The 576,716-nt window shown below is 38.5% G+C and overlaps 5 protein-coding genes and 2 pseudogenes across 8 annotated transcripts; 2 read left to right on the forward strand and 5 right to left on the reverse strand.

The window, feature by feature from the left end:
- The first annotated feature begins 17,226 nt into the window (after nt 1-17,226).
- Nucleotides 17,227-105,972, forward strand: ZDHHC15 (zinc finger DHHC-type palmitoyltransferase 15). Of its 2 annotated transcripts, XM_055565037.1 has the most exons (13): nt 17,611-17,692; nt 40,171-40,197; nt 42,722-42,811; nt 56,373-56,467; nt 62,822-62,942; nt 68,150-68,219; nt 69,942-69,974; nt 70,675-70,795; nt 75,628-75,760; nt 77,578-77,704; nt 79,831-79,934; nt 87,014-87,089; nt 105,836-105,972. In XM_055565037.1, the coding sequence occupies exons 3-12, from the start codon at nt 42,802-42,804 to the stop codon at nt 87,055-87,057; spliced, it is 858 nt and encodes a 285-aa protein (XP_055421012.1). In that variant the 5' UTR covers nt 17,611-17,692; nt 40,171-40,197; nt 42,722-42,801; the 3' UTR covers nt 87,058-87,089; nt 105,836-105,972. The 2 variants fall into 2 exon arrangements, with proteins under 2 accessions (XP_055421011.1, XP_055421012.1); XM_055565036.1 differs by lacking the exon at nt 42,722-42,811 and having other exon boundaries at nt 17,227-17,692.
- Nucleotides 105,973-162,605: 56,633 nt separating this feature from the next.
- Nucleotides 162,606-184,324, reverse strand: LOC129640096 (uncharacterized). Its single transcript, XM_055565335.1, has 3 exons — nt 183,876-184,324; nt 167,821-167,956; nt 162,606-163,813 (listed from the first exon to the last, which is right to left on the reverse strand). The coding sequence occupies exons 1-3, from the start codon at nt 184,322-184,324 to the stop codon at nt 163,724-163,726; spliced, it is 675 nt and encodes a 224-aa protein (XP_055421310.1). The 3' UTR covers nt 162,606-163,723.
- A 184-nt stretch (nt 184,325-184,508) lies between these two features.
- On the reverse strand, nt 184,509-215,003 carry UPRT (uracil phosphoribosyltransferase homolog). The gene is made up of 7 exons (XM_055563794.1): nt 214,469-215,003; nt 197,280-197,322; nt 193,079-193,148; nt 191,396-191,458; nt 189,289-189,450; nt 188,510-188,608; nt 184,509-185,705 (listed from the first exon to the last, which is right to left on the reverse strand). Exons 1-7 carry the CDS (start codon nt 214,843-214,845, stop codon nt 185,599-185,601), a joined length of 921 nt encoding a protein of 306 aa, XP_055419769.1. The 5' UTR covers nt 214,846-215,003; the 3' UTR covers nt 184,509-185,598.
- Nucleotides 215,004-234,768: 19,765 nt separating this feature from the next.
- Nucleotides 234,769-236,357, reverse strand: LOC129639193 (importin subunit alpha-1-like). Its single transcript, XM_055564206.1, is given in 2 exon segments — nt 234,769-236,189; nt 236,192-236,357. Coding segments are annotated over 2 exon segments (1,587 nt in total).
- A 17,172-nt stretch (nt 236,358-253,529) lies between these two features.
- ABCB7 (ATP binding cassette subfamily B member 7) lies at nt 253,530-422,158 on the forward strand. Of its 3 annotated transcripts, XM_055564930.1 has the most exons (17): nt 253,530-254,564; nt 350,115-350,192; nt 352,235-352,321; nt 365,311-365,430; nt 383,645-383,777; nt 385,116-385,384; nt 385,938-386,026; nt 386,119-386,206; nt 387,024-387,198; nt 388,110-388,267; nt 389,394-389,557; nt 389,716-389,845; nt 393,114-393,285; nt 395,419-395,522; nt 404,701-404,808; nt 414,558-414,570; nt 415,847-415,975. In XM_055564930.1, the coding sequence occupies exons 1-17, from the start codon at nt 254,397-254,399 to the stop codon at nt 415,849-415,851; spliced, it is 2,061 nt and encodes a 686-aa protein (XP_055420905.1). In that variant the 5' UTR covers nt 253,530-254,396; the 3' UTR covers nt 415,852-415,975. The 3 variants fall into 3 exon arrangements, with proteins under 3 accessions (XP_055420905.1, XP_055420904.1, XP_055420906.1); XM_055564929.1 differs by lacking the exon at nt 414,558-414,570 and having other exon boundaries at nt 254,014-254,564; nt 415,847-422,158; XM_055564931.1 differs by lacking the exons at nt 253,530-254,564; nt 350,115-350,192; nt 414,558-414,570 and adding an exon at nt 350,316-350,458 and having other exon boundaries at nt 415,847-422,158.
- On the reverse strand, nt 405,597-405,862 carry LOC129639444 (guanine nucleotide-binding protein G(s) subunit alpha-like; annotated as a pseudogene).
- A 134,525-nt stretch (nt 422,159-556,683) lies between the features above and the next one.
- Nucleotides 556,684-557,540, reverse strand: LOC129639573 (EP300-interacting inhibitor of differentiation 1-like; annotated as a pseudogene).
- Nucleotides 557,541-576,716: the final 19,176 nt, after the last annotated feature.

Here is a 576,716-nt window from a genome sequence, read left to right on the forward strand (position 1 = left end):
ATTCGGAAAGATAGTAACAATTATCCTATATGCAAAGCAGCAAAAGAGACACAGATGTAAAGAACAGACTATTTGACTATGTAGGAGAAGGCAAGGGTGGGATGATTTGAGAGAATAGCACTGAAACATGTATATTACCATATGTAAAATAGAAGACCAGGGCAAGTTCGATGCATGAAGCAGGGCACTCAAAGTCAGTGCTCCGGGACAACCCAGAGGGATGGGGTGGGGAGGGAAGTGGGAGGGGGTTCAGGATGGGGGACATATGTGCAGCCATGGCTGATTCATGTCAATGTATGGCTAAAACCATCACAATATTATAAAGTAATTATCCTCCAATTAAAATAAACTAATTAATTAAAAATGTTACTGCCAACTTATATGCCATTTATGATTACATTATAGTCAGCATTCATACATATATTAAAAATGAGAAAGGTAGGCCTCATTTCTGCCCCATTCTAGTGTCTGAAATGTAAGTCTACTTTCTAATTCTCAAATTTATACTATACTGTTGTGCAGAAAAGAAAATGTTCATCAATTATTTATGTAAAGGCCAGATGTGGAGCTTTCCTGCATGCTTTAGACACAACAGAAAAATCCTTTTAGAAAATAATTGAGAGTCAGTCTTGCTTGGCTTGAAAATCCTTGTTTTTAAATGGTAAATCATAAATGGCATATAAACAAGCAGTGATATTTTATTTTAAACTAAATACAAAAGGCGATTTGACTGTCATTTAATACAAGGCTTATTTGCTACTGTCTTTTTTTCTAAATTGTCATCTACACTACTTTTTCAATGCATTGTGTACAATTTTTAGTTTCAATTTTCTTTGTGAGTCATAGGAATGTAAAGCACTAGATATTACATCTCCAGCCACCCACATTCTGACTTTGGCCATAGCTCCATGGTTAATAGGAAAATGTTGTTGTTGTCTTTGTCATTCTTTATGAACTACTTGCCTCATTCATCAGCTCCCAATTGAACACATTTTCTTTTTCATAAAAGCAATAAAAGTGAGCACTCAACGTAACACCTTATAGGATTCAAAGAAGAAGGAGAGAATGAGAAAGGGACAGATAACTCAGTCAAGGAAATAATGGCTGAATATTTCTAAAATCTTGGGATGGATATGTATATCCAGACTCATGTGATCAAATATTCCCAAGCAACATCCAACTAAAGATTTCCCAAAGGCACATGATAATCATAAAAATCTAAGACAAAGAGTATTTTGAAGCAGCAAGAGAAATACAGTGTGTGACATACAGAGCAACCCCATAAAACTATCAGTGGATTTCTCTGCAAAATTCTTGCAGGATAGGAAGAAGTCAAATGGTATTTTCAAAATGCTAAAAGGAAAATATGCTAACTAGGAATACTATTCCATGAAAAGCTTTCATTTAAAAATGAAGCAAAGATAACTGCACTCCCATAAAAACTAGAGCTGAGGGAGACTATTACTATTAGATTTCACTCATGAGAAATGCTAAAGGGAGTTCTTTAACTTGAAAGGAACCTAAGAAACAATATGCAAACATATGAAAATGCCAAACAGTGTTAAAGGTAAATATATAGTCAGTTCAGAACACTCTAATATAGTAATGGTGGTATATAAATCACTGAACTCTAGAGTAAAATTTAACAGGCAAAAGTAATAAAGATAACTGCGGCTATAATAATTTGTTAATGATACATAATATAAGAAGAAGTGAAAGGTCATATCAGTAGCATAAAATATGGGAGAAGTATAAATACATCATATTTTTTCAAATGACTGACATTAAGTTCTTATTAGTTTAAAGCAGAAAGTTCAACTATGTCTTTTGTAAGCTTCACAGTAAAAAAATAAAAACCTCTACTGCATGCACAAATGATAAAGAAACCAATGTATACATGGGAATAATTAATGAATAAAAATGGAAGATAATAAGTGAGGAAAAAAGAACAAACTGAAAAAATTCACAAAATAATGAACAAATTGGCAATAATAAATACTTATCTGTCAATAATTACTTTAAATGTAATGTATTAAGTTCTTCAATCAGAAGTCATAGAACAGCTGAATAGATTTAAAACAAACAAACAAACAAGATCTAACAACATCTGTTGGATCACTGAAAAAGCAAGAGAGTTCCAAAAAGACATCTACTTCTGCTTTATTGAGTACACCTAAGCCTTTGACTGTGTAGATCACAACAAACTGTGGAAAATTCTTCAAGAGATGGAAATACCAGACCACCTTACCTGCCTCCCTGAAAAACTGAATGCAGGTCAAGAAGCAACAGTTAGAACTGGACATGGAACAATAGACTGATTCCAAATCAGGAAAGCAGTACATCAAGGCTGTATATTGTCACCCTGCTTATTTAACTTATATGCAGAGTACATTCTGCGAAATGCCAGGCTGGATAAAGCACAAACTGGAGTCAAGATTCCCAGGAGAAATATCAATAACATCAGATAGGCAGATGATACCACCCTTATGGCAGAAAGTGAAGAGGAACTAAAGAGCCTCTTGATGAAAGTGAAAGAGGAGAGTGAAAAAGTTGGTTTAAAACTCAACATTCAGAAAACTAAGATCATGGATGGCCTCTGGTCCCATCACTTCATGGCAAATAGATGGGGAAATAATGGAAACAGTGACAGACTTTATTTTTGGGAGCTCCAAAATCACTGCTGCCATGATTTTGCTGCCATAATTTCATGGTGACTGCAGCCATGAAATTAAAAGACACTTGCTCCTTGGAAGAAAACCTGTTACCAACCCAGACAACATATTAAAAAGCAGAAACATTACTTTGCCAACAAAGGTCCATCTAGTCAAAGCTATGGTTTTTCCAGTGGTCATGTATGGATGTGAGAGTTGGACTATAAAGAAAGCTGAGTACCAAAGAACTGATGCTTTTGAATTGTGGTGTTGGAGAAGACTCTTGAGAGTCCCTTGGACTACAAGGATATCAAACCAGTCAATCCTAAAGGAAATCAGTCCTGAATATTCATTGGAAGGACTGATGATGAAGCTGAAGCTCCAATATTTTGGCCACTTGATGTGAAGAACTGATTCACTGGAAAAGACCCTGATGCTGGGAAAGATTGAAGGAAGGAGGAGAAGGGGATGACAGAAGATAAGATGGTTGGATGGCATCACTGACTCAATGGACATGAGTTTGAGCAAGCTCTGGGAGTTGGTGATGGACAAGGAAGCCTGGCTTGCTGCAGTCCATGGAGTCACAAAGAATTGAACACAATAGAGCGACTGAACTGAACTGAACTGAACAACATACAGCCTATAAGAAATTCACATAAGATTTAAGGGCACCACTGACTGCAAGTGAAGGGATAGAAAAAGATATTATGTGTAAATAGTAACCAAAAGGGAGTAGTAGTGGGTACCCTTAAAAGAGACAAAATAGACTTTCATTCAACATCTGTCACAATAGACAAAGAAGGTCACTATATAATGATAATGTACTCCATTCATCAAGAGGATATAGCAATTATAAATATAAATACAGTCAACACTGGAGCACTTAATATATATAGGAATTATTAAGCAAACTGGATGAGAAATAGAAAACAATATAATAATGGCAAGGACTTCAATAATCCACCTCAGGAAATTTGAACAAACTAAGACCACAGTTAGCAAAAGGAAGAAATTAATGAAAATTAGAACAGAAATAGAGGCATCCCTGATGGCTCAGTGGTAAAGAAATCTGCCTGCAATGCAGGAGACACAGAGGATGTGGGTTTGATCCCTGGGTGAGGAAGATCCCCTAGAGGAGGAAATGGCAATCCACTTCAGTATTCTTCCCTGAAAACCCCACAGAGGAGCCTGGTGGGCTACAGTCTAAAGAATTGCAAAGAGTTGGACGTGACTGAGCTAGCCTGTAATGCCAATGCAGAACAGAAATAGAGACCTAGAATACAAAAATCACAATTAGCTGTTGAACAACCATGAGCAGAGAATGCTGGAACCTAGCAAAAAAAAAAGGATAACCTATGTCCAAAGACAAAGAAGATGCTGCAATGAGATGGGAGGAGGGCCATTAACAATAAAATCAATAAAATCAAATTCCATACCCACTGGGTGGGCAACCCACAAATTGGAGAACAATAATACCAAAGGAGTTCTCCCACTATTGTGAAGGGTTTGAGCCCCATGTCAGGCTTCCCAGCCTGGGGATCTGCCAAAGGGACTGGGAATCCCCAGGGAATCTGACTTTGAAGGTCAGTGGGATTTAATAACATGACTTCCACAGGACTGGGGAAACAGAGACTACACCTTTGGAGGGCACAAACAAAATCTTTTGTGTTCCAAGCCCAGGGGAAAGGAGCAGTGACCCCATAGAAGACTGAATGAGACCTACCTGCTAGTGTTGGAGGGTCTCCCATGGAGGTGTGGGTCAGTAGAGGCTTGTCATGGGAAAGGGGGCACTGGCAGTAGCAGTCCTGGAAGGGGCTCCTTGGCATAAGTCCTGTTAGAGTCACCATTAACCCTAGCATAGAGCCTGTAGACCCCAGGACTGGGTAGCCTCAGGTCAAACAACTAACAGAGAGGGAGTGCAACCCCAACCATCAGCATATAATTAAATTATATCTTTACTTACCAAGACCCTGTCCATAAGAGCAAGACCCAGTTTTTCCCACCACCAGTCCTTCCTATCAGGAAGCTTACACAAGCCTCTTAGTCTCATCCACCAGCGTGCAGACAGAAGAAGCAAGAAAAACCAGAATTCCACAGTGGCTAAAAGAAAACCACATAGAAAGTTAATAAGGATGAAAAAGAGAGGGTTATGTCCTAGATGAAGGGACAAGATAAAACTCCAGGAAAACAACTAAATGAAGTGGAGATATGCACCCTTCCAGAAAAAGAATTCAGAATAATTAGTGAAGATGATCCAGGATCTGGGAAACAGAACGAAGATGCAAGAAATGTTTACCAAAGATGTAGAAGAATTAAAGAATAAACAGAGATGAACAGTACACTAGAAAGATTCAATAGCAGAAAAACTGAGGAAGAACAGATAAGTGAACTGGAGGACAGAACAGTGGGAATCACTGCTGCAGAATAGAATATAGAAAGAAGAATGAAAAAAATGAAGACAGCCTAAGAGACTTCTGGGAAAACACACCAACATTCACATTACAGGGGTCCCAGAAGAAGAAGAGAAAGAGAAAGGACCCAAGAAAATATTAGAAGAGATAATAGCTGAAACTTCCTTAACATAGGAAAGGAAATAGTCAACCAGTTCAGGAAGTGCAGAGAATTCCTAGCAGGATAAACCCAAGGAGGAACACACTGAGACACACAGTAATCAAAATGATGAAAATTAAAAACAAAGATTAAATATTAAAAGCAACAAGAGAAAAATGACAAATAACATACAAGGGAACTCCCATCAGGTTATCAACTGATTTCTCAAACAGAAGCTCTACAAGTCAGAAGGGAATGGCACCATATATTTAAAGTGATGAAAGGGAAGAAACTACAACCAGGAATACTCTACCCAGCAAGATTCTCATTCAGATTTGACGGAGAAATCAAAAGCTTTCTAAACAAGCAAAAGTTAAGAGAATTCATCATCACCAAACCAGTTTTACAACAAATGCTAACGGAACTTCTCTAGGCAGGAAACAGAAGACAAGGAAAAGACCTACACAAAATAAACCCAAAACAATTAGAAAATGGTATTACAGGCAGATGCTTTACCTTCTGAGCCACCAGGGAAGCCCAATAGTATCATACATATTGCTAAGTACCTTAAATGTAAATGAATTAAAAGCATCAACCAAAAGACAGACTGGCTGGGCAGATGAAAACTTGTGCATGTATGCACTTCCAGTTACCATGTCACTCTATTTAACCCCCCAGAATGTATGCAATTCTTTTATATTGTTAGATTAATCATGCTTCCATTTACTTTTTGTCTGGCTATTGATTGTGAAAACTGATTAACATATTTTATTACTGTGATTATTTAACTATTTCTCACTTAATACCATTGCATCATGATTGGTCAACAGAAAAATAATAGAATTCTGTACTGCCAAAACATTTAAGAGAAAAACCTATAATCGTTTTTTATTTTTTTTGTATATGAGCTCATTTTATTTTTTTACACCTCCTCCTCTTTTATTTTTTTAATTTAATTTAATTTTATTTTTTAACTTTACAATAGTATATTGGTTTTGCCATATATCAAAATGAATCCGCCATAGGTATACATGTGTTCCCCACCCTGAACCCTCCTCCCACCTCTCTCCCCCTACCATCCCTCTGGGTCGTCCCAGTGCACCAGCCCCAAGCATCCAGTATCGTGCATCGAACCTAGACTGGCGACTCGTTTCATATATGATATTATACATGTTTCAATGCCATTCTCCCAAATCATCCCACCCTCTCCCTCTCCCACAGAGTCCAAAAGACTGTTCTATACATCATTGTCTCTTTTGCTGTCTCGTACACAGGGTTATTGTTACCATCTTTCTAAATTCCATATATATGCGTTAGTATACTGTATTGGTGTTTTTCTTTCTGGCTTACTTCACTCTGTATAATCGGCTCCAGTTTCATCCACCTCATTAGAACTGACTCAAATGCATTCTTTTTAATGGCTGAGTAATACTCCATTGTGTATATGTACCACAGCTTTCTTATCCATTCATCTGCTGATGGACATCTAGGTTGCTTCCATGTCCTGGCTATTATAAACAGTGCTGCGATGAACATTGGGGTACACGTGTCTCTTTCAATTCTGGTTTCCTTGGTGTGTATGCCCAGCAGTGGGATTGACAAATGGGACCTAATTAAACTTAAAAGCTTCTGCACAACAAAGGAAACTATAAGCAAGGTGAAAAGACAGCCTTCAGAATGGGAGAAAATAATAGCAAATGAAGCAGCTGACAAACAACTAATCTCAAAAATATACAACCAACTCCTACAGCTCAACTCCAGAAAAATAAATGACCCAATCAAAAAATGGGCCAAAGAACTAAATAGACATTTCTCCAAAGAAGACATACAGATGGCTAACAAACACATGAAAAGATGCTCAACATCACTCCTTATCAGAGAAATGCAAATCAAAACCACTATGAGATACCACTTCACGCCAGTCAGAATGGCTGCGATCCAAAAGTCTACAAGCAATAAATGCTGGAGAGGGTGTGGAGAAAAGGGAACCCTCTTACACTGTTGGTGGGAATGCAAACTAGTACAGCCACTATGGAGAACAGTGTGGAGATTCCTTTAAAAACTGGGAATAGAACTGCCTTATGATCCAGTAATCATTTTTTATAATCCAGATGCATATCAGAATTATCATTGAATATTTTGAAAAATACAAACACCTAGGTATTGCTTTTTTTTCTCCAAAGCTCCAGATGTATTTATAATGAAAAGTGATGTATAAAAACAACTGGACTAATGATCATTTATTTATATCTAGTTTATTTCACATTTACTGTTTCATATTCAGTTCTCCCATTTCATTTAATGTTTTCCAAGTTCTCTCTTTTTCTTCTGATGTTCTTTCTCAAACTTTGATCAAGCGTCAGTCAGTTCAGTTCAGTCTCTCAGTTGTGTCCGACTCTTTGTGACCCCACAGACTGCAGCAGGTCAGGCCTCCCTGTCCATCACCAACTCCTGGAGTCCACCCAAACTCATGTCCATTGAGTCGGTGATGCCATCCAACCATCTCACCCTCTGTCGTCCCCTTCTCCTCCTGCCCTCAATCTTTCCCAGCATCAGCGTCTTTTCAAATGAGTGAGCTCTTCGCATCAGGTGGCCAAAGTATTGGAGTTTCAGCTTCGACATCAGTCGTTCCAATGAACATCCAGGACTGTTCTCCTTTAGGATGGACTGGTTGGATCTCCTTGCAGTCCAAGGGACTCTCAAAAGTCTTCTCCAACACCACAGTTCAAAAGCATCAATTCTTCAGTGCTCAGCTTTCTTTATAGTCCAACTCTCACATCCATACATGACTACTGGAAAAACTATAGCCTTGACTAGACGGACCTCTGTTGGCAAAGTAATGTCTCTGTTTTTTAATGTGCTGTCTAGGTTGGTCATAACTTTCCTTCCAAGGAGTAAGCGTCTTTTAATTTCATGGCTGCAATCACCATCCACAGTGATTTTGGAGCCCAGAAAAATAAAGTCTGACACTGTTTCCACTGTTTCCCCATCTATTTGCCATGAAGTGATGGGACTGGAAGCCATGATCTTCATTTTCTGAATGTTGAGCTTTAAGCCAACTTTTTCACTCTCCACTTTCACTTTCATCAAGAGGCTCTTTAGTTCCTCTTCACTTGCTGCCATAAGGGTGGTGTCATCTGCATATCTGAGGTTATTGATATTTCTCCTGGCAATCTTGATTCCAGTTTGTGCTTCCTCTAGCCCAGCATTTCTCATGATGTACTCTGCATATAAGTTAAATAAGCAGGGTGACAATATACAGTCTTGACGTACTCCTTTTCCTATTTGGAACCAGTCTGTTGTTCCATTTCCAGTTCTAACTGTTGCTTCCTGATCTGCATATAGGTTTCTCAAGAGGCAGGTCAGGTGGTCTGGTATTCCCATCTCTTTCAGAAGTTTCCACAGTGAAAACTTTTGTACATGTATATACAGTATGTATAAAATAACATACATTTTAGAAAACTTATGACTTCTTGCCCAGCTAAAAAGTATGATATTTTGAATCCATTTGTTTGACTTAGTATGAATAGAATGCTAGATTTCTAATTTATATTCACTCAAAATTTTGATATAATTCCATGTATTTTGGCATCTAGTATTACTGTTGAGAGTCTAGAAAGTTTATTAAATTAGTGCTTTAAAAAATTTTGAATGAGACTTAAAAACTTCTAATCCAATTCTGAGACTTAAAAACCTCTAATCCAATTCTAATCCTATAAATACTATGCTTTTTAAAAAAAAAAAAAACACCAGGAAATTAACATGTGATACAATATTATTAAAAATGACAGAATGATTTCGGTTGGTTTCCAAGGCAAGCCACACAACATCACAGTAATCCAAGTCTATGCCGCAACCAATGATGCCAAAGAAGCTAAAAATGACTGCTTCTATGAAGACCTACAAGACGTTCTAGAACTAACACCAAAAACGTGTTTTTTATCAAAGAGGATTGGGATGCAAAAGTAGGAAGTCAAGAGATATTTGAAGTAACAAGTTTGGCCTTGGAGAAAAAAATGAAGCAGAGTAAAAGCTAACAGTTTTGTCAAGAGAACACACTGGTCATAGCAAACACCCTCTTCCAACAACCCAAGAGACAACTCTACATATGGATATCACCAGATTGTCAATACCAAAATCAGATTGATTATATTCTTTGCAGCCGCATATGGAGAAGCTCTACACAGTCAGCAAAAACAAGATATGGAGCTGACTGTGGCTCACATCATGAGCTCCTTATTTCAAAATTCTGACTTAAATGGAAAAAAGAAGGGAAAACAACTAAGTATGACCTAAATCAAATCCCTTATGATTATACAGTGGAGGTGATGCATGTTAAAAGATTCAAGGGATAGATCTGGTAGACAGAGAGCATGGAGAACTATGGGCGAAAGTTTATAACATTGTATAGGAGGCAGTGAACAAAATCACCCCAAAGAAAAAGAAATGCAAGAAGGCAATGTAGTTTTCTGAGGAGGTTTCACAAACAGCTGAGGAAAGAAGAGAAGTGAAAAGCAAGGGAGAAAGGGAAAGATATATCCAACTGAATGCAGAGTTCCAGAGAATAGCAAGGAGAGATAAGAAGGCCTTGTTAAATGAACAACGCAAATAAACAGAGGAAAACAAAAAATGTGAAAGACAAGAGATCTCTTCAAGAAAACTGGAGATATCAAGGGAACATGTCATGCAAAGATGGGCATGATAAAGTACAAAAATAGTAAGGACCTAACAAAAGCAGAAAAGGTTAAGAAGAGGTGGCAAGAATACACAGAAGAACTATACAAAAAGGTCTTAATGACCCGAACAACCATGATGGTGTGGTCACTCACCTAGAGCCAGACATCCTGGAGTGTGAAGTCAAGTGGGCCTTAGGAAGCATTACTATGAACAAAGCTAGTGAAAGTGATAGAATGCCAGCTGAGCTATTTCAAATCCTAAAAGATGCTGCTGCTAAAGTGCTGCACTCAGTATGTCAGAAAATTTGGAAAACTCAGCACTGGTCACAGGACTGGAAAAGGTCAGTTTTCATTCCAATCTCAAAGAAGGGCAATGCCAAAGAATGTTCAAACTACTATTAAATTGCACTCATTTCACATGCTATTTATAGTAAGGTTATGCTCTAAATTCTTCAAGCTAGGCTTCAGACAGTATATGAGGCTGTATACTGTCACCCTGTTTATTTAACTTATATGCAGAGTATATCATGTAAAATGCCAGACTGGATGAAGCACAAGCAGGAATCAAAATTTCTGGAAGAAAAATCAACAACCTCAGATATGCAGATGATACCTCTCTAATGGCACAAAGTGAAGAGGAATGAAAGAGCCTCTTGATGAAGGCAAAGAGGAAAGTGAAAAGGCTGATTTGAAACTCAACCTTCAAAAAACTAAGATCATGGCATCTGGTCCCATCAATTCATGGCAAACAGAATGGGAGAAAAGTAGAAGTGACAGATTTTATTTTCTTAGGCTCCAAAATCACTGCAGATGGTGACTGCAGTCCTGAAATTAAATGACAACTTGCTCCTTGGAAGGAAAGCAGTGACAAAGCTAGTCAGCATACTAAAAAACAGAGATATCACTTTACTGACAAAAGTCCATATAGTCAAATCTATGGTTTTTCCAGTAGTCGTGTTCAGATGTGACAGTTGAACTATAAAGAAAGTTGAGCATTGAAGAATTGATGCTTTCAAATTGTGGTGCTGGAGAAGACTCTTGAGAGTCCCTTGGACTGCAAGGAGATCATACCAGTCATTCCTAAAGGAAATCAACCCCAAATATTCATTGGAAGGACTGATGCTGAAGCTGAAGCTCCAATACTTTGGCCACATGATGGGAAGAGCCAACTCGTTGGAAAAGACCCTGGTGTTGGAAAGATTGAAGGCAGGAGGAGAAAGGGGTGACAGAGAATGAGATGGTTGGATGGCATCACCGACTCAATGGACATGAATTTGAAAACTCTGGGGGATGGTGAAGGACAGAGAAGCCTAGCATGCTGCAGTCCATGGGGTTGCAAAGAATCGGACATGACTTAGCAGCTGAACAACAACAGTATTATTAACTAAAATAGAGGTTTCATTCAAATTTCACAACATTTTATGATAGTGTCCACTATTTGTTTTCATACCTTATTCAAGATTCCACATTGTATTTAATTTAATTGCATTGAGCAGCTTCGGCTACATGAAAGAAATTCTGGTAAATTCTCTTTTCATTTTTCTTCTGTTACAAATATCTTCTAATGTTCTTTGTTATGGCTTCTTTGATAAACCCATCATTTAAAAGTGGACATTTAATTTCCACATACATAGGATTTTTAAAGTAAAAAGAAAAGTGACAGCCCAAACCAGTGTTTTAAAGAAAAGAAATAGAGACTGGAAAGACAACAGAAAAGATCAAGGAAACTAAGTGTTGTGTTTTTGAAATGACAAAGAAAATTGAAAACTTTTGCTATGCTGACTACGAAAGAAAGACAAATAAAATTTTAAATAGAAGACATTTCAACTGATTTGTTGTTGTTCAGTCACTAAGTTGTGTCTGACTCTTTGTGATACCAAGAAATAAAAAGTTCATAAAAGACTTTAATAAACAATGAAATGCCAACAAATTGAATTATCTAGAAAAATAGATAAATTCCTAGAAATATATAACCTACTCAGACTAAATCATGAAGAAATAGACAATCTGACCTGACCAATAATGAGTTAGAATTTTGAATCAGTAATCAAAAATCTCCCAACAAATAAAAGTCCAGGGCCAGGTGGTTTCACTGGTGAATTCCAACAGACATTTTAAAAAGAATTACTTCTACTCCTCAAACTCTTTCAAAAAATTGAACAGAAAGAAACACCTCCAAACCATTTTACAAAACCAACATTACTCTGAAACCAAAGCCAAACAAGGACACTTAAATAAGGAAAACAACAGGACTATATCCCTGATGAACAAAAGTTCTTAACAGATTACTAGCAAACCAAATTCAATAGCACATGAAAAGGATCTTATAGCATGATCAAATGAAATTTATCCCTGGGATGCAAGTATGGTTCAACATATGCAATTAATAAATGTGACACATCATATTAACAGAATGAAGAATAAAAATCATATGGCCATCTCAATAGAAACAGAAAAAGTATTTGACAAAATTCACCATACTTTCATTATTAAAAACTCAACAAATTAGGTATAGAAAAATGTCCCTCAACTTAATAAAGGTCATTATATATGACAAGCCCACACCTAACATCATACTCAATGGTGAAAATCTGAAAGCATTTTCTTTAAGATAAGAAACAAGACAATCATGCCCACTCTCACCACTTCTACTCAATATAGACTGAAGTCCTATCTAGAGAGAGTAAAATAAATAAAGAATAAATGAATAAATAAAAGCATCCAAACCAGAAAGTAAGAAGTAAAATTGTCTGTTGGCAGATGACAAGTTGATCTTATATTTAGAAAACCCTAAAGACTTCACCAAAAACCTGCAAGATCTAATAAATGATTTTGGTGAAACTTCAGGATGCAAACTTATAAAAAATCAGTTCTATCTTTATATTCTTACAGCAAACTACCTGAAAGAGAAACTAAGAAAACAATCCCTTTCACAGCAGCCTGAAAAAAAAAAAATACCTAGGAATTAATTTAACTGAAGAGATGAAAAAAAGTTTGCATACAAAACTTTAGGACATTGGTGAAAGAAACTAAAGAAGATACAATTAAATAGAAAGATATCCTATGGTCATGGATTAGAAAAATTAATATTGTTAAAATGTGCATACTACCCAATGTGATCGACAGAGTCAATGCAATCTCTGTCAAAATATGAAAAATTGGAGAAGGAAATGGCAACCCATTTTTTCATAAAAATAGAAAAAACTATTGCAAAATATATGCTGGTGGTGGTGGTTTAGTCACATCCAACTCTTAGCAACCCCATGGGCTGTAGCTGCCAGGCTCCTCTGTTCATACGATTTCCCAGGCAAGAATACTGGAGGGGATTGCCATTTCCTTCTCCAGGGGATCTTGCTGGCCCAGGGATTGAACCTGAGTCTCCTGATTGGCAGGCAGATTTTTAACCACTGAGTCACCTGGGAATCCCTGAAAAATGTATATGGAACCACAAAGGGTTGAATAGCCAAAGCAATCCTGAGCAAGAAGAACAAAGCTGGAGGCATCATGTTTCTTGATTTTAAACTCTATTAAAAACTATTGCAGTCAAAACAGTGTGGTACTGGCATAAGAACAGATACATAGTCCAATGGAACTGATGAGAGTCTAGAAATAAAGGCACATATAAGCAGTCTATTAATTTTTAACAAGAGTGAATATACAATGGGGAAATGATAGTCTCTTTAATCAATAGTTCTGGAAAATTTGGACATCTACATGCAAAAGAAACTGAACAATTATCTTACATCATACACAAAAATCAATTCAAAATGCATCGAAGACTTAAATCCAAAACTGTAAAACTCCTAGAAGAAAACAGAGGGAAAACACTCCTTGACATTAGTCTTTGCAATATTTTCTGGATATGACACCAAAAGCAAATACAACAAAAGCAAAAACAAATGTGTGGAATTATATCAGACTAAAAAGCTTTTGCACAGCACACAATCCACAAAATTAAACAGCAACCCACAGATTGGGGAAAATATTTGCAAATCAAATTTCTGATAAGAAGTTCTCCATAATATATAAGGAACATATACAGTTAAATAGCATAAAATAAACAATTTGATTTGAAAATGGACAAAGTACTTCCTAAATAGTCATTTTTCTGAGGATGACATACAGATTGCCAAAAGGTATGTGAAAGGTGGTCAATATAACTAATTATCGGGGAAATGCAAGTCCAAACCACAACGACATATCACCTGTTAAATGATTATCATCAAAGAGAGAAGAGGTAACAACTGTTTGTGCACTGTTGGTGGAACTGTAAACTGGCTCAGCCACTATGGAGAACCCTATGGAGGTTCCTCAAAAAATTAAACACAGAACAACCACATGTTCTAGCAATCCCACTTCTGGGTATACATCCACAGGAAATGAAAAAGGTTACTGGGAAAACATATATTCTCCCATGTTTATTTCAGCATTATTCACAATTGCTGCTGCTAAGTCGCTTCAGTCGTGTCCGACTCTGTGCGACCCCATAGACGGCAGCCCACCAGGCTCCCCCATCCCTGAGATTCTCCAGGCAAGAACACTGGAGTGGGTTGCCATTTCCTTCTCCAATGCATCAAAGTGAAAAAATAAAGTGAAGTCTCTCAGTCATGTCCGACTCCTAGCGACTCCATGGACTGCAGCCCACCTGGCCCCTCCGTCCATGGGATTTTCCAGGCAAGAGTACTGGAGTGGGTTGCCATTGCCTTCTCCGTCAAAATTGCTAGTATACATATAAAATACTATTGAGTCATGAGAAAGAAGGAAATTCTGCCATTTGCAAAAATATGGATGCACTTTGAGGACATTATGCTAAATGAGACATCAGAAAGAGAAAGACATATACTGTATGATATTTCTTACATGTGAAATTAAAAAAAAAACATATTGTTACCAGGAGCTGTGGGGGTTGGGGTGGGAAAATGAGGCAGAAGTTGTTTAAATGTACATATTTGCATTATGTGATGTGGTACAGATGTTAGCTAAGGGTACAATAGCAATAGTACTGCCAATCAACATGATGTACACCTTAAATTACACAATGTTTATTGTATGTCAAATATACTCAATAAAAAATAATTGTCAAAAATGGTAACTGTGTGAGGTGACGGATGTGTTAATTAGCTTGATTATGGCAATCATTTCACAATGTATATGTATATCAAATCATCATATATATGTGTGTGTGTGTGTGTGTGTGTGCAGTCAACATATGCGATCTTAGCTCCCCAACCAGGATCAAACCTGTAGTGGAAGCAGCATGTCTTAACCACTGGACCACCAGGGAAGTTCCCATACTTTTATTTGTCAGTTTTATCTCAAAAAGATGGAAAAATATTTGAAAATCTATGTCAGAACCTTAGGGCACAAGTCTTATCAGGCTATTAAAAAATAAATATTTTAATTGAAATGAGCTGCATTTCATTACATCATTTATTTAGTAGTATTAACTATGAACGTAACAATCTGAAAAGAAACAACAAAGTTCTTATCAGTTCAGGAAATTTGCTGCACATGTAACTATGAATAAGAATAGAGAGCAACATGAGTCTTAGCAAAATTATAAATTTCTTCATGTCACAGATCTTCATAAATCTTTGAACCTGCCTGGGTGCTCAGTTGTGTCCAACTCTTTGCGAGCTCATGGACTGCAGTCCACCAGGTTCCTCTGTTCATGGGATTTTTCAGGCAAGAAAACTGGATTGGGTTGCCATTTCTTCCTCTAGGGGATCTTCCCAACCCAGGGATGGAACCCGGGTCTCCTACGTCTCCTGCATTGGCAGGTGGGTTCTATACCATTGAATTACTTGGGAATCTTTGAACAGCAGGTATTTATCAAATTTATCAAATCTATAAATGTACAAAAGCTTGCTATACTTCTATTATTGTACGTATGTCATTGAACACCTATTGCTCTGATGAGAACATGAGCTTCTTGGAGACAGGCCCCCTTTTGTCATTCTTTTTATCACCCCACTCCAGTACTCTTGCCTGGAAAATCCCATGGATGGAGGAACCTGGTGGGCTGCAGTCCATGGGGTCATGAAGAGTCGGACATGACTGAGCGACTTGACTTTCACTTTTCACTTTCATGCATTGGAGAAGGAAATGGCAACCCACTCCGTGCTCTTGCCTGGAGAATCCAAGGGACGGGGGAGCCTGGTGGGCTGCCGTCTATGGGGTCGCACAGAGTCGGACAGGACTGAAGTGACTTAGCAGTAGCAGCAACCTAACACAAAGCAACCACTCTGGAAACACTTGTTGAAATAATTGCCTTCTAATTGATGTATATTTCCAGGCTATTCCCCTCTACAAAATTCTGCCAGTTGTTTTACAAAAATACAGTTTTGATAATGTCATTTTCATTGTCCCAAAACTTTTAATGATTATTCAATTCATTGTCCCCAAAACTTTAATGGTTGTTCATAATCTGCTTTACAGGATTATGTCCACATACCCTGGCAGGGTGTACTCTACTCACAACTTGTATTCCCAGTCTCATTCCTGACCTCTCCTCTTCACATACTCTCCTCAAGCTGTGCTGACTGTTTCTTGAACACGTTTGTATTTTCATTACTCTCCAGTGTATAGTGTTAATCGCCCAGTCCTGTTTAACTCTTTGTGACCCCATGGACTGTGGCCTCCCAGGCTCCTCTGTCCATGGAATTCTCCAGGCAAGAATACTTGATTAGGTTGCCATTTTCTTCTCCAGGTGATCTTCCCGACCCAGGGATCGAACCCGTGTCTCCCCCACTGCAGGCAGAGGCTTTAAGATCTGAGCTACCAGGGAAGCCCGGGACTCTCTGCCTTTGCAAATGCTGTTTCCTCTGTCTGAAAAGTCCTTCCCCTCCCTTTTGTTAGGCAAACTCTTATTTATTACTGAAGCCCAGCTTAAATATCACTAACTTGTAGTTTTCTCTCACCTCTCACAGAATTGACATCTCTCCCATTCTTTTCTGTACCAATATGTTTATTTATTCTTAAAATAAATGGACTAAGTTGACTCAGGGGGAAGGGAACTAGAGAAAGAAGGAGGGAGCTTCCTGTTAATGGACTTACCCAAGCAGCAACTGCGGCGCTACGTGTTAAGCATATTGTTCAAGCAGCAGTGGGAGTATGGGGCTGGATGATCTTTAAGTCATTAGATGCTACCGTTCGTATATTTCACACTGCGTGTCTTTGTGCTCGTGTGTGTCAGACAATAGTGTGTGTGTGGGGGGGGGGGGGGCGTTGGGAGGGAGGGGACAAAGAAACAGAAAGAGATCAGAGCGGAGATGAGATGAGGGGAACGCAGTGCAGTAAGAGCAGATGGGCGGACCTAAATTTCTTCTGCTTAAGAGTTTTGCAGAGGTCTAGCCCTGCATCAAGTGCTGTGGCAAGGGGTGGGAGAGGAGAAAAGAGGAGGGACTGCACTCTCCACTCCCTCTGAGCGTGCCCAGCCTCGCCAGCCTGACGGATCATCTTCCGCTCCAACACCGCCTGTTCCTCCTCGCCGTGACTCATGCCTATTGTGTGTGGTGCACTCTGGCCTGCAGCCCCACAGGTGGTATCGACTAGGGGAGATTGTTCCCGCCAGGCTAGGCAGTGGAGCGCCGCACAGCGCGTCTTCCCGCCTCTCAGCCGCTGCCCAGCAATTCCGACCCAGCGCCAGCAGGCCTGCTCGGTCGATCTTCGAGCCTAAGATGCGGCGGGGCTGGAAGATGGCTCTGTCCGGGGGGCTACGGTGCTGCCGCCGTGTACTTTCCTGGGTGCCAGTGCTCGTTATCGTCCTCGTCGTGCTCTGGTCCTACTATGCCTACGTCTTTGAACTCTGCCTGGGTAAGTCGAGCTGGCACCTAAGGTGGGGAAATTATGCTTCAGCATAACCGTCTGCCCTACCCTTCACACTGGTGTCTCCTGTGTTCTTAGCCCTCACACTGCGGTTTTCCTTAAGCTCCCTGGAGATCTCTTGATCTCCAACCTATGGCTTCCCATAGTATTTCTTGCAGCCTCCCACGAGTGTCCCACCATGTCGCTATCGTCTCCTAGCCAGGGTTTCTTACATTACTTCCTGGCCATACCCACAAGAATTTCCTCCCCCCCCCCCCCCACTGGGGTCCCCTTTTCTCAAACAGGACAACCACTTGTGCCTTGTGCTCTGGTTCTAGGGGCTGTCATCCTACCGAGTTGAGTAAACAACGTACCCTGTATACTTAAACTGGCCACTTACACTATGAGTCCCGCCAATTCACCCAACTAAGAGCCCCATATTTTCCAATTTCTTCCTATTAGGAACCCCCAAATATTTCCTGTACTCCCTTACTAGCTCTCCCTTATCTAACACTGGGATTCCTCCTTTTCCAGTGATCCTCTCAAGCCAGCTGAAGTGCATTTTCTGCCACTTGGGACCCCACAGTACACCTTGTTCTATCCCACTGTAGTCTCCCCTTTTCACAAAGTAATGTGCCTTCCATTCCTCTTTCCCTGTAGGACTAAACTAAAAGTTCAATTAGTTTCCCTTCCATTCCCCATTTTCTCATCTTCTCTAATGGAATGGGAATCCTACAATACATCCCATCCTTTCTGCTCATACAAGAAGCCCTGATTTTGTCATACTGGAGCTCCCCTTAGTCTCCTGCCTGCCTGCTTTGAGGTACATTCACTCCTTCCCATTCATGGCCCCACATTATTTTCTGACACGTCATACTAGTCACCCTGCTTTTTATCACACTATGGTACTGCTTTGTCCACTCTCTTCTCACACTAGGGTATCCTGTTTACCCTCCTACAAGGGCTTCCCTGGTGGCTCAGACGGTAAAGAATATGCCTGCAATGCAGGAGGGTAGGGTTCGATCCCTGGGTGGGAAAGATCCCCTGGAGAAGGGAATAGCTACCCACTCCAATATATTTGCCTGGAGGATCCCATGTACAGAGAAGCCTGGTGGGCTACAGTCCATGGGGTTGCAAAAAGTCAGACACAACTGAGCGACTAACATTTTCAATTTCAAGGGTTCCCACAATATCCCCTATACACCTTCCAAAGGCCATTAGTTTTCTAATGATGATCTCCTCTTGCTATCTTTTCTGAAATATACTCCCCACCTCCTGCAGTCCTCTTCCACTGTTAGCCCCACATTTTGCCATCCTCTTCCTCTGGGGTTTCTTTTTATTTTCACTTACTTTCTTCTAGGATTACACTTGTCCCTTGTCTTCTCAAACTAGGGAAACGCCATACTTTCCTTCAGGGGTTTCTAATATTTCCTCTCCTAACAATGGGGGCTCATTTCTTGTCCCCTCTCATTAGACCATACTTTTATAAATCTAGGGTCTCCTCTTACACCCAGTCCTATAACACCAGGGAACATTTCATCTCCTCCAGTCTATAAAACAGTTCCCACAGTATATCTCATGCTCTCAAACTCAGAATTCCACAGTATTTACAGATGCAAATCCCAAGACTCTATCCCACTTGGATTAACCCCAGTCCCCTATAGTGTTTTCAATTCACAATGGAGTCTTCATAGTATATCCTCGCAAAAGAATCTCTGCTTTTCTCATGGTGAGATCTCTCTTTGCCTCTGACATTGAAGAATCCCCATCTCTTCTCAAAGGAAGTTCCACTAATCTTGTCACTTCAGTATAGAATCCCACTTCTAACATTCTTAAAATTGTGTCCTATAATGTTCCCTATTCATTCAATGTGAGGTCCCAGTATATTTCCAGTCCCCTCACATTAGGACTCCTATTTGTCTCTTTGGACATCCCCTCACTTTCAAATCCTTCCAAGACTCCTATATTTCTTTATATCAGATTCTTCTCTTAAAAATTATTGTTGAGGTCCTGCTTTTTCTAACCCTAGGACCTGACTCCACTTATAATTTCTGTTTCTTACATATTTGACAAAGCAATAGTCTACTCCAGGTAGACTGGGATTAACTAGGGAGACAGAAGATAGCTATATTTTCTAATATAGAAGTTTCTTATAGATTCTGTGCATCAGAGTTTGAATTTTCCTGGTCCATTTCTTAGATTTACTAAGGAAAATACAGAAAGGTTATTACAAATTCAATTAGTTGCCTTCATAAATACAAATTTAGGCTGTATTTCTTTTTTTTTTTTTATCACATTCTGATATGCAGGTGTATTAAATGGGCTGTACAATGACTGGGAAGTTTTTCTATTCCCAGAGCTCACCACTTTGCTCTTTTGAATGATTGATTGAAGGGTTAAAAGTTCAGCTCTGTTATTGTTGCTCCTAGGATCAATGCCATATTGTAAATATATCAGACATATTTTGGAGTTTTTCAGTACTGACCTACATGAGCTTTGCCAAGCAATTATTTTAAGAATTAATAATGGCTAACACTTGCATAGTGCTTGATCTGTGCCAGGCAATGTTCTAAGTACTGTAGATATATGAACATGTTAATATATTAACTTATTTAATACTAACACTAACCATACAAAGCAGATATCATTACTATCCCCATTGTGCAGATGTGCAAAATGATGTAAAGACCAAATTAATAATTAGCTTTCTACAAGTTCTTATTAAGTTATATAATAGTAAAAGCTGAAAAGAAGCTTATTTATTTTGTTTATTTAACATATTTCCAGGGCATTTACTACATTCTAGGCACTGTTTGCAATGGCACCCCACTCCAGTATTCTTGCCTGGAAAATCCCATGGGTGGAGGAGCCTGGTGGGCTGCAGTCCATGGGGTCGCTAAGAGTTGGACACGACTGAGCGACTTCACTTTCACCTTTCACTTTCATGTATTGGAGAAGGAAATGGCAACTCACTCCAGTGTTCTTGCCTGGAGAATCCCAGGGACGGGGGAGCCTGGTGGGCTTCAGTCTGTGGGGTCACACAGAGTCGGACATGACTGAAGTGACTTAGCAGCAGCAGCAGGCACTGTTTTAAGTGACTACACACACACAAACATACACAGACACACAAACTTAATCCTTATAACAACCTTATGAGGCACACATTATCATTATATCCATTTGAAGATAAGAAAACTGAGGCACAGACACATTGTGAAACTTGTCTAAAGTCATGGACCTAGTAAATGTCCAAGCTTGGATGGCAACCCAGGCAGTATAGCTCCTCAGTCCATGCTTTAACCTCCACAGTATCTTACTTAACTCCATCTACTTTCAACCAATACAGAGGTCTAAACTTGTGACTCACAGGCCACATGTAGCCTACAGATGTGTTTCATTTGGCCTGAACAGTATTTTCTTAACATTTTGCATCAGATACCATTATTTAAAAACTAGAAAGGTAAGATAGCTTTTATTTCCAATTCTGGCTCCACCAATCCATCCTGTCATTCCCTCCCCCTCTTTAATAAGTCTTTTATTTTTTTAATTTAATTTTTAATTGGAGGAAAATTGCTTTACAATGTTGTGATGGTTTCTGCTGTACAAAAATGCAAATCAGCCATAATTATACATATATCATCTCCCTCTTGAGTCTCCCTTCCTTACCCCATCCTACCCCTCTAGATCACTACAGAGCACCAGGCTGGGCTCCCTGTGTTATGTAGAAACTTCCCACTAGCTATCTGTTTTACACATTATAGTGTATGTATACCAGTGCTACTTTCTCCATTCTTCCCACTCTCTCCTTCCCCCACTGTGTTCACAAGTCCATTCTCTATGTCTGCGTCTCCATTCCTTCCCTGCAAGTAGGTTCATCAATACCATTTTTCTAGATTCCATATATATGCTTGAATATATGATACTTATTTTTCTGTTTCAGACTTCACTCTGTATAACAGGCTCTAGATTCATCCACCTTACTAGGACTGACTCAAATTCATTCTTATTTATGGCTGAGTAATATTCCACATCCTCACCAAAACTTATTTTCCTTTTTAAATTATAGCCATCAGAGTGGCTATGAAGTAGTATCTTATGTGATTTTGATTTGCATATCCCTGATGACTAATGAAATAGATTATCTTTTCATGTATTTGTTGGCCATCTGTATATCTTCTTTAAAGAAATATCTATTTAAGTCCTTTGCACATTTTTAACTGGGTTATTTATCTTTTTGTTTTTGAATTATAAGATTTCCTTATGTATTTTGAATATTCAACCCTTATCAGAAAATGATTTGCAGATACTTTCTCCCATTTGGTGTGTTATCTTTTCACTTCCTTGATAGTATAATTTGATATCTGCTCAGTTGCTCAGTCGTATCTGACTCTGCGACCTCATGGACTGTAGCCCACCAGGTTCCTCTATCCATGGCATTGTCCCAGCAAGAATACTGGAGTGGGTTGCCATTTCCTCCTCCAGGGGATCTTCCTGACCCAGGGATCAAACCCACGTCTCCAGCGTCTCCTACATTGGCAGGTGGATTCTTTACCACTGAGCTACCTGGGAAGCCTGTCATTTGATACATAAAATCTTTAATTTTGATAAAGTTCAACTTACCTATATTTTTACTTGTTGCCTGCTTTTTGGTATCATATCTAAGCACCCATTGCTAAAGGCAAGGCCATAAAGATTTACCAATGTATTTTCTTCTAAAAAATTGTTATAGTTTTTACTTTTTATTAAATATGATTAGATCTTTGGCCCATTTTGAGTTAATTTTTGTACATGGAGTGAGGGAGGAATCCAGATTCATTCTTTTTCATGTGTCTATGAAGATGTCCCAGCATCATTTATAGAAGAGACTATTCTTATGCCATTGAATAGCCTTGACATGATTGTCAAAAACCAATTGATCATAGAGGTATGGATTTATTTCTGTACTCTTAATTCTGTCCCACTGATTTGTTTGTCGATTCCTCTGTCAGTACCACACTTGCTTTGATGACTGCATCTTTCTTTTAAATTTTGATGTCAAGAGTGCGAGTCCTCCAAATTTCTTTTTTTTTTTGGCATTTTATTTTTTTAATTTATTTTAATTGGAGGCTAATTACTTTACAGTATTGTGGTGGTTTTGTCATACAATGACATGAATCAGCCATGAGTGTACATGTGTTCCCCATCCTGAACCCTCCTTCTACCTCCATCCCCATCACATCCCTCTGGGTCACCCAGTGCACCAGCCCTGAGCACCCTGTCTCATGCATCAAACCTGGACTGTTTCATGATATGATATGTTTCACATATGATAATATACATGTTTCAGTGCTATTTTCTCAAATCATCCCACCCTCGCCTTCTCTCACAGAGTCCAAAAGACTGTTCTATATACCTGTGTCCCTTTTGCTGGGTCGCATATAGGGTTAACATTACCATCTTTCTAAATTCCATGTATCAGTTCAGTTCAGTCACTCAGTCGTGTCTGACTCTTTGCGACCCCATGAATCACAGCACGCCAGGCCTCCCTGTCCATTACCAACTCCCGGAGTTCACTCAAACTCATGTCCATCGAGTCGGTGGTGCCATCCAGCCATCTCATCCTCTGTCGTCCCCTTCTCCTCTGGCCCCCAATCCCTCCCAGCATCAGGGTCTTTTCCAATGAGTCAATTCTTCCAATGAGGTGGCCAAAGTATTGGAGTTTCAGCGTCAGCATCAGTCCTTCCAATGAACATCCAGGACTGATCTCCTTTAGGATGGACTAGTTGGATCTCCTTGCAGTCCTAGGGACTCTCAAGAGTCTTCTCCAACACCACAGTTCAAAAGCATCAATTCTTTGGCACTCAGCTTTCTTCACAGTCCAACTCTCATATCCATACCTGACCACTGGAAAAATCATAGCCTTGACTAGATGGACCTTTGTTGGCAAAGTCATATCTCTGCTTTTCAATATGCTATCTAGGATGGTCATAACTTTCCTTCCAAGGAGTAAGCATCTTTTGATTTCATGGCTGCAATCACCATCTGCAGTGATTTTGGAGCCCCCCAAAATAAAGTCATCCACTGTTTCCAGTGTTTCCCCATCTATTTCCCATGAAGTGATGGGACCGGAGGCCATGATCTTAGTTTTCTGAATGTTGAGCTTTAAGCCAACTTTTTTACTCTCCTCTTTCACTTTCATCAAGAGGCTTTTTAGTTCCTCTTCACTTTCTGCCATAAGGGTGGTGTCATCTGCATATCTGAGGTTATTGATGTTTCTCCTGGCAATCTTGATTCCAGCTGGTGCTTCTTCCAGCCCAGTGTTTCTTATGATGTACTCCACATAGAAGTTAAAGAAGCAGGGTGCCAATATACAGCCTTGACGTACACCTTTTCCTATTTGGAACCAGTCTGTTGTTCCATGTCCAGTTCTAACTGTTGCTTCCTGACCTGCATATAGGTTTCTCAAGAGGCAGGTCAGGTGGTCTGGTATTCCCATTTCTTTCAGAAATTTCCACAGTTTCTTGTGATCCACACAGTCAAAGGCTTTGGCATAGTCAATAAAACAGAAATAAATGTTTTTCTGGAACTCTCTTGCTTTTTCCATGATCCAGCAGATGTTGGCAATTTGATCTCTGGTTCCTTTGGTGTTTTTCTTTCTGGCTTACTTCACTCTGTATAATAGGCTCCAATTTCATCCACCTCATTAGAACTGATTCAAATGTATTCTTTTTAATGGCTGAATAATATTTCACTGTGTATATGTACCACAGCTTTCTTATCCATTCATCTGCTGATGGACATCTAGGTTGCTTCCATGTCCTGGCTATTATAAACAGTGCTGCGATGAAGATTGGGGTACATGTGTCTCTTTCAATTCTGGTTTCCTCAGTGTGTCTGCCCAGCAATGGGATTGCTGGGTCATATGGCAGTTCTATTTTAATTCTTTTACACATAGGTGACTGATTTTCCCAAAACCACTAATTGAAGAGACTGTTCTCCATTGTATATTTTTGCTTCCTTTGTCAAAGATAAGGTGCCCATAGGTGTGTGAATTTATTTTCAGGCTTTCTATCTTATTCCATTGGTCTATATTTCTTTTTTCTGCCAGTATCATACTGTCTTTTTTTATTTTAAATTTATTTTTTTTAATTGAAGGATAATTGTTGTACAGAATTGTGTTGGTTTCTGCCAAACATCAACATGAATCAGCCATAGTTCAAGACCCCTCCGTCTTGAACTTGCCTCATATCTCCCTCCCCATCCCACTCCTAGGCTGTTGCAGAGCCCTGGTTTGAGTTTCCTGAGTCATACAGCAAATTCCCATTTGCTATCTATTTTACATATGTTAATGTAAGTTTCCATGTTACTCTTTCCATACATCCTACCCTCTCCTTCCACCCACCTGCTCCCACCATGCCCATAAGTCTGTTGTCTATGTTGGGTTCTCCATTGATGCCCTGCAAATAATTTCATCAGTATCTTCTTTCTAGATTCCGTATATATGCATTACTATATGACATTTGTTTTTCTCTATCTGACATACTTCACTCTGTGTAATAGGCTCTAGGTTCATCCACCTCAAGGACTGACTCAAATACGTTCCTTCTTATGGCTGAGTAATATTCCATTGTATATAAGTACCTGAACTTCTTTTCCATTCATCTGTTGATGGACTTCTAGGTTGCTTCCATGTTCCAGCTATTGTAAATAGTGCTGCAAAGGTACATGTGTCTTTTCCCATTTTGATTTCCTCAGGGTATATGCCTAGTAGTGGGACTGCTGGGTCTTATGGTGGTTTTATTCCTAATTTTTTTTAAGGAGTCTCCATACTGTCTTCCATAGTGGCTGTATCAATTTACATTCCCACCAACAGTGCAAGAGGGTTCCCTTTTCTCCACATCCTCTCCAACATTTATTGATTGTAGAGTTTTTGATGATGGTCATTCTGACCAGTGTGAGGTGATACCTCATTGTATTTTTGATTTGCATTTCTCTAATAATTAACAATGTTGAGTATCTTTTCATGTGTTTGTTAGTCACCTGTACGTCTTCTTTGCAGAAATGTCTGTTTAGGTCTTTTCCCCACTTTGATTCGGTGATTTGTTTTCCTTATATTGACTTGTATAGCTGCTTGTGTATTTTGGAAATTAATGCTTTGTCAGTTGTTTCATTTCCTATTATTTTCTCTGATTGTGAAGGTTGTCTTTTCATGTTTATAGTTTCTTTTCCTGTGCAAAAGCTTTTAAGTTTAATTAGGTCCTACTTGTTTATTTTTATTTTTATTTCCATTACTCTAGGGGGTGAATCATAGAGGATCTTGCTGTGGTTTATGTCTTATTTTGTTCTGTCTATGTTTTCCTCTAGAGTTTTATAGTTTCTGGTCTTACATTTAGGTCTTTAATCCATTTTGAGTTTATCATTGTGTGCAGTGTTAGGAAGTGTTCTAATTTCATTCTTTTACATGTAGCTGTCCAGTTTTGCCAGCACCACTTATTAAAGAGACTCTTTTTGCACCATTGTATATTCTAACCTTCTTTGACAAAAATAAGGTACCCATAAGTACATGGGTTTATCTCTGGTTTCTCTATCTTGTTCCATTGGTCTATATTTCTGTTTTTTGTATTTGTACCATACTGTCTTGATGACTGTAGATTTGTAGTCTAGTCTGAAGTCAGGAAGGGTGATTCCTCCATTTCCATTCTTCTTTCTCAAGATTGCTTTCACTATTCAAATTTTTTGTGTTTCCATGCAAATTTTGAAATTATTTATTTTAGATATGTGAAGAACACCATTGGTAGTTTGATAGGAGATGCATTGAATCTATAGATTGCTTTGAATAGTATAATCATTTTCATAATATTGATTCTTCCAATCAAAGAACATGCTATATCTCTCCATATGTTGGTGTTGTCCTTAATTTCTTTCATCAATATCTTATAGTTTTGTGCATACAGGTCTTTTGTCTATTTTGGTAAAATTATTCCTAAGTATTTTCTTGTTTTTGTTGCAATGGTGAATGGGATTGTTTCTTTAATTTCTCTTTCTGAGTTTTCTTTTTTAGTGTATATGAATGCAAAGGATTTCTGTGTATTAATTTTATATCCTGTGACTTTACTATATTCATTGATTAGCACTAGTAATCTTCTGGTGGCATCTTTAGGGGTTTCTATGTAAAGAATCATGTAATCTGCAAATAGTGAGAGTTTTATTTCTTCTTTTGCAATATGGATTCCTTTTATTTCCTTTTCTTTTCTGATTGTCGTGGCTAGGACTTCCAAAACTATCGTCAATAATAGTGGCTAGAGTGGGCTCCCTTATTTTGTTCCTGATTTTTAGAGGAAATGCTTTCTTTTTTCACCATCGTGAATAATGTTTACTGCGGGTTTATCATATATGGCCTTTATTATGTTGAGGTATGTTCCTTCTATGCTTACTTTCTGGAGAGTTTTTTTTTTTTTTTATCATAAATGGGTGTTGAATTTTGTCAAAAGCTTCCTCTGCATCTATTGAGTTGATCATATCTTTCAATTTGTTAATCTGGTATATCACATTGATTATTTGTGTATAATAAAGAATGTTTGCACCACTGGGGTAAACCCCATTTGACCATGATGTATGATCTTTTTAATGTGTTACTAGATTGTATTTGCAAAGATTTTGTTGAGGATTTTTACGTCTGTATTCATCAGTGATTGTTTTTGCTCAGTCATGTCTGATTCTTTGTGACCCCATGGACTGCAGCATGCCAGGCATCGCTGTCCTTCAGCGTCTCCCAGGGCTTGCTCAAACTCATGTCCATTGAGATGGTGATGCCATCCAACCATCACATCCTCTGTCATCCCCTTCTCCTGCCTTCAATCTCTCCCAGCATCTGGGTCTTTTCCAAGAGTCAGATCTTTGCATCAGGTGGCCAGGTCCTGGAGCTTCAGCTTCAGCATCAGTCCTTGCAATGAATATTCAGGACGGATTTCCTTTAGGATTGACTGGTTTGATCTTGTAGTCCAAGGGACTCTCAAGAGTCTTCTCTAACACCACAGTTCAAAATCATCAGTTCTTCAGCACTCAGCCTTCTTTATGGTCCAAATCTCAGATCCATACATGACTAATGAAAAAACCATAGCTTCGAATATGTGGACCTTTGTTGACCAAGTAATGTCTCTTTTTATATATGCTATCTATGTTTGTCATAGCTTTTCCATGGAGCAAGCGTCTTTTAATTATATGGCTGCTGTCAACATCTGCACTGATTTTGGAACCCAAGAAAACAAAGTCTATAACTGTTTCCATTGTTTCCCCTCTGTTTTCCATGAAGTAATGGGATCGGATGCCATGATCTTCATTTTTTGCATGTTGAGTTTTAAGCCAGCTTTTTTACTCTCCTCTTTCACTTTCATCAAGAGGCTCTTTAGTTCCTCTTCACTTTCTGCCATAAAGGCAGTGTCCTCCTTATATCTGAGGTTATTGATATTTCTCCTAGCAATCCTGATTCCAACTTGTGCTTCATCCAGCCTGGCATTTCACATGATGTACTCTGCATATAAGTTAAATAAGCAGGGTGACAATATACAGCCTTGATGTACTCATTTTCAAATTTGGAACTAGTCCTTTGTTCTATGTTCGGTTCTGTTGCTTCTTGACTTGCATACAGGTTTTTCAGGTAGGTAAGATGCTCTGGTATTCCCATCTCTTTAAGAATTTTCCACAGTTTATTTTGATCCACATGGTCAGAGTCTTTAGCGCTGTCAATGAAGCAGAAGTAGATATTTTTCTGGAATTCTTTTGCTTTTTCTGTGATCCAACGAATATTGGCAATGTGATCTCAGGTTCCTCTGCCTTTTCTAAATCCAGCTTGAACATCTGGAAGTTCTTGGTTCACATACTATTGAAGCCTAACTTTGAGAATTTTGAGCATTACTTTGCTAGCGTGTGAAATGAGTGCAACTGTGTGGTAGTTTGAACATTCTTTGGCATTGCTTTTCTTTGAGATTGGAATGAAACTGATCTTTTCCAGTTCTGGCCCACTGCTGAATTTTCCAATTTTGTTAGCATATTGACTGCAACACTTTAACAGCATCATCTTTTAGAATTTGAAATAGCTCAGCTGGAATTCTGTCACCTCCACTAGCTTTCATCATAGTGATACTTCCTAAAGCCCACTTGACTTTGCACACTAGGATGTCTGGCTGTTGGTAAGTGATCACATCATCGTTTTTATATGGGTCATTAACATCTTTTTTGTATGGTTCTTTTTATTCTTTGAGGTTCCCCTGTGGGTCAGCCAATAAAGAATCTGCCTGCAATGCTGGAGACCTGGGTTCAATCCCTGGGTTGGGAAGATACCCTGGAGAAGGGAAAGGCTACCCACTAGAGTTTCTGGCCTGGAGAATTCCATGGACTGTCTAGTTCATGGGATCGCAAAGAGTTGGACACGACTGAGCAACTTTCACTTTTTTCTTTGTATTCTTGCCACGTCTTCTTAATATCTTCTGCTTCTGTTAGGTCCATACCATTTGTGTCCTTTATTGTGCCCATCTTTGCATGAAATGTTCCCTTGGTATCTCTAATTTTCTTCAAGTGATCTCTGGTCTTTCCCATTCTATTGTTTTCCTCTATTTCTTTGCAGTTTTTACTTAGGAAGGCCTTCTCATCTCTCCCTGCTGTTCTTTGGAACTCTCCATTCAGATGGGTATATCTTTCCTTATCTCCTTTGCCTTTCACTTCTTTTCTCAGCTATTTGTAAGGCCTCCTCAGACAACCATTTTGCCTTTTTGCATTTCTTTTTCTTGGAAATGGTTCTGATCACTGTCTCCTGTACAGTGTTTTGAACCTCCATCCATATTTCTTCAGAAACTGTCTATCAGTTCTAGTCCCTTGAATCTAGCTGTCCCTTTATTGTGTGTGTGTGTGTGTTAGTCACTTATTCATGTCCTAGTCTTTGCAACCCTATGGACTGTAGCCCTCTAGCCTCCTCTGTCCATGGGATTCTCCAGGCAATAATACTGGAGTGGGTTGCCATTTCCTTCTCCAGATGATCTTCCTGACCCAGGGATCAAACCTGGATCTCTTGAATTTCAGGCAGATTCTTTACCATCTGAGCTATAGGGAAGTCCCCTTTACTGTATATCATAAGGAATCTGATTTACTGTATATCATAAGGAATATATCATAAGGAATTTGAACCTGACTGGCCTAGTGGTTTTCCCTAGTTTTTTCAATTCAAGTCTGAATTTTGCAATAAGAAGTTCATGATCTGAGCCACAGTCAGCTCTCAATATTGTTTTTGCTGACTGTATCAAACTACTCCATCTTGGGCTGCAAAGAATATAATCAGTCTGATTTTGGTATTGACCATCTGATGATGCCCATGTGTAGAGTCTTCTCTTGTGTTGTTGGAAGAGGGTGTTGGCTATGACCAGTGCATTCTTTTGGCAAAACGCTATTAGCCTTTTCCTTCCTTCATTTTGTACTCAAAGGCCAAAGCTGCCTGTTACTCCAGTTATCTCTTGACTTCCTACTTTTGCATTCCAGTCCCCTATGATGAAAACGACAGTCTTTTTGGGTGTTAATTCTAGAAGGTCTTGTAAGTCTTCATATAACCATTCAACTTCAGCTTCTTTGGCATTAGTGGTTGGGGCAAAGACTTGGATTACTGTGATATTGAATGGTTTGCCTTGGAAACGAACTGAGATCATTCTGTTGTTTTTGATATTGCACCCAAGTTATGCATTTTGGACTCCTGTTTACTATGAGAGCTACTCCATTTCTTCTAAAGCATTCTTTCCCCACAGTAGTAGGTATAATGGTCATGAATTAAATTTGCTCATTCCAGTCCATTTTAGTTCACTGATTCCTAAAATGTCGATATTCACTCTTACCATCTCCTGTTTGACCACTTCCACCTTACTTTGATTCATGGACCTAACATTCCAGATTCCTATGCAGTATTGTTCTTACAGCATCAGACGTTACTTTCACCACCAGACACATCCACACCTGGGCATTGTTACCACTTTGGCTCAGCCTCTTCATTCCTTCTGGAGCTATTTCTTCACTATTCTCTAGTAGCATATTGGGTACCTACTGACCTGGGAGTTCATCTTTCAGTATCATACTTTTTTGCCTTTTCATACTGTTCATAGAGTTCTCAAGGGAAGAACACTGAAGTGGTTTGTCATACAGATGTTAAGATGGTGGAGGAGAAGGACATGAGTTCAGCTTCTCCTGTGAAAACTCCAAAAGTGAAACTAGCTGGTGAACAACCATCGACAGGAGAATGTTGGATCCCAGCTAAAAAGGATACCCCGCATCCAAGGGCAAAAGAGAAGCCACATCATCTGTGATATTGACGTGTAATTTTCTTTTTTGTGGTATCTTTGTCTGGTTTTTGTATCAGGGTAATGGTGGCCTCATATAATGAATTTGGGTGTTTTTCTTCCTCTGTAGTTTGCTGGAAGAATTTGAGTAAAGTAGATGTTAGCTTTCCTATAAGCTTTTGGTAGAATTCACCTGTGAAGCCATTTGGCACTGGGTTTTTATTTGTTCAGAGATGTTTTATTACAGTTTCACTTCTGTGTTTGTGATTGGTCTGGTTATATTTTCTATTTCTTCCTGGTTCAGGTTTGGAAGGTTATAGTTTTCTAAGAAATTGTCCATTTATTCCAGGTTGTCCATTTTCAGATCAGATCAGATCAGATCAGTCGCTCAGTCATGTCCGACTCTTTGCAACCCCATGAATCAAAGCACGCCAGGCCTCCCTGTCCATCACCAACTCCCAGAGTTCACCGAGACTCACGTCCATCGAGTCAGTGATGCCATCCAGCCATCTCATCCTCTGTTGTCCCCTTCTCCTCCTGCCCCCAATCCCTCCCAGCATCAGAGTCTTTTCCAACAAGTCAACTCTGCATGAGGTGGCCAAAGTACTGGAGTTTCAGCTTTAGCATCATTCCTTCCCAAGAAATCCCAGGGCTGATCTCCTTCAGAATGGACTGGTTGGATCTCCTTGCAGTCCAAGGGACTCTCAAGAGTCTTCTCCAACACCACAGTTCAAAAGCATCAATTCTTTGGCACTCAGCCTTCTTCACAGTCCAACTCTCACATCCATACATGACCACAGGAAAAACCACAGCCTTGACTAGACGAACCTTTGTTGGCAAAGTAATGTCTCTGCTTTTGAATATGCTATCTAGGTTGGTCATAACTTTCCTTCCAAGGAGTAAGTGTCTTTTAATTTCATGGCTGCAGTCACCATCTGCAGTGATTTTGGAGCCCAGAAAAATAAAATCTGACACTGTTTCCACTGTTTCCCCATCTATTTCCCATGAAGTGGTGGGACCGGATGCCATGATCTTCGTTTTCTGAATGTTGAGCTTCAAGCCAACTTTTTCACTCTTCACTTTCACTTTCATCAAGAGGCTTTTGAGTTCCTCTTCACGTTCTGCCATAAGGGTGGTGTCATCTGCATATCTGAGGTTATTGATATTTCTCCCGGCAATCTTGATTCCAGTTTGTGTTTCTTCCAGTCCAGCGTTTCTCATGATGTACTCTGCATAGAAGTTAAATAAACAGGGTGACAATATACAGTCTTGACGTACTCCTTTTCCTATTTGGAACCAGTCTGTTGTTCCATGTCCAGTTCTAACTGTTGCTTCTTGACCTGCATACAAATTTCTCAAGAGGCAGATCAGATGGTCTGGTATTCCCATCTCTTTCAGAATTTTCCACAGTTTCTTGTGATCCACACAGTCAAAGGCTTTGGCATAGTCAATAAAACAAAAATAGATGTTTTTCTGGAACTCTCTTGCTTTTCCCATGATCCAGCAGATGTTGGCAATTTGGTCTCTGGTTCCTCTGCCTTTTCTAAAACCAGCTTGAACATCAGGAAGTTCACGAATCACGTATTGCTGAAGCCTGGCTTGGAGAATTTTGAGCATTACTTTACTAGCGTGTGAGATGAGTGCAATTGTGTGGTAGTTTGAGCATTCTTTGGCATTGCCTTTCTTTGGGATTGGAATGAAAAGTGACCTTTTCCAGTCCTGTGGGCACTGCTGAGTTTTCCAAATTTGCTGGCATATTGAGTGCAGCACTTTCACAGCATCATCTTTTAGGATTTGGAATAGCTCAACTGGAATTCCATCATTTTATTTACTTATAATTGTTCATAGTAGTGTCTTATAATCCTTTGTGTATCTGTGTTGTCCATTGTAACTTCTCCTTTGGCATTTCTAATTTTATTGGTTTAAGTCTTCTCCCTTTTTTCTTGATGAGTCTTAGCTAATGGTTTGTCAGTTTTGTTTTAGTTTTATTGATCTTTTCTATTATCTCCTTTGTTTCTTTTTCATTTATTTTTTTCTAAGATTTTTATAATTTCTTTTCACTTACTGACTTTGGGATGATTTTTTTTCTTTTTGTAGTTGCTTTAGGTGTAAAGCTAGGTTGTTTGTTTTTTTTGATGCCTCTCTTGTTTCTCGAGGTAGGCTTGCATTGCTATAAGCTTCCAACTTAGCATTAATTTACTACATCCCATTGGTCTTGAATAGTCATTTGTTTCTAGGGATATTTTCTTCAGTGATCTGTTGCTTATTCAGAAGCTTGTTGTTTAGCCTCCATGTGTTTGTGTTTCTATAGTCATTTTCTCAGTAGTTGATATCTAATCTTACAGTGCTGTGGTCAGAGAAGATACTTGAAGCAATTTCAATTTTTAAAAATTTAAGAAGGTTTGGTTTTTGGCCCAAGATATAATCTATCCTGGAGAATATTCCATATGCACTGTTTTCAGATGAAATACCATGTAGGTATCAATTAGGTCCAACTGGTCCAATGTATCATTTAAAGCCTGTGTTTCCTTATTAATTTTTTGTCTGAATGATCTGTCCATTGGTGTGAATGAGGTATTAAAGTCCTGCAATATTACTGTGTTACTGTCAGTATCCCCTTTAATAGTTATTAGTATTTGCCTTATGTATTGAGGTGCTCCTATTTGGCGTTTTTAATTCGGTCTCTCAGTTGTGTCCAACTCTTTGTGACACCATGGACTACAGCAAATTTGCCATGAAGTGATAGGACTGGATGCCATGATCTTAGTTGTTTGAATGTTGAGTTTTAAGCCAGCTTTTTTACTCTCCTCTTTCATCTTCATCAAGAGGCTCTTTAGTTCCTCTTCACTTTCTGCCATAAGGGTAGTGTCATTTGTATATCTGAGGTTATTAATATTTCTCCTGGCAATCTTGATTCCAGCTTATGCCTCATCCAGCCTGGCATTTCCCATGATGTACCCTGCATATAAGTTAAATAGCAGGGTGACAATATACAGCCTTGACATACTCCTTTACCAATTTGGAGCCAGTCTGTTGTTCCATGTCCAGTTCTGAATGTTGCTTCTTGACCTGCATACAGGTTTCACAGAATGCAATACAAATATTTATAGTTGTTATATCTTCTTGAGCTGATCCCTTGATCATTATGCAGTGTCCTTTGTGTCTTACAAATATCATTTTTTTTAAAGTCTATTCAATCTAAGATAAGTATTGCTACTCCTGCTTTATTTTGATTTCTACTTGTAGCAATTCCTTTTTCCAGGCTCTCACTTTCGGTCTGCATTTATTCCTAGGTCTGAGGTGGGTTTCTTGTAGACAGTATGTATGGGGGGGGTCTTCTTTTTGTATGCATTCATTCAATCTGTATCTTTTGGTTGGAGAATTTATCCCATTTACGTTTAAGGTAAATTTTGGTATGTATGATCCTGTTACCATTTACTTTACTGTTTTGGGTTTGTTTTTGTAGGCCTTTCCTTTTTGTGTTTCCTGTCTATAGAAGTTCCTTCAGCATTTGTTGAGGAGCTGAATTTGTTGTGGTGCTGAATTCAGTTCACTTTTGCTTGTCTGTAAAACTTTTGATTTCATCTTCAAATCTGAATGAGATCCCTGCTGGATAGAGTAATCTTGGTTGTAGCTTTTTCCCTTTCATTACTTTAAGTATATCCTACCATTCCCTTCTGGAGAAGGCAATGGCAACCCACTCCAGTACTCTTGGCTGAAAATCCCATGGACAGAGGAGCCTGGTAGGCTGCAGTCCATGGGGTCGCGAAGAGTTAGACACGAATGAGTGACTTCACTTTCACTTTTGACTTTCATGCATTGGAGAAGGAAATGGCAACCCACTCCAGTGTTCTTGCCTGGAGAATCCCAGGGATGGCGGAGCCTGGCGGGCTGCCATCTGTGGAGTTGCACAGAGTCGGACATGACTGAAGCGACTTAGTAGTAGTAGTAATAGTAGTAGTAGTACCATTCCCTTCTGGCCTGTAGGGTTTCTGTTGAAAGATTTGCTATTTGCCTTCTAGGTATCTCCTTGTATGTTATTTGTTGCTTTTCCCTTTCTACTTTTAATATTTGTTCTTTCTGTTTGATTTTTGTTGGTCTGATTAATATCTGTTGTGTTTCTCTGTGTGTTTATCCTTTTTGGGAGGCTCTGGGCTTCCTGGACTTGGGTGGCTATTTCTTTTCCTATTTTAGGGAAATTTTCAACTATAATCTCCTCAAATATTTTCTCATGGACTTTATTTTGTCTTCTTCTAGGAACCCTATGATTTGAATGTTATATTTAATGTTGTCCCATAGGTCTCTGAGACTGTCCTCATTACTTTTTATTCTTTTTTTTTCTTTTTTTTTAAATTTTATTTTAGTTTTAAACTTTACATAATTGTATTAGTTTTGCCACACATCAAAATGAATCCACCACAGGTATACATGTGTTTCCCATCTTGAACCCTCCTCCCCCCTCCCATCCCTCTGGGTCGTCCCAGTGCACCAGCCCCAAGCATCCAGTATCGTGCATCGAACCTGGACTGGCAATTCGTTTCATACATGATATTTTACATGTTTCAATGCCATTCTCCCAAATCTTCCCACCCTCTCCCTCTCCCACAGAGTCCATAAGACTGTTCTATACATCAGTGTCTCTTTTGCTGTCTTGTACACAGGGTTATTGTTACCATCTTTCTAAATTCCATATATATGCGTTAGTATACTGTATTGGTGTTTTTCTTTCTGGCTTACTTCACTCTGTATAATCGGCTCCAGTTTCATCCACCTCATTAGAACTGATTCAAATGTATTCTTTTTAATGGCTGAGTAATACTCCATTGTGTATATGTACCACAGCTTTCTTATCCATTCATCTGCTGATGGACATCTAGGTTGCTTCCATGTCCTGGCTATTATAAACAGTGCTGCGATGAACATTGGGGTACACGTGTCTCTTTCCCTTCTGGTTTCCTCAGTGTGTATGCCCAGCAGTGGGATTGCTGGATCATAAGGCAGTTCTATTTCCAGTTCTTTAAGGAATCTCCACACTGTTCTCCATAGTGGCTGTACTAGTTTGCATTCCCACCAACAGTGTAAGAGGGTTCCCTTTTCTCCACACCCTCTCCAGCATTTATTACTTGTAGACTTTTGGATCGCAGCCATTCTGACTGGTGTGAAATGGTACCTCATAGTGGTTTTGATTTGCATTTCTCTGATAATGAGTGATGTTGAGCATCTTTTCATGTGTTTGTTAGCCATCTGTATGTCTTCTTTGGAGAAATGTCTATTTAGTTCTTTGGCCCATTTTTTGATTGGGTCATTTATTTTTCTGGAGTTGAGCTGTAGGAGTTGCTTGTATATTCTCGAGATTAATTATTTGTCAGTTGCTTCATTTGCATATTCATGTTCTGTTTCAGTTATTTCAGTCATTCTCTCTTACAGCTTACTTATCCGTTTTTCTGCCTCAGTTACTCTACTGTTGGTTCCTTCTAGTGCACTTTTAATCTTAGTTATTGCACTGTTCATTGTTGATTGTATGTTCTTTAATTCTTCAGTGTCTTTGATGAACATTTCTTACGTCTTCTCCATCCGTGCCTATAGTCTATTTATCCATACCTCCATGTTGTTTTCAAGATTTTGAATCATCTTTACTATCATTACTCTGAATTCTTTTTCAGGTAGATTGCCTATTTCATCTTCATTTGTTCCATCTTATAAGTTTTTACCATGTCCTTTCTGCTGGATATTTCTCTGTGTTTTCCTTTTTTGTAAATTTACTGGGTTTGGAGTCTCCTTTCTTCAAGCTGGAAGGTTGTAGTTCCTCTTAATTGTGGATTCTGCCTCCCCTGGATGGGGATGGACCAGTGCCTTGTGACGGTTTCCTGGTTGGGGGAATTTGTGCCTGTGTTCTGCTGGATGGAGCCAGACCTTGTCTCTCTGAACGGCAGTGCCAGGTCCAGTAGTGAGTTTTGGGGTGCCTATGTGTTTGGTGATGGACAGGGAGGCCTGGCGTGCTGCAGTCCCTGGGGTTGCAAAGAGTCAGACACAACTGAGCAACTGAACTAAACTGATGTGTTTGGTATGGCTTTGGTCAGACTATCTACTAATGTGCAGGTTGTGCACCTATGTAGTTGAAGGACTGGAATGTGGCATTTGGCACTGGATCTTGCTGGCTTTTTGGTGGGGCTTGCCCTTAGTGTTGAGATGGAGGCCTATGAGAGGGCTCTCACCTATTAATCTTCCATGGAGTTAGTAGTTTCTGGTGGTCCACAGTTTTGAAATTGAGTCTCCCACCTCTGGGATTCGGGCCTGAACCTTGACTGTAGCATCAATGTTTCACAGGCCACACAGCACAGAAGACAAAAAAACCCCTAGAATAATGGTGAAATAACTCTCAAAAGCCAAGATCACCCAGAGAGATTCACACAGTTATATAGAGAAGGAAAGAAAGATAAAGGAGAAAGAAAAGTTAAAAAGAAGAGTCAAAAAAGAGAACAATCAAGCCAATAATCAAACCCCAAATGAAAATAGATATTAAAAATTATTAACAGACTTTCAAAGATACAAAATCAAAAACAAAAGATAAAAAAACTAAAAATCAAAAGCATGGGAAAAATTAGACTCAAAAAATACAATATCAAAAAGAAATATCTAAAACAAAATTGAAAATTTGGAATTTGTTTTAAAAATAAGATATTTTAATAAAAATTAAAAGTAGGTAATAAGCAATAAAAATTAAAGGAGTAATAAAGAACCACATTAGGACAGTATGAGAGAAGAAAAAAAGAAAAAGGGGAAAAGAGGAGGGGAAATATATAGAGAGTGGTAGTCATGGCAAATAAAATGGGGGAGAGTGGAAACAATGAAAGGTTTTATTTTGTTGGCTCCAAAATCACTGCAGGTGATTATTGCAGCCATGAAATTAAAAGACTCTTGCTCCTTGGAAGAAAAGCTATACAAACCTACACAGCATATTTAAAAAAGAAAGACATCACTTTGCCAACAAAGTTGCATCTAGTCAAAGCTATGGTTTTTCCAGTAGTTACGTACAGATGTGAGAGTTGGACCATAAAGAAGGCTGAGTGCCAAAGAATTGTGGTGCTGGAGTATGCTCTTGAGAATCCCTTGGACTACAAGATCAAACCATTCAATGCTAAAGGAAATCAGCCCTGAATATCCATTGGAAGGACTGATGGTGAAGCTGAAGCTCCAATACTTTGGCCACCTGATACGAGGAACCTTTTCAGTGGCAAAGACCCTGATGCTGGAAAAGATTGAAGGCAAAAGGAGAAGAGAGTGGCAGAGGATGAGATGATTAGATAGCATCAGTGACTCAGTGGACATGAATTTGATCAAACTCCAGGAGACGATGAAGGACTGGGGAACCTGGTGTGCTGCAGTCCACGGGGTTGCAGAGAATCAGACACGACTTAGCGACAGAATGACAACAAAAGTGAGAAGAATGTCCAAGTAGTTTCTCCATTTTCTGGCTCCAGTTGATTGGCCTACTCAGAAAGTTCTCCAGTATATCAAGGAAGTATCTCTCTGGACATGTTGTGGGCAGTGCAGGGTCTGCTCATACTCAGGTCTTATCTTGCTCCTGTTTGTACTTACTCTCAAAGCAGACAATTGACCCTAAATTCCAGTCTCAGGCTAAATGCTGGAATTTAAACTGCTGCAGCTGTCACTTCTGAAATGCTTTTGCCTTCTTTCCTTTGCTCATGCAGCCCCTGGTGTTTTGCTTTGGTTTTGGTCCCACCTTTGTTTTTAAGTCTCTCTCCCATGTTTGTTCACTGCCCAGGTGTGAGAGTGTGAAAGTAGCCCCTTATTCGGGGTCACTTGCTCAATTGTGCTGAGGAGAGGGGTGTGTGGGGAGTGCTCATTGTGGCTGGGCAATGTGGAGGGTTGAAATAGTCTGAGGTGGGCTATGCTTTTCCCCAGGGGAGTTAGTCCAGGTTTGTGGGACACTTGGCAGAGCTGAGTCGCTCAGGCTTCCAAGAAGACATGGGTGGCAACCTGCAGCTGCTCATTGCTTGGCAGTAGTTGTGATCTCTGGGACTGAGATTATAGCGGTCCCTTGCCTTCCACCGCTGGCACTATGCCTGCCTCTCTGCCTCTGGGGCCACAGACCACAGCTGGATCACACCTCTTAAGAATTCTCTTGGATGGGGTCCCTTGTTCTGTGAGCGTGTGGAATCACAGGGCGGTGTTAGAGTCTACCTGTGGGAATGATCCTTTTTTTCTCTGGCAGACCCAAAGTTTTTCTGGTCTACCTCTACTGTGTTGCCTCAGCCCTCTCAGAGTATCTTCATGGCAGTCAGCTCTGGCCCTCTCTCTGAGGCCTCATCCCCAAAGCCTAGGCCTCTGCACGTGGCCCCGACTCACGGCAAGTGGACACAACTGTGTGAGCCACTTCTCAGTTGGGAAGTGCTGTTGGGCTTAATCTCTGTGGTGAATTTTCTCTGTTTTTGCCTCAGAGCACCTGTCTTCCTGTGATGCACTCTCCTCTGAGTTCTGAAGCTTCCCCTTGACCCCACATGTGAGGCGATTTCTTAGTGTGTGGAAACCTCCCCTCCTTTAGAACTCCCCTGGGGTGCAGGTCCCTGTCCCAAAATCCTCTGTCTCCCTTTTAGTCTCTGTCTTTTGCCCTACCTCACTGCAGTGAGATTTGTTTGCCTTTCTGGATGTCTGGGATCCTCTGCCAGCATTCAGAAGATGTTCTATGGGATTTGTTCTACATGCAAGTGATTTTTTTATATATTTGTGGGAGAGGGGTTCTCCCTGTCCTATTCCTCCACCATCTTGAAGGTCCCCTCTGTGACTGACTTTTTGCGACCCCATGGACTCTAGCCCACCATGCTCCTCTGTCCATGGGATTTTCCAGGCAAGCATACTTGAGTGGATTGCCATTTCCTTCTCCAGAGGATCTTCCTGACCCAAGGATTGAACCCATGTCTCCTGCATTGGCAGGCAGATTCTTTACCACTGAGTCACCAGGGAAGCCCATAGAAATTCTCACTCAAGGTTTAAGATGAAGGAAGATAGCAAAGGATAGAATTTAATCACCCTTGCCTTCCTTTATGTTAGCAGGCTGATGGTTTCCTAAAGTATCATTGACTAAATTACTAAAATTGATGCTATGGAAAAAACAGATAAGAAAAATAATGTTTCTAAATATCACTAATCTTGATCTTCTCTCTCTTTTCACAGTGACTGTTTTGAGCCCAGCAGAAAAAGGTAAGTGGGTATTATAAGTTGTTTTTGTCAGGACTATATCCCTCTTTCTGTCTAAAAGTGAATTACATTAAGCCTATAAATTGAGCAACTTTCCCAGGAATACACTGAGGTTAGTGGAAAGTTTAAGATGATGTCTTTTAGGAAGATTGCCCAGACATAAAGCAGAACATATTTTCAGTAGCTCCTCTGGAAAAAAAATATGGAGTTTGTTTAAATAATGTTTTTTTTTTTTTTAAAGGTAATAGTATACTATAAAAATAAAAGTTTATAAAGGACTAAATTTTTTTAATTTAAAAATAATAATAATAAAAATATGTCTAGGTATTTCTCTGGAGCTTTTGTGGGCAGTGTTGATGGGGTCAGTTCACTGTCAGATAGTCCTTTGTTCCAGCTTATACTTGCTCTCGAAGTCTATTGCTCTCGAAGTCTACAGTTGCCCCTCAAATGCAGTCTCAGCTTAACTGCAGAGTTTTGATCTGTTGCACCTGTCACTTCTGGGGGAGTTCTCCCTTCTTTCCTTTGCTTCATTTGGTCTCCTCTGTTTGCAAGTCTCTTCAGTGTCTAATTTCCACCCTGACATGAGGAGGCAAAAGTGGCCACTTATTCGAGCTCACTTGCTCAGCTGTGCTTTGGAGAGGGAAAGACACTGAAAAAAAAAATACTGCTGGCATGTGTGGGGAGTGCTCACAGTGGATAGATCACACTGGGTTGCCATAGCCCAAGGTGGCGTGTACTTCCCAGGTCCAAGCCTCTCAGGCTCTTAAGTGTGCCATGAGGACACAGTCCCAGATGAGCCATGCATCTTGTGCACGTCCCAGATCCAAGCCTCTCAGGCTCCAGGTGCACCACAAGGGCACAGTCTCAGGTATGCCGTGTGTCTTATGCACCTCCCAAGTCTAAGCCGCTCAGGCTCTCAGTTGTGCTGCGAGTACACAGTCCCAGGTAGGCCATTCATCTCATCAGGGGAGCTGGTCCCAAGCTCTAACGCTCCTAGCCGATATAAACCATCCAGGATTCCAGGAAGATGTGATTAGTGACTGGCAGCCAGCTCACAGCTTGGCGGGAGATGCAGTCTCTGGGGCCCAGATTGCAGTGGCCCATTGCCTTCTGCCTCTCTGCCTTCAAGGAGAGAGGGCATAAATGGCAGCCAACTTGCTCACTAGAGTGTGATCCTTTGCTCTGTGAGCATGCCAGGGGTCACGGTGCTGTGTTAGAGCCTTCCCATGGGAAAGGTCCTTTTTTGTTTGTTTCTCTGACGTTCCCATGGTTTAGGTTGCTATGTCACATTAGTCTCCTCAGAGTGTCCTCAGGGCATTCACCCCAGTCTTTACCCTAAGGACTGACAATGTAGCTCATGCCTCTGCACCAGCCCCCACTGGCTTTGGCCAAAAGCAAGCATGTGAGCCACTTCTTGGCTAATAATTGCTGTTCATTGTGAATTCTGTGGTGATTTTCAGTTATGCTGCCCTCTGAGATTCCAAAGCTCCCCACTGACCCCACCTCTGAGAGGGTTTTCTATTGTGTGGAAAATTCTCCTCATTCATGACTCCCTCCCCAGGATGGGTCTCCATCCCTAAATCTTTTGTCTCTCTTTTCATCTTTATCTTTTGTCCTACCTCATTTTGAAGAGATTGTCTTTCTGGGGTATCTGGGTTAAGAAGTTGTTTTGTGGAAGTTGCTCCACAGGCAGATGATCTTTTGATGTATTTGTGGGGGAGAGAGTGGTCTCCCCATCCTATTCCTCCACCATCTTGGGACTACCTGCAAATGGTTCTTAAGGTGAGAGATTTTCTATATACCTATATGAAATATTTATAAATAAATGTCATTTTCCACAGTAGCCTTTCAAGAGAAGTGGGTGGGGGCTTAGTTGATGCTCCACCATAATAGTAATAATGACAGTAATATTGTTATTATAATTGGAAACTACAATTTATTGTGCAGGGTGCCTTGCTAAGTATTGTATGTGTGTATAGTCTTTCAATATTTACATCAACACAATGATATGGACATTCTTATGACATTTTATTGAGAAGAAAACTGAAGTTTAGAGAAGTTAAGTAACTTATCCCAGGTCATCTAGCTAGTAAGTGGTAAGATTCAAACCCAGAACTGCCTGACATTAAAGTCCATGCTATTAAGCAAATCTATACCTGTTCTTTTACTTCTCAATCTACAACTTTCTGATTTGCTTAGTTGACCTCCTTACTCAGAAACTTGATGCTCAAATGCTCATTTTTCTAGTGTCCAAAGTAGTATACTTTCATTTTTTGTATGTTATCAATGAACTCAACTACACCCGTGTAGAGTCATTTATAAGCCCAACTCAGTTCAAAACCTTTCTGGTATCATCAATCCAGTCGCCAGAATTTGAATTCTTTAGGAAACTGTTACCACAATTTATGACTGTTAATGTCCCTCTTACTCTAGAATTTTGTAATTCTCAAGCACTTCTCCCCTGGTAGCTCTTATATTCATCAATACACCAAAGAATAAGATTAGATTTTGCTTCTTTATTCTGCAGTGGGGCATAATGGGACAAAGCACAGGATTTAGAGACAGAGGATCTGGGTTGAAGTTCCAGTTCTATCATTTACTAGCTCTATGACTTTGGGTAAGTAACTCAACTTCTCTGACTGCAATTTCTTTAAGTCTAGTTTAATAACAACTTACAGATTTATTATTTTAAGCTAGCAAGAGCAAAAGTATACAGGCATAAAATATGCAGTATTAAACTGCTTTGTAAATGTGAAGTATTAACAATTTGAGTTCTAACATGTTTTATATGTCAGGATTCTGAAGACAGTAGAACCCATAAACTAAAATTAGATTCAATTGTAACCAGAAGTTTGAAAATTAGACTTGAAGATAATTTTCTGAACATTAGGGCAGATTAATAGGAGATGCCATAAAACCTATTCAGAAAGTATTAGACACCAAACTATCTGGCATGAATCAGTGAGCCTTCCCTAGAAGCAGACCAATAGGTCTAATAACTATCTGAGATTATTTCTAACCCTGTAACTCTGTGACTTGTTTAGTGCAAAAAAATGGAAACAATAGATGGGGAAGACTAGAGATCTCATGGAGAAAATTAGAGATACCAAGGGAAAATTTCATGGAAAGATGGGCACAATAAAGGACAGATATGGTATGGACCTAACAGAAGCAGAAGATATTAAGAAGAAGTGGCAAGAATACACAGAAGAACTATGCAAAAAAGATCTTCATGACCCAGATAATCACAATGGTGTAATCACTCACCTAGAGCCAGACATTCTGGAATGTGAAGTCAAGTGGGCCTTAGGAAGCATCACTACGAACAAAGCTAATGGAAGTGATGGAATTCCAGTTGAGCTATTTCAAATCCTGAAAGATGATGCTGTGAAAGTGCTGCACTCAATATGCCAGCAAACTTGGAAAACTCAGCAGTGGCCACAGGACTGGAAAAGGTCCGTTTTCATTCCAATCCCAAAGAAAGGCAATGCCAAAGAATGCTCAAACTACCACACAATTGCACTCATCTCACACGCTAGTAAAGTAATGCTCAAAATTCTCCAAGCCAGGCTTCAGCAATACGTGAACTGTGAATTTCCAGATGTTCAAGCTGGATTTAGAAAAGGCAGAGGAACCAGAGATAAAATTGCCAAGATCTGCTGGATCATCGAAAAAGCAAGAGAGTTCCAGAAAAACATCTATTTCTGCTTTATTGACTATGCCAAAGCCTTTGGCTATGTGGATCATAATAAACTGGGGAAAATTCTGAGAGATGGGAATACCAGACCACCTGACCTGCCTCTTGAGAAACCTGTATGCAGGTCAGGAAGCAACAGTTAGAACTGGACATGGAACAACAGATTGGTTCCAAATAGGAAAAGGAGTACGCCAAGGCTGTATATTGTCACCCTGCTTATTTAACTTATATGCAGAGTACATCATGAGAAATGCCAGGCTGGAGGAAGCACAGCTGGAATCAAGATTGCTGGGAGAAATATCAATAACCTCAGATATGCAGATGACATCACCCTTGTGGCAGAAAGTGAAGAGGAACTAAAAAGCCTCTTGATGAAAGTGAAAGAGGAGAGCGAAAAAGTTGGCTTACAGCTCAACATTCAGAAAACTAAGATCATGGCATCCAGTCCTATCACTTCATGGCAAATAGATGGGGAAACAGTAGAAACAGTGTGAGACTTTATTTTGGGGGGCTCCAAAATCACTGTGGATGGTTATTGCAGCCATGAAATTAAAAGGCGCTTACTCCTTGGAAGGAAAGTTATGACCAACCTAGACAGCATGTTAAAAGCAGAGACATTACTTTGCTGACAAAGGTCCATCTAGTCAAGGCTATGGTTTTTCCAGTAGTCCTGTATGGATCTGAGAGTTGGACTATAAAGAAAGCTGAGCGCTGAAGAATTGATGCTTTTAAACTGTAGTGATGGAGGACTCTTGAGAGTCCCTTGGACTGCAAGGAGATCCAACCAGTCCATCTTAAAGGAGATCAGTCCTGGGTGTTCATTGGAAGGACTGATGCTGAAGCTGAAACCCCAATACATTGGCCACCTGATGTGAAGAACTGACTCATTTGAAAAGACCCTGATGCTAGGACAGATTGAAGGCGGGAAAAGGGGATGACAGAGGATGAGATGGTTGGATGACATCACCAACTCAATGGACATGAGTTTGAGTAGACTCCAGGAGTTGGTGATGGACAGGGAGGCCTGGCATGCTGCATTCCATGGGTTCTCAAAGAGTCAGGCACGACTGAGCAACAGAACTGAACTGACTAAATTAGAATACAGAATAGCATACGACTGCCAGTAGGAACATTATTTGGCATAAACAAAACATATATAAGCAGCGAAGATATGAAAGCCTCAAATCATGTCACCTTTTATTCATTATTCAGAACTTAAGAAAACCTAGTCAGACATAGGACAAGTTTTTCCATTTCTTATCTGCTTAATGGTTCCCCTACTGGGTGAAGAGTGTCCCTCCAGAATTCATGTCCACCCAAAGTCTGTGGATGTGAATTTATTTTTTTTTTAATTTTATTTTATTTTTAAACTTTACATAACTGTATTAGATTTGCCAAATATCAAAATGAATCCAAGAATACATTTGAATCAGTTCTAATGAGGTGGATGAAACTGGAGCCTATTATACAGAGTGAAGTAAGCCAGAAAGAATTTATTTTAAAATAGTGTCTTTGCAGGTGAAATCAAGATGAGGTCACAGTGGTTTAGGGTGGACCCTATGGCTGGTGTCCTTATAAGAAGAGAAAATTTTGAATACACAGACACAGAAGGAAGATGACCATGTGAAAACAGAAGCAGAGATTAGAGTTGTGTCACCACAAAGGAACACCAAGAACTGCCAGGAGTGGCCAGAAGCTAGGAAGAAGCAAGGAAGGATCCTCCCCAGGAGCCTTCAGAGGGAACTGGACCTTAATGTCAGACTTCTTGTCTCCAGAACTATAAGAAAATAAATTTCTGTTGTTTCAAGTCACCCAGTTTGTGATAATTTGTTATGATAGCCCTAGGAAACTAATATAGTTTCTGATAAAATTTCAATCTCTAATGCACTATTAAGTAGCAAATTAGCAGACTTTTGTGTCAGATGTACCAGGATCAAATCTTGACTTTGCCACTTACTATATATATGACCTTGGGGAACTTAACCTAAATTTCACTTTCTTCTTCAATAAAATGAGAATAACAATACCTACCTTTCATGGTTGTTTGGAGCACCAAATGAGATGTTGTATATAAGTCTCTTGGCATAGTGCATGGCATATGTTAAGTACAAAATAAGTAACAGTAGATACTATTGTTATTAACATTAGAAAAAACCTAAAAGATCTTTCTTCTGACAAAAATAATATATTTCAGTACTATTATTCCTACTACTGTCCTTATAAATATTTTATCAAATGATTCTAGTGCACAGAAAGGACTAAAGCTCAGATCATCTAAACCACAGCCCAGATACTATACATTATGTCATCCTTGATTATACAGAACTCCAAAATTCTTTTAAGACATGAGTCCATATGTTCTTTCATACACCATACTAGAAAGCAGAATAATAATGTATTTTGCTTTCATAAGAGTATTTTGCATGGATAATCTCATTCAGCATCATGCTATCTATATTTTGAAAATCTAGAGTAGAAAGTCTTGCTCCTCTACCCTTGAAGTGAGGCTATGGGATGAGCTATAGGTTAAAAATTTGGTAGACTCCAAGGATTAGTGAGGCTAAGGGATGAATTTAGGAATGAGATTAGGCACAATCTATAAGGCAATCCATATGTAATCAAGAGTAATGTGTTGACCACAGTGGTGCATCTCCAAAAAGGGCCATCAATCAGTTTAAGCAAACATTTAACTCATTATGTGAGAATTAATTTGTATTTTGAATGTTTTGCATGCTAAATTCTCTAGTTTCTCATTTAAAGTTAAAAATTATTATAATTATTTACCATTTTAGAAACGGATGCAATTCTAAATAATAGAACTGTTATGGGCTTAATTGTGTTCCTTCAAAATTCATATGCTGAAATCCTAACCCCAAGTAACTTAGAATGTGACTGTATTTCAAGGTAGAATCTTTAAAGAAGTAATTAAGTAAAAATGAGGTAGCTAGGGTGGGCTTTAACCGATATGACTGCTGTCCTTATAAAAACAAAGGAGATTAGGAGAAAGACACACACAGTGGGAAGACCATGTGAAGAGACAGAAAGATCACCATTTACTAACCAGGAGAAAAGGCCTCAGAAGAAACCAACCTTGTTTCCTTTTTTAAAAAAAAATTACATTGTAGTTGGTTCATAATATTGTATTAGTGTCAGGTACAATAGTGATTCAAAATTTTTATAGATTATACTCAGTCTCTGTCTTGTACAATATATCCTTGTTGCTTATTTATTTCATACATAGTAGTTTGTACCTCTTTATCCCCTACCCCTCCTTGCTCCTCCCCACTTCTCCCTCCCACTGGTAATCACTAGACTGTTCTCTACACCTGTGAGTTTGTTTCTTTTTTTACTATAATCACTAGTTTGTTTTATTTCCTAGATTCTACATATAAGTGATAACATACAGCATTTGTCTTCCTCTGTCTGACTTACTTCACTAAGCATGATACCCTCCAAGCCCATCCCTGTTGTTGCAAAAGGCAAAATTTCATTCTTTTTATGGCTGAGTAGTATACCATTGTATGTATATATATGTATATTGTGTGTGTGTGTGTGTGTGTATATATATATATATTTGTTCTTCTGTTGATGGATACTTAGGTTGTTCCCATATGAACATTGGAGTGCATGTATCTTTTCAAATTAGTGATTTTGTTTTCTGTTGATATATACCCAGGAAGTAAAATTGCTAGATCATATGATAGTTCTAGTTTTAGTTTCTTTGAGAAACCTCCATTCTGTTTTCCATAGTAGATGCACCAATTCACATTCCTACAAACAGTGTATGAAAGTTCCCTTTTTCCCACATCCTTGCCACCATTTATTATTTGTATTCATTTTGATGATAGCCATTCTGATAGTTGTGAGGTGACATCTCACTGTGGTTTTGATTTTCATTTCTCTAATGATTAGCAATGTTGAACAGCTTTTCATGTACCTGTTGACCACCTGTATGTCTTCTTTGGAAAAAATGAATATTTAAGTCTTCTGCCCATTTTTTTTACTTGGCTGTTTTTTTTTTTTTTTTTAATGTTGAATTGTATTAGCTATTTACATATTTTGGATATTAACCCTTTATCATTTGCAAATATGTTCTCCTATTTGGTAGGTTGTCTTTTCATTTAGTTAGTGATTTCATTTGCTCTGCAGAAGCTTATAATTTAAATTAGTTCCCATTTGTTTGTTTTTGCTTTTGTTTTCTTTGCCTTAGGAGACAGACCCAAAAAATATTACTATGATTTATGTCAGAGTGTTCTGCCTACATTCTCTTCTAGGATTTTTATGGTTTCTAGTCTTACATTTAGGTCTTTAATCCATTTTGAGTTTATTTTTGTATATGATGTGAGAAAATGATCTAATTTCATTCTTTTAGATGTTTTTGCCTCCTTTGTTGTAAATTAATTGATTGTAACTGCATGGGTATAACACACTGTTTTATATTTATTATTGTAAAATTACTTTATAAGGAGGATTTGGGGACCAGACAAAAGCTCTCTTTATGCACTAACCCACTTCTAAAAGAATATTATGTTGATTTTAATATTAATGTAATTATGATAATTACATATAATATAATAATATCAATACACTGACTTACATTAATATAATTTTGTTACAAAAATAATGTTTATTGAAAATTCAAGCAATAAAAAATATATAAGAAAAAAGTCTTCCTCACATTGACTCCACCCCTATCAATGTCTATTCAGTTAACTAGTATATTTGATTGGATTTATATCTTCTAGATCTTTCTCTGTGTATTTACATACAAACAAATGATTATGGATTTCTATAATTTATATAGGATTGGTTGATTTTTAATCTGGATGATACTGTGCATATTGTCCTATGATTTAGTTTTTTTCACTTAATAATATATCATAGGTGTCCTTCAATATTAGTATGTACAAACATATTTAATTTTTTAATGACCTCAAGGTATTCCGTGGTGTTGATATGCTATAATTTATTTAATAATTTCTCAAGGATGAACTTAACAAAACTTTATTTTCTCAATTATAAAAGTAATAGAACCTCATAAAATGAAAAGAGTGTGGTAGGGAATAAAGAAGAAAGTGGAAGTCCTTTAGTCACTGCAGAGCTTAAGGATGAAACAAGATCTGATAAATTTTTTTAATTAACTTATTTTTTATTAAAGGATAATTGCTTTATAGAATTCTGTTGTTTTCTGTCAAACCTCAACATGAATAAGCCATAGGTAAACATATATCCCCTCCCTTTTGAACCTCCCTCTTATCTCCCTCCCCACCCCACCCCTCCAGGCTGACACAGAGCCACTGTTTCAGTTCCTGAGCCATACAGCACATTCTCATTGGCTATCTATTTTACATATGGTAATGTAAGTTTCCATGTTACTCTTTCCATACATTTCACCCTCTCCTTCCCTCTCCCTGTGCCCATAAGTCTATTCTCTATGTCTGTTTCTCCATTGTTTCCCTGTAAATAAATTCTTCAGTACCATTTTTATAGATTCCGTATATATGCATTAGAATATGATATTTATCTTTCTCTTTCTGACTCACATCACTCTGTATAATAGGTTCTAGGTCCATCCACCTCATTAGAACTGACTCAACTGTGTTCCTTTTAATGGCTGAGTAATATTCCATTGTGTATATATGTACCACAACTTTATCCATTCATCTGTCGATGGACATCTAGGTTGCTTCCAGGTTCTAGCTATTGTAAATAGTGCTGCAGTGAACAATGGGATACATGTGTCTTTTTCAATTTTGGTTTCCTCAGGGTAAATGCCTAGGAGTGGGATTGCTGGGTCATATAGTGCTTTTCTTCCTAGTTTTTTAAGAAATCTCCATACCATCTTCCATAGTGGTTGTATCAATTTACATTCCCACCAACAGTGCAAGTGTTCCCTTTTCTCCACACTCTCTCCAGCATTTATTGTTTGTAGATTTTTTGATGATGGCCATTCTGACTAGTGTGAGGTGATATCTCATTGTAGCTTTGATTTCCCTTTCTTGAATAATGAGCAATGTTGAGCATCTTTTCATGTGTTTGTTAGCCATATGTTTGTTTTCTTTGGACAAATGTCTGTTTAGGTCTTTTTCTCATGTTTTGATTAGGTTGTCTCTTTTTCTGGTATTGAATTGTATGAGCTCCTTGTATATTTTGGAAATTAATCCTTTGTCAGTAGTTTCATTTGCTATTATTTTTTCCCATTCTGAGGGTTGTCTTTTCACCTTGCTTACAGTTTCCTTTGCTGTGCAAAAGCTTTTAAGTTTAATCAGGTCTTACTTGTTTACTTTTGTTTTTATTTCCATTACTCTAGGAGGTGGGTCATAGAGGATCTTGCTTTGATTTATGTCATCGAGTGTTCTGCCTATGTTTTCCTCTAAGAGTTTTATAGTTTCTGGTCTTACATTTAGGTCTTTAATCCATTTTGAGTTTATCTTTGTGTAAAGTGTTAGGAAGTCTTCTAATTTCATTCTCTTACATGTAGCTGTCCAGTTTTCCCAGCACCATTTATTGAAGAGGCTGTCTTTGCCCCATTGTATATTCTTGCCTTCTTTGTCAAAACTAAGGTACCCATAGGTGCACAGGTTTGTTTCTAGGCTTTCTATCTTGTTCCATTGGTCTATATTTCTGTTTGTGTGCCCATACCATACTGTCTTGATGGCTGTAGCTTTGTAGTATAATCTTAAGTCAGGAAGGTTTGTTCCTCCAGCTCCATTCTTTATCAAGACTGCTTTGGTTGTTTGGAGTCTTCTGTGTTTCCATATGAATTGTGAATTTTTTTTCTAGTTCTGTGAAAAATGCCATTGGTAATTTGATAGGGATTGCATTGAATCTGTAGATTGCATTTGGTAGTATAGTCATTTTCACAATATTGATTCTTCCTATCCAGGAACATGGAATATCTCTCCATCTGTTTATGACATCCTTGATTTCTTTCATTAGTGTCTTATAATTTTCTGTGTACAGTTCTTCTGTCTCCCTAGGTAGGACCCTTGTCTTTTTCCTGATCTTAGGAGGAATGCTTTCAGTTTTTCACCACTGAGAATAATGTTTGCTGTAGGCTTATCATATATGGCATTTACTATGTTGAGGTAGGTTCCTTTCATGCACATTTTCTCAAGAGTTTTCACCGTGAATAGGTGCTGAATTTTGTCAAAGGATTTTTCAGCATCTATTGAGATCATATGGTATTTATGTTTCAATTTGTTCATGCAGTGTATCACATTGATTGATTTTCATATATGGAAGAATCCTTGCATCCCTGGAATAAACCCAACTTGATCATGGTTTTATGAGCTTTTTGATGTGTTGCTGGCTTCTGTTTGCTAAAATTTTGTTAAGGATTTTTGCATCTATGTTCATCAGTGATATTGACCTGTAGTTTTATTTTTTTGTTTTGTCTTTGTCTGGTTTTGGTATCAGGGTGATGGTGGCCTCGTAGAATGAGTTTGAAAGTGTTCCTTCCTCTGCAATTTTTTGAAAGAGTTTTAGAAGGATAGGCATTAGCTCTTCTCTAAATGCTTGATAGAATTCTCCCATGAAGCCATCTAGTCCTGGGCTTGTTTTTTGGAAGATTTTTTTTTAATCACAGCTTCAATTTCAGTGCTTGTAATTGGGTCATTCATAATTTCTATTTCTTCCTGTTTCAGTCTTGGAAGATTGAACTTTGCTAAGAATCTGTCCATTTCTTCCAGGTGAATCTGGAAGAAATTGAACTTTTCTAAGAATCTGTCCATTTTATTGCCATATAGGTGTTCATAAGTCTCATAATCCTTTGTATTTCTGCATTGTATGTTGTAACTTCTCCTTTATCATTTCTAATTTTGTTGATTTGATTTTTCTCTCTTTTTCTTGATGAGTCTGGCTAAAGGTTTATCAATTTTGTTTATCTTCTCAAAGAACCAGCTTTTAGTTTTATTAATCTTTACTATTGTTTCTTTCTTTTTCATTTATTTCTGCTTGGATCTTTATGATTTCTTTCCTTCTACTAATTTTTGTGGGTTTTTTGGTTCTTCTTTTTCCAGTTGTTTTAGGAGTAAAGTTAGGTTGTCTATTTGATGTTTTTCTTGTTTCTTGAGGTAGGATTGTATGGCTATAAACTTCCCTCTTAGAACTGCTTTCACTGCATCCCATAGGTTTTGAGTTGTTGTGTTTTCATTGTCATTTGTTTCTAGAAATTTTTTGATTTCCCTTTTGATTTCTTTAGTAGCCTGTTGGTTATTTAGAAATGTGTTGTATAATCTCCATATGTTTGTGTTTCTTACAGTTTTTTTCTTGCAGTTGATACCTAGTCTTATAGCACTGTGGTCGGAGAAGATGCTTGATATGATTTCAATTTTCTTATATTTACTGAGGTTTGATTTGTGACCCAAGATGTAGTCTATCCTGGAGAATGTTCCATGTGCACTTGAGAAGAAGGTGTATTCTTCTGCATTTGGATGGAATGTCCTGAAGATATCAATGAGATCCATCTCATCTAATGTACCATTTAAGACTTGTGTTTCCTTATTAATTTTCTGTTTTGATGATCTGTCCTTTGGTGTGAGTGTGGCGTTAAAGTCTCCTACTATTATTGTGTTACTGTCAGTTTCTCCTTTTATGTCTGTTAGTGTTTGTCTTATGTATTGAGGTGCTCCTATGTTGAGTGCATAGGTATTTACAATTGTTATGTCTTCCTCTTGGATTGATCTGTTGATCGTTATGTAGTAGCCTTCCTTATCTCTTGTAATCTTCTTTATTTTAAGCTCTATTTTGTCTGATATGAGGATTGCTATTCCAGCTTTCTTTTGCTTCCCATTTGCATGGAATATATTTTTCCATCCTCTCACTTTCAGTCTATACGTGTCCTGTGGTCTGAAGTGGGTTTCTTGTAAACAGGATATTTATGGGTCTTGTTTTTGTATCCCTTCAGACAGTCTGTGTCTTTTGGTTGGAGCATTTAATTCATTTCTATTTAAAGTAATTATTGATATATGTGTTCCTATTGTCATTTTCTTAATTGTTTGGGGTTGATTTTGTAGATCTTTTTTCTTCCTTTGTATTTCTGGGCTATATAAGTCCCTTTAACATTTGTTGTAAAGCTGGTTTTGTGGTACTGAATCCTCTTAACTTTTCCTTGTCTGAAAAGCTGTTTATTTATCCATCAATGTTGAATGAAATCCTTGCCAGGTACAGTAATCTTGGTTGTAGATTTTTCCCTTTCAGTACTTTAAATATACCCTGCCATTCCCCTGTGGCCTGCAGAGTTTCTGCTGAAAGATCAGCTGTTAAATGTATGGGGTTTCCCTTATATGTCACTTGTTTCTCCCTTGCTGCTTTTAATATTCTTTCTTTGTGTTTAGTCTTCATAGTTTGATTAGTATGTGTCTTGGCATGTTTCTCCTTGGATTTATCCTGTATGGGACTCTTTGTGCCTCTTGGACTTGATTATTTCCTTTTCCATGTTGGGGAAATTATCAACTATAGTATCTTCAAAAATTTTCTCATACCCTTTCTTTTTCTCTTCTTTTTCTGGGACCCCTTTTATTCAAATGTTGATGCATTTGATATTGTCCTAGAGATCTCTGAGACTATCCTCAGTTCTTTTCATTCTTTTTACTCTATTCTGCTCTTCAGTAGTTATTTCCACCATTTTATCTTCCAGCTCACTGATTCATTCTTTTGCTTTAGGTATTCTGCTATTGATTCCTTCTGGAGTATTTTTAATTTCAGTGATTGTGGTGTTTGTCTCTGTATGTTTATTCTTTAATTCTTCTAGGTCTTTGTTAATTGATTCTTGCATTTTCTCCATTTTGTTTTCAGGATTTTTGATCATCTTTACTATCATTATTTCTGAATTATTTTTCAGGGATTTTGCCTATTTCCTCTTCATTTATTTGGACTTCTATGTTTCTAGTTTGTTCCTTCATTTGTGTAGTTTCTCTGACTTTTAACTTTTTTTTTTTTTAGCATAGTGTGTTTGAGGTCTCCTTTTCCCAGGTTTCAAGGTTGAATTCTTTCTTCCTTTTGGTTTCTGCCCTCCTAAGTTTGGTCCAGTGGTTTGTGTAAGCTTCAATTAGGGTGTTATTTGTGCTGAGCTTTTGTTTGTTTTTCCTCTCATGGGCAAACTGAGTGAGGTGGTTATCCTGTCTGCTGATGATTACATTTGTATTTTTGTTTTGTTTGTTGTTTAGATGAGGCATCCTGCACAGGGTGCTACTGGTGGTTGGGTGATGCCGAATCTTGTATTCAGTGGTTTCCTTTGTGTGAGTTCTCACTATTTGACATTCCTCTGCAATGGCAACCCACTCCAGTACTCTTGCCTGGAAAATCCCATGGACGGAGGAGCCTGGTAGGCTGCAGTCCATGGGGTCGTGAAGAGTCGGATACGACTGAGCGACTTCACTTTCACTTTTCACTTTCATGCATTGGAGAAGGAAATGGCAACCCACTCCAGTGTTCTTGCCTGGAGAATCCCAGGGACGGGGGAGCCTGGTGGGCTGCCGTCTATGGGGTTGCACAGAGTCGGACACAACTGAAGCGACTTAGCAGCAGCAGCAGCAGGGTTAGTTCTCTGGTTGTCTAGTGTCTAGGAGTCAGTGCTCCCTCTCCAGAGACTCAGGGCTTGATCTCTCTCCAAAGACCAGCCTAGGTTGACTCTACCAAGAGGAATTTCACCAGAAATGAAAGGGCCTTAACTTGAGTTCCAAATTTCAGTGCACAAGAACACAATGGAGGTCTCTGACTCAGTGGAAACTGTTTCTTGAGGGATTCCCTCCTTTTCTGTATGGAGGCTTTTCTTTGCGAAGAGGTGTCTTTCAGGGAAGTTCTGTTAAATCTTAATCCATGCCACTTTTTAAAAGGAAAATAAGGAAGCTCACTCTCTCAAGTTGTACTAAGTGGAATGCTCTCCAACTCATAGCAAGTGAAATAAAAGCAGAATGCAAAACAGTGCTATTTGTTTTAAAAAGCCCATTGTTTTGGTGCCTTTATGTTCATAAAACCTGATAGGATGAAGAATAAAGTCATGACAGTATGACATTTGTTGCTTCCAGGGAGGGAATCTGGATGGCTAAAGGACAAGGATAGAAGGGAGACTTTTCACTGTGTACTATTTTCAACCTTTTGAATATATTACCTTTCAAAATACAATGAAAAAATTTTATTACAAAAATTACATATGTGTATTGTATTTGTACATTGTATATAGAGACATGAAAATAGAGGATCTGGAAAGATACACATCAAACACAAAATAAGTATTTTGCTTTAGGATGGAGAGGGAGGAGGTTATATATGTGTGTGGTGGACATTTGCTTTCTATTGCTTGAATTTGAAATGATATTTCATAATTACACAAAACAAGCCATTAAAAAGATCTTACCACAGGGCTGAGAGCACTGTGCCAGCTTTTTTCCATTCTATTATAAATATGTGAGAGAATCGGCCCTATTAACTTGGTCTCGAGTCACATCATTCCCTTGAGTCTTCCTCATAGATTGAAGTAATAAAACTTTATCATACAAGGATTCACAATGAAACAGTAAAATGACATTTAGTCTCAAAATGGCTCTGGAGAATACTGAACTTTCCTGTATCAGAAAAGCTATCTAGGAGACAAAGAGTATAAAAAGAGATGGGGAGCCACAGATGTCTCAAAACTACATCTCACATCTCAAAAGTGTGTAGTCGCTGGGGCAACTGAAGAGAAAAACTTGTGATTTAGAGTCAGAAGCCCTGTGTTTAAGACCTGGCTACTCTGTATAGTGGAGGGCTTCCCAGGTGGCACTCCTGGTAAGAACCCACCTGCCAATGCAAGAGATGTAAGAGATGCTGGTTCGATCCTTGGATCTGGAAGATCCCCTGGAGGAGGGCATGGGAACCCACTCCAGTATTATCGCCTGGAGAATCCCATGAACTGAGGAGCCTAGAGGGCTACAGTCCATAGGGTTGCAAAGAGTCAGACATGACTGAAATGACTTAGCACACACGCACATTGTATAGTAGCTGTGTGACTTTGGATAATCGACTACCCTGATAGTTGATCAACTGTCCTTATTGCTTATCTACTTATTACTTATCTCACAAATGTGTTGAAAAAATAAAATTAGATAACATTATGAAAGCACATTGTAAACTCTATAGCACTGTGCAAATACTATCATTATTATCTTTTAGTATGCATAGTGGCAGAGAGAATGACAATCGGCAACAGTAGCTCCCCCTCACATTATCATAAGGGACATTTCCCCTTTACTCCCAGGATCATGTGGCAGCTTTTAAAATATGCAACTCCCAGAAAGTCTCTGATTCCAAATTTGGCATTATAAATTGTTTCTGTCACTGTGTGGGGAAAAGGTAAAAATTAACCTTTCATAATAATACTAGAAAATACTTGGTAATAGGAAAACAAAATAGAGATTTTTTGTTGAGCTTTACATCTTTCTGAACTCAGAAATGGGTGAAAATATAACATAAATGCTGATTTTTTTCCCTTAAATTTCAGTTATCTACCTCATATTCTACCATGCTATCTTTGTGTTCTTTACCTGGACCTACTGGAAGTCTATTTTTACACTCCCACAACAGCCAAACCAGAAGGTAAGAATACTGGTTACTTCATAAAGACTGAAGACAAAGGAAAGTAGAAATGCCAATAAGGCAAGAAGAGGGCAAAAAGAGGAGCAAATAACCTTCCATTACAAAAGAAAGATTCAAGGTAATCTTGAAAAAGGACTTGGAGTGATAAATGTAAGTTAAAATTAACATAGTCTATTGAAGGAGGAAACTACTACCTGCATTGTTGAGATAATGAGCTAAACAAGCAATCACTTGGATTCTGAGGACTCATCTAGTTGAATTCCATGAAACTGTAATAATTTAGAACTCAGTGAGACAATGAGAAAAATTACAATAGTTAAATTGATCATTTTCAAACTGTGTTCCCTTGAATGAAAGTGTTTCATGCAATATTTGGGAGGGTACATGAAAAATTTCTAATCATATCAAGTACTTATAACATGTGATTACTGTAACACAGATTAGTTTCCAAAGTAGGAAATAAAACAATGGAAGAAATTTCAACAGCCTCCTAACATTAGGAAAAGTACTGATTTTAGTTTTCCCACTTAAAATTGTACATATACAAAATAAAATTAAACACAGAGAAAGACAAATATATGATATCTTGTATGTGGAATCTTAAGTTTTTTAAATGATGCCAAAGAACTTATTTATAAAACAGAAACAAACTTACAGATATCAAAAACAAACTTATGGTTGCCAAAGGGGAAACATTGTGGAGATGGATAAATCAGGAGCTTGGGATGAACATACACACGTGACTACATACATGATAGATAACCAGCAAGGACTTACTGTATAGCACAGGGAACTGTACTCAATATTCTATGATAACCTGTTCGCCTGTATGAGAAACGAATCCAAAAAAGAGTAAATATATATATATGTGTGTGTGTGTGTGTGTGTGTGTGTGTATATATATATATATATATATATATATATATATATATATATATGCATAACCAAGCCTTCCCTGATGGCTCAGATGGTAAAGCATCTGCCTGCAATGCGGGAGACCTGGGTTCAATCCCTGGGTTGGAAAGATCCCCTGGAGAAGGAAATGGCAACCCAATCCAGTATTCTTGCCTGGAAAATCCCATGGATGGAGAAGCCTGGTAGGCCACAGTCCATGGGGTCGCCAAGAGTCAGACACGACTGAGCAACTTCACATGCATAACCAAATCACGTTGCTGTATGCCAGAAATTAATACAACATTGTAAATGAATTCTGTTCCAATAAATTTTTATAAAATACAAAGTAAGGTAGTATGCAAGAATTGAGGAACATGAGACATTACACATATAGAAAGCAGAAAATGGCAAAAGTTTTTTATGAGTAATGATTTTAAATATGAGTTTAATATAAATATTTCATTAAAAGGCAGATATTTGCATAATAGATAAATATTATTATCTATCTGGATTTCTTTGGAAGGAATGATGCTAAAGCTGAAACTCCAGTACTTTGGCCACCTCATGCGAAGAATTGACTCATTGGAAAAGACTCTGATGCTGGGAGGGATTGGGGGCAGGAGGAGAAGGGGATGACAGAGGATGAGATGGCTGGATGGCATCACTGACTCGATGGACGTGAGTCTGGGTGAACTCCAGGAGATGGTGATGGACAGGGAGGCCTGGCGTGCTGCGACTCATGGGGTCGCAAAGAGTCGGACACGACTGAGCGACTGAACTGAACTGAACTGATGCTGTCTATAAGTGGCTCACTTTAGAACCAAAGACGTAAATAGGTTGAAAATGAAAGGAAGAAAAAAGAAGAAAAAGATTTGACTGAGTGATGTCAGAAAGATGGCAGAGTAGAAGATACCAGCCTCTATCCACTCCCCACAAAAAAACAACTGACAGCTATACATAAATGAAAATATCCCTTGGAGGGCTCAAGTGTCTAATTTTAGAACCTGAAGCAACACAGTGGAACAAAAAAATGGAGAATAACCACACATAAAAGATTGCTGGGGAAATCAGCATGGATGATGATAATCAGCATGGATTTAGCTAATCACTGCAAATGTCTAACATTTAAGGCCACATGTTCATCATTTTTCAGAGAAGGCAAAAAGAAGACCCCCCCATATATATAACCCCTGGAGAAGGAAATGGTAACCCACTCAATACTCTTGCCTGGAAAATCCCATGGATGGAGGAGCCTGGTAGGCTGCAGTCCATGGGGTCGTGAAGAGTCGGTTACAACTGAGCGACTTCACTTTCACTTTTCACTTTCATGCACTGGAGAAGGAAATAGCAACCCACTCCAGTGTTCTTGCCTGGAGAATCCCAGGGACAGGGGAGCCTGGTGGGCTGTCATCTATGGGGTCGCACAGAGTCAGACACAACTGAAGTGACTTAGCAGTAGCAGTTCATCATTTTTAATTGGAAAAAATAAAAAGTGAATATTTTGGCATATGTTTTGCTTAGGTCAGTCAGTCAGTTCAGTCGCTCATCGTGTCTGACTCTTTGCGACCCCATGAATTGCAGCACACCAGGCCTCCCTGTCCATCACCATCTCCTGGAGTTCACTCAAACTCACGTCCATCGAGTCGGTGATGCCATCCAGCCATCTCATCCTCTGTTGTCCCCTTCTCCTCCTGCCCCCAATCCCTCCCAGCATCAGAGTCTTTTCCAATGAGTCAATTCTTTGCATGAGGTGGCCAAAGTACTGGAGTTTCAGCTTTAGCATCATTCCTTCCAAAGAACACCCAGGACTGATCTCCTTTAGAATGGACTGGTTGGATCTCCTTGCAGTCTAAAGGACTCTCAAGAGTCTTCTCCAACACCACAGAGATAATGCCAAAGTTTCCCAAAGTGGTTGCATAATCTATACTCCCATATAAAAAAGGTGAATCATTTGGGCCTGTTTGATAGCCATAATATTAATTTCTCTAATACCAAATACAGAGGATGAGATGTCTGGATAGCATCACCGACTCGATGGACATGAGTTTGGGTGAACTCCGGAAGTTGGTGATGGACAGGGAGGCCTGGTGTGCTGCAATTCATGTGGTCGCAAAGAGTCAGTCGTGACTGAGCGACTGAACTGAACTGAATACCAAATACATCCTGATTTATCACCAATTGTCCTACTTAAAACACATTTGCTGGCTCATTGCATTCTAATCATTAAAAACATTTGCTTAGTGCCAGAAATAGGACATCCAGGCATGACATCTTATTCCAAACCAAAGCCTACTTGTTGTACAACCACAAGGTTTTATCACATACAAGCTGTAACAATATTGTCTCTGCCTTTCAAGCTGGAACAGTATAAGACAACAAAGTTACAGTCCCAAGACATCCCTCAAGGTGCTACTTTTAATTATCCACATTAGCAAGAATTGTTTAAAACTTTATACTTTTAAATCAACTATACTTCAATAAAAAGATTAAAATAAATTAAAAAATAAAACTTTACACTTTCCAATTGATATAATTTTTCTTATAAGAAAACAAAATTGCCATTTGTTTTTATATTAAATTTGCATTATTTAGTTAACATTTCATAATATTGATCTATAGACTTCTGGCTGCAAAATGTCTTTTTTTTTTTTAATTTTATTTTATTTTTAGACTTTACATAACTGTATTAGTTTTGCCAAATATCAAAATGAATCCGAAATGTCTTAATGTGTGTGTCTGTATGGTTCATCACAGAATCCTTGGCTACCTGGGCCTCCACCTGTTAAATGCCTGTAGTGCACTATGTTTATTGTGATAGCCAAAAATTCCCCTACACGTTTCCACATACTCACAGGCAGTCAGTCTACTTTAGAATAACATGATATCATAAAAATGTACCACAGGTATGGTTCTTAAAATAGTGTTTGACTTTATACGTTTCTAGTTTTTAAAGTTAGATACATTAAGTTATCTTAAATAGTTTATTAATTTATTTGTTTTACTATTTTATTGATGTATAAATACATACTCATTTCCAAGAACTAAGCTGTAAAATGTATGGTTTCATAAATTTTACTATATTTATACCCATATAATCACTATCCATGTTAAGATTTTGAATGTTTCTAACACCTCAGAAATCTCCTTCATATCCTTTCCAAATCAATTTCCTCTCAGAGGTAACCACCATGGATTAACTTTGCCTATTCTTGAACCTCACACAAAAAAAGAATCATAGTATATACTGTTGTGTGTAAGCCTTTCACTCAGGGTAATGTTTTCCAGATTCATTCATACTGATGCATGTTTCAGTTGTTCATTCCCTTTTACTGTTATTAGTTATTCTCTTTTATCACAATTTATTTATCAATTCACCAATTAAGGGACACTTGTTTCCATTTTTTCTGTTATGAATAAAGCTGCTATGAACGATCTTATACCTGTCTTTTGGAATACACACAAACATAAACACGCACACACACTCATTTCTCTTAGGTATATAACTGGGAATGGAATTCCTGAGTCATAGAGCTGGCATATATTTAGCCTACATAGATAATGTTAAACAGTTTTCCAAAGTGGTTGCATAACTCTACATTCCCACCAAGATTTTCTGATCCTCAAAATGCACCATAAAGGAAGTACAGGGGAAAGCCACAGACTTTTACAAAATGTTCAACAAAGGATTAGTATCCAAAATATATAAATTACTCAAATCATTACAATACAAATCAATAATTTAAAAAGACATGTAACCCAATTACTTTTAATGGACAAAAGGTTTGAATAGGCATTTCACAGGTAGATACCCAAATGGGCAATAAACTCAAAACGGTGCTGAATGTCATTAGTAGTCAAAGGAGTGCAAATTAAGATCACAGTAACATAACTACTACATGCTGTCTAGAATAGTTAAAAGTTTAAAGATTGGCAATATCAAATATTTGAATGATTTAAGAAATTTTACTTGTAAAAGAGACATTTAGTTACTTGTTATTTATTACCTAGCAAACTTACACCAATCTTGTGAAGTAAGTATTATTTCATCTATCTTACAGACGAAGAAACTTAGGTTGAAACCGTCTGATTTTCCAAAGTGATTTTTGAACTATTAAATGGCAGAGATGAAGTTAAAACCCAGAAAATCTGATCACAGGTCTTTTTCTTTTTCACCTCTGCTATCATTTGGCCCAAACAGAAGAAAACTTACAGGTCTGTAATACTTTGGAAAATCATTGCCCCCTTTTTTTTTGGCAAGATTAGCAAAGTGTGGCACAAACGTGGCAACAAGCTCCATACCAAACTAAAAATTTCTGAAATAGTGAAAATATCCAATTATCTATTCATTTGCAAAATTAGAATACACAAAGTTGCAAGTAGTCTCATCCAACTTCTCCAAGAGGACACCTATGAAGAATACTCACAACTTAATAAAAAGCATAGTTTATCATCAACAGGATCCTGGCAGCAAGGTTCAGTTCAGTTCAGTTCAGTTGCTCAGCCATGTCTGACTCTGCGACCCCATGAATTGCAGCATGCCAGGCCTCCCTGTCCATCACCAACTCCCGAAGTTCACTCAAACTCACATCCATCGAGTTGGTGATGCCATCCAGCCATCGTCGTCCACTTTTCCTCCTGCCCCCAATCCCTCCCAGCATCAGGGTCTTTTCCAATGAGTCACCCCTTTGCATGACGTGGCCAAAGTACTGGAGTTTCAGCTTTAGCATCATTCCTTCCAAAGAACACCCAGGGCTGATCTTCTTTAGAATGGGCTGGTTGAATCTCCTTGCAGTCCAAGGGACTCTCGAGAGTCTTCTCCAACACCACAGTTCAAAAGCATCAATTCTTCGGCACTCAGCTTTCTTCACAGTCCAACTCTCACATCTATACATGACCACTGGAAAAATCATAGCCTTGACTAGACGGACCTTTGTTGACAAAGTAATGTCTCTGCTTTTGAATATGCTCTCTAGGTTGGTCATAACTTTCCTTCCAAGGAGTAAGCGTCTTTTAATTTCATGGCTGCAGTCACCATCTGCAGTGATTTTGGAGCCCAAAAAATAAAGTCTGACACTGTTGGCAGCAAGGTATCACTTATTAACATGCAACACCATATTATGGTATAGTGGAGTGGAAATGGCATAAGTCTTGGTGAATTGGTTTGGGTCTTAGTTTTGCTGCTTTTACTAGTTGAGTTGAGTATGACCATAGACAAGATACTTAGATTTTATTTTCTTAGGTTATAAAACATTATTACCTATCACATACAGTTATGAATATTGAGATAAAAGCCAGATAAGATAAATGAGATAATTATCCAGAGAAAGTTATAAGCCAAATTGGTACCTGAATATCAAAGGGTAGGTAACAAATATTTTCATCTAAATAGATGTTGCTGTTGTCTTTAATCTTTTCTGTGAACCTTGGAAAGTAAGTCTTGCCTCTCACTTTTCCTTGCAGTTCCACTTGTCCTATACAGACAAGGAGCGCTATGAAAATGAAGAGAGACCTGAGGTCCAGAAGCAGATGCTTGTTGATATGGCCAAGAAGCTACCAGTTTACACAAGAACTGGGAGTGGAGGTCAGTTCATCCAAAGTCATTTAGGGAAGCAGATCTACAAGGATCTCAGAAAGATTGAGTCATAAATATCCTCAGTCTAGCCCACTTTTCCCTTCTTTCTTCTGAGAAACACCATGGAGTTTTTTTCTCAACATAGTATAAAAAATGTCAAACATTTATGGAATAATTACCTTATAAACATCTGTATACCCACCACTGGAGTCTACCACTAACATTTAACTATATCGCTTTATCGTGTATCTGTCTACAAATCCATTCCTCTATCCATCATCCATCAGGCTGTCTTTTTAAAAAAATTTTTATTGAAGTATAGTTGATTTACAATTTTGTATTAGTTTCTGATGTATAGCAAAGTGATTCAGTTAAACATATACAAATGTATATATTTTCATTTTCATATTCTTTTCCATTACAGTTTATTACAGGATACTAAATACAGTTCTCTGTGCTATACAGTAGGCCCTTATTGTTTATTTTATATATAGTAGTTTGTATCTGCTAATCCCAAACCTCTAATTTATCTATTGCCCACAACATTTCCCTTTGGTAATCATAAATTTGTTTTCTATGACTGTGAGTCTGTTTCTGTTTTGTAAATAAATTATTTGTATTTTATTTCAAATTCCACACGTGTGATATCATATGGTGTTAGTCTTTGTCTGACTTCATTTAGTATGATCATCTCTAGGTCCATCCATGTTGCTGCAAATGGCATTATTTCATTCCTTTTTATGTCTGAGTAGTATTATATTGTGTGCCACAACTTCTTTGATCGTTTGTCTATTGATGGACATTTAGGTTGCTTCCATGTTTTGGCTATTGTAAATAGTATTGCAATGAACATTGGGGTATATGTATCTTTTTGAGGTATGGTTCTCTCCAGATATGTGCCCAGGAGTGGGATTGCTGGGTCATATGGTAGTTCTATTTTTAGTTTCTTAAGGAACCTCCAACTGCTCTCCATAGTGGCCATATGAATTTACATTTCCACAGACACAGTAGGAGGGCTCCCTTTTCTCCATATGCATCCTCTCCAGCATTTGTTATTTGTAGACTTTTAAATGATGGCAAGCCATCTTATTTTTTTAATATTTATTTATGGCTATTCTGGGTCTTCATTCCTGAATGCAGGCTTTCTCTAGTTGCAGCGAGTGGGAGCCACTCTTCCTTGCGTTGCATGGGCTGCTTATTGCAGTGCCTTCTCTTGTTGAGGAGTGCAAGCTTCAGTAGTAGTGACGCATGGGCTTAGTTGCTCTTCAGCATGTGGGATCTTCCTGGACTAGGGATCAAATCCATGTCCCCTGCATGGGCAGGTATTCTTAACCACTGGACCACCACAGAAATCCCATCTTATTTTTTGAGGCATTCCAAAGTACCCAGTTCAGTTCAGTCGCTCAGTCATGTCCGACTCTTTGCGACCCCATGAGTCGCAGCACGCCAGGCCTCCCTGTCCATCACCATCTCCTGGAGTTCACTCAAACTCACATCCATTGAGTCGGTGATGCCATCCAGCCATCTCATCCTCTGTCATCCCCTTCTCCTCCTGCCCCCAATCCCTCCCAGCATCAGAGTCTTTTCCAATGAGTCAACTCTTCACATGAGGCGGCCAAAGTACTGGAGTTTCAGCTTTAGCATCATTCCTTCCAAAGAATACCCAGGGCTGATCTTTAGAATGGACAGGTTGGATCTCCTTGCAGTCCAAGGGACTCTCAAGAGTCTTCTCCAACACCACAGTTCAAAAGGATCAATTCTTTGGCGCTCAGCTTTCTTCACAGTCCAACTCTCACATCCATATACATGACCACTGGAAAAACCATAGCCTTGACTATACAGACATTTGTTGACAAGGTAATGTCTCTGCTTTTGACTGTGTTATCTAGGTTGGTCACAACTTCCTTCCAAGGAGTAAGCGTCTTTTAATTTCACGGCTGCAGTCACCATCTGCAGTGACTTTGGAGCCTAAACAAAGTCTGAAACTGTTTCCACTGTTTCCCCATCTATTTCCCATGAAGTGATGGGACCAGATGCCATGATCTTCGTTTTCTGAATGTTGAGCTTTAAGCCAACTTTTTCACTCCCCTCTTTCACTTTAATCAAGAGGGTTTTTAGTTCCTCTTCACTTTCTGCCATAAGGGTGGTGTCATCTGCATATCTGAGGTTATTGATATTTCTCCCGGCAATCTTGATTCCAGCTTGTGCTTCTTCCAGCCCAGTGTCTCTCATGATGTACTCTGCATATAAGTTAAATAAGCAGGGTGACAATATACAGCCTTGACGTACACCTTTTCCTATTTGGGACCAGTCTGTTGTTCCATGTCCGGTTCTAACTGTTGCTTCCTGACATGCATATAGGTTTCTCAAAAGGCAGGTCATGTGGTCTGGTATTTCCATCTCTTTCAGAATTTTCCACAGTTTATTGTGATCCACACAGTCAAAGGCTTTGGCATAGTCAATAAAGCAGAAATAGACGTTTTTCTGGAACTCTCTTGCTTTTTTGATGATCTATCAGATGTTGGCAATTTGATCTCTGGTTCCTCTGCCTTTTCTAAAACCAGCTTGAACATCTGGAAGTTCACGAATCACGTATTGCTGAAGCCTGGCTTGGAGAATTTTGAGCATTACTTTACTAGCGTGTAAGATGAGTGCGATTGTGCGGTAGTTTGAGCATTCTTTGGCATTGCCTTTCTTTGGGATTGGAATGAAAACTGACCTTTTCCAGTCCTGTGGCCACTGCTGAGTTTTCCAAATTTGCTGGCATATTGAGTGCAGCACTTTCACAGCATCATCTTTCAGGATTTGAAATAGCTCAACTGGAATTCCATCACCTCCACTAGCTTTGTTCGTAGTGATGCTTTCTAAGGCCCACTTGACTTCACATTCCAGGATGTCTGGCTCTAGGTGAGTAATCACACCATCATGATTTTCTTGGTCATGAAGTTCTTTTTTGTACAGTTCTTCTGTGTATTCTTGCCACCTCTTCTTAATATCTTCTGCTTCTGTTAGGTTCGTACCATTTGTGTCCTTTTTCGAGCCCATCTTTGCATGAAATATTCCCTTGGCATCTCTAATTTTCTTGAAAAGATCTCTAGTCTTTCCCATTCTGTTGTTTTCCTCTATTTCTCTGCATTGATCACTGAGGAAGGCTTTCTTATGTCTTCTTGGTATTCTTTGGAACTCTGCATTCAGATGCTTATATCTTTCCTTTTCTCCTTTGCTTTTCACTTCTCTTCTTTTCACAGCTATTTGTAAGGCCTCCCTAGACAGCCATTTTGCTTTTTTGCATTTCTTTTCCATGGAGATGGTCTTGATCCCTGTGTCCTGTACAGTGTAACGAACCTTCATCCATAGTTCATCAGGCACTCTGTCTATCAGATCTAGACCCTTAAATCTATTTCTCACTTCCACTGTATTTAAATATTTATTGTTTATTTTGTTAGAGGATTAGTGCATGCTGGTTTTTAAAAAGTCTTCATGCATACTGAAATATGGTGAAAAGGAAATAGTCAGGAAATTATCTATATAATTCCAAACAGTAGTAAGCAGAAAGGTGTGGCAGAGAATAGATTACAAACTAGAGTTATATGGGATGAATTGGACCCAGAGATGTATTCTTTCTGATCTCTTATGTCTTTTAAAACTGCATTTTTTACTAATTTTTAACAATTCAAATATTTCTTCATGAAAATCCACATTTCTGACTTCTTTTGAAAACTCAGACACTGGCAACATTCGATCTGTATTTCCCAATGGCAAAAATTAGCTAGAGCCAAGTGGGTAGTGCCTCTTTAAACAAGGCATGAATCCTGAGGTTCTTCACTAATCACTGTTCCCTCAAACGTTGAAGCATTTGTTCACATCCCTGATACACAGTTATAGAGAGGGCTTCTCTGAGGCAATGTCATATGATCTGGGACTCAAATAAGAAAAAATTACTTGCAAAAATTCCCTGGTGGTCCAGTGGTTAGGACTCAGTGCTTTCAATTGCTGGGGCCAGGTGCAGTCCCTGGTTGGGGAACTAAGATCCTGCAAGCTACGCAGCTTGGCCAAAAAATGAGGACTTGCCATGCTAAGACTGTTGGAAATCCATTGAAGGATTTTAGCGGAGAGTGATAAGATCTCATTTAGATTTTGACAAATCATTTGGCTATTCTGTAAAGAATGTATTGTGAAGGGGCAAGAATGAAAACAAGGTGAATAATTAGGAATTATTGCAGTCTTCTAAATTAGAAGTGATAGTGGCTTAAACTTGATAGTGGCATTTGACCATATTTTTAAAAACATGCTGAAGGACCTAAACATGCATGTCCCTTGTAGAATGAACACAGAAACTCTGCTGAATTAATAGTTCATTATGTTGAATTAGTTATGTGTGCTTAAGGTACACTTTAGATGGAATTTTTATATTAGCTCAAATTATTCATAATTTTGTTAAACTTAATAATCACATTAAATAGGCATACTCTATCAATGAACACAGAGAAAATTAGAAGGAAAGGAAACTGTCTTTTATCTAAGGAAATAAAGAAAAGAAGGAAGAAGATAGAGAGGGAAGGAGAAATATTATTTATATCATATTTACAAAGTGAAGAGAATCCTGAACTAAAGAGTCAAGAAAACTCTACAAGTCACAGCCCTGCCACTGCCACTTGCTTACTATGTGACTTTGTTTAAGTCACTTGATATGGTTCAGGTCTTTATTTTCTTTGTCTGCAGAATGGTCAATTGAACTAATTGTTCTAGAATGTCTCTTCTATTATTCAAATTCTTATTCTAAGAACCACCCTCTTTACCATACCTTAGGAGTTTTATCCTCCTGATACAGTCCAACCTCTGGAGACAGGAGATAAATGATGAATTCTGTTTTCAGATAGGAAACTTGGAGTAAACAGAGGGTAAATGATTTCCCCAAAATAACTCAAGTAATTGACAGTATAGTTTGTTTCATAATACAGAATTTTATGATCAGATATCCAGATATGAAAACTTTTCCCCTTACACTCATCCTCCAAAAGGTGCTTTTAAGATTTATCCAACAGGGAAAAAATACATACCACAATTGTCTTATGTGGTCTTTTGCTTGTTTACTTGAACTGAGGTGAGTTTGGGTACCTGTAATCAGTGTATAACAAGTCATCTAGATAGGCTAGTAAGATATTTGGTGTCTTATTGATCCCTAACCAATGCTAACTACCTTATTTTTCCTGTAGCTGTAAGATTCTGTGACCGCTGCCATTTGATAAAGCCAGATCGCTGCCACCACTGTTCTGTCTGTGCCATGTAAGTGACAGCCATAATTCCCCTGGGCTGAGCTTGGCCACTGATGATTGCCTTGACAATCAAGTGACTTATCCTAATATGTTGATCCTAAAGAGCATTTCCTTTAAATCATGATGAGTACATGCCAAATACCCTAATAGAGATGATGATGGTTCAAACTATTCTAAAGATAAGAGAAATCAAACCACATTTTTAAAAATAAACATTTAATTTGAGAACAGTTTTAGCTTTATAGAATTATTGTAAACAGTTTTCATGTGTCTTGCACCATTTCCCCTATTATTATCTTGTGTTAATATGGTGCATTTGTGAAAATTAATGAACCAGCATTAATTTTTTTTTAATTTTTAACCAAAGTCCATACACTATTTAGATTTCCTCAGTTTTTCTCTAACATCCTTCTTCTGTTCCAGGTTACCATTTAGTTGTCATGTCTTCATAGGCTCCTCTTAGCTGTGACAGTTTCTCAGACTTTACTTATTTTTGATAACCTTGACAGTTTTTAGAATTGTCAGATATTTTGTAGAACACTCTCAGGATTTGTCTGATATTTTTCTCATGATTAGATTTGGGTAATGTCTTTTGGGAGAGGAAGACTAGAGAGGTTAAGAGTCATATTCATTGAGTCATATCAAGGGTAAGTACTATAGACATAACTTATCACTGCAGTGCTAATCATCTGACTGAGGAGTGTTTGTGGATTTCTCCACTGTAAAGCTACTCTTCCTCCACCCTATCTTCCATAATGTACTCTGTAGAAGGAAGTTTCGGTGTGCTGCCAACACTAAAGGAATGTTATCCTCCCCCCACCCCACCCTGAAGGCACAATATCTACAAAAATTATGTGGAATTCCTCTACATGGGAGATTTGTCTCTTCTCCCTCATTTATTTATTCAATCATTTACTTATATCAATATGTGAAAGTTCCTGAGTCATGTTCGACTCTTTGTGACCCCATGGACTGTACAATCCATGGAATTTTCCAGGGCAGAATACTGGAGTGGGTAGCCTTTCCCTTCTCCAGGGATCTTCCCAACCCAGGGATCGAACTCAGGTCTCCCGCATTGCAGGCAGATTCTTTACCAGCTGAGCCACAAGGGAAGCCAAGAATATTGGAGTGGGTAGCCTATCCCTTCTCCAGCAGATCTTCCCAACCCAGAAATTGAACCGGGGTCTCCCGCATTACAGGTGGATTCTTTACCAACTGAGCCATCAGGGAAGCCCATGTGGGCATGGATAATAATTTTATCTTGTGGGGCTCTAAGTCAATGCTACTTAATTTTATTACTCAAATTCCTCCAGCTTTGTAAAATCCCAGTTTTATGCTAATAAATATAATCTTCATGTCCTTCTTAAGTGCTTGTTTCATCCATGTTTCTCTTAACCTTGATTCAAGCACAGGCTGTGGTCATGTTTTATTTTTTACTTTTATTCAACTAAGTAAGTAAAGTGAGGGGAGATATCTTACACCTATTCTCTGTGTCAATATCCTATAGTTCCCAATGGCTTTTAAAGTTTGAATTTTAGGCATGTAACTTGCTGCCAACAAGATCCTAAAGTTTAGTGATTGGCTTATCCTAGGAACAACTGAGGACACAATAGTTTTGGAGAAGCTATAGTGGAAATCTAGAAATGAGTGTACTGGTACCATGTAAAAATACTGCTAGATACCTTGAATTCAGTTCTGAAATTTATCACACTGTATTTTGTTCCTTTTGTAGGTGTGTTTTAAAAATGGACCATCATTGCCCATGGTATGTCCTTTTGATTCATTTCTCTCATCTAATAGGGTCAAAGTTGCTCAATATGCCTACTTTCCTAAGCATAGTTGTAAAATGCCTGTTTCTGCTACCATAATTCTTTGAACTTTGTGTAGGTAACAGGGAAGGCATAACATTTTAAAGGAAGAATAAATATACGACCAATGGTGTGACAATGAATTCCTGGTGTCACAGAATTAATGGTCTCTTGTCCATTAGCTATAATAATGAGAGAGAGCACAAATAGTTCTCTTTGACATTACACAGTTCAGTTCTGTTTTTAGCATTTTGATGTTTGAAATACTCTAGATTGTTAATTTAAGCAATTCTTTTCCAAATTTTGTATGTCTGACCCCGAGAACCAGTATGAAACCATGATAAAGAAAATATACCATACTATAGTAAGTATAGTTGCTGAGATTCTAGTAGGTTTTCAGAATCCAAGATCCAGGTTTGCTTGGGTGTGTCAGGAACCTATTATATAGGTCAGGTGTTTCTGTATCTATAAATAAAAGGAAAAACAAGTGAGACATGAACTTATTTTTCCAATCTGTTCCTATTAAGGGACTTCAATTTCTGTTTTCTGTACAGAAGAAAATGAAGCAGCAGGGGTAACATATTTCACTGTCTCTCAGTGTGTTCTAAATCAGTGGATCCTGATTTCAAATGTTTTTCTTTTTTTTCCCTTTTTTAGGGTTAATAACTGCATTGGATTTTCCAACTATAAATTCTTCCTTCAGTTCTTAGCTTATTCTGTTCTCTATTGCCTGTACATTGCTACAACGGTCTTCAGCTATTTCATCAAATACTGGAGAGTAAGTTAAATAATCCCAAAGGGTCTCCCCTTCTGGTCCCCACCCCCAGAATAAATACACCTGCTCCAATCTGTCACCTTGTTCAAATTAATTTTTTTTTTTGTTTTAACATTTTTTAGTAGTTAGTACTGAATTAATCAGAAAGGAAGAAACAGTAAACGAGTCTCCCATGTTAAATATTCTGAGATTTAGGAGGCTATTATTTAGATGTCAGTTAAACAATTTACTATTACATATGAGAACCTTGTTGGGCCTCCAGGAACCTAATCTCTTTACTCTTCCTGATTCTTTTCAATGTATTTATCTAATCAAGTTTTAAAAATCTACTTCTTACCAATTTTAGGTTTGAAAAATGTTGAAACTAATTCTAAGTCCCTAGTTTCCTGAGACAAAGGCTGACAAAGTACTCCTTCATTGCCAGAAAATTCTTTCTAATTCCCTGTTCAAAGGAGATTTAATTCCTATTGGATTCCTATTCCTATTGGAAAGGAAAAGGAAAGGAAAGGAAAGTCGCTCAGTCGTGTCCGACTCTTTGCGACCCCATGGACTGTAGCCTACCAGGCTCTTCCCTCCATGGGATTCTCCAGGCAAGAGTACTGGAGTGGGTTGCCATTTCCTTCTCCAGGGGATCTTCCCGACCCAGGGATCGAACCTGGGTCTCCCACATTCCAGGCAGATGCTTTAACATCTGAGCCACCAGGGAAGCCCTATTCCTTTTGGAAAGATTCATTAACTCATCTTCACAAAAGACCAAATGAAAAGGAAGAAATAAGTGAGACATGAACTTGTTTTTCCAGTCTCTCCCTATTAAGGAACTTATTTGAACTTGGACAAACTCTGGGTTGGCTTTTACAATAACTGAGTTCTCATACTGGCTCTGCTACCTGCTTCACTGGCTCTTTGCCAAGATCAAATGAAACAGATGTTGAAAGTACTTTACCTTTCAAAACATGATTCCAATAATTATAATGAAATATTTTTAAAAAAATCCTTTCACCTTTCTTCTGCTTGAAGATATCAGTTATATTGCATCTATTCCCAAAAGAATTGAAGGCAGATTTTCAGTTCATATATGTTTACAGGATCTGGCAGCAGTATAGTAAAATATATATTTTTTTAATTTCATGCCAAAGAACCCCAGAATATATGTCTTTCCCACAACTACAATTATTAAGAAATAACCTTACATGATGAGGGCTTTCCAGAATGAACTGGTATAGCAAAAAAAAGCTGTGGGCAGAGCTACTAGTTATTACTTTAGGAGTTGAACAAGAGCCTGTATAACAGGAATATCTCACCTCAAGCGGAGAGGTAAAGCAAGTGACTAGAATCTAGGTTATTAAAAACTGGAGAAAAAAGGAGAAAGACAAGGCAGTAAGAACCTAAATAGCTGAGAATATATAAATTATTAATTAGTACTTTCATCTGTACTAGTGTAGAAAATTACAGAGATATGGATTTTCCATTCTCCCCTCAACTTGCTTAATCAATTCCCATATCTAATAACTTTAAGAATCAGTAATTATATAATGCATATCAAACTCTTCAACTCAGGGATACAAAAGTATAAGCAGAAGTGAAGTTTTCTCACAAATTTTCCCAAAATACAAAATGCTTCATCATACTTGTGTCTCTTCTTTGGCTACTTTCCACATCACAGGATCTCTTATCCATTGCCCAGGTTTCCATTGCCTGTTTGGCTTTCTCTTCACATACTGAACTACTACCTTGACCATAAAGAAAATCTCCTGCATCCAATTCAGCAGGGAAAGTATCAGCCTTGGTCTTCACTACAGACTTTACTTGGTCCTTGATACAGTAAGCTACTGTTAAAGAACTAGTTGTATTTCATACATTTGCCTTGGGCCCTCCTACCTAGCCAGTAATCAAATACCATAATGCTAGCCCAGTGCAGTATGCTTCTTTTACTCTTAAAAGATAATATCTGGATAGGAATTAATCTTCAGAAATGTACCAGTATTCACAAGCACTATCAGAGGTAAACATAGCCTTCTCCTTTTCCTATTCCTTCATTTTCTATCTCTGCAATAGACTAGCTCATACTGACAGATGAGAGGCAAGGAAACATGCCCTGGCTTGCCATGATGATCATGTAAAGGGCATTGACAGTTCAGAGAAATGCTTCTTTGCAGCCTCTCTAGCCAGAGAGCACTTTGGTGTGGTTTAAAGATGGCTTTCTCAGTTTAAATTGAGTCTTCCCCTAAAATGAAAAGTAAATGGTGCCATGTATTTTAAAAACCATGTATCAAGGAGATTAGCTGTATTCCTAAGAACAGCAACCTCCATTTGTATGGTACTTTACCATTTTCAAAGCACTTTCATATCTATTATCTCATCTTATCGTCACCACAACCTTGTGAAGTAGGTAGAAGGAAGTATTAGTCTCATTTAAATATTACAAACTGAGGGTCATAGTAGCTAAGTGACTTGTTCAGGATCACCCAGCTTCTAAGTTTCAAAGTGAGAACTTGAACTGACTCTCAGCCTAGTAATCTTAAACACTGTACCATGTCTTATTGTCCATTGTGATCCTGCTATAAAGAAGTTCTACCTCCTTTGGAATACATAATTCAGAAGACCATCAGATTGTGGTTCTCCTCTCAATGTTAACTTAAACAGCAGCTACTTTGATAGGAAATTGATATTTGCTTTATGAAAAAGTAATAATATACACCTCTCACACGGGACCAAGAATCTCCTCATAGAGACTAAGAATTCTTTTAGAACTGAGATGATACTATTATTCTACCTGTATTCCCCTGAACTGCTTCTGGTGGTTATTGCTTTGAGTAATTTAGCTTGGTTATCTCCTGAGAAGGTAATTTTGAATATAGGGTCACTTTCTTCTAACAAAAAAGCTAAATATCTAAGGAGTTTATCAAAGGACAACACAGTAGATATGCTTTTGCGGACAGAAGAGATTTCTGTAGGAGCAATTCAGGGAGGAAAGACTTTCAGCTCAGCTACTCAGAGTGTAAACTGACTTTATATCAGTCCCTGCTACCCAGCCATTTGCTATTGTCCATTTAAACGTGAAAGATAAGTAAAATAAATGTGAGCTTTAAAACATAAAAAAGTAGACATTTTGAAAACAAAAGTCCAGCCAGTCAAAAACCACCGCAGATTCTTTCCTATAAATTTGAAATGAATGAAAGAAAAATCGATTAAATTCAATTTGAGTGGTTAAGCCAAATTTTGTAGAGGGATCATTTCAAAAGGGAGCTTCACATAAAAGTTCCTGAAGGTCAAAGTCCTTGGTGTTGCTATATCCTGGAGTACTCTTCCCCCAGGCAAATTTCACCTAGACCACCCCTCAGCTGAAAGCATCTGACTAGTTTACTTCCTCTTATTTTCATCCTTCAAACACATAATCTCTAGAAGACTCCTAATATTTCCTTACACCAAAATAAATATATGTGTGTGTGTGTATATATATATATATATATATGTATGTGTGTGTGTCTATATATATATATATATATATATATATATCTTCAAAAAGAAGAAAACTGTAATATCTGAATTTGCCAACTGTTTCTAAGCCTTAATTTTCTCTTTCCAAACTGTAGTAGAACTAGATCCTAATATCAACGTCCACTTTAACCAAGAATCACCTTTATTACTCAAGAGCATTTGGAAGTATTTCAAAGCAATTCATCATACCAAAACAATGATCAGCACAGGAAAGGGGGAAATAAAGAAAAGTCATTCTCCCAATTGCTTACTCCAAAATTGAAAATGTTTTCTAAGGTTCTCTTTAGGAGACAAAATGTTACATTCTGTGCATGCTATAGAACTTTAGAACATTCATTCTAGTATGCTGCTGCTGCTGCTAAGTCACTTCAGTTGTGTCTGACTCTGTGAGACCCCACCCAGGCTCCCCCGTCCCTGGGATTCTCCAGGCAAGAGAATCCACGGAGAACCCAATCCACAGAGTGGGTTGCCATTTCCTTCTCCAATGCATGAAAGTGAAAAGTGAATATGAAGTCTCTCAGTCGTGTCCAACAACCCTCAGTGACCCCATGGACTGAAGCCTTCCAGGCTCCCCCATCCATGGGATTTTCCAGGCAAGAGGGGCTGAATTAAAAAAAAAACTGTTGCCATATGGAAAAGAAGATGTCTCAACTAACTATGAAAATCTTTAGCTACCTACTTCTACAATTGCCTGTCAAATCTTGCTTGATTTTACTGTCTAAACAGCTGTTTCATAGGATGTAACATACCAGCACATTCAGCTATTAAGAAAACACATAAAATTTGCAGTAGTTTTAAGATCAGGTCATGACTTACAGGTAGAACATTTAAAAATACTACCTATGTATTTTAACTTCATACATATATCACTATGACATTTTCAACATACATACATCCAAAGAAACATGGCATATAAAGTATTCCAGAGTAAGCCACCTTGAGGCAAGAGGATGAACCATATGATATAACCTCAAGATCACCTCTAGCCAATCATTCATAATTTACAAAATAAATGGAGTACAAGCTTTAAGAAATTGCATACTAATTATGTCCTGAGCATACTCTTTTAACATTACTCTTTTCTAACTGACACATTTTATACTCTATTTTACACTGAACTGCACTTAAGCAAAGATCCATTTAGGCTGTATAGGTCAAAAGCATATCCATAATGTGGAATGGTCATCCACAGAAAGAACTGTTTTGTAAAAATTATACAAAATATATTTTTAATTATATATATATATATATGAAAAAGTACTAACCAATACAGGAAAACTACCAAAACCTTACAACTTTAATCTTTTGTTTCTGTTTGTTTATTATTTCTTTTCTAGGGGGAATTGCCTGGTGTTCGCTCTAAGTTCCATGTCCTTTTTCTCCTCTTTGTGGCCTGCATGTTTTTTGTCAGCCTTGTGATTCTCTTTGGTTACCATTGTTGGCTTGTCAGCAGAAACAAAACCACCTTAGGTAAGATTGGATATTAAGACTAGAAAAAAAAATATGAATATATATCCCTGTGACCAGTGGATTGTTCCCAAGGAAGAGAAAAACTTTGAATGAAGCATTTCAGCTGCAATGACATTTCTTTGCCTCCAAACAAAGACAGATATAAACATGGAAAGCCACAGTAAATGAAACTTACAGACTAAAGAGAGCATTAGTGAATAAAACCTCATATAAAAAGTGACCATTGCTTTTTATAGTTCATACTGGGTAATAGCTGGAGAAGGAGATGGCAACCTACTCCAGTATTCTTGCCTTGAGGATCCTATGAACAGAGAAGCCTGGCAGGCTACAGTCCACGGGGTCACAAAGAGTCAGACACTACTGAGCGACTAACACACACACACTGGCTAATAAAGTGTAGTCGCTCAATACTGTTGGATCTTTGCGACCCCGTGGACTGTAGCCTACCAGGCTCCTCCGTCCATGGGATTTTCCAGGCAAGAGTACTGGAGTGAGTTACCATTTCCTTCTCCAGGTAGCTCCCTAGATTTGCAGCATACAAATTTCTGAAAGGTGTTCACATAAGGGAGTGCAGGAAAGAATCAGCACAGAAGGGAACATCAGAAGGCAGAGGTCAAAGTCAACAAAGATAGAAAAATCTTATTGAGCACTTCTAAAAATGTTTTCTTGAGAGAGAATCCAAACCACTAAATCATTGAATATCTACAGTTATCAAGGACCTGTGTAGGGACTGTGGGAATGAGATAAACACATTGAACAAGTGAGTCTATAGAAAATGAGCACAAGAAATGAAAAATTTTCCATTACACTATACTCTGGGCTGTTATTTGTAGAACTATATTTCTGATGGATCCGGTACAACAGTTGTTTTCATGGTGAAACAAATATTTATACTGTATACAAATCAGTGCATGAGGGTTAAGGAGAAATTGTCTAAATGTTGAATGTATAGCCAAGGTAAATTTGAGGAAAATATAGTGTGAAAGCCACTATGTTTTTGGAATTTATTTGCTAATAATTATGACAGCTAAGAAGTATTTGCACTTATTTTCTAAACCAAATACATATGAAGCACTTAGTTGCTAGGGTGGTAGATTAGTACATTTGGTTTAAAGATTAGGCACAATATAGAAAAGTACTAAAAGCTTCATGATAACAGAATCTGAAAAAAGAACAAAAAGGAAATGGCTAGATGCAGCCAGAATCAAACAGTGAAAATGTTTGCTTAATGGGATAAATGTGTATCTAAAAATAATGTGGACTAACATGGTCCAATTTCTATAGTCATTGAGGTGATTATAGTTCACTCATAGACATTTTTTCTGGAGTAAAACTCAGTTTCTTACATTGCAGGCTTCAGTGTGAACATCTTCATTTCTGAAATGTTTCAAAACCAAATCAATGTCATTACTATCTCTTTATGTGTCATTATTTTGGCACCAGCTCTAAATATAGAGACCATTTGGCTGTTATTACAATTTAGATTCAAATAAAGCACTCAGATTTGGTCTTTCACTCCTTACATGCAGTACAAAATATATACTATTCTGTTACCATTCATTGATTTCTATCATCCTGTTTCTTCTGCCTTAAAAAAAAAGAGTGCCAATTCTTTGCATTTAATAAAAACTTGCTTTGTAGTAAAGCAATTATGCTAGTTTTTACTAAATAATTTAGCAATAACTAAGAATGAGGGGCCTACGGTACCACAGCAGAAAGACACCATAGAAACAAGTCACATTCATGGAGAACTGTAAAATTATAATAGTCCTGATTATTGCTCTCTTCTTTTCTTCAATTTCCCTGCCCTTCCCTAGAGGCCTTCTGTACTCCAGTGTTTATGAGCGGCCCAGAGAAAAATGGGTTCAACCTTGGCTTCGTCAAAAATATCCAGCAAGTGTTTGGAGATAACAAGAAGTTCTGGTTGATACCTATTGGGTCTAGGTAGGTAATTATTACCAGTGAAAGAAGTTGATGTGGGACCATGACTTGAAGTGGCCATCTAATTTTGACTGTATTATGCAGCAGATATCTGTTCAATGTAAAACTCTATTTCCTGAGTTTTTTATTACTAGGTTAGTGAAAGTGAAAGTCACTCAGTCATGTCTGACTCTTTGTAAGAGTCAATCCATGGAATTCTCCAGGCCAGAATACTGGAGTGGGTAGCCATTCCCTTCTCCAGGGGATCTGCCCAACCCAGAAATCGAACCCAGGTCTCCCACATTTCAGGTGGATTCTTTACCAGCTGAGCCACCAGGGAAGATAAATCAGGAGGTGAGGGTATGATAAAATAAGCATTCTTATGCTTTGTTTGTGGCAGTGTAAACTGGTACAAGTCATTTATAAGTGAATTTTGTAAACAACCGATTTTTTCTATATATATTTGTACGTATTTTTAATCACAGTATACATACTATTTTGAATTTTACATTTTTCACTTAAAATACAGTGAACATTTCCCTTTATTGAGACATAGTCTTTATAACCATTACCTTTGACTATGTCATATTCCATCCAGTGGGAAAAATATATATGTGTATATAAATATATATATATCCCATTGACAGAGGAGCCTGATGGGGTACAGTCAATGGGATTGCAAAGAGTTGGACATAACTGAGTGACTAAAGACAGCAAACTATATCATATTTCCCATATTGTTAGATGTTTAGGTTGTTACCTAATTATTGGCTGGAAATAATAGCATAATGGACATTTTTGTGTCTAGTTTATCTCTAGCTTTAGCAAAATTCCCAGAAATGGAATTAGTAGAACAATAGACATGGAATTCTTATGTTTTTTTATATATACAAATATAAAGAGAAAAGAAACAACGGAGGGAAAATATACCCCCAAATGCTTTAAGTGCTATGTGTAATATAGTCTTAGAAATTATTTCTCTTGTCTTCACTTTTCATAGTTTTGGATTAAAATTTTTAATTTAAGTAAGAACAAAGATTGATTTAGAGACTGTAGGTAATTCTTATAATTTCAGCAAGAATGAAGGGAAACCAATAAAGGAGAGATGAGCTTGTGTCCTCTGAGTGACTTCATGTACCAGATTAAACTACCATCAACAAACTAGCTCTGGTGCAAAGCTTATAGCCTTCTTTCAGTCCCCTTTTAGATCCATTCTTCAGACATCCATTTGTTAATTTATTTGAGGAAACTTTGCTGGTAATTGAGAAAAAATTTTCATGAAGAGAACTGCCCTAATAGTTCCTCTATACTGGTTAATATTTTACAGGTTCATTTATTTAAGAGCTGTGGTATAGCCTACTGCCCTGGCTATAAATCACAAGATAAAACTATGTTACTGCATTATGTTGATTAATAACTATTACCAGCAATTATTTACACCCCACTCACACACATACATACACAAACACACACACAATCACTCCACCAAAGGGAAGTTTCAATGAGTCTCCTTTGAAATAAAGAACAAGAGCAAAAATCAAAGCCCACTTACCTATAATCAGTGTAGTTACATCCTCTGTAGAGAACTATCAATTCTGAGGTAGGATAATAGGCCCCCAGAATCTGCACTCTAAGAAATGTCTCACTCTGGTGCTTTCCCCCCAGCCCTTAATAACTTTTCTGTCATACAAGCAAAATAACAGGGCATTCAGACATCATTATTATTTATCACCAATTAACAGTAGCTTATCTCCAGTGAATTCAGTGACTCTGAATCTGCGAATTTTTCTTGAAAATTTAGAGCCAAAGCAATAATATAACGGGGTATAAATTGGAATCATCATTAAATTATATTTATGAAACTTGCTATATGTGCATTTTGCTATACTGGGCCTTGTGAGAAGCAAGTTAAAAAGCTGCTTAAAAACAAAAACAGTCAACATGATTCAGACAAACAAACGAGACATAGAAATTGAGAGCAATAGAGTAAACAAATGATGTTATTATAAGAGCCTATTCCAGTTTGACTTTAGCCAATAAGCTAAAGGGTTTAAATATTTCTAAGAGCCTCCCTCCTACTTCTAATAGGGTTATTACCTTCATAAAAAAGTCTAGGCTGCAAGATCTCACTGCCTTCATTTTCCCACCAGCCCTGGTGATGGACACTCCTTCCCTATGAGGTCTATGAATGAATCGCAGAACCCATTGCTAGCAAATGAAGAGCCCTGGGAAGAAAATGAAGATGACAACCGAGGTAAGTAGGTTGAGAAGGAAGTCTTTTCTCTACTCAGCAGACTAATAAAGGCTATGTTAACACAACTAATGTAGTGTAGTGGGAATATAGTGTACAGAAAGATTATGCAAGCATGTCAACCTCATAAGTGCCGTTTGGATGGAGAAAGGCAAGTATAGCCAGATTTGTTTAGCAAATATAGGCGGCTTAGGTAAGATTAGATGAAAGCTTGAAAGGTTTCTTGCCAGTTTGTGATATTATAACTTATAACCAATCAGATAGATCAGGAAACATAATAAACATGTTTGTGAACAATTCTGCCAGTATAACTTGTAGTGCTTTTCTTGAATTGATGCAATCATTGGGCAACAACTCTACCCTGGTTCATGCACATTGGTTAAATTTTCTTTAAAATCTCATTCCCATTCTGCTTTAGAATTGTCTAATGCATGAAAAAATAAATGATAGTATATATGAGCAAGGCTACACATACATGTAGTATACTTTTCTAAAAGGCAGCCCTCAAAAGAAAAATAAACAGAACTTTGCCCTCCACGTTTCTCCCATCAGATTATTGAGTCATCTTGAGATTTTTTGAAGAGCTAAAAGTTAAGTTCTCCTGTCATGTATTCCATTGCCACCTGTTCTTTGTCTCCATGTGATATTATGCTTACTTCTGTGCCTCCAACATTTCTTTATGTTGTTAGTACCAGGCTGGTCCCAATAATGTAGTAACTGACAGAAATTTTGAGTGGGAACTTGTAGTAGTTATCACAAACTGTACCTGGAATGAATACAGCTGAATAAGGACCTGAAAAGGCTTGAGGTGGGGAGAAGAGGTGGGAAACAAGCCTATATAAATGTTTCCCCAGTTAGATATCTAGTTATTTCTCTACCAGAAGTCCAGTTTTAGAATAAGGCATTGTCACTAAGACTAAGTAAGACAAAATGGTGCCAAATGTATAGATAGAAAAGGAAGGAGCTCATACCCAGTCCAAAGAACTTATTAACACAAGCAACTCCTTTTACCTCCCCCTGCTGACTCTGATTCATTTCCCTTGTAGGTTATTACAAAATACTGAGTATAGTACCCTGTGCTGTACAGTAGGTAGATGCCAGCCTTATTTTGGAGAAAGCAATGGCACCCCACTCCAGTACTCTTGCCTGGAAAATCCCATGGACGGAGGAGCCTGCAGTCCATGGGGTCGCTAAGAGTTGGACACGACTGAGCAACTTCACTTTCACTTTTCACTTTCATGCATTGGAGAAGGACATGGCAACCCACTCCAGTGTTCTTGCCTGGAGAATCCCAGGGACGGGGGAGCCTGGTGGGCTGCCGTCTATGGGGTTGCACAGACTTGGACACGACTGAAGCGACTTAGCAGCAGCAGCAGCAGCCTTATTTTAGTACAGCAACATATGAGGTAAAGAAACACCTTTATGAAGTCAAGAGATTAAAGAGATTTCTCTGATGAGATTAATGTATCTACATGCATAGAAAAAAATCTGCAAATGAAAAGTGACAGATCAATGTATTGTTCTGAGAACATTTTCTGTGGTTCTTATGACTTTTTATTAATTTTAACAATATAAATAATTCATAAACATATGAATGATTGAAGTAATAAAACATATATAGAATAAAATCCCATTTGACTACCACAGCAAATTTTGACCATTTCATCACTTATTACCCTAATTTTTCATCTTTTTTTAATTTAATTTTTATTTTATATTGGAGTATAGCTAATTTATGACTTCCCACATAGCTCAGTCGGTAAAGAATCTGCCTGCAATGCAGGAGTCCCAGGATCGATTCCTGGGTCAGGAAGATCCCCTGGAGAAGGAAATGGCAACCCACCCCAGTATTCTTGCCTGGAATATCCCATGGACAGAGGAGCCTGGTGGGCTACAGTCCATGGGGTCACAAGAGTCGGACATGACTTAGCAACTAAACCACCACCACCATAGCTAATTTACAGTGTTGTATTACTTTCAGGTATACAGCAAAGTGATTCAGTTATACAAATAGCATACATCAATTCTTTTTCAGATTCTTTTCCCATATGGGTTATTACAGAATATTGAATAGAGTTCCCTGTGCTATATAGTAGTTCCTCACTACCAATCTATTTTTTTAACTGGTATGCTTATTTTATTTTTATTATTTTTTAATATAAATTTATTTATTTTAATTGGAGGTTAATTACTTTACAATATTGTATTGGTTTTGCCATACATCAACATCAATCTGCCACAGGTATACACATGTTCTCCATCCTGAACCCCCCTCCCTCCTCCCTCCTCCCTCCCCATACCATCCCTCTGGGTTGTCCCAGTGCACCAGCCCCAAGCATCCAGTATCATGCATCAAACCTGGACTGGCGATTTGTTTCATATATGATATTATACATGTTTCAGTGCCATTCTGGAATTCCATTGCCTCCACTAGCTTTGCTCTTAGTGATACTTCCTAAGGCCCACTACTTCACATTCCAGGATATCTGGCTCTAGGTGAGTGGTCACACCATCATGGTTATCTGGGTCATGAAAATCTTTTTAATGTAGTTCTTCTGTGTATTTTTACTTCTTCTTAATATCTTCTGCTTCTGTTAGGTCCATACCATTTCTGTACCTTTTTGTGCACATCTTTGTGTGAAATGTTCCCTTGGTATCTCTAATTTTCTAGAAGAGATCTCTAGTCTTTCCCATTGTATTGTTTTCCTCTATTTCTTTGCATTGATCACTTAGGAAGGCTTTCTTATCTTTCCTTGCTATTCTTTGGAATTCTGCATTCAAATGGGTATATCTTTCCTTTCCTGCTTTGCCTTTCACTTCTCTTCTTTTCTCAACTATTTGTAAGGCCTTCTCAGACAACCATTTTGCCTTTTATTGTTTCTTTTTATTGGGGATGGTCTTGATCACTGCCTCCTGTACAATGTCATGAACCTCTGTCCAAAGTTCTTCAGGCACTCTGTCTATCAGATCAAATCCCTTGAATCTATTTGTCACTTCCACTGTATAATCATAAGGGATTTTATTTAGGTCATAACTGAATGGTCTAGTGGTTTTTCCTACTTTCTTCAATTTAAGTCTGAAATTTTCAATAAGGACTTCATGATCTGGGCCACAGTCAGCTCCCAGTCTTATTTTTGCTGACTGTATAGAACTTCTCCATCTTTGGCTGCAAAGAATAAAATCAATCTGATTTTGCTATTGACCATCTGATGATGCCCATGTGTAGAGTCTTCTCTTGTGTTGTTGGAAGAGGGTGTTTGCTATGACCAGTGCATTCTCTTGGCAAAACTCTGTTAGCTTTTGCCCTCCTTCATTTTGTACTCCAAGGCCAAACTTGCCTGTTACTCCAGGTATCTCTTGACTTCCTACTTTTGCATTCCAGTCCCCTATGATGAAAAGGACATCTTTGGTGTTAATTTTAGAAGGTCTTGTAGGTCTTCATAGAACTGTTCAACTTCAGCTTTTTCAGCATTAGTGGTTGGGGCATAGACTTGGATTACTGTGATATTAAATGGTTTGCCTTGGAAATGAACACAGATCATTCAGTTGTTTTTGAGACTGCATCCAAGTATTGCATTTCAGACTCTTTTGTTGACTATGAGGATTACTCCATTTCTTCTAAGGGATTCTTGCCCACAGTAGTAGATATAATGGTCATCTGAATTAAACTCACTCATTCCAGTACACTTTAGTTCATTGATTCCTAAAATGTCGATGTCACTCTTGCCATCTGCTGTTTGACCACTTCCAATTTGCCTTGATTCATGGATCTAACATTCCAGGTTCCTATGCAATATTGCTCTTTACAGCATCAGACTTTACTTCCATCACCAGTCACATCCGCAACTGGGCATTGTTTTCGCTTTGGTTCTGTCTCTTCATTATTTCTGGAGTTATTTCTCCACTCTTCTCCAGTAGCATATTGGGCGTCTACCGACCTGGGGAGTTCATCTTTCAGTGTCCTATCTTTTTGCCTTTTCATACTGTTCATGGGGTTCTCAAGACAAGAATACTGAAGTGGCTTGCCATTCCCTTCTCCAGTGGACCACGTTTTGTCAGAACTCTCCACTATGACCCATCCATCTTGAGTGGCCCTACATGACATGGCTCATAGTTTCATTGAGTTAGACAAGGCTATGGTCCATGTGATCAGTTTGATTAGTTTTCTTTGATTGTGAATTTCATCCTATCTTCCCTCTGATAAGGATAAGAGTCTTATTGAAGCTTCCTGATGGGAGAGACTGACAGTGGAGGAAACTGGGGCTTTTTCATGGGTGGGTCCATTCTCAGTAAATCTTTAATCAAATTTTCTGTTGAAGGGTGGGACTGTCTTCCCTCCCTGTTGTTTGACCTGAGACCAAACTATTAGGGGTAATGAAGATAATGGCAACCTCCTTTAAAAGGTCCTGTTCATACACTGTTTTATTCAGTGCCTCTGACCCTGCAGCAGGCCACTGTCGACCCACACGTCTACCGGAGACTCCTGGACACTCATAGGCAAGTCAGGGCCAGTCTCTTGTGGAGGTCACTGCTCCTTTCTCCTGGGTCCTGGTATGCACAAGGTTTTGTTTGTGCCCTCCAAGAGTCTATTTCCCCAGTCCTGTGTAAGTTCTGTAATCAAATCCCACTGGCCTACAGGGTCAAATTCCTGGGGGTTCTCAGTCCCTTTGCCAGATCCCCGGGTTGGGAAATCTGTTGTGGATCCTAGAACTTTCTTAACAATACGAGAATTTCTTTGGTATCATTGTTCTGCAGTTTGTGGGTTGTCTGCTCAGTGGCTCTATGGTGGGGTTAATGGCGAACTCCTCCAAGACGGCTTATGCCACAGGCTGTGTGACTCAGGTCTACTGCACCCAGAGCCCGTGCCCCTGCAGCAGGCCACTGCTGACCCACGCCTCCACAGGAGACAGTCAAACATTCAAAGGCAGGTCTGGCTCAGTCTCTGTGGGGTCTCTGAGTCCTGGTGCACAAAAGGTTTTGTTTGAGCTTACTGAGCATCTCTGGAAGGTATTGAGTTTGATTCTAAACATGATTTCGCCCCTCCTACAGTCTTGCTTGGGTTTCTCCTTTGCCCTTGGATGTGGAGTATCATTTTTTGGTGAGATCCAACATTCTCCTGTCAATGGTTGTTCAGCAGCGAGTTGCAACTTTGGAGTTCTCACAGGAGAAGATGAGTGCATGTCCTTCTATTCTGCCATCTTGCTCCATAAGTTGGCTCCAGAGATCAAATTGCCAACATCAGTTGGATCATAGAAAAAGCAAGAGAATTCCAGAAAAACGTCTACTTCTGCTTTATTGACTATGCCAAAGCCTTTGACTGTGTGGATCACAACGAACTGTGTAAAATTCTTAAAGAGATGGTGATACCAGACCACCTTACCTGCCTCCTGAGATATCTGTATGCAGGTCAAGAAGCAACAGTTAGAACTGGACAGGGAACAACAGACTGGTTCCAAATTGGGAAAGGAGTACTTCAGGGTTGTATATTGTCACCCTGCTTATTTAACTTATAATCAGAGTACATCATGTGAAATGCTGGGCTGGATGAAGCACAAGTTGGAATCAAGATTGCCAGGAGAAATATCAATAACCTCAGATATGCAGATGATACCACCCGTATGGCAGAAAGCAAAGAGGAACTAAAGAGGTCTTGATGAAAATGAAAGAGGAGAGTGGAAAAGTTGGCTTAAAACAACATTCAGAAAACCAAGATCATGGCATCTGGTCTCACCACTTCATGTCAGATAGATGGGGAAACAATGGAAACAGTGACAGACTTTATTTTCTTAGGCTCAAAAATCACTGCAGATGGTGACTGCAGCCATGAAATTTAAAGATGCTTGCTCCTTTGAAGTAAAGCTATGACCAACCTAGACAGCATATTAAAAAGCAGAGACATTACTTTGCTGACAAAGGTCTGTTTATCAAAGCTATAGTTCTTCCAGTAGTCATGTATGGATGTGAGAGTTGGACTACAAAGAAAGCTGAGTGCTGAAGAATTGCTGCTTTTGAACAGTGGTGTTGGAGAAGACTCTTGAGAGTCCCTTGGACTTCAAGGAAATCCAACCAGTCAATCCTAAAGGAAATCAGTCCTGAATATTCATTGGATGCTGAAGCAAAGCTCCAATACTTTAGCCACCTGACACGAAGAACTGACTCATTGGAAAAGACCCTGATGCTGGGAAAGATTGAGGGTAGGAGGAGAAGGGGATGACAGAGGATGAAATGGTTGGATGGCATCACCAACTTGATGGACATGAGTTTGAGCAATCTCTGGGAGTTGGTGATGGACAGGGATGCCTGGCGTGCTGCAGTCCATGGGGTGGCAAAGAGTCAGACAGAACTGAGTGACTGAACTGAACTTGCTCCTCAATAGGCTGGGGATTGGAAACAAGAAATCTCTACTGTAAATAATGTTGCTTGTTGATTCCAAAGCCTCTTATTTTTGAGATATATCATTCCTTTTTAAAAACACACCAACACCTAAAGTGCTATAACAGCTATCTCAATTATGTCCAGTGGAATAACAAAACAGAGTAATTTTGTTAGTGAAAGTAAAGTGAAAGTGAAGTCGCTCAGTCGTGTCCGACTCTTTGCAAACTCCTGGACCATAGCCTACCAGGCTCCGCGGTCCATGGGATTTTCCAGGCAAGAATACTGGAGTGGGCTGCCATTTCCTTCTCCAGGGGATCTTCGCAACCCAGGGATTGAACCCAGGTCTCCTGCATTGCAGACAGACGCTTTACCATCTGAGCCACCAGGGAAGCCTAAATATTCCATTAAAGCCAAATGATGTTAAGCTGTCATCACAGCTAGTTAAGTCAAATACTAGCCACTATTACAGATCAGATAATGCTGACAAATAAAATAATCTTAGTGCATAGTACAGCAGGCTGACTACTCTTTAAATGTGAATGCTTGGACTGGTTGCAAGCGCTTCAGTAGATAACACACCAGTCTTTAGATATTTGTAGATGTCTGCTGCCTCCAGGGATTGCCTGAGAAGGAAGTATGCCAATGAATGAATACCCAGCCATACAAGAGAAAGGACATTTGTTTACCTTCACTTTTCAACCTTACAGATTATCCAGAAGGATCATCTCTTGCCGTGGAAACAGAAACATAGCAGCTTTTACACCTCCTGCGTCTCTCAAACAGGTCAGTGTTCTGAGGGAGGCACATAGAGAAATAACTGAACTGCTAAGAAGCAGTCTGGGGAGCTGAACTAGAAAAGGAGTAAGTTCTCACCAGGCAAACAAGATGTTAAATTATTCTATCTTTTATTATTAACATAAGCAGAAGTTCTATACATAAGTTCCCTGTGTAGTGTACTGAAAAAGATGCCCTTACTCCCTGCAAACTCACACTATTAACTTTGCCTAAAAGACCCCAGGGTATTCAGAAACAGTCAAACATCTCGTTTAGGTTTTTGCCTTTTTGTCCTGCTGCATTTCAGGTCTCTGAAATGAAAAAGATTACACATAGTTTTTTTTTTTTTTTTTTGCCTGACTCCATTATGTCAGTTAAAAACCTACTCTTACCCATAAACAAGCAAAAAGCACAATCCCTACGCTCCCACTCTCCCAAAATGCTATTAATTTGTTCATCAGTGGTAGGCAGCCTTACACATGGGATTCTCTTTGACCTAATGAAAAGCTAAACAGCATTCCCTTTGCAAAATTCACAGGTAAATAAACTCAATGTAATTTAGTATCAAAGGAAAATTTTTAGTAAAAAAAATACCATGGAGCTTGAAACTGATCTGATAAGCCTCCAGTTCTATTCCCATGAAAAATTTGGCAATTATTCAGAGGCCGTCAATCTGTTGGCTTTCAGGTCTTCACTTCTTTACCTTACAGAACCCTACTGTGAACCAGTATAGATGCTATATAAGATTTTCTATATGCCAGTCACTTTGCTGTGTACTTGACATATGTTATCTCATTTACTGCTCACATCAACTCTTCGAGGTGAATGTTACTATCCCCATTTTAATGAGAAACCTGAAGTCCAAAGAAGTTAAACCACCTATCTAGCTACTATGTAAATAACCTAACACTGCAACTGAGGTCTGTCTGACTTCAGATTATGCCCTTTCTATTATAGTACTACATTTAAAAACCTGATTTGCTATATTTACTGTGCACCTTCACTTATAATTAAAGGTTTAAAAGAGGAAAGAATTAAATCTGTCTTCTTATCCAAAGTCCTAATGAAATGTTTGACACTTGTATGGTACTAGTACTTAGATTTAAGTTATCCATGGTGTTTATCTTCCTAATTTTCTTATTTTAGCATTTTACTATGGGTATTCTTTGACATATTAATAGATGTTAACAGGGAAAAGTTATTTGGTGAAATAAATTTAGGAAACCTTTCATCCATATTATAGAGTTATTTTTACCATAGGAATTATGCAAATAAGTTTTGTCACTCTCCAAGAGGGGATTGTAGTAGCCCCCTGAAGTTTCTTGACTGAAGTTATTTTCTTATATGCAGATCATGGAACTTTGCCTTTAGTGCAGTACTTGTCAAGACTGATAATATGCTAAGGAGTTTTGTGAATCCCCAAAAGTGGAATAAGTTTTTTCAAAATTTATTTGACCATGCCCTTTTTTCATAATATCTTGGGTAAATATGAAGCCATAAAATACATTTTTATATGATTCTGTAGGTAAGCAAAATTGCCTTTAAGCAATGCTTTTCCCATTGCACCCTGTTCAAATAAATTAACTAATCAATTTTGTGGGAACAACATAGTCATGTTCTAATAATAGAAAAGTGTTTGGGAACATGAGAAGGCAGAATGGTACAATCATTTCAAAGTTTATCAACATATTAAGAATTATACATAATCACTACAGTGATGTTTGTGAAAGCGCCAAATGGAAAACAACTTGAATGTCTATCAATAGGAGAATGGTTAAATAAGTTATGTATTTCTAAATTATTAGATATTTTATACATGTTTTTCTTTTTTTCTTTTGAAAAGTTTTAAAAATTAAAATATAAAGGATAAAGTGAATACCTCTCTATTTATAACTTATTATTAACAAAGGCTAGCATATTTTTTCATTTTTTCTCAAATTTTTATGTATAAAAAAAATTATTGCCATAATTTTTTACACACAAAAACACTGATTCTCAATGATATTTTCTTTGAAATGAAAAGTCAAATTTGGAGAAACATTTGCAAAATATGTAACACAAAAATTTTTTTGTAACACACAATTTAGCATCCTCAATTTACAAAGATCTTACAGATCAGTAAAAGAAGGAACAACACAACAGTTGGAAATTCTACAAAGTTTGGGAATAATCAACAAAATAAAAGTTAAAAAAACATGAAAATTACTCAACTTCAGTAGAAAGAAATGAAAATTAAAATAATCATAGATATTAATTTTTGTCTACTAAAGAAGCCAATTTTTATAATGTTGGCAAGAACAGGTGCTGATGATGTAAGGTTAAATTCACAGATAATTTTTTACGGCAAAATATATAACATATATAAAAACCTTAAATATTTTATGTAATTTTATCTGATAACTAAATTTTAGAAATGTATTTTAATTTTAATGAAGTCATCAGAGATCTGCATGACTATTCATCATCAATTTATTATAATACCAGAAAATTGAAAACAAAATTAAATATCTAACAATATAGGAATGGTGAAATAAATTACCAAATCATTATGGTGAACTATTATGTACTGTTAAAAGTAATTATTTTGAAGAATAATTCATAAGATTATGTGGAAAAGCTGTATGAGTGCAGTTTAATTCTGAAAAGTTTACTGAGATATAGTTCACATACCATGTAATTTGACCACAACAGTGTACAATTCAGTGGTTTTTTTGGATATTCACAGTCATATAACCATTACCACAATCAATTTTAGAACATTTTCATTGCCTACAAAAGAAACCCCATACTCATTACTAGTTACTCCCCATGCCTCCACTCCCACCTATAGGAAACCACTAATCTACTTTCTATCTCTATAGATTTGCCTACTCTGGACATTCCATATAATCCATGATTCCATGGAATCATACAATATGTGATCTTTTGGAAGAAAACATGTGTAAATCAAATATTTGATAGGAGATTTGTATGTAGAATACATCAATATAAAGAGCTCTTACAATTCTATGGTAAAAAGATGATACATATTTTAATGAGCAAGGGATTTGAATAGACATTTCTCCACATACAAGTGACAAATAAGAACATGAAAAGATGCTTAACATCATTACCTATTAAGGAATGCAAGTCAAAACAACAAGATACCATTTAATAACCACTAGAATGGCTATTGTCATTGTTGTTCAGTCACTAAGTCATATCTGACTCTTTTGCAACTCCATGGACCATACCCCACCAGGTTCCTTCATCTATGGGATTTCCTGGTGGCTCAGTGGTAAAGAATCCACTTGCCAATGCAGGAGATACAGGTTCAATTTCTGGGTCAGGAAGCTCCCCTGGAGAAGGAAATGGCAACCTAGTCCAGTATTCTTGCCTGGGAAATCCCATGGACAGAGAAGCCTGGTGGGCCACAGTCCATGGGGTTGCTAAAGATTTAGTGACTAAACAACAACAGAGGATGGCTATAATCCAGAAGACAGATAATAACAAATGTTGGTAAGGATTCGGAGAAATTAGAACCTTCATACACTTCTGGTGGCAGTACAGAATGGGGAAGTCACTTTGGAAAACAGCTTGGAAGCCCTTTAGTATGTTAAACATAAAATTACCATTATTGTCATTCAGTTGCCAAGTCCTGTCCAACTCTTTGTGACCCCATGGACCACAGCACGCCAGGCCTCTCTGTCCCTCACCATCTCCCAGAGTTTGCCCAAGTTCATGTCCATTGTTCATGTCTAAAATTACCATATGCCCCAGCAATTCCACTTCTTTGTATATAACCAAGAAAAATGAAAATCATATGCCCAAAAACTCCTGCATGAATGCTCACAGCAGCACTATTCATAATACCCAAAAAATGGAAACACTAATATCCATCTACTGATGAATAGATAAACAAAATGCAGCATATCTGTACAATGGAATGCCATTTGGCAACCAAAGAAATGCATGCTACAACATGGGATGGACCTTGAAAACATTATAGAATAGTATTTTTAATTTTAATATAAAATTTTTAAGTATTAAAATATATCTATATATGTAGGGGAACACTGAAAGGAATTATATCAAAATATAAGTAAAAACAAACTTTTTACATGGGTTACTTCCTTCTCTGTCAAGCCTTAACACTTCAACCTCTCTCTCGGCAATATTCTTTTCTCCCTAACTTCATTGCTTTAGCCAGCAAAAATCCAAACTCCAGATCAAATCCAGCCATCTGTCTTCTCCATTTCTATACTCAGGCTGCTGAGAACTACTACAAAAATAATACAACTGGTTATAAATACTCACTGCAACTGATTAGAAATAACACAGCTGAGACTACACATTTGTGATCTTCAACTTAGACTGATCTGATAAGTGTTCACTGTTTACCAGTAGTTCCTTCCTTTGTTAACCACAACTTCATATAGTCTCTCTTATCACTGTCATTCCATATCATAGGAAAGTCCTAACATATGCTGCTGCTGCTGCTAAGTCACTTCCATCATGTCCGACTCTCTGCGACCCCATAGATGGCAGCCCACTAGGCTCCTCTGTCCCTGGGATTCTCCAGGCAAGAATACTGGAGTGGGTTGCCATTTCCTTCTCCAATGCATGAAAGTGAAAAGTAAAAGTGAAGTCGCTCAGTTGTGCCTGACTCTCAGCGACCCCATGGACTGCAGCCTACAAGGCTCTTCCGTCCATGGGATTTTCCAGGCAAGAATACTGGAGTGGGTTGCCATTGCCTTCTCCACCTAACACATGAAATAGGGCTAAGAAAGGAAATAAAAGTCACTCTAATTGGAAAAGAAGTAAAATTATCTCTATTTGCAGATGTCATGATTGTCTACATAAAGAATCTACAAAAACTCCTAGAACTAATGAGTAAGTTATCAAGTTCACAGCACACAAGATCAATGGACAAACATCTATTATATTCCTATATACTAGCATTGCACAATTGGGAAACCAAAATCAAAAACACAATACCATTCACAATAACTTCAAAAAAAGTAAATAACTAGATATATATTTAACAAATCATACATAATATCTATATGCTGAGACTTATAAAACATTGATGAAAAAGCCATGGAAGACCTAAATAAACAGAGATACATACTATGCTTATGGGTCAGAAGATTCCGTATAATTAAGATGTCAATACTCCCAAAATTGATAGGCATTTAATATAATCCTAATTCAGATTTTAATTTTAGTTAAAGTTTTTTGTATAGATAGACAAGCTGACACTAAAATTTATATGTAAAAGTAAGGAAACTAGAATAGTCAAAACAATTCTGAAAAAAATACAAAATTGAACAACTCAAACTTCCAATTTTAAGACATACTATAATGCTATAGTAGTCAAGACAGTGTGATATTAACCAAAGGAACAGACCTATGAACCAATGGAACAGAATAAAAAATAAACTACATAGACACATAAAGATGTTCAACTGATTTTTTCACAAAGATACAAGGGTAATTCAGTGGAGAACATACAGTCTTCAACAAACAGTGATAGAATAATTGGACATACCTACACCTACAGCTCACAACATGTACAAAATTTAATTCAAAATGATCATACACCTAAATGCAAAACTGTAAAAATCTCAGAGGAAAATTTAGGAGAAAATCTTTATTACTTTGAGTTAAGCAAATAGTTCTTAGATATGACATCAAAAGTACTATACATGAAAGAAAAAAATTACAAGTTGGACTTCAACAAAATTAAAAATGTATTCTCTGAGAAAATCATTGTTAAGAAAATAAAGACAGGCCACTGACTGAGGGAAAATATTTGCAAAACACATGTCTGATAAAGGACTTGTATCTAGATTATGTTAAATGCTCTAAAATCTCAAAAGTAAGAAAGCAAACACAATAAAATAATGAGCAAAAGGTTTGAATGGATATTTCACCAAAAGTGGAAATAAGCATAAGAAAAAATGCTTAATGGGGTGGCCAAAATGACAGAGTAGGAACACCCTGATCTCATCTCCTCTGATGGACACAGGAAAATTACAACTACTATAATTCTCTGAGAATGACCTGAAGACTAGCAGAAAATTTTCCCACAACTAAAGACATAAAGAAGGAACCACAATGAGACAGGTGGGAGGGGCAGAGGCAGTATAGCCAGGACCTACACCTTCAGGTGAGTGACCCACAAATGGGAGAAATATAACAATCATAGAAATTCTCCCCAAGGAGCAAGGGATCTGATTCCCAAATCAGTCTCCCCAGCCTGGGGATCCTACACTGGCAAGATGAGCTCACAGAACATCTAACATTGAAAACTACCAGGACTTAGGGTGAAAGAGCTGGAAAGCTATAGGAAACAGACTTTGCTCTTAAAAGGCACACAAAAAGTCCCACATACCCAAAGACCCAGGATAGAAGCAGTAGTTTGAAAGGAGCTTGGGTCAGACCCACTTGTTGATCTTGGAGAGACTCCTAGAGAGACAGAGGGCAACTGCTACTCACCCTGGGGAATGGAGACAGTGGTGGCAGCCATGTAGAGTACCTCATTCTGATAAAACCAGCACTGGGAAGCATCATTTTGGAATCCTCCTACCAGCCTGTTTGCACTGGGGACTCAGCCTCACCCAATAACAGGTTGGCACCAGCACTAAGTCCCCTCAAGCCACACAAACAATCACAGGGATTTCTAACTCCACCTAACAGTAGGCTGGCAGCAACTCCAACCCCTCCTGGGCCACAGAGCCAACTGTGTGGGAAGCCTATCTCACATTTCAGTAGGCCCACAGCCACTGCAAAAGGCATGGCCTCATAGCTAACTATACTAGGATCAAGACCTACCCACGCGCACACCCACAGTATTTAGCCCTACCACAAGAGAAGGGCACATGCAGCCCACATAGGAGGCACCCCTAGAACATATAGCACTGGTGATCTGAGGGAAGCACGCTGCTGGGCTCCATAGGACATCTCCTATATAAGGTCACTTCTCCAAGATCAAGAAACATAACCAACCTACCAAATACATAGAAATAAAAATAGCAAATTAGGCAAAATGAACTGACAGAAGGATTTGTTCCAAACAAAGGAACAAGATGAAACCCCAGAAGAAGAGCTAAATGAAATGAAGATAAGCAAACTACCAAGCAAAGTAATCATCATAAAGATGTTCAACAAACTCGTGAGATGAATGGGTTAACACAGTGAAAATTTCAACAAAGGGTTAGAAAATACAAAGAAGAAACAAATACATTTGAAGAATATAATAACTTAAATAAAAAAACACTAGAAGGAGTCAACAATATATTAGATGACACAGCAGAATGGATCAGCAATCTGGATGACACACAGTAGAAATCACACAAACTAAAGAGGAAAAAGAAAAGAGAGCTTTAAAAAGGGGGAAAATTGTTTAAAAGACCTCTGAGACAACATCAGCATACTACATTTTCATTATATGGGTCACAGAAAGAAGAGAGAAAGGGTTAGAGAACTTATTTTAAGAAATAATAATTGAAAACTTCCCTAACCTGGGAAAGGAAACAGACAACCAGATCCAGAAAGCACAGAGCATCCCAAATGAGATGAATGCAAAGAGGTACACACCAAGACACATTATATTTAAAGGGAAAAATTAAAACAAGAATCTTAAAAGCAGCAAGGGAAAGCAATGTGCTATATATAAGGGAACTCACATAAAGCGATCTGACTTTTCAGAAGATACTCTGCAGGCCAAAAGGGATTGGCACAATATATTCAAAATGATGAAAGGAAAAAAGTTACAGCCAATACTGCTCTACTGTCCTGAGTTCTCATTCAGATTTAAACAAGTAATAAATAATTTTTCAGACAAGCAGAAGTAGAAAGAGTTCAGCACCACTAAACCAGGTTAAGAAGAAATGTTAAAGGCATTCCTCTAAGCAAAAAAAGGAGTGAGGGGACACACGTATGCCTATAACCAATTCATGTTGATGTATGGCAAAAACGATCACAATATTCCGCAATATGTAAGGCAAATGCTAACAAGTATGAAAGGGGAAATTAACAGTAACACAATAATAGTGGGAGACTTTAATACCCCCACTCACACCTATGGATAGATCAACTAAACAGAAAATTAGCAAGGAAACACAAACTTTAAATGATACAATGGACCAGTTAGACCTAATTGATATCTATAAGACTTTCACCCAAAAAAAATGTATTTCACCTTTTTCTCAAGAGCACACAGAAGCTTTTCCAGGATAGATCACATCCTGGGCCAGAAGTCTCGCCTTGGTAAATTAAAAAAAAAAAATGGAATCATTCCAAGCATCTTTTCTGATCACAATGTGGTAAGATTAGATTTCAACTACAGGGGAAAAAAAAAAAAAACTATTAAACATACGGAGGCTCAACAACACTCTTCTGAATAACCAACAATCCACAGAAGAAATCAAAAAAGAAATCAAAATATACATAGAAACAAATGAAAATGAAAACACAATAACCCAAAACCTGTGGGATTCAGTAAAAGCAGTGCTAAGGGGAAGGTTCACAGCAATACAGACTTACCTCAAGAAACAAGAGAAAATCAAATAAATAACCTAACTCTATACCTAAAGCAACTAGAAAAAGAAGAAATGAAGCACCCCAGGGTTAGTAGAAGGAAAGAAATCATAAAAATTAGGGTAGAAATAAATGCAAAAGAAACAAAGGAGACCATAGCAAAAATCAACAAACCTAGAGGCTGGTTCTTTGAGAAGATAAATAAAATAGACAAACCATTAGCCAGACTCAACAAGAAAACAAGGGAGAAGAATCAAATCCACAAAATTAGAAATGAAAATGGAGAAATCACAACAGACAATACAGAAATGCAAAGGATCATAAGAGACTACTATCAGCAACTATATGCCAATAAAATGGACAACTTGGAAGAAATAAACAAATTCCTAGAAAAGTATAACTTTCCAAAACTGAACCAGGAAGAAATAGAAAATCTTAACAGACCCATCACAAGCACAGAAATCGAAACTGTAATCAGAAATTTTCCAACAACAACAAAAAAAAAACCCAGGACCAGATGGCTTCACAGCTGAATTTTACCAAAAATTTAGAGAAGAGCTAACACCTATCCTATTCAAACTCTTCCAGAAAATAGCAGAGGAAGGTAAACTTCCAAACTCATTCTATGAGGCCACCATCGCCATAATACCAAAACCAGACAAAGATGCCACAAAAAAAGAAAACCACAGGCCAATATCACTGATGAACACAGATGCAAAAATCCTTAACAAAATTCTAGCAAACAGAATCCAACCACATATTAAAAAGATCATACATCATGACCAAGTGGGCTTTATCCCAGGGATGCAAGAATTCTTCAATATTCACAAATCAATCAATGTGATATGCCACATTAATAAATTGAAAGATAAAAACCATATGATTATCTCAATGCTGCCTTTGCTGCTGCTAAGTCGCTTCAGTCGTTTCCAACTCATGTGCGACCCCATAGACAGCAGCCCACCAGGCTCCTCTGCCCCTGGGATTCTCCAGGCAAGAACACTGGAGTGGATTGCCATTTCCTTCTCCAATGCATGCATGCATGCTAAATTCTTTCAGTTGTTTCCAACTCTGTGTGACCTTATGGACAGCAGTACACCAGGCTCCTCTGTCCACGGGACTTGCCAGGAAAGAATTGGGGAGTTGGTTGCCATTTCCTTCTCCAGATTATCTCAACCGATGCAGAGAAAGCCTTTGACAAAATTCAACATCCATTTATGATAAAACCCCTCCAGAATGCAGGAATAAAAGGAACATACCTCAACATAATAAAAGCCATATATGATAAACCCACAGCAAACACTATCCTCAGTGGTGAAAAAAATGAAAGCATTTCCCCTAAAGTCAGGAACAAGACAAAGGTGCCCACTCTCACCACTACTATTCAACATAGTTTTGGACGATTTAGCCACAGCAATCAGAGAAGAAAAATAAATAAAAAGAATCCAGTTTGGAAAAGAAGAAGTAAAACTCTCACTGTTTGCAGATGACATGATCCTCCACATAGAAAACCCTAAAGATTCCACCAGAAAATTACTAGAACTAATCAGTGAATATAGTAAAGTTTCAGGATATGAAATCAACACACAGAAATCCCTTGCATTCCTATACACTAACAATGAGAGAACAGAAAGTGAAATTAAGGAAACAATTCCATTCACCATTGCAACAAAAAGAATAAAATACTCAGGAATAAATCAACCTAAGAAACAAAAGACCTATATATGGAAAACTATAAAACACTGATGAAAGAAATCAAGGGTGACACAAATAGATGGAGAAATATACCATGTTCATGGATAGAAAGAATCAATATAATGAAAATGAGTATACTACCCAAAGCCATCTATAGATTCAATGCAATCCCTATCAAGCTACCAACGGTATTTTTCACAGAACTAGAGCAAATAATTTCACAATTTGTATGGAAATACAAAAAACCTTGAATAGCCAAAGCGATCTTGAGAAAGAAGAATGGAACTGGAGGAATCAACCTGCCTGAATTCAGACTATACTACTAAGCTACAGTCATCAAGATAGTATGGTACTGGCACAAAGACAGAAATATAGATCAATGGAACAAAATAGAAAGCCCAGAGATAAATCCAAGCACCTATGGACACCTTAACTTTGACAAAGGGGGCAAGAATATACAATGGAGAAAAGACAGTCTCTTTAACAAGTGGTGCTGGGAAAACTGGTCAACCACTGGTAAAAGAATGAAACTAGAATACTTTCTAACAGCATACACAAAAATAAACTCAAAATGGATTAAAGATCTAAACATAAGACCAGAAACTATATAAAACTCCTAGAGGAAAACACAGGCAAAACACTCTCCGACCAATATCACAGCAGGATCCTCTATGACTCACCTCCCAGATTATTGGAAATAAAAGCAAAAATAAACAAATGGGACCTAATTAAACTTAAAAGCTTCTGCACAACAAAGGAAACTATAAGCACGGTGAAAAGACAGCCTTCAGAATGGGAGAAAATAATAGCAAATGAAGCAACTGACAAAGAATTAATCTCAAAAATATACAAGCAACTCCTATAGCTCAATTCCAGAAAAATAAACAACCCAATCAAAATATGGGCCAAAGAACTAAACAGACATTTCTCCAAAGAAGACATACAGATGGCTAACAAACAAATGAAAAAATGCTCAACATCACTCATTATCAGATAAATGCAAATCAAAACCACAATGAGGTACCATCTCATGCCCGTCAGAATGGTTGCTATCAAAAAGTCTGCAAACAATAAATGCTGGAGAGGGTATGGAACAAAGGGAACCCTCTTACACTGTTGTGGGAATGCAAACTAGTACAGCCACTATGGAGAACAGTGTGGAGATTCCTTAAAAAAACTGGAAATAGAACTGCCATACGACCCAGCAATCCCACTGCTGGGCATACACACTGAGGAAACCAGAACTGAAAGAGACACGTGTACCCCAGTGTTCATCGTGGCACTGTTTACAATAGTCAGGACATGGAAGCAACTTAGATGTCCATTGGCAGATGAATGGATAAGAAAGCTGTGGTACATATACACAATGGAATATTACTCAGCCATTAAAAAGAATGCCTTTGAATCAGTTCTAATGAGGTGGATGAAACTGGAGCCTATTATACAGAATGAAGTAAGCCAGAAAGAAAAACAGCAATACAGTATACTAACGCATATATATGGAATTTAGAAAGATGGTAATGATGACCCTATATGTGAGATGGCAAAAGAGACACAGATGTAAAAAACAGACTTTTGGACTCTGTGAGAGAAGGTGAGGGTGGGATAATTTGAGAGAATAGCACTGAAATGTGTATATTATCATATGTGAAACAGACCATCAGCCCAGGTTTGATGCATGATACAGGGTGCTCAGGGCTGGTGCACTGGGATGACCCTGAGGGATGGGATGGGGAGGGAGGTGGGAGGGGGGTTCAAGATGGGGAACACATGTACACCAATGGCTGATTCATGTCAATGTATGGCAAAACCAATATAATATTTTAAAGTAATTAGCCTCCAATTAAAATAAATAAAATTTTAAGAAACTATCATAATATTGTAAGGTAATTATCCTCCAATTATATAAATAAATAGATTTTTTAAGGCCACAACTAGAAATATGAAAGAAAAATATCTTATTGGTAAAGGCAAACGTGCAGTAAAGATAGCAGAATAACCAGTTGTAAAGCTAGTAGGAAGGTTAAAAGACAAAAGTAATAAAATCATCCATATCCACAAAATGTAGTTGTGGAATACACAAAACAAAAAGATGTAAAATATGATGCCATAAACATTAACAATGGGGTAGGGAGGAATAAAAATATATGATGGTTATAATGTATTTTAACTTAAAAGGTCGTCAACTTAATCATATATATATATATATAGAGAGAGAGAGAGAGAGAGAGAGAAAGAGAGAGAGAGGAGAGAGAGAGAGAGAGAGAGAATGTTATCTATGAACCTCATGGTAATTACAAACCAAAACCATATAATAGATACATACACAAAAAAGAGAAACATTAAAGATAGCTGTTAAATCATAGGGAATACAACAAAAGAAGAAGGGAACAACAAGAACAACAAAAGAACTACAAAACAACCCAAAAAACAGTTAACAAAATGGCATTATGTATGTACCTATCAATAGTGACTTTAAATGTAGATGGATTAAATGCTATACTCTAAAGACATACAGTGGCTGAATGGATTAAAAAAAAAAAAAAAAAGACCCATATATATGCTGCCTAAAGGAGATTCAACTTCAGACTGAAATTAAGGAGATGAAAAAATGTATTCCATGCATATAGAAACTTAAAGCTGGGGTAGCAGTACTTACATCAGACAAAACAGACTTTTAAAACAACGTGTGTAACAAGAGACAAAGGAGGACATCACATAATGATAAATGGATTGATCCAACAATGAGATATACCAATCATAAATATATATGTACTCAACATAGTAGCATCTAAATACATAAAGCAAATATTAACAAACATAAAGGAGCAGTAACACAAAAATTTTAGGGAAGTTTACCACCCCACTTACATCAACAGGTAGACCATCCACACACAAAATCAATAAAGAAACACTGGCCATAAATATGATTATTTTAATAATATTGTAATAACTTTGTAGGGCAATAGATGGTTACTAGAGTTATCATACTGATAGTTTCATAATATATGCAAATATCAAATCACCAGGTAGTACATTGAAGCTAACATAATATTGTACATCAATAATATTTTAATTAAATTAAAATTGATTGTGAATATTCCAAGAAATTAATGCCAAAAGTCTTTGTTAAAATACAAATAGTCATTCACATTTGAAAATTGGTAATATGGCAATGGAGTTACTTTTAAAAGACAGCTATTCATTAGGGGCAGGGGGCAAAAAAATTGCTCAGTATCACTAGCCATTAGGAAAATTCAAATTAAAACCACAAGGAGATTCCTTTACACCCATACTCGAATGGGCTTTTTTTTTTTTTAATGTAGTGATAATTCCAAGTGCTGTCAAAGATGCAGAAGAATTGGAATTCTCATACTAGTGGGAATTCTCATTTCTAGTGGGAATGCAAAATAGCACAGGTACTCTGCAAAATAGTTTGTCAGTTCTTTATAAAATTTCTTACAATGTTAAACACACACATACCATATGACCCTGTAATGCTACTCCTGAATATTTCCCCTAGAAAATGAAAACCTGTGTTCACACAATAATGTATATATGGATGGTTATAGCAGCTTTATTGATACCAAACCAAACCTATAAAACAACACAAATGTCCTTCAATGGATAAAAGAGTAAACAAAGTATACTTCTCAGAAATCAAAAGTAACGAACAATTGATACTTACAGCAACATAGTGAACAATGCAAAGAAATAGAAGAAAACAATACAATGGGAAAGACTAGAAAACTCTTCAAGAAATTTTAAGATATCAAGGGAATATTTTATGCAAGGATGGTCATAATAAAGGACAGAAACAGTAAGGACCTAACAGAAGCAAAGAGATTAAGAAGAGATGGCAAGAATACACAGAAGAACTACACCAAAAAAGGTCTTAATGATACAGATGACCACGATGGTATGATCACTCACCTAGAGCCAGACATCCCAGAGTGTGAAGTCAAGTGGACCTAAGGAAACACTCCTATGAACAAAGCTAGTGGAGGTGATGGAATTCCAAATGAGCTATTTCAAATCCTAAAAGATGATGCTGTTACAGTGCTGCACTCAATATGCAAGCAAATTTGGAAAACTCAGCAGTGGCCACAAAATTGGAAAAGGTGAGTTTTCATTCCAATCCCAAAGAGCAGTACCAAAGAATGTTCAAACTAATGCACAATTGTGCTCATTTCACATGCTTGCAAGGTAATGCTCAAAATCCTTCAAGCTAAGCTTCAGCAGAACATGAACTGAGAACTTCCAGATATGTATAAGCTGGGTTTAGAAAAGTCAAAGGAACCACAGATCAAATTGCCAACATCTGTTGGATCATAGAGAAGCAAGAGAGTTACAGAAAAACATCTACTTCTGCTTCATTAACTATGCTAATACATTTGACTGTGTGGACCACAACAAACTGTGGAAAATTCTTAAAGAGATGGGAATACCAGACCACCTTACCTGTTTCCTGAGAAACCTGTATGCAGGTCGAGAAGCAATAGTTAGAACCGGACATAGAACAATGGACTGGTTCAAAATTGGGAAAAGAGTACGACAAGGCTGTATATTGTTACCTTGCTTGTTTAACATATGCAGAATGAATCATCCAAATACCAGGCTGGATGAATCACAATCTGGAATTAAGATTGCTGGGAGAAATAACAACCTCAGATATACAGATGATACCACTCTAATGGCAGAAAGTGAAGAGGAACTAAAGAGCCTCTTGATGAGGATGAAAGAGGAGAGTGAAAAGGCTGGCTTAAAACTCAACATTCAAAAAACTAAGATCATGGCATCTGGTCCCATCATTTAATGGCAAATAGATGGGGGAAAAGTGGAAACAGTGACAGATTTTATTTTCTTGGGCTCCAGGATCACTACAGATGGTGACTGCAGCTATTAAAATAAAAGATGCTTGCTCCTTGGAAGAAAAGCTGTTACAAACTTAGACAGCATATTAAAAAGCAGAGACATCAATTTGCCAACAAAGGTCCTGATAGCCAAAGCTATGGTTTTCCCAGTAGTTATGTACAGATGAGAGAGTTGAACCATAAAGAAGGTTGAGCGCTGAAGAATTGATGCTTTTGAACTGTGGTGTGGAGAAGACTCTTGAGAGTCCCTTGGACTGCAAGGAGATCCAACCAGTCCATCCTAAAGGAAATCAGTCCTGAATATTCATTGGAAGGACTGATGCTGAAGCTGAAACTTCATTACTTTGGCCACCTTATGTGAAGAGTTGAGTCATTGGAAAGACCCTGATGCTGGGAAAGATTGATAGCAAAAGGAGAAGGTGGTAGAGGATAAGATGGTTAGATAGCATCACTGAATCAATGGACATGAATATGGGCAAACTCCAGGAGATAATGAAGGACAGTGAAGCCTGGTATGCTGCAGTCCATGGATTTGCAGAGGGTCGGACAGGACTTAGCAACTGAACAACAACAACAGAAATAATGCTGTTACTGTTTAGTTGCTAAGTCGTGTCCAACTCTTTGTGACCCAATGGATTGTTGCCCGCCAGGCCCCTCTGTTCATGGGATTTTCCAAGCAAGAATACTGGAGTGGGTTGCCATTTCCTTCTCCAGGAGATCTTCCCGACCTAGGGACCAAACCTGTGTCTCCTGCTTGACAGGCAGATTCTTTACCTATCGAACTCATGTCTCCTGCTTAGTAGGAGGATTCTTTACCTCTGAGCCACCATTTGTGAACCTAAAACTTCATTATTCTAAGTGAAAAAACCCAGTTCCTAGCACAAGGAATGTAGTCAATAATATTGCAGTATCCTTTGTATCATGTATAATCTATAAAAATTTCAAATTGCTATGTTGTATACCTGAAACTAAGAAGTCAACTATACTGCAATTTAAAAACAAAAATATTTCTGAAGTCTTTTTGCTGTATGATTCCATTTGTATGAAATTTTGGAAAAGGCAAAAATACATAGAGAGAAAATAGATTAGTGGTTGCCAGGTTTAGGGATCAGAGGAAGTTCTGCATTCTATCTGAGATTGTGTTTACAAGATTCTCTGCATGTATGAAATTTCACAGAACTGTAAACCCACAAAAGTTAATTTGACTCTATTTAAATTTAAAAGTTAAAAACAATCCTTCTCTCATGCTTTTCTACAGCTTTCTACACCCTTCTTCCCCCCATCCCTACCATCAGGCATCTGAAGATGGTGTCTTCCCAAACTTTGCTAGGTTATCTCCCATGCATCACATAAATCTACTCATTCCTTAGGGAATCTGTCCATTTCTTAGCTAAAGGCCATATATATGGTGACAACTACTGAATATGTATCTCCAGCCCAGAACTCTTTCCTGAGTTCCAGACCTGAATAACCAAGTGCCTTTCAATTTCACCTACCCCAAAACTCATTTCCTGTTTTGTTCCTTCTTCATCTGCCATTCACATCTAATTATCCACTGAAGTATATTAATTTTACTTCTTAAAGTAAAGCTCTGGAAGCTTTACTTTACTCTGGAAGCTATGTACTTTTTCTAGTTAGATTACCATGACTCCAGAGCATGTGTTTGTCACCTGTATTACTGCAATAGCTTTTTAACTGATTTTCCTACTTCCAGTTTTGCCCCTTCCAGTCCATTCTCCACATTGCAACTAGAATGATGAAAAATTTAAGTCTGTATAATGGCTGTTTTATTGGCTTCAGCAGAGTCTGAATTCCTTAACATGGTTTACAAGTCCTTTTATGATCCGGCCCCTGCTCATCTCTCCAGATTCTCAACTCTGAAGCTTCCTCTCCACTAGTTTTATCCCCATACTCTGCACTTGAACCACATCTCAACTTCCTTCAGCCCCTCAAACATGCCCCTACTGCCTCTCATGATTGGGATGCTTCTTCAGCAACCTCCACCTCCTCCATTCGTCTACTTCAGCTGGATATATAGTACTTATTCTCTAGATTTCAGCTTCCACATCATTTACATGGGTTTATCACTGACTGATGTCCCTTTTGGGAGAATTCTGTGGACAGAGGCGCCTGACAGGCTACAGTCCGTGGGGTCACAAAGAGTTGGACGTGACTGAGCAACTAAAGAGAGAGAGAATGACTTTATGAGAGCCCTTTTATCCCATTCTGTAATAGCCTACTTACTTTTTTGTCTCTAAAACTAAATTATAAGTTCCTTGAGGGTAGTCACTATGTCTTGTGCACATTTTAGTGCCAGCCTCTAGCATAATGCCTGGAACATGGTAAGTATTCAATAAATATATGTCAAATAAATGAAGGAGAAGGAGAGGGTGTAGAAAACAGTTTCTGAAATTATAGGTCATTTTTTCTTTATGCCTTTCTACATTTTCCAGTTATTCTATGATGAGTATAAATTGTTTTTATAATATAAACAATATATTAAGGGATTCCCTGGCATTTCAGTGGTTAGGAGTAGGTGCTTTCACTGCAGTCAGCCCATGTTCAATGTGTATATATATATACACATATATATATATATGTGTGTGTGAGAGAGAAATAGTTTTGAAAGTATATTAAACATAACAGAAAGGAGAGAAAACTATGAAGAAAGTTTAAATCACATATAATCCCACCACCTAAAGATAACTATGTTGACATTTTGTTGTATGCCATCCAATATTTTCTATGAATATATTTTTTAAACATTGAGACCATGTTGTGTTCAGTTTTGAATTCTGCTTTTTTCACTAATGCTGCAAGTAATTTTCCATTATATTAAGGTACTTTTGTTTATTTAACCAATTCTCTGCTGTACAACCTTAAGATTTTATTCCAATTTTCACTATTATGAGTAAGGTTGCCAAAAATATCTTTAAACATAAATCTTTTCCTTCATTTATAATCATTTTCTTTTTGTGTGTTGATTATACATTTTTATGTTTTAAATTAATTTATTAATTTTAACTGGAGGCTAACTACTTTACAATATTGTGAGGGTATGATAGGATCCTAGAAGCAAAATTACTGGTGTGAACTTTTTAAAAGACTGTTAATATATGTGGCTAAATTGTTTTCCAGAGGGCTTATGCTAATAATAGCTGCTTGAGTACCTACTATATGCCAGACGTTGTTTTTGGTAGATTTTGTTATGCTTGTTTTACAGATGAAGAAATTAATTTGTCCAGAATTATAGAGATAGTAAATGGCAAAGTTAGAATTTGAATTTCAGATTGTGCAATTTCTAAGCTTATGTTATTTCTTGAGAATTTCAAAAATAAATATTTTTACATTATCAAATTATGTATATGTACTAGAGAAAATGTGGAAAATATTAGAAAAAATGAAAATAAATTACTCATGAATTCACCACTTTCAACAGCTTAGAGTATTTCATCTGTCTTTTGTTCCAGATAAAAATTCTGGGTTAAAATAACATTGTATATATAATTTTACACCCTGCTTTTTTCACTTAACATTTTTCAATGCTGATTAATACTCTTCAACAACATAATTTTAACAGTTGCATATTATTGTCAATGGATGTTACCATGTGAATGTTTACACTAGTTCAGCTCACTTGTGCATTTTTTTTTTCATCCCCAGGACCCTCCATCTCCAATGAAGTTTACAGAGTTCAGTGTTGGGAACCATTCTGATCTTCAAAATAAGTCACCACGGCAAATTGAAACTTTTCAATTTGAAAGCATCCCATCAAATACTTGCTGTGCAGATAGATGTTTCAGAACTTATGTTATTTAATTTACTAGCTGAACTCATCAATCTGGTAGCAATTAATTCAAGCCAGTCTTCCTCTACTTCTTTCTTCATTTCCTCTCCTCCCCTCAGTGAAAGCCTAAAAGTACATATTTATCTTTCCAGAGGCTCTTTTTATTCCTCTTGTCAGGTAAAGGGGAACTCAAAAGACTCCCTTGGAGTCTTTAACTCCCCTAGAAAGACCGTTAATCATATCTATAGGTCTTTGTTTTGTTGAGGGGAATCAGACAAGTTTGCTGCTTGTGCACATGTGCATTTATAAGCATACATATGTGCAACATATTTACACAAAATTCTGCTGCTGTGTTGTGAAAATTGAGGTTTAAAAAAATCTGAAGTTTTTTATTCAATCATATCTTTTTCCTAAATAGCAATCTAAATATTTGCTGAGCTGTGAACACCTTTTCCTATATCAGGTACCTAAAATTTAAGAGGGAGATTCAACACTGTGATCAAGGTCTGTGAATTGGGAATTGAACAATGTAAAACCTGTTCTCTGTCATAGATGTGTGGTGTTCCTGAAAGCACCACAGCTAATAGAGACCAGATCAGATCTCCATTTTATTTAACATAGCGATTAGAGTTTTCAAGACTTTTAATGCTAGAGTGTGGGAAAATTCTCCAATAACTTTTATTCTTTTCTCTGCTACCTAGCTTTATTTTAACCTTCACAAATTACTCTTATGATGAAAGAAAAACTATAAGCTCAAGTTATGGACCATTGGTTTTGTTAAGGGGTTTAAGGATGATTTTCTGGTTTAATTACAATACTGTTAACAAGGACAAAATTTCATATTTGAAATTAGCTTAAGGATTAGCACTAAAGATTTTCTTTCACAACAGGAATTAGTGTACAAATAGTGAAAAATCCAATAGTAATATATCAATTCTTTCTCTTTTTTTCTTTCCTTCTTTTTTTTTTGTTTAGTTTCAATAGTAGTGCAGCCATTAAGATAGTTTACAACCATTTCCCAGCTTATTTATGATAAGCCTTTCTTTTAGTTCTAGTTCCTGAATCAGTAAGTATGGACAGTAACGCTGCTTCTCTATGATAATAATAATATCTAAGAGTATTGATGGTTTCCATTTCTCAGTCAGTGCCATAGTGCACAGCTGCTAACAATAGAAGTTCCAACTCTTATAGAGATCAGTGAGTTAGAGGCACCTTACTGATATCAAGTTGTTGAAATCCTAGAGGGGTTAGGTTTCCTAAAGTATTCTCTGAAACCTTTTTGAGTAAAAAAGAGTTGCCTGCCACAAACAATTCAGTGTTCAGGCTCCAGTGGAGCTGTGAATGTGCATAGTCCAGCTACTTAAAGCAATGAAAAACCCATTCATTTGAATTCTCTAGGTAATTCTGGTCAAGAGAAGACTTTCAGCATAAATTAAATGGATTGTGGCCATCATTTCACCTGAGAGAATACTATACATGACTAAATCTATTAGTGCCAGGGGCTGTTTTTCAAACTCCAATGGCAAGAACCAGCCTAGAAGACTCTACACACTGGGTTTCATGATAAAATCATATATGTTCAGATGAGAAGATTTTTCCCCTTCCTCTTTCCCTTCAAAACACTCTCTTGTTTGGGTTTATCTTGAAAACGTATTGATCATCCACATGGCATTGTGTTTGACAAGCCTTGCCTTATATTCATATAGAAATGCACCTTTCCTAAAAGTAGGGCTGTTGCTTACTCCAAAGCCAGTAGGCCTCAAAGCAATCTATCTAGTCCATCATCTTCTGCCAAGAGTTTAGGCAGAACAGCTGCTAACTATGATTCAAATCCAGGAAGGAATCAATAACTTATTTAATGAATAGAGTGTATCAGCACTCATAGAAATCAGGTCATAAAAGACAATGTCAGGGAACTACGAAAAAGCACTGGAGGGTAAAGCTCAGGAAAGCTGTAATGCAAAGATGATTGTTTAATGTCTTACAGACACAGTCTTCAAAAGGCCAAATAAAGCAGGGTTTTACCTGGGGGCTTAGGGAAATAAAGAAACCCTATTCCTATCTCTGAACCTTTATTCCATTAGTTTATAGACTCTGATACTGTCCTCATTATAGGTCATTGTGTATTGATTTCTGTACCTAAACAAACCCCCCCCCCCAGTTGGTTGATTATTTATAAAGAAAGCAAAGAGGTTTGTTTGATAATTAGCATACCCTGATCTGGCTCCTTTGCTTGCTTTTCCTTGGGGCCATTTCCAATAACCTCTGTGGGATCTCATCCTCCAGTTTTTAGTAGCCATCTTCCCCATTTGCAAAACAAAGATGCTCATTGTTAGGCATACAGGTGAAAGGTGCTATGTAATTCCCCAGTGCTCTTATATATCCTTCATTGCAGGGGTAGAATTAAAAGTTTAACCAGAACAGCATTTCTAAACAAATCAGTGTGCTCGATTCTTTCTTCCTTGCTCTCGTTGATGATTTGTTCTTGCAGAGCTTACTATTCATTCTAACAATGTCCTTGGAAAGAGGCAGAATAGAAATTATTTTCCCCATGGTACAAACCTGAAAAATTAAGGGCAAAAGAAATGAAGCACCCTCCAAAAGCACATAGCTGTCTGGGACAGAACTCACAGTTGCCGCGTCCAGTGCACTGTTAAAGTGACTTGGCTTCCCAGTACTGGAATAAACATGGAGTAGCTTAGAACATTGAGAGAAACTAAAGCAGGACCATTTCTGAAAAGTCTTTTTCAAAAACCTGAAAGTATGCAGTTTATACAATTCTTATTTTCTATATGATATAAATGTATTTTGTGCCTCTTTCCCCTTCTGGCCCCATATGACACATTTATTTCACACTACGTGGCATCAGCCCAGGTCATTTTGCCCTCTGGCACTCATAGAGCCCATTTTCAGGCCTGTCTTTTCCAGAGAAAAGAAAGTGCTATGTGCTTCCTCATGTTTATGCCAAATTACACAAAGTGTAGATATTGAGATTAATGAAGATTTAAGCACAATCCAAGTAAGTATAAGAATATTGACTATACATTATTTAAATGTGCATCTGAAATTTAATGTGGCCCAAATTCATAAGAATTAATAACAGTCATGCAAAGCCTATCCCTTTCACATATCATCACATGCATATATATCTATACATATTTGCACACTCACAGTGCCCCCAAAGCAGGCTGCCTGGTCATTAGGAGCAGATACTTTAAAGGAATGAGTCTCTGTCCTCTTTCTTTACAAAAAAGTCCAACAGTCACTGCAAGTGAAGAATATTCCATTCATACATTCTAGAACTTCTGCTCCCGGAGTACTTAAGTTGGCACCAAAGACCTGTTCTGTGCCTCTATCAATCACCAAAGGCACATGACAAGATTGTTAGACCTTTCCACAAGTCTCATGTTCTTAGAAAATTCATGAATTCCATCCAATCAGTAGAAAATTGTTTATGAGTTATAGTACATCTGCAATTTTTTAACCAGAGCTGTAATGTACCATATTAAATTGTAGTCTTTTGCATGCAGGTATTATGTAATATAATAATGAATGGATGGCTCCTAATAGCATGCAACCCATGACTGTTTACTTCCCTAAAAGGGCTAGGGCTGTGTCCCACACAGTGTCCAAAACTATTAAATGCATTCTTTGTAACAGCCTGATATATGGGCCATCAGCAGATTGAGTTAGACATGTAATGTATTAGGAAATAGATTCTTAGTAGGGTATGGTGTTAAAGGGAAAAAAAAACAGTAAGATAAGATGCATTTAAGAAATAATGACTGTCATCCTACTGGCTAAATCAACAAAGGGATACAACAGGAAAGCTGGTCCTGGGTCTTGGTAATATATGAAATGGATTGGAGAGCCAGAAAAAGAAAAGCACTGGGGACTTCAGCAGTTAAGCTCAAGTTGCCAATTTGCTACAAATCCTTTTTTCCACCAATCTGCTCAAGGTAATTATATATAATATTCTTTAAACTATGTGTCTTGCTACAGAAATACCCACAAATACTGACCAGCTTTATCTTCCTAAGTCCTTTATTAAAAGCATATACATAAAATTATCACTTCTTTTGTATATTATGGTGTTGTTAAAGTGGTGGCAAAACTGAAAATTTCAAACCACTTTGATGGAAGTTTCTGTACTTCTCATTTCATGGATGTAATAGTAGATTTTATTCACTCCCAAGTTGATTGGTATGTGTGTGTCGACTTAAAAAAAAATGCACAGTGTGAGAGTCATGAGTTAAGTTTTATTTGGGGTAAAATGAGGATTGCATCCCGGGAGACAGTACTTCAGATAGCTCTGTTAAACTGCCCCAGAGGCAGCAGGGAGGGCAGTATGTGTGTGATTTTGGTAATGGGGGAATATATGCAATCAAGCACATATTTTTCCAAAAGGTTTCTGCTAGTCTGGTGAAGTTTTCTACTAGTCACGAGAAACAGTCATCATCATGCAGGATTTTAGTGCTTTGAAGAAATAAAAGAAATGGGCTCATAAAATTGGCTCCTGAAAATATCTATCTGAAGACCTGCCCTGCCAGCTTTCCCCAAGCACAGATTGGCTAATTTCTGTGGTCCACCATGTATTCCTTTTAGGGTGTGTTGAAGGTCAGCAGCTGCAACAACACATAATTTAATCCTTGTAGAGAAAGTGCCCATGGCAAGTACCAATTTGAAGTTGACAGGGCCCCCTCATGGTAATAAATTTGATACTTTGGGAGGCATTTCATGACCATTTAAACCCCATTGTACTAGGCAGTCTCATTCTAGGTGTGGTGAAGATTTCGCTGATAGGCCAGTAAATGTGCTGTTATTGGACTAGGTCTATCAACAGTAATCAAAGGGCTCCTGACCAGCTTGTCTAACTCAATCTATTATGGTCCAGAAAAACTTCCCTCTTGTATCTTCCCATAGCTAGATTTACACTATTACAATCATTGATTGCATGCAGGACTGTATATGTGATCAACTGCTTCAAGTCATCTAGTCATCATTATTTTCGTCGGAGGTTCAGTCACACATTTGGTAATGCAAGAAACAATAATCGTGTAAAATAGGCAAAGTCCAAATAACATAGCTAGCAGTATTATCAAAGTCATGAATAAGAATTAACCCAAGAAATTCCATTAGGTGTAGCCCTATATATTCTCAGGTCACCTGAGAGTCTGCCCTGTAAGAATATTTATCTTTCTGGGAAATTATATATTGCCAATTTATCCATGCAAAAATGGGCACAATAATGAACAGAAAAGGTATGGGTCTAACAGAAGCAGAAGATACTAACAAGAGGTGGCAGGATTACACAAAAGAACTATACAAAAGAGATCTTAATGTCCCAGATAACCACAATGGTGTGATCACTCACCTGCAGTGAGACATCCTGGAGTACAAAGTGGGCTTTAGGAAGCACTATGACAAACAAAGCTAGTGGAGGTGATGGAATTCCAGCTGAGCTATTTCAAATCCAGAAAGATGATGCTGTGAATGTGCTGCACTCAATATACCAGCAAATTTGGAAAACTCAGCAGTGGCCACAGGACTGGAAAAGATCAGTTTTCATTCCAATCCCAAAGAAGGGCAATGCCAAAGAATGTTCAAATTACTGCACAATTGCACTCTTCACATGCTAGCAAGGTAATGCTCAAAATCCTACAAGCTAGGCTTCAACAGTACACGAGCCAAGAAATTCCAGATGTACAAGCTGGATTTAGAAAAGGCACAGGAACCAGAAATCAAATTGTCAACATCCACTGGATCATAGAAAATGCAAGAGAATTTAAGAAAAACATCTACTTCTGCTTCATTGACTATACTAAAGCCTTTGACTATGTGGATCACAACAAATTGTGGAAAACTCTTAAGGAGATGGGAATACCAGACCACCTTACCTGTTTCCTAAGAAACCTGTATGAAAGTCAAGAAGAAATGTTAGAACCAGACATGGAACAATGGTTCCAAATTGGGAAAGGAGTATGTCAAGGCTGTATATTGTCACCCTGCTTATTTAATTTATATGCAAGTACACCATGTTGAAATATTGGGCTGGATGAAGCACAAGCTGGAATCAAGATTACCCAGAGAAATATCAGTAACCTCAGATATGTAGATGACACTACCCTTATGGCAGAAAGTTAAGAAGAACTAAAGAACCTCTTCATGAAGGTGAAAGAGGAGAGTGAAAAAGCTGGCTTAAAACTCAACATTCAAAAAATGAAGATCATGATATCTGATCCCATCACTTCATGGAAAATAGATGGGGAAACAATGTAAACAATGACAGACTTTATTTCCTAGGGCTCCAAAATCACTGTGGACAGTGACTGCAGCCATGGAATTAAAGACGCTTGCTCCTTGGAAGAAAAGCTATGACAAACCTAGACAGTGTATTAAAAAAGCAGAGACATTACTTGGCCAACAAAGTTCTGTCTAGTCAAAGCTATGATTTCTCCAGTAGTCATGTACGGATGTGAGAGTTGGACCATAAAGATGGCTGAGTGCCAAAGAATTGATGCTTTTGAACTGTGATGTTGGAGAAGACTCTTAAGAGTCCCTTGGACAGCTAGGAGATCCAACCAGTCAATCCTGAAGGAAATCAGTGCTGAATATTCATTGGAAGGACTGATGCTGAAGCTGAAGCTCCAGTACTTTGGCCACCATTTGTGAAGAGCCGACTCATTGGAAAAGACCCTGATGATGGAAAAGATTCAAGGCAGGAGAAGGGGGCAATAGAGGCTGAGATGGTTGGATGGCATCACCAACTCAGTAACATGAGTTTGAGCAAGCCTTGGGAGATGGTGAAGGACAGGGAAGCCTGGTGTGCTGCAATCCATAGGGTTGCAAAGAGTAGGACAAGACTGACTGAACAACAACTGTCCATATGGCTCTCAGTCCAACTTCTTAGGGTTACAACACTGGCTATCCTTAGTATGATTTAATTGTTCCCAAGATAAAACAGGGGCTTAAAACTTAAATGACCATAGCCTGGTGTTAAGCATGTAAATCCATCCCATAAATGTGGGAAGTTTTATTCCTTGGCTGAATTTTTGTGTGCTTCTCTATCTTAGCTTTGAGTAACTTTAAAGGAAAATTCATATTTATGGCCAGGGTCAGATCAGGTATTATCAATTGGCTAGGTGTGATGATCCTACCTGCTAATATCAAGAATATCTTGACCAAGACTGAATTTTTTTTTCTTTTAAAAAAATTTTCTACAGGGTCATCCAATTAGAGCCATGTAGTGGAGAAATTCACCAAGGTAATCTAGAAGTACAAGACACCTAGCATAGGATCATGTCCATGAAAGAAAACATTTGATTTATATTCAAAGATCCAAGAATTCAAGAAAACATTATAAATGAGCATGCAAATCAGGTCCAATATCATGGGTAAGTTGTCTACTTCTCGTCCTTGTCTCGTCTTCTCATCTCGTCCTTGTCTAAGTGTAGTTTACCCTATTGCAGTGTCATTTTAAGGTGAGTTTGAGGTCAGCAGTCCTCTCTCTATAGACCAATCTGGGGCCTTTGGAACTTGAAATTAATCCAAGAGTCAATTTCCCTTCAGTTTCACTGTCCATGAGCTAGTTAAGAATACCTGATAAAGGTTCTTCCATCTAGGTTGGACAGAGTCCTTTAAATTATGTCTTTTCCAGTATACATAATCTGCTGATTGCAGGTCATGGGGCATCTGATCTTCATCTAAAGATTACTGAGAGGAGGAGCCAAGATGGCGGAGGAGTAGGACAGGGAGAACACTTTCTCCCCCACAAATTCAGCAAAAGAGCATTTAAACGTCGAGTAAATTCCACAAAACAACTTCTGAATGCCGGCAGAGGACATCAGGCACCCAGAAAAGCAGCCCAACTCTTCGAAAGGAGGTAGGAAAAAATATAAAAGACAAAAAAAGAGACAAAAGAGGGAGGGACGGAGTTCCATCTCGGGAAGGGAGTCTTAAAAAGAGAGAAGTTTCCAAACACCAGGAAACCTTCTCACTGCCGAATCTGTGCCGAGCTTTGGAAGCACAGAGGGCAACATAAAAGGGAGAAAAAAAAAAAATAAACAATTAAAAATCGCAGATTGTGAGCCCTACGGTAACTCCCCCAGCGGAGAAGCAGCGCAGACACCTGCACATGGCATTAGCAAGCGGGGGCTGGGCAGGGAAGCACAGCGCGGGCTGTGTCCCTTAGAGTAAGAATCGGCCCGAATGTCCTGAGCGCTATCTGAGCGAAATAATTTGGGCTAGCAAACCAGACTGTGGGACATCTACCACGCGAAAAGCCAGCCCTAACCTAAGACACCGCCAGGCCCACGCAGAGAACAAAGGACTGAACAGAGATAGCCGGTTGCAGACCTTCCCCCTCCAGTGACAGGCAGCCAGAGCCAGAAGGGGGCAATCGCAGCCCCAGAGAGACACTATCTATAAAACTGTAAGCAGGCTTCTTTGCTAACTAAAACTTGGGGGTCTGGACGGTCAACATCTGCCTGAGAAGGTGCGCCGGTTTTACACCCAGATAACCGAGTGGCGGGGAGGCGATAGGTCGCAGCATTGGCGCCCGCCAAACACATCACCTGAGCTGCTCGGATCTGGGAAGAGCACAAAACGCAGGCCCAACCGAGTCTGCGCCTCTGAGGACTACCCGAGTGCCTGAACCTGAGAGGCTTGGACCTGGGAGCTCAGCCCAGGGCCGGCCACGGATTGCTCCCGGTGGAACAACCTAGAGCCCGAGCAGTGTGGGCAGGGAGGCTACACGCGCCGTGAGCGGGAGCAGACCCAGTGTGGCTGAGGCACTGCAAGCGCACGCCAGTGTTATCTGTTTGCAGCATCCCTCCCTCCCTCCCCACAGCGCGGCTGAACAAGTGAGCCTAAATAAAATTAAAAAAAAAAGTGTCCTCCACTGTCCCCTTTGTGTCAGGGCGGGAACCAGACACTGAAGAGACCAACAAACAGAAGAAGCTATAACAGAGGGAAACGCCTTGGAAGTTACAGGCCATAGATTAAAACCCTGTGGTTACTAAGGACTACATTGGAAGGGGCCTATAGATCTTGAGAAATATAAGTCAGACCAAGGAACTAGCCAAAAATGAACTGAAACCACAATACTCACAACAAAACCAGAGAAAGACCTAGATATATTTTTACTCTTTTTATGATCAATCTTTCTTTCCTTTTTTTTCTTTTTTTTTAAATTTTTTTTTAAAAAAATTTTAAGTCCTCTATTGTCCTTTAATTTTCACTTTTATAACTATTACTTTGCAAAAAAAAAAAAAACCCTATTTTTTTCTCTTCTTCAGCAAACTTCATATATATATTTTATAATTTTTTGACCGTGTTTTGTTTTTTTTTCTTTTTCTTCTTTTCTTTAACATTTTATTTTTGAAATACCAAATTCTACTCTAGATTTTTAATTTTAGCCTTTTGGTATATGTTATCAATTTGGTACCTATAGTTTTTTTCATAATTTCTGTGACTTTTTTTTCCCTCTGTTTCTTTCTCTTCTTCTTTTGTATAACATTGTATATCTGCAATTCCAAACTCTACTCAAGATTTTTAATTTATGCTTTTTTGTATTTGATATCAATTTTGTACCTGTATTTTCTTTATAATTTTTGCGACATTGTTTTTGTTGGTTTGTTTGTTTTCTCTCTTTATTTTTCTTCTTCTTTTTTTTAACATTGTATTTTTGAAATTCCAAACTCTACTCTAGATTTTTAACTTTTGCTTTTTGGTATTAGTTATCAATTTTGTACTGTAGTTTCTTTATAATTTTCACGACCTTGTTTGTTTTTCTTTGTTCATTTTTTCTTTCTTACTTTTCCTTCTTCTTTTCTTTAACATCGTATTTTTGAAATTCCAAACTCTACTCTAGATTTTTAATTTTAGCCTTTTGGTATATGTTATCAATTTTGTACATATAGTTTTTTTATATAATTTCTGTGACATTTTTTTTCTTTTTTTTCCCCCCTCTGTTTCCTTCTCTTCTTCTTTTATATAACATTGTATATCTGCAATTCCAAAATCTACTCAAGATTTTTAATTTATGCTTTTTGGTATTTGGTATCAATTTTGTACCTGTATTTTCTTTATAATTTTTGCGACATTGTTTTTGTTGGTTTGTTTGTTTTCTCTCTTTATTTTTCTTCTTCTTCTTTTTTTTTTTAACATTGTATTTTTGAAATTCCAAGCTCTACTCTAGATTTTTAATTTTGGCTTTTTGGTATTAGTTATCAATTTTGTACCTGTAGTTTCTTTATAATTTTCGCAATCTTGTTTGTTTTTCTTTGTTCGTTTTTTCTCTCTTTCTTTTCCTTCTTCTTTTCATTAACATCACATTTTTGAAATTCCAACCTCTACTCTAGATTTTTAATTTTTGCTTTTATGTATTTGTTACCAATTTTGTACCTTTAAGAACCCAATCTTCAGGACCCATTTTTCACTAGGGAACGAGATTACTGGCTTGACTGCTCTCTCTCCCTTTGGACTCTCCGTTTTCTCCACCAGGTCGCCTGTATCTCCACCCTAACCCCTCTCTACTCTACCCAACTCTGTGAATTTCAGTGTGTTCCAGACGGTGGAGAACACTTAGGGAACTGATTACTGGCTGAATCTGTCTCCCTCCTTTTCATTTCCCCCTTTTATCCTTCTGGCCACCTCTGTCTCCTGCCTCCTTCTTCTCTTCTCTGTATAACTCCATGAACATCTCTGAGCGGTCCAGTTGTGGAGTGCACATAAGGAAGTGACTACTGGCTAGCCCACTCTCTCCACTATTGATTCCACCTCATCTCATTTGGGTCACCTCTAACTCCCTCCTCCCACTTCTCTTCTCCGTGTAACGCTGTGAACCTCTCTGAGTGACCCTCACAGTAGAGAAACTTTTCATCTTTAACGTAGATGTTTTATCAATGGTGCTGTATAGAAGGAGAAGTTTTGAAACTACTGTAAAAATAAGACTGATAACTGGAAGTAGGAGGCTTAAGTCCAAACCCTGACTCCAAGGAACATTAATTGACAAGAGCTCATCAAACGCCTCCATACCGACACTGAAACCAAGCACCACACAAGGGCCAACAAGTTCCAGGGAAAGACATACTAAGCAAATTCTCCAGCAACAAAGGAACACAGCCCTGAGCTTCAAGATACAGGCTGCCCAAAGTCACCCCAAAACCAGAGACATCTCATAACTCATTACTGGACATTTCATTACACTCCAGAGAGAAGAAATACAGCTCCATACACATCGACACAAGCTTTCCTAACCAGGAAACCTTGACAAGCCACCTGTACAAACCCACACACAGCGAGGAAACGCCACAATAAAGAGAACTCCACAAACTGCCAGAATACAGAAAGGACACCCCAAACTCAGCAATTTAAACAAGATGAAGAGACAGAGGAATACCCAGCAGATAAAGGAACAGGATAAATGCCCACCAAACCAAACCAAAGAGGAAGAGATAGGGAATCTACCTGATAAAGAATTCCGAATAATGATAGAGAAATTGATCCAAAATCTTGAAATTAAAATGGAATCACAGATAAATAGCCTGGAGGCAAGGATTGAGAAGATGCAAGAAAGGTTTAACAAGGACTTAGAAGAAATAAAAAAGAGTCAATATATAATGAATAATGCAATAAGTGAAATTAAAAACACTCTGGAGGCAACAAATAGTAGAATAACAGAGGCAGAAGATAGGATTAGTGAATTAGAAGATAGAATGGTAGAAATAAATGAATCAGAGAGGATAAAAGAAAAACGAATTAAAAGAAATGAGGACAATCTCAGAGACCTCCAGGACAATATTAAATGCTACAACATTCGAATCATAGGGGTCCCAGAAGAAGAAGACAAAAAGAAAGACCATGAGAAAATACTTGAGGAGATAATAGTTGAAAACTTCCCTAAAATGGGGAAGGAAATAATCCCCCAAGTCCAAGAAACCCAGAGAGTCCCAAACAGGATAAACCCAAGGCGAAACACCCCAAGACACATATTAATCAAATTAACAAAGATCAAACACAAAGAACAAATATTAAAAGCAGCAAGGGAAAAACAACAAATAACACACAAGGGAATACCCATAAGGATAACAGCTGACCTTTCAATAGAAACTCTGCAAGCCAGGAGGGAATGGCAAGACATACTTAAAATGATGAAAGAAAATAACCTACAGCCCAGATTATTGTACCCAGCAAGGATCCCATTCAAGTATGAAGGAGAAATCAAAAGCTTTTCAGACAAGCAAAAGCTGATAGAATTCTGCACGACCAAACCAGCTCTTCAACAAATACTAAAGGATATTCTCTAGACAGGAAACACAAAAATGGTGTATAAATTCGAACCCAAAACAATAAACTAAATGGCAAAGGGATCATACTTATCATTAATTAGCTTAAACGTAAATGGGTTGAATGCCCCAACCAAAAGACAAAGACTGGCTGAGTGGATACAAAAACAAGACCCCTACATATGTTGTCTACAAGAGACCCACCTCAAAACAGGGGACGCATACAGACTGAAAGTGAAGGGCTGGAAAAAGATTTTCCATGCAAATAGGGACCAAAAGAAAGCAGGAGTAGCAATACTCATATCAGATAAAATAGACTTTAAAACAAAGACTGTGAAAAGAGACAAAGATAGTCACTACATAATGATCAAAGGATCAATCCAAGAAGAAGATATAACAATTATAAATATATATGCACCCAACACGGGAGCACCGCAGTACGTAGACAAATGCTAACAAGTATGAAAGAAGAAATTAACAATAACACAATAATAGTGGGAGACTTTAATACCCCACTCACACCTATGGATAGATCAACTAAACAGAAAATTAACAAGGAAACACAAACTTTAAACGATACAATAGACCAGTTAGACCTAATTGATATCTATAGGACATTTCATCCCAAAACAATGAATTTCACCTTTTTCTCAAGCGCACATGGAACCTTCTCCAGGATAGATCACATCCTGGGCCATAAAGCTAGCCTTGGTAAATTCAAAAAAATAGAAATCATTCCAAGCCTCTTTTCTGACCACAATGCAGTAAGATTAGATCTCAATTACAAGAGAAAAACTATTAAAAATTCCAACATATGGAGGCTGAACAACACGCTGCTGAATAACCAACAAATCACAGAAGAAATCAAAAAAGAAATCAAAATTTGCATAGAAACGAATGAAAATGAAAACACAACAACCCAAAACCTGTGGGACACGGTAAAAGCAGTCCTAAGGGGAAAGTTCATAGCAATACAGGCACACCTCAAGAAACAAGAAAAAAGTCAAATAAATAACCTAACTCTACACCTAAAGCAACTAGAAAAGGAAGAAATGAAGAACCCCAGGGTTAGTAGAAGGAAAGAAATCTTAAAACTTAGAGCAGAAATAAATGCAAAAGAAACAAAAGAGATCATAGCAAAAATCAACAAAATCAAAAGCTGGTTTCTTGAAAGGATAAATAAAATTGACAAACAATTAGCCAGACTCATCAAGAAACAAAGGGAGAAAAATCAAATCAATAAAATTAGAAATGAAAATGGAGAGATCACAACAGACAACACAGAAATACAAAGGATCATAAGAGAGTACTATCAACAATTATATGCCAATAAAATGGACAACGTGGAAGAAATGGACAAATTCTTAGAAAAGTACAACTTTCCATAACTGAACCAGGAAGAAATAGAAAATCTTAACAGACCCATCACAAGCACGGAAATTGAAACTGTAATCAAAAATCTTCCAGCAAACAAAAGCCCAGGTCCAGATGGTTTCACAGCTGAATTCTACCAAAAATTTAGAGAAGAGCTAACACCTATCCTGCTCAAACTCTCCCAGAAAATTGCAGAGGATGGTAAATTTCCAAACTCATTCTATGAGGCCACCATCACCCTAATACCAAAACCTGACAAAGATGCCACAAAAAAAGAAAACTACAGGCCAATATCACTGATGAACATAGATGCAAAAATCCTTAACAAAATTCTAGCAATCAGAATCCAACAACACATTAAAAAGATCATACACCATGACCAAGTGGGCTTTATCCCAGGGATGCAAGGATTCTTCAATAGCCGCAAATCAATCAATGTAATACACCACATTAACAAATTGAAAAATAAAAACCATATGATTATCTCAATAGATGCAGAGAAAGCCTTGGACAAAATTCAACATCCATTTATGATCAAAACTCTCCAGAAAGCAGGAATAGAAGGAACATACCTCAACATAATAAAAGCTATATATGACAAACCCACAGCAAACATTATCCTCAATGGTGAAAAATTGAAAGCATTTCCTCTAAACTCAGGAACAAGACAAGGGTGCCCACTTTCACCATTACTATTCAACATAGTTTTGGAAGTTTTGGCCACAGCAATCAGAGCAGAAAAAGAAATAAAAGGAATCCAAACTGGAAAAGAAGAAGTAAAGCTCTCACTGTTTGCAGATGACATGATCCTCTACATAGAAAACCCTAAAGACTCCACCAGAAAATTACTAGAATTAATCAATGACTATAGTAAAGTTGCAGGATATAAAATCAACACCCAGAAATCCCTTGCATTCCTATACACTAATAATGAGAAAACAGAAAGAGAAATTAAGGAAACAATTCCATTCACCATTGCAACGGAAAGAATAAAATACTTAGGAATATGTCTACCTAAAGAAACTAAAGACCTGTATATAGAAAACTGTAAAACACTGGTGAAAGAAATCAAAGAGGACACTAACAGATGGAGAAATATACCATGTTCATGGATTGGAAGAATCAATATAGTGAAAATGAGTATACTACCCAAAGCAATCTATAGATTCAATGCAATCCCTATCAAGCTACCAACAGTATTCTTCACAGAGCTAGAACAAATAATTTCACAGTTTGTATGGAAATACAAAAAACCTCGAATAGCCAAAGCGATCTTGAGAAAGAAGAATGGAACTGGAGGAATCAACCTGCCTGATTTCAGGCTCTACTACAAAGCCACAGTCATGAAGACAGTATGGTACTGGCACAAAGACAGGAACATAGATCAATGGAACAAAATAGAAAGCCCAGAGATAAATCCACGCACATATGGACAGCTTATCTTTGAGAAAGGAGGCAAGAATATACAATGGATTAAAGACAATCTCTTTAACAAGTGGTGCTGGGAAATCTGGTCAACCACTTGTAAAAGAATGAAACTAGAACACTTTCTAACAGCATACACAAAAATAAACTCAAAATGGATTAAAGATCTAAACGTAAGACCAGAAACTATAAAACTCCTAGAGGAGAACATAGGCAAAACACTCTCTGACATACATCACAGCAGGATCCTCTATGACCCACCTCCCAGAATATTGGAAATAAAAGCAAAAATAAACAAATGGGACCTAATTAACCTTAAAAGCTTCTGCACATCAAAGGAAACTATTAGCAAGGTGAAAAGACAGCCCTCAGAATGGGAGAAGATAATAGCAAATGAAGCAACTGACAAACAACTAATCTCGAGAATATACAAGCAACTCCTAAAGCTCAACTCCAGAAAAATAAACGACCCAATCAAAAAATGGGCCAAAGAACTAAATAGACATTTCTCCAAAGAAGACATACAGATGGCTAACAAACACATGAAGAGATGCTCAACATCACTCATTATCAGAGAAATGAAAATCAAAACCACTATGAGGTACCATTTCACACCAGTCAGAATGGCTGCGATCCAAAAGTCTACAAGTAATAAATGCTGGAGAGGGTGTGGAGAAAAGGGAACCCTCTTACACTGTTGGTGGGAATGCAAACTAGTACAGCCACTATGGAGAACAGTGTGGAGATTCCTTAAAAAACTGGAAATAGAACTGCCTTATGATCCAGCAATCCCACTGCTGGGCATACACACTGAGGAAACCAGAAGGGAAAGAGACACGTGTACCCCAATGTTCATCGCAGCACTGTTTATAATAGCCAGGACATGGAAGCAACCTAGATGTCCATCAGCAGATGAATGGATAAGAAAGCTGTGGTACATATACACAATGGAGTATTACTCAGCCATTAAAAAGAATACATTTGAATCAGTTCTAATGAGGTGGATGAAACTGGAGCCTATTATACAGAGGGAAGTAAGCCAGAAAGAAAAACACGGATACAGTATACTAATGCATATATATGGAATTTAGAAAGATGGTAACAATAACCCTGTGTACGAGACAGCAAAAGAGACACTGATGTATAGAACAGTCTTATGGACTCTGTGGGAGAGGGAGAGGGTGGGAAGATTTGGGAGAATGGCATTGAAACATGTAAAATATCATGTATGAAATGAGTTGCCAGTCCAGGTTTGATGCACGATACTGGATGCTTGGGGCTGGTGCACTGGGATGACCCAGAGTGATGGAATGTGGAGGGAGGAGGGAGGAGGGTTCATGATGGGGAACACATGTATACCTGTGGCGGATTCATTTTTATATTTGGCAAAACTAATACAATTATGTAAAGTTTAAAAATAAAATAAAATTAAAAAAAAGAATAAAGATTACTGAGATAAGCTTCAGAAACAAAACTTAAAATATCTTTTAATAATTCAATAAACTTTACATTAATATAGCATAACAGCAAGGAACTCTCTGGGAAGTGAGTCAGTATATGCCAAATTCCATTAACAAAATTGAAATTTAACACTCATTGAAAAATACTATTTTCCCTCTAAAATTACCCTCATTTCTACCAAATATATCCAAGTAGACTAATTTGTTTTCAAAATAAGTCTGATCTCAAAGAACTTGAGATCCTAAGTAATCAGGGCAAAGAAACAGGAAAATGATAGAATGGATAAAACTAGAGAGCTCTTCAAAAAAATCACAGATACCAAGGGAACATTTCATGCAAAGATGGGCACAATAAAGGATAGAAAATGGTATGGACCTAACAAGCAGAAGATATTAAGAAGAGGTGACAAGAATGCACAGAAGAAGTATACAAAACAGATCTTAATAACCCAGATAATCACGATGGTGTGATCACTCACCTAGAGCCAGACATCCTGGAATGTGAAGTTAAGTGGGCCTTAGGAAGCATCACTACGAACAAAGCTAGTGGAGGTGATGGAATTCCAGCTGAGCTATTTCAAATCCTAAAAGATGATGTTGTGAAAGTGTTACAATCAATATGCCAGCAAATTTGGGAAACTCAGCAGTGACCACTGGACTGGAAAAGGTCAGTTTTCATTCCAATCCCAAAGAAAGACAATGCCAAAGAATGCTCTAACTACCACACAATTGCACTCATCTCACACACTAGCAAAGTAATGCTCAAAATTCTCCAAGCCAGGCTTCAACAGTACATGAACCGTGAACTTCCAGATGTTCAAACTGGATTTAGAAAAGGCAGAGGAACCAGAGATCAAATTGCCAACATCCACTGGATCATTGAAAAAGCAAGAGAGTTCCAGAAAAGCATCTACTTCTGCTTTATTGACTATGTCAAAGCCTTTGACTGTGGATCACAACAAACTATGGAACATTCTGAAAGAGATGGGAATACCAGACCACCTGACCTGCCTCCTGAGAAATCTGTATGCAGGTCAAGAAGCATCAGTTAGAACTGGACATGGAATGAGAGACTGGTTCCAAATTGGGAAAGGATTTGGATATACAGTCAAGGTTGTATATTGTCACCCTGCTTATTTAGCAAATATGTAGAGTACATCATCAAAAATGCTGGGCTGGATGAAGCACAAGCTGGAATCAAGACTGCCAGGAGAAATATCAATAACCTCAGATATGCAGATGACACCACCCTTATGGCAGAAAGTGAAGAGGAACTAAAGAGCCTCTTGATGAAAGTGAAAGAGGAGAGTGAATAAGTTGCTTTAAAACTCAACCTTCAGAATGCTAAGATCATGGCATCTGGTCCCATCACTTCATGGAAAATAGATGGGAAAATAATGGGAACAGTGAGAGACTTTATTTTTTGGTCTCCAAAATCACTACAGATGGTGACAGCAGCCATGAAATTAAAAGATGCTTGCTCCTTGGCAGAAAAGTTATGACCAACCTAGACAGCATATTAAAAAGCAGAGACATTACTTTGCAATCCACTCCAGTACTATTGCCTGGAAAATCCCATGGACAGAGGAGCCTGGTAGACTACAGTCCATGGGGTCGCAAAGAATTGGACACGACTGAGCGACTTCACTTACTTTGCCGACAAAGTTCGGTCTAGTCAAAGCTGTGATTTTTCCAGTAGTCATTTATGGATGTTTGAGTTGGACTGTAAAGAAAGCTGAGCACTGAAGAATTGATACTTTTGAGCTGTGGTGTTGGAGAAGACTCTTGAGAGTCCCTTGGACAGCTAGGAGATCAAAGCAGTCAGTCCTAAAGGAAATCAGTCCTGAATATTCATTGGAAGGACTGATGCTGAAGCTGAAACTCCAATACTTTGGCCACCTGCTGATGCGAAGAGCTGATTCATTGGAAAAGACCCTGATGCTGGGAAAGATTGAAAGCTGGAGGAGAAGAGGATGACAGAGGATGAGATGGTTGGATGGCATCACCGACTCAATGGACATGAGTTTGAGTAAACTCCGGGAGTTGGTAATGGACAGGGAGCCTGGCGTGCTGCAGTCCATGGGGTCGCAAAGAGTCAGACACGACTGAACAACTGGACTGAGCTAAAGAACACCATCGGTGAACTCAAGCCTGGCTTCCCTGGCTTGGGTCATTCTCTGTTGCTCAGCGTGTCAAGTGCCATGTCAAGCGCCATGTCAAGGGCCAACCTCTCTGGGGTCTTTCTGTGTTGTTCAGCTGCTGGTGTTGGCATGTCGGGAAAAAGCAGTTACAGTGATAACTCAGCAGTATCCCCTTTCCTTCATGGCTGCCTGGTTTTCCTCCACAGGCATTTCCCACCATGATTTCCTCCCTCACATTCCCTCAGGCTGTCTCCCCACAGTCAACAGTAGACTTTGCCCTCGGGTTGATCTCAAATCCCTATGCCTCACCTCCCAGCCGCTGCATTTTCTAGGGGATTTGTGTCCCTGTCTGGAGTGCGTAGGGCTGAGGCAAGGATTATCTCTGTGATTCTCATTCCATTCAGACTGTCACACATCAGCTGTTTCACTCCCCAACAGCCTCAAGTGCTTCTCTGTCCCAAACAATTGCCCTGTTGTGGGGATCTGATCTCTGCTTCAGTTTCCCCACCCCCTGGATACAGGTCCAGTCCTCCTCACTCTCCTCTTTATTCCACTCCTTGCTCATCCTACTGAGTTTTGCATGGGTCTATATGTTCTTTTCCAGTGGTCATGTATTCCTGCCCACTGTTAGCTGGTGTTCTGCAAGACCTTCTGTGTCTGAAGGTGTATTTCTGATGTATCTGTGGAGAGAGATGTACTCCATGTCTACCTACTCCACCATCTTCAGCCCGAAAAATTGGTTTATTTTTTAATATTAAAATATTCATTCTCACACAGTAGCATACTTTTTAAGAAGGAAGGGTTCCTTTTCTTTCTTTTTTTTAAATTTTATTTTTAATTGGAGGATAATTGCTTTATATGTTGTGTTGGTTTCTGCCATACAACAACATGAATCAGCCATAAGTATAGATATATCCTCTCCCTCTTAAGCCTCCCTAGAATAATGGTTCAATGTTTAGACTTCCAAATCTACAGGGGTAGAAAATTTATGATAGTAAAAAGTACATTTTAAACATTTTTTTTTCTTTTTTTTTTTTTTTTGCTATACTGGGTCTTTGCTTTTGTGTACAGACTTTCTCTAGTTGCAGTGAATGGGGTTATTCTTCACTGTGGTATGTGGGTGTCTCATTGTGGTGGCTTCTCTTGTTGCAGAGCATGGGTTCTAGAGTGTATGGGCTTCAATAGCTGCAGCATGTGGGCTCAAGTGTCCTAGAGCACAGGCTCAGTAGCTGCCTAGTTGCCACATGGCATATGGAATTTTCCCCAACCAGGGATTGAATTTGTGTCCCCTGCATTGGAAGGAGGATTCAAACCACTCGACCCCAGGGAGTTCGGTAATCAAACTTTTATTAAATGTATATGAATATGTTAATGGTTTTAAAAGAAATTTTCCTCGTAAAACTTAATTGAAATATTTATATCAATTTTTCAAATTAGCACAATATTAGACCCACATCCTGATAGTGCTGGTGTTGAGCAAGAAAATAAAAGCACAATGTGAGAGTGATCAGTTCAGTTTTACTGGGGGTTATGGACTGTAGCCCCTCATGGGTCACAGCCTTGTTGTGGCGAAGAGGCTTCTGTAACTCAGTAAAACTATGAGCCATGCTGTGCAAGGCCATTCAAGATGGATGGGCCATAGAGTTCTGACAAACATGGTCCTCTGGAGGAGAGAATGGCTAACCACTCCAGTATTGTTGCTGCAAGAACTCCATGAACAGTATGAAAAGACAAAGAGATATGACATTGAAAGACAAGCCCCTGTAGGTTGGAAGGTTTCCAATATGCTACTGGGGAAGAGTGGAGGGCAATTACTAATAGCTCCAAAAGAATAAAATGGCTGGGCCAAAGTAGAAATGGTGCTCAGTTGTTGATATGTGTGGTGGTGAAAGTAAAGTCTGATGCTGCAAAGAACAATATTGCATAGGAATCTGGAATGTTAAATCAACTAATCACAGTAAATTGGATGTGGTCTTGTTATCAGGAGATAACAAGAGTGAACATTGACATCTTAGGAATCAGTGAACTAAAATGGATGGGAATGGGCAAATTTAAGACCATTATATCTACTTCCTTAGAAGAAATGGAGTAGCCCTCATAGTCAACAACAGAGTCTAAAATGAAGTACCTAGGTACAATCTTAAAAACAACAAAATGATCTTGGTTCATTTCTAAGGCAAACCATTCAACACCACAAAGATCAAGACAATGCTCCAACCACTGATGCCAAAGAAGCTGAAGTTGACCCTTTCTATGAAGACATACAGCACCTACTAGAACTAACACCAAAGAAGATGTCCTTTTCATAATAGAGTGCAAAAGTTGGAAGTCAAAGATACCTGGAGTAACAGTAAAGTTTGGCCTTGGAGTACAAAATGAAGTAGGGCAAAGTCTAACAGAGCTTTTTCAAAAGAACACATTGGTCATACCAAACAACTTTTTCCAACAACACAAGAGATGATTTTACATATCAGTTCAGTTCAGTCGCTCAGTCATGTCCGACTCTTTGCGACCCCATGAATCGCAGCATGCCAGGCCTCCCTGTCCATCACCAACTCCCGGAGTTCACTCAAACTCACGTCCATCGAGTCGGTGATGCCATCCACCCATCTCATCCTCTGTCGTCCCCTTTTCCTCCTGCCCCCAATCCCTCCTAGCATCAGAGTCTTTTTCAATGAGTCAACTCTTCGCATGAGGTGGCCCAAGTACTGGAGCTTCAGTCTTAGCATCATTCCCTGAACATCACCAAATGGTCAATACTGAAATCAGATTGATTATATTCTTTGCAGCTGAAGATGGAGAAGCTCTTATCAGTCACCAAAATCAAGACCAGGAGCTGACTGTGGCTTAGACCACAAGCTCCTTATTGAAAAATTCAGAGAAACACAAATTAAATAAAGTAGGGAAAACCACTAGGCCATTCTGGTATGACCTAAATCAAATCCCTTCTGACTATACAGTAGAGGCGATGAATAGATTTACGGGATTACATATGGTAGACAGAGTGACTGAAGAACTATGGACCAGGGTTTATAACACTGTACAGGAGACAGTGACCAAAACCATCTTCAAGAAAAAGAAATTCAAGAAGGCAAAGTGGCAAAGTTGTCTGAGGAGCCTTTACATGTAGCTGAGGAAAGAAGAGTAGCAAAAAGCAAGGGAGAAAGGGAAAGATATATCCAATTGAGTGCAGAGTTCCAGAGAATAGCAAGGATAAGAAGGCCCTCTGCAATGGACAAAGCAAAGAAATAAAGGAGAACAATAGAATGGGAGACTAGAGAGCTCTTCAAGAAAATTGGAGAGAACAAGGGAATATTTCATGCATGGATGGGCACGATAAAGGACAAAAATGATAAAGACCTAACAAAGGCAGAAGAGATTAAAAAGAGGTGGCAAGAATAGAAAGAAGAACTATACAAAAGAGGTCTTACTGATCAGGATAACCAAGATGGTGTGATTACTCAACTAGAGCCAGACATCCTGGAGTGTGAAGTCAAGTGGGCCTTAGAAAGCATTATTACAAACAAAGCTGGTAGAGATGATGGAATGCCTGCTGAGCCATTTCAAATCCTAAAAGATGATGCTGTTAAAGTGCTGCACTCAATATGTCAGCAAATTTGGAAAACTCAGCAGTGGCCACGGGACAAGAAAATATCGGTTTTTATTCCAAACCCAAAAAGGGCAGTGTCAAAGAATGTTCAGACTACTGTATAATTGCTTTCATTTTTCATGCTGGTAAAGTTATGCCCAAAATCCTTCAAGCTAGGCTTCAATAATACATGAACCAAGAACTTCCAGATAGATGTACAAGCTGGATTTAGAAAAGGCAGAAGAGCCAGAAATCAAATTGCTGACATTCGTTGGATCATAGAGAAAGAAAGTGAAGTACAGAAAAACATCTACTTGTGCTTCATTGATTATGTGAAAGCTTTTGACTGTGTAGATCACAACAAATGTGGAAAATCCTTTTTTTTATTTATTTTTTATTGAAGGATAATTGCTTTACAGATTTTTGCTGTTTTCTGTCAAACCTCAACATGAATAAGCTATAGGTAAACATATATCCCCTCCCTTTTGAACCTCCCTCCCATCTCCCTCCTCATCCCACCCTTCCAGGCTGACACAGAGCCACTGTTTCAGTTTCCTGAGGCATACAGCAAATTTCCGTTGGCTATCTGTTTTACATATGGTAGTGTAAGTTTCCTTGTTACTCTTTCCATACATCTCACCCTCTCCTCCCCTCTCCCCATGTCCATAAGTCTATTCTCTATGTCTGTTTCTCCACTGTTGCCCTGTAAATAAATTCCTCAGTACCATTTTTCTAGATTCTGTATATATTTATTAGAATAAGGTATTTATCTATCTCTTTCTAACTCACTTCACTCTGTATAATAGGTTCTAGGTTCATCCACCTCATTAGAACTGACTCAAATGCATTCCTTTTTATGGCTGAGTAATATTCCATTGTGTAGATGCACCACAACTTATCCATCCATTCATCTCTCGATGGACATCTAGGCTGCTTCCATGTTCTAGCTATTGTAAACAGTACTGCAACGAACAATGGAATACATGTATCTCTTTCAATTTTGGTTTCCTCAGGGTATATGCCTAGGAGTGGGATTGCTGGGTCATATGGTGGTCCTATTCCTGGTTTTTTAAGGAATTTCCATAACATCCTCCATAGTGGCTGTATCAATTTACAATCCTACCAACAGTGCAAGAACGTTCCCCTCTCTCCACACCCCCTCCAGCATTCAACGTCTGTAGACCCTTTGATGAGGGCCACTCTGACCAGTGTGAGGTGATATCTCACTGTAGTTTTGATTTGCATTTCTCCAATAATGAGTGATGTCGAGCATCCTTTCATGTGCCGGTTAGCCATCTGCATGTCTTCTCTGGAGAAATGTCCTAGATTTTTTTCTCACTTCTTGATTGGGTTGCCCATTTTTCTGGTATTGAGTTGTATGAGCTGCTTGTATATTTTGGAAATTAATCCTTTGTCAGTTGTTTCATTTGCTATTATTTTCTCCCATTCTGAGGGTTGTCTTTTCACCTTGCTTATAGTTTCCTTTGCTGTGCAAAAGCTTTTAAGTTTAATCAGGTCCCACTTGTTTACTTTTGTTTTTATTTCCATTACTCTAGGACGTCGGTCATAGAGGATCTTGCTTTGATTTATGTCATCGAGTGTTCTGACTATGCTTTCCTCTAAGAGTTTTACAGCTTCTGGTCTTACATTTAGGTCGTCAATCCATTTTGAGTTTATCTTTGTGTGTGGTGTTAGGAAGTCTTCTAATTTTATTCTTTTACATGTAGCTGGCGTTTTCCAAGCACCGTTTATTGAAGAGGCTGTCTTTGCCCTGTTGTATATTCTTGCCTCCTCTGTCAAAAATAAGGTACCCATAGGTGCATGGGTTTATTTCTGGGCTTTCTATTTTGTTCCATGGTCTGTATTTCTGTTTTTGTGCCAGTACCATACTGTCTTGATGACTGTATCTTTGTAGTATAATCTGAAGTCAGGAAGCTTGATTCCTGTAGCTCCATTCTTCTTTCTCAAGACTGCTTTGGCTACTCGGGGTCTTTTGTGTTTCCATATGAATTGTTAATTTTTTCATTCTAGTTCTGTGAAAAATGCCATTGGTAATTTGATGGGGCTCACATTAAATCTGTAGATTGCATTTGGTAGTATAGTCATTTTCACAATATTGATTCTTCCTACCCAGGAACATGGAATATTTTTCCATCTGTTTATGTCCTCTTTGATTTCTTTCATTAATGTCTTATAATTTTCTGTGAACAGTCCTTTTGTCTCCTTAGGTAAGTTTATTCCTAGATATTTAATTCTTTTTGTTGCAATGGTGAACGTGATTGATTCCTTAATTTCTCTGATTTTTCATTGTTAGTATATAGAAATGCAAGTGATTTCTGTGTATTGATTTTGTATCCTGCAACTTTGCTAAATTCACTGATTTGTTCTAGCAATTTTCTGATACTATCTTTAGGGTTTTCTATGTACAGTAGCATGTCATCTGCAAACAGTGAGAGCTTAACTTCCTTTCCAATCTGGATTCCTTTTAGTTCTTTTTCTTCTCTGATTGCTGTAACTAGGACTTCCAGAACTATGTTGAATAGTAGTGGCAAAAGTGGACACCCTTGTTTTGTTCCTGTTCCTAGGGGGAATGCTTTCAGTTTTTTTCACCATTGAGAATAAAGTTTGCTGTAGGCTTATCATTTATGGCCTTTACTATTTTGAGGTAAGTTCCTTCTATGCCCATTTTTTAAGAGTTTTAATCATAATTGGGTGCTGGATTTTGTCAAAGGCTTTTTCTGCATCTATTGAGATGACCATATGGTTTTTATCTTTCAATTTGTTAATATGGTATATCACATTGATTGATTTCCATATATTAAAGAATACTTGCATCCCTGGAATAAGCCCAGGGATGATGGTTTGATCATGGTGTATGAGCTTTTTGATGTGTTGCTTAATTCTGTTTGATAAAATTTTCTTGAGGATTTTTGCATCTATGTTCATCAGTGATATTGGCCTATAGTTTTATTTTTTGTGTGTTGTCTTTGTCTTGTTTTGGTATCAGCATGATGGTGGCCTCGTAGAATGAATTTGAAGTGTTCCTTCCTCTGCAATTTTTTGAAAGAGTTTTAGAAGGATAGGCATTAGCTCTTCTCTAAATGTTTGGTAGAATTCTCCTGTGAAGCCATCTGGTCCTGGGCTTTTGCTTTTTGGGAGATTTTTGATAACAGCTTCAATTTCAGTGCTTGTAATTGGGTTGTTCATAATTTCTATTTCTTCCTGGTTCAGTTTTGGAAGATTAAACTTTTCTAAGAATCTGTCCATTTCTTCCAGGTTATCCATTTTATTGCCATAAGGTTGTTCATAATGGTCTCTTATAATCTGTGTTTCTGCATTGTCTGTTGTAACCTCTCTTTTTTAATTTCTAATTTTGGTGATTTGATTCTTCTCTCTTTTTTTCTTAATGAGTCTGGCTAGAGGCTTATCAATTTTGTTTATCTTCTCAAAGAACCAGGTTTTAGTTTTATTAATCTTTACTATTGTTTCTTTCATTTCTTTTTCATTTATTTCTGCTTGGATCTTTATGATTTCCTTCCTTCTATGAATTTTGGGGTTTTTTTGTTCTTTTTTTTCAGTTGTTTTAGGTGTAATGTTAGGCTGTCTATTCGAAGTTTTTCTTGTTTCTTGAGGTAGGATTCTATAGCCATAAACTTTCCTCTTAGGACTACTTTTGCTGCATCCCATAGGTTTTGAGATTTTGCATTTTAATTGTCATGTGTTTCTATAAACTTTTTGATTTCCCTTTTGATTTCTTCAATAACCTGTTGGTTATTTAGAAACGTGTGGTTTAATCTCCATGTGTTTGTATTTCTTACAGTTCTTTTTGTTTTCTTTTAATTTATATCTAGTCTCATAGCATGGTTGGAGAAGATGGTTGATATGATTTAAATTTTCTTAAATTTACTGAGATTTGATTTGTGACCCAAGATTTGGTCTATCCTGGAGAATGTTCCATGTGCACTTGAGAAGAAGGTGTATTCTTCTGCATTTGGATGGAATGTCCTGAAGATATCAATGAGATCCATCTCATCTAATGTACCACTTAAGACTTGTGTTTCCTTATTAATTTTCTGTTTTGATGATCTGCCCTTTGGTGTAAGTGGGGTGTTAAAGTTTCCTACTATTATTGTGTTACTGTCAATTTCTCCTTTTAAGTCTGTTAGTGTTTGTCTTATGTATTGAGGTGCTCCTATATTGGGTGCATAGATATTTAAAATTGTTATGTCTTCCTCTTGGATTGATCTCTTGATCATTATGTAGTGTCCTTCCTTATCACTTGTCATCTTTATTTGAAGGTCTATTTTGTGTGACATGAGGACTGCTACTCCAACTTTCTTTTGCTTCAGATTTGCATGGAATATATTTTTCCATCCTCTCATTTTCAGTCTATATGTGTCTTGAGGTCTAAGGTGGGTTTCTTATAGACACTATATATATGGGTCTTGTTTTTGTATCCATTCAGCCAGTCTGTGTCTTTTGGTTGGAACATTTAATCCATTTCCATTTAAAGTAATTATTGATATATATGTTCCTATTGCCATTTTCTAATTGTTTGGGTTTGATTTTGTAGATCTTTTATTCTTCTGTTGTATTTCTTGACTATAGAAGTCTGTTTAACATTTATTGTGAAGTTCGTTTGGTGGTACTGAATTGTCTTAACTTTTGCTTGTATGAAGAGCTTTTAATTTCTCCATCAATTTTGAATGAGATTCTTGCTGGGTACAGTAATCTTGGCTGTAGATTTTTCCCTTTCCATACTTTAAATATATCTTGCCATTCCCTTCTGCCCTGCAGAGTTTCTGCTGAAAGATAAGATGTTAAGTGCATTGGGTTTCCCTTATATGTTACTTGTTGCTTCTCCCTTGATTCTTTGAATATTCTTTCTTTGTGTTTAGTTTTGGTAGTTTGATTAGTATGTGTTTTGGTGTGTTTCTCCTTGGGTTTATCCTGTATGGGACTCTTTGTGCCTCTTGGACCTGACTGACTGTTTCCTTTTACATGTTGGGAAAATTTTCAACTATAATCTCTTCAAAAATGTTCTCATACACTTTCTTTTTCTCTTCTTCTCCTGTTACTGCTGCTAAGTCACTTCAGTCATGTCTGACTTTGTGCGACCCCAGAAATGGCAGCCCACCAGGCTCCTCTGTCCCTGCAATTCTCCAGGCAAGAACACTGGAGTGGGTTGCCATTTCCTTCTCCAATGCATGAGAGTGAAAAGTGAAAGTGAAGTTGCTCAGTCGTGTCTGACTCTTTGCGACCCCATGGACTGCAGCCCACCAGGCTCCTCCATCCATGGGACTTTCCAGGCAAGAGTACTGGAGTGGGTTGCCATTTCCTTCTCCAGCTTCTTCTTCTGAGACCACTATAATTCGAATGTTGGTGCATCTGACATGGTCCCAGAGGTCTCTGAGACTGTCCTCAGCTCTTCATTCTTTTTACTTTATTCTGCTCTTCAGAAGTTATTTCCACCCTTTTATCTCCCAGCTCATTGATTTGTTCTTCTGCTTCAGATATTCTGCTATTGATTCCTTCTAGAGTATTTTTACTTTCAGTAATTGTGTTGTTTGTCTCTGTATGTTTATTCTTTAATTCTTCTAGGTCTTTGTTAACTGATTCTTGCCTTTTCTCCATTTTGTTTTCAAGGATTTTGATCATGTTTACTATCATTATTCTGAATTCTTTTTCAGGTAATTTTCCGATTTCCTCTTTTTATTTGGACTTGTGTTTCTAGTTTGTTCCTTCATTTGTGCAGTATTTCTCTGCCTTTTCTTTTTTTTTAAGTTATTGTGTTTGAGGTCTCCCTTTCCCAGGCTTCAAGGAAACTTGAATTCTATCCTTGGAGAAGGTTTAACTCTTTCTTCCTTTTAGTTTTTGCCCTCCTAAGGTTGGTCCAATGGTTTGTGAGAGCTTCATATAGAGTGAGATTTGTGCTGAGTTTTTGTTTTTTTCCTCTGATGGGCAAGGCTGAGTGAGGTAGTAATTCTGTCTTCTGATGACTGGGTTTGTATTTTTGTTTTGTTTGTTGTTTAGATGAGGCATCCTGCACAGGGTGCTACTGGTGGTTGGGTGATACTGGGTCTTGTATTCAAGTGATTTCCTTTGTATGAGTTCTCACTATTTGATATTCACTAGAGTTAGTTCTCTGGTAATCAAGGGTCTTAGAGTCAGTGCTCCCACTCCAAAGGCTCAGTGCTTAATCTCTGGTCAGGAACAAAGACTCCACCAGTGGTTTTTTTAATGGCATTAAATGAGATTTAAACCAATATCCAAAAACGAGTAAACAAAGATAAACCCCAGACCAATGGCAGTTACAAAATCAGGCAAATAATTATTAAAATAATGGAATATACACATATACATATACACCCATGAACAAAGTGAAAACAGTCCAGCAAAAAGAAAGTACAATAGATTGATCTGGTGAACAAAGGAAATAAAAAATTATATTTACCAATTAAGAACAAAACTAACTTAAGCATAAATTGGAAGACAAAACTAAAGCAAGGTGCCAAGTAGGGAATAAAGCAATGAAAACAAAACTAAAACATACGTTGAGAGGAAAGGAAAGAAAGGAAGAATACACATGCAAAGTTAAATAGAAGTAGATGAAGAAGGTTTATATACATTAAAGATTAACTGCAAGGGGAAAAGAACAGTAGGAAAAGAAAACAAAGAAATAAATGTAGAAAAATAATAGGTTTAAAAAATTAAAATTAAAAAAAGAGGAAAACTTCACAGAACTGCAAAGGACCAGTGTAGAGGCAGAGGTTTATGACAACAATAAAAAATATGACTGAGGGGAAAAAAAGCTCAAAAGCTTAATTGGGTTTCTTAGTACCAATAAAATCGACAACTACAACAGAGGGTGGGGAAGGGGAAAAAAAAATCCAAAAGAATCTACAGAACGAGTCAAAACATAAAAATAATAAATGTTTTTCTTGAGTCACAGCTGTCAGAGTCCTTTCCTATGCTGGAAATCCCCCTACCTCCCTAGGATGTCCTCCAACACTGTGCTGATCTCTGGACCGGCTGTGGGGACTGCTCAGATTCTAATCTGGCTCTACTCCTGTGTGTTCTTGCCTCCAGTGTCCACAGCTATCAGAGCTAGTGCATTTTATTTTGTGGGCACTCTCAATGCCTTTTATATATTCCATAGACACAGAGTCTGCTCAGTTGATCATGTGGATTTAATCTGCATCTTGTACAGCTGGTGGCAAGATTTTTGGATCTTCTTCCTTAGCCACACTGCCCCTGGGTTTCAATTGTGGCTTTATTTCCATCTCTACATATGGGTCATCCACTGGGGTTTAGCTCCTGAGTCTGCCCTGGAGGGCTCGGTTTTGCCCCTGTGAGGGCAAGATGTGGAGGTGGTGCAGCTGCTTGGGTCACAGGGGTTCTGGCAGCACCAGGTACTCAGGAGGGTTGGCAGCTAGGATAGTTGGAAGTATAGTGCTCTAGAAGGGTATGGCAACCAGTCTTGGCCAATACGCTCCAATATTCTGGCTTGGAGAAGCCCTTCTCTGACAAAGAAGCCTGGCAGGCCACAGGGTTGCAAAGAGTCAGACATGACCGAAGTGACTCTGCATGCATAAATGTAAGACTTTTTTTGCCTGTGGCAGCTCTGCCCCAGTGAGTGTTGAGCGTGAAGGTGGTGCAGCTGCTTGGCTTGCAGGGACCCTGTCAGTGCCAAGTGTGCAGGGACACAGACTGCCTCTGCCATAGGCCCTATCAGAGTCTTTTTTCAAGCCTCTTGTAGCTGGTGATCAAAAGGCCTCTTTGGCCAGTCTTTCTCCGTAGCTCTGCCCATTCCTAACCTGTGGAAAATTCTTAAAGAGGTGGAAATACCAGACCACCTTACCTGTCTCCTGAGAAACCTGTATGCAGCTCAAAAAGCAACAGTCAGAACCGGACAAAGAACAATGGACTGGCTCAAAATTGGGAAGGGAGTACATCAAGGCTGTATATTGTCACTCTTTATTTAACTTATATGCAGAGTACATCATACGAAATGCCAGGCTGGATGAATCACAAGCTGGAATCAAGATTGCTGGGGAAATATCAATAACCTCAGATATGCAGATGACACCACCCTTATGGCAGAAAATGAAGAGGAACTAAAGAGCCTCTTGATGAAGGCGAAAGAGGAGAGTGAAAAAGCTGGCTTAAAACTCAACGTTCAAAAAACTAAGATCATGGCATCCCAGTCCCCATCACTTCAAGGGGAAAAAGTGGGAGCAGCGATAAATTTTATTTTCTTGGTGTCCAAAGTCACTGCAGACAGTGAATGCAGTCATGAAATTAAAAGATGTTTGTTCCTTGGAAGGAAAGCTATGACAAACCTTGATAGCACATTAAAAAGAAGAGACATCACTCTACTGATAAAGCTCCGTATATTCAAAGGTATGGTTTTTCCAGTAGTGGTGTATGAATGTGAGAGTTGGACCATCAAGAATGTTGAGCACCAAATAATTGAATATTTCAAATTGTGGTGCTGGAGAAGACGCTTAAGAGTCCTTTAGACTGCAAAGAGATCAAACCAGTCAATTCTAAAGGAAATCAACCCTGAATATTCATTGGAAGGACTGATGAAGCCCCAATACTATGGCCGCCTGATGGGAAAAGCAAACTCACTGGAAAAGACCCTGAGGGCTGGGAAAGATTGAAGGCTAAAGAAGAAGGGGGGCAACAGAGGATGAGATGGTTGGATGGCATCATTGACTCACTGGACATGAATTTGAGCAATCTCTGGAAGATAGTGAAGGACAGGGATAACTGGCATGCCGCAGTCCATGCAGTTGCAAAGAATCCGACATGACTTAGCAACTGCACAACAATAAGCACTATAGCCCATGAGATTGCCTCTCAGATAGCTCGGAGGAACTGCTCTACAGAGGTGATGGGGGAGGTCAGAATATATGTGATTTTGGTGAGGGAAGTATGTGCAATTAAGCATACATCTCAGTGCAAGTTTATTGCCAGTCATGAGGAACATATGTCTCTATTATTGATTTTAGTGCCTTTCTAGGTATGATAAGATGCACAAATTGGGGTTCATAAAACTTCCTACTGAAGATATCTATCTGAGGGTCTGTTCTGCCAGCTTTTCCCAGAGCACAGAGTGCCTCATTCCTGATCTCCACTCTGAACTCCTTTCTGGGTGTGTTAAAGGTCAGTGACTGCAGTTTCCAGTGACTTAATCCTTGTAGATTTGGATAGCATCAACATTCTCCAGTTGGAAATAAATCTGACTGTAAAGCATATAAGCATTTCAAGAAAAATAAAATGCAATTCATTGTACAAAGAAAGCAAAAGTTTTGCTATTGGAACATTAAAGAATGCAGGCTACCAATTAGTAAAAAATTGCTTTTAAGTTATATTTACCAATCCGTTTTCATACTATACATAAATTGCCCTGGACAGTTAGAAAGCACTTATTATAGTAACGTGGATCAGAGGGAACCAATACAAATGCAAATCTGAAGTGGATTCTGAATCGTAAGTGTGTGTGTGGCAGGGCTACTGAGAGTTAAGTACTTATTCTATGAGATGTAAAAAAATAGGAAGAATGCGGGAGAAATAAGCCAAGATGAGAAATATTAACATTTTAACCCATTTTCCACTTGGTTATCATTTCCTCTAAATTTTGAAGCCTTCTATTTTCTACCTACATATTTTCAATCTATTAAAATTGTAATTTTGTTGCAGGTAAAATTTACCTACCTCTTCTATGTCTATCCTATTAGCTGACTGATCCAGAGAACTTCAGATCTGCATTTCCATCGCTGCCTCTGTCTGATTATTGTAAAAGAACAGATCTTGGGTGGCCTTGGCTTGCAACAGCTGTTCCCAATCAGAGACTGAGGCCAGATCACGGTGGTGAGAGCACCAGTTCCTAGCCACTAGCCCAGGGGTTAGTGACAAGGGCCCTGGCCTTTTGGCTTTGCAGAAAAGAGTTCCTACAAAGACAGAAAGTAGTGAAACAAATAAAGTATTTATGAAGAGGGGGACAAAAGTACAGTATGTGTGGATAAACACACAGGTGGATTTGGAAAGTCACTGAGCCACGCCCTCATGGCAGTTTGAATTACTTTTATGGAGCATTTCTTTTGACCAATCCTTTTGGCATCCTTGTACAATGAATTGCATTTATTTTTCTTGAAATTTTTATATGATACAACCAGATTTACTTTAGAGTTTGCCAATGGCAGCTAAAGAATGTTGCTTGCCCTCCATGTTTCCTTTGGTTAATCATTTTGATTTGGCTGGTTCACAGTCCATAGTTGGTATATCTCAGGATCCTCCCATATGTGTGCACGCATCTCTTAGCCAAGATGAATTTTACTAAAAAGACATGTGTAGCCTGGCATTAGTTAGCATCACTGCCCTTTGGTCTCCAAGGAGCTTTTCAGGACATGTGTGATCAGGGAGGTCTCCTGACTTCAAGAAGGAGAAATATGTGGTTTGGGCAAGGCCTAGCCTCCTCCCTTAATTGTCCTATTCTCATCTTGGAGTTTCAGTCCATAGGGATGAATCTCCAATCAATATACCATGGGGGGGGGGCATCTACCTCCTGCCCCAGAAACACCTAGAGTATATAATTATAAACATTATTTTTAAATGCTTTCATTGATCCTGAACTTAGGAAGTTATGGGAGACCTAGGTTTGATCCCTGGGTTGGGAAGATCCCCTGGAGAAGGGAATAGCTACCCACTTCAGTATTCTTGGGGCTTCCCTGGTAGCTCAGGTGGTAAAGAATCTGCCTGCAGTGCAGGAGACCTGGGTTCAGTCCCTTGGTCAGAAAGATTCCCTGAAGAAGAGAATGGCTACCCACTTCAGTATTCTTGCCTGGAGAATTCCATGGACAGAGGACCCTGGCAGGCTAGTCCATGGGAATCACAAAGAGTCAGACACAACTGAGAGACTAACATTTTCACTTTACCCTTAGGAAGTTTTCTACTTTTCATGCACCTGAAAGTTTTAGACAAATTCAAATCAACCATAGTAATCAGAAACAATTTTGCCTTATATGACTGTTTTCAAAGGGTATAGACACTAAAATCCTAGTTGACAAATAAAACAGTGTACTTTTTAATGTAGTCTTACCAGTGCTATCAAATCTAGCTCTAAATCTGCTTCTTTATAACAATTCTCACTGTTGTGTGCTACTAACTTTGTGAACACTATTGTCAAGAAAGAAAAGATGGGTAGTAGAAAGAGAAGGAGAGAGAAATTGAACTCTTTTGAGGTTGCATTAAACCCCTAAACCTTATTTTAATCATGCACTACTTTGAGAATCTAAAGAAAGCTATGGACACTCTCCACATAAAAGTCTATGCACACACAGAGAGAATTTAATAATTTCACAGGGCTTCCAGGGTCTCTGAAATGTGTTCATATATGCTAGTTATGAACTACCACACAACTGCACTCATCTCACACACTAGCAAAGTAATGCTCAAAATTCTCCAAGACAGGCTTCAACAGTACTTGAACCGTAACTTCCAGATGTTCAAACTGGATTTAGAAAGGGCAGAAGAACCAGAGATCAAACTGTCAACATCCATCGATCATCAAAAAAGCAAGAGTTCCAGAAAAACATCTACTTCTGCATTATTGACTACAACAAAGCCTTTGACTGGGTGGATCATGATAAACTGTGGAAAATTCTTAAAGAGATGGGAATACCAGACCACCTGACCTGCCTCCTGAGAAATCCGTATGCAGGTCAAGAAGCAACAGTTAGAACTGGACGTGGAACAATGGACTGGTGCCAAATTGGGAAAGCAGTACATCAAGGCTATATATTGTTAACCTGCTTATTTAACTTATATACAGAGTACATCATGTGAAATGCCAGACTGGATGAAACACAAGATGGAATCAAGATCTCTGGGAGAAATATCAGTAACCTCAGATATGCAGATGACACCACCCTTATGGCAGAAACTGAAGACGAACTAAAGAGCCTCTTGATGAAAGTGAAAGAGGAGAGTAAAAAAGTTGGCTTAAAACTAACTTTCAAAAAATGAAGATCATAGCATCCGGTCCCATCACTTCATGAAAAATAGATGGGGAAACAATAGAAACATTGACAGATTTTATTTTGGGGGGCTCCAAAATCACTGTGGACAGTGACTGCAGCCATGAAATTAAAAGACGCTTGCTCCTTGGAAGAAAAGCTATGACAAACCTAGACAGCATATTAAAAAGCAGTAACATTACTTTGCCAACAAAGTTCCATCTAGTCAAGGCTATGGTTTTTCCAGTAGTCATGTATGGATGTTAGAGTTGGACTGTAAAGAAAGCTGAACGCTGAAGAATTGATACTTTTGAACTGTGGTGTTGGAGAAGACTCTTGAGAGTCCCTTGGACTGCAAAGAGATCCAATCAGTCTGTCCTAAAGAAAATCAGTCCTGAATATTCATTGGAAGGACTGATGCTGAAGCTGAAATTCCAATACTTTGGCCACCTGATGCAAAGAACTGACTCAATGGAAAAGATCCTGATGATGGGAAGGATTGAAGGCAGGAGGAGAAGGGGACAACAGAGGATGAGATGGTTGGATGGCATCACTGACTTGACGGACTTGAGATTGTGCAAGCTCCAGGAGTTGGAGATGGAAAGGGAAGCCTGGTGTTTTGCAGTCCATGGTGTCACAAAGAGTCAGACATGACTGAGTGACTGAACTGAACGCTAGTTAAGAATTCCTACCTTAAATTGTGTCGCATCTTCAAAAAATCATCAAATGAAATAAGTGAACCTGTATGTGGTACTGTGTTACATTATCAAATGGAGCTATAGGTTACCAATTAAGGCAAAGTCTATGACTGAATTTATTATATTTTCAGAATTTGCTATTTCTACAATCCCCCATCCCATTACCCAAAACTTTGGAGCAGTGGGATGAGCAGCAGAATGAATGTTGCTAAGGATATCAGAGAGATGGGCGTGTACACAGCAGGTACTATATAAAGTCTTCTCTTCAAACAACAGGGAACCAAATGTTTCTCATCAAATTCAAGGAGCTTTAATTAAGATGACAGCTGTTGGAATATTTAGCTCATGTCAGTGTTATTTTTAGTGAAACACTGGTTTTTAAATGTCAGAAATGGACTTTTAAGGAGACTTTTCTACTATAAAATTTATGCTTTTTTTTTTTTTTTTTTACTGTCAATCCCCCTGTCATTTATTGGATCTTACAAATTTCATGCCTAAAGTTTAAATAACTCTTTTAATGCTATGTGAGTTTATGCTACATGGCCATGGTTCTCAAAATGGAGACCCTCAAGAACTATCCAAAAAGAACATGGGATACAGTCTCTGGATCTCTGGGCCAGAAACAGCTCATTTTGCCTTCAGCCAGAATGGAAGAAACTGGTAACTCGTGGACCAAGAGCTCTAGTGCTCATAAGGGTATAATGTAGTGAGTAATAGGGAAAAATATGCCTTGACTAAAGGGCGCTCTGGACTGACTGAGAAAAGCTTAAAAACAAGTGCTATGAAGATTAAATTGTTCATAAGTAACTTCACTGTGTCCCAGAACAAGACTCAAGAATATTAATGGTAATTAAACTATCTAGCATCCAACATGATGAAATTCACAGTATTTGGCATTCAATACATAATTACCAGCCATTCAATGAGAAGTATAATAAAACGAATAAGGGAAAGAAAAATTCATGGTAAAAACAGACCAAGGAGTGACTGAAATAATAGAATTAGTAGAAAACAAATTCTAAAACAGTTACTATATTCCATATGCTCAAAAAAGTAGAATAAAACATAAGCATGTTAAGAAGAATCATGAAGAATATGAAAATTGAACTTCTATAATTAAAAGAATGACAGGTGAAAACGTGCTATATGGTGTTAACAGATAATTAGAAACCAAAGAAAAATGACTAGTGAATTTGATTATGTAGCAAATTGTTTGAATCAGTTCTAATGAGGTGGATGAAACTGGAGCCTATTATACAGAGTGAAGTAAGCCAGAAAGAAAAACACCAATACAGTATACTAACGCATATATATGGAATTTAGAAAGATGGTAACAATAACCCTGTGTACGAGATAGCAAAAGAGACACTGATGTATAGAACAGTCTTATGGACTCTGTGGGAGAGGGAGAGGGTGGGAAGATTTGGGAGAATGGCATTGAAACATGTAAAATACCATGTATGAAACGAGTTGCCAGTCCAGGTTCGATGCACGATACTGGATGCTTGGGGCTGGTGCACTGGGACGACCCAGAGGGATGGTATGGGGAGGGAGGAGGGAGGAGGGTTCAGGATGGGGAACACATGTATACCTGTGGCGGATTCATTTTTATATTTGGCAAAACTAATACACTTATGTAAAGTTTAAAAATAAAATAAAATTTAAAAAAAAAAAGAAAGAAACTATCTAAAGTTAAATAGAAGAAAAAAGACTAAAACAAAAAGAACAATCATTGGAATGTGAGACAACTCCAAGCTGCTGAATATAAATGTAATTGTCTTAAGAGTAGGATGCAGAAAAACCCTTTTAAGAAATCATGACCAAAGGAGATAAATTTCACAACAGTGGTATGAAAAGGGCTTCGCTGATGGTTTAGATGGTAAAGAATCCACCTGCAATGCAGGAGACCTGGGTTCAATTTTTGGGTTTGGAAAATTCCCTGGAGAAGGGAACGGCTATCCACTCCAGTATTCTTGTCTGGAGAATTCCATGGATAGAGGAGGCTGGCTGGTTACAGTCCATGGGATTGCAAAGAGTTGGACATGACTGAATGACTTTCAGAAAATGAAGATCATGGCATCCGGTCCCATCACTTTATGGGAAATAGATGGGGAAACAGTGGAAACAGTGTCAGACTTTATTTTTTTGGGCTCCAAAATCACTGCAGATGGTGACTGCAGCCATGAAATTCAAAGATGCTTACTCCTTGGAAGGAAAGTTATGACCAACCTAGATAGCATATTGAAAAGCAGAGATATTACTTTGCCAACAAAGGTTCGTCTAGTCAAGGCTATGGTTTTTCCTGTGGTCATGTATGGATGTGAGAGTTGGACTGTGAAGAAGGCTGAATGCCAAAGAATTGATGCTTTTGAACTGTGGTGTTGGAGAAGACTCTTGAGAGGCCCTTGGACTGCAAGGAGATCCAACCAGTCCATTCTGAAGGAGATCAGCCCTGGGAGTTCTTTGGAAGGAATGATGCTAAAGCTGAAACTCCAATACTTTGGCCACCTCATGCGAAGAGTTGACTCATTGGAAAAGACTGATGCTGGGAGGGATTGGGGGCAGGAGAAGGGGATGACAGAGGATGAGATGGGTGGATGGCATCACTGACTCGATGGACGTGAGTCTGGGTGAACTCCGGGTGTTGGTGATGGACAGGGAGGCCCAGCGTGCTGCGATTCATGGGGTAGCAAAGAGTCGGACACGACTGAGTGACTGATCTGAATGACTTTCAACTCCACAGACACTTTTCCCATTAAAAATTATTCTTAAAACAGGCATTTTAAGTCTCTGGGAATCCTTCTAAGAGCATATAGCAAATGAAGAAATAATGATGTAAAAAAATCTACTAAAAGTCAGTACTAATGGCAAGTTTATAGCATTTGAAATACAACCTACTCCCTGCATTTGCACCCCTCACCAGCTCAGCATGTTTTAAGCTCTACCCCAAGTAGATGCAGCCCAACTCTCCCCGCAATCTACCAGTGAAATCTACGGCATTTGCTCTGTAGTGGCAGACCACCCTCATCCCACCCTCCAGTTCCACGTGGCAGAAGCTCTCTCCTAGGCAAGAGTGATTTAGAACTTTAGGACTCTTCATCCACAATTGTGGGACAGACTATCCCCCTCAGGAAAGGCAGGCTGAGAATTCCAGTGGCTGATCATCATTACACAGGCTTGCTCAGGCAGCAACGAGAGGCTGCCAAGGAGAGAGCTACAGGAAAGGTAAGCCAAGAAGACCAGAGGTTACTACCCTCAATTAGCACCTTGCTTATAAATCAGAAGTTTTAGTCTGAAAGAATTAGGCCACTTTTCCTGCCAGCTGTTCTGGGGCAGTGGTGTGGAGATTTTGCTCAAGGATGAGAGGCAGGAAATAAGAACAGATAGGTTAATGCTTTCCCTCAAGAAAACAATTTATTTAGAATACAATGTAGGGTAATTTAAGCCTAAGGGTGCTCTTAAAAGCAATGGAGATTTTAGTAGTAAGCAACGAAGGGGATCCTATATAGCTCAGCAGACCCCAATCTTCTTGGCACCACAGATCAGTTTCATGGAAGACAATTTTTCCATGGAGAGAGGTGAGGGTGGGATGAGGATTGGGGGTGGGGGTGGCAATGGTTCAGGTGGTAATGTGAGCAATGGTTCAAGAGGTAATGCCAGTAATGCAAACAATGGGGAGTGATGGGGAGCAGTGGGCAATAATGGGAAGGGGCAAATGAAGCTTTGCTCACTCACCCTCCTCTCACCTCCTGCTGTGCAGCCAGGTTCCTAACAGGCCACAGACTGGTAATCGTCCATAGCCCAGGGGGTGGGGACCTCTGCTGTAACTCCATTAGAGAAATAAACTAAGCCATAGACCAGCTAGATGTTTAACAGAGGGAATCATGGAAAGAGACAACTGAAGGAGAGCAGATTTTGCCACCCCAAAATATGGGGCATATTGACTATTTTAAGCTGGTTATTAAAAAAAAAAAAAAAACAGCAGACATGAAAGAAGCTCTGAAAACTTAGTAGACTTTACCATTTTGTAAGGCACATTTACATTTATAAGGGAACTCTGTATTTGTCAGCAAATCTCCCTTTTTGCACCAGAAAGAGAAGGATGACTCTAAATCTCTAAAAACTCTTACCAATGGAGAAGGCAAAGGCTTCAATCTGTTTAACTACCTTATCCTTGTTTACTGTGCTTTTCCTATTAACCTCCCATAACTTATTTCCCACCCTCAATATCTTTTGTCTTTAGCTGAAGATAGTACTTAAAGTGATGGCTTCATCAATTTCAGAGAGTCACTTAGTTTTCCTGGGTATCTATAATGTATACAGGAAGTATGCAAGTCATTAAACTTCTCTTTGTTTTTCATATTAATCTGTCATATCAATTTAATTATTAGACCAGCCAAATAACTTAGAAGTGGGAATGCAAAAAATTTCCACCCCCCAACAGCAAATAAGAGCTCTCCTGTAATAGAAACAAATCTTTAAAACTGGTTTCAAATACTAGTGCTGAAAAAACTGCCCAAATTTAATTGGACTAGATAGTACAGCAATTTATGACGCAGGTCACTGTTTTAATAAATAAGACAATCACCCAGCAATTAGTAGAGGCAAATGGTTGAATAAATATACTAACAGAGGCAGACAACAGATATAAGGGAAAGAGACAATAATAAAGAGAACTGCTAAAATTATGTCATCACATGGGGGCTGTATGCATGCCCAAGGCTACATGCTCTGAAGGGTGAAACCAGATACTTCACACTGCAGATACTTCAATAAAATGGTACATCCAAGTCTCTGAACTAAAAAACAAGCCAAAAAAATGAGCCCTAGAGGCAAAGTGATCGGTATGCCAGAGTTACTACAATAATTACCAATTCCCAACAATAAATTATGGAACATGCAAAGAAAGATGAAAGTATGATCAATACATAGGGGAAAATCAGATAACACAGCTGCCTTTGAGAGAGCCAACATGTTTGATTTAGCAGGAAAAGATTTCAAAGCAGCTATAATAGATATGCTCAAAGAACTAAAGGAAACCATGATCAAAGCAATAAAAGTATGATGAATCTTTTTTTTCAAATAGAATCAATAGACAAAATTTTACCAAGAACCCAACAATAGGAAATTCCGGAGTTGAAAACTAAAATAATTTAAATGAAAATTTTACTGAGGTGCTCAGCAGTAGAGTTGAGTTAGAATATGAAAGAATCAGCAAACTTGAAGATACATGGAAATTATTGCAACCCAAAGAACAGAGAGGAAAAAGAAAAGGGAAAAAAAAGTCAGGTTAAATGAAGGGCACCTTTAAATAAACCAGCATACATGTAATGGAAGTACTACAATGAGAAAAGAGAGAAAGGAACACAAAATTTATGCAAAGAAACAATGGCTGAAAAATTCCCAAATTTAATGAAAAATATTAGGTTATATATCCAAGAGTTCAATAAACTCCAATAGGATAAATGCAAAGAGATCTATACTCAGACACCTTAACTTAAAATTTTGAAACTCAAAGACAAATAGACAGTCTAGAAAACAGCAAGAGAAATATGACTCATGATGTACAAGACAATCTCAATAAGAGCAACAGTTTATTTCTCACCAGAAACAATGTATGCCAGAAGATAGAAAGGAGATATATTCAAAAAGCTGAAAGAAATCAGTGAAGAATTTTACATCCAACAAGACCATCTTTCAAAATTAAAAGAGTTACATCAACAGAATGGCTAAGCAGACCAATCTAAGTTCCTGTTCTCTGATATATATATGTGTGTGTGTGTGTGTGTGTGTGTGTGTGTGTGTGTGAGTTGGACTGTGAAAAAAGCTGAGCACTGAAGAATTGATGCTTTGAACTGTGGTGTTGGAGAAGACTCTTGAGAGTCCCTTGGACTGCAAGGAGATCCAACCAGTCCATTATAAAGGAGATCAGTCCTGGGTGTTCTTTGGAAGGAATGATGCTGAAGCTGAAACTCCAGTACTTTGGCCACCTCATGCGAAGAGCTGACTCATTGGAAAAGACTCTGATGCTGGGAGGGATTGGGGGCAGGAGGAGAAGGGGATGACAGAGGATGAGATGGCTGGATGGCATCAACGACTCAATGGACATGAGTTTGAGTGAACTCCGGGAGTTGGTGATGGACAGGGAGGCCTAGCGTGCTGCAATTCATGGGGTCACAAAGAGTTGGACACGACTGAGTGACTGAACTGAACTGATATATATATGTGTGTGTGTGTGTGTGTGTGTGTGTGTGTGTACTGGCCACATCAGGTAGGATGTACGATGCTAGTTTCCAGACCAGGGATTGAACCTGTGCCCCTTACAATAGGAGCACAGAGTCTTAACCACTGGACTGCCAAGGAAGTCCTTCACAGAAATTTTTAAAAATAAAAACAAAAAAAAAACAGTAGAAACAGAATAAACTTTGTCAGAAATCTGGAAAACAGCCAGCTGTTTATAGCAACCAAGAGAACATTGAATTAAGAAAAAGAAAATGTGAAATCATAGGAAAATTTTCTGGCATTTTTATTTACCCTTGTCATACCCACTCCTTGATGCAGCAGCAGTCTTGAAGTGGTGGCAGACCATGTTTCCCCTGTCGGATTTTGCTCTCTACTTCTAGTTGGAGCAGAGCAGGACTTACTCTGATCTGACTTGTGTATGTCTGTTCAGCCTATCTGGGGAAAAACCTGAAGGACTGATGTAAGACAGTCTTTAGTTTCCAAACTTGGAACTCAGAATGGAAGAGTTGTGGGCATTTCTGGAAAATACTGCAAGGAGAAATAAACCCTGCAGATGCCTGGAGCAGCAGATATGACTAAGACAATAAACCACTTAAAGTCTGAGAGGAAAATCTGAGGGAGGTCTTTTGAAAAATTAGGATATCCAAATGCACTCATGGATACAGGTGCATTTAAATACCCATGCCCATGTCCAGGGCAAGAGTGAAATTCTAAGCTTTTATTTTGGGCTTATCCTTGGGGTCAATGCAAGACTCTTAAAGGAGTGCACCAAAAAAGAGTCAATCTGCAAAAACTGGAAGAGGTGTTTGTTTGGGTAGGTTGATTTAGTTTCTCTTTTATGTTTCTTTTATTATCCCTTATTTTGTCTTTATCTCTTGGCATTCAAGAAAAATCTGTCAAAGCATTAGCTGAACATGAGCAAAAGGAACAGAGACTTCAGTGACTAAAAACAAATAGGAACACACTGTATATAAAAATACTTTGTAAAAGTTAATAAACATATAGTGTAAATTATTTAAAAGTTAGAATATTACAGCATTGGGACTTCCTTGGTGGTTCAGGGGATGAGACACAGCACATCCACTGTAGGGAGCACAGGCTTGACCCCTGAATGGAGAACTAACATCCCACATGCAACATGGTACAGCCAAAAAGTAGAAAAAAAATTACAATGTAAAATATCCACTTAAATATAATGAGGAAATTCCCTGACAGTCCATTGGTTAGAACTCCATGCTTTCACTTCAGGGGACATGGGTTTGATCCCTGGTTGGGGAACTAGGATCTTGCAAATATCAGTAACCTCAGATATGCAGATGACACCACCCTTATGGCAGAAACTGAAGAACTAAAGAGCCTCTTGATGAAAGTGAAAGAGGAGAGTAAAAAAGTTGGCTTAAAACTCAACTTTCAAAAAATGAAGATCATGGCATCTGGTCCCATCACTAAATGGGAAATAGATGGGAAAACAGTGGCAGACTTTATTTTTCCGGGCTCCAAAATCACTGCAGATGGTGATTTCAGCCATGAAATTAAAAGACGCTTACTCCTTAGAGGAAAGTTATGACCAACCTAGATAGCATATTCAAAAGCAGAGACATTACTTTGCCCACAAAAGTTCGCCTAGTCAAGGCTATGGTTTTTCTAGTGGTCATGTATGGATGTGAGAGTTGGACTATGAAGAAAGCTGAGCGGCAAAGAATTGATGCTTTGAACTGTGGTGTTGGAGAAAACTCTTGAGGGTCCCTTGGACTGCAAGGAGATCCAACCAGTCCATTCTAAAGAAAATCGGTCCTGGGTGTTCATTGGAAGGACTGATGCTAAAGCTGAAACTCCAATACTTTGGCCACGTCATGTGAAGAGTTGACACATTGGAAAAGATTCTGATGCTGGGAGGGATTGGGGGCAGGAGAAGGGGATGACAGAGGATGAGATGGCCGGGTGGCATCACCGACTTGATAGACATGAGTTTGAGTGAACTCCAGGAGTTGGTGATGGACAGGAGGCTTGTTGCGCTGCGATTCATGGGGTCTCAAAGTGTCAGACATGACTGAGCGACTGAACTGAACTGAACATGATTTAAAAGGTGAATACATAAAAATAATTATAAACCTATTATTGGGAACACTGTATAAAGATGTAATTTGTGACAACAATGATGTAGAGAGAGGATGGAACTATATAGGAGCATAATTTTTGTATGCTATATAAATTAGGTTGGTATCAATTCAAATTATATTGTTATAAATGTCAGATATTAAATAACCCCATTTTAAACAATAAAAATAACTAAAGAATATACACAAAAATAAATAAGGGAATCAAAACAGTTCATTACAAAAAAAATCATCTAACTACAAACGAATACAGAAACACTATAAGATATAAAACAAATGGCAGAAGAAAGTCCATTCTTAGCAGGAATGTAAATAGATTAAACACTTCAGTCACTATTAGGGATGTGAAGAATGGATAAAAATGTATAATCCAAGAATATGCTGTCTATAAGAGATTCATTTTAGATCCAAAGATACAAATAGATTCATGGTGAATGAATGAAAAAAAATTTCATTTAAATAGTAACCCAAAGAGAATTAGCATCACTACATCATTAGATAAAACAAATTTTAAGTAAAAAATTAGTATAAGAGAGAAGGATATATCGATAAGTTTCTATTCATCATATATGAGTGAAAGTGAAAGTCACTCAGTTGTGTCTGACTCTTCAGGACCCCATGGTCTATAGCCCACCAGGCTCCTCTCTCCATGGAATTCTCCAGGCAAGAATACTGGAGTGGGTAGCCATTCCCTTATCAAGGGGATCTTCCAAACCCAGGGATCAAACCTGGGTCTCCTGCATTGCAGGTAGATTCTTTACTCTCTGAGCCACAAGAGAAGCCCTATGAAAGTGTTAGTCACTCAGTTGTATCCTACCCTTTGTGACCCCATGGACTATAGCCCATCAGGCTCCTCTGTCCATGAAATTCTACAGGCAAAAATACTGGGGTGGGTCGCCATTCCCTTCTCCAGGGGATCTTCCCAATCCAGGGATCGAGCCTGGGTCTCCTGCATTGCAGATGGGTTCTTTACCATTTGAGCCACCAGGGAAGAATTGAACAAATAACTAGAAATGTATAATCTCCCAAGACTAAACCAGGAAGAAATAGAAAATATGATCATATCAATGACCAGAAATAAAATTACAATCAGTAATTTTAAAAACTCCCAACAAACAAATGTCCAGGACCCAATGAGTTTACAAGTGAATTCTATCAAACATTTAGAGAAGAGTTAGCACTTATTATTCTCAAACTATTTTCTAAAAAATTTCAGAGGAAGAAACCATTCTGAACTCATTGTATGAGACTAGGATTATTCTTATATTCTAACCAGACAAAGATATCACAATAAAAGAAAAGTACAGGCCAATATCATTGAAGAATATAGGTGTAAAAATCCTCCACAAAATATAAGGAAACTGATTCTAAAAGTACAATAAAAGAATCTTACAACATGATCAAGTGGGATATATCACACAGATGCAGGGATGGATCAATATCCACAAATCAATGAGATATATTAACAAATTCAAGAATGAAAATAATATGATCATCTTAATAGATGCACAAAAAGCTTTTGGAAATATTCAAATTCCATTTATGATAAAAAAAAAAAAAAAAACCCTCTCTCCAAAGTAGATATAGAGGGGACATATCTCAAATTTAATACACATCATATATGACAAACCCATAGCTAAAACTATGCTCAATGATGAAAAACTGAGGGCATTTCCTCTAAAATAAGGAAGAAGACAATGAAGTCCACCCTCACAATTTTTATTCAATATAGTTTTGGAAGTCCTAGCCAGAGTAATCAGATAAGAAAAAGAAGTAAAAGGAATTCAAATTGTAAAGAAAGAAGTAAAACTGTCAGTTTGCAGATGACATGATACTATACATAGAAAATCTTTAAAAAGCTATGGGGGGGGGGGGGGTGGTCCTAAGATGGCAGAGGAGAGGAATAGGACAGGGAGACCACTTTCTCCCCCACAAATTCATTGAAAGATCATTGGAACGCTGAGTAAATACCACAAAACAACTTATGAACGCTGGCAGAGAACACCAGGCACCCAGAAAGGCAGCCCATTGTCTTCAAAAGGAGGTAGGACAAAATATAGAAGATAAAAAGAGAGGCAAAAGAGTTAGAGATGGAGACCCGGCCCTAGAAGGGAGTTGTAAAAGAGGAGAGGTTTCCAAACATCAGGAAACCCTCTCACCAGCAGATCTGTGGGGAGTTTTGAAATCTCAGAAGGCAACATAACCAGGAGGAAAAAATAAATAAAACTCACAGATTACGTGCCTAGCCTAACTGCAACCCCAGCAGATAAGTAGCCCAGATGCTCAAGTCGGCCACCAGCAAGCGGGGGCTAAACAGGGAGGCGCAGGCTGCATTGCTTAAGGTAAGGACCAGGCCTGAACGTCCTGAGGTAACGTAAGATGGCAACCCAAACTGTGGGATAGCCAGAGAGAGGGGGAAGAAAAAAAAAAAAAAAACAGGAGAGAGAGAGAGAGAGCTTTCCCTGGAAAAGCTCTAATCTAAGGCACTGCTGGGCAGCTCACAGAACAAAGGACTGAGCGAATACCAAGGGAGAGCTAGCCGGTAGTGGACCAGCCCATCCATCCCCTGCCAGAGACAGGGAGGCAGGCAGGCGACAGCCAGAGCCATAAGGCAAGGGGCATCCTCTATCCAAACTGCGAGCAGGCTCCCAGTTGCTAACCAAGTCTTCCTGGGATCCTGGACAGTTGACATCCGCCAGGAGGGTCGCAGCCAGAGATCAGCTCCCCAGAGACACATGGCACACATGAGACGGCACTCCCAATGTGCGCACCTGGGAAATCAAGCAGCCTGGACCAGGGAGGTGATAAGATGCAGTGCCCCACCTGGGGAGAGAGTGCTCACCAAGCACCTGGTTGCCTAAGCTGCTCCAACCTGGGAAAGGCATAAAACGAAGGCCCAACTGAGTCTGTGCCTTTGTGGAGTACCTGAGAACCTGAACCTGAGCAGCTTAGTCCTGGGAAGTGCACACAACCCAGAGCCCACCTTAGACAGTTCCCCTGCAAAGCAACCTGGAGCCAGCAATGTAGACTGGGAAAGCACACACATCGTGAGTGGAGGCAAACCCAGTGTGGCCCAGATACTGTGAGCATTCCCCACACACACCAGTGATATTTGTTTGCAGTGTTCCTCCCTCCCTGCAGCACAATTGAACAAGTGAGCCTAAATAAATGACCACCTTCCCCCCTTGTGTCAGGGAGGAAGTTAGATACTGAAGAGACTTGCAAACAGAAGAAGCCAAAATAAACAAAGAAGAGGGAACCACTTTTGAAGTAACAGGTGCAACAGATTAAAACCCTGTAGTTAGCACTGACTACATTGTAAAGGACCTATAGATCTTGAGAAGAAGTATTAGCTGGAACAAGGAACTATCTGAAACTGAATGGACCCCACACTGCCCTCAACAGCTCCAGAGAAATTTCTAGATATATTTTACCATTATCATTTTTAAATTTTTGTAAGTTATTTATTATTCCTTTAATTTTCATTTTTAAAACCTACTATTGCCTTGTAAAAAAAGACCCTATTTTTAAAGCAAATTTCATATTTTTTTTATGACTTTTGCAATTTTGTTTTGTTTTTTTCATATTGTATTTTTGAGAGTCTAACCTCTATTCTAGATTTTTAATCTTTGTTTTTTTGGTATTTGTTATCAATTTTGTACCTTTAAAAATCCAATCTTCAGTGCCCATTTTTAGTTAGGAGTGTGATTACTGGCTTGATTGCTCTCTCCCCTTTTGACTCTCCTTTTCCTCCCCCAGGTCATCTCTATCTCCTTCTACCCCTTCTCTTCTCTATTTAACCCTGTGAATCTCTTTGGGTGTTCCAGGCTGTGGAGAACACTTAGGGAACTGATCACTGGATAGATTGGTCTCTCTCCTTTTGACTCCCATCCTCTCCTCCTGGTCACCTCTATCTCCTTCCTCCCTCTTTTCTTCTCTGTGGAACTCCATGAACCTCTCTGAGTGTTCCAGACTGTGGAGAGAAAATAGGGAATTGATTACTGGCTAGATTGCTCTCTCCCCTTTTGATCCCCCCTCTTCTCCTCTTTGTCACCTCTATCTCCATCCTTCCTCTTCTCTTCTCCATGTAACTCTGTGAACCTCTCTGGGTTTTCCTCACTGTAGAGAATCTTTTCACCATTAACCTAGATGTTTTATCATTGGTGCTGTATGGATGGAGAAGTCTTGAGGCTATTGTAAGAATAAGACTTAAAGCCAGAGGCAGGAGGCTTAAATCCAAAACTTGAGAATGCCAGAAAACACCTGACTCCAGGGAATATTAATCGACAAGAGGTCATCCAAAAGCCTCCATACCTACACTGAAACCAAGCTCCACCCAAGAGCCAACAAGTTTCAGAGCAAGACATACCAAGCTAATTCTCCTGCAATGCAGGAACATAACCCTGAGCACAAAAATACAGGTGGCCAAGTCACACCAAACCCATAGACACTTCAAAACTCACTACTGGACACTTCATTGCACTCCAGAGAGAAGAGATCCAGCTCCACTCACCAGAACACAGACGGAACCTTCCCTAACAGGAAACCCTGACAAGCCACTCATCCAACCCCACCCACAGGGAGGAACCTCCACAGTAAAGAGGAAGCAAAAACTTCCAACGTGCAGAAAGGCCACCCAAACACAGCAACCTAAACAAGATGAAAGGGCAGAGAAATATTCAGCAGGTAAAGGAACATGGTAAAAACCCACCAACCAAACAAAAGAGGAGGAGATAGGGAGTATACCTGAAAAAGAATTCAGAATACTGATAGTAAAAAATGACCCCAAATCTTGAAAACAAAATGGAGTTACAGATAAATAGTATGGGGACAAGGATGAAGAAGATGCAACATAAGTTTAACAAGGACCTAGAAGAAATTAAAAAAAAAAAAGAGTCAATCAATATTGCAGTATTGATTGACTGCAATAACTGAGATCAAAAGAAACTGGAGAGAGCCAAAGGTCGAATAACTGAGGCAGAAAATAGGATAAGTGAGGTGGAAGATAGAAGGGTGGAAATAAATGAAGGAGAGAGGAAAAAGGAAAAAAGAATTAAAAGAAATGAGGACAACCTCAGGGACCCCTGGGACAATGTTAAACACCCCAACATTCCAATCATAGGAGTCCCAGAAAAAGAAGACAAAAAGAAAGGCCACGAGAAAATACTTGAGGAGATAATAGTTGAAAACTTCCTTAAAATGGGGAAGGAAATAGTCACCCAAGTCCAAGAAACCCAGAGAATCCCAAACAGGATAAACCCAAGGCGAAACACCCCAAGACACATAGTAATCAAATTAACAAAGATCAAACACAAAGAACAAATATTAAAAACAACAAAGGAAAAACAACAAATAACACAAGGGGATTCCCATAAGGATAACAGCTGATCTTTCAATAGAAACTCTTCAGGCCAGAAAGGAATGGCAGGACATACTTAAAGGAATGAAAGAGAAAAACCTACAGCCCAGATTACTGTACCCAGCAAGGATCTCATTCAAATATGAAGGAGACATCAAAAGCTTTACAGACAAGCAAAAGCTGAGAGAATTCAGCACCACCAAACCAGCTCTACAACAAATGCTAAAGGATCTTCTCTAGACAGGAAACACAGAAGAGGTTTATAAATGCAAGTCCAAAACAACAAAGTAAATGGCAACTGGATCATACCTATCAATAATTACCTTAAATGTAAATGGGTTAAATGCCCCAACCAAAAGACAAAGACTGGCTGAATGGATACAAAAACAAGACCCCTATATATGTTGTCTACAAGAGACCCACCTCAAACCTAGGGACACATACAGACTGAAAGTGAAGGGCCAGAAAAAGATATTTTATGCAAATGGAGACCAAAAGAAAGCAGGAGTAGCAATACTCATATCAGACAAAATAGACTTTGAAATAAAGGCCGTGAAAAGAGACAAAGGAGGACACTACATAATGATCAAAGGATCAATCCAAGAAGATATAACAATTATAAATATATATGCACCCAACATGGGAGCACCACAATATGTAAGACAAATGCTAACAAGTATGAAAGGGGACATTAACAGTAACACAATAATAGTTGGAGACTTTAATACCCCACTCACACCTATGGATAGATCAACTAAACAGAAAATTAACAAGGAAGCACAAACTTTAAATGATACAATGGACCAGTTAGACCTAATTGATATCTATAGGTCATTTCACCCTAAAATAATGAATTTTACCTTTTTCTCAAGTGCATACGGAACCTTCTCCAGGATAGATTACATCTTGGGGCATAAAATTAGCCTTGGTAAATTCAGAAAAAATGAACTCATTCCAACCATCTTTTCTGATCACAATGAAGTAAGATTAGATGTCAACTACAGGAAAAAATTATTAAAAATACAAACATATGGAGGCTAAACAACATGCTTCTGAATAACGAACAAATCATGGAAGAAATACAAATATCCATAGAAACAAATGAAAATGAAAACACAACAACCCAAAACCTAAGGGATACAGTAAAAGCAGTGTGAAGAGGAAGGTTCATAGCAATACAAGCCTACCTCAAGAAACTGGAGAAAAATCAAATAAATAACCTAACTCTACACCTAAAGCAACTAGAAAAAGAAGAAATGAAGCACCCCAGGGTTAGTAAAAGAAAAGAAATCATAAAAATTAGGGCAGAAATAAATGCAAAAGAAACAAAGGAGACCATAGATAAAATCAACAAAGCTAAAAGCTGGTTCTTTGAGGACATAAATAAAATTGACAAGCCATTAGCCAGACTCAACAAGAAAAAACGGGAGAAGAATCAAATCAACAAAATTAGAAATGAAAATGGAGAAATCAAAACAGACAACACACAAATACAAAGGATCATAAGAGACTACAATCAGCAGCTATATGCCAATAAAATCCACAACATAGAAGAAATGGACAAATTCTTAGAAAAGTATAACTTTCCAAAACTGAACCAGGAAGAAATATAAAATCTTAATAGACCTATCACAAGCACAGAAATTGAAACTGTAATCAAAAATCTTCCAAACAAACAAAATCCCAGAACCAGATGGCTTCACAGCTGAATTCTAGCAAAAATCTAGAGAAGAGCTAACATCTATCTTACTCAAACTCTTCCAGAAAATTGCAGAGAAAGGTAAACTTCTAAACTCATTCTATGAGGCCACCATCACTGTAATACCAAAACACAGACAAAGATGCCACAAAAAAAGAGAACTACAGGCCAATATCACTGATGAACATAGATGCAAAAATCCTTAACAAAATACTAGCAAACAGAATCCACCAACATATTTAAAAGATCATACATCATGACCAAGTGGGCTTTATCCCAGGGATACAAAGATTCCTCAATATTCACAAATCAATCAATGTGATACACAACAGTAACAAACTGAAAGATAAAAACCATATGATTGTCTCAATAGATGCAGAGAAAGCCTTTGTCAGAATTCAACATCCATTTATGATTAAAAAAAAAACCCTCCATAAAGCAGGCATAGAAGGAACATACCTCAACATATTAAAAGCCATATATGATAAATCCACAGCAAAGATTATCCTCAATGGTAAAAATTGAAAGCATTTCCCCTAAAGTCAGGAACAAGACAAAGATGCACACTCTCACCACTACTATTCAACATAGTTTTGGAAGTTTTAGGCACAGCAATCAGAGAAGAAAAAGAAATAAAAGGAATCCAGGTTGGAAAAGAAGAAGTAAAACTCTCAGTTTAAAGATGACATGATCCTCTACATAGAAAACCCTAAAGACTCCACCAGGAAATTACTAGAGCTAATCAATGAATATAGTAAAGTTGCAGGATATAAAATTAACACACAGAAATCCCTTGCATTCCTATAAACTAACAAAGAGAAAACAGAAAGAGAAATTAAGGAAACAATTCCATTCACCATTGCAACGAAAAGAATAAAATACTTAGGAATATATCTACCTAACGAAACAAAAGACCTATATATAGAAAACTATAAAACACTGGTGAAAGAAATCAAAGAGGACACTAATAGATGGAGAAATATACCATGTTCATGGGTTGGAAGAATCAATATAGTGAAAATCAGTAGATTACCCAAAGCAATCTATAGATTCAATGCAATCCCTATCAAGCTACCAATGGTATTTTTCAGAGAACTGGAACAAATAATTTCACAGTTTGTATGGAAATACAAAAAACCTCGAATAGCCAAAGCGATCTTGAGAAAGAAGAATGGAACTGGAGGAATCAAACTGCCTGACTTCAGGCTATACTACAAAGCTACAGTCATCAGACAGTATGAAACTGGCACAAAGACAGAAACAGATCAACAGAACAAAATAGAAAGCCCAGAGATAAATCCATGCACCTATGAACACCTTATCTTTGACAAAGGAGGCAAGAATATACAATGGAGAAAAGACAATCTCTTTAACAAGTGGTTCTGGGAACCACTTGTAGAAGAATGAAACTAGAACACTTTCTGACACCATATACAAAAATAAAATCAAAATGGATTAAAGATCTAAACATAAGATCAGAAACTATAAAATTCCTAGAGGAATACATAGGCAAAACACTCTCTGATGTAAACCATAGCAGGACCCACCTCCCAGAGTAATGGAAATACAAGCAAAAATAAAAAAATGGGACCTAATTAAACTTAAAAGCTTTTGCACAATGAAGGAAACTATAAGCAAGGTGAAAAGACAGCCTTCAAAATGGGAGAAAATAATAGCAAATGAAGCAGCTGACAAAGAATTAATCTCAAAAATATAAAAGCAACTCCTGCAGCTCTATTCCAGAAAAATAAACGACCCAATCAAAAAATGGGCCAAAGAACTAAACAGACATTTCTCCAAAGAAGACATACAGATGGCTAACAAACACATGAAAAGATGCTCAACATCACTCATCAGAGAAATGAAAATGAAAACCACAATGAGGTACCATCTCATGCCAGTCAGAATGGCTGCTAACAAAAAGTCTACAAACAATAAATGCTGGAGTGGGTGCAGAGATAAAGGAACCCTCTTACACTGTTGTTGGGAGTGCAAACTAGTACAGCCACTATGGAGAACAGTGTGGAGATTCCTTAAAAAAACTGGAAATAGAACGGCCATATGACCCAGCAATCCCACTGCTAGGCATACACACTGAGGAAACCAGAATTGAAAGAGACATGTGTACCCCCATATTCATCACCACAATGTTTACAATAGCCAGGACATGGACGCAACCTAGATGTCCATTGGCAGACAAATGGATAGGAAAGCTGTGGTACATGTACACAATGGAATATTACTCAGCTACTAAAAAGAATGCATTTGAATCAGTTCTAATGAGGTGGATGAAACTGGAGCCTATTATACAGAGCGAAGTAAGTCAGAAAGAAAAACACCAATACAGTATACTAACGCATATATATGGAATTTAGAAAGATGGCAATGATGACCCTATATGCAAGGCAGCAAAAGAGACACAGATGTAAAGAACAGCCTTTTGGACTATGTGAGAGAAGGCGAGGGTGGGATGATTTGAGAGAATAGCATTGAAACATGTATATTATCATATGTGAAACAGATCACCAGTCCAGGTTCAACGCATGAGACAGGGTGCTCAGGGCTGGTGCACTGGGATGACCCTGAGGGATGGGATGGGGAGGGAGGTGGGAGGGAGGGTCAGAATGGGGAGCACATGTACGCCCATGGCTGATTCGTGTGAATGTATGGTAAAAACCACCACAATATTGTAAAGTAATAAGCCTCCCATTAAAATAAATTTAAAAAAAATTCAAAAAATAAAGAACATGGCATCTGGTCCCATCACTTCATGGCAAATAGATGGGGAAACAGTGGAAATAGTGACAGGCTTTATCTTCTTGGGCTCCAAAATCACTGCAGATGGTGACTGCAGTCATGAAATTAAAAGTCCTTTGCCTCTTGGAAGAAAAGTTATGACCAACCTAGACAATATATTAAAAAGCAGAGAGGTTACTTTGCCAACAAAGGTCTGTCTAGTCAAACCTATGGTTTTTCCAGTAGTCATGTATGGATGTGAGAGTTGGACCGTAAAGAAAGCTGAGTGCTGAGGAATTGATGGTTTTGAACTGTGGTGTTGGAGAAGACTCTTGAGAGTCCCTTGGGCAGCAAGGAGATCAAACCAGTCAATCCTAAAGGAAATCAGTCCTGAATATTCATTGGAAGGACTGATGCTGAAGCTGAAGCTCCAATACTTTGGCCACCAAAAGACACTGCTGGGAAAGATTGAAGGCAGGAGGAGAAGAGGACGACAGAGGATGAAATGGTTGGATGGCATCACTGACTCGATGGATATGAGTTTGAGCAAGCTCCAGAAGTTGTTGACGGACAGGGAAGCCTGGGATGCTGCAGTCCATGGGCTTGCAAAGAGTTGGACACGACTGAGTGAATGAACTGAACTGAACTGATGTCTTCTTTGGGGAAATGTCTATTTATGTCTTCCATCCATTTTTGACTGGGTTTGTTGGTTTTTTTTGTTGTTGTTGTTTTTTACATTGAGTTTTATGAGGTGTTTATTTATTCTGGATATTAACCCTTTATTGGACATATCATTTACAAATATTTCCTCCCATTTAATAGGTTGCTTCCTTGACTTGCTTTATCCAGCCAGAAACACAAAAATCACCCTGCAGCCTCTGGCCTGGAATACATATGACAGTGGAAGGGAGGTGAGGTCAAATACTCTGGATTCCCCTCCCCCTTCCTTATTACTTTGTGGTCAAAGCAGGGACTTAAGTACCCTTTTGGTAGCCAGCTGGTACTTGTTTTTACATGGTAGGTTAGACTTTACGTTTAGGGTGTTTTCATTTGGAAAGGCCCTCTTTGTCCAGCTTGGCATTCCAGTGTCGATCAGGTTCACTATCGCCAGGGTCTTTCATGGAGCCCTTAGGAAGTCTGAGAACGTTTTACAAGTTCCCAGAGTTTAGGGGTTGATTTGCTAACTGTAGTAGAGGTGAAATTGCTAAGGAACCATCCTTGGTGTGAACCTTCACTGATAGGCAGATGCTGAGTAAAATAGGCTGGGGCATTTTTATACCGTTACTCTTTGGGTATTTCTAGGAATGAACTCTTGAGCAACTTCACTTCACTTCAGGAATGAACTCTGGAGGTTGAACAGAAGAAGAAAAGTTTTTTTTTTTTGTTTTTTGGGGTTTTTTTGTAGAAGAAAGAAATCTTTTTTTTCCTAGGTGCAGCCCAAGTTGGGCTATTTGAGCCAGCACAGACTGGCAATGCCATTTTTCCTTTGTGGATGGGGATGTTGAGCTAAAATTACTTTTTTCTGCAACACTTGTTAATTTTTCCTTTTTTAAAAAACACTTATGCAAATGTGTATGTATATATATATATTTAATTGTTTTTTTCAAGAGACACTCTTTATTAGGTGTGAATCTCCATCCTAGGTGCTGTTGGAGACATTGTTTTGCTTAGTTGGGTTAAGGGGTTAACCCTGCATAAATTTCAGTTCAGTTCAGTTCAGTTGCTCAGTCATGTCTGACTCTTTGTGACCCCATGGACTGCAGCATGCCAGGCTTCCCTGTTCATCACCAACTCCCAGAGCTTGCTCAAACTCATGTCCATTAAGTTGGTGATATCATCCAACCATCTCATCCTCTGTCATTCCCTTCTCCTCCTGCCTTCAATCTTTCCCTCCTGCTTTCTCTTTTCTAAGCAGTCAGTTCTTCACATCAGGTGGCCAAATTATTGGAGCTTCAGTTTCAGCATCAGTCCTTCCAATGAATATTCAGGACTGATTTCCTTTAGGATCTACTGGCTTGATCTCCCTGCTGTCCAAGGGACTCTCAAGTCTTTTCCAACACCACAGTTCAAAACCATCAGTTCTTCAGTGCTCAGCTTTCCTTATGGTCCAACTCTCACATCTATACATGACTATCGGAAAAACCATAGCATTGACTAGATGAATCTTTTTTGGCAAAGTAATGTCTCTGCTTTTTAATATGCTGCCTAGGTATGTCATAGCTTTTCTTCCAAGGAACAAGTGTCTTTTAATTTCATGACTGCACTCACCATCTGCAGTGATATTGGAGCCCAAGAAAAGAAAGTCTCTCATTGTTTACATTGTTTCCCCATCTATTTGCAATGATGTGATGGGACCAAATGCCATGATATTAGTTTTTTGAATGTTGAGTTTTAAGCCAGCTTTTTGACTCTCCTCTTTCACTTTCATCAACAGGTGCTTGAGTTCCTCTTCACTTTCTGCCATAAGGGTGGTGTCATCTGCATATCTGAGGTTATTGATATTTCTCCTGGCAATGTTGATATTCCAGTTTGTGCTTCATCCAGCCGGGCATTTTGCATGATGTACTCTGCATATAAATTAAATAAGAAAGGTGACAATATACAGCTTTGTCGTATTCCTTTCCCAATTTGAATCCAATCCATTGTTTCATGTCTAGTTCTACCTGTTGCTTCTTGACCTGCATATAGATTTCTCAGGAGGCAGGTAAGATTAGTAAGTTTGGTAATAGATTTTTGAAGGTTAAAATAATGGGCAGAAGATCTGTATAGGAAATTTTTCCCAAGAAGACATGCAGATTAGCAACTGGTACATGAAAATATGTTCTACACAATTATTCATTAGTGAAACACAAATCAATACCACAATGAGATTTCACCTCATTCTATTAGAATGTAGGAAAGTGGTCAAAATGTAGAAACTTCCTGTTTAAGTTGAATAAGTACAAGAGATGTCATGTAAAACATGATGCCTCTAGTTAACACTGATTTATGATATAGAGGAAACTTAAGAGAATAAATTCTAAGAGTTTCATCACAAGGAGAATTTTTTTCGTTTCTTTTTGCTGTATGTATATGAGATGACACAGATGACCTATGTTAATTAAACCTATTGCGGTAATCATTTCACAATACATGTAAATCAAACCATCATGTTGTATATATTAAACATATAGAGCTATGCATGTAAATTATTTCTCAAAATAGGAATAAAATAAGAAATGAAAGCCATTACCATCAACTTTATAGAAATTTAAAGGATTATAAGAGACTACTATGAAGAACTGTACATCAGCTAATCAGATAACCTAGATAAAATGGACACATTCCTAGAAACACAAAAATTATCTTCACTGTATTAGAAATTCTAGCTAGAGCATTTTGATATTTGGCAAAACTAATACAATTATGTAAAGTTTAAAAATAAAATAAAATTAAAAAAAAAATAACTCAAAAAAAAAAAAAAAAAAGAAAGAAAGAAAAGTCATGATTTCCCTGTGCTTTCAATGCACGGTGTGCAGTTTTGATCCCTGGTCAGGGAAATAAGATCCCACATGCCAGGCAGGGTGACCAAAAAAGAAAAGAAATAAAAATCATTCAAACTGGAATGTAAAAAGTAAAACTACCCATATTTATAGATAACAGGATCCTGTATAGAGAAAACTGCAAAGAATCCATAAGAAAGCCACAAAAGCTAATAAATAATTTTAACGAAGATGTAGGGTACAAGAACAATACATACAAATAAGTTTGGTTTAAATAAATCAGCAGTTAATAATCTGAAAAAAGAAATAAATAGAGCAATTCCATTTATAATGCATCTAAAAGAATAATGAGGAGTAAATTTAACCTAGGAGATGAAAGACTGAAAAACTATAAAACACTACTGATAGAAATAAAGAAAACCTAAATAAATGAAGAGACATCAAGTTTTTATTGACAAAAATACTTAATATCGTCAAGACATTCATACTACTCAAAACAATCTATAGATTTAGTACAATTTCTAGCAATATTTGAACAGCTTAATTGGTAGATATGGAATATTGATCCTCAAATTCATATGGAATAGCAAAGGGCCCCAAATAGCCAAAATAATCTTTAAAAAAGCAGAACAAATTAAGAAGACATACACTTCTTAATATCAAACCTTACTACTAAGCTACAGTAATCAAAACAGTGACAGCATGATGCTAGCATAAGGATTGACCTATAGACAGTGCAATAGAAATATTCAGTCGCCATGTCATGTCAAACTCGTTGTGACCCCATGGACTGCAGCATGCCAGGCATCCCTGTCTCTCACCATGTTCTTGAGTTTGCCCAAGTTCATGCCCATTGAATCAGTGCTGCTATCCAACCATCTGTCTCTCACCATGTTCTTGAGTTTGCCCAAATTCATGCCCATTGAATCAGTGCTGCTATCCAACCATCTCATCCTCTGTTGCCCTTTTCTCCTTCTGCTTTGAATCTTTCCCAGAATCAGGGACTTTTCCAATAGAAATGAGAAGCCAGAAATAAACCCATATGCCTATGGTCAGTTGATTTTTCACAAGTGTGTTAAGTCCATTAAATGAGAGGAGGGGCCATGTCCTGTGGCAGAGTGTTGCTCTCTGTCAGGAGAGTGAAATTCCATGTTCTTGGACCTGAAGGCATGGATTGATCATCAAGCGAGGGTTCTTGGTTTCATGATGAAGGAAAGAATCCTAGAGCCAGACAAAGAAAAGTTAAGAGAAGAGGAAACAGGTCTAAAAATACAAAGAGGAGATTGGTTCAAGATGACAGGGTAGAAGGACATGTATTCATCTTTTCCTGTGAGAACACCAAAACTGCAACTAGCTACTGAAAAACCATCAACAGGAGGACACTGGAACCCATGAAAAAAGATACCTGACATCCAAGGACAAAGGAGAAGCTGCAGTAGGATAGCAAGAGGTGTGCAATCACAAAGGTATTCCATGCAAATAGAATTCATAAGAAAGCTGGAGTAACAAAACTCATTTCATACAAAATAGACTTTAAAACAAAGATTGTTATAAGAGACAAAGAAGGACACTACATAATGATCAAGGGCTCAATCTAAGAAGCAGATATTACAATTATAAATATATATGCACCCAATATAGGAGCACCTCAATGTGTAAGGCAAATACTAACACACATAAAGAGAGAATCAATCCAGTAATACAATAATAGTGGGGGAAGTTAATACTCCACTTTTATCAATGGACAGATCATCCAGATAGAAAACTAATATGGAAACACAGGCCTTAAATGACACTTTAGATGAATTGGACTATACATTCTTCTCAAGTGCACACAGAACATTCTCCAGGATTGGCCACACGCTGGACCATAAGGAAAGTCTTGATAAATTTAAGAAAATTGAAATTCTATCAAGCATCTTTTCTGATCACAATGCTATGCAATTAGAAATAAACAAGAAAAAAAAACTCTAAAAAAACACAAACACGTGGTGGCTAAACAATATGCTACTCAACAACCATTGGATCCCTGAAGAAATAAAAAAGGAAATACAAAATACCTAGAGACAAATGAAAACCAAGACACAATGGTCCAAAACTTATGGGATGAAGCAAAAGCAATTATAAGAGGAAATTTTATAGTAATACAATCTGACCTCAAGAAACAAGAAATAATCTCAGATAAACAAGCCAATCTTACATCTGAAGCAATGAAAGAAGGACAAACAAGACTGAAAGTTAGTAGAAGGAAGGAAATCATAAATATCAGAGCAGAAATAAATGAAATAGAGACAAAGAAAACAATTCCAAAGATCAATGATACTAAAAGCTGGATCTTTGAAAAGATAAACAAAATTGATAAACCTTTAATCAGACTCACAAAGAAGAAATGTGAGAGTACTCAAATCAATAAAATTAGAAATGAAAAAGGAGAAGTTACAACTCACTCCACAGAAATACCAAGAATCAGAGACTACGATAAATAACTGTATGCCAATAAAATGGATACTCTGAAAGAAATGGACAAATTCTTAGAAAGGTAGTCTCCCTAGAGTGAACCAGGAAGAAATAGAAAATATGAACAGACCAATCACAAGCACTGAAATTGAAATTGTGATTAAAAACATCCCAACAAATGAATGGGGGTATATCTTAGTGGCAGATCACATGCTTAGCATGTATGAAGCCCTGGGTTCTGTCCCCAGTACTTCCATCTTTATGAGCTTCTGAAATAGTTCCAAAAAATTGAAGAGGAAGGAAAACTTTCTAATTCATTTTATGAGGCCACCATCACCCTGATGCAAAGCACTGACTCATTGGAAAAGACACTGATGCTGGGAAAGATTGAAGGCAGGAGGAGAAGGGAATGACATGATGAGATGGTTGGATCACATCACTGACTTGATGGACATGAGTTTGAGCAAGCTCCGGGAGTTGGTAATGGACAAGGAAGCCTGGTGTGCTGCAGTCCATGGGGTCACAAAGAGTCGGACATGATTGACTGACTGAACTGAACTTGAGAAGATAAACAAAATTGACAAACCATTATCCAGACTCATCAAGTAAAAATGGGGAAGACTCAAATCAATAAAATTGGAAATGAGTATTGAGAAGCTACAACATACCTCATGGAAATACAAAGGATAATAAGAGACTACTACAAGCAACTATATGCCAATAAAATTGACAACCTGGAAGAAATGGACAAATTCTTCTAAAAGTACAACTTCCATGACTGAAACAGACAGAAATAGAAAATATGAACAGACCAAACATTAATGCTGACATCAAAACTGTGATAAAAAATGGTCCAACAAACAAAAGTCCAAGGCCAGACGGTTTCACAGGTTAATTTTACCAAACGTTTAGAGAAGAGCTAATGCCTATCCTGCTCAAACTCTTCCAGAAAATTGTAGAGAAAGGAAAACTCCTAAACTCATTTTACTAGATCTCTATCATCCTGATACCAAAATGAGACAGAGATATCACACTCAAAAAAGAAAATTACAGGCCAGTATCACTTATGAACATATATACAAAAATCCTCAACAAAATTTTAGCAAGTAGACTCCAATAACACATTAAAATGATCAGACACCATGATCAAGTTGGTTTTATCCCAGGGATCAAGGATTCTTCAATATATGCAAATCAATCAATGTGATACACCATATTAACAAATTGGAACATAAAAACCATATGATCATCTCAATAGATGCAGAGAAAGCTTTCAATAAAATTCAACACCCATTTATGATAAAAACTCTCCAAAAGTAGGCATAGAAGGAACCTACTTCAACATACTAAAGGCCATATACAACAACAAACCGATAGCAAACCTTAGTCTCAATGGTGAAAAACTTAAAGCATTTCCTCTAAGATCCACAATAAGAAAAGAGTGCCCAGTCACCACCATTATTCCACATAGTTTTGGAAGTCCTAGCCATGGGAATCAGAGGGGGAAAAAAAGAAATAAAAGCAATCCAGATTGGAAAAGAAGTAAAATCTATTTGCACATGACATGATCCTCTACATAGAAAACCCTAACTATGCCCCAAGAAAATTACTAGAGTTAATCAATGAATATAGTAAAATCAAAAGATATAAAATTAATACACAGAAATCCTTTGCATTCCTATACACTAACAATAAAAAATCAGAAGGAGAAATCAACAATCCCATTTACCATTGCAACAAAAAGAATAAAATCCCTAGGAGTAAATCCACCTAAAGAGACAAAAGATCTGTATGCAGAAAAGTATAAGATACTGATGAAAGAAATCAAAGATGACACAAGCAGATGGAGAGATAGACCATGATCTTGGAGAGAATCAATATTGGGAGAATCAATATTGTGAAATGACTATACTACCCAAAGCAATCTACATTTTCAATGCAACCCCTATCAAACTAGCAATGCCATTTTTCACAGAACTAAAAGAAAAAGTTTCACAATTTGCATGGAGACACAAAAGACCCCAAAGAGCCAAAGCAATCTTGAGAAAGAAAAATGGAGCTGGAGGAATCAACCTTTCTGATTTCAGACTATACTGAAAGGCCATAGTCATCAAGATAGTATGGTACTGGGAGAAAATCAGAAATACAGACCAATGGAACAAGATACAAAGCCCATAGATAAACTCAAACCCACAGGGGCACCTTTTATTTGACAAAGGAGGCAAACATATACAATGGAAAAAACACAGTCTCTTCAATGAGTGGTGCTAGGAAAACTGGACAGCTACATGTAAAACAATGAAACTAGAACACTTCTGAACACCATACACAAAAATAAATTTAAGATGGATTAAAGACTTATATGTAAGACCAGAAACTGTAAAGCTGTTAGAGGAAAACATAGGCAATACACTCTGACAAATCACAGCAAGATCTTTTTTGACCACCTCCTAGAATAATGGAAATAAAAACAAAATTTTTTTAAAGTGGGACCTAAATATACTTTAAAACTTCTGCAAAGGAAACAATAAACAAGATTGAAAGACAACCCTCAGAATTGGATAAAATAATTGCAAATGAAACAACTGAAAAACAGAGTCCATAAAGCTCAAAATCAGAAAAACAAACAGCCCAATCAAAAAATGGCAGAAGACCTAAACAGACATTTCTCCAAAGAAGACATACAGATGACCAACAAACACATAAAGATGCTCAGCCACCACCAATTATTAGAGAAATGCAAATCAAAAGTACAATGACGTATCACCTACCTCACACAATTCAGAATGGCCATCATCAAAAAATCTACAAATAAATGCTGGAGAGGATGTGGAGAAAAGGAACCTTCTTAAACTGTTGATGGGAATATAAACTGATGCAGGCATTATGGAGAACAATATGGAGATTCTGTAAAAAACGAGAAATAAATCTACTATATGACCCAGCAATACCACTACTGGGCATATACCCTGAGAAAATAGCAATTCTAAAAAACACATGTACCCCAATGTTCATGCAGTACTATTTACAATAGCCAGGACATAGTGGCTACCTAGCTTGTCCAAAGAAAGGCAATGCGAAACTACTGCACAATTGCACTCATTTCACATGCTAGTAAAGTAATGCTCAAAATTCTCCAAGCCAGCTTCAACAGTACATGAACCATGAACTTCCAGATGTTCAATCTGGATTTAGAAAAGACAGAGGAACCAGCGATCAAATTGCCAACATCCATTGGATCATTGAGAAAGCAAGAGAGTTCCAAAAAAACATCTACTTCTGCTTTATTGACTATGCCAAAGCCTTTGACTGTGTGGACCACAACAAACTGTGGAAATTCTTAAAGAGATGGGAATACCAGACCACCTGACCTGCCTCTTGAGAAATCTGTATGTAGGTCAGGAACCAAAAGTTAATACTGGACATGGAACAACAGACTGGTTCCAAATACGGAAAGGAGTATGTCAAGGCTGAATATTGTCACCCTGCTTATTGAACTTATATGCAGAGTACATCATGAGAAATGCTGAGCTGGATGAATCACAAGCTGGAATCAAAATTGTCGGGAGAAATATCAATAACCTCAGATATGCAAATGACACCACCCTTATGGCAAAATCGAGGAAGAATTAAAGAGCCTCTTGATGAAAGTGAAAGAGGAGAGTGAAAAAGTTGGCTTAACTCAATATTCAGAAAACGAAGATCATGGCATCTGGTCCCATCACTTCATGGCAAATAGATGGGGAAACTGTGGAAACAGTGACAGACTTTATTTTGGGGTGCTCCAAAATCACTGCAGATGGTGACTGTAGTGGTGAAATTAAAAGACGCTTGCTCCTTAGAAGAAAAGCTATGACCAACCTAGGCAGTATATTAAAAAGCAGAGATTTTACTTTACCAACAAAGGTCCATCCAGTCAAATCTATGGTTTTTCCAGTGGTCATGCATGGATGCGGGAGTTGGACTATAAAGAAAACTGAGCACTGAAGAACTGATGGTTTTGAACTGTGATGTTGGAGAAGACTCTTGAGAGTCCATTGGACGACTGCAAGGAGATCCAACCAGTCCATCTTAAAGGAAATCAGTCCTGAATATTCATCGGAAGGACTGATGCTGAAGCTGAAATTCCAATACTTTGGCCACCTAATGTGAAGAACTGACTCACTGGAAAAGACCCTGATGCTGGGAAAGATTGAAGGCAGGAGAAAGGGACAACAGAGGCTGAGATGGTTGAATGGCATCACCGACTCAATGGACATGAGTTTGAGTAAACTCTGGGAGTTGGTGATGGACAGGGAGGCCTGGCGTGCTGCAGTCCATATGGTCACAAAGAGTTGGACACGACTGAGGAACTAAACTGACTGACTGAAACTGTCCATTGACAGATGAATGAATAAACATGTGGTACATATATACAATGGAATATTGCTCAGCCATAAAAAAGAATGAATTTGAGTCAGTTCTAGTGAGGTGGATGATCCTAGAGCCTGTACCTGTGGCGGATTCATTTCGATATTTGGCAAAACCAATACAATATTGTACAGTTTAAAAATAAAATAAAATTAAAAATAAAATAAAATAAAATTAAAAATAAAATAAAATATACCAAAAAATAAAAATGTTCAGAATTTTATCATAAGCACAAGGTACATGATAAAAAAAAAAAGATGAACAGGTGAAAGAAATAAAATGTTATTGTGGAAAAAAAAGTGATATATGTCAGAAAGAGAAGAGCAAATATCATATATTAACATTATATATAGAATCTAGAAAAATGGTACTGATGAACCTACTTGCAGGGAAGGAATGGAGATGCAGATATAGAGAAAGAGCTTGTGGACACAGAGGGGGAAGGAGAGAGTGGGGCAAATGGAGAAAGTAACATCAACATATTAATATATACAGTATAAAATAGATAGCTGTTGACAAGTTTCGATATAACACAAGGTGACAAGCCAGGTGCTCTGTGATCACCTAGAGGGATCATGGGATGGAGGCAGGAGAGGCAGGCTCAAGAGGGAGGTGATATATGTATAATTATGGCTGATTTGCATTGCTGTACAGCAGAAGCCAACACAACATTGTAAAGCAATTTTTGTCCAATTATAAAATAAGCTTTAAAAATGGGCAAAGAACATGTGTACATCCGTGGCGGATTCATGTTGATGTATGGCAAAACCAATACAATATTGTAAAGTAATTAACCTCCAATTAAAATAAATAAATTTATATTTTAAAAAAAATTAAAAAAATTGACCCTTATTCTGAGAATGAAGTAAAAATCAAAAAAAAATTTAAAAATTAAAATGGGCAAAGAACTAAAATAGACAGTTCTGCAAAGAAGATTCCAAATGGACAATAAGCACAGGAGAAAATGATCAAAATCTTTGGTCATCAGGATAATTTAAATAAAAACTACAAAGAGGTATTACTTCATATCCATTAGTGTATCTATTATGTATGTAATTACAAGTGTTAGTGAGAATGTAGAGAAAGTAGAGGAGAAGGCACTGGCGATCCACTCCAATACTCTTGCCTGGAAAATCCCATGGATGGAGGAGCCTGGTAGGTTGCAGTCCATGGGGTGGCGAAGAGTCGGACATGACTGAGCGACTTCATTTTCACTTTTCATTTTCATGCACTGGAGAAGGAAATGGCAACCCACTCCAGTATTCTTGCCTGGAGAATCCCAGGGATGGGGGTGCCTGGTGGGCTGCTGTCTCTGGGGTGGCACAGAGTCAGACATGACTGACGCAACTTAGCAGCAGCAGCAGAGAAAGTAGAACTATCGTACATTGCTGTTGAAAAAGTAAAATGGTACAGCTGCTGTGAAAAAGTTTACCAACTTCTCAAAAAGCTAAACACAGAATTACCATGACCCAGCAATTCCATCCCTGCATACATACTAAAAATTGAAAACAGAGACTCAAACAGATACTTATATGTTAATGCTCATTGCAGCTTTATCACAATACCTGAAAGGCAGAAACAACCCAAGCGCCCATCATCAGATGAATGAATAAACAAATATTAGTATATACATACAATGGAATATCATTCAGCCTTAGAGGAATGACTTTCTGATACATGCTAAAATAAAAACCTTGAAAAATTACGCATGCCAGACACAAAAGCATATATACTATATGACTCCACTTAACATGAAATATCTAGATTCAGCAAATTCATAGAGAGAGAAAGAAGATATAAGGACACCAGGGTATGGAGTGAGAGGAGAATGGGAAACCATTGCTTAATGGTTAGAGAGTTTCTGTTATGGACAATAAAAAATGAAATAAATAGTGGTATGGTTGTACAACATTGTAAATATAATTAATGCCACTGACATGTGCACTTAAAATTATTAAAATGGCAAATTTTACATTATGTGTATTTTACCATGAAAAATAAAAACAGAGAAAAACATTCCTGGATAAATAAGAAATGAGAGAATATGATGCTAGAAGCTCTGCCTAATAAGAAATATGAAAGAAGTTTCTTTGGTATGAAAATAAGTTACCTCAGACCACTAATTCAAATTCATACACACAAAGAGTATCAGTAAAAGCATATATTGATTCATAATATAATTATAAATGAATATATAAATGCACATTTCTTTCCTTTTTGCTTTAATAAAAGCAATTGTCCAAAACAATCTGCATATAATGTAACATATAATACTATCATATACTAGGAGGGAGCAAAGCCATATCAGAGTAAGGAAATGATACAAGATAGTTAAGTTGAATCTACACAAAATAATGGGGGAAAAAAGAAATGATAAATAGGAAGGTTAATATAACAAACTCTATGACTATACTTTTGTTCTTTTCTAAGTTTCTTTAAAAGACATAAAATTATACAAAGCAGAGGAACCCCATGAGATCAAATTGACAACATCCATTGGATCATTGAAAAAGCAAGAAAGTTCCAGAAAAACATCTACTTCTGCTTTATTGCCTATGCCAAAGCCTTTGACTGTGTGGATCACAACAAACTGTGGAAAACTTTTAAAAAGATGGGAATACCAGACCACCTTACCTGCCTCCTGAGAAATATGTATGCAGGTCAAAAAGCAACAGTTAGAATCTGACATGAAACAATGGACTAGTTTCAAACTGGGAAAGGAGTACATCAAGGCTGTATATTGTTACCCTGCTTATTTAACTTATATGCAGAATACATCATGCGAAATAACAGGCTGGATGAAGCACAAGCTGGAATCAACATTGTCGGGAGAAATATCAATAACCTCCGATATGCAGATGACACCACCTTTATGGCAGAAACTGAAGAACTAAAGAGCCTCTTGATGAAAGTAAAAGAGGAGAGTGAAAAAGTTGGCTTCCTTCAAAAAAAAAAAAAAACTCAACCTTCAAAAAACAAAGATCCTAGCATCCAGTCCCATCACTTCATGGCAAATAGATGGGGAAATAATGGAAACAGTGAGAGACTTTATTTTGGGGGGCTCCAAAATCACTGCAGATGATGAATGCAACCATGAAATTAAAAGACGCTTGCTCCTTGGAAGAAAAGTTATGACCAAGCTAGACAGCATGTTAAAAAGCAGTGACACTACTTTGCTGACAAAGGTCCATCCAGTCAAAGCTATGGCTTTTCCAGTAGTCATGTATGGATGTTAGAGTTGGACTATAAAGAAAGCAGAGTGCCAAAGAATTGATGCTTTTGAACTGTGGTGTTGGAGAAGACTCTTGACAATCCCTTGGACTGCAAGGAGATCCAACCAGTCCGTCCTAAAGGAAATCAGTCCTGAATATTCATTGGAAGGACTGATGCTGAAGCTGAAACTCCAATACTTTGGCCACCTGATGCAAAAAACTGACTCACTGGAAAAGACCCCGATGCTGGGAAAGACTGAAGGTTGGAGGAGAAGGGGACGACAGAGGATGAGATGGTTGAATGGTATCACCAATTCAATGGACATGAGTTTGAGGAAGCTCCGGGAGTTGGTGATGGGCAAAGGAAGCCTGGGGTGCTATAGTCCATGCGGTCTCAGAGTCAGATACAACTGAGCGACCGAACTGAACTGAATTATAACAATGAACTGTTGGGTTTGTAACATTTAGATGTAATACACATAACAATAACAAAGAAGGGGAAGAAAGAATAGAGCTATACAGGAGTAACATTTCTGTTATTGGAATTAAGTCAGTATGAATCTAAACTAGATTCTGGTAAACTGAGATGTATATGGTAAGCCCTGCAGTCTAAAGTAACCAATAAGTAAATAACTCAAAAATATAGTGAACAATAATTAAAGTGTAATATTATAAAACTTAATACAAAAGAAAGTAGGGAAGGGAGAATGGAGGAACAAGAAAGATACACAACATACAGAAATGAAAAAGTAAAATGGCAGACATAAACTCAAGTACATCAATAATAATATTAAATGTGAATGAATTAATCAATACAATCAAAAGGCAGAGATAAAATGGATAAAATAATATCCAACTACATGCTGTTTATAGCAGAGAGTTTAGATTCAAAAATAAAAGTAGGCTGAAAGTAAAGATAAATCATGCAAAGAGCAGAGAGGGTGGGACAAATTAAGAGAGTAGCATTGATATATATACATTACCATGTGTAAAATAGATAGGTAGTAGGAAGCTGCTATATAACACAGTGAACACAGCTCAGTGCTGTGATGACCTAGAGAGGAGGGATGGGGATGGGGTGGGAAGGAGGCTCAGCAGGGGGTAATATATGTATACACATGGCCGATTCACATTGTTGTATGGCAAAAACCTACATAACACTGTAAAGCAATTATCCTCCAATTAAAAAACAGAGTATGGGAAAATAGGAATATTTGTTCCTTGAGAGATCAACTTGTGTCAAGTGGTGAGTGGGAACAGGCTCAGAGAAAGAAAATTATACCTGTCCATATTGTATGCATTAATTTGTATGATAAACTAATAAAGATGTATTTTAAAATTATGCAGAAAAAAAGAATAAAGTCGAAAACTTTCCTTACAATATACGTGTAAATCGACTGAAAAATGGACTATATATGATTACATTTATATCAAATGTTCAGCATCAGTTCAGTTCAGTCGCTCAGTCATGTCCGACTCTTCGCGACCCCATGAAGCGCGCCATGCCTCCCTGTCCATCACCAACTCCAGGAGTTCACCCAAACTCACGTCCATTGAGTTGGTGATGCCATCCAACCATCTCATCCTCTGTCATCCCCTTCTCCTCCTGCCCACAATCCCTTCCAGCATCAGGGTCTTTTTCAATGAGTCAACTCTTCGCATCAGGTGGCCAAAGTATTGGAGTTTCAGCTTCAGCATCAGTCCTTCCAAAGAACACCCAGGACTGATCTCCTTTAGAATGGACTGGTTGGATCTCCTTGCAGTCCAAGGGACTCTCAAGAGTCTTCTCCAACACCACAGTTCAAAAGCATCAGTTCTTCGGCACTCAGCTTTCTTCACAGTCCAACTTTCACATCCATACATGACCACTGCAAAAACCATAGCCTTGACTAGACGGACCTTTGTTGGCAAAGTAATGTCTCTGCTTTTGAATATGCTATCTAGGTTGGTCATAACTTTCCTTCTAAGGAGTAAGCACCTTTTAATTTCATGGCTGAAATGTTCAGCATAGGCCAATCCAAAAAAATAAGAAGTAGTTTAGTGGTTTCTAGGGACTGGTGGAAGGAAAATAGAGTGACTACTAATAAATATAGGATTTCATATTAGGTTGATGAAAATGTTCTGGCATTAGATTGTGGTGGTTGCTCAATTTTATGAATATACTAAAAACCATTGAATAAAATGTTTTAAGGGTTATTTCATGGTATGTGAATTATTTCTCAATAAAAAGTTGGCAGAAGACAAAGGCATGAAAGCTTACATACATTTATGAATGTGTGCTCATGTGCCAACATGAAAGCAACCAAAGAATTGCTCCCTGCTAGATTCCTCTACTTTCGTAGGGGATCTATGGAAGTAAGAGTAGGGAGGATACTGTAAAACTATACAACCCTTCCCCACATCACTTCAACTTCCCTTTTTCGTACTTGATCCAGTGATTTCAGGACCAGGACTACAATAGTACTTGCCAGAACCATGATGATCCCTAAGCAAGAAATTCTGTTTAAACCTTCAAAACTTTATGCCAGAATTTATCAGGTCCTTTTGGGATGGATTATACTTTTGAGAGAGTCAGTTTCTAGGCAGGTTGATAAGAAGTCTAGAGGTCCCCAAGGAGAGAGGGGTCTGGAATTCTCAAGGAGGAGGAAAGGACAAACTTTTTTTTCTCACTCTACATTCCTTATAGAATGTCTTAGTCATATAAAATGTTTTTTTTTTCTTTAAGCCTGGAACTGATGATTACACAACAAACAACTCAGTTTAAACTCTGTACTAGGGATTATATAACAACAATGTATCCTGCTTGAGGACAGTTTCTCCTTTCTGAAAACCTTCTGACTAATCCTATCTTAGAATGCATATTACACTGGGTCTGGGAATGGGTCTGGTAGGATCTTTCTATTGTTAAATTCTAATCCTGTTATCCTAAAATTTAAATTGTGGGAGTGGGTATGGTAAAATTTTTACAACCTTGAGACATTCTTTTGATTAATTGTAATAACCAATTTAAAAAAAGTATATAACTCCCTTGCTAACACTAGCAAAGGAGGCACTCTCCATCCCCCTTGTGATGTCTATGTCAGAAGCTTTCTCTGTCCCTTTTCTTACTTTAATAAAACTCTGCTACACAAAAGCTCTTGCGTGATCAAGCCTGGTCCCTGGTCCTGAAACTAAATCTTCTTCAGAGATCACGAATCTGACACCATTCACCGTAAGCTATCATTTTCAACCCCCTACTGCAAAACTGGAATTGACAATGACTGCAGCTGTATTGCCTAGTGGCCAAGATAGCCCACTAGTTTTTTATCTGTGTAACCCTACTCTGTATGAATGGAAATGGACTGAAAGGAAAGCATTTGCTAGACTTACTGTTGTTGCTAGCAATTTGAACCAACACTATCACTGAATCTAACCTTCCTTCCAAAGATGGGAAGGTTTGGTTTAAAATCAATAACAAATACAAAGAAGGAAAAATAGCAACTGATGGTAAAAGAATGAATAAATGGCTTAATGGAACAAGAGGGGTCCAACATTACACTGGTTCTTCAAGAGAGGTTCAGAGGAAGAGAAAAATATTTATGCACACAGACTGGTATAATTATACAGATGCCCAACACAGGATGAAGCTGTATATGTGCCCAGACCAGTCCCATTTTGGACCTTAACAAGGTTAAATAGAAACCTGAAAGTGTGAATGGTATTACTCTGAGAGATATACTGGTCATGTGCTATGATGATGAACAGTATCAACTGTTAATGGCTGAATGGAACTCTATTAATGTACCAGTATCTTTTGATTTATAAACAATATCATTTAGGAAGAAACTTCTAATAATTATGCTCTACTAAACTATCAAATCATGCACCATACAGCTACTGGAAAACTGATCACTGTGTTGACTGTAAGCTTTGGTCACCTAATATTTATGTTCCTGGCTATTATGGACAGAATATAGCAGGTGCATGCCTATGATGCTAAAATGTGCTGTGCATATCCTAGTTTCTGTATGCGTAAAGCTATTAAATAAAATAGAAACAATGGGTTTTTGATAGGAATAAGGTAGTAGGCATCGTAGTGTTAGCTTGTGTCCCCACAGGAAATGACCCTACCTTGAGGCAAGGAGGGCTTGGGGAGGCCTTTATGGCATACTTGGAAAAGGAAATGGCAACCACTCCAGCACTTTTGCCAAGAAAATCCCATGAACAGAGGAGCCTGGTAGGCTACGGTCCATGGGGTTGTGAAGAGTCAGACACGACTGAGCGACTTCACTTTCACTTGTCACTTTCACGCATTGGAGAAGGAAATGGCAACCACTCCAGTATTCTTACCTGGAGAGTCCCAGGGACAGAGGAGCCAGTGGGCTGCCGTCTATGGGGTCGCACAGAGTCGGACATGACTGAAGTGACTTAGCAGCAGCAGCAGAGTAAATTACATCTAGGTGTAACTACTATCCATATAACCTTAGTAAGAAGGACCCAACACTTTTGGGTACAAAATGTGTTTCCTAGTCACACTCAGGCAATTAGTATACAATGGCAACAACATGCCTGGTAGACTGTTCCATAAGATAGAAGATATTGGTCATGATACAGAAGAGAGCTGTAGGAGAGACAGGTGCCAGTTTAAGCATCAAAACACAAACTCATTTCACTTTTAATGAGTGGCAAACAGAAGAAAAAGTTGTGTTAGTGAGAACAGACCAATCAGCAGGGATACTCTTTCAGAAGAAAAGAAAAGAAAAAAAAAGAATGGGAATCAGCCTGGGGAGATGATGGAGCTTTAGTGAACTAGAGTGAACAGATTCAATGAATAATGCTGTGCAATGCTAGGCCTCAAGGTTGGGAAAAGCCTTGCACTCTAATCCTCAACAGGGTCTCTTGACAATTTAAAAACAGACTGAGCCTGAATCAGCAATGGATCGTTGACTCCAGCTAGGGCACATTTCTAGAAACATTTTAGACCTTCAGACTTATAGAAGTTCTCTGGGGGCAAAGAGTTATTTGCATTGATGTAACTCTGCTACCCTTCATCCCAAGAATGGATCAAAATAAGATATACCCTGTAGTGTAGTTATAGCAGGAATCAGAACTATACTGAATCACACTCTTCTACTTGCTGTAAGAAAGAGACAGGCCCTGCTACACAACAGCACACAATGGAGACAGTCTCAGTAAAAGCATGGGAACTACAAAGAGATGACTAGCTTTGTTTCCATATTAGGGACAAAATTCATATGTTGACCCTAACCTCCAGTAACTCAGAATGTGACTGTATAGGAGACAGGGCCTCTAAAGAGGTGATTAAGTTAAAATGAGGCCATTAGCGTAGCCCTTTCCAAGTGGCGCTAGTGGTAAAGATGTAAGAGATGCGGGTTCGACCCCTGGGTCAGGAAGGTCCTCTGGAGGTGGGCATGGCAACCCACTCCAGTATTCTTGCCTGGAGAATCCTATAAACAGAGGAGCCTGGTGGGCTACAGTCCATAGGGTCTCAAAGTGTCAGACATGACTGAAGCAACTTAGTACATATGTATTATGACTGGCATCCTTATAAGAAATGAGAGCATGCAAGTGAAGACATGGGATGTGTACACACAGAGGAAAGACCATGTGAGGATAGAGGAGGCAGCTATCTGCAAGCCAAGAAGAGTCCTCAGAAGAAACTAAACCTGCCAACAACTTTATCTTGGACTTCTAGACTACAGAACTAAGAAAATAAATTTCTACTGTTTAAGTCACTCAGTCTATGGTATTTTGTTATGGCAACACTAGCAAATTAATACACATATAACTTAGAACCTGGAAATTACCAAAATCCTGGCCAGTTGCAACAATCAGTTCAGTTCAGTTCAGTCACTCAGTCGTGTCCGACTCTTTGCCAACCCCATGAATCGCAGCACACCAGGCCTCCCTGTCCATCACCAACTCCCGGAGTTCACTCAGACTCATGTCCATCAAGTCAGTGATGCCATCCACCCGTCTCATCCTCTGTCGTCCCCTTCTCCTCCTGCCCCCAATCCCTCCCAGCATCAGAGTCTTTTCCAATGAGTCAACTCTTCGCATGAGGTGGCCAAAGTACTGGAGTTTCAGCTTTAGCATCATTCCTTCCAAAGAACTCCCAGGGCTGATCTCCTTCAGAATGGACTGGTTGGATCTCCTTGCAGTCCATGGGACTCTCAAGAGTCTTCTCCAAACAATAGCCATACATAATAACATCTTGTAAGTGGATAAAGGCCAGTTATGCTGGAAAGTATAAAAGATACTTCTCTGATTTTTACTGGCATGTGGAAAGAAACAAAACTGGACTATAACCATAGTGTGAAAGAATTTAATATTAGCATTGCTGGTAAGATTCTATTACTTCATATAAATATTGATAAGTTTATGTATTGGGAAATTAAATTAAAGACTCCTTAGAATGTGGTATCAATGGAAACCGGTTGGTGTTAAAAGGAACTAGATGTAGTTAACATCAGTTAATTAATGTGATTCAATGAAGTTAATTAATGTGATTCTACACAAGTTTATCATAAGGTACAAATAACTATCAGGTAAAGACAAAGTAATACAAAAATATGGAGATTTATATAATGGTTTTATAGGATGGACTAGTTGTTTCTTCATGTCTATCAGTACCTCCATGCTGGGCATATTCATGTTAATATATTACTGTATATTTTATATAAATGCTATTCTAAATACAGGTACTAAGAAAAATACCATCATTTTCCTGTAAGTGAGCCAAAGATCAAGAGCGCAAATTTTGCAGGAAAGAGTTAACTTAGCAGGTCTTAGGTGCTCAAAATTTGCACACTCCCTAAAGAGTTTATTTTGTTAAAGGCTCTTTTCCAACTACTAGGAATTGAGCTCTTAGAATGTTTTAACTCATAGAACTGTTTCTGTACGCTCGGAGCTTTGAAACACACTATACCAATATGTCTAGGTGGTCTGTGTAAGTAATGTGATTTATGGTGAACATTTGCTTTTCTTAGGTGATCTGTTTTGCAAACTGATCAATCATGCAGGCACTGGGTACCTATGTGACCAAATCCCAATAAAAACTCTGGAGTCTTAAGCAAATGAACTTCCCTGGTAGACTACACTTTGCACACATTATTCCATCTATAGATAGAGGAATTAAGTGTATCCTGTGCAGTTCTACCAGAAGAGGACTCTTGGAAGCCTGTATCTGATTTTCTTCAGACTTTAGCCCATGCACCTTGATGATTGTGCTTCATATTCTTTTGCTGTAATAAATCATAAACATAATGAATTCTGATTCCTAATGAGTTCTGAGTGGTCTGGGGGATCCTTGACATAAGCACACATCAGTTCAGTTCAACACAGAAATACCCAATTAACATAAAAGAAAGCAGTAATGGAGGAATAGACAAACAAAATAAGATATATAAGACATATAGAAAACAAACAGCAAAATGGCAGATGTAAACCCTACTGGCACCCCACTCCAGTACTCTTGCCTGGAAAATCCCATGGACGGAGGAGCCTGGTAGGCTGCAGTCCATGGGGTCGCTAAGAGTCGGACACGACTGGGCGACGTCACTTTCACTTTTCACTTTCATGCATTGGAGAAGGAAATGGCAACCCACTCCAGTGTTCTTGCCTGGAGAATCCCAGGGACGGTGGGGCCTAGTGGGCTGCCGTCTATGGGGTCGCACAGAGTCGGACATGACTGAAGCAACTTAGCAGCAGCAAACTCTACTTCATTACTAATTGCATTAAATATAAATGGAAGAATAACAGCAGATGTATTAATAACATGCAAGAAAGATGGTGAAGCAACATCTTTATGCTAATGAAAGAATAAAAAAAAAAAAAAACTGCCAACCTAAAATTCCACACTGGCGAAATATCTTTCAAAGCAGAGGTGAAGGAACTTCCCTTGGCCATCCAATGGTTAAAATGCCACACTTCCACTGCAGCAGGGCATAGATTAGATCCTTGGTTGGTGAAGTAAGATCCTGCATGCTGCATGGCACAGCCAAAGAGTGAAAACAAAAAAAAAGCAGAGGTGAAATGAAGACTTTCTCAAACACCCAAAAGCTGAAAGACTCTCTTACTAGGAGACCTGCACTATAAGAAAGATTAAAGGAAGTCTTTTGTGTAGAAAGAAAAATAATATGTGAAACCTGAATCTATACAAATAAATGGAAAGCACCCAATATGGATAAATTAAAATGACTTTTCCCCTTATTTCTTCTTACATAATTTTAAAAGATAACTGTTGACAGCAAAAAATAATAATAACACATTGCAGAGTTGAACATGTGTAGAAGCAAAATGTATGACAATAACAGCACAAAGGCTGGGGAAGGGGGAATGGAAGCATTTTAAGTTCTGAAAGGTGAAATAGATTGTGATAAGTTAAAGGTATATATACTATAAACCCTAAAGAAACCACTAAAAAAGCATTATATCTAATAAACGATTAAAAAAGACAAAATAGAATCATAAATATTCAATTAATCCAAAGAAGGTCAAAAAGAAGACAAAGCAAATAAAGAACAAATGGGACTTAACAGAAGGCAAATAGCAAAATGGCAGATTAAAACCAAGCATATCAATAATCACATTAATTAAAATGATCTAAACACACCAATTTAAAAAGAGATTGTTGAACTGGATTACAAAAAGAAAGAGCTAACTCCAGGCTTCCTGAAGGAAACCCCGGGTTAAATATAAAAACACAGTAAGTTAAAAGTAAAAGAATGAGAAAAAATATACCATATACTATCAAAAGAAAGCTGGAATGTTTATATTAGTAACAGCCGAAGTAGATTTCAGAACAAAGAATATTACCATGGATAAAAGGAGACATTTCATAATGACAAAGTGTCAATCCATCAAGAGGACAAAACAATCTCAAAAGTTCATGCACTTAACAACATAGCTTCAAAACATATGAAGGAAAAACTGATAGAATTGAAAAGAGAAACAGATGAATCCAAAATTTGTCCGAGATTTCAACACCACCTCTCAATAATTGATGGAAGGAATAGACAGAAAATTTGTAAATAAATCAAAGACCTGAGCAACACTATCAATCAACATAACCTAATTGACATTTATAGAACACTCCATGCAACAACAGTAGTTATACACATACTTCTAAAGCACACAGGGAAGATTTACCAAGAGAGACTATAGTATGAGCCATAAAACAAATAATTTAAAATTGAAAAGGATTCAAATCATATGAAATGTATTCTCTGAATTAAATTAGGAGTCAATATTGAAAAGGAATCTAGAAAATCCAATAAATATTTGAAAATTATATAGCACATTTCTAAACAGCCTTAGGTCAAAGAAGAAATCAAAAGGGAAATGAAAAAGTATTTTGACCCAAATGAAATGAAAACACATTTCAAAATTTGTGGGGTGTAACTAAACCAGTATGTATAGGGAAATTTGTACCATTAAATGCTTACATAAGAAGAACTGTCTGAAAAAAAAAAAAAAAAGGAATGTCTGAAATCAAGTTGTGGCCACCAGACCAGCAACATGGGTATCACCAAGGAATTCACATATGCAAGTCCTTGGGCCCTACTTCAGACCTACTGAAACAGAAACTCCAGGCCTGAGGCCCAGCCATCTGTGGCCCTCCAAGTGATTCTGCAGGACGTTCAACTTTTGAGAGACACTGATGTATACTGCTTCTTGTTTTTATTGTGTTAGGATTTCTTCAACACGGAGTCTACAGTTTATACTGTGGTAAAGTTCATGTCATTAAAAACAATATATTTTTGGATAGTCTGCTAATTTTTTGTCATTTACAAAACTTCCTGGGCTCAAAGAGTCCTGGCAAGTGATTGTGCTGTGCTTAGTCATTCAGTTGTGTCCAACTCTTTGCAATCCCAAGGACTTCTCTATCATGGGGATTCTGCAGGCAAGAATACTGGAGTGGGTTGCCATGCCTTCTCAACCCAGGGATTGAACCCGGGTCTCCCGTATTGCAGGCGGATTCTTTACCATCAAGCCACGAGGGAAGCCATCAGGCAAGTGATTAATTCTACAAATAATGCTTCATTTGTTAAAAAGATCCAAACTTCAGAAGACATAGTTACAACTGTTTTTGAAATCTCCAGGGGAAATGTAACACCACTGAACAATTCCTACTGCCTATAGTAGGAATTCTCTTCATGTTGGAACAAAATATAATCAATTACCAATCTTGTATAGTGAAGAAAAGGAACAAAGACATATTAAATTTAAATAGCTGATAATATAAAATTAATTTGCTTGAAATATGGTTTTATAACTATACTCAAATATGAATTTGTCTCATGTTCTAGAAAGTCACTTCTAACAAAATATTGAAACCCTAATATAAGCACTACCTCAGAAGCACTGATGCCTACAGTGGTAAACAGCATCTTTCCAACTAATTCAATGCATCAACCTAAAGAAGCTCTGGTCTCTATCTAAATTTGCTGACTCACATCTTTCCTGGGATAAGGAGAGAAAGATTTTGGTTTCAACGCACTTCAGTTACAGCTTCTGCTAATCAGGAAAAAAGGAAATCCACATTGTATCAAAATATTTAACTGACAAATATAGATGATAAGAATATGAAAGCAACATTTGCCTTGGAAGAATTGTAATATGGGTAATCTATTAATCTTGGTTTGTTATGACAGTATTCAAAAATAAAGGGAAAAATATAGTGAAGTGCTTCTAGACTCCAAAGGGAAAATGTAATCCATTCTATACCAGTTTTTCTTCCTTTTCCCAAATCTTTGCTGACTTCTATCAGCTTTGGTTTTCTGTGAGTATGGTTTCAGTGTGTCTGTCCTCTGATGCCCTCTGGTAACACCTACCATATTACTTGGGTTTCTCTTACCTTGGACGTGGGGTATTTCTTCACGGCTACTCCAGTAAAGCTCAGCCACTGCTCCTTACCTTGGACGAGGGGTATCTCCTCACCACCGCCCTTCCTGGCCTTCAACATGGGATATCGCCTCTAGGCCCTCCTGCACCCGCGCAGCCACCACTCCTTGGACGTGGGGTTGGTCCTCCTGGCCTCCGCCCCTGACCTCAGATGTGGGGTAGTTCCTCTCGGCCGCCACCCCTAACCTCGTACATGGGGTAGCTCCTTCCTGCCACCACCCCTGATCTCGGACTTGGGTAGCTCTTCTCTGCCGTTCCTGCGCCGTTGCAGCCTGGCACTCTCGGCCGCTGCCCCTTACCTCGGACGTGGGGTAACTCCTCTTGGCCACCGCCCTTCGGGTATGGGTTCCCTCGGCTTCTGCCCCTGAGCTCGGACGTGGGGTAGCTCCTCTCGGCCGCGCTTAGTGCGCCGGTCGCAGCCGCCGTCGCGCTTAGTGCGCCGGTCGCAGCCGCCGTCGCGCTTAGTGCGCCGGTCGCAGCCGCCGTCGCGCTTAGTGCGCCGGTCGCAGCCGCCGTCGCGCTTAGTGCGCCGGTCGCAGCCGCCGTCGCGCTTAGTGCGCCGGTCGCAGCCGCCGTCGCGCTTAGTGCGCCGGTCGCAGCCGCCGTCGCGCTTAGTGCGCCGGTCGCAGCCGCCGTCGCGCTTAGTGCGCCGGTCGCAGCCGCCGTCGCGCTTAGTGCGCCGGTCGCAGCCGCCGTCGCGCTTAGTGCGCCGGTCGCAGCCGCCGTCGCGCTTAGTGCTGCGATTCATGGGGTGGCGAAGAGTCGGACACGACTGAGCGACTGAACTGAACTGAACTGATCTGCTTTGGTTCTTTTTAAGAAACTGCCTGCTACTCTTTTCGGGTTTTTTTGTTTATTTGTTTTAAACAGAAGCCACAACAGCTGCCTATGGGACTATGGGAGTATAATCAATCAAGTAATCAACCAGCCACCACTGTTAAAATGTTTTAATATCAATGTAAAATGAGATCAGGATTTTACAAGCAAGTTTCAGAATGTGAACAGCGATTTCTAACATGATTTCTCTTCTTTTCAGGAGCCTAAATATAAACACATATAAGTCTTAGGATTTTTTTAATATCAAGGTATTTTTCCCATTTTAATACAACTATAATTGACAAACATGCAAAATAACTAAGCTCCAAATCAAAGACTTTTAGTAGAAACATCCAAGTGAAAAATGAAGCATTCTAATTTACTTATTGGCCATAAACTCAGCAAGAAACCATCTTTCCTCCCATATCTCAGAAAAACCACCAACTAATTTATTTCTAGTGCATCAATACCATTAACACTATTTAGCCCTCCTTTGTCAGCATCCAGATATCCCTGGTTCAGACTAAGTAAATTAATGTCACAGTTCCAGTGCTGGAAATGCCCTACCATCCTCTTCACTGCATTACACTGACAAGGCACCTACCAATAATGCATAGGGTAGGAAACGAGCCTCGAAGAACATAATGGCTTGACTGAAGAGTGCCAATTGAGTGAGGATATTAGTGGAAATGTAAAATTCTAGGAGGTATTCTTTTTTCATTCTCTCCAAGTTACCAACATGTATAGTACCACAAAGTAAAGAGTAGGGGAAGGTAACAACAGCCACCTACATGAAATCTCCCTAGAACTAAAAGCAAACTAAACAAAATGCAAACTATAGTGGGCCAATGAACTGACTTCCATTTGGGTTTTATCTGTGGCTGCAAGAAACCTCTAAACTGAGGTTCATAAATTAGGCAACAGTTTCAATGCACTGAGGAATCAGCAATTTGTATAAGAGCATTATTAAAGCATTTTCAGAGTTGTATGTGCTTCATTGTTGAATTTGGTACCAACGGTCAAGAAATAACTAAATAATAATAAAAAAAACCTCAAGTATTTCCTTTTTACTATACCTACTTCCAAACATTACAAAGTATCTTTAACACAATTTTCTATGTCATCCCTTAAGTGAATTAGCCAAACAGGTAGAAACTCAAAACATAACTGTAATATTACACAGAAGAATAATTTTCCTTCAATAACTTAGTCTGTTCCAAAGTATTTCTGTCCAAAATGTGTAGGTGCAACAGGATGAACTTCAGTAGTTAAAATTGTGATCTCTGGAAACTCTTGAATGATTGATTTGGCACCTTCAAAAATAAAAGAAAAATTGTCATTATGGTGGGATTTTTTTTATAACATTACCTAGAATTCAGTAATTTTATGGTCAGTCAATAGGTCTACTACTGACAGAAGACAGAGAGCAATAACCTTTGGACAAATAGTTAGACTTGGTTAATCTCTTATTTATATAATTTCTGATACCTGAAAAGTTTTTATAGTAGTCAGACTATGTTTCCACCCATTCACTAATAAATTCTTAGAATCAAACTGTTTTGTATTCAATACATGAAAAATATATTCAGTTATAGCAACTTTTCCCCTAACGAGTCGTTTGTTTTATTTTAAAGGCAGCTGATAGAGAGAATACAGTCCTTCTGGAAACAGGATCATACATTAGATGATGGTTTCTCAATTGGAACACTGTTGAAACAAGTGCAAAGACTTTTTTATTATATCACAGAAAGCTACTTTTTGAGAATTTATAACTCTAGCCTGGGCGGGGAGGAGGTGGAGGAGGAAAGGACAGAGACTAGCTTGGATCCCAGTCAAACTAAAAAGCCATAGCAAGGATGCTACAGAGTAAGATTTTTTCATCTATAATGTCAAAGAATGAGTATCCTATTCTACTAACGCATATATATGGAATTTAGAAAAATGGTAACAATAACCCTGTATGCAAGACAGCAAAAGAGACACAGATGTATAGAACAGTCTTTTGGACTCTGTGGGAGAGGGCGAAGGCGGGATGATTTGGGAGAGTGGCATTGAAACATGTAAATTATCATATGTGAAACAAATCGCCAGTCCAGGTTTGTTGCATGATACAGGGTGCTCGGGGCTGGTATACTGGGATGACCCAGAGGGATGGGACAGGGAGGGAGGAGGGAGGGGGGTTCAGGATGGGGAACACATGTACACCCATGGCGGATTCATGTCAATGTATGGCAAAACCAATACAATATTGTAAAGTTAAAAAATAAAAAAAATAAAAAATAAAAGAACTAACAGTTACTTTTCTACTCCCAAAGACAGAAAACCCAATAATTATTTGGTGATCTCAAAATTTACAATGCTACCTCTGTCATATAGACAGATGACCAAGCAAATCAGCCTTTGTAACCATCAACATTTGAACTACAGGTAATTATTCATTATGAAATAGCAAAATAATCAATGGCCTACTAAGTGTGACTCTCTCAAGTGGTTTTTCTGTAGCCTCTTCATGGTTGACTGAGATACGGAACCTTTGGAAATGAGGAAATGCTCTAACTAGAAGCAACACATTTCTCTTATGAAACAAATACAAATTCATTGTAGAACATTTGGAAAATAAAAAAAAGCTTAAAAAATAACATAAGTCACTTAGAATTCCACCACCCTAAGATAACCACTATTAATTTAAAATAAAAATTGAATTAGTATTGTGCATCTGTCTAGCCTCTCATGTTGAGGAAAGACTTATTAGGTTTCATGTTAAACCCAAGTCAGATTTTGGTAGTCATAATAATTTGTATTAGTCATCTCTAAATTTGGTGATGACATTTTATCCTATTCTAATGCTGTTGTGTTTCTGTTGTTTTGATTGACCAAATTTTTTTATTGTTGCAATGATGTCAAAACGTATCAAATTTTACATTTTAAATATGTGATATATTGTATGTCTATTATAGCTCAATAAAGTTGCTAAAAATAGATTGATCAAACGTGAGGAAAACTGTAAGCAGGTCCTAGATATGACCTTCCTATATGTAAAGCTAAAGTCACTCCTTTTCTGACTCTTAAAAAAGTCTGCAGCCTAACTCATAGTTCTGCAAGTCAACAGAAGATTGTGGTGATGGCTGAGTTGTCAGCCTCACTAAAGCTATCGTTCATTCTGCTCCTACATTTAGATTTTCTGACATCATTAAATATTTTTTCAAAAACATGATTTAACAGTTTTATAATATTACATACAGTTGATCCTTGAACAACATGGAGGCTAATCCACATATAACTTATAGTCAGCCCTCTGTATCTGTAGTTCCTCTACATACATGAATTCAACCAACCATGGATTGTGTTGTACTATAGCATTTACTACTGAAAAATATCCATGTATAAGTGGATCCACGCAGTTCAAACCAACATTGTTCAAGGGTCAACTGTATATTTATTTAACTATTTCCAAGTAAGTCACTTATATACTTTCAGATTTTTTCTTACATGAAAATGATAGTCTCTCCAATGACTATCTGAAACACTGAATTTCTACATGCCTTTATGATTTTTTTTAGGATACTTTCATAATTGTCTTAGCTTATATGGCAAAGAAACCCAGTGTCTTAAATTAGGCTTACCTCTCTCAGTAAATGAAGAATACAAGTTCTTTCATCATGCCCTTTGAGCAGAAGGCTAAGTTTAAAAACTTCTGCTCTTTGCTTCATACTACAAAGCTTACTTCAGAAAGACCACAGGGCTAGCTAGAACCTTGATTTTCTTGCTGTTTGAGAGCATTTCTCAGGTTCACGTGGGAAGCCAGAGAAATAGGGACCTTTCAGCCACCAGCAAGCTCTACTCAAACAGGGCCACTATGAAAACAACTGCAATTCCCTTCAGTGTGGTTAGTTCATACTTTTCCATTTGAATTTGAACAACATTAGAATGGTTGAATGGTGTAAAGTATTACAACTAAGCTTAGAGATGACAAACACAGGTTATAATTATCAAAATTCAGTTAGGAATTAATGTGAAAGCAAATGAACTTTTCTTCAGGATGAATGGTTGGACAGATGCACGCTTAACCACTCCATGACCATCCAGAGCCCCAGCTGCTGCCTCTTGTTGAACTCACCATGAGGAGTGGAGAACAGACTGAGTAGGATAATAACACTAGGTTGAACTCCATGTTCTATGAGAACCTTTACAGCTTCAATTACAGTATTTCCAGTACCTGAAATCAAATGAAAATCAAATGCATTGGCAACTTTAACATTCATCTCAAAATACCTTTGAAGTTGCTTCAAAGTAAAAGCAGTGTAGTAATCTAACATAAGATACTCCTAGATAAAGCTTCATTTGAAGACGCCCATTTTTTATAAATGATGTTATTTTCAACAACAGACATAACCCACGTACTTTACAGCTTTCAAATGCACAAGCCCTAAATTCATTCAGTATTTGAGATATCAAATGTAATACCCACCTGCTACCCCCAACTCTAGGATCTGAGCAAGCATAGGAAAAGACTAGAATAGGAGAAAAAAATATTACCTCCAAAGAGAATGAATCCTTGAGAAAACCATTGCTATACTCTGAGCTAGAAAAGGGACATATTTTAATATATATTCCGTCTTCTATGTATTTTGCCTCATTAAATCTTTTGCTTCAATCTGTTAATCTTAAAATAGAAGCTTTTTGGAGCTAATAAAGTTTGACTAATGTGTATTTTCTTATTACACAATAAAAATTCCCCAGAGAACTGCCCAGGGCAACTCCAAATCCAACTGAGAAAAACAAAAAAAGAACACATTTAGAAACAGTTTCATTTTTAAAGAAGGGTACCTAGAAGGTAGGCACTAAGCTGAATTTTAACCTTAATCAAAGGTTACAAATTAAATGCAAACAACTCACTGAGAATTGGATACATCAGAAGGACTTTTCTTCTGTAAATGTCTGGGGGGAACTTGGCATAATATACTTTGGCTCTTTGTGTCTCCTCATCACTCTGAATCAGGATCTTTCCAATTCGTATGGATCGACAGCAGTCTCGTAAACCTTGTTCCATTGCCTCACCTTGAAGTAGGAAACAAAAAAGAGTGATTAAGAGTAGAGAGAGTGAAAGTCTGAGAATAAGCCAAAGAAGAGCTTGTGACTATTATTAACACAATAAAGACACTGTCAAAATGGAAGCAATTCTTCTTAAGCTAACAGCTTCCACTTCTGATAAAATATGATTTTATACTTAGTTCAGGTCAATGAAACTAGATTAAGGGCTGGTCAACGAAACTAGGATAAGCTAACTTTACTGCTGGCTTACAAGTTTTAGAGTTGTCATGCTTCCATGATTACAGGTAATAAAGCGTTTAAGCTGCTCTCTGAACTTTTCTATATCAGGAACATTTTAATTCTATTATTTTAAGGACACTGTATTACTTTCATCAGACAAAAATATAAAATATTATGGAAGAATGAGGGCTGTAGACCAAAGGCTCTCCATTTAGATCAAGCTGACATCAAGAGATATCATGTAGCCCCAGCAATGACTTCAATGGCAGAGGCTTGGCTGGTAAACAGTGCAAGAGTAATATGCTGTTCCCTCTTCCCCCAGAGATCCAGACCAAAACCACCATTATCCCCTTGGTTTCTGAAGGTAAAGCTATTTTTGAGTCTGAATTCATTTAAGGAAGTGTTTGCTAAAAGTCAATCATTCTCACATCATCTTCAAGATTTTAGGCCACATGAAAATTCTTCTTGTACAATTATTTACTTAATATTTTTCTTTAAATTAATTATTTTTGTTTACATTTAAGAGGAAACTGTATATCACTAGTGAAAATATAAAAAGTTTCTTTCTAATAGATATGGAAATAAACCAAGAGCTACTAAAGTTAAAAACACCCTCTCTATGCATCACTCCAAGGTCGTTTGGTATACACTAGGGGTGCGAGGACCATGCTGTTGCCTTTAGGGCAGAAGCTGGACTAAAACAGAAGAAATTGTGCCTTAAAAGTCCATCTTCATTGTCTTTACCAGTTTTAAAAGGTTGAACAGCATTGTTCTGAAAATCCTATCATTACTTAAGAGCTACTTTCTATTTTAAAAAAAGGAGCTTAAAGCTCCTATTTTATTTGAGATACCCAGTTGTTCACAAACAGAACTTCATAGCCAGAGAAGCAATGGGAACGTTTATATGTGAAAAAAAAAAAAATCCGGGGACTTTCTTGGTGGTCCAGAGATTAAGACTCCACACTCCCAGTGCAGGGGGCATGGGTTCAGTCCCTGGCAGGGCAACTAAGATCCCACATGCACAAGGTTCAGCCAAAGGGAAAAAATCCATCTGTTTCCAATGCAAGCAAGTGAGGATTCTACCATACCCTGGATCTTGTACAAAGAATAATTAATGAATTAAGTTGCTGAATGGAAATAATCATCCCCATGTAACAGGTATAGGTCCTAGTTATAGGCATGTGATTTTGCTGCACAAAGGTTAATTTACAAGGGCAATTGGTTGGACTCAAACACAAACACATTAGACTAGCAACTGGAAACACTTAGAGTTAATCACAGTTAAGTTCTTTTGCCTACATAATCACATACTCATCAAACATAAAACTAAAAATATTAAACAAGCCATTCAGTCCAGCTCCTGACAGGGTAGGACTGTTCCTCACAAAAGAAATTTAAAAATCAGAACAAAGATTTTCTCTAGTCGAGTGCTCAAAGTTCTACAGGTCTGAATTTGTGCTATTACATACTCCATCAATCTTCAAGCTTCCCTATTCTTCCACTCTCCTCTGAATTTTTCAAAGCTGGCTTGCCCATGGGGACACACCACTAGGGAAGATGCTCTGCAATTAAAATTAGCCAAACTTGGCAACACATGGGCCATGATTCAAAGGCACGATGAGGATAGACAACACAGGTGGTGAGATTTAAGCTCAGGAGACAAGCCTGCCTCTCAGAAAACAGCAACTGTATCTAAGAATGCAGAGACAAAGTCACACATACACAAACCTACCGCTTCTCATTATGCTGACCCCGCAATTTCCCTTTTCAAATTTCACTCCTTCATACTTGTACCCTGTTGGGGAATAAAACCAAATAATTTAACTTTCATCATTGGAGCAACTATTTATTTAATAAAGTATGGTTTAAAGTAGATGGGCACAGAACAACTGCTGTCCAAACACACTGTATAACATCTTAGGTTCCCTGTGAAAGCAATAAGAAGAGTCATGATTTTTCATAGTTAATTCTTCATAAGAAGCCTGTGGGAATAATTGGGAGAGGTAGACTTCATCGAGCAGGAATAAGCCTTATGATAATCACATACACGTTTCTTAAATTGAATTTAGAGGAGAATTGTTACATTCCAAGAATGCTGCTGCTGCTGCTGCTGCTGCTGCTGCTGCTGCTATGTCGCTTCAGTCGTGTCCAACTCTGTGCGACCCCATAGACAGCAGCCCACCAGGCTCCTCTGTCCCTGGGATTCTCCAGGCAAGAATACTGGAGTGGGTTGCCATTTCCCTCTCCAATGCATGAAAGTGAAGTCGCTCAGTCATGCCCGACTCTTAGCGACCCCATGGACTGGAGCCTACCAGGCTCCTCTGTCCATGGGATTTTCCAGGCAAGAGTACTGGAGTGGGATGCCATTGCCTTCTCTGTCCAAGAATGCTGCTGCTGCTGCTGCTAAGTCACTTCAGTCGTGTCTGACTCTGTGCAACCCCATAGACGGCAGCCCATCAGGCTCCACCGTCCCTGGGATTCTCCAGGCAAGAACACTGGAATGGGTTGCCATTTCCTTCTCCAATGTATGAAAGTGAAAAGTGAAAGTGAAGTTGCTCAGTCATGCCTGACTCTTAGCGACCCCATGGACTGCAGCCTACCAGGCTCCTCCGTCCATGGGATTTTCCAGGCAAGAGTACTGGAGTGGGGTGCCATTGCCTTCTCCAGCCAAGAATGCTAGAAACCCCATAAATTCAAACTAGGAGCCCACTGTGAGCCACAGCAGAGAGCCTCCTTATTCCTGTCCACTTTTATTAACCTGCATTCTGTGTTTAAAAGCAGAAGAGAAAGACTGAAGTAATTATCAAGACACATTCATGCCTTGATCTCAGACTGAATTTGTATAAATTTTGATGCAGCAAGGTTAATCCCTAATTTTCACAAAATCAACCTCTGGATATAACAGTTTCCATTATTTAATAAAGAACCATATCAGAATTTCAAATCCCTAAAATAGGGATCCTTGACTGTTCTCTGTTAGAGCAGAACAATTCTAAATACTCTTCTCCAATCCTCATCGTTTTTATTTTCTTTTTTACTTTTTTTTTTTACCTGGAGCTTCCATTGCTAAACCACCCCACTCATTTGTTAACACCAGCATCTTCCCCACAAAGATGAAGGTAAGCTGACAGCAATTCTTAGATCTGGTCCCAATGTGCCATCATCAAAGGTAACACCCGAATGCTGAAGAATATTTATTAACCTTTAACTTAAACTGACAAGCAAGCTATTAACAAAAGTCATTCACATAAATTTCTTTACTAAATGTCCCCAAATTTAATAAGTTGTTTAAAAGAACAGCTCCATGCAGATGCCTCATTTTGCATACTGATTTACTCAGACTGCTTTCTTCTCATTTTCCCCCAATTCCACCCCAGAATTTTTATGAGAATATGAGAGTAACAGCCCTGATTACCTGTTGGAGTGGTCACCATGCATTCTTCATATGGCAGCTGATTCAATCCCTCTTCCACAACAAGTCTGATCTAGAGAGTCAAAGGAAGAATAATTTGAGAACTTGCTAAGAATCTCCTGTTAGCTGTTAGCCTCGGGAGTTTAACACCGGGCAAAAGTCAGCAACATACTAGGCAAGGATTTAACTTACAGTAGTAGGAAGGGCCGGAGAAGGCAATGGCACCCCACTCCAGTACTCATGCCTGGAAAATCCCATGGACAGAGGAGCCTGGTGGGCTGCAGTCCATGGGGTCGCTACGAGTCGGACACGACTGAGCAGCTTCCCTTTCACTTTTCACTTTCATGCATTGGAGAAGGAAATGGCAACCCACTCCAGTGTTCTTGCCTGGAGAATCCCAGGGACGAGGGAGCCTGGTGGGCTTCCGTCTATGGGGTTGCACAGAGTCAGACACGACTGAAGCGACTTAGCAGTAGCAGTAGGAAGGGCGACCCTATTATGTGTTAGATTCAGTTCAGTTCAGTTCAGTCTCTCAGTCGTGTCCTACCCTTTGTGACCCCATGGACTGCAGCATGCCAGGCCTCTCTGTCCATCACCAACTCCCGGAGTTTACTCAAACTCATGTCCATTGAGTCGGAGATGTCATCCAACCATATCATCCTCTGTTGTTCCCTTCTCCTCCCACCTTCAATCTTTCCCAGCATCAGGGTCTTTTCAAATGAGTCAGCTCTTCTCATAAGGTGGTCAAAGCATTGGAATTTCTGCTTCAGCATCAGTCCTTCCAATGAATATTCAGGACTGGTTTCCTTTAGGATGGACTGGTTGGATCTCCTTGCAGTCCAGGGGACTCTCAAGAGTCTTCTCCAACACCACAGTTCAAAAGCATCAATTCTTCGGCACTCAGACTTCTTTATAGTCCAACTCTCACATCCATACATGACCACTGGAAAAACCATAGCCTTGATTAGATGGACCTTTGTTGGCAAAGTAATGTCTCTGCTTTCTAATATACTGTCTAGGTTGGTCATAACTTCCCTTCCAAGGAGCAAGCGTCTCTTAATTCCATGGCTGCAGTCGCCATCTGCAGTGATTTTGGAGCCCAAAAAAATAGTCTGTCACTGTTTCCAGTTTCCCTATTTGCCATGAAGTGATGGGACCAGATGCCGTGATCTGAGCCTTCTGAATGTTGAGTTTTAAGCCAGCTTTTTCACTCTCCTCTTTCACTTTCATCAAGAGGCTCTTTATTTCCTCTTTGCTTTCTACCATAAGGGTGGTGTCATCTGCATATCTGAGGTTATTGATATTTCTCCCGGCAATCTTGATTCCAGCTTGTGCTTCATCCAGCCCAGAATTTGCATGATATACTCCACATATAAATTAAATAAGCATGGTGACAATATACAGCCCTGACATATTCCTTTCCTGATTTGGAACCAGTCTGTTGTTCCACGTCCAGTTCTAACTGTTGCTTCTTGACTTGCATACAGATTTCTCAGGAGGCAGGTCAAGTGGTCTGGTATTCCCATCCCTTGAAGAATTTTCCACATTTTTTTGTGATCCACACAGTAGAAGGCTTTGGCATAGTCAATAAAGCAGAAGTAGATGTTTTTCTGGACCTGTTAGATTTTCTGTTAGATTCAGAGATAGAACCAAATGTCAGGCTGCTTGCTGCTAGGTATCCAACCTTGGTGAGGCACGTGATTGCCACTAAAAGGCTCAAGTATGCCTTCTGATTATCATGCAGTTAGTCCAGGCTATTGTAGGAGAAATGCAAAACCACAGCAAGTGCAAGAGTCATGGCTGGAACACTTGGACATAATATACTTCTGGTAACTCTGGAAATAGTGCCCACCGGGAACTGCTTTGCCTTATTTAGTACTTTGAAATTGTTAAGTTGGATGCTCTTTAACAAAGGCCCACCATGATGCGAAATAAATCCTGAATTTCTTAGGAGGAAATAATGAGTGGATGGAACTGAACCAATTTACTGAGCTTGAAGTAGGATACAGTTGAATGTATTAGGACTTCCCAGCTTAAAGAAAAAAGGCTCCTAATGATCTTAATGTGTACAGAGCAAAGAATCCATCAGAACTACAAGGAATATCCTCCAAAACCCATCAGATATTCCTATGAACATCCAGAGGCCACTACAAAAAGGCAGTGCTGAGTCTGTAGAGCACATTTTCTCCAATCAGTATTACATTACTGATTAAGAACAGCAGGGAGAAATGTCAAGCCCTATGCTCTGTTATCACAACAAAACACCCTGCTGCCGTTAAAATGATAAATGTTAAATGGGCTGCACTATGTCAACCTGGAGTACCAGAGGGTCCAGGAACCTCATGAATACTGTGTGTGTGTGTGTGTGTGTGTGTGTGTGTGCATACTCACCTCTAGCCACCACAATCTGTAGAAATTAATGTTTCTTATGAGCAAAGTACAAAGAAAGAAGAGGATCATTTTCTTTGAAGAGCCTTGTTTTCCTTCTAGTAATACTCCTCCAAAGAGTCTTACCACCTGCCCATCTCCTCCAACTTTGGGACAAGAATTAGTGTGTCCAAGATTTACAGGAGAACATAAACCAGAAGAAGGGTTTAACCTCTTCTCAAGAGTTAAAATTCAAAATCTGAGTGCCAGGAAAGCCAATCCTGACAAATTCAGGACAGAATTAATGTCAACTATAACAGGACCCTTGTGCTAGAAGAGACAATATACTAGAAATTCCCATTATCAGAAACCTCAATAGCTCCAGTCCCTACCACAACCACAACTGACCTTCCACACCCCACACCCCCAATACCAGGACCTTCAAATCTAACTGCAGAGAACAGAGAGGTCCAAAATTACCATCCACTCAGGTGAATTTTGCCCCGGGTCCTTATTATCTCATTTGACTAAGATATAATGCCTGCCCTTTCAAGCAAGCATTTGATAATAACCATGATCTTAATTCCTATGTTCTATAGGAAAATGGCACAAGGAGAGCAAAAGAAAGAAAGAGAGAGAAATCATTTTCTATCAGTGAACACCAAGATCTCTGTTTTCCCCCACAGCAGCCACTGACACAACTGTCTTGAACCCTTTGATTTGATAAAAGCAAAAAGAATAACCTATCACTCCAAGAATGTCAACTACATTTATCTTGATGCAATCCAAGGATTTTTACTGCCCCTGGAAGCTCAAATAGAAGTGGCCTTTGAACCAAGAATACATAAAAGTCAAAAGTAGAATATGTGCTGTCTACACTCTTTTGGAATAAAGATTTCCCTAGGAAAAATGCAAATGAAGAGTTTCATACCTCCCCCTATCCAACATCATCACATTCCCTTTAATAATCTATCTTCTACTATCTAGTATCTGGTTATAACTATAAGCTTAATAAGTCACTTTTCTTTCTTTCCCAGACTAAACAATGAGAACAGTATTTATACTGTAAACCACACAAGATCAGGGACCATGTCTTTATGCTTTACCACTGAATCTCCTCCCACCTACAACACAGGCTGGCACAGTGTCTGACTCACATGAGTTCAATGTATATTTCACGAAGTAATGAATACTAGGAACCACAGTAGACCATCTGTCAACCTCATTCCAAGCACGAAACAAACTTAGATATACACACAAGAAGTAAACAGGGCTTACCTAAGACAGCCCAATTTGGCCTGAGATCCTCTCAGATGACACTAGCTAAACAGAATTGGGCTTTGTCAATTCTTAACAGGAATTCCCTAAGTGTAGACAGTATCCACATGTAAAGATACTACAGAAAATAAGAGGCCAAATAGATATCCATCCCCATGTAAACTATAAGATAGCTATTAGCTTTTGTGCATTCTATGGACACCACAAGGGTAACTACTAGGTCTTTTTACATCTTTGGTTTCCTTTTAATTTACTTCACTTCACTGACCTAAGAAGAGGTACTTAAGACTGAGGATAAAGTTACCAAGATCCACTTGAAAAGTAGTGGTACGTCAGAACCATAGACAGTGAGTTCGTAGACAATGATTTGAGGTGAATGGAATTGAGGCAGAGTTTTAATGAAAAAGTAGAAACAACACTTGCAAAGTCTAGCAAGATGTTACTTGGTACCATCTCTCTCAACCTCAGAATGTTCTCAAACAAAAAGCCCCTTGGGCTACTATGATTATAACACTAGGAACAACAATGAAATGAAGATTGAAAACCTCCATCCACTTACCAAACGATCCGCAGAAAACATGAAGTCCCCTCTACTGGCTGTCCTAAAAAAAAAAAGTACAAGTTTTAGTCTAGATTAGAGCTTTAAAGTGAAATATTATTTAACATATATACAGTAACACAGATATTAAAACCTATTACATGATAAAAGCTTACCTGTAATAGACTATTATTGAGACATGATGTTTTTCACTAGGATACAGGAACCTAAATGGCATGACTTGATATTATTGAAAATGCTCATCTGATATGATTAGAGACAGAAATTGAAAAGATCATGTAGTTTCCCACTGAACTGCTCAAGTATATACTCTTCAACCAGGAGATGAACAAGTTCGTCCTGGAAAATGGCAGCATATCCAGAGCTTAAGTTAAGAAAAAAAAATTGCAGTAAGAAAACCAGGTTCTCCCCATTCTCACGCACCATTCACCCCAATTTAAAATGCTTATTACCAACATAAGTAACCATCTACTTTGCCTCTAATTCTTTCTGGAATGAGAACTGTACAAACAAGTTAATCCTCTATTTTTGTTATTGCTTCCAAGAACACATAACCTAATTAACAAGACCTCTTTTGCAAACTATTGATAAATTGTTCCATTTTTCAATCAAATAGCTTATTCCATAGATCTTTCTACCAATTTCCTGTACAATTCCTTCTGGTCAGTATTTTCAGATCCTGAGGTACCCAAGTAATAATAACCCAGGGTTGCACCTACCCACAAACTGTTAAACAGCCAAAAGGGAAATGTTATAAGGCTGACATTTTTTTCTTTTGTAAAAATCTATTATTGTTCCTTCTCCTTCTCTCATGTAACTTAAATGATCTGACTGATTTAGTTTATATACTTAAAAATCCCCACCTGCCTGCCCATTGCATACCTAAAATATTCCCCAACATAGCATCAAAATGGCATATGCGAGCATATATTATCTCAGTATACCGTTAATCACAACTCTTTTTCAAGCTGCATTTATTTCTCTGACAGGAAAAAGCAATGAAATATCCCTTACACAAATGGAGTTAGGTTTCTTAGAGTAACCACAGTTCTTTCATTATTACAGATACTAACTCTCTAAAATATAGCAAGAATATACGTCTAGGTCTGTATTCTTTATATATAAATACTCCCTAAACTCAGAAAACTCTATCCACATGACTACACACAGAGAGCTCATTTAAAACAGGCTTTAGGGGCTCCCCTGGTGGCCCAGTTCAGTCCCTGATCCGGGAAGATCCCACATGCAGTGGAGCAACTAAGCCCATGCGCCACAACTATTGAGCCTATGCTCCAGAGCCCAGCAGCCACAACTACTGAGCCAATGTGCCACAACTATTGAAGCCCACACACCCTAGAGCGCATGCTCCACAGCAAGAGACGCCACTGTAATGAGAAACCCCCACATGGCAGCTACAGAGTAGCCTCCACTCACTGCAACTAGAAAAAAGCCTACATAACAACGAAGACCCAGCACAACCAAAATAAATAAATAAAACAGGCTTTATTTTATGTATTGCAGTTTTCAAATGAAAATATACTATTACATCAGCACCTTTCATTTCTATAATAAGTCTTCACAACATGCTTGTCAAAGAAGTAAAAGTCAGTGAACCACACACACACACAAAAGAAAATACTGAAGACTACTACCCTGTTTGGTAGACCTACATAAACTTGTCTAAACAGCCAGAACACAGTTTTTCAATAGGGTAGAAAAGTCTGGATTCTTTAAGAAAAGTCTTTAAAAAATATCCAGTAATATATTTTGAGAACACACCTGAAATACTTGTCTTTAATTTCTGATCAGTTACACATAAATATATTACAAAGAAAAGTTATATTAGGTTAAGTGATTGGAGTTGCTCAAATTCATTATTTTACTTTAGGATGAAACATTTTAACATCTTCACATTCTCCTTAAAAATATCAGCTTCAGTTGACAACTTTTGCATGATAAACATTTCTCTACATTCCAAAAAAAGTACACGATGTGAGAACCTAATAAGAACTATCATCTCTTGATAGTTATTTAACTTCCAGTAAAACTCAGTCATCCCACTATAAACAGTAATTACTAACCTATACACTGCTGTTTTTGACAGACTTCAGACTCATTCCATTCACTTTGAATCAATTTAGAAATTAAAGTAAAGCTAGAATACAGTAACTTGGTTGCATTTTGAACAAAACCCACAGTGTTCTTCAATATCCACATCTAAATCCTTTACATTGTTTATACCAGAGTTTCATTAAGCAGATATTTCCTGTTAGATCAATCAAGTTGCATATAATCTCTAGGCCCCTACTTTAGACCCAACACTGGACTAAAGTATGCGTTAATAAAGATGTTTTAATGTAAACCAGATCCCAGGTCTTATTCACTCCATATACTTGGTTTCAAATCATAACTCTATTCACCTCTGTCTCAAAACCATTCTTTAAAAAAATCTATCATACTGTAAACAAAGTTTTGAGAGACATTTTAATCATTTTGTATCTGATAACTTTCCCAAATAAAATCTAATACAAGATCATCACAAAACAACAAACACACTGACACACACCCCTGGATTATTGTATAATATATTCAAACATTTAAACAGTGATATCCAGGCGCTCATAATTCAAAGCACAGAAATCTAATTAATGTTGAGTACCTTTTAAGTTGTGTGAACTCCAAATAGGATTAATAATGCAGACCTAACCATATCTGACCGGAAAAGGCAATGGCACCCCACTCCGGTTACTCTTGCCTGGAAAATCCCATGGACGGAGGAGCCTGGTAGGCTGCAGTCCATGGGGTCGCGAAGAGTCGGACACGACTGAGCGACTTCACTTTCACTTTTCACTTTCATGCATTGGAGAAGGAAATGGCAACCCACTCCAGTGTTCTTGCCTGGAGAATCCCAGGGACGGGGGAGCCTGGTGGGCTGCCGTCTATGGGGCTGCACAGAGTTGGACACGACTGAACAGACTTAGCAGCAACAACCATATCTGAGAAAAGTGTCAACTTATCTTGACACTTTGCCCAACAAATGTGCCACACATCTGTAGTAACAAAATGAAAGCCAAAGATACCATTAAAAATATATATATATATTTCACAGTGAAACAACAAAAGAATGAGAATCACGCCAGAAACCATATCCTCACTTCAATGTGGATTTGGTAAATCGGACTCTTCCCTACTTAAGACAGTATATAAAGCACTTTAAAGTTTCCAGGGAAGCTACAGTAATTGAATATAGTTTAAAATATGGACATCTCAAAGCAGACCCAAACCAAGATGAAATCAAGAGAAATCTCTGACCTTTCTTTCAAAATGGGCCAATAGGTATTTACTTATCATCCACAACATATGGAACTATGAGAGGAATGTTTTATAATATGAAAAAATTAAGACTTCAAGTAGAGATCTTTTCCTCTCTTCTTACTAGACCTCACTACTACTACTAACTACTTTGCTGTTGCTGCTACTACCTCTACTACCACTACTACCACCACTAGAGGAATTCTCTAGAGTTTTGGAAGACATCCTTTCCTGGGGCAATTACAACTTCAATTGCTACAGCAGAAACTGCCATTTGATCACTACATGCTACTTATCTATTCAAAATAAACTTGAAAACCTCACCTCTTGATAAGAAAAATCATTTTAATAACTGTACACACACACACACAAGCATACAGATTTATTTAAAAGGATTTACTTAAATGGTCCAAAAGTAACAACAGGTAACAGTAATATACATATATTACTCCCTTTCCCACAGATCATCATTTGTTAAAAGCTTCCTTGGTGCTAAGTATTAAGCACTTTTGATGCATTATCTGATCTAATCCTCATATAATCTTAACAAGTAGAGTCTGCTATTATCAATACCACTTTTTTAGTAATGAAAGTAGAGAGGCTTACAGAGGTGAAGAATTCCAAGGCTCTCCCCAGCCTGAAGCTAAGTCCCTGAATAATGCTATTATCTATATTTTGCTATAATAAGGGAACGTTTACTAAAAAGTAACCACTTTTTAGGTGATATTTATCTCCCTGTGAATCAGACGTGCATTTACATACAATGCAAATAATGAAATAAAGATTCTGGCAGGCAAATCATTAAAATGTTCCTTTTTAAGATGGAGAAGCTACTATTATAATGTGGCTTGTAAAGAGTTTATTGTTGTTGTTGTTCAGTCGCTCAGTTATGTCCAACTCTTCACAACCCCATGGACTGCAGCACACCAGGCTTCCCTGCCCTTCACCATCTCCTGGAGCTTGCTCAAACTCATATCCATTGAATCAGAGATGATATCCAACCGTCTCATCCTCTGTTATCCCCTTCTACTGCCTTCAATCTTTCCCAGCACCAGGGTCTTTTCTAGCTGGTTCTTTGCATCAGGTGGCCAAACTATTGGTTTCAGTTTCACCATCAGTCCTTCTAATGAATATTCAGGATTGATTTCCTTTAGGATTGACTGGTTTGATCTCCTTACAGTCCAAGGGACTCACAAGAGTCTTCTCCAACATCACAGTTCAAAAGCATCAATTCTTCAGCACTCAGCCTTCTTTATAGTCCAACTCTCACATTCATACATGACTACTGGAAAACCATAGCTTTAACCAGACAGACCTTTGTCAGCAAAGTAATGTCTGCATTTTAATATGCTGTCCAGCTTAGTCATAGCGTTCCTTCCAAGGAGTATGAGTCCTTTAATGTCATGGCTGCAGTCACCATCTGCAGTGATTTTGGAGCCCCCCAAAAAATAACATTTGTGACTGTTTCCATTGTTTCCCCATCTATTTTCCATGAAGTGATGGGACCAGATACCATGATCTTTGTTTTCTGAATGCTGAGTTTTAAGCCAGCCAGCTTTTTCACTCTCCTCAAGAGGCTCTTTAGTTCTTCTTAGATTTATGCCATAAGTGTGGTGTCATCTGCATATGAGGTTATTGATACTTCTCCTGGCAATCCTGATTTCAGCTTGTGCTTCATCCAGCCTGGCATTTCACATGATGTACTCTGCATATAAGTTAAATAAGCAGGGTGACAATATACAGCCTTGACATACTCCTTTCCCAATTTGGAACCAGTCCATTGTTCCATGTCCGGTTCTAACAGTTGCTTCTTGACCTGCATACAGGTTTTGCAGGAGGCAGGTAAGGTCCCATCTCTTTAAGAATTTTCCAGTTTGTTGTGATCCACACAGTCAAAGGCTTTAGCACAGTCAATGAGGCAGAAGTAGATGTTTTTCTGGAATTCTCTTGCTTTTTCTATGATCCAACAGATGTTGGCAGTTTGACCTCTAGTTCCTCTGCCTTTTCTAAATGCAGCTTGAACATGTGGAAGTTCTCAATTCATGTACTATTGAAGCCTGGCTTGGAGAATTTTGAGCATTACTTTGTTAGCATGTGAAATGAGTGCAATTTTGTGGTAGTTTGAACACTCTTTGGCATTGCCCTTCTTTGTGAGTATAAAGGGTATATAATTAAGGTTAATACAAGAATACACTCTATTCAAATGATTAAATTAAAACCTGTGACTCATAACTTAAAAGACAATTTAATTTAAATCAAACCTCATAAATACAAAAAAAGATTTAAAATAAGTAAAAAAAATAAATCAAACCCTAGCAGTATTGAATTAGGTACTATTTTTGAAAATGAGGATTATACACAAGGATTGTCTTTAGCATTTGCTGTGGGAGAAGTTAAGTCTGGGCATAAAGTTGCCACATTTAGCAAATAAAAATACAGGACACCCAGCTAAATTTGTATTTCAGAAGTGTGTCACATACAGTGTTTAGGATATATTTATACTAAGAAAAGTATTCACTGTTTATCTGAACTCAAATTTAACTGGGAGTCCTGTATTTACCGAGCAACCTAAGCTAAGGAGGAAGAACTAATTCGGACTCAGTTTTAGCCCAATATGATCTTGTTTGTTTTTGTTTAAGCAACAGGTTAAAGGGAAGTAAAAATAGAAGTTTTTCTGGCAGGTTTAAACCAAAGAAATGTTTCACTAAGAGTTAATCTTTAGTGGAAGATCCAAAAAACATAAGCTCTACTTCCACGGTGGTTGTGGTAGTTTAGTCACCAAATCATGTCCCACTCTTGCAACCCCATGGACTATAACCTGCTAGGTTCCTCTGTCCATGGGGATTCTCCAGGCAAGTATACTGGAGTGGATTCCCATGCCCTCTTCCAGGGGATCTTCCCAACCCAGGGATCAAATCTTCGTCTCCTACACTGCAAGTAGATTCTTTACCACTGAGCCATCAGGAATAGCAAGCTCTACTACCATAGCTACTTTTTTATGTTATCATTACAAAAAGAATAGCTCCAATGTTTGTCATGGTATGCAGATGATTTAGAAATTATTTTCCTCCTCCTCCCTTCCCCCTCAAAAAAAAAAAAAAAAAAACAGTCTTGGAGCAAATCTAATCTGACGTGAAAAACAAAAACAAAAAATAGTTTTTAGAGTGCTACCTGCCAAATACAAGTCATCAGGACCACAGCTTTTTAGAAACTTAAGAATCTCATAAAATAGTGGCATTAATTATTTATTCACACCTCAAGGCAGAGTTCAATGCAAACATTTGAGATCAGGTAGAAAAATAAGTTGTTCAGTAGCTCAGTTGTGTCCGACTCTTTGTGACGCCATGGACTGCAGCACACTAGGCTTCCCTGTCCTTCACTATTTCCCGGAGTTCGTTCAAACTCATGCCCATTGAGTTGGTGACGCCATCCAACCATCTCATCCTCTGTCATCCCCTTCTCCTCCTGCCTTCTATCTTTCCCAGCATCAGAGTCTTTTCCAGCATTGGAAAATACAACAGAGACATGTATAAAGAAGCAACACCCTCACTCCTGGCCTTAAGCCAGTTAGAAAATTCACACAGAAAATCAAAATCATGTCCATGATTTAAATAACTTGTAGGTCACAGTGTTTCCTGTGATTGACTTTTTGGTTTTGTACAAGTTGAAGGGGTTCTGAGATTTATCCAGTCTCAGGGTGATGGCAGGCCAGGCTCTCTAGGCTGGCTCTGTGCAATTTAGAATCCCTGGTTCAGCCTATACCCCACAACCAAAACCAGCCAAATCATGATGCGAGGGAGAATAGCCATTCTCCCATGGTCAGTGGCCCTGACTGAGTACAGCACAAACATATGTGGTATCTGAAAAGCTACAAGCACTCAGATTCCACCCAACTATTATTCAACTCTAAGGATGGGTTCCAAAAAAAAAAAAGACTCCCCAAGCAATTCAAATGAACAGCATTGGTTAAGAACATTACCAAGACAATTGACTCAAATCACATCAAGCTGCCTTCATATTATGGCTGCACAGGATGTTCATCCATCCTGAGGTTAACGGTCTTCCCATCAGGTGACTAAAAAAGTCCACAAGGCTGAATGCGCTCCTTCTTTAGTGCTATTTCATGGACTAAAATAAGATTGTTCAACTTTCATCCAAGCTGCCTGCTGCCATGGCAAAATCCCTTTGAGGGCAAATATACAGGAAACATGCAATAGTTCATGAAACAGCTTTACTTTAATGTTTCAGGAGGCGAAAACCAACAACAACAATAACGGCAACGCAGGGGGTGATCTTTTCAATACACTGCACTGCCTTATATATGAAGTCATCAACTATGTTCAAGCGAACTGTGCATTACACTCAGATTTTGCTGCGTTTAATGTATAAAGGAGGCAGAAAGGGAAGGATGTGTGGTTTAAATCCATTGCAGCAACAAAAACTGTAAATGAAGTAGTTGTTTCTTTCTGACTTCACCAGTGACACCTGTGTAACTGAGTAAATTATCTGATCATTTGATATTTAGATTACTGGATACTCAGAGAGAAAACCATTTCTTTGAAATTCAATAATACAACCAACATATTATGTTGCAAATATTGTGCAGTTCAAAAAAACAAACACATTTAAAATCAGTGCAATGTTCTCAACATTACCTGCTTTATGTATTTACAACATGCAGTCCTCTTACTCAACTCCTTTTCTTCATCCCAAAGTCAATTTAGAAAGCAATTCCTTCAGTAAATAGATACTAAGGACCAGGAACAATAAAAGGAATAACAAGTACTCCAATGGCTTCCATCATGAGACAGTTCCATAGTGCACATACATAATGTCACATCAAAATAGAGAAAAGCATAAGGGTCCAAGGAAGACAGACTGTAATAGGTACGATAACTATAGCCATGTAAATAAAGCTGCTTTAACCACCAGCACTCTACACCAGTCCCTCAAAGGGGATGAAAAAACAGGTCCTCTTTGTGTGAGAGGATACCAATTTTTGAAGATAAAGGAACAGAGGCCTCTATTAACAAACAGATTTGAGTAACAAAAACAAAACTAAGTGTCTCCATTCTAAATAACTAAACATTGATCCAGTTCAGTTCAGACACTCAGTTGTGTCCAACTCTTTGTGACCCCATAGACTGCAGCATGACAGGCTTCCATGTCAATTAGTTATCAAAATTAGCATCAATTAGTTATCAAAAATTGTAGTGAGTTTTTCTATTCTGTATCATAGCAGGATAAAAATTATCTAGGCTCTCTCCGTGTTTTTTTTTTTTTAATAAGAATGTGAGTTCTATATTTTGGAGATTAATCCCTTGTTGATTGCTTTGTTGAAAATACTTTCTCCCATTCTGGTTGTCTTTCATTTTGTTTATGTTTACCTTTGCTGTATGAAAGTTTTTTTTTTTTTTGTAATTTATTTTTTAATTGAAGGATAATTGCTTTACAGAATTTTGTTGGTTTCCACCAAACATCAACATGAATCAGCCATATGTTCCCCCCTCTTGAACCTCCCTCCCATCTCCCCCCTCATCCCACCCTTCTAGGTTGTTACAGACCCCCTGTTCGAGTTTCCTGAGTCATACAGCAAATTCCAATTGGCTATATATTTTACATATGGTAATGTAAGTTTCCATGTTATTGTCTCTATACATCCCACCCTCTTCTTCCTCCCCCTGCCTCCATGTTCATAAGTCTGTTCTCTACGTCTGTGTCTCCATCGCTGCCCTGAAAATAATTTCATCAGTACCAAGACCTAAATATAAGACCAGAAACTATGAAACTCTTAGAGGAAAACATTGGCAGAACACTCAATGACATAAATCAAAGCAAGATCCTCTAGGACCCACCACCTAGAGTAGTGTAAATGAAAACAAAAATAAATAAGTGGGACCTAATTAAACTTAAAAGCTTTTGCACAGCAAAGGAAACTGTAAACAAGATGAAAAGACAACCCACAGAATGGGAGAAAATAATAGCAAATGAAACAACTGACAAAAGATTAATTTCCAAAATATATAAGCAGTTCATATAAGCCAATAACAGAAAAACAAACAACCGAATCAAAAAGTGGGAAAAAGACCTTAACATACATTTCTCCAAAGACATACAGATGGCTAACAAACACATGAAAAGATGCTCAACATCATTCATTATTAGAGAAATGCTAATCAAAACTACAATGAGATATCACCTCATACAGGTCAGAATGGCCATTATTAAAAAGTCTACAAACAGTATATCCTGGAGACGGTGTGGAGAAAACCGAATTCTCTCGCACTGTTGGTGGGAATGTAAATTGATATAGCCACCATGGAAGAAGGTATGGAGATTCCTTAAAAAAAAAAAAAAAAAAACACTAGGAAAAAACCCATCTTTAGTTAGTTAGTTCAGTCGCTCAGTCGTGTCCAACTCTTTGTGACTCCATGGACTGCAGCATGCCAGTCCTCCCTGTTCACCACCAATTCCCAGAGTTTACTCAAACTCACATCCATTAAGTCGGTGATGCCATCCAACGATCTCATCCTCTGTCATCCCCTTCTCCTCCCACCTTCAATCTTTCTCAGAATCAGGGTCTTTTCAAATGAGTCAGCTCTTCACATCAGGTGGCCAAAGTATTGGAGTTTCAGCTTCAGTCCTTCCAGTGAATATTCAGGACTGATTTCCTTTAGGATGGACTGGTTGGATCTCCTTGAGTGCAAGGGACTCTCAAGAGTCTTCTCCAACACCACAGTTCAAAGGCATCAATTCTTCCGCACTCAACTTTCTTTATAGTCCAACTCTCACATCCCTACATGACTAACGGGAAAACCATAGCCTTAACTAGATGGACCTTTGTTGGCAAAGTAATGTCTCTGCTTTTTAATATGCTCTCTAGGTTGGTCATAACTTTCCTTCCAAGGAGTAAGCGTCTTTTAATTTCATGGCTGCAGTCACCATCTGCAGTAATACTGGAGCTCAAAAAAATAAAGTCTGCCACAGTTTCCACTGATTCTCCATCTATTTGCCATGAAGTGATGGGACCAGATGCCATGATCTTTGTTTTCAGAAAGTTGAGCTTTAAGCCAATGTTTTCACTCTCCTCTTTCACTTGCATCAAGAGGCTTTTTAGTTCCTCTTCACTTTCTGCCATAAGGGTGGTGTCATCTGCATATCTGAGGTTATTGATATTTCTTCCAGCAATCTTGATTTCAGCTTGTGCTTCATCCAGCCCACTATTTCGTGTGATGTACTCTGTATATAAGTTAAATAAGCACAGTGACAATATACAGCCTCGACGTACTCTTTTTCCTATTTGGAACCAGTCTGTTGTTCCATGTCCAGTTCTAACTGTTGCTTTCTGACCTGCATACAGGTTCCTCAAGAGGCAGGTCAGGTGGTCTGGTATTCCCATCTCTTTCAGAATTTTCCACAGTTTCTTGTGATTCACACAGTCAAAGGCTTTGGCATAGTCAATAAAGCAGAAATAGATGGTTTTCTGGAACTCTCTTGCTTTTTCCATGATCCAGCAGATATTGGCTATTTGATCTCTGGTTCCTCTGCCCTTTCTCAAACCAGCTTGAACATCTGGAAGTTCACAATTCATGCATTGTTGAAGCCTGGCTTGGAGAATTTTGAGCATTACTTTACTAGCACGTGAGATGAGTGCAATTGTGCGGTAGTGTGAGCATTCTTTGGGAATGAAATGAAAACTGACCTTTTCCAGTCCTGTGGCCACTGCTGAGTTTTCCAAATTTGCTGGCATATTGAGTGCAGCACTTTCACAGCATCATCTTTAGGATTTGAAATAGCTCAACTGGGATTCCATCACCTCCACTAGCTTTGTTTGTAGTGATGCTTCTGAAGGCCCACTTGATTTTGCATCCCAGGATGTCTGGCTCTAGGTCAGTGATCACAGCATCATGATTATCTGGGTCGTGAAGACCTTTTTGTACAGTTCTTCTGTGTATTCTTGCTACCTCTTCTTAATATCTTCTGCTTCTGTTAGGTCCATACCATTTCTGTCCTTTATTGAGCCCATATAACCCACCAACCCACTCCTATGCATATACTCTGAGGCAACCAAAATTGAAAAAAACACATGTACCCCAATGTTCACTGCAGCACTATTTACAATGGCTAGAACATGGAAGCAACCTAGATGTCCATCGACAGATGAATGGATAAAGAAGCTGTGGTACATATATACAATGAAATATTACTCAGCCATAAAAAGGTATGCATTTGAGTCAGTTCTAATGAGGTAGATGAACCTAGAGCCTATTATACAGAGTGAAGTAAGTCGGAAAGAGAAAGATAAATATTGTATATTAATGTACATGGAATGTAGAAAGATGATACTGATGAAAGTATTTGCAGGGAAGCAGTGGAAACACAGACATAGTGTTTTTTTTTTTTAATTCTTTTAACTGAAGGAAAACTGCTTTACAGATGTGCAAAGCTTTCAAATTCTATTAAGTCCCATTTGTTTATTTTTGTTTTTATTTTCATTATTTAAAGAGATGGGTCAAAAAAGATCTTGCTGCATAACTTAGAGTGTTCTGCCTATATTTTCCTATAAGACTTTCATGGTGTCCAGCCTTACATTTAGGTCTTTAATCTATTTTGAGTTTATTTTTGTGCATGGTGTTATGGAGTATTCTAATTTCATTCTTTTACATGGAGCAGTAGAGTTTTCCTAGCACCACTTACTGAAAAAACTGTCTTTTCTCCACTGTACAATCTTGCCTCCTTTGTCATAGGTTATTTGACCATTGGTGCATGAGTTTATCTCTGCACTTTCTATTCTGTTCCATTGATCTATATTTCTGTTTTTGTACCAGTACCATACTGCCTTGATTACTGCAGCTTTGATTATTTGCAAAGCAGAAATAGAGACACAGATGTAGAGAACAAACTTATCAATACCAAGTGGGGAAGGGAGAGAGGGAGAAAGTGGGAGACTGGGATTGACATTTATACACTACTATGTACAAAAGTAGGAAGTCAAGAAACACCTGGAGTAACAGGCAAATTTGGCCTTGGAATATGGAATGAAGCAGGGCAAAGACTAATAGAGTTTTGCCAAGAAAATGCAATGATCATAACAAACACCCTCTTCCAACAACACAAGAGAAGACTCTACACATGGACATCACCAGATGGTCAACACCGAAAACAGATTGATTATATTCTTTGCAGCCAAAGATGGAGAAGCTCTATACAGTCAGCAAAAACAAGACCAGGAGCCGACTGTGGCTCAGATCATGAACTCCTTATTGCCAAATTCAGACTTAAATTGAAGAAAGTAGGGAAAACCACTAGACCATTCAGGTATGACCTAAATCAAATCCCTTATGATTATACAGTGGAAGTGAGAAATAGATTTAAGGGCCTAGATCTGATAGATAGAGTGCCTGATGAGCTATGGAATGAGGTTCCTGACATTGTACAGGAGACAGGGATCAAGACCATCTCCGTGGAAAAGAAATGCAAAAAAGCAAAATGGCTGTCTGGGGAGGCCTTACAAATAGCTGTGAAAAGAAGAGAAGTGAAAAGCAAAGGAGCAAAGGAAAGATATAAGCATCTGAATGCAGAGTTCCAAAGAATAGCAAGAAGAGATAAGAAAGCCTTCTTCAGCGATCAATGCAAAGAAATAAAGGAAAACAACAGAATGGGAAAGACTACAGATCTCTTCAAGAAAATTAGAGATGCCAAAGGAACATTTCATGCAAAGATGGGCACAATAAAGGACAGAAATGGTATGGACCTAACAGAAGCAGAAGATATTAAGAAGAGATGGCAAGAATACACAAAAGAATTCTACAAAAAAGATCTTCATGACCCAGATAATCATGATGGTGTGATCACTGACCTAGAGCCAGACATCCTGGAATGTGAAGTCAAGTGGGCCTTAGAAAGCATCACTACAAACAAAGCTAGTGGAGGTGATGGAATTCCAGTGGAGGTATTTCAAATCCTGAAAGATGATGCTGTGAAAGTGCTGCACTCAATATGCCAGCAAATTTGGAAAACTCAGCAGTGGCCACAGGACTGGAAAAGGTCAGTTTTCATTCCAATCCCAAAGAAAGGCAATGCCAAAGAATGCTCAAACTACTGCACAATTGCACTCATCTCACACGCTAGTAAAGTAATGCTCAAAATGCTCCAAGCCAGGCTTCAGCAATATGTGAACCATGAACTTCCTGATGTTCAAGCTGGTTTTAGAAAAGGCAGAGGAGCCAGAGATCAAATTGCCAACATCCGCTGGATCATGGAAAAAGCAAGAGAGTTCCAGAAAAACATCTATTTCTGCTTTATTGACTATGCCAAAGCCTTTGACTGTGTGGATCACAATCAACTGTGGAAAATTCTTGAAGAGATGGGAATACCAGACCACCTGATCTGCCTCTTGAGAAATTTGTATGCAGGTCAGGAAGCAACACTTAGAACTGGACATGGAACAACAGACTGGCTCCAAAAGGAAAAGAAGTACGTCAAGGCTGTATATTATCACCCTGCTTATTTAACTTATATGAAGAGTACATCATGAGAAATGCTGGACTGGAAGAAACACAAGCTGGAATCAAGATTGCCGGGAGAAATATCAATAACCTCAGATATGCAGATGACACCACACTTATGGCAGAAAGTGTAGAGGAACTCAAAAGCCTCTTGATGAAAGTGAAAGAGGAGAGTGAAAAAGCTGGCTTAAAGCTCAACATTCAGAAAACAAAGATCATGGCATCTGGTCCCATCACTTCATGGCAAATAGATGGGGAAACAGTGGAAACTGTGTCAGACTTTACTTTTGGGGGGCACCAAAATCACTGCAGATGGTGACTGCAGCCATGAAATTAAAAGACGCTTACTCCTTGGAAGGAAAGTTATGACCAACCGAGATAGCATATTCAAAAGCAGAGACATTACTTTGCCAACAAAGGTCCATCTAGTCAAGGCTATGGTTTTTCCCGTGGTCATGTATGGATGTGAGAGTTGGACTGTGAAGAAGGCTGAGCACCGAAGAATTGATGCCTTTGAACTGTGGTGTTGGAGAAGACTCTTGAGAGTCCCTTGGACTGCAAGGAGATCCAACCAGTCCATTCTGAAGGAGATCAGCCCTGGGATTTCTTTGGAAGGAATGATGCTAAAGCTGAAACTCCAATACTTTGGCCACCTTATGGAAAGTGTTGACTCATTGGAAAAGACTCTGATGCTGGGAGGGATTGGGGGCAGGAGGAGAAGGGGATGACAGAGGATGAGATGGCTGGATGGCATCACTGACTCGATGGATGTGAGTCTGGGTCAACTCCGGGAGCTGGTGATGGACAGGGAGGCCTGGCATGCTGTGATTCATGGGGTCGCAAAGAGTTGGACACGACTGAGCGACTGAACTGAACTGATGTACAAAATAGATAATTAATGAGAACCTACTATATAGCACAGGGAACTCTACTCAGTGCTCTGTGGTGACCTAAATAGGAAGAAAAACTAAAAAAAAATAAGGGATATAAGTATATGTATAACTGACTCATTTTGTGGTACAGTAGAAACTAGCACAACATTGTAAAGCAATTATACTCCAACAAAAAGTTTTTAAATAGAATGTGAATTCTACATACAGTTAAATTCCCTTTACTATTTCCCAATAGCTAAAAAAACCAGCACTTATGCAATCTGAACCATGCACAAATCTAAACATGAAGGCTGAAAATGCCTCAAATGCACATAGCTCTTCAGAATTTATAATAAATGTTCATAGACAGTATCTTGCTTTAGCCTCCTTGGAGTTTCATGAGATATTATGAACTTACTCATTTTACAAATAATAAAGCTGAAGCACAGAGATGCTAAGCATCTTTCCCTAAGATCACTCTGGATCCTGCTGTCTCCTTCCAAATTTCAGAAGAAAAAAAAAAAAAAAGGTTTTGCTTATGCCCAGGTTTACTATACCACCCAGGCTTTTCTGAGTAATGAAGTAAAATCAGGTATTGATGCTGTCATATAGTCATATATGAATACTGAATGCCATGACCTCTCCAAGTTTTATAAAAATTGTGAAATCTGATGAAAGCAAAGGAATCCTCATCCCATAAAAAGACACGTGCAAATGTTCATAGTAGTATTATTCATATTAGCCAAAAAATGGAAACCAAACCACCCAAATGTCCATCACCTGATAAATGGATAAACAAAATGTGGTATATCCATAATAGTGAAATATTACTTAGTCAAAAAATAAATAGTGTACTGATAGAAGATGGGTAAAGCTTGAAAACACTAGGCTAAATAAAAGAAACTAGTCACAAAAGGCCACATGTTGTATGATTCCATTTACATGAAATGTCCAGAATAGGCACACCAATAGAGACAGAAAGTAGTTTAGTGATTGTCTAGGGCTCTTGGTAGGTTGGAGGAAAATGGGGAGTGACTGCTCATGGGTATGGGCTTTCTTACTGAGGTGATAAAAACATTCTAAAATTTAATGTGGTGATGGTTACAAAGCAATGAACACACTTTAAACCCATTGGATTGTACACTTTAAAAGGTGTACTGTATGTACATAAATATAGCTCAATAAAGATGTTATTTTAAAAAAATTACAAACAGACATACAAATAACATTTGCCAGATAATTTCTGAAGGTTTGCTAAAGCTCTGAAGCCCATCTACAGGTGAAACACAAGGTCCAAGACAGCACAGGTCCAAGATACAAGGTCAGTAACTCTTGCTCTATAGAAACAAGAATCATTCTATTTTCTTTTTTACAGATAAGTTTTATTTCAGTTCCCACTAACTCAACTGCGAAATCTATGCCTCCTACTTTTTAAGATCACTACTTTATTAGTTCACAAGACCACAATTTTCAACACTGATTAATTAAAAACCCTTAAATAGTACTTTCACAAATATAACTTTAAGAGCTACAAAGAACTTTTAGTAATTGAGTGACAATTGCTTGAAAGACATAGCTGGAATTCAAACATATAAAAGATAAAATTTCTGCCCTCAAGTAACTTAAAATTGAATAAGTGAGATAAAAGTAAAACAACAGCATACAAAACAGACGGTGAATCTTGCATTAAAAAGGAAAGATTAGCAAGGAAGAATGATTGAAGGAAAGCTTCTTGGCAGAGGTAGACATTTAATGTTGAAGAATAGGTAGGATTTGAACACACAGAGGAAAAGTAAAGAGAATTCCAGGTGCGAGCAGAAGTTGGGATGTTTCAGAACTGTTCCTAGCAACCATAAAGAAGGGCCTTAATGTCCATCTAAGTATCCTGACTTTATTTGGTAGGCTCAGAGAAACCAAAGGAGGCTGCTGAGTAGGGCAGTTAGCTAATCAAAGCAGTATATTAAGAAGATTAATTGTTCAGTAATTCGGGGGAACATGTAGGAGAAAGAAAAACTGGAGACAAGGAAACAATTTGGGAGTCTGTTAAACGTTATGAAGTGAAAGAGCTACGCTATCTGCCCTGTATCTGTTCAACGTGGTAAACCCATAACCCAGAAACTGTTGCTGCCCACGTGAAGAGGCACAGAGCAGATAGCACGTTCACCTGATTCGAATGACTGAGGAATCAGTCATTCAGTCATTCGAACGAATGAATGAGGAATCAGTCATTCGAATGACTGAGGAATGACTCGAGATAAAGAAGAAACCGAAGGTTACCTAAAATTCTTCCTCCCTACACAAAGCGACGTTAAGCACCAGTACTGGGAAAGAGAGCAGAAGGCCTGTGTCACGTGACACCGCCCCTCAAAGAAAAGGCCCTGCCCAGATCCCAACAGACCAGCTTCCCAACGCCAAGAACCTTAGCCAATCTCACTTCCAATCCCTGCCCACCCCCGCGAGACCCTCCACCTCCCCTACCCCTTCCGCTCTTGCTTACTTGTCCCTGATGATAGTCTGCAGCTCCCGGATCTGATCATTCATTGGCAGAAGCTTAAGCTGGGCCCCGATCTGCCGGGAGATTTCGCAGTCCCCTAGGAGGGAATCGCTGGCTGGAGCGTCATAGTTGCCAGTGCCACCGTTGTTTTCTGAGTTGAAGGTGGCGCCGCCGGAGGCCTGAGGGTCCAGCTCAGCCGGTACGCTAGAATGGGCGTGCCCGCTGAGGAGAGTCAGCGTGGCCGCGGAATCGCTGTTTCCCCCATTGTGGGCCAGGATCAGGTCTCCAGCTTGCTGCGGCTCAGGGTTTTGGGTCGAGGCAGAGTTTACTTGCTGATTGTGACAGGGCATGGAGTTCGGACACCGTAACTCCGTGGCCATACACCAGGCCCCGTGCTGCCCCCGCAGCTACCGATCCCTACGGATAAAGAATAGCAGGGAGAAACGGCCAAAGCGCCTGTGCTCTCCCAGACGTCCCGCCTACTAGCAACCTCTAACCCCCCTCTGCCCTCTCACCCCCTGGCTTCCGCCGCTTCCCTTTTACGCTACGTCAAGGCCCACACCAGACGTAAGGGCCCGCTTAAACACATGATTGGCTTTCCTCCCTGCCGCTCTGCAGCTCACCGCTCGTTAACCCTTTGCGTTACCCTGGCTGCTTGACCGAACCTGACAGACGGGTGAGGCTAGGGATGCTTGGTTCTCGGGTCTTCCAGGACCCCTTAGGGATGCCATGCAGAATTTGAGTGAGTGATAGAACCAGGAAAGAACTAGGAGTGGAGGGTGATAAAATGGTGATACACAGAGGCCCACGTTTTCAGAATTTGTGTCTTGCCAGAAAAGTTAAACTTAAGGAACTACTGTAATCTATTGGGCTTCCCTGACGGCGCAGACAGTAAAGCGTCTGCCTGCAATGCGGGAGACCCGGGTTCAATTCCTGGGTCGGGAAGATTCCCTGGAGAAGGAAATGGCAATCCACTCCAGCACTTTTGCCTGGAAAATCCCATAGGCGGAGGAGCCTGATAGGCTACAGTCCATGGGGTCCCAAAGAGTCGGACACGACTGAGCGATTTCACTTTCACTTTCAATCTACTGTAAGCTTGCCTGTGTAACACCAAAAGGACATTAAAAGCCTAGCTGCCAGCTGAAGAGCCGACCCTCTACTAGACTGTTCTACCAGCTGAAGCTTCCCAAGCGTGCTTGGCTGCTGGAGCTTTCCTTTATCTCTATTGGTTGAGCCCTACACTGTACAGTTACCATGGGAATTCTAACAGCATTTCAGGTCCACTACCTCTTTGTTTCTTTTAAATATCTGAAAAGACTTTTTTTAGTGTGCAGTCTCAGTATAAAGGCTTGAGGTAACGTCTAGGGCAGTACTTTTCAACACCTTTGTGTATTAGAACAATTGTAAAGTTTGTTCAAATGCAGGTTGTTATGACTTACCTTTAAAATTCTGATTCAGTAGATCTGAGGTGGGACCCAAGAATCTTTATTTTTCACATGTAACCCAGAAATTCTGATTTTTTTTTAAAGCAGTACTTTTTGAGAGCAGGTGACTTACTGACTCCCTTTTTGAGGAGCCTGAAAGTCAGTAACCTACTAATTCTACTAAAAAATTACTGAGCAGTATTTAACAAGTTCCCTTTGGTCTCTGGACTTGACTTTGCCCACCTATAAGTGAGATGCATTAACTATTTGACCCCTAAATGTTCTTCCAATTTTGACATTCTATAATTCTATTTTGCCCTCCAAAAACCAATTCTTAAAATTCCTTGTTCCACACAGTAGCATAACCAACACATGCAGAGATTCAAGCAAATATGATTAATGGTTAACAGGAATATCGAGGCCTTTGATGAGACTTGAGTCTTGGTCTGGCTCTCTTTTCCATTTTTTCTTTGTTTGGTTGTTCTTTCCGTATTGGTATTAATGGTATTTTTCACCTTTTTTGTCTCCCATTTTCTCTGCTTTGTGTCTGACTCTCTAAGTCGGTACACTATTGGTTGTAATTATAGACAGCTTAAGTTTGATTGGATGAAAAAAATTGCAGCCCTGTACTATAATCCCATTCCTTTTTGAAAGTCTGTGCATCTTTTTTCCTAGCACAGAGTATGACTCAAAGGATCTCTGGGTTTAAAAACTGAATCTGCTAACTTGAAGTGGGCAGGAGCAATTAAATGGCTACTTTGCCAATGAGTACTCTAAAGGAAAACATGGAAATATACTGTTTTTTATTACTGATAATTTAAACAGAGTACAGTGAGACATCGACCAAAACTGTACTGAAGTCATTTTGTTTAGTGTCGCATTAGGCAAAGGACTTTGTTCTCAGTCCCACAGAATATGAATTAGAGCAGTACAACCACCAGTGTTCTTGTGTTTTCAGTCTTAGGAAACAGCCATTCGTATACTTACCTGTTCTAACCAATAATCATTAGCAAATCTATTTACCTAGTCAGTTTAATTATTCAAGATGCTATTGAAGTAAAATTCACTAATGATTTATGAGAACACCTTTAATTTGGTGGTTTATAATCAATAAAGAGCTTCTATACATTCTCTTTTAATTCTCAAAAAAAAGTTTGAGGATTATCAAGCCTCGTTTATAGATGATATCTATGTAATTCTTTTTCCTAAAGTGATTTCTCCAAAGTCACACAAAATAGAGTAGAGCCAAGACAGGAACCCCAGTCTTTTCAACTTAAATCCAGTCTTTTTTTACACACACCTACAGATTCATTAAATCATTCTGTTAACAAATAGTGGTTGAGTTCTTACTATTTGCCAGGAATGTTTCTAGGTGCTGGAACAGATACAAAGAAAAATGGATGAATATCTTAGAATTCTCTGTGGTTGTAGAGGTCATAGACGTAGTGGGTAGTATGGATCTTTGAAAACCAAAGGATAATAATAAGCAGCAAAGAAGCCTACACCAAAGATACTAACAGCAAAATTGACAGACATGAATATAGTGCTTTTGTTTCCCACTTTTTGATGGAAATACAAAGCCAGATAAAGAAAAAGCAGAAAAAGTCTCCTGTAATAATTGAGATGACTGTAAACTTCATTTTAGGTTTTGAGTTATAAATTTGAGATGAGCTCTAAAAAGTATGGGAAGCAATAAACCAACCGCATGTATCAGTAGACTTCCTTCACATGCATCTACATAGTGTTGTTCAGTCACCCAATTATGTCCGACTCTTTGAAACTGCATGGACTGCAGCATACCAAGCCTCCCTATCCCTCACCATCTCCCAAAGTTTGCCCAAGGTCATGTCCAATGCATCAGTGATGCCATCCAACCATCTCATCCTCTGATGCCCTCTTCTCCTTCTGCCCTCAATCTTTCCCAGCATCAGGGATTTTTCCAACGTGTCTGCTGTTCACATCAGATAACCAAAATACTGGAGTTTCAGCTTCAGCATCAGTCCTTCCAACAAGTATTCAGGGTTGATTTCCCTTAAGGTTGACCCGTTTGATCTCCTTGCTGTCCTAGGGACTTTCAGGAGTCTTCTCCAGCACCACAGTTCAAAGGCATCAATTCTTCTGGCACTCCACTTAACGGTCCAGCTCTCACAACCATACATGACCACTGGGAAGACCATAGCCTTGACTATATGCACCTTTGTCAGCAGAGTAATGTCTCTGCTTTTCAATACACTGTCTAGGTTTGTCATAGCTTTCCTGCCAAGAAGCAAACATCTTCTGATTTCACAGCTGCAGTCACCATCTGCAGTTTTTACAGCCCAAGAAGAGGAAATCTGTCACTATTTCACCTTTTCCCCCTCTATTTGCCATGAAGTAATGGGGCAGGATGCCATGATCTGGTTTTTTTTTTTAATATTTAGTTTTAAGCCAGCTTTTTCACTCTCCTCCTTCACCCTCATCAAGAAGTTCTTTATTTTTTTCTGCCATTAGAGTGATATCATTCACATATCTGTGATTGTTGATGTTTCTACCACCTATCTTGATCCCAGCTTGTAGCATCCAGCCCAGCATTTCTCATGATGTGCTCAGCATGTAGATTAAACACGGTGACAGCAGACAGCCTGGTTATACTCCTTTCTCAATCTTGAACCAATCAGTTGTTCCATACAGGGTTCTTACTGTTTCTTCTTGACTGGTTTCTCAGGAGACAGGTAAGATGGTCTGATATTCCCATCTCTTTAAGAGCTTTCCACAGTTTATTATGATCCACAGTCAAAGGCTTTGGCATAGTCAATGAAACAGAGGTAGATATTTTTTTCTAGAATTCCCTAGCTTTCTCTATAATCCAGCGAATGTTGGCAATTTGATCTCTGGTTCTTCTTCCTTTTCTAAACTCACCTTGGACATCTGGACATTCTTGGTTCACATAATGCTGAAGCATAGCATGCAAGATTTTAAACATGACCTTACTAACATGGGAGATGAATGCAATTGGTCCAATGGTTAGCACATTCTTTAGTACTACCCTTCTTGGCAGTTGGGATGAGGATTGACCTTTTCTAGTCCTGTGGCTACTGCGGGGTCTTCTGTATTTGCTGACATATTGAATGCAACACCTTGATGGCATCATCCTTTAGGATTTTGAATAGTTCTACTGGAATCCCATTGCATCCACTAGCTTTATTAACAGCAGTGCTTCCTAATGCCCAGTTGACTTCTCTCTCCAGAATGTCTGGCTCTGGGTGGCTGACCACACCATTGTAGTAATCCAGTTCATTTAGATCTTTTTTGTACAGTTCTTTCGTGTATTCTTTCCATCTCTTCTTGATCTCTTCAACATTGACTAGTCTTTACCATATTTGTCCTTTATTGTGCCCATCTTTAAGCAAAATATTCCCTTGATATCTCCAATTTTCCTGAAAAGATCTCTAGTCTTTCCCCTTCTGTTGTTTTCTTCTAGTTTTATACACTGTTCATTGAAGAAGTCCTTCTTGTCTCTCTATGCTGTTCTTTGGCAATCTGCATTTAGTTGAGCATAACTTTTCCTTTCTCCCTTGCTTTTTGCTTCTCTTCTTTCTTTAGCTATTTGTAAGGCCTCTTCAGATAACCACTTTGTCTTGCTCTTCATTTTCTTTGGGATGGTTTTGTTCGCAGCCTCCTGTACAAAATTATGAACCTCAGTCCATAGTTCTTTGGGCACACTGTTTATAAATTCTAATCCTGTGAATCTATTCATTACCTCTACTTCATATTCATAGGGGATTTGATTAAAGTCATACCTGGCTGGCCTAGTGGTTTCCATGTTTTCTTTAGTTTAAGTGTGAATTTTGCTAAGAGAAACTGATGATCTGAGCCACAGTCAACTCCAGGTCTTGTTTTTTTGCTTACTGTATACAGCTTCTCCATCTTCAGCTACAAAGAATGTAATCAGTTTGATTTTGGTATTGACTGTTTGGTGATATCCATGTATAAAGTCATCTCTTGTGTTGCTGGAAAAGGGTATTTGATATGACCAGTGCATTCTCTTGGCAGAATTCAGTTAGCCATTGCCCTGCTTTATTTTGTTCTCCAAGGCCAATCTTGCCTGTCACTCCAGGTATCTCTTGACTTCTTATTTTTGCAGTCTGATTCTCAATGACAAATAGAACATCTCTTTTTGATGTTAGTTCTAGGAGGTCTTCTAGGTCTTCATAAAACTGATCAACTTCTGCTTCTTTGGCATTGGTGGTAGGATCATAGGCTTGGATTACTGTGATGTTGAATGGCTTTCCTTGGAACTGAACCGAGATCATTCTGTCATTTTTGAGGTTGCACCCAAGTACTGCATTTCAGACTCTTGTTGATTATGAGGGCTACTCTATTTCTTCTATGGGATTCTTCCCCACAGTAGTAGATATAATGGTCATCCAGATTAAATTTGCCCATTCCCATCCATTTTAGTTCACTGATTCCTAAGATATCGATGTTCATTCTTTTGAGTTATAAATTTGAGATGAGCCCTCAATGTGCTTCTCTTGTGACTCAGCTGGTAAGGAATCGGCCTGCAATGCGGGACACCTGGGTTCAATCCCTGGGTTGGGAAGATCCCCTGGAGAAGGGAAAGGCTACCCACTCCAGTATTCTGGCCTGGAGAATTCCATGGACTGCATAGTCCATGGTGTTGCAAAGAGTCAGACATGTCTGAGCGACTTTCACTTTCACTAAAAAGTACAGGAAGCAGTTAACCAATTGCATGTATCAGTGAATATCCCTCACATGCATATACATACTACCTGTACAGAACACTTTTATATAGGTTATCTCATTCAACATTGTGAAGCAGTTAAGACTCCGTATTATAATTCCTGTTTTACAGGTGAGAAAATTGAAACTTGGGAACCTAATTTATAGCCACATGAAAGTGGTAGAGTTGAGAGAAGGCAGAAAAGTTAATTTACTATTAAATTATTAACTCTACTTTCCATGCCAGATGCTTCAGTAATCTCACTTAAGCCTTTCAACAACCTTAGGAAGCAGACTCTATTTTGTTATCCCCATTTTATAGATAGAAAAACAGATGTAATGAGATTAAATTGATAATGTCACACAGGTGATAGATAAAGTGCAGGAGCCAAGATTGGAACCTAAGTGAGATCAAGTCAATTTGTTTCTATAGCCCAGGTCCTTAGATTAATCCAGATTGTAGTCATCTCCTATAGTAGAGACTCATCCAGATTATATTCCTCTGTCTCACCTGCAATACCAGATTTAACCTGTGGACCAAAAATCATACTTTATGACTGAGCTGGGTAACTCTAATACAATTTTCTATTAATGCTTAGTACTCTGATGAACTCTTTGGCAATCCTTTTGTGCCATGAACTCAACAGTTCTTTAATTCAAGTTGAATTGGTTATGCTTATTAACATTGCATTGTAATTTTAAATTTCTTGTGAAAAAAATCTATTAATTAAAAGGATGACCAATGTTCTGAACAAATAGTGTGATTCACTTTTCTTTCCAACTGAATAGCTGTATCACCTTTCAGATGTATACTTGACTTCATTCTGTTTTTTCCAATGACCTCAAAATGTCTACTTGGATTTTTTCAGATATATATCTTACCTTATTTACTCCCCCTTCTTCCAATATTTTTGAATGACTTTTCAAATGCGTATTGCCAGCCTTATGAAGTTAGTTAACTTGTGAGTATAAAACCTCTCCTGTAAATCTTAAACAATTCCTCGTAGATGTGTGGGGCAGGAAAGGCAGGTCTTGTATTAAAAAATTATACCATCTTGTATAAAAGAGTATACCTTGTATAAAAAGTGTAAAAGAGAACCTGTAAAAATGATATATTAAGAACTGAGATGTCTCATTTAGTGTTTTGTTGATTTTTTTTTATTGGCATGCTTTGATTCAATTCTATTTTTCTTTCATGTAAATTCTAGAGATTTATGTTTTGTGGTTACCTTGGGAGTTACCTAAGATATCTTATAAGAGCCTAACTTATTAATAACTTAAGTTCAGTCATAGACAAAAACCATATGCTTTAACTTCCCTCCAACTTTATTGTTGTCACAATTTACATTCATCCCTATGTGTATCTTTAAACATATTTTATAGCTATTTTAAGTAATTTTTTAGATTTCACTTTTAATTGACAACATACAGTATTTGTTTTTCTCTGTCTGACTTACTTCACTAAGCATAATATCCTCCAGGTCCACCCATGTTGTTACAAATGGGAAAATTTCATTTTCTATTATAGCTGAGTAACATTCCATTGTATGTATACCACGTCTTTATACATTCCTCTGTTTTGATGGATATTTAGGTTGCTTCTATATCTTGTCAATAGCATTTTTTTATAAGGTAGGTTGAGTGGTGATGAATTTCCTCGGCTTAGGTTTGGGAAAATATCGCTCCTTTATTTTGAGGAACAGTTTTACTGGGATGGTATTCTTGGCTTTTTTTTTTTTTTTCTCTTTCATTACTTAGAATGGGTCATCCTACTCCATTCTTGTCTTCCTGGTTTCTGCTGAAAAAATCCACTGATTGTTTCATGGAGATTCCACTGTATGTTGCCAGTGACTTAGCTCTTGATACTTCCAAAAAACTCTCTTTTTTTTTCTTTTTTTTAAATATAAATTTATTTATTTTAATTGGAGGCTAATTACTTTACAATATTGTAGTGGTTTTGCCATACATTGACATGAATCTGCCACGACTGTACATGTGTTCCCCATGCTGAACCCCCTCTCCACCTTCCTCCCCATCCTATCCTTCTGGGTCATCCCAGTGCACCAGCCCCAAACACCCTGTCTCATGCATTGAACCTGGACTGGCGATCCGTTTCACATATGATAATACATATATATATATATATATATATATATATATATATATATATATATATGTTTCAATGCCATTCTCCCAAATCATCCCACACTCACCCTCTCCCACAGAGTTCAAAAGATTGTTCTATACATCTGTGACTCTTTTGCTGTCTCTCATATAGGGTTATCATTACCATCTTTCTAAATTCCATATGTATGCGTTAGTATACTGTATTGGTGTTTTTCTTTCTGGCTTGCTTCACTCTGTATAATAGGCTCCAGTTTCATCCACCTCATTAGAACTGATTCAAATGTATTCTTTTTAATACCTGAGTAATATTCCATTGTGTATATGTACCACGGCTTTCTTATCCATTTGTCTGCCGATGGACATCTAGGTTGCTTCCATATCCTGGCTGTTATAAACAGTGCTGTGATGAACATTGGGGTACACGTGTCTCTTTCAATTCTGGTTTCCTCAGTGTGTATGCCCAGCAGTGGGATTGCTGGATCATATGGCAGTTCTATTTCCAGTTTTTGAAGGAATCTCCACACTGTTCTACACAGTGGCTGTACTACTTTGCATTCCCAGCAACAGTGTAAGAGGTTCCCTTTTCTCCACATCCTCTAGCAGTCATTCTGACTGGCATGAAATGGTACCTCATTGTGGTTTTGATTTGCATTTCTCTGATAATGAGTGATGTTGAGCATCTTTTCATGTGTTTGTTAGCCATCTGTATGTCTTCTTTGGAGAAATGTCTGTTTAAGTCTTTGGCCCATTTTTTTTATTGGGTCATTTATTTTCCTGGAATTGAGCTGCAGGAGTTGCTTGTATATTTTTGAGATTAATTCTTTGTCAGTTGCTTCATTTGCTATTATTTTCTCCCATTCTGAAGGCTGTCTTTTCACCTGGCTTATAGTTCCCTTCGTTATGCAAAAGCTTTTAAGTTTAATTAGGTCCCATTTGTTTATTTTTGCTTTTATTTCCAATATACTGGGAGGTGGGTCATAGAGGATCCTGCTGTGATTTAGGTTGGAGAGTGTTTGCCTATGTTTTCCTCTAGGAGTTTTATAGTTTCTGGTCTTACATTTAGATCTTTAATCCATTTTGAGTTTATTTTTGTGAATGGTGTTAGAAAGTGTTCTGGTTTCATTCGTTTACAAGTGGTTGACCAGTTTTCCCAGCACCACTTGTTAAAGAGATTGTCTTTTCTCCATTGTATATTCTTGCCTCCTTTGTTGAAGATAAGGTGTCCATAGGTGCGTGGATTTATCTCTGGGCTTTCTATTTTGTTCCATTGATCTATATTTCTGTCTTTGTGCCAGTAACATACTGTCTTGATGACTACTGCTTTGTAGTAGAGCCTGAAGTCAGGCAGGTTCATTCCTCTAGTTCCATTCTTCTTTCTCAAGATTGCCTGGGCTATTCGAGGTTTTTTGTATGTCCATAAAAATTGTGAAATTATTTGTTCTAGTTCTCTGAAAAATACCGTCTGTAGCTTGATAGGGATTGCATAGAATCTATAGTTTGCTTTGGGTAGTATTCTCATTTTCACTATGTTGATTCTTCCAATCCATGAACATGGTATATTTCTCCATCTATTTGTGTCCTCTTTGATTTCTTTAATCAGTGTTTTATAGTTTTCTATATATAGGTCTTTTGTTTCCTTTAGGTAGATATATTCCTAAATATTTTCTTCTTTTCATTGCAATGGAGAATGAAATTGTTTCATTAATTTCTCTTTCTGTTTTCTCATTGTTAGTGTATAGGAATGCAAGGGATTTCTGTGTGTTGATTTTATATCCTGCAACTTTACTATATTCATTGATTACCTCTAGTATTTTTCTGGTGGCGTCTTTAGGGTTTTCTATGTAGAGGATCATGTCATCTGCAAACAGTGAAAGTTTTATTCTTCTTTTCCAATCTGGATTCCTTTTATTTCTTTTTCTGCTCTGATTGCTGTGGCCAAAACTTCCAAAACTATGTTGAATAGTAGTTGTGAGAGTGTGCACCCTTGTCTTGTTCCTGACTTTAGGGGAAATGCTTTCAATTTTTCACCATTGAGGATAATGTTTCCTCTTAGTTTCTCATATATAGCTTCTATTATGTTGAGGTGTGTTCCTTATTTTCCTGCTTTCTGGAGGGTTTTTATCATAAATAAGTGTTGAATTTTGTCAAAGGCTTTCTCTGCATCTATTGAGATAATCATATGGTTTTTATCTTTCAATGTGTTCATCTGGTGTATTAGGTTGATTGATTTGCAGATATTGAAGAATCCTGCATCCTTGGGATAAAGATGTATGATCTTTTTAATGTGTTTTTGGACTCTGTTTGCTAGAATTTTGTTAAGGATTTTGGCATCTATGTTCATCAGTGATATTGGCCTGTAGTTTTCTTTCTTTGTGTCATCTTTGTCTGTTTTGGGTATTAGGGTGATGGTGACCGCATAGAATGAGTTTGGAAGTTTACCTTCCTCTGCAATTTTCTGAAAGAGTTTGAGTAGGATAGGTGTTAGCTCTTCTCTAAATTTTTGGTAGAATTCAGCTGTGAAGCCGTCTGGTCCTGGGCTTTTGTTTGTTGGAAGATTTCTGATTACTCATTCAATTTCCGTGCTTGTGATGGGTCTGTTATGATTTTCTGTTTCTTCCTGGTTCAGTTTTGGAAACTTGTACTTTTCTAAGAATTTGTCCGTTTCTTCCAAGTTGTCCATTTTATTGACATATAATTGCTGATAGTAGTCTCTTATGATCCTTTGTATTTCTGTGTTGTTTGTTGTGATCTCTCCATTTTCATTTCTAATTTTGTTGATTTGATTCTTCTCCCTTTGTTTCTTGATGAGTCTGGCTAATGGTTGGTCAATTTTATTTATCTTCTCAAAGAACCAGCTTTTAGCTTTATTGATTTTTCCTATGGTCTCTTCTGTTTCTTTTGCTTTTATTTCTGCCCTAATTTTTAAGATTTCTTTCTTTCTACTAACCCTGGGGTTCTTCATTTCTTCCTTTTCTAGTTGCTTTAGGTGTAGAGTTAGGTTATTTATTTGACTTTTTTTCTTGTTTCTTGAGGTAAGTCTGTATTGCTATGAACCTTCCCCTTAGCACTGCTTTTACAGTGTGCCATAGGTTTGAGGTTGTTGTGTTTTCATTTTCATTCGTTTCTATGTATATTTTGATTTCTTTTTTTTATTTCTTCTGTGATTTGTTGGTTATTCAGCAGCGTGTTTTTCAGCCTCCATATGTTGGCATTTTTAATAGTTTTTCTCCTGTAATTGACATCTAATCTTATTGCCTTGTGGTCAGAAAAGATGCTTGGAATGATTTCAGGTTTTTTGAATTTACCAAGTCTAGATTTATGGCCCAGGATGTGATCTATCCTGGAGAAGGTTCTGTGTGCACTTGAGAAAAAGGAGAAATTCATTGTTCTGGGGTGAAATGTCCTATAAATATCAATTAGGTCTAACTGGTCCATTGTATCATTTAAAGTGTGTGTCTCCTTGCTAATTTTCTGTTTGGTTGATCTATCCATAGGTGTGAGTGGGGTATTAAAGTCTCCCACTATTACTGTGTTACTGTTAATTTCCCCTTTAATACATGTTAGCATTTGCCTTACATATTGTGGTGCTCCTATGTTGGGTGCATATATATTTAAAATTGTTATATTTTCTTCTTGGATTTATCCTTTGATCATTATGTAGTGTCCTTCTTTGTCTCTTTTCACAGCCTTTATTTCAAAGTCTATATTATCTGACATGAGTATTGCTACTCTTGCTTTCTTTTGGTCTCCATTTGCGTGAAATGTCTTTTCCAGCCCTTCACTTTCAGTCTGTATGTGTCCCGTGTTTTGAGGTGGGTCTCCTGTAGACAACATATATAGGGGTCTTGTTTTTGTATCCATTCACCCAGTCTTCGTCTTTTGGCTAGGACATTCAACCCATTTACATTTAAGATGAAATTTATAAGTATGATCCTGTTGCCATTTACTTTATTGTTTTGGGTTCCAGTTTATACACCCTTTTTGTGTTTCCTGTCTAGAGTAGATCCTTTAGCATTTGTTCGAGAGCTGGTTTGGTGGTGCTGAATTCTCTCAGCTTTTGCTTGTCTGTAAAGCTTTTAATGTCTCCTTCATATTTGAATGAGATCCTTGCTGGGTACAGCAATCTGGATTGTAGGTTTTTCTCTTTCATCACTTTAAGTATATCCTGCCATTCCCTTCTGGCCTGAAGAGTTGCTATTGAAAGATCAGCTGTTACCCTTATGGGAGTACCCTTGTGTATTATTTGTTATTTTTCCCTTGCTGCTTTTAATATTTGTTCTTTGTGTTTGATCTTTGTTAATTTGATTAATATGTGTCTTGGGGTGTTTCACCTTGTGTTTATCCTGATTGGGACTCTTTGGGTTTCTTGGACTTGGGTGACATTTCCTTCCACATTTTAAGGAAGTTTTCAACTACTATCTCCTCAAGTATTTTCTCATGGTCTTTCTTTTTGTCTTCTTCTGGGATTCCTATGATTCGAATGTTGGGGCGATTAACATTGTCCTAGAGGTCTCTGAGGTTATCCTAATGTCTTTTAATTCTTTTTTCTTTTTTCCTCTCTGCTTCATTTGTTTCTACCATTCTATCTTCTACCTCACTTATCCTATCTTCTGCCTCTGTTATTCTACTGTTGGTTCCCTCCTGAGTGTTTTTGAACTCATTTATTGCATTATTCATTAGATATTGACTCTTTTTTATTTCTTCTAGGTCCTTGTTCAGCCTTTTGTGCATCTTCTCGATCCTTGTCTCCAGGATATTTATATGTAACACCATTGTGTTTTCAAGATTTTTGACCATTTTCACTATCATTATTCTGAATTCTTTATCAGGTAGATTCCCTAACTCTTCCTCATTTGTTTGGTTTGGTGGGCATTTGTCCTGTTCATTTAGCTGCTGAGTATTTCTCTGCCTTTTCATCTTGTTTATATTGCTGTGTTTGGGGGTGGCCTTTCTGTATTCTGTCAGTTTGTGGTTCCTTTTTATTGTGGAAGTTCCTCACTGTGGGTGGGTTTGGATGGGTGGGTCTTGAAGGTTTCCTGGTTAGGGAAGCTTGTGTCGGTGTTCTGGTGGGTGGAGCTAGATTTCTTCTCTCCGGAGTGCAATGAAGTGTCCAGTAGTGAGTTTTGAGATGTCAATAGGTTTGGTGTGACTTTGGGCAGCCTGTATATTGAATCTCAGGGCTATGTTCCTGTGCTGATGGAGAATTTGCATGGTATACCTTGCTCTGGAACTTGTTGGCTCTTGGATGGTGCTTGGTTTCAGTGTAGATATAGAGGCTTTTGATGAGCTCTTATCAATTAATGTTCCCTGAAGTCAGGAGTTATCTGGTGTTCTCAGGTTTTGGACTTAAGCCTCCTGCCTCTGGTTTTCAGTCTTATTCTTACAGTAGCCTCAAGACTTCTCCATCTATACAGCACTGATGATAAAATATCTCGGTTAATGATGAAAAGTTTCTCCACAGTGAGGGACACCCGGAGAGGTTCACAGTGTTACATGGAGAAGAGAAGAGGGAGGAGGGAGATAGAGGTGACCAGGAGAAGAAGGGGAATCAAACAGGGAGAGAGCCAGCTAGCCAGTATTCACTTCCTATGTGCTCTCCATAGTCTGGATCCCTCAGAGATGTTCACAGAGTTACACAGAGAAGAGAAGAGGGAGGAAGGAGACAGAGGTGGCCAGGAGGAGAAACGGGGGAATCAAAAGGAGAGAGACAAATCCAGTCAGTAATCAGTTCCCTAAGTGTTCTCCACAGCCTGGAACACACAAAGAGATTCACAGAGTTGGGTAGAGAAGAGAAGTGGGAGGGAGGAGATAGAGGCGACCTAGTGGAGAAAAGGGAGCATCCAAAGGGGGAAGAACAATCAAGCCAGTAATCCCATTCTCAAATAAAAATGGATACTGAAGACTTGGTTCTTAAAGGTACAAAATTGATAACAAATACCAAAAAGCAAAGATTAAAAATCTAGAGTAGAGGTTGCTCCTGCTGCTAAGTCACTACAGTCATGTCCAACTCTGTGCAACTCCATAGACAGCAGCCCACCAGGCTCCGCCATCCCTGGAATTCTCCAGGCAAGAGTACTGGAGTGAGTTGCCATTGCCTTCTCCAAGAGTACAGGTTAGAGTCTCAAAAATACAATATTAAAAAAACAAAACAAAGTCACAAAAATTATAATATATATATATGAAGTTTGCTTTAAAAATAGGGTTTTGGGGGGAAGGTAATAGTAGGTTATAAAAATGAAAATTAATGGATGTGAGTTGGACTGTGAAGAAAGCTGAGCACCAAAGAATTGATGCTTTTGAACTGTGATGTTGGAGAAGACTCTTGAGAGTCCCTTGGACTGCAAGGAGATCCAACCAGTCCATTCTGAAGGAGATCAGCCCTGGGATTTCTTTGGAAGGAATGATGCTAAAGCTGAAACTCCAGTACTTTGGCCACCTCATGCGAAGTGTTGACTCTGGAAAAGACTCTGATGCTGGGAGGGATTGGGGGCAGGAAGAGAAGGGGACGACAGAGGATGAGATGGCTGGATGGCATTGCCGACTCGATGGACATGAGTTTGAGTGAACTCTGGGAGTTGGTGATGGACAGGGAGGCCTGGCGTGCTGTGATTCATGGGGTCGCAGGAGTCGGACACGAATGAGTGACTGAACTTAACTGAACTGAGAGGACTTAAAATAAAAAAAATTTTTTTAATTTAAAAATTATAATAGTAAAAATATATTTAGGACTTTCTCTGGAGCTGTTGGGGACAGTGTGGGTTCAGTTCATTTTCAGATAATTCTTGGATCCGGCTTATACTTCTCAAGATCTCTAGGCCTCTTCTATGTAGTCGGTGCTAACTGCAGGGTTTTAACCTGTTGCACCTGTCACTTCCAACGTGGTTCCCTCTTTATTTTAGCTTCTGTTTGCTGGTCTCTTCAATGTCTAATTTCCGCCCTGACACAAGGGGGCGATGGTGGTCACTTTTTTAGGCTCACTTGTTCAGTCGTGCTGTGAGGAAGGAGGAACACTGCAAACAAGTATCACTGGCACGTGTGGGGAGTGCTCGCAGTGTTTCAGCCGTACTGGGTTTGCCCCTGCTTGCTCATGGCATGTGTGCTTTCAAGGTCTACACTTCTCAGGCTCTAGGTTGCTCTGCCAGGAACTGTCTGAGGTGGGCCCTGGGTTGCGTGCACTTCTCAGGTCTAAGCCACTCAGGTTCAGGTTGTCGGGTACTCCACAAAGGCATAGTCTCGATTGGGCCTGCGTTTTAGTCCCTTCCCAAGTCTGAGCAGCTCAGATGACCAGGTGTTTGGTGAGCGCAGTCACCTCAGGTGGGGGATGCGTCTTATCGCTTCCCCCATCCCAGCAACTTGGTTTTCCGGGTGTACAACTGGTTCACCTTCTCAGGTGTGCCATGTGTCTCTTCTGGGGTGCTGATCTCTGGCTGTGACCCTCACAGCGGATGTCAACCGTCCAGAATTCCAAAAAGTCTTGGTTTGCAATGAAGCCTGCTTGCAGTTTGGTAAAGGATACCTCTTTGGGGCCACAATTGTTGCCTTCTGGTTCTGTCTGCCCTCGCCTGCCTGTCTCCGGTGGGGGAAGGGGCCAGTCTGCAGCTGGCTAGCTCTGCTGAGTCCTTTGTTCTGTAAGTGGGCCTGGCAGTGTCTTAGGGCTTTTCTCGGGATTGTTCTCTCTCTTTCTCTCTCTCTCTCTTTTTTTTTTTCTCTCTCTCTCTCTCTCTGGCTATCGCACAGTCTGGGTTGCTATCTCAAGTTAGTTCCCTCAAATTGCCCTCAGGGCATTTAGGCCCGATCCTTACCCTAAGCAATGCAGCCCGCCCCTCCCTATCTAGCCCCCGCTTGCAAGTGGTGGATGTGAGCGTCTGGGCTGCTTCTCCACTGGGAGTTGCCATTAGGCACGTAATGTGTGGGTTTTAATGCTCAAACTACCGCACAATTGCACTCATCTCACATGCTAGTAAAGTAATGCTCAAAATGCTCCAAGCCAGGCTTCAGCAATACGTGAACCATGAACTTCCAGATGTTCAAGCTGGTTTTAGAAAAGGCAGAGGAACCAGAGATAAAATTGCCAACATCCGCTGGATCATGGAAAAAGCAAGAGAGTTCCAGAAAAACACCTATTTCTGCTTTATTGACTATGCCAAAGCCTTTGACTGTGTGGATCACAATAAACTGTGGGAAATTCTGAAAGAGATGGGAAAATCAGACCGCCTGACCTGCCTCTTGAGAAATCTGTACACAGGTCAGGAAGCAACAGTTAGAACTGGACATGGAACAACAGACTGGTTCCAAATAGGAAAAGGAGTACGTCAAGGCTGTATATTGTCACCCTGCTTATTTAACTTCTATGCAGAGTACATCATGAGAAACGCTGGACTGGAAGAAATACAAGCTTGAATCAAGATTGCCGGGAGAAACATCAATAACGTCAGATACGCAGATGACACCACCCTTATGGCAGAAAGTGAAGAGGAACTAAAAAGCCTCTTGATGAAAGTGAAAGTGGAGAGTGAAAACGTTGGCTTAAAGCTCAGCATTCAGAAAACGAAGATCATGGCATCCAGTCCCATCACTTCATGGGAAATAGATGGGGAAACAGTGGAAACAGTGTCAGACTTTATTTTCTGGGGCTCCAAAATCACTGCAGATGGTGACTGCAGCCATGAAATTAAAAGACGGTTACTCCTTGGAAGGAAAGTTATGACCAACCGAGATAGCATAGTCAAAAGCAGAGACTACTTTGCCAACAAAGGTCCGTCTAGTCAAGGCTATGGTTTTTCCTGTGGTCATGTATGGATGTGAGAGTTGGACTGTGAAGATGTATGGATGTGAGAGTTGGACTGTGAAGAAGGCTGAGGGCTGAAGAATTGATGCCTTTGAACTGTGGTATTGGAGAAGACTCTTGAGAGTCCCTTGGACTGCAAGGAGATCCAACCAGTCCATTCTAAAGGACATCAGCCCTGGTGTTCTTTGGAAGGGATGATGCTAAAGCTGAAACTCCAGTACTTTGGCCACCTCATGTGAAGAGTTGACTCATTGGAAAAGACTCTGATGCTGGGAGGGATTGGGGGCAGGAGGAGAAGGGGATGACAGAGGATGAGATGGCTGGATGGCATCACTGACTCGATGGACGTGAGTCTGAGTGAACCCCGGGAGTTGGTGATGGACAGGGAGGCTGGGCGTGCTGCGATTCATGGGGTCGCAAAGAGTCAGACACGACTGAGCGACTGAACTGAACTGAATTATTTATTTATTTATTTTTCCTCCCAGTTGTGTTGCCCTTTGAGATTCCAAGACTCACCACAGACCCACCAGTGAGAGTGTTTCCTGGTGTTTGGAAACTTCTCTTTATTAAGACTCCCTTCCCTGGATGGATCTCCATCCCTACCTCTTTTGTCTCTCTTTTTATCTTTTAAATTTTGTCTTACCTCCTTTCAAAGACAATGGGCTGCCTTTCTGGGTGCCCGATGTCCTCTGCCAGCAATCAGAAGTTGTTTTGTGGAATTTGCTCAACATTCAAATGTTCTTTTGATGAATTTGTGGGGGAGAAAGTGGTCTCCCCATCCTATTCCTCTGGCATCTTAGGACTGCCCCTTTCTCTTTGTTTTGACTTTTGACAACTTGATAATAAAGTGTCTCGTTTTGGATTTTAGGGGATTCATCTTATTTGATGATTTGGCTACTTTTACATCTGGATATCTGTTTCCTTCTCAAGATATGGGGCTTTTTTCACTCATTATTTCTTTGAATAAGCTTTCTGGTCCTTTCTCTCTTCTCCTTTTGGAACTTCCATACTGTTTATATTGGATGTCTTGATGGTTTTCCATAAGTCCCTTTACTTTTTTCTTTGTTATTCTTGTTACTCTGATTGGATTATTTCTAATGAATTGTCTTGAAGTTTACTGATCCTTTCTTTCTTTGATCTAGTTTGTTGTTGAACCCCTATAATGATTTTTTTTCACCTAAGTATTACAGTCCTTAGCTCCTTAATTTGTATTTGGCTTTTAAAAAATATTTTCTATCTCTTTGTTGCAATTCTCACTTACAATTCTCTTGACCTCAGTGAGCATTTTAATGACATCTATTTTGAATTTTCTGTCAGGTAAATCTTATCACTTCCTTTCATTTGGGTTGATTTTTGTAGACTGATCTTGTTCCTTTGCTTGGAACATCTTTGATTGAGTTTTCATTTTTATTGTCTCTCTCTGCATGTTCATATCTTTGCATTGGACAAAGTAGACACCTCTCCTGGTCTTCACACTGACTTGTACAGGAGACAACGCCTACAAATCAACCCAGCCAGATTCTGGGATTCTCTATCAACCCTATGACTCCCCAAGGAGAAGGTGGCAGTTGTGGTTTTGTCATGTCAATTTGTGGTGAGCCAGCAGAGTGACGTATGGTGTCTGCCAGCCCAAGCTTCCATATCCATTCTTCCCCAGGCTGCTTGACTGTGGTGGACCCAGCTGAGACTGGCAGGACAGAGGTAAGTACTCTGGAGAAGTTGGGAGCATTGTACATACGGCTTGACTCTTTCCCTCCCCAGGGGGGAAGCAGAGAGTTTGTTTTTTTTGTCCGCGTGTTCTATACTGGACAAGAGTGGGAGCTATGATGTCTGCAAACCAAAAGGTTCATATACCATGACCAAGTGGGATTTATCCCTGGAATATGAATGGTTCATATTAATAAACCATTAATAAACCATGGTGGTTCAATGTAATAAACTCAAATAATACACCAACATCCAGAGAATAGAGGATAACACCACAAGACCGTATCAATAGATGGAGAAAAAGCAGTTGTCAAAATTCAACAGTTTCATGTTAAAAACTTCCAGCAAATTAGGAGCAAATGGAAGATACCTCTACATAATAAAGAATACATATGAAAACCCTACAGATAACATCATACACAATGGTAAAAAGCTGAACATTTTTCCTTTAAAAGCAAGATTAAGATAAGGATGCTCACCTCTCACTACTTCCATTTAACACAGTATTAGAAGTCTTAGCCGCAGTAATTAGGCAAAAAAGAAATACAAGTTATCCAAATTGGAAAGTAAGAAAAAAAACTAACCCTTTTTGCAAAATGGTATGATCTTATATATATATATATATATATATATATATATATATATATATAACCCCAAAAACATCATTAAAAAAAAAAACTATTAGAACTAAAAATGAGTTAACTAAAGTTACAGAATGCAAAGGGGCTTCCCCGGTGATTTTTTGGTAAAGAATCTGCCTGCAATGTAGGAGATGTGGGTTCAATCCTTGGGTCAGGAAGATGCCCTGAAGGAGGGCGTGGCAACCCATTCCAGTGTTTTTGCCTGGATAATCCAATAGATAGAGGAGCCTGGTGGGCTATAGTCCATAGGATCACAAAGAGTCAGACATGACTGAACCAACTGAGCATGCACACAAGCACAGGGTACAAAAGCAACACACAAAAGTCATTTGCATTTATATACATTAGTGAAAAACTATCTGAAAAGGAAATTAGGAAAATAATCATTTTGTGTCATAGTACCACTAAGAAAAAAATTTTTAGAAATAAATGTAATCAAAGAGGTGAAAGACTCGTATACTGAAAACAACAAAATATTGCTGAAGGTGATTAAATAGGACTCAAGCAAATGGAAAGATGAATTGTGTTCATGGATTGCAAGTTAATATTGTTAAAATGTTAAAATGTTTCTCCCCAAAGAAATCTGCACACTTGAAGCAATATCAAAAATCCAAAGACATTTTAATTAATTAATTTATTTATTGAAAAGGGTTGAATTTAATCTTTATTTACAGGACATTGCAAGATATGAAATTCCACATAGAAATAAGAAACCCATTGAGAGGAGAAGCTTCATACAGTATGTACAGTTTGGAACTGTTCAAGTATAGTTTTGTTGTAATAAGTGCTACAATAACAAACCACATTTAAAAAGAGTTCTTAGTAGAGAAACAGTAAGACAAACTTATACAAAACATAGTACACAACGAACAACTCTAAGACTCAGATGTACATCTAAAAGTTGAAGGTCCCAGCAGAGCCATCCTGCACTTGGAATGTATAGCCTTCAGAGGTAGTTTCTGGCACAACATTTTGATCTTCCTCTTCCTCTACAAAGAAATACTTCTCGATCAAGTTTAATGAAGCTTTGTACACAGACTCATTTTCATGGTTTTGTAGAGCTTCAATTTTGTCTAAACCTCTACATTCTTCAATCATTATACTAAGTTTCTCAGTTTCACCTAGTTTCTCAGCAGCCCAAAAGATATTTGAAATGGCATCCAAAATAACCAGAACAATTTTGGTTTCTTTTGCAGTTAGGAGGTTCATCAACAGCTCTATTATGCCACAATGAACTAGGTACACGATCTGCTCAACAGTTCCACCACTTATATAGTTATTCACAGCCCATGTGGCTTCCTTTTGTGTCTTAAAGTCTGTCTTTGAGAGAAGGTCAACAAGGAATGGGACTAATCCATGATTCACAACTTGTTGTATCTGGTCCTGGCAGCCAGCTGTGATGTTTGACATTGTCCACGTAGCTTCCTTCTTAATATTAGTTTTGGAGTTTGTCAGCAGGCTGGGAAACACAGCAAGTGCTCCTGCATCTATTACAACCTGTGTTTGTTCATGTGTCCCAGTCACAATATTTCCTGTGGCTCTGAGCGCAGGAGTCATAATTGGCAATTCAGTAGCTCCTAAAAGCTTCACAAGTTGGGGTACAACCCCAGTTTTCACAACCATTTCAGTCCATTCATTTGGACCACCAGTAAGGTAGGAAATAGCCCAGCAGGTATCAGCTAATACTTCTGGATCATCGTGATGCAGGAGACGAACTAAAGCAGGAAGAATCTGCTCAATAGCCTCTAAGAGGGGTGCAGGATTCTTATTGCGACAAAGATTTGAAAGTGTCCAGGTAAGATTGCGTAAGTAACCACATGCTAGAGATGACATATCAGGGACAGCCAGAAGTGCCAATAGCAGATCAACTACACCATACTTGATAACCAAGTCTCAGAAAACTGAACCATCACCTGCAATGTTTCCTAGAACCCATACAGCTTGTTCACTGATGTAAGCATGGGGAGATGCCAACAGAGAAATGAATGCTGGGATAGAACCTCCATCTACCACAGCCTTGGTCTGTTCTGATGTCCCAGAAGCTATGTTAGTGAGGGCCCAAGTAGATTCGAACTGAATGGGACTACAATCAGTTCTTCCCAAGAAGGACACAAATTTTGGAATCAAGCCAGCCCAGATTATGTTGTCAATAGGGGGTTGTTTTTCCCTAGAAAGCAGTTTCCTAGCAGCTTGAGTAGCTTGGAGCTGGCTTTCCAAATTGTTGCTATTTATGCCTTTGACAATATCATCAACAGACCAATTTACAGTGCCCTGGTTGTTGCGGTTTTCCTGCAGTGGAGAAGTAGCATCATCAAAAAAGGGCTGACATTTCTGCTTTTCAGCGTCTGGTCATCCTTCTTAGCTTTCCTTAGCCCCACATTAAATTCTATTCGGCGCCACCTCATTTCTGTACTGTCTTTCCCCTTGTTTTTGAATCTGTTAAGGCAGGGAACCGGTGAATTAGCATTCTCATTGGTGGACATGATTATGAGACAAAGGGAGAAAGCTACCCAGCTGGCTCAAGTGTCCACTGGAGGTGGTGTGCGGTGTACAAGCTGCGGGGTCTGCTGCCTCTAAACGTCCACCACCCAAAGAAATTTTTAGAGAAATAGAAAAAACAATTTTACAATTCATATGGAGCAACAAAGGAACATAAATAGCCAAGCCAATCCTAGAAAGAAGAAGAAAGCTCTGAAGGCATCACACTTCTTGATTTCAAAATTCATTATGAAGGTACAATTTAAAAAAAGTATGATACTGTCATAAAGACAGAAATATAGATGAGTGGAACAGAAGAGTGAAGAAATAACCCCAGACTTACATGGAGAACAACTCATTGAGAAGGATGCCAAGGATATATAATGGAGGAAGGATTGTCTCTTCAACAGATAGTGTTGGGAAGTCTAGATATTCACATGTAACAGAATTAAATGGGAGCACTATCTTGCACCACACACAAAAGTCAACTCAAAATGGATTAAAAAATTAAATATTTTCAATTAAAAAATACAAGGATATATTGTGCAACATGGGGAATATCAGTTCAGTTCAGTGGCTCAGTCATGTCCCACTCCTTGTGACCCCATGAATTGCAGCAAGCCAGGCCTCCCTGTCCATCACCAACTCCCGGAGTTCACTCAAACTAGTGTGCATCGAGTCAGTGATACCATGCAGCCATCTCATCCTCTGTCGTCCCCTTCTCCTCCTGCCCCCCAATCCCTCCCAGCATCAGAGTCTTTTCCAATGAGTCAACTCTTCACATGAGGTGGCCAAAGTACTGGAGTTTCAGCTTTAGCATCATTCCTTCCAAAGAACAACCAGGACCGATCTCCTTTAAAGAATGGACTGGATGGATCTCCTTGCAGTCCAAGGGACTCTCAAGAGTCTTCTCCAACACCACAGTTCAAAAGCATCAATTCTTCGGCGCTCAGACTTCTTCACAGTCCAACTCTCACATCCATACATGACCACTAGAAAAACCACAGCCTTGACTAGACGGACGTTTGTTGGCAAAGTAATGTCTCTGCTTTTCAATATGCTATCTAGGTTGGACATAACTTTCCTTCCAAGGAGTAAGTGTCTTTTAATTTCATGGCTGCAGTCGCCATCTGCAGTGATTTTGGAGCCCCCAAAAATAAAGTCTGACACTGTTTCCACTGTTTCCCCATCTATTTGCCATGAAGTGATGGGACCAGATGCCATGATCTTCGTTTTCTGAATGCTGAGCTTTAAGCCAACGTTTTCACTCTCCACTGTCACTTTCATCAAGAGGCTTTTTAGTTCCTCTTCACTTTCTGCCATAAGGGTGGTGTCATCTGCATATCTGAGGTAATTGATATTTCTCCCAGCAATCTTGATTCCAGCTTGTGCTTCTTCCAGCCTGGCATCTCTCATGATGTGCTCTACATATAAGTTAAATAAGTAGGGTGACAATATACAGCCTTGACTTACTCCTTTTCCTATTTGGAACCAGTCCGTTCTTCCATATCCAGTTCTAACTGTTGCTTCCTGACCTGCATATAGGTTTCTCAAGAGGCAGGTCAGGTGGCCTGGTATTCCCATCTCTTTCAGAATTTCCCCACAGTTTCTTGTGATTCACACAGTCAAAGGCTTTGGCATAGTCAATAAAGCAGAAATAGATGTTTTTCTGGAACTCTCTTGCTTTTTCGATGATCCAGCAGATCTTGGCAATTTTATCTCTGGTTCCTCTGCCTTTTCTAAAACCAGCTTGAACATCTGGAAGTTCATGGTTCACGTATTGCTGAAGCCTGGCTTGGAGAATTTTGAGCATTACTTTACTAGCATGTGAGATGAATGCAATTGTGCAGTAGTTTGAGCATTCTTTGGCATTGCCTTTCTTTGGGACTGGAATGAAAACTGACCTTTTCCAGTCCTGTGGCCACTGCTGAGTTTTCCAAATTTGTTGGCATATTGAGTGCAGCACTTTCACAGCATCATCTTTCAGGATTTGAAATAGCTCAACTGGGATTCCATCACCTCCACTAGCTTTGTTTGTAGTGATGTTTTCTAAGGCCCACTTGACTTCACATTCCAGGATATCTGGCTCTAGGTGAGTGATCACACCATCGTGATTACCTTGGTCATGAAGATCTTTTTTGTACAGTTCTTCTGTGTATTCCTGCCACCTCTTCTTAATATCTTCTGCTTCTGTTAGGTCCATACAATTTCTGTCCTTTATCGAGCCCATCTTTGCATGAAATGTTCCCTTAGTATCTCTAATTTTCTTGAAGAGATCTCCAGTCTTTCCCATTCTGTTGTTTTCCTCTATTTCTTTGCATTGATCGCTGAGGAAGGCTTTCTTATCTCTTCTTGCTTGTCTTTGGAACGCTGCATTCAGATGGTTATATCTTTCCTTTTCTCCTTTGCTTTTCACGTCTCTTCTTTTCACAGCTATTTGTAAGGCCTCCCCAGACAGCCATTTTGCTTTTTTGCATTTCTTTTCCATGGGGATGGTCTTGATCCCTGTCTCTTATACAATGTCGTGAACCTCCGTCCATAGTTCATCAGGCATTCTATCTATCAGATCTAGTCCCTTAAATCTATTTCTCACTTCCACTGTATAATCATAAGGGATTTGATTTAGGTCATACCTGAATGGTCTAGTGGTTTTCCCTACTTTCTTCAATTTAAGTCTGAATTTGGCAATAAGGAGTTCATGATCTGAGCCACAGTCGGCTCCTGGTCTTGTTTTTGCTGACTGTATAGAGCTTCTCCATCTTTTGCTGCAAAGAATATAATCAATCTGATTTCAGTGTTGACCATCTGGTGATGTTTATGTGTAGAGTCTTCTCTTGTGTTGTTTGAAGAGGGTGTTTGCTATGACCAGTGCATTTTCTTGGCAAAACTCTATTAGTCTTTGCCCTGCTTCATTCTGTATTCCAAGGCCAAATTTGCCTGTTACTCCAGGTGTTTCTTGACTTCCTGCTTTTGCATTCCAGTCCCCTATAATGAAAAGGACATGTTTTTTGGGTGTTAGTTCTAAAAGGTCTGTAGGTCTTCATAGAACCGTTCAACTTTGGCTTCTTCAGTGTTACTGGTTGGGGCATAGACTTGGATTACTGTGATATTGAATGGTTTGCCTTGGAAATGAACAGAGATCATTCTGTCGTTTTTGAGATTGCATCCAAGTACTGCATTTCAGACTCTTTTGTTGACCATGATGGCTACTCCATTTCTTCTAAGGGATTCCTGCCTGCAGTAGTAGATATAATGGTCATCAAAGTTAAATTCACCCATTCCAGTCCATTTTAGTTTGCTGATTCCTAGAATGTCGACGTTCACTCTTGCCATCTCCTGTTTGGCCACTTCCAATTTGCCTTGATTCATGGACCTGACATTCCAGGTTCCTATGCAATATTGCTCTTTACAGCATCGGACCTTGCTTACATCACCAGTCACATCCACAGCTGGGTATTTTTTTTTTTTTTTTTTGCTTTGGCTCCATCCCTTCATTCTCTCAGGAGTTATTTCTCCACTGATCTCCAGTAGCATATTGGGCACCTACTGACCTGGGGAGTTCCTCTTTCAGTATCCTATCATTTTGCCTTTTCATACTGTTCATGGGGTTCTCAAGGCAAGAATACTGAAGTGGTTTGCCATTCCCTTCTCCAGTGGACCACATTCTGTCAGCCCTCTCCACCATGACCCGCCTGTCTTGGGTTACCCCACGGGCACGGCTTAGTTTCATTGAGTTAGACAAGGCTGTGGTCCTAGTGTGATTAGATTGACTAGTTTTCTGTGATTATGGTTTCAGTGTGTCTGCCCTCTGATGCCCTCTTGCAACACCTACTGTCTTACTTGGGTGTCTCTTACCTTGGTCGTGGGGTATCTCTTCACGGCTGCTCCAGCAATGTGCAGCCGCTGCTCCTTACCTTGGACGAGGGGTATCTCCTCACTGCCGCCTCTCCTGAAGTCGCTCAGTTGTTTCCGACTCTTTGCAACCCCATGGACTGTAGCCTACCAAGCTCCTCTGTCCATGGGTGTTTCCAGGCAATAGTACTGGAGTGGATTGCCATTTGCTTCTCCAGGGGATCTTCCCGACCCAAGGATCAAACCTGGGTTTGTCTACAAACCCACATTGTAGACAAACGCTTTACCACCTGGGCCACCAGGGAAGTCACTTGCAAAGTTATAGACTACATAATAATGATTTTTTAAAATTGTATAGCACTGGACTTCCCTGGCCGTCCAGTGGTTGATTCAATGCTTCTGTTGTAGGGGACCCAGTTTCAATCCCTGCTTGGGGAATCAAGATTCCACATGCCATGTGGTACAGTCAAAAATAAGTAAACAAATAAAAAATTGTATAGCAATTTGCAATTTACAAAACAATCTCCATAATTATATCATTTGATCCTCAGAGCAACCTTGTAAAGTAGGTATTATTATATCTGTTAAGGATGAGGAAACTAAGTTTAAATTCCTGAATTTCAAAGAAGTTATCAAGTAGTACAACTTGATCTTTCATTAACAATTTTATTGAAATATAATTCATGTACATCTAATCCAGGTTTCCCAGGTGGCTCAGTGGTAAAGAATCCGGCTGCCAATGCAGGAGACATAGGAGACACAGGTTTGTTCCCTGGGCCAGGAAGATCCCCTGGAGGAGGAAGTGGCAACCCATTCCAGTATTCTTGCCTAGAGAATCCCATGGACACAGGAGCCTCACAGGCTACAGCCCACAGGGTTGCAAAAAGTCATACATGACTGAGTATGCATGCACGAGCACACCATCTAATTCACTTTTATAAGGAATATGATTCAGTGGCTTTTACTTTATTCATAGAGTTGTACAATCATCACCACAATCTATTTTAGAACATTTTATCCCAGAAAGAAATCTTCATACTCATTTTATCCCAGAAAGAAATCTTCATACTCATACTTCATACCACTCCAGCACTTACCCCAAACCCCAAAGTCTTAAGCAAACACTAGTCTATATTCTGTCTAGATATGCTTATTCTAGGAATGTCATAAAAATGGAACCATACAATATGTGGTGTTTTGAATTTTTTCATTTAGCATTATGCTCTCAAGGTCTATCCATGTTGTAATGTATCAACACCTCATTCCTTTGTATGGTCAAATAATATTCCATTATATGGATATATCACAGTTTATTTATCCAGTCACTAGTTGATAAGTATTTTTGGCTATTATGAATAACGCTGCTATGAGCATTCATGTATATGTTTTTCTGCAGACATAAGTATTAATTTACAACTTGATCTTGAACTCCAGTTTTTCATCATAGGCAAAGTTTAAAGATGGGCCCCAAGATTCTTGCCCTATCGTGTACATGCCCTGTATAATTCCTTCCCTTTGAGTGTGGGAAGAATTTGTGCATATGATGGGATAGCACTCTCTCAATTTGGTTATGTTATATGGCAAAGATGAAGAAGGTGTAGGTGTAGTTAAGGTCCCTAATCAGTTGACTTTAAGTTAATCAAAAGAGAGATTATTCAGACTGGGCCTCATGTAACCAGGCAAACCCTTTAAAAGGGGATTCAGGCCTTTCCTGAAAGAAAGAGTTGAAGTAAAAGGATGGTCAAACGGTACAAACTTCCAGTTGTAAGATAAATAAGTCATGAGAATATAATATACAGCGTGATGATTGTAGTTATCTATACTATGTTGAATACTTATTTGAAACTTACTGAGAAAGTAGATCTTAAAAGTTCTAATCACAAGAAAAAAATTAGTAACTATGTGGGGAGATGGATGCTAATTAAACTTATTGTGATAATCACTTTTGCAACAATTTTATACCATATCAGTTTTTTGTACACCTAAAACTAATACAATGTTACACACCAATTTAATCTCAATTAAGAAATAAGCAAAAGAGATTCTCTTGCTGGCCTTGAAAAAGCAACTAAGCTCACTGCTTATCAAGGGGGTCACCTAGAAAGAACCTGAGGATGCTTCTAGAAACTGAAAGTAGTTCCCAGCCAACATCCATCAGAAAACAATGAATTCAGTCCTACAACTGCAAGGAAGTGAGTTTTGCCAACAGTCAGGGAGCTAGGAAGAGGGAGGGATTCTACATCTCAGGTGAGATTGCAGACCTGACTGACACCTTGATTTTATCTTGGTAAGGCTCTGAGCAGAATATGCAGCTGATTTGTACTAAGATTCTTGGCCCACAGAAATTGTGAATTAGTACATGTATGTTGTTTTAAGCTGCCAAATTTGTGCTAATTTGTTATGAAGCAACAGGAAGTGAATACAATGTCATATGGACTCTTTTTTTAATCATACCATCCAGTATTGCCTCCATGTACCTGTGTTCCCTTCCTTCTCCATGATTGTGTCATAGAGACACAATTGTGACATTGTGTCATAATTATTGCAGTTGCCTGGATAATTAATAGATCTTTTTAAAAATCTGATTTTGCTGGAAAATCTCATTCAAATATAAGGAGAGCAATGATTTTCTGATTAACAAGAAGTCACATAATCATGAGTTTTAATAGCCAGAGATATTAGATTCAAGATGTTACATTAAGATCTGAAAGGAATCTTCATCAGGCTCAGCCTAAAAATTGATGTCATACTCAGGTCTACCAAACCCTTTGTAACATGCCTCATTAAAGTATTTTCCCAGATAACACTCTCTGATTTTTCAATTCTCATTTTCTCATTTCACTCTGCTGGCCTTTGGATCGGGCACTTTAAGATGGAAACTGAAATGAGTTCTGAAAGATTAAAAACATCATGCTGCATACAGCTTCATCATGGACTTACATGTCACACAGATTAAAAAAAAAGTTTTCACAGTTCACTGGCTCCTTAACACCAGAGTAAAACCATGGAGCTATGAAACTAGCAAGTTAAATAGATCTTGAAGAAACTTGAAATCGTGGTCTATCTAGCAACATTTCTAAGGAATCCATTTGATTATTCTCTGAGCAATGGTATGCATAGTTTTTTTTTTTAAAAAGATTCTTACTGTGCCATCTGCATGGAGTCCCACAGTCCCATGAAAATTTCCACAAGATCATTCTTTGCCAAGGAAAACTTGGTTGCTGCTTTACAATACATAGGATTGCCCACAATATTAGGAAGTGAATACAGCTTTGGCATGCTCCTTAAACTCTGCAGTCATGTTGACAAACATATGAGGAGACATTACAGTTTAGGTTGATAGCACAGACTTTAGGGTCAGGCTTAGGTTTGAGTTCTGGCTCTGCTTCTTATTAGGTAAGTACCTTTGGGCAAGTTCCTGAACTCTGCAAATCTCAGTTTTCCTAAGCAGAAAATAAAAGTTGATCTTAATATTACCTGCCTCATACAACACTGGGGAAGATTATATGAGATCATATATGTAAACCATATAGCAAGTCCTTATTATAGATTAAGCTCTCAATAATTAATAGCTGTTGTTATTATACATGAGAAGGATTAAGATATGATTATTTTGTATAACATGCAAATGAACCAGGTCATTTTTAAATTTGTAGAAGATTTCCCCCCTGGAAGTAAAACAGTAAAATTGAATAAAATCTCTAAACTTTTATTAGGCTAAAAAATAACTAAAATTTTGTATGCGTTTTAAATTTGGGGGGGGGTCCTCCCCAATGGCTCAGTGGTAAAGAATCTGCTTGCAGTGCAGGAGACATAGCAGATGTGGGTTCGATCCCTGGGTCAGGAAGTTTCCTCTGGAGGAGGAAATGGCAACCCACTCCAGTATTCTTGCCTGAAAAATCCCATGGATAGAGGAGTTTAAAATTTTTTTAATACAAACAACTATGATTAAAACACTCTAGTACTTCCCTGGTGGTCTAGTAGTTAAGAATCCACCTGCCAATGCAAGGAACACAGATTCAGTCCCTGGTCTGGGAAGATTCCACATGCTGTGGAGCAACTAAGTCCTTACGGCACAACTACTGAATCTGCATGCCACAAATACTGAAGCGTGCATGCCCCAAAACCTATGCTCTGCAAGAGAAGTTACTGCAATGAGAAGCCCTGGTACCACAATGAAGACTAGCTCCTGCTAGCTGCAACTAGAGAAAGCCTGCACACAGCAACAAAGACCCAGCATAGCCAAAAATAAATAAATAAATGAAAGGAAATTAAACCAAAAAACCACTCTAATGGCATAGTGGTAAGGAGCATGTGCTTTGGAATAAGACCCTCTGGGTTTAGATATCAACCACTTCCAAGCTATGTGTTCCTGGGTAACCCCTAAGCTTCCTTTCCCTCATTTGAAAAGTGGAGGTTATAATAGAACCTACTCTATATGGGCTTATGAGAGGACAAAATCAGATGATACCAGTTAAAGCAGAGTACTTAGAAGAGAATAAATGCTCAATAAATGTTCCCCTCACAAAGGGGGAAGAGACTTCCCTTGGGGTCCAGTGGTTAGGACTGCACCTTCCAATGCAGGGGGTACCAGTTTGATCTGTGGTCAGGGAGCCACAAGCCTCATGGCAAAAAAACAAAAAACAAAAATAAAAAAAAAAAAAACAGAAACAATATTGTGACAAATTTAATGAAGACTTTTGAAAAATGGTCCACATCAAACAAAATCTTAAAAAAAAAGAAGGGGAGTGATAAACATAACTTTAAAACATCAATTATTTATTTTGTACTGTGTCCTTTGAAAAATGTTATACCAATGGTCTGATATATCCTAATAATAATAAATGTGGATATGTGTACATGTATATGTACATATGGGCTTCTCAGGTGGCGCTAGGGGCAAAGAATTTGCCTACCAATGCAGGAGACATAAGAGACGCTGGCTCAATCCCTGGGTCACGAAGATCCCCTGGAGGAGGGCATGGCAGTCCACTCCAGTATTCTTGCCTAGAGAATCCCCATGGACAGAGGAATCTGGCGGGCTACAGTCCATAGGGTTGCAAAGAGTTGGACAAGACTGAAGTCATTTAGTATGCATGCACATACATATATACATACACACACACATATATATGTTTATGTGTACATATATGTATGTGTTTGTGTGTGTATATATATATATATATATATATATATATATATCTTTGTGTTCTGTCTTATTCAACATTATTTCATGTACACTTCCATATACCAACACAAGTCATATACTTTTCATAAAACTGTCATTGAGGTTTTCCATTGAACTGCTTATGTAAGAGGTGGAATTGTTTTCAAAAGTTGTCATTATGACTCACACTGATATAAGCATCTCTGTGCAGTTTCCCTTATTTTTTTTCTTTTGGAGTAATTTTTGGGCTGTATTTCCTTAAAGTATGAGTGTCAAGTGATCAAGAGGTATATAATGGAGTCAACAGGGTTAACTGACAAGGTGTGAGAAACACTTTTCTACACCCTCCAAACACATAGACAAGTTGGATAAAATAACACCCCTCCTAGTTTAAAAATGCATAATTGAGTTTGAAAACAAAGAAACTCTCTATGTATCAGAAATGAAGAGGAAATGCAGTCAGAGAGTAAACAAGAGTTGAAGCTCAATGCTCCTAAGAGGAGTCAGACAGTTGTAATACAAAGTCTGGGGTATTATTTTTCCTTTTTAAAATTTAGGTACAAAATAAAATCACCCTTTTGGTTTATAGTTCTGCAAGTTTTTAATACACACATAAAGTAGTATAACAACTACCACAGTCATGATATGAAAGTCTCACCAAATTCTTCCATGTTTCTTTGTAGTCAAACTGTTCCTCCACCCTCACGTGACTGGAGTTTTAATGCCTTGCCGAAATGCATGGTAAGCCACAGACCCAGTGCGTGGTTAGTGAGCTGGAATTGAGCTTCCTGCAATAGGAAGTACTGCTAAAACTTTGACTCTTAGCCTGTGAATGTGGATTTGTAAGCAGGAAATCCATTCTCAGCTGTAGGTCCTCCATGAAAAATCTCCACTATGCATGGGTGTGGGGTCCACATACATACTACATATATGGTATAGAAAACAAAAGCTAAAAGAATAAACTGTAAAAACTGGTCCCAAACTTTTATAGGGACACTGTGGAAACAAACACAAAACTGCTCCATAGTGACACCTCTACAACCCAGTGTATGTGCAGAACTCTTACAGGAGACAACTCTCTCTGAAAAAAGACAGCATAACTAAAAATTACAAAGACTCTTACCACCAAAAGAGAAAACCAGAGTATGTAATAATGGAAAAACATAGGCCCACGGAAATCTAATCAAGTAATCTGTTGACTTAGAACTTGTGAAATAATCAGTGAAATAAAGATATTTCAGGACTCAAGACTCAAAGTATACTACAACAGAACTTCAGTAAAATAACTGCTTAAGGATGCGTGGTGATGGCGATGGGTGATGGACAGGGAAGCCTGGCATGCTGAAGTCCATGGAGTCGCAAAGAGTCGGACATGACTGAACGACTAAACTGAACTGAAAGGATGCATTCCAGCAAGACTGAAAATGAAATCAGAAGTAAGAAGTGTGATGGAATTAGGCAATGTTGAACAAAAACATCAGTGAATCATGTTGAAATACCTAGATAAGTATTAACTATAAAAAATCATGATAATAATTAATTCAAAGAGGTAGATAGAATAAAAATCTAAACTACTGTAACTAGGAAGATAGAAGGGGAAACTAGAGAATTCCAAAATTCTTTTATTTTTTGGTAGAAGGCTAGAAATGTTACTTTTAGACTGTGTTAGAAAAATGTATAGTAACATAAGTATCTTTAAAGTTATAAGAGTAATCATTGAAAGAAATGTAAATAACATACATAACTTTCAAACCAGTAGGGGGGGAAATTTCAATAAATTCATGTGAAGGAAGAAAAGAAGGGAAAAAGAAGTAAACAAAAACTATGGCAAAAATAAAATACAAAATAATATAATAGAAATCAGCCCAAATATGTTTATAGTTAATGTATAAATGTAAATTAATCATCAGTTCAGTTCAGTTCAGTCACTCAATCGTGTCCGACTCTTTGCAACCTCATGAATCGCAGCACGCCAGGCCTCCCTGTCCATCACCAACTCCCGGAGTTCACCCAAACTCATGTTCATCGAGTCAGTGATGCCATCCAGCCATCTCATCCTCTGTTGTTCCCTTCTTCTCCTGCCCCCAATCCCTCCCAGCATCAGGGTCTTTTCCAATGAGTCAACTCTTCGCATGAGGTGGCCAAAGTACTGGAGTTTCAGCTTCAGCATCAGTCCTTCCAATGAACACCCGGGACTGATCTCCTTTAGGATGGACTGGTTGGATCTCCTTGCAGTCCAAGGGATTCTCAAGAGTCTTCTCCAGCACCACAGTTCAAAAGCATCAATTCTTCAGTGCTCAGCTTTCTTTATAGTCCAATTCTCACACCCATACATGACCACTGGAAAAACCATATCCTTGACTAGATGGAACTTTGTTGGCAAAGTAATGTTTCTCCTTTTGAATATGCTATCTAGGTTGGTCATAACTTTCCTTCCAAGGAGTAAACGTCTTTTAATTTCATGGCTGCAGTCACCATCTGCAGTGATTTTGGAGCCCAAAAAAATAAAGTCTGACACTGTTTCCACTGTTTCCCCATCTATTTGCCATGAAGTGATGGGACCAGATGCCATGATCTTAGTTTTCTGAATGTTGAGCTTTAAGCCAACTTTTTCACTCTCCTCTTTAACTTTCATCAAGAGGCTTTTTAATTCTTCTTCACTTTCTGCCATAAGGGTGGTGTCATCTGCATATCTGAGGTTATTGATATTTCTCCCAGCAATCTTGATTCCAGTCTGTGCTTTTTCCAGCCCAGCATTTCTCATGATGTATTCTGCATATAAGTTAAATAAGCAGGGTGACAATATACAGCCTTGATGTACTCCTTTTCCTATTTGGAACCAGTCTGTTGTTCCATGTCCAGTTCTAACTGTTGCTTCCTGACCTGCATATAGGTTTCTCAAGAGGCAGGTCAGGTGGTCTGGTATTCCCATCTCTTTCAGAATTTTCCACTAATCATAGGTATCTATTAAAAGAGACTCTCAGAATGGTTATAAAAACACATTCATGTGTGTGTTGCTACAAAGGCAAACCTAAAACCATCAAACAAGAGGGGCTAACAATAAAGGGGTAGAAAAAATACAGTAGGCAATGATATGGTGATGTTAGTATCAGACAAAAGAGAACTCATGGTGAAAATTATTAATATTAATAAAAAGGAAATGACTTAATGAATTTTTCAGCCACCATGAAGATAAAACAATCATTAACCTGTATGCACCTTATATTAAAAATATCAACTTAACGTATACAATAGGTGACCAAATTACAAGAAGAAATTAACAAATCTACATCCATGGTGCTACATTTTACTACTGATATTAGTAGAACAAAGCACACAAATAAGTAGCGAAGCTGTAGAAAATTTGGACAAGTTAAAGAATTGTTATTTCCCCTACAGGAAATACTGATTATTTTTTAACCTTCTACTTAGCAACCTTGTATAACTACATTGTTTTTTATTAGTTTATCAATAGATTATTTTTTTAAACTGGAAAAATAATCTATAATTTACTGCTATTTTCTCTCTTTCAATCCTTATACCTTTTGTTTCTATTTCTCATTTATTGCATTGACCATTACTTCCATCCAATACAATGTCAAATAGTAGTGGGTAAGTGAGCACCTTTGGCATAGTCCCATCTTTAAGGAAAACACTACTAAATTGTCATCATTAAGTTAAATACTTGAAATATATTTTCATTTATGGTGGGAGAGATACCCTTTACCAATTTAGAGAAGACCAGAGAGTTTTAAAATCTTGGATGAGTGTTGAATTTTATTAAATATATTTTCTGATGTTTTCATATATCTTGTTTCTATATAATATCTATCTTTTAAAATTTGTCTATCAAGGAATTCCCTGATGGTCCAGTGGTCAGGACTCTGCACTCCATTGCAGGGATGTGTGTGCTTAGTTACTCAGTCATTTCTGACTCTGTGTGACCCTACACACTGCAGACCGCCAGGTTCCTCTGTCCATGGGATTCTCCAGGCAAGAATACTGGAGGGGTTGCCATTTCTTCCTCCAGGGGATATTCTGGACCCAGGGATCGAACCTGCATCTGCTGTGTCTCCTGCATTGCAGGCGATTCTTTATGCACTGAGCCATCAGGGAAGCCACTGCAGAGGGCTCCCGTTCAATCTCTGGTGGGGGAACTAAGATCTAGTCTTAAAACTGACATATAATTTTCTTGTACAATCCTTGTCCATGGTAAAGGGGCTTGTATTTCATTCTAAGAAGTTAATGCTTGATCCTATAGCAAGTGAATGGTTTTAATCAGGAAAGAAACATGATTAGATTTGTATGTTCATTAAACCACTGTATTAAGTATATACACACTTCATAAAAAATGTAAGACATCATGATAATCATGGTGAATTATTCAAATCTATTTGTCTCCTTCTTTCCAAACTCCACCAAAGTAACATAAAGGAATAAAACAGGAATAAATCTACATGGACAAAGAGACTAGGGCTAGAGAGGGCTAACACAGGCGTCTTCACTAAACTATTCTTTTCAAAATATAAAGCAAATATAGTAAAATGTTAGTATATGACTAAGCCAGGTTACAGGTATGTGGGTGTCCATTATCTTTTCCTTCACAATCTTCAGTTATGATGAAATATTTCTTAACATTAAAAATTCACAAAATCAAGTTAGTTTCAGAAAGTGATATGTGCTTCTCAAATTTTAATGTGCATATGAATAAACTGGGGAATTCTTATTAAAATGCAGATTCTGAATCATTAGTCTGGGGGGGGGACGGCTGAGATTCGGCATTTCTTACTGACATCCTGGATGATGCCAATGCTAGTGGTCTGTGGAACACTCTTAGAATAGCAAGATTTTAGAGCAAAAAAAACCCAAAAAACCACAAAACCAAAGCAATGATAGAGAGTGGTAGGATCAGGGGGTGACTTCTTTAGATAAGATGCTTTTGAAAAGCTTCTCTAAACAGGTGATATTTGAGACATTAAAAAGCCTCCAGGAAGGAAAGAGTTCCAGGTAGAGGGGAAAGTTCCAGGTAGATCAGATCAGATCAGATCAGTCGCTCAGTCGTGTCCGACTCTTTGCGACCCCATGACAGCACGCCAGGCCTCCCTGTCCATCACCAACTCCCGGAGTTCACTGAGACTCACGTCCATCGAGTCAGCGATGCCATCCAGCCATTTCATCCTCTGTCGTCCCCTTCTCCTCCTGCCCCCAATCCCTCCCAGCACCAGAGTCTTTTCCATGAGTCAACTCTTCACATGAGGTGGCCAAAGTACTGGAGCTTCAGCTTTAGCATCATTCCTTCCAAAGAAATCCCAGGGCTGATCTCCTTCAGAATGGACTGGTTGGATCTCCTTGCAGTCCAAGGGACTCTCAAGAGTCTTCTCCAACACCACAGTTCAAAACCATCAATTCTTCGGCACTCAGCCTTCTTCACAGTCCAACTCTCACATCTATACATAACCACAGTGGGAAAGCAAATGCAAAGGCACTGAGGTAGGAATAAGTTTTGGCATTTTCTAGAACTAGAAAAGACTACTGTGGCGTTCTTGAAGTACTCAAGTGTTTCTTCCACATTTCAGGTGTAATTAAGTGAAAAGAGCACCGTATTCAGAGTCATGAAACCTAGGTTTGGTCTTTGTCCCATTAACTCTGTGACCTCTATCAAATTACAACCTGACCCAGCCTGTTTCCTCATAAATATGGGAATATGAATAACTAATACATATTCTGCAGGCTTGATGTGAGAATTAATAAGGTATGAATTTCAACAGCTATTTATAGTGACTTTTATTGTGTATTCCTCTCTCTAGTTTATTTCCAACACATATGTGTCAAGTTGCTGCAGGCCAAGTTGGCCTATTGCTGCAGTTCTCCCCAGTGCACAACTCTTGTTATGCTTCATGTTCTATTTCTGGGTGCACTGGAAATTTTCTTTGGTTTATTTGGCTCATATTTGATTCACTTTAGCTCATCAGAGAGTAACTACTTTCTTATTTCAATGTTATTTACATTTCTTAATCAGAGGAGTTGACTTACAATAAAACTACTTTGATAAAAATGTTGTGACTCCAGTCAAAAACCTTACAACTGTTGCTCCATGACAATAATGCCTTAGGTGATTGTAATGAAACATCTCAACACTCCTGAGAAATCATCTGTAGGATCAGATGTTTCAGACTTCTGAGATTATGCCTTATTTAAAATCTGAGAATTCTATATGGCCCATAGAGACTTTCAATTAAATCTTGCATTTGAGTGTGGGTAACATCTTTAGTGTAAAAAACAGTGGAATAGTAGTTTGAATACCACGGTTCTAGTTCTGACTCTAACACAACATGGCCCTGGTCTTCTTTATCTACTAGCAACAAGAAATACCCACAAAAATGTTACTAAGATCCAGAAAGATAATGTGTGTGAGTGTTTCCAAAAGTACATAAATTTAAGATATTATCTTGTCACATTATATCTGACAGACTATCACAAAATATATATTGTATAGGTTCCCACAGTTTTAATTTTTTTTTGCCTCCACCCTGAAGCATGCCTGATCTTAATTCCCTGACCAGAGATCAAACCCATGCCCCTTGAAGTAGAAGCACAGAGCCCTAACAACTGGACCACCAGGGAATCTCTAGGTTCCTGAATTTTTTTTTTTTTTAAATTAGAGCATTATTGGACAATACTTTACTTGGGTAGAAATATTCAGTAACAATACTCAGCTATTATAGAAATCATTGGTAGAATCTAGGGCTTCTCTAGTGTACAGTGTTGTTAACACAGAATGCTGCTGCTAAGTCGCTTCAGTCGTGTCCGACTCTGCGTGACCCCATAGACGGCCTCCTACCAGGCTCCTCTGTCCCTGGGATTCTCCAGGCAAGAACACTGGAGTGGGTTGCCATTTCCTTCTCCAATGCAGGAAAGTGAAAAGTGAAAGTGAAGTCACTCAGTCGTGCCCAACTCTTCACGACCCCATGGACTGCAGCCCACCAGGCTCCTCCGTCCATGGGATTTTCCAGGCAAGAGTACTGGAGTGGGTTGCCATTGCCTTCTCCGGTTAACCCAGAATAGATGCTGAATAAATGTTTATTAATGATGATTTAGGTAGACATTAATGAAAGAAGCCACTGTTGATTTGTCAACTAGACAATGAGCAGCCAGAAATATCAAATTAGTCACTAAGTTCTGTCAATTCTATCTCCATAATATCTCTGGAATTGACCTACTGCCCTTGCTACTGCCAGGTTCAGGCCTTTATTTTATGACAATTGCCTTAAATTCATGACTCCAGTTTGAACTCCCTCCTGTACAACCTTACTAAGCCAGAGTGGTTTAATGAACATATAAATCTAATCATGTTACATTCCCAATTAAGGGCTTCCCTTGTGGCTCAGCTGGTAAAGAATATGCCTGCAATGTTGGAAACCTGGGTTCAATCCCTGGGTTGGGAAGATCCCCTGGAGAAGGGAAAGGCTACCCACTCCAGTATTCTGGGCCGGAGAATTCCATGGGCTATATAGTCCATGGAGTCGGAAAGAGTCAGACAGGACTGAGCACCTTTCACTTTCTTACTGATTAAAACCATTCACTCATATAGAATCAAGCATCAACTTCTTAGAATGAAATACAAGCCCCTTTACCATCTCTGCTCACCCAGGCCCATCTCTTACAACTCTGCCACACACTCCCTAGACTCCCAAACCTGGAGATGTTTTCTCATGCCTTCTTGCTGTTAAACATGCTATTTCCTTCACATGGAATTCCTTTCAACTGGAAACTTCAGTCTTAAACAATTCCTTTAGTCTGTAAATAATTCCTTTCAAGCATCTTCTTCTCTGGAAATCTGGAGTGTAATATGAATCCTGAAACAAAGTAAAGCTAACTGCACGGGTCATGCATATTTTTTGTCTTTATCAGACTTATCATTAGTCCACGGTGCCTCTTCATAGCTAGTTCATAATTATTTGCCTGTCTTGTGCGAAAGTTTGAGAATGCAGCAGTGAATAGAATATTGCAAACCACACTACCGTCTCCAGGGTTTCAGGTAGCATTTATGCTTAGAAATATAGTTTCCTAGATAACCATAAACATATTTCAACATCATTTTGTGGATGATAGTGGTGACAAAAGAATATAAATGCGTCTTTAAACATGAACTTCTCTGCATACATTTTCATTTTACCATCCTTCAGCAAATCTAGCTGCTTCACAATAATTAGATACTGCAGAAACCAAAAGGAAGAGGTACAGAGGCAAATTAGCAGAGTAAAGGGGTGTGTGTGTTCGTGCGTATAAAACCCTCCCAAGAGCAACAGAAAACCAACGGAAAACTGCTCCAAAGTTTGTGCGAACAACGATCAGCCAAATGAAAGCGCTTACAACACCGCAGGGAGAAGGAAACGGCAACCCACTCCAGTATTATTGCTTGGAAAATCCCATGGACAGAGGAGCCTGGCGAACTACAGTCCATGGGGTCACAAAAGAGTCGGACACGACTTAGCGACTAAACAACAACAACACAGCAAGTGAATCTCACAGTGTATCTCACAGATGAAGCTTCTCCCTGGGGACATCAATATCTGTAGTTTAATCTGCCCTAAGCAGTAGTACACAGGAGAGTGATGAGACTATTTAGAGGGAAAATGGAGAGAGGGGATCTCGGCACCGAGTTGGAGTCGGCAGAAGAGTGAGATGACTGACAAGATATGGTTGCTGGATTTAGCAAATACGGTTTTGGGACCTAACTATACTAAGAAATGATCCACTGTTTATCTGAAACTCAAATTTAACTGCGCATCCTGTGTTTTATCTGACAAATCGAAGCTAAGAAAAGCAATGTTATTCCGATATTCCCGGCTGCGTAAGAAAAACACTCGAAAACCTTACGCTAAAGTGGCTGAATCTTCACAGAGAAGCTATTTCCTGTCTCCGCCTGGGAGGGAGAGAGGGAGGGGGAGAAGGATGAAGGTAGCGAGTTCCGACCGCCAGAGTCCCACAATCCTCTACTTCGGTTCCTCTTTCCTCGCTCAAGATGGCGCTGCTCGCGATACATTCCTGGCGCTGGGCAGCTGCGGCGGTTGCTTTCGAAAAGCGCCGACACGCCGTCAATCGGATTCGGCCTCTAGTCTCTTTCCGGAGCCCAGGTCCGCAGTGGGGGTCACATCAGCTCCACGGCTCGGGAACTGCTGGAATCTCTCAGGTGAGATGCCCTTCACTTGGAATGTGTAGGGTGAAGGACAAGGGGACCTATAGGGAAAAGATTGCTCTTGTATCTTTGAGTCAGAGACAGTACAAAGAAGAAAGGTCAGGGCTGACTTGGAGCAGCATTAGTGAAGGAAATTAGGGTTAGAAATGTGAGGAGAGGGTGAAGAAAATCTTTAGGGTACAGTAAGTGGGAACGGGACATAAGGTTTCGGGCAGAGGGCACCTGGAGCACTAGTGACGCTCATAATTTCCAGTTTTTCCTCTGAATTTAAGAGGCAGGGTAAACACCATCATAGTCTTCCCTAGTGCCTCAGACGGTAAAGAGTCTGCCTGCAATGCGGGAGACCAGGGTTTAATTCCTGGGTGGGGAAGATACCCAGGAGAAGCGAAATGGCTACCCACTCCAGTATTCTGGCCTGGACAGTCCCACGGACGGAGGAGCCTGGCTGGCCCCAATCCATGGGGTCGCAAAGAGTCGGACATGGTTGAGCGACTACCACACACACACTGAGACACCATTCCCAGGCAGCTTACTTTTCTAAATGCAGGGAAAACTGGGCTACTTTCCAAAGTTTGTAATAGAGTTTGGGACCAATTTGCCAATGGTTGAGATTTTACTCAGCGGGAAGTAGTAATTTGGAAGGCGCTGGAAGATTACAAGCTACCTATAAACAAGCGGCAAATTGAATTAGCTCCAGTTAGCTCCCTTGCTGACAGTGCTCCTTGATAGGCTCAAACCGTAATTATCTCTGTCTCCAAAACATAGACCGCCCTAAATTTATATGTAAACACCTTTATCCTTTGATCTGAAAATGGTGTTCCTATGTGTACACAGGTCATTTTGGAAGCCATAATCTTATCTTTAGCTAATGAATGTAGCTGTGGCTACAGTGCTTCTTAATATTTGTATTCATTATTATCTCTCATTTTAGAATAGTTTTTTAAATTGTTATTTTTATAAGCTTGTACTTCAGTATATCTTTTTATTGCCTATAATTGACAAAAGCTTAATTGGCACCCCTTGTTCATCTGGATCATGAACAGTCTTATGGACTCTGTGGGAGAGGGAGAGGGTGAGAAGATTTGGGAGAATGGCATTGAAACATGTAAAATATCATGTATGAAACGAGGTGCCAGTCCAGGTTCGATGCACGATACTGGATGCTTGGGGCTGGTGCACTGGGACGACCCAGAGGGATGGTATGGGGAGGGAGGAGGGAGGAGGGTTCAGGATGGGGAACACATGTATACCTGTGGCAGATTCATTTTGATGTTTGGCAAAACTAATACAATTATGTAAAGTTTAAAAATAAAATAAAATTTAAAAAAATGTTGTCAGCTTTATATGATAAGCAACCTCTTAAGTTTTTATTCTTTGTCAATAAATATTTAAAACAGTTATAATACAGTAGTGCAATGATGGGGAAGGTACAAAGTACTGGAAGAATATACATGAGAGGCATCAAAACTAATCTTGAGGTGGAGAAAATTGCCTTGAGTAACTGATATCTAAGCCAAGATCTGAAAAATTAGAAGTTAGTTAAAGAGGGAATAGCATGTGCAAAGGCCCACAGGTGAGAGAGCATGAACCGGAGTTCATGATAGGAGATGGCAGATTGGGCTAGAGAAGCAAATCACATCCTTTTAGTAAAGTTTTTTTAAAAGCATTTTGTAGTTGAAATGTGTAACATGTGATCTCTTGGGAACCAGTCTTGTTCTCTAGTCCTCTAATAAGCCAGATGAAGTTAAGATTAAATTTGTAGGACTTTCAGGCTCCCAGAATGAGGGGGAAGGAGAAGTCATTAAGAATTTCAGAGGAAGTAATGGCAATAAAAAAGTTAGCTTTCTCTTTACGTGAACACTATCCCCACAGTTTCCTCCACTCTCTCCTCTATATCCTGCCATTTCCTTTGGTTACCATTTCTGAAGTGTAAAAAGCAAGGAAAAGATGTTATCATTGTTTTCTACTTAAAGGCATGCAACTCTTGCCTCTTGTTTGAAAATGTGGGTTTAACAGGGAAATGAATGATAATAAGGCTTTTAAAGTGGACCCTGATAGAACCTGAGGCAAATTTTCAGATTAATTAGTTACTTGTGGTTAAGATTACAAAATAAACACTGAGTGCATAATTTTAGAACAAATCATTAGTATGTATAGTGTATTTTAGAGCTGAAAGGAACCTTAGTGCTGTGTTATGAAGTCATATTAGTGGTTGGATCAGCACTGTTTTTAAATGAAATTTAGTAGAATAGGAAAGAAAATATCAATGCTTTATATGTATTTAGGAAAGTATTGTTTTATGAGTGTATGTGTGTCATTCCTGGGGCTTAGTAGGTGGTGCTAGTGGTAAAGAACCCACCTGCCAGTGCAGAAGACTTAAGAGATGCGGGTTTGATCCTTGGGTGGGGAAGATCCCTTGGAGGAGTGCATGGCTACCCACTTCAGTGTTCTTGCCTGGAGAATCCCATGGACAGAGGAACCTGGCAGGCTACAGTCGATAGGGTTACAAAGCTTCAGACACGACTGAAGTAACTTAGCACACATGCATGCATGATCTCATAGCTTTGTCCATTCATCCATTGATGGACACTTAGGTTGTTTCCATGTCTTGGCTATTGTAAGTGATGCTACTGTGAACATGGGGGTGCAGATATTTTTGGAGTTAGTATTTACATTTCCTTTGTATATATTCCCAGAAATGGAATTGCTAGATCATATGGGAGTTCTTTTTTTTTTTTTTTAAGCCGAGCCATGCACACTCATGCATATTCCCACCTGTATGTGGTTACAGTGATGTATTGGGAAACATATTTTTCACACAGGATTATGCCCTAGAGCTGTGCTGTATAGTGTGGTAGTTGCTAGCTTCATGTGACTGTTTAAATTAAAAATCTAATTCCTCAGTTGCATTAGTTACATTTTAAAGACTGAGTAGCCATATAGATATGGAATGTTTCCATTATTGTAGAAATTTCTATTGAATGGTACTACTATAGAAAAGATCATATCCAGGCCTTCTAATTTTGCAGATGAGGAGACTAAGTTCTAGTATAGATAAATGACAGCCATTAAGGCCATTCATTTGTTTATTGCCTTTTGTGTGTTAGATATTTATATAAGGGTAATTAAGACTGTGACAGACACTACTCACACAGTGAATGTGTGTTGAGTCATAAAGATACTTATCTAATAATTGTTTAGTCACTGAGTTGTTTCCAACTCTTTCAGTCCCATGGACTGTAGCCCACGAAGCTCCTCTGTCCATGGAATTCTCCAGGCAAGAATACTGGAGTGGGTTGCCATTTCCTTTACCAGGGGATCTTTCTGACCCAGGGATTGAACCTGCATCTCCTGCTTGGCAGGCAGATTCTTTACCACCAAGCCACCTGGGAAACCCATTATCTAATTATTATACTAGACCACTATTCATAGAGGGAAATGCTTAAAAGTTTTTTCTTAAAATGGGAACATTTCATATGATAAGACCTAAATTATAATGATTATTATACACTTGCCTCTCTACTATACTAATTAATATTAAAGAACTTAAGAATTTTGAATGATAGAATTTTATATTTATTTCATTAATATTGATATGTTAGAAATTGCATCATATACTTAATTTATAGTGCCTTTTTTCTGTTTAATGAGTCCTTGACTCTCGGTCCTGACACTGATACTTTCTTCATTTTTAAAAAATAGTTTTTTATTGAAGTATAGTTGATTTACAATGTTGTGTTAGTTTCTGCTGTACAACAAAGTGAATCAGTTATACATATACATATATCTATTATTTTTAGATTCTATTCCCATATAGGTCATTACAATATTGAGTAGAGTTCCCTGTACTATATAATAGGTTATTAGTTGTCTATTTTATTTTTTTAAGCTTTTTATTTTATATTGGAGTATAGCTGATTAACAGTGTTGTGATAGTTTCAAGTGGACTGCAAAGGGATTCAGCCATGCATATATGTATCCATTCTTCCCCAAATTCCCTTCCTATCCAGGATGCCATATAACATTGAGCAGAGTTCCCTGTGCTATACAGTAGGTCCTTGTTGGTTATCCATTTTAAATATAGCAGTTTGTACATGTCAGTCCCAATCTCCCAGTTTATGCCTACCTTCTTCTCCCCTAGTAACCATAAGTTTGCTTTCTACATCTGTGACTCTATTTCCTTTTCGTAAATAGGTTCATTTGTATCATTTTTTTAGATTCCACATATAAGCAGTATCACATGGTATTTGTCTTTCTCTGACTTCCTTCACTCAGTATGACAGTGTCTAGGTCTATCCATGTTGCTGCAAATGGCATTATTTTGTTCTTTTTTATGGATGAGTAATAGTCCCTTGTATATATGTACCACATCTTCTTTATTCATTCCTTTGTTGATGGACCTTTAGGTTGCTTCCATGTCCTGGCTATTGTAAATAGTGCTGCAATGAATATTGGGGTACATGTATCTTTTTGAATTATGTTTTTTCCTGAATATTTGCCCAGGAGCAGGACTGAAGGGTCATATAGTAGCTCTTTTTTAAGTTAAGGAACCTCCATACTGTTCTCCACAGCAGCTGTTAACAATTTACATTCCCAGTTAATTTAATTAATTTTAATTTTAATTATTTTAATTATTAATTTAATTAATTTTAATTAGTTAATTAAAATTAATTAATTTTTGGTTGAGCTGGGTCTTTGTTGCTGCGTGCAGGCTTTCTCTAGTTGTGGCGAGTGGGGGCTACCCTTTGTTGCAGTGGCTTCTCATTGCAGTGGCTTCTCTTGCTGCAGAGCACAGACTCTACGTGCAAGGGCTTCAGTAGTTGTGGCGTGTGGACTCAGTAGTTGTGGCTCGTGGACCCCAGAGCATACAGGCTTCAGTAGTTGTGGTGCTGGCTTGCAGGCTCTAGTGCGTGGGCTCAGTAGTTGTGGTGCATGGGCTTGGTTGCTCCACTGCATGTGGAATCTTCCCATACAAGGAATTGAACTCGTGTCTCCTGCATTGGCAGGCAGACTCCCATCCACTGTACCACAAGGGAAGTCCTCTCCAGCATTTATTGTTTGTAGATCTTTTGATAATGGCCATTCTGACTGATGTGAGGTGAAACCTCATTGTAGTTTTGATTCTCATTTCTCTAATAATTAGTGATGTTGAATATTTTTTCATGTGCCTCTTAGCCATCTGTATGTCTTCTTTGGAGAAATGTCTATTTAGGTCTTCCACCCATATTTTCATTGTTTTTTTTTTCTATTGAGCTGCATGAGCTGTTTGTATATTTTGGAGATTAATTCCTTGTCTGTCACATCTCATTCTGTGTTTTGTTCATGGTTTCTGTTCCTGTGCAAAAAGCTTTTAACTAGGTCCCGTTTGTTAATTTTTATTCTCATTACTCTAGGAAGTGTATCAAAAAAGATCTTGCTGTGATTTATGTCAGAGTGTTCTGGCTATCCTATCCTCTAAGATAAGAGTTTTAGCGTGTCTGGCCTTACATTTAGGTATTTAATCCATTTTGAGTTTATTATTATTTATTTGAGTTTATTTATTAAGAAAAAGTTTTTTCTTAAAATGGAAAGATTTCATATGATAAGACCTAAATTATAATGATTATTATACAGTTGCCTCTCTATTATACTAATTCATATTAAAAAGACTTAACAAGTTTTGAAAGAATTTTGGATTTATTTCATTAATATTGATGTGGTAGAAACTGAGGCATCATATACGTAATCCATAGTGCTTTTTAAATCTATGTTTAATGAGTTCTTAACTCTTGATCCTGACACTGATAATGTACTTTCTTCATTTTTTTTAAAACATCTTTATTGGGATTAGTTCACACATCTAAAAGTCACCCACTTAAAGTGTACAATTCAATGGGTTTATTATATTCAATGGGTTTTAGTATATTCAGCAATACATACCACCATCACCACAGTCAGTTTTACATTTTCATTACCTCAGAAAGAAACCTTTTGGCTATCACCCTCATTCCCCCTTCCCCACCAGGCCTATACAACATTAATCTATGTTCAGTCTCTATAGATTTGTCCATTCTGGACATTTCACATAAATGGAATCTTTTAATATTTGGTCTTGAGACTGGCTTCTTAGCATTATGTTTTCAAGGTTCATCCATGTTATGGCATTCATTAAATACTTCATTTCTTTTTATAGCTGAATAATATTTGATGATATGGATGTAAAATTATTCATTCATCAGTTGATAGTCATTCAGGTTGTTTCCATCTTTTGTCTGATATGAATAATGGTGCTTAATATTTATGTACAAGTTTTATATGGACATAATATTTTCATTTCTCTTGGGTGTATACATAAGAGTAGATTTGTAGGGTCATATGGTAATTCTATGTTTAATTCTTTATGAAGCTGCCAAACTGGTTTTCAGAGTGACTACAGGATTTTACATTATTGTCAGAAGTGTCTGAGGGTACCAATTTTTCTATATCCTAGCTATTAGTTGTTATCTGACTTTTTTAGTCTAGCCATTTTGGTGGGTGTGAAGTCATGTCTCCTTGTGGTTTTGATTTGTATTTCTTTGATAACTAAAGATGTTGAACAACTATCCATGTGCTTATTGGCCATTTGTATGTATTCTTTGGAGAAATGTCAATTCATGTCCTTTACCCAATGTTTAATTGGATTATTGTTCTTTTTATTATTGAGATATGAGAGTCCTTATTCTATATTCAAGTCCCTTATCAGATAGATGACTTGCAAATATTTTCTCTCATTGTGTAGATTGTCTCTTTCTTCCTTGATAGTGTACTTTGAAGCACAGAAGTTTTTCATTTTGTTGAAGTCAAATTTATCTATTTTTTTTCTTTTATTGCTCATACTTTTCGTGTTATAGCTAAAAATCCATTGCCAAATCTGAGGTAATGAAGATTTACCCTTAGGTTTTCTTCTAAGTATTTTATAACTTAATTCTAGGAGAAGGCAATGGCACCCCACTCCAGTACTCTTGCCTGGAAAATCCCATGGATGAAGGACCCTGGTAGGCTGTAGTCCACAGGGTTGCTAAGAGTCGGACACGACTGAGTGACTTCACTTTCACTTTTCACTTTCATGCACCAGAGAAGGAAATGGCAACCCACTCCAGTGTTCTTGCCTGGAGAATCCTAGGGACCAGGGAGCCTGGTGGGCTTCCGTTTATGGGGTCGCACAGAGTTGGACATGACTGAAGAGACTTAGCAGCAGCAGCAGCAGTGAGTTATAGAAACATTACTTTTGCATAGTTCTGGTTCCTTCCCCCACTTTGTTGCTTTACTTCTCTATATATTACATCTATAAATGTTACGGTCCTAACAATATATTGTGATAATTGTGACTTCATAAAATTTTATGACTTTTAAAGAAGTTGAGATAAGAAAGGAGGGTAAATAAATATTTATGGCGTTTGTTATTTTAACCTTCATATTTATCATTTCTGGTTCCTTTCATTTGTTCTCTTGTGTTTGAGTTATTTGGATTCATTCCTTAGCCCAATACAGCTATGCTGCCACCCATTTCCTTTGTGCTGTTATTGGCAAGTGTATTGCATCTCTCTATGTGATAGGCTCAAAGGCAATGGCACCCCACTCCAGTACTCTTGCCTGGAAAATCCATGGACAGAGGAGCCTGGTAGGCTGCAGTCCATGGGGTCGCTAAGAGTTGGACATGACTGAGCGACTTCACTTTCACTTTTCTCTTTCATGCATTGGAGAAGGAAATGGCACCCCACTCCAGTATTCTTGCCTGGAGAATCCCAGGGACAGCGGAGCCTGGTGGGCTGCCGTCTATGGGGTCGCACAGAGTCAGACACGACTGAAGCGACTTAGCATAGCATAGCAAACATTATATAAATATTTTTGTATGATTGCTTTTTAAATCAGTACAAAGAAGAAAATAGAAAAAATGTACATTTATATAGTGTAATGATACAATGAACCATGCCATGTAAGGCCAGCCAAGATGGACAGGGCATGGTGGAGAGTTCTGACAAAATGTGGTCTGCTGGATAAGGGAATGGCAAATCATTTCAGTATTCTTGCTTTGAGAACCCCATGAACAGTATGAAAAGGCAAAAAGATAGGACACTGAAAGATGAACTCCCCAGGTCAGTAAGTGCCGAATATGCTACTGGAAATCAGTGGAGAACTAACTCCAGAAAGAATGAAGGGATGGAGCCAAAGCAAAAACAATACCCAGTTGTGGATGTGACTGGTGATGGAAGCAGGGTCCGATGCTGCAAAGAGCAGTATTGTATAGGAACCTGGAATGTCAGGTCCATGAATCAAGGCAAATTGGAAGTGATCAAACAGGAGATGGCAAGAGTGAACATCCACATTCTAGGAATCAGTGAACTAAGATGGACTGGAATGGGTGGATTTAACTCAGATAACCACTATATCTACTACAGTGGGCAAGAATCCCTTAGAAGAAATGGAGTAGCCATCATAGTCAACAAAGAGTCCAAAATGCAGTACTTGGCTGCAATCTCAAAAACGACAGAATGATCTCTGTTTGTTTCCAAGGCAAACCATTCAATATCATGGTTATCCAAGTCTGTGCCCCTACCAGTAATGCTGAAGAAGCTGAAGTTGAATGGTTCTGTGAAGACCTACAAGACCTTCTAGAACTAACACCCCCCAAAAGATGTCCTTTTCATTATAGCGGACTGGAATGCAAAAGTAGGAAGTCAAATACCTGGAGTAACAGGCAAATTTGGCCTTGGAACACAGAATGAAGCAGGGCAAAGGCTAATAGAGTTTTGCCAATACAATGCATAGCAAACACCCTCTTCCAACAACACAAGAGAAGACTCTACATACGGACATCACCAGATGTTCAACACCAATATCAGACTGATTATATTCTTTGCAGCCAAAGATGGAGAAGCTCTATACAGTCAGCAAAAACAAGAACAGGAGCTGACTGTGGCTGAGATCATGAACTGCTTATTGCCAAATTCAGACTGAAGAAAGTGGGGGAAACCACTAGACCATTCAGGTATGACCTAAATCAAATCCCTTATGATTATACAGTGGAAGTGAGAAATAGATTTAAGGGCCTAGATCTGATAGATAGAGTGCCTGATGAACTATGAATGGAGGTTTGTGACACTGTACAGGACACAGGGAGCAAGACCATCCCCAAGAAAAAGAAATGCATAAAAGCAAAATGGCTGTCTGGGGAGGCCTTACAAATGGCTGTGAAAAGAAGAGAAGTGAAAAGCAAAGGAGAAAAGGAAAGATATACCCATTTGAATGCAGGGTTCCAAAGAATAGCAAGGAAAGACAAAAAAAGCCTTCCTCAGTGATCAATGCAAAGAAATAGAGGAAAACAATAGAATGGGAAAGACTGGGGATCTCTTCAAGAAAATTAGAGATACCAAGAGAACATTTCATGCAAAGTTGGGCTCAATAAAGGACAGAAATGGTATGGACCTAACAGAAGTTAGAAGATATTAAGAAGAGGTGGCAAGAAAACAGAAGAACTGTACAAAAAAGGTCTTCACGACCAAGATAATCACGATGGTGTGATTGCTCACCTAGAGCCACACATCCTGGAATGTGAAGTCAAGTGGGCCTTAGAAAACATCACTACAAACAAAGCTAGTGGAGGTGATGGAATTCCAGTTGATCTATTTCAAATCCTGGAAGATGATGCTGTGAAAGTGCTGCACTCAATATGCCAGCAAATTTGGAAAACTCAGCAGTGCCCACAGGACTGGAAAAAGTCAGTTTTCATTCCAATCCCAAAGAAAGGCAATGCCAAAGAATGCTCAAACTACTGAACAATTGCACTCATCTCACACACTATTAAAATAATGCTCAAAATTCTCCAAGCCAGGCTTCAACAATACATGAACCGTGAACTTCCAGATGTTCAAGCTGGTTTTAGAAAAGGCAGAGGAACCAGAGATCAAATTGCCAACATCCACTGGATCATTGAAAAAGCAAGAAAGTTCCAGAAAAACATCTATTTCTGCTTTATTGACTATGCCAAAGCCTTTGACTGTGTGGATCACAAGAAACTGTGGGAAATTCTGAAAGATATGGGAATACCAGACCACCTGACCTGCCTCTTGAGAAACCTATATGCAGGTCAGGAAGCAAGAGTTAGAACTGGACATGGAACAATGGACTGTTTCCAGATAGGAAAAGGAGTATGTCAAGGCTGTATCGGAGAAGGCAATGACAACCCACTCCAGTACTCTTCCCTGGAAAATCCCATGGGTGGAGGAGCCTGGTAGGCTGCAGTCCATGGGGTCGCGAAGAGTTGGACACAACTGAGCAATTTCACTTTTCACTTTCATGCATTGGAGAAGGCAATGGCAACCCACTCCAGTGTTCTTGCCTGGAGAATTCCAGGGACGGGGGAGCCTGGTGGGCTGCCATCTATGAGGTCGCAGAGTCGGACACGACTGAAGCGACTTAGCAGCAGCAAGGCTGTATATTGTCACACCCTGTTTATTTAACTTATATGCAGAATACATCATGTGAAAACGCTTGGCTTGAGGAAGCACAATCTGGAATCAGGATTGCCGGGAGAAATATCAATAACCTCAGATATGCAGATGACACCACCCTTATGGCAGAAAGTGAAGAAGAACTAAAGAGCCTCTTGATGAAAGTGAAAGAGGAGAGTGAAAAAGTTGGCTTAAAGCTCAACACTCAGAAAACTAAGATCATGGCATCCAATCCCATCACTTCTTGGGAAATAGATGGGGAAACAGTGGCTGACTTTATTTTTCCGGGCTCCAAAATCACTGCAAATGGTGACTACAGCCATGAGATTAAAAGACACTTACTCCTTGGAAGGAAAGTTATGACCAACCTATACAGCATATTAAACAGCGGAGACATTACTTTGCCAACAAAGGTCCATCTAGTCAAGGCTATGGTTTTTCCAGTGGTCATGTATGGATGTGAGAGTTGGACTATAAAGAAAGCTGAGCACAGAAGAATTGATGCTTTTGAACTGTGGTGTTGGAGAAGACTCTTAAGAGTCCCTTGGACTGAAAGGAGATCCAATCATTCCATCCTAAAGGAGATCAGTCCTGGGTATGCATTGGAAGGACTGATATTGAGGCTGAAACTCCAATACTTTGGCCACCTGATGTAAAGAACTGGCTCATTTGAAAAGACCCTGATGCTGCGAAAGATTGAGGGCAGAAGGAGAAGGGGACAACAGGATAAGATGGTTGGATGGCATCACCAACTCAATGGACATGAGTTTGAGTAAACTCTGGGAATTGCTGATGGACAGGGACTCCTGGTATGCTGCAGTTCATGGGGTCACAAAGAATCGGACTCAACTGAGCAACTGTACTGAACTGAACTTTCAAGATTTTCCTCCTTTTTTTTGACTTTCATTATTTTTACTGTAATGTGTCTATGGATCTCTTTGCAGGTTTCTGTTGACTAAAAAAGATGCAGTCATGGGAATTGCCAGTTAAGTTTTATTTGGGGCAAAATGAGGACTGCAGATGGCGAGTAAGCACTGCAGATAGCTCTGAGAGACTTCTCGAGTGAGGCAGAGAGGAAAGGTAAATATATAAGATTTTTCTGAAGGGGAAGTTCAGTGCAATCACGCACTCATTTTGCAAAAGGTTTTCTGCTAGTCACGAGGAGCTGATGTCATCATGAAGGGATTTAGTGCTTTTCTAGATATGAGGAGATGCAAAGATTGGGGTCTTGAAACCAGTTCCTGAAAATATCTGTCTATAGAGACTTGTTCCACCAGTTTTCCTGGAGGACAGCGTGCCTCACTCTCCACCCTGAATTCTCTTCAGGGAGTGTCAGAGGTCAGAAGCTGCAGCAGCACAGGTGGATGGCAAATGTCCTTCTTCTTGTTCATTTGATGGTGAATGCACTTGGCAAGTGCCAATTTGTAGTTGACAGGCAAATGCTAATTTGTAGTTGACAAGGCCACCTGATGGTAATAAATTTGACCATACTTTGGGAGGCATTTCATGGCCATTTTGTCCCGCATTTCTAGCAAGGCTCATTCCTAGTTCTCGAGAAGATTTTGCTGATAGGTCACTCAATGTGGTATTACTGGACTAGGTTTTAATAGTCAAAGATCTCTGGACACCTGTCTTCTAGTTATGGTTCAGGAAAATAGTCCCTCTCATTACATCCTCCCATATCTAAAGCTACACTGTTACAGTCATTGATCACATATTGGGCTAAACATTTGATCGACTGCCTCAAGTCTAGTCATCATCATTTTTGTTAAAGGCTCAATTATACACTTGGTAATACAAGAATCAGTATATATATTATCTTGTAAAACAGGCAAGATACAAATAATATAATTAATAACATTAATGGAATTATAAGTAAATGTTTCAGTCATGAGCCTCCCACACCAAATCAGTTTTTTTTAAAAGATGATCAAGACTAGGGAAAGGGTCACTCAAGGCAGAGGTCTGATTTTTTGTGTGGTTCATCAGATGTGTTACATTTGAATCCTAGAGGATTCATCAGGTATGAAAACACAGCATTCAGTTTGAACTATGGCACAGGTGCCTCCCTAAGATGCTGTAATGATGTCAAGGGCCATGCAGTTTTGTAGCATTGCCTTCATTATCATAGAGACCTCAGAGTTCAGTAGGCTAATAGCCTGGTTGCTATTGTTTAAAGCTTGTTGAGTGAAAGTTGTTAAGGCTTCAGTGTGGTCAATTACATTTTCCAGTCCTATTGAAGGCACAAAAAATAGCTGCTAAATGGTCATACCGGTAGAATACAGATCTCTTGACTCATCAGACTCGTATCAATGGTAGATTATCTGAGGTTACCTCTAATTTGTTTTGTATATAACTTTGAGTTCAGGGGAATCCCAGACTACACCTTCCTATCCATCCCAGTCGAAGCCAAGGCCATAAATTAGTACCACAATCCACCAAGTTCCATTAGATGCAATCCAGTGAATTCCTGATCGCCTGACCTTGTCAGTTCCATACCGATCACTGTCTCTAAGGTAATAAGGCACCAGCCTAGTTTCATAATGTTACTAACTTGATCATTCTTAGTATGATTTAATTGTTTCCAACATAGAAGAGCTTTTAAACTTAAATGACCATAGCCTGGTGTTAACTATGTAGATTCATCCTATAATTGTGAGTGTTTTCCTTTTAGTAGGTGAGAGGTTACAGTTTTTGATTGAGACTTAGCTTGTTGCTCTGATTGACTTTGACTGACCCTAAGAGAAAACTTAAATCTATGGCCAGGGTCAGAGCAGATATTATTAATTGGCCAGGTGACAGGATGCTATCTAGTAATATCATAAGTAGACAGAACAGGACTGAACTGTCTTCTAAAATAAATTTCCTAGGGGCAATCCAGTCAGAGCTTTGAAGGGGGGAAATCCACCAAGGTAACCCAGAAGTACTAGACATATATAATTGGCCATAAACCCAGTAATTGGATTGAGTTTTAAAATTAGCATAGTCTTATGTCCAAGAGAAGGTAATGGCACCCCACTCCAATACCTTGCCTGGAACATCCCATGAATGGAGGAGCCTGGTAGGCTGCAGTCCATTGGGTCACTAAGAGTAGGACATGACTGAGCGATTTCACTTTCACTTTTCACTTACATGCATTGGAGAAGGAAATGGCAACCCACTCCAGTGTTCTTGCCTAGAGAATCCCAGGGATGGGGGAGCCTGGTGGGCTGTCGTCTGTGGGGTCACATAGAGTCGGACACGACTGAAGTGACTTAGCAGCAGCAGCAGCAGCAGCAGTCTCATGTCCATGATAGAAAAGATTTGATTTATAAGCAAAGGTTCAAGAAGTCAAGAAAACATTATAAATGATCATATGAATCAAGGCCAGCATTTTGGGCAAGCTCTCTCCTTCTGATATTGTTGTCTTCTTGTCCTGGTGTAAGTGTAGCTCCTCCTCTATTCAAGTGTGATTTTAAAGTGAGTTTGAGATCAGCAGGCCTCTCTACAGTCCAGTTTTGTGTCTGGGCCCTTTTAAAGTGTGAAATATGAACCCAAGAATCCGTTTCCCTTCAGTTTCACTGTGCATGAGGTAGTTAAGAGTACTTGATAAAAAGTCTTTCCATCCGGGTTGGAGACAGTCCCTTAAATTATGTCATTTTCTAGTCCTAGTTGCAGGTTGTGAGGCATTTGATCTTCATCCAAAGATAGATTGCTGAGATAAGCTTCAAAAACAAACTTAGGATGTCCTTTAATAAGTCAATTAAGTGTTATGTTAGTATACCATAACAGCAAAGAAATGTCCAGGAAATGAGTCTTAGCAGATACAGACCTCCATTAATTGGAATTTAATGCTAATTGAAACAGCTTTTTCCACCTAAAATTATCATTGTTTTTACCAAATATAACCAAATTAAAACTAGTTTGTTTGTGAAATAAATCTGGGTTCAGTAAACTTTGCCTAATGATTTTATAACCATAATTGATCACAGACTTCCTTTTTTTGCTTTGCTAAAACTTTTATAGTTTGTGGATACCTTATCTTTGACAAAGGAGGCAAAAATATACAATGGAGAAAAGACAGTCTCTTTAACAAGTGGTGCTGGGAAAACTGGTCAACCATGTGTAAAAGAATGAAATTAGAACACTTTCTAACGCCGTACACAAAAACAAACTCAAAATGGATTAAAGATCTAAATGTAGGAACAGAAACTATAAAACTCTTAGAGGGAAACATAGGCAGAACACTCTCTGACATAAATCACAGCAAGATCCTCTATAACTCTCCTCCCAGAGTAATGGAAATAAAAACAAAAATAAACAAATGGAACCTAATTAAACTTAAAAGCTTTTACACAACAAAGGAAACTATAAGCAAGATGAAAAGGTAGCCTTATAGGATGGGACAAGATAATAGCAAATGAAGCAACTGACAAAGACTTAGTATCCAAAATATTCAGGCAGCTCATGCAGCTCAATACCAGAATAATGAACAGCCCAATCAAAAAGTGTGCCAAAGAAGGAAACAAACGTTTCTCCAAAAAAGACATACAGATGGCTAATAAACACGAGAAGATGCTCAACAACACTCATTATTAGAGAAATGCAAATCAAACCACAATGAAGTATCATCTCATGCTGATCAGAATGGCTGCCATCAAAAAGTCTACAAACAATAAATGCTGGAGAGGGTGTGGAGAAAAGGAAACTCTCTACACTGCTGATGGGAATGCAAATTGGTACTGCCACAAGGGAGTACAGTGTGGAGATTCTTTAAAAAACTGGAAATAGAACTGCCGTACAACACAGCAATCCCACTGCTGAGCATACATGCCGAGAAAACCAGAATTGAAAGAGACACACATACTCCAATGTTCATTGCAATACCGTTTACAATAGCTAGGACATAGAAGCAACTTAGATGTCCACTGGCCAACAAATGGATAAGGAAGTTGTGGTACATATACACAATGGAATATTACTCAGCTATAAAAAGAAACGCATTTGAGTCTGTTCTAATGAGGTGGATGAAATGAGCCTATTATACAGTCAGAAAGAGAAACACCAATACAGTATATTAACACATATATATGGAATTAGAAAAATGGTAATGATCCTATATGCAAGGCAGCAAAAGAGACAGATATAAAGAACAGACTTTTGGACTCTGTGGGAGAAGGTGAGGGTGGGATGATTCGAGAGAGTAGCATTGAAACGTGTATTACCATATGTAAAATAGATGACCAATGCAAGCATGAAGCAGGGCACTCAAAGCTGGTGCTCTGGGACAACCCAGAGGGATGGGGTGGGGAGGGAGATGGGAGGGGCGTTCAGGATGGGGGGACACATAGGCACCCATGGTTGATTCATGTTGGTCGATGTATAGTAAAAACCATCACAATATTGTAAAGTAATTATCCTCCAATTAAATTAATTAAGAAAAAGAATCTCAGACTGAACTTTTTTTTTTTTTTTTTTTAAATCCTCTCAGGGCTAGGAAAGTCACACCAAAGGCTTATCACAGATTTTGCTTGACAGATCTAGGTGAATTCCTCCCTTCTCAAGGTCTCCAAAGTTTCTTGAGCTTTCTGTACCTGTTAGTGAGATAGCCTTCCTAAGTTATCTGATAAAGGTACAGGAAACCTAAGAGTTTCCAATCTCTGGAGGGATCAGATAGAGAGAAAATATAATGTTTCAATTTTGCTTACAAAAATGTCATTTTACCAAATTGCTGTAAGTCATAATCAGTTTGAGGGGAAGGTTTCCTTATACCTGGAAAACACAGATTCAAATCAGTAACTTTTCAGGTAGAAGCCATAAAAGTTATAAGCATATTTACCAGTTCATTCAGTCCTTTTGTTAATCTTTGTGAAGCCATCAGGTTTCCCTTGAGAATCCTTTAATGTCTTACCCAGTTCAGAAACTTGAATTTATCCAAAAGTCCTTTCTGTAAATCTTCTTGAAAGGAAGCAGTATTTTGAAAGTTGGTTAGTGCTGTGACAAAACTTTAAGATATAACTAGAATTATGACTGATAATATTTTACCGGACATATCAGAATTTTAGGAACTCCATATAATTTCTAGGATATCAGTAACATTTACTATCTAATATAACCTGAGATTTATTACTCATTTGACAATACTTCCCATGTAATTCAACATACCAAATGAACCTAATTGGTTTAATCTCTCTGGGATGTTTCAGGGGCCCTCTGAAACATCCCAAAGTTAGCTAGAATTCAAAAGTGCTTCATTAGAATTTGATTTAGGAAGTTTTGTCAATAAATATCCAAAGCGTTTAGAACACTCAGTCAGATAGGATCATAGGTCATTCTGAAACAATAGCTATTCACTTAGCCAACGTAACAATAAAGGATTGCAAAAGTAAATACAGAACAGATCATTTAAGAGGAAAAGAAATGTAAATTTATTATCAAAGGCAGTTCACCATCTGAAGAAAGTGTGTACTCTTAACAGGTAGAAAAGCCAAATTCAAGTTTTTACACCAGCTTACTTTTAAATTCATTTAAAAGTAAACTTAATTACATTTATTTTTTCAGAGTTTTAAATTTTCATTTATTTTTTAAAACAACAGAGGTCAACCACAGATGTGGACCTCCAGCAATAAAAACAGGATTTCAAGTGCCAGATACTGAGCATATTAGGTGTCCTACATAAATCACAGGATAATAGTTCTAAATATCTATAATGTGATCCAAAACCCTAAAAACAGCTGGCACAAAACCATCATGAATAACGTCCTCTCTGGATATAAATTTTAAAAAATACTATTACAGTATCATAGCCCCAACTAACAACAACTGGGGTATATATTACCATGTCTTGTGAAATTAAGTGTATTTATTCTCTTGACCAGTAGCAAATGCTATTAAACTTAATACTGACCATGCACGGAACTCTTTTCTCAGGGTCCACTTTCCACAAAAATTATTACTTTCTGTACCCATTACTCCATTAGTTTGCTTTCCCCTCCTGAAACAGCCAAGTGTAAGTCACACACTTCCTTTTCCCTTCATAAAATGCAATTCCATTCCTCATGCCATACTGAAAAGACACATTCTACTTTCCTTAAGCAACCATGAATTGTCATTTATATTAGCATTCTGTAGATTGGTGAACATAAATATCAGTGATAATTTATTATTATTTTTTTTTGTTTGTTTTTTTAATTTTATTTTATTTTTAAACTTTACATAATTGTATTAGTTTTGCCAAATATCAAAGAAGACACTAACAGATGGAGAAGTATACCATGTTCATGGATTGGAAGAATCAATATAGTGAAAATCAGTATACTACCCAAAGCAATCTATAGATTCAATGCAATCCCTATCAAGCTACCAACAGCATTCTTCACAGAGCTAGAACAAATAATTTCACAATTTGTATGGAAATACAAAAAACCTTGAATAGCCAAAGCGATCTTGAGAAAAAAGAATGGAACTGGAGGAATCAACCTACCTGACTTCAGGCTCTACTACAAAGCCACAGTCATCAAGACAGTATGGTACTGGCACAAAGACAGAAATATAGATCAATGGAACAAAATAGAAAGCCCAGAGATAAATCCACGCACATATGGACACCTTATCTTTGATAATTTATTTTTTAAAACATTTATTTAATTGGAGGATAATTGCTTTACAATATTGTAAAGCATAGGTTTTTGTCATACATCAATATGGTTGATGTTGGTACCAACTTTATAGATTCTGTATATATGCATTAATATATGGTATTTGTCTTTTTCTTACTTCACTCTGTATAATAGGCTCTAGGTTCATCCACCTCATTAGAGCTGACTCAAATGCATTCCCTTTTATAGCTGAGTAATATTCCATTGTGTATAGGTATAAAAACTTTCTTATCCATTCATTCGCTGATGGACATCTAGGTTGCTTCCATGTCCTAGCTATTGATAGAGCTGCAATAAACTTTGGGGTGCGTGTGTCTTTTTCAGTTGTTGTTTCCTCAGGTTATATGCCCAGTAGTGGGATTTCTGGGTCATAAGATTTTTTTTATTCCTAGCCTTTTAAGGAATCTCCATACTGTTCTCCATAGTGGCTATATCAATTTGCATTCTCACCAACAGTGCTAAAGGGTTCCCTTTTCTCCACACCTTCTCCAGGATTTATTGTTTGTAGACTTTTTGATGATGACCGTTCTTACCAGTGTGAGATGATACCTCATTGTGGTTTTGATTTCCATTTCTCTAATAAGTGATTTTGAGCATCTTTTCATGTGATTATTAGCCATCTGGATGTCGTCTTTAGTGAAATGTCTGTTTAGATCTTCTGGCCCCTTTTTGATTGGGTTCTTTGCTGCTGCTGCTGCTAAGTCGCTTCAGTCGTGTCCGACTCTGCGACCCCGTAGACGGCAGCCCACCAGGCTCCGCCGTCCTTGGGATTCTCCAGGCAAGAACACTGGAGTGAGTTGCCATTTCCTTCTCCGATGCATGAAAGTGAAAAGTGAAAGTGAAGTTGCTCAGTCGTGTCCAACTCTCAGCAACCCCATGGACTGCAGCCCACCAGTCTCCTCTGTCCATGGGATTTTCCAGGCAAGAGTACTGGAGTGGGGTGCCATCGCCTTCTCCGGATTGGGTTCTTTACTTTACTGGTATTGAGCTGCACGAGCTGCTTGAATATTTTGGAGATTAATTCTCAGTTGTGCTCTGGAGAGGGAGGGACACTGCAAACACCACTGGCGTATGTGTGGAGCACTCGCAGTGACTGAAGCACATGGGCGTTGCCACAGCCCAAGGTGAGCATGCACCTCCCAGTGAAAAGCCACTTGGGCTCCCGGGTGAGCTGCAAGGGCATAGTCCCAGGTGGACCATGTGTCTCCTCAGAGGAGCTGGTCTTAGGTTGTGACATTCCTGACTCCTGGTAGATCTGAGCTGTCCAAGATCCCGGGAAGACATGGGTAGCAACTAACGATCTGCTTACAGCTTGGTGGCAGATGCCATCTCTGGGGCTGAGATTGCAGCCACCCTTTGCCTTCTGCCTCTGGCTGTTGTGCGCCTGCCTCTCTGCCTCTGAGGCCGTAAATGGCAGCCAGCTTTCCCCCCTTCAGTATTCACTAGGGTGCGATCCTTTGTTCTGTGAGCGTGCCAGGAGTCAGAGTGTGGTGTTAGAGCCTTCCTTTGGTAGTGGTCCTTTGTTTCTCTGGCGATCCCACAGTTTTCCCCTTTCTGTCTGTGGTATGTCACATTAGCCCCCTCTGAGTGTTCTCATGGCATTCAACCCTGGTCCTTTCCCTGAGGACCGACGATGCAGCCCACTCCTCCACACGCAGACCCCACTTGATATGGGTGGACATGAGTGTGTGAGCCACTTTTCAACTGTTAATTGCCATTTGGCACAATTTCTGTGGTGAAGTTTCTCAGTTATGCTTCCCTCTGTGGTTCCTAAGTTCCCCACTGACCCTGCCTGTGAAAGGGTTTCCTATTGTTTGGAAACTTCTCCTTCATGACTCCCTCCCCAGGATGGACCTCCGTCCTGAAATCCTTTGTCTCCCTTTCTGTCTTTATCCTTTGCCCTACCTCATTCTGAGGAGATTGGTTTGCCTTTCTGGGATCCTCTGCCAGCATTTAGAAGTTGTCCTGTGGGAGTTGCTGCACATGCAATGATCTTTTGATGTATTTGTGGGGGAAAAAGTGGTCTCCCTGACCTATTCCTCTGCCATCTTGGGACTGCCCTGCCAGTGATAATTTCTAAAACAAACAAACAAACAAAAAATCTCATTTTCTTTCTTATAGGAAACATCTCAGGATGGCACCAAACATTATTCATTAATAGTCCAAAATCTCTTTAGTTTCTCTGTAAGAGGAAATTAGTTTTCAGTAGTCACTGTTTCAGAATCTTATTTTGTTTGGAAATAACCTAGCTATTCAATAAACTTTCATCACTTAGTTTAGCACACCACTAGAAATTGAGGCTACCAAAATCTGGACAGAGTATTTTAGACAAACATTCCTAAAGTGTAATTATTCTTAATAGAGTTTATCTCAAAGCTCTTATATCATTTACATTTTCTTTCCTTGGATAAGAAAGCTGTGGTACATGTACACAATGGAGTACTACTCAGCCATTAAAAAGAACACATTTGAATCAATTCTAATGAGGTGGATGAAACTGGAGCCTATTATACAGAGTGAAGTAAGCCAGAAAGAAAAACACCAATACAGTATACTAACACATATATATGGAATTTAGAAAGATGGTAACAATAACCCTGTGTACGAGACAGCAAAAGAGACACGGATGTATAGAACAGTCTTATGGACTCTGTGGGAGAGGGAGAGGGTGGGAAGATTTGGGAGAATGGCATTGAAACATGTGTAATATCATGTATGAAACGAGTTGCTAGTCCAGGTTCGATGCACGATACTGGATGCTTAGGGCTGGGGCACTGGGACGACCCGGAGGGATGGTGTAGGGAGGGAGGAGGGAGGAGGGTTTGGGATGGGGAGCGTATGTATACCTGTGGTGGATTCGTTTTGATGTTTGGCAAAACTAATACAGTGTTTCAGGTTTAAAAATAAAATTAAATTAAAAAAAAAAAAGTTTCTTCACTTGAGTTACTTTCCTTGCTGACATATTTGTATATTAAACCTAGGCACAATGAAAATATTGTGCTTAAAATGTTAATAATTCTTAGACCTGTCTATATTAGTTAGATCAGCAAATAAACATTAATAAGTTATTCATTTAATACTGAATATTTCCCAGTTCACGTGAATCTAAAACTCATTTACGTTGGTTTCTCTTGTATTAAGAGTTGTTTGGTTTGTAACTGCTTACTTTTCTTTAGGCCAATAATATTATTAGAACTCATTTACAAATTAACCTCAGCAATATTATCCAAAGACAAAAACACATACTGAGACATACACATATCCTGGCAAGCACACTGCAAGATTGAGCTTCATCTTGTAAACTTAGTCATAAATCAGGTATCACAATATAAAACCCACTAATTGTAAATAATGAGACGGTTGGATGGCATCACTGACTTGATGGACATGCGTTTGAGCAAGCTCTGGGAGTTGGTGATGGACGGGGAAGCCTGGCATGCTGTAGTCCATGGGGTTGCAAAGAGTTGGGCATGACTGAGCAACTGAGCTGAATTGTAAATAACAGCTGGAATAGGAAAATTTTAAAAAGGCTTTGTTCCCTTTTTTCCCTTCAGTCTAAGGAATTCAGAGATGGTCTAAATAAGCTAAGTGATTCAGAGAGCTCTGGTCCTCAAGGTATAATAGGAGTTATTCTCTTAGGGCAGGAGTTTTAAAGAGATAATTTTTCCTTCAAGCTTTCTCTGGAGTCTAAAGAATATTGTGACCACACTGTCAAAAATCAACTTTATTTTTCTGTAGTCATAGGTTCATAACCAAAATTTAGGCCAGATAGTGCTCAAATTGTCCTTGAGAGTAAGGGTGGACTGGTCCCAGCAGGGATTGCCCCTATGGGTAAGTGGAAGTCTTAGTTTGAGCAGCCCTAGACTGTTGACTATAGGAGAAGAGTCCTGGACATAAGGGAACTTTAGTCCATTTTCCCATCCTGTGGCAATAAAGATCTGATAATTTTAGGTGATTTTTCTTAGTCATGCGATCATAGCTATAGGTTGACCAGTCATTTAAATTTTTTCCCAAAGAGGTCCGGGGTGTGGCGTGGAACCTTACAGGAAGTGCTTCCATTTTATCTCGAGCAATTTGTACCTGATATCTGTACAGTAACCAAACCAAACCAAACCAGAACCTTACCACCGGAAGTCACACTCTGTCGAGACCAGCTCAACAAACAGGTGAAAGTGCAGTATGGTGAGAGAATGAGAAACGAGACACAAGAATTCAGAGAAAAGCGAGGATCAGGGGACCAACACTGCTCCAAGGTGAAGGTGCTGAAACTGAATCCAAGCCAGCTTTATTATACTTTCAGCCATGAATGAAAGAATATATGGGGAGTTAAACTATAACTCATGTGGCTTTCAGGGCCAAAGAACAAAATGATCATTAACCATTGAGCAATTAGGAAACAGTAACAAATCAGTAACTAAGACTGATATTCTTATCTATAGATTTTCCACCAGATACGTAAAACATGTGACTCTGAGATGCCAGTTTAGAAACAGTCTGGGGTAGGTTTTCCGACTCCAGAATCATATCTTGTTTTCAAGATAATGAACTGTTCCCTCTGGACTTGTTCCGAGAGTCTCATGCCATATAACATCCAGTTTATCAATAATTATAAATTTCTTTTGTGGCCCTTGCTGTGGCCTGCTTTTCTTTTATTCCTCCTGTCTCCTGCTGCTGCTGCTGCTAAGTCACTTCAGTCATGTCTGACTCTGTGCGACCCCATAGACGGAAGCCCACCAGGCTCCCCCGTCCCTAGGATTCTCCAGGCAAGAACAATGGAGTGGGTTGCCATTTCCTTCTTCAATGCATGAAAGTGAAAAGTGAAAGTGAAGTTGCTCAGTCGTCTCCGACTCTTCGTGACCCCATGGACTGCAGCCTACCAGGCTCCTCCGTCCATGGGATTTTCCAGGCAAGAGTACTGGAGTGGGGTGCTATTGCCTTCTCCGTCCTGTCTCCAATTAAAACAAAAGGCAAAGAGATGCCCCAAAGTCAAAAGCCTAACAGAACAAACAGCAAAGTGATGTCCAGAAACCAAAAGCCAAATGACAATTCCCCAAGAGGATGGCAAAGAGATGCCCAGAAGTCAAAAACCAAATGGCATAAATTCCCCAAATGTGAGTTCCCAGTCCCACTACACCTGTGACCTGGCAGAGTTAGTGATAGTGGCCTTTTTTAGCTCCAGTGTAGTTTCAAGCAATTTCTTCTTGGTTTCCTGAAAAGAAGTTACTCTGTTGTTTCCTCTTTCAGAACCTTCTAGATAGCAAAGTAAGCAATCCATTCAGTATGTTTGATCTTACAGCTGGCTTTTTCTAATGGTGCCTGTAAAAATAGCAATTGTGGAATATCCTGCTGCTGCTGCTAAGTCGCGTCAGTTGTGTCCAACTCCATGCGACCCCATAGACGGCAGCCTACCAGGCTCCTCTGTCCCTGGGATTCTCCAGGCAAGAACACTGGAGTGGGTTGCCATTTCTTTCTCCTTGGAATATCATAAGAATCCCAATTTGGACATTTTAGGTTGAGATTTCCTTTAGTATAATTTCCCCAATTAACTAGGTACTTGCAAGTATAAGTTTTGTATGCACATAATGCTGGGATTCCCTGATAGCTCAGTTGGTAAAGAATTTGCCTTCAATGCAGGAGACCCCGGTTTTATTCCTGGGTCAGGAAGATCCCCTGAAGAAGGGAAAGGCTACCCACTCCAGTATTCTGGCCTGGAGAATTCCATGAACTTAGAACTAAGTTCTAAGTCCGTGGGGTCACAAAGAGTTGGACACGACTGAGCAACTTTCACTTCATTAACCCTGGCTGGAGTGTTAGAAGCTGCTTTCTGATGCCCCTTGTTTCTGTATTTGAGAGGATCTATTTCCCATTTTAAATTGGATTTGTCATGGATAAAATTCACCTTTCACTTTTATCCTGACAAATTATATTAATGCAGCCAAACTGAGGAAAAGCATTACATCAGTCTGTTACCTGGCATGCAAACTACTCAGCATAGACCATTCAGTCTCCTCCAACTGAGCAACCTTGGTATCTTTCAACTAGCGCCTCCCCCTCAGTACCTTTCCACTGGGTGGGTATTCCCTGGTATCTTTCAACCAGCACTCCCCCAGCCCCGTGGTGTCTTTCATCCCGACCCTCCCCACCAAGTATCTTTCAGCTACACAGGTATTTCTCAGTATATTTCAACTGATCCCCACTCCGAGCCCCACTTTGCATGTGGACCTTGAGTAGGTATGCCCTGGTATATTTCAACTGCCCTTCCCCTGCAAGTATCTTTTGCCTGGGAGGGGACAGGTAACCTGCTCCACCACCAAGTAAAATTAAGGATCTCAACTAATATGGGAGATACGAGAACCAGGCGAGTCTTACCCAAATTCTTCTGCACTCCCTGGGGCATCAGATGGGTGCAAGAGGCTGCTGCTGGTACCAATGCTCTGATTCCTCATGGAGTTCAGGTGAAAGAGGAAAGTCCACTCTGGGTCCCTTCATCAGTCGCCATAACTGTCGACTAAAAAGATGCACAAATGAGGACAAGAGCTTGGGAGACAGCACCTCAGATAGCTCTGAGAAACTGCTCCAAAGAGGCAACAGAGGAAGGTCAATACGTAAGATTGGTGAAGAGGGAGTTTAATGCAGTCAAACACTCATTTTACAAAAGGTTTTCTGCTGGTGACGAGCTGATGAGCGACTGAACTGACTGACTGATCCCTTTGAATATATACTACCTTTACTTTGTGAGCCCAGTTTATTACTGGTAGTAGTTTTCTAGGAACAACATAGGCTATATTGAAGTTCACATGAATTTTTAATGGGGTAAAACTGTATTCTTCTGATACTACTTATTGATCTAAGTATAGGAGTAGGAGAACTGAGATTGATGCTGAGTGTAGTATTTTCCAGTGTTGGGGAGATGGAATTAGAGTGGAGGAAAAGTCAGCTAGGTTCTAAAATCATCTGGGAAGGTAGAAAAGGTTCTAAGGAAGTGGTGGAGAATAGCAGCATTTCTATAAAAATTTTTATAAAATAACGCATATATATGGAATTTAGAAAGATGGTAATGACAACACTGTATGCGAGACAGCAGAAAGAGACACAGATGTATTGAACAGTCTTTTGGACTCTGTGGGAGAGGGAGTGGGGGATGATTTGGGAGAATGGCATTAAAACATGTATAATATCATATAAGAAGCGAATCGCCAGTCCAGGTTCGATGCAAGATAGAGGATGCTTGGGGCTGGTGCACTGGGATGACCCAGAGGGATGGTATGGGGAGGGAGGTGGGAGGAGGGTTCAGGATGGGGAACACGTGTACACCCGTGGTGGATGCATGTTGATGTATGGCAAAACCAGTACAGTATTGTAAAGTAAAAAAAAAATAATAATAATAAAAAATTTAAAAAATAAAAAAAAATATTTTTTTTTGAACTACATACACACACAAAAAGATGAAGCTTAAACATGGACTGTGAATGATAGGAGTGGAAATAAAAACGTCTTAAAACCTTACTAGGTCTAAAGGTCTTCTGCCACTTGCAGAAGTGGCACTGGGGATTGAGAAGAGGAATTCAGAGGACCCCTCATTTTGAAATAGTTGAATAAATAACATTGTCTAAACCATTGACATAATGATTTGAATTGGTAATTAATAGTAGGGGGGATAAAAGTTCATAATAGTGGTTCTTTGAGAATCTAATAGGTCCTTTGAGAATCTAATAAAGGCTATGAACTTCCCCTCTAGGAAAATGCACAGATGCATAAAATCCTGTTTTTATTAAATGGAAGATACAGTAATACATTGATATTCAGTGTTGTGATCTTTTTTTTAAAAAAAAACTTTACAATATTGTATTGGTTCTGCCATATATCGAAATGAATCCGCCACAGGCATACATGTGTTCCCCATCCTGAACCCTCCTCCCTCCTCCCTCCCCATACCATCCCTCTGGGTCGTCCCAGTGTGCCAGCCCCAAGCATCCAGTATCGTGCATCGAACCTGGACTGGCGACTCGTTTCATATATGATATACATATTTCAATGCCTTTCTCCCAAATCATCCCACCCTCTCCCTCTACCACAGAGTCCAAAAGTCTCTCTTTTCTGTCTCATATACAGGGTTTTTGTTACCATCTTTCTAAATTCCATATATATGCATTAGTATACTGTATTGTTGTTTTTCTTTCTGGCATACTTCACTCTGTATAATAGGCTCCAGTTTCATCCACCTCATTAGAACTGATTCAAATGTATTCTTTTTAATGGCTGAGTAATACTCCATTGTGTATATGTACCACCGCTTTCTTATCCATTCATCTGCTGATGGACATCTAGGTTGCTTCCATGTCCTGGCTATTATAAACAGTGCTGTGATGAACATTGGGGTACACGTGTCTTTCAATTCTGGTTTCCTTAGTGTGTATGCCCAGTAGTGGGATTGCTGGGTCATAAGGCAGTTCTATTTCCAGTTTTTTAAGGAATCTCCACACTCTTCTCCATAGTGGCTGTACTAGTTTGCAGTCCCACCAACAATGTAAGAGGGTTCTCTTTTCTCCACACCCTCTCCAGCATTTATTACTTGTAGACTTTTGGATTGCAACCATTCTGACTGGTGTGAAATGGTACCTCACAGTGGTTTTGATTTGCATTTCTCTGATAATGAGTGATGTTGAGCATCTTTTCATGTGTTTGTTAGCCATCTGTATGTCTTTGGAGAAATGTCTATTTAGTTCTTTGGCTCATTTTTTGATTGGGTCATTTATTTTTCTGGAATTGAGCTGTAGGAGTTGCTTGTATATTTTTGAGATTAGTTGTTTGTCTGTTGCTTCATTTGCTATTATTTTCTCCCATTCTGAAGGCTGTTTTTTCACCTTGCTTATAGTTTCCTTTGTTGTGCAGAAGCTTTTAAGTTTAATTAGGTCCCATTTGTTTATTTTTGCTTTTATTTCCAATATTCTGGGAGGTGGGTCACAGAGGATCCTGCTGTGATGTATGTCAGAGAGTGTTTTGCCTATGTTCTCCTCTAGGAGTTTTATAGTTTCTGGTCTTATGTTTAGATCTTTAATCCATTTTGAGTTTATTTTTGTCTATGGTGTTAGAAAGTGTTTCTAGTTTCATTCTTTTACAAGTGGTTGACCAGTTTTCCCAGCACCACTTGTTAAAGAGATTGTCTTTAATCCATTGTATATTCTTGCCTCCTTTCTCAAAGATAAGCTGTCCATATGTGCGTGGACTTATCTCTGGGCTTTCTATTTTGTTCCATTGATCTATATTCCTGTCTTTGTGCCAGTACCATACTGTCTTGATGACTGTGGCTTTGTAGTAGAGCCTGAAGTCAGGCAGGTTGATTCCTCCAGTTCCATTCTTCTTTCTCAAGATCGCTTTGGCTATTCGAGGTTTTCTGTATTTCCATACAAATTGTGAAATTATTTGTTCTAGCTCTGAAGAATACCATTGGTAGCTTGATAGGGATCGCATTGAATCTATAAATTGCTTTGGGTAGTATACTCATTTTCACTATATTGATTCTTCCAATCCATGAACATGGTATATTTCTCCATCTATTTGTGACCTCTTTGATTTCTTTAATCAGTGTTTTATAGTTTTCTATATATAGGTCTTTTGTTTCCTTAGGTAGATATATTCCTAAATATTTTATTCTTTTCGTTGCAATGGAGAATGGAGTTGTTTCCTTAATTTCTCTTTCTGTTTTCTCATTGTTAGTGTATAGGAATGCAAGGGATTTCTGTGTGTTGATTTTATATCCTGCCACTTTACTATATTCATTGATTACCTCTAGTATTTTTCTGGTGGCGTCTTTAGGGTTTTCTATGTAGAGGATCATGTCATCTGCAAACAGTGAGAGTTTTATTCTTCTTTTCCAATCTGGATTCCTTTTATTTCTTTTTCTGCTCTGATTGCTGTGGCCAAAACTTCCAAAACTATGTTGAATAGTAGTGGTGAGAGTATGCACCCTTGTCTTGTTCCTGACTTTAGGGGAAATGCTTTCAATTTTTCACCATTGAGGATAATGTTTCCTCTTGGTTTCTCATATATAGCTTCTATTATGTTGAGGTATATTCCTTATTTTCCTGCTTTCTGGAGGGTTTTTATCAAAAATAAATGTTGAATTTTGTCAAAGACTTTCTCTGCATCTATTGAGATAATCATATGGTTTTTATCTTTCAATGTGTTCATCTGGTGTATTATGTTGATTGATTTGCAGATATTGAAGAATCCTGCATCCCTGGGATAAAGATATATGATCTTTTTAATGTGTTTTTGGATTCTGTTTGCTAGAATTTTGTTAAGGATTTTTGCATCTATGTTCATCAGTGATATTGGCCTGTAGTTTTCTTTCTTTGTGCCATCTTTGTCTGTTTTGGGTATTAGGGTGATGGTGACCGCATAGAATGAGTTTGGAAGTTTACCTTCCTCTGCAATTTTCTGAAAGAGTTTGAGTAGGATAGGTGTTAGCTCTTCTCTAACTTTTTGGTAGAATTCAGCTGTGAATCCGTCTGGTCCTGGGCTTTTGTTTGTTGGAAGATTTCTGATTACTCATTCAATTTCCATGCTTGTGATGGGTCTGTTAAGATTTTCTATTTCTTCCTGGTTCAGTTTTGGAAACTTGTACTTTTCTAAGAATTTGTCCGTTTCTTCCAAGTTGTCCATTTTATTGACATATAATTGCTGATAGTAGTCTCTTATGATCCTTTGTATTTCTGTGTTGTTTGTTGTGATCTCTCCATTTTCATTTCTAATTCTCTTGATTTGATTTTTCTCCCTTTGTTTCTTGATGAGTCTGGCTAATGGTTTGACAATTTTATTTATCCTTTCAAAGAACCAGCTTTTGGCTTTGTTGATTTTTCTATGGTCTCTTTTGTTTCTTTTGCATTTATTTCTGCCCAAATTTTTAAGATTTCTTTCTTTCTAATAACACTGGGGTTCTTCATTTCTGCCTTTTCTAGTTGCTTTAGGTGTAGAGTTAGGTTATTTATTTGACTTTTTTCTTGTTTCTTGAGGTATGCCTGTATTGCTATGAACTTTCCCCTGAGGACTGCTTTTACAGTGTCCCACAGGTTTTGGGTTGTTGTGTTTTCATTTTCATTCGTTTCTATGCAAATTTTGATTTCTTTTTTGATTTCTTCTGTGATTTGTTGGTTATTCAGCAGCGTGTTGTTCAGCCTCCATATGTTGGAACTTTTAATAGTTTTTCTCCTGTAATTGAGATCTAATCTTACTGCATTGTGGTCAGAAAAGATGCTTGGAATGATTTCAATTTTTTTGAATTTACCAAGGCTAGATTTATGGCCCAGGATGTGATCTATCCTGGAGAAGGTTCCATGTACGCTTGAGAAAAAGGTGAAATTCATTGTTTTGGGATGAAATGTCCTATAGATATCAATTAGGTCTAACTGGTCTATTGTATTGTTTAAAGTTTGTGTTTCCTTGTTAATTTTCTGTTTAGTTGATCTATCCATAGGTGTGAGTGGGGTATTAAAGTCTCCCACTATTATTGTGTTATTGTTAATTTCTCCTTTCATACTTGGTAGCATTTGCCTTACATATTGTGGTGCTCCCGTGTTGGGTGCATATATATTTATAATTGTTATATCTTCTTCTTGGATTGATCCTTTGATCATTATGTAGTTACCGTCTTTGTCTCTTTTCACAGCCTTTGTTTTAAAGTCTGTTTTGTCTGATATGAGTATTGCTACTCCTGCTTTCTTTTGGTCCCTATTTGCATGGAAAATCTTTTTCCAGCCCTTCACTTTCAGTCTGTATGTATCCCCTGTTTTGAGGTGGGTCTCTTGTAGACACCATACGTAGGGGTCTTGTTTTTGTATCCATTCAGCCAGTCTTTGTGTTTTGGTTGGGGCATTCAACCCATTTACGTTTAAGGTAATTACTGATAAGTATGATCCCGTTGCCATTTATTGTTTTGGGTTCGAATTTATACACCGTTTTTGTGTTTCCTGTCTAGAGAATATCCTTTAATATTTGTTGGAGAGCTGGTTTGGTGGTGCTGAATTCTCTCAGCTTTTGCTTGTCTGTAAAGCTTTTGATTTCTCCTTCATACTTGAATGAGATCCTTGCTGGGTACAATAATCTGGGCTGTAGGTTATTTTCTTTCATCATTTTAAGTATGTCTTGCCATTCCCTCCTGGCTTGAAGAGTTTCTATTGAAAGGTCAGCTGTTATCCTTATGGGAATTCCCTTGTGTGTTATTGGTGGTTTTTCCCTTGCTGCTTTTAATATTTGTTCTTTGTGTTTGATCTTTGTTAATTTGATTAATATGTGTCTTGGGGTGTTTCGCCTTGGGTTTATCCTGTTTGGGACTCTCTGGGTTTCTTGGCCTTGAGTGATTATTTCCTTCCCCATTTTAGGGAAGTTTTCAACTATTATCTCCTCAAGTATTTTCTCATGGTCTTTCTTTTTGTCTTCTTCTTCTGGGACCCTTATGATTCGAATGTTGTAGCATTTAATATTGTCCTGGAGGTCTCTGAGATTGTCCTCATTTCTTTTAATTCGTTTTTCTTTTATCCTCTCTGATTCATTTATTTCTACCATTCTATCTTCTAATTCACTAATCCTATCTTCTGCCTCTGTTATTCTACTATTTGTTGCCTCCAGGGTGTTTTTGATTTCATTTATTGCATTATTCATTATATATTGACTCTTTTTTATTTCTTCTAGGTCTTTGTTAAACCTTTCTTGCATCTTCTCAATCCTTGTCTCCAGGCTATTAATCTGTGATTCCATTTTGATTTCAAGATTTTGGATCAATTTCACTATCATTATTCGGAATTCTTTATCAGGTAGATTCCCTATCTCTTCCTCTTTGGTTTGGTTTGGTGGCATTTATCCTGTTCCTTTATCTGCTGGCTATTCTTCTGTCTCTTCATCTTGTTTAAATTGCTGAGTTTGGGGTGTCTTTTCTGTATTCTGGCAGTTTGTGGAGTTGTCTTTATTGTGGCATTTCCTCGCTGTGTGTGGGTTTGTACACGTGGCTTGTCAAGGTTTCTTTGTTAGGGAAGCTTGTGTCGGTGTTCTGGTGGGTGGAGCTGTATTTCTTCTCTCTGGAGTGCAATGAAATGTCCAGTAATGAGTTATGAGATGTCTATGGTTTGGGGTGACTTTGGGCAGCCTGTATCTTGGAGCTCAGGGCTGTGTTCCTTTGTTGCTGGAGAATTTGCTTGGTATGTCTTGCCCTGGAACTTGTTGGCCCTTATGTGGTTCTTGGTTTCAGTGTAGGTATGGAGGTGTTTGATGAGCTTCTATCAATTAATGTTCCCTGGAGTCAGGAGTTCCCTGGAGTCAGGGTTTGGACTTAAGCCTCCTGCTTCCAGTTATAGGTCTTATTTTTACAGTAGTTTCAAAACTTCTCCTTCTATACAGCACCATTGATAAAACATCTATGTTAAAAATGATAAGTTTCTGAACCATGAGGGTCACCCAGAGAGGTTCACAGCGTTACATGGAGAAGAGAAGAGGGAGGAGGGAGTTAGAGGTGACCCGAATGAGATGAGTTGTAATCAATAGAGGAGAGAGCGGGCTAGCCAGTAATCACTTCCTTATGTGCACTCCACAATTGGACCACTCAGAGATGTTCACGGAGTTATACAGAGAAAAGAAGGAGGAAGGAGATAGAGGTGGCCAGGAGGATAAAAGGGGGGGATGAAAAGGAGGAAGACAGTTCCAGCCAGTAATCAGTTCCCTAAGTGTTCTCCACCATCTGGAACATACAGAAATTCACAGAGTTGGGTAGAGTAGAGAGGGGTTAGGGAGGAGACACAGGTGACCTGGTGGATAAAAAGGAGAGTCCAAAGTGGGAGAGAGCAGCCAAGCCAGTAATCTCGCTCCCTAGTGAAAACTGGGTCCTGAAGATTGGGTTCTTAAAGGTACAAAATTGGTCACAAATACATAAAAGCAAAATATTAAAAATCTAGAGTAGAGTTTGGAATTTCAAAAATACAATGTTCAAGAAAAGAAGAAGGAAAAGAAACAGAAAAAAAACAAAGTCACAAAAAGTATAAAGAAAATATAGGTATAAAATTGATAACAAATACCAAAAATCAAAAGTTAAAAATCTAGAGTAGAGTCTGGAATTTCAAAAATACAATGTTAAAAAGAAGAAGAAGAAATAGAAAGAGAGAAAAAACAAAAACAAACCAAGTCACAAAAATTATAAAGAAAATATAGGTAGAAAATTGATAACAAATACTAAAAAGCATAAATTAAAAATGTAGAGTAGAGTTTGGAATTGCAGATATACAATGTTATATAAAAGAAGAGAAGGAAATAGAGAGAGAAAAAAAAGTCACAAAAATTATTAAAAAAAAATTTAGGTACAAAATTGATAACAAATACCAAAAAGCTAAAATTAAAAATCTAGATAGAGTTTGGAATTTCAAAAATACAATGTTAAAGAAAAGAAGAAAATAAAAACAAGGTCACAAAAATTAAAAAAATATATATATATGAAGTTTGCTTTTAAAAAAAATAGGGTCTTTTTTTTTTTTTCAAAGTAATAGTAGGTTATAAAAGTGAAAATTAAAGGAATAATAGAGGACTTAAAATTTTTTAAAAAAATTAAAAAAAAGAAAGAAAGAATGATCGTAAAAATAGTAAAAATATATCTAGGACTTTCTCTGATTTTGTAGTGGGTATTGTGGGGTCAGTTCATTTTCGGCTAGTTCCGTGGTCTGACTTACATTTCTCAAGATCTATAGGCCCCTTCCTATGTATTCAGTACTAACCACAGGGTTTTAATCTATTGCCTGTAGCTTCCAAGGCGGTTCCCTCTGTTATAGCTTCTTCTGTTTGCTGGTCTCTTCAGTGTCTGGTTTCCGCCCTGACACAAAGGGGACAGTGGTGGACACTTTTTTTTTTTTTTTTTTTTTTTTAGGCTCACTTGTTCAGTCGTGCTGTGGGGAGGGAGGGACGCTGCAAACAAATAACACTGGCGTGTGCTCGCAGTGCCTCAACCACACTGGGCCTGTCCCTGCTCACCGCCCGTGTAGCCTCCCTGCCCACACTGTTCAGGCTCTAGGTTGCTCCACCGGGAACCATCTGCAGCCGGCCCTGGGCTGCTTGCAACTCCCATGTCTAAGCCGCTCAGGTTCAGGCACTCAGGTAGTCCTCAGAGGCGCAGACTTGGTTGGGCCTGCGTTTTGTGCCCTTCCCAGGTCCGAGCAGCTCAGGCTGTTATCTAGGTGTTCAACCAGCGACCTTCTCAGGCGGATGTTGACCGTCCAGACCCCCAAGAAGTCTTTGTTAGCAAAGAAGCCTGCTTTCAGTTTTGTAGATAATGTCTCTGGGGCAGCGATTGCCCCCTTCCAGTTCTGGCTGCCTGTCACCAGAGGGGGACAGTCTGCAGCAGGCTATCTCTGTACAGTCCTTTGTTCCGTGCATGGGCCTGGCGGTGTCTTAGGTTAGGGCTGGCTTTTCACGTGGTAGATATCCCACAGTCTGGTTTGCTAGCCCAAATTATTTTGCTCAGATAGCGCTTGGGGTATTCAGTCCAGATCCTTACTCTAAGCGATGCAGCCCGCGCCGCTCCTCCCTGCCCAGGCCCCACTTGCTAGTGGCGTGTGCATGCGTCTGCGCTGGGGGAGTTACCGTAGGGCTTGTAATCTGCGGGTTTTAATTGTTTATTTATTTTTCCTCCCTGTTATGTTGCCCTCTGTGCTTCCAAGGCTCAGCACAGATTCGGCAGTGAGAAGGTTTCCTGGTGTTTGGAAACTTCTCTCTTTTTAAGACTCCCTTCCCCGGACGGAGCTCCGTCCCTCCCTCTTTTATCTCTTTTTTTGTCTTATATCTTTTTTCCTACCTCCTTTCGAAGACAATGGGTTGCTTTTCTGGGTGCCTGATGTCCTCTGCCGGCATTCAGAAGTTGTTTTGTGGAATTTACTCGGCGTTTAAATTTTCTTTTGATGAATTTGTGGGGGAGAAAGTGTTCTCCCCATCCTACTCGTCCGCCATCCTAGCTCCTCCCCCTCCAGTGTTGTGATCTTAAAGTTGTTGGTTTTTCAAAGGAGTGTGGAGTGTGTTCTTGCCGTGTTATAAAATAGACTATATAATAGAGGCAATGTTGTCTGTTCTGTATGTGATTCTTATAATTTTCCTTTTTTATTTTATTTATACATTTCTGTTTTTAACTGTATAAAATCACATCTAATAGAAACATGAGAAAAATACCCACAGTCTCTCTTCTTATTTTCCATTTTCCCCTTGAATTCCAGTTCTTACATGTATATAATTTATATATTGCTGAGACAACAAATTTTAGATCCTGTTTCTTTTTACTTATAGGCATTATTTTCCTTAGTACTCAGTCTTTACCAAAATTAAGTCTTTTAATCATTTTTTTCCCTCCTCCTTTTTCTAAAATCTCCCTAAAGTCTTCTTTTCTTCTCTCCACACCATTGTAAGGTTTGTCACTAGTGAGCAAATAAACTTTTCAAATATTTTATTATATCCTTTGGTCTTCGCAGTAGCCCTGTGAGGTAGGTGAATACTTCATTGTAGTAGCAATGGCCTATTCTGTCCTTTTCAGTCTCTCAACTTCTGCCCTAGTTTTAGGTCTGTGTAAGTTTATGCATGACTTTCCTCACTACCTTTAGGCATTCATCCTTTCATCCCATCCCACATAAAAAACATCCAGATTATTCTTTCTGAAACATGACTCTGTTAAGTATCACGTCCCTGCTTGTGGACTTCAGTGGACTGTACACCTTAGCCTGCTCTTCAAGGCCCTAAAGAATTTTCACCTAACTAGCTTGCTGGCCATATTATTAACTATTTCCCTATAAATACCCTGCCCCTCCAACCACCCTGGATTGTTCACTGTTCCTTGAACCTTGTGCTCTTTTGTTTTTGTTCCTTCATTTATATCATACCCTCTGTCTGAAATGTCCTCTCTCTAACTCCTTTCTTTTGTTCAAATCTTAGCTCAAGGACCAATTTATGCCAATAGAACCATTCCTTATAAGCTTGTAAGACATTGATTTTTTCCTTCTCTGAATTCCTATAACACCTTTTTCTACTAATACAGTTATCATGTGTGTCTTGTGGAGAAGATAAGATTTTATGCACCTAAAAGACAGGTACATTCCAATCACCTTGTTTTATCTTCCTCACAACAGGGCATAGTGTCTCACATGTAGCAAGCACTCAGAGAATACTAATGAAATGAGTGATTAAACCCTATAACCAAATCAAAACGAAGTCTAACATGGAATAAATAATGTTTGCTTTAGTACCATACATTGGAACAGAAGGCTCATTTCTATGTAAAGGGTATATTTCAGCACCATGCATCAGAATAGAAGGCTCATTTCTACATAAAGTGTATATTTCAGCAAAATTGTAATCAGATTGTGAAATTATTAAACTTGAGGGCAACCTATTAAGTTTGTCCATTGCATTTCTGTCACTAGGTGGTACTGTGGTACGGTAGCATCACTGAATGTTAGTGTTTGCTTGATAACCAAAGCATATATGCTTTTTAAATTTTTGAGTTACTTTTGCTTAAAAAATGACTTACAAGATGGAGTTCTTTGAGGGATAAGATATATAAGATTTTACTGCTTGGAGTAATTTTAACTGCAGGCTATTTATTAGTTTATTGGTTCTTTAAGTTTTCTTTACCACATCCAGGGATGAGAGATGTTAAAGTAGAGAAACTATATCCTAAGAGTTTAGGCTTTTTAAAATTAACTTATCATGCTTTTAATTTTTTTTTCATGCTTTTAAAAGCATACTAGAAAAGAGAAGTTGAAGCTTCTATTGGTTTACTTATCAAATTACTTTTAACTGATCTTGAGTAACTTGTCATTGTAATATATACATATTTTTAAGTATACAAATATCTGCCAAGTGTGAACTCTTTCTTCAGCCTCTCTTAACTGTGGTGGCTTAACAGCTGTCTGTACGCATGTGTTTGCTAGGGCTGCTGTAACAAAGTGATCTCGGGTGGCCTCAGCTTGCCATGGCTTGGAGCGGGGCTGGGTTACTAGCCAGAGATTGGGCTGGGTCAAGGAAGTGAAAGCACCAGATCCTAGCCACAAGACTGGTGGTCAGTGACAAGGGCCCTGGATCTTCGGCTTTTAAAAAAAATAATTCCCATGAAGATGGAAAGCAGTGAAGCAAGTTAAGTATTTATTAAGAGGAAAAGAGTACAATCTGTGTGGATAGGCACATGGGCACTCAGAGGGGGAGTCCCTTAGTCGTGCCCTGATGGCAGTTTGAATTACTTTTATGGGGTATTTTTTCCAGGTTTCCTTTGGCCAATCATTTTGATGTGCCTGGTTCACAGTCCATATGTGGTGTATCTCAGGATCCTGTGTGGTTGGGATCACATCTTTTAGCCAAGAGGGATTTTACCGAAAAGGCATATGGGTAGGGAACATCCCTTGACATAACTCCCCTTTGGCCTCCAAGGAACTTTTCTGTGGTTGGGGAGGGCTCCTGACTTTGAGAATGAGAAATACGTGGTCTGGGCAGGGCCCAGCCTTCTCCCTTAATTGTCCTGCTATTGTCTTGGAGTTTTGATCCATAGGGAATGAATCTCTAGTTGCTTTACCCTAGGGCGATCCATGTGCCTCCTGCCTCAAAAGTACCATAGACTAGGTGGCTCAAACAATAGAAATTTATTTTCTCACAATTCTGGAGGCTAGAAGTCTGAGATAAGGTGTTGGTGGGGTTGATTTCTTCTGAGACGTTTCTCCTTGCTGTGTTAGATGGCTGCCTTCTATTTCCTCACAAGGTCTTTCTTCTGTGCATGTCTGTGTCTTAATCTCTTCTCATAAGTATACCAGTCATATATTAGGGTCCACCCTAATGACTCTGTTTAATCTTAATTAACCTCTTTAAAGGTCCTATTTCCATATACAGTCACATTTGAGATACTGGGAGTTAGAACTTGAACAGGAATTTGGAGGAGACACAATTCAGTCCATGATAGCATGTGTGTATGTAAATACATAAAAAGCTGGAATAGTATACTGCAAACATACTTCTGGAGAGGAGATAGATTGGGAGGCCAAAGGACAGTAAAAAGGAACTTTCACTTGTTGTTCTAGTTCGGCATTTAGTAAACTTGTTTTTATAATTACAAAATTTTCATATTTAAATTTTTCAGTTGGTGCTCTGATCTTTTTGATAGGTTGTATTAATATCTTTATATGAACTCTGTTTTGTCTACTAGTAATGCATTTTATTTTAGCATTCTTGCATATGACTTAATGATTAATTTTTAACATGTAAAACAGTCTTTAACAAGTTTAAGAAGCTTTCCTGGAAATATTCTGTAGCTTTTAAATTTAGCCAGTTTTGATTATCACTTTACTAGGCAATTGGAGGTTTATTGAATATTGTTTCCCAGTATTTCCTCTTCATTTCAGCAGTTTCTTCAATTTGTGTAACATAGGTATTCTACATATTTGATGCTGCCTAATAAAGATGTATAACTTCCCTGGTAGCTCAGATGGTAAAGTGTCTACCTACAATGTGGGAGGCTCAGGTTCAATTCCTGGGCTGGGAAGGTCCTCTGGAGAAGGAAATGGCAACCCACTCTGGTACTCTTGCCTAGAAAATACCATGGATGGAGGAGTGTGGTAGGCTACAGTCCATGGGGTCACAAAGAGTTGGACACGACTGAGCGACTTCACTTCACTTCAGTAAAGATCTATACTCATGCTTCTTTTTTCAAAATAAAGTTCTTGTATTTACAAAAAAAAATTACCAAAATAGTACATACCAGCTACTGAAAGATTAGAAAACATAGGGGGAAAAAAAGAAAAAAGAAAAAGGCAGCTATTCTCTAACACTTTAGTATAACCTATTTATTTATTCATTGGTCTTCACCAGGATCAGAAAAAAAAGGGATTCCTAATTGCTTAGAGCTGTACTTTCAATACAGTAGACATTAGCCACATGTGGCTATTTAAATTTCAATTAAAATTAAATAAAATTTAAAACTTAGTAGCTTAGTCACATAAGACATATCTTAAGTGTTCAATAGCCACATGTGTCCGGGTGGCTATTTGACCACATAGATACAGAACATTTCCATAATCACAGCAAGTTCTGCTGGACATGGCTGGCCTAGAAAATAATTTGAAGTAGGGATGATATGATCAAATTTGTTTTAGGAATATGGTTCTGCTTGCAGTTTGAAGGACATATTGGAAATAGACAGGGATTGGAGATAGGGACATCAGTTAGGAGGATATTGAAGTAATATAGAAGAGAAATGATAAGGGCCTGCACTGCCTTTCATGAGGAAGAGTTGTCAGGATTTGTCACCAAGCAGTCTAATGTCATGAAACGATTCTGAAAGGTTTTGAAGGATTATGAAAGATTTTGAAGCATGAGAGTATTACTTTGTCTTAGCTACTTTACCTTAGTCTCAATGTTTTTAGGCTATATGATGGACATTTGAATAAAACTTACCTATCACCCACTATTCTGGGGAGAATCAAGTGAAATGATAGCTATGAAAGCAGTTTGTGAATTGTAAAGTGCTTTAAATTTTGCTGTTGCTATTTTGACTTATGGTTCTGTAATAAAACATTATTTTTGGTAATGGATTTTGTGAGGACTACCTATACAGCTCATGTGGTTAGGCTACTATCATAGTTTCTGTTTTGAATGCTGCTTAAAGTCCAGCTAATAAGTGACACTACAACCCAAGTCCTTTCACTCATCTCTTTCCCCTTCATCTTGCTAGCTCTATTTTCCACAACTCAAACTGATAAATTTTACTTCTTATTTAGGACCTTTTGTGTAACTATAATCTATTGCCTTAATGAATAGCATTTAAATAAGCCTACTGTAAAACTATCTTTTAAATGAATTCTTATATGTTAGTATTACTAGCTTAGAATATTGTCATACATACAAAAGTAGCAAAATCATACTAATGTTTCTAGAGTTTATTACTGCGTATTACAGCTTTACATTTACAAAAAGAACATTATACCATCTTCAGCCAGTCTTAACAAACATTTATTGCTTACCTGCCATTTGTCAGACATTGTACTAGGTACTGGAGCTACAACTATGAACAAGGCATAGCCTTTGCCCTCCAGGAAATCACAATTTAGAGGAGAAAACAGGTAACTAGCTGTTTAAAATAAAGCATGTTAAGTGCTTTAGTAGAGGTATGTGTAGGGTTTTTGACGGGAACCACTCTCAGTCTAAAGAAGTCAGGGAAAACTTTCTAAATAAAGAATTATGAATGAGTATTGAAGGCTGTGTAGGTAGATACTGGTCTGGTTGATGAAAGAGAAGAGGGTATTTCAGGGAAAAAGATATTAAACAACATGTCTTCTTTGTAAAAGCTGTAGTTTGGAGTGTGGATTGAAAATGGACAAGATTGAAGGTAGGGAGACACTTGACTTGATGGAACTTCAGAGAATTTAATGGTAATATTGGAGAGAAGGAATGAGAATCTCAAGGGAGATTATGACAGTGTTTATAGAGTTATTTAGAAGGTAAAATGGGCCGGAGTTACTGTGTGATTCAATACAGAGAGTAAAGAAAAAAATAAAGAGTATACTTCCTGGGTATCTGGCTTAGGCAGCAAGATGGATAGTGATGCTATTAACTAAGATGTGAAGCAGCAAATTTGAGAAGTTGGAGAAAATGGTGATTTCAGCTTGGGGTATGTGGAGTTGAAGCTATCTAGGAGACATCATGATGAAAATGTCTAACAAACAGTTGTATATATGGGGTAGGTACTCTAGAAAGAGATTTAGACTTGCAGTAAAGTTTGAGAATCATCATGGAGGTAATTTTTTTATAGCGGCCATGGATAACTTCTGCAGACTATGTAGAAGGAGAAAAAAATAGAGGGCTAAGGAAGACACTCATAAGACTGCCAAAATTTAAATGAAAGAATAGACCAACAAGGAGAATATGCAGTGGCCAGAGACATTAAAGGAATAGGGATTGATTGGTATGCTAGAAGCCAAGAAGTGAGAGTGTTTTATCAATAGAAAGGAGGGGGGACTTCCCTGGCAGTCCAGTGGTTAAGAATTTACCTTCCCCTGCAGAGGGTTGTATGTTGGATCCCTGGTTGGGGAGCTAAGAAACCACATGCCTAGCAGCCAAAAAACCAGAACATAATCAACAGAAGCAATATTGTAACAAATTCAATAAAGACTTTAAAAATGGTCCACATGAAAGAAAATCTAAAAAAAAAAAAAAAAAGAAAACAGAAAGGAGGGAATGGTCAATAGTATTATATGACAGAGAGGGTAGGTATGTAAGATGAATATGCAAAGTGTTACTGAATTTAGCAATTAGCAGCTCATTTAGTATTTATGGTGATATAGTGGTAGAAGCCATATTACAGTGTCTTAAGCAGTAAAACATGCTATGTCCTTTTCACTGCATCATATCAGGTCAGTTTTCATTCCAGTCCCAAAGAAGGGCAATGCCAAAGAATGTTCAAACTACCCCACAATTGCATTCATTTCACATGCTAGCAAAGTAATGCTCAAAATTCCCCAAGCTAGGCTTCAACAGTACATGAACTGAGAACTCCCAGATGTTCAAGCTGGATTTAGAAAAGGCAGAGGAACCAGAGATCAAATTGCCAACATCTGTTGGATCATAGAAAAAGCAAGAGAGTTCCAGAAAAACATCTATTTCTGCTTCATTGACTACGCTAAAGCCTTTGACTGTGTGGATCATAACAAACTATGGAAAATTCTTAAAGAGATGGGAATACCTGACCACTTGACCTGCCTCCTGAGAAACCTGTATGCAGGTCAAGAAGCAACAGTTAGAAGTGGACATGGAACAACAGAATGGTTCCTAATTGGGAAAGGAGTACATCTAGGCTGTATATTGTCATCCTGCTTATTTAACTTATATGCAGAGTACATCAGGAGAAATATCAGACTGGATGAAACACAAGCTGGAATCAAGATTGCCGGGAGAAATATCAATGACCTCAGATATGCAGGTGACACCACCCTTATGTTTGAAAGCAAAGAGGAACTAAAAAGCCTCTTGATGAGGGTGAAAGAGGAGAGTGAAAAAGCTGGCTTAAAGTTCAACATTCAAAAGACGAAAATCATGGCATCCAGTCCCATCACTTCATGGCAAAGAGATGGAGAAACAATGGAAACAGTGACATTATTTTCTTGGGTTCTCAAATCACTGTAGATGGTGACTGCAGCCATGAAATTAAAAGACACTTGCTCCTTTGGAAGAAAAGCCATGACAAATCACCTAGACAGCATATTAAAAAGCCGAGACATTACTTTGCTGACAGATGTCTGTCTAGTCAAAGCTAAGGTTTTTCCAGTAGTCATGTATGGATGTGAGAGTTGGACCATAAAGAAGACTGAGGGCCAAAGAACTGGTGCTTTTGAGAAGACTTTTTGGTGTTTGAGAAGACTTTTGAGAATCCCTTGGACTGAAAGGAGATCAAACCAGTCAATCCTAAAGGAGATCAACCCTCAATATTCATTAGAAGGACTGATGCTGAAGCCAAATCTCCAGTACTTTGGCCACCTGATGTGAAGAGCCTACTGATTAGAAAAGACCCTGATGCTGGGAAGGATTGAAGGCGGGAGGAGAAGGGGACGATAAGACAAGATAATTGAATTGTATCACTGACTCAGTGGACATGAGTTTGAGCAAGCTCCGGGAGATGGTGAAGGACAGGGAAGCCTGGCGTGCTGCAGTCTATGGGGTTCGCGATGAGTCAGACACGACTGAGCGACTGAACAACAACAAGAATATCAGAGGATACATGGTATTGATATGTCTTATTACTGGTGATATTAACCTCCATTGCATGATTAAGGTGATGTCTACTGGGTTTCTCCTGTGAGAAGTACTATTTTCTCCTTTGTAATTAAAAAACACCTTGAGGTATATTCTTTGAGAATATGCAAATACCATGTTTCTCTTTAAACTTTCACCAGGTACTGTTAGCGTACCTACAACAGTTATTACTGTGATGTTCAGCTAATAAATACACTGTTTTTTTGTTTCCTCATTTTACAATTGTTAATGGGACATCTTTTGTAAAGAAGAGCTGTTCCCTTTTCCCTCATTTAGTTATTCACTTATTTATATCAGGGTGAACTCACAGATGTTAATAAAGTATATTCTATGGACTATAATTTAATAATCTCAACTTTTATTTTGTTGCTCTAGTTGTCCTAGCTCTGGGCCACTAGAAGCTCCTTTAGATTGGCTCTTGTTTGTCCTTTGGAACAACCTCCATCCTTTTTCATTGCTTCATTACTTTCTGACACCACTCAGTGTCCAAATTCATCTTGTATTTTCCCTGACCTGGTGTTGAAATCATCCATTTCTACCAGGAATCTTGTGCCTTTTATTGGAAAATGGTATGTAGAAATGAAGATCTAGATGCTAGATGACTGTGTATTTTAAAAAAGTAATCAGTTCTAAGTTCTAGGGACTGCCAGGATCCACAAATAAACATATTTACTGGTTTTGATGACAAAGCTAGGAATGGTAATTAATTTCATGTAAGACTGGGAAAACCATTTAATTGTGATTATTATTTTATTTGATAAACTATCTTCAGAAGTGTGTGTCCAGCTTTTCATTTGTTACTTCTGATTAAATGCCCTTAATATAATTCCATATTTGATTACTTTTAAAAAATTACTAGGTGAAATTTGTATAATATGAAAATAATCATTTTAAATTCAATAATTCAGTGACATTTAATACGTTTACAGTGTAGTACAGCCATCACCTTTAACTCTGAAGCATTTCCATTGCTCCAAAGTAAAACTCCTTATCTGTTAAGTAGTTTTCCCCATTCCTACCACCCACCAGGCCCCATCAGTCTGTATCCTGTCTCTTGATTTATCTGTTCTAGATATTTCATATGAATTGGATCATACAATATGTGACCTTCTAGGTCTGGCTTCTTTTCACTTAGCATAATAGTTCAGATATTCATCTATATTGTAGAATGTGTCAGTATTTCATCCCTTTAATGGCTGGATATTATTTCTTTGTATATGCATGCATATACCACAATTTTAATCCATTCATCTGTTGAGGACCTTTGGGCCATTTCTACCTGTTGACTATTGTGAATCGTGCTGTTATAGACAAGAATGTACATGTGTTATACTTGTTTGAGTTCCTGTTTTCAATTTTTTCTTCTTCAGATTTATTGAGATATAATTGGCATATAACAGTATTAAAGATATAAAACAATTATTTGATATATGTATATATTGTGAAATGAGTAGCACAATTAGTTAACATCCGTCACCTCACATAGTGTTTTTTTCTTGTGATAAACACTTTCAAATTTACTCTCTTAGCAACTCTCAAATATACACTTGACCCTTGAACAATGTAGGGGCTGGAGGAACCAACCATCTGCACAGTTCAAAATCTGCAGGTAACATACAGTAGGGTTTCTGTATAGGCAGTTCCTCCATATCCATGGTTTGGCATCTGTGGATTCAACCAACCACAGATTGTGTAAGTGTACCCTCACAGTTCAGACCCTTGTTGTTTAAGTTAATATTATATAATACAATATTATTATATAGTCACTATGCTCTATTTTTTGTTTCTTCCGATCAGTCTTGGTAGATTTAATGTTTCTAGGAGTTTATCCATTTTTCTAGGTTGTCCAATTGGATTGGTTGGTGTATAACTCTTAAGATCTTTTGTATTTTTGTGATATCAGTGATAATGTCTCTTCATTTCTGGTTTTGTTTATTTGGAGTCTCTTTTTCTTGGCTAGTTAGCTGAAGGTTTATCAATTTTGTTTTGGATTCAAAGAACCAATTTTTAATTTTGTTAATCTTTCCTATTGTTCTCTTCTTCTCTATTCATTTTTGCTCTAATTTGTATTGTTTCCTTCTTTCTGCTAAGTTTGGTCTTAGTTTCTGATTTTTTTAGTTGCTTTAGGTGTACAGTTATGTTGATTATTTCAGTTGTTTCTTTTCCCCAAATGTGTATTACTGTAAACTTGCCTTAGAACTACTTTCACTGCAGCCCATAAGTTTTAGTATGTTGTGTTTTCACTTTTGTCTCAAAGTATTTTTTAATTTTTAAAATTGAAGTATATTTGCTTTACACTGCTGTGTTAGTTTCTGCTGTACAGCAAAGTAACTCAGCCATACATATACATATATCCCTTCTTTTTTGGATTTCTTTCCCATTTAGATCACCATAGAGCATCAAGTAGAGTTTCCTGTGCCATACAGTAGGTTCTCATTAGCTATTTGTTTTATGCAGTGTACTGTATGTATGTCAATCCCAGTCTTCCAATTCATCTGACTTATGCCCTCCCCCATCCCCGTTTGCCTTTGGTATTTGTATGTTTGTTCTCTGTGTCCCTAGTTCTCCTTTGCAAATAAGATAATCTATACCATCTTTCTATATACAACATGTGTTAATCTATGATATTTTTCTTTTTCTGACTTGCTTCACTTTGTATGTCAGTGTCTAGGTCTATCCACATCTCTGCAGATGACACAGTTTCATTCCTTTTTATAGCTGAATGATATTCCATTGTGTATATGTACCATACGTTCTTTATCCCATTCCTCTGTTGATGGACATTCAAATTGCTTCCAAGTCCTGTCTATTGTAAATAGTGCTGCAGTGAACATTGGGATGCATATATCTTTTTGAGTTATGATTTTCTTTGGTATATGCCCAATAGTGGGATTACTTGATCATATGGTAGTTTTATCCATAGTCTTCTCCATAGTGTTCTGCATAAGGTTCTCCATAGTGGCTGTATCAATTTACATTCCCATCAGCAGCATAAGAGGGTTCTCTTTTCTCTACACTCTCTCCAATTTTTGTTGTTTGATGATGGCCATTCAGACCACCATGAGATAATTCATTGTAGTTTTGATTTGTTTTCTCTGATAATTAGTGATGTTGAGCATCTTTTCATGTGTTTGTTGGCTATCTGTATGTCTTCTCTGAAGAAGTGTCTATATAGGTCTTGGGCCCATTTTTTTATTGGGCTGTTGCTTTTTTTGATATTGAGCTGTGTGACCTGTTGGCATATTTTGGAGGTTAATCCTTTGTCAATTGCTTCATTTGCAGATATTTTCTCTCATTTTGAGGGTTGCCTTTTCATTCTTCTTTGTGATTTCCTTTGCTGCACAAAAGCTTTTAAGTTTAATTAGGTCCCATTTATTTATTTTTGTTTTTATGTTCATTACTCTAGGAGGTGGGTCAAAAAAGATCTTGTTGTGATTTATGTCAGAGAGTCTTTTGCCTATGTTTTCCTCTAAGAGTTTTATAGTGTCTGGCATTACATTTAGGTCTTTAATCCCTTTTGAGTTCATTTTGCTTCCTTAGGAAGGTTAATTTTTAGGTATTTTTGTTGTTGTTGCAGTGGGATTGTTTCCTTAATTTCTCTTTCTAAACATTCATTGTTAGTGTACAGGAATGCAAGGTATTTATATGTATTAATTTTGTATCCTTCAGCTTTGCTAAATTCATTGATTAGCTGTAGTAGTTTTCTGATGGGATCTTTAGGATTTTGTTTGCAGAGAATCATGTCATCTGCAAACAGTGAGAGTTTTTACTACTTCTCTCCCATTCTGGATTCCTTTTATTTCTTTTTCTTCTCTGATTGTTGTGGTTAGGACTTCCAAAACTACATTGAATAATAGTGGTGAGAGTGGGCACCCTTGTCTTGTTCTGATGTTAGAGGGAATGCTTTCATTTTTTCACCATTGATAATGATATTTGCTGTGAGTTTGTTACATATGATTTTTATTGTGTTGAGGTCAGATCCCTCTATGCCCACTTTCTGGGATTTTTTTTTTTATCATAAATAGGGGTTGGATTTTGTCAGAAGTTTTTTCTGCATCTATTGAGATGATCATATGGTTTTTCTTTAATTTGTTAATATAGTGTAACACATTGATTGATTTGCATATACTGAAGAATCCTTGCATCCCTGGGATAAACCCTACTTGATCAGGGTGTATGGTCCTTTTAATGTGTTGTTGGGTTCGGTTTTGCTAGTATTTTGTTGAGGCTTTTTGCATCTATGTTCATCAGTGATACTGTCTTGTAATCTTTTTTGTGATGTGTGTCAGGTTTTGGCATCAGGGTGATGGTGGCTTCATGGAATGAATTTGGGAGTGTTCCATCTCCTGCAATTTTTTGGAAGAGTTTGAGAAGAGTAGGTGTTAACTCTTCTCTGAATATTTGATAAAATTCACCAGTGATGCCATCTGGTCATGAACTTGTGTTGGTTGGAAGATTTTAATCACAGTTTCAATTTCAGTGCTTGTGGTTGGTTTGTTCATAATTTTTATTTCTTCCTGGTTCGGTCTTGGAAGGTTGTACTTTTCTAAGAATTTGTCCATTTCTTCCAGGTTGTCTGTTTTATTGAAATATAGTTGCTTGTAGTAGTCTCTTATGATCCCTTTGTATTTCTGTGGTGTCTGTTGTAACTTCTTTTTCATTTCTAATTTTATTGATTCACGTCTCCTCTCTTTTCCTTTTCTTAATGAGTCTTACTAAAGATTGATCAATTTTGTTTATCTCCTCAAAAAACTAACTTTTAGTTTCATTGATCTTTTGTTGTTATTGTTTTATTTCTATTTCATTTATTTCTGCTCTGGTCTTTTTTATTTCTTCTGCTAACTTTTTTTTTTTTTTTTGGTTCTTCATTTTCTTGGTTGCTTTAGGTGTGAAGATAGTATGAGATTTTTCTTGTTTCTTGAGGTAGTATTGTATTGTTATAAATGTACCTCTTAAAAGTGCTTTTGCTGTATTGCATAGATTTTGCATTATCAAAAACGACCTTTTGTTTCTAGGTATTTTTTGATTTCTTCTTTGGTTTCTTAAGTGACCTTTTGGTTATTTAGTGTCATACTGTTTGGCCTCTATATGTCTTATTTATTTTTTTTTTTTTTACAGTTTTTTTTTTTTCTTGTAATTTCTAATTTTACACTGTTGTGGTCAGAAACTATGTTTAATATGATTGTAATTTTCTTAAATTTATGGAGGCTGGATTTGTGTCCTAAGATTGATCTATCCTGGAGAATATTTCTTGTGAAGTTGAGAAGAACGTTTATTTTGCTCTTTTTGCATAGAATGTTCTATAAATATCAGTTAAGTCTACCTGTTCTAATATGTCTTTTAACACTTGTGTTTCCTTAATTTTTTGTCTAATCTATCCATTGGTATAAGTGGACTGTTTATGTCCTCCACTATTATTGTGTTACTATAGATTTCCTCTTTTTTGGCTGTTAGTATTTGCCTTACATATTGATATAATTCTATTGTGGGTGCATAAATATTTAAATTTGTTCTATTTCTTCTTGGAGTGGTACCTTGATCATTATGTAGTATCCTTCCTTGTCTCTTGTCATAGTCTTCATTTTAAAGTATTTTATCTGATATGCAAATTGCTACTCCAGCTTTCTTTTGATTTTCATTTGCATGAAAGGATCTTTTTTCTGTACCCTTACTTTCCATCTGTATGTGTCCCTATGTCTGAAGTGGGTCTCTTGTAGACAGTGTATAAACAGTTTTTGTGTGTGTGTGTGAGCATTCAGCCAGTCTGTGTCTTCCTGTTAGAACATTTAATCCATTTATATTTAAGATGATTAATGATAATGTATGTTCCTGTTGTTGTTCACTTGCTAAGTCATGTCCAACAGTTCGACATCATGGACTATAGCATGTCAGGATCCTCAGTCCTCCATTGTCTCAGAGTTTGCTCAAATTCATGTCTGTTGAGTTGGTGATGCTATCTAACCATCTCATTCTCTGTTGCCCTCTTCTCCATCACCTTTAGTCTTTCCAAGCATCAGGGTCTTTCCCAGTGAGCTGACAGTTTGCATCAGGTGGCTGAAGTAATAGGGCTTCAGCTTCAGCAGCAGACCTTCCAATGAATATTCAGGGTTGATATCCTTTAGGGTTGACTAGTTTAATCTCCTTGCAGTCCAAGGTACTCTCAAGCACAATTTGAAAGCATCAGTTCTTTGGCATTCACCCTTCTTTATGGTCCAACTGTCACATCCGTACATGATTACTGGAAAAACCATAGCTTTGACTCTACGGACCCTTACCGGCAAAGTGTCTCTGCTTTTTTAATACACTGTCTAGGTTTGTCATAGCTTTTGTTCCAAGGAGCAAGCATCTTTTAATTTCATGCCTGTAGTCACTGTCCACACTGATTTTGGAGCGAAAGAAAAATAAAATCTCACTGCTTCCACTTTTTCCCCCTTCTATTTGCCATGAAGTGATGGGACAGGATGCCATGATCTTAGTTTTTTGAATGTTGAATTCCAAGCCAGCTTTTTCAATCTCCTTTTTATCCTCATCAAGAGGCTCTTTAGTTTCTCTTCACATTCTATCATTAGAGTAGTATCATCTGTTGATACTTCTGGCAATCTTGATTCCAGCTTTTGATTCATCCAGCCCTGCATCTCAAATGATGTACTCTGCATTATAGGGATTCCCAGGTGGTGTTAGTTGTAAAGAATCTGCCTGCAAATAAAGGGGATGTAAAAGACATGGGTTTGATCCCTGGGTCAGGAAGATCCTCTGAAAGAGGGCATGGCAACCCACTCCAGTATTCTTGCCTGGAGAATCCCCAAGGACAGAGGAGCATGGTGGGCTACAGTCCATAGGGTCATAAAGAATTGGACATGACTGAAGCAACTTAGCATGCACTCTGCATATAAATTAAATAAGCAAGGTGACAATATACAACATTGTTGTACTCATTTCCCAATTTTGAACCAGTCAGTTTTTCCAAGCTCGTTTCTGTTGCTTCTTGACCCCTATACATGTTACTCAGGGACTGGTAACATGTTCTGGATACTCCCATCACTTTATGAATGTTCCCCGGTTTCTTGTGATCCACACAATAAAAGGCTTTAGCATAGTCAATGAAACAGAAGTAGATGCTTTTCTGCAACTCCTTTGTTTTCTTCATGAACCAGCGAATGTTGGCAATGCGGTCTCTGGTTCCTCTATCTTTTCAAAACCCAGCTTGTACATCTGTAAGTTCTTGGTTCAAGTATTGATGAAATGTAGCTTGAAGGATTTTCCTATTACAATTTTCTTTTTTTTAATTTATTTATTTTAATTGGAGGCTAATTACTTTACAATATTGTATAGGTTTTGCCATACATCAGCATGAATCCACCACGGGTGTACACATGTTTCCCATCCTGAACCCCCCCTCCCACCTCCCTCCCCATCCCATCCCTCTGGGTCATCCCAGTGCACCAGCCCCGAGCATCCTGTATCATACATCGAACCTGGACTGGCAGTTTGTTTCACATATGATATTATACATGTTTCAATGCCATTCTCCCAAATCATCCCACCCTTGCCCTCTCCCACAGAGTCCATAAGACTGTTCTATACATCTGTGTCTCTTTTGCTGTCTCGCATACAGGGTTATTGTTACCATCTTTCTAAATTCCATATATATGGGTTAGTATACTGTATTGGTGTTTTTCTTTCTGGCTTACTTCACTCTGTATAATAGGCTCCAGTTTCATCCACCTCATTTGAACTGATTCAAATGCATTCTTTTTAATAACTGAGTAATATTCCATTGTGTATATGTACCACAACTTTCTTATCCATTCATCTGTGGATGGACATCTAGTTTGCTTCCATGTCCTAGCTGTTGTAAACAGTGCTGTGATGAACATTGGGGTACACATGTCTCTTTCAATTCTGGTTTCCTCAGTTTGTATGCCCAGCAGTGGGATTGCTGGGTTTTATGGCAGTTCTATTTTCAGTTTTTTAACGAATCTCCACGCTGTTCTCCATAGTGTCTGTACTATGCTGGATTCCCACCAACAGTGTAAGAGGATTCCCTTCTTTCCACACCCTATCCAACATTTATTGTTTGTAGACTTTTTGATAGCAGCCATTCTGACCGGCATGAGATGGTACTTCATTGTGATTTTGATTTGCATCTCTCTGGTAATAAATGATGTTGATCATTTTTTCATGTGTTTGTTAGCCATCCGTCCATCCTCTTTGGAGAAATATCTGTTTAGTTCTTTGGCCCATTTTTTGATTGGGTCATTTATTTTTTTGGTATTGAGCAGCATGACCTGTTTGTATATATTTGAGATTAATTCTTTGTCAGTTGCTTCGTTTGCTATTATTTTTTCCCACTCTGAAGGATGTCTTCACCTTGCTTATAGTTTCCTTCGTTGGGCAAAAGCTTTTAAGTTTAATTTGTTCCCATTTGTTTATTTTTGTTTTTATTTCCATTACTCTGAGAGGTGGGTCATACAGGATCTTGTGCTTTATGTCACAGAGGGTTCTACCTATGTTTTCCTTTAGCAGTTTTATAGTTTCTGGTCTTACATATAGATCTTTAATCCATTTTATTTTTGTGTATAGTGTTAGAACGTGTTCTAGTTTCATTCTTTTACAAGTGGTTGACCAGTTTTCCCAGCACCACTTGTTAAAGACATTGTCTTTTCTCCATTGTGTATTTTTGCCTCCTTTGTCAAAGATAAGGTGTCCATAGGCGTGTGGATTTATCTCTGCTAAGTTGCTTCAGTCGTGTCCGACTCTGTGCAACCCCATAGACGGCAGCCCACCAGGCTCCCCCATCCCTGGGATTTTCCAGGCAAGAACACTGGAGTGGTTTGCCATTTCCTTCTCCAATGCATGAAAGTGAAAAGTGAAAGTGAAGTCGCTCAGTCGTGTCCGACTCTTAGCAACCCCACGGACTGCAGCCTACCAGGCTCCTCTGTCCATGGGATTTTCCAGGCAAGAGTACCGGAGTGGGGTGCCATTGCCTTCTCTGTGGATTTATCTCTGGCCTTTCTATTTTGTCCCATTGATCTATATTTCTGTCTTTGTCCCAGTACCATACTGTCTTGATGAGTGTAGCTTTGTAGTAGAGCCTGAAGTCAAGCAGGTTGATTCCTCCAGTTCCATTCTTCTTTGTTAAGATTGCTTTGGGTGTTCAAGGTTTTTTGTATTTCCATACAAATTGTGAAATTATTTCTTCTAGCTCTGTGAAAAATACCGTTGGTAGCTTGATAGGGATTGCATTGAATCTGTAGACTGCTTTGAGTAGTTTACTCATTTTCACTATATTGATTCTTCCAATCCATGAACATGGTACATTTCTCCATGTATTGGTGTCATCTTTGATTTTTTTCATTAGTGTTTTATAGTTTTCTATATAGGTCTTTTGTTCCTTTAGGTAGATTTTACTCCTAAGTATTGTATTCTTTTCGTCACAATGTTGAATGGGATTGTTTCCTTAATTTTTCTTTCTGTTTTCTCACTGTTAGTGTATATGTAAGGGATTTCTGTGTATTAATTTTATATACTTCAACTTTAGTATAGTCATTGTTTTGGGGTGAAATGTCCTATAGATATCAATTAAGTCTAACTGGTCCATTGTATCATTTAAAGTTTGTGTTTCCTTGCTAATTTTCTGTTTGGTTGATCTATCCATAGGTGTGAGTAGGGTATTAGTCTCCCACTATTACTGTGTTACTGTTAATTTCCCCTTTAATACATGTTGGCATTTGCCTGACATATTGTGGTGCTCCTATGTTGGGTGCATATATATTTATAATTGTTATATCTTCTTCTTGGATTGATCCTTTGGTCATTATGTAGTGTCCTTCTTTGTCTCTTTTCATGGTCTTTATTTCAAAGTCTATTTTATCTGATATGAGTATTGCTAATCCTGCTTTCTTTCTTTTCATCTCCATTTGCATGAAATACCTTTTTCCAGCCCTTCACTTTCAGTCTGTATGTGTCTCTTGGTTTGAGATGGGTCTCTTGTAGACAACATATATAGGGCTCTTGTTTTTGTATCCGTTCAGCCAGTCTTTGTCTTTTGGTTGGGGCATTCAACCCATTTACATTTAAGGTAATTATTGATAAGTATGATCCCATTGCCATTTACTTTGTTGTTTTGTGTTCGAGTTTATAAACCTTTTTTGTGTTTCCTGTCTAGAGAAGATCCTTTAGCATTGGCTGAAGAGCTAGTTGGGTGGTGCTAAATTCTCTCAGCTTTTGCTTGTCTGTAAAGCTTTTGATTTCTCATTCATATTTGAATGAGATCCTTCCTGGGTATAGTAATCTGGGTTGTCGGTTTTTCTCTTCCATCACTTTCTAAGTATGTTCTGCCATTCCCTTCTGGTCTGAAGAGTTTCTATCGAAGGATCAGCTGTTATCCTTATGGGGATAATATTATGGTTGTATCAGGTGGTGTGTTTTCGGGTGTCTGTGAGCCTAGTGTGACTTCAGGCAGCCTATCTGCTGATGAGTGCTTGTTTTGAATGAGGTATGCAGTGCTAGAATATGCAGGGTCTTTGGTAGAACTGAATCTTTGTGTTGAGATGAACACTTCCAGGAGACTGTTCACTAATTAATATTTCCTGGGTCTGGGAATTGTTTGTTGGTACAGTGTCCTGGATTTGGCAGCCCTCCTCCAGAGGACCAGACCCCATGCCTGGGCAGGGAACTAAGAGTGCAGAAGTGCACTGTGACTACAGGAAAAAAGAAAAGGAAAATGTAACACAAACAAAACCCATGACAAATAGCAAGAAGAAAAAGAAACAACAGTATACACAAAAACAAAAGAATAAAAGTAAGAGAAACCCAACCCAAGACAAATGATAAAAACAAAACCAAAGAGGAACAAAGAAGCAGACAGAAAGGAAAAAAAGAACAAACAAATGAAAGGACTCAAAAATTAAAACAAGGACTAAACTATCAAAAACAAAACATGAAAAAACAAAAATACAAAGCAGACTAAGGAGAAACAATCAATTTTGTACCTATATTTTCTTTATAATTTTTGCGACTTTGTTTTTGTTTTTTTTCCCTCTCTTTCTTTTCCTTATTCTTTTCTTTAACATTGCATTTTTGAAATTCCAAACTCTACTCTAGATTTTTAATTTTTGCTTTTATGTATTTGTTACCAATTTTGTACCTTTAAGAACCCAATCTTCAGGACCCATTTTTCACTAGGGAGCGAGATTACTGGCTTGACTGCTCTCTCTCCCTTTGGACTCTCCGTTTTATCCAATGGATCACCTGTGTCTCCTCCCTAACCCCTCTCTACTCTACCCAACTCTGTGAATTTCTGTGTGTTCCAGACGGTGGAGAACACTTAGGGAACTGATTACTGGCTGGATCTGTCTCCCTCCTTTTCATCCCCCTCTTTTATTCCTCCTGGCCACCTCTATCTCCTTCCTCCTTCTTCTCTTCTCTGTATAACTCCATGAAATTCTCTGAGCGGTCCAGTTGTGGAGTGCACATAAGGAAGTGATTACTGGCTAGCCCACTCTCTCCTCTATTGATTCCACCTCATCTCATTTGGGTCACCTCTAACTCCCTCCTCCCTCTTCTCCTCTCCATGTAACGCTGTGAACCTCTCTGGGTGACCCTCACGGTTGAGAAACTTTTCATCTTTAACGTAAATGTTTTATCAATGGTGCTGTATAGAAGGAGAAGTTTTGAAACTACTGTAAAAGTAAGACCGATAACTGGAAGTAGGAGGCTTAAGTCCAAACCCTGACTCCAGGGAACTCCTGACTCCAGGTATCATTAATTGACAGGAGCTCATCAAACGCCTCCATACCTACACTGAAACCAAGCACCACACAAGGGCCAACAAGTTCCAGGGCAAGACATACCAAGCAAATTCTCCAGCAACAAAGGAACACAGCCCTGAGCTTCAAGATACAGGCTGCCCAAAGTCACCCCAAAACCATAGACATCTCATAACTCATTACTGAACACTTCATTTCACTCCAGAGAGAAGAAATACAGCTCCACCCACCAGAACACCGACACAAGCTTCCCTAACAAAGAAACCTTGACAAGCCACCTGTACAAACCCACACACAGCGAGGAAACGCCACAATAAAGAGAACTCCACAAACTGCCAGAATACAGAAAGGACACCCCAAACTCAGCAATTTAAACAAGATGAAGAGACAGAGGAATACCCAGCAGATAAAGGAACAGGATAAATGCCCACCAAACCAAACAGAAGAGGAAGAGATAGGGAATCTACCTGATAAAGAATTCCGAATAATGATAGTGAAATTGATCCAAAATCTTGAAATCAAAATGGAATCACAGATAAATAGCCTGGAGACAAGGATTGAGAAGATGCAATAAAGGTTTAACAAGGACTTAGAAGAAATAAAAAAGAGTCAATATATAATGAATAATGCAATAAATGAAATCAAAAAGACCCTGGAGGCAACAAATAGTAGAATAACAGAGGCAGAAGATAGGATTAGTGAATTAGAAGATAGAATGGTAGAAATAAATGAATCAGAGAGGATAAAAGAAAAACGAATTAAAAGAAATGAGGACAATCTCAGAGACCTCCAGGACAATATTAGACGCTACAAGATTCAAATCATAGGGGTCCCAGAAGAAGAAGACAAAAAGAAAGACCATGAGAAAATACTTGAGGAGATAATAGTTGAAAACTTCCCTAAAATGGGAAGGAAATAATCACTCAAGTCCCAAGAAACCCAGAGAGTCCCAAACAGGATAAACCCAAGGCGAAACACCCCAAGACACATATTAATCAAATTAACAAAGATCAAACACAAAGAACAAATATTAAAAGCAGCAAGGGAAAAACAACAAATAACACACAAGGGAATACCCATAAGGATAACAGCTGATCTTTCAATAGAAACTCTCCAAGCCAGGAGGGAATGGCAAGACATACTTAAAATGATGAAAGAAAATAACCTACAGCCCAGATTATTGTACCCAGCAAGGATCTCATTCAAGTATGAAGGAGAAATCAAAAGCTTTACAGACAAGCAAAAGCTGAGAGAATTCAGCATCACCAAACCAGCTCTCCAACAAATACTAAAGGATATTCTCTAGACAGGAAACACAAAAACGGTGTATAAATTCGAACCCCAAACAATAAAGTAAATGGCAACGGGATCATACTTATCAGTAATTACCTTAAACATAAATGGGTTGAATGCCTCAACCAAAAGACAAAGACTGGCTGAATGGATACAAAAACAAGACCCCTACGTATGCTGTCTACAAGAGACCCACCTCAAAACAGGGGACACATACAGACTGAAAGTGAAGGGCTGGAAAAACATTTTCCATGCAAATAGGGACCAAAAGAAAGCAGGAGTAGCAATACTCATATCAGATAAAATAGACTTTAAAACAAAGGCTGTAAAGAGAGACAAAGATGGTCACTACATAATGATCAAAGGATCAATCCAAGAAGAAGATATAACAATTATAAATATATATGCACCCAACATGGGAGCACCGCAATATGTAAGATAAATGCTAACAAGTATGAAAGGAGAAATTAACAATAACACAATAATAGTGGGAGACTTTAGTACCCCACTCACACCTATGGATAGATCAACTAAACAGAAAATTAACAAGGAAGCACAAACTTTAAATGATACAATAGACCAGTTAGACCTAATTGATATCTATAGGACATTTCATCCCAAAACAATGAATTTCACCTTTTTCTCAAGCGCACATGGAACCTTCTCCAGGATAGATCACATCCTGGCCATAAATCTAGCCTTGGTAAATTCAATAAAATTGAAATCATTCCAAGCATCTTTTCTGACCGCAATGCAGTAAGATTAGATCTCAATTACAGGAGAAAAACTATTAAAAATTCAAACATATGGAGGCTGATCAACACACTGCTGAATAACCAACAAATCACAGAAGAAATCAAGAAAGAAATCAAAATTTGCGTAGAAACGAATGCAAATGAAAACACAACAACCGAAAACCTGTGGGATACTGTAAAAGCAGTCCCAAGGGTAACGTTCATAGCAATACAGGCATACTTCAAGAAACAAGAAAAAAGTCAAATAAATAATCTAACTCTACACCTAATGCAACTAGAAAAGGAAGAAATGAAGAACCCCAGAGTTAGTAGAAGGAAAGAAATCTTAAAAATTAGGGCAGAAATAAATGCAAAAGAAAGAAAAGAGACCATAGAAAAATCAACAAAGCCAAAAGCTGATTCTTTGAATAAATAAAATTGAAAACCATTAGCCAGACTCATCAAGAAACAAAGGGAGAAAAATCAAATCAATAAAATTAGAAATGAAAATGGAGAGATCACAACAGACAACACAGAAATACAAAGGATCATAAGAGACTATTATCAACAATTATATGCCAATAAAATGGACAACGTGGAAGCAATGGACAAATTCTTAGAAAAGTACAACTTTCCAAAACCGGACCAGGAAGAAATAGAAAATCTTAACAGACCCATCACAAGCACGGAAATTGAAACTGTAATCAAAAATCTTCCAGCAAACAAAAGCCCAGGTCCAGACGGCTTCACAGCTGAATTCTATCAAAAATTTAGAGAAGAGCTAACACCTATCCTACTCAAACTCTTCCAGAACATTGCAGAGGAAGGTAAACTTCCAAACTCATTCTATGAGGCCACCATCACCCTAATACCAAAACCTGACAAAGATGCCACAAAAAAAGAAAACTACAGGCCAATATCACTGATGAACATAGATGCAAAAATCCTTAACAAAATTCTAGCAATCAGAATCCAACACATTAAAAAGATCATACACCATGACCATGTAGGCTTTATCCCAGGGATGCAAGGATTCTTCAATATCTGCAAATCAATCAATGTAATACACTACGTTAACAAATTGAAAAATAAAAACCATATGATTATCTCAATAGATGCAGAGAAAGCCTTTGACAAAATTCAACATCCATGTATGATAAAAACTCTCCAGAAAGCGGGAATAGAAGAAACATACCTCAACATATTAAAAGCTATGTATGAGAAACCCACAGCAAACATTATCCTTAGTGGTGAAAAATTGAAAGCATTTCCTCTAAACTCAGGAACAAGACAAGGGTGCCCACTCTCACCATTACTATTCAACATAGTTTTGGAAGTTTTGGCCACAGCAATCAGAGCAGAAAAAGAAATAAAAGGAATCCAAACTGGAAAAGAAGAAGTAAAACTCTCACTGTTTGCAGATGACATGATCCTCTACATAGAAAACCCTAAAGACTCCACCAGAAAATTACTAGAACTAATCAATGACTATAGTAAATTTGCAGGATATAAAATCAGCACATAGAAATCCCTTGCATTCCTATACACTAATAATGAGAAAACAGAAAGAGAAATTAAGGAAACAATTCCATTCACCATTGCAACGGAAAGAATAAAATACTTAGGAATATGTCTACCTAAAGAAACCAAAGGCCTATATATAGAAAACTATAAAACACTGGTGAAAGAAATCAAAGAGGACACTAACAGATGGAGAAATATACCATGTTCATGGATTGGAAGAATCAATATAGTGAAAATGAGTATACTACCCAAAGCAATCTATAGATTCAATGCAATCCCTATCAAGCTACCAACAGTATTCTTCACAGAGCTAGAACAAACAATTTCACAATTTGTATGGAAATACAAAAAACCTCGAATAGCCAAAGCCATCTTGAGAAAGAAGAATGGAACTGGAGGAATCAACCTGCCTGACTTCAGGCTCTACTACAAAGCCACAGTCATCAAGACAGTATGGTACTGGCACAAAGACAGGAATATAGATCAATGGAACAAAATAGAAAGCCCAGAGATAAGTCCATGCACATATGGACACCTTATCTTTGACAAAGGAGGCAAGAATATACAATGGATTAAAGACAATCTCTTTAACAAGTGGTGCTGGGAAAACTGGTCAACCACTTGTAAAAGAATGAAACTAGAACACTTTCTAACAGCATACACAAAAATAAACTCAAAATGGATTAAAGATCTAAATGTAAGACCAGAAACTATAAAACTCCTAGAGGAGAACATAGGCAAAACACTCTCCGACATACATCACAGCAGGATCCTCTATGACCCACCTCCCAGAATATTGGAAATAAAAGCAAAAATAAACAAATGGGACCTAATTAAACTTAAAAGCTTCTGCACAACAAAGGAAACTATAAGCAAGGTGAAAAGACAGCCTTCAGAATGGGAGAAAATAACAGCAAATGAAGCAACTGACAAATAACTAATCTCAAAAATATACAAGCAATTCCTACAGCTCAATTCCAGAAAAATAAATGACCCAATCAAAAAATGGGCCAAAGAACTAAATAGACATTTCACCAAAGAAGACATACAGAGGGCTAACAAACACATGAAAAGATGTTCAACATCACTCATTATCAGAGAAATGCATATCAAAACCACAATGAGGTACCATTTCACGCCAGTCAGAATGGCTGCTATCCAAAAGTCTACAAGCAATAAATGTTGGTGAGGGTGTGGAGAAAAGGGAACCCTCTTACACTGTTGGTGGGAATGCAAACTAGTACAGCCACTATGGAGAACAGTGTGGAGATTCCTTAAAAAACTGGAAATAGAACTGCCTTATGATCCAGCAATCCCACTGCTGGGCATACACACTGAGGTAACCAGAATTGAAAGAGACACATGTACCCCAATGTTCATCGCAGCACTGTTTATAATAGCCAGGACATCGAAGCAACCTAAATGTCCATCAGCAGATGAATGGATAAGAAAGCTGTGGTACATATACACAATGGAGTATTACTCAGCCATTAAAAAGAATACATTTGAATCAGTTCTAATGAGGTGGATGAACCTGGAGCCGATTATACAGAGTGAAGTAAGCCAGAAAGAAAAACACCAATTAAGTATACTAATGCGTATATATGGAATTTAGAAAGATGGTAACAATAACCCTGTATATGAGACAGCAAAAGAGACACTGATGTGTAGAACAGTCTTTTGGACTCTGTGGGAGAGTGCTAGGGTGGGATGATTTGGGAGAATGTCATTGAAATACATATAATATCATATATGAAATGAGTCGCCAGTCCGGGTTCGATTGAAGATACTGGATGCTTGGGGCTGGTGCACTGGGACGACCCGGAGGGATGGTATGGGGAGGGAGGAGGGAGGAGGGTTCAGGATGGGGAACACATGTATACCTGTGGCGGATTCATTTCGATATTTGGCAAAACCAGTACAATATAGTAAAGTTTAAAAATAAAATAAAATCAAAAAGGAATAAAAAAGGAGAAACACACAAAAAAACCCCTAAAAGAAACAGAAAAATAAAGAACAGAAACAGTAAAAACACTAAACAACAGAAAAACAGTCAAAATGGAAGAAAATTTTTTAATTAAAAAAAATGAAGTGGTACCAACAAAATCAGCTTCTTCTAGGGATACCAATTTCTTCTTTGATTCATTTTTTCTTTTTTTCATACTACCTGGTTGCAAGGAGATTTTTCTTGTCTTTTTAAGTGTGTCTTACACTAATATTAAGCAGGTGCTTTGTGAGAAAGATTTTTGTAGACATATTCTTTATGTGCTTTTGAGAAGAGATGAATTCTTCATCCTCCTATTCTGCCAACTTGACTGCTGTATTTTCTAATTTCGCTTTTAATATTTTTCTTTTCATCTATTGGTTGTGTAGGAATATTTTAGTTTCTATGTATTTTTGAGTTTTCCAGTTGTCTTCTTGATATTAATTTCTAGTGTTATACCGTTGTTGTATGTGAATATACTTGTTATGATTTCAGTATTCTTAACATTTGCTAATATTAATTTTGTGGCCTAATATATGATTTATCCTAGAAAGTGGTCTGTGTGCACTTGTAAAGTATATCTGGGTGAAACAGCTATTATTGTATCACTATTTCTTTCTCCTAGTTCCGTTTGTTTTTGCCTTATACATTTCAGTGCTCCTGTTTTCAGTTCTTTTGTGTACATATCGAGGAGTGTAATTACAGGGTCATATGGTAATTCTGTGTTTAAATATTTTTAATACCTGCAAAACTGTTATCTGCAGCAGTTGAATCATTTTGTATTTCTACTAGCAATGTGAGAAGGTTTCAGTTTCCTCATATTTATTTTAACATGTCTTATTTTCTGTCATTTTTTTGGGGGGGGGCAGATTTTTAGTATAGCAATCCTAATGAATGTGAAGTCATACTGAATTGTGGTTTTGATTTGCCTTTCTTTAAATGACTGATGAGGTTAAGAACCTTTTCATGTATTTATTGGCTACTAGTGTTTCTATTGCCTAATCTGAAGTAATGACGATTTCCCTCTATATTTTCTTCTGAGTTTTATGGTTTTAGGTCTTCTTTTTCTATATGATTGAGATAGGAGTGGAGTTTCATCCTTTTACATGTGGATATTCAGTTGTTACAGTATCATTCTTTGAGACTTTTTTTCCCTCATGAAATGCACTTGACTCCCTTTAAAAAATTAGTTTCCATCAGTGTATGGGTATATTTCTGGACTCTGAATTCTATTCCACTAGTGTGTATGTCTATCCTTATGTCAGTCCTGCACTTTCAATTATTCTAAGTTTACAGTTGGTGTTGAAATGTGTGTCCTCTAACTTTCTCCATCCTCAACCACCTTTTTTATCTTTCCTAAATTGCTTTGGTTAGAACTTTCTGTACAGTATTGAGTAGCAGTAGTTAAAAGCTGTCATCCATGTTTAAGGAGAACACTCAGTTCACCACAAAGTATGATGTTAGCTGTCATTTTTACATGGTTTATCATGCTGAAGCAGTTTCCTTCTGTTCACAGTTCTCTGAATGTTTTTATCACAAAAAGGTGTTGGGTATGTTAGCTGTTTTTCTGTATCAGTTGTGATGATCAAGTGTTTCTTTCCCCTTTATTGTATTAATGTGGTGTAGTATGTTTGTTGATTTTCTTGTGTTGAACCACTGGCTTTTCTGGGGTAAATCCTACCTGAATATTGTATGTAATCTTTTTAACATACTTTTTGACTCAGTTTGCTAGTATTTTGTTTAGACTATTTACCTCTATATTAATAAGGGATTTTGGTATTTAGTTTTCTTCTAATGGGCTTCCCAGATGGCTCAGTGGTAAACAATCTGCCTGCCAATGCAGGAAACAGAGAAGACGCAGGTTTGATTTCTGGGATGGGAAGATGTTCTGGAGGAGAAATTGGCAATCCACTCCAGTATTCTTGCCTGGGAGATCCCATGAACAGTGGAACCTGGTGTACTATGGTCTATGGGGTCATAAAGTGTCAGACACAACTGAGCACACACGCATCTGAGTAATGTTAGTTTTAAGAATGAGATCGAAAGTCTTCCTTCCCTTTCAGTTTTTGGGGAAGAGTTTGAGGAGGATTTAAATTATTTCTTTTTAAAGTGCTTGGTGGAAGTCACCTGCAGAGTGATATAGTCTAGGATTTTCTTTGTTGGAAAATTTTGTATTACTGATTCAGTGTTTTTATTTGTTGTGAATCTCCTCATATTTTGTGTTTCTTCTTGGAGTAATTTATGTTGGGTAATTTTTATTATGAGAGGAGTTTGTCCTCATTATCCAGGTTGTCTAATTTGTTGGCATACAATTATTTATCCTTGTTATTTCTGTAAGGCCTGTAGTAATGTTTTGACTTTCATTTCTAATTTTAGTTACTTGTCTCTCTCCTTGTCATTCTGACTAAAAGTTTGTCAATTTCATTGCTGTTTTCAAAGAACCTACTTTTGCTTTTGTTGATTCTCTGTTTTTTTTGTTGTTGTTGTTTTTTGTTTTTTTCTTTATCTCCACTTGAATTTTTACTATTTCCTTCTGGTATCCTTAGGTTTTTACTCTTCTTTTTATAGTTACTTAAGGTGTAAAGTTAGGTTATTTATTTGATATCTTTTTTCATTTTTAAAATAATTGTACTTTTTTAATTTAGTTGCACTGGTTCTTTGTAGCTGTGTGGCAGACTTTCTCTATTTGCAGTGAGCAGGGGCTACTCTTTATTGTGGTGCGCAGGCTTCTCATTGTGTTAGCTTTTCTGGTTGTGGAGAGTGGGCTCAGTAGCAGCTCTCAGGCTCTAGAGAGCAGGATCAGTAGTTGTGGTGCACGATCTTAGTTGCTCAGCAGTACATGGACTTTTCCCAGACCTGGGATCAAATCTGTGTCCTGTGCATTGGCAAGCCAATTCTTATCTACTGTATCACATGCGAAGTCCCTTTCTTCATTTTTAATGTATATTTAGTGCTATAGCTTTCTTTCTGAGAACTGTTTTCACTCTATCCTATAAATTCTGGTATTTTTAAAAAATGTGCTTCTTTTGTACTTCCCTGGTGGTCCAGCATTTAAGACTCCACAGTTCCACTGCAAGGGGCACAAGTTCGATTCCTGGTCAGAGAACTAAGATCCCATGTGTTGCATGGTGTAGCTCCCCCCTCCAGTTGTTTTTGGTTATTTTTTGTGGTTAAATATATGTAACATTAAGTTTACCACTGTGACCATATTGAAATGTACACAGTTCTGTTCCATTTAGTATATTCATATTGTTGTGCAGTAATTACCACCATCCATCTCCAGAACTTTTTCATGTTCCCCAACTGATACTCTGTACCCACTGACTACAAACTAACCCCCTATTCTCCCCGTTTTCCTGCCTCTGAAAGTGAAAGTCGTTCAGTCATGCTCAACTCTTTGCAACCCCATGGACTATAGAGTCCATGGAATTCTCCAGGCCAGAATACTGGAATGGGTAGCCGTCCCCTTCTCCAGGGGATTTTCCCAACCCAGGGTTGGAACCTAGGTCACTTGCATTGCAGGCAGATCTTTACCAACTTAGCCACCAGGGAAGCCCTTTCCTACCTCTGGCAAGTACTATTCTATCGGCATACCTTGAAGATACAGCAGGTTTGGTTCCAGATCACCACAATAAAGCAAATATCAAAAAAGCGAGTCACATGAATTTTTTATTTTCTCAATGCATATAAAAGTTATTATTTACACTATAGTCTGTTAAGTGTACAATAACATTAAGTGTTAAAAACATATATGTCTTAATTTTAGAAATAATTTATTGCCCAAAATCCTAACCGTCATCTGTGCCTTCAGTGTGTCATAACTTTTTTGTTGGTGGAGGGTTTGAAATGTTGTGAGAATTACCAGTGTGCGACACAGACAAACAAAGTGAGCAAATGCTGTTGGAAAAATGGTGCCTGTAAGAGTTGCTCAATACTGGATTGCCACAAACCTTCAATTTTTTTTTTTTTTTATTCTGTGAAGTGCAACAAAACAACATGTGCTTGTGCTTTCTGTCTCTGACTACTCTAGGTACCTCATATAAGTAGAATCATAGACTATTTATATTGTCTTATTGTGACTGGTGTTTTTTTACTTGGTATAATGTCTATGGTTCATTCATGTTGTAACATGTGTCAGAATTTCCTTCCTGTTTAAGGCTGAATAACACTCTACTTTATGCACATACTACATTTTGTTTATCCATTCGTCAATCAGTGGACACTTAGGTCGCTTCCACCGTTTGGCTGTTGTGAGTAATAATGCTATAAAAATGGATGTACAAATGCCTGAGTCCCTGCTTTGAATTGTTTTAATTGTATACCCAGAAGTGGAACAGCTGGATTATATAGGAACCCTGTTTTTAATTTCTTGAGAAATTGCCATAGCATTTTCATCAGTGACTGCACCATTTGACACTCTCAGCAATAATGCACAAGGATTTCAATTTCTCATTGTCCTTCCAACAGTGGTTATTTTCTCGGTTTTGTTTGTTTGGTTTCTGTTTGCTTGGTTTTTGATAATAGCCACCCTAAGGGGTGTGAAGTGGTATCTAATGGTGATTTTCATTTACATTCCTCTAATATTTCCTGATGTTGAGCATCTGTTCATATGCTTATTGCCCATTTGTGTATCTTCTTTGAATAAATGTCTGTTGATGTCTTTTACTTAGATTTTGATTGAGGTGTTTGGTTTTGTTGTTGTTGCTAACTTGTAGGATTTCTTTATTCATGATATTAAACCTCATCACATATATGATTTACAAATATTTTCTCAGTTTGTTTATTTTTTCTAAGTAAAAAATTCTTTGGCCACCCCATGTGGCCCCAACCAGGGATTGAATCTGGGCCCCTGGCAGTGAGAGACCTGAGTCCTAACCACTGGCAGCCAGGGAATTCACTCTATTAAAAAAAAATGTTCTCTATTTTATTTATTTCTGCTCAAGTCTTCATTATTTCCTTCTTTCTGCTATTTTTGGACTTAGTTTTTTCTTTGTCAACCCTTGAAGTGAAAATTAAGGTTGTTTATTTGAGGTTGTCTGAGTTGAGGCTGCTCTAATAAAATACCATAGATTAATGGCTTATAAGGAACAGAAATTTATTTTTCACACTTCTGAAGTCTGGAAAGTCTAAGATCAAGGTACCCAAAAATTCACTGTTTGTTGAGGGAGGGCCCACTTCCTGATTCATAAATAGCTGTCTTCTCATTGTATCCTTATATGGTAGATAGGCCTAAGGAACTCTCTGGAGTCTTTTTCATAAGGCTATTAATTCCATTAATGAGCACCTATATCTGAGTAATCACCATATCAGTGTTTATTAATCCCTTAATGTTAAATTTGATATTTTAGTTTAAGTTGGCACATATGATAGAAAAACTCTGAATAGCAAGTGATAATGGTTTTTTTAGAGCTAGTGTGATTTTTAAATGATTATTCAGAGCACATACTATCTTAATACATTTTATTTCATTATATGATACAAAAATATGTGTAACTATGTAACGTAGTAGTAGTTCAGTTGCTCAGTTGTGTCCAGCTCTTTGTGACCCATGGACTGCAGCACACCACCACCAACACTTGGAGCTTACTCAAACGCAAGTCCATCACGTTGGTGATGCCATCCAACCATCTCATCCTCTGTCATCCCCTTCTCCTCCTGGCTTCAGTCTTTTCCAGCAGCAGGGTCTTTCCCAAAGAGTTGGTTCTTCACATCAGGTGGCCAAAGATTTGGAGTTTCAGCCTCAGCATCAGTCCTTCCAATGAATATTCATGACTGATTTCCTTTAGGATGGACTGGTTGGATTTCCTTGTAATCCAAGGGACTCTCAAGAGTCTTCTCCAACACCACAGCTCAAAAGCATAAATTCTTCAGTGCGCAGCTTTCTTTATAGTCCAATTCTCACACCCATGCTTGACTACTAGAAAAACCATAGCCTTGACCAAATGGACCTTTGTTGGCAAAGTAATATCTCTGCTTTTTAATATGCTGTCTAGGTTGGTCATAACCTACGGAGCAAGCATCTTTTAATTTCATGGCTGTGGTCACCATCTGCAGTGATTTTGGAGCCCCCAAAAATAAAGTCTGTCACTGTTTGCACTGTTTCCCCATGTATTTTCCATGAAGTGATGGGATTGGATGCCATGATCTAGTTTTCTGAATGTTGAGTTATAAGCCAACTTTTTCTCTCTCCTCTTTCACTTTCATCGAGGCCCTTTAGTTCTTCACTTTCTGCCATAAGTGTGGTGTTATCTTCGTATCTGAGATTATTGATATTTCTCCTGGCAATTTTGATTCCAGCTTGTGCTTTCCAGCCCAGCATTTCATGATGTACTCTGCACATCATGGCTCAGACGGTAAAGCGTCTGCCTACAATGTGGTAGACCCAGATTCGATCCCTGGGTTGGGAAGATCCTCTGGAGACGGAAATGGCAACCCACTCCAGTATTCTTGCCTGGAAAATCCTATGGACGGAGGAACCTGGTAGGCTACCGTCCACAGGGTCGCAAAGAGTTGGACACGACTGGGCGACTTCACTTTCACTTTCACTCTGGATATGAGTTAAATAAGCAGGGTGATAATATACACCCTTGATGTACTCCTTTCCTGATTTGGAACCAGTATGTTATTCCATGTCCTGTTCTAACTGTTGCTTCTCGACTGTTGTCCATAATGGCTGAATCAGTTTGCACTCACACCAACATTGTAGGAGGGTTCCCTTTTCTCCACATCCTCTCTAGCATTTATTGTTTGTAGAATTTTGATGATGGCTATTCTGACTGGTGTGAGGTGATACCTCATTCTAGTTTTGATTTGCATTTCTCTAATAATCAATGATGTTGAGCATCTTTTCATGTGTTTATTGGCTCTCTTTATATCTTCTTTGGAGAAATGTCTCTTTAGGTATTCTGCTCGTTTTTTGATTTGGCTGTTTTTTTTTTTTTTTTTCCTGGTTTTGAGCTGCATGATCTGCTTATATATTCTGGAGATTAATCCTGTTAGTTGTTTCATTTCTAGTGATTTTCTCTCATTCTGAGTGTTGTCTTTTAATCTTATTTACTGTTTGCTTTGCTTTGCAAAAGCTTTTAAGTTTAATTAGGTCCCATTTGTTTATTTTTCTTTCTATTTCCATTACTCTAGGAGGTGGGTCACAGAGGATCTTGGTGTGATTTATGTCATGGAGCATAATGCCTGTGTTTTCCTCTAAGAGCCTTGTAGTTCTGACCTGACATTTAATTCTTTAATCCATCTTGAGTTTATTTTTGTATGTGGTGTTAGGAAGTGTTCTAGTTTCATTCTTTTGCACATGGCTGTCCAGTTTCCCAGCACCATTTATTGAAGAGGCTATCTTCTCCATGGTGTATTCTTCCCTCCTTTGTCAAACATAAGATGCCCATAGGTGAATGGGTTTATATCTGGGCTTTCTATGTTGTTCAGTTCAGTTCAGTTCAGTCGCTCAGTTGAGTCTGACTCTTTGCGACCCCATGAATGGCAGCACTCCAGGCCTCACTGTCCATCACAAATTCCCAGAGTTCACTCAAACTCAAGTCCATCAAGTCAGTGATGCCATCCAGCCATCTCATCCTCTGTCGTCCCCTTCTCCTCCTGCCCCGAATCCCTCCCAGCATCAGAGTCTTTTCCAATGAGTTAACTCTTCGTATGAGGTGGCCAAAGTACTGGACTTTCAGCTTTAGCATTAGTCCTTCCAATGAACACCCAGGACTGATCTCCTTTAGAATGGACTGGTTGGATCTCCTTGCAGTCCAAGGGACTCTCAAGAGTCTTCTCCAACACCACAGCTCAAAAGCATCAATTCTTCGGTGCTCAGCTTTCTTCACAGTTCAACTCTCACATCCATACATGACCACTGGAAAAACCATAGCCTTGACTAGATGGACCTTTGTTGGCAAAGTAATGTCTCTGCTTTTGAATATGCTATCTAGGTTGGTCATAACTTTCCTTCCAAGGAGTAAGCATCTTTTAATTTCATGGCTGCAGTCACCATCTGCAGTGATTTTGGAGCCTCAAAAAATAAAGTCTGACACTGTTTCCACTGTTTCCCCATCTATTTCCCATGAAGTGATGGGACTGGATGCCATGATCTTTGTTTTCTGAATGTTGAGCTTTAAGCCAATGTTTTCACTCTCCTCTTTCACTTTCATCAAGAGGCTTTTTAGTTTCTCTTCACTTTCTGCCATAAGGGTGGTGTCATCTGCACATCTGAGTTTATTGATATTTCTCCCAGCAATCTTGATTCCAGCTTGTGCTTCTTCCAGTCCAGCGTTTCTCATGATGTACTCTGCATATAAGTTAAATAAGCAGGGTGACAATATACAGCCTTGATATATTCCTTTTCCTATATGGAACCAGTCTGTTGTTCCATGTCCAGTTCTAACTCTTGCTTCCTGACCTGCATACAGATTTCTCAAGAGGCAGGTCAGGTGGTCTGGTATTCCCATCTCTTTCAGAATTTTCCACAGTTTATTGTGATCCACACAGTCAAAGGCTTTGGCATAGTCAATAAAGCAGAAATAGATGTTTTTCTGGAACTCTCTTGCTTTTTCAATGATCCAGCAGATGTTGGCAATTTGATCTCTGGTTCCTCTGCCTTTTCTAAAACCAGCTTGCACATCTGGAAGTTCACAGTTCACATATTGCTGAAGCCTGGCTTTGAGAATTTTGATCATTAATTTACTAGCATGTGAGATGAGTGCAATTGTGTGGTAGTTTGAGCATTCTTCAGTTTATATTTCTGTTTTCCTGCTAGTACAATATTGTCTTATTTTAAAATTTGTTTTATTTAGACAATAATTATTTTACAGTATTCTAATGGCCTCTACCATACATCAACGTGAATTGGCCATAGGCATACATGTGTCCCCTTTCTCCTGGATTCCCTCCCACCTCCCACCCCACCCTATCCCCCAAGATTGTCACAGAGTACCAGCTTTGGGTTCCTTGTGTCATATATCAAACTCCCACTATATATCAAACTCCAACTGACTATCTGTTTTAGATATGGTAATGTATATGTTTCAATGCCATTCTCCCAAATCATCCCACCCTTTCCTTCTCCCAGTGTGTCCAGATGTCTGTTCTGTATGTCTGTGTCTACTTTGCTGCCCTGCACATAGGATCATTGGTACTATCTTTCTAGATTCCATATATATGTGTTAATATATGATTTTTGTCTTTCTCTTTCTGACTTAACTTTATTATGTATAATAGACTCTAAGTTTGTCGACCTCGTTAGAACTGACTCAAATGCATTCCTTTTTATAGCTGAGTAATAGACTATTGTGTATAAATAATATGTACCACAGCTTCCTTATCCGTTTATCTGCTGATGGACATCTAGGTTGCTTCCATGTCCTAGGTATTGTAAACAGTGCTGCAATGGACATTGGGGTACATGTGTCTTTTTTCAGTTATGGTTTCCTCAGGGTATATGCCCAGTAGTGCAATTGCTGAGTCGTATGGTAGTTTTATCCCTAGTGTTTTAAGGAATCTTCATACTATTCTCCATAGTGTTTGTATCAGTTTGCATTCCCAGCAACAGTGTAAGAGGCTTCCCTTTCTTCCGCACCCTTTCCAGTATTTATTGTTTGTAGACTTTTTGATGATGGCCATTCTAACTAGTGTGAGGCGATACCTGATTGTGCTTTTGATTTGCATTTCTCTAATAATGAACAATGTTACACATCTTTTCATGTGTTTACTAGTCATCTGTATGTGTTCTTTGGAGAAATGTCTGTTTAAGTCATCTGTCCACTTTTTGATTGAGCCTATTTTGGAGATTAATCCTTTGTTAGTTGTTTCACTTTCTACTATTGTCTCCTATTCTGACAGTTGTCTTTTCATGTTGCTTATAGTTTCGTTTGTGCAAAAGCTTTTAAGTTTAATTAGGCACCATTTGTTTCCTTTTGTTCTTATTTATGTTACTCCTGGGAGAAGGCAATGGCACCCCACTCCAGTACTCTTGCCTGGAAAATCCCATGGACCAGAGGAGCCTGGTGTGCTGTAGTCCATTGGGTTGCTAGGAGTCGGACATGACTGAGCAACTTCACTTTCACTTTTCACTTTCATGCATTGGAGAAGGAAATGGCAACCCACTCCAGTGTTCTTGCCTGGAGAATCCCAGGGACGGGGGAGCCTGGTGGGCTGCCGTCTATGGGGTCGCACAGAGTCGGACACGACTGACGTGACTTAGCAGCAGCAGCAGCAGCATGTCACTCCTGGAGGTGGGTCATAGAGGATCTTGCTGTGATTTGTGTCAGAAAACGTTCTGCCTCTGTTTTCCTCCAAGAGTTTTTATAGTTTCTGGCCTTAGTTTAGGTCTTTAATTCATATTGAGTTTATTTTTCTGTATGGTGTTAGGAAGTGTTCTAATTTCATTTTTTTACATGTAGTTGACCAGTTTTCCCAGTGCCATTTGTTGAAGAGAATGTGCTTTCTCCATTGTGTATTTTTGCCTCCTTTGTCAAAGATAAGGTGTCCATAGTGAAAGTGAAAGTCACTCAGTTGTGTCTGACCCTTTGGGACCCCATGGACTGTCTAGTCCATGGAATTATCCAGGCCAGAATACTGAAGTGGGTAGCCTTTCCCTTCTCCGGGGGATCTTCCCAACCCGGGGATTGAACCCAAGTCTCCCGCATTGCAGGCAAATTCTTTACCAGCTAAGCCATAAGGGAAGCCGAAGAATACTGGAGTGGGTAGCCTATCCCTTCTCCAGTGGTTCTTCCCAACCCAAGAATCGAACTTGGGTCTCTTGCATTGAAGGTGGATTCTTTACCAACTGAGCTATGAGGGAAGCCCCCAAGATGTCCATAGGTTTGTGTATTTATCTCTGGGTTTTGTATCTTGTTCCACTGGCCTATATTTCTGTTTTTGTGCCAGTACCATACTGTCTTGGTAACTGTAGCTTTGTACTAGTCTGAAGTCAGGAATTGACTTCCATCAGCAGTCACATCCACAACTGGGTGTTGTTTTTGCTTTGGCTCTGTCTGTTCATTCTTTCTGGACTTACTTCTTCACTGATATCCAGTAGCATGTTGGGCACCTACCAACCTGGGGAGTTCATCTTTCAGTGTCCTATCTTTTTGCTTTTTCATACTGTTCATGGGGTTCTCAAGGCAAGAATATAGAAGTGGTTTTCATTGCCTTCTCCAGTAGACCACGTTTTGTCAGAACTCTCCACCATGACCTGACCATCTTGGGTGGCCGTACACGGAGTGGCTCATAGTTTCATTGAGTTAGATAAGGCTGTGGTCCTTGTCATTAGATTGGTTAGTTTTCTGTGATTGTGGTTACATTCTGTCTGCCCTCTTATGGAGACAGAGAACAGGCTTATGGAAGTTTCCTGATGGGAGAGACTGCCTTAGGGGAAAACTGGGTCTTGTTCTGATGGGCGGGGCCATGCTCAGTCAATCTTTAATCCAATTTTCTGCTGATGGGTGGGACTGTGTTCCCTCCCTGTTGTTTGACCTAGGGCCAAAATATGGTGGAGGTAATGAAGATTCAAAAGGTCCCATGCAGGCACTGGTGCACTCAGTGCCCCCAACCCTGCAGCAGGCCACCGCCGACCCATGCCTCTGCCGGAGACTCCTTGACACTCACAGGCAAGTCTGCGTCACTCTCTTGTAGGGTCACTGCTCCTTTCTCCTGAGACCTGGTGTGCACAAGGTTTTGTTTGTGCGCTCCAACAGCGTATTTCCCCAGCTCTGGCGGGGGTGTTCTGATGGCTCTGTGGTGGGGTTAATGGCGACCTCCTCCAAGAGGGCTTATCCCATACCCAGGTCTAATTCATCCAGAGGCCCTGCCACTGCAGCAGTCCACTGCTGACCGGTACCTCCATAGGAGACATGCAAACAGTTCTGGCTCAGTCTCTGTGGGGTCTATGGGTCCTGGTGTGCACATGGTTTGTTTGAGCCCTCTGAGCATCTCTGGCGGCTTTGGGGTTTGATTCTCAATGTGATTTTGCCCCTCTTACCATCTTGCTTTTCTTTTTTTTTTTTTCCATGGGGATGGTCTTGATCCCTGTCTCCTGTACAATGTCACGAACCTCCATCCATAGTTCATCAAGCACTCTATCTATCAGATCTAGGCCCTTAAATCTATTTCTCACTTCCACTGTATAATCATAAGGGATTTGATTTAGGTTATACCTGAATGGTCTAGTGGTTTTCCCCACTTTCTTCAATTTAAGTCTGAATTTGGCAATAAGGAGTTCATGATCTGAGCCACAGTCAGCTCCTGGTCTTGTTTTTGCTGACTGTATAGAGCTTCTCCATCTTTTGCTGCAAAGAATATAATCAATCTGATTTCGGTGTTGACCATCTGGTGATGTCCATGTGTAGAGTCTTCTCTTGTGTTGTTGGAAGAGGGTGTTTGTTATGACCAGTGCATTTTCTTGGCAAAACTCTATTAGTCTTTGCCCTGCTTCATTCCGTATTCCAAGGCCAAATTTGCCTGTTACTCCAGGTGTTTCTTGACTTCCTACTTTTGCATTCCAGTCCCCTATAATGAAAAGGACATCTTTTTTGGGTGTTCTAAAAGGTCTTGTAGGTCTTCATAGAACCGTTCAACTTCAGCTTCTTCAGTGTTACTGGTTGGGGCATAGACTTGGATTACTGTGATATTGAATGGTTTGCCTTGGAAACGAACAGAGATCATTCTGTCATTTTTGAGATTGCATCCAAGTACTGCATTTCGGACTCTTTTGTTGACCATGATGGCTACTCCATTTCTTCTGAGGGAGTCCTGCCTGCAGTAGTAGATATAATGGTCATCTGAGTTAAACTCACCCATTCCAGTCCATTTTAGTTTGCTGATTCTTGAATGTCAACATTCACTCTTGCCATCTGTCGTTTGACCACTTCCAATTTGCCTTGATTCATGGACCTGACATTCCAGGTTCCTATGCAATATTGCTCTTTACAGCATCAGACCTTGCTTCTATCACCAGTCACATCCACAGCTGGGTATTGTTTTTGCTTTGGCTCCATCCCTTCATTCTTTCTGGAGTTATTTCTCCATTGATCTCCAGTAGCATATTGGGCACCTACTGACCTGGGGAGTTCCTCTTTCAGTATCCTGTCATTTTGCCTTTTCATACTGTTTGTGGGGTTCTCAAGGCAAGAATACTGAAGTGGTTTGCCATTCCCTTCTCCAGTGGACCACATTCTGTCAGATCTCTCCATCATGACCCGCCCATCTTAGGTTGCTCCAAGGAGCCGTGGCTGCGCGGGCGCAGGAGGGCCTAGAGGAGCTATCCCACATTGAAGGTCAGGAAGGGCAGCGGTGAGGAGATACCCCTCGTCCAAGGTAAGGAGCAATGGCTGCACTTTGCTGGAGCAGCCATGAAGAGATATCCCACGCCCTAGGTAAGAGAAACCCAAGTAAGACGGTAGGTGTTGCAAGAGGGCATCAGAGGGCAAACACACTGAAACCATACTCACAGAAAACTTGTCAATCTAATCACACTAGGACCACAGCCTTGTCTAACTCAACTGCACCATACTTGATACTTTACTAAGGCTTGATTTGTGACCCAAGATGTGATCTATCTGGAGAAAGTTCCAGGTGCACTTGAGAAGAAAGTGTATTCTTCTTCATTTGGATGGAATGTCTTGAATATACCAGTTGGGTTCATCTGGTCTAATGTGTCATTTAGTGCTTGTGTTTCCTTATTAATTTTTTGTTTTGATGATCTGCCACTGGTATGAGGTGTTCAATGTCTGTTAGTGTTTTTCATATGAATTGAGGTATTCCTATATTGGGTGCATAAATATTTATAATTGCTTTGTCTTCTTGGTTTGATACCTTGATCATTGTGTAGTGTCCTTCCTTATCTTGTGTAATAGTTTTTATTTTAAAATCTATTTTTTCTGATATAAGTATTGCTGCTCCCACCTTCTTTTGGTACCCATTTGCATAGAATATCTTTTTCTATCCCCTGACTTTCAGTCTGTATGTGTCATTACATCTGAAGTGAGTCCCCTGGAGGCAGCATGTGCACAGATCTTGTTTTTGTATACATTCAGCCAGTCAGTGTCTTTTGGTTGGAGCATTTATTTATTTACATTTAATGTTATTATTGATATGTGTGTTCCTATTGCCATTTTTCTTAATTGTTTAGGGTTTTGTGGATCTGTTTCTTCTCTTGTGTTTCCTGCTAGAGAATTTCCTTTAGCATTTGTTGTAAGACTGATTTGGTGGTGCTGAATTCTTTTTCTTTTTTTGTGATGAATTCATTTAAATTTTGTTTTTCTATAAAGCTTTTTATTTCACCTTCAAATCTGAATAAGGTCCTTGCTAGGTAGAGTAATCTTGGCTGTAGGTTTTCTCTTTCATCACTTTAAATATATCCTGCCACTGCCTTCTGGCCTGCAGAGTTCTGCTGAAAAATGAGCTGTTGGCCTTTTCAGGACTCCTTTGTATGTTATTTTTGCTTTTCAATGTGTGGAGGGGAGTCCTGGATGGTGGAGGGCCAGTCCAGCAGGCAGACAGGGCCTCTGGAAGGGTGAAGGGACCTGAAGAGGATGGAGACCTAGGAGGTGGGAGGAAACCAGAGAATAGAGGGGGACCCTGGGGCTGGGGATCCCAAATGGCAAAGGACTGGGCTTGGAGGAGGGCCCTGGAGCGGGGAGGTGGTCCAGAAGGGCAGAGGGCTCAGCCTGGGGGTTAGGAGGCTCCCCAGGGCTGAGTTAGGAGATACTAGGCAGTTCCCTGTTCCTGCAACCCTGCCAGCAGGCATTTTTCTCTCCTTGCAGGAGCCTCCCCGGTGGAGAGGTCCCTGAAGAGTGTAGTATGCCCCAGAGGGCAAAGGGCTCTGCAGGTGAATAGAGAGGGCCCTGGAGGGCAGATGTTCAAGCCCCTGGGCTCCAGAATGCATCCCAGGGCCAAATGAAAGGGAAACCCCATGGGCTTACCCAGTGGATCTTTCTATCCCTTCAGAGATCTCTCTCTCCCAGTGGAGCAGATACATCTCTCTCAGTACCTAGAAGCTTCCAAACTGCTTCTGGTGCCAGAACTTCTCCCCCTTCCCCAGCAGCCCCTCAGTCACAGCAAAGTTAAAGGGGAACCCAGGAGCTTTTCCCAGTGGATACTCCAATCCCCAAGGATCCCAACCTCTCCCAGGCGAGCAGGCACACTGCTCCTAGTGTCCAAAGGTGCCCAAACTGCCCCTGGCACCCAAAACACTTATGACATCAACACTACTCCCCTTCCCCAGCAGCCTCTCACTCCTGCAAAGTGAAAGCTGGAACCCTTGGGCTTTTCCCAGTAGATCTTCAATCCCCAAGGATACAACCCTTCCCAGGTGAGCAGACAGCCTGCTTCCAGGGCCCAAAGGTGCCCAAACTACCCCAGGCACCCAAATTTCTTTCAGTACCAAAACTGCTCGCCCTCCTCCAGTGGCTCTTCAATCACTGGTCCCCAGGCCTCTAGCTTCTCCACTTCCTCCTACCTGGTACCTGTTCTCTCTGGGTCTCTTCTTGTCCACTTATCTGCAGGAAGTTCCCCACTGGTGCCTGTTAGGTATCCTAGGTGTGGCACAGATTCCGTGTCTTCCCTCACTGACATCTTGGCTCCGCCCATCTGTTGATTTTCATATGAAATTACTTTGGCTGAGATTTTATTTATTTTTTTAATTTATTTTAATTGGAGGCTAATTACTTTACAGTATTGTATTGGGTTTTGCCATATACTGACATGAATCAGCCATGGGTGTACATGTGTTCCCCATCCTGAACCTCCCTCCCCATCCCATCCCTCAGGGTCATCCCAGTGCACAAGCCCTGAGCACCCTGTCTCATGCATCGAACCTGGACTGGCAATCTGTTTCACATATGATAATATACATGTTTCAATGCTATTCTCTCAGATCATCCCACCCTCGCCCTCTTGCATAGAGTCCAAAAGACTGTTTTATACATTGTCTCTTTTGCTGTCTCGCATATAGGGTTATCATTACCATCTCTCTAAATTGCATATATATGCATTAGTATACTGTATTGGTGTTTTTCTGACATCCTTCACTCTGTACAATAGGCTCCAGTTTCATCCACTTCATTAGAACTGATTCAAATATATTCTTTTTAATGGGTGAGTAATATTCCATTGTGTATATGTACCACAGCTTTCTTATCCATTCGTCTGCTGATGGACATCTAGGTAGCTTCCATGTCCTGGCTATTATAAACAGTGCTGCGATGAACATTGGGGTACACGTGTCTCTTTAAATTCTGGTTTCCTCGGTGTGTTTGCCCAGTAGTGGGATTGCTGGTTCTATGGCAGTTCTATTTCCAGTTTTTTAAGGAATATCCACACTGTTCCGGCTGAGATTTTAGAAGGAAGTTTGGTTCAACTAGCTTTTCTAACTTTGTGGAGCTTTTTAAAATTTTTTTCACCTTTTTTTTTTTTTTTTTTTTTTGTAATATTTGGTCTCTCCCATTGTTACCTTTGTCTGGGTCTTCTTTTCCTTTCTGTCTTAGTCCTGCTCAATTTTAATTCCACTTCATGCAGTTTGTCCTCAATGTGTCTTTTTTTTTAATTTATTTTTTATTTATTTGGACTGCACTGGGTCTTTGTTGCTGCATGCGGGCTTTCTCTAATTGTGGTGAACAGGGGCTGCTCTCTAGTTGTGGCACGCAGGCTTCTCATTGTAATGGCTACTCTTGTTTCAGAGCACAGATTGTAGGGCATGCCAGCTACAGTAGTTGCAGGCACATGGGCTCAGTAATTGTGCCTTGTGGGCTCTAGAGTGTGGGCTCAGTAGTTGTGGCACACAGCTTAGTTCTCTTGCATCATGGAGAATCTTTCTGGACCAGGAATAAAACGTGGGTCCCCTGCATTTGCAGGTGGATTCTTAACCACTGGACCACCAGGGTTAAGAATTGTGTCTTCAAAAGGAGCCTTTGTTGGTCAGTTTTTAGCATTCATGGGATTAGGCTGTTCCACCTCCTTTAGAGCTTATTATCAGATACTCTTTGCATTCATCCACTAGTGGAATGGACCAAAGCCCTTCCAGTTTCACCTATTGTTCCTTATTTGGCTGATGTGTTTTCTGGTGAGTACTGTATGGTATTTTCCTGGTCTCAGGTCTGCATATGGTATTTGCTTATTGCAATAGAATTGCCATTACCATGCAGATCATGTTGCTGAACCAAACTCTCCTTGTGGTTGTGTTATGAGGTGCAAGGGGACTTTACTGTGTCCTAGTTTTGTTGTGTATTTTGTTCACAAGTTATGTTCTTTGTTTTGTATAGTTATCTGTTTGTAATATGAGAATTCAAGATGAAAATATTATGCCTCTACTGCGTTGTCGTCTCCTCCATAAGTTTTTAAACTATTTTTTTCTCTATCATGATTTAAAAAAAAAGACATGTAGACTGAGATCTACCCTCTTAAAAAATTTTTAGGTATGTGGTACAGTACTGTTAATTTTAATTGCACTCTTTTATGAGAAATCTCTAGGACTTTTTCATTTTGCATAACTTAAACTATGTGTATTGAGCATCAACTTTCCATTTCCCACTTCTCCCTGTCCATGATAACCACATTACTTTCTGCTTTTGTGAGTTTGACTACTTTAGATACTTCATATAAGGAGTATTATGCAGTATTAGTCATTCTGCAACTGGCTTATTTTACTTAGCATGATATCTTCCAGGTTCATTCATGTCATCACATATGACAAGATACCTTTTCCCTTTTTTTTGGCCATGCTACATCACTTCTATGATCTTAGTACCCCAACTGTGGATTGAACCCAGGCATGAGGCAGTGAAAACATGGATTCTTAACGAATGGACTGCTAGGGAATTCCCAATTTCTTTTTTAATGATGAAAAATACTACACTGTTTGAATATATCATATTTTCTTTATCTAGTTATCTATCTATGAATATTTAGATAGCTTCCAGAATTTTGGCAATACTGAAAATGCTGAAGTGAATATGGGCATGCAAATATAACTTCAAGTACCTGATTTCAATTCTTATGGATGAATATTCAGATCTGGGATTGGTGGATCATATGGTGGTTTAATTTTGAATTTTTTGAGAAACCTCCATATAGTGTTCTGTAGCAGCTGCACCATTTTACAGTCTTGTCAGAAGTCCACAGAGTTCCAGTTTCTCCACATCTTCACCAACACTTGTTTTTTTGTTTGTTTTGTTTTTCTATAATGACCATTCCTAACAGGTGTAAAGTGATTTTACTGTGGTTTCTATTTGTATTTTCCTTCTCCTATTAATTTCTAATTTCAGTTTATTTAGAACAGAGAAGATATTTTGTATGATTTTAATCTTCTTAAATTTGTTAAGATCTGTCTTTTGACCTAATATGTGGTTATCCTGGAGAATGTTCTTTGTGCAGTTGAGAAGAATGTCTGTTCTGCTACTGTTAGGTGGAACAATTTCATTTGTCAGTCAGGTCCATCTGGTCTGTGGTGTTCACATTCCCTCATTTCATGTTGAATATATGTATGTTTATCAGTTATTGAAAGTGTGATATTAAAATCTACTGTTAATATGTTACTATGTATTTCTCCCTTTATTTCTGTGAAAGTTTGCTTTATGTATTTAGGTGCTCTAATGTTGGGTGTGTGTATATATATATATATATATATATATATATATATATATATTTATAACTGTTACATGTTCCTGCTGAATTGAAACTTTTATTATTATTATATTATGTCTTGCTTTGTCTCCCATGACAGTTTTTGGGTAAAAGTTTATTTGGTCTGATACAGTTACCATTTTCATGGAATATATTTTTTTCTGTCCTTTCACTTTTAGCCTAAATATGTCTTTAAGTCTAAAGTGAGTATCTAGTAAGACAGCATATAGTTAGATACTGATTTTTTAATCCATTTAGCCATTCTATGTCTTTTGGTTGGAGAATGTCTATTAAAATTTAAAGTAGTTACTGATAGATAAGAACTTAACCATTGCCATTTTTGTCAATTGTGTTCTGTCTTAAAGCTCATTTGTCCCACTTTCCTTGTTTCCTTTGTGTTTGGTTGGTTGCTTTGTTTTTTGTAGTAATATTTTTTGATCCTTGTTTTCTTTTATGTATATTCTATAGGCATTTTCTTTGTAGTTATCATGAACTTTCATTAAACATAGCAGTATATTTTATGCTAATAACAACTTCACGTTGATCATTTATAAAAGCTAGTTTTACCATCTCCCACATACTTTATATTTTTGATATGAGAATTATATCTTTTTATAGTTATTGTCTATGTTTTTTTTTAACTCAAATACTAGAAAAAGTGATCTTTGTACCACTTTTACATTGTTGTAGCATTTCTTTGTCTATGTCTTTACTTTTCCCAGCCGGCTTCATAGTTTCACATGTTTTTATGTTGTTGCTTAGTGTCCTTTTGTTTGAACTTGAAGAATTCCCTTATGATAACTTATATCAGGTCTAGCATTGACAAATGCTCTCAGTTTTTGTTTATCTGTAAGTCTTTATCTCTCATTTTTTGAAGTAGAGTTTTACTGGGTATAGTATTCTTGGTGGGCATTTTTTTTTTTCTTTTCATCAATTTGAATACATCATTTCACTCCCTTCTGGTCTGTGAAGTTTCTGATGAGAAGTCTGCTATAAGTCCTGTTGGGGCTCCCTTTTATGTGATTAGTCACTTTAATTTTTCTGTGTTTAAAATTCTCACTTTGGAAAAAATTCTCTTTGTCCTTGACTTTTGATAGTTTGATTATAATGTCGTGATGTGAACTTCTTTGGATTCATCTTTAGTGGTCCTTTTTAGGCTTCTTGAGTCTGGTTGTCCATTTCCATTTCCAGATTTGGGAAGTTTTCAGCTCTTATCCTTTAAATAATCCCTTTATGTATCTTTCTCTCTCTCTTCTAGTTCTGAGATTCCCATAATATGAAGGGTGATTCATTTTATGTGGTCATTTAAGTTCCTTAATCCTTCTGTGTTCTTTTTCATTCTTTTTCATTTTTAATCTGACTGTATAATTTCAAATGACCTTTCTTCATATTGGCTGATTCTTCTATATGGTCAAATCTGATCATATATACTGCGTATTGCATATATTGTTGAACCCAGGCATTGAATTTTTTAGTTCAGTTTTTGTATTAAATATCTCCAAGTTTACTTTCTTTTTTATATTTTCTCTCTCTTGATAGTCTCATTCATCCGTAATTTTCCCAACCTCATTGAGCAATTTTTTCATTGAGCATTTTTATGACAGTTATCTTGAACTTTTTGTCAGGATAGTCATACACCTTGATTTCATTAGTATCAGTTTCTGGAGCTTTATTTTGTCCCTTTGATTGGACCTTATTCCCCTCTTTTTGTGTTCCTTTTAGCTTTGTATTGATATCTGCACCTTTGAAGAAATAGCCATGTCATCTAGTCTTTATGTGCTGGCACTGACAGGGAAAGACCTACACCAATCATCCCAGCTCAAAATTCTGGCAACCTGTGTTTGTAGATTTCTAATTAGAGTGATTTGTTGGTTTCTCTTTTCAGAACCTCATAATCTCTTGCTTGCTCTGGTGTCTGTATGCTGTATTGCTGGTTCTCTGAAACAGTTGTATATCATCAAGGTAGTTTTTTTGTTTTTAGCTGTACCAGGTATCTATTATATGCCAGGTCTAATCTACACTCTGAGTTGGTCAAGACAGAAAGCAGTCTCTAGGACAGCCCCCTGAAAAATCAGAATATTGGATGTAGGGTCCAGTCCTTTCTCTCCCTTCAAAAGTAGAAGCCTCAAGTTGTGAACCTTCTAATAAAGCTGAGTATGCTACCCACAGCACACTGCTTTTCCACTTTCCATCATTCTCAGCATTTGCCAGGAATCCAAACTAGGCTGGTTCTGTCAGAGCTTCAAATGAGGGGAGATAGAAACTAGTTTCTTGGGCAGCACTCTGAAAGTTGTATATTGAACACATGTTTCTTGCACTCCTCCTTCACTGTCAGAAGGGAAGCCTCAGGATGCATGCCTCCTTCCAATTACACAAAGCCATGCCAGGTTTCCTATGTTCATAGCTGCCTGCAAGCATCTAAACTGTTCTGGTCCATCAGCATTCTGAGTAAGCTGAGAGAGAATCCAATACCTTGGGCAGCACTCTATAGTTCTGAGATGTGGGTGACAGGTTGCACGCCCTCTTTTCCCCTGAAGGAGAAGTTGCAAGTCTGAGTAATCTGTCTTGGCACTGAGCTCTGCTGGGTTGGGGGAGGGGCTCATGTAGATAAAGTGAATTTGGTCATTTTGTTTCATTGCATTGTTCTTGACTTTGTCCTTGTTGGGGGTTACGTCAGCTTCTTCATTGTACTATGGAATTCTCATAAAAGTGTTTTGGTCAATGTTGTTGTTCAGTCACTCAGTTGTGTCTGACTCTCTGCAACCCCACGGACTGCAGGCTTCCCTGTCCTCCACTATCTCCTGGAGGATGCTCAAACTCATGTCCATTGAGTTGATGATGCCATCCAACCATTGCATCCTCTGTCGTCCCCTTCTCCTCCTGTGTTTAATCTTTCCCAGCAACAAGGTTTTTTCCCATGAGTCAGCTCTTTGCATCAGGTGGCCAAAGTATTGGAGCTTCAGCTTCAGCATCAGTCCTTCAATGGACATTCAGGGTTGATTTCCTTTAGGATTGATTTGTTTGATCTCCTCATAGTCCAGGGGACTCACAAGAGTCTTTTCCAGCACCACAGTTCAAAATCATCAATTCTTTAGCAGCCAGCTTTCTACATGTGATCTTAGCCAAAAGGCCGATAAGCAATCAGCCTTCTTTTTGGTCCAGCTCTCACATCCATACATGACCGCTGGAAAAGCCATAGCTATTACTATATGGACCTTTGTTGGCAAAGTAATGTCTCTGCTGTTTAGTGTGCTGTCTAGGTTTGTCATAGCGTTTCTTCCAAGGAACAAGCATCTTTTAATTTTATGGCTGCAGTCACTATCCACATCATATTAAATAATGTTAATATACTTTTGTGTTCCTTTATTTATCTTTCATTACTTTTTTAAAAATATAACATTTCTACTCTTAAGAAGTCCTTATTTTCCCATGTACCTCCTGCCCCAGACTCTCTTCCTAGACTTATATTCTTTCTCCTGCTTGCCCCATTATCTCTTGCTCCAGGCATCTGCAGCTAGTATGTGTATTTTATATACTTTACAATAAACAACATTAAACACTTCCAACCCGAAGAGAGTTCTGAAGGATGCGCAACAAGGTAAGCCCCTGAGCAAGCTGCCAGACAGTTTAAAAAACACATCCACAATTATTTGAGCAAGGAGCCTCACATTTCAACCTCTGGTAGCAGCCAGCCATACGAGGAATGAGAGATACCTCTGATCTGGGGAATGGGATATGGTAGGTGAGTATGCACAAATGTCATAATGTTCTCAGCTGAAATTTAGCAATTTCTTTCCTCATTATGCAATTCCCTACTTGCTGTACATTTTTTGGTTGATATCCAGAAGTTTTAGAAAAATTGTTTTTGTCAGTTTTTGACAGCTTAATCATTGTTTTAGTGCACGTACACTTTTGTGAAGTTTCATATTCTGCCACTTTGGGTGATGTTGCCCTTTATGTTTAACACACAGTTGTGTTGATATTTTTTACTGAAAAAAAGCAAACAAACAATGGAATGTCTTCCTTGTTAACAACAGAAAAATTAACCTAGGCATTTCAAAGCATTATCCATCAGGAAGAGTAAATTCAGTTGAGTTCAGTTCAGTCGCTCATTCATGTCTGACTCTGTGACACTATGGACTGCAGCACGCCAGGCTTCCCTGTCCATCACCAACTCCCGGAGCTTACTCAAACTCATGTCCATCGAGTCGGTGGTACTATCCAACCATCTCATCCTCTGTTGTCCCCTTCTCTTCCTGCCTTGAGTCTTTTCCAGCCTCAGGGTCTTTTCCAATAAGTCAGTTTTTTGCATCAAGTGGGCAAAGTATTGGAGCTTCAGCTTCAGCATCAGACCTTCCAAAGAATATTCAGGACTGATTTCCTTTAGGATAGACTGGTTGGATCTCCTTTCAGTCCAAGGGACTCTCAAGAGTCTTCTTCAACACCACAGTTCAAAAGCATCAATTCTTCAGCACTCAGCTTTCTTTATAGTCCAACTCTCACATGGATACATGACTACTGGAAAAACCATAGCTTTGACTAGACAGACCTTTGTCAGGAAACTAATATGTCTGCTTTTTAATATGCTGTCTAGGTTGGTCATAACTTCCCTTCCAAGGAGTAAGCATCTTTTAATTTCATGGCTGCAGTCACAATCTGCAGTGATTTTGGAGCCCAAGTAAATAAAGTCTGTCATTGTTTCCATTGTTTCCCCATCGATTTGACATGAAGCGATGGGACTGCATGCCATGATCTTTGTTTTTTCAATGTTGAGTTTTAAGCCAGCTTTTTCACATTCCTCTTTCACTTTCATCAAGAGGCTCTTTAGTTCTTTTTCACTTTCTGCCATAAGGGTGGTGTCATCTGCATATCTGAAGTTATTGATATCTCTCTCAGCAATCTTGATTCCAGCTTGTGCTTCATTCAGCCTAGCATTTCTCATGATGTACTCTGCATATAAGTTAAATAAACAGGGTGACAATATACAGCCTTGATGTACTCCTTTCACAATTTGGAACCAATCTGTAGTTCATGCCCAGTTAAAACTGTTGCATCTTGACCTGCATAAAGATTTCTCAGGAGGCAGTAAGATGGTCTGGTATGTCCATTGCTCTAAGAATTTTCCACAGTTTGTTGTGATTCACAAAGAGGCTTTGGTATAGTCAATAAAGTAAAAGTAGATGTTTTTCTGGAATTTCTTGCTTTTCCCATGATCTAGAGTAAACTCACTAGATCCAATGACAATGTTGATATTGTTAATATTGATAATGTTAGAAATGTCCATCTCCATTCCACCACTTACTAGCTGTATGCATTTGAGCATGGTAGTCTTTCAGAGCCTCAGTATCTAGTTGGTATAATGGGAATAGTAATAATAGTCGACACCCTGTAGGATTATCAGTTCAGTTCAGTTAAGTTGCTCAGTCGTGTCCGACTCATTGCGACTGCATGAATTGCAGCACGCCAGGCCTCCCTGTCCCTCAACAACTCCTGGAGTTCACCCAAACTCTTGTCCATCGAGTTGGTGATGCCATCTAGCCATCTCATCCTCTGTCATGCCCTTCTCCTCCTGCCGCCAATCCCTCCCAGCATCAGAGTCTTTTCCAATGAGTCAACGCTTCGCATGAGGTGGCCAAAGTATTGGAGTTTCAGCTTCAGCATCAGTCCCTCCAATGAACACCCAAGACTGAGCTCCTTTAGAATGGACTGGTTGGATCTCCTTGCAGTCCAAGGGACTCTCAAGAGTCTTCTCCAACACCACAGTTCAAAAGCATCAATTCTTCGGCGCTCAGCCTTCTTCACAGTCCAACTCTCACATCCATACATGATCACAGGAAAAACCATAGCCTTGACTAGATGAACCTTTGTTGGCAAAGTAATGTCTCTGCTTTTTAATATGCTATCTAGGTTGGTCATAACTTTCCTTCCAAGGAGTAAGTGTCTTTTAGTTTCATGGCTGCAGTCACCATCTGCAGTGATTTTGGAGCCCAAAAAATAAAGTCTAACACTGTTTCCACTGTTTCCCATCTATTTGCCATGAAGTGATGGGACCAGATGCCATGATCTTAGTTTTCTGAATGTTGAGCTTTAAGCCAACTTTTTCACTCTCCTCTTTCACTTTTATCTAGAGGCTTTTTAGTTCCTTTTCACTTTCTGCCATAAGGGTGGTGTCATCTGCATATCTGAGTTTATTGATATTTCTCCCGGCAATCTTGATTCCAGCTTGTGCTTCATCCAGCCCAGCGTTTCTCATGATGTACTCTGCATAGAAGTTAAATAAGCAGGGTAACAATATACAGCCTTGACGTACTCCTTTTCCTATTTGGAACCACTCTGTTGTTCCATGTCCAGTTCTAACTGTTGCTTCCTGGCCTGCATACAGGTTTCTCAAGGGGCAAGTCAGGTGGTCTGGTATTCCCATCTCTTTCAGACTTTTCCACAGTTTCTTGTGATCCGCACAGTCAAAGGCTTTGGCATAGTCAATAAAGCAGAAATAGATGTTTTTCTGGAACTCTCTTGCTTTTTCAATGATCCAGCAGATGTTGGCAGTTTGATCTCTGGTTCCTCTGCCTTTTCTAAAACCAGCTTGAACATCTGCAAGTTCACAGTTCATGTATTGCTGAAGCCGGGCTTGAGCATTACTGTACTAGCATGTGAGATAAGAGCAATTGTGCGGTAGTTTGAGCATTCTTTGGCATTGCCTTTCTTTGGGATTGGAATGAAAACTCACCTTTTCCAGTCCTGTGGCCACTGCTGAGTTTTCCAAATTTGCTGGCATATTGAGTGCAGCACTTTCTCAGCATCATCTTCCAGGATTTGAAATGGCTCAACTGGAATTCCATCACCTCCACTAGCTTTGTTTGAAGTGATGCTTCCTAAGGCCCACTTGACTTCACATTCCAGGATGTGTGGCTCTAGGTGAGTGATCACACCATCGTGATTACCTTGGTCGTGAAGATCTTTTCTGTACAGTTCTTCTGTGTATTCTTGCCACTTCTTAATATCTTCTGCTTCTGTTAGGTCCATACCATTTCTGTCCTTTATCGAGAGCATCTTTGCATGAAATGTTCCCTTGGTATCTCTGATTTTCTTGAAGAGATCTCTAGTCTTTCCCATTCTGTTGTTTTCCTCTATTTCTTTGCATTGATTGCTGAGGAAGGCTTTCTTATGTCTCTTTGCTGTTCTTTGGAACTCTGCATTCAGATGGTTATATCTTTCCTTTTCTCCTTTGCTTTTCACTTACCTTCTTTTCACAGCTGTTTGTAAGGCCTCCCCAGACAGCCATTTTGCTTTTTTGCATTTCTTTTCCATGGGGATGGTCTTGATCCCTGTCTCCTGTACAATGTCTTGAACCTCTGTCCATAGTTCATCAGGCACTCTTATCTATCAGATCTAGTCCCTTAAATCTATTTCTCAATTCCACTGTTTAATCATAAGGAGTTTGATTTAGGTCATAACTGAATGGTCTAGTGGCTTTCCCTACTTTCTTCAATTTAACTCTGAATTTGGCAATAAGGAGTTCATGATCTGAGCCAGTCAGCTCCTAGTCTTGTTTTTGCTGACTGTATAGAGCTTCTCCGTCTTTAGCTGCAAAGAATATAATCAGTCTGATTTCAGTGTTGACCATCTGGTGATGTCCACGTAGTGAGAATTAAATGAGATAATGTAGTATTAGGCATAAGGCCAGCCAAATAATGATTGTTTAGTTAATGGTAGCTGTTGTGGTTCTTATTATGGTTATAGTTAAGATTATACTATAATGGTTATAGTAAAGCTCCTTCTCCCATCCAAGTACTATCCAGGCAGACCCTGCTTAGCTTCCAATATCAGACAAGATCAGGTGAAATCAGGGTGGTATGGCTGTAGACTGTATAGCTGCTTATAATCCATGTTGCTTCATAATGCAAAAGTATCTCAGCAAACAAATCCAAATTAAAATACAAAAAGGGGTAAAATGCTAAGTACTCTGGCCTTCAGCTAATCTGCTGTTCTGTTCTGTGCTAAGCATCTTAAGGAATGAACTAAAATTTAAGGGTGTTTTTGGGTGAATGATGGTGGAAAGGTGATCAAGCTATATCCTACCTTTGCATTGGTTTTTCTGTGATATTTGTGCCTGCATCTGTTAGCTTTAGCTTATAAACTTCGAAAACGTAATGAACACTTATTTAAATTTGTTGTGTACAGTGTGTAAGATAAAAACCTTTTTGTATTGCAACTGTGTATCCAATTTAAGAATGTTAATATGGCAATTTAGAGCAAGATTTGTTTACTCTTGAAACAGTTTTAAAGTGACGTTAATGCTCTAGGTTGCTTCTCTTGAAGACATTTGGAAAAATACAGCCCATAAAATACTTGTAAGAGTGCTGTTAGTTTCTTCCTGACATTATATGAGAATAAATGTTCTAGTCATTGTATGAATTATGGTCACCTTATGAATTTTCAAAGTGCAAGTGAGAAGAAGAGTGGATAGTTTTAGAAAAAAACTCTAACAGTTTTCAGGGCTCAAAGAGAGAAATGAAAGACAGCAAAATTAAGAAGTTTTTGTGTATGTATTTTTGAAGGGGTGAAGTATCTTTTGAAAAGGTTCATTTTTTTTCTTTTGTGAAACTAAGTTTTCTTGTACAATATTTTTGTTATCAGAAATATCACAGTTGTGTTCTCCATCTTGTCTCTGTTCAATAAGACCATGAGGAGATAATGGAGTAGAGGCTAGCAACCTTCTCAGGTTTGAGTGCCACGAGAAGAACTAAACTAACAGTTAACAAAATAGGCAAATAGAAGAGAAAGAAAAATCTACTAGCACATTATAAGAGAGAAAAAAAGAGGTAGCAAAACGATAAAGAGGAGACACCTAAGTTGAAGGGAATGGCAGATTGCTATCAGCCCCAACTGTGTGTGTTTACCAACCTCTATAGTAGAACTTAACTTTTAGCATGCAAGAAAGAAACTAAATATGAATAAATCTAAAGGGATTTAAAATACACAAAACCAAATACCTTCCTTAAAATACCCTTTTCACCTAGTGGTCATCTGAAGCTTTTTAGGTATCATTTATATGTCTTGGAGTTGGTTTTATGTTTATATCAATATTTTAAATCTTTACCTATGTTATAAGCAAAGATTATGTCTTTTCTACCAAAGGACTGCCTGTTATTAGATTTTTTTGGAATGCATATAAAGAAAACTATTTTGGATACGACCTGCATAAGTGAGCCTTGCAGAATGATGCAAGTAAATGAAAACTCTATCCTGTATGAGTTTTGTGTAATTTCCCCAGGTAATTTGCTCACCAGTGGCAATCTGATATATCGGTAAAAAGCAGCAAACATAATGAGAGCATTTATACAAAAATATTACTAAACGAAAGTGTCAGATTTGCTAGTGATTCAGATTGTCCACAATGAAACTTAGAGTTAAGAAATGTACTTCAGAATTTTCTCCAAAGTCCATATTAATAAATATAAAACAATGGAAGTTGAAACTGTAAAGTAGCAAAAAATAGGTCCAATTCTACTTTCTCAACTTCTTTCATATTATCTCAGCATTCCAGCTGCACTGTGTGTAGTAATGTCTCCATCCTGTGCACAAACACAATAGGGCTAGGAATCTTAGAAGCACAGAGATTTATACCAGTTTCCTAAAGTTCTTGGAAGTCAGCCCAGTGAAATAATCCACTAATTAAATGTCTCTAAAATATGCCCTTGGTGAATTACTTTTAATATGATAAGGTTCTCTTTGTGTATTTTCTCCCTAATTTCATGATTTAAAAATGAACTGGTTCTGAAGTTTTGTGTGTTTTTTTTTTTGTGTGTGTTTTTTTTTTTACCTTTTAACATTGAGTCATTAGGTTTTATTGCCCTGAATTTGGCAAATGCCTTGTAATTCTTTATTACTTTATTAGTAAACAGCATGGAATTTCCCATCACTTAGATGAAACATATGAAACAGTTAACAGGTTTTGTGATGACAAAGAGTTTCTTATATGAACGGGGAATGAAGTCTAAACTTTCTTCACAGAAGTTGCCTAAACAAATATATGAAGAATTTTGTGCAAACTACTAAATAGGCCTGCTGCTGATGTTATGCCCTCAGAGATGTAAAAATTGGTAGACAAAAAGGAAAATTGATTAAAAAAAAGGGAAATTCTGTAGATAATTTTTGTTCGTGAGTTTATTTTTTATGATAGTGATTTTTTTGTGGAAGTGTTTTGTTTTGCTGTGTCATTGTGAGAATCCTTAGAAGCTGCAGGGATTTTAGAAATCGAATTTTAGAAATCGTCAAGAGCAGGTTATCAGCAGTTAATGGCCATTGGGCCAAGTCTAGTATGCCATCTATGTTTGAAAGGCCTCTGTGCTAAGAATTTTTTTTAACATTTGTTAATGGTTGGGAATACCAGGCCACCTGACCTGCCTCTTGAGATACCTATATGCAAGTCAGGAAGCAACAGTTAGAACTGGACATGGAACAACAGACTGGTTCCAAATAGGAAAAGGAGTACGTCAAGGCTGTATATTGTCACCCTGCTTATTTAACTTCTATGCAGAGTACGTCATGAGAAACGCTGGGCTGGATGAAGCACAAGCTGGAATCAAGATTGCCGGGATAAATATCAATAACCTCAGATATGCAGATGACACCACCCTTATGGCAGAAAGTGAAGAGGAACTAAAAAGCCTCTTGATGAAAGTGAAAGTGAAGAGTGAAAATGTTGGCTTAAAGCTCAACATTCAGAAAACTAAGATCATGGCATCTGGTCCCATTACTTCATGGCAGATAGATGGGGAAACAGTGGAAACAGTGTTCGACTTTATTTTTCTGGCCTCCAAAATCACTGCAGATGCTGATTGCAGGCATGAAATTAAAAGACGCTTACTCCTTGGAAGGAAACTTATGATCAACCTTGATAGCATATTCAAAAGGAGAGACATTACTTTGCCAACAAAGGTCCATCTAGTCAAGGCTATGGTTTTTCCTGTGATCATGTATGGATGTGAGAGTTGGACTGTGAAGAAAGCTGAGCACCAAAGAATTGATGCTTTTGAACTGTGGTGTTGGAGAAGACTCTTGAGAGTCTCTTGGACTGCAAGGAGATCCAACCAGTCCATTCTAAAGGCGACCAGTCCTGGGTGTTCTTTGAAAGGAGAGATACTAAAGCTGAAACTCCAGTACTTTGGCCACCTCATGCAAAGAGTTGACTCATTGGAAAAGACTCTGATGCTGCCAGGGATTCGGGGCAGGAGGAGAAGGGGAGACAGACGATGAGATGGCTAGGTGGCATCACTGACTCGATGGACGTGAGTCTGAGTGAACTCCAGGAGTTGGTGATGGACAGGGAGGCCTGGCGTGCTGCAATTCATGGGGTCGCAAAGAGTCGGACATGACTGAGCGACTGAACTGAACTGAATGGTTGGGAAAACAATCAAAAGAAGAATAATTTTTTTTGACAGATGACAATGATTTGAAATTCACATTTCAGTGTCCATAAATAAAGTTTTATTTGAACATAGCCACACGTTTATTTGTGTATTATTTTTAGCTGTTTTTATGCTACAGTGAGAGAGTTGAGTAGTTATGAAACAGATGGTATGCCTGCAAACCCCAAAATATTTGCTCTCTGGGCCTTTAGAGAGAAAAAAAAAATTGATAACCCCTGTTCTAGAGTCATCAAATTTTACAGTGATGTAGTTCGATGATTTTGTGGTTTAATGAATGCTTAGGTGATATGAGCTGCCCGTAATCCTTGAGCTATGTTGCCATTTATTCATTCATTTAACACACATTTATTCAGTATCTAACATAATGAAGGAAATTCTTTATTCTTCAACTTACAGTTGAGAAATATAACTACAAAATCTAAAAAGTCAGTCTAACATTTTCTTTCCTCTTCTTCTATTCTTACCCCTCAAGCCCTTCACCCACCTCTCTACTTCCTTCTCTCCTTTTCTTCATCCACCCCTGCCCCCTGCCACTCCCAGCTAGTTTTGAAGAAATTGGGAAGAAAACCAAGTTCAAATAGTATTTATCTCAGACTTTTAAACTTTTAAAGTGAGATAAATGTGATTTTAAATTATGATAGTTTCTCTTAAAATATATTGAGAGCTTAATTTTAAATGTTTGATGTTTTTAATGATCAAATGATAACAGTATTCATGCATGATTATTTGATATTGTTAAGCCATATATGCATCATGGATGGATAGTTGTAAACTTAGTTTTGTTTCTAATTGACAATTTATACATTGCTCTTTAACCTATTATTAGGTAATTCTTAAAGTTCCAGTCATTCAAGCTGGTTTTAGAAAAAGCAGAGGAACCAGAGATCAAATTGCTAACATCCGCTGGATCATAAAAAAAGCAAGAGAGTTCCAGAAAAACCTCTATTTCTGCTTTATTGACTATACCAAAGCCTTTGACTGTGTGGATCACAAGAAACTGTGGAAAATTCTGAAAGAGATGGGAATACCAGACCACCTGACCTGCCTCTTGAGAAATTTGTATGCAGGTCAGCAAGCAACAGTTAGAACCAGACATGGAACAACAGCCTGGTTCCAAATAGGGAAAGGAGTACGTCAAGGCTGTATATTGTCACCCTGCTTATTTAACTTCTATGCAGAGTACATCATGAGAAACACTGGACTGGAAGAAGCACAAGCTGGAATCAAGATTGCTGGGAGAAATATCAATAACCTCAGATATGCAGGTGACACCACCCTTATGGCAGAAAGTGAAGAGGAACTAAAAAGCCTCTAGATGAAAGTGAAAGAGGAGAGTGAAAAAGGTGGCTTAAAATTCAGCATTCAGAAAATGAAGATCATGGCATCCGGTCCCATCACTTCATGGGAATTAGATGGGGAAACAGTGTCAGACTTTATTTTTCTGGGCTCCAAAATCACTGCAGATGGTGACTGCAGCCATGAAATTAAAAGACGCTTACTCCTTGGAAGGAAAGTTATGACCAACCTAGATAGCATATTGAAAAGCAGAGACATTACTTTGCCAACAAAGGTTTGTCTAGTCAAGGCTATGGTTTTTCCAGTGGTCATGTATGGATGTGAAAGTTGGACTGTGAAGAAAGCTGAGCACCGAAGAATCGATGCTTTTGAACTGTGGTGTTGGAGAAGACTCTTGAGAGTCCCTTGGACTGCAAGGAGTTCCAACCAGTCCATTCTGAAGGAGATCAGCCCTGGGATTTCTTTGGAAGGAATGATGCTAAAGCTGAAACTCTAGTACTTTGGCCACCTCATGCAAAGAGTTGACTTGTTGGAAAAGACTCTGATGCTGGGAGGGATTGGGGGCAGGAGGAGAAGGGGACGACAGAGAATGAGATGGCTGGATGGCATCACTGACTCGATGGACGTGAGTCTGGGTGAACTCCGGGAGTTGGCAATGGACAGGGAGGCCTGGTGTGCTGCGATTCATGGGGTCGCAAAGAGTCGGACACGACTGAGCGACTGAACTGAACTGAAAGTGCCATAAACACTGAACATAACTTGTATTATGAAAAATAACTATTCTAAAAAGGATACATTTGGGCTTTCCTGGGGACTCAATGGTAAAGAATGATCATACCCAGGTGTCCTGTCAATGTGATCCCTGATTGGGATAGATATCACATGCTGTGGAGCTATTTAACCTGTGCACCACAACTATTGAACCTGTGCTCTAGAACTCAGGAGCCACAACTGCTGAGCCCATGTGCTGCAACTACTGAAGCCTGAGCACTCTAGAGCCCATGCTCTGCAACAAAAAAAGCCACTGCAATGATAAGTATGCATACCACAACTAGAGAGGAACCCCCATTCACTGCAACTAAAGACTGTGCAGCAAATAAATAAAAAGGATACAGTCATATTTAATAGTCACTAAAAACATTATATAATAGGATTATTATTTTTATTTAATTAATTAATTTAATTTTTCACTGTGGTGGGTCTCCATTGCTGCATTGGCTTTTCTCTAGTTGCAGTGAGCAGGGGATACTCTCTGGTTGTGGAGCGCAAGCTTCTCATTTAAGTGGCTTTTCTCTTGCTGAGCTTGTTCTCTAGGGCAAGTGGGTTTCAGTAGTTGTGGCACGATGACCTCTAGAGCAGGGGCTCAGTAGTTGTGGCTCTCAGGCTCTAGAGCACAGGATCAGTAGTTGTGGTGCATGGGCTTAGATGCTTCACGGCTGTGGTATCTCTCCAGATCAGGGATTGAACCTGTGTCTCCTGCATTGGCAGGGGGATTCTTTACCACTGAGCCACCAGGGAAGCCCAATAGGATTATTTTTTAGTAAAATGTAATTTTTATCTTAAAGGAAAAATGTAATTGGAATAGGTTTGCTTGCTTGAGTCTTAGTCTCATTATGTGGAGGTAGTTCTGTCTACTAGGTTGATGGTTTTAGTGTTGATTATATTTTTGTAAGTAATAATTGAACGTCTACACATAGTAAAATAGTGTGCCTATGCAACTATCAAAGATTAGTATTTATATTAATTAGTGGACAAATAGTGCTGATCAAAATGAGAGCATACATTATTATGCTCGGATGCCACAGAATCTTTGACTTTTAGGCTCTGCCAGAATTTCTTCTTTTTTAGGTAAAATAAACATGACTCTACAGTGTTTTAACCTGTCTGCCTCTTCAAACAGACTGGCAGATTGTTATTTCCAGTATACTGCATTTGTATAGTGTCTGTGTACATTGGTCATGTCTATTATTTTCAGTAATATATGGTTTATTTTTGTGTGTATCTTTTTAGGGGTGAGGTTATAAATAAAATCAGATGCTAGATTTGTTGAAGAAATAAGTATAATCCTAGTTAAGCTTTTTAAAATTCAGTTAATAACTGCAGCATTATCATTTTATTCCATAAAAATCACAGAATTTTAGAGTTAAAAGGGACCTTAGAGCATCTAGTTCAACCCTCTAATTTTCTAATCAAGTTTTAAAGAATTAATCATCTTGTTTTCTCTTGTTGCCCTTCTTCATTTTTTGACTTTTTAAAAGATTTATTTAATTTTTAATTGAAGGATAATTGCTTTACAGAATTGTGTTGGTTTCTGCCAAACATCAACCTGAATCAGCCATATGTATACATATGTCCCCTCTTTCGCCTTCTCCATTTTTAAGTAATTTTTTTGCTTTAAACTCTTTTCTCCAGCGTTTTAATAGTAGAAAGTGAAAGTGAAGTTACTCAGTTGTGTCCGACTCATTGCGACCCCATGGACTGTAGCCTACCAGGCTCCTCTGTCCATGGGATTTTCCAGACAATAGAACTGGAGTGGATTGCCATTTCCTTCTCCAGGGGATCTTCCCAACCCAGGGATCGAACCCGGGTCTCCCACATTGTAGACAGACGCTTAACCATCTGAGCCACCAGGGAAGTCCTTTTAATAGTAGAGGTAATCCCTAACTTACAAATACATTGTTTCAGAAGTGTTTGTAAGTCTGTTTGGAAATCAGAGCATTTTTTTGTAGAAATTATATTTTAAATAGTGATGGGACTAGCCCTCAAAAGGAGTTAACACATTATGTGACTGTTGTTTTTGCTTTTGCAATGAATGATGTTTTAAATGTTTTTCTCTGGGGATCAGGAAAGAGATGACATTGTAGAGGAGCATGTCAAGGTCTTTCTTTTTATCTGTTATTTCTTAGGTGGGGTAGTGAATACATATTGTATTCATTATTTTCCGAGCTTTTTATATGCCTGAAATAGTTCATAATTTTACAATGCTATCTTAGTATGAAGTTCTTTGTGAATATGGACATTTAGAAAGTATTTACATTGAATCCTGATGCATAAGGGAAATATGGTTTGATTAGAGAAAGATAGATAGCTAGAAAATTTGAAGGGATTTTATGGGTACTTTCAGGGGCTTACTTAGATTTTATGGTAAATTTTCTTTATTTTGACTAATGTCACTTTAGAAAGTATGTTTTTGTTGTTAATTTGAGTGTATCAGCAACATTTATCTTTTGCTTATTGACAATATAGAGGCAATGTTTTGAGAGAGAATAAAGAAGATAGATAGTCATCATGAGATAATGGGGCAAATTTTGAAAGGCAAAGAAGATTAAATTGTATATGCATGTGTAAACATGTGCGATATCTTACTTGATTTATAGTTACTTGAACTGGGGGGTTATGAAAAATAGGACAATGAGGGAGTAAAGCTTGTTTGAGGTCTTAGCATGGTAAAAAGCTGTAAGGAGAACAATTGACATAAGCACCAGAAAGGCATCATTGACAATAGAAGTCTTGTACAGATTTGAGGGTACATCGCATGTTGTAGGAGCTTGGGATTGGCAAGACAGTGCAAATAGCTATTAGTATTTTTGAAATTTTTATAATTTAGGGAATGCCTATATATTTACAAGTATGTGCTCAGTTGTGTCCAACTCTTTGCGACCCCCCGGACTGTAGCCTGCCAGGCTGCTCTGTCTGTGGATTTTCCAGGCAAGAATATTGGAGTGGGTAGCCATGCCCTCCTCCAGCGGATCTTCCTGACCCAGGGGTTGAACCTTTTCTTTTGCATCTCCTGCATTGGCAGGCAGATTCTTTACCACTGCACCACCTGTGAAGTCCCTATTTACAAGTATACATAAACAGAAACTGCTCCTACTGGTTACATTCTAGAAAGCAACTAATTTTCTCAATAATTTGATTAGCTTTTTTGTGTGTGTATGGAGGTTGTTTTTTTGGTTGATTTAATTTTTGCTCTTTTGCAGTGTACAGCATTGACTTTTATATGAAAACAATCATTTCTACAACTCATTTGTAGCTTAGGGAAAGCCCACGTATTACCTGCTTTTTGGGAGATTCTTAACCTAAGATGCAAATTTTTCTTCACTAAATTGATGGTGCATTTTAGAAGGATGTATGTCCATTTGGGGCTTCCCTGGTGGCTCAGATGGTAAAGCGTCTGCCTGCAATGCAGGGGACCCAGGTTCAATTTCTGGATCGGGAAGATCCCCTGGAGAAGGAAATGTCAATCCACTCCAGCACTTTTGCCTGGAAAATCCCATGGACGGAGGAGCCTGGTAGGCTACAGTTCATGGGGTCGCAAAGAGTCGGACATGACTGAGCGACTTCACTTTCTTTTCACTTTCACTTTCATGTCCGTTTTAGAGATGTCTATTTTTTTCTGCTTTCTTTCAACTCCACTTTTGGAGTATTATCAACACAACAGATTGGCCCAAGAGTCTATCACCTGGTTATAAACCTTAACAAAACTGATCATATGACCATTATCTAAATTTAACATTCAGAATTAAGACTAAAGAAGGAGCACATAATAAAGTTCAGTAAAGGGAGGAGTGTTTGATAAGGGCAGAGAAACCATTTAAGAAATGGGTTTGAAGACTTCAGAGGCTTTCAGAAACAAAGAGAAACCTAGGGAGAAAGAGGGCAAATGGAAAGTACAATTTGATACTTTTAATGGGTAATATAATTTACTTTATATCTGGACCACATATTTTTTGCCATTTTAGATATGTGTTAGAAGCATCTTTCTCATATTGGCTATGGTTTTAGTTTATGCATGTTTATGAACAGTAATCCCCATGGACAGAGGAGCCTGGTAGGCTACAGTCCTTGGGGTCATAAAGAGTTGGACATGACTAAGCGACTAAGCACAGCACAGCACCTGGACTATAAAAGAAATATTTGAATATTAACTGTCCACTCTGAAATTTCTGACCTCTTTTTTTATTCTCTTCTGCAGATCTCAGAGTTATTAAGACATACTACATGGCGGAGACTAGGAAAAGACAATTCAAGAGAGTTATTAGATGCTACAAGGGTAAGATGAAGCAGACATTTCTTCTACATATAGCTAGGAAAAATGTGTAAGCCCTTTGAGCATTTTCTAATTTATATTACATATTTTTCAAGTAATTTTCCTTTTCATTTTTTTTCTAAATACTGGCAAGATGAATAACAAGATATATTTCTGCTACTGGAAATGGAGAAAGAAAGCCTGATATTTTTCTACCCCTGGAGAGATATATTTGAATCTTTCGAGATCAATGCCAACAAGAGTAACGCTTTTAGAAAACTTTTATAAATGTAATGGCAGCTTGTTGATGCTTAAATTTATCCTGGTAATTTGTATGTGATGTATGGAATGCTGTACATTTTTTAAGTGAGTAATGTTTCTTTTTACCTTAGAAGATGTTCACATAGCAGAATATCAAGGGACTCTAAGCTTATTAGAGTCCGTGGGATAGGTAATGCTGAGTTTACATGTTAATGAGGGTTGGTTTTCATTGCTAATGTAAGTGAAAGACACCTTTAAAAATTCTCAGTGCTTTAAAATGAGACAAATAAATCTCTTAAGATAGAAAGACAAGAAAATTAGAAGACGGTCTAGCTCCTGAGTAGTACTTCCTTTATTTTTTTCTTTCTGTTTAACAGTTATTTCCCATTCAGGTACAAGGCATTGTTCTGATTTATGCAGAAGCTGTAGATATGAATTAGGTTTTCCATTATTAAAGTTTTAAGTTAAGAGAGAATGTGCTCGATCTTCTCATTGTTTATGATACTACTGTTTATTTTTATTTTATAAATATATAGAATATTTTGCTTTGTTGATGACCTCATTATCTTGTGAGTTATTTACCAGACCCCTTGATATAGCTTATTAGCCTTTTAAAGGGAAAAAAGGTCACAAAATTACATTGTCACAGTAAATATTACTTTTTGATGTTTTTCCTTTAAAAATGCTTTGCGATTGTTGATCCAAAAATCAATGACCCATTTATGGCAATTACTTTTTGGGTCTCAACTGATGAGAACAAGAAGGTACTTTTGATTTCTGTAATTCCACTTTCATAGCTTGGCCCTGAGCTGATACCCTTAGGATTCAGTATTGATACAGAGTTGTGATTGTAAAGAATTATGCCCTTGTTCACTAATTATTATTATGGCTACTGAAGAAGCATTATTATATCCGTGTACTTTATTAAGTATTTTTTTGAGGAAACACTTTCAAATTAGCAAGTCTAAAATTTTAAAAAGCTTAATCTTTACTATCTTTTCAACTATTGTATATTTTCCAAATGATTAAAAATTTTTTTAGACTGATAAGTAATCTAGGGTTTTTTAAAAAATTATAAAAGGTAAGATGTTTGGATATTTTCAAGACTAGTTGAGAAATTTGTAGATAGGTTTGTTTTATAAACTAATTCAACAAGCACATCTGCAAGACACAGATGCGTGGGATGGTGGTATGGGCCATAGGAGATATAAGGATATGAGAGAATGTCCGTAGTCTTAAGAAATTTACCATGTAGGAGTAAAAACAAAAGATTTATACAAATTACTGTAACATAAGATAGACTGTGATGTAGTTAAAGATACTTTGTTTCTATATATATATGCAAGTCAGAATAATAAAAATGAGTTATAAAGAATCAACTATATTGAATTATAAAGCAAAAATGTTATACACATGGAAAGCACATGGGATACAGTTAATTAACTTTATTATATACTTGGCCAGTGATAAGAGTTAAGGATTACACAGTATTTAGTAGCAAATGACAATAAGAAAGCTGGTATAAATCAAATAGAAGTACATTACAAGTTAAATCTTTTAAATATTAATTTCAAAAACTAGAGAAAGTAACTTCTGTATGAGTAATTTGTTATATCTCAATATTCTTTGCGTAAGTGTATCTGTAAGCTTATTATGAAGGTATTTTACTTAGCTATGCTAGGCTCAAAGCTATGCCTCTGAATTTGTTGGGGGGACATTCATCAGATTAGACTGCCTAAGTCAAATTTTTAAAGATCTGAGATTCTTTAATAGCTAATGGATGGCTTGGTATTATCTTCAACTAGGCTCTCCAGGCATGGCCACTGATAGAAAAGAGGACATGTTGGCATGGTCATGCAGGAGGAGGACTCCACACAGACCCGAAAGAAGGGGTAAGAGACAGTAACAAGTACCTGAAAATTCTTATAGCTGATTGGAAGATAGCTATAATTTTATATATATATATATATAATTATTATATTCCAGAATATTTTGATTGACTCATGTAACTGCAGATTTTCTAATACAAAACCATATGGTTATGTAGATGAGTTTTTCTCAGGCTTAAGACAAAAAATGTCATGATTGACTAAAAAATAAAAAAGTTAGTTACCAAACTAAACATTTTAGTTCTTTATTTTAAGTAGTATTTGTTGAGGTTATGTGTTATTATCATCTATCCTTATGAGATAAATTATGTTTAGCTCTTACAAGTTGTGTGTGTGTGTTTTAATGATAACATTTTCCCTTCTATATTCTTGGTTTAGAAAGATTCTAGAATTTCCCCTAGCTTCATGGAAAATACTCCATTTACACCATCCATTTATTTAATTATCCATGTTCTTTATCATTATCATTATACAGACAAGATTAAACAGTAAGTTCACTGAAATCAAAAGATTGAAAGTGCACTACACTTTTTCTAAGTGAGTGGAACTGTCATTGGAATACTGTTATACAATTCTCCATCTGACCTTCTTTCTCTAAGTTTGCCTTTATTTTCTTCTCTAGCTTCACCCAACCAGTATATACATGGTATCTCTTAAGCAGAAATGATATTTTCAGGGTTAGTGGCAAGTGAACAAATTTTATGTAAAAGCGCTCTCTAAATTTCAGAGAAGTAAATAAATTTTAGTATTTTATTGGTGGGAGGTGATTGGTAAGAAAACCTTTCTGGTGCTTTTCTCCCTGTTTCTTTAATCCCCCATGTAGCTTCTCTCACAGAATTTAAAACACATCACATTCATGTTTCTTTCACATTCATGTTTCTTTCCCATTTTTACATATTAACATTTGTCCTGATTGTCATTTTTTTAAAATATAAATTTATTTAATTGGAGGCTAATTACTTTACAATATTGTATTGGTTTTGCCATACATCAACATGAATCCGCCACGGGTGTACACGTGTTCCCCATCCTGAACCCCCCTCCCACCTCCCTCCCCATATCATCCCTCTGGGTCATCCCAGTTATCCCAGTGCACCAGCCCCGAGCATCCTGTATCATGCATCGAACCTGGACTGGCGATTCGTTTCACATATGATATTATACATGTTTCAATGCCATTTAGAATTTTAAAAAATAATATAAATACTGAAATTTGTTTAACATATATTATTGATATATGGATATGGCATGACACCATATTGTTTGCATCAGTCTGTCAGCTTTCAGGATTGTCAGCAAGGCCTCTTAAGGATATTTATAAGTAATGCTCTAAACATACCAAAAATATGTTGAATAATACAGGAAAAGCAGTCATGTCTCTTAGACTCAAGCAATGTAGACTTCAAGATAGATTCTTTATTCTCCAATAAAGTAAAAGCAAAGCAAAACTCATTGTAAATCTTTATATTTGGTCTCTTTTTCCTTTGTTCCCTGCCCTCTTTGTGTTACTTCAGCCTCATTAGCTAAAAGTAATCAGAGAACAATAAAGCACGAAGGCACACCAGAAAAGAGGCAGTGTTATTGTTGTTGATCAGTCACTAGGTTGTGTCTGACTCTGCAACCCCACAGACTGCAGCTCGCCAGGCTCCGCTGTCCTTCACTATCTCCAGAGCTTGTTCAAACTCATGTCAGAAGAGGTAGTATGGAGTTTTACTTAACAGCCTGAGCTGGAGAGACTGACTGCCTAGATTTGAATCTTGGCTCCATCACTTCCTACTGGAAAGACTTTGAGCAAGTTACTTAATCTCTGTATGTATCAGTTTCTTCATCTTTAAAATGGGGATGATAAACACAGCAAAGGGAATTTGGATGATTCACACCATTCAAAGCTCTTGAATAGTGCCTGTCACAGGAAATGTTCAGTAAATATTACCTGCTGTTACTACAATGTGAGATTATTAGAAGTCCTATACTCTACTATTATTCATTCATTTTAGATGTATGTATTATTGAATACCTGCCTTGTGCATAACTATGTTAAGTAACTGGAGATACAATAATGAAGAAGACTTAGTCCCTGCTATTGAGAAACTCAAAAGTTTATTTTTTAATTTATTATGTATTTATTTTTGTCTGTGCTGAGTCTTCATTGTGGTGCATGGGCTCTTTGTTGCTGCTTGCTGGCTTTCTCTGGTTCCAACAAGTGGTGGCTACTCTCTAGTTGTGGTGCATAGGCTTCTCATTGCAATGGCTTCTCTTGTTGCAGAGCATGGGCTGTAGGGTGTGAGGGCTTCAGTAGTTGTTGCACACGGGCTCAGTTACGCCATAGCATGTGGAACCAGGGATTGAACCTGTATCCCCTGCATCAGCAGATGGATTCTTAACCACTGGACCACCAGGGAAGTCCCCAGAAACTTAACAGTTTAGATGGCAGAATATCTAAAGTACCACATAGAAATTTTATCACTTTACAAATTATAGATTTTACCTTATAACCAACTGAAATTTTTATCACTTTACTTTCTGTGCATTTGTACTTGTATGTTCCAAACTTTTAATAAGCATTAATTATTCTGCTCAGAAGGCATTTAAATCATTTGTTTACCCATTATGGCTATAGTAAAGGGGTTGTGAAAAAAGAGTGGCAGTTTCACTATTTGGAAGCTCCTCTTTTTTAAATAGATGAATTAAAGAATTGCTTGTTTTATAATAGAATCGTCAAATTTTTAAAGGATTTTTGGGACTTTACCTCTGCATTTAAACTTTTTTATGTCCCTCTTTTAAAGAGGCATCTATTAGTATATTTAGATAATCTTATTAGTATATTTAGATAGTATTTAGATTATTAGTATATTTAGATAATCCTATACTAATTTAGGGGCTTCCCTCATAGCTTAGTCGATAAAGAATCTGCCTGCAATGCAGGAGACCTGGGTTCAATTCCTGAGTCAGGAAGATCCCCTGGAAAAGGAAATGGCAATCCACTCCAGTATTCTTGCCTGGAAAATCCCATGGACAGAGGAGCCTGGCGAGCTACAGTCCATGGGGTCACAAGAGTCGGACATGACTTAGCAACTAAACCACCATACTAATTTAGGTATCTAAATTAGTATATTTAGATATATACTAGATACTAGTATATTTAGATAAAGAAGCATCTATCAGTATATTTATTTTTATAATCCTGTGCATTCATGCTCAGTCATGTACGACTCTTTGCAACCCTGTGGACTATAGCCTGCCAGGCTCTTCTGTCCATGGATTCTCCAGGCAAGAATACTGGAGTGAGTTGCCATTTCTACTCCAGGAAGATAATCCTGTACTAATAAATATATCCTCAAGAAAAAGAAATGCAGAAAAGCAAAATGGCTGTCTGAGGAGGCCTTAAAAAAGAAGAGAAGCAAAAAGCAAAGGAGAAAAGGAAAGATATACCCATTTGAATGCAGAGTTCCGAAGAATAGCAAGGAGAGATAAGAAAGCCTTTCTTAGCGATCAATGCAAAGAAATAGAGGCAAACAACAGAATGGGAAAGACTAGAGATCTCTTCAAGAAAATTAGAGATACCAAGGAAACATTTCATGCAAAGTTGGGCTCAATAAAGGACATAAATGGTATGAGAAGAGGTGTCAAGAATACACAGAAGAACTGTACAAAAAAGATCTTCACGACCCAGATTGCCAGAGTCCAGCTCCAGCAGCCAGGGATTCAACCTGAAGGGAGGGACGGTGTCGGCAAGTAACGACACAGCCTCTCAATTTTCTTGGACTGCACATTTATTTCAAGTTTAAGATTTTCTTTTATACTTTAACAAAAGCATTAGGTCAGATGTTTGACATTTTCAGTTCCCCCTCACCCAGATTTGTTATCTCCATAAATCACTGTTGCCCTTCAAACAGAGTTCCTGCTTCAGCGATTCTCTCGGAATCAGCTTTACCATCTAATATCTACTTCTTCTTATGTGTCCTGTAGTTAACTTGTGATTACATTGTAACTCATGCTACATTCCTCACTTTATTTCTTATCTTTCTAAATCCTGTTTGCCCCTAACATCCTGAGCTCACTATCTCTTAAATGGCTTCTAGCTATTAGTATCTCTAAAATTCCTAACCTCTATACGCTATAGTAAAATATGCTAACATTACAACATTGCTTAAATCTTTAACTTCTAACTATTTTAATTATTTCTGAGCCCTAAATTCAGTAAACTCCTTTGCCATAAGCATGTTCCTCACAAATAGGCTTCAGAACCCTCCCATGGCCTCAAGCTGTGGCTTATGTGCTCCTCCTGAAACACTCTTTTGTAAAAGTCCTTAAACAAATGTCAATGATTAACTTTATAAATTATTCTCTGAGCACAGCTGCAGAAGGCTTTGTGCCTTCTCATGCTCCTCTCAAGAACAATAAGCACCTTAATACTCCTTTTCAGTCAACTCAGCAGAGGAGAGGAAAAAAAAAAGTCAGAATCACAAGGCCTAACTCCTTCATCCCGGGTCTGTGCCTCTGGGACAAAAAGAGGGGGTTGGGACCATGCCTCCATTTTGTCAGTAATGCCTAACACGGCACCTGACACCAGATAATCACAATGGTATGAATACTCACCTAGAGCCAGACATCCTGGAATGTGAAGTCAAGTGGACCTTAGGAAGCATCACTACAAACAAAGCTAGTGGAGGTGATGGAATGCCAGTTGAGCTATTTCAAATCCTAAAAGATAATGCTGTGGAAGTGCTGCACTCAATACGCCAGCAAATTTGGAAAACTCAGCAGTGGCCACAGAACTGGAAAAGGTCAGTTTTCATTCCAATCACAAACAAAAGCAATGCCAAATACTGCTCAAACTACCATACAGTTGCACTCATCTCACATGCTAGTAAAGTAATGCTCAAAATTCTCCAAGTCAGGCTTCAGCAATATGTGAACTGTGAACTTCCAGATGTTCAAGCTGATTTTAGAAAAGGCAGAGGAACCAGAGATCAAATTGCCAACATGTGCTGGATCATTGAAAAAGCAAGAGAGTTCCAGAAAAACATCTATTTCTGCTTTATTGACTATGCCAAAGCCTTTGACTGTGCGGATCACAAGAAACTGTGGAAAATTCTGAAAGATTTGGGAATACCAGACCACCTGACCTGCCTCTTGAGAAACCTGTATGCAGGTCAGGAAGCAACAGTTAGAACTAGACATGGAACAACAGACTGGTTCCAAATAGGAAAAGGAGTACGTCAAGGCTGTATATTGTCACCCTGCTTATTTAACTTATATGCAGAGTACATCATGAGAAATGCTGGGCTGGAAGAAGCACAAGCTGGAATCAAGATTGCCAGGAGAAATATCAATAACCTCAGATATGCAGATGATACCACCCTTACGGCAGAAACTGAAGAAGAACTAAAGAGCCTCTTGATGAAAGTGAAAGAGGAGAGTGAAAAAGTTGGCTTAAAACTCAACATTCAGAAAACAAAGATCATGGCATCTGGTCCCATTACTTCATGGCAAATAGATGGGAAAACAGTGGCTGACTTTATTTTTGGGAGCTCCAAAATCACTGAAGATGGTGACTGCAGCCATGAATATAAAAGACGCTTACTCCCTGGAAGGAAAGTTATGACCAACCTAGACAGCATATTAAAAATCAGAGACATTACTTTGCCAACAAAGGTCCATCTAGTCCAGGCTATGGTTTTTCCTGTGATCATGTATGGATGTGAGAGTTGAACTATAAATAAAGCTGAGCGCCAAAATATTGATGCTTTTGAATTGTGGTGTTGGAGAAGACTTTTGCGAGTCTCTTGGACTGCAAGGAGATCCAACCAGTCCATCCTAAAGGAGATCAGACCTGGGTGTTCATTGGAAGGACTGATGTTGAAGCTGAAACTCCAATACTTTGGCCACCTCATGCAAAGAGCTGACTCATTTGAAAAGACCCTGATCCTGGGAAAGATTGAGGGCAGCAGGAGAAGGGGATGACAGAAGTTGAGATGGCTAGATGGCATCACCAACTCAATGGACATGAGTTTGGATGGACTCCGGAAGTTGGTGATGGACAGGGAGGCCTGGAATGCTGCAGTTCATGGGGTCACAAAGGTCAGGCACAACTGAGCTACTAAACTGAACTGAATAAATAAGTGAATAATGCAGAACTTAATATTAAGGGCTACTTCCCAGATTTTCCTTGACATTTTATCCCTAATAATGTGGGAAAAGTCTTCTAGTTACTTTGTAAATTTTTCCATTTGATATCTGCTCAGCTTTTTCTTTTCTTTTGACCTAGCTTTTTATCAAGCTACTGTTATCCCTGACAGTGAAAGCATTATCTCATTTTTAAGTGTAAAGATATCTTCATTGATTAAATACTGTCAGAAGCTAGTAGTATTAAAAGAGAGATGAGCATTTACTAGAGCAGTCAGAGGCTTTGATATAAATATTGGTATAATCAAGTGAAATAGCAACTTAGGATATTAAAAAATTGAAGATTGGGGAGAGACTGGAATAGTAAGCCCTCAAACTTGTTAAAATGAGTTGACACACAGACCAGTGTACAGGAATACCTGGATCACATGGAGAGGCTGTTTTGCAGTTCTGATAGCATCCATCATCAAGCAGCCTTGTGATCTTTATTTGATTTCTCAAATTGACCTCCTTTTGGGATAGAGTTTTCACTGACTGGCCATTGAGAATATAATTCAACTTCATAGTTTGTTTTTTTTTTTTTAATTATAACTATTAAATTGACTTGGGTACCACTCCATCTCATAGAATAAGCCATTTTTTCCCTGGGGCCTTTTCACTGCCAGATAAGTTCTTCATTGCAGCTTCAGACCAACAGAGCCTAGAAAACAAACCTTAAGGTGTAGAGAAAGTAACATTAATGCAAAGCTTTTCCTGACAATTAATATATCTTCCTCCTCCACCCATAAATTCATTATACTTATATCTCCAATAATGTGGGGAAAGTTTTCCATGTACTTTCTAGTTTTTTCTGTTAAATATCTACTCAAGTTTCTTATCTTTTGCCTGGCTTTTATCAAGCTACTGTTATCCCTGAGATTATTGAAGTAGTGGTTAAAATTATTCCTTTAATTGCAGTTAGTTATCTTTAGCTTGGATTGAAAAGAGTTCTTTGGACAGTTTGCTTATCCTTAAAATTGTGGGCATTTCCAAATTCTCAGCTTAATTAGTTTTTATGGAGAAAACATCCAGCCTATGACTCACATTTATACAAAACAAATAGCATCCAGAATTTTTTGGTATATTTTTCTTCCTTTCCATAAGTTTTACCCTAACTAGTTTCCTTCTAAATAAATGCCCTTGATTCTGTAAGAATATTTCTTGCTATTGAAATTTAGGAGTGTCTCTAAAACTAGAATTCGTATATAAATTCATCAGCTAAAGAAAAAGTGATTCTGCTATCTTTATCAACAGATCATTTTCTCTTTTCTTACTCTTTCATTTTCCTATCAAAGACCAGATTGCTCCACTCCCTTTAAATGAATGGACTTTTGGTAGAAAAAAATGCTCTTGCTTCAGTGCTGGACAGCCTTATCTGGTGAGAAATAAGAAGTTAATGACTTGAGAAGCAAAATGTATTCAATATATCAATATACAGTTATCTTTAATATCTGAAAATTCTTCCAGGTGAGCTACTCCAGATGTGTTTTAATTTTTTTAATTGTTCTTTTTGTGTCCTGTCTACATGATTGTTAGCTGTAGGTATTCACTTACAAGAGATTCCCTGATAGCTCAGTTGGTAAAGAATCCGCCTGCAATGCAGGAGACCCTGGTTCAGTTCCTGGGCCAGGAAGATCTGCTGGAGAAGGGATAGTCTACTCACTGGAGTATTCTTGGGCTTCCTTTGTGGCTCAGCTGGTAAACAATCTGCCTGCATTGCAGGAGACCTGGGTTTGATCCCTGGTTGGGAAGATTCCCTAGAGAAGGGAAAGGCTACCCACTCCAGTATTCTGGCCTGGACATTTCCATGGACTGTGTAGTCCATGGGGTCGCAAAGAGTTGGACACGACTGAGCGACTTTCACACATGAACATTCACTTACAACACTTATGACTGTTAGCAACTGTATCTTTCCCTCAGGTCATCCTGTTGAATTGAGCACTGCTGCATATAAGCAGTACAATTTGTGGCTTTCTAGTTATACCCTATTGGGTCAGGTGCTTCTGATGTTATGTTCATATTTGTTTTTGGCTTACCGTGCTATGATTGCAGTTTCAGCTCCCTCTGTACAAGTAGATATTCCTTTTATTATTTTTCTTATCTGCTCAGCCACATGAAGCTTATTAAACTGTATATTAATGCCAAATAAGTAAATATTTGTAAATCTGTGCAAAGTTGTGATAACTTAATAAAACATTTAGGTATTCAAAATTTTCAGATATTAAAGATAACTGTATATTGATAAATTGAATACGGTTAGGTATTCCTCTTAGAACTTGTCCTCATGTGTTTAAGAACAGTTAATTCATTAGTTAAATATTTATGGACATTGTTTCTATTATTAATTAAACTTCTTTCTCTGACACCTGCTGTTTTCTTTTTGTCCAGCTTGTTTTCACTTACTTTCATCTCTTCTTTGACAGCTTTTTGATGTCTCCAAACCTTTTCTTCCAAAAATGCTTTCTAGGGGAAAAAAAAGGTACAATTTTGTTACCATTCAAAGATCTTAGTGAGCCAGTTTGAATTCCTTTTTTAGTTACTCTTGTGGTTTTATTCTGAATCTAATTGTTTCCCTCTATTATGGCTAGCTAATTCCAGTATATAATTGCTGCTGCTGCTGCTAAGTCACTTCAGTCGTGTCTGACTCTGTGCTACCCCATAGATGGCAGCCCATCAGGCTCCCCCGTCCCTGGGATTCTCCAGGCAAGAACATTGGAGTGGGTTGCCATTTCCTTCTCCAATGCATGAAAGTGAAAAGTGAAAGTGAAGTTGCTCAGTCGTATCTGACTCTTCGTGACCTCATGGACTGTAGCCTACCAAGCTCTTCCACCCATGGGATTTTCCAGACAAGAGTACTGCAGTGGGTTGCCACTGCCTTCTCTGAGTATATAGTTGAGACATTTCTAAAAACTTTTATTCCTCATACTAATATAGTAGTAGTTTTCTAGTTTAATGGGACTTAAAATATCGGGTTCGTGTTTTGAATTTGAGGCTATCTAGCTATGGCAGGAAGGCCACATTGCATATATTAGCAGGGTAAGAAAGCAGATTGACTGCTACTTTTACAGGCCTTTTTAATGATATTTCTTTAGCGTTCATTTTGGAGAACTTTTGTTGTCTGATATGTAGTTATCATGGTTATGTATTTTAAATGACTTTTAAATGGTATTTATTGTGAAAATTATAAACACAAAAGGTAAAGAATTTCATAAAATTTCATATTTTCTGTTTATGTGTAAACAAGGCTTAAAGAAAAACTATGTTGATTACTTCAGGAATTTTTACCCTGAGAAAGAATTTTCTTAAGAAAATTTGACTTTTTCCCCCATGCTATAATTACACCTCAGATGGTGTGTTCTCAGATAATTCAATTTCTTGTCATTCTTGACCATTTCCTACCTTTTTCACATTTCTTTAATAATGTGATCTTAAAATGGTATATATGGTATTTGTGTTGCTCAGTCTGAAGTGAAAAGATTAGTTGATGTGAAGATTATATCTGATTCAGTCTCTAAGCTGTGACTAATCTTTTTTTAGCTTAGATAATCTTTTGTCTTTCAAGATTACCATTGGGTATCCAGTATGAATTAACTGTGGTAATTTTGAAAGGTGGTGTATTTCAGGATCTATATTGAGGCCTTCAGTTTTATTTTACTCTTGTGCAGCAGTAATAAGTTGGTTTAAAATACTTTAAAAATGTGCCTCAGTCTCTGAAATGGCTGTTTGAATTGGCCTGTCCTTAAAAAAAGACATTATTTTCCAAACTTTGTAGTTGATTATCTACACTGCAACTGAAAGGCATGTACTTATAGCCTAATGGACTCATAATGCACGATTACACAACTTCAGAACCCATTTTGTTGAATGAAGTGGTGACATTTTATGCACTATTAAGCCAACTAGGATAATTTTCTTGCTCTTAGCCATAACTTCTCTGTGTCCTTATTGAAGAAATTTTGGGGTGTGTTGTAGAAGGTTTTTGACAGGAAAGAGTGTTTCTAAATATATGTGGAAACAAGGCCTTTTTTCCATTATTCCAGCAAGAAAAATACGACAGATGAAACTTGTGAAATGGGAGAGTGGTTGAAATGTCCAGGTTGTGTTATAAAACATTAAATTATTTTTATTTAGTAATAGTTCAATTCAAGACATGAATTTTGAAATTACAGCCTTATTCCATTTTTTAAAATACCCTACCAGTTATGAAAGCTCATATGTGTGATTATATGTGTGTATAAAATAAAGCATTAAGAATTATACTCTCAGCATTTCCTGTCTTTGTAATCCAGTTTATTTAAACCAGCTCAAGAAGGTAGTCTTGTTTTCAATAAATATGGACAGTTTTGTTTCTTTAACTATTTACTCCATAAACTGAATAAAAGAGACTAGAAAAATAGTATACTGAGCCTTGGATAAAATAACTATAATATAAAAACTGCCCTGTATAATATGTTGTCCTGGGTTTATGTTGACAGTTTCCCTTGATTCTTTGCTGTGCAGATCTACTTGAAATTATCTAACTCTTCCCTCTCAAAATGAATTGCATTTTCTTCTTATTGTATGTGATCTACAGAAAACAAGAAAGCAAAAACAATATAAAAAAATCATCAATGATTCCATCTACTCAAGCTACTAATGTTAACACCTTAAGGGTATTGCTTTCCAGACCCACTTGTATGCATGTGTAAAACTCATACACATATAACATTTTTTCCACTGAAAATACATTTCGTACTCTGGTTTTTTCACTTAACACGTTTCTGTGTCACTGTATATATTTCTGAATGGCTATGTTTTGCTGTATGCATTCACTGTGACTTATTTACATAATTCCCCATTGTGATTGTTTAGTCTAAACCCAGTTTTTTCCCTATCAAAGCAGCATGGAAATAAACATCCTTATAGCTAAATTTTCATGTCTTTATTGAATAAATATTCACTGACTGCCTACTGTGTATCAGCCATTGTATATAGTATTGAGTTACAACACTGAGCAGGAGGAGAAGAGGGTGACAGATGATGAGATGGTTGGGTGGCATCATCAAGTCAATGGACTTGAGTTTGAGCAAACTCTGGGAGACAGTGAAGGACAGGGAAGCCTGGTGTGCTGTGGTCCATGGGGTCACAAAAAGTCAGACGCAACTGAGCGACTGAACAACAACAACAGTGAGCACAAAGCACAAAGTTACTACTCATGTGGAATTTACATTCTAGCAGGAGAGCAGTTAATCAGGTAATCACATTGCTATATATGTAGTTTATAACTGAAATGGATTCTCTGAAAGAAAAGGAATACTGTTCTGTGAGAGAATAGAGCCAAGGATCCTGACTGGGATTAAGGAAGAAGACCTCATTGAGGAAGTGCTGCATGAGTTGGCAGTTTTCACTAGTTGGAAGGAGTTGAGGGTAAGTTAGTATTACAGAGAGAGAGAAAGAGATTATTGTAGACAAAGTGAAAAGTATTGTGCAAAGGCCCCATGGCAGGACAGATTATAGTCTATTTTGGGAGCTGAAAGAAAGGTATAATGTGGCATGAACACTGAAATCAGTTGTATAAGATATGACTAAAGAGGTAGCTAGGGGCCAGGCCAAAGCCATGTTATGGACTTTGATCTTAATCCTAAGAGTGATAGGATGCCATTGAAAAGTTTTAAACTGAGAATATTTCTTTGCAGGCTGAACTAATTGGACAAGGAGCAGAGTGGATGGGAGGAGATCAGTTAGGAGATTGTTGCAGTGGTTTGTGTGAGAAATGGTGATAGATTATGTTTGTGGTGGAAATAGAAAGAACTAGACAAATTCAAGAGATTTTCAGGAAGTAAGATTGATTCATCTTGGAGAATATTCATATATTTTTTTAAAGCATTAAGTTCCCAGAATTCTTGACATAAAGGGCAGAATTATTTTCAAAGCTTAATGACAGATATCAAATTACTTTGTGGAAAGATTATTTCAGTGCACTCTCCCATTAACAGTTATTAGAGTACCTATTTCCATACACTTTCACCAACAATGAGTATTAACTTACTTTTATTTTTTAATATGTTTTCGAGAAATTGAGTAGATACCTCAAGTTTTAAAATGGGGATTATTTCACCAACTAAAATAATATAGTAGTTTGAGAGAGTGTGTGTGTGTGTTGGCTTTGGAAAGTGTGATTTTGATTCTTAATATTCTGTTTCCAAATGCTGAAACTAAAATAAAAAGATTTATTAATGGGAACGTTTCCTTGGGAACTTGGAAAAAAGAAAAATGTACAATAGGTTTAAGTCAGATTAAGTATGATTGGAAAAATATGGTTTTGTTGAAATTTTTAAATAACCCTAACCCAACTTCTGTTCTATATAGTCAATCCCAAGACTCATACTTTACTAAACACTGTAACTCTGCTCTATCATGAGTTTGGATTTAGGGTTCCAAAATATTTTATATAAACATATAAAGAGTGTGTGTGTGTATGTATGTATGTGTGTGTATACCTAAAGTTTTGACCATGAAGATGAAAATATAGAAATATTTCTTAAATTTTATATAATATTTTGATAGCTTAGTAGATAAGAAATAAATGTACAGTACATGAATAACTTTCTGGCAATATGAGGATGGATATAGCTGAAAGTAAGAAATAAAGAGAAATAAGTAGCTTTTTCAAATCTATTGAATTAGTTTCAGTTTAAAGGATATTGACCTTAGATTCAGAATAAAAGTTATATTTGTAATGTTTTTTGTATTTTCTTCAAATATTTATATAATCCTACATTACTAAACTATACTTATATTTGAATGACATGTTATACTCTCTGCTTTGTTCTCTCTTCCAACAGTTAAAAGATGTTGATACTCGGAAAATCATAAAAGCAATGCTCTCTTATGTATGGCCCAAAGACAGACCAGATCTGCGAGCTAGAGTTGCCATTTCCTTGGGATTTTTAGGTGGAGCAAAGGTAAGAATAAGAAGAATTATGTTTCATTTATTGCTATAGCTATGAAATACCATGACATTTTCTAATAATGAAACTCAGGCTGATATAAGCCACTTTTGGAGTAGTATTTTCAATATTTAGGACCCTAATTTATGTAACTCTTCTGTGCAGTCAGCAGAAAATTATATGATAGTGTTTGATTTATCTATGGATCAGACTTATAACAGCCTCATCTTAATGGAATTCACTCCTGAAACCAGTGTAAGATGCAGGATCATTGGATGTAACAAAGCAAAATAAACTATAAAAGAAGCTCATCAGAGTCCTTTGGCTCTTATTGATACATATTTCTGGTAAGCTTAATTCTCAGTTCCTAGTAAATTGCAAAGAGGATGAAGACATTTTAGGTACATTGATAGTCATAAGTGATAAATAGCAGTGTGACATGAAGGGGGGGGAAGGAAAAAAAAAATAGGAAAATTTTGGTACAAGACCTTGATGCAAGGAATGATCGAGGGCAGGAGGAGAAGGGGAAAACAGAGGATGAGATGGTTGCATGGCATCACCAACTCAATGGACATAACTTTGAGCAAGCTCCATGAGATGGTGAAGGACAGGGAACCCTGGCGTACTACAGTCCATGCGGTCGCAAAGAGTTGGACAGGACTTAGCGAATGAACAATAGCAAGCCACCTCAGTTCATCACTGTGCAGTAAAACATTTTAATAAGGCAAAGTTAGGATAAAGTTAGGATAATGACTGGGTTTTTAAGAAGAACTCTTTTCAATTAATTCAGATTTTAAACTCAGTGAAGTCTATTATCTTTAGGTACAATAATAGTCATTTGTTGTTCAGTCTCTGATTAGTGTCTGACTCTTTACAACCCCAAGACTGCAGCATGCCAGGCTTCCACGTCCTTCGCTATCTCCCAGAGTTTTGCTCAAACTCATGTCCACTGAGTCGGTGATGCCATCCAACCATCTCATCCTCTGTGGTCCCCTTCTCCTCCTGCCTTCAATCTTTTCCAATTTCAGGGTCTTTTCTAATAAGTCAGCTCTTCGCAGTAGGTGGTCAAAGTATTGGAGCTTCAGCATCAGTCCTTTCAATGAGTATTCAAGGTTGGTTTCCTTTAGGATAGACTGGTTTGATTACCTTGCAGTCCATGGAATCCAAGTCTTCTCTAGCAAAGTAGTTCAAAAGCATCAGTTCTTTGGCCCTCTCTATGGTTCAGCTCTCACAACCATACATGACTACTGGAAATACCATAGCTTTGACTAGATGGACCTACGTCAGCAAAGTAATGTCTCTGCTGTTTAATACGCTGTCTAGGTTTCTCTTAGCTTTTCCTCCAAGGAGCAAGTGTCTTTTAACTTCATGGCTGCAGTCACCATCTGCAGTGATTTTGGAGCCCCCCCAAAATAAAATGTCTCACTGTTTCTATTGTTTCCCCCTCTATTTGCCATGAAGTGATAGGACCAGAGGCCATAATCTTGGTTTTTTGAATGTTGAGCTTTAAGCCAACTTTTTCACTCTCCACTTTCACTTTCATCAAGAGGCTCTTTAGTTCCTCTTTACTTTCTGCCATAAGGGTGGTGTCATCTGCATATCTGAAGTTATTGATATTTCTTCCAGCAATCTTGATTCCAGCTTGTGCTTCATCCAGCCTGGCATTTTGCATGATGTACTCTTCGTATAAGTTAAATAAACACGGTGACAATATACAGCCTTGACGTACTCCTTTCCCAATTTTGAACCAGTCTTTTGTTCCAGGTCCAGTTGTAACTGTTGCTTCTTGACCTGCATATCAGTTCCTCAGGAGGCAGTTAAGGTGGTCTGGTATTCTCATCTCTTTTTCCACCATTTGTTCTGATCCACAGAGTCAAAGGCTTTAGTATAGTCAGTGAAGCAGAAGTCGATGTTTTCTAGAATTCCCCTGCTTTTTCTATAATCCAGTGGATGTTGGCAATTTGTTCTCTGGTTCCTCTGCCGTTTACAAATCCACCTTGAGTGTATGGGAATTCTCAGTTCATGTACTGTTGAAGCCTCACTTGGAGAGTTTTGAGCATTACTTTGCTAGCGTGTGAAATGACTGCAGTTGTGTGGTAGTTCGAACATTCTTTGGCATTGCCTCTCTTTGGGATTGGAATGAATACTGACTTCTTCCAGTCCTATAGCCACTGCTGCATTTTCCAAATTTGTTGGCATATTGAGTGTTGCACTTTCACAGCATCATCTTTTTGGATTTTAATTAGCCCAGCTTGAATTCCATCACCTCCACTAGCTTTGTTCATAGTGATGCTTCCCTAAGGCCCACTTGATTTTGTACTCCAGGATATCTGGCTCTAGGTGAGTGATCACACCATCGTGTTTATCTGGGTCAATAAGATCTTTTTTGTATAGTTCTTCTATGTAATCTTGCCACCTCTTAACATCTTCTGCTTCTGTTAGGTTCATACTATTTCTGTCCTTTATTGTGCCCATCTTTGCATGAAATGTTCTCTTGGTATCTCTAATTTTCTTGAAGAGATCTCTAGTCTTTCCCATTCTGTTGTTTTCCTCTATTTCTTTGCATTGATCACTTAAGAAGACTTTCTCATCTCTCCTTGCTATTCTTTGGAAGTCTGCATTCAGATAGGTATTATCTTTCCTTTTCTCCTTTGCCTTTTGCTTCTCTTTTTTCTCAGCTGTTTGTAGGGCCTCCTCAGACAACCATTTTGCCTATTTGCATTTCTTTTTCTTGGGAATGGTTTTGATAACTGCCTTCTGTACAATGCCATGAATCTCTATACATAGTTCTTCAGGCACTCTGAATATCAGAGCTAATCCCTTGAATCTATTTGTCACTTCTACTATATAATTGTAAGGGATTTGATTTAGGTCATACCTGAATGGGCTGGTGGTTTTCCCTACTTTCTTCAATTTAGGCCTGAATTTGGCAATAAGGAGCTTATGATCTGAGCCACAGTCAGCTCCTGGTCTTGTTTTTGATGACTGTATACAGCTTCTCCATCTTTGGCTGCAAAGAATATAATCAGTCTGATTTTGGTATTCACCATCTAATGATGCCCATGTGTAGAGTTGTCTCTTGTGTTGTTGGAAGAGGTTGTTTGCAGTGACCAGTGTGTTCTCTTGGCAAAACTCTGTTAGCTTTTGCCCTGCTTCATTATGTACTCCAAAGCTAAGTTTGCCTGTTACTCCAGCTATCTCTTGGCTTCCTGCTTTTGCATTCCAGTCCCCTCTGATGAAAAGGATATCTTTTTTGGGTGTTAGTTCTAGAATGTGTTGTCGGTCTTCATAGAACTGTTCAACTTCAGCTTCTTCGCCATTAGAAGTTTGGGCATAGACTTGGATTACTGTGATATTGAATGGTTTGCCTTATCTGTCATCTTTGACATTGCACCTTTGACCATTGTTTATGGTGATTTTACTTTTTTCTTAACTTTGTTCTTCCATGTCCGAAATTGTACCTTTGGATGTTAAAATTAAATGATTTCAATTCCCTAATGATATACCAGTCTCTGTGAAAATTCAGGAGTTTAGCAGGTTATTTATATATATATAACTTCAAATTTTTCATCTAGAAAAGAAAAAAGTTTGTGAGAATAAGTTCCTTTATTTCTCTTGAACTTAAATTCATGGATACTTTGCAGTTATTCCATATTCATTTGTCATATGGTTATAATTTAGTAAAAATAACGAGTTTCTTAATATGAAAGTTCATATTTAGTCACTTTTTATGAAATACAATATCATCTAGCTTTATTTTTAGATAACTCCAGCCCCTAAGGGAGCTGGATGTAGTGTGACCTGTGATACTGGCTTTATTTTTAGTACACATGCAATAAAATATCCTCTGTTTGATTTGTAGATCTATGATTTTTAACAGATGTATATTTGTATAATTACTATCACAGTATGGCCCAGAAAAGTGTTATCATTCCAAAAAACCTCCTTTTTGCAACCCATTGGTAGATATATCCTCTCTAGACCTCTTTTGTTCAGTTCACTTCAGTCGCTCAGTCATGTCCATCTCTTTACAACCCTATGAATTGCAGCATGCCAGGCCTCCCTGTGCATCACCATCTCCTGGAGTTCACTCAAACTCATGTCCATCGAGTCGGTGATGCCATCCAGCCATCTTGTCCTCTGTCGTCCCCTTCTCCTCCGGCCCCCAATCCCTCCCAGCATCAGGGTCTTTTCCAGTGAGTCAACTCTTCGCATCAGGTGGCCAAAGTATTGGAGTTTCAGCTTCAGCATCAGTCCTTCCAATGAACACCCAGGGCTGATCTCCTTTAGAATGGACTGGTTGAATCTCCTTGCAGTCCAAGGGACTCTCAAGAGTCTTCTCCAATACCACAGTTCAAAAGCATCAATTCTTCTGTGCTCAGCTTTCTTCACAGTCCAACTCTCGCATCCATACATGACCACTGGAAAAACCATAGCCTTGGCTAGACGGAGCTTTGTTGGCAAAGTAATATCTCTGCTTTTTAATATGCTGTCTAGGTTGGTCATAACTTTTCTTCCAAGGAGTAAGCATCTTTTAATTTCATGGCTGCAGTCACCATCTGCAGTGATTTAGGAGCCCAAAAAAATAAAGTCTGATGCTGTTTCCACTGTTTCCCCATCTATTTCCCATTAAGTGATGGGACCAGATGCCATGCTCTTAGTTTTCTGAATGTTGAGCTTTAAGCCAACTTTTTCACTCTCCTCTTTCACTTTCATCAAGAGGCTTTTAGTTCCTCTTCACTTTCTGCCATAGGGTGGTATCTACATATCCGAGGTTGATATTTCTCCCGGCAATCTTGATTCCAGCTTGTGCTTCTTCCAGCCCAGCATTTCTCATGATGTACTCTGCATATAAGTTAAATAAGCAGGGTGACAATATACAGCCTTGACATACTCCTTTTCCTATTTGGAACCAGTCTGTTGTTCCATGTCCAGTTCTAACTGTTGCTTCCTGGCCTGCATATAGGTTTCTCAAGAGGCAGGTCAGGTGGTCTGGTATTCCCATCTCTTTCAGAATTGTCCACAGTTTCTTGTGATCCACACAGTCAAAGGCTTTGGCATAGTCAATAAAGCAGAAATAGATGTTTTTCTGGAACTCTTGCTTTTTCCATGATCCAGTGGATGTTGGCAATTTGATCTCTGGTTCTGCCTTTCCTAAAACCAGCTTGAACATCTGGAAGTTCATGGTTCACATATTGCTGAAGCCTGGCTTGGAGAGTTTTGAGCATTACTTTACTAGCGTGTGAGATGAGTGCAGTTGTGTGGTAATCAGAGCATTCTTTGGCATTGTCTTTCTTTGGGATTGGGATGAAAACTGACCTTTACCAGTCCTGTGGCCACTGCTGAGTTTTCCAAATTTGTTGGCATATTGAGTGCAGTACTTTCACAGCATCATCTTTCAGGATTTGAAATAGCTCAACTGGAATTCCATCACCTCCACTAGCTTTGTTCATAGTGATGCTTCCTAAGGCCCATTTGACTTCACATTCCAGGATGTCTGGCTCTACGTAAGTGATCACACCATCGTGATTATCTGGGTCGTGAAGATCTTTTTTTTACAGTTCTTCTCTGTATTCTTGCCACCTCTTCTTAATATCTTCTGCATCCATTAGGTTCATACCATTTCTGTCCTTTATCGAGCCCATCTTTACATGAAATGTTCCCTTGGTATCTCTAATTTTCTTGAAGAGATCTCTAGTCTTTTCCATTCTGTTGTTTGCCTCTATTTCTTTGCATTGATCGCTGAGGAAGGCTTTCTTATGTCTCCTTGCTATTCTTTGGAACTCTGCATTCAAATGGTTATATCTTTCCTTTTCTCCTTTGCTTTTCACATCTCTTCTTTTCACAGCTCTTTGTAAGGCCTCCTCAGGCAGCCATTTTGCTTTTTTGCATTTCTTTTTCTTGGGGATGGTCCTGATCCCTGTCTCCTGTACAATGTCACGAACCTCTGTCCGTAGTTCATCAGGCACTCTGTCTGTCAGATCTAGTCCCTTAAATCTATTTCTCACTTCCACTGTATAATCATAAGGGATTTGATTTAGGTCATTCCTGAATGGTCTAGTGGTTTTCCCCACTTTTTTCAGTTTAAGTCTGAATTTGGCAATAAGCAGTTCATGATCTGAGCCACAGTCAGCTCCTGGTCTTTTTTTGCTGACTGTATAGAGCTTCTTCATCTTTGGCTGCAAAGAACATAATCAGTCTGATTTCGGTGTTGATCATCTGGTGATGTCCATGTGTAGAGTCTTCTCTTCCGATAACATATCACTTCCTGTTTATTTTATATTTACTTTTAACTCTGGAAATGATGTTAGACAAAAGTCAAATTGAAGTGATTTTCTTATTCAAGTTCAAAATGAGCTGTAAAGCAGCAGAGAGTTCAAAACATCAACACCGGGTTTGGCCCACGAACACCGAATGAAGGTACAGTGCAGTGGTGGTTCAAGAAGTTTTTGCAAAGGAAACAAGAGCCTTGAAGATGAGGAGCATAGTGGCCAGCCATTGAAAATTAACAATGGCCAGTTGATAGCCGTCATTGAAGCTGATCGTTTTACAACTACATGAAAAGTTGTTGAAGAACTCAGTGTCGACCATTCTGCAGTCGTTTGGCATTTGAAGCAAATTGGAGAGGTGAGAAAGCTCAATAAGTGGATGCCTCATGAGGTTACCAGAAAATCAAAAAAAGTTGTCATTTTGCAGTGTCGTTTTCTGTTATTCTGTGTAACAACAATGAACCATATCTTGATCAAACTATGACACGTGATGAAAAGTGGATTTTATATGACAACTGATGATGACCAGCTCAGTGGTTGAACCAAGAAGCAGCTCCAAAGCATTTCCCAATGCCAAACTTGCACCAAAATGAGGTCATGGTCACTGTTTGGTGTTCTTCTGCTAGTCTGATCCACTACAGCTTTCTGAATCCTGACAAAACTATTACATCTGAGAAATATGCTCAGCAAATCAGTGAGATGCACCAAAAACTGCAATGCCTGCAGCCAGCATTGGTCAACAGAAAGAGCCCAAGTCTTCTCCATGACAAAGGAGAAGACTGACTGTATGTTGCACAACCAGTGCTTCAAAGGTTGAATGAATATGGTTACAAAGTTATGCCTCGTCCATCATATTCACCTGACCTCTCATCAACTGATTACCACTTCTTCAAGTATTTTGACACCATTTTTGCAGGGAAAATGATTCCACAACCAGCAGGTGCAGAAAATACTTTCCAAAAAGTTTGTTGAATCCTGAAGCACAGATTTTTATGGTATAAGAATGAAGAAACTAATTTCTCATTGGCAAAAATGTATTAATTGTAATGGTTCTTATTTTGATTAATAAAGATGTATTTGAGCCTAGTTATAATGATTTATAAAGTTCATGGTCTAAAACTGTGATTACGTTTGCACAAACCTAGTACTACCCTTGGTATCATCAGGCATAGTGCTTTCTTGTGGATTTAATATACATTTCTCTAATGGCTAATGATGTTGAATATCTTTGCTTGTGCTTTGTTGCCATCCATATGTCCACTTTGATGAAGTGTCTGTACAAATGTTTCTACTGTTGAGTTTAGTGAGTTATTTATATATTCTGTATGAGACCTTTCTCAGATATATAATTTGCAAATATTTTCTCCCAGTGTATAGCTTGTTTTTCAGTTCCCTTAATAGTATCTTCTATAGAATAAATGTTTTAAATTTTAATAGATTTCAGTTCATCATTTTTTTCTTTATGGATTATGTTTTGGTTGTTATATCTAAGAACTGTTTGCCTAACTTAAGGTCATTAAGATTTTCCCCTGTGTTTTCATCTTAAAGTTATATTTACATTTAGATCTGTGCTCCATTTTGCATCAATTATTGTTTTGTATTTAAGTGAAGTTTCATAGTTTTGTCTGGTTGTTCCTACATGAAGGCTCTCTTCTCCCCATTGAATTTTCTTTGTTTCCTATTGCTGCTATAACAACTTTTCAAAAATTTAGTACTTAGACAACACAAATTTGTTGTCTTATGTTTCTAAAGGTCAGGAGTCCAAAATTAGATTTCACTGGATCAAAATAAAGGTATTTAGCAGGATTGTGCTCCCTCCAGAGTCTCTTGGGAGAGGATCAGTTTCCTTGCCTTTTCCAGCTTCTGGGCTTCTCTGATAGCTCAGTTGGTAAAGAATCTGCCTGCAATGCAAAAGACCCGCATTCAATTCCTGGGTTGGGAAGATCTGCTGGAGAAGGAATAGGCTACCCACTCGAGTATTCTTGGGGCTTCCCTTAGGGCTCAGCTGGTAAAGAATCCACTGCAGTGTGGGAGACCCAGTTTTGATCCTTGAGTTGGGAAGATCCCCTGGAGAAGGGAAAGGCTACCCACTCCAGTATTCTGGCCTGGAGAATTCCATGAACTGTATAGTCCATTGGGTCCCAGAGTCGGACACAACTGAACAACTTTCACTTTCACTTCCAGCTTCTAGAAGTCACCTGATTGTTTGGCTTGAGGCCCCTTCCTCCATCTTAAAGCTAAGAGCAACTTCAGTCTTCTTGACTCTTAACTGTTGGATTCTGTAGTCATATCATTTTTTTCTTCATTTTGGCCCTCCTACTTCCCACTTATAAGGACCTTTTTGATTATATGTAGCCCACCTAGATAATCCAGTGCCGGGGTCCAGCCCCGGCTGATCCAGGGTATTCGAAGGGGAAATGGCGTCAGCGACTATTTAAATATTCATTAAAGATATAAAGAGTAATAGAATGAGGATAGGTCAGTAGGAAAATTCAGTGGAGAAAAGAGGCTGAGTAGCTTGGTTTACGCAGGAGACCAATAAAACTTCAAGACAAGAAGTTTGCACCACTTACGTAGGCTGCAGGCATCCTTCTGTTCTCCCGAAGGAGAGGAGACACTGAGGCCTCCCCGGTTGGATCTTAGAAGCCCAGGCATAATTAGTAAGCATGGTGGGTTCCGCGCTCCAGATGGAGACTCAGCCAGAGTTTGAGAGAGAGCACGACATGGGGAGACCAGTCTTTCAAGGAACTGATCCCAATTCTTTATTTTCCAGGGTCTGTTTTTATACACGGAGGTGTTATACAAAAGTCACGCGGGGACAGCAGTCCTGACTTTTATTAAAGTCAGGTGCTTCATACAAATGTTTACAGAGGTCTTAGGGGTGTTACATCATCTTCTGGCCAGGGGGCCTGCTGACAATTTATGACCCTCTCCTTGTGACAGTGGTCAGTCAACCAGAACATTTTTTTCTCCAAGGGTGATTATTCTTAAAACAGACACCACCCAAATAAAGTTACATTCCTATAGGGTGAGGGTGTAGTGGGTTTTAGTTAAAGAATTTACTTAGCCTAAGGTCTAATGTGATTTATATCAAAGGTTAATACTTATTTCTTCTATATATTCATTAATGTGTGTAAGGGCAGGGGATGTGGAGTCTTAGCAACAAACATTGGCTCAACAAATGAAAAACCCTTCACCAATACAATTTCTAATCAGCCCACTATACTTATACTAATGGTTTTCTAACTTCTCTAAAGAACCTGTTTTTAGAAGGTTTAAAGCATCTTGTGCCTCTCATGGTTGGGAGGCTGTGAGCAATCACATGTGGCCGGACAAGCCTGTCAGGCAGGCTAGAGAACCTTCAGAGGAGTTTTTAAGTTTGAAACACTCCTGTCACACCCAGGAATTATTATTAACTGGAGCTCTAAGTTAACTCCTTCTCTGAAAGAGGTGGTGGGGGACAGCCCCCCGTAAAGTCAGAGGTATAGGTGAGAGCACAAAGTAGTAAAGTAGGCAGACTCTGGTTTTGGGGGTAGATGCTCGAGAATTTCCAGGGGGACTCCTGAGGCTCGATCCCGCCTTTGCATATGTCGAGCCTCCTTCCTCATGACCTTTGCCATGGGCGGAGTGCCTCACGCCGGCCCCCAACAATCCAGAATACTCTCCCCAGCTCATATTCTTTAATCACATCTACAAAGTCCATTTTACCATGTAAGGTATCATCTTCTAGGTTCTGGATATTAATACATGGAAGTATTTAGGGAGCCACTATTCTTTCTCAGATAGATAGTTGGATGTCATCATTTTCTGAATTCTGTTTCTTTGATCTATGTGTCTCTCCATTCATCAACACCACAATGCCTTCCGTATTGTAGTTTTATAGTACATCTTAAAGAGAGGTAGTATGGTTCTTCTGATTTTTTTTCCAAAATTATTTTGGCTTTTCTAGTTTCTTTTCTTCAGTCATTGCTACAAACAAGCTGGATGGGACTCTTAAATGGATTTTTAATAAATCTCTAGACCAATTTGGGGAAAATTGATGCCCCTTACTATGTTGATTCTTACAGTTGATGAACACAGTATGTCTCCCCATTTATTTAGATCGTCTGTAATTTATTTCATATGTATTTGTAGCTTTCAGCATATAGATACTGTACATATTTGATTAGATCAGTGGTTCCCAATTAGGGGTGATTTAGCCCTTCAGGGGACATTTGGCAGTATCTAGGGCTTCCCTGGTAGCTCAGACAATAAAGAATCTGCCTGCAGTGCAGGAGACCCAGGTTCAATCCCTGGGTCAGGAAGATCCCCTGGAGAAGGGAATGGCAACCCACACCAGTGTTTTTGCCTGGAGAATTCCATGAACAGAGAAGCCTGGTGGGCTACAGTCCATGGGTCACAAAGAGTTGGACATAACTAAGCAACTGACACTTTAACACTTTCAATTCAGTTCAGTCGCTCAGTCATGTCCGACCCTTTGCGACCCCATGAATCGCAGCACGCCAGGCCTCCCTGTCCATCACCAACTCCTGGAGTTCACCCAGACTCACGTCCATAGAGTCAGTGATACCATCCAGCCATCTCATCCTCTGTCGTCCCCTTCTCCTGCCCCCAATCCCTCCCAGCATCGGAGTCTTTTCCAATGAGTCAACTCTTTGCATGAGGTGGCCAAAGTAGGGAGTTTCAGCTTTAGCATCATTCCTTCCAAAGAAATCCCAGGGCTGATCTCCTTCAGAATGGACAGGTTGGATCTCCTTGCAGTCCAAGGGACTCTAAAGAGTCTTCCTTCTCCAACACCACAGTTCAAAAGCATCAATTCTTTGGTGCTCAGCCTTCTTCACAGTCCAACTCTTACATCCATACATGACCACTGGAAAAACCATAGCCTTGACTAGATGGACCTTTGTTGGCAAAGTAATGTCTCTGCTTTTCAATATGCTATCTAGGTTGGTCATAACTTTCCTTCCAAGGAGTAAGCGTCTTTTAATTTCATGGCTGCAGTCACCATCTGTAGTGATTTTGGAGCCCAGAAAAATAAAGTCTGACACTGTTTCCACTGTTTCCCCGTCTATTTCCCATGAAGTGATGGGACCAGATACCATGATCTTCGTTTTCTGAATGTTGAGCTTTAAGCCAACTTCTTCACTCTCCACTTTCACTGTCATCAAGAGGCTTTTTAGTTCCTCTTCACTTTCTACCATAAGGGTGGTGTCACCTGCATATCTGAGGTTATTGATATTTCTCCCAGCAATCTTGATTCCAGCTTGTGTTTCCTCCAGTCCAGCGTTTCTCATGATGTACTCTGCATATAAGTTAAATAAGCAGGGTGACAATATACAGCCTTGACGTACTCCTTTTCCTATTTGGAACCAGTCTGTTGTTCCATGTCCAGTTCTAACTGTTGCTTCCTGACCTGCATACAGATTTCTCAAGAGGCAGGTCTGGTATTCCCGTCTCTTTTATTGGTCACATTTGCTCAGTGCTGGGGAGTGCTACTAGCTTGTGGTCAGTAGAGGTTAGACACTAAACATCCTGAAGTACATAGAACAACCCCTCCTATAAGAAAAAATTATCTAAATGTTAGTAGTGAAGGATGAGAAACCCTGGGTTTATACTTAAGGATTTGTTTTTGTGGGAAGGGGTGTTGTAAATTTTTAAAAATGTTGGTTTCTAGTCGTTCATTGCTTGTTTATTGATACATTAATAATTGTCTATTTATATTGCTCATTATAATGATAATTGTCTTGGTAATTACTGATGTATTTGGAGTTTGGGCTACCATTTTATTTTTGAGAGCTGACCTGAGTTGAGTTTGTATATCTTAATTTATTTATTTTTAATTGGAGAATAATTGCTTTACAATATTACATTGTTTACTGCCATATATCAACATGAATGAACCATAGGTGTACATATTTCCCCTTCCTCTTAACCTTCCCTCCCACATCCCACTCCATTCTCCCTCCACCTGCTGCCCCGCGCCCCGCCCCGCCCCGCCCCGCCCCACAAATAGAGAGCACCAGATTTGAACTGCTTCCTTGGGAACAGGGAATTCCCTCCAGATATCTGTTTTATATGTGGTAATGCATATGTTTCAATGTTGCTCTCTCTCTTTGTCTCACCCTCTTCTTCCCCCAGTGTCCACAAATCTGTTCTCTTATGTCTGCATGTCTATTACTCCCCTGAAAATAGGTTCATCAGTACCATTTTTCTAGATTCCATATATATGCATTAATACACGGTATTTGTTTTTCTCTTACTGAATTACTTCACTCTGTAAAATAGGCTCTAGGTTCATCCACCTCGTTAGGACTGACTCAAATGTGTTCCTTTTTATGGCTGAGTAATATTCCATTGCATATATATACAATGACTTCTTTATCCATTCATCTGTCGATGAACAACTAGGTTCCTTCCATGTCCTAGCTATTGAAAATAGTGGTCTTCTATTTTATTATTTGTTTTCTGCTAGTTGTCTGTTTATTTTGTTGCTTTGTTTCACCTTTCCTACCATATTTTGCATTATTTGAACAGGTTTTACTATCCCATTTTATCTCTTGTGCCTTTTGCTCTATCTCTTTGTATAAGTTTTTAGTAGTTGCTTTAGGAATTATAATATACTTTTCACCGTCTACTCAGAATCAGTACATTATTGCTTCAAGTGAAATGTAAAAACCTTACCACCCTCTAAGACCCCCTTTATGTTTACAAATCATTTTATGTGTTACATCTGCATACATTGAAAAACCCATTAGTCAGTGTTTTAATTTTTGCTCTAAACCATCAAATGTATTTTATAGAACTTAAGAATATGCTACTATATTTGCTTAGATATTTACCATTTCTGTTACTTTTCCTTCAGTCCTAATGTTCTGGGATTCATACTGCTTCTATTAGCATTTCTCTGAATATGAAGAATTTCCTTTAGCATTTCTTTTAGAGCAGGTCTGCTGTTAATTAATTCTTCTTAGTTTTCTTTACTCTGAGAAGGTGTTGCTATTCCCTTCATTTCTGAAGGCTAATTTGTGGTGATAGGATTTTGGTTGACAGTTCTTTTACCACATGAAAAATGCCACTTCCTGCTAGCCTCCCTGGAAATCTTCTGTCTTCAAATTGTTTTTCTCTTGTACTTAATGTATTATTTGTGTCTAGATCTTTTAGTAGTTTTTTGTCTTTAACTTTCAGAAGTTTAATTTTGATGTGTCTAAGTGTGGATTTCTTTGGATTTATCCCTATTTATGGTTGCTCAGCTTCTTGAATTCTTGGGTTTGTCTTTGCCAAATTAGAGGAGTTTTTGTTTATTTGAATACATTTTCTAGTTTCACACTTTTTCTCTTATTCTTCTGGCACTCTGAAAAGGAATGCTAGATCTTTTCTTATGGTCCCTTAGGCTTCTGGGTCTTGTTTACTGTTTGTTTGTTTGTTTTTATTCTATTTTCTCTCTGTTGTTCATATTCAGTAATTTCTATTGTTCTATCTTTAAGTTTACATATTCTTTCCTTTGTCCTCTTCATTCTGCCATGGATCCCATCCATTCAAGCTTTTTTACTTCAGTTATATTTTTCAGTTTCAGATTTTTTCATTTGCTTCTTTCATCTCTATTTGCTGAAGCATTCTATTTTTGTTGATTTAAGCATGTTTATAAATGTTCCTTGAAGTACTTTCATGATAGCTACTCTGAAATTCTAGTCAGGTAGTTCTGATATTTCTGTCTATTGTATTTTCTTATTCAAGTTGCTATCTTAGGCATTCTTGGGATGATGAGTGATTTTTTAATCGAAACCTGGGCATTTGGGGTACTGTTAGACTGAATCTCATTTAAATCTTTCTATTTAGCAGGCCTCTCATGGCACTGCTCTGCAAATGGGTTTGAAAGTCCAAGGAAAGTCTTACCTTGGCCTCCATTGTTTCCTAGGGAAAGGGACTCATGACTCTAGGTGGGTAGGAATTCAGGTGCCTCAGTAAGATGAAAGACAAGCTATGTACTGGAAGAAAATATTTACAAATCACATAACCAACAGAGGGCTATATCTAGAATATAAAGAATTCCTAAAATTTCAGTAGCAAAAAACAATCGAATATAGAATGCACAAAAGACACCAACATATTTTATCAGAGAGGATATATGAATCACAGAGTACATGCAAAGATGTTCAACATCTTTGCTGTTATGCAAACGCAAATTTAAACCACAATGAAATATCACTATACACCTATTAAAATAGTTTCAAAATTTTAAAAAACTGTGATGATACCAAATGTTGGTGAGGATGCACAGGAATTGGATCATTCATACTTTACTGGTAGTAATATAAAGTGGTACCAGCCACTTTGAAAGAGTATGGCAGTTTGTTAAAAAGTTCAGTGTAGGCTTACTGTATGATTTAGCAATTACCCACTTGGGCATTTATCATAGAGAAATGAAAACATATGACCACCTGTATGAAAATGTTCATTACATCTTTATTAATAATAGCCCCAAACTAGAAACAACCATAATATCCTTCAGATATGAGTGAGTGGTTGAATAAATTCTGCTACATCCATGGACTAGTACGCAGCAGTAAAAAGAGATGAGCTGTTGATAGATGTATCATCTTTGATGAAGGAATATAAATAAGTAGCATAAGGAAGTTCTTTTGTGGTGATGGTACAGTTCTATGTCTTGATTGTTGTGATGATTACATGGATCTGAACATGGGATAAAATTGCATAGAACCATATAGATAACACATACAAACCACACACACACACTAATACACATTTAAAAATGATGAAAACTGAATGAGTTCTATAGCCTAGTTAACAGCAATGTGCCAATGTACATTTTTGGTTTTGATACTGAACTGCAGCTATATAATAGATGCCATCATTAGGAGATGCTGGGTGAAGGGTTATGAGTCTCTGTACTACTTCTGCAACTTTCTGTCAGCCTATAATTATTTCAAAATGAACAGTTAAAAAATCACAGTTGTCTGAGATGATTTAAGCCTATTTCTGCTGAAGGCAGAATATTAGGTGGAAATCAGTATTTGCCACCACCACCACCCCCAGTCTCAGAATCCACCCGCCAAAGAAGGAGACCTGAGACGTGGATTTGATCCCTGGGTCAGGAAAACTCCCAGAGTAGGGAATGGCAATCCACTCCAGTATTCCTGCCTGGAAAATTCCATGGACTGAGGAGCCTAGCACAGTCCATGGGGCCACAGAGTCAGACATGACTGAGCAACTGAACACATCTTCAAAATATCACAAGCTCAGTGGAAACCACATGTAATGGTATACTAATGGTCTACATGTAGATAACATCTACCTGTAATCTTTTCCATTTCTTTGGTGTTTTTCCTTTTCTTTTAAAAATTACTTTTATGGGGAAACTGACAGTAATTAACAATTATCATTACAGGTGGTGTATGTTCTTAGCACCATGCTAACTACAGACAGATGACATTCAAATTCTTTATATGCTTATAAGGATGCTCTCAATTTGACCAAATGTAAATACATTTTCAAAAAACATAAAATTGCACAATTTTCTTGGTGATACATTAGTTTCAATGACAATTTACTCTAAGTATGGCAAAGATATAATGGGCTATGCATTGTGAGAATTGCATGCTAGCTGTAACTATTACTTTTTCTTGCACTCAAAAGTGTGGTGGTGTTTTAGTTGCTATGTCATGACTGATTCTTACAACCCCATGAACTGTAGCCTGCCAGGCTCCTCTGTCCATTTGATTTCTCAGGCAAGAATGCTGGAGTAGGTTGCCATTTTCTTCTCCAGGGGAAGTTCCTGACCCAGGGATTGAAGCCGTGTCTCTTGCATTGCAGGCAGATTCTTTATCATTGAGCCACCAAAGAGTCCCTGGTATACTGGAATGCAAGTGATGGGATTTAGCCTTATTATACAGAAAACCTGGAATCTGTTGAAATTTATTTAAATTACTTGTGCAAATTTATTTAAATACTTTTCAGCTGTTACCTGCTGTAACTGGTTTAAGTATTACACTTAAGAGTATCCATTTAGGATGGTGGTGGTGGTGGTGGTTTTGTCACTAAGTCATGTCCGACTCTTGTGACCCCATGGACTGTAGCCTGCCAGGCTCCTCTGTCCATGGGATTCTTCAGGCAAGAATACTGGAGTAGGTTGCCATTTCTTTCTCCAGCCATTTTAAGGTACAAAAGTAATTAAATACTATTGGCCCTGCCTTATAAGCTGCTGATATGGTTATGGTATACTGGAAAAAATTCTGAATTTCAAAGTAGACCTGGATTTTAATTCCAGCCCCGCTGCTTACTAAACAAGTCATTAAAAATCATAGAACCTGAGTTTTCTCAGTTTTAGAGGTAATACCCATTTCATTCAGCTCTCACCTTTGTGATAGGTACCTAGGCACCATTGCTACTCCTATAGCTATTTTTACAAAATATTTGTTTGTTGCAGAAGGTTTCCACTGATACACATGCACCTGGAGATAAAGTGAGTGATAAATATATGATAAAAATTATAAATGCTGTGCTTTAAACTATAAAAAAAAGAAAGGTTAGAAAACAGAAAGTGCCAAAAGGGCTGCAGATTTTAGAGAAGGCGTCAACGATAGGAATGAGATTAAAAGTGGGTTTTGAAGAACAAAGTGGAGAGGTAAATTGAGCAGGGAGACCATTTCAAGTAGAAGCAAAATGCCTAAGAATATATGATTATATGGGAATCAGAATTTAGAAATTTTTATGTTACTTGAAACCAACTATTTATTAGATTATATTTGGGAAGTTGTAAATCTTAAAGTTTTAAGCAATTTTTTCCATAGCATTGAGTTTTACAAATATTCCAACATCTGCTGTCTATTTTAATGATATTAAATGTTACAGTACCTACTTGGTTGCTAAGATATTTTTATACATTTGAAATCTTGATTGGTAAGGTTTACGTAGTTCCTGTCAGTTGTAGGTAATCTTAGATTTATTGACCATATTCTTTCTGTTTATCAAAGATGAATGATATAATAATGGAACTAACGAGAACTGGGATTTCATTGTTTTTGTTAAGTCTTATAAAATAGTTTTCACATTATTAATCTATATGAATTTAATTTCTTCAAAGAAAACGGCCAGCTTTACCAACTTCCTTTTTCTAAATGATGGTTAGTGTTTTTAACAGTATAACTTTATAGAAAATGTGAAATGTGAGTAAGTGATTGACTAACTTATCTTGAATATATGAAAGCATTGTACCCCTAATTTTTTTTTTTTTTTGGTGTATTCTCATGGAGAAATAGGTTGGTGTTTGAAAGCTTAATTTGGTATTCATTGGGTTTTGTTTTATATGGTATTGGAGCAAAGGGATTTTTTCTGGGGCAAATGTATCCATCAGTGTTGTTTCTTTTTCCCCTGCCAGTGGTGAATGAATCAGCCACAGATACTTAAAATTTATCTGCTTTTGAGATCCTTTTTGCTGTGTAATTTTGGTTTTACCATTATTTTGGTGAATAAATAATTTTACACATATTTATTGAACACCTTCTATCTACAAAGCATTGTACTCTTATGGGACAGAAAGAGGAATATGATACAGAATGTCAAGAATCTGGTAGAAAAGAAAAATATATACACAAGTAACTATAACATAAGGCAATTTGCTGTCATGAGCTCTGTAGGATTTTAGATAACAAAGAAAGAATTTTTGAGTGGATGATGGGGTGATTTCATGGAGGCAGGAGCATTTGACTAATGCACGTAGCTTGTAAATGAATATTAACATGGCAGTCAGTGTGAGGTAGGAATCCTGAAATGACAGCTCTCCTACTGCCAAAGATTTTGTCTTTATAAACTAGGAAAAATGATTCCATAGTAAATGGTTAATATCTAAACATTCCCATAAATGCTAGTTTAAGGTAAATATTTGTACTTTTGTAAAAAAATAATTTGTATATGATGGATAATTGCTACTTTTATGTTTTTAGGCCATGAATATTGTGGTTCCCTTCATGTTTAAATATGCTGTAGACAGCCTCAACCAGATGTCGGGAAACATGCTGAACCTGAGTGATGCACCAAATACAGTTGCAACCATGGCAACAGCAGTTCTGATTGGCTGTATGTGTGGTTCTTTAATCTGTCTACAGGTGTTGACTTTCTTCAAGAGGGTTTTATCATACTTGAGCATATGACCTTTTACCACAAACATAACTTAGCATTTTGGATATTTGTGTTATGTGCAATTTTTTTTGATATGTGATTTTTAAATGTTCTTTGTACTATATACTTTACAAAAATTATATAATAAAAGTTTCTAAGTTCTAGAAAACAGTAACATGAAATAAGACATTAAATTCATAACAGCCACTTCTAATAGACTCCTTATAAGATATCTTTTTAGTAAGACTATAGTTATATTCTTGCTGTTGTTGTTAGCTGTTAAACAGGAAATGGCTAAATAATGATATATGTATTCGGAGAAGGCAATGGCACCCCACTCCAGTACTCATGCCTGGAAAATCCCATGGATGGAGGAGCCTGCTAGGCTGCAGTCCATGGGGTTGCTAGGAGTCAGACACGACTGAGCGACTTCCCTTTCACTTTCCACTTTCATGCATTAGAGAAGGAAATGGCAAGCCACTCCAGTGTTCTTGCCTGGAGAATCCCAGGGACGGAGGAGCCTGGTGGGCTGCCGTCTATGGGGTCACACAAAGTCGGGCACAACTTACGTGACTTAGCAGTAGCAGTATATTAATATGTTTTTAAATTATATTCAGTAGCCATGACACAGATCTGCAATTTATAAAGAATATAATGCTTTGTGTCCCCATGCCGTAGAAAGGATACTCTGTGAGATTCAGACCTGAGTTGGGGCATGCTTAGTCAAAGCACTTGGATTTTTCAGGATATCAATTTTATCATTTGTTTCTTGGAAGAATTGAATTAGATCATAAAACCTCAACAGATACTGTGCATTTATCTATAATAAGACCTTATGGGCTCAGTTCAGTTCAGTCGCTCAGTCATGTCCGACTCTTTGCAACCCCATGGACTGCAGCACACTAGTCCATCACCAACTCCCAGGGCCTACTCAAACTCATGTTCATTGAGTCAGTGATGCCATCCAACCATCTCATCCTCTGTTGTCCCCTTCTCCTCCTTCCTTCAATCTTTCCCAGCATCAGGGTCTTTTGGGTTGCTATTTAGTAAAAGTATTTACTTGGAAAAAAATCTTTCAACATCTGGGACCTTATGGGGGTAAATAACAATGAAGGATTTTCATAGTGGTGGGAAAATTAATACTCACTAGGCTAGATGTTTTCTAGGTTTCTTTTAGTGTAAGTATTCTGTGATATGCTCATTCATTGTACAAACATTTTCTGAGCCCTTGCTGTTTTTTGCACTGCAACAATTCTAATGTTTTTGCACCCCATTTTTTCTTGAATGTATTGTTAGATGGTGTATCAAGAGCGGGAGCTGCCTTTTTTAATGAAGTTCGAAATGCAGTATTTGGCAAGGTAGCCCAAAATTCAATCCGAAGAATCGCCAAAAATGTCTTTCTCCATCTTCATAACCTGGATCTGGCTTTCCACTTGAGCAGACAGACAGGAGCTTTATCAAAGGCTATTGACAGAGGGACAAGGGGTATCAGTTTTGTCCTGAGTGCTTTAGTATTTAATCTTCTTCCCATCATGTTTGAGGTGACTCTTGTCAGTGGTGTTTTGGTAAGTAAAACATTTTTCATGACAACCTTTTATCATACATTCTTGTTAGTAGATGTTTAGTACTTGAAGCTTTTGTACTGTTGCATGCTGATGATTTTAAAGCAAAATTCCATGATGCCAGAAGGATTATGCAGTTTAATTATTTTGCCACAAACTTCAAAGGACTGTAGCTAAAGTCTTTTATCATGTTGTTGTTGTAAAGAGTTGTTCAGTTCTACACGTAGATCAGTCATTTAGCTAATGCTTGCAGTTTTTTTGTTGTTAGCAGACATTATGGTGTATGACTTTGGACTGGTATGCTCAGATTATCTAGGTTTCTTGCTATTCACCATTCATAACATTTTAGGCATAATTATTCACCGATTCATATTTTATAATTAAAAGATGTGTATAACTTAAAGTTGGTTTTCTAAGGTATTTGTTTTCTTACTTAGTTTTTCATATATACAACTTTATACCAACATATTTTTAATCTTTGAGGTTTGCTATTATATATTATAAACTATTTGATAGAAATAATGACTAAGCTCATTTCTTTTTTTGTCTTTTCCAGTATTATAGATGTGGTGCCCAGTTTGCATTGGTGACCCTTGGGACACTTGGTGCATACACAGCATTCACAGTTGCCATCACACAGTGGAGGTAAGGTATTCCCCAGAGGTCAGTCAAGGTGAAGAAATTAGTTATGCTTCTATAGCAGACATTCCATACCTATGCACATCTTTGTCTTACAGAACTAAATTTAGAATAGAAATGAACAAAGCAGATAATGATGCAGGCAATGCTGCCATAGACTCACTGCTGAATTATGAAACTGTGAAGGTAATACGTTTAATTTGACTTTTTCTTCCTTTCACACTATACTAAGATTTGTTCTGCCATTTAATATTATAGGTGCTGTAAGTTAGAGCTGCAGATTAGGATAGGATCTCTTGGTATGATGAAATAATAGTACTTTATTGTTTTTTCTTTTATTTAGGAGTTGCCCTTTCTTTCCACTTCATTTTTTGTGTGGCACCATCAGAACTTTACCTTCTAAATTAATTTATAAGTGGTGGTGACAGTTTAGTTAGCATTTGATTCAGAATGCACACTGAGTTTTGACTCTCTATCCTTCATAGTGCCTAGCATAGTGCTTTTCACTAATTCTTTCATTTATTTGTTCATTTTTCCATTTAACAAATATTACTGAATGCCTCTTGTGTGCAAAGCACTATGCTAAGTCCTGTAATGAGGAGGGCAGTAAAATCAATGATTGCTGTTTAATCCTTGCCCTCCCAGAATTTGCTAAGCATTGGGAGAGTTAAAGTATGCAAGTGATGACACAAGAAGGCATAATGTGGTGGGGGCAATGAAATTGTGAATTCGGAGAGTCTCAGGGGATCAAGGGAAGGCTTTATGAAGGAAGTCCCTTGACACCTTTTTATAGATCTTGATTTAAATTAACTAGGCATTCTTTAAATATTTTGGGGATGAATTTTATGGACTTTTAAAATACTGTCCATAGTGGAAAACTGCAGGTGTCCGATGTATTGAAAGTTAGTTTTTAAAATTTCCTGTGCAGTACAAAATTGTATCCATAGATGAAGTCTGATTCCAATTATACTTGTATATAATTAATATTTTATGTATTTTGTAGTATTTTAATAATGAAAATTATGAAGCACAAAGATATGATGGATTTTTGAAGACATATGAAGCTGCTTCATTGAAAAGTACCTCTACTCTGGCTATGCTGAACTTTGGTCAAAGTGCTATTTTCAGTGTTGGCTTAACAGCCATAATGGTGCTCGCCAGTCAGGGAATTGTGACAGGTAATAGAACTGTGGTTTTCACGTTTGTCAGTGTTTTATTTAACCTTTATAAATAAATATTAATGAAAGGAATATGTATTTTAGTCTTAAATATAAAGCATTTTTAATAAGATACTATAAAATCCTTGGAGTACTTTCATTTTTGTATCACAATATGTGTTCTTGATGGTATGTTGTTTTCTTTTGTTTAACGCTACAAATTTAGCACTAATTTTCTCATTGATTGGGATTGCTCTTTGTGGGTCTACAATCTGATTCTTTTAGGAGTAACATACTTTTTAGCATCTAATATTTCTAATTTCTCTTGTGGACCTGGAAAGAAGTGTAATTAACTTAGTGTTTAGTCCAAAGGACTAAAGTATAAGTGGTCTTATTACTAGTAACCCTTTTATCTATTAGCTGTTCATTTGTAAAACATTTCAAAAATAAACAATATCCTTACCTCTTTTCTGTAACTTGCTTGCTCAGTTAGGATTCTTTCTTTCACTATGAACTTAATATATGGTTTATCATTCCCAATCATGATATCCATTTGCTCCAATGTTTTAATTTATACTTTTAAAAAATTCTACTTTATATTATGCTAGTATCTTAGGAAGAAAGGAAAGATTTTCAGCCTTCCATTTCTGTCTGCATTTTTAAACCGTTCTTTCTGTTTTTTAAACCATTCTTTTTTCTTATATATCATGTGTAGGGTATGGGTAGGCTTTTCCCATTCCACTTAGCACATATCTAATTCCCTATATTTCTAAATTATGGGTTAAAATGCTTTGGAATTAGATTAGGCCTTACCGTTGCTGATTATGTATGTCTTCAACTGTATTCCACAGTAATAAACTGTAAACTTCTCTTAAACTGGAAAGTTCATGACATCTAAAGTATTTTTTTTTCTCTACCAACTGCATATTAAGGTACCCTTACTGTTGGAGATTTAGTAATGGTGAATGGACTGCTTTTTCAGCTTTCATTACCTCTTAACTTTCTGGGAACTGTATACAGAGAGACTAGACAAGCACTTATAGATATGAACACCTTGTTTACTCTACTCAAGGTAGACACCCGAATTAAAGTAAGTAATGTATTTAATACCTTTTTAAAAGCATATAAGCATCATCCCATAGTGGGATAACAGTCTTATATCACCATGTTAGCAAACTAATTTGTCTTTTGCAGGAATTGGGACTATAATGTGTATTAAAAGGCTGTTACAGCTTTGACTTCTATGTTTAGAAACCTTACAACATTAGCAAAGAATATTATACCTAGACACTAAATTTTGTTAACTTCAATTATTTGTACTTGCACTTGATTTACTTTTGCTAATAATGATACAAAATGTTTTTGCCTCTCCTTATATTCTCAACCTCCTTTCTCCCCTGCCCACCATCTCTCTTCCTCCCCAAAAACAAATTGATCAGAAATCAGAGCATTCAAGATTTTTGCCCTTAGCAGTGAGGGAAAAAACAGATCTTTAAAAGCATGCATAGAAGTGGTCTAACTCCACTTATAAACTTTCTCCTTTCCCATTATTTTCTTTTTTATCTCTGTGAGTTAGAAAATAAGAAAGCTATGGTACATATACACAATGGAGTATTACTCAGCCATTAAAAAGAATACATTTGAATCAGTTCTAATGAGGTGGATGAAACTGGAGCCGATTATACAGAGTGAAGTAAGCCAGAAAGAAAAACACCAATACAGTATACTAACGCATATATATGGAATTTAGAAAGATGGTAACAATAACCCTGTGTACGAGACAGCAAAAGAGACACTGATGTATAGAACAGTCTTATGGACTCTGTGGGAGAGGGAGAGGGTGGGAAGATTTGGGAGAATGGCATTGAAACATGTAAAATATCATGTATGAAACGAGTTGCCAGTCCAGGTTCGATGCATGATACTGGATGCTTGGGGCTGGTGCACTGGGAGGACCCAGAGGGATGGTATGGGGAGGGAGGAGGGAGGAGGGTTCAGGATGGGGAACACATGTATACCTGTGGCGGATTCATTTTGATATTTGGCAAAACTAATACAATTATGTAAAATTTAAAAATAAAATAAAATTTAAAAAAATGCTCTCAAATAAAAGTCACTATGATAAAACAAAAAAAAAAAGAAAAAGAAAATTATCTGCATAGCAATACTCTCGGCAGTGTATAAAGTGGCTTTTTTTTTTTTTTCTTCCCTGCTAGGACAAAACGATGGCATCTCCCCTTCAGATCACACCACAGACAGCTACGGTGGCCTTTGATAATGTGCATTTTGAGTACATTGAGGGGCAGAAAGTCCTTAATGGAATATCTTTTGAAGTCCCTGCAGGAAAGAAAGTGGCTATTGTAGGAGGTAGTGGGTCAGGGTGGGTAATTTAGTTGTTTATAAAATTTTGCATCATTGATTGATGATTCCCAATGTAATATTTTTTATTTGTCATAATAAAATGATGACTATAATTTAAAATTGGGGTTCCTTAATGCCAGTTGGAGCTATATAACCTTTCCTTGTTTTCTATTTCAGGAAAAGCACAATAGTGAGGCTATTGTTTCGCTTCTATGAGCCTCAAAAGGGTAACATTTACCTTGCTGGTCAAAATATACAAGATGTGAGCCTGGAAAGCCTTCGGAGGGCAGTGGGAGTGGTACCTCAGGTATTTAAAAAAGGAAAAAACCTATTTGGGGGAAGATTTGTTGGCTTGCTGAATCTTTTACTAGAATAATTTGGATCCAAGGAGTCAGTATATGTTAATTAAGTTGGAAGCGTTAGGCCCTACAGGCCATATTCTGTTACCAAAAAACATGAATTTAAAAATCTTCATGATGGGAAGATTTTTTTTAAGCCTTAGGAAGAAAACATAACATAGAGGAAAGAGCTCAGACTGGAGTCAGACAGAACTGATTCTAAGCCCAGCTTTAACCCTTATATGTTGTATAGTTGTAAGCCTCAGTTTCCTCATCTGTAAAATAAGGATACCATTTTTCTTATAGGACAGGATTAATATGGATTAGAGATATATGTGTAAAGCACCAAGTACAGTGTCCCTCACATAACTGTTCAGTAAATGAAAACTATTATTTGAGCAGTTTTTGACATAGTAAATCTATAAAAATTATAAAACAGTTGGGCTGCCAACTTCAAGTTGGTATGCCTTGTCCCCAAGTACCAAGCACAGTGCCTGACCCATAGTGAGCATTTAACAAGTATTTGCTGAGTGACTGTAGGGGGAAACAAGTTCAGAGTAAGCTCTGAGAAGATAAGGAGATAGTCCTATAGGTTATAAGTTTTTCTTATGCTGAAAGCCTATAGAGAGACCTGGGACTTAGTTGAAGCATAGGTGGTTTAGTTGCTAAGTCATGTTCAACTCTTTGCGACCCCATGGACTGTAGCCTGCCAGGCTTCTCTGTCCATGTTATATAGCTTGTAAAAGGTCCTCAACTGATCTGACGCATGCCACTCTGCCCTGTCCTCCCTTTCACTGAGAATCCCAAATTTGGAGTGCATGAGTCACCTAGGGAGATTTTTGAAATTCCAACTCCCTTTCACACACTGTTTATGAGGGCAGTGTGGGCCCCAGAAACCTGCGTTTGTGAATATGCCTCCTAGGTGTTTTTGATTTAGGTGATTTGTAGACTATATGTTCAATTATATTGAAAAATAAAGCATTTTATTCACTAAGGAAAAATATACATGGTCAATAAATGAAAGAAAAGATGCTCATCCTCATTAGAAATCTTAGTAATTAAATCAACAATGGTATACCACTTTTCACCCATCAGACCGGTAAAGATTTAAAAATTCATGATGTCTAGTTTGGGTAAGGCTATGTGAAATGGCCAGTCTCTTGCTGGAGGAAGCATACAGCTTTCCTGATGAGCAAATTGGCAGTATATAACAAGAGTCTGAAAAATATTTAGTCTTTATTACAGTAATTCTGCCTCTAGGAAGTTTTAGTAAGGAAATAAACAGAGAAGTGAACAGATCTTTATATGCTAAGCTGTTCATTATAGTTTGTTTATAATAGCAGAAGTTAGGAACAATATAAATATCATGTTTATAAAGAATATTGAGTATCATGGAAAAATACTCAGCTACAAAGTTTGTTGAAAAAGAATTTCCAAACAAAATGTAATATCTCCATTTTATAATATTTAATAAACACATGTAACAGAAAAAAATTGGAGAAAATACACCAACATGTTAATAGTAGTTATTGCTGGTTGGTGGGATTATGGATTATTTAATTAACTTTTATTTTACCATACATTTTGTATTTTTAACATTTCCAGTTACCATTTATTTTAATTTTTTTTCCAAATAGAAAATATTTAAAAATAAGTATTTTCTCTTTGCAGAACTTTAAACTCATTGGATTGAACTATCACCTCCATACAAGAAAAGTTTATATTAGTATTAGGTGTCAGATCAGATCAGATCAGTCGCTCAGTCGTGTCCGACTCTTTGCGACCCCATGAATCGCAGCACGCCAGGCCTCCCTGTCCATCACCAACTCCCGGAGTTCACTCAGACTCATGTCCATCGAGTCAGTGATGCCATCCAGCCATCTCATCCTCTGTCGTCCCTTTCTCCTCTTGCCCCCAATCCCTCCCAGCATCAGAGTCTTTTCCAATGAGTCAACTCTTCGCATGAGGTGGCCAAAGTACTGGAGTTTCAGCTTTAGCATCATTCCTTCCAAAGAAATCCCAGGGCTGATCTCCTTTAGAATGGACTGGTTGGATCTCCTTGCAGTCTAAGGGACTCTCAAGAATCTTCTCCGACACCACAGTTCAAAAGCATCAATTCTTCAGCGCTCAGCCTTCTTCACAGTCCAACTTTCACATCCATACATGTATTAGGTGTAAAAGTTATTAAAATATGATTTGAAATAATATCTGTAACTCTAGGGCTGATTATGATATTAAAGATCTTAATTGAGTGTACTGGTTAATGTTAATCAATAGAATCATTTTGTTTCATCTTACTATTGCCTTACAACCATTGGATACTGAAAGAAAAGTGGGAGGTAGATACTTGCATTAAGTAAATTAGCTTTAGTGTGCCATGTCAGAATAAATTGAAATATCAAATGAATGCTTGCAGTGAACTTTCTCCCCCAAAAAATCTATAATGCATAAATTCTTTGTTTTCTGTGTTTTAAGTCCAATTTAAAAGCTTCTGAGATATTAATATATGAAATATATTCAATTTCATTAGTAATAAGAGAAATGCCAATTTAAACAAAAACCACATTTTACCCTTAAAAGTACCAACAATGAAAACTTATTAATATCCAGGGTTGTTGAGGATATGGGGACCTGGCACCCTCATACATTGTTGGTTGGAATATATGCTGTTGGAACATTTTTGAAAGACAGTTGGGCCATACTATCCAAGGGTAAATGTATGCTTGTAACCCAACAGTCTGCTTCTGGGAATCTTTCTTACAGAAATACATGGGTGTGTATAAGTCATTATATAATGATATTTTATTTCAACATTGTTTACAGTAGCAAAAGTTTTAATTAATATCCATCAGTATAGGAATGGATAAGATAAATATGATACATCCTTAGTATCACAAAACTGTTAAAAAGAATGAGGTAGGTTTCTGTTATTGACATGAACAATCCCCAGTTGTGTTAAGTGAAAAAAGCAACTTATATAGTATGGCCCCACTTTTGTTGGGAAAAAAAAAAGGTGTATGTTTAAGCATATAAATGTATCAGAAAAAGTTTGGAATGATACACAACAAATGGTTCATGGTGATTGGCTCTGGGAAGGGAAATGAAGCAGGCATGAGGGATGATATTAATAAAAGACCCCTTTTATCACATTTTACTCTTTATGTCTTTACTATTGTTTGAATTTTTAAAATATGAAACATGCGTATCTATGTGTGTATATATATAAATCTGGTCCAGGATGCTGTCCTCTTCCATAATACCATTTACTACAACCTCTTATATGGAAACATCAGTGCTTCACCTGAGGAAGTATATGCAGTGGCAAAATTAGCTGGACTCCATGATGCAATTCTTCGAATGCCACATGGATATGACACCCAAGTAGGGGAACGAGGACTCAAGCTTTCAGGTAATCAAAGATTTTAGACCTGGCCCCCACTTATATTCACCCTTCAAACATTAATTTGTCAGAACCATTTACTAGAAAATGTAATGACAGAGTACAAACCTAATGCTTATCTAGTCTCTTTTGGCAAAGTTCCCAGTTTCCTGTCTATCACTGTAAACAATTCAACATGCCAGAAGTAACTGTTCTGAAATCATGCAGGTCTCTTTTTTTTTTCCACTCACAGCTGCAAACACTGTAAGTGCTTAATAGGAAGTTACTGATACATGGTGAGATCAGTGTTAACTTCTTACCTTAAAGGAAAGCCAAGATCATCATTCATACGGGAAAGAAGTAAGAGTAGAGACAAGTAATTTGATAGTAAATAGTGTATCTTCTCATAGCTCAGCTGGTAAAGAATCTTCCTACAATGCAAGAGACCCCAGTTCAATTCCTTGCCCACTCCAGTGTTCATGGGCTTCCCTGGTGGCTCAGATGGTAAAGAATCCACCTGCAGTGTGGGAGACCTGGGTTTGATCCCTGGGTTGGGAAGATCATGGAGGAGGGCTTGGGAACCCACTCCAGTATTCTTGCAAGGAGAATCCCCATGGACAGAGGAGCCTGGCATGCTACAGCCCATGGGGTTGCAAAGAGTCAGACATGACTGAGCAACTAAGCACAGCAGTGTATCTCCTTATAATTTCTTAGATTATTATGGAATGTTTTCGATAACTTTAGACTTCCTTATACTTGGTATACTTCTTTATAGCCAGCTTCATTTTCCTGTCTTTGTTGGTTCAGTGACCAAGTAAATTTCAGGGCTTCTGCATTTTAAGTGTTTAATTATGAGATGATTATTAAGTTTTATAATGGATTATCCTAAAATGATTGAATTTTCTTGAGGATTCATAAAAATGTTTCTTTGCCCTGAATTATTTGAATTCTGAAAGTATGGTGATAACTAGTGCCTGAAAGTGTTAATGTAACTTATATAAACATGCTACACTCTTTGCATTTACTCTTCATTCTAGTTTAGTTTGGGGGGGAGCTTTATAGATTACAAATGAGGGTAAGAAAAAGAGAATGAAGAATATCCACATGAATTTTAATGAATCTTATTTCTCATTATAAACCAGCATCACAACATTGACTAGGTACATACTGTGTGCTAGCAGCTTGCAAGAATACTGGAGTGGGTAGCCATTCACTTCTCCAGGGGATCTTCCCAACTCAGGGATTGAACCCTGGTCTCCTGCATTGCAGACCAATTCTTTACTGTCTGAGCCACCAGGGAATCTTTTATACTTCCAACCAAAGTTTTATGTAAGATTGATGGCCTTAGACCTATGAGAGTCCCAATGAAGAAAGAAAGGTTGCTTTCTTTTCTTTAGAGTATATTTAGGAATAATTGTGGGTTTGTACATTGTGAAAGAAAAAGCATTGGACTGGGAATTAGTCGAGTCTTGTTAGATTCTGCCAGAACTTGCTCTGTGACCTCGAGCAAATCACTTAACTTTTCTGGGCCTCTGTAGTCTTTCTGTTTTAAAATTCTGCTGTGCTAAAGCCCTATAGCAAAGAACTAAGGTGAAATAAGAGGTCCTAGGATACAGGCTTAACATTGACGAGTGCTGTGAAAATAATAGCTTTCTGTAAAAAAAAAAAATCTTTCAGAATACTGGCTAAATGGTACTTTGTTATATTAAGAAATAAATTTAGATATTCGTAGTTTCATGTCTTTAAGTTTTCAGACTTCATATATTGAATTTGTTTTTGGCTTTGTGGATTCTGTCATATTGGAATTTTTCTACCTGAAGTCATTGTTCATTGGGAAGTAATATAAAGTACATATAAAATAATGTATGTCATGAGCATATTTTTGGTGAGAGAAGTAATTCTAGAATCAAAATTATCACCTCCCCTCTTTGTTCTTTTCACCTGCCATGAAGTCAGAATCCAGAATTACATTAATGTTCCAGGGAATATAGTTTGTCAAGGGATATTATATATGAACATAGACTCTTAAAACTGGGTAAAATGAACAATAATCAAGAATAAAACTTAATATTGAAGGTATTACTTGTTGGTTATGATTAATGGAAATACTAGAATTATAAAATATGTCTTTATGTTATACTATCTTAAAATTTTCTTTACCAGGAGGAGAAAAGCAAAGAGTAGCAATTGCAAGAGCCATTTTGAAGAACCCCCCAGTCATTCTCTATGATGAAGCTACTTCATCATTAGATTCAATTACTGAAGAGGTAAATGATGGTGAAAACATAAAACTCTTCAATTCTCATTGCTTAACTTTTTTCCATGGGAATTTCAGTAAGTAGCTACATTCTTTCGTATTTTGAATGAGCTTCAAAAGGAGGTGCTTAGCCCTTTTCTCCAATAAAGGAAGTATTGATAGTAAGAATGCCAGTTTGCATTACATTATCACATATTTTAAGTCTGTTTGCAAATATATGTTTGAAATTATGTGGCACCTTTTGTTCTTATTGTATAATGTTTGCATCTTGCAAAGCTCTGGGAATCACCTAATCTGCCACATAATACACATTGAAACAAGTCATGTAAATGGTTCTGATACAATACATGTTCATTTTACAACAAGTATTGTGAAGCTCTAAGATGTTATAAAATTGATGTCATGGTACTACCCAGAAGCCACAGTAGACTTCATAACATCTTTGTAGTAGACTAAAGACTTGACAGCAATCATAATATCATAAATGAATCCCCTTAATCTAGAACTGAAGATTGTGTCCATGGGATTTCCCAGGGAAGAATATTGGAGTGGGTTGCCATTTCCTTCTCCAAGTACTAAAGATAAGAGTGATGTAATTTGTCAGTTGCCTCCATTCACCTACATTTTACTTGAATATATAGTAAAACCATGTTGTTGAAGGATAGGGCTGAATTCAGCTTCACAACATGTATGACATATATTGATATTTGCATATGGAGTTAAGGTTCAGGGGATGCTAATTGTTCTGCCGTATGTTTAAAACAGCTTAGTTTCTAAGTTGTTTAGCATGAGGATTTGTTCTATTTATTTATTTTAAAAATTTGAAATTTTATTTATATATTTTTTAATGGAATGACTTTTCTAAAAATTATTTACTTTTGGCTGCACTGGGTCTTTGTTGTGATGTGCAGGCTTTCACTAGTTGTGGCAAGCAGGGGCTGCTCTTCAGTGTGGTGCTCGGGCTTCTCTTACTGTGGAGCATAGGCTCTAGGCACCTGGGCTCAGTAACTGCAGCTCACAGGCCCTCGAGCTCAGTATTTGTGGCATGCAGGCTCAGTAGTTGTAGTGCACAGGCTTAGTTGCTCCATGGCATGTGAAATCTTCCCGGACCAGGGATCAAACTAATATCTCCTGCGTTGGTAGGCAAATTCCTATCCACTGTACCACCAGGGACGTCTGACATTTTGTTTTAAATATAGCATTGTATACATGTCAATCCCAAACTCCCAATCTAACCCTCCCCCCATTCTGCATATAAATATCATATGATGTTTATCTTTCTCTCACTTACTTCACTTAGTATAATAATCTTCAGGTTGATCCACATTGCTGAAAATGGCATTATTTCATTCTTTTTAGTGGCTGAATGATATTCCATTGTGTATATATATACCATATCTTCTTTATCCATTCATCTGTCAATAGACATTTAGGCTGCTTCAGGCCATGACTGGTGTGTAAGCAGTGCCGTAATGAATACTGGGGTACATATATCCTTTTGAACCATTTTATTTTCCAGATTATAGGATGGAGTGAGATGGCTGGATCATATTGTAGCTCTGTTTTTAGGTTTTGAGGGAACCTCTATACTGTTGACCATAGTGGCTGTACCGTTTTACATTCCTACCAGCAGTGTACAAAGATTCTCCTTTCACCACATCCTCTCCAGCATTTATTGTTTCTAGACTTTTTGATGGTGGCCATATTCTAACTATTGTGAGGTGATACCTCATTGTAGTTTTGATTTGCATAATTGATGATGTCAAGAATCTTTTCATGTGCCTCTTGGCCATCAGTCTCCTTTGTAGAAATGTCTCTTTATGTCTTCTGTCCATTTTTTGATTCAGTTGTTTGTTTTTTTATATTGAGCTGCATGAGCTGTTTGTAAATTTTGGAGACTAATCCCTTGTCAGTAACATAATTTGCAAATATTTTCTCTCTCCTGTGGGTTGTCTTTTCATTTTGTTTATGGTTTCCTTTGTTGTGCAGAAGCTTTTGTGTTTAGTTAGGTCTCATTTATTTTTGTTTTTATTTCTGTTACTCTGTGAGATGGATCAAAAGAGAGATTGCTGCAATTTGTGTCAGCGTGTTCTGTTTATGTTTTCCTCTAAGAGTTTTATAGTATCTGATCTTAAATTTGGGTCTTTAATCCATTTTGAGTTTATTTTTATGTATGGTATTAAAGAATGTTCTAATTTCATTTTTTTACATATAGCTGTCCAATTTTCCCAGCACCATTTATTGAAGAGGCTATCTTTGCCCCATTGTATATTCTTGCCTCCTTTGTCAAAAATAAGGTATCCATAGATGCGTGGGTTTATCTCTGGGTTCTCTGTCTTGTTCCATTGGTCTGTATTTCTGTTTTTGTGCCAGTACCATAACTGTTTTGATGACTGTAGCTTTGTAGTATAGTCTGAAGCCAGGGAGCCCAGTTCCTCCAGCTCCATTTTTCTTTCTCAAGTTAGCTTAGTCTATTCAGGGATTTTTGTGGCTCCATACAAATTTTAAGATTTTTTTGTCTAATTCTACGAAAAATGCCATTGATAATCTGATAGGGCTTGCACTGAATCTCTACATTGCCTTGGGTAGTATAAACATTTTGAAAATATTCTTTCAGTCCAAGAACTTGACCTCTCTCCATCTGTTTTTGTCATCTTTGATTTCCTTCATCATTATAGTTTTCTGCATATAGGTCTTTTGCCTTCTTGCTGCTGCTGCTGCTGCTAAGTCGCTTCAGTCATGTCCGACTCTGTGCAACCCCATAGACAACAGCCCAACAGGCTCTCCCATCCCTGGGATTCTCCAGGCAAGAACACTGGAGTGGGTTGCCATTTCCTTCTCCAATGCATGAAAGTGAAAAGTGAAAAGTGAAAGTGAAGTCGCTCAGTCATATCCAACTCTTTGCGACCCCAGGGACTGCAGCCTACCAGGCTCCTCTGTCCATGGGATTTTCCAGGCAAGAGTACTAGAGTGGGGTGCCATTGCCTTTGCCTTCTTAGGTATGTTTATTCCTAGGTATTCTTTTTTTACAGTGGTAAATGGGATTGTCACCTTAATTTCTTTTTCTGATCTTCCATTGTTAGTATATAGGAATGCAAGAGATTTCTGTATCCTGCAACTTGACTAAATTCTTTGATTAGCTCTAGTAGTTTTCTGATTGCATCTTTAGGATTTTCAATGTATAAAATCATGTTATCTGCAAACAGTGACAGTTTTACTTCTTTTTCCATTTGAATTCCTTTTATTTATTTTTCTTCTCTGATTGCCATGGCTTGAACTTCCAAATAATGGAATAATTCAGTAATTATTGAATAATAATGGTGAATGTGGACACCTTTGTCTTGTTCCTGATCTTAACAGAAATGCTTTCAGTTTTTCACCATTGAGAATGATGTTTGCTCTGGGTTTGTCATATATGGCCTTTATTGTGTTGAGGATATGTTCCCTCTATGCTCATTTTCTGGAGAGTTTTTTTTAAATCATAAATGGGTATTGAATTTTGTGGAAATCTTTATCTGCATCTATTGAGATGACCATATGGTTTTTATTCTTCAGTTTGTTAATATGGTGTATCACAGTGATTGATTTGCATATATTGAAGAATCCTTAAATCACTGAGATAAATTCAGTTTGATCATGTTGTATGATCCTTTCAATATGTTGTTGGATTAAGCTTGCTAGTATTTTGTTGGGAATTTATGGATGTATTTTCATGAGTGATATTGGCCTGTAATTTTCTTTTTTTCTGATATGTTTGTCTGGTTTTGGTATCAGGATGATGGTGCCTTGTAGAATGAGCTTGGGGATGTTCCTCCCTCTGCAATTTTTGAAAGGTTTTGAGAAGGATAGATGTTAGCTTTTCTCTAAATATTTAATAGAATTTGTCTGTGAAGCCATCTGGCCCTGGGCTTTGGTTTGTTTGTTAGAATATGTTTAATCACAGTTTAAATTCCAGTGCTTGTGATTGGTCTGTTCATATTTTCTATTTTTTCCTGGTTCAGTCTTGGAAGGTTATACTTTTCTAAGAATTTGTCCATTTCTTCCATGTTGTCCATTTTATTGGCATATAGTTGCTTGTAGTAGTTTCTTTGGAGAAGGAAATGGCAACCACTCCAGTACTCTTGCCTGGAAAATCCCATGGATGGAGGAACCTGGTGGGCTGCAGTTCGTGGGGTCACGAGGAGTCAGACACGACTGAGCGACTTCACTTTCACTTTTCACTTTCATGCATTGGAGAAGGAAATGGCAACCCACTCCAGTGTTCTTGCCTGGAGAATCCCAGGGACAGGGGAGCCTGGTGGGCTGCTGTCTATGGGGTCGCACAGAGTCGGCCACAACTGAAGTAACTTAGCAGCAGTAGCAGCAGCATTAGTTTCTTATGATCCTTTGTGTTTCTGTAGTGTTGTAACTTCTTTTTCATTTCTAATGTTATTGATTCAAATCTTCTCCCTTTTTTTTTTCCTTGAGTCTGGCTAAAGGTTTATCAATTTTGTTGATCACTCAAAGAACTAACTTTTAGTTTCATTGATCTTTGTTACTGTTTTCTTCATTTCTAATTCATTTATTTCTGCTCTGATGTTTATGATTTCTTTCCGTCTACTACTAAAGGGTTTTTTGTTATTCTTTCTCTAGCTTCTTTAGGTGTAAGTTTAGGTTGTTTATTTGATATTTTTCTTGTGTCTTGAGGTAGGATTGAATTGCTGTGTAAACTCTCTCTGAACTGCTTTTGCTGTATCCCAAAGGTTTTGGGTCATCATGTCTTCATTGTCATTTGTTTCTAGATATTGTTTGGTTTCCTTTTTTATTTCTTCAGTGACCTCTTGGTTATTTAGTAACATGTATTTTAGCCTCTGGGTGTTTTGGTTTTTTACAGTTTTTTTTTTCTTTTTGTAATTGATTTCTAATCTCATAGTGTGGTCAGAAAAGATGCTTGATATGATTTCAGTTTTCTCAAATTTACTGAGGCTTGATTTGTGGCCCAAAATGTGATCTGTCCTGATGAATGTTCCTTGTGCACTAAAGAGGAAAGTATTTTCTGCTGCTTTCAGATGGAATGTCATGTAAATCTCAGTTAAGTCTGTCTTGAAGCTTGTATTTTCTTATTAATTTTCTGTCTGGATGTTCTGTCCACTGATGAGAGTGGGATGTTAAAAGTCCCCCCACTATTATTGTATTAATGTTGATTTGTCCTTTTTATGGCTCTTAGTATTTGCCTTATATATTGTGGTGCTCGTATATTGGATGAATATATATTTATAATTATTATATATTCTTCTTGGATTGATTCCTTGATCACTATGTAGTATCCTTCTTTGTCTCTTGTAACAGTCTTTATTTTACAGTCTGCTTCTTCTGATAGGAGTATGGCTACTCCAGCTTTCTTTTGTTTTTTATTTGCATGGAATACCTTTTTCCATCCCCTCACTTTCAGTCTGTATGTGTTCCTAGGTCTGAAATTGGTCTCTCACAAACAGCATATGGAGCGGTCTTATTTTTGTATCTATTCAGCTAGTCTATGTCTTTTGGTTGGAGCATTTAATCCATTCATATTTGAGGTAATTATCAATATATATATCCTTATTGCCATTTGTTCACTGTTTTGATTGTTTTGGATTTTTTTTTGTAGGTCTTTTTTCTTTTCTTCCTCTTTTGTTCTCTTGTGAATTGATGACTAACTTTAGTGTTGTGTTTGGATTCCTTTTTGTATGTGTATCTGTTAATATTTTAGATTTGTGGTATGTAGTTACCATGAGGTTTTGGTATGTGTCATGCTCAGTTGCTTCAGTTGTATCCAACTTTTTGTGATCCCATGGACCATAGCCCACTAGACTCCTCTGTCCATGGGATTCTCCAGGCAGAAATACTGGAGTGGGTTGCCATTTCCTTCTCAAGGGGATCTTTCCAACCCAGGGACTGAGCCCAGGTCTCTTGTGTCTCCTGCATTGTAGACGGATTGTTTACTGTTGTGTCACCAGGGAAGCCTGGTTTTGATAAAGCAGTCTTTATATTAGCAAGATTGTTTTAAGTTGCGGGTCTTTTAATTTCAAATTTGTTCCCAATACCCTGCATTGTGCTCTCCTCTTCTCACAGTTGCTGACTTTGATATCATATTTTTGTGTAGATTGTTTCCTTCCTTTAATTATATTTGCCTTTATGAGTGAGTTTTTCCATTCATAATGTTCCTGTTTCTATTTGTGGCCTTTTCTTTTCTGCTTAGAGAAGTAATTTAAGTAATTGTTGCAAAGCCAGTCTAGTGATATTGAATTCTCTTAGCTTTAACTTTTCTGCAAAGCTTTTGATTTCTCCATCAAATGTGAATGAGAACCTTGCTGGGTAGAGTATTCTTAGTTGTAGGTTATTCCCTTTCATCGCTTTAAATATATTGTGTCAATCCCTTCTGAACTGCAGAGTTTCTATTGAGAAATAACTGATAACCGTAAAGAGTTCCCTTGTATGTTATTTGTTGCTTTTAGTATTTTTTTGTCTTTAATTTTTGTCAAGTTGAATACTATGTGTCTCAGTATATCCCTCCTTGGTTCCCTGTGCTTCCTGGACTTAGATGACTGTTTCCTTTCCCATGTCGGGGAAGTTTTCAGCTATTGTCTCTTGAAAATGTTTTCTCACGTCCTTTTTCTCTCTTGTCCTTCTGGGACTCCTATAATGTGAATATTGTTATGTTTAATATTGGCCCAGAAGTCTCTTAGACTGACTTCATTTCTTTTCCATTTTTTTTTCTTTACTCTGTTCCACATCAGTGATTTCTACCATTCTGTCTTTCTGGTCACTTATCTCTTCTTCTGCCTCAGTTATTCTACTGTTGATTCTTTCCAATGTATTTTTCATTTCAGTTACTGTATTATTCATCTCTGTTCTTTAGTTCCTTTGGGTCTTTGTTAAACCTTTCTTGCATTTTCTCAATCTTTGGTCTTTTTTTTTTTCCTCAAGATCTTGGATCATCTGAGTTATTTTTCCAGTAGGTGTCTATCTCCACTTAGCTTTTCTCCTGGGGTTTTATCTTGTTCTCTCATCTAGGACATATTCCTCTGCCATCTCATTTTATCTAACTTTCTGTGATTGTGGTTTCTGTTCTGCAAGCTGCAGGATTGTAGTTCATATTGCTTCTGCTCTTTGGTGGATACGGCTGTCTAAGGAACTTGTGTAGGCTTCCTGATGGGAGGGGCTAGTTCCTGCCCTGTGATGAGTGGATCTGGGTCTTGTCCCTCTGGTGGGCAGGGCCATGCTCATGGAGACTTGAAGCCACTTGTATGTGGTGGGGTGGGGTTAATGGTGGCCTCCTGGTAGGCTCACGTCAATGAGTACTCCACAGATCTGCCACTGCCAGTGTCTTCATCCCCATAGTGAACCACAGCTGCCACCTGCCTCTGCAGGAGACCCTCTAGTATTAGCAGGTAGGTCTTGCATAGTATTTTATGAAGTCACTGCTTTTTTATCCTGGGTCCTGGTGTGCGCACAACCTTGTGTCTGTCCTCCAAGAGTGGCATTTCTGCTTTCCCCATCTCTTTGGAACTAGGCTGGGAAGCCTGGCGTGAAACTTAGGACTTTCACTCCTGTGGAAGAACTTCTGTGGTATAATTTTTATTATGTTGTGCCCCTCCTACCATCTTGTTGTGTCTTCTTTGCCTTTGGATGTAGGGTATCTTTTTTGCTAGGCTCAAGATTTTTTTTTTTGCCTTTGGTTGTTCATCAGTTGGTTGTGATTTTGGTGTTTATGTAAGAGTGAGCTCATGTCTTTCTACTCTGCCATCTTGAGCTAATTTGACAATTTGTTATATTTAAAGAGAACCTTAAGCTGCATTAGACCCCATTCATGAGCAGACTAGAATCTGCTTACAAGAACTTTAAATCTCAAAATGTGTCATCCACATCTATCGCAAATTTGGAGTCCCCACAACAGTCATTATTTGAGTCACATACCTTTATTATCTCAAGGAGCATAATCCATTAATTGCCAGCAGAGAAGAGGGAATGAGTTATCAGAAGATTAGTAAATTTGAATCGACCTTTTAAAAAGGTCCAGAGCATCATTAGGATAGCAGTTTAAGTTCTTGAGTGTAAAGATAGAGGAGTTGCCTCAAGCATCATAGTTTTTCTTAGAAGATTTTCAGTCAGCACTTGATTTTCAGTCTGTCATAGTAGTTTAAGGTCTTCTTTTCCTGGGTAACCATCTACTCAGGTAATTTTATTCCTTTAATAAATATAGTGATTAGAGATACCTATAGGAAGACATTGGTCCTATCCCCATCCCCCATGTTGCTATTTCCATCTAGCTAGTTGTACTTAGACCCAGGTTTCCAAGTATAGCTGAATATATATACAGCTGCCTTACTTTTTTGTTATTTTTGTTTATTGGCTAAGTCGTGTCTCTTTTGTGACACCATGGACTGTAGCCCACCAGGCTCTTCTGTCCAAGGGATTTCCCAGGCAAGAATTCTGGAGTGGGTTACCATTTACTTCTCCAGGGAATTGTGCCAACCCAGGTGTCAAACCTGTGTCTCCTGCCTTGCAGGTGGATTCTTTACCACTGAGCTACCAGGGAAGCTCTCTCTTACATTTTACAGACAGTAAGCAAAAAAAAAAAAAAAAAAAGTGTATTTTCCAGAATACCTTAAGAAGTCAGAATACTTCTGAAAAAGAAGTTTCTTCAAGTTAAACATGAACAGTTGTCCTTGTCAATCTTTCTGTCCTCTGAGTTAGAACTAAGGAAAAGCAAATGCTCCTGTATTCTTTGAGTCTTCTATCTTTTCTTGATTTTTTAAAATTTCTCTGCATCCTATCGCTTGGTTGCCTCCTTATTTTGTTTTTGCTCTCATTGGTCAGATAAACATCATATCTGACTATGCTCCTGCCATCAGTGGATTCATTTTATTTGTTTGTTTTTAAGTATGGGAAATCTCCACCTTATCCCAAACTAATTTAAAGAAGTGGTTGCCTATCTTAAAGCTAACTTTTTCCATGATAATGTGGTCATATTTGCCTTCCCTGTCTGATTGATTTAGTTTCTTCTTCGTAACTATTAGATTGGGTAGAATATTTGGTAGTGGTATAAAGTTTATATAACAAAATTAACTGGCATTTTATATGTTCTTTTAAGAAATATATGGTTCTTTTAATTTACATTTACCTAATAGATAAATCTCCCCCACTTACTATTCTTGTCAAACTTGCAGACTATTCTTGGTGCCATGAGGGATGCAGTGAAACATAGAACTTCTATTTTCATTGCACACAGATTGTCAACAGTGGTTGATGCAGATGAAATTATTGTCTTGAACCAGGTAAGATATTTAACTTCAAAGTTCAGTGTTTGAAGTACATTAGAAATTGTTGCAAACACAAGCAACTTACATTGTTTCTAAAGAAATTTTTAGAATTTGTGTTCTTTGAATAAGATTGAATCCTGATAGGATTCCATTTTTACCTCCATTGATAGGAACAACCTATGCCACTTACAAAAATGAATAAAATGTATTAATTCACTCTTTTTTTTTTTTTGCTGAGACATGCAGGGAATTTTTATTTATCACATTTGTTAATACTTAAGTTTTACTTGTAGAACAGTCACCAATAGAAGAGCAGGCTGTTAGTAGGTATTAGTAGGGTTCAGTCAGGGATCTAGCATAGCATCTAGGAAGTACACAGGAGGTGGTTTAATAGGGAGATGGTTCAATAGAGAGGGGTCATAGCTCTCAAATGCCAACTTTTGTTACAGTAAGCTGTCAGTCACTGTTTATTTAGATGCTTTGGTTAGTTGATACACTACATATTTTTCAATTAGGGATTACTTTTGTTGTTGTTTTTTGTTTGTTTTTAAAATTTTTTTTCAGTTATCTTTAGAGGTTAGGTGTTGGGGCCCATCCCCCAACAACAGAATAGTATTATTAGAAGTTCCTGCTGCTGCTGCTGCTAAGTCGCTTCAGTTGTGTCCGACTCCGTGCGACCCCATAGATGGCAGCCCACCAGGCTCCCCCATCCCTGGCATTCTCCAGGCTTCCTAAGACTGGCAGTTCCAGCATGTGAAGTGTGATAGGACATAGCCAGGAAGATGAGAAATTGAAGTCATCATCTAGAGGTTATATAGTCCATCCCTGTTGCTCCTTGCAGCCTGCAGGTCCTCTTAGCCACCCTCTCCATTAAACCCATTAACATGCAGGATCCTCATTTACTTCACAATGGTGCTTTTACCAGATTCAGCAGCAGCAGCAGATGGTGGTGCATGGTCCGGTAGACCTGCTTGTCCTTCTGCAGCTGCTTCTTAATCTTGTTGGCCTCACGCTGCTCCTTCTCCTCATTGTGCTGGTCCTCAGTCTTTCTGTTTTCAAGACAGCCCATGGCAGCGGGGCCAAGAGGGCTGGGGCAGCACCAGCCAGGCAGGCGAGCCGAGTGCAAACTTGGCTCCTCTAGGAGGAGCACCAAGGGAGGGCGGTGTTTCTGTGGTCGAGCGGAGCTAGTGGCTCCCAGCCCATCGAGCTGGAGTGCAGGGGTCTAATGGCTGCCACGGAGTGAGATGGACTTGAGCTGGAGCTGCGGGCGCTGCTGCCACCACCGCCACCACTCTTATTGCCAGAGCTCTTCAGCGGGTGCAGGGAAGGGGAGGTGGAGGCTGCAAAGGGGGTGGAAGGAGGAGAAGGAAGAGGGATGAGGAGCTTAATTCACACTTTATTAACATTTTAAAAGCAAAGTTAGATGAGGAAAGCTTTAAATCCTAATATGTTAGAAACAGTTTTAAAGGTTTTGTATTTAAAACAATTTTTCTGCATTCATTTTTGGTCTGTACAGAATATTTGCTTAATGTCTTCAGTGTATTTCATATTTTCATTTTCCTAATACCTGCACACACCCTTGATGTTTAAAAGAAAATTACCATAAAATAAAGTGGTCATTTTCAAACATGGCCATTTTTATTTTGTATTTTTCCTCATGAAGAAACTAAGAAAAATGACAGCCTACTTTATTTCTCTGAGGGAATTACTATAAGAGTGTACTCTCTAAATATTCTGAACAGATCAGAGTGCCACTATTGCAATTAGTAGATTTGAAAATTGTAATAGTTTTACTTTTCTCCTCTCTGTAGGGCTATTTTATCTCCACCCACCTTTGTACTTGATTATTTCTAATGATGTTCTCTATGTTTATTTTTACTGTCTAACAAGTAAACCTTCAATTCTTTATCATTTTGAAAGCATAAGTACTGGGAGTTGAGAGCAAAAGCATTCTCCTCTACATTCTGTACTGAGAGAATTTTTTGCATCACTAAAATTTCTTATAGGATGTTTACTTTCATGTTATGTATATTGTTTCTTTTTTATGTTACCACTTGCTCAAAAATGCTAATATTCACTAAAGAGTAAACTGATTTTTTTCAGTAGGATTGTCCAGAATGTCTCAAGTGGGAAGATTTATAAATATACTTTATTATCTCATTGATGTTTAAGTATCTGAAGTAAAATCTGCTCTTGTGCTTTTTACTAAACTTTTCAATTGTATGCCATCATGTACATAGAGCCTTTTCTTATAAATATAAAACATTAAAAGTACCTTAACAAGTGTAAGCCATAGGACTGGAAAATGTAAGTTTTCATTCCAGTGCCAAAGATTGTTAAACTACTGTACAGTTGAGCTCACTTCACGTGCTAGTAAGGTTATACTCAGCATCTTTCAAGCTAGGTCTCAGCAGTATGTGAACCGAGAACTTCCAGATGTACAAGCTTCATTTAGAAAAGGCAGAGGAACCAGAGATCAAATTGCCAGCATTCACTGAATCATGCAGAAAGCAAGGGAGTTATAGAAAAACATCGACCTCTGCTTCATTGACTACACTGAAGTCTTTGACTATGTGGATCACAGCAAACTGGAAAATTCTTAAAGTGATAGGAATACCAGACCACCTTACCTGTCTCCTGAGAAACCTGTATGTGGGTCAAGAAGCATACAAGACATGGAACAACTGACTGGTTCAAAATTGGGAAAGGAATATGACAGGCTGTATATTGTCACCCTGTTTATTTAACTTATATGCAGAGTACATCATGAGAAATGACAGGCTGGATAAATCACAAGCTGGAATCAAGACTGCCAGGAAAAATATCAACACCCTCAGATATGCATATGATACCACTCTAATGGCAGAAAGTGAAGAGGCCCTAAAGAGCCTCTTGATGAGGGTGAAAGAGGAGAGTGAAAAAAACTGCATTTAAAAATATATATGAATTTAAAGCAAATGAAAAGAAGTAAAACTATCTGCATAAAGAATTGATAACATAACCATGCAGAAGAAAAAGAGAATGTAGAACTAACCCAAATAATAACTTTTGCACACATTACTCTTATTTTTTAGCCTTAGTAGAATATAAGGATAAAGATAACTCAGATTTGAACTTAGTAAGTTTGTTGTTGGTAGTATGGGAGTAGCTATTTTGAAACTGTTTTCTGTATATCATAAGACTGAGCATATGAGTTAATATATTGATGTTGTTGAGAAATAAAGGTCTTATTTGTGAGAAGAAAGATAGAGATATGGAATAGGAGAACGGGAGGAAGAACCTTTTGATGTTATATTGGAATAGAATTATCAATATTAGTTTATGATGAAAAAAAAGTTCCTAACTCTGTTCAGGGAAAGAAAAGGTCTAGAAGCAATGAAATCCCAGAAGTAATGAGTATAACTAGCACCTAGATCTTACACAAAATGCTGTTCCTCAACAAAAAAGAATCAAGGAGCATTTTGAGTGGATTCCCATTGGCCAAATGTGGGATAATATGAACGTTAAAAAAAATGATACTTGTGAATTACAACACACTGAATAAAAAGAAAATCTATAATTCTATAGTAATGCTTAGGGAAAGCTCTTCTTTAAAAATGAAATCTTGCCACTTACAACAACATTAATGGACCTGGAGTGTATTATGCCAAGCCAAATGAAAATACATCAGAGAAAAATATATACCATATGATTTTACTCATATGTGGAGTCTAAAAAAAACTGAGCAAATGAACAAACAACAGAAACAGACCCATAGATACAGAGAACACACTGGTGATTGCCAGAGGGGATAGAGTGGGGAGATAGATGTAATAGGTGAAGGGTATTAAGAGGTACAAACTAAGTCATAGGGACGTAATTTACACATAAGGAATATAGTCAATAATAACTTTGTATGGTGACAGATGGTAAATGAACTTGGGTGATCATTTCATAATATATAAAAACAATCACTGTGTTATACATCTAAAACTTACATTGTATGCTTTCTTTTGTTTTAATTGGGGTGTAGTTGCTTTACAAAGTTGTACAACAAAGTGAATTAGCTGTATGTATACATATATCCTAGATTGGATAGATAGAGTGCCTGATGAACTATGGAATGAGGCTCGTGACATTGTACAGGAGACAGGGAACAAGACCATCCCCTTGGAAAAGAAATGCAAAAAGGCTAAATGGCTGTCTGGGGAGGCCTTACAAATAGCTGTGAAAAGAAGAGAAGTGAAAGGCAAAGGAGAAAAGGAAAGATATAAATATCTGAATGCAGAGTTCCAAAGAATAGCAAGAAGAGGAGAACATAGGCAAAACACTCTCTGACATACATCACAGCAGGATCCTCTATGACCCATCTCCCAGAATATTGGAAATAAAAGCAAAAATAAACAAATGGGACCTAATTAACGTTAAAAGCTTCTGCACATCAAAGGAAACTATTAGCAAGGTGAAAAGACAGCCTTCAGAATGGGAGAAGATAATAGCAAATGAAGCAACTGACAAACAACTAATCTCGAGAATATACAAGCAACTCCTACAGCTCAACTCCAGAAAAATAAATGACCCAATCAAAAAATGGGCCAAAGAACTAAATAGACATTTCTCCAAAGAAGACATACAGATGGCTAACAAACACATGAAAAGATGCTCAACATCACTCATTATCAGAGAAATGCAAATCAAAACCACTATGAGGTACCATTTCACACCAGTCAGAATGGCTGCGATCCAAAAGCCTACAAGTAATAAATGCTGGAGAGGGTGTGGAGAAAAGGGAACCCTCTTACACTGTTGGTGGGAATGCAAACTAGTACAGCCACTATGGAGAACAGTGTGGAGATTCCTTAAAAAACTGGAAATAGAACTGCCTTATGATCCAGCAATCCCACTGCTGGGCATACACACTGAGGAAACCAGAAGGGAAAGAGACACGTGTACCCCAATGTTCATCGCAGCACTGTTTATAATAGCCAGGACATGGAAGCAACCTAGATGTCCATCAGCAGATGAATGGATAAGAAAGCGGTGGTACATATGCACAATGGAGTATTATTCAGCCATTAAAAAGAATACATTTGAATCAGTTCTAATGAGGTGGATGAAACTGGAACCTATTATACAGAGTGAAGTAAGCCAGAAAGAAAAACACCAATACAGTATACTAACGCATATATATGGAATTTAGAAAGATGGTAACAATAACCCTATGTATGAGACAGCAAAAGAGACACTGATGTATAGAACAGTCTTATGGACTCTGTGAGAGAGGGAGAGGGTGGGAAGATTTGGGAGAATGGCATTGAAACATGTAAAATATCATGTATGAAACGAGTTGCCAGTCCAGGTTCGATGCACGATACTGGATGCTTGGGGCTGGTGCACTGGGACGACCCAGAGGGATGGAATGGGGAGGGAGGAGGGAGGGGGGTTCGGGATGGGGAACACATGTATACCTGTGGCGGATTCATTTTGATATTTGGCAAAACTAATACAGTTATGTAAAGTTTAAAAATAAAATAAAATTAAAAAAAAAAAAAAGCCTTCTTCAGCAATCAATGCAAAGAAATAGAGGAAAACAACAGAATGGGAAAGACTAGGGATCTCTTCAAGAAAATCAGAGATACCAAAGGAACATTTCATGCAAAGGTGGGCTCGATAAAGGACAGAAATGGTATGGACCTAACAGAAGCAGAAGGTACTAAGAAGAGATGACAAGAATACACAGAAAAACTGTACAAAAAAAGATCTTCACAACCCAGATAATCACGATGGTGTGATCACTGACCTAGAGCAAGACATTCTAGAATGTGAAGTCACGTGGGCCTTAGAAAGGATCACTACGAACAAAGCTAGTGGAAGTGATGGAATTCCAGTTGAGCTATTCCAAATCCTGAAAGATGATGCTGTGAAAGTGCTGCACTCAATATGCCAGCACATTTGGAAAACTCAGCAGTGGCCACAGGACTGGAAAAGGTCAGTTTTCATTCCAATTCCAAAAAAAAGGCAATGCCAAAGAATGCTCAAACTACCACACAATTGCACTCATCTTACATGCTAGTAAAGTAATGCTCAAAATTCTCCAAGCCAGGCTTCAGCAATATGTGAACCATGAACTTCCTGATGTTCAATCTGCTTTTAGAAAAGGCAGAGGAATCAGAGATCAAATTGCCAACATCCGCTGGATCATGGAAAAAGCAAGAGAGTTCCAGAAAAAACATCTATTTCTGCTTTATTGACTATGCCAAAGCCTTTGACTGTGTGGATCACAAGAAACTGTGGAAAATTCTGAAAGAGATGGGAATACCAGACCACCTGATCTGCCTCTTGAGAAATTTGTATGCAGGTCAGGAAGCAACACTTAGAACTGGACATGGAACAACAGACTGGTTCCAAATAGGAAAAGGAGTACATCAAGGCTGTATATTGTCACCCTGTTTATTTAACTTAGATGCAGAGTACATCATGAGAAACGCTGAACTGGAAGAAACACAAGCTGGAATCAAGATTGCTGGGAGAAATATCAATAACCTCAGATATGCAGATGACACCATCCTTATGGCAGAAAGTGAAGAGGAACTAAAAAGCCTCTTGATGGAAGTGAAAGTGGAGAGTGAAAAAGTTGGCTTAAAGCTCAACATTCAGAAAACGAAGATCATGGCATCCGGTCCCATCACTTCATGGGAAATAGATGGGGAAACAGTGGAAACAGTGTCAGACTTTATTTTTTGGGGCTCCAAAATCACTGCAGATGGGGACTGCAGCCATGAAATTAAAAGGCGCTTACTCCTTGGAAGGAAAGTTATGACCAACCTAGATAGCATATTCAAAAGCAGAGACATTACTTTGCCAACAAAGGTTCGTCTAGTCAAGGCTCTGGTTTTTCCTGTGGTCATGTATGGATGTGAGAGTTGGACTGTGAAGAAGGCTGAGCACCAAAGAATTGATGCTTTTGAACTGTGGTGTTGGAGAAGACTCTTGAGAGTCTCTTGGACTGCAAGGAGATCCAACCAGTCCATTCTGAAGGAGATCAGCCCTGGGATTTCTTTGGAAGGAATGATGCTAAAGCTGAAACTCCCTACTTTGGCCACCTCATGCGAAGAGTTGACTCATTGGAAAAGATTCTGATGCTGGAAGGGATTGGGGGCAAGAGGAGAAGGGGAAGACAGAGAATGAGATGGCTGGATGGCATCACTGACTCGATGGACGTGAGTCTGAGTGAACTCCAGGAGTTGGTGATGGACAGGGAGGCCTGGCGTGCAGTGATTCATGGGGTCGCAAAGAGTCGGACACGACTGATCGACTGGTCTGATCTGATACATATATCCTCTCCTTCAAGGCCCTCCATCCCACCCAATACTGTATGGTAATTGTAACGCATTAAAAAAAAAAAAAGAATGTTAACACACACATGTAAGGAATGGTACGTTTAGAAAATAATTTTACAGCCACCATTATGGTAAAAGATTTAGGTAAATATCATCGTTGGCTAAAACCATATGGTGAAAAACTATTGGGGAATAGAATAGTCACTTAACCCATAGATTACTTTTCTATTACAAAGAAAAAAATACCTTTAAAATAGAGAAATCTGGTAGACACTGCCTTAAAGAAATGATCACTTAATATCATTCATTATGGAGGAAACTGATATCATATATCTCCTAATATGATACACTGAGGACATATCATCACCTATATTGTATTTCAGCAAAAATGTTTAGCCTAGATCTAAGAATCAGGAAAAACTAGAGAAATACAACTTGAAGTGCATTTTTAGAAAATAAGCCTGGATATTTTAGAAATGTTATTGTCACTCACACAGACTAGAAAACTTACAAATTCAACATGTTGATCCTGATTGAATCCTGGATGGGAAAAAAATATATATATATATATATAATATTATTGGGATCATTGGTAAAATCTGAATATGGACTATAAATTAGATGAATTTCTTGGATGTAATATAGTTGTATTCCAGTCATATAGGAGAATGTCCTTGTTTTCAGGTGTGTGTGTGTACATGCTCAGTCGTGTCCAACTTTTTGTGACCCCATGGACTGCAGCCTGCCAGGCTTCTCTGTCCATGGAATTTTCCAGGCAAGAATACTGGAGCAGGTTGCCATTTCCTTCTTCAGGGGATCTTCCCAACCCAAGGATCAAACCTTTCATCTCCTGCATTGGCAGGCGGATTCTTTACCACTAGTGCCACCTGGGAAGCCCTTTCAGGAGATACATGCTAATGAAATACTTAGGGGTGAAATGTTATGATATCCACAATTCATTCTTAAATAATTTAGCAAAAGTAGTATAAATTTAGAGATAGGATCAAGTGAGAGAAAGCAAATGTGGAAAAAGTAACAGTTGCTAACCCAGGAGAAGCATATATAGGTGTTTATTTTTACCATTCTTGCATCATTTCAAATTTGAAATGGGGTGGTAAATAAATAAGAAACAATTGGAGAACAAGAGATTTTGGAAATCAAAACTGTCATTGCTGAAATAAAGTCAAGGAAATTTCTAAAGAGTAAAACAGAAAGAGAGAAAATAGAGGAAAGATTTGAAAACAAGAAAATTAGTCTAAGAGGTCCAACATTTGACTAGTGGTGGTTCTAGCAAAAGGGAGTCAGAAAAAGGAAGAATATAACCAAAGACTAATATCCCCCAAATGTCCAGAACTTCAGAGCATAAGTTTTCAGATTAAAAGGGCCTAGCAAGTACCCACCACAATAAACAGAAGGAGGAAAAAGAATACACAAATTATAAAATTTCAGAATTGAGGATAAGGAAAACAGCTTAAAAGCTGTGAGAGAAATATCTTCCAGTGGGGGTGCTAAATAATAGATTACATAACATAGTCGATAATGAGAAAAACACTGTTCAGGCAGACTTAAAGTTTAGAGTGAATTAGTGACATAGAACGGAGAAGGCAATGGCATCCCACTCCAGTACTCTTGCCTGGAAAATCCCACAGACGGAGGAGCCTGGTAGGCTGCAGTCCATGGGGTCGCTAAGAGTCTGACACGACTGAGCGACTTCACTTTCACTTTTCACTTTCATGCATTGGAGAAGGAAATGGCAACCCACTCCAGTGTTCTTGCCTGGAGAATCCCAGGGACGGGGGAGCCTGGTGCGCTGCCGCCTATGGGGTCACACAGAGTCGGACACGACTGAAGGGACTTAGCAGCAGCAGCAGCAGTGACATAGAAAACTAAGCAAATGGAAAAACAAGGCAATTACTAAGTCCAGGAAGAATAAGAAATTAGGAGAAAATATATATAAAGTCCTAGTACCTGACAACAGGTAATACTTACATAGTTATGATAAAGCAAACATTGTATATTAAATAACATTTATTATACAACCAATATTATTAGGAGAGTGAATTTGAGGCATGGGAAAGTGGAATAGTTGAAAGTGTTGGATCTCATTAATATGTATCTGTGTATGTAAATGCCAGAATAAATAGCTACAAATTGGGGGATAAGAAGGAGGTATTCAAGGGTAGAGAAGGAGGAGACAAAAGAATGTACTATTTATCAGCTTTGCAATTATTTTTAAGCTATGTACATTTATGCTTTAATACAAGTAAAAATAATTTAAACTACACAATTTTACTACAGGATAAATTTTTGTAATTTATTTCATTAGTTGTCTGCAAAAATAGTTCCCATTCTTTCTAATACTTTTTGATGCAGCTTTCATAGAAGATTTTTTTAATTGATGTACAATGTTGTGTTAGTGATTCAGGTTTTGTTTTTTTTTTTCAGATTATATTCCATTGTAAGTTACTATAAGATATTGAATACAATTCTCTGTGAGTGAAAGGAAAGTGTTAGTCGCTCAGTCATGTCTGACTCTTTGTGACCCCATGGAATGTAGCCTGCCAGGCTCCTCTGTCCATGGAATTCTCCAGGCAAGAATACTGGAGTGGGTAGCCATTCCCTTCTCCAGGGGATCTTCTCAACCCAGGGATTGAACCTGGGTCTTGTGCACTACTGGCGGATTCTTTACTGTCTGAGCCACCAGGGAAGTCCCTGTGCTATTAAGTAAATCCTTTTTGCTTATGTATTTTATATATAGTAGTTTGTATCTATTAACTCCATACTCCTACTGTCCTTTTCCCCTCCATGTCCCCTTTAGTAACCATAAATTTATTTTCTGTATCTGTGCATTGATAATTTTATTTTGTTTTTTTTTACAGTGGTAAATAAAAAAGTATAAAATATGTAACCATGGGAACTTTTATGCCAATGAAGTTGTCCACACACCTTGGGATTGAGGACTACATACAGGATCCAGAGGAATTCAAATAGCAGAGCAAAATAATTCTTAGACTCTCCAGCCAGAAATCAAGGAGATGCTTAAATTAACCACTCAGAAGTGGGCACATACAAATTTCAGTTATTTAGCTTAAGGTTATATTTTTAAGGGTCGTATCACCAGGAACACCACTGAAAGTGACAAAATTACTTTTGTCTTCCAGTATGTTTAACAGTATCTCTCAAGAGACAAATTAATTGTAGATATAAGAGTTTGGCATCAATACCAAAACCTATGCAGTGTTAAGTTTAATAGCTATTGTTAAGAAAAATAGCTACTGGAAGAAATAAACATCATGGAGAAATCTTGTTTATTTCAAAGTACACATAGGGTTTTGGCATATTATTTTTAAATCCTTTAAATCTCTGTATAACAGTGCTTTTGATTTAAATTTGATTTACTGATTACAGAAAATACCACTTTTAGAAAATCTTCACCTTCCTTTTCTGCTCTTCAAAATCAAAAATAAAACATTCAGACTGTATTTTCTTTAAGTGAAATACTTTATGTTATATAGAATTTCATAGCTTTTTGGTTTTTTATCATACTGATAGCTCAACAGTAATGAAGGCATTCCTACCTTGATTTTTCCCACATATACTGTAATTAAAAAATTGGGGAAAGTATTTTAATGAATGCAGTCTTTCAAAATTCTTACTTGGAAAGTATTATGTGTTTTCAATTATTATGCTAGTTATATGACTTTGTCTATGTTTCTTTTATTTTTGCTTATTAGGGTAAGGTAGCTGAACGTGGTACCCACCATGATTTGCTTGCTAACCCTAGCAGTATCTATTCAGAAATGTGGCATACACAGAGCAGCCGTGTGCAGAACCATGATAACCCCAAATGGGATGCAAAGAAAGAAAATGTGTCCAAAGAGGAAGAAAGGAAGAGACTACAAGAAGAAATTGTCAACAGTGTCAAAGGCTGTGGAAACTGTTCCTGCTAAGTCACATGAAATATTTTCTTTTCTTCTTTTCTTCCTTTCTTCCTTCGTCCTTCCCTTACTCACTCCCTCCCTCCCTCTCTCCTTTCTTTCCTTCCTTCCTTCCTCTTTTTACCTTGACTACACATTTGCACTGAAGCAGAATTGTTTTATTAAAAATCAGACATTCCCATTTTCTATAGTCCTTCTTTTAGATAAGATTTATTTGAAAAGGGAATTGAGTTTTACATCTTTCACAATCTATTTGATGTGGCATCTATATTTATCTCCTAATTATTTTCTTGTTACTGCCTTAGTTGTGGTCAAAGCATAATTGTTGTTACTACTTGACTTTACCCCATTTCCATTTTTGAGGCCTGACAGTCATTTGATATCCATAACCAGATAAATCAGATTGGCTTCCAAATTTTTCTAGTTTTTCAAACCTCCTTTATGCTGACACTTTAGATGAAAAGTATCTATTTCTTTTTTAAAAAGTGTAGATTTTCTTTCTCCATTGAAATACATGAATGATAAATAATAATACTTAAAATTTTAGAAATATTTACCACCATATATCTTTAAGAGGAAAAACTTTGATTGTTGGTATATAGAATGTTCATCATTAACCAGCATTGTAACCGTCATGTAGTGCTGGGAATTTTATTTTTCCACCAAATGAGATGTAGCTTTTGTTTTGGACAAAAATTCATAATTTTTCTTTAAAGACTTGCAAACCTTGATATAATTTGAGACTTACTATACTGGGAGTGATCTAAAAAGCTTAGGATGTTAATTGAGTTTTCTGTTTCCATCTTAAATGCACTGCTTTTGCTATCTGAAGTTATACAAAGAAACAACCGAATGGGATGTGTGCATACACACATGTGTATAAAGCAAAATCTAACAATTATTAATAACCTTTAGACAAATAGAGGATTACAAAAATATTTAGATGATCAAGCCTCTAATCTGTGTTGATACTTCAGAATTACTTTATTACCAGATCTTCTCTTCCTTTTTCAGTAGTTTAATGAGTTTAAGCTTGAAATAACAAGGAGGAGCCCAAGCAAGATAATTAAGTTTTACTGGCTAGAAATAATTAATAAAATGTTGGTATGTATTCACTTAGAAAGTTCCTTTCCTTTTCCAACTTGAATTTGCTTTAATTTGTTTGGTAGTAATCATTCAGCTTGAAAAACTTGTGTATCTCATGAACAGCAACATAACTGTATATAATGAGGCTTTGTTTCTCAGAAAAGGTGTTAAAATATTTATTTTATTGGTCTGTGGTTTTATTGTGTTTTAAATGATAATTTGGCATGGAAGAGACTAATTTTTTTTTCCGATTTATATTGTTGTCATTAGTAGGTAGATATCTAAGCTTATCTAAGTCTAGTCTCCAGTTTTGTTATATAAAGGTGATTAGAAAAGTAGCTTGAAGCTAGTAGTTATGGTTAGTCTTTGATACCAGAGCAAGTGGTAGGATCTTGCTTTGGGAGTTGAAATTAACACTGAGATGCTTAATCAGCTGCAATATGAGGGGAGGTTTGGGACATTTCTCACTCTCAAACCATGGATGTGATTGCTTTTCTGAGGAACAACAACCAAAAAAACATGTCCTTTGAATAACCCAGCTGCATTACTAGAAATAATGGTTAGTCTAGATAGAAATTCTGCTTCTGTTAATTCCTTCTGTACATTTTTAATGTTGCTGATAGAAAATATTTAACTTTTTTGCATAATCAAGCAGGTAAAATTGAAATAATCATTAGTAATATTCATTTTGAATGTGAATAGTGGTATTCAATGTAAGTGATTCTGTGATATGGGAAACATATAGTCAAAGAAGGACAGGAGTGTTTTTAGGGTGGGGATAATTTCCCCACTAAGAAATTTGAAAGTACTTTCATATGATTGGAGGTAGTCTCTAGACCATTGGGTCACTGTGGTCATTAACCAGTATTTTCAGCTAATAAAAACTTAAATTACCTGAAAAATACAGTTACTGTAGGGGCTACAACTAAGTCTTAAATTTTTTTCTCTTAACTCCATCTTGTTAAGGTGGTTCTATACACTGACATAATAGGCAAATTAAAATGAAAGAAAAATTTGGCAAAACTAATACAATTATGTAAAATTTAAAAATAAAATAAAATTAAAAAAAATAATAATAAAAAATAAATAAATAAAAAATAAAATGAAAGAAAGGCTTCCTAGGATGATTCACTCAGAGGAGGTTCCAAGAAAGGGACATTTATCATAATGTACTAGTTTTACATTAGAATATTCCACACAAAAGTACAAATTTCTAAGTTAATGTCACAAAATAATATATTTTTTTAATGTCTTGGGATGAATAAGCTACAATTTTGGCATATGGATTCTGAAAATGGAGCAGGGAATAGGGTTTTGCTTCTTAATATCCCTTTATTTTTAAGATTGAAATCTTCCTAAGGGAATCCCAGTTTACAAAGATTACATTGAAACCAAGGTAATTTGGGATCATAAAAACTGGGCCAGATGCCTTCCTGAAGGTTTTAACATAGAAATATTTTGGTGAGGAGATGGGCTCCTTTGGAAATTTTTGAACAGTTCAAGTCTGATGGTCACTTTTGAGAATCAGAAAGAGGCCTTAGCATTTGGATAAACTCAAAATATGCATTTACTTTTCCTCTGCAGGGGTTTGAACCTTTTCTATACCTTTAGTTAAATATTTTGCCTTTTCCCTTAGATGCTGACAAAGCTCAGTTTGTGAAGATGGTTAGTTTAAAAATATGTTTTGCTTTTAAAGGCAACATATTTAAAATTAATATGATTCCTTATTTTGGATCACTTTGCACACACTGCCATCTCGCTCCTATCCTTCTTTATTGCTGGATGTTTCAGGAAATGCAACTTTGACCAGTAGATACTCATAATTCTCTTACCTTGTAACTTCATCATAGGATATTCTTCTGTGTATTGGTAGTTGAAAGCATTTAAATATGTTTACAAAGGCAGCTTTCTTATAGAAAGGTCCCTTCTCTCCTGCTTTGAGTATATAGATTTTGAATGTAAACTGTATAATAAATGACAGTATGAAGTCAAATCAGCTGGTTAAAATTGGTTAAGATAAAATAACTCAATGCGGAAGCTTATTTACCACAGATTTATTGTTGTAACAATCTGTGCAGATAATCAATACTAAATAAACTATGTCTTTGTGGCTCGAAATGGGTGTCCCATTGAAGCAACTCTTCTGCAGTGCATAGGGAGAATTAATATTTTGCTATTCACACGCTCCAAATAAGTACAGATTTAATAGACACTCTGGGAGTATGGCCTTAGAGCCTCATGCAAAAAGTGAAAACTTGAAATTGTCTCAAAGAGAAAGTAATTGTTTCCAGTGCTCATAATATGGGCAAAATGGTAGCAAACTATAGTGCTTTCACTTAGCATTAAGCTGTCATATTTTTAATGACCAGTCAGTGAAAGGCAACTTTCTATTGCCCCCAGTTTCTCAGTTCTAATGACTAAGAAGGAAACCTTTAGGGTAGAAAAATGCCTTAACTGCAAACCATGCATTAAATTTAGTATTTTGATTAGCTAGGTAGAATTGGAAATGTACTAGCTTTAATTAGAAATAGATCGGAACATTTTTGGTTTAAAACAAAGGCAATGGATTGTTTGCATATTTCCTGTTCTCACACAGCTACACTAGAATGTTTTTCACTGATGACTTTCTGTTTTATAATATCATTGGATTTTAGAGCTGGAAGGAATTTAGAGGTCCTTTAATAAAATTTCTTCATTCTTAAAATGAGGAAACTGTATTTCAGGAGAAGTCGCTGAACTTACTATTAGTCAAGTTGATGAAAATTCTGAGTCCTGACATCCAGTCCATTTCTTTGTTGTTGTTGTTGTTGTTGTTGTTGTTCAGTCGCTCAGTTGTGTGCGACTGTTTGTGACCCCATGGACTGCACACACCAGGTTTCCCTGTCCTTCATCATCTCCCGGAGTTTGCTCAAACTCATGTCCATTTAGTCAGTGATACCATCCAACCATCTTGTCCTCTGTTGTCCCCTTCTCCTACTGCCTTCAATCTTTCCCAGCATCAAGATTTTTTCTTATGAGTCAGCTCTTCTCATCAGGTGGCCAAAAAGTATTGGAACTTCAGCTTCAGCATCAGTCTTTCCAATGAATATTCGGGGTTGATTCCCTTTAGGATTGATTGGTTTGTTCTCCTTGCAGTCCAAGGGACTCAATAGTCTTTTCCAACACCACAATTCAAAAGCATCAACCTTCAATGCTTTTTGCTGAACCACATTTCCACCCAGAAGTTATGTTCAAAAATATATTGAGGTTGAGACATCCAGCATGGTAAAGTAAGGGGTTCTGTAGACCCTCTTCAACAAAACAACAGCTTTTCTGATAAAAAATATTTAAAAAATCATTTGAAGTATCTAGAAATTATCCAAAGGGCATAAAGCAAATGGAGAAACATTCATTTGAGAAACTTATTAGGTCTCAGTAAGAACAGCAAGAGTCTGGCAGTTGAGGAATTACCCACATACTCTCCACTTCACCAGGTCTTTGTTACAGAAGCTCTTCCCTCAGTGCTCTATTCTTTTCAAGTGTGGTGAAGATGTTAGGGAGAGATAGGGCTCCTCTTTCCCCAACTCCTACTGTAGGGCTACCGTTTTACCCTGCAAGGTAACTGCCTGCATTTCTCATTTTCCCAACCCTGTATTGCAAAAAATGTATTCCAGGCAAGCACAAGCAAGAGGACTGGAGATCCTTTCTACCACCCAACCCCCACTCTTAGGGTGGAAGCACTCCATGCACAGATTGAGAATACTGGGACCCTGATTTTTTCCACCTCAGCTAACTCAGAGGTTTCACTCAAGGAGCGAAAAATCAAGAGTACCATGGACTGCCACCATGTCCTGGTGCCTTTTCATAGAGTGGTGGTTTCACTCAGGGCCCTCTGCTGCCAGCTCTGGTTCACTGATGCAGAGGTTCTTTCCAAAGATGAAGGCATTCAATGAATACAAAAAGTTCCACAGGTCTACCTGAGGGTACTGACTTCATTGAAACAAAGCATGGAGAACTCCATCCCTAAGGGCATTGTCAAAAACAATGGAGATCTTGGTGGAGAGCTACTAGGAGGAGCTGGTGCAAGCAAATCCATAGAGCAGCCAGAAGTTAAACCAGAGGGAGCCCAGAAGTGCCTCCTGGGAACACAAGCAACTCTGAGAATTGAAAAGTCTGAGTGCATGTGCTGGGCTGCACTCACTCGGGATAGTCAGAATGGAACATGGGACAGACTTAAAAGTATTTTGCAACACGTGCAGACCATCAACACATGGGAGAAGATGGACTGGCACATGGAACTAGACAAAATACTGACTGAGCAAAAAGTTGCTCTCACCCAGATATGACTCCTAGGAATGCAGGCTTAAAAATAAAACTGCACACATTCATGGCAATCTGAAACACATGTCCAAGACTGTGCCCACTCAGAACAGAAAAGGAACCTTCAAGTACTAGTACCTGGCTGAACATAGGTCAAAAGTAAACTATATACTATGGTAGCACCCTCCAAGCACACACACATCCAATGGTAAAGGGTAAAAATCTTACTGACCACTAATTGCTTTATGCCAACCCAGGGGCAACCCTTGGGTGCCTAGACTAAAAGAGAAAGATAATATCAGACTGCACACTGCAGGGAAAATAACCAAGCAGATAACAGTCCCCCAGAGGAGGTGGATCATTATCCACAGATATTACAAGATACTATATAAAATGTCCAGTTTTATGCAAAGAAAACAAAGTCACCCATTTGCACAAGGGAGGAGGGGGCAGGGAGCAGGCCATAAACGTTGCCTTAGAAAGGACCCAGATGGTGGATGTAGCAAAGATTTGTCAATAAAGAAATAGGGGAAAAAACTAGAAATTATGAAGTTGAGAAGTACAATAAATAAATTTACTAGAGCTCAGTGCAGTATGTCTTCTACATATGAACAAGTTCCATTCCAAGAGCACATCCATAAGTCCAATTTGTTCAAATATACTATCTATAGGAGAAATACTCCATAAAGATACAAACAAGCCAAAAATAAAAAGATGGAAAAATATATATATACCATGCAAGCACCAACCATAAACTTTTTAGAGTGTCTATACTAATATCAGATGGAATAAACCTTAAATAAATGTTATTAAAGATAAAAATACTTTGGCCACCTGATGCGAAGAACCAACTCATTGGAAAAGACCCTGGTGCTGGGAAAGATTGAAGATGAGAGAAGGGGACAACAGGATGAGATGGTTGTATGGCATCACTGACACGATGGACATGAGTTTGAGTAAACTCCGGGAGTTGGTGATGGACTGGGAAGACTGGTGTGCTGCAGTCCATGGGGTCACAAAGAGTTGGACATGACTGAGTGACTGAACTGAACTGTAAGATAAAAACGGATATTTCACAATGATTAAAGATTCAATCTGTCAGGAAGATATAACAATTTTAAACATGTATGCACCTAAGAACCTGTCAAAATAGATGAAACAAAAGCTTGACAGACTTAGAAGGAGAAACAGACATTTCAACAATTATAGTGGAAGATTTCAAGACCCTACTTAATAATGGATAGAACAACTAGAGAGAAGATCAAAAAGGAAATAAAAGTGAAGAATGCAATTTGCTGAAGTGTACATGGAACAGTCTTCATAGACCATATGCTGTGCTTATGGTCTTATGAATCAAGCTTCAATAAGTTTTAAAAGATTGAAATCATATAAAGAGTGTTCCCTGACCACTATATATTAGAAATCAGTAATAAAGGAAAAAAAACTTGGGGACGTCAGAAGGCAATCAGACACTTTAAATATGGGTCAAAAAATTAAAAGGGAAATTAGAAAATACTTGGAGATGAATGAAAATGAAAACACAATAAAAACATGGGATGCAGCTAAAATTTTTGTTAGAGATCAGTTTATAGCTGTAAATATCTATATTTAAAAAAGGAGCATCTCAAATCAATAAACTACTGCCTTAAACTAGAAAAAGAAGACCAAACAACCTAAAGGGAGATGAAAAATAATATAAAATTAATAGGGAAAATTAACAAAATCACAAACTTGTTCTTTGGAAAGATCAACACAATTGTTAACTAGACTGACCAGTAAGAAATACTGAAGATTCATAATAGTAAAAAAATGAAAGAGTGGATATCACTACTAATCTTACAGAAATAAAAAGACTGTAAAAGACTATGAAAAATTGTATGACAGCAAAGTAGATAACTTAGAGGAAATGGGCAAATTCTTAAACTGAAGAAGAAATAGCCAAGCTGAATAGATTTATAAGCAGTAAAGAGATTAAATTACTAATCCAAAACTAATCGAAAAGCCTAGGCCCAGATTGCTTCATCACTGAATTCTGCCAGAGAGTTAAGAAAAGATTAATACCAATACCTCACAAACCTCCCCCCACCCCCCAAAAAAAAGTAGAGGAGGGAATTATTTTGAACTCATTCTGTGAGACTTATATCATCCTGATACTGAAATAAAAGACATCACAAGAAAACTAGAGAACAATATCCCTTATGTGTATAGATACTAAAATCCTCAAAAAATACTGGTAAACAATCCAACAACTGTACAGCTTAGCCAAGTGGGAGTTACCCTAAGCATACGAGATTAATAAAACTTCCACAAATCAATGTAATACATCATCATAATAAAGAGCAAAAACCATATGATCATCTCATTAGATGCAGAAAAAGCATTTGACAAAATCCAATACCCTCATGACAAAAATGCTTGATAAACTAGACATTCAAGGAAACTTCGTCAACTATGAAAAACAGCTAACATTATACTTAATAGTGAAAGACTGAATGCTGTCCTCCTAACAATAGGAATGAGACAAGAATGTTTGGTCTTTCCACTTCTATTCACTGTTGCACTGGAGGTTCTAATCAGGGCAATTAGGTAATAAAAACAAAGCTAGAGGACTCAACTTCCAAATTGTAAAACTTACTCCAAAGCTACAGTAATCAAGATGTATATAGTACTGACCTAAGGCTAGAAATACAAATCAGTGGAGTAGAACTGAGAGTCCAGAAATAAACCATTATATTTACAGCCAACTGATTTCTGACAAAGGGTGCCAAGATGATTCAATAAAGACTGAACATTCTCTTCAACAAATGGAACTTCAACAACTGGATATCCACATGGAAAACAATGAACATAAACTGCTTTACAGATATATAAAAATTAAGTCAAAAGTAGTTCATAAACCTGAATGTAAGAAAACTGAAACTCTTAGAAGAAAACATAATATATCTTCATAACCTTGGATTAAGCAATTGTTTCTTAGATGAGACCTAAACAGCACAAGTAATATAAGAGAGAATAGATGAATTGAACATCATCAAATCAGCAACTCAACAACTCAACTTTTGTGCTTCAAATGATACCATGAAGAAACTTACCATTAGAATGGGACATAATATTTACAAATCATATCTGATAAGCGGCTATATCCAGAATATATAAAGAATATAATTACAACTCAATAATTTAAAAATCCAATAACCCAATTAAAAATGAGCAGAAGAGCTGGATAGAAATTTTCCAAAGAAGATATACAAATGTCTAATAAAAACATGAAAAGATAGTCATTAGAGAAATGCATATCAAAACCACAAAGAGATACCACTTCACACTGACTATAATCAAAAAGAAAATAATAATGTTGCAAAAATGTGGAGAAACTGAAACTCGCATACATTGCTAGTAGGAATGTAAAATGGTGTGGCTGCTATGGAAAACAGTCTGACAGTTCCTTAGTAACTTAAACAGAGTTACTGTATGACCCAGAAGTTCTACTTCTAGATATTTTACCCAAGAGAATTGAAAATATATGTTCACACAAAAACTCATACATGAGCATTCATAGTAACATCATTCCTAACAACAAAAAATGTAAAAACTCAAATATACACCAATTGATGAATGGTAAATATAATATTTTCTACCCAAACCATGGAATATTTTTATTGTCATAAAAAAGAACAAATCCGTGTTACTTATGGATGCTTCCCACATATTGTATGCTTTCATTTTAGAACGTGCAAATCTATAAAAATAGAAGGTAGATTAATAGTTGTTCAAGCTGGTTTTAGAAAAGGCAGAGGAACCAGAGATCAAATTGCCAACATCCGCTGGATCACGGAAAAAGCAAGAGAGTTCCAGAAAAGCATCTATTTCTGCTTTATTGACTATGCCAAAGCCTTTGACTGTGGGGATCACAATCAACTGTGGAAAATTCTGAAAGAGATGGGAATACCAGAACACCTGACCTGCCTCTTGAGAAATTTGTATGCGGGTCAGGAAGCAACAGTTAGAACTGGACATGGAACAACAGACTGGTTCCAAATCGGGAAAGGAGTTTGTCAAGGCTGTATATTGTCACCCTGTTTATTTAACTTATATGCAGAGTACATCATAAGAAGTGCTGGACTGGAAGAAGCTGGAATCAAGATTGCCGGGAGAAATATCAATAACCTCAGATATGCAGATGACACCACCCTTATGGCAGAAAGTGAAGAGGAACTAAAAAACCTCTTGATGAAAGTGAAAGTAGAGAGTGAAAAAGTTGGCTTAAAGCTCAACATTCAGAAAACGAAGATCATGGCATCCGGTCCCACCACTTCATTTGCAATAGATGGGGAAACAGTGGAAACAGTGTCAGACTTTATTTTTCTGGGCTCCAAAATCACTACAGATGGTGACTGCAGCCATGAAATTAAAAGACGCTTACTCCTTGGAAGGAAAGTTATGACCAACCTAGACAGCATATTCAAAAGCAGAGACATTACTTTGCCAACAAAGGTCCGTCTAGTCAAGGCTATGGTTTTTCCTGTGGTCATGTATGGATAGGAGAGTTGGACTGTGAAGAAGGCTGAGCACCGAAGAATTGATGCTTTTGAACTGTGGTGTTGGAGAAGACTCTTGAGAATCCCTTGGACTGCAAGGAGATCCAACCAGTCCATTCAGAAGGAGATCAGCCCTGGGATTTCTTTGGAAGGGGTGATGGTAAAGCTGAAACTCCAGTACTTTGGCCACCTCATGCGAAGAGTTGACTCATTGGAAAAGATTCTGATGCTGGGAGGGATTGGGGACAAGAGGAGAAGGGGACGACAGAGGATGAGATGGCTAGATGGCATCACTGACTCGATGGATGTGAGTCTGAGTGAACCCCGGGAGTTGGTGATGGACAGGGAGGCCTGGCGTGCTGCGATTCATGGGGTCGCAAAGAGTCGGACACGACTGAGCGACTGATCTGATCTGAGAGATACTGTGGTGGGGGTGTAAATGGGAAGTTACTGATAACGGATACAGGATAAGTGTATTGACTATAGCCTGTGTTGTGTGGTTCATGACACAGATGTGTTTTGTACATATGCTGACCCTGTAGTATGTTGCTAGTGTTTTACTTCTGTATTTCAAGAGGTGCATTGAAGTAAGAAATCAGTAGCCTCAGTTTTTCTTCTGGTCTCAGTTATACAAATCTTCAACTGCTATTTCCAAAGGTTCATTTACCTACTTAAAATATTGATGATATATATATTTTTAAAAAAACCTCTAGTATCATGCATCAAACCTGGACTGGCAACTCGTTTCATATATGATATTATACATGTTTCAGCTGGTGCACTGGGACGACCCAGAGGAATGGTACGGGGAGGGAGGAGGGTTCAGGATGGGGAACATGTGTATACCTGTGGCGGATTCATGTTGATATATGGCAAAACCAATACAATATTGAAAAGTTAAAAAATAAAAAATAATAATAATAAAGCATCAAAAATATTTCAAAAAAAAAAAAAGCCTCTACAGATGCTGCCTTTAACAGTACTCATGAAACATTAAAAACAAACCCTTCTCCCACCAGTAATATTATATGCCAGGTTGTCTATAAAAAAAGCCACAACATAAATTAGAATCTGTAAGTTTAAAAATAGGATGCAATTATAGTTAATACTTTCAAAATTAATAGTCTCACAGTTATATAGATTATCAGAATTTGATGAAATCTCAGGTGGTTTAGTCCAGAGTTCATCAAACTTTTCCTGAAAAGGTAGTATCTAAATATGCCACACTCCTGAAATTTTCTGATTTTTTCCCATGTTTGACTCCTGTAATTTAGTTCATAGGTTTTCTAGCCTTATATGTTCCCACCTTGTGTTTATTTTTCTTTTAATGCAACACATCACTCATTTGTACAATAAATAACTGCCACTAGAACAGTGAACCTCAGGGTGGTCAGGAATTGTCATAAATACATGAAATTCATAAAAAAATTTAAGTCCCATTTCAATTTCCTATCTACCACCAGATTTACTAACATATGAAAATCAGTTGCTTATCCTTTCTTTTATCTCACTTTAGCCTAGTGATAATGGGGGGGGGGGGGATGACAAAATGACCAAAGGTCCAATACACAAAGGAAGCAGAAAGTTTAGGCATTGATAATCTGAGAATAAAATTTTTAGCTATAGAATAATTAGGAATTAACTAATTGAGTACTTAGTTGAGCCAGTTGTTCTCCCAACTGACTTCCCTTCCTGTTAAAACTCTGGTGTTAAGGCTTTTGTAAGCAGAGTACTCAATGAAAAGAACAGGTTTCTAGACTTGTTGCTGAGTGTCCTTTTCAAAAATAATATTTCACTACAGGATTTTGGTTTCCCTAAGGAAAAAGCAAGAGATTTCCAGAAAAACATCTATTTCTGCTTTATTGACTATGCCAAAGCCTTTGAGTGTGTGGATCACAATAAACTGTGGAACATTCTGAAAGAGATGGGAATACCAGACCACCTGACCTGCCTCTTGAGAAACCTATATGCAGGTCAGGAAGCAACAGTTAGAACTGGACATGGAACAACAGACTGGTTCCAAATAGGAAAAGGAGTACATCAAGGCTGTATATTGTCCCCCTGTTTATTTAACTTATATGCAGAGTACATCATGAGAAATGCTGGGCTGGAAGAAGCACAAGCTGGAATCAAGATTTCCAGGGGAAATATCAGTAACCTCAGATATGCAGATGACACCACCCTTATGGCAGAAAGTGAAGAGGAACTAAAGAGCCTCTTGGTGAAAGTGAAAGAGGAGAGTGAAAAAGTTGGCTTAAAGCTCAACATTCAGAAAACGAAGATCATGGCATCTGGTCCCATCACTTCATGGCAGATAGATGGGGAAACAGTGTCAAACTTTATTTTCTGAGGCTCCAAAATCACTGCAGATGGTGATTGCAGCCATGAAATTAAAAGATGCTTACTCCTTGGAAGGAAAGTTATGACCAACTTATATAGTATATTGAAAAGCAGAGATTACTTTGCCAACAAAGGTCCGTCTAGTCAAGGCTATGGTTTTTCCTGTGGTCATGTATGGATGTGAGAGTTGGACTGTGAAGAAAGCTGAGTGCCAAAGAATTGATGCTTTTGAACTGTGGTGTTGGAGAAGACTCTTGAGAATCCCTTGGACTGCAAGGAGATCCAACCAGTCCATCCTAAAGGATATCAGGCCTGGGTGTTCATTGAAGGGATTGATGCTGAAGCTGAAACTCCAATATTTTGGCCACCTGATGTGAAGAGCTGACTCATTGGAAAAGACCCTGATGCTGGGAGGGATTGGGGGCAGGAGGAGAAGGGGATGACAGAGGATGAGATGGCTGGATGGCATCACCAATTCGATGAACATGAGTTTGAGTGAACTCTGGGAGTTGGTGATGGACAGGGAGGTTTGGCATGCTGCAATTCATGGGGTCACAAAGAGTCAGACACGACTGAGCAACTGAACTGAACTGAACTGAAGGTCCTGCCATTTCTCTCTGCATTTAAAAAAAAAGAAAAAAATGAAAAGTGTAATAATATCAAGTGAAGCTTTCATAATAATTTCAAGTGGTCATGCCCTCTGTAAGGTCTCAGAGGTATTAACACTATTCTTCATATTTTAAGATCACATGAAATCTATTAGTGTATCATTTAACCTCTAGCTCAGAATACATCTTGTTTGTGTGGTCTCTGCCTCCATTTGTGTAGCCATCCTAATTTAATGTTTAAAATTATAGTTAATGTTCTAAGATGATTAACATAACCAGCTCTAACACAAGTGTGGTAAAGTGTTTTAATAAACTCCTCCTGGTTAACAATGAAAAGTTTTCAGGCCCTGGTAAATAGGGTTTGTGTGAATATCACTCATTCATTAAATATGGCAGAAAAATGTGAAAACGTGAGGACAGACACAAGGAGAACATAGCCATTTGATGACAGAGGCAGAGATTAGAGTGATGGCACCTGCATGCCAAATAATGCCCAAGGCTACCAGAAACTGGAAAAGGCAAGACAGAATCCTTCCTCAGAGGTTTGGGAAGGACCATGACACTGCTAACACCTTGGTTTTGGACATCAAGCCTCCAGAACTATGATGAATTTGAGATCTTGAATCACTGACTAACAAGCCCAGAGTTAGCCAACTGAAAACAAACAGAGCTAGAATCTGCTCCACATCAGTTCAGTTCAGTTCAGTCACTCAGTTGTGACCCCATGAACTGCAGCACACCAGGCCTCCCTATCTATCACCAACTGCCGGAGTCTACCAAAACCTGTGTCTATTGAGTCGATGATGCCATCCAACCATCTCATCCTCTGTCGTCCCCTTCTCCTCCTGCCCTCAACCTTTCCCAGCATCAGGGTCTTTTCAAATGAGTCAGCTCTTCGCATCAGGTGGCCAAAGTATTGGAGTTTCAGCTTCAGCATCAGTCCCTCCAGTGAACACCCAGGCCTGATCTCCTTTAGAATGGACTGGTTGGATCTCCTTGCAGTTCAAGGGACTCTTGAGAGTCTTCTCCAACACCACAGTTCAAAAGCATCAATTCTTCAGCACTCAGCTTTCTTTATAGTCCAACTCTCACATCCATACATTACCACTGGAAAAACCATAGCCTTGACTAGATGGACCTTTGTTGACAAACTAATCCACATCAAATGATCCGCAAAGGCTATTCAATTATGTTGGAGTCAATGAGTGGTTCTCAACTCCTTCAATCCTGGATACATATCTGAAGAACCTAGGACAAATAGGTGAGAATTTCCAAGGACGGGGTCAAAGTATGAGCAGAAACCACTGGGGAATTCTGTTTTCAGTACATTCAGAAAGCATCATACTGCAAAATTAACTAGGGTTTTTTCACAGAAGTAGAATAATGCTAAAATTTGTATGGGTCCACAAAAGACCCTGAATAGCAAAAACAATTGACAAAGAATAAAACTGGAGGCTTTTCCTGATTTTAAAGCACCACTCCAGTACACTTGCCTGGAAAATCCCATGGATGGAGGAGCCTGGTGGGCTGCAGTCCATGGGGTCGCTAGGAGTCAGACACGACTGAGCGACTTCACTTTCTCTTTTCACTTTCATGCACTGGAGAAGGAAATGACAACCCACTCCAGTGTTCTTGCCTGGAGAATCCCAGAGACAGGGAAGCCTGGTGTGCTGCCATCTCTGGGGTCACACAGAGTCGGACACGACTGAAGTGACTTAGCATAGCATAAAAACAAACATGTAGACCAATGGAACAGAATACAGAGCCCAGAAACATACCCAAGCATATATGATCAACTGATTTTCAACAAGGATGCTAAGAATACACCATGAAGAAAGAGCACTCCCTTTAATGTTAATAAATGGTGCTGGGAAAGCTGGATAGCCACATGCAAAAGAGTGAAATTAGACCCATATCTTACACCATACACAATAATAACTACAAAATGGATCAAATACTTAAGTGTAAGACCTGAAATCATAAAACTCTTAAAAGATAACATAAGGAAAAATCTTGACATTGGTCTTGGCAATGATTTTTTGTATGTGGCTATCCAGTTTTCCCAGCTTTATTCTTTCTCAATTGTTTTTGCTATTCAGGGTCTTTTGTGGACCCATACAAATTTTAGGATTGTTCTATTTCTGTGAAAAAATGCTGTAAGAATTTGTTAGGGATTACACTGAATCTGTAGATTGCTTTGGGTAGTATGGACATTTTAACAATATTAATTCTTCTAGTGCCTGAAAACAGATACCTTTACATTTATTTGTGCCTTCTTCAGTTTTGTCACCAATGTTTTTTGGTTGAGAGTGAACAGATATTTCACCTCCTTAGTTAAATTTTTTCCTAAGCTTTTTGTTTATTTTTTTGGATGCTATTTAAATGGGATTTTCTTCCTTTTCAGATTGATCACTGTTGGGTTAAAGAAATCCAACAGATTTTTATATGTTGACTTTTTATCCTATGACTTTACTGAATTGGTTTCTTAGTTTTAAGAGTTTTTAATGGAGTCTTTAGGGTTTTCTATATATATAGGATTATGTCATCTGCAAACAGATAATTTTCCTTCTTCTTTTCCAATTTTGATGCCTTTTATTTCTTCTTTTTTTTTTTTTTGTCTGATTGCTCTGCTGGTACTTTCAGTACTATATTGAATGGAGAGTGGGCATCTTTACTTTCTGATTTTCCCTAATTATGATGTGAGGTTTTCATAAATAGCTTTTATTGTATTGAGGTAAGTTCCTTACATACCTATTTTTTGTGTGCAAGCTTTTACCATGAATGGATGTTGAAATGTGTCAAATAATTTTGCTGAACCTATTGAGATGATCATGTAGTTTTGATTCCACTAATGTAATGTATCTTACTGATTGATTTGCATGTGTTAAACCAACCTTGCATCTCAGGGTTAAATCCTACTTGGTCTTTTTTGATGTGCTATTGAATTTAGTTTGCTAGTATTTTATTGAGAACTTTTCCATCTACATTCATTTTTTAAAATGTGGACCATTTTTAAAGTCATTATTGAATTTGTTACAATATTGCTTCTGCTCTGTGTTTTGGTTTTTTTTACTGCAAAGCGAGTGGGTTCTTAGCTCCCTGACTCAGGATCAAACCTGCAGTCCCTGCATTTGGAAGGCAAAGTCCCAACCACTGGACTACTAGAGAAGTCTTTCTTCTTTTTTAATGTAGGCATTTTTCACCATAAAATTCCCCCTTTGTACTGCTTTTGCTGCATCTGATACATGTTGGTATCCTGCATTTTTATTTTTGTCTCAAAATCATTTTTAACCTTTTGATTTCCTACTTGACCCAGTGGTTCTTTAAGAGTATGTCATTTAGCTTCCAAATATTCATGAATTTTTCCATTTCTTACTGTTACTGATTTCTAGTTACATTCTACTGTGGCTGGAAAAGATACTTGGTATTATTTCAATATTCTTAAACTTATTAAGACTTGTTTTGTGGCATAACATGATCTATCCTGGAGATGTTTCATGTGCACTTCAAAAGAATGTATTCTGCTGTTCGGTAGAAAGTTTTATATACATCTGTGATGTCCATTTAGTCTATAGTGTTGTTTAGGTCAACTGTTTATTTTCTGTCTGGATATTCTATTCATTATTGAAAGTGAGTTATTGAAATCTACTATAATTGCATTGCTGTCAATTTCTCCTTTCAGATCTGTCAATATTGCCATATATACTTAGGTGCTCTGATGTTTGGTTCATATATTTATATTTGCAATATTTTCATTTTGAATTGACCCTTTTATCATTATATATTGACCTTTGTCTCTAGAGAGTTTTTGACTTAAAATATTTTGTCTGCTGTAATTGTAGTCACTCCTGCTCTCTTTTTCTTACCATTTGCTAAGAATATTATTTTCATTCCATTTAATTTCAGCCTATGTGTGTTCTTGAATCTAAAGTAAGTTTCTTGTAAGCAACATACAGTGAGATCTTGGTTTTTTAGTCCATGTAATCACTCTGTATCTTTTTATTAGGTATTTTAGTCCATTTACATTTAAAGTAATTATTGATAGGAAAGGATTTACTATTGCCATTTTGTTTTGTTAACTGTTTTCTGATTGTATTGTAGTTCTTTTATCCCTCTTTTTCTCTTTGCTGCCTTCCTTTGTGTTTTTTTAGTTTGTTTCATTGTCATTGTTTTTGTTTTTGTACTGATAGGTTTTGATTCTTTTCTCTTTTTCTTTGTGTAACTTCTATAGGTATTTTCTTTACAGTTACCAAGAAGCAGTAGTAAAAATATTTTAATTGTTCAAGACACATAAGGATATTTTTTCAATAATTATTTTCCTGTTTCAGAAGCTAATTTGTTAAGGAGAAAGGAGGGAAGGATTGGGAACTGTTGCTTGGGGAGAAAATGTACAGGCTACCTTTTCTATGACTGCTCTGTTCTCAATACTTTACTTTTGACTGGAGAAGTCATATTACCAAATTTGAAGTGAATCATAATCATGATGTAATGGGAAATAAGTAAACTTAGGGAGGATTATGAATAATTATTCTGTTAATCATTTGTCTTCCTATTTGAGAATTGTAAGCAATTTCAGAAAGTCACCCAGTCTAAATTTCCTTCATCTTGCAAGAAAACATGTAGAAATTGATTAATTGAATGGCTCCATGTCATATTGGAAAGTGGGAAATCTAGATCAGAGAGTCTCAGAATGTGGTCTGAGGGTTCATGAGATTCTTCAGAGTCTGTGAGGTCAAGGCAGTTTTCATCATTATATTCATGATACTGACTAGGCTTCTTGGCCTTCCCCAATCAATAGAAATTCACTACAAGCCAGACAAGAAATTCAGGCAAGGCTTTATTGGGGTTCCTGCTGCAGCAGTGGGGAGTGAGAACAAGTGAGAGGTTCCCTTGCTTGCTTCCTTGCTGAGTGGAGCTTGTTCCTTATATGGAGTAAGTGTAGGGGTGTGTCCAGGAGTTGGGACAGAAGGATAGCATAGGTGGCTTGCCAACCTCTCTGGTGGTGTTGTGTGTAGGGGGCATGATCAGTACCTTGCTTTTGCCCCCAAAACCCTTGCTCCAGGCTGTTCAGAAGTGGCATCTGCGTTTTTTGGTCTCTTTGTATCTTTTGTCCAGAATTTGCCCTAACTCTGTATGCATGCTGTTATTTTCAGTCCTTTAGAGTTTCTTTGTATTTTGTTGCTCCAGGAGAGTTATGTCAAGGTACAAAGATTATAGCACTGCAGCAAAGGGCCCCAGGTCCCAATCTGTCTCATCCCCCCTTAGAGACTCTACACCCTTATTCTTAAGGGGTTAAGGGGCTGAAGGTCTATTCTGAAACTTATTCCTGCTGGATAAGTGCCATAGACCCTGGCCTACCCTAGAAGTATAGAAGTCCCTCATTGGTTATGCCAAGGACCTATAGGGATTTGGGCCATCCTCCACTGGAATTGGTTGAATTCTTTGAGCCATCCTGAGCCTTACTTCAAACTGTTGGAGCCTAAAAGACATAAACTTAACCAAACTTAACCATGTGGGCTAAAAATGAGAAGAACAACAATAGCCACTACAGGGCCTATAAAGGAAAGGAACCAGGGTAACTTTGGGAGCGCTTCCTTAACTGTTGATCAAACAGGGGAGGCAATGTCGCCCCTGCCAGGAAGCCATTCTGCTTCAGAATATATTTTTACTAATCTGAGGGTTAAAGTTTAACATGTTTCTCTATTTTTAGAATGGAAGGTCTGGATTTGTTGGTCCTAGGTCTCCTTCTTGATAGCATCACCAACTCAATGGACATAAGTTTGAGTAAACTCCAGGCCTGGTGTGCTGTAGTCCATGGGGTCACAAAGAGTCAGATATGACTAAGTGACTTAACTGAACTGAACTGGTTTCTTTCTTGGACCAAAAAGTGTTGGTCACAGGTTTACAATAGTAGGGAAAACAAGAGAGCACTAGACAAAATATAGCATAAATCATGGTGACTAAAGAGAAAAGGGCTATAAGAAAATGAAAATCTCCTGCCAGAAAGTTTTTTATACCTTGTGGGATCCAAGAGAACAAACCAGAGAACTAGTTTTTAATTTCCCCACCCATAACGAATAGTGACTTCCTTAGTGGCTCTAATGGTAAAGAATGTGCTGGCAATGCCAGAGACCCGGATTTGATCCCTGTGTTTGGAAGAACCCCTGGAGAAGGAAATGGCAACCCATTCCAGTATTCTTGCCTGGAGAATTCATGGATAGAGGAGCCTGGTGGGCTACAGTCCATGGGGTCACAAAGAGTCAGACACGACTGAGTGACTAACATCAATGAATAGTAAGGATTGGTTAATTAAGGATTAATTGTCTGCTGAAGCCAAATGGCTCATTGTTGAATTTTATCCATGTTGTTTTCTACCTGCTATGGGCAATATTGCCTCCCAATCTGCCCTGTTGTTCCTTTGGGTAATTTGAGAATTTTCTTTTTGGTGCCCATGGCAGTGAATGACTGCTAGTAGTTTTGGCTTTTTGAGTTGCTTCTGGGAGATGTAAAATCTCAGCCCCATACAGAGGAATTTTTTGCATTTAAAAGTCCTCTCTCTTTCCGGATATCTTCATAAGCATGTAAAACAAAGAAGGTATATTTTGAGTCTATATATATATATATGTTTATAATTTTCTTTTCCTCCAAGGTTAAAGCTCAAGTTACAGTTATTGGCTCAGTACTCTGGTCTGAAGAGTTACGTGGCAGAAGTTTTGCTTCTGTAATGCTATAAGCACTCAGAATAGCATACCCTGCCCTTCTGACTCCATCTTTAATGAAACTACTGCCATCAGTAAACCATTCTTCCTCAGGCTTTTCTATGGCCTAATCTGTTATGTCAGGCCTCTAGGCTTCAAACTCGTCTAGGATTTCAAGGAATGTGTTAGTTCTGGGCTTTCCAGAGGCATTAGTTTAGCTGGGTTGAGGGTGTGGCAAATTTTGAGGGTTACCTCTGAGGATTCAAGAAGTAAAGCCTGATACTTATTAAGTCAGTCTCCAGTTAGCCAGTGGTGGCCTTTAATCTCCAGAATCCTTTGGAAGTCTGGACTTCCAGTGGCTGTCCAAAGGTAAGCTTGTTAGCTTCTTCCACTAATAAAGCAATGGCAGCTACTGCCTGGAGACAACCAGACCAGCTTGGACCATGGAATCTAGCTGTTTGCAAAAATAGCCTATAGACTGAGGAACTTCTAGCAGCTTTTGTACAATGATCCCTAAGACTGTCCCAAGTTTTTCAGCCATATACCAAATAAATTATTTTAAATTGGGGAGACCTAGAACAGGAGCTCTGGTGAGGGCCTGTTTGATATTATTTAAAGCCTTTTCTTGTTCTCCAGTCCAAAGTAATGGTTCTGTATCTAGGCCTTAAGTGGATTCATATAGAAGCTTAGCCATTAGTCTGAATCCTGGAATCCAAATTCTGCAAAATCCTGCCATGCCTAAGAAAGTATGAAGGGTATTTTTTTTAGGTCTACAGGGCACTTGGGCCTAATATAGCTTGTTTTCTATCTGAAGATGACTGTCAGGGTTTATAATATATCCCAGATATTTAACTTGTGGCTTTGAGATCTTGTGCTTTTTTTCTGGGAGATCCTATAGCCCTGGGCCTCAAGGATATTAAGAACTTGAATGGTATTCTGATCTAAGGCCTCCATGGTGGGACTACATAATAATATGTTATCTCCATACTATGTACATCTACATACCCTTTCTTTTATTTGAGTTCTTTTCTTAGGGCCTCGACAAACAAGTGTGGGCTGTCCTGAAACCCTTGAAGCAATAATACTATCCAGGTATATTGTTGCATTTGGCCTGAGTCAGGGTTAGTCCACTCAAAGGCAAACAGATACTGAGATGAGGGATAAACTGGTATGCAAAAGAAGGCACCCTTGAGGCCAAGCACAGTTAAAGCATTTGGCATCTCCAGGAATCTGGACTAATATAAGCGTTAGCCATAACAGGATGTATAGGGACCACTGCTTCATTTACTGCTCTAAGGTCTTATACCATTTGATATTCTATATTTGGCTTAACAACTGGTAGAATAGAGGTATTGCATGGAGACTGCTGCTGCTGCTGCTGCTGTTGCTAAGTTGCTTCAGTCGTTCTGACTCTGTGCGACCCCACAGATGGCAGCCCACCAGGCCCTGCCATCCCTGGGATTCTCCAGGCAAGAACACTGGAGTGGGTTGCCATTTCCTTCTCCAATGCATGAAAGTGAAAAGTGAAAGTGAAGTCGCTCAGTCATGTCTGACTCTTCACGACCCCATGGACTGCAGCCTACCAGGCTCCTCTGTCCATGGGATTTTCCAGGCAAGAGTACTGGAGTGGGTTGCCATTGCCTTCTCTGGCATGGAGACTGACAAGGCACTAAAAGAACATGTTGTAAGAATTTTTCTATGAGGGTTTTCAAACCTTTGTTTGATTCCAACTTTATGGGGTACTGTCTCTTGTTAGGACAAGCGAGTTCTGGCTTAAGGTTAATTTTTACAGATTGGGCACTTATGGCCCTTCTGGAAATTCTTTTGTCCCAAACTGCAGGGTTTACTGGGTGTAGAATATGACTAGGAATAAAACCTTGCTCTTCTAGCTTATTTATCTTAGAGTCAAGAAAAGGGGCTGCTTTGGAGCTTCCTAATTATAATATGGCTCTGAGGGAGTCCAGAAGGTCTCTCCCCACTAGTGGGGTAGGACATTCAGGCACAACTAAAAAGACATGTGAGATCAAACACTCTTTAAACTCGCAAGTGAAGAAATGAATGTGAGGTTTTCTGTCAACACCTGTCACAGTACAACTTTTGGAGGAAAGAGGCTCAGTGAGAAAGATCAGGACAGAATAGGTAACTCCTGAATCAATTAGAAAAGCTGATTATCCTACCAGCCACATCCAGGACCACCTGGAGCTCCTCAGTGGAGATAGACGTCTCATTGGTGGGAGCCACCAGAATCCCTTGGCCACCTCAGTCATCCAGCATGGCTATCTTAGGAGTGGAAGCCCCTCTTCCCTTTGGGACTGAGGACATTTTCCACTTCCAATGACCTGTTTGTTGGTAGAGTGGGCATGGACAGGAGTCTCTTTCTGGCATTTTCATCTCAGTGGCCAGTTGACGTACATTTGAAGCATTCCCCTTTTCTGGTTTATCTCTAAGCAAATGGTTAAAACTTCCCTGGCCTCCCTGGGTTGTCCTGAGGTTGCAAGGCATGGATGACAGCTATGGCCATCAGTTTAGCTTAAGCCCTGGCCTGCCTGTTTTCATGTCAGTTTCTCTCTTCCTCCTCAGCTTGATCTCAATTATTAAATACCCCAAAGGCCACCTCTAGGAGTTGGCGCATTGGGGTTTGTGGGCCTGATTGTAACTTTTGGAGTTTCCGCCTAATATCAAGGGCAGAGTGGCTGATAAAATGTTGTCCCAGCATGGATTGATCCTTGGGAATGAACTGGTCAATGTTAGTAAATTTTCTAAAAGCTTCCACAAGTTGTCCCTAAAAGATGGCTAAATTTTCTTTTTCTTTTGGGTCACTCCTTTAACCTTATAGTTAACTGGCTTTTTGATATACTTTCTTGTCCCTTCTAATACACATTGGATCATGTGCTTCCTGGCTTCTGTTCTCTCCCAGGAATTATAATTCCAATTAGGCTCCTGAAGTGGGATTGTATCTCTACCCATAAAGCAATATTTGGATTAGTCCTTGGTGAGTTGGTCAGCGTACTCCTGGGCTGCGGCCAAAATTCTCTGTTTTTCCTCAGGGTACAGCAAGTAGATGGGACTATTTGGATATCCTTTCAATTTAAATCAAAGGCCAGAGTTAGGATCTGAAACCCTTCAGCAAACTTACAAGGGTCTTCAGAAAACTTGCCCAGACTCTGTTTGCATTGGGCTAAATCAATTAAAAGGAAGGGCATATGAACATACTCTGATTGTCCCTTCTCCATTTGCCACTTCCTTAAGATAGCATACTTTTCCTGATCCTGGGTGACAGGAAGTTCTGCTAAGAGTTAACCCTGGAGGAACTAGTCCCTCCCTTCTGGGGTAACAGATAAATCCATTTACCTAATTAAATATAATCCAACCTTAGAAAATCCTGACCATATACCTAACTCTTTTCTCAATGTTCCTCTTCCACAAACCTTCTGCAACTTTGAAGCCATACTTTGTCCCTTATTCTTTCCATTAGAAATAACTGGCTTTAGGACAAAATCACCCTTTTTTTTCCCTTTAACAAAATACTTTTCCATTCCTCGTTTCTGAAAACACAATTCTACTTTTCTTAAGCAACTATGAACTATCTTTTTCATTAGTATCCTATAGATTGGTGGAGAACATGAACTATCTTTTTCATTAGTATCCTATAGATTGGTGGAGAACATCTCAAGGTGGCACAAAACAGCTTAATTTCTCTCTCACAAGAAGACAAAAGTAGGTAAATTTAGACCTGTTAATAATTAAAGTTCCAGTATTTTATCTTATTGAAATGGCCTGGATATTTAATGCATTACTATCATTTTAACTTAGCTTCGATTTACCAAGATTTGGAGAGACTGTTTTAGATGGGCAGTTCCAAAATGTAATTATTGCTCTAGAGTTTACCAAAAAGTTTTTATCCTAGTTACATTTACTGCCAGTCCAAGTTCGATGCATGATACTGGATGCTTGGGGCTAGAGCACTGGGATGATCCAGAGGGATGGTATGGGGAGGGAGGAGGGTTCAGGATGGGAAACACATGTATACCTGTGGCGGATTCATTTTGATATATGGCAAAACCAATACAATATTGTAAAGTTAAATAAAATAAAATTTAAAAAATGTAATATCAGGTTATTTTCCCTGTTGACAAATTTCATAACAAAAATAATGTGCACTTACTGACTTTCAGTAATCATAGGTATAATAAAAGTATTATACTTAATGTTGATGACTCTTAAGACAGGCCTGTATTAAACCCACAAGCTTAAGCTAGCTCTAATACCAGATATTTATTAAATATTGAATATTTACCAGTTCACATGAACACAGAATATATTCTGGTGAGCCTCCTTTATATTTCTGAAAATGTATATAAACACTCATTTCCTTTCCAGTTAAATACATGTCATTTACAAGTTAATTTTTACATAAGGACAGAAAGAATCAGAGATCTCATAGTTATCCCACTTGAATTTGAAATGACCCTTTTCCCCTCCTCAATCTGGGGACCACATATGAATTAGGTAGTTCCTGAGAGCCCAGGCAGAATAGTTACACTGCAGAAGCAGAAGAGAGAGATACAAGCTCCTGGAGCCCAGGTAGAACAGTTATTAATACATTGTAAAAGCCAAGGAGGGAAAAATGCAAGCTCTTTCTTTTCTATTTATTCTTTAAAATCCTACCAAGCAACCCAAGGCTAGAATCTCAGGCAATGTGAAGTGCTTTTGTATTTCAAGGTTTATATGCTCCACTATGCCCACAACTGTGGCAGAGATTTTTGGGAGCAGTTGGACAGACAAAACTACATAAAAGAAAGAAACCAGGACAGAAAGAGGAGAAGATAGAGAAGAAGCAGATTTTAGCAGAGGGCAAAGGACAGGAGGAGGGAGAAGTATTGCCTAGATGAGGGTACTGAGGCCACCAGGAGCCAAGAAAGTAGACTTATCAAATGTGGTGATGTTGAAACAAGGGGTTCAGATGTCACCATGGGGAAGCTGCATTCAGTGCTGCTGGAGGTGGCTAAATTCTTTTCCCAGAAGGGGACATCTGCCTCATGGTGGGTGCCATAAATCAGATACTGGCCAGGGTTTTTGGCTGTCCCCAATCAATAGAAATCAACTAGAGGCCAGACAGGAAATTCAGGCAAGGTTTTATTGAGGTCCCTGCTGAAGCACTAGGGAGTAAGAACAAGTAACAGTTTCCCTTGCTCACTTGCTAATGGGGAGTATGTGCTTATGTGGGAAGAGGGTAGGGGTGTCTTCAGGGATAAGGCTAGAAGAATGGCTTAGGTGGTTTGCTCACCCCTCGGGTGGGTTGAATACAGGGGTCATGCTCAATACCTTGATTTTACTCAAATACCCTGTTTTAGCACCAGGCTCTTCAGAAGTGGCAGTAGGGTTTTTTGGTCTCGTTGCACATGCATGACATTATTTTTAGTCCCATATAGTTTCTTTTTATTTTGTTGCTCCAGGAGAGTTATGTCCAGGTGCAGGCATTGCAGCAGTGCAGCAAAGTATGCCAGGTCCCGGTTTATCTCACTCAGACATTATTTGCCTTTTTCATTTTCATCCTCTCCTAAGTATAGTGTTTTCCAGAGTGTACATGATATACAATGACATAATTGTTCAGATAGTTAATGTGTATTTTATTGTGTTTTATAGAATTTTCTAAGGTAGTAGGTTTAGGATACAAATATGATTATGTTGATTTGGTATTTATGTTGGTATTATTTGATATTTATGTTTATCAGTCAGTTCAGTCGCTCAGTCATGTCCAACTCTTTGCGACCCCATGAACCGCAGCACGCCAAGCCTCCCTGTCCATCATCAACTCCCGGAGTTTACCCAAACTCATGTCCATTGAGTTGGTGATGCCATCCAACCATCTCATCCTCTGCCGTCCCCTTCTCCTCCTGCCTTCAATCTTTCCCAGCATCAGGGTCTTTTCAAATGATTCAGCTCTTTGCATCAGGTGACCAAAATATTGGAGTTTCAGCTTCAACATCAGTCCTTCCAGTGAATACCCAGGACTGATCTCCTTTAGGATAGACTGGTTGGATCTCCTTGCAGTCCAAGGGACTCTCAAGAGTCTTCTCCAACACCACAGTTCAAAAGCATCAATTCTTTGGTGCTCAGCTTTCTTCACAGTCCAACTCTCACATCCATACATGACCACTGGAATAACCAGAACCTTGACTAGATGGACCTTTGTTAACAAAGTAATATCTCTGCTTTTTAATATGCTGTCTAGGTTGGTCATGACTTTCCTTCCAAGGAGTAAGCATCTTTTAGTTTCATGGCAGCAATCACCATCTGCAGTGATTTTGGAGCCCCCCAAAATAAAATCTGACACTGTTTCCACAGTTTCCCCATCTATTTCCCATGAAGTGATGGGACCAGATGCCATGATCTTCATTTTCTGAATGTTGAGCTTTAAGCCAACGTTTTCACTCTCCTCTTTCACTTTGATCAAGAGGCTCTTTAGTTCCTCTTCATTTTCTGCCATAAGCGTGGTGTCATCTGCATATCTGAGGTTATTGATATTTCTCCCGGCAATCTTGATTCCACCTTGTGCTTCATCCAGCCCAGTGTTTCTCATGATGTACTCTGCATATAAGTTAAATAAGCATGGTGACAATATACAGCCCTGATGTACTCCTTTTCCTATTTGGAATCAGTTCAGTTCAGTTCAGTCACTCAGTCGTGTCCAACTCTTTGCGACCATGTGAATCACAGCATGCCAGGCCTCCCTGTCCATCACCAACTCCTGGAGTTCACTCAAACTCACGCCCATCGAGTTGGTGATGCCATCCAGCCATCTGATCCTCTGTCGTCCCCTTCTCCTCCTGCCCCCAATCCCCCCAAGCATCAGGGTCTTTTCCAATGAGTCAAGTCTTCGCATGAGGTGGCTAAAGTATTGGAGTTTCAGCTTCAGCATCAGTCCTTCCAATGAACACCCAGGACTGATCTCCTTTAGTATGGACTGGTTGAATCTCCTTGCAGTCCAAGGGACTCTCAAGAGTCTTCTCCAACACCACAGTTCAAAAGCATCAATTCTTCGGTGCTCAGCTTTCTTCACAGTCCAACTCTCACATCCATACATGACCACAGGAAAAACCATAGACTTGACTAGATGGACCTTGTTGGCAAAGTAATATCTCTGCTTTTCAATATATTATCTAGGTTGGTCATAACTTTCCTTCCAAGGAGTAAGCATCTTTTAATTTCATGGCTGCAGTCACCATCTGCAGTGATTTTGGAGCCCCCCAAAATAAAATCTGACACTGTTTCCACTCTTTCCCCATCTATTTCCCATGAAGTGGTGGGACCAGATGCCATGATCTTCGTTTTCTGAATGTTGAGCTTTAAGCCAACGTTTTCACTCTCCTCTTTCACTTTCATCAAGAAGCTTTTTATTTCCTCTTCACTTTCTGCCATAAGGGTGGTGTCATCTGCATATCTGAGGTTATTGATATTTCTCCCGGCAATCTTGATTCCACCTTGTGCTTCTTCCATCCCAGCATTTCTCATGATGTACTCTGCATATAAGTTAAATAAGTAGGGTGACAATATACAGCCTTGACGTACTCCTTTTCCTATTTGACACCAGTCTGTTGTTCCGTGTCCAGTTCTAACTGTTGCTTCCTGACCTGCATATAGGTTTCTCAAGAGGCAGGTCAGGTGATCTGGTATTCCCATCTCTTTCAGAATTTCCCACAGTTTATTGTGATCCCCACACTCAAAGGCTTTGGCATAGTCAATAAAGCAGAAATAGATGTTTTTCTGGAACTCTCTTGCTTTTTCCATGATACAGCAGATGTTGGCAATTTCATCTCTGGTTCCTCTGCCTTTTCTAAAACCAGCTTGAACATCTGGAAGTTCATGGTTCACGTATTGCTGAAGCCTGGTTTGGAGAATTTTGAGCATTACTTTAATAGAGTGTGAGAAGAGTGTATCAGTCTGTTACAAATAATTCAGTTTGTTCTCATTCCTTATACTGTTTCTTACTGGCCATCTGTGGTTATGTGCTCAGTGCTCAGTTGTTTCCAACTCTTTGTCACCCAATGGACCTATGGACTATAGCCCTCCAAGCTCCTCTGCCCATGGAATTTTCCAGACAAGAATACTGGAATGAGGTGCCATTTCCTACTGAAGGGGATCTTCCCAACCCAGGAATCAAACCTGCATCTCTTGTATCTCCTGCATTGGCAGGTGGATTCTTTAGCCCTATTGCCACCTGGGAAGCCTAACTATGGTTATACCTTCAAAAATCTCTGTAATCTCCTTATTATCCACCAAATAGTGATTTAAAAATTCTAAAGATTCCCCAATACTTATGTGGAAGCACAAAAAGGAAGTACACTTTCTTTTGTGCAACTAAATTTTTTTAAACTTTCAAAACCGTCTAAATTTTTACATTTTATCTAAAGCGTATTATAGAATGTAATAATATTTATACTATTGGAGAAGGCAATGGCACCCCACTCCAGTACTCTTGCCTGGGAAATCCCATGGACGAAGGAGCCTGGTAGGCTGCAGTCCATGGGGTCACTAAGAGTCAGAAACTACTGAGCAACTTCACTTTCACTTTTCACTTTCATGCATTGGAGAAGGAAATGGCAACCCACTCCAGTGTTCTTACCTGGAGAATCCCAGGGACGGGGCAGCCTAGCGGGCTGCTGCTGTCTATGGGGTCACACAGAGTCTGACATGACTGAAGCGACTTAGCAGCAGCATACTATTAGAAAGTCATATTTATATTTTTCTTAGTGATGGATCATTGACTTATAATAAGGAGCCTAGTGAAATCACTTTCTCAACCTATAGCTGCTCCAACCATTTCTAGAGATATTGAAAATATTTTTATCTTGAAACTGACATCACAATTGAGTTATAGAGTTTTTTGAGTCAAGGAAGTGAGGACTATACTCCAAAGAAACTAGGTGAAACTGTAAATTAAATATGATGAAAACTGTTTCTCTTGGCATCAGTTCAGTTCAGTTCAGTCGTTCAGTCGTGTCTGACTCTTTGCGACCCCATGAAATGCAGCACGCCAGGCCTCCCTGTCCATCACCAACTCCTGGAGCCTACTCAAACTCATGTCCATCATGTTGGTCATGCCATCCAACTATCTCATCCTCTGTCGTCCCCTTCTCCCGCCTTCAATCTTTCCCAGCATCAGCGTCTTTTCCAATGAGTCAGTTCTTCACATCAGGTGGCCAAAGTATTGGAGTTTCAGCTTCAACATCAGTCCTTCCAATGAATATTCAGGACTGATTTCCTTTAGGATTGACTGGTTTGATCTCCTTGCAGTTATCATAAACTGACTAGCAAAACACACACAGTAACTAAGAGACTAATTAAGCCTTGTATGGTTGACATTGCTTAATGAATGCCTACTAAATGAAAAGTCAGTAAAAGAAATAGTGGTGCAGACACTTTCCAATGATACAGTAAGCCTGCTTATTTATTGCCTTAAAAATGCCTGAATCTAAATGTGGCTGAAGTTGATGAAAATTCATGGAAACACATACAAGTATTGATAATATGGAAGTGCTGCATGACTTTTTTTTTTTTTTTTTTTTTTTGCTGCAAAAGCTTTTTGAATCTCATGGTTTATCCTAGAACAACCATGTTGACATTTGTCCTGATGGTGCAGCAGCATTAGGAGGTAAAACTGCCAGTCCCTCAGCATGAATCAAGACAGTGGCACCAAACTATACCTAGACATTGTATTCTTCATCATGTGCTGAAATAAATGTGCTAGTTTCATTTCAGAATATCCTTAATAAAGTAGTAAAAGTCAGTTTATTAACTCAACCCTTGAGCACAAGTTTTAAAAATATTCTTTAGGATGAAATGGAGAGTATACACAAAGCACTTTCAGTGTACATTGGAGCGTGATAGTTGTCTCCAAGAAAAGCACTTTAACACTTATTTGAACTGAGAGACAAATTAGCCACTTTTTTTCCATGAAACACCATGTTTACTTGAAAGAAGGACTGGTAGAATTATGGTTATTAGATTTGAGCATTTGACAGATGTTTTCTTGAAAATTAATAAAGTGATCAAGGAAAGCAGTGAACCATATTTATTACCAGTGATAAATTTTGAGTTTTCACGAAAAAATTAGAATTTAAAAAAATTGTATCTACCACTCTAAACCTGACAGCTTCCCAATACTTAGTGACTTTTTTGATGAGATCAATGGTGATACTAACAAATGTGATATTTTGGATGTTTTTTAATGGAATGTATCAATGTTTAGAATACATGCATAATTCAGTGAACTGATAATTAATATTTTCCATATGAGTGATATAACAAAATCACACATAGGAAAAAGATACATTCAAAGGGCAAGATAGACCAATGGATTTCAGTGTAACTGAGTCTAAATTCATCTATATGGTTTGAGATTCTACAATGTGTCAACTCGAAGAAACTTCTGGGCTTCCCTGGTGGCTTAGTGGTAAAGAATCTGCTCGCCAATGCAGGAAACATGGGTTTGATCCCTGGTCCAAAAAGATCCCATGTGCTACAGAGCAACTAAGCCCATGTACCACCACTGTTGAGCCTGTGCTCTAGTGCCCTTGAGCCACAACTACTGAGCTCACGCACAGCTACTGAAGCACACACACCGTAGAGCCCATACTCCACAATAAGAGAAGCCACCACAATAAGCCCATGCACAGCAACTAGAGAGAAGCCCCCAGTCACGGCAACTAGAGAAAAGCCCACACAGCAATGAAATCACATCACAGCCAAAAATAAATAAAATTATTTTTTAAAAAGGAAACTACCACTGGTCAAATTTTGTTGTAGAATCAAAAAAGAATATCCACAATTATCTGGAAAAGCTGTTAAAATACTCCCCCCTTTTCCAGCTGTATCTCTGAGTAAGGCTGAATTTTCTTCAAAACAGCATATCACAGTAGATTGAATACAGAGCAGATAGGAGAATACAGCTGTCTTCTGTTAAGCCAGACGTTAAATAAATTTGCAAAGCTGTAAAACTGTGCCACCCTTCTCACTAATTTGTTGTAAACTATATTTTTCACTACAATGTTATATTATTTCTGTCATGTGATAAGTTTATCATTTTAAAATAAATGAGTAAACGTATATTGCATTTTTCTCAGATTTAATTTCCAATACAGTAAATATTGATAAATATAACCAATATGAATAAAAGCTATTTGGAGTCCTCTGTACTTTTGAGTTCTAAAGTGGTACCGAGACCAAAATATTTGAGAAGTGTTCTACATATAGAATTTTGATTTATGACTTGAAGCTCCAAGCATTATTAGAAATGTGATCTCTTGTCAAGGAAATTGGTTGACTTGGAGTGAGCTATATGAACTCTGTGCAAAATAAGTTAATCCTTGAAAATAAGTGTGGGAAAACAAATTTGTGGCATGTGCTGTCTTTGGACAAAGCATATACTCAACATTTTTTACAGTGTTTTGTCATTAGCAAAGCATTTTCACCCTCATATCTTTCCTTCAAGATTAAAAGTGTTTTTAAAATCAAATCCCAGACTTTCACTTTTATAGATGAAAAAACTCAGGCCCAAGAAGAGAGGTGATTTACCTCAAGTCACACAGTAATGTTTGTTCACCATCGTATCCCCAATAACTAGCACAATGTAGACACTCAACATGGGCTTCCCTGATAGTTCAGTTGATAAAGAATTTGCCTGCAATGCAGGAGACCCCAGTTCGATTCCTAGGTCAGGAAGATCTGCTGGAGAAGGGATAGGCTACCCACTCCAGTATTCTTGGGCTTCCCTGTGGCTGAGCTGGGAAAGAATCCACCTGCACTGTGGGAGACCTGGCTTTGATCCCTGGGTTGGGAAGATCCCCTGGAGAAGGGAAAGGCTACCCACTCCTGTATTCTGGCCTGGAGAATTCCATGGACTGTATAGTCCATGGGGTCACAAAGAGTCAAACATGACTGAGCGACTTTCACTCACTCAATATATATTTGCTGTATGCATATCTGAATGAATGAATGAATGAATAAATGGCAAAGCCTGTAAAGGCCAGGACTCATGAGTTCCTCCTTTTCTAAATTTTGCATGAAGTGAAGTGAAGTGAAGTAGCTCAATCATGTCCAACTCTTTGCAACCCTGTGGACTGTAGCCCACAAGGCTCCTCCGTCTATGGGATTCTCCAGACAAGAATACTGGAGTGGGTTGCCATTTCCTTCTCCAGGGGATCTTCCTGACCCAGGGATCAATCCCAGGTCTCCCGCATTGCAGGCAGATGCTTTAACCTCTGAAACTTTTGCATAGCCCCTCATAATATTATTCAGAACAAGAGTTAATGTATATTACTGCAGGAACGACTTAGATTATTCATAGCAAAGAACTTTTTGGCAATTTAAGACTCTTCCTAGACTTTTATCTCAATCAAGATATGGAGTATACCCCCACAACTTTTATGAATAGGAGAATTTGTATTTTATCCTCCTGGAAACCCTACTGGTGTATGTATATGTATTTCCTGGTGGCTCAGACAGTAAAGAATTTGCCTGCAATGCAAGAGGCCCAGCTTCAATCCCAGGTTGGGAAGATCCCCTGGAGAAGGGAATGGCTAACCACTCCAATATTCCTGCCTGGAAAATTCCATGGACAGAGGAGCATGGCGGGCCCATGGGATCGCCAAGAGTCGGACACGACTGAACAACTACCACTTTCACTTTCACATATGTGTATGTGTATATACATAGTGTGTATACACACACACACACACACACACACACAAATTGTAACCATCCACACACCACATTCAAGAACTTACAGTCAAAGAAGAACTGTTTGGTAACCAGATCTAGATTTCCAATTTCTCTTTGTTTACAGGTGTCCTGACTTGGTAAATGGTGAAATTCTAATTTATGTCATGCCTAGCACATAATAGGAAACTCAATGTGTTGACTGACTAATCTTATAGGGATAAGATTTAAACAGGCATCTGGGAAGTAGTAATTACCATATCAAAGTGGGCTCCAGTTTTTAAGGGAAAGCAGCTGCCAAGCTCAGTTTTTGCCCTTCTCCTTGGTGAATTCACAGGGAATATCACACACCTCAGGCTTATAAAGTCCCTATTAATGGTGGGATTTATTGGGAATTCAGTCTATAGACACTTCCAAGTCTGCCTAGACTTAAAAATCCATCTCCAATAAATTCCAGTGCAATGTTTTTAATATATTTACAGGGACTAAGATTTAGAGTGAGCAAAAATGTCATAAACAAAATATAGTTGCGTGTGTGCTCAGTCATGTCTGACTCTTTGCAACCCTCTGGACTGTAGCATGCAGGCTCCTCTCTCTATGGGATTTTTTCAAGCAAGACTACTGGAGTGGATTGCCATTTCCTACTCCAGGGGATCTTCCCAACCCAGGAATTGAACCTGTGTCTCTTGTGTCTCCTGCATTGGCAGGCAGATTCTTTACCACTGTGTCACTTGCTGCTGCTACTGCTGCTGCCAAGTCGCTTCAGTCGTGTCCAACTCTGTGTGACCCCATGGACAACAGCCCACCAGGCTCCTCTGTCCATGGGATTCTCTAGGCAAGAATACTGGAGTGGGTTGCCATGTCCCTCTCTAGGTATTCATAGTATTCTCATAATCTTTTTTTTTTTCAGTGAGATAGATAGCAGTGTTCCCCTTTCATTCCTGATTATAGTAATTTGAGTCTTCTCTCTTTTTTTCCTTAGTCTATCTAAAGTGTTGTCAGTATTTTGGATCTTTTTAAATAACCAACTTTTGGTTTTATTTTCTCTATTGTTTTTCTATTCTCTGTTTCAGTTATCTCTAATCTTTATTATTGCTTTTCTTATGCTAGCTTTGTGTTTAATTGCCTCTTCTTTTTCTAGTACTTTAAGGTGTAAATTTACATATTACTTTTAGATTTTTTTTTAAGACATGGGCTATTTGTTTTTGTTTTGTTTGTGCCTTAAGGCTTGCTGGATCCCAGTTCCCCAACCAGGGACTGAATCCACACCCTTGAGAGTGAAAGCCTGGGATCCTAACCATTAGGCAACCAGGGAATTGCCTGAGATCTGTTATTAATGCAGGGATTTGTAGCAATAGATTTCCCTTGGAGTACTGCTTTTTCAGCATCCTCTAAGTATGGGTATGTTGTGTTTTTGTTTTCATTCACTAAAATACATTTTCTAGTTTCCTTTGTTATTTATTCTTTAACCCATCGATTAAGAATGTGCTGTTTAATATACACATACCTGTAAATTTTCCAGTTTTATTTCTGTTACTGATTTCTAGTTTAATTCCATTGTTGTTGGAGCACATACTTTGTGTGGTTTCAGTCTTTTGAAATTTATTCAGACTTATTTTGTAAGTATGGTCTACCCAGAGGAATTTTCATTTACACTTGAGAATAAACATGTATTCTGCTGTTGTTTAGAATATTCTGTATTTGTCCATGTCTATTAGGTTGACTTATAGTGTTGCTTAAGTCTATTATTTACTTATTATCGTATGTCTAGTTTTTCTATCCATTACTGAAAATGGATTATTGAAATCTTCAAATACTATTGTAGAAATGTCTATTTTGCCCTTCAATTTTGTCAATTTTATTTTATTTTATTTTTAAATTATTATTATTATTATTATTTACTTTACAATATTGTATTGGTTTTGCCATACATCAGCATGAATCCGCCACGGGCGTACACGTGTTCCCCATCCTGAACCCCCCTCCCACCTCCCTCCCCATCCCATCCCTCTGGGTCATCCCAGTGCACCAGCCCCAAGCTTCCTGTATCCTGCATCAAACCTGGACTGGCGATTTGTTTCTTATATGATATTATACATGTTTTAATGCCATTCTCCCAAATCATCCCACCCTCTCCCTCTCCCACAGAGTCCAAAAGACTGTTCTATACACCTGTGTCTCTTGCTGTCTCGCATACAGGGTTGTCGTTACCATCATTCTAAATTCCATATATATGCGTTAGTATACTGTATTGGTGTTTTTCTTTCTGGCTTACTTCACTCTGTATAATAGGCCCCAGTTTCATCCACCTCGTTAGAACTGATTCAAATGTATTCTTTTTTAATGGCTGAGTAATACTCCATTGTGTATATGTACCATGGCTTTCTTATCCATTCATCTACTGATGGACATCTAGGTTGCTTCCATGTCCTGGCTATTATAAACAGTGCTGCGATGAACATTGGGGTACACGTGTCTCTTTCCCTTCTGGTTTCCTCAGTGTGTATGCCCAGCAGTGGGATTGCTGGGTCGTAAGGCGATGGCACCCCACTCCAGTACTCTTGCCTGGAAAATCCCATGGATGGAAGAGCCTGGTGGGCTGCAGTCCATGGGGTCGCAAAGAGTTGGACACGACTGAGCGGCTTCACTTTCACTTTTCACTTTCCTACATTGGAGAAGGAAATGGCAACCCACTCCAGTGTTCTTGCCTGGAGAATCCCAGGGACGGGGGAGCCTGGTGGGCTGCCGTCTATGGGGTCGCACAGAGTCGGACACGACTGAAACGACAGCAGCAGCAGCAGCATGGCAGTTCTATTTCCAGTTTTTTAAGGAATCTCCACACTGTGCTCCATAGTGGCTGTACTAATTTGCATTCCCACCAACAGTGTAAGAGGGTTCCCATTTTTTGTCAATTTTAGTTTCATATATTTGAGGTCTCTCTTGTTAGCTATGTGTATATTTATAATTGTTATACTTTCTTTATTGATTTATCCTTTCATCAACATATAATGTCCTTCTTTCTCTCTTATAACAAATTTTCACTTAAAGTCTATTTTTTCTGACTTTGCTATGGCCACCCCAACCCTCTTTTGGTTACTGTTTGCATCAGATATCTTTTTCCAATTTTTCACTTTCAACCTATTTATGTTTTTGACTTTAAGTGAGTTTCTTGTAGGCAGTGTATAGTTAGTTGGCTCATGTTTCTTCCTTTTTAACTGGAAAGATTAATCTATTTACATTTAAAATAACTACTGATAAGGAAGGACTTACTTCTGCCATTTTGCTCTTTGTTTTCTGTGTCTTATGCCTTTTTTTTATTCATTGACTTCAACACTGTCTTCTCCTGTATTTAACTGATTTTTGTTTTGTATTGTAACTTTGATTCCCTTCTCTTTTCCTTTCATGTGCTTTTAGTTATTTTCTTAATTATTACCCTGAAGATTACAATCAATTTCTTAAATTTATCACAATCTAGTTTTAGTTGATACAAACTTTGCTTCAGTCCTACACAAAATTCTCCTCCTATACCACTTCTTCCATCCACATTTATGTTGTTATTGTCACAAACTGGGGCTTCCCTGGTGGCTCTGATGGTAAAGAATCCACCTGCAATGCAGGAGACCTGGGTTCGATCCCTCGGTTGGGAAGATCCTCTGGAGGAGGGCATGGCAACCCACTCCAGTATTCTTGCAAGGAAAATCCCCATAAACAGAGGAGCCTGTTGGGCTATGGTCCATGGGGTCATAAAGAGTTGGACACAACTGAGCGACTAAGCACACAGCACATTGTGTTTGCCTATTAACATAGATTTATAATTATTGCTTCATACGTTTTCCTATTTAATCATATAATGGGGAAAATTCAGTTTGAATTTTAATGTTCATAACACACACAATTCTTGGGTAGCATGTCTGTATTCTAAATAGTACCTTGCACATTCAAGTCATTGTCAAGTATCACAGTGTCCTTGTCTAGAACATTTGTCAAATCTAAGTTCTTAACACATTTCATACTGATCTGAATAACTTGTTTAGATCTTCCAAAACTATTACAGTTGTTTCTGATCTCTTTTGTGTCAAGCACACATAGAAAAATTCTAATATTTTCACAGCTTCCTGAGATATGTGACCAAGACAGCTCATAGCTTGAGTCCACTAAGCTTACAGGCTCATTCACCCCAGACTCTGATTTATCTTGCCAAAGACTGAAGGCATCAATATCTGACCTTACATATTACCTGTTCATGCCATATCAATTGAGAAGTTATGATATATTAATACTTCAGCCTTCATTCTGGATGGAGAATAAGGCATTCAAGGGAAATTAGAAAGAAAAAGTGTGTCCTGTTGTAGGTGGGATTATAAAATATCCCTCAAGATTTCCCTCTCCCTGGTGTTCATGTCCTGAATAGTCCCAAGGACTGTGAAAATGATGCATTTTATGCCTATGATTAGGTTGTATCCTATGGCATACTTGATCTTAAATAGGGAGATTATATAGTGGGCCTGTCCTAATCACATGAGCACTTTTAAAAGTAGAAAGTTTTCTCCAAGGAAGAAGTCAGAGAGTGAACTCCAACTTGTCTGGAATAAAGCAAACATCCATGTTGTGAACTGCCAATGGAGAGGGGCAGCTTCTAGTAGCTAAGAGGATTCCCCAGCCAATAGCTAGGAGGAAAATAGGGACTTCTGTCCTATAGCTTCAAGGAAATAAATTCTCCAACAACCTGAATGAGTTTGGAAGCAAATTCTTTGCTCAAGTCTCCTGCCAAGATCATAATTTCAGTCTTGTGAGCCTTTGAGCAGAGAACACTGCTACACTATGTGTGGACTTCTATAGAACTGTGAGGTAATAAATGAATGTTTCTTCACCTAAGTTTGTGGTAATTTGTTACACAGCCATAGAAAAATTATATAGTCCTTTCCCCCAAGTTCACACTTTTGTCTGTAAGAGAAGACCCTCTTACAGACAAATACGTGAGAACATGCCATATAACTCTAAGTGATGTTATGGTTACTTTGTGGGATTCTGTAGCAAGAGATCTTAAGGCTTTATGGTACTGCCACAAGCATACCTTGGAGATATTGTAGGTTCCATTCCAGATGACAGCAGAAAAGTGATTATCGCAATAAGGTGTGTCACACCAATTTTTTGTTTTCCAGGGCATATAAAAGTTATGTTTACCCTATACCATAGCTCATTAAGTGTGCAAAACAGTATGTCTAAAAAGCAATGTGCATACCTTAATTTTTTAAATGTTTAATTGCTTAAAAAATGCTAACCATCATCTGACAGTACAGGAATGGCAAAACCTTTCGTTTGTAAAAACTGATATCTGCAAAGCAGTAAAGCAAAGTGTAATAAAATGATGACAGCTTACGGTGAGCGATGTCGGATTCATGATCTCTGAAGATTTAGCTTCAAGACCAGGGACCAGGTTCGATCACTCAAGAGCTTTTGTGTGAAAGTGAAGATGAAAGTCACTCAGTCGTGTCAGACTCTTTGCGACCCCATGGGCTATAGAGTCAATGGAATTCTCCAGGCCAGAAAACAGGAGTGGGTAGCCTTTCCCTTCTCCAGAGTATCTTCCCAACCCATGGTTCAAACCCAGGTCTCCCACATTGCAGGCAGATTCTTTACCAGCTGAGCCTGTGTAGCAGAGTTTTATTAAAGTGAAAAGGGTTAGAGAAAGCTTCTGACATAGCATAAGGGGGATGGAGAGTACCCCACTTGCTAGTCTTAGAAGGGAAGTTATATGGTTTTCTAATTGATTATTACAATAAATCAAAAGAATGTCTCAAGGTTGTAAAAATTTTGCCAGACCCACTCCCACAATTTACATTTTAAGATGACAGGATTAGAACTAACTAGAAAGATCTTACCAGACCCATTCCCATAATATACATTTTAAGATAAAAGGATTAGTCAGAAGGTTTTCAAAAAGGAGAAACAGTCCTCAAACAGGATACATTGTTGTTATATAATCCTTAGTACAGAGTTTAAACAGTTGTTTTGTTGTGTAATCATCAGCTCAGGGCTTAAAGAAAAAAAAAAAATTATGTGACTAAGACAAAGGACTATAGGGGTGAAAAAAAGATGTTTGTCCCTTTCTCCTCCTTGAGAATTCCAGAACCCTATCTCCTCTTCGAGAGCCCCAGACCCCTCTCTCCTCCTCAGGGACCCTGGACTTCTTATCAACCTACCTAGAAATTGACTCTCAGTGAGGTGTGCTTATATATTATTGTTCAGGGTCTCACCTGAAGGATGAGAATACTAGTTGTTTTAGTCACCAATCAGTTGTGGATATAATGTTAGATGGGAAACTATAACTGAGGCCATATAGGCTTGAGGGTGTGGGGTACTTGATGGAAGAAAGGAAAGAAATAGGTAACAGGAAATATAGTGACACTTGCCATATGGAGACTTGGAGGGTGAGTAAATAGTCAAGGTATCTAGGAGTTGTGGTAACCACTGTCTAGACACTTAAGCACAAGTAGCTAAGGAGACAGAATAAAGCATGGGGTATGGCTTAAGAGCCTTGTAAGCAAGTTAAGTCAGTTCAGTTCAGTCACTCAGTCATGTCCAACTCTTTGTGACCCCATGGACTGCAGCATGCCAGGCTTCCCTGTCCATCACCAACTCCCGGAGCTTATTCAAATTCATGTCCATTGAGTGGGTGGATTTAAAAACAAGTTTTTTGGAAGCTTGATTTTTTTGAGTGTATGTTTTGTGCTTCTTTATTTTTCTTGTGTTCTCCCTTAATTTTTTTTTTTTTTGTCTTTTAAAAATTTCAGCCTTTTATAGCTGTGCTAAGAGAAACCAAGCAAAGAGAAAATTTTTCACACTTGTACCAGAGACTAATGAGAAAACAGTGTTCCTCTGGAGGTCAGACATGGCAGTTTGATCTGGAAGAGGGATTTCAAGAGAGTATTTCCTAACAGAGGCCACTTCAGAGAGGTTAAAATTTAGTTAAAACTGAACACTCCTGGTGTGACTGACTATAAAAGGGTAGCACAAGGGAACTTATTTCTGGTGATGGAAGGTTTTTGTATCCTGATGGTAGTGGTAATTTTCATGCGTAAGATTTCACTTAAAAATATCCAAATAAATGAATGCATGTAAAATTTGATGAAATCTGAATAAAGCATGTATGTAGTTTATAATATTGTGCCAATGTCATTTTTCTAGTTTTGATAATGTACTATGGTTATATAGTATGTTATCATTGGGGAAAGCTGGATGTAGAGTACATGGGAACTCTATATTTTTGCAATTTCTTATAAGCCTACATATTTCAAAATTTAAAATGTTTAATTGAAAAAAACCACCCTTGGATTTCTGACACCAGCCAGAACTTGCTTCCTGACATTGCTAGCCTGATCCAGACTATTAGTCAAATGAATAGTGTTTTTAAAAAATTCTAACAACCATGTGACACCCACTAAACCCCAGCCTATGACAGAATCACAAAGCACCTGGATATAAGAGACTCTGCCTAAGACTGCTCTGTCAATATCAAGGCTATGAACACATTCTAAAGAAATAATAACCATGTTTCTCAATTGTCTGACTTGCCCTTCACCTTCCATCCCTAAACAAGCCAATTCTCCTATGGGAATTAATACCAAAAATGAAGGGCAGAGGAGGTTAAGCAAAGGCCAACAACACCGTTATTGACCTGATTTCAAGCAAAGCCCTCAGGCCTCTGATTTACTGTCCTGCATTAGTATGTTATACACCAAATTGCTTTGCTTATTGTCATCTCTCTTGTATCTCTATGTGACTCGATAATATGATACACTGTCTCAAAAGCTAATACTTGACATAGAAACATTGAGAGACCCAAGTAGCAGAAAGCTTTCTATGCACTAAGCACCTGTTCATCATGGCTACCTCCCTCCACTGAGAGAATGCAGGCACCTAACACATTAGCTTCTTGTTTTACCATCCAAGTGAACCAGTTTTTGTAGATGTCTCTATTTTCTTTCTCTCCATTTCTTTTTATATCTTTAAAAAATATTTATCCTTGCTCTTCTTTAAATCCAGGCTTGAAGATCCCTCAAAACTATGACATTCACCCCTGATTCAAAACAAAGGGAAAAGAAAATGCATTTTAAAGGAAGACAGCAGTGATATAATATCACCCCTTTGCTTAGACTAGTATTGGTTTAAGGTAGTTTAAAAAAAAAAAAACAGCTTGCATTCTAAACTTAACCAGATGGAAATATGTGCCTGCTGAGAGTTGGACCTAATTAAAAAAAAAAGATGGTTAGCCAATAGACAATCCAGTTTAGATCAGAATGTGCCAAAAATGGTCAATCAAGTTGTCCCAAGTGTGACTCCCCCAGAGCAGATGTCACACTGTCTCTGAAGGCTTTTGAGTGTCATCATCCTTTAGCAAGAGGTGGTTTTATATGTGCACACATACACATAAATAAAGCTTAGGCCTGTAGCTACCCTCTATTTTATTTTACTGTGGTCCCATCACTCTATCAAAAAAAAGTGAAAGCCCTCTCCTTCTCTTCTGGCTTTTAAATGAATAGAAATGTTGCAACTCAAACAAAAGCTATGAACATACACAATTAATTCCAAGCAACTATCTTTACTTTTCTCATTTTTATAGTTTTCTATTGTAATAACAGCAGAAATCTGAGACCATAATTGCCTACTTTCTCATCACCTAATAAAAGTCAATGTTTTTATTTGTCCACATTGGCTATTCCTTCCCTTCTGCTTATTCAGTTCTGACATTTTCAATTTTCTTTCATATGGATCATGAATGGAAACTTGCCCTCCTAAAAACAGGAAGGCTCTGCTTCCCCAAATCTGGACAGTAAAGGGATACCCAAAATGCAATGATGACCTTGTGAAAACCTGTAGTAAAATATCTTAGTCTGTGCATGGAGTAGGAGTTGTTCAGTGGATTGGTTCTATGTTGTGAACTGCTTAAATCTGCATTTGCTACTGTGCTAATAAACAATATTAAAACAAAAATGTACCTAATGTTTCAAAAAGCCCATTCACATCCATTGCTTCATTACATCCTTATGATAAGCTTGAAAGGCAGACAGGACTCATTGTTGTTTAGTTGCTAAGTCACGTTAGACTCTTTTGGGACCCCATGGACTGTAGCCCACCAGGTTCCTCTGTCTATGGGATTTCCCAAGAAAGAATACTGGAGTGGGTAGCCATTCCCTTCTCCAGGAGATCTTCTCAACCCAGGGATCAAACCCAGGTCTCCCACATTGCAGGCAGATTCTTTACTAGCTGAGTCACCAGGGAAGCATAAAATGAAGAAGTTGGACTATTTAATTTCTAAAGCCCTTCACATCTTCAACACTATTTATCATCATCATCTTCTTGCCCCCTCCTGTACTATGCTAACAAAAAAACCCACCTCTGAGATGGTGGGAATTTTGGCTTTTTATAAAAAGAGAAATCAGAAAAAGTGATCACCGGGTCCTAAAATATTTCATCCAGATGAGTAAACTGCAAGTGTTTAAATGAGAACCTGCAAGCTTTCTTTAGATATTCACAGCCCCATTGTGATAAAAAGAAATCAATTTGGATGAGAAATCCCAATAATTGTAAAGATGCTCTGGACTGGAGGAAGACCAACTTGCTTTCAAAAACAAAATGACTCCCCAAACCACATGCACACAATTGTGTAGATTATGAAACACTTTCACATTTCAGCCTCACACCAACTCTGTGAGATTATTGTTACTAGCCCCATTTTTACAGATGAAGAAATGAAGACATAGAGAAGAAAATGATTTTTACAAGGTCACACAGCTGGTTAGTAGTAGAGTTAGTACTCAAACCTGGCTCTCTACTATTGTTACCACCACAGATCACTATGTCCACTACATCAATAAGAGATCTAGCAACCAATTAATTTGCTCAGTTTAATTTGAAGAGGCAGATGGTACCTGCCAGAGAAATGGCAGCCCATTTGGCTCTCTGTAATTATACCAATAATGATAGTGACAACAGAGCTTTGTGAGAAAGCAGTTGCAACAATTACCAAAAAAGTGAGATCTTTTGCTAATGTGGGAACTTTCTGCCCTTCTCAATTTGCTTGGAAAATTGAAGGTGGACCTAAGCTCTGTTTGTGTTGAGAACAAGTAGATAGAAGCAAGATTCTGGGTCTTCAGTTAAAATGCATGGATTAATATTTTAAATGAATAAAGAATACTTGCTATGTCAAGAGATAATGTTTCAAGGTATTAGGAGAAATTGACCACACTTTGTGCTAATCTATTTGCATTCAGCACGCTGAATCTTGCTTTTAAACTTATGTTTTCTAAGTATAGGCCAATATTTTTAATGAATATAGATGCAAAAATTCTCAACAAAATATTAGCAAACTAAATCAAGCAACACATAAAAAAGATCATACACTATGAGCAAGTGAGAGTCATCCCAAGTTCACAAGGATGGTTCAATATACACAAATCAATCAATGTGATATACCACATCAAAAGAAGTAAAACCACATGATCATCTCAACAGATGCAGAAAAAGCACTTGACAAAATTGAACATACATTCATTATATTAAAAAAAAAAAACTTACCAAAGTGGGTATAGCAGGAACATAACACAATAAAAGCTATTTATGACAAACCCACAGCCAATAGAATACTCAACCATGAAAAGTTCAAAGCCTTCTTGCTAAAATCTGGAACAAGGATGCCCACTTACCACTTCTCTTCAATATAGTATTAGAAGTCTTAGTCACAGTAATCAGATAGGAAAAAGAAATAAATCGTATCCAAATTGGAAGGAAAAAGGTAAAACTGTCATTATATCCAGATGACATGATACTATATATAAAAAAAACCTAAAGACTTCACACAAAAACTATTAGAACTGATAAATGAATTCAACAAGGTAGCAGGATACAAGATTAAATACAGAAAGCAGTTGCATTTCTTTATACCAATAATTAAATATCAGAAAAATAATGTGTATATATATATATATCTTTTAAAATCACATGAAAAAATATCTAGGAATAAACCTGACCAAGGTGGACAAAGATTTATATGCCAAGAACTGTAAAACATTAATAAAGGAAATTAAAGATTATTCAAAGAAATAGAAAGATATCCTATGCTCTTGGATTAGGATGATTAATATTATTAAGATGGCCTGGTGAGAAGTTATATATTACAGGGAGCCCAACCTGGTGCTCTGTGATGAGCTAGAGTGGTGGGATAGGAGATGGGAGGGAGGCTCAAAAGGGAAGGGATATATGTATAATTATGGCTGATTCATGATGTTGTATGGTAGAAACCAACACAACATTGTAAAGCAATTTTCCTGCAATTAAAAAGTAATTCAGAAAAAAAGATGAACATACTACCCAAAGCAATGTACAGATTTAGCTCTATCAAATTACCCATGACACTTTTCACAGAACTAAAACAAATAATCCTAAAATTCATATTAAACCATAAAAGGAAAAAAGAACAAAGCAGGAGGCAGAACTCTCCTGGACTTCAGACAATACTACAAAGTTACAGTAATCAAAACAGTGTGGTACTGGCACAAAAACGGACATACAGATTAATGGAAAAGAACAGAGAGCCCAGAAATAAACTCACATATCTATGGTCAATCTTTGACAAAGGAGGCAAGAATATAAAATGGGGAAAAGCCTCTTCAGCAAGGGATGCTGGGAAAGTTGGACAGCTGCCTGTAAATCAATGAAGTTAGAACACACCCTCACACCGTGTACAACAATACACTCAAAATGGTGTAAAGACTTACACATAAGACATGACACCATTAAACTGCTAAAAGAGATCCTAGGCAAAACATTCTCTGACAGAAACCTTACCAATGTTTTCTTAACTCAATTTCCCAATGAGATAGAAATGAAAACAAAAATAAACAAATGGGACTAATCAAACTTACATGCTTTTTGCACAGCAAACTGTAAACAAAATGAAAAGATAATCTACAGAATGAGAGAAAATATTTGCAAACAATGTGACTGACAAGGGCTTATTTTCCAAAATAAACAAATGGCTCATATAACTCAACAACATTAAAAAAAAAAAAACTGAAAAATGAGCAGAAGACCTAAATAGACATTTTTACAAAGAAGATATACAGATGGCTAATAGGCATATGGAAAGATGCTCAACATCGCTAATTATTAAGGAAATGCAAATCAAAAGTACAATGAGGTAACACCTCACACAAGTCAGAATGGCCATCATTAAAAAGTCTACAAATAACAGCTGGAGAGGGTATAGGGAAAAGGAAACCTTCCTACACTGTTGGTGGGATTATAAGTTGATGTAGCCACTATGGAAAACAGTATGGAGACTTCTCAGAAAACTAAAAATAGAGTTACCATATGATCCAGCAATTGCACTCCTGGGCATATATCTGAACAAAGCTATGACTCAAACTATACACACACCTCTAGGCTCATAGCAGCACTATTCACAATAGCCAAGACATGCGTCCATACTAAGTCATCGCAGTCATGTCTGACTCTGTGCAACCCCATGTACTGTAGCCTGCCAGGCTCCTCTGTCCATGGGATTCTCCAGGCAAGAATACTGGAGTGGCTTGCCATTTTCTCCTCCAGCCAACACATGGAAATCACCTAAATGTCCATTCACAGATGAATTGGATAAAGAAGATGTTATACATATATATATATATATATATATATATATAACAATGGAATACTACTCAGCCATAAAAATAATGAAATAATGACATTTGCAGCAACATGGATGCAACTAGAGATTATCATATTAAGTGAAATAAGACAGAAAGAAAAACATACAATATAATATCACTTATATGTGTAATCTGAAATGTGACACAAATTAACCTAATCTATGAAGCAGAAACAGGCTCACAGAGAACAGACTTGTGGTTGCCAAGGTGGGGGTAGGGTGAGGGTGGAGAAAGGGTGGACTGGGAGTTTGGAGTTAGTAGAGGCAAACTATTACATATAGGATGGATAAACAACAAGGTTTTACTGTATAGCACAGAGAACTATATTCAATATTCTATGATAAACCATAATGGAAAAGAATATAAAAAAGAATGTGTGTGTATATATATATATATATGTATGTATATATATATATATATATACACACACACACACACACACTCATATATAACTTAGTCACTTTGTTGTACAGCAGAAATTAACATACATTGTAAATCAACTATGCATGCTAAGTCACTTCAGTCATCTCCGACTCTTTGCAACCCTATGGACTGTAGCCTGCCAGGCTCCTCTGTCAGTTGGATTCTCCAGACAAGAATACTGGAGTGGGTAGTCACTCCCTTCTCCAGGGGATCTTCCCAACCCAGGGATCAAACCTGCATCTCTTATGTCTCTTATGTCTCCTGCCTTGGCAGACGGGTTCTTTACCAATACTGCCACTTGCAAAGGCCAACAATACTTCATTTTAAAACAGTTATGTTTTCTTACCTCATCCACAGAATTGTAAGCTCCCCAAAAGCAAAGAGGGCATCTTCCTCATCTGGGTTCCCTATAGTGGGAATTTGCCTTGAACTTTGCACATTAGAGACACTAGATAAGTAATTACTTATTCAACAAATCAATCTGCTCTTTTTGTTGGCTACAACTTAGTCAGTGATTTTCATCCTGTTTCCTATTTTTGTGAAGTGAAATGAAAGGCCATCTTGTTCCCTTCCACATTGAAAAAAATCATTGAGTGAAATTGTTTGAACTCCACTTGCGTGTGTGCTCAGTCGCACCTCTTTGCAACCCTATGGCCTGTAGCCTGCAGGCTCCTCTATCAATGGGATTTTTCCAAGCAAGAATACTGGAGTTGGTTGCCATTTCCTACTCCAGGAGATCTTCTCAACCAAGGGATTGAACCTGCATCTCTTGTGTCTCCTGCATTGGCAGGCAGGTTCTTTACCACTGTGCCACCTGGGAAGCCCCTTATAAATCCAAGTGAACAGCTAAAATCTCTAGCCACCCTCACAGGCTCACATTTGTAGTCTTTAAAAGTTCCTGCCCCTTTTTTGTTTCTCTCTTTATGTAAGAAAAATAAAACAAAGTTTTATGAAAAGGTAAAAACAAACAAAAAAGGAAGATATGTTTAATTGAGAAAGCCCTACAAAATGAAGACTCAAGCAGCTCTAAATGACAATGATCATTTGCGAGCTGCACCCTAATAATACCAACCATTATTGATCATTTATTATTGGAAGAAAGTTATCTCACCTAATCCTTATTACAACCCATTTTATAACTAGTAAAACTTTACTTCAGTTCATAAGGAGCTAACCTAAGGTTATAAGAGATCTGAATCCCCAAGACTGATACCAGAACCAGTGACCTTGACTATGCTATATTCCTCTCAAAGCCTTGCTGGAGGTTTTCTACAACTAGAGGAAAGCCATCAGGTGGGAAAATTAACCCTAAAAGAAATCACAAGATAATTGTTTTAAAAGATGAATATATCCTGTGTATCAAAAAGATTGTAACTTTAAATTATAAGCAGCTCAAAAATATTAATTAAATAAAAAATAGTTCAATAGTTTGCTATTTTAAAAGGATTTACTAGAGGTAGGTAATTTCTGACCTTATGCTAATTTTTCTAATGCAAGATACTATTTGTACTGAGTAGTACTATTAATACTTTATCAGAAAATGTCCTTTCCCTCCCCCCTTTAACTGTCACTTGAAAAGACTTCTTGCATTCTTGAGTGTGTGTTTTTAAAATTATCATTTGGTCCCAATTTTCCCTATTATGAAAGTCCATCTCTGGTTTTGTAATGAAAGACATACAAATGTGCTTTGTAGTAAAGCAGTTTTTATTTAAAGTAAATATATTTAAATCACAGGCTAAGAAGACTTTGTTTCATGGAACTATAAAATATTGGCAATGGAAGGAAATAAGGGAAGGGAATGGAAGGGAAATAAGAGGTCATTGAGACCAACCCTCTATCTGTCTGATTCATGAATCAGATTATTAACTACAACATCGTGACATTTTTCATGGAAAAATGTTTTCTTGTTGTTTGCTATAGTATTAACACAGGTTCTGCAACTCAGCAGTAGATGTAGGCTTCATTTTATAAGGTACACACCAAGACACTCTGAAGTAATGACATATTTTTCCTCTTTTCAGATTGATTTTGCACCTACATAAGGAAACTAAGTGATGAAATTTTTTTTATTTGCTATGGCTAATTGAAGCAGGTACTTGTGAGGTCACTAGCAGACAAGTCATCTACTATTCAACAGGTTAATCATGAATATTGGTGTTATTTTTTGCCAGACTGTATTAAAAAAGAGAATTAAGGTGTTTTATTTCAACAAAAACAACCATATTTTTTCCCTTTGCTAAAACACATGTAATTATTTTAATACAATGTGAATATGAACTCTCAAATTGCTTATTTAATGATTAGTGTGTGTGTGTAATTAAGCATAATTTTATTTTTTTTTGCATTTTTATATTTTCAATTCCATTTTTAAAATTAACTTACTTTATTTTTTATTTTTATTTATTTTCCGATTTATCATTTATTTATTTATTATTATTATTATTATTTTACTTTAGAGTATTGTATTGGTTTTGCCATACATCAACATGAATCTGCCACGGGTGTACACATGTTCCCCAACCTGAAGCCCCCTCCCACCTCCCTCCCTGTACCATCCCTCTGGTTCATTCATCCCAGTGCACCAGCCCCAAGCATCCTTTATCCTACATTGAATCTGGACTGGTGACTCGTTTCATTTTTGATATTATACATGCTTCAATACCATTCTCCCAAATCATCCCACCCTCTCCCTCTCCCACAGAGTCCAAAAGACTGTTCTATACATCTGTGTCTCTTTTGCTCTCTCACATACAGAGTTATCGTTACCATCTGTCTAAATTCCATATATATGTGTTAGTATACTGTATTGGTATTTTTCTTTCTGGCTTACTTCACCCTGTATAATAGGCCCCAGTTTCATCCACCTCATTAGAACTGATTCAAAAGTATTCTTTATAATGGCTGAGTAATATTCCATTGTGCATATGTACCACAGCTTTCTTATCCATTCATCTGCTGATGGACATCTAGGTTGCTTCCATGTCCTGGCTACTATAAACAGTGCTGCGATGAACATTGGGGTACACGTATCTCTTTCCCTTCTGGTTTCCCCGGTGTGTATGCCCAGCAGTGGGATTGCTGGGTCGTATGGCAGTTCTATTTCCAGCTTTTTAAGGAATCTCCACACTGTTCTCCATAGTGGCTGAACTAGTTTGCATTCCCACTAACAGTGTAAGAGGGTTCCCTTTTCTCCACACCCTCTCCAGCATTTACTGCTTATAGACTTTTGGATCGCAGCCATTCTGACTGGTGTGAAATGGTACCTCATTGTGGTTTTGATTTGCATTTCTCTGATAAGGAGTGATGTTGAGCATCTTTTCATGTGTTTGCTAGCCATCTGTATGTCTTCTTTGGAGAAATGTCTATTTAGTTCTTTGGCCCATTTTTTGATTGGGTCATTTATTTTTCTGGAATTGAGCTATAGGAGTTGCTTGTATATTCTCGAGATTAGTTGTTTGTCAGTTGCTTCATTTGCTATTATTTTCTCCCATTCTGAAGGCTGTCTTTTCACCTTGCTTATAGTTTCCTTTGTTGTGCAGAAGCTTTTTCGTTTTAATTAGGTCCCATTTGTTTATTTTTGCTTTTATTTCCAGTATTCTGGGAGGTGGGTCATAGAGGATCCTGCTGTGATTTATGTCCGAGAGTGTTTTGCCTATGTTCTCCTCTAGGAGTTTTATAGTTCCTGGTCTTATGTTTAGATCTTTAATCCATTTTGAGTTCATTTTTGTGTATGGTGTTAGAAAGTGTTCTAGTTTCATTCTTTTACAAATGGTTGACCAGTTTTCACAGCACCACTTGTTAAAGAGTTTGTCTTTTCTCCATTGTATATTCTTGCCTCCTTTGTCAAAGATAAGGTGTCCATAGGTGCATGGATTTATCTCTGGCTTTCTATTTTGTTCCATTGATCTATATTTCTGTCTTTGTGCCAGTACCATACTGTCTTGATGACTGTGGCTTTGTAGTAGGGCCTGAAGTCAAGCAGCTTGATTCCTCCAGTTCCATTCTTCTTTCTTAAGATTGCTTTGGCTAATTAAGATTGCTTTGGCTATTCGAGATTTTTTGTATTTCCATACAAATTGTGAAATTATTTTAATTGGAGGCTAATTACTTTACAATATTGTAGTGGTTTTTGCCATACACTGACATGAATCAGCCATGGGTGTACATGTGTCCCCCATCCTGAACCCCCCTTCCACCTCCCTCCCCATCCCATCCCTCAGGATCATCCCAGTGCACCACCCCTGAGCACCCTGTCTCACACATCGAACCTGGACTGGTGATCTATTTCACATGTGGTAATATACATGTGTCAATGCTATTTTCTCAAATCATCCCACCCTCACCTTCTCTCACAGAGTCCAAAAGTCTGTTTTTTACATCTGTGTCTCTTTTGCTGTCGCTCATATAGAGTTATTGTTACCATCTTTCTAAATTCCATATATATGTGTTAATATACTGTATTGGTGTTTTTCTTTCTGACTTACTTCACTCTGTATAATAGGCTCCAGTTTCATCCACCTCATTAGAACTGATTCAAATGCTTTCTTTTTAATAACTGAGTAATATTCCATTGTGTATATGTACTACAGCTTTCTCATCCATTTGTCTGCCAATGAACATCTAGGTTGCTTCCAAACATAATTTTAAATAAAGTCCCTTTCCATCCAAGAGACTGAAAGTATTTTCTGAAATGAATACAGTTTTCATCTTTAGCTTCCTATTTGTTCACACGTGTGAAATCCTAATATTCTTTTTAAATATTTTTAAAAATTCTTCTCAAAAATAAATTTGTCTAGTGGGAGAAAATGCCTTTTTATCTGTAGAAGAAGCTTTCTGGTACTAAAATCTAGATCTATCACTGTGAGCATCTGAATCCAGGTGTTCGTGAGGTTTCTATCTATTTGCTAATGTGACTTTGCTGAAAGCCCCAATAATAAGACCATACTGTTTGTTGAAGGATTGACTGTTGACAAAGATGTTCTTAATGTCTGCTTTGTACCAAGTGCTGTGCTAGAGGCTGGGGATGTAAAGATGATTCCAATCTACACCCAATTTCCACCACTGAGTTTAGTGGAGAGTCAGAGATGTTAGAAAAGCAATTATAACACCATGTGCTTATAACAGTGAATTGTACATGATATAGAGAACTAACTGATTACCTCAGGCTTGAAAAGTCCTCACAAAAGAAGTGACTTGTGAACTAGACTGATAGATAAATATGAGTTCACCAGGCAGAGACCATGGGAAGGAGATGAAATAAGATGTACAGAGGGGAGGAGCCAAGATGGCCAAGGAGTAGGACAGGGAGAACACTTTCTCCCCCACAAATTCATCAAAAGAGCATTTAAACGTCGAGTAAATTCCACAAAACAACTTCTGAATGCCGGCAGAGGACATCAGGCACCCAGAAAAGCAACCCAACTCTTCGAAAGGAGGTAGGAAAAAATATAAAAGACAAAAAAAGAGACAAAAGAGGGAGGGACGCAGTTCCGTCCGGGAAGGGAGTCTTAAAAAGAGAGAAGTTTCCAAACACCAGGAAACCTTCTCACTGCCGAATCTGTGCCGAGCTTTGGAAGCACAGAGGGCAACATAAAAGGGAGAAAAAAAATAAAGAATTAAAAATCGCAGATTGTGAGCCCTACAATAACTCCCCCAGCGGAGAAGCAGCGCAGACGCCTGCACACGGCATTAGCAAGTGGGGGCTGGGCAGGGAAGCGCGGCGCGGGCTGTGTCCCTTAGAGTAAGAATCGGGCGCGAATGTCCTGAGCGCTATCTGAGCGAAATAATTTGGACTAGCAAACCAGACTGTGGGATATCTACCACGCAAAAAGCCAGCCCTAACCTAAGACACCGCTAGGCCCGCGCACAGAACAAAGGACTGAACAGAGATAGCCGGCTGCAGACCTTCCCCCTCCGGTGACAGGCAGCCAGAGCTGGAAGGGGGCAATCGCAGCCCCAGAGAGACACTATCTATAAAACTGTAAGCAGGCGTCTTTGCTAACTAAAACTTCTTGGGGGTCTGGACGGTCAACATCTGCCTGAGAAGGTGCGCCGGTTTTACACCCAGATAACCGAGTGGCGGGGAGGCGATAAGTCGCAGCATTGGCGCTCACCAAACACCTCATCACCTGAGCTGCTCGGACCTGGGAAGAGCACAAAACACAGGCCCAACCGAGTCTGCGCCTCTGAGGACTACCCAAGTGCCTGAACCTGAGTGGCTTGGACCTGGGAGCTCAGCCCAGGGCCGGCCTCTGATTGTTCCCGGCGGAACAACCTAGAGCCCGAGCAGTGTGGGCAGGGAGGCTACATGCGCCATGAGCGGGGGCAGACCCAGTGTGGCTGAGGCACTGCGAGTGCACGCCAGTGTTATCTGTTTGCAGCATCCCTCCCTCCCTCCCCACAGCGCGGCTGAACAAGTGAGCCTTAAAAAAAAAAAAAAAAGTGTCCTCCACCGTCCCCTTTGTGTCAGGGAGGAAACCAGACACAGAAGAGACCAGCAAACAGAAGAAGCTATAACAGAGGGAAACGCCTTGGAAGCTACAGGCCATAGATTAAAACCCTGTGGTTACTACGGACTAAATAGGAAGGGGCCTATAGATCTTGAGAAATATAAGTCAGACCAAGTAACTAGCCAAAAATGAACTGAACCCACAATACTCACAACAAAACCAGAGAAAGACCTAGATATATTTTTACTATTTTTACGATCAATCTTTCTTTCTTTTTTTTTTAATTTTTTTTTAAATTTTAAGTCCTCTATTGTCCTTTAATTTTCACTTTTATAACCTATTACTTTGCAAAAAAAAAAAAAAAGACCCTATTTTTTTTTCTTCTTCAGCAAACTTCATATATATATTTTATAATTTTTTGACCGTGTTTTTTTTTTTTTCTTTTTCTTTTTTTCTTTAACATTGTATTTTTGAAATTCCAAACTCTACTCAATTTTTAATTTTAGCCTTTTGGTATATGTTATCAATTTTATACCTATAGTTTTTTTTTATAATTTCTGTGACTTTTTTCCCCCCTCTATTTCTTTCTCTTCTTCTTTTATATAACATCGTATATCTGCAATTCCAAACTCTACTCAAGATTTTTAATTTATGCTTTTTGGTATTTGATATCAATTTTGTACCTGTATTTTCTTTATAATTTTTGCGATATTGTTTTTGTTGGTTTGTTTGTTTTTTCTCTTTATTTTTCTTCTTCTTTTTTTAACATTGTATTTTTGAAATTCCAAACTCTACTCTAGATTTTTACTTTTTGCTTTTTGGTATTAGTTATCAATTTTGTACCTGTAGTTTCTTTATAATTTTCGCGACCTTGTTTGTTTTTCTTTGTTCGTTTTTTTCTCTCTTTCTTTTCCTTCTTCTTTTCTTTAACATCATATTTTTGAAATTCCAAACTCTACTCTAGATTTTTAATTTTAGCCTTTTGGTATATGTTATCAATTTTGTACCTATAGTTTTTTTTATAATTTCTGTGACTTTTTTTTTTCTTTTTCTTTTTTTCCCCTCTGTTTCTTTCTCTTCTTCTTTTATATAACATTGTATATCTGCAATTCCAAACTCTACTCAAGATTTTTAATTTATGCTTTTTGGTATTTGATATCAATTTTGTACCTGTATTTTCTTTATAATTTTTGTGACATTGTTTGTGTTGGTTTGTTTGTTTTCTCTCTTTATTTTTCTTCTTCTTCTGTTTTTTTTTAACATTGTATTTTTGAAATTCCAAACTCTACTCTAGAGTTTTAATTTTGGCTTTTTGGTATTAGTTATCAATTATATACCTGTAGTTTCTTTATAATTTTCGCGACCTTGTTTGTTTTTCTTTGTTCGTTTTTTCTTTCTCTCTTTTCCTTCTTCTTTTCATTAACATCGCATTTTTGAAATTCCAACCTCTACTCTAGATTTTTAATTTTTGCTTTTATGTATTTGTTACCAATTTTGTACCTTTAAGAACCCAATCTTCAGGACCCATTTATCACTAGGGAGCGAGATTACTGGCTTGACTGCTCTCTCTCCCTTTGGACTCTCCGTTTTCTCCACCAGGTCGCCTGTATCTCCTCCCTAACCCCTCTCTACTCTACCCAACTCTGTGAATTTCTGTATGTTCCAGACGGTGGAGAACACTTAGGGAACTGATTACTGGCTGGGTCTGTCTCCCTCCTTTTCATTTCCCCCTTTTATCCTTCTGGCCACCTCTGTCTCCTGCCTCCTTCTTCTCTTCCCTGTATAACTCCGTGAACATCTCTGAGCGGTCCAGGTGTGGAGTGCACATAAGGAAGTGACTACTGGCTAGCCCACTCTCTCCACTATTGATTCCACCTCATCTCATTTGGGTCACCTCTAACTCCCTCCTCCCTCTTCTCTTCTCCATGTAATGCTGTGAACCTCTCTGAGTGACCCTCACAATAGAGAAACTTTAAATCTTTAACGTAGATGTTTTATCAATGGTGCTGTATAGAAAGAGAAGTTTTGAAACTACTGTAAAAATAAGACCGATAACTGGAAGTAGGAGGCTTAAGTCCAAACCCTGACTCCAGGGAACTCCTGACTCCAAGGAACATTAATTGACAGGAGCTCATCAAACGCCTCCATACCGACACTGAAACCAAGCACCACACAAGGGCCAACAAGTTCCAGGGCAAGACATACCAAGCAAATTCTCCAGCAACAAAGGAACACAGCCCTGAGCTTCAAGATACAGGCTGCCCAAAGTCACCCCCAAACCAGAGACATCTCATAACTCATTACTGGACATTTCATTACACTCCAGAGAGAAGAAATACAGCTCCATCCACCAGAACATCGACACAAGCTTCCCTAACCAGGAAATCGTGACAAGCCACCTGTACAAACCCAGACACAGTGAGGAAAGGCCACAATAAAGAACTCCACAAACTGCCAGAATACAGAAAGGACACCCCAAACTCAGCAATTTAAACAAGATGAAGAGACAGAGGAATACCCAGCAGATAAAGGAACAGGATAAATGCCCACCAAACCAAACCAAAGAGGAAGAGATAGGGAATCTACCTGATAAAGAATTCCGAATAATGATAGTGAAATTGATCCAAAATCTTGAAATTAAAATGGAATTACAGATAAATAGCCTGGAGGCAAGGATTGAGAAGATGCAAGAAAGGTTTAACACGGACTTAGAAGAAATAAAAGAGTCAATATATAATGAATAATGCAATAAGTGAATTTAAAAACACTCTGGAGGCAACAAATAGTAGAATAACAGAGGTAGAAGATAGGATTAGTGAATTAGAAGATAGAATGGTAGAAATAAATGAATCAGAGAGGATAAAAGAAAAACGAATTAAAAGAAATGAGGACAATCTCAGAGACCTCCAGGACAATATTAAACGCTACAACATTCGAATCATAGGGGTCCCAGAAGAAGAAGACAAAAAGAAAGACCATGAGAAAATACTTGAGGAGATAATAGTTGAAAACTTCCCTAAAATGGGGAAGGAAATAATCACCCAAGTCCAAGAAACCCAGAGAGTCCCAAACAGGATAAACCCAAGGCGAAACACCCCAAGACACATAGTAATCAAATTAACAAAGATCAAACACAAAGAACAAATATTAAAAGCAGCAAGGGAAAAACAACAAATAACACACAAGGGAATACCCATAAGGATAACAGCTGATCTTTCAACAGAAACTCTTCAAGCCAGGAGGGAATGGCAAGACATACTTAAAATGATGAAAGAAAATAACCTACAGCCCAGATTATTGTACCCAGCAAGGATCCCATTCAAGTATGAAGGAGAAATCAAAAGCTTTTCAGACAAGCAAAAGCTGAGAGAATTCTGCACCACCAAACCAGCTCTCCAACAAATACTAAAGGATATTCTCTAGACAGGAAACACAAAAATGGTGTATAAATTTGAACCCAAAACAATAAAGTAAATGGCAACGGGATCATACTTATCAGTAATTACCTTAAACGTAAATGGGTTGAATGCCCCAACCAAAAGACAAAGACTGGCTGAATGGATACAAAAACAAGACCCCCATATGTGTTGTCTGCAAGAGACCCACCTCAAAACAAGGACACATATAGACTGAAAGTGAAGGGCTGGAAAAAGATATTCCATGCAAACAGAGACCAAAAGAAAGCAGGAGTAGCAATACTCATATCAGATAAAATAGACTTTAAAACAAAGACTGTGAAAAGAGACAAAGAAGGTCACTACATAATGATGAAAGGATCAATCCAAGAAGAAGATATAACAATTATAAATATATATGCACCCAACACGGGACCACCGCAGTATGTAAGACAAATGCTAACAAGTATGAAAGGAGAAATTAACAATAACACAATAATAGTGGGAGACTTTAATACCCCACTCACACCTATGGATAGATCAACTAAACAGAAAATTAACAAGGAAACACAAACTTTAAATGATACAATAGACCAGTTAGACCTAATAGATATCTATAGGACATTTCATCCCAAAACAATGAATTTCACCTTTTTCTCAAGTGCACATGGAACCTTCTCCAGGATAGATCACATCCTGGGCCATAAAGCTAGCCTTGGTAAATTCAAAAAAATAGAAATCATTCCAAGCATCTTTTCTGACCACAATGCAGTAAGATTAGATCTCAATTACAGGAGAAAAACTATTAAAAAATCCAACATATGGAGGCTGAACAACACACTGCTGAATAACCAACAAATCACAGAAGAAATCAAAAAAGAAATCAAAATTTGCATAGAAACGAATGAAAATGAAAACACAACAACCCAAAACCTGTGGGACATGGTAAAAGCAGTCCTAAGGGGAAAGTTCATAGCAATACAGGCACACCTCAAAAAACAAGAAAAAAGTCAAATAAATAACCTAACTCTACACCTAAAGCAATTAGAAAAGGAAGAAATGAAGAACCCCAGGGTTAGTAGAAGGAAAGAAATCTTAAAACTTAGAGCAGAAATAAATGCAAAAGAAACAAAAGAGACCATAGCAAAAATCATCAAAACCAAAAGCTGGTTTTTTGAAAGGATAAATAAAATTGACAAACCATTAGCCAGACTCATCAAGAAACAAAGGGAGAAAAATCAAATCAATAAAATTAGAAATGAAAATGGAGAGATCACAACAGACAACACAGAAATACAAAGGATCATAAGAGAGTACTATCAACAATTATATGCCAATAAAATGGACAACGTGGAAGAAATGGACAAATTCTTAGAAAAGTACAACTTTCCAAAACTCGACCAGGAAGAAATAGAAAATCTTAACAGACCCATCACAAGCACGGAAATTGAAACTGTAATCAAAAATCTTCCAGCAAACAAAAGCCCAGGTCCAGACGGCTTCACAGCTGAATTCTACCAAAAATTTAGAGAAGAGCTAACACCTATCCTGTTCAAACTCTTCCAGAAAATTGCAGAGGATGGTAAACTTCCAAACTCATTCTATGAGGCCACCATCACCCTAATACCAAAACCTGACAAAGATCCCACAAAAAAAGAAAACTACAGGCCAATATCACTGATGAACATAGATGCAAAAATCCTTAACAAAATTCTAGCAATCAGAATCCAACAACACATTAAAAAGATCATACACCATGACCAAGTGGGCTTTATCCCAGGGATGCAAGGATTCTTCAATATCCGCAAATCAATCAAGGTAATACACCACATTAACAAATTGAAAAATAAAAACCATATGATTATCTCAATAGATGCAGAGAAAGCCTTGGACAAAATTCAACATCCATTTATGATAAAAACTCTCCAGAAAGCAGGAATAGAAGGAACATACCTCAACATAATCAAAGCTATATATGACAAACCCACAGCAAACATTATCCTCAATGGTGAAAAATTGAAAGCATTTCCTCTAAAGTCAGGAACAAGACAAGGGTGCCCACTTTCACCATTACTATTCAACATAGTTTTGGAAGTTTTGGCCACAGCAATCAGAGCAGAAAAAGAAATAAAAGAAATCCAAACTGGAAAAGAAGAAGTAAAGCTCTCACTGTTTGCAGATGACATGATCCTCTACATAGAAAACCCTAAAGACTCCACCAGAAAATTACTAGAACTAATCAATGACTATAGTAAAGTTGCAGGATATAAAATCAACACACAGAAATCCCTTGCATTCCTATACACTAATAATGAGAAAACAGAAAGAGAAATTAAGGAAACAATTCCATTCACCATTGCAACGGAAAGAATAAAATACTTAGGAATATGTCTACCTAAAGAAACCAAAGACCTATATATAGAAAACTATAAAACACTGGTGAAAGAAATCAAAGAGGACACTAACAGATGGAGAAATATACCATGTTCATGGATTGGAAGAATCAATATAGTGAAAATGAGTATACTACCCAAAGCAATCTATAGATTCAATGCAATCCCTATCAAGCTACCAACAGCATTCTTCACAGAGCTAGAACAAATAATTTCACGATTTGTATGGAAATACAAAAAACCTCGAATAGCCAAAGCGATCTTGAGAAAGAAGAATGGAACTGGAGGAATCAACCTACCTGACTTCAGGCTCTACTCCAAAGCCACAGTTATCAAGACAGCATGGTACTGGCACAAAGACAGAAATATAGATCAATGGAACAAAATAGAAAGCCCAGAGATAAATCCATGCACCTATGGACACCTTATCTTTGACAAAGGAGGCAAGAATATACAATGGATTAAAGATAATCTCTTTAACAAGTGGTGCTGGGAAATCTGGTCAACCACTTGTAAAAGAATGAAACTAGAACACTTTCTAACACCATACACAAAAATAAACTCAAAATGGATTAAAGATCTAAATGTAAGACCAGGAACTATAAAACTCCTAGAGGAGAACATAGGCAAAACACTCTCTGACATACATCACAGCAGGATCCTCTATGACCCATCTCCCAGAATATTGGAAATAAAAGCAAAAATAAACAAATGGGACCTGATTAACCTTAAAAGCTTCTGCACATCAAAGGAAACTATTAGCAAGGTGAAAAGACAGCCTTCAGAATGGGAGAAGATAATAGCAAATGAAGCAACTGACAAACAACTAATCTCGAGAATATACAAGCAACTCCCACAGCTCAACTCCAGAAAAATCAATGACCCAATCAAAAAATGGGCCAAAGAACTAAATAGACATTTCTCCAAAGAAGACATACAGATGGCTAACAAACACATGAAAAGATGCTCAACATCACTCATTATCAGAGAAATGCAAATCAAAACCACTATGAGGTACCATTTCACACCAGTCAGAATGGCTGCGATCCAAAAGTCTACAAGTAATAAATGCTGGAGAGGGTGTGGAGAAAAGGGAACCCTCTTACACTGTTGGTGGGAATGCAAACTAGTACAGCCACTATGGAGAACAGTGTGGAGATTCCTTAAAAAACTGGAAATAGAACTGCCTTATGATCCAGCAATCCCACTGCTGGGCATACACACTGAGGAAGCCAGAAGGGAAAGAGACACATGTACCCCAATGTTCATCGCAGCACTGTTTATAGTAGCCAGGACATGGAAGCAACCTAGGTGTCCATCAGCAGATGAATGGATAAGAAAGCTATGGCACATATACACAATGGAGTATTACTCAGCCATTATAAAGAATACATTTGAATCAGTTCTAATGAGGTGGATGAAACTGGAGCCTATTATACAGAGTGAAGTAAGCCAGAAAGAAAAACACCAATACAGTATACTAAAGCATATATATGGAATTTAGAAAGATGGTAACAATAACCCTGTGTACAAGACAGCAAAAGAGACACTGATGTATAGAACAGTCTTATGGACTCTGTGGGAGAGGGAGAGGGTGGTAAGATTTGGGAGAATGGCATTGAAACATGTAAAATATCATGTATGAAACGAGTTGCCAGTCTAGGTTCGATGCACGATACTGGATGCTTGGGGCTGGCGCACTGGGACGACCCAGAGGGATGGAATGGGGAGGGAGGAGGGAGGAGGGTTCAGGATGGGGAACACATGTATACTTGTGGCGGATTCATTTTGATATTAGGCAAAACTAATACAATTATGTAAAGTTTAAAAAGTAAAATAAAAAAAAAAGATGTATATAAAAAAAAAAAGATGTAGCATATTAGGAAAATTTAAGAAGGTTGGTGTGGGGAGAGAGCAAATTAGCCAAGATGGCGTGTTCAGGCTCGTTTGCCCCACGTTTTGTAAATAGTGACTAACAACTGAGATCATCTGTAGCACTGCACATGTGTGTAATGAGGTACTCGAGCTTGGTCACGAGCTACTTTGTTCTGTAGGGATATGTGAGCTCCAGCCATAAATCAGCGACATTACTGCTGTGTCACAGTTGTGTCCATTGGGTCAGCCACAAGAAAAGAGATTATAGTGTGTCTACTTCTACAGCTGCTGCATCAGCCAGGAGAGAATACTGTTATGGCTGCTGTGTCAGCCAGGGAGAGGTTGTGTTCTGTTAGGTTATGCTATGGCTGCTGCTACTGCTGCTGCCTCAGCCAGGAGAGAATAAACGTGTCTGCAGTTCTATGGCTCCTCCAGCCTTCTTCCAGCCTCTTAGCTCATGCCTTGCCTACCGCGGGTTCAGCTAACACTGTGGACAGTGTGAACAGCAAGACAATTGGCATCACGAACAGGATGATCAGCAATACAGTTGATATGACTGGAGGGTATACATGTGGGAATTAAGTGGTAAGGAGAAGAGGTGCTGAAAAGATAGCTAAGATATAGGTCATGTAAAGCTTTGTATGCTAAAGATGTAAGGATGCTTTTACTGTCAGCATTGAAATGCCATTAATGGTTTTTAAACAAGGGAATGATAGGATGAGTTTTACATTTTTAAAAATACCATGCCAGCTGTGATATGGAAAATCACATAAGGTCAACAAAAGCAAAATAGCAAAACTGATGAGGTTTCTATAATAGTCCAGAATCAAGGTCTGACCTAGGGCAGTGGCTGTAGGAACAAAAAGAAGGCGGGAGGTGTGGGGCAGGGAGCATATTCAATAGAGACTGCTGAGGTAGAATAGATTTGGATGCAGGCAAAAAGGAAGACAAGGATGACTCTGACGTTTCTAGGGGACAGGGTAGAATTGTAGAAAAAGTAACATTCATTTTGAAGTACCTGTAAGATAGCTAGGTAGAGAGGGCATGTTGGCACATTTATGCAGTTCAGAGATATATTTCAGATAGTCTTATGGCAGGATACTTGCTAGACATTTATGTCAGAGTCTCTCTTTCAGTTTTGGCTAGGACCAACTACTGAAAATTCTGAGAGATAGAGCCACATGCTCTAGTATGAAGGTTTTTTGTAAACTTTTGAGACCTATTGATTTGCTGAGAAAACTTTTCTAAACTGTTTTACTCTGGCTCAACTGGTAAAGAACTTGCCTGCTAGTGCAGGAGCCACAAGAGTTGTGGGTTTGATTTGTGGGTGGGGAAGATCCCCTGGAGAAGGAAATGGCAACCTGCTGCAGTATTCGTGCCTGAGAAATCCCATGGACAGAGGGGCCTGGTGGGCTAAAGTCCACAGGGTTGTCAAGAGTCAGACACGACTGGATGCCCACATGCACACACAACCCCAATTTGTTCTACAGGTCCCTATGAAAATCCAAGCTGGATTCTTTAGAAAAATTGACAAGCTGATCGTAAAATTCACATGTAAATTCAATGAACCAAGAATAGCCAAAACATTCTTGAGAAAGAGCAAAAGTTGGAGGATTCACACTTTGCAATTTAAAAACTTAGTACAAAGATACAGTATTCAAGACAATGAGGTACTGGCTTAACGACAGAAATGTAGATCTGTGGAATTCATTTGAAAGCCCAGAAACAAAAACATTTACACTCACTTGACTTTCAATAAGGGTACCAAGACAATTGAATGGGGTGGGGAATAATGGTGTTTTCAGTACATGGTACTGGGACAAACAACTTGGGTATCCTCCTACAAAAGAATGAGGTTGGAACTCACCTCACACCATATAAAAACATTAACTTAAAATTGAGCAGAGATCTAAAAGTAGGTGCTAAAACTATAAAACCCTTAGAAGAAAATATGAATAAATCTTCATGACCTTAAATTAGACAGTAGTTTCTGAGATAAGACATCAAAAGCACAAGTGATGATGGAAAAAATAGATAAATTGAACTTCATCAAAATTAAAATCTTTTGTGTTTCAAAGGACATCATTAAGAAACGGAAATGAAAACCAAAAGAATGAGAAAATACTTGCAAACCACATTTTACATAGAGAAATCTTACAACACAATTATAAAGTCATATAACTCAATTAAAAATGGGGAAAGGATCTGAATAAAGCTTTTTCCAGAGAAAATATACAAGTTACCAATAAGTTCATTAAAAGATGTTCAATGTCATTAGCCATTAGGGAAACAAAATAAAAACTACAATGATATACCATTTCACAGTCTCTAGGATGGCTATTGGCTTCCCAGGTGGTGCTGGTGGTAAAGAACCCGCCTGCCAATGCAGGAGATATAAGAGATGTAGGTTCAGTCCTTGGGTTGGGAAGATCCCCTGGAGGAGGGCATGGCAACCTACTCCAGTATTCTTGCCTAGAGAATCCCATGGACAGAGGAGCCTTGTGGGCTGCAGCCTGTAGGGTCACAAAGAGTCAGACACGATAGAAGCAACTTAGCACAGCACAGCACAGCATGGCTATAATCAAAAAGACAAATAACAAGTGTTGGTGAGAATGTGGAGAAATTAGACCCTTCATATATTCCTGGCGGTAATGTAAAATGGTACAGGTTCTTTGGAAAACAGTCTGGTAGCTATTCCAAAGATGTAATATAACCATATATAACCCAGAAACTGTTCTTCCAGATATATACATAAGATAAATGAAAACAAAAACTAGTCTGAATGTTTATAGCAGTATTATTCATAGCAGCCCCAAAATGGAAAAACCTAAATGTCCATCAATTGATGAATGGATAAATAAAGATAAATATCTATACAATGGAATATTATTTATCAACTAAAAGGAATGAAGCTCTGATACATGGTACAGCATGAATGGATTTTTAAAACATTATAGTAAGTGAAAGAAGGCAGTCACACATTGTATGACCCATTTAGTTATATGAAATGTTCAGAATAAGCAAATCTATAGTGACAAAATAGATGAGTGGTTGTGTAGGCTCAGGGGGAGATACGGGGAAATGGAACATTACTGCTGATGGGTACAGAATTTCTTGTTTCTTCTGTGGGCAATGATAATGTTCCAAAAGTGATTTACATCTCTGTGAATATACTAAAACCACTCAGTTGTACACTTTAAAATGGAGAATTGTTGAGGGACTCCCTGGAAGTCCAATGGTTAAGACTCCTTGCGCCCCCTGCAGGGTATGCAGGTTTGATCCCTGGTTGGGAAAGTAAAATCTGACATGTTGTGTGGTGTGGCCAAAAACAAAATGATCAATTGTTATGTTACTTATATCTCAATAAAGCTAATAACCGGTTGAAGACATTTCTCCAAGGAAGATATACAGATGGCTAACAAACAAATGAAAAGATGCTCAACACAGCTCATCATTGCTGCTGCTGCTGCTAAGTTGCTTCAGTTGTGTCCGACTCTGTGCGACCCCATAGACGGAAGCCCACCAGGCTCCCCCGTCCCTGGGATTCTCCAGGCAAGAACAGTGGAGTGGGTTGCCATTTCCTTCTCCAATGCATGAAAGTGAAAAGTGAAAGGAAGTCGCTCAGTCGTGTCTGACTCTTAGCGACCCCATGGACTACAGCCTACCAGGCTCCTCCATCCATGGGATTTTGCAGGCAAGAGTACTGGAGTGGGGTGCCATTGCCTTCTCCGAGCTCATCATTAGAGAAATGCAAATCAAAAGCACAATGAGATATCACCTCACACCAGTCAGAATGGCCATCATCAAAAAGTCTACAAACAATAAATGCTGGAGAGGGTGTGAAGAAAAGGGAACACTCTTGCACTGTTGGTGGGAATGCAAATTGATACAGCCACTATGGAAGACAGTATGGAGATTCCTTAAAAAAACTAGGAATAAAACCACCATATGACCCAGCAGTCCCACTTCTAGGCATATACCCTGAGGAAACCAAAATTTAAAAAAACAAAAAACATGTATCCCATTGTTCATTGCAGCACTCTTTACAATAGCTAGAACACGGAAGCAATCTAGATGTACATCGACAGATGAATGGATAAAGAAGCTGTGGTACATATACACAATGGAATATTACCCAGCCATAAAAGGAACACTTTTGAGTCCGTTCTGATGAGGTGGATGAACCTAAAATCTATTATACAGAGTGAAGCAAGAGTCAGAAAGAGATAAATATTGTATTCTAACACATATATATGGAATCTAGAAAAATGGTACTGAAGAATTTATTTACAGGTAAACAATGGAGAAACGGACATAAAGAATAGACTTACGGACATGGGGAGAGGGGAGGAGAAGGTGAGATGTATGGAAAGAGTAACATGGGAACTTACATTACCATATGTAAAATAGATAGCCAACGGGAATTTGCTGTATGGCTCAGGAAACTCAACAGGGGCAGAGGGGTAGGATGGGGTGGGAGATGGGAGGGAGGTTTAAAAGGGAGGGTATATATGTATACCTATGGCTGATTCCTGTTGAGCTTTGACAGAAAACAACAAAATTCTGTAAAGCAATTATCCTTCAATAAAAAATTATATATAAAAAAAACACAATCAGTTGAAAGCATGGAAGGAGAGAGATGTGAATGTTGCTGAAAATTGCTGGCATGACTGGGGCAACTGAGGCTAAATTGTCCCTGGTTATTACCAAAAGAAACAGAACATCCTAGACTTGGCAAAATAAATTCTACAAACTAAATTACTAGATAGGGATTAGAATATTGTAACCTAATTGTGTTTAGATGTTGCCAAGAAATGTGCTCACAAACACCGTCCTTTCAGTTGAAACTTATCTCCACCATTTTCTTCTTCCTCAGGGGACTTAAACTGCAGGCATCTTATATTCCAGAGCTGCTGCAGCCGCTGCTGGCATCCCTGTCACCACAGCCAATGTCTGCCAAAGATGGTGCTGCCACCAGGAGCTGATGTTAAGGACCTTATTTTCTGCACCATGAGTCTTCTTTTTTTTTTTAATATATATATTTTATTGAAGTATAGTTGACTTACAATGTTTCAGGTGCACAGCAAGGTGATTCAGTTATACAAAGATAAATATATTATTTTGAAATAATTTTCTATCATAGGCTATTACAAGATATTGACTATAGTTCCCTATGCTATACAGAAAATCTTTGTTGCTTGTTGCATATCTATTTTTTAATTAGAAATCTAACATTCTATTCATACTAAGTCAAACAAGTGGACTCAAAAATGTCATCAATTTTTTTAGTTAGGCAAAAATTCATAAGTTTCCTAAAATATATATACATATATATATATATATACATATATATATATATACACAAAAGCTTTTCTATTACACCTGATAAAGGCTTGGGAAAGAACATCAAAAAAAAAAAAAAAAGAGATTTAGACATTGGAGAACATAAACCAAATGAAATGGGAGCACTGAATAGAAAATAGAAAAAGTGAAACAAGCTAGATATAAAAGTAAACAATCATCATATAGTCCAGTTTTTTAAAACATGACTGCTCATTAGAAACATATCTGGAGCTTTGGAGAAAAAAGCAATACCTGAGAATTTGTATTGTTCAACTAATATGCATCTGGATTTTAAAAAGTGATTACAGGTTTTTCTATTAGATCCTAGTTTTGGTGATATAAAGTTCTATTATTTTTCTGTTGATGAATCGTGATACAATGGTGTTAAGTGAGTAATAGTTACATAATCACAATAGTAAAAGATGTTTATCAGTTTTTACAATCAATAGCCAGGAAAAAAAGACAGATAACTGCAATTGCAAGCCATTATGGGAACATGATTAACTTAACAATATAAAACAATAACATACAATTTGTGGGGGTGGGTAAAGCAGAGTGATATGGTAAGTGGAAGTACATACATGCACATGTTTTCATCCACCCAGTCAGTCTATGTCTTTCAGTTGGTGCATTTAATCCATTTACATTTAAGGTAATTATCGATATGTATGATCCTATAAGGTCTTTCCCTTCTCTTGTGTTCCCTCCCTAGAGAAGTGCCTTTAGCATTTGTTGTAAAGCTAGTTTGGTGGTGTTGAATTCTCTTAACCTTTGCGTGTCTGAAAAACTTTTGATTTCTCCATCAAATCTGAGGGAGAGTCTTGCTGTGTAGTATATTCTTGGTAGTAAGTTCTTACCTTTCATCACTTTAAATATATCATGCCATTCCCTTCTGGCTTGTAGAGTTTCTGTTGAGAAATCAGCTGATAGCCTGATGGGAGTTCCCTTGTGTGTTATTTGTTGTTTTTCCCTCCTTGCTTTTAATATTTTATCTCTGTCTTTAATTTTCATCAGTTTGATTACTATGTGTCTCAGTGTGTTCCTTCTTGGGTTTATCTTTCCTGGGACTCTCTCTGCTTCTAGGACTTGATTAACTATTTTCTTTCCCATGTTTGGGAAGTTTTCAGCTATTATCTCTTCAAATATTTTCTCAGGTCCTTTCTCCCTTTCTTCTCCTTCTGGGACCCCTATAATGCGAATGTTGGTGGGTTTAGTGTTGTCCCAGAGGTCTCTTAGGCTGTCTTCATTTCTTTTCATTCTTTTTTCTATATTCTGTTTTATGGCAGTGACTTCCACCATTCTGTCATCCAGGTCATTTAATCATTCTTCTGCCTCAGTTATTCTATTCTTGATTCCTTCTAGTGTATTATTCACCTCTGTTTGTTTGTTCTTTAATTCTTCTAGGTCTTTGTAAACATTTCTTGCATCTTCTCAATCTTGCCTCCATTGTTTTCCTGAGATCCTGGATCACCTTCACTATCATTATTCTGAATTCTTTTTCTGGAAGGTTGCCTATCTCCTCTCCATTTATGTTTTTTGGTTTTTGTGTTTTTTTTCTTTTTTCTGGGATTTTATCTTGTCCCTTCATCTGGGACATAATTATCTGCTTTTTCATCATGATTAACTTTGGTTTTTGTTTTAGCTGCTGTGAGACAGTACTTCTTGCTTATTCTGTCTGCCCTCTGATGGATGAGGCTAAGAAGCTTGTGTAAGCTTCTTGATGGGAGGGACTGGTGATGGGAGAAACTGGGTCTTGCTCTGGTGAGCAGGGCCTTGCTCAGTAAAGCTTTAATCCAATTATCTGCTGATGAGTGGGGTTTCATTCCTCTCTGGTAGTTGTTTGGCCTGAGGCGACCCAGCCCTGGGGAGTCTACAGGCTCTACAGGTTAATGGCAAACTCCAAGAGGGTTTACGCCAAGGGGGACCTTCCAGTGCCCCCATCCCTGTGGTGAGCCCCTGCCAACCCACTCCTCCACAGGAGGCCCTCCAACACTAGCAGGTTTTGGTTCAGTCTCCTGTGGTGCCACTGCTCCTCTCCTCTGGGTCTTGGTGCATGCAAAATTCTGTTTGTGCCCTCCAAGCCTGGAATCTCTGTTTCCCTCAGTCCTTTGGAAGACTTATAATCAAATCCCACTGGCCTTCAAGGTCAGATTCCCTGGTGATTCCCAGTCCATTTGTCGGATTTCCAGGCTGGGAAGCCTTGCATGGGGTTCAGAATCTTCACAACAGTGGGAGAATTTTTTTTGGTATTATTGTTCTCCAGTCTGTGGGTCATCCACCAGGTGGGTATGGGATTTGATTTTATCATGATTGTGCCCCTCTTACCATCTTACTGTGGCTTCTTCTTTGTTTTTGGACATAGGGTGTCTTTTTTTTGTGGGTTCCAGCATCCTCTTGTCGATGGTTGTTCAATAACTAGTTACAATTTTGATGCTCTTGCAGGAGGATATGAGTTCATTTCCTTCTACTCTGCCATCTTGAACTGGAAGCCACCATGGGTCTTCTTGTAGCTCCATGTTTAGGCTATATTTAATAAGAAAGCTCCCAAAGCAGGGCTACACCATGTTTTTAAAATCTGCTGTTTCTGGCAAAAGAGCTGTCACTGGTTTTCCTCCCATCACACACTTGTTAAAACTCAGGCTTGAGTGTCCCAAGACCTGGGACAAAGAGCAAACTAAGTGGTAGACACTGCAACTAATGTTCTATTCAGTTTTACCTTTCTCATGCTATCTGTCCAACCTTGTCAGCTTCCATTCTGTTTTTCCTTAGGCTGAATTATTTCCCAGAAGTCTCAATCCCTCATCTAAATAGATCACTATTTATTTATTATTTAGTTTTAGTCTAAAAATACTAATCCACCACTCCTCTAGACATGTCTGAATTCTATGCTAAACAGTAAATGCTTAAATTGAGGCCCTCTGTTCCATTCCATAACTGACACAACTTCCATTCAGTCATTCATACCTTATTTACTAAGCTCCTCTTATGTGTCAGGCTCTACTATAGATACTAAGAATATAGAGGTGAACACAGTGTAATCTTTGCCGACATGGAGTGTCTGTCTTGAGAGGGACAGACAACAAATAAGATAGAATTTGTTATTTAATTAATTGCAAGTGTGTTCTATAGGAAAAGCATAGGCTGTAGTAACAAGATTTGATAGGGTGATACAACCAACATTAAGGCAGCAGGAAATCTTACTTGAGGAAGTGATACTTCTGCTGCATTCTAGAGGTTGTGGAGGAGGTGGAGACATATAGATGAGATTTTTCATACAGAGGGAGCAACAGTCATCATTCAATCATTCATTCATCCCTTCCTTTGTTCAATAAATAATTATTGTAGACTCACAGACATAGAGGACAGACTTGTGGTTGCCAAAGGGGGTGGGGGAAGGATGGATTGGGAGTTTGGGGTTAGAAGATACAAACTATTATTCACAGGATGGATAAACAAGGTCCTACTGTATAGCAGAGGGAACTATATTCAATATCATATGATAAGCCATAACGGAAAAGAATGTATACATAAACTGAATCACTTTGCTGTACAGCAGAAACTAATACAGCATTATAAATCAACTATGTGTCAATAAAAAATAAATAAGTAAAGGTAACCATCATACACAAAAAAATAGTTATTGAACACCTATATATATCGGGCAAGATGTTCCAGGTGCTGGGATACAAGAGTGAAATCAGACAAACAAACTTCATTCTCATATTGCTTATATTCTAAAGAGAGGGACCAAAAAACCCCATAAACATGTAAAACAATTAGTATTAGTAAGTGCTATGGAGGTCAAAAAACAACAAGGCATGATAAGGAGTGCTCATGATAGGTATTGGGGTGGAGGGCAGAGTACAGCTTACAAAGATCAAAGGTAGGGAAGCCCCTACAGAAACTGAAAGTAGGCAAGAATGGCTGTCAGGCCAAGAGTGGATGCTTCTACTGCTCTTACTACTATCTTCTATTTATATATCACTTTGTTTTCACGTACATCATTTCACATACTGCCCAGTCTTGCCCAGTCCTAGGTAACACAGCACAGTTGACCCTTCTTCACCAAGAGCTTTGATTCAGTGTGTTGTGGGGACAGTTTCCATGGAAACATGCTGTTAACTTTATAATGGAAGTCAATAGAGAATTAGAATTTTCTTCACAGAAATGTGTTTTTAACCAACTTTGCTGGGTTATAAGTGTGTTTGTGGAAATTAATATTTTAGAGCTTTAGATTCTAGGTGATTAGGCCAGATAAAAGTGAAAGCATGTTGGCAGGATGACCAAATGTGCAAAGAAAGAGACTTCTGATTTCTGGAGGAAGACAATATTCGATGACTTCTGCAAAGCAGGAAGTGGTAGATCTAGCTTTCATAGAAGGTGATAGATATGTAGGTGAATGTTCAGAGTCATGTCTCCTCTAACAAGTAGGCTCAAAATCCATCAGCATATCTGTAGAGAATGCATCTATATTGCATTTCCAGAATGAGTTTCTGGCACACCTGACACATTGCATGGCATTCAATGAAAAGCACTGAGAAACAGTGCAGGTATTAGGGTTTAAAGTGGAGGAGAAGAGGGACACATTAAAGCTACTGAGAAAACACCTTTTAGTCTGGGCTCTGTCATTTACTACCTATAGGAGTCTAAAAAAGCCTGGGCCTCAGTTTTCTTAACTGTAAAATGAGAATGGAATACACGTTTCACAAGATGCTGTGAAAAATAAATGAGATGGTAAGTGTAGAAAGTATTTTAGGATAACAATAGGTAATTTTTTTTGAGATCTTAGTATCTACCAGAAGCAATTTTAAGCATTTGACATAAATTAACTCAATTAATCCTCACAACAACCCTAGGACATTCGTACTATTTTTATTCCTCCCACTTTTGAAATGGGGAAACTAGGGCTCTGAAATGTTAGGTTACACAATAAACCAGGTTTAAAATTCCAGAGACCATGCTTCTACCTCTTATATTGTACTTCCTAGGTAGCACTTCAAAGGGTGACAGAGTTAATTCTCAGAAAGAGGATGTAAAATCCAGCTGGTAATGGCAGAACTAGGGTTCAAACCTTGATTTGTCTCTGAAGTCTGTGTTTTTTCACTATGCAGCCTCCTGAAAGCACATAATAATAGTAGCTATCATTTGTTGACCTCCTATTTACCAAGCACTTTATGTATAGCACCACTAATCTTTGTAAGGTAAATAATCTTTCAAAGTAGATATCATTCTCATCTTAAATATGAGGAAAATGAGCCTCAGAGAGTTGTTCTATGCCCAAAGTCACACATCTCAGGGCTTGAATATATATTTGCCTCACACCAAGAGCCTATGTCAACTGTACCTTGCTACTATTCTTGTAAAGTGTAAAGGGCACAGGTGCTCATTGTTAGAGTGCATGACTAGAATTCAATGGATATCATTTTACATGAGGATGGCACAATTAGCTAATACCTAAAACATCCATCATCTGATTTAAGGTGGCACATCTGCTTATTTCTGTTACCCCTCCTTCCTAGCTCTTTCTCCCCCCACCCCATCTTTCCCTCCTTGTCTTCTTTCTCTCTCCTTCCCTACTGTCCTTTTTGCTCTTCCTATTTCCTCTTCTAATCTCCCCTCCCTCTCTATGGCCATTTGACTTCAGGAAAGGAGACATGAGGGCATCTTCTATGGGATGGGTTATCTTTAGGGTCACACCAACCCTGGAACTTTACCTCTTGTAGAGACAGTGGTCCTGGTCAGGGTGACCTCATATTGAATGAGGAGCCGGCAATTAGCCCAGCCTCATCTGGTTGTTGATACACATGTTTACCAAACTAGGCTCAAAAGAGAATCAACAGTTCTTTGGAAAAATCCATTAGGAGCACTCATCTGTGTGGCCATGGTTGGTATAAAAGTATGCATAAAGTCTTCAGCTCATTCACTAATTTAAACATTTTATTCCACAAATATATGCCTGAAGAATGGAGAGACAAAGAGAAGGAAGCAAGTTTCCTGCCCTTAAGGAGATAGGAATTCTCAGTTCAGTGTGAGAGTGGACACTTGCCCAAATATTTGTAATATACATTTTGCATGGTAGCAAGGTAATGCTCCAAATCCTTCAAGCTAGGCTTCAACAGTACATGAAATGAGAACTTCCAGATGTACAAGCTGGATTTAGAAAAGGCAGAGAAACCAGAGATCAAATTGCCAACATCTGTTGTATCGTAGAAAAAGCAGGGAAATTCCAGAAAAACATTTACATCTGCTTCATTGACTACACTTAAGCCTTTGACTGTGGGATCACAACAAACTGTGAAAAATTCTTAAAGAGATGGGAATACCAGACCACCTTACCTGTCTCCTGAGAAACCCATATGCAGGCCAAGAAGCAACAGTTAGAACTGGACATGGGACAAGGAACTGGCTCACAGTCAGGAAAGGTGTATGTCAAGGCTGTATAGTGTCACCCTGGTAATTTAACGTATATGCAGAGTACATAATGCAGAATGCCAGGCTGGATGAATCACAAGCTGGAATCAAGATTGCTGGAAGAAATATCAACAACCTCAGATATGCAGATGACACCACCTTAATGGTAGAAAGCAAAGAGGAACTAAAGAGACTCTTGATAAGGGTGAAAAAGAAGAGTGAAAAAGCTGGCTTGAAACTCAACATTCAAAAAATGAAGATATGGCATTCAGTCCCATCAACTCATGACAAACAGATGGCAGAAAAGTGGAAACAGTGACAGATTTTATTTTCTTGGACTCCAAAATCACTGCAGATGTTGACTGCAGCCATGAAATTAAAAAATACTTGCTCCTTGGAAGAAAAGCTATGACAAACCTAGACAGCATATTAAAAAGCAGAGACATCACTTTGCTGACAAAGGTCCGTATAGTCAAAGCTATGGTTTTTTCCAGTAGTCATGTACAGATGTGAGATTTGGGTCATAAAGACCACTGAGATCCAAAGAATTGATGCCTTCAAACTGTGGTGCTAGAGAAGACTCTTGAGAGTCCCTTGGACAGCAAGGAGATCAAAGTAGTCAATCCTAAAGGAAATCGGCCCTGAATATTCACTGGAAGGACTGATGCTGAAGCTCCAATATTTTGGCCATCTGATGCCAAGAGCCAACTCACTGCAAAAGACCTTGATACTGGGAAAGATTGAGGGCATGGGGAGAACAGAGAGACAGACAGTGAGATGGCTGGATGGCATCACTGACTTCAGTTCAGGTCAGTCACTCAGTTGTGTCCGACCCTTTACGATCCCATGAACCAACTCCTGATATCCATCACCAACTCCCGGAGTCCACCCAAACTCATGTCCATTGAGTCGGTGATGCCATCCAACCATCTCATCCTCTGTCATCCCCTTTTCGTCCTGCTCTCAATCTTTTCCAGCATCAGGGTCTTTTCCAATGAGTCAGCTCTTCGCATCAAGTGCCCAAAGTATTGGAGTTTCAGCTTCAGCATCAGTCCTTCCAATGAACACCCAGGACTGATCTCCTTTAGATCAGTCCTGGACTGGTTGGATCTCCTTGCAGTCCAAGGGACTCTCAAAAGTCTTCTCCAACACCACAGTTCAAAATCATCAATTCTTCAGTGCTCAGCTTTCTTTATTGTCCAACTCTCACATATATACATGACTACTGAAAAAACCATAGACTTGACTAGACAGACCTTTGTTGACACAGTAATGTCTCTGCTTTTTAATATGCTGTCTAGTTTGGTCATGACTTTCCTTCCAAGGAGTAAGCATCTTTTAGTTTCATGGCTGCTATCACCATCTGTAGTGATTTTGGAGCCCCCAAAAAGAAAGTCAGCCACTGTTTCCACTGTTTCCCCATCTATTTGCTATGAGGTGATGGGACCAGATGCCATGATCTTAGTTTTCTGAAGGTTGAGCTTTAAGCCAACTTTTTCACTCTCCTCTTTCACTTTCATCAAGAGGTTCTTTAGTTCTTCTTCACTGTCTTCCATAGGAGTGGTGTCATCTGCACATCTGAGCTTATTGATATTTCTCCTGGCAATCTTGATTCCAGCTTGTGCTTCCAGCCCAGTGTTTCTCATGATGTACTCTGCATATAAGTTAAATAAGCAGGGTAACAATATACAGCCTTGACGTACTGCTTTTCCTATTGGGAACCAGTCTGTTGTTACATGTCCAGTTCTAACTGTTGCTTCCTGACCTGCGTACAGATTTCTCAAGAGGCAGGTCAGGTGGTCTGGTTTTCCCATCTCTTTCAGAATTTCCCACAGTTTATTGTGATCCACACAGCCAAAGGCTTTGGCATAGTCAATAAAGCAGAAATAGATGTTTTTCTGGAACTCTCTTGCTTTTTGCTGCTGCTAAGTCGCTTCAGTTGTGTCTGACTCTGTGCGATCCCAGAGACGGCAGCCCACCAGGCTCCCCCGTCCCTGGGATTCTCCAGGCAAGAACACTGGAGTGAGTTGCCATTTCCTTCTCCAATGCATGAAAGTGAAAAGTGAAAGTGAAGTCTGCTCAGTCGTATCCGACTCTTAGCGACCCCATGGACTGCAGCCTACCAGGCTCCTCCGTCCATGGGATTTGCCAGGCAAGAGTACTGGAGTGGGGTGCCATTGCCTTCTCCGCTCTTGCTTTTTTTTTTTTTTTTTAAATTTTATTTTATTTTTAAACTTTACATAACTGTATTAGATTTGCCAAATATCAAAATGAATCCGCCACAGGTTTACATGTGTTCCCCATCCTGAACCCTCCTCCCTCCTCCCTCCCCATTCCATCCCTCTGGGTTGTCCCAGTGCACCAGCCCCAAGCATCCAGTATCGTGCATCGAACCTGGACTGGCAACTCATTTCATACATGATATTTTACATGTTTCAATGCCATTCTCCCAAATCTTCCCACCCTCTCCCTCTCCCACAGAGTCCATAAGACTGTTCTATACATCAGTGTCTCTTTTGCTGTCTCGTACACAGGGTTATTGTTACCATCTTTCTAAATTCCATATATATGCGTTAGTATACTGTATTGGTGTTTTTCTTTCTGGCTTACTTCACTCTGGATAATAGGCTCCAGTTTCATCCACCTCATTAGAACTGATTCAAATGTATTCTTTTTAATGGCTGAATAATACTCCATTGTGTATATGTACCACAGCTTTCTTATCCATTCATCTGCTGATGGACATCTAGGTTGCTTCCATGTCCTGGCTATTATAAACAGTGCTGCGATGAACATTGGGGTACTCGTGTCTCTTTCCCTTCTGGTTTTCTCAGTGTGTATGCCCAGCAGTGGGATTGCTGGATCATAAGGCAGTTCTATTTCCAGTTTTTTAAGGAATCTCCACACTGTTCTCCATAGTGGCTGTACTAGTTTGCATTCCCACCAACAGTGTAAGAGGGTTCCCTTTTCTCCACACCCTCTCCAGCATTTATTACTTGTAGACTTTTGGATCGCAGCCATTCTGACTGGTGTGAAATGGTACCTCATAGTGGTTTTGATTTGCATTTCTCTGATAATGAGTGATGTTGAGCATCTTTTCATGTGTTTGTTAGCCATCTGTATGTCTTCTTTGGAGAAATGTCTATTTAGTTCTTTGGCCCATTTTTTGATTGGGTCATTTATTTTTCTGGAGTTGAGCTGTAGGAGTTGCTTGTATATTCTCGAGATTAGTTGTTTGTCAGTTGCTTCATTTGCTATTATCTTCTCCCATTCTAAAGGCTGTCTTTTCACCTTGCTAATAGTTTCCTTTGATGTGCAGAAGCTTTTAACGTTAATTAGGTCCCATTTGTTTATTTTTGCTTTTATTTCCAATATTCTGGGAGGTGGGTCATAGAGGATCCTGCTGTGATGTATGTCAGAGAGTGTTTTGCCTATGTTCTCCTCTAGGAGTTTTATAGTTTCTGGTCTTACGTTTAGATCTTTAATCCATTTTGAGTTTATTTTTGTGTATGGTGTTAGAAAGTGTTCTAGTTTCATTCTTTTACAAGTGGTTGACCAGAGTTCCCAGCACCACTTGTTAAAGAGATTGTCTTTAATCCATTGTATATTCTTGCCTCCTTTGTCAAAGATAAGGTGTCCATAGGTGCATGGATTTATCTCTGGGCTTTCTATTTTGTTCCATTGATCTATATTTCTGTCTTTGTGCCAGTACCATACTGTCTTGATAACTGTGGCTTTGTAGTAGAGCCTGAAGTCAGGTAGGTTGATTCCTCCAGTTCCATTCTTCTTTCTCAAGATCGCTTTGGCTATTCGAGGTTTTTTGTTTTTCCATACAAATTGTGAAATTATTTGTTCTAGCTCTGTGAAGAATGCTGTTGGTAGCTTGATAGGGATTGCATTGAATCTATAGATTGCTTTGGGTAGTATACTCATTTTCACTACATTGATTCTTCCAATCCATGAACATGGTATATTTCTCCATCTGTTAGTGTCCTCTTTGATTTCTTTCACCAGTGTTTTATACTTTTCTATATATAGGTCTTTAGATTCTTTAGGTAGATATATTCCTAAGTATTTTATTCTTTCCGTTGCAATGGTGAATGGAATTGTTTCCTTAATTTCTCTTTCTGTTTTCTCATTATTAGTGTATAGGAATGCAAGGGATTTCTGTGTGTTGATTTTATATCCTGCAACTTTACTATAGTCATTGATTAGTTCTAGTAATTTTCTGGTGGAGTCTTTAGGGTTTTCTATGTAGAGGATCATGTCATCTGCAAACAGTGAGAGCTTTACTTCTTCTTTTCCAATTTGGATTCCTTTTATTTCTTTTTCTGCTCTGATTGCTGTGGCCAAAACTTCCAAAACTATGTTGAACAGTAATGGTGAAAGTGGGCACCCTTGTCTTGTTCCTGACTTTAGAGGAAATGCTTCCAATTTTTCACCATTGAGGATAATGTTTGCTGTGGGTTTGTCATATATAGCTTTGATTATGTTGAGGTATGTTCCTTCTATTCCTGCTTTCTGGAGAGTTTTTATCATAAATGGATGTTGAATTTTGTCCAAGGCTTTCTCTGCATCTATTGAGATAATCATATGGTTTTTATTTTGCAATTTGTTAATGTGGTGTATTACATTGATTGATTTGCGGATATTGAAGAATCCTTGCATCCCTGGGATAAAGCCCACTTGGTCATGGTGTATGATCTTTTTAATGTGTTGTTGGATTCTGATTGCTAGAATTTTGTTAAGGATTTTTGCATCTATGTTCATCAGTGATATTGGCCTGTAGTTTTCTTTTTTTGTGGGATCTTTGTCAGGTTTTGGTATTAGGGTGATGGTGGCCTCATAGAATGAGTTTGGAAGTTTACCATCCTCTGCAATTTTCTGGAAGAGTTTGAGCAGGATAGGTGTTAGCTCTTCTCTAAATTTTTGGTAGAATTCAGCTGTGAAGCCGTCTGGACCTGGGCTTTTGTTTGCTGGAAGATTTTTGATTACAGTTTCAATTTCTGTGCTTGTGATGGGTCTGTTAAGATTTTCTATTTCATCCTGGTCGAGTTTTGGAAAGTTGTACTTTTCTAAGAATTTGTCCATTTCTTCCTCGTTGTCCATTTTATTGGCATATAATTGTTGATAGTAGTCTCTTATGATCCTTTGTATTTCTGTGTTGTCTGTTGTGATCTCTCCATTTTCATTTCTAATTTTATTGATTTGATTTTTCTCCCTTTGTTTCTTGATGAGTCTGGCTAATGGTTTGTCAATTTTATTTATCCTTTCAAAGAACCAGCTTTTGGTTTTGTTGATTTTTGCTATGGTCTCTTTTGTTTCTTTTGCATTTATTTCTGCTCTAATTTTTAAGATTTCTTTCCTTCTACTAACCCTGGGGTTCTTCATTTCTTCCTTTTCTAGTTGCTTTAGGTGTAGAGTTAGGTTATTTATTTGACTTTTTTCTTGTTTCTTGAGGTGTGCCTGTATTGCTATGAACTTTCCCCTTAGGACTGCTTTTACCGTGTCCCACAGGTTTTGGGTTGTTGTGTTTTCATTTTCATTCGTTTCTATGCAAATTTTGATTTCTTTTTTGATTTCTTCTGTGATTTGTTGGTTATTCAGCAGTGTGTTGTTCAGCCTCCATATGTTGGATTTTTTAATAGTTTTTCTCCTGTAATTGAGATCTAATCTTACTGCATTGTGGTCAGAAAAGATGCTTGGAATGATTTCTATTTTTTTGAATTTACCAAGGCTAGCTTTATGGCCCAGGATGTGATCTATCCTGGAGAAGGTTCCATGTGCGCTTGAGAAGAAGGTGAAATTCATTGTTTTGGGATGAAATGTCCTATAGATATCAATTAGGTCTAACTGGTCTATTGTATCGTTTAAAGTTTGTGTTTCCTTGTTAATTTTCTGTTTAGTTGATCTATCCATAGGTGTGAGTGGGGTATTAAAGTCTCCCACTATTATTGTGTTATTGTTAATTTCTTCTTTCATACTTGTTAGCATTTGTCTTACATACTGCGGTGGTCCCGTGTTGGGTGCATATATATTTATAATTGTTATATCTTCTTCTTGGATTGATCCTTTGATCATTATGTAGTGACCATCTTTGTCTCTTTTCACAGTCTTTGTTTTAAAGTCTATTTTATCTGATATGAGTATTGCTACTCCTGCTTTCTTTTGGTCCCTATTCGCATGGAAAATCTTTTTCCAGCCCTTCACTTTCAGTCTGTATGTGTCCCCTGTTTTGAGGTGGGTCTCTTGTAGACAACATATGCAGGGGTCTTGTTTTTGTATCCATTCAGCCAGTCTTTGTCTTTTGGTTGGGGCATTCAACCCATTTACGTTTAAGGTAATTACTGATAAGTATGACCCCGTTGCCATTTACTTTATTGTTTTGGGTTCGAATTTATACACAATTTTTGTGTTTCCTGTCTAGAGAATATCCTTTAGTATTTGTTGGAGAGCTGGTTTGGTGGTGCAGAATTCTCTCAGCTTTTGCTTGTCTGAAAAGCTTTTGATTTCTCCTTCATACTTGAATGAGATCCTTGCTGGGTACAATAATCTGGGCTGTAGGTTATTTTCTTTCATCATTTTAAGTATGTCTTGCCATTCCCTCCTGGCTTGAAGAGTTTCTATTGAAAGATCAGCTGTTATCCTTATGGGAATTCCCTTGTGTGTTATTTGTTGTTTTTCCCTTGCTGCTTTTAATATTTGTTCTTTGTGTTTGATCTTTGTTAATTTGATTACTATGTGTCTTGGGGTGTTTCGCCTTGGGTTTATCCTGTTTGGGACTCTCTGGGTTTCTTGGACTTGGGTGATTATTTCCTTCCCCATTTTAGGGAAGTTTTCAACTATTATCTCCTCAAGTATTTTCTCATGGTCTTTCTTTTTGTCTTCTTCTTCTGGGACCCCTATGATTCGAATGTTGTAGCGTTTAATATTGTCCTGGAGGTCTCTGAGATTGTCCTCATTTCTTTTAATTCGTTTTTCTTTTATCCTCTCTGATTCATTTATTTCTACCATTCTATCTTCTAATTCACTAATCCTATCTTCTACCTCTGTTATTCTACTATTTGTTGCCTCCAGAGTGTTTTTAATTTCACTTATTGCATTATTCATTATATATTGACTCTTTTTTATTTCTTCTAAGTCCTTGTTAAACCTTTCTTGCATCTTCTCAATCCTTGCCTCCAGGCTATTTATCTGTGATTCCATTTTAATTTCAAGATTTTGGATCAATTTCACTATCATTATTCGGAATTCTTTATCAGGTAGATTCCCTATCTCTTCCTCTTTTGTTTGGTTTGGTGGGCATTTATCCTGTTCCTTTATCTGCTGGGTATTCCTCTGTCTCTTCATCTTGTTTAAATTGCTGAGTTTGGGGTGTCCTTTCTGTATTCTGGCAGTTTGTGGAGTTCTCTTTATTGTGGCATTTCCTCGCTGTGTGTGGGTTTGTACAGGTGGCTTGTCAAGGTTTCCTGGTTAGGGAAGCTTGTGTTGATGTTCTGGTGGATGGAGCTGTATTTCTTCTCTCTGGAGTGTAATGAAATGTCCAGTAATGAGTTATGAGATGTCTATGGTTTTGGGGTGACTTTGGGCAGCCTGTATCTTGAAGCTCAGGGCTGTGTTCCTTTGTTGCTGGAGAATTTGCTTGTTATGTCTTTCCCTGGAACTTGTTGGCCCTTGTGTGGTGCTTGGTTTCAGTGTCGGTATGGAGGTGTTTGATGAGCTCCTGTCAATTAATGTTCCTTGGAGTCAGGAGTTCCCTGGAGTCAGGGATTGGACTTAAGCCTCCTACTTCCAGTTATCGGTCTTAATTTTACAGTAGTTTCAAAACTTCTCCTTCTATACAGCACCATTGATAAAACATCTACGTTAAAGATGAAAAGTTTCTCTATTGTGAGGGTCACTCAGAGAGGTTCACAGTGTTACATGGAGAAGAGAAGAGGGAGGAGGGAGTTAGAGGTGACCCAAATGAGATGAGGTGGAATCAATAGTGGAGAGAGTGGGCTAGCCAGTAGTCACTTCCTTATGTGCACTCCACAACTGGACCACTCAGAGATGTTCACGGAGTTATACAGGGAAGAGAAGAAGGAGGCAGGAGACAGAGGTGGCCAGAAGGATAAAAGGGGGAAATGAAAAGGCGGGAGACAGATCCAGCCAGTAATCAGTTCCTTAAGTGTTCTCCACCGTCTGGAACACACAGAAATTCACAGAGTTGGGTAGAGTAGAGAGGGGTTAGGGAGGAGATACAGGTGACCTGGTGGAGAAAATGGAGAGTCCAAAGGGAGAGAGAGCAGTCAAGCCAGTAATCTCGTACACTAGTGAAAAATGGGTCCTGAAGATTGGGTTCTTAAAGGTACAAAATTGGTAACAAATACATAAAAACAAAAATTAGAAATCTAGAGTAGAGTTTGGAATTTCAAAAATGCGATGTTAATGAAAAGGAGAAGGAAAAGAAAAAGAGAAAAAACGAACAAAGAAAAACAAACAAGGTCGTGAAAGTAATAAAGAAACTACAGGTACAAAATTGATAACTAATACCAAACAGCAAAAATTAAAAATCTAGAGTAGAGTTTGGAATTTCAAAAATACAACGTTAAAAAAAAAAAAAAAGAAGAAGAAGAAGAAAAATAAAGAGAGAAAACAAACAAACCAACAAAAACAATGTCGCAAAAATTATAAAGAAAATACAGGTACAAAATTGATATCAAATACCAAAAAGCATAAATTAAAAATCTTGAGTAGAGTTTGGAATTGCAGATATACGATGTTATATAAAAGAAGAAGAGAAAGAAACAGAGGAAAAAAAAAGTCACAGCAATTATGAAAAAAACTATAGGTACAAAATTGATAACATATATCAAAAGGCTAAAATTAAAAATCTAGAGTAGAGTTTGGAATTTCAAAAATGCAATGTTAAAGAAAAGAAGAAAAAGAAAAAAGAAAAAAAGAAAAAAAAAAAAAACCACGGTCAAAAAATTATAAAATATATATATGAAGTTTGCTGAAGAAGAAAAAAAAAAAAAATAGGGTCTTTTTTTTTTTTTGCAAAGTAATAGTTATAAAAGTGAAAATTAAAGGACAATAGAGGACTTAAAAAATTTTTTTTAATTAAAAAAAAAAAGAAAGAAAGAAAGATTGATCGTAAAAATAGTAAAAATATATCTAGGTCTTTCTCTGGTTTTGTTGTGAGTATTGTGGGTTCAGTTCATTTTTGGCAGTTCCTTAGTCCGACTTATATTTCTCAAGATCTATAGGCCCCTTCCTATGTAGTCCGTAGTAACCACAGGGTTTTAATCTATGGCCTGTAGCTTCCAAGGCGTTTCCCTCTGTTATAGCTTCTTCTGTTTGCTGGTCTCTTCAGTGTCTGGTTCCCGCCCTGACACAAAGGGAACGGTGGAGGACCCTATTTTTTTTTTTTTTTTAATTTAGGCTCACTTGTTCAGCCGCGCTGTGGGGAGGGAGGGAGGGATGCTGCAAACAGATAACACTGGCGTGCGCTCGCAGTGTCTTGGCCACACTGGGTCTGCCCCCGCTCACGGTGCGTGTAACCTCCCTGCCCACACTGCTCGGGCTCTAGGTTGTTCCGCCGGGAACAATCAGAGGCTGGCCCTGGACTGAGCTCCCAGGTCCAAGCCGCTCAGGTTCAGGCACTCGGGTAGTCCTCAGAGGCGCAGACTCGGTTGGGCCTGCGTTTTGTGTTCTTCCCAGGTCGAGCAGCTCAGGTGATGAGGTGTTTGGCGGGCGCCAATGCTGCGACTTATCGCCTCCCCACCACTCGGTTATCTGGGTGTAAAACCGGCGCACCTTCTCAGGCAGATGTTGACCGTCCAGACCCCCAAGAAGTTTTAGTTAGCAAAGAAGCCTGCTTACAGTTTTATAGATAGTGTCTCTCTGGGGCTGCGATTGCCCCCTTCCGGCTCTGGCTGCCTGTCACCGGAGGGGGAAGGTCTGCAGCCGGCTATCTCTGTTCAGTCCTTTGTTCTGTGCACGGGCCTGGCGGTGTCTTAGGTTAGGGCTGGCTTTTCGCGTGGTAGATATCCCACAGTCTGGTTTGCTAGCCCAAATTATTTCGCTCAGATAGCGCTCAGGACATTCGGCCCGATTCTTACTCTAAGGGACACAGCCCGTGCCCCACTTCCCTGCCCAGCCCCCGCTTGCTAATGCCGTGTGCAGGCGTCTGCGCTGCTTCTCCGCTGGGGGAGTTACCGTAGGGCTCACAATCCGCGATTTTTAATTGTTTATTTTTTTTTTCCCCTCCCTTTTATGTTGCCCTCTGTGCTTCCAAAGCTCGGCACAGATTCGGCAGTGAGAGGGTTTCCTGGTGTTTGGAAATTTCTCTCTTTTTAAGACTCCCTTCCCGGGACGGAACTCTGTCCCTCCCTCTTTTGTCTCTTTCTTTGTCTTTTATATTTTTTCCTACCTCCTTTCGAAGAGTTGGGCTGCTTTTCTGGGTGCCTGATGTCCTCTGCCGGCATTCAGAAGTTGTTTTGTGGAATTTACTCGACGTTTAAATGCTCTTTTGATGAATTTGTGGGGGAGAAAGTGTTCTCCCCGTCCTACTCCTCCGCCATCTTGGCTCCTCCCCTCCGCTCTTGCTTTTAATGGACATGAATTTGAGCAAACTCCGGGAGATAGTGAAGGACAGGGAAACCTGATATGCTGCAGTCCATGGGGGTTCAAGGAGTTGGATACAACTGAGCAACTGAACAACAACAACAACAAAATGACTTCTCACTTATCTTTGACAGTAGTCCCTCAGTCACACCTATCTGCAGATGCTTATATCTGACCTCATAAATGTCATATGTGTATATGTTTCCTTTCTGGATAGACACTAAGCTCATAAAGGGAAATATGTATATCTTGTGGATTTATGTATCTCTGTGTCATGCCTAGCATAACAATTGGCACATAGTCGGTCAGTTAAATATGCTAAAGGAGAAAGTATAGTTTGAATTGGTAATTCTAAAGAAATTCTTGCTGCTTGGATTATAATACTGCAAGGAATAACAACTGCCTCCTGGAGATGGGGGAGCCAATACTTTTCTAGAGGCACTTACTCTACATCATAACTCTGATAAATAGTACTTTATTGCTCCAGCCTGCCTTCCACAGCTGCTTCCCTCTATTCCAGAAGTAAAATGTTGACCATTTAAAAATGTTGACAATAACCAACTGAACATCAACTATATGTCAGGCATTGGGATAAGTGATGACTTACACAGAGATGAATAAGACATAGTCCCTGGCATTGCAAAATTTGCCCCCAGGTCAGAGAGACAGAATTCTATTCACAAACCTCTAATATATATTACAGAATATGCTGTATAAGGTCAAAAGAAAGGTATATTGATTTAGTCTTGGAGGATGTAGTTGGTTGAATGGTGACCTCCTCAAAAAGACATACCCAAGTCATAATCCCCTCAAACCCGTAGATGTGAATTTATGTGGAAAAGGGTCTTAAGTGATGACGTATCTCTCAATGACATCATCCTGGATTGACTGGATAGGATCTAAATCCAATGACAGGTGTCCATATAAGAAGATGAGCAATACAGAGATACAGGTAAGAAGGTCACATGAAGATGAAGGCAGAAATTATGGTCATGCTGCCACAAATGAAGGAATACCAGGAATGCCAGAAATTGGAAGAAGCAAGAAAAGATACTCCCTTAGACCTTTGAAGGGAGCATGGCCCTGCAGACAACTTGATTTTGGAATTCTGGCTTCTACTGTGAAACAATGAATTTATGTCATATTAAACCACCAAATTTGTGGTAATGTGTTGCAGCAGTCCTAGGAAAATAATACAAGGGGATTTAAGAAAGACATTAGATAGGACATGACACTTCAAGGACCCTAAAGGAAGAGAAGGATTTTGATGTGCAGAAGTGCAGAAAGGGCATTCAAGACTGAGAGAAAAGTATGAACAAAGATATGGACATATTAAATGGAAGATGTTCTTGTGATTGCAGCACCAGCTACATAGAACTGGAAAGATATTGGAACTGTTTCATGGCTATCATCCTAGGGATTTTGACATTTTATTATTCAAACTTTAGGAAGCAATTGAAGATTTTGAAGGTTTGAAGTAACAAGAGAGAATACCCTGTTTTTTTTTTTTTTAAACAAAGGTGAGGACACTCACTGACTGCTCTGGGTGTGTATTGACTCCATATTTCCTAGATGCCAATTGATTGGTTTGTATTTAGCCAAAAAGAGTGCTCAGGGAGCATTTGTGTTAGATGGGTGGGAACATCTCTTTTTTTGCATTATTCTGCACTTACTCTTTTGAAACACATCTTCCATTCTGGGCAGGATCTACTTAGACAACACATTTTGCTGCATAATCCCCAGTGCAATGTCCTTGGGGATTTGACATGATTGCCTATATGGATGGACCTGGATAGGTTAGTTCAGGGAAGGTCAGGGTTCAATCTCAACCAGAGCTAGTTTCCTTCCTAGCTTCTCTCACTCTCCCTTTATCTGTATCATTTGTCCCATGATCTGAGGCAGTCATTATTTACCACATTGTACTATCACCATCATCATCTCACCATCATCAACATCAACAAGACTATTAGCTAATAACAGAGTAAGAGGAAGATACAATAGGAGCTACTAGTGTAGACAGAAGGAAACTCATAACTTCATCAGTGACTTAGGAAAGATTTACTGCAGAAAGGGAGATTTCAGGAACTTCTAGAATACGTGCACAAGCAGACACATTTATTTTATCCTTGTATATGCCAAGCCTTACTCATAAACTTCTTTCTGTGAGGTAGAGATTATAATTGTTATCTCCTTTTTACAAATGAAGAGATTGTGGCTTTGAGAAGATTCTGTAAACTGTCCAGGATTATATTACTAAGGGTCAGAACTCGAGGTCATTTGTTTCAAGTTTAGTGTTTTTCTACTATAACACAGCTCACTTTGCTTTCTTCTTCCTGGGTTGGTGGCAGTTGGGGAATGAGGCAAACTCTGGAGTACTGGATTTTATATAAAGAGGAGTCCTTCAGGGTCCTTTCTTTAAAGGAGAAGAGGGAACCATGTCCAAGAAGCCCTGAATCAGATGTTTCTAGGGTTTCTTGAGCTCAGTCTGGCTCGTCTTCTTATTCTAGGACTACTGTTCAAACCACAAGACTACATTGAAGTTTCCAACAGTGTACAGTTGACACTACTAATACCTCTCACACTAAATAAGGCCTGTGAGCCTGTCCTGAGAGGGAGATCACACTGTACAGGGCACTCCGATGGTGCCCAACACAAGGAAGCCCAAAACCCACATCACACATTCCATACATTATCCACAGAACACAGAATGTACAGCCGCATGACGGAGGGCTGCATTTCACTGTGGGATCTGGTTAAAGATGCCTGCTGATCTCTGTCCATGGTCCTGTTCTAAGTCTGGACACTTCCTCACCACTCACCAATACCCCTGTGCTGTGCTGTGCTGTGCTGTGCTAAGTTGTTTCAGTCATGTCCGACTCTTTGTGATGCTATGGACAGTAGCCCGCCAGGCTCCTCTGTCTGTGAGATTCTCCAGGTGACAATACTGGAGTGGGTTGCCATGCCCTCCTCCAGGAGATCTTCCCAACCCAGAGATTAGACCTGTCTCTTTCGTCTCCTGCATTGACAGGTTTCTTTACCACTAGCATCACCTGGGAAGCCCCCACCTTACTTAGGGCCTATGGTTTCATCTAGGGCTTCTCCAGTGGCCCATGGCAACTGAAGATGGAAATGGTTTTCTACAAACCTCAGTTCTCTAACGTTAAGTCACTCAGCCTGTCTTAGCATATTTCAAAGGCTTATCCTGAGAAAGCGCTCAGTGGGAGAAGTTGTCATTGCTTAGGCTGGCTTTGAATACAACAGCCAAGGCATCTGAGCATGCTGGGAAAGTGGGGCAGGACAACCTAGATACACTTGATTGGAATCAGTACTTCACTCATTTGGCTTTGATTTGTGAGCCCAGATGTTACAACCCAGCTCTACCTTTGAAGAACAATGAACTCAATCAACAGGTTTTGTTTGTTCATTTTAAGGCTTCAAAGAGGGGAATGTCCACAGTGGGGCACTGTTTTTTTTAATAGATTGTCATGAAAGAATGACATGATATATGTCATTATGATGAAAGTCCATCATAAATCACAAATGTTTACCATTGCTATAATCTGAACACTAAGGTTCAGTGCCTCATCTAGCTACCTAATGTGTGACCACGATCTTTATTTTCCACATTTATTCAGTATAAAGTAGAGAACAAGAATTCAAGGGTAAAATGCTGTACAATTCCAAAGCCTCCCCAATTTGGACCCATTCAACACATCCAAATTTGGCTTCCTCCTTAGAACAATCCCTGTCCATGATGGACATGTCACTGGCTCCCAAATACACTGTTGACCATTCCTCCTTGGCACTTCCTCATGCTCTTCTCCTCACTGCCTAGCACAGTCCTTCTTCTCTCTCAGGGTCACCCCTACCTGGCACATGCCCAGGGACCTTCAAACCTCTTTGGTTTCATGACCAAAAAGGCCCTGACTTATTCTCATCTCTCTCTCAGCGCTCATTCTGCATTGTCTGGGCTGGATGAAGCACAAACTGGAATCAAGATTGCCCAAAGAGATAACAACCTCAGATATGTGGATGATACTACTCTAATGGCAGAAAGTGAAGAGGAGTTAAAGAACCTCTTAATGAAAGTGAAAGAGGAGCATGAAAGAGCTGGCTTGAAACTCAACATTAAAAAAACTAAGATCATGGGATTCAATCCCATCACTTCATGGCAAATAGAAGGGGGGAAAGTGGCAGCAGTGGCCTATTTTATTTTCTTGGGCTCCAAAATCACTGCAGACAGTGACTGCAGCCATGAAACTAAAAGACACTTGCTCCTTGGAAGGAAAGTTATGACAAACCTTTGTTGTTCAGTTGCTCAGTAGTGTCTGACTCTTTGCGACCCCATGGACTGCAGCATGCCAGGCTTTCTTGTCCTTCACCATTTCCCGGAGCTTGCTCAAACTCATGTCCATTGAGTCAGTGATGCCATCTAACCATCTTGTCCTCTGTTGTTGCTTTCTCCTTCTCCCTTCAATCTTTCCCAGCATCAGGGCAATGAGTCAGTTCTTCGCATCAGGTGGCCAAAATATTGGAGCTTCAGCTTCAGCATCAGTCTTTCTAATGAATATTCATGATTGATTTCCTTTAGGATTGACTGGTTTGATCTCCTTGCAGTCCAAGGGACTCTCAAGAACCCTTCTAGGGAAAGGAAAAAAAGGGACACATCTGTCTATTGTCAGGATGGAGAAAGCTATCGTTTCTTAAAGCTGTTTAGGACAAAGGAAGGAAGTACTGAGGAAATTTGTCAGTTCCATTATATTTAATGGGAGCCCTTAATGTGCTGGGTGCTGCCCCTCAAACAAGAGGAACAGCTAATGTTGGTTTTAACTCACTGCTCTCTCAAATTTGGACCCCCTGAGTTCCTTTGGGCCATTCTTTGGAATTCATCAGGGAAAGGTGCCATAAAGTCCCAGCCAGAGTCTGTTATTATGATTGTTACATAGTCTCTGGGCACAATGGTGATACATTATATGAAAAGTAATAAGGTATTTTCTGCCCTTGTATATGCATGTGATACTATGATAATGTTATTCTGTCCTTTACCTTATTTTATCCCTATGGTAGAACACAAATTTGAGTTGAAAAACATCCTATGTCTTTCCTCAGCATGATGGAAAGAAACTTTCTGGGTCCAACTCCAGTATAGAAACCCCTCTTATGTCTCCAAAGTTTCCAGGCACTATAGTTCCCTTCACTGCTTCACTGGGAATAGGTTGAATTGTGGAACTTTTAGGGAGTATGGCAAGCTGAAAAACCTTAATACTCATGGCACTTGCTTGGCATTGAAAGGGCTTGTGGCCATTTTGGAACACCAGTTCCAGAGGCTAAGAGTCATCCAAGCATGCAACATGGAAATAATGGAAGAAGTAAATATTTTTCCTAAAGAGAAACTCCAGTAAATACTCTTTAATTTTTGTTATCAAGCTCTATTAGCTGGTGAATAAAGAGATTACGCTCTATATATTTCCCCCATGGAGAAATTGAAGGTCAGAGAGGTTCAGTGACTTGCTGAATACCATGGTCTGTCAACAGCAAAATTAAGGTCAAAACCTGAGGTCTAGGTCCTAGTTTCCTTCATTACTCCACTTTGTCCCAATGGACATGTTACAATTGACTGTTAAATGGCAGAGGCTAGTTGTTCCCAAATGACACCTTCCTGCATTGAAGTCTTATGGTGATTCTTTTAGATCTACCATACAGGGAGAACACTATGTAAGAGATCTTTTGTTACTTTTTTCAGTCAATAAAACCCCAGAGAAAGGGGCAATGTGAGCTAAGACAAGATAGCTACTTTGACCTGAGTTCCACTCCAGACAAAGCAAAGAATGCACTGAAAATCCAATGAATACCTTTATATGCAGAACTTCTATTGTGCTGGGCACTGTGATAAGACATGGGCACCAAAGTTACAAGTATCTGATTTCAAGTGAAATTAGTATCTTGAAGATATCCATGTTCATTTCAAAGAAACAGCCTAAATATCTGTCAATGGATGATTGGATAAATAAAATGTCACACACACACACACACACACACATTCACAATGGAATATTATTTAACCTTACCAAAGAAAGAAATCCTGCCACTTGTGACAACATGGATAAACCTAGAGGACATTATCCTAAGTGAAATAAGCCAGAAACTGAAAGACAAATACTCCATGATCTCATTTATATGTGGAAACTAAGAACATTGAACTCAAAAATGTGTTTAGTAGGGGCTGAGTATGGTGGAAATGGGGAGCTGTTGATCAAAGGGTATAAAGTTTCAGTTATGCAGGATGAATACGTTCTTAAAATCTAATGTACAGCACAGTAACTGTAGTTAATAATACTGTATTTTATACTTGAACTTTGTTAAGAGACTTGATATTGTGTTCTCACCATATCAAAAAAAAAATCATAACTATGTGAGGTAATGGACGTGTTCATTCAGTTCAGTCGCTCAGTCATGTCCAACTCTTTGCAACCCCATAGACTGCAGCATGCCAGGCTTCCCTGTCCATCACCAACTCCCGGAGCATGCTCAGACTCATGTCCATCGAGTAGGTGATGCCATCCAACCATTTTGTCCTCTGTCATCCCCTTCTCCTCCTGTCCTCAATCTTTCCCAGCATCAGGCTCTTTTCCAATGAGTCAGTTCTTCGCATCAGGTGGCCAAAGTATTGAAGTTTCAGCTTCAGCATCAGTCATTCCAATGAATATTCAGTACTCATTTCCTTTAGGATTGACTGGTATGATCATTGACTGGTTAATGGATGTGTTAATTAGCTTGATTGTGGTAATCATTTCAAAATATATACATGTATCAAAATATAACATTGTACACTTAAATATATAGAATTTTTATTTGTAAATTTTAAAAGTACCTACTCTCCCCTTTATAACTGAACAGTATATAAAGGGAAGAAGACACATAAGCAGATAGCATCAGTATCGTACTTTGAGTACAGTGATTAAGGTAAACATAGGCATAGAGGAGGACACCTAGGCTAGCCTACAGGTAAGAACGGGGCCTCTGAAGTTTTTTTTGGAGACTACAGCTAACAATAGTGCCTGGCCCACTGAAAGCACTCAGTGAAAGTTATCTGTTATTACTATGGCAATAGACAGTATCCCTGTCTTCAGGGAAGTTATAGTCCAGTAAGAGAGAGTGTATCAACACCTGCTGCTGCTAAGTCGCTTCAGTTATGTCGGACTCTGTGCGACCCCATAGGCGGCAGCCCACCAGGCTTCACCGTCCCTGGGATTCTCCAGGCAGGAACACTGGAGTGGGTTGCCATTTCCTTCTCCAGTGCATGAAAGTGAAAAGTGAAAGTGAAGTCGCTCAGTCGTGTCTGACTCTTCGTGACCCCATGGATTGCAGCCTACCAGGCTCCTCCACCCATGGGATTTTCCAGGCAAGAGTACTGGAGTGGGATGCCATTGCCTTCTCCGGTATCAACACCTAACTACATGTAATTCATGCTAAATGGTATGTTGGAGAAGAAATAAATGGATAATAGCCCATATTCAATGAATGCTGCTTGTGTTGCAAGCCCTGTTCTAAGAACATTATGTATATTCCTCTGTTTATAGTTCCCACAACTATTCTATGTTTAATTTCCTTCAAGTATAGGTAAGACAACTGAGGCACAGAGAAGTAACTTGCCTAAGGCCAAGTTAGTTACAACTAATGAATGGTGTTAAGTAGTCACATATGAGAAAGGAAAAAAAGCAGCTCTTGATGTCTGAAAGCTGGCCTAGCACTCCCAGGTAGGCACAGGTAGGCCATGTTGTTCTCCTGCTGGATGTAAACAATCTCACAAAATACCCACATCAGACAGTGTTACCCTGAGAACATGATACAATGAGAGAAAGCAAATCTGCTTCATCATTTAGTCTAAGCACAGACAAAGACAAGGTCACTGTGCCACCCACAAAAGATTAGTTCTCACTTTAATCTCACTATAATCACCTTCCCTATAGATAAGATATATTAAGGTGCACAATCATAGAATTGCCCTTGCTTTCTTATAGCATTCAATATAGAATGAACCCCTACTTTCTTAGACTGCCAAATCACCCAACCAAAGCCCAAATCCTGTAATAAGTCCTTTCTACCACTGCTTTACGAAGACATCTCGTAGTTTCATATCGTATTAGTCTGCTAGGACAGTCATAACAAAATACCACAGACAAAGTGGTTTAAATTTTTTATCACAGTTCTATGGTGGCTAGAAGTCCAAGATCAAGGTGCTGGCATATTTGGTTTTTCCTGAGGCTTCTTTCTTTGCCTTGCGGATGGCTGCCTTCTTGCTGTGTCTGCACACGATCTTTTCTCTGTACTCATGTGCCCCTAGTCTCTCTTTGTATGTCCAAATTTTCTCCTCTTATAAGGGCACCAGTCATATTGGATTTGGGCTCACCCTAGCCACTTCATTTTAGCTTAATCACCTCTTTGAAGATCCAACTCCAAATACATTCTGAGGTATTTGGGAGTTAGGGCTCAACATATGAATTTGGAAGGGGAAACACTTCAGCCCATAACATCTATGGTGTGCATTCTCCCTCACCATAACAAGTAGTAAACCTAACTTGTTCAACTTTGGGTGTGTTCCTGGTACTCTCTAGGTGAAAATCATTGACACAAATTAGAACTGGTAACTAAAAAGTGACTAATTCTAAAAGGAAAACTAGCATATGCGGTTAATACAGGTGAAAATAACATGCTTTCCAACAATGGGAAAATAGCAATCCATTGTGGCCACTGAGATCCAGCCAATAGAGAGGCGGCATTTCACATGTTTAACCTTTTTGTTTGTTTTTGAGGGAAGAGGCCAAATCTTATTTTTCTTCACATTTACCCCGGTGCCTGAAAGATGCAAATATATTCTCACAGTGCCTGGCAATGCAAGATAAAGAAGATATTCTTTTTATTCTCAAGATACGTATATGTACCTTCTTTGTGACTCAATTTTCTCATCTGTAAAATGGGAGTAATAAAATTGTGTTTGTTGTGAGGCTTAAAATAATTCATGTAAATTGCTTAGCATAGAATCTGGTACATATTAGGAGCTCAATAATTATCAATTACTTGTAGATAAGCTATTATTTATGGATGATTTTAACAGATATAAAATGATAGGGAGAAAGGACAAGAGTGTTCCAAGCAGGTGGAATGGCAGAACCCAAGGCATGGAGATGAGGAATTGTAAAAGGACTCCCTGTGTTCAGACTCTTTACTTCTCAGTGAAAAAAGACTCATGGAGAGTGCCCCAGACTAGAAAAGGTAACCCAGACCTTGTTGGCAATGGGATATCTAGAACATTTGTCTTTCCTGCTTTGCCAGGGAAAGGGAAACAGACCCTCCCAATCTGTGCTTTTCTGAGGAAGGGTTGTGTGACAGGTCATAGAGGTTCTACTGAGGGTGATGGTGAGAGTTGCATATATAAGGTCTCAAAGCCTGAACCTTGGCAGCAAAATGAGGTTGCAGCTGTGGCAGCAAATACATCTGAAATTGGGCCCTGCCAGATAGGAGAAACTGTGCTTTGGTAAAGGCTTGCTAGAATAAGTGCACAGAAAGTAGCTTAGTTTTGTACCTTCTGTTCTAGCACTTAACCTTTCCATCATTTGCCCTGGTTCTTAGTGATGATGACTCAGGGGCTTAGGCCCCAACCTTACACTCAGGGTTCCAGGAGTGCTGAATGGTCCCTTCTAAGTTGCTCTCGAACCGCTGGCTTTTCCTGTTGGGTTCCCATGAATTCCGATGGTAAATGACCACCTAAGGGATTTCTCTAGGACAGCAGTCAGGTACATCCCATTTCCTTCCAGGCATATTCATGTTCCCTCCTTCTCTTCTTCTTTATTACGAAAAACAAAAACAAAAAACAACAAATACCCCAGCCATCTCCAGTTCTCTGGAAAATGGCCCTCCATCCAGCCCTTCCAACACAACCCACCCTCCTGAGGGCCTAGACTCTGAAGTTAAGGGTAGGTAGAGGTTGAATGGTTAGACGCTTGGTGGGAGAAGCGTCTCCTTTGAACATTGAAATATTCTTCCCCAAACTTCAGAGCGCCCTCTCTGTACACATAACTACCCTAAAAGGCGTGGAAGAGTGATGTCCAGCTGTGTGTCTGCCAGGGAAGAACGCGCCACTGGCGCGGTGGACTGGACTGGCTGCGAGAATAAAAGTGGGGGGCGGGGTGGGGGTGGGGAAGGGGGTGCGCGCCCTTTATGACAGGTGGCCGCGCAGTGCGCGCTCCCGGGTGCCTGAGGGGAGGGAGGGACAGACGGACAAAGTGGGAGGGGGCACATGGGAAGGGACTGTAGAGAGGGTAAAGAGAGCGCGGGAGGAAAAAGGAGAGCTGTGGTAGGCAAGGGAGGTAGAGGGGGGAACGGGTCCAGCAAGAACAGCGGTGTTGGAGGAAACAATGGCAGGGGCAATAGCGATGGTGGCAGCCGAGGCAATCCCACTCTGGGCACCTTTCTGAATGGGCAGAGGCAGCTCACGGAGAAGAGACCAGGCAGCGCCCGCAGAGGCTCTGAGAAAAGCGGCGAGGGAGGAGAAGGGGGAGGAGGAGGAGGTGGAGAAAGTGAGCGGGGTGGGGGGGGGGGGAGGAGTGGGGAAGAGGCAGGGGGAGAACCCGGGAAGGAAAACCAGTAGCATCAGCAGCAGCAGCAGCAGCAGCCGCCGCCACAGCAGTGGCAGTAGCGACAGTAGCAGCATTTAGCAATAGCTTTAACAGCGATAGCGGCAGTAGCAGCCGCCCTCCTCTCTCCCTCCTGCGGACGGCCGCAGCCACGGTACTCAGCAGGCTCCAGCGCCGTGCGCGCAGCCCACTGGTGAGATAGCCCGGGCCGGAGCAGGCGGCGGTGCACTACAAGAGCGGACCTCAGGAGCAGCCGGCGGCCACTGAGGCGCTGAGTTTTAGGGCCATAACCAGACAGCTCTGAAACCATCCAGCACCGCCGCGGCGGCGGCGCCTGAGGGAGAGAGGCGCGTCCACCTGGCGGGCCCGGCGCATGGAGCTGAGGCAGAGGCGGCGGCGGCGGCGGCAGCAGTAGCAACAGCGGCGGCGGGGACAGCTTGAGCAGCTGCGGCGACGGCAGCAGCCCAGCCTTGACTGCGGCCGCGCTAGCCCCAGCGCCAGCTGCCTGAGTCCGCCGGCGACGCGTGTCTCCGGAGTCGGCCTGGGAGGTGAGTACAAGCGCTGCCATCCAGCCCCCGGCCTTTCTCGCCGGCTTCCCGGTTGACGCGGGGTGGCGGCGGCAGGGGGTGGAACGCGTTGGGGGAAGCCGAGCGAGAAGAGGAAGAAGGGGAAACAGAAGGGAGGACGTCTGTGTGAGAATGGCGTGCGTGTGTCTGTCTGTATATGAGGGAGTGAGGCCGCGAGGGCGAGAGATCCCGGTTAGCCCCGACAGGCACTGTAATCTAGGAAAGGCCTGTGTGCTTGCGCCGGGGGAGGGGGTGGCGGCGAGGGGGAGGGGAAGCGAGCGGGCCGGAGCCTCAGCGCTCAGAGCGGGGCGGCGGGGACCAGCTGAGTGCCGCCTCCTTGCGGGCCGGCGCCGGGAAGATCCTGGCTGGGGAACGGGCAGTAACACTGCACTCTCCGGTGTCAGCGGGCAAACCCACGAGGTGGCCGCGACCAAGAGTCAGGGCCAAAGGTGAGAAGCGCCGTAGCCGACACCTTCCGTGCCCACTGGGCTGCACTGGCGACCACAGAGCGCCACTGAACACTCGCCACCGGACCAGGGCCGTGGGCAGGTCTAAGTTGGGAGCCCTATAGAGCCCCACGCGGCATGTCACCTTTGCGTAATTGGCCCATTGCCCCTTCCCGCTCTCGGTGGCAGTCGAATCGACGCTTTCCTGCGTGGCTTCTGGCGTTTCACTCTGCCGCTCCCGGCAGCACACCGCCACTCCGCTCTCTCACACCCGGTGGGGCGGGGAGGCCTCGAGCCCACACGGGGAGCCGGGCCAGGCTCTGGGAAAGTGTGGAAAACGCGCCGCTGAGTTGGCGCCGTTCTGCTGAGGAATCCAATGGTTTCAGCATGACTGCTTCTGTCTGATCCATGAGGGATCGAATAACCCGCCCAAGGTTTTCTGTCTTTTTTCTAAGAGGAAAAAAAAAAAAAAATGGCATCCCCATTTCGACACCAACACATTTGATTTTCTTCGAGCTTCTGTTTGCATTTTGGAATAAGTGGGTTTGGTATTTTGCTTCTGGGTTTCGGCTCCCAGCATATTGTTGAATTCTATGCACAGCAATATACTTAGCTCTGTGGCCTTTTCCTAGCGTTCCATTTTCTACACTGTTATCTGCAAAGACATGATTTGTGTGTAGGCCTCCCAGGGCTGTTTTTAAAAAGCATCTAAAACACTTTACCCTGGGATTTGAATATCTCTTCTGTTGTTTTTGATCGTGGAGAAGAGTGTGCTGATAGTTGTTGAGATATTTTGCTTGGTGAGAGAATGTGCTCCAATGGTCTTCTCTGAACTATAGAGACCATTCGGGTTTCGAGGGATGAATCTCTCTTACATCTTTTACACATAGGTTAACATGACCAAACGTTTTACTTACAGCCATGAAATTCTCATGGCTGAGGAGAATTTATACTTATTTAAAATATATTTTTAGAAGGTAACAAAAAAGCCCTAAGTAACTGTCATTTTACATATTAACTGGGAAACCGGCTAATCAAATAAAACTGGCTGAGTGTCTGAAACTCTATCCCAGTGAAATATGTGGCTGTGAATATAATTAACCATCTGTCTAGTGAGCAATTTAAATTTGGGCTGGTACATTTTTATTACAGTGTCTAATTTCTGGAAGACTTGTACATTTTACCCAACAGTAACAACACAAACGTATTTGCTTACTAGGTCAGAGATTCACTTGTGTGATGGTGGGATTTCCCTTCCTCCCTCCCACACCTCATCTTTACTAGTCCCCACGCTTCTTGACCTGGGAGGTCAAAACAAGCCTCTTGCCTTTGCAGTTGGCATATTTACAGTAGAGGAACTCAAACTAGGCATGGCAGCTAGTGATTAAACATTATTGTTTCTTGGAAATACCTTCTAATATTTTACCTCCCACAGAACCTAGATAAACTGAATGCATTTGAGTTGAAAAAATATAATTCTTTCTGCACATGTATTCAGATGGAGAAGGGTGATTCAACAAAATTTGTTTTGAAATTTGATTCCATTTACTTTCTCTTATTTTAATTACCCACCTAGCTCTCCCATTGCTGTTCCAACTGCTTTTCCACACCCCACAGACACACATCCTCAACACACACACAATCATACTTTTTGTCCTTATAGCCAGTTTTTTAGGTTATTAATATTCAGATCTGTGATTTTAGCAGAATGTTGAGAAACTGCATTTTTTCTGGAAATCAAAAGTGTAAAATAGCATAATATGAAAAAGCATTATACATAGTTTTTAAATGTTCCCTATGATGTGATTTTAACCAGAAATTTATTACAAGGGGAAAAAGAAATAGATTTTGGGTGGAGATGAAATGGCCCTGGAAGATGAAATTTCAGAGACCTCCACCAAATAGCTGTTGTTAACATAATGTAACATAACATTACATAATTAAAATGAACCATGGATTGATTGTGCAGTGGGCTAGAGAAAGTCATTTAAAGGAAAATGCTTTTAAAACAAATATTTGGCTAAATAACAGCTCTGATAAATGGGTAACAATTATGTAAGCACATGGTAGAATCTGACATATATCAAGTCTGTTAAATAATCAACCTGTTCAGTGAATAAATATTCGATGCATCAATGCTTTTTGAAACACACACACACACACACACACACAAGCAAACCTATTACACCCTGTTGCCAAAGTCAAACAAGTACAGCACACTGCTGCTTTCTCTCCGTTTTATTCAGTCTGACTCTCTTCCCTTTTTCTTTTTTTCACAATTGTCTGATTACCTGTAAACTACTCAGTGAACAGAGACAGCTAAAGATGTGGTGGTGTTGCCTGTGTTTAGGAGGTGAGAGAAGAGAGATGAAAAAAGTGATAAGGGCTGGGTTTTAAACATACATGCTCATGACTTTCTGACACAATCACTGGTAGAGATCCCAGTTGCACAGAAGAATTTGCTTAGGAGAGGTACCAGCCTAACCAAAGAACCATTGATTGCAGTTTCTGTGTTCCTAAGTCCAGTTCTAGTGAATACTTTGTTTTGCTCCAAACCCTTAGTAAAGGGATAAAAGGAGATTCTAATTGGCCTTTGATTCTGTTATATTATCTTTAAACTTATTTATCTGGTGGCACATATATGGTTTAGGTGTTCCTTCTTGCAGTAAGCAAAAGGAGAGAAGAACCAAAGTAGATGATAGCGAAGGGAAATGATATACTAAGGAATAGGTCATCTGGCTTTCCTACTTTTCCTATCATAAAAACTTCAGAGTTGGACATTTTCTTTTTTTTCCCCCCCATTGCCTCCTCTGAAAAGTTGCCCATCAGCTAGCTCCCTAATTGACAGTTTCTCAACCAGAAAACACCTTTTCAAACCCAATGTCATATGGTTAGACACAAAGAACTTGGTTGGGCTCTTCATGCCACTTCTCCAAGGCTGCTTGGAAACAAAACAAAGGGGACTGGACAAAACAGTATCACTCGAGGCTACCTTTAACCTCAGACCTTTTCTCTCTCCCAGAAAATTTCATTTTAGATGGAGGTGAACTTTCCTCTCTTCTCAAACAACACTGTCCTTGTGTCACAGTAGCACATTAAATGTTGGGAAATGTGGTCTGGGGTGGGCTCAACCAGGAAAGTGGAGTGTGGGAGGAAGCTGCCTTTTACTGATGGTAAGGCCTTTTCTGGGCCAGCTACAGTTGAGGGTGAGGCCAGTCCCTCATTGCCTACTGTGGTTTGCAGGCCTCTGCTAAGGAATGTGTTCCTTTTGGTCTCATTTTCTGTAGATAAGCACTGTGGCTCAATGTCTTTCCCTCTCTTGTTCTCCTGTGGAAAAAGGACTGATGTCTTCAGGATCCTACTATGAACATAATTTTAATTTTTCTAAAAGGAATTTCAATAAGTCATTTCTCCATCTTCAGTAGGGTGATTTTGATATAGTTAATTATTTACAATTTTCTCAAAAACCCCAAAATCCCATTTAAAAGTTATACCTCTCTCCCTCAATAGCCTATCTTAAGTTTTATGTGGCTAGCCTAAGCAAGAAGTTGCTCCTAATGTTTAACCTGGGGAGGTTTAGAGGTTAGAGAACAAGATTATACTGTGGACATGACTACTAGAGTAGTGTTAAGCCATCCTCCATTGACAACAAGGAATAGAGATTCATTTTGTTGAGGGTAAGTTAAAGCCTTTCTTCTATGGAAGACTGTAAGTAGGGTGGCCATATGTTGTTGATTATACCTGGTTGTCCCAGCATACTTATTTTACTCTCAAGTGTCCCATTTTGGACAAAAAGTTTCTATGGTCACCCTAACTGTAGGTCACTCTTAAATCAAATATGCTTCTTGATTTAGGGAGGTGGTTATATTTGTAAAATCTGAATGAGCTTTGAAAATGTCATAATCCCTTAACTAGTTCAGTCTGTCTTTTTCCTAGCTAAGAAGTCTGTCTGGAGGATAAGAATACAAGAAATAATTCAAGCTTTGGGCTTGATGGAATTAGATTATTGGGTCTAAAGATATCCCTCCAAAATGCATTTGTGCATGTACATACACACACATGCACACACAAACAGGTGTTGTCTGCTCGCTAGAGAGTGGCTGTTCTTTCATGAAAGACTGGTAATAGTTTATAGGCTTAAAGCATATCAGAAGGCATTTAGGTTTAGAAAGATCATCCTGACCATAGTATGAATAGTTGCAAGACAAAAGAGGGTGGTAGCAACTGAGGTGTGAATTCTTCTTTTCTAAATATTTATTTAGCCCTCCCTGTAGCATGTAGCATCTTAGTTCCCTGACCAGGGATCGAAACCAGGGCCCTGCAGTGAAATCATGAAATTTCCTGAATTCTTCTTTTTTAAAAAAATTTTTTTGAATTGGAGTATAGTTGATTTACAGTGTTGTGTTAGTTTCTTTTTAGAACATGTTTTGAGAAGTTCACAGGTACTTCTGTGTCCAGAATAGTTTGCCAAATATTGGTCTTGCCAAATATACAAATATATGAATGAAATATATATATATTACATATATTATGTATATTTCCATTTGTTTTTTCTGTAATGGACAAGATGACTTTTTAAACTGCCTTCCAGTCTTAAGTATCTATGATTGGTTTTCATTGATCTAGGGCCAGAGTCAAAAGAGACTATAGCCCACAGGCCAAATCTGGCTTGCTATGGAAAAAGAAATAATGTAGACAAGAAGAAAATGTGAAGCCATTTAGAGTTGCTTTTGCAAATGTTTACAAGCTTTCCCTTCATAATTGAGCTTTACCTAGGCCACTGTCAAAATGAGTCCACATTTCCTGAACACATACCTATCAGCTAATATCTAGGGCTTGGGAGACTGTCCAGAACGTGGTGAGGTGGCAGGAGGATGATCCCAAAGGTGAAATCCACATGTGAATTTGAGTTGAAATGTCAATAATGATCTTTTCTTTCCTGCCTATTGCAGTAACTTAAATTTTGTGGTGCTAATGAATTCTCCCCATCTTCCTTTCCAATATTTTCCACGTCATTCTAGGCATCCATGTGATTTATTCACCCAGAGACCAGGTCTCTGCAACTTGCTTGAACAGAGACCCTCTGTCTCTTTATTTACTAAGTTACTAGAACACATTCTAAAGAAGAGTTTTACTAAGTAGGGGAGTAGAAAAAATGGGCCATTACTGTCTAGCTCAGTGGTTCCTAACCTTTTTTTTGGCATGAACCCTTTTGAAAATTTTATGAATGTCAAGGATACACTCTTCAGAATTGTGCTAATTTAAAGATATGACACTTTCAGGTGTTTTCAGGGAGTCCAACCATACATTGTGAGTTAAAAACCTTTGCACTAGCCTTTGCCCTGTTGTTACACGAATTCCTGTTGCATGACTGTCATTGTCAAGGTAACTTGAAAGGGGAGACATGAAGACGACTTTTTCAAAAAAGCCTGTTATTAGTATACTTGTGGTTCACAGCTCTCAGCTACCGTTATAAGCATGTTTCTGATTAGCCTTCACAGGCATTTTTTTATTATGAAAAAGAGTCACTTATTACTCATTCTGCCATTACTGTTCTCACCAAAGGCAAGTCAGGGCTAGTTTCTCCAAATCTTTGACTTTTTAACTTTCAGATTTTGTTCAACACTCAACCTCTGCAAGTTCATTATTAATATATAAAATACATTACATAAAAGCTCATTCACACTTACTTGCCTCCATTGCTCTCTCTTCAGTTCTCTATCTCTATATATTTCTCTTAGCCAAAGAGAAATTTTATCTTGACAAAAATAGGAAACTCTTGCTAGCACTGATTGTTAAGTGTGTTGATGGAGCCAGAGAGGGAGGTGGTGTCCAGATATCTTCATAAGGACCGTTGGGACTCATGGGCCTTTTGCAATGTTAGCCATCCTGGAAATCTAATGTTATATATTAAAGGCAATGCTCCTTAATCTCTGCAAGCATGCCACATGTGTGCTATGCAAATGCAGTGGTAAGAATACATGGTATTCCTATCTATGAATAAATGTTTCTTGCCTGTCCCTTTGTTTCTATTCTTAGCAGTTTGGAGTATGGCAGAGTATGAAGACTAATGGAATTCTAAATCTGAAAGGATCCATTAATGATCATTTCTAATTCAATTCAGCAAACATTTATCGAGCATCTACTACATGCTAAGCACTAGGATACTGAGGAAGAGAAAAGAATGAAACAGATTCTCCTGTCTTATAAAAAATTAGCTTTGTTTCTGCTGAGTTTTTTTTTTTTTACCAACTTTATTAACCCCATCCTTTTTCTAACTTAATGCATTTTTTCTATGATTTCTATATTCCCCCTGTTAGAAAATAAGTATAAATGCCCTCTTTACTAACACAGGAGAAAATTCTCTGACAAATAAATAGTTAACCTCTAGCTAATTGCCAACATCCGCTGGATCATCGAAAAAGCAAGAGAGTTCCAGAAAAACATCTATTTCTGCTTTATTGACTATGCCAAGGCCTTTGACTGTGTGGATCACAATAAACTGTGGAAAAGTCTGAAAGAGATGGGAATACCAGACCACCTGACCTGCCTCTTGAGAAACCTATATGCAGGTCAGGAAGCAACAGTTACAACTGGATATGGAACAACAGACTGGTTCCAAATAGGAAAAGGAGTACGTCAAGGCTGTATATTGTCACCCTGCTTATTTCACTTATATGCAGAGTACATCATGAGAAATGCTGGGCTGGAAGAAGCACAAGCTGGAATCAAGATTGCTGGGAGAAATATCAATAACCTCAGATATGCAGATGACACCACCTTTATGGCAGAAAGTGAAGAGGAACTAAAAAGCCTCTTGTTGGAAGTGAAAGAGGAGAGTGAAAAGTTGGCTTAAAGCTCAACATTCAGAAAACTAAGATCATGGTATCTGGTCCCATCACTTCATGGGAAATAGATGGGGAAACAGCAGAAACAGTATCAGACTTTATTTTCTGAGGCTCCAAAATCACTGCAGATGGTGATTGCAGCCATGAAATTAAAAGATGCTTACTCCTTGGAAGGAAAGTTATGACCAACCTAGATAGTATATTGAAAAGCAGAGATATTACTTTGCCAACAAAGGTCCGTCTAGTCAAGGCTATGGTTTTTCCAGTGGTCATGTATGGATGTGAGAGTTGGACTGTGAAGAAAGCTGAGTGCCAAAGAATTGATGCTTTTGAACTGTGGTGTTGGAGAAGACTCTTGAGAGTCCCTTGGACTGCAAGGAGATTCAACCAGTCCATGCTAAAGGAAATCAGTCCTGGGTGTTCATTGGAAGGACTGATGCTGAAGCTGAAACTCCAATACTTTGGCCACCTCACGCGAAGAGTTGACTCATTGGAAAAGACCCTGATGCTGGGAGGGATTGAGGGCAGGAGGAGAAGGGGATGACAGAGGATGAGATGGCTGGATGGCATCACCGACTCTATGGACATGAGTTTGGGTGAACTCCGGGAGTTGGTGATGGACAGGGAGGCCTGGCATGCTGTGATTCACAGGGTCGCAAAGAGTCGAACACAACTGAACAACTGAACTGAAGTGAACTGAAACTGAAACAAGATTTCCAGCCTCCATGGCACAAATACTTCTATTCTTAGGTTTGCATTGGCTTAGCAGGCCCCACTTAATAAGGAATAACATGTTTCTTTTCCCTGCAATTCTGAGGCAAGATTTGTATTATTGATATCATTGGTGATGTGGAATTGCAGATTGCATTAGCCATGGTATATAGCCATGGTCAATATATAAAATATATACAACTCAAGATTACAATATATATAACTCAAGATTACAGTCCTTAGTTATTGACTTCTGACTAATGAATTGAATGTACTCTGCAAAAAGCCATCTTTGAGTGGGTTAGTTTTTAACTCCTAGTTGGTGATTGTATTAGTTTTCTGTAGCTACTGTAACAAATTACCAAAAGCTCAGTGGTTTAGAACAACATAAATTTATTATCTTACAATTCTAGAGGTCAAGAATCTGCAATAGGTCTCACTGGGCTAAAATTAAGGTATGAGCAGGGCTGTATTCCTTTCTGGAGGCTGTAAGGGAGACTCCATTTCCTTGTCTTCCAGCTTCTAGATTCTGCCTACATTTCTTGTTTCATGGCTTCCATACATTCTCAAAGTCAGCAATAATGAATTGATTCCTTACATTGCATCACTTCAATCTTGCTTCCATTGTCATGTCTCCTTCTCTGACAGCTCACTCTCCTGCCTCCCTCTTCTACTTTTAAAGACCTTGGTAATTACATTGAGTCTACGTGGATGAATGCTGCTGCTGCTGCTAAGTCACTTCAGTCGTGTCCGACTCTGTGCGACCGCATAGACGGCAGCCCACCAGGCTCCCCCATCCCCGGGATTCTCCGGGCAAGAATCCTGGAGTGGGTTGCCATTTCCTTCTCCAATGCATGAAAGTGAAAAGTGAAAGTGAAGTCACTCAGTCGTGTGCGACTCTGTGTGACCCCTTGGACTGCAGCCTACCAGGCTCCTCCATCCGTGGGATTATCCAGGCAAGAGTACTGGAGTGGGTTGCCATTGCCTTCTCCGACTTTGATGAATAGTACAAAATTATTTCCCCATCTCAAGGTTAGTTGATTTGCAAACTTAATTCCACGTGCAACCTTAATTCCCCTGTGCCATATAACCTGGTATATTCACAGGTTATAGTAGTGACAGTGACTTGATTTTTTTCTTTCCATTTTGAAATAATAGATTCACAGGAAGTTTCAAGGACAGAGAGGTCCTATGTACCTTTCACCTAGTTCCACCAATAGTTAAATCTTACCTAACTATAGTATAAGACCAAAACCTTGAACTTGATGTTAGAACAACAGGTTTGTTTAGTTCTATATCATTTTATCACATGTAGACTTGTGTACCACTAACATCATCAATATAAAGTACTATTCCATCACCAAAAAAGATCTGTCTTGTGCTACCTAATTTTTTTTAACAGTCACATTCACCCACTCATGCCCTCTATCCCCAAATCCTGGCAGTCACTAATATTTTTTAAAAAATGAATCTATAGTTATGTCATTTAAAAAATGATAGAGTCATGGAGTATGTGACCTTTTCAGGTTCGCTTTTTTCACTCAGTATAATGCCCTTGAGATCTAAGTTGTCTTGCATATAAATGGTACATTTCTTTATACTGTTGAGCAGTATTCCATGGTATGCATATATTGCTGTTTGTTTAACCATTTACCTGTTAGGAACATTTTGGTTGTGTCCAGTTTTTGGCTATTGCAAAGAAAGCTGTACAGGTTGCATGTATGTGTACTCAGTCACTCAGTTGTGTCCAACTCTTTGTGACCCCATAGACTACAGCCCACCAGTCTCTCTGTCCAGGGGATTCTTCATGCATGAATACTGGTAAATACTGGAGTGGGTTGCCATTTCCTTCTCCAAGGGATCTTCCCGACCCAGGGATCAAATCTGGGTCTCTTTTGTTTCCTGTATTGGCAGGTGGATTCTTTACCACTGAGCTACCTTGAAACCTGTTTGTTTAATCATTTACCTGAGGAACATTTTGGTTGTGTCCAGTTTTGGGCTATTACAAAGAAAGCTGTACAGGTTAGTGTAAAGTTTTTTGTATGAACATGTTTTCATTTCTCTGGGGAAAATGCCAAAGGGTATGATTACTAGGTCATATGGTAAGTGTATGTTTAGTTTTTTAAGAAACTGCAAAACTGTTTTCCAGAATTCCATTACCTAACTTATCACGGTCTACTAGTATCAACATTTTACCTGCTTAAATAAACCTTACCTCTCTTTAAGTCCTTGTATCCTCCCTCACTGATAATATTATAGTCCTAGATATTTCCTTTATATATATTTAGAACTACATCAGACAGTGTCATGATTTTTGCTTCAACTGTCAAACATAATTGTGAGAACTCAACAGGAGAAGCAGTCAATTGTATTTACTCTTACTTTTACTCTTTCTGTTGTCCTGTCTTCCTTCTTGAGGTTTCAAGATTCCTTCTTTATATTTTTATTTCTGTTTAGAGACCTTCCTTTAGTCATTCTTTTAGTGCAGGTTTGTTAGCAACACATTCTCTTGGTTTTCCTTCATCTTGGATTTCTTGGTTTCCCCTGTGTTCCTGAAGGATATTTTCACTGCATATACTCTTAGCTTCCTGAATCTGTAGGTTTATGTCTTTTGCCAAGTTTGGAAAGTTTTCAGCCATTATTTCTTTGAATACTTTTTCTGTCCTGCCTTCTTTATCCTGTTGTTCCAGGCCTCCTTTAATGACAGGAAAGTTAGATATTTCTTTATAGTCCCACAGAGACCCTGTTCATTATTTTTCAATTTGAGTTTCTTTGTTCAGATTGCATAATTTCTATCATTTGGTCTTCAAGTTAGCTAATTCTTTCCTTAGTCCTCTTCATTATATTTTAGAGCCCATATATTGATATTTTTTAGAATTTTGGTTATTGTGTTTTTAATTTCTAAAAATTCTAATTGGTACTTAAATATGCATCTTATATTTCTTTGCTGAGACTTTGTATTTTTCATTTGTTTTAAGAGTATTTGTAATTTATTACTGAAGCATTTTTATCATGGCTATTTTAAAATCGTTGCTAGTTAATTCTAATATCTGTCATCTTAGCTTTGACATCTATTTACTTCCTTTTTTCATTCAGCTTGAAATATTTCTGGTTCTTGGTATGATGAGTGATTTTTAATAGAAACCTGGATGTTTTTGTATTACATTATGAGACTCAGGATCTTATTCAAACCTTCTGTTCTGCTAGCTTTTTCTGACATTGCTTCAGCAGGGGAAGGGAGTATGATGCCTTTGTTACTGCCAGGTGAAAGTGGAAGTTCAGGTTCCCCCCTTAGACTCTGTAGACACTTGGAGGGCAGGGCTTCTCATTACTTCTGGTGAGGGGTTGGAATTCAGTCCCATTTCAAGTGCTTAATAAGCATATGTGGTTAGTGGCTACCATACTGAACAATACATACATAGATGGCTGTCATAGGAAGACCAGAGGTGAGGAAGGAAGGTTGGTTCTATAACAGTTGAGGTTTGGTGTGAGATACTGTGGCATAGGTAGACTACAACAAGGACCTAGTTATTGGATTTGAGGTCTGTGGCTGGGGTTTGTTTCCAAAGCCTGTGGTGCTATGAATACTACAAAGATATGTGTACAAGGAACTCAACTGGACATTATCAATATAGTAGAGTTGATAGATGGTGAAACAGTGGAAACAGTGGCTGATTTTATTTTGGGGGGCTCCAAAATCACTGCAGATGGTGATTGCAGCCACGAAATTAAAAGATGCTTACTCCTTGGAAGGAAAGTTATGAACAACCTAGATAGCATATTCAAAAGCAGAGACATTACTGTGTCAACAAAGGTCCATCTAGTCAAGGCTATGGTTTTTCCAGTGGTCATGTATGGATGTGAGAGTTGGACTATAAAGAAAGCTGAGCGCCAAAGACTTTATGCTTTTGAACTGTGGTTTTGGAGAAGACTCTTGAGAGTCCATTGGGCTGCAAGGAGATACAACCAGTCCATCCTAAAGGAGATCAGTCCTGGGTGTTCATTGGTAGGACTGATTTTGAAGCTGAAACTCCGATACTTTGGCCACCTTATGCGAAGAACTGACTCATTTGAAAAGACCCCGATGCTGGGAAGATTGAGGGCGGGAGGAGAAGGGGACGACAGAGGATGAGATAGTTGGATGGCATCACCGACTCAATGTACATGAGTTTCGGTATGCTCTGGGAGTTGGTGATGGAGAGGGAGGCCTGGCGTGCTGCAGTTCATGGGGTTGCAAAGAGTCGGACATGACTGAGCGACTGAACTGAACTGAACTGAGAGTTGATAGAAACTATACCAAGTATTAAATATGTTTCTTCCTCTCAATCTTTGTAAGAGAGGTGGAGTAACATGTTGCAGATTCCTGTCGCACTTCATTTTGTTAAAGGGAAATTCTCTCCTATTGGGGAGAAGTTTGTTTATTCATAGCAACAAACTTCATGTCTATGGCTGAAGTAACTGTTGATTGAGGAAATATTAACAGAAAAGAGTAGGTTATGAAAAGGGCATTCTGTTGATTTGTAGAATCTAGGGTTTATTTGGCATCTTGGTGGCCCCTGTTATGTCATTTATCTCCAGCATGCTTAGCCAGTTTGTGTTGGGGTGACATTTGTGACAGAGCTCTGTCCTTTACAGAGCTGTGTTGACTTGTTGGCACTTTTTTGTCCAAGGCCCAGAGAGTCAGTAGACCCTGTTACACAGCTTCTTTGCACACTGTTGCCTTCTCAAATCTCTCTTTGCTTAGATTTGTAGGAGTTTCCTTAACGTGGAGTCAGTGTTCTCAGTTTCCTCTTGGGGTAGTTCAGTAACATTTTCCCTTCTTGGATCTCTATATTTGTGAGTACATCTTCAGGTGTTTGCGTAGGGCTGCCTATGTACTTTACATCTCAGTAAGAGAAGAGGTGCACCCATTGTCTATTTAATGTATGTCATATGTAGAGTCTATAAGTCACATTGCGTTTTCCCGTAACAAATCCTATATGTGTAAAGTTGTGGTCTTGGTATGTTAAGATGTTTCATAAATGACATAGTCAAATTCATTTGGCTAAATAAGTGAAAGAAAAGGGAATTATTCAGTGCTACAATGAGTTTTTTCAGATTTATGTGGTTTGACTTAAAGCTAAACAAACAGACAGTCATCTGAGGAAGAAACAGTTTGAAAGTTACACTGTGAAAACAGAGAGGTAGGCATACTTGATAACACAAGATCAAGGTGTAGGTTGTAAATCCAGGACCATGGCTCACCTAGATCCTTCCATATGTGCATTTGTGGGGAAGAGGTGAGTATTCCCGGTCTGTTACTCAGACATATGGAAATAATACAGTAGGAGCAACCAGAATCCAAATTTATCATGCTGTCTCTCAAGGAGGCTGCAAATACACCAGTTAATTTTGAAGACAGTGGTCACTGGTTAAGCAGAGGGGCCAGGATCAGGATATTGCTATATAAATCTGGGAAGAGAACCTAGAGTTAGCCTTCCTTGTCATTTATCTCACCCTTTCCTATAAGCCACTGTTTTTTTGCTCTATTTCAATAATGCTTTGGTTGCTACATGTACATATATTTAGCACTTGAATAAATGGAAAAGCCCATTTGTTTATTGTACAGATAAGTTGGTAATGTCATGATATTGCTGACCCTGATAACTCATGATTCATAAGGGACAAGTCACTTTTAGCCAACTACTGAAAGATGCTGAAAAGCAGGTAGGTGGACTAATCTCTCCTTTTTGATTCTCACCTCTGCCATTCGACTCTCAGATATGACTTTTATATCTTCCAGTACTGAGCATCGTTGGTTAATAGAGGCCTAAAGTGGATGCAGCTAATGCCAGGAATGGGGTTCTTTTATTTTCTGAAAAATCAGCTTATTATACTTAAGAATCCAGAATTCTGAGTCACACAGCCAGGCCATGTACTAGAGAGGAACACCCTTAAATTACTCTTTTAAATGAAGAGCCACTTTGGCATAGTATGCACTGAAAGAAAAAGTGTGATCCTAGGTATGCTTTTTATTTTTCCCTCTGTCCTTTTGGTTTTCTTCAGCCTTTCTCTGATTTGCATGGCTCTGTTCTGACTCCCAGGATCCTTCTAAAGGCCCATTATAATGAGCGTCTCCCTTCTCCATGTGTCCTGCTTATGGCACGGAAATGCTGGATGTCACACGATGTAAGGCAGTATTGGCTACAGTGAGTTCAGAGGAGGACTCTGGGGCTACCAGTTGTTTCCAGACTGTCAGATAGAAGGAATGCTCAAGCAGCTGGGATAGTTTGAGGTGGTAGAAGCAGCAGTGGATAATAGGGCAGACAGCTGTTTTTTGCGATTGTTGCTGAGATGGCCAGCTGAGAGAGACAGCTGTGTGTTCAGTGGTCCTGAGGAAGTTAAAACTAAGATTGGTGTGTCTTCATTCAGAAGATAGTTATGTTAAGGGACCAAAGGCACTAAGGCTGCCAAAAATAACACCTTAGAATTCTATAGCCCCTGTTTTCTCGAGGATTAAAAGGGCTCCTATGTTTTATTTCATGTGACCTCACAAACAACCTTATGGAGTTAAGAAAAGTAAATATTGAAGACCACATAGGACAAGTTGCTTCCCTTTCCTGGGCCTGAGTTTTCAAACTGTGAAATGAGGGCTTGGTCTAGAGCTAATCACTAAGATCTTTTCCCACAGCAACAATTTTCATGATGGTAACATTTTCCAGATGGGGGAATTGAGTCTCTGGCACTTTAAAGTGAATTTCACAAAGCCATACTGTAAATCAGGGACAGAGTGATTACTATAGACCAAGCCCTGATCCCTTCCCTTAGATTGCCCTGTCAGTGGTCTCTGAATTGTGAGGTAAGAGGGACTATCACTTCTGAACACATGAAGCCTGTGTTCATCCATTCCATTTAACTCTTCCTCGCCTTCATAGCCTACCCTCTTCACTTATCAGCAGGGCCTTCAACCTTCCACTTGATGTTGCCCATGATCCATATCTCCTTTGGCTATCGCTGCTTTCCTGGCATATTGTGTGGCTGGATGCAAGGTCACTGCTACCCTTAGAGAGTTAAGTCTGGAACCAGCACTTCAGTTACATCAACTAAGAGCTATGGCTCCTACGTGTAGCAGAAGGTCAGGATAGGAAGAGCCATTCAAAAATATCATATTGTGAGGTGCCCACGGAAAGCAAGGAGGGCTAGGGGGAAAGAGCTGACAAAGGGGCCATGGGAGAAATCAAGAGACAGTGAATTGATAAAAGCAAATGGATCAAATTGTCAATCAGTAGGCAGCAAAGAACCAAGATGACTGAAATTTCTTCAGAGTTGTAGGATAAAATGGCATTTCTGACTATGAGGGGGATTTAGCTTGGGGAAGGACAATAGAGGAAAAAGGAAAAGCTTTTATCTTCAGCAGGTTCAACTTTTACAGTAAGACATTTAGTTTAAAAAATATTGTGAGCTGAGTACTGTGAGGGAATAAATTTAGAAAGTCATATTCCCCATATGATTTCTGGAAATCAGTAGGAGTTTGGCTCAAGAAAGGATGGCAGAAGGTGATTTGTGGTGTTGTAGCAGCCGCCTTGGAAGGCAAGATGGAAATTTTGTCCCTGAAAGGCTAGGTAATTGGAGGAGACTCACTGGAAGTTTCTGTCTGCAGAAAATCAATGAGACAGAGTGGGGTTTTAAATACGTATGGTAAGGGGTGGGGGATGGAACACCCAAAAGCCCCCATCTTGCAATAGGTCCGTTTGTTAAATCTTTGGCTTATGGAGTTTGTTGGTTACTTTTGGGCCAAAAGTTCCTGAGGCTCCCAGGGCTTCTCTGTATCTCATTCTGGTGACCCCTTCTTTCATTTTTCTTTGTCCCATTACTTTTTTCTCTTTTCCATTTCCCTAGTTTTGAGATTAAATTAATTTACCATATATCAAAATAATCCGTGAACATTTAACAGATTTTGAAAAATACGGAAAAGAAATAATCAACCTTTTGCTTTTAAAAATGGCATGTTTTATTTTGAGTGATTAGAAAAATACTGGAAAACATTGAGAATCAATAATATAATAAACACACCTGGATCTTGACTCAGAATTGACAAACTTAACATTTTTTTTTATTGTGGTAAGAACACTTAACATGTCTACCCACTTAACAAATCTTTAAGTGTACAGTATTGTTAACTCTAAGCACTATGTTGTATAGCTGATCTCCAAACCTTATTCATGTTGCACAACTGTTAGCATTTTCAATGCAAGGTTTGCTTTAGATCTTTTCCCAGTGGGAGAAATAACACATTATAGACAAGTCAAATTCAATCCCCTATTCCTCTCCATTCATTCCCAGAGGCAAAGATTAATTTGGTATGTATTCTTCCATATAATTTATATATCCATATGGGCTTCCCTGGTGGCTCAGATGATAAAGAATCTACCTGCAATGCAAGAGACCCAGGTTCGATCCCTGAGTTAGGAAGATCACCTGGGAGAAGGGAATGGCTACCTACTCCAGTATTCTTGCCTGGAGAATTCCATGGATAGGGGAGCCTGGTGGGCTACAGTCCATGGGGTGACAAGGAGTCAGACATGACTGAGGGACTAAAGAGAGAGAGTGAGAAGCAATATATAGAATTGTCCTGTGTGTCTTTCTTAATTTACATAAATAATAATATCCTAATGTATGTGTTATTCTGCAGCTAGCTTTCTTTTCCTTCATCTTGTTTAGGGATGTATTCCATTTTCTTTTTTACATTTCTTTTTCCCATTCTAGCTGTATTGTAGAGTCAATTACATGTACCTTACTTTTTCATGATATTTTTCATTATAAAGTGATACCTAATTACATTACAGGAAAATTGGAGAATCCAACTAATTGATAGCTCTTAGGACCAGAGAACAATTTGCAAAGGCTTTAGGCAGCTCAGCCAGCTCAGTGATTTTGGCTATAAAACACTGAAGAGCAAAATTGGAAGGGTCTCTAGGGATACTGCCTTGTCAGTCACCTACCTCATGTTTTGAAGGAGTAATAGAAGCCCAGAGAAGGAAAATTACTTAACAAGGCCACATGTCCATTTAATTTAATTGAGACCCCTGACTCCATATCCTGTACATGAAACCTTTCCATGGTGAAAAAAAAGAAAACAGAAACCTAAAACTGAAATCATTGGTTATAAAAATTCCATTTTAATAAGGTGTGGGAAATATGGAAGAGTGTAAAAATGAAGAAATCAAGGACTGCTCAATTTAATATTTTTATCTTCTGAACTTTTTTTCCTGTGTGTTTTTAATGTTTCTGTGGTTGTACCTTGCTTTTTTCCCCACTTAACATTATAATGTCATAATGCACAGTTTTCGAAAGACAGATTTGTACATTGAAATCTAGCCAATGAATAATTTTTAAGGCACACTTTTGCTATATAACCATTAAAATATTGATAGCATAGGGAAGGACTTATGCAGAGAAGAAACAAGGACCATGCTATATTCCCCAGCAAGATGGTTCCTGTCCCTTGACTAGATCTTGTTCTTCTACACAACAACAACAACAAGATCTAGGTTGACATTTTCAGGGCTCCTGCTCCTGAATTACTCATACATAACACTTAGAATGTGGTCAGAAATTTGGAGTGTGACCAAGAGATACCCTGACACACCCCTCCACCTCCAAGGGTAGGCAGTGCCCCTCAGGCCCATGAGGAGTGAATTCTCAGGCTTCCAGGCTCAGAAGAAGCCACCCCAAGGAAGAGATAGTGATTGTTTTCCCTGTTCTATGAGGGTGAGGTCAGGTGTTGAATTTTTCCAAGCTGCAGAACATACAGGACAATAGTGTTTAAAACTTCCTCAGCTTTTATGTGAGAGGGGGCTCCATCCCTGACTAAGCCACATCACTTCTACACACATGCACATACATGATTAGAATTGTTGAGTACAATTTTGGTTGCACTCATTGTTGTATACGCAAAACTACATTCAACTATCAAGACCTGCAGGAAGAGAGGTGATGGTTTGTCACTCTAGACAGTTAGTGTGTTTGAACCAATGAAGCACCGAAAGATTAAGCTACTCACTCAAGGTTACACAGCAAAAAAAAAAAAAAAAAAAATCAGAATGCTGAGATTACAAAATAAAATAAAGTTAAATGGAAGCACAGTTATTCCTGGTCGTCTTGGGTCTTAGAAAGTCAGACCTTAGCTCAATGAAGCTCACCATGCTTCTGCTTTAATCAGTTTAGTTCATTGCTAACTTACCCTTGCTGCCTGTGATTTTCTTTAGGTGGGCCAAATGTCAATTCACAGTAGTTGTTCAGAAGCACTTGACAGGTTCAATTTTTCAGTTCCAGGCTCTATTCTTTCACACAGGGCTGGAAAGACAGGAGTCATGCTAGTGGCTAACTGCATTTCTGCCTCAAGCTCACGCAGGGCTGGTGTGTGTATGTGTGTGTGTGTGTAAGTGTCTGTGTGTGTTCATGAGTGAGTGTATGCTTGCAAATTAGTGAAGACTGCAGGATTAAAAATGTTCAAGATTTTAAATTGAAATAATTAAGCAAATTCCTCTAAAAAGAGCCCTTTCCCCTGCCAAAAGATTTTCTTTTTAAAGATACTTATTTCTGCAGTTGATTGAGGTTTAGAAATAGGCAGGACGAGACTCAGCAAATGTGTATTTTGCTAGGACATAGGGTGCTCTTGTTTCCAGGTTATAGAAGCCAGTGTTGGACCACGTCCCAGCTGTGTTTACCCCCAGATTCAAGTTTCAATTCAAGGGAGCTTCTTTCCACACCTCTCTCCCCTCCCCCCAGCAAAAGCTGCAGAGCTAAAGCTGCCTTTATAACAAGGAGTGGCTTTAGGCACTGAGGAGCTTTTCTCCTTCAAACTGGGCAGACAACTTCTCTGTGGGAGTCTGAACCTGCTACACCTATCAAAGGCTTTGGGAAATGTGAAGTGGCACTTACAGCATCTAAACTGCAGCGAACTTGCCTGTATGCTGGCCAGCTTGGCTATGGGAAATCTTGCCTTTTATTGCCTATGTAAAGCCCCCCACTTTACCAATCAGGTCTGAATGTGTGGGTGTAGGGGACATAGGAGGTTGCAGAAACATCACAGCTGTCCTCAGACCCAAAGAGGGTGGCAGACCAAGAAGTCCGTTATTAGTCTGTTTCCAGTGTCTCAGTTAGGTGAAGACTGTAGTCTTCACTAGGAAAGATAAGAGAGGCAAGTAGATATGGGACCTGGAAGAGTTGCAAGGGACCTCAGCCACAGATCAGTACTTCCCAATGTTTTCAAGCCCTCCCAAACCCTTTTCTAATCATTTTTCATAAGGCCTAGTGCTTCAAAGAGGTTGTTATTTCTTCTGAAAATGTTACATTTATTAAATAATAGTTCTCTGTGTTCATATACAACACATATGTGTATGTCAGAGCTTCTAATCAGCATAAATAAGCAATATTATTGTGCTTGGTTGCTGTAATTCCAGGGAAAAGCAATGAAATTTGGCGTTTAGATAACTGGGGCAGCTGTATGACAGTTAAGTACTCTGTTTTCTTTAAAGGTTTGAAATATTAAAAATGACTTGAGGATCCCGATGATTACCGTTGTGGTCTGTTAAGACCAGGGACCTCAGGTTGGGAACCACTGATTTAGTTAATTACTACCTTCCCATTTTTGAGTTAGCAAGTAAGGCTTTGGCCAAATAGAAAGTTAATCTTTGACCTGAAATTAAAACTCACCCAATTGGAGATAGGTTTGTATCTGTATACTCGGCTTCCCTTATGAGTCTTCTGGCCTGTAACTTTGAATCATTTATGATTAAATATTTTAAATGTCATGAAGGGGACTTTTGGTCAAAATCTGTATTAGTCAGGATTCTCCAGAGAGAAAGAATCAATAGTGTGTGTGTGTGTGTGTGTGTGTGTGTGTGTGTGTACATACAAAATAAGTAATTGGCTCATGTGATTATAGAGGCTGAGAAGTCCCAAAAAATTCTGTCTGCAAACTGGAGACCCGGTAAAGCCAACAGTGTACTTCCAGTCTGAATTCAAAGGCCTAAGAACCGAGAAAGCCAATTGTGTAAGTTCCAGTCCTAGGACTTGAGAAGACTAATATCCAAACTCAACAGTTAGGCAGAGAGAGGCCTTAATATACATTAAAGGCACTTATGGTGGTTTGGAACTGCCTTGATATTTGAGACAGGCCCTTAACTTCTGGGAGGGGTATTAAAGGGGCTTTTTCATTCCATTTATTTGAAGTTCAAAGTCATTCATAGATATTATATACTTAAAGAATACCTACTAAGTATAGGATACTGTAGCTGGGACAAGGGAGGTGGTAGGAGTAATAATGGAGTGGTAGGTGAGTAAAATATCCCCACATTTCAGGGAAATTGTGTTTTACTAGGGGAGAGCTATGTGTACAGGACTATTTCTAAGACTGGGTATAAGATAGTTGTGCTCTGGGGGTTATAAATTGCATATGTAATACTTTCTTCAGCAGGATTCCCTGGGACTGAAAGGTGTATAATGGAATCAGGTAAACCAACAATTGCATAATTTCTAACTGCCTGCTAACAGAAGACAAGTATAAGTTGTGCCTCACTGGTGCTTGTGCAGCAAATCACATTTAGAAGCACTACCACCCTGGACATTTGTATGTTTACTCATTAAACCTTACATTGACATCTTGGCCACAATTTTTTTTGCCTCTTGGAAATAACTAGGAAGTCATCTAAATAATTTTTACTTGCTACATTAATTATTTTTTCTAGATTACCTTGCCTAGATGTATCTACAGGCAGGTAACTGCTCCCAAAGGCAGTCCATTCCAGATGCTCATTCTTTTTATTTTATTATTTTTAATTGTGGCAAAATACACATTACAAAAATGTGCCATCTTAACCATTTTCAAGTATACAGTTCTGTGGAGTTAAGTACATTCACATATACAACCATCACCACCATCCATCTCTAGACCTCTTTTCATCTTGTAAACTAAAACTCTGTATCCATTGAACAATAGCTCTCCATTTCTACCCTCTCCCCAGACCCTGGCAATCACCATTATACTTTTTGTCTCTATGAATTAGACTATTCAAGGTTTCTCACGGAAGTGGAGTCCTGTAGTATTCATTTGTCCTTTTGTAACTGGCTTATTTCACTTAGCATGAAGTCCTCGAGATTCATCCATGTTGTACCATGTGTCAGAATTTACTTCCTTTTAAACGTTGAATAATATTCCATTGTATGTTTATATCACATTTTGTTTATCCATTCATCTGTCAATGGACATTTGACTTGCTTCACTTTTTGGCTATTTTGAATAATGTTGCTGTGAATAAATACTGCTTTCAATTTTCTTCAGTATGTACCCAGAAATGAACTTGCTAGATTATATGGTAATTCTATTTTTAATTTTTTTAAGAATTGCAATACTGTTTTCCATAGCAGCTGAATCATTTTACATTCCCACAAACAGTAAGAGTTCCAAATTTTCTATATCTTTGTCAACATTTATTATTCTCAATTTTTTTTATAGTAGCCATCCTAATGTTTGTGAGGTGGTATCTTGTGGTTTTAATGAGCATTTTTCTGATGATTAGTTACATTGAACATCTTTTCATGGGCTTATTGGCTAAATTATAAGGGTTCTTAATTTATTATGGATATGAATACTTCTTCAGATTATATGATTAGCAAATATTTTTGGCCATTCCATGAATTTTGTTTTTACTTTGTTGGTAGTTTCCTTTGATCCACAAAAGTTTTTAATATAGTCTAAGTTATTTTTTTTTTCTTTTCTTGCCTGCTTTTGATATCATGTCCAAGAAATCATTGCCCGGTCAAACATTATGACACTTTCCTCCTATGTTTTCTTCTAAGTATTTTATAGTTTTAGCTCTTACAATGATCCATTTTGAGTTAATTTTTGTATATGATATAAGATAAGGGTGCAACTTCCTTTCTATGTGGATATCCAGTTTTCCCAACACAATCTATTGTAAAGACTTCCCTTTTCCCATTGAATGGTCTTGGCACCCTTCTTGAAAATCTTTTAACCATATAGTGAAAGCTTATTTCTGGGCTCTCTGTTCTATTCCATTGGTTTATATGTCTGTCCTCATCCCAGTACCATGTTTTTTTTTTTTTTTAATTACTGTAGCTTCGTAGTAAGTTTTGAAACCAGTAAGTGTGATGCTGCCAGCTTTGTTATTCTTTTCGAGATTGTTTAGGCTATTTGAAATTCCACATGAATTCTAGGATGAATTTTTCTGTTTCTGCAAAAAATGTTATTGGGTTTTTAAAAAATATAAATTGAATTGAATCTATAGATTGCTTTGAGTGGTTTTGATATGTTGACAATATTAAGTCTTATAATCCTTGAACATGAATGTCTTTCTGTTTATTAGTGTCTTTAGTTTCCTTCAGCAACATTTTGTTCTTTTCGGTGTGCAAGTTTTTCACCTCCTTGGTTAAGTTTATTCATAAATATTTTATTCTTCTTGATGCTAGTATAAATGGGATAATTTTCTTAATTTGTTTTTTGGCTTGTTCATTTTTAGTATATAGAAATGCAAGTTTTGCATGTTGGTTTTGTGTCTTGAAACTTTGCTGAATTTGTTTATTAGTTCTAGCAGGTTTTTTGTGGAATCTTTAGGTTTTTCTTCAGGACTTTCCTGGTGGCTCAGACGGTAAAACATCTGCCTATAATGTAGGAGACCCAGGTTCAATCCTTGGGTCGGGAAGATCTCCTGGAGAAGGAAATGGCAACCCACTCCAGTATTCTTGCCTGGAAAATCCCATGGACGGAGAAGCCTGGTAGGCTACAGTCCATGGGGTCGCAAGAGTCGGACATGACTTCATTTTCACTTTCACTTTAGGTTTTTCTATATATATAATCACATCATCTGTGTATGAGGATAAATTTATTTCTTCCTTTCCAATTTGGATGCCTTTTATTTTTTTCAGAAAGCCTGTTCTTAAATTGAACTGAAATATGTTTTCTTGTAGCTTTCCCTGTTTTTCTTTACAACAGTTTTAGAGCCACAGAATAATTGTGATGAGAGTAGAGAGTTCCCATATAGTGAACACCCAGTTTCACCTGTTATTAATATCTTCCATGACTATGGCACATTTGTCATAATTAACAAACCAATGTTCCTACATTATTATTAACAAAAGTCTATATTTGTATTTTCTTAGTATCCTCATCCTTTTTTTGTTCCAGTACCCCATTCAAGATACCACATTACATTTAGTCATCATGTCTCCTTTGTTCCTCTTGACTGTGACAACTTCTCACACTTTTCCTTAACAGTTTTTAAAAAATTATTTATTTATTTTTAGTTGGAGGATAATTACAATACTGTGATGGTTTTTGCCATGCATCAATATGAATCCGCCATAGGTATACATTGTCCCCTCCATCCTGAACCCCCCCTCACACCTCCCTCCTCACCCCTTTTGGACTCAGTAGGAGAAGGAAAGCATGGGATTATTTGAGAGAATAGCATTGAAACATATACATTACCATATGTAAAATAGATGAACAGTGCAAGTTTGATGTATGATGCAGGGAACCCAAAGCTGGTGCTCCCTTAACAGTTTTGAAGATTCGTGGTTATGTATTCTGTAGAATGCCCCTCAGTTGGGATTTGTCTGATGTTTTTATCATGGTTAGATTGGGATACTGAGTTTTTGAGAGGAAGACCACAGAGGTAAAATACTGTTCTCATCACATCATATCAACATACTATCAACATGATTTATCACTGCTGATGCATGATTACCTGGCCAAGGCAGTGTTTGTTAGGTTTCTCCAGAGTCAATTTACTTTTTCCTTATTTCCATTATGTACTGTTTAGAAGGAATTACTTTGGGCAGTCTACACTTTAAGACTGGGGCATTATGCACCACTTCCATGAGGATGGAATGTCTACATAAATTATTTGAAATTTTTATGCACTGGAGATGTGCTATTCTCTCTCATTTATTTATTAATTTATTTATTCAGCCACTTATTTGTATCAGTATTGGCTCATGAATATTTATTTTAAACTTTGGGTTATATTCCAATACTACTTTATTTGTTTCTCAAATTGTTCCAACTTTGGCCATTGGGAGCTTTTTCAGTTGACTCCTGTGCCCCTTTGACATATTTCCATCATGTGGGTTAATTTTTTACATTTTGAGCCTGGTTGATTTTTGGTCTGCCTTCCACTATGAAAAAACTTAATCTCTCTTGTGTGTGATAGGCCTTTAGATTTTTTTAAACAGTCATCATTAGTTCCTGTAGTCTGCTCCAGACTAAACATTTCCCACGCATTCCTTCAGACATTCTTCATGTGGCAGATTTATTGACTCCTTTCTCTCCTAGTTGCTTTCTTCTGGAAACATTCCATTTTGTCAGTTACTTGAACTACCTCCTCCCACTCTTCTTACCCTTCAAAACTTTGCATTATAAAATTTGAGAGAGGGAGTTCCCTGGAGGTCCAGTGGTTAGGACTCGATGCTTTCACTTCCATGGCCACAGGTTCAATCCCTTGTCAGGGAACTGAGATTTCAGCTTGGCAAAAAAAAAAAAATATATATATATATATATATATTTGTATAAGAAAAAAAAAACTTTTAGAGAAATTGAAAGTAGTTCCACTTCTGGAATCTATTTGTGATACTACATAGTACACAGACTTTATCACTGAATGAATAAATGACCCTGTATAAGAATGAAGACGCTTATGGGAAATATAATGCTTCTGCTTTGAGCATAGCTTAATATTTTTCAAAGTCATTTAGAAAGTAGTTTCTTTGATCCTTCTAATCCCTTTGTGAAGCAGGTAAGGCATGTAGTTGTATACCCAGAAAAGAAAGTCTCAAAGAGAGGGAGCCTTATCCAAAGTTGCCATATGAGTTAGACCCAGTTCTCTTGACTCTTACTCCAGTAACCTTTTGTTTAAACTTTGACTGTGTAGGCTAACATTTGTTTGTCAGACCTTCATCCTTAATCAGAATTGTCTGTACATTTTCATATGGGCTGAACTTAGCTTCTTGATATAAAATGAAATATGAAAACTAAGTCTGAAAGGTGAACGTTTATTAAATACTTTTTTAAAAAATCATTTTTGTCTGCTAGTACATGTCAATTAGGTGGTCAAGCCAAAACCTAGAAAGCATATGGTTAGTTTGGGAATAGAAGTATGAACAGGACAAAAATGAATGTTTTCTAATTGTCCTTGCTTGCCACAGATATTAGGCAGCTAGCTTTGTCTCTTTTTCACCAACTATCAAATTCTAATGGAAAGGTGCTGAGGTGCAGCTAATCCCAAATAGTATATAACCCCCAAATAATTTATACAGCAATATTTTGTCACACCTACACACTCCAGTGCCCAGTTCCTGTTCTTCTATTTTGAAGGTTTCAGAGATTGTACTGGGAGACTTGGCAAAAGGCACCAACTTTTATTCCTAGGATATTTCTGTTCATTCATGAACAAGGCAAGAAGATATTAATAGTAAGTCTTGTCATGCAGGCTAGAACTGATGTGGAGAAAAAAGAAAGCAAGAACACTTTCCATGTTTCTACCTGATCACTACCTTAATCTTAAAATCGTTTGTACAAACCAGAAATTGTGCTTTTTACAGAGTATTTCAGATCATAACTCTCCAGAATCAACTTGCCATACCCAAAGAGCCTGCTGCCAAGGAGATGAAGAGTGAGCTAACTGTCTGCAGCGCCACCTAATGGCCTTGATGGGCTGAAGAAAGTTGTTCAGTCACCAAGTTGTCAAACTGTTTGCTATCCTGTGAACTGTAGCACACCAGGCTCCTGTGTCCTCCACTATCTCTCACAGTTTGCTCAAATTCATGTCCACTGAGTCAGTGATGCTATCTAACCATTTTATCCTCTGCCACCCCTTCTTTTGCCTTCAGTCTTTCCCAGCATCAGGGTCTTTTCCAATGAGTCAGTTCTTCACATCAGGTGGTATTGGAGCTTCAGCGTCAGTCCTTCTCATGCTGAAATAAATTCAGGGTTAGGATTGACTGGTTTGATCTCCTTGCAATCCAGGAGATTCTCAAGAGTTCTCCAGCACCACAATTTGAAAGCATCATTTCTTCATGGTCCAACTCTCACATCCGTACATGAATACTGGAAAAACCATAGCTTTGACTATATGGACATTTGTCAGCATAGTGATGTCTTGGCTTCTTAAGACACTATCTAGCTTTGTCATCAGAGAAGGCAATGGCACCCCACTCCAGTACTCCTGCCTGGAAAATCCCATGGATGGAGGAGCCTGGTAGGCTGCAGTCCATGGGATCGCTAAGAGTTGGACGCGACTGAGCAACTTCACTTTCACTTTTCACTTTCCTGCATTGGAGAAGGAAATGGCAACCCACTCCAGTGTTCTTGCCTGGAGAATCCCAGGGACGGGGGAGCCTGATGGGCTGCCGTCTATGGGGTCGCACAGAGTCGGACACGACTGAAGTGACTTAGCAGCAGTAGCAGCAGCTTTGTCATAGCTTTCCTTCCAAGGAGAAAGTGTCTTTTAATTTCATGGCTGCAGTCACCATCCTCAGTTATTTTGGAGCCTAAGGAAAGAAAATCTGTCACTGCTTCCACTTTTTCCCCTTCTATTTGCCATGAAATGATGGGATCGGATGCCATCATCCTAGGTTTTTGAATGTTGAATTTCAAGCCTTCTCTTTCACTCTCTTTCACCTTCAAGAGACTTTTCAGTTTCTCTTCACTTTCTGCCATTAAAGTGGTATCTAATATCTGAGGTTGTTGATATTTCTCCCGGCAATATAGTTTCCAGCTTGTGATTGATCCAGCCCAGCATTTCACATGATGTATTCTGTGTAGAAGTTAAATAAACAGGGTGACAATATACAGCCTTGATGTACTCCCTTCTCAATTTTGAACCAGTCAGTTGTTCCATGTCCAGTTCTAACTGTTTCTTTTTGACCTGCACATAGGCTTTTTTCAGGAGACAGGTAAGGTGGTCTGGTTTTCCTATCTCTTTAAGAATTTTCCACAGTTTGTTGTGATCCACACAGTCCAAGGCTTTAGTGTAGTCAGTGAAGCGGAAGTAGATGATTTTCTAGAACTCCCTTGCTTTCTCAAATGTTGGCAATTTGATCTCTGATTCCTCTGCCTTTTCTAAACCTAGCTTGTACATCTGGTTCTTGGTTCACGTACTGCTGAAGCCTAGCTTGAAGGATTTCAAGCATAACCTTGCTAGCATGTGAAATGAGCACAATTGTGCGATCGTTTGAACATTCTTTGGCACTGCCCTTCTTTGGGATTGGAATTAAAACTGATCTTTCCAGTCCTGTGGCCACTGCTGAGTTTTCCAAATTGGCTGGCATATTGAGTGAAACACTTTAACAGCATCATCTTTTAGGATTTCAAATAGCTCATCTGGGATTCTATCACCCCCACTCACTTTTTTCATAGTAATGCTTCCTAAGAGCTTCCCTGATAGCTCAGTTGGTAAAGAATCTGCCTGCAATGCCTGAGAACCCAGTTCGATTTCTGGTTTGGGAAGATCTGCTAGAGAAGGAATAGGCTACCCACTCCAGTAATCTTGGGCTTACCTTGTGGCTCAGCTGGTAAAGAATCCACCTGCAATGCAGGAGATCTGGGTTAGATCCCTGGGTTGGGAAGATCCCCTGGAAAAGGGAAAGGTTACCCACTCCAGTATTCTGGCCTGGAGAATTCCATGGACTGTATAGTTCATGGTGTCTCAAAGAGTCAGACATGACTGAGTGACTTTCACTTTCACTTTCAAGGCCCACTTGACTTCACACTCTAAGATGTTTGGCAGTAGGTGACATCATGGTTATCCAGGTCATTAAGACCTTTCTTGTATAGTTTTGTGTATTCTTGCCACCTCTTCTTAATCTTTTCTGTTTCTGTTAGGTCCTTACTGTTTCTGTCCCTTATCATGACCATCCTTGCATGAAATATTCCCTTGGTATCTCCAATTTTATTGAAGAGATCTCTAGTCTTTTTCTTCTATTGTTTTCCTCTACTTGTTTGCATTGTTCATTTAAGAAGGTCTTCTTTTCTCTTCCTGCTATTCTCTGGAACTATGCAGTCAGTTGGGTGTATCTTTCCCTTTCTCCCTTGCTTTTTGCTTCTCTTCTTTCCTCAACTATTTGTAAAGCCTCCTCAGACAACCCGTTTGCCTTCTGGCTTTTCTTTTTCTTTGAAATAGTTTTGGTCACTGCCTCCTGTACAATGTTATGAACCTCTATCCACAGTTCTTCAGGCACTCTGTCTACCAGATCTAATCCATTGAATCTATTCATCACCTCCACTGTATAATCAAAAAAATTTGATTTGGGCTTCCCAGGTGGTGCTAGTTGTAAAGAACCTGCCTGCCAATGCAGGAGACGTAGGAGACGTGGTTTTGATCCTTGGGTCAGGAAGATCCCCTGCAGAAGGAAATGGCAACCCGCTCCAGTATTCTTGCCTGGGAAATCCCATGGACAGAGGGGCCTGGCAGGCTAAAGTCTATGGAGTCGCAAAGAGTTGGACACGACTTAGCACCTAAACATACCCGAATGCTCTAGTGGTTTTCCTTACTTTCTTAATTTAAGCCTGAATTTTGCAGTAAGGAGTATTTGAAAGGAAGTGGTTTTAGGTTTGGCTGGCAAATGGGAAAGGCTGAGTTTCAGGACTGAGGGCGGGTGAGTACCCAGAGAAGGAGGAGGGTAGCAAAGGGACTGAGAATTAGACTTTTCAACTCTGGTGATAAAGGATGGGGCAGGGAGTAAGTGGGCTTAGACACAAATACCTACTCCAAGTGTAGAGAGGTTGGTGAGAAAGTTCTCTTAGCTTTAATATTTTATGGATCTCTGAGATGGAGGGATGATGGAGGAACCTGGAAGCATGACTGAGTAGTTGAATCAACTATAGTAAAAGGGGAGCTGGGACTGGCTTTTAATTATTTGAACCTATGAACTTTACTTCTTTGCTATCTGCAAGAGGTTCTGAGGTGAATTGAGTGAGGATTGTGAATTCTGCTGATTCTTTTTACTTAAAGAAAAGCTAAGTCTTTTGGAAACTTGAACTTTTAAAATTCTCCTTTTCCACCCAAAGTATTAGTCAATGTAAATGCAATCAATATGCTCCTTCCCTAGATAAGGGTATCTAAGTTAATGACAGAGCCAGGTAATGACTCCAGGTCCACATGGCCCTGACTGACCCTGGTGGCTGGGCAACTTTGAATAAATGTAGGAGATATGAATTTTTGCAAAGGGTCTGATGAGCCTAAGTTAAGACTTCGAGGAAAAGCTTCCACACCATCCATAGATGTTATCTGATTATGTGTACATGGGTGCTGGATAAATTTAAAATCTTCCAACTTATCTGAACCCAGTATTCCCACTTCCATCTTGGGTGCCATATCTCCTCATTCTCTCATCTCTTCTCTCTCTCTGTGTTTGTTGAATGCACAAGATTAAGTGTAATAATGTTGCTACATAGAACAAAATGGCTTGCTTAGCTGTGACTTTAAGGCCACACATAAGATAGTCTGTGTAAGTCTTAGCTCCCTCATTAGATGAGTGCTTTAAGTCTTTTAAAAAAAAATGTGAGGGTGAGAAACAAGAAAACTTTTAGATTGTTATTCTTCCATTTGTTTTGCAGCCTGAGGATTTAGAACTCAATGGTAAAGATAGATACTAAACTTTTAAAAAAGCCAAGCCCTTTTATTTGGACTCTTGTTTCTTCATCCTTCCACTGTTCACTGTCACTTCTCCCAAAATATACGTACATGTGTATTAATGTTGTTAGTCACTCAGTCATATCCGACTCTGCGACCCCATGAACTATAGCCTGCCAGGCTCCTCTGTCCATGTAATTTTCCAGGCAAGAATACTGGAATGGGTTGACATTCCCTTCTCCAGAAGATCTTCCCAACCCAGGGATTGAACCTGGGTCACCTGCATTGCAGGCAGATTCTTTACTGGCTGAGCCACCAGGGAAGCTGTATGTGTGTGTGTGTGTGTGTGTGTGTGTGTGTGTGTGTGTATTTCTGATTCCAACAGAAGAGCAGTGCCAGGCTTAGACATGTAGGGGAAAAACAGAAAAATGTAGGGGCAAAAATCAGTCCACTTTCTAATACTTCCTTGACACCTAAATCACCATATATAAAAAATTATTTTATAATAAAATAAAAACTATATGTATATTCTCTCCTTTTCCCTCTCCTCTTCTACCCTCCCTCCTCAGCAAATCTGGTGGACAGAGTAGTCTGACACCTCACAAATACTCTAATTCTAAAAAAGAAACTAAATTCTGTCTCTGACATTCCATTTCCCCTATGATTTTGATTAGGTATAAATTCTCCTATGCTTGCTTTGAAACATGCCTCAGGATCTTAGTGAGATGGCAGGCAGATGGGGTATTAATTCAGGGTGATGTTTCTCACTTCATGGTGCCCATGCAACATTTATTGTCATTAAAGTAGTGTCATTCAAATGAGGTGGCTGATGTTGGAAAATAAATGCAAAGTTGATCATTGTTCTGTGGATTTAAGCTTTGATGAAGCTGAATTAGAGGCAGCACTTCAATTCTGCTTATGCAGTATGCATCTGTATCACTCAGTAGTAAAACTCTGGAGACTCTGACAGGAGAACAAACCCTCTAAGGTATATTAGGGTGGTGGAGAATATCTACTTCTCCTATTTTAATAGGCTATGAAGAGGATGAAGAATATACTATGTGCACAGTAACCTGAGTGCCCAGAAAGAAAAATGTAGATGTTTTGTTAGTCCTGTGTAAAATCTTTGGTTAATTCCGCAGAGCCCTGTAGAATCCTGAAAGCCTTGTAACCAATTTCTCTTTTCCCTCCTCAGGATTTTGTTTTCCCCTGGTGCCCAAGTTAAAAGAAAAATTGATTCCTTTCTATCTTATGTTTAGCTTTTGTCCCTCTGCATTGAGGCTTTGAAATCTGAAAACCTCCTTGGTATGGCTGTCTACTGATGGTTAGGCTTAAACATTAAACAACCTTACAGAACTAATTAGGTTTTATGGCCTATGGCCCAGTCAACTAATTTTGCTTCATAGAATTTCTGAGAAAAAAAAAAATACACATTTAGGACTTAGTAAAACTTCCCTCAAGATAGCTCCTTGTACATGCAAGTGTTGCTGACCCTGGGGAAATGTTTTGTACTAGCCCAGCTTGTGAACATGCAGGTTTCTGTGCTATTCTTCACCATGTCACTCCAGGTTGGGCTTTGGAAGGTGAGGGGAACAGCAGCCATTTTTGAGAATTAGAATAATTTAATCAAATTTCTAAAGAACACAGCTTGATTAATTCAAAATGGAAGCCCTAGACTCCCTAGACTCCCCAGTCTTATGCGTCACATCAATAATTTCTCTTTGGCCAGAGACCTAAGCATCTGTGTCCAAATGTCATACTGTTTCCTGGACAGATTCATCAAGTCAAACTTTGAATTGCTTGTTTTTTTCCTGCATCATCCCCTATTTAAGTTAAGCTTAAGCTTTAAAATGAGAGCTATTAAATAGTAAAAACAAACAAACACACAACAATAATAGAACATTATGTCCTGGCCCTCAGAGGTCAATTTAATGTGATTAACGGCGTAAAACTTCACAAAGGCTTTTGCTGGAGGATTACCAGAAACAGCATCATTCAGTATGTTGCCACACACTGCCATTCTTCCACGTTGGCATTATTTACTGATGTAGAAGAAGTACAATATTTGTACCTATTAAACCTTTTAGTTTCCTTTCAGCTTTTTCTAAGTAAAAGTGGAAATGCACCATTATTGTTAAAACCCTTCTAAAGGCCAAAAAACCTCCTGAATATTGTTTACATCCCTGGTTACAGAGGCAAGTACTGAGGCAGAGCTGCTCTGTCTGCTTTGATTCATATCAAGGGCAACACTATGTGTGCGTGTACGTGTGTGTGTGTGTGTTCATGAAGGAGTGGGTAGTGAATGGAGCAAGAGTTTTAAGGAAGGAGGAAGAGGGGGCTGGAAGGAAAAAAAACTCAATGAGTCGAAGCTGCATAATGAAAAGATTCTGAAATTTAATTTACAAAAATGGCTGTGTTTTTTCTCTCACCTCCTCCTCTCTCTCCTTTCTTCCTCCCCACTCTGCCCAAAAGTACTGAAGTAAAATGAGACTGTCGGATTGAAGCCACACACCCACTCTAGGTCTGTTTTGAGAAAGGGATTTTTTTTCCCTCTCTCTTTATTTACTTTGTGGCTCTGGCAGAAAGGATACTGCAAGATTCAGTTTCGGTGTGTAGATTTGCCACTGTTTGGCTTGTTCCCCTACCCTGTGCTGCTCTTTGGTCTGGCAAGCAGGGTCAAAGCTTAAAAAGCTGGCTATGGCCACATTTCTCACCATCTCTTGTGGCTTCACAGTTAGCCACTGAGTATTCAGTCACTGTCCCTCTGCCATATGGCCTGAAAGAGTTGAACATTTAGTTTCCAAATTTGGAAATCCTCAAATGTTGCAATGGAAGATGAGTTTGTCCTTGTGGCTGGAGGTTCTGTTGAGAATTTTTGGAAAAGGAATAAAATGTCTTTCTAATCTAGTAATCAAGAATAAGTTTGTGAACATGTACATAATTCAACTGATGTGTTTTCAGGAACAGCCACATTATTTAATATTGGGGTTTCCCTTTTTAATGTTTGTCTGGGACTCTTTAGAGTTCCTGCATTTGACTCCACTCATGTTTTTTTCAGGCTAGTTGCCAATTTCCAACTGCTGTAAAATGTAGATTCTGGATTTTCTTGGTCTCGCTTGGCTTCTATTCTTCTATAGTTTGTGTTCTTTCCTCAAAATAAAATTGCACCTAATTAAAAAGGTAGATGGGTATTCACTTTTAATACTGTTCATGAAACCCTATATCCTATACCTACTCTGTTAGGAATATCTTCCTCACATGCAACATATACCTCTCCTGTGAAGTACAGGAGAGACATATAGGTCTAGGATCTAAGACCTAGGATTGGATCAAGTCATCTGGCATGCAACTAGATGGGGGCAGGAAGCTATGGGACAAGAACTTGAATGTGTAGTATAGTGAGCTGAGGAACAGAGGAGGAAACTGAGTCCACCTTTGGTAGAAGAAGAGAAAAATGAGTCAGAAAGGACCTGCAGCAGGCAGAAAGTGAGAAGGAAACTGAAGCAGACTCAAGAGCAGTGTGTCTTTGGTTATAGCTGTACATTGAACACTCCTTGTTGCTCCCTCAGTTCTTATTGTTATCCTTCTGCTTTCTCTGATTTGTACATAACATAGATCTTTCAACTCATTCTTTTAATGAATTTCATCACATTCGTTGTCTTTTTTAGCTCTGTCTTTTTCATGGCCTTTGGGAGCCCAGAACTAGATGTGCTACCTTAGGAAAAATTTGATCAGTGCTCTGGGAAGATGGATTCATCATTCTGGCTTGTATTTTTATACATGCTTTCACATGTATGCTCAGCAATCACTTTACTGACTCTCTTTCTTTCTAGTCCATTTTGATTCTGAAATCCTTTGAGTGTTACATTTCTCAGTCTGATCTTGACAAAGAGACAGAAAGAAAGAAAGATAGATTTAGAGATAGGGTTCTCAGGTCAGATATGTTAAAGGATATAATGGGTTAAACAAAATAGAACAATCTCTTTACTACATATCTTCCCAGTCCTTCTGTTTATGTATACTGTGACTCTATAGTTGAAACTTCTCCTAAACTCATTTGCTGAAAACATCTATTAGTATTCATATTTTGAGAAATACTTGTGTTTCAAGGCACACAGTTTGAGAGAGAATGTTTTTTGAAATTTAGAGGACTTAAAGTTTTAAGTAAAATGATGTTTGCTTTATAATTTTGCTTCCCATGCCCATTTGATATTTAAAATTTCTGTGCCCTAACTACAGGAAATCTTTTACCATCTGATGTTAGTACTTGGCATATACCCATCTCACTGTGGATTTCATTTTCAAAGCCCAATAAGTTGTTTTCCCATCCCATTCTTTTCTACCTTTCCACTATGGCCCTGGGAATTAGAATATCCAATCCTGCCTCATGAGAGCTTATTTCTTCCTCTCAGTTTTGCAAACCTGGAAATTAGTGGAAATAATAAACATAATTGTATGGGGCTTTGTATTTTCAAGGTACTTTCACATTCATTATCTCATTTGATCCTCTCTACACCTCAGTAGATAAGCAGAGCGTGGATTATTAGCCCATTCTAGTTCATGACCGAACAGCTAGCTGAAGATAGACCAGTAATGTTTTTTAGATAAATAAGCTCCACTACACTTAACTCATCATCAGTTCTTTTTTCTAAAAAGCTTCATTTAGATATAAAACACATACTATACCAGTCAGTCATTTAAAGTATACAGTGGCTGTTAGTATATTTACAGAGAAGTGCAACTATCAGCTCAGTCCATTTTAATAGCTAGAAATTTCTTTTAAAGAATCTTTTTTCATGAAATTTGAACAAAACCTGTACTTTAGTTAATAATACTGTATCACGTGTTCATTTTCTAGTTTTTACAGCATAGTATTTCTTTATATTCTCAGAATTAGAAGTTTCAAGCCTCATTCAATTTTTTTTTATCACTAAGAAGAATTTTCTAGACATTTAGCAGTAATACTAAGTGCCAGAATACATAGAACTATGTCAAAGTTTTGAGTGAATATAAATTAGAAATCTGGCATTCTGTTCATGCTAAGTCAAACAAGTGGAATCAAAATGTCATGAATTTTATTGCTAGGTAAAAACTCATAACTTTCTAAAATACGCATATTATATATAATACATATGTGTATGCAAAAGCTTTTCTATTATGCTTGATAAAGGCTTGAGAAAGAACAAAAACAACAAAAAAGAGAGAGAAATTGGAAAACATAAACTAGATGAAATGGAAGCACTGAATATGAAATAAAAAAGTGAAACAAACCAGATGAAAGTAAAACATCATCATATAGTCCAGTTGTTTTTAAACATGATTGCTCATTAGAAATATATCTGGAGTCTTGGAGAAAAAAAGCAATACTTGGGTATTTGTTTGCATTATTCAAAAAATTCAAAGATAATTCTCTTATGCATTTGGATTTTAAAAAGTGATTACAAGTTTTTCTATTAAATAATTATTTTTTAGTGATATAGAATTCTATTATCTTCTGTTGACCAATCCTGATACAATGGTAATAAGTGAATAAGAGTTACATAATCATATTAGTAAGAGATGTTTATCAGTTTTCACAATCAATAGCTAGACCAAAAAAAAAAAAATAGATAATTATAACTGCAAGCCATAATGGAAACATATTTAACCTAACGGTATAAAATAATTACATACAATTTGGGGGGTTAAGTAGAGTGATGTGGTAAGTGGAAGTGCATACATACAACCATTCTCATCCACCCAGCCAATTTATGTCTTTTGGTTGGTGCATTTAATGCATTTACAGTTGAGGTAATTATCCATATATATGATCCTATTACCATCTTCTTTTTTTTATGAATTTTTTTTTTCAGATTTTCTCAGGATCCTAATTTAGTTTTTTTTTCCCCCTGTGATTTTATTTTATTTTTTATTCATTTTTTTTTTTACTTTACAATATTGTATTGGTTTTGCCATACATCAACATGCATCCGCCACGGGTGTACATGTGTTCCCCATCCTGAACCCCCCTCCCACCTCCCTCCCCATACCATCCCTCTGGGTCATCCCAGTGCACCAGCCCCAAGCTTCCTATATCCTGCATCAAACCTGGACTGGTGATTCGTTTCTTATATGATATTATACATGTTTTAATGTCATTCTCCCAAATCATCCCCCCCGCTCTCCCACAGAGTCCAAAAGACTGTTCTATACATCTGTGTCTCTTTTGCTGTCTCGCATACAAGGTTGTCGTTACCATCTTTCTAAATTCCATATATATGCATTAGTATACTGTATTGGTGTTTTCCTTTCTGGCTTACTTCACTCTGTATAATAGGCTCCAGTTTCATCCACCTCATTAGAACTGACTCAAATGCATTCTTTTTAATGGCTGAGTAATACTCCATTGTGTATATGTACCACAGCTTTCTTATCCATTCCTCTGCTGATGGACATCTAGGTTTCTTCCATGTCCTGGCTATTATAAACAGTGCTGTGATGAACATTGAGGTACGTGTGTCTCTTTCAATTCTGGTTTCCTCAGTGTGTATGCCTAGCAGTGGGATTGCTGGGTCGTATGGCAGTTCTATTTCCAGTTTTTTAAGGAATCTCCACACTGTTCTCCATAGTGGCTATACTAGTTTGCATTCCCACCAACAGTGTAAGAGGGTTCCCTTTTCTCCACACCCATCCAATTTATGTCTTTTGGTTGGTGCATTTAATGCATTTACAGTTAAGGTAATTATCCATATATATGATCCTATTACCATCTTCTTTTTTTATGAATTAAAAAAAATTTTTTTTCTTCTTAATTGTTTGGGGTTTATTTTGGGTAAGATCATTTCCTTGTCTTGATTCCTGCCTAGAGAAGTTCTTTTACCATTTGTTGTAAAGCTGGTTTAGTGGTGCTGAATTCTCTTAACTTTTGCTTGTCTGGAAAGCTTTTGATTTCTCTGTCAAATCTGAACAAGAGTTTTGCTGGGTAGAGTATTCTTGGTTGTAGGTTCTTCCCTTTCATCACTTTAAATATATCCTGCCATTCATTCCCTCTGGCTTGTAGAGTTTCTGTTGAAAAATCAGAATGATTATCAGCTGATAACATTATGGGAGTTCCCTTGTATGTTATTTGTCATTTTTCCTGTGTTGCTTTTAGTATTTTATCTCTGTCTTTAATTTTTGTCAGTTGGATTATTATGTGTCTTGGTGTGTTCCTCCTTGGGTTTATCCTGCTTGGGACTCTCTGTGCTTCCTGGACTTGGTAGACTATTTCTTTTCCCATGTTAGGTAAGTTTTCAGCTATTATCTCTTCAAACATTTTCTCGAATCCTTTTTCTCTCTTTTCTCCTTCTGGGACCCCTATAATGCAAATGTTGGTGCATTTAATGTTGTCCCAGAGGTCTCTTAGACTGTCTTCATTTTTTTTTTTCATTCTTTTGTCTATAATCTGTTTTGTAGCAGTGATTTCCACCATTCTCTCCTCCCAGGTACTTGTCGATTCTTCTGCCTCAATTATTCTGCTATTGATTCCTTCCTGTGTATTGTTCATCTCTGTTTGTTTATTCTTTAGTTCCTGTAGGTCTTTGGCAAATATTTCTTGCATCTTCTCAATGTTTGCCTCCATTCTTTTTCTGAAACCCTGGATCATCTTCATTATCATTATTATGAATTCTTTTTCTGGAAGGTTGCCTATCTTCACTTCACTTGGTTGTTTTTCTGGGGGTTTTATCTTGTCCTTTCATCTGGATATAACTCTCTGCTTTTTCATTCTAATTAACTTTCTGTGATGTGGTTTTCATTCTAGCTGCTGTTGGATTGTGTTTCTTCTTGCTTCTGTCTGCCTTCTGGTGGATGAAGCTAAGAGCCTTCTGTAAGCTTTCTGATGGGAGGGACTGATGGTGGGAAAAACTGGGCAGGGCTCAGTAAAGCTCTAATCCAATTATCTGCTGATGGATGGGGTTGTGCTCCCTCCATGTTAGTTGTTTGGCCTGAGGTAACCCAACCCTGGAGTCTGCCAGATCTATAGAAAGGTTAATGGTGACCTGCAAGAGGACTTACACCAAGGGGCCCCTTCCAGGACTGCTGATGCCAGTTCCTCCATCCCATGGGGAGCCACTGCTGACCCATGCCTCCCAAGAGACCCTTCAAAACTATCAGGTAGGTCTGGTTCAGTGTCCTGTGGGTCACTGCTCCTTTCTCCTGGTCTTTGTCCACTCATGATTTTGTTTGTGCCCTCCTAGAGTGGAGTTTCTGTGCCCCCCAGTCCTGTAGAAGTCCTGAAATCAAATCCCACTGACCTGCAAAGTCAGATTCCCTGGAGAGTTCTCAGGCCCTTTGCTGGTTCCCCAGGCTGGGAAGCCTGACATGAGGCTCAGAACCTTCACAATAGTGAGAGAACTTTCTTGATATTATTGTTCTCTAGCTTGTGCTTCACCCACCTGATGTGTAAGGGATATGATTTATTATGATTGCACCCCTCATACCATCTCGTTGCAGCTTCTTTGTCTTTGGACATGGGATATATTTTTTTGGTGGGTTCCAGTGTCCTCCTGTTTATGGTTATTCAATAGCTAGTTGTGATTTTTGTTGTTCTCACAGGAGGACCACGTCTTTCTTCTCCACCATCTTGAACCAGAAGCCCATCAGTTCTCTAGTCTAATTCCTTTCCTGTTATTTTTGGAAATGGAAATATATACATATATATATATATATATATATATATATATATATATATATATTCACATCTATATGAATTTGCTTGACAAATATGAAAATTTGATGACAGAGCAATTGTGGAAAATTATTTGGCAAGAAATCACATGTGGAGAGGCCCACTGGGTCACTTGGTGCTTGAACACTATGTGGGAAGTTGTCAGAAGAAAGCCAAGACAATCTTAGAATAGGCTGTCATAGAGGAGGCTCATTACTAGGTGGCAGGGATACTTTCTTTTTGTTGAAAGGGACTTCTGGTTATGAAAATCTCTAACCTCCCTGACTCTGCTAAAAGTATTGACTAGTTAATCCTGCATATATTTTTGTAATGTGGCAATTTGTGCACTGGTTGGAGCCATGCTGGGCAAACCCTTTTGGTCTAAGTTGGTGATCTTCAAGAGGAAAAATTTGCCATTTCAGACATTTAGCAATGTCTCAAGACATTTCTGGTCATAACTTGGAGGAGGGGTTGCTACTGGCATCTAATGGGAACAGGGCAGGGATGCTTCTAAACCTTATACAATTGATGAGAGAGCCTTGCCATTGCCACCCACTCCCCCTTCCCATGACAAAAGATTATCTGGCTCATGATATTAGCAGTGGCCATCTTGAGAAACTCTAATCTAGGTGAAGAGCCTGGGTCTGATAGAAGTTGTTTTGATTTGGTCTCTGCTTTTTTCCCCGGTACTTGCTGTCTGTCTTTCTCTTTGTGTATGTGCATGCAGACACACATGTACTATACATGTGTGTATGTTGGGGGTTATCCATGGAAGTAAATATAGGAAAGACTCTCAGAGCACCTGAATAGTATCACTATACTGTGAAGAAATGAGTGTGCATCACGTTGAACTTAAAGGGACATTCACTCGAGGTACTGGGTTCCTCTGGGTTTGTAGATACAGTGCACACCTGAGGACCAGAATTACCTGCCAATGCTTGCCTGGATATGTCTCTTTGTCTCTGTCTCACTTTTGACTAGTGATTCCCAGACTTCATATGCCTCAATTCCTACTTGTAGAGCAGGCATCAGGGGCTGCTGTCAGTTTTAGGATACAAATCTGGCTGGAAGTGCCTAGAAGCTGTCTTAAGAGGTGCTCCTGGGATTTTAGGAAAGATTGGATTCTTTCTCTTAGATTGAGCTGAGAGGAAAAGTGGGGGGTGGCACTTGTGATGATTGCCTAGGCTTTCCCCCAACAGTCTTACACATAAAAAGATACTGTGATGAACCCAGGCACTGCAGTTGTGCACACACAGGATTCAAGGAGAGAGCAGTGCACATTGGAGGAAGGAGTGCAGCCATTTGGTGTACAGAAGGGATGCCAGAGCATCTGGGTATGTGTTTGTCATTTTGTATGTGGGCTTCAATTCAGAGCCCTTTCATTTGTGTGATAGATAAGTTCCTATCTGCTCCTTATTTCCATTGACTAATGGTGATTAACCTTTTCGATTTTGACATTATAGGTAATGAATGAAGCTCATTCTTTTAGGCTTTACCACAGTGCTGATGTTTGAGTAGAAACAAAGACCGGAGTAAGAATTCCTTTGGTGTAGCCCTGAACGGATTGCAAATTCTTGTAAAACCTCTACCTACAGTGTGCAAAAGGCTAAGATTTGTAACACAGGAATGGGGCTCTGGGAATGACCAAATATTGTACCAAGAGCAAGTGTTGGAAAGTCCTGGAAACCTGGCCCTTTTCAGTTTCCCTCCTTTTCTCTTCTCTTAGGCCATCTTCATTATGTCAGATGAGATTCATGGATGGCACAATGCTGAATTCTGAGTTCTGCTGATGGAAGTGGGAGTTTAGTCTGTGGACTTCCTTGGGAAGTTATGTTTGATTTCCATTCTTCCTCCTTTGCTGCCCCTCTGAGTTTGTGTGGGGTTTCTGCATTGGGAGGGCACTTAAGTTCCTGAAGGTCAGGAGTTGTAGTTGAGCCTTCAGCCATTAACATATATGATACAGTTCAACGGTGATGCATAATGTTGAAGATATTTTCTTGGTTTGATAAAAGAGAATCCATTTGAATATCAATATATGGTTGTTTCTCTATTATCTATGACAAAGGAGAAAAGTGATGGAACAAGTAATCCCAAGTATCATATGATTTATATGTTTTTTCTGTTGAGTTATAATATATTATTGTGTTTTTTTTAAAAAAATGAGCTTCACCTACATGTCATTAGATTATGGGAAGTCAGAGTGGGATTAAAAAGAAGATGAAATATCCAATAATTGTGCAAGGGGAACAACTATGGATGACCAATAGTTCAATTATGTAGTCTATAGATATTATGACCAATGTTCAGCAATGGCTCAATATCAGACCACTATTCTAAACGCCACTACATTCTTGAAATGGGAGTGTTCTTTACTGTATATTCTTTATATGGCTTTCCTGAAATTTACTTCCCTGATTTTTTCACATACTAAATACTACAGCCCTGATCTTTGAGTGATAAACAATCATCTAAAATTCTAACTTTTTTCCCCTGGATTTTCTCTTCCCTTTTTTCTCACTAGCCTTTCCCCTCCCATTTCTATGCCAACATCTAAATAAAATAATCCTGATGAATTTATCATAGGTGTATAATATGTCTAGCTGCAGAGCTCTTTGAGTCTATCCTACTTGGAATTTGTGAGCTTTTTGGATGTGTTGATTAACGTTTCTCATCAAATTTGGAAAGATTTTGGCCAATATTTCTTCAAATATTCTCTCTGCCCCCTTTGTACTGTCTTTTCTTCTGGGGCTCCCATCATGTGTATATTGGTGTCTCTCAGGTCTGTAAGGCTCTGTTCATTTTTCTTCATTTTTTGATCTTTCTTTTCCTTAGACATGTTAATCAAAAATTAACCTATTTTCAAGTTCATTGCGGAGAAGGCAATGGCACCCCACTCTAGTACTCTTGCCTGGAAAATCCCATGGACAGAGAAGCCTGTAGGCTGTGGTCCATGGGGTCACTAAGAGTTGGACATGACTGAGCAACTTCACTTTCACTTTTCACTTTCATGCATTGAAGAAGGAAATGGCAACCCCCTTCAGTGTTCTTGCCTGGAGAATCCCAGGGACAGGGGAGCCTGGTGTGCTGCCATCTATGGGGTCACACAGAATTGGACACAACTGAAGCAACTTAGCAGCAGCAGTAAGTTCATTGATTCTTTCTTCTGCTTGCTCAAATGTGCAATCTTGCTCTTCTAGTGAACTTTACACTTCATTTTTAGTTTTCAGTTTCAGAATTTCTGTTTGGTTCATTTCATAATTTTTATGTCTATATTGACATTCTCTATTTGGTGAGATATTGTTCTCATACTTTCCTTTAGTTGCCTAGATATTATTTACTTTAGTTCATGAAAAATACTTTTAATAACCAATTTAAAGTCTAGTAAATTCAACATTTGAGCTGCCTCAGGAACAGTTTCTATTGATTGCTTTACTTTTTATCCTGTGTATGGGTCATACTTTCTTAGCTTTTGGTAATGATTTTTTTGTTGTTGTTGAAACTGGATGTTTTAAGTAATACAGTGGTGTATCTGGAAATCATATCCTCTACTACCTTCTCAGGGTTTGTTGTAGTTGTTTATTTTCTGAATTAATCTGTAGAGTCTGTATTCTTTTTTGTACTTGGGCACTTAAGTCTCTGATTGGCTAGCTTAATGCTGAGCTAATGATTGGACTGAGATTTCCTTTAAAAAATTTTTTTATTGGAATAAAATTGCTTTACAATGTTGTGTTAACTTCTGCTGTACAACAGTGTGAACCAGCCATATGTATACACACCTCTTCTCTATCTTGAGTCTCCCTCCCATCCCTGCCATTCCACCCCTCTAGGTCATCACAGAGCCCTGAGCTGAGCTCCCTATGCTTTCTAGCAGCTTCCCACTAGCTATGTATTTTACACATTGTAGTATACATATGTCAATGCTGCTTTTTCAGTTTGTCCCACCCTCTTTTTACCCCAATGTGTCCACAAGTTCATTCTCTATATCTGTGTCTCTATTATTCCCCTGCAAATAGGTTCATCAGTACCATTTTTCTAGATTCCATATATATGCATTAATATATGACATTTGTTTTTCTCTTTCTGATATACTTTACTCTGTATGACAGGCTGTAGGTTCATCCACATCACTATAACTGACTCAATTTCATCCCTTTTTTATGACTGGGTAATATTCCATTGTATATATGTACCACCACTTCTTTATCCATTCATCTGTTGATGGATGTCTAGGTTGCTACTTGGAACCAGTAAATCTCCCAGTCTTTGCTAAGGGGCTCTTTGTGTGTGTTGGGGGCATGTCTTCAACACTTAAGCAGGTAGTTGACATCTTTACTTTAGCTTTCACTCCCTGCTTGTATAGAGGCTCAAGGTCAGCCAGATGTGAGAGCTGAGACCCTTCTCAGGTATTTCCTGAGCATGCACATAGCCCTGGGCATGATCACAGCTCTACACATGAACATGGCCATTGAGATTCCCAGGAATATGTCAGAGTTGTTCAAACGCCCATAGATATTTCCCCAGATTTTCCTTTTAAGCTTTTTCATTAGCCTATTGTTTGCCCCATGTGTTACCCACTGCCTTAGAGAACTATGATGTTAAACAACTGCCACAGATTGTTTTCAACAAATGCCCCGGGGAAAAGGACATTTGTACTGGGAGAGATCTCAGTCAGCTTAAATAAAAACAAGGCTTGTGAGTGGGATATTACAGGGAATCAATAAGTCAAATAATGGTAATTATCTGAAAATGGAGCTTTGAAAAAGCTCCAATCCCATTCTACACTCTCCTGTGACTGCTGGTTTTCACTATAATTGTGGGCTCTTAGTTTTTAAGACTAGTTTGGAGTTGGGGATGGGGATGGGAATAGGGAAAATTTAAAAACTACCAAATCTCAATCTTACTAAGATACAACCATTTTTCTTGAATAAATGTTTGCTGGATTTTCATTTCTACCTCTTTTTTTAAAAAATTGAAGTATAGTTGATTTACAATGTTATGTTAGTTTCAGGTATACAGCACAGTGATATATACATATATAATTATTTTTCAGATTCTTTTCCCTTATAGGTTATTACAAAATATTAAGTCTGGTTCCCTGTCCTTGTTGCTTATCTATTTTATATATAGTACTATGTATATGTTAATCCCAACCTCCTAATTTATCTCTTCCCCCTTTCCCCTTTGGTAGCCAGAAGATTGTTTTCTATGCCTGTGTGTCTATTTCTGTTTTGTAAATAGGTTCATTTGTATCTTTTTCTTAGGTTCCACATATAAGCAATATCATATTTGTCTCCCTTTGCTGTCCACCTGAAACTATCACAGCACTGTTAATCAGCTATACTCCAACACAAAATTAAAAATGTAATTTAAAAAAGATATTGTTTTTCTATGTGTGGCTTACTTCATTTAGTATGATAATCTCTAGATCATCCATGTTACTGCAGATGATCTTGTTTCATTCTTTTTTATGGCTGAGTAATATTCCATTATACATATATGTGTGTGTTTGTGTGTGTATGTATATGTATGTGTGTGTGTGTATATATATATATATACACACACCACATTTTTGCCTGTTCATCTATTGATGAATGTTTAGTTTGCATCCATGTCTTGGCTATTGTAAACAGTGCTGCAGTGAACATTGGGGTGCATGTTTCTTTTCAAATTATAGTTTTCTCTGGATATATACCCAGGAGTGAGATTTAAGGATCGCATGGTAACTCTATTTTTAGCTTTTTAAATAACACTTCCTGGATTGCTGCAAGCCTTTGGTTAATTTTCCAAGTTTCAAAAATCTTAATTAATAACAGTGTTTGCCAGTGATCTCATTGGTTGGATGAAGGAAGGGATTTTTCTGAGATCTTTATCATTCCTGCTGATACCACTTTGAATTCCTCAATATATGACTTTTCTGTTGTTGATGGAGAAGTGAATAGTCCTTTTAAATAATTTCAAGTTTATAGAAATTTTGCAAAAAATAACACAAAGAATACCTGTATATCCTTTGTCCAGATTCGCTTATTGTTAATATTTTGCCTCACTTTATTTATCACTTTTTCTCATGTATGTGCATAATCTTTTTCCATTTTAGAATAATTTGCATACATCATGTCTCCTTAACCTAGCTACTTTAGTGTATGTTTCCAAAGAATAAAAAAATTCTCTTAAATAATCACAGTTCAGTAAACTTAACATTGAGATAATATTTTATCTTCTGTATTTCTATTTTGTCAATTGACCCAGTAATATCCATTACTTTTTTTTTCTAATTCAGGATCCATTCTAGGTTCATGTACTACATTCAGCTGTGATATCTCTTTTGTCTCTTAAATGGATCCCCCTATTTGCTTGCAAGTTCATAAGAAAGAAGAGCCATAGTAATTTTTCTAGGAATAATATTTCAAATGATCGACTTAAATGGTAGCCTAGAAAACTCTCTATTTCTTCATTCTGAAACCTCCCACCCCAGATCCAAAAAAGTCATCAGGTTAGCAAAAAGAGAGATATGTAGCCCTCAGGATTCAGGTATATTCAGAGAATCTTCCTAGTCAATGGCATTCTCCTGTTTCTCTCCTTTAGTTTAATATCTCAAACCCATCTCCTTCCTCTTCTGACTGCTATCCCTTTGGTAATAAACACATGACAGATACCATTTGCTCAGGTTTAATTTGTCACAGCATACCTGAGTGAGGAGCTTCATAAAATAGCTGGGGACCACAGTGAGCTTTCCTTCTAAGAGATGTTAATTAAATTTTGTATAAAGGAGCCCAGGTGCACTAGCAAAGATCTTTTCTTTCCAAGCCAAAATGTAGCAGACATTTCCCAAAGAGACCTCATCTATGCACTTCTTTGTGAAAATCAATTAGTGTTATGAATGTCTGATAACTTTCCTAAAACAAAAATCTGTCTTGATGGTAAAGTCTATGAGACAGATCTTTCTACTTTCATTCCTTTGGCCCTCAGTTATCTTCTTGAATATTCCACTCCCCAAATATTAATTGGAAGTGGTTATTTTCTAGCACATCAGACCATTTGCCAGTGCTGTAACCTAGCCCTCCCAATGTTTTTTCCACCCTTCATTGTCTTACCTGCCTCCCCCAAGTATGCACACACATTTATGGTCTGAAGCTTATGACTTCCTTGGGTATGGAGTCTTCCATAATCTACTTACCTATGGTACCATAACCTACCTGTCCCTTTGTAAATTATCTTAACCAGTAAAAATCTGGTTATAATTGGTCCATTTTTTATTTGTGTAAAAATGCCTTTTAAAACTAATTTTAATCCTTATCTAATTTTAGTTTATTCAATACAAATTTGCTATCTAACAGAATTCTGTAGCTTTTTTTTCTGTAGCTTTGACTTAGTGTTTTTCAGCACTATATCCGTTGTACTTTAGAGATCTAACAGATTAGGTGTTTCAGTTTGAAGCCTTTCAGTTTTATAACACTTCTAAATGGTTAAATGTCACATATCCTGCTTTTGGATGACTTGTTCTTCATTTGTTATGTTCTTGCCTTTTTCTGCCTCTTCCCTTCCCCCCAGGTCCATACTATTCTATCCATCTGTGAACTACTCATCTTTCACCTCTGACTAATGAAATCTTTACTATTCTTATCCTCATTAACCAAATTATACATGCTGAGAAGATAGAGACCTTGTTTTGTTTCTTTTGAAATCTTACATAGCACTAAGCAATGGTGCCTTGATACTTACTGTTAGGTGCTAAATGATACATGCCTAGATATTAACTGAATTGTATTGAAAAACTGAACTGTACTTCCATGAAGCTTTCCTTGGTAATGTGAACAATGATGTCCTTGTTTATCTAAATGTCTATTTCCCTTTTACCTCTCAAGGTACTATATCACAGGCTGTATTGAACTATATGTATACATGTATATACTTGAATTTTTTTCCTGAAATCCTAAATCCATAAGGTTAAAAGTCATCTGGAATGAGTCTTCATTAAAATTATAAAACTTTTATAGCAAATATATATAAATGAAACGGACAGTACCTTTTTAATTAGTTGACATGCCTATAGATCAGTATTAATTATTGCCAGAGCATGACAGGCTTGGCATTAGTTTTCTTTCTTTCTTTCTTTTTTACACAGAAAAAGAAACTTTTATTATCTTGAATGCTGGTGCATAACCAAAAAACAAACTTAATTAGAGGAGGAGACAGAGGGAAACTTCAGATACTGAGGTGGATTTCTGGGCAGATTAAAAACTTTTAAGGGTTGTTCATAGTGTCTTTTTTAGATGTAGGGCTTTCCTTTTACTGGACAATTTTCACTTAACAGTTATTATATTATGAAGTTCAACCAGAGTCTTTTGTCTGTAAAGTTAAATGAAAAAAAGAGCAAGTGAAACAGAAAATTCTCTACTATATACTGATATTTGAAATAGTTTGTGTTCTTTATACTTTCATGTACATTTTACTGTCTAAATTTGAAATTTTATTAATGGTGTCTTAAGTTTTGACTTTTAAAAATGTTCAAGGCAATGATTTTTCTTGAATTAAAGATTACAGTAACTTTAAAAATGATCAAGATACATGTACAAACAAAATCTCAGTTGTTCTTGGAAACACATTTCAAGATATAGCACACATGACACACACTTCTTTTGGGACTTTATTATTCTTTGGGATACTGAAGAATAGTTGGTAGAAGATTTATTTTACACTAAAAATTTACCCTTTGATAACCACAGCTTGGATAGATCACAAAGTTGAATCTTTAAAGTTTTCTCAATATTCTTTCAGTCCAAATAACTCAAAGACATCTCATGTCCTAAGGTGGATAAATCAGTTACTTTTTCTCATATAATTAATATCAGTGGGCTCTTGTACTGGAAGTCTGTCTTGGTCATAACATTCTTGCAAAGCTATTCCTTACAGTGAAACATGAAAGATATTTCCCTCAATGCAAAGAAATTAATCTGAATAAACAACAACATCAAAGCCTTAAGTGTTTCAGGACATTCTTCAAAACAGGATTCAACAGTACTAAGATACTTTTCTTTAACAATTTTCTTCCTTTTTCTTAACTGTGCAGTCACTACCTTATTATACTCTGCAAAAAAAAAAAAAAAAAAAAAGATCAAGTTTTTCATTGTCATGGAACTACTTGGAATGAACCCAAAAGATAGTGGAATGCTGGCTCTCTCCTCAAGCAGCGTCCTTCTCTCTTAACAGCATTTAACTATTCTCTATCAATAGTCTCACTACAACCGAGTTCTTTGGTCAGACGATTGACAACCATAAGTGAAAGAAGCTCTTTGATATCACCAATTGATCAAACGGGGTCTTCTCATTATGCATCTGAAACCCGCCATCCAGAGCTGCTTCTCTGGCTCTGGAGGTTCTCAGAAACAGCTTGTTGGCTTCCTCAAGTGCTGCTGATACTCTGTAGCCCACACCACTGAGCGGCTTCTCTTCCTGATAGTCATCGCTCTCGAAATCAGTGCCCGTGATCTCGCCTGGCTGCTCCCCAGGGCTGGGCCGGCTAGCTAGGCCTTGGGGCCCCTGTGGCTCCCTTATTGGCTGGGCTGCCTCCTCCTGCATTGGGCCTTCCTCCGAAGGGGTTCGGGGATAGCTTCCGGCTCCCTCCGCTTATGTGGAAGGTCGCTCTGGCCAGGCATCACATCCATCTGCAGGTCGTTGCTCTCCTCATAGAGCTCGGACAGCTCATTCATTTCAGACATAGTGCAAGCAGCTCAACCTCCCTGCAAGGCGTTCGTTTTCCACCTCTTTATGTTTTTTTAGATATAAATGATCACAATCTTGCTTGTGTAATGGAATGGGAATGGAAATTTTGTTTATCATTGTTACCCAATTCTTTGATCTCCTTTCAAGTTATTTGCCACAAATTACAATGGTCTATTATCAAAAATTATTTTAATGATTTATAAGCTGAACATTCTCCTTTAATTTTGCTCAAAGAATTGGATGCTATCTGCCTTGCAAAACTATGTTTTGCCCAGTTAATAGAATAATTGACTTTTTTAGCATCTACACCAATATTTGGAATTATTCCTTTATTTAGTGCCTTCGAGATTTTTATACCATGGGACTTTGTGCACAGGTAAGAAGTATGCATTTCTTTAGTAAAGATGGGGAAGGGCCCATAGTTAGAGACCTTTTTTTTTTAGATTCTCAGGCAGTTCAGATTTATGAAAGAATACAGATGGATATTTAAGATCTTCCAGTGGATTCCCTTGAAACTATCATTGTTTCCTTATTCACTGAAAAATCTTCATGATACAGGCTACAGTTTTAAGACCACTGCTCTATAGCATTTAGCACATTCCTGTGTTTTCTGAATATTCAAAAAAAAAGTAAATGGGTGGCAACACTAATTAGAACTGTGGAATGGACATATTAGTACTAGTGAGTCATAATCATCAAGGTGGGTCGAAGATACCCCACCTTAACCCCAAGTGGATGAGAGTATCACTTGTTTTTAAAGATATCTCTGGATCAAAGATGCCTTGCCTTCTTCTTGCTTTCCATACTTATGCCTAGCATCTTTTATTCTCAAGATAATATCTCATTGAAAGTCTATAGTTTTATAGGCTTATCTTTTTTTAATTTTTTTTTATTTTTATTTTTTTATAGGCTTATCTTTATTGTTTTGAAATGGTGACACTCCTAGTTGTACTATCTTTATAGGCAGATGTAACTGAAAAGATAAATTTTGTGCCTATTTGTATATTCAACTATTATCTCTATTGTCTTGGTAAGCATATTAACAACCACTACTATTTTTTACATATTCAGTTTTTCTAACAAAATCTTCCTTATTAGTTTTTTAGCTATTTTGAAATTTTTATGAGATGTTAATGTGTCTTTATTTTTTTTTGACTGTGTCTTTCTTTTTTTATTTAAATTTATTTATTTTAACTAGAGGCTAATTACTTTACAATATTGTATTGGTTTTGCCTTACATCAACATGAATCTGCCATGGGTGTACATGCATTGATCATTATAGTGGGTTAAATGGTACCCCTCAAGAAGATAATTTATTAATAATACCCTTAATCCCCAGAACCTGTTAAAGTTACCTTATTTGAAAAAAAGAGTCTTTGTAGATGCAATTAAGAATCTCAAAATGAGGCCATCACCCTGGATTATCTGGATGGGCCCTAAATGCCATCACATGTGTCCTTACAAGAAAGAAGCAAGGGAAGATAGCACAAGCACACAGAAGAAAAGAGACATGTGGAGAAGTTAATGTGAAGATGGAGCAGAGAAAGATGCAACCATAAGCCAAGGAATGGCATCAGCCACCAGAAGCTGCAAGGAATGGACTCTCCCCTGGAGCCTCCAAAGGAGAGTATGCCCTGGTGACAACTTGATTTTATACTTCTTGAACTGTGAGGGAGTGAATTGCTGTTGTTTTATGCCACTCCTCCTTTTGTGGTAATTTGTTATAGCAGCTACATTAAACTAATACAATTATTAACATGGTTCAAGTCCATGGTACTTTGAGGAAATGGGACCAATATTAAACATCTGACTTCTTTGCTGACTTGGATTTGGTTTGTTTATCATGGGGGAGTAGGTCATTTGTATTAATTACATTCCCAACCAGTAGTTTCCCTAAAGGTAATTATCAATTTTTAAATAAATAATGACACTTTTTTTTTTACCACAGGAGAAAAATAAGACATAGAGAATAATCCTAACCTTTGAATGTTATTCAGAAGGAAAGGCTTCTGTCTATGGGAATGCAGAATAACATTGGTAAATAAGCAGTCCAGACTTGACATGAGCTGTTATCAATGACTAAAGGCAAAGAAATAATTCAGCCTTAGAACTGAGCAGTTCAGGTAGAGGAATGGGGAAGTGTTAGTTAAGCCTCTAACTGAGTTGCCTGACCATTCAGTTCACTAAAGAGGCATTTAATGCATAGGATGAATCTATATGCTCAGCAAATGTCGTATATAAAATATGTATTCTAACTTTAATTTTATATTTGTTATTCTTATTACTATTATTATTATTACTATTTAACTCATAACCTTCAGTTCACATGGATGTCTTTTAAGATCTATGAAGAAGGTGTTAACATACTGTGCAAACTGCCACCTTGAAAAGTGTCCTTGCCAAGAAGCACTTGTAATTGAGGTCAAGAGACAAGATATATGGGCCGTGGTTATAAAGTAATCAAGGGGCTTCCTTGGTGATCCAGTGGTTAAGAATCTGCCTTGTGGAGTAGAAGGACGTGCGCTCATCTTCTCCTGCAAGAGCACCAAAATCACAACTAGTTGTGAAACAACCATCAACAGGAGGATGCAGGAATCCACCAGAAAAAGATACTCTGTGTCCAAAGACAAAGAAGAATCAGCAACAAGATGGTTGGAGAGGTGCAAACAGGATAAAATCAAATCCCATACCCACCAAGTGAGTGACCCACAATCTAGAGAACAATAATACCAAAGAAGTTCCCCCACTCCCCCACTGTTGTGAAGATTCTGGGCCTCACATCAGGCTTCCCAGCCTGAGGATCTGGCAAAGGGACTGGGAATCCCCAGAGAATCTGACTTTGCCGGCCAGTGGGATTTGATTTCAGGACTTCCACAGGACTGGGGGAAACAGAGATTCCACCCTAGGAGGGCACAAACAAAACCTTGTGTGCACCAATATGTAGGGGAAAGGAGCAGTGACTCCACAGGGGACTGAATGAGACATACCTGCTGGTTTTGGAGAGTCACCTGTGGAGGTGTGGGTTGGCAGTGCCTCCCCACAGGGATGGAGGCCCTGGCAGCAGCAGTCCTGGAAGGGGCCCCTGGCATAAGTCCCCTTGGAGGTCAGCATTAACCCTACTATAGAGCCTGTAGACCCCAGGGTGGGGACACCTCAGACCAAACAACTAACAGGGAGAGAGCACAACCCCATCCATCAGCAAATAATTGGATTAAAGTTTTATTGAACATGGCCCTGCCCACCAGAGTAAGACTCAGTTTTTCCCACTATCGGTCCCTCCAATCAGGAAGCTTATAGAAGCCCCTTAGCCTCATGAACTAGAGATCAGACATAAGAAGCAAGAAGAAACATAATCCAACAGCAGCTAGAATGAAAACCACATCACAGAAAGTTAATCAGAATGAAAAAGCAGAGGGTTTTTGTCCCAGATGAAGGAACAAGATAAAACTCTAGAAAAACAACCAAATGAAGTGGAGATAGGCAACCTTCTAGAAAAAGAATTCATAATAATGGTAGTGAAGATGATCCAGGGTCTCAGAAAAAGAATGGAGGCAAACATTGAGAAGATGCAAGAAATGTTTGCCAAAAGACATAGAGGAACTAAAGAACAAACAGAGATGAACAATACACTGCTGCTGCTGCTGCTAAGTTGCTTCAGTCGTGTCCGACTGTGCGACCCCATAGATGGCAGCACACCAGGCTCCACCATCCTTGGAATTCTCCAGGCAAGAACACTGGAATGGGTTGCCATTTCCTTCTCCAATGCATGAAGTGAAAAGTGAAAGTGAAGTCCCTCAGTTGTGTCTGACTCTTCGTGACCCCATGGACTGCAGCCTACCAGGCTCCTCCATCCATGGGATTTTCCAGGCAAGAGTACTGGAGTGGGGTGCCATTGCCTTCTCCGAACAATACACTAGAAGGAATCAATAGCAGAATAATTGAGGCAGAAGAATGGACAAGTAACTGGGAGGACAGAATGGTGGAAATCACTGCCACAGAACAGAATATAGATAAAATAATGAAAAAAATGAAGACAGCCTGAGAGACCTCTGGGACAACATTAAATGCACCAACATTCACATTATAGGGGGTCCCAGAAGGAGAAGAGAGAGAGAAAGGACCCAAGAAAATGTTTGAAGAGATAATAGCTGAAAACTTCCCTAACATGGAAAAGGAAATAGTCAACTAAGTTCAGGAAGTGCAGAGTCCTGGGCAAGATAGACCCAAGGAAGAACATACTAAGACACATGGTAATCAAAATGACAAAAATTAAAAACTAACATAAAATATTAAAAGCAACAAAGAAAAGTGACAAATAATATACAAGAGAACTCCCATAATGTTATCAGCTGATTTCTCAGCAGAAACACTACAAGCCAGAAGGGAATGGCAGGACATATTTAGAGATGAAAGGGAAGAACTTACAAGCAAGAATACTATTCCCAGCAAGACTCTCATTCAGATTTGACAGAGAAATCAAAAGCTTTATAGACAAGCAAAAATTAAGAGAATTCACCACCACCAAACCAGCTTTACAACATGTACTCAAGGAACTTCTCCAGGCAGGAAACACAAGAGAAAGAAAAGGCCTACACAAAATAAACCCCAAAGAACTAAGAAAATGGTAATAGGAACATATATATGAATAATTACCTTAACTGTAAATGGATTAAATGCACCAACCTAAAGACATAGACTGGCTGGATGAATAGAAGTATTTGCATATATGCCCATCCACTTACCACATGACTCTACTTAACCCCCCAAATTGTAAAATGTAAGTATTCTATATTGTTAGATTAAACATATTTCCATTATTGCTTGCAATTGTAATTATCTTTTTTCTTGGTCTGGCTATTGATTATGAAAACTGATAAACATCTTTTACTATTGTGATTATGTGATTTTACATATTTTATTTGATTTTACTATTGTGATTATGTAGTTATTAATTACTATTAATTAAGTGAATACACTTAATACCACTGTATCATGATTGGTCAACAGAGGATAATATAATTCTATATCACTAAAATTACCATTTAATAGAAAAAATTGTAATCACTTTTAAAATACAGATGCATAAGAGAATTTTTATGCATCTTGGAATTTTTTTTACATGCAAATAAATGCCCAAGTATTGCTTTTTTCTTCCAAAGTTCCAGATGTGTTTCTAATGAACAATCATGTTTAAAAACAACTATACTATATGGTGATGTTTTACTTTTATCTAGCTTGCTTCACTGTTTCTATTTCATATTTAGTGCTCCCATTTCAGTTAGTTTATGTTTTCCAATTTCTCTGTTTTTGTTGTTGTTTTTTCTCAAGCCTTTATCGAGCACATAGAAAAGCTTTTGTGTGTATATGTATGTGTGTGTGTGTGTGTGTATATATATATAATGTGTATTATATTTTAGAAAATCTATTAATTTTTGCCTAGTGAAAAAATTTATGACATTTTGATTCCACTTGTTTGACTTAGTATGAATAGAATGTTAGATTTCTAATTTATATTCACTCAACTTTGATATAGTTCCATGTATTTGGGCATCTCGTATTACTGCTAAAAGTCTAGGAAATTGGGCTTCCCTGGTGGCTTAGTGGAGAGGAGTCTGCCTGCCAGTGCAGGAGACACAGGTTCGATCCCTGATCTGGGAGGATCCCATGTGCCCTGGAGTGACTGAGCCCATGGGCCACAACAATTGAGCCTGTGTTCTAGAGCCCACAAGCCACAACTACTGAGCCCACTGGACACAACTACTGAAGCCCATGAACTTAGAGCCTGTGCTCCACAGCAAGAGAAGCCACAGTGCTGAGAAGCCTTCACACCTCAACTAGAGAGTAGCCCCTCTGCAGAGAGAACTAGAGAAAACCCATGTGCAGCAATGAAGACCCAGAGCAGCCAATTAATTAAATTGTATAAAAATAAAATAACAAAGTATCAGATTTTCATTAAAATATTTTAAAAATAATCAATATTTTCTTTAAAAAATCAACAATTACATATGTAAATACATCTTTCCCCTTTCAAATCGGTCACTTTAGGAAACATTATTCTCAAAAAACTGACATTGCTTAAGTATTTTGTGCACTTCTCCCTAGAGATTGTCTCCAGAGCCTGCAGCATGTTGCTGAGAATCTACCCTAAGGTGACAGGCCCTCATCCTTTGACAGTGGAGCAGCTTCATCATTTGGAACCAAGTTCAAGTTTTCTAGGGTGATTTCTTTGAAAGTCAGATGGTGACTACAGCCATGAAATTAAAAGACGCTTGCTCCTTGGAAGGAGAGCTATGACAAATCTAGAAAGTGCATTAAAAAGCAAAGACTTCTCTTTGCCAACCAAGGTCTGTGTAGTCAAAGCTATGGTTTTTCCAGTAGTCATGTATAGATGTGAGAGTTGTACCATAAAGAAGGCTGAGTGCTGAAGAATTGACACTTTCAAATTGTAGTGCTGGAGGACTTTTGAGAGTCCTCTGGACTGCAAGATCAAACCAGTCAATCCTAAAGGAAATCAACCCTGAATATTCGTTGGAAAGACTGATGTTGAAGCTGAAGCTCCAATGCTTTGGCCACCTGATGCAAAGAGCTGACTCATTGAAAAAGACCCAGATACTGGGCAAGATTGAAGACAAAAGGAGACAGGGATGACAGAGGATGAGATGGTTGATGGTATCATTGACACAATGTACATAAATTTGAGCAAACTTCGGGGGATAGTGAAGGACAGGGAAGACTGGCATGCTATAGTCCGTGGGTTTGCAAAGGGTCGGACATGATTTAGCGACTGAACAACAATGACAATCATGCTATACACATGAAACTAAGTATATCAACTTGTCTTCCATTAAAAAAAGAAAAAATGAAGATGGTTTTGCCCTATAAAGCTAGGAGTATAAAGCTAGCAGTTGAAGCAATTGAAGGTGGCTGGGAGAATCTATGGTTTTGGCAAAGTAGAGCCTTTAGCTTTGGGAAAGAAGATGCTAATTACAATGGGGGCTAATTGTTTCTATTTGAAAATTCTGAAAGCAGGATTTCTGAAAACACATTAAGTAAGCCTTAGGTGGATAACTAAATTGCTGTCAGGAAAGAATCTTCTCTACAACTTGTGCAGAAAGATTCAGTTGTGAAATGAAATAAGCTCGATGCCTCCTCTTCTTTTACACTGTTCTTGTTTGTTTAGTCGCTAACTTGTGTCTGATCCTTTTTGCGACCCTTTGGACTATAGTCCACCAGGCTCCTCTGTCCATGGGATTTCCCATGCAAGTATACTGGAGTGGGTTGCCATTTCCTTCTCCAGGGAATCTTCCTGTCCCAGGAATTGAACCCCTGTCTCCTGCACTGGCAGGCAGATTCTTTACCACTGAGCCACATGGGAAGCCCTGTACTGTTCCTGGGAGCTGCTAATTGAAAATGTTTTGAGAAAGAAGGGTTTAGAGGATTTTGTATATAGTTTTTTTCCCCTTTGAATTGTTATTGTTTATTTTTAAAGCATATTATGTCACATTTAAGTAGAAACTCAGTTTTTGTCAGTGGTCAAATATATTGTCCACTTGAATTCTTGAATTACATCACAAGTGAGTTTGTATAATGTTGGAATAGCTCTGTGTATACTGGAAACAGTAGAACTTGATTCATTTGTTAGCTAGCTAGCCATATAGTCCCATATGCTTAGCATCTTCACTTTTCCTTCCTCTCTACTATCTCCTTCATTCCTACACCCCTTCAATATACCTTGAGCTTTTGATCTATATTTGTTGTATACTATAATGTTTGAATCTTTATTGGGGTTTCTAGCACTTACCCCAAACAAGGGGGAGAATGTGAATTATTTGAACAGTGTCTCAATTGAGAATTTGCCTTTTTTGGGGGGATGCAGCAATTTTATTTTTTAATTTGATCCATGTGTATCCTCACAGAGATTCCTGAAGGAGGGAAACAAGGCATAGTATATTAGTGGTAGAGCAAGGGGGTGTGGCCTCTATTTTATATCATAGGGAAAATTATGATTGGATCATCCTTATTTATCATTGCATCTACCTCTCTTAGTAATTCCTCCCCTTCAGCACCAATTACCAAGTCATGCACATAGGAGATATTAATAAGTTAATAAATAAGGTCTAATTAAGATCTGATTCAGGGATTCTATTTCCTGTAGTCAGGGGGCACTTAATGACTTGATAGTTAACAATAGTTAATAATAGATTACCATTAATTATCTTTGCAAATAATTGTCCTGGTGGGGTTTATTTATTTATTTAGCTACCCCAATTGTTATATCTGCAAATCTCTAACCAACCAGGACAATCCCTGGCCCATTTAAAGCATTCATATCCAACTGTTTTTTTCTGAAAAAAATGGTGCAGGATATATTACTAGGTACAGTTAAGGTGGTATCCTAGTCTCTTGTGTTTGTATTCCTTCTTATCTCACCTTGTACATAGGAGGCATTCTGAAAATGCTTGTTGAATTACTGAGTTGAATCACAGATCTAATAACTCTCAAATTATTCTCTTCCAAAATATTTTGGAGCTTTGATATAGTTACAGCCAAAAGTATAGAAAAGCTATTTTGGTTTAGATGAGTAACCAAGCTTCCTTAGTTCACTTAAAGAGAGATCAGGCAAATCATCTGTGAATGAGAAATTTCCTCAGTCTCTCCTCTCTAGCCCTGCTGTATTAGGTGTTCATGAGGCTCGCCAGAGGAGTTAAGGAGCTTTACTGCAAGCCACTATTCTTTGTTGTCTTGAGGCAAGTGGTGTAGGAAGGAAGGAGACTTAGGGGATGGGAGAAAGTATTGAAAACCCAAAACAGGACCCATAAGTTTTGAGAGCTTTCATTAATATTGATGATTTAAAGTCCTAGATAGAGCAATTAAAAATGCTACACAATTACAGTTAGAACTGTACTCTGTGGTACTGCCTCAGTGGTACTGCCCAAAGAAGAGTCTGGGGCTGGGACTGTTCTCACAGATCCCTAGGAGAAGACCCAAAAGGTTATTCTTAACTGGCATTGAATACTTAGTATGTGAAAAGCTCTGTGGGGAATGCGAGATAAATTGCCACCTAGTTGCATCTTGCCACCACCAAGTTTTTAGTCTAATTAGGTTAAGAGAAATAAAGAACAATGCGAGGCAAATTATGTTAACTGTTATAATGGCACAAAGTGCTGAGAAGAGATGAATGATCTATAATAACTTAGTGAGTGAGATTATCACAGGGTAGGGAATATATATTTACTTTTCCCAGATAATTATTTTTAATGACAAATGGACTTAGTTCATAGTGACAACAGACTGCACTCTTTGAAGAAAAGGAGGAGAATTATTTATATCTCAAGTAAGGCTTGAGCAGGTTACTAGAATTCTGTCACAAACCTATACAGAAGAATTAAAAATTTAGGTTTATACTTATACATATTTACAGGTTTTTAATTAAATTTTTGCTGTCCATATTCTCTTTATACCATAATTATATGTGAACGTGTGTGTGCTCAGTTGTTTCCGACTCTTTGTGACCTCCTCCGTCCATGGAATTTTCCAGGCAAGAATACTGGAGTGGGTTGCCATTTCCTACTCCAGGGGATCTTCCCGACCCAGGGATCGAACCAGGGTTTCCTGTTTCCTGCATTGGTAGGCAGATTCTTTATCACTGTGCCACCTGGGAAGCTAGTAATTATATGTGAGGATGATACTGAATGACGTATGAAAACCCTGTTTTCTTTATACCCAGGTATGTTAGGATGTGGGCTTCCCTGGTAGCTCAGCTGGTAAAGAATCCACCTGCAACGCCAGAGACCAGGGTTCGATTCCTGGGTTGGGAAGATCCCCTGGAGAAGGGATAGGCTACCCACTCCAATATTCTTGGGCTTCCCTGGTGGCTTAGACAGTAAAGACTTCACCTGCAATGTGGGAGACCTGGGTTTGATCCCTGGATTGGGAAGATCCCCTGGAGGAGGACATGGCAACCTACTCCAGTATTCTTGCCTAGAGAATCCCCATGGACAGAGGAGCCTGACAGGCTACAGTTCATGGGGTCACAAAGAGTCGGACATGACTGAACGACTGAGCACAGCCCAGCACAGCATGGTAGGATGCAGTTTATTGGGGAGAACTCTTCAGTTTCAGCATGACTGAGAGCTTAAGGCAGAGCTTATTGATGCTTTTGAACTGTGGTGTTGGAGAAGACTCTTGAGAGTCCCTTGAACTGCAAGGAAGTCCAACCAGTCCATCCTAAAGGAGATCAGTCCTGGGTGTTCATTGGAAGGACTGATGCTGAAGCTGAAACTCCAATACTTTGGCCACCTCATGCAAAGAGTTGACTCATTGGAAAAGACTCTGATGCTGGGAGGGATTGAGGGCAGGAGGAGAAGGGGACGACAGAGGATGAGATGGCTGGATGGCATCACTGACTCGATGGACGTGAGTCTGAGTGAACTCTGGGAGTTGGTGATGGACAGGGAGGCCCGGCGTGCTGTGATTCATGTGGTTGCAAAGAGTCAGGCTTGACTGAGCGACTGAACTGAACTGAAAGAAAAGTAAGGATCCTGAAGCAGAACAAAAGTTGTGCTCTGTCTAGAGCTTTCAAAGTACACCCACGCATTGTTGCCGTATGTTGTTAATAGCACCTATTGACTTCCCCTTCACTTTTCACTTTCATGCGTTGGAGAAGGAAATGGCAACCCATTCCAGTGTTCTTGCCTGGAGAATCCCAGGGACGGGGGAGCCTGGTGGGCTGCCGTCTATGGGGTCACACAGAGTTGGACAAGACTTAGCAGCAGCAGCAAGGAACAGCCTATTGGCAAATTGGCTGTTGGGCATGACCATTTCAGATATAAAGAGTCATCGGGAACATAGTAATATGTTAATCAAAAGATATTATTACATGTTTTCAAAACTTGCTTTGGAAAACAAATTTAAGGTAAAATTACTCCACTTTGATTCTGTTGTTTTAAACAAATTTTATTTATTTTTTTTATTTATTTATTTTTTTTTGGTAGTCATTTTTTTTAAATTTTATTTTATTTTAAAAATTTATATAATTGTATTAGTTTTGCCAAATATCAAAATGAATCTGCCACAAGTATACATGTGTTCCCCATCCTGAACCCTCCTCCCTCCCCATACCATCCCTCTGGGTCGTCTCAGTGCACCAGCCCCAAGCATCCAGTATCGTGCATCGAACCTGGACTGGCAACTCATTTCATACATGATATTTTACATGTTTCAATGCCATTCTCCCAAATCTTCCCACCCTCTCCCTCTCCCACAGAGTCCATAAGACTGTTCTATACATCAGTGTCTCTTTTGCTGTCTTGTACACAGGGTTATTGTTACCATCTTTCTAAATTCCATATATATGCTTTAGTATACTGTATTGGTGTTTTTCTTTCTGGCTTACTTCACTCCGTATAATAGGCTCCAGTTTCATCCACCTCATTAGAACTGATTCAAATGTATTCTTTTTAATGGCTGAGTAATACTCCATTGTGTATATGTGCCATAGCTTTCTTATCCATTCATCTGCTGATGGACATCTAGGTTGCTTCCATGTCCTGGCTATTATAAACAGTGCTGCGATGAACATTGGGGTACACGTGTCTCTTTCCCTTCTGGTTTCCTCAGTGTGTATGCCCAGCAGTGGGATTGCTGGATCATAAGGCAGTTCTATTTCCAGTTTTTAAAGGAATCTCCACACTGTTCTCCATAGTGGCTGTACTAGTTTGCATTCCCACCAACAGTGTAAGAGGGTTCCCTTTTCTCCACACCCTCTCCAGCATTTATTACTTGTAGACTTTTGGATCGCAGCCATTCTGACTGGTGTGAAATGGTACCTCATAGTGGTTTTGATTTGCCTTTCTCTGATAATGAGTGATGTTGAGCATCTTTTCATGTGTTTGTTAGCCATCTGTATGTCTTCTTTGGAGAAATGTCTATTTAGTTCTTTGGCCCATTTTTTGATTGGGTCATTTATTTTTCTGGAGTTGAGCTGTAGGAGTTGCTTGTATAGTCTCGAGATTAGTTGTTTTTCAGTTGCTTCATTTGCTATATCTTCTCCCATTCTGAAGGCTGTCTTTTCACCTTGCTAATAGTTTCCTTTGATGTGCAGAAGCTTTTAAGGCTAATTAGGTCCCATTTGTTTATTTTTGCTTTTATTTCCAATATTCTGAAAGGTGGGTCATAGAGGATCCTGCTGTGATGTATGTCGGAGAGTGTTTTGCCTATGTTCTCCTCTAGGAGTTTTATAGTTTCTGGTCTTACATTTAGATCTTTAATCCATTTTGAGTTTATTTTTGTGTATGGTGTTAGAAAGTGTTCTAGTTTCATTCTTTTACAAGTGGTTGACCAGATTTCCCAGCACCACTTGTTAAAGAAATTGTCTTTAATCCATTGTATATTCTTGCCTCCTTTGTCAAAGATAAGGTGTCCATAAGTGCGTGGATTTATCTCTGGGCTTTCTATTTTGTTCCATTGATCTATATTTCTGTCTTTGTGCCAGTACCATACTGTCCTGATGACTGTGGCTTTGTAGTAGAGCCTGAAGTCAGGCAGGTTGATTCCTCCAGTTCCATTCTTCTTTCTCAAGATCGCTTTGGCTATTCGAGGTTTTTTGTATTTCCATACAAATTGTGAACTTATTTGTTCTAGCTCTGTGAAGAATACTGTTGGTAGCTTGATAGGGATTGCATTGAATCTATAAATTGCTTTGGGTAGTATACTCATTTTCACTATATTGATTCTTCCAATCCATGAACATGGTATATTTCTCCATCTGTTAGTGTCCTCTTTGATTTCTTTCACCAGTGTTTTATAGTTTTCTATATATAGGTCTTTTGTTTCTTTAAGTAGATATATTCCTAAGTATTTTATTCTTTCCATTGCAATGGTGAATGGAATTGTTTCCTTAATTTCTCTTTGTTTTCTCATTAATAGTGTATAGGAATGCAAGGGATTTCTGTGTGTTGACTTTATATCCTGCAACTTTACTATAGTCATTGATTAGTTCTAGTAATTTTCTGGTAGAGTCTTTAGGATTTTCTATGTAGAAGATCATGTCATCTGCAAATAGTGAGAGCTTTACTTCTTCTCCAGTTTGGATTCCTTTTATTTCTTTTTCTGCTCTGATTGCTGTGGCCAAAACTTCCAAAACTATGTTGAATAGTAATGGTGAAAGTGGGCACCCTTGTCTTGTTCCTGACTTTAGAGGAAATGCTTTCAATTTTTCATCATTGGGGATAATGTTTGCTGTGGGTTTGTCATATATAGCTTTTATTATGTTGAGGTATGTTCCTTCTATTCCTGCTTTCTGGAGAGTTTTTATCATAAATGGATGTTGAATTTTGTCCAAGGCTTTCTCTGCATCTATTGAGATAATCATATGGTTTTTATTTTTCAATTTGTTAATGTGGTGTATTACATTGATTGATTTGCGGATATTGAAGAATCCTTGCATCCCTGGGATAAAGCCCACTTGGTCATGGTGTATGATCTTTTTAATGTGTTGTTGGATTCTGATTGCTAGAATTTTGTTAAGGATTTTTGCATCTATGTTCATCAGTGATATTGGCCTGTAGTTTTCTTTTTTTGTGGGATCTTTGTCAGGTTTTGGTATTAGGGTGATGGTGGCCTCATAGAATGAGTTTGGAAGTTTACCATCCTCTGCAGTTTTCTGGAAGAGTTTGAGCAGGATAGGTGTTAGCTCTTCTCTAAATTTTTGGTAGAATTCAGCTGTGAAGCCGTCTGGACCTGGGCTTTTGTTTGCTGAAAGATTTTTGATTACAGTTTCAATTTCCGTGCTTGTGATGGGCCTGTTAAGATTTTCTATTTCTTCCTGGTCGAGTTTTGGAAAGTTGTACTTTTCTAAGACTTTGTCCATTTCTTCCACGTTGTCCATTTTATTGGCATATAATTGTTGATAGTACTCTCTTATGATCCTTTGTATTTCTGTGTTGTCTGTTGTGATCTCTCCATTTTCATTTCTAATTTTATTGATTTTATTTTTCTCCCTTTGTTTCTTGATGAGTCTGGCTAATGGTTTGTCAATTTTATTTATCCTTTGAAAAAACCAACTTTTGGTTTTGTTGATTTTTGCTAGGATCTCTTTTGTTTCTTTTGCATTTATTTGTGCTCTAAGTTTTAAGATTTCTTTCCTTCTACTAACCCTGGGGTTCTTCATTTCTTCCTTTTCTAGTTGCTTTAGGTGTAGAGTTAGGTTATTTATTTGACTTTTTTCTTGTTTCTTGAGGTGTGCCTGTATTGCTATGAACTTTCCCCTTAGGACTGCTTTTACCGTGTCCCACAGGTTTTGGGTTGTTGTGTTTTCATTTGCATTCGTTTCTATGCAAATTTTGATTTCTTTTTTGATTTCTTCTGTGATTTGTTGGTTATTCAGCAGCGTGTTGTTCAGCCTCCATATGTTGGAATTTTTAATAGTTTTTCTCCTGTAATTGAGATCTAATCTTACTGCATTGTGGTCAGAAAAGATGCTTGGAATGATTTCTATTTTTTTGAATTTACCAAGGCTAGCTTTATGGCCCAGGATGTGATCTATCCTGGAGAAGGTTCCATGTGCGCTTGAGAAAAAGGTGAAATTCATTGTTTTGGGATGAAATGTCCTATAGATATCTATTAGGTCTAACTGGTCTATTGTATCGTTTAAAGTTTGTGTTTCCTTGTTAATTTTCTGTTTAGTTGATCTATCCATAGGTGTGAGTGGGGTATTAAAGTCTCCCACTATTATTGTGTTATTGTTAATTTCTCCTTTCATACTTGTTAGCATTTGTCTTACATACTGCGGTGGTCCCGTGTTGGGTGCATATATATTTATAATTGTTATATCTTCTTCTTGGATTGATCCTTTCATCATTATGTAGTGACCTTCTTTGTCTCTTTTCACAGCCTTTGTTTTAAAGTCTATTTTATCTGATATGAGTATTGCTACTCCTGCTTTCTTTTGGTCCCTATTTGCATGGAAAATCTTTTTCCAGCCCTTCACTTTCAGTCTGTATGTGTCCCCTGTTTTGAGGTGGGTCTCTTGTAGACAACATATATAGGGGCCTTGTTTTTGTATCCATTCAGCCAGTCTTTGTCTTTTGGTTGGGGCATTCAACCCATTTACATTTAAGGTAATTACTGATAAGTATGATCCCGTTGCCATTTACTTTATTGTTTTGGGTTCGAATTTATACACCGTTTTTGTGTTTCCTGTCTAGAGAATATCCTTTAGTATTTGTTGGAGAGCTGGTTTGGTGGTGCAGAATTCTCTCAGCTTTTGCTTGTCTGAAAAGCTTTTGATTTCTCCTTCATACTTGAATGAGATCCTTGCTGGGTACAATAATCTGGGCTGTAGGTTATTTTCTTTCATCATTTTAAGTATGTCTTGCCATTCCCTCCTGGCTTGAAGAGTTTCTGTTGAAAGATCAGCTGTTATCCTTATGGGTATTCCCTTGTGTGTTATTTGTTGTTTTTCCCTTGCTGCTTTTAATATTTGTTCTGTGTGTTTGATCTTTGTTAATTTGATTACTATGTGTCTTGGGGTGTTTCGCCTTGGGTTTATCCTGTTTGGGACTCTCTGGGTTTCTTGGACTTGGGTGATTATTTCCTTCCCCATTTTAGGGAAGTTTTCAACTATTATCTCCTCAAGTATTTTCTCATGGTCTTTTTGTCTTCTTCTTCTGGGACCCCTATGATTCGAACATTGTAGCGTTTAATATTGTCCTGGAGGTCTCTGAGATTGTCCTCATTTCTTTTAATTCGTTTTTCTTTTATCCTCTCTGATTCATTTATTTCTACCATTCTATCTTCTAATTCACTAATCCTATCTTCTGCCTCTGTTATTCTACTATTTGTTGCCTCCAGAGTGTTTTTAATTTCACTTATTGCATTATTCATTATATATTGACTCTTTTTTATTTCTTCTAAGTCCTTGTTAAACCTTTCTTGCATCTTCTCAATCCTTGCCTCCAGGCTATTTATCTGTGATTCCATTTTAATTTCAAGATTTTGGATCAATTTCACTCTCATTATTCGGAATTCTTTATCAGGTAGATTCCCTATCTCTTCCTCTTTGGTTTGGTTTGGTGGGCATTTATCCTGTTCCTTTATCTGCTGGGTATTCCTCTGTCTCTTCATCTTGTTTAAATTGCTGAGTTTTGGGTGTCCTTTCTGTATTCTGGCAGTTTGTGGAGTTCTCTTTATTGTGGCGTTTCCTTGCTGTGTGTGGGTTTGTACAGGTGGCTTGTCAAGGTTTCCTGGTTAGTAAACAAATTTTATATTTAACTTAATATCTAGTATTATAAGGCTTTCCTTTATAGAATAGCTTTTAAATTTAAAAGTATTTCTTTTTTAATTAATTAATTTATTCATTTATTTGCTTTTCCCATGTTTAATCTGGTTAGTTATCACTCAGATTGTAGGTACTGTATTCCTCCATATTCAGGTTTTAACACATTGTGCATACACATGCACCTATATCAAAACATCAGAGCTTTCTGGGTTCCACTTTTCATTATTTTTAATTAAAATTTATACTTACTCATATTCCAGTTCATTCTGGACTAAAACTAGTTTTTTACAGGGCCGAAGTTGGTATTTGCTACTTGGGACCTGTTTTCATTACTTCTTCCATCTACAGTGATTACCACTCTCTTCTTTTTCATCAGTTATTTGGAAGACACACAGACATATACATATACATACACATACATACTTATAGACTCTATATATGTGCTATGCCATTTAAATAAGAAATCGCTGTGTCTTTCTCATAAGCTCAGAATTTATTTTTTCCTCTCAGTGTTTCACTTAAACATTTTGTTATGTTCCCAATGAAGATTTCCCTTCTGCTTATAAAAAATTAAGTGGATAGTTACATATAATCCTTGTCCTCATGGATGACTACTCTGATAATCCGACCCTTTCATTTTCAGACCTGCACTGTTACTCTTGGTTTGTTTTCTTCACAGTAGTTCACAATCCTTCCCTGGTGTTTGCATTTTTACCTTTGTAGATGGAAGAGTACTTTTTAAAAAATGCACAAGTGGTGGGAAAAAAGAGGGCAGGAAAAGACAGTGAAGAAATTCTTCTTCTGTTCATTATCTTTCTGTTGCATTGGCTGAACTGTGGAATGTGAGAAAAGCAGGAAACAGAACAATTATGATTATATAGTCTGTTTGTATAAGGATGTAATTAATATGTATTAATACTTCCCTCTTAGGTAGCCACAATGAGAATCTTGTCAGTGTAAGGGAGATTAAAAAGACAGTTCTTGCGTTTGCTGGCATGTAGGACTATTGGAATGTGTATAAGATTGGGGGGAAATTAATTTCTGTCCTGTCTAAAACTATCATGTGTGCCTTTTCTAGATGATTGTGCAAGGTGGATTCTCAGTATGTGCAGGTGTGGTAAATCATGAGCTGTTTTAATTTTAGATACATAGGAGAAATCATGGCCCCTAATGGGGACTGTTGGCTATTGACTCCATTAACACTGATAAGGAAAGAGAAGACTAGAAGGGGGACAATTTCAGGGGCTGTGATAAAGATGAGATTTTCCACTTCTTTGTAAGGCTAGGATGACAAAAACCTTAATGTAACACTTTTTCTACAGTGGTTTGTTGCCCTAAGTGACTTCAGTTTAATTTATTATGTCACAGTTGCCTGGTAGGCAAGAAAATCACTAAAATCAGGAGTAATAATAACCCATTTTATCCTTGAGATGGAGGGTATTACTATAATTTAAAGTCTGCTATTTTGGAGAAGACATCAGATGTCAATAAACGAGAAACTGACCTGAAATTGCACAGCAAGTTAGTAGCATTCATTTTATAATAATACCAATCTAGACTTCCATTTCCTTTCCTACTCTTTCTTTAAACATATTTTTTGGCCATGCTATGCTACTTATGGGATCTTAGTTCCCCAACCAGGGATTGAATCCGGGCCATTGGAGTGAAAGTATGGAGTCCAAACCCCTCGAGTGCCAGGGAATTCCCTCCTTTCCTACTCTTGAAAGCCTAGAGTAGGTTAGTTATATGGTCAATTATATGGTTATCAGCATAACTGTTTTAACTTCTACTGGATACCTGGAGCACAGCAACAAAATAGGAGTCTTTGAAATGATGTAGTACTTGGAAATTTGCATGGTGCATACTGTATTCCTACAACCATTCTGTCATCTCTTTCAACATAGTACCTCAAATACCTTCCACTGCAGTTTAAGCTCCATTTTCTTTTTCTGTCCTCATTGGAGATTATTAGGTAGTCACACTTCTCCTCCTTTTATCTCCTCCAAAACAGGTTAAAAATCTTTCCTATTAAAGAATGATTTTCCTTTCTACAAACCCACTCCCTTTCTTTCTCTACTCTACAACATTCTCTTTTGCAAGCTGAAAGATACAAGTAACTTAAACCTGTCTCCAACCCTTGTTTTCATCATTTTCTTTGTGGGTTTTTTTTTTTCCTGTAATTTTGTCTTCTCACTAAAAATGTAGTAGGGGACATACTATTTTCTTCCTTATGTAATTAAGAAACTACATGCATCAATTGTATGGGATATCTCTTTGTTTTAATCCGCCTTTTGTGTTGTCTACCCATGAAGGAAACAAGACAAAATGTCTTGGGAATGATTTTCTTTCCCTTGGGAGTGGAGTGGGGTGGAGAGGAATCTGTTTGAATTTATTTCCAGCCTATATCCAGTGGTGTGTTGGAGCTGGCTTGAATCAGCTCTTGACAACCATTTGTGCACATTGCTTCCCAGTTCCAAGCTTATGTTAGTGACAAGTTCATGTACAGTGATTGGTAGCTTGAAATTAGCTAGAGTGGAGGTATTTGTCCCATGGAAATCAGCAAAGGCAACAAATTAGTCCTCCTCACACCTCAAAATGGTAGTTAAACATTTACCAGTATATGACTACCTGTTTCATAATCATTCTTGATCAAAAAGTTTATCAAAGTACCTGTCTGCCTCTAGTACTTTGTGAACATGGTAAAAAAAGTAGTTTCTGGAAGCCACATATCATTATCTGTATATCTGCCTATCTATTTGCATATTTGAGTCTGGAAGATATAAAACAGGCCTAAGAAATCAGGCAAGTAAGCATTATAATGTGAGTAGGAAAGATCATCTACAACTCTAACACTTTATCTTTAAAACGACATTAGTAGTTTCGGTGGGCCTAGGATAGCTACTGTTTAATCGAGCAGATAGGTATTAGATAACAAGAATGAGTTAGATGTTTATAAGAGCCTTTTTAAGGTAAATGAGCCATTTGAGGTGCTCCATATTTGGATACAAAAGATAATATTGGGAAGAATTAAACTGATTCTATTTTGACAGCATTTATCTTCAAATTACAGATTATATATGACAGGCAAACATGTCCAGAACACATTCTTATTCTGATGTATGTATTATTGTCTCTAACATAAGCAGCTCCTCTGCAAGCAATTTCAGGTTGCAACAGTATTCTTCAGAGCAAATATATTTTTTTCTTCCAGTTTTATTGAGATATAATTGACATTTAACTCAACATT

This window comes from Bubalus kerabau, chromosome X (assembly GCF_029407905.1).
Source record: "Bubalus kerabau isolate K-KA32 ecotype Philippines breed swamp buffalo chromosome X, PCC_UOA_SB_1v2, whole genome shotgun sequence".
NCBI lineage: Eukaryota > Metazoa > Chordata > Mammalia > Artiodactyla > Bovidae > Bubalus > Bubalus kerabau.

Coding starts and splice junctions, on each gene's coding strand:
- UPRT (XM_055563794.1), bottom strand. CDS start 214,845: ATGGCCACGGAGTTACGGTGTCCGAACTCCATGCCCTGTCACAATCAG. Junction 193,149..197,279: donor TGTTTTCTGCGGATCGTTTG/GTAAGTGGATGG, acceptor TTGACTCTCTAG/ATCAGACTTGTTGTGGAAGA. Junction 189,451..191,395: donor GGTCAGCATAATGAGAAGCG/GTAGGTTTGTGT, acceptor TCCTACTTCAAG/GTGAGGCAATGGAACAAGGT.
- ABCB7 (XM_055564929.1), top strand. CDS start 254,397: ATGGCGCTGCTCGCGATACATTCCTGGCGCTGGGCAGCTGCGGCGGTT. Junction 254,565..350,114: donor GAACTGCTGGAATCTCTCAG/GTGAGATGCCCT, acceptor TCTCTTCTGCAG/ATCTCAGAGTTATTAAGACA. Junction 386,027..386,118: donor GTTGCCATCACACAGTGGAG/GTAAGGTATTCC, acceptor TTTGTCTTACAG/AACTAAATTTAGAATAGAAA.
- LOC129640096 (XM_055565335.1), bottom strand. CDS start 184,324: ATGAATCGCAGCACTAAGCGCGACGGCGGCTGCGACCGGCGCACTAAG. Junction 167,957..183,875: donor GGAGTTACCCCACGTCCGAG/GTAAGGGGCAGC, acceptor CGTTTTTTACAG/AATCTCCATATTGTTCTCCA. Junction 163,814..167,820: donor GCCATTCTGAATTGTGTGAG/GTAGGTGATACG, acceptor GTCTGGCTCTAG/GATTCTTTCCTTCATCATGA.
- ZDHHC15 (XM_055565036.1), top strand. CDS start 17,557: ATGCGGCGGGGCTGGAAGATGGCTCTGTCCGGGGGGCTACGGTGCTGC. Junction 40,198..56,372: donor TTTGAGCCCAGCAGAAAAAG/GTAAGTGGGTAT, acceptor CTTAAATTTCAG/TTATCTACCTCATATTCTAC. Junction 79,935..87,013: donor AAATGAAGATGACAACCGAG/GTAAGTAGGTTG, acceptor TCAACCTTACAG/ATTATCCAGAAGGATCATCT.